The sequence below is a fragment of the Podarcis erhardii genome (genome assembly GCF_964252035.2).
Source record: "Podarcis erhardii genome assembly, chromosome: 2".
Lineage (NCBI taxonomy): Eukaryota > Metazoa > Chordata > Lepidosauria > Squamata > Lacertidae > Podarcis > Podarcis erhardii.
In genome coordinates this window covers 72,362,401-72,837,822 of record NC_138498.1, presented here as the reverse complement: position 1 = coordinate 72,837,822, position 475,422 = coordinate 72,362,401, and the positions used below count along the sequence as shown (strand labels likewise).

Sequence of the window (475,422 nt, the reverse complement as noted above, 5' to 3'; positions counted from 1 at the left end):
AGCAGTGTTGTTGAATCACGATTCCCCTCATCCATGATCACTGGCCAAGCTCGCTGAGGCTGATGGGAGTAATAGTCCAACCTTTTGCAGCCACTGTGTTGGCGAGTCCTGCTCTAGAATCTTATTAGGTTCCAACCAAGTATCTCACCTTTTGAAAATAAACATGAAGCCGCTAAATGAGATTGTGAAGTGTTCAGTGTGTGTCACCAGTCTGCTAGGATATAGCCCTTTACATCTTACTTTGATTCTTCAATGAAGGGCTGCATCCATGTGAGACTACTGAAGATTGCTCTTGGCAAGACGGCAATGAAGGAAGCAGATCTTGGGGAAGGGGGACTGCGACTCCTCTAGCTTTTCTGGTTCATAGCCTTATAATGCATCTGGCTACATTTTGGGATACCTTTTTTAATGCTACCCAAACCTAGCAAATATGCTTTTGTGACCTCACAGCTAGACTACTGTAGCATGTTCTATCTGGGTCTGCTATTGATGACTACCCAGATGACATCTGAGGGGCTAGACCAGGTACCTTTCCGGCGGAGCACAGATCTCAGCTACCTGTCCTAAAGGATTTGTCTGAAAGACCTGGAACTCTGTCTATTGAATGCGGCAGGGTGATGTGATTAATGGATTAGTAGCAAATCTAGGCACAGCAAGTCTGGATTTACAGGAAGGGCTGTCACTCCATGGAAGTGCAGAAATCCCAGTTTCAATCCCTGGCATCACCAGTTAAGAGAACTCTGCTAGCAGAGCTGGCAAAAACCTTTGCCCGAGGCTCAGGTGGGGGTGCTGCTGTCTGCCAGAGTAAACAGTATTGGATTAGTGGGACCAGGGGTCAGTGTCTGACAGTGTGAAGCAACTTCATGAGCTCACCTGTCATGAAGATGCAAGTCAGTCCAATCAGGATCCTCAGAAAGTCATTGATGCTTATCAGGGCCCTGGGAATAAGTGATGTAGCAGGGAATCTGGGAATTATGGGAGCAGGCTTTGGGCACTCATGGTGTGACTAGATCTGTGGCAGCTGCAGCTACAGCAGGTACAAGCTGTCTGCTTTCATCAGTCAGGACTCCACTGGATATATCTCTCTGTGTGTAACTCCTCCCCACCCCTAGAGCTGACTGCTGATGCCTGAGGCATCCATCTATACTGCTTGTTGGGTTGGCCTGGCACTGCAACATTATGCTTATGGATGCAGTAAAAGAAAGAGACACCAGCCGCAGCCCCCTTCTCTCTGGGATTTTTCAGTAATGCAGGAATGTTATTTAGTGCAAAGGGAGAAGCACACTGTACACACAAAGTACCATTCTGGGTGCTCTTCCCTCCCCCTTTTTTTCTCCCAAGGGGGACTGATCACACAAATTGACCCTGTGGACATACAGCTAGATGGCTGATTGTAATACTTGTGTCACATGTTCCTTTGAATACAGTCAGGGTGAGGAGCAAATCCTCTACTGCGCGTATTAGATCTCTTGCCGGATGAGTGTGTGTGAAAGGACTCTTATCTGGAGTCATGGGTTTGTGTGCACCTTTCTGTTGCACCTAAAAGCACCTCCATTCTGGTACACTGTGGTCAGGATGGCCAGTGCACAGATGGCCCTTTCCAGCTGGTACAGCTCTCCTTTTAGAATTGGGAAAGACCCAGACTAATTTGACCATGGCAGCCTCATGTGCTGACTAGGTCTGTGACAGCTGCAATCTATAAGGCAGCGACTGATGCTCATCAGTTTTGGCTTTGTTATCAGAGTGGTGGTTTTCTGTGTGCCCAGGCCATTTTCAGGTACATTCAGCTACGGGAATTGTCTTCCATAGTCTGAAGGAGTGCTGTCCAGATATGGCTGTACCCAGGGCTTTCCCCCTCCCACAACAGGAACTAAGCGGAACTCTGTTCCAGCACCTCTGAGGTGGGCACCATTGCCATTGTAAGAGAGTTCCAGCACCTCCTTCTCTAGAAAAAATAGCACTGGCTGTACCACCAATCTGAAAACTAGGATCTAGAAGGAAGTGTATGGAGAAGCAAGGAAAGTTTACACCGCTTTCAAATCTAGGTAACCCCCCCCGGGGGGGGGGAAACCACCCTAACTTTATGTGCCCCCAGCAGGCAGGGACTCAGCCTTGTGAATCATATTAAGTCCTTTTATTCTGTTTTCCACAGAAATACCTTGTAGGGCAACTTCCCATACGGAATCACAATACATGAGGTGGTACACTGAAATACTACAAGTTCTCACAGAGCACAGCAGGACACACACATCATTTACAATGTTCAGATAAAGGATTTAGGTCATTGCACTTACAACTGTAAACTTCTTCTTTTGTTTGATGGGTGGTGGTTGGTATTTTTTAAAATAATTTTTATACAGAACCCCTCCTGCCTCCAAGATAATAAAAATAAAAAAGAGATAAGGGAACAACTCAAGATACATGGGAGGCAGGATGAGGGCATGAAAGGTACATGTCATGTGACAGCCACAACAACTCTACAAGACTCTGCTATGCTTTGCAAGAAGAGGAACAGTCCAAAGGAGCCAGTCACAAACACCAGGCTTTGTTTGTTGATCTTTTGTACACAAAAGCAAGAGTTGGCAGGTGTGCTGGTTGGTGAGATGGAGCCCCCCGAAAAGGGGCCTGTGAGTTGTTGTTTTTCTTTTTTTTTTCTTCATACCACATGAGATTTTTAATTTAGTTTTATTATTTTACACACTGTACAAATATTTACAATGGAAGGGAGGGAGGGAGGTTGTAGCAGCCACTGTTGAGAAAACCTGTAGGGGGCACAAATTCAACCTAGAGCCCTGAAGAAGCATCCTCAGATTTTGCACTTGTCATTGTGGGTAATCCTTTGTATATTTTGGGGGGTGGGGGGGACAGGGGAGGCCTGAGTGGCAGGGAAGGAGCTGGGTGGAGAAACTTGCAATTGTTACTACCAAATGCCTTGTTTGACTCAAGTTGGAAGCAAATCTCCATTTTGGGAGTCTCTACCCCAGCTTGCCATCCTAGCTGAAGCAGCTGCCAAGAACATATGTTTACCAACCAAGCCTTCCATCCTGGATGTAGGTCCACTATGAGTAGCTGCCACCCCTTCTACTTGGAATTATTTCCAGTCTGTCTATCATCAGAAAGATCCATGAACACCGTAACTGCTATGGTGGCCACAACTCCAAGATGAACCAAACAGGTATGCAGACTGCTGCCAAAACTGGGTCTTTACAATGGGTGATTGCCAACAAGGTGAGTGTGCAGTTTCCTTGCCCATGGAAAACTCAACTAGCATTCTCTGAAGCTAAGGTGATATTTTCTGGTCTCCTCCAATGAGACAGCACAGTGAGGTAGGGCCCAAGTACCTGCTTATGCTTTTATTAGTAGAGTAACCAATTCAACAGTGCAAGGAATTCAAGAGGCAGCCAGCTTGAAAGCATGGCCTCTGCCTTTATCTCCTACATGAATTTCCATGTCCTAAGCCAACCGCTATATCAAATGATTGGCCTTTGTTCTACAAAGCATTCCACGCTGGTAAAATACCCTGGCTTGGCTACTTTAGAAGACAGCCTCTAGTCTACATACATATGATAACTTTCCCCACCTTGTAATCCATGGGAAGGAATAACTTAAGGCTTAGAGGTCACTCAATGGTACCAGAGCAAGAGGGGAAGATAGTGCCAAAGGTTGTGTAGGCAGTATATCTGCATCTTGACTGAGAAGCTGGGTTCTTAGCAAACAGCTGAACTACCATCAAGAGACCTTCCTACTAATATTTTTAGACTTGCAACTCAACATCATGTCTGCACCAGACCCATTCGGGTACCAGGTGCAGTTGCATTGCCCGTGTAGCTTTTACCCTGTAGACTTTGACCCTGGTCCCCTTCATCCATCCACACAGCTGGTGGGGATGACTGTGTCTCCCTCAGGCAGACACTGGTTCTCATTGCATAGGTGTCTCAGGCAAAAAGCGACCTGCCTTTTCTAAGGCTTTTGGCCAGATCTCTAGTTGGGCACCATAGTGACAAACTAGGAGTACAGGCAATTGCTGTGTGAATGTGCTCTCTAAGATGACAAGGAGAGGCCACTGCTGGCCAAAGACGTTGCAAAGTGTGAGTCTTCCCTAAGTGCACTCCATGGAAACCATGCAAGCATGTCTGCCTTTACAGTTTTGCTTATAGTGTCACAGTCCTCTTTTCTTTTTAGCTAGAAGATGAACCATACTATATGCTAGCTGTTCACATGAGTCTCTTGTAACATTAAGGCTTATATCAAAACAATGCAGACCTGGATTAATTACTGTAGAGAGCTCATGTGATTCCAACCCCCAGCTGCCTAAGGGCCACAGCATACATTCCTTTTTCAGCATGCTCCTTTTTTTAGCGCTCACATAAAATAGGAAAGCGTGAAAGCATGAAACACATTTGCAAGTGTGTTTTAAGTATCAAATAGACCAGGAATACGAGTCAGGGAGTCCTGGTGAGCTGCTGCTCCTTGAGTGCCCAGTTGGTACCCAGGTTTGCCTCTGCAAAAGGGGTGACGTGGCCCTTAGACTCACTGATCTGTCAGGTTCTCTTAAAAATGTCACAAACTTCTGCATTTGCAAGAACCTCTCGTGAAACAGAGGTTGTTGCCTCTTAACCTTTCCCCTTCTCCTCTGTCAGGAAAAGCTCATACAGTTTTGTTCCCATTTTTGCAGAGCTCTGCCTTGGAGTCTAACCATGGAGGAAAAGGCCCTGCACCATCATTGCACCAAGGGTGCTTGGTATGGCAGAAGTGAGTTGAAACGGTCTCTATTCTGGAACCTACTTCAGCTTAAACTGCACCGCTCAGTGGCTGTCAGCCTCCCATTGTCAGGAGCTGCGGTTTAGTAGTTCTTTATTCATTAACATTGTGCTTTTTGGGAAAAGGAGACATCACTGTTGTTTCCCAGGTTCTGAACTTAGGGGAGGGGAATAAGGTGCTTTCTTTGCATTAGCCGATGCCACACTGCTCAAATTGTCCATGCAAAATTTATTGGGGTAACTGAGTCTTGGAACACCTCCCCCAGCCTGTGGTGCTCTCGAACCAAGATAGAATTTCGGCTTAATATTTTTTTGGCCAGGAGGAATGTGCTTCAGGTCTCAAGAAAGCCCAGGAAGCCCCTTGAACTGGACACTAATGGCTACTCCAGGGAAGGATGTGGCAAAGGACCAAGAGTTTATGGAGTTCCACAGGACACATCTGGTGTTACATTCTGCAGGATAATTATGCTTCATGGTGTCACTGACAGGCCTTCAATAACAAGTGCATAAATCTGCTAATGGCATTCAGAAGTGATGATGAACCAACTGGAGAGAGAGAGAGAAAAAAAAAACCTCAAGCAAAGAACGGCAAGCATTCTAAATAGATGAAACCGTGCAGAGAAGTAGCAAGCCATGCTCTACAACAGACAGAGACAGTCACCGGCTCTATGGCTACCCTTTGGCAAAAGTGTCCCTCAGATGGGTCAAGCATGCCACTAATTGAAAACTTCATACGCACAGGTGTTCGATATAAAGATACCTATCCAGTTTCTCAATAGCACATTTGCAATTAAATCCTTATACATAACATTGAACTTATTAAATATTAACAGTTGTTTTTTTAAACTTTTTTTTGTTTTGTTATTTCATTGCATAGAACATTAGACATGAGAATCATTTTGCTGTTACCCACGGTGAATGGAAGCTCCTATGGGTCACACCAATGAATTGTTGCTCTTGAGCATGCTCAGTGTGGACGAGAGACGGGCAGGAAACAGACAGCGCAGACAAATGGGAGCCAGAGCATCCATACACTTGCTGGATTCTTTACAGCAAAGGAAAAGAGGAGCCGTTTCACAGGGTTTTCTATCGGCTCTCGCGGGTAACAGTGCCAGGAGGTTCAGCAACATCCTGCCCCCAGGGAGCTCCTCCATCGTTCTGAGCATGCCCACTGGTAATGGCTTAAGAAGGACTTGAATTGCACAGTAGTAGTAGGAAGGAGGATGGCAGAGGCAAGCTCTCCTGATCTCATCACACTGGATTGTGCTCTTTTTTTGTAGCCTTCTGCACTCTATTGCTTCTACCGACAACAGTCCATGTGCTAACGCAGGACAAAGCAAAGAGGAAAAACAGTATGTTTGATACAAAGTAAAAAACAAAAACTGAGAACAAAAAAGAACCTCACAAAAAAAGAAAATTTAAAATAAATCCAAACCCCCAGTTGCTGGGTGCTGATGAGGTATACGCATAAATAAAAGTGGAATGATTAAGGCTGTTTTTGAAATAAAAATAATCCCCAGGCATACATAAAACAATGCACAACACTAACAACGGAAAGCACTGCCATTTGAATGCTTTAGAATGGCTTCAGGATGGCTTTGGGGTGGCTGATAGACATGCCTGGCCAGCATTTGCTTCAGTCAATAGTCAGCCAGTTTGCACTGCCTTTCAGAGTCCTATGGCCTCTTATCTCAGTGGTGAAACAGTGTTAGGTCCTAGTCGAAGTTCTCTTCATCCCATGCTTTCCATTGCAGGGAGGATGAGAGGGAACAAACACTGTGCAGGCGGAGCGACCGACAGGGCAAACTGGAATGTGAAGAGCAGAGCCTCCAGCTCCCAGCCCTCGACTCAAGCACATCTTGGAGAGTGGGAAAAACCTATGAAGATTCTAGAGTTAAAATTCAGTAAGAGAGAAAACTCTGCGTATAATCTCAAGAAAGGGCCATGGCTCCCAACATTAGACCTTAGGCACAAATGGAACCACCACAGTGAGTAGTCTCTGGAGCCCCAGACATCCCCTCCAGGATCAGGGAAGTGGCCAGTCTGTGTGACAAGCTGGGACCGGGCCATGTTCTGTAAACGTCTTTTATGTACATCTTCTCAGACTAAGCGTCTGCCTTCACCCCTTGGGGCTCATGCAACGAACACCGTGGAGTTGACAGCAGGCGGCTTCTGAAAGCCTTTTGCGACAGTTGGCTCAGATGTCCTCAAGGAGCTTCTTATGGGATCCACTGGCAAATGTCTCCGTAAAGATCTCTTCCGCCTTCCATCTCGCAGCCTAGTGGTTTTCCATGGTTTCAAAAGCTTGATGAGACAAAAGAGAGAATCAGAAATATTATATTTACAATAGGTCAGTCACAGAAACAAAATTTCTTGCCATGCCATGGTTTGGCACAAATTTTCCTGATCCTCTCTGGATATTCACTCACAGCACCACCTGAGAAAGCTCTGCTGTACTGTACTGTTTATGTCAGCAGTGTGCCTCTCTCATTTCTCAAAACCAAAGCACAAAAGCAACCCAAAGAACTAGCCAGGAAAGACCACCAATCAAAGGGCATGAACAGTTTACATAATGACATCAGCTACCCACGCTTACTGAGATGCAACTGTTTGATACTGGGGTTGTCTAAAACTGAGGATTGAAAGAGCCAGCACTTTCCCCAAAGAGATTTGTTGTTTGCTTTCACCTCTCCACTCAAACCCGGGGGCAGACCTGGCTCACACTGCAATGTACAGACTGAGGCAGCAAGTGTAAGAAGCTACCCACTTACCTCAGCTGGAATAAGTTCAATTTCCCCCTCAAATCAAAAAGCATGCAGTCCTTTCAGTGAGCTCTCTAAAATGGACAAAAACACAGACAGGGCCATGAAAGGAGATAGTGCTGTAAGTGGCAAAGCTCTGAGCACACCCAGGGGATGGAATCAGCTGGACAAAAATATTCTCTCTCTGCTTGTGGCTCAGGGCTGTGGCCCTGGGGCCTATGCAGGCTTGTGCTGCTACCCACATTCTGGAGCTGCCATGGGTCTCTCTGCCTCTTCCCCTCATTTCAACTCTTCCCAAGGTAAGAGTGTTCTGCATATGGCACACTGGCTTTCCTGGTGGAACTTAGCACAGCAATGCACAAAACAGGCTCTTTCCCCTCCCGCTTCCAGATGAGCTGCTGTGTTCTATTGATAGAGCAAAGAGAAAGGATTGTTGTCTGCTGCCTGCAGTGAGAGGACTGCTAATAACAGCTGCTTCCCCCAAAACAGTCACTGCAATATTGTGCTGAGCGAAGCGGTATTTCTTAGTCAAAATAAGCAGCAAAGAGCAAATATCCTCACTCATGCCTTCTTCTTATGCCCCCCCGTTATCCATTTTACATCTGGATTGCTGGTCTGGGGGCTTAATTCTTTAAGGCTGTGGCTGATAGAATAAATTTTATGCCACAGCAAAACCATTTTGATGCCTTACCATTACAGACAACAGAGTTAAGCACCAAACAAATGGGACACATTTCTACAGTTGGTTCCAGACAATCTATTTATTGGCCATTCATCCTGATTTGTTTGCACAGCGTTTGCGGGGAAAACACCAGTTATTTATGGAGCATCCATACTGATTTGTTTGCAGGGAGGTTATATGACATTGTGCCAACTACGTGTTATCCCACACCTTAATTTTCTTGCTTCCTCTATCACAGTAGCAGAGTTCACCCAGTGGGGCGCAGCTGCGACATCCTGGCAGGTGTGTCACTGCTGCTTAATGTGAGGAGGAAGAAGGGGAAGGAGGAGATGGCGGGGAGGCTGGTGTGGCATGGCTGCCATGGCAGGAGCAAAGGAATAGCCCCATTGTTGAGCACACACCATCCTGGCCTCCCTCTTGCCTAGTCCCTCTCACTCCTGGTTAAGCAGCAGAGGCACTGCTGCAAGGAAGTTAGCGTTGGAACTCTGCTGTAGCAGGCGACCTGATGTTTTGCTCCATCATGCTTTATTATCTCTTTTTCCCTGCCACGGCTGTCCCCAGACATGCTGTCCTCTGTGTCTAGAACATCTTCCTGCTGTATGTAAGAGTATTTAGTGCCTCAGCCTCCTTTAAGCCCTTCTTCTTTAGAATCGTAGTGTAGAGTTGGAAGGGGCCCTGAGCATCATCTAGTCCAATGCAGGAATGTCAGCTAAAGCATCATGACCGATTGCCATCCAACCTCTCCTTAAAAACCTCTAAGGAAGGAGATTTCTTTAACAAGGCCTTTCCCAAACTCAGATGGTTAAGAGCAGGTTTCCTCAACCTCGGGCCTCCAGATGTTTTGAGACTACAATTTCCATCATCCCTGACCACTGGTCCTGCTAGCTAGGGATCATGGGAGTTGTAGGCCAAAAACATCTGGAGGGCCGAGTTTGAGAAAGCCTGGTTAAGAGTGTGGTGCTGATAACGCCAATGCTGCAGTTCGGTCCCCCGTTATGGGCCAGCTGCATATTCCTGCATTCAGGACTAGATGATCCTCAGGATCCCCTCCAACTCTATGATTCTTTGAAACCATCCTAGCCACACCGACCTGCACCTTCATTTCCTCCTCCGTGTCAGTCCCTGCCTTCCCCTGCCCCCACTAGCTATATCCACCTAATACAGACTATAAGAAGTCTGAATGGGGACTGTCTCTTTTCTTTAAGTCTGTACAGTGTGTAGCATGCTGTGGACATTAAACAAACATTTAGCAGCAACAGGATATACTCTTGACTGGAAGTGGCATGGCTTACCTAAACTATCAGGCAAATTGCCATAAGCTAAGCAGGATATCATATGACTAGGTAAAAGAAATATCTCCTCTGGGCTTTGTATCTTGGGGGCAATCTCTGAGCCTTGATGAAAGCCAAGTATCTGATCTCATCCACACCCTCAGAAGAATGTAGGAATGGAGGCAACGAGGTGACACTCACTGTTATACCCAGAGTCTGGTGCGGCAGACTGAATTCCAATGGATTCTTCATAGGTTTTTCCAGTGCAATGATGAGATCTCCATTTATTCTCCCAAACTCCTGCTGGGGTGATGGAGAGACACACATAAGAAAAAGATATGGCTATTAAGGAAAGAAAAATATACATGTGCAGAAAAAAAAAAGAAAAATGTCAGAGTAACTGAAGGGGGGGCTTGGATTAACAGAACAATAGGTTAGCTCTGATGTTAGGGTGCTGCAGCAAAGAAAGGCACCTGTTGAGGGACAGAAGTTGAACCAAGCTATTAAACAGGAAATTACGCCAGGAACTCTTTGGATTGCAATGGCCAGAGAAGATAAAAAGTATCAGGAGTTTTGCTTGGCAGCTGTAATGTCATTGGGGGTTGTGTATATATGCTTCGTTGGAAGCCACCCAGAGAGGCTGGGACAGCCCAGTCAGATGTGTGGGGTACAAGAAATAAATTATTATTACCACAACAAAAAGCGACTCACCCAGTGATGTTCTCTCACCAAAATGATGTGAATTTCTTGCCAAAAGCTGACACAGCTATGGGAGTAAAAGTAAGAGAAATAAATGCCATCAGCATATGCGGTACCAAAGACTGACTGCATCTTTTCCCCACTCACCTCTTTCCCACTGAATCTTCAGTTTTTAGGGCCCTTCTTCTATTTCACAAGAGCCCCTCCTCCATATTATCAGCCTTCACATTGCCAGTCCCATTATCACCCTGTCCCCACATCTCTGTTTGTGACACAGGAAGGGACTATGGTTACATGCTTTGCAAGTAGAAGGAAAGTCACTTCCTGGCATTTCAAGTAAAAATGGATCTCCCAACAGAAGGGTTAGCCTGAGCTGATGGAAAGCGGCTGCTGGCCATTGGGATAAGGCAATTCTGTTTTAGCCCTTAGTGATCCTCCTCATCAAGTGAGTACTTTTGGCCTGCTGTGTTGATGGTCTGCTATGCTAACGTGGCTTTTTCCTTCAGTGTTCTACCACCCAATCCCCATTTTCTTTATTTTGATTTCATCTTCACAGCTTTTACTTTTCTTGCTGGCTTCTTATTTCTTGTATTCTCACATAGGTGTAAACTAGAACAAGGGCTGTGGCTCAGCAGCAGAGCATCTGCTGTGAGTGCAGAAGGTCCCAGGTTCAGATTTCTGCCTGCTCCGGAGAGGCCTGAGGGAGACTCCTGCCTGAAATCCCAGAGAGCCACTACCAGTCAGTGTAGATAATACTGAGCTAGACGGACCGGTGGTCTGAATTAGCAGTTGCCCTGTAGTTCTGCCATTTGTCCTGCAGGAAGCATTGAACAAATCCACATGTGCAAGCATGAAGACAGGTGAGCTGTCTCCAGGAGCAAATCCCGCATGCTTTGACATGGGGCATCCAAGAAAGATGCCTCTGAAACCTCTCACCTTCTGTTAATTTGCCTGCTTGTTCTGCTGCCCCTCCTGGCAGGATTTTGGAGAAGACGCTCTCTCCCTCAGCTCCTGGCAGTCCAGTCGCTGCCCCTGCAGAAGTGGGAGCACCTGCTGGTTTGGAACCTATCTTAATGCCTGTTGGAGAGAGAGAAATTGATTTGTATGGATTTATTTAGCTGCATATATGCATTTATTTAAATATATATTCTCCCATATCACCAAGGGTAGGTCCAACCGGCAATTTGCATATACCCTCCGCCCCACATTCATAGGCCATAACCAATCTCTGTCTAACCGCCTTCACCAGAAAATGATGGCCACACTATTTCTAAGAGTGTTAACCAAGATGCACAATGTGTTGGTGAGATATCAGTATGACAGGCACAAGAAACAACTAAAACTTCTTGGTGAAAAAAGTATTTTAAATTGGAGCTGAATGATGAGACAACTCAATTTGCAGTCATTTCCCCAATTGGTTAATGAGAAAGGAGTGGGAAGCCTTTTATTTTTGACAGCTATGCAAAGCGAACCTATTGTACCCTATGTGGAATGAAGCTGGAGGCTGCTTTTGGGCATTCTACTTGTGTTTATCTTTTCTATGACATACAGAATACTAGTTTCAAGTGAATTAATTCTACGCTGACTGGCCTACACCCTGGGGCCAACCATGGCTAAATGACCTAAAGCATTTGCCTTCTTAATCTCAGGTAGGACATCCCCCCACCCACAGTAAATGGTCTTGGAACTCCCTTTGACTTCAATCTAATCGTCCCTCAGAGAGATCTGAGCCTACTGAACTACTGGTGCTGCCTCCCTTTTTAAGGAAAACACATACAATTGCAGGTGCTGGAAAGGAGCTACTGACCTCCTGCTGCTGCTCCCAGTGGCTGTGTTTGGGGTGCTTTCCCCACCTGTGGCACTTTTGTGGTAGGTTTGGATGCATCCATCTGCTCTGCTTTAGACTGTAATATAGCAAACAGTGATTTATGTATTTATTTAATGCAAATGAGAACGAATAATGGTAAAATGAAGCCCATCTCCTGGGGTCTTTCTCTTAGCCTTCTTCCTAGAGTTTAACTGCCAGGTCATCCTGGCTGTCTCACAGCAATCCTTATCCACCCACCCTATTCTCCACCAGATACTCCCCACCCTCTAGGATTCCTGAGGTACTGCCTGTGATCTCCATCAAGAAAGCTACATATAAAGCTCCTATACAAAGGCCATTCCCTTAAGTGCATTCCTTTCCTTTCCCCTTGCCTCTTCTTTGTCTGTGTCCAAACTGCCCCCTCTATAACTTACTGCAGCCTATTATTAGTTCCATGAACCTCCTCTCTGCTGGGAAGACTCCATTCTCCACAGCGACCTAGTCAGTCCGCAAATGCACATTTCCTTGCTTTGACATTCTAAGGTGAGGCAATCCCAGCGCGACTCCTGTACTACAGAACAGGCCATCGCCTGTATAACTGACCCCGAGCAAAGGCATGTAGGTACTTACTGGTCCCGCTGGGTGAGTGCCAGGTTGTGCTTGGAGGGCAGATTGGGGTTTGCCTGCTGGCTGGGCTTGGCCAGGCTGTTGTTGGGCTGGCCGTGAGGAGGGCTGGGCTTGGGTTCCTGCGGGCGGTGGCTGCTGCTGCTGCTGCTGCTGCTGCTGCACCCTAGCTTGCTGTTGCTGTTGCTGAGAAGGTTGTTGCGAGGGAGCTGCTTGCTGCTGCTGCTGCTGTCTGCTCGATGGCTGCTGCTGCCTGGATGACGGCTGCTGCTGCTGCTGCCCAACTTGCTGCTGCCTCGCTTGCTGCTGCTGTTGGTGCGAAAGAGGCTCCGATTTTGGCTGCTGAGATGGCGGCCCATGTTGCACCTGCCTCTGCGATTTTTGGGACTCTGAGGTATGATGGTAGCCTGACGGCTGCCGAGACTGCTGGGAGTACTCTGAGGAGCTGGAAGGATAACCTGGCTGTGCTCTTATATCAGCCTGCTGAGCCTTCTTCTGGGAAGAGGGCTGCCCATGTCCGCGTGACTCGTGGCGGCCAGCATCTCTTGGATGTTGCCTGGATGACCTCTTTGGCAGGTCATCGGTGGAGTGCCGGGAGGAGGACGAATGCCTCCCGTAGTCTCCATGGTGCCTGTGTTCTTTGGAAGAGGAGTGTCGCGGGTGAGAGTAGTCATCGTGATGCCACATGTCTTCATCCGGGGGCTCGTCATAGTCGTGATAGGTGTGCTTAACTGGACCCCTCCTTTGGGAGGATGAGGAGTGGCCACCATAATGCCTCATCCTCTCCGAACGAGGTTCCCTCGGCTTATCAAACCAGTCTGTCTCCTCCTGACCCAAGTGATAGGCTTCAGAAACCAAAAACAAATCACAGTCAATCCCCTCATCCACAGTTGGGAATGTACCCCAGGATGAAGCCATGCAATGGATTAAAAGAAAGCAAGGAACTGATCGCATGCACACAGGATATGCCACAGTAGCCGCTTGGGAAATACGTATCTATAAATAAAGAGGAATCATAGCACAGTATCACACTGAACAAGCAGTGAGCCGAGCACCAGTAGGACATGCAGAGTGCAGCATGCTAACACAGAACCACCAAAACAGAAAGCAATATGCGGGAGAAAGGCACCTGGCAAGGAAACGGAGGCTGTGGTATTGTCCTTGCAAATATGACCCGCTTGGGCATGCTCTGGGGTTAAGTTACCACAGGTAGCCATTACCTTCACTGTCTGAAACAACACAGTGTGAATCATCCATGATGTAACCTTCCTCATGCTTGTAAGAGTGGGTTCTTGGCACATCTTTGATATGTTCTTGTACATCAGGCAATGAGTGACTGGAGCAGAACTGAGAGCAGCTGTCCCCAGCAGACTGGGGGAGAGGCCCACCCGAGGACCGTGATACGCCCATGGACTTCCCCAAAGGACTGATGGGGCTCTCTTCTTCTGAGGTTTGTGTGCGAATTGGAGGTCGCCCGCGACTTTGACTCATGCTAAGGGAAGAAGGTTTGGAACTGCCTCTCTGAGGCCTCTCCATGCTCTCTCTCTCGTAGGACCTGCTCCTGATCTCGCGGCTCGACATTCTCTCCGACACATAGCCGGACGATCTGGATCGCCCACCACTGTATGCCCTGTCATCTTCTTCCATCGTATCCCTGGCAGACCCACCATAGTACTTCTGCTGTTCATATACATTCTTTTTGAGGCCGTATGTGATGTCGTCTTGCATCTTCTTTGCTCTGGATGCCACACTGCTGCTGCTGACTGACGTGGTTGCTGGGTAAGAGGCCAGGTCTGATTCCACATCTCTCGCTTCTTCTATAGGGGAGAATTTTGAGATCTTCTGTTCCATACCTTGTTTCCGATGCTTGCTGCGTTTGGAAGAGATGACAGCTGGGGCCAAGTTTTTGGAAGAGTGCTTCTGCACTCCCATGGTGGACCCAGGCTTGTCTGGGCGAGTGGAGTGCCTGTAATCACTGTCCCCATAGTAGTAGGAGCCAGAGCTACCTGACATCCTCCCATTGCTCTCTGGGCCCCTATGGTAGCCTCTCCCACGATGGTCAGGGCCATGGTGATCATACATGTCCTCCTCTGACTCTTCTCCCTTTGGGTAGCAACAAGGCCTGCTGGAGACATCTGTGTCTGTGAAGTCACTCTTTTCTTTCATATATCGCCCATTACTGCTCTGCAACTGCGAATCTCCTTTTTGGCCCTCTGCTGAGGTGCTCTCTTTGGTTAGTTCACTGATGTCATCGATCATTACATAGTTCCGAGGAATGTTCTGCTCCAGGTTGGTGTAGAGGGAGTCAGAGGAATAGCTGGTTGAGGGACTTTGGGTTACGCCGCTCCTGTCCACCAGCCTTCCTTCTGGCGGCTTGTACTGGTCGTAGCTGCTGGTCACAGTTGTGGTGCTGTACGTCACTTCTGGAGTTGCGGCTGAGATGACCACAGTGGGGTTGCCTATTACTTCATAATTAGTGGGCATCTTCTGCTCGAGGTCAGCTAGCGATGTCTGCCGCGGTTTCTGGGAGGTGGTGTGTGTGTCCGCGTGGGTCTGGAAAAGAGCGCTCTGTGCTGGCTGCAGAGGTGTCTGACTGGGATACGTGGTCTGTGCTTGGTAAGGTGGCCGGAAGCCTTGGTGACTTTGCAGAACCTGTTCAGACTGATACCCAGTGCTTGGAGTAAAGCTGTGACTCTGGTATGTCGTTTGGGAAGGGTAGGCCGGCATCTGGCTTGCTTGGAATCCGTTCTGCGCAGGGACATTGCTTGCTGAGGGGTAGTGTGGAGGCTGGAACCTTGCTTGCTGGAATGCGGCTGGGGCTGGTGGGGCAGCTTGTCCTGAGGAGTACTGATATGGGGTGTAAGAGGAGGCTGATGTGTACTGTGCACTGGAAAAGTCAGCGTACTGATTGGAAGGGGCAGTACTAGGCCTCGTCAGACTCTCATAGCCAGAGAGTCGTAGATTGTTGAGCTCGCTGTCAGACATATAATCCCTGTTTTCCCCCAAGCATCTCAGGTAGGGATAGTCACGGACGTTCCGGTCCTTCAGCAAAGACTCTTTTCTCTGCGTAATCCCCAGTTCCAAGTACTTCAGTTTGGCATCAATCTCCTTTTCTTCTTCATCAAGCTCAGCCTGTTTCTTCCGCAGCTTTGTGGACTCGTGCTCCACTAGCTTCAAGTCGCGGTCAATGTCTTTGAGGAGGCTGGCCTTCGTCACCTGAATGGCTGGCCCTGCTACTCCCTTCTGCATGAGGCCCGGCATGTACATCTGTGAGTGAGCTTGGCTGGCCAGAGGGAGATGAGCTTCTTCCGGTGGGGGGCTAGGCAGTGTCCGTTTCACTTTCCGAATGAGGGTGTTTGACTGCAGGGTTGAAATCTAGAAGGTAATGGAAAGCTTAATTTAGATAGCAGGTAACCATGTGTGTGAAATAACACATTTCCATTTTTAGTTACCAGGTGGGTGTATTACTCAACAGTAATAGGTCCTAGTCCCAGGTCCTAGTCCCACACTTTTAAATACTACACCACACTGGCTCTAATCTTGTGATGGAGACAAAGTTTAACCTTGCAAATTAATGGTTGTTAAAACTCACCAGGACTCAGAAGCACTTGAGTCACAAGGATGCCGCATGCAGCCAGACCAATGAGGACAAGCAACAGGAATTTTAGTTCTTTATTAGCAAAGCACTTGGTTACATCAGCTGCTAAGGTGCAAGGGATATGCATGGCCCTTCCTGCTAACTAACTGCCTAGGAAATCTACCTCTGCAGAACGGTGCTCTATCTTGGAGAGTTGGAGCAACAGTGTGGCCTCACCCTTTCCTGCTTTCTTACCCACACCCCTTGTCTGATGTGGTGTGCGCAAGCATCAGTTGCTCCCCTCATTTCAAGCCTCTCCTTGAGCAGAGATACAGCGAAGGAGGAGAGAGGGGGGATGTCAATGGTCAGCTTCTGAGACCTCTTCCAGCTTTTCCTTCCTTCTTTCCCCTCCGGCTCTGACTCCCCGGTTTCTTCCTCCTGACTCCCCTCGATCTCCTCAGAACCTCACAAATCACTGGCCCCTTCTGAGGGATCTTCCCCACTACCACCTGCCTCCTTTTCCCACACATTCCCCCAGCTGTCATGCTCCAGCCCATCTCTGACACAGAATCCTCAATGATTCTATGTACCATATTGGCCCAAATACAAGCCACAGGTTTTTTCTTTCAAATTCCAACCGTGAAAAGTTAAGTTAAAGTGTGGCTTAAATTCACAACCTTACAAAAACTGAAACAGACATATGGTAAAATGGAATGGATGTGAGTGCCTGTGGAATTTTAAGGGAATGACATATTCGGGTGCAGAGGCATAGCAAGCCCAGGTGGTACCCGGTGTGGAATTTTTTTTGTCACCCCCCCCCCATTGACAGCTAGGGGTAGGCTTGGGAGTCACGGGCAGGCACCAAATGTCACCTCCTCAGTGATGAAACCTGGGGTGGTCTGCCCCCGCTCCCTACTCCTCTGCGTCCCCACTCCCGCGACTCCCAAGTACCCCGAGCCATTGGGGGAAGGGGGGGAGCTATGCTGCTTTGCCAGGGTGCTGGCAAAGCTGCACAGCTTGTCCTCTCAGGAGCAACGGCTCCCATCTGTCCCCCCCTCCCTCCCCAGCTCGCTGTAAAGCAGCAAAGCAGTAGCTGCTTATGGCGAGCCGGGGAGGGAGGGAGGCTGGGAGGGGGGCCCCCAGCTCGCTGTAAGCGACTCCTACTGGCGGCGTAGGGATCCCACCGCGTCCATACAGTGCTCCAGCGGCACCAGTGGCAAACCACTATGTACAGAACATGTGCAGCGTCGCTACACACAGCGCATGTGTGCGACACTGCGCATGCGTTGTACGTAGCAGTTTGCCGCCGCCGCCCGAGAGCCGTATGGACGGTGGTGGGATCCTCTGCTCGTGGCTGCAGCCATGAGCAGAGGATCCTCCACATTTGGCTGCGGCGGCGCGATGGCTGCTTGTGCTGACACGCCTGGGCCTGGCAGGGCAAGCACCCCACAGGGTGCCTTCTTGTCACACACACCCAGACATGGAACACGGGGCACACCGCCTCCCCTGCCCCCACCTTGCGATGCCATTGTTCGGGTGCGGCTTATATTCGGGCCAATATGGTAATGATTCTGCTTAATGATGATTCACCCTCTCCATTACATTAAATTAAATTAAATTAGGTTAAGGAAATTGTATTTCTATGGAGGTTTTGAAATTTGGCAACGCCCTAGATTAGCATGTCCATGGCTCTTTCTGCTAAAGTACTGAATATAGAGTACCAGCACTTCTTTTTATTTTATTCATTTGCAGCACATGGCAGCCATTTTGTGCTGGCACCCACAACACTTTTATCAATATATGAGTAGAGGAGCCTCATTCCTTTATCCCCTCCCCCCAAAAGACACCCACTGAGAATGTCCAATTCAGGAAGCCTTTGGGTGGTTATCTTCAAAACTAAAATGTACAACTAAAATATACTGTATACAAATTCTCATGATTTGGGGCAGGTGTGTGGGGGACTGCTTCTTAATATTGGAAAGGCTAAATTGAATAATGATGTTAATGGTAATATTATACTATATGAATCACCACAGTTACTGACATTGAGGAAATGAGTTCTGAAAGAAGCAGGAATCAGCTTGAATATTTTTCTCTAATGAGCCAGAACAAAATCAACTCTGTCTGGTTCACAGATTTTTTTTTTTTAAATTAAGTCACAATAAAAATCTCTGCTTAGATTAACTTGGGAAGATTTCTGCTTTTGCAGGCAATGCAAGTTTCTAATAATGCAAAATTTGTCTGTCTGGGAAAGGCAACCTTATTTAGTCTGAAAGTGTAAATCCATTGTCTTTGAAGTTCAAATGATCCTGAGATTTTTTCTTATTGGGTTTTTTTGTAGTCTTGCATTTGCAAAAGCCCAAGTCAAACAGTATGTAAAATCCAGGTGGAAGGAAATCTCCCCAAAGGTCTTGCCACCTTGGCAGATGTTACATAACCAGTGGACATATGAGACCCTAACATTGTTAGAGAACAATGTTTTGCAGTGTTAGAGTATCTGAGGTCATGCAAGTAACATATTTTGAAATGACTATACAGGATCAGTAGGGCACTAGAAAGAGACAGCTATCATGTAGATCTTGGAGGAGTATCTCTTGGAATCAGTATCTCTGATTGGTCTCTAAGGGCCATGCAGCCTGCAGGTTTCCATTGGGCCAAGCAGAGAGGGCAAGGATGCCTTGCAGGCAAAATGTCATCTGTCTGACATGAAGACATTCTGATGAGCAGAAATATTAACAATTAGCTTTTGGGCAGTCAGAGATCACTCATTTCATGAGTATTTTCATAGCAGCCAGTTTTCGTTTCTCATTGCTGAAAAATGAGAGATGCTTTCCCACACAGGGCTTGCTAGTCCTAGGTCACCAGTGGTGTCCCTGGGCAAGTGTCTCTAGCCTTCTTAGAAAGAAAGTTATGGGGTAAGATTTGCAGGTAACTTCTAAGTGATTTCTGTAAAATGAGAGTGGTGTGGCTACCTAGTATATTTTTGCTTTTTCCTGGGGAATGCTCCTTGTTGTTATTAGAGAGCAACAGCATCTGTCAGAGTTGGATCGCCATAATCAGGACCAGCAGAACGTAGCTGACTTTCCATGGCAAGAATAAGGTTGTCAGTGGTGGGCATCTAATTTTGTGTTATGGCACCCCTGCCTTCATGGCAGTCATTTTGAGACCTGGAACTCTCTGAAATTTCATAATGTGCCCACTAGTCCAAAAAGGTTGGTGACTTGTGCCCTGGAGGAATGGTGCAGTTTCGCAAAAGCACACTTTCTTGCTTCTCTATTGCATTCAGCAGTCACCCTTCATTGCAGGGGAAACAAAAGAGTAGATAGATCCTCACTTTGATTTTTATGGGATCTCACCAACCTGTTGATCTCCCAAAAATCTTTGTACAGGCACCAGACATAACTTGATCTTCATAAAGTTTCAGTATATATCAGGCTAACGTGGCCTTGCAATGTTTTGAGATTTTCAAGGCAGGTATTAACCCGTGATTCCGTTATATCCTGAACCATCTAGAAGTATTGCACTTTTAACCAGTATTTTGACTCCCTTAGAGAAAGGAAGCAGAGAGGAAACAAGGGATACAGAGAATGAGAAGGAAAGGAAAAATTGTGAGAAAGGAAGAGAGGCTTACATAGTTCCACTGCTCTCTACTATTCAATGCATTGGTGGCTTGTGATACTTACAGTGCACTTATAATGCAGCCATATTTAGCCTTCTACCTTGCACTCCTGCATTGGGAGGACATGTCTCAACAGTCCATTTTGCAGCAACTGGGCTCACGACAAGCAGCATTTGGATTCCTACATCATCTTAGGTAATTGTCTTTTAAAAGCCATGCAACAGCTCCAGCAGCAACTGCAGAAGGGAGATTTCTGCCGCTGAAATTTGGGCAGCAAGTATCAGTGGGTATCAGCTGGTTCTTCCAGATTCTAGAGCTGACAAGGAACACTCTTGGACCCTAGTGTCATTGCTATCTTGGCCTGTCAAAGCAGCTGATTTTCAGGGATTTCTCTCACTCCTCAGCTGCAGGATGTCAATAGAGAAGGAGAGAGAATTGCGGCAGATCCTGCAGTAGCAGCTCCAAGAAGAAGTGAACAGCACATAAAACAGGCCGCAGCTTTGAAGCCACACGCTGAAGAATGGGAAAATTTCTCCCTTTTTTACTGCATATAATTTGTAGTCGCCTAAACAGTAGCAGACTATACCTAGGTGAGTTCCACACATTCTCAGTGCATATGTCAATCAGAAGTGTTTATACTGTAGAGGTAGGTCTAGTGCTGGTGAAATCAACAGAATTTCAGTAGTGACCCAGGATAAATGACAGCGTGGAGGAGTCAAATGAATCTGCCAAGAGTTTGAGCCTGCATCATTTGTAAAATGTGTCATCTCTCATGTGTGTCTAACCTATTAAAATACATCATGTAGTGCTGAGCTGAAGTGGAGGTGGTGGGGGAGAGCTGTGGAAGAAGCATGAAAATAATCTTGAAATGGAAATAAAGGGGAAGTTGTGGACCCTTTGAAATGACGGTTTTTGCATGAAAATATTGAAGATCATGAACATTTTACACATTACTACCACTATGCATCCTCAGCTAGTAGCTAATACACAGAGAGGTACTAATCTTTTATTCTGTCAGCTAACAAACACAAGCTGTTCATCAAACAATAAATAACTATCCTGCAGTACTTGAAGTCCCAAGTGTAAAGCCTGAAGGCAAAAGCAGGATGAGAATAGTGTCAGAATACCAGAATGCCAATCATAATGTTATTGACGGAAGAAACCTAATAAATGAGGGGATTAGTTAAAAGGAAGTTGAAAGGGAGAGTCAGATGTCTTCAGAACACTTAGAAGCTAATGAAACATACTGTACTAGAAGCTCAGATAAAATCTATACAGCAGATTAGAAAGGAATAAACAAAGCCAGGAAGATGCCCACCTAGTTAATGAGCAGACTTCAAGGAAACAGTAAAAGGAAGAAGCTTTCTTTTAGAAAATGGATGCCTTGTCCAAATTGGGAAAACAAAAAGAGCTTAAACTCTGGTAAAACAAATGTAAAATGACAATAAACCAAGTGAATAAAATTTGAGGGAGATATTGTTCAAAACTATACAGCTTTATTTTGATCCTTTAGAATGAGGAAACTAGCCTGGGGAGCTGTCAGACTGTTAAGACAAAAGTGGTGTGAAAGAATTGCTGAATGAGAATAGGAAGATTACTGAGAAGCTGGCTGAATTCACTGTGGAAGATACAGGAACTAGTATTCATTAGAGATGGCAAGAGATGAAGGTCTATGGCTAATTGACCACAAAAAAGTCACCAGATGCCACACACCCAATATGAAATCGTTGATCATCCAATTAAAATATGACCTTTGTCATTAAAACTGATTTCCTTAAAATAATACTGTATCAACTTTTTAAAGCTGGCAGAAAATCAGGAAATTACAAATCTATTAGTCTAACCTTTGTTCAGGGTCCTCTCATGATAATTGGTTAAAAAAGAGGCATCATAAGACACGAATAAACAAATTGACAGTATTCATAATGGACAGAAGTAAGCAGTGGAGTCCCTCAAGGATATGTATAGGAACCAATGCGATTTAACTTATTTACATCAGGTCAAGGAGTAAGTTGTAAGGTGGCCAAGTTTTTGGATGATATCAATCAGAATGGGGCTTGATGTAGAATGAGAAGAGCTCCTTAAGCAGGAAAAGGGATCCTACAGCCCACAGGCCAATCTTGGCCTACCAGGGGGTCCAATTTGACCTCCAATTTTCCCCAAAGCACTTCCACCTGCCAATCAGCTGATGGGCGAGGTTGAATTCTGCATTGGCTGTGCCCACCAGGTCCCCACAGAGAACTGGTATACAGTCAAAACAGCAGGATTTAACACCCCTCTCATCAGCTGATGAGCAGAGAGTTCAGTCCTGCTGGGTGGTGCTTCCCTAGTGCATTTCCTGTGGGGAGTGTGCTGGCCAAGCTGACCTCTCCCTCACAGTTGAACTCTTGACAGAGTCCCTACTCCTATCCTGAAGGGTGTCCGCAAACTGAGTGAATGGGCAAAACAAAATAGCAAGTTAGGTTAACTGAAAATGGAAAAGTGATAAACACCGAGAGAAAAAATTCCACCCACATATATGCCGGGTGGAAAACATCACTTCATTGTGAGGCATCAGTGATAAAAACAAATTTCATATAAAGGATTGTTTATAAGATTCTAAATAATAAAGTGGTCAGTATTGTAATGGCTTGGTACAAAGCTATAATACAACCGTATTTGAATATGTAAAGAATATTGTAGAGCTGGAGCAAATGCTGAAAGAGGGCACACAATGATGAGTGTATAGCACCTTCCCTACCATGAAAGGTTAAAGCAGTTGAGGCTTTTACAGGTGAACAAGAGGGATATTGTGGAAGTTGTACTGGAGAAAAACATTTTGAATGGTCTAGAGAAAATAACTAAAAAAAGAGATCCCTCCCCCTTCCTAACTAGAATTCAGGGTCACTATTTACATTAATTGGTGATAAGATTCAGGACAGACAAAAGAAAGTACTTTTTCAAACAGCACGTAATGAGCTTATGGAATTTGTTGCCGCAAGATGTTGTGATGACTTTAAAAGAGGATTAGACAGGTTTACGGAGGATAAGGCTATCAACAGCTATCAGTCATGGTAAATAAATGGAACCTCTGAATACCAGTTCCTGGGGGCAGAGGGAGGAAGCAATGGGGGAGGCTGCAGGCGGGTCTCCTAGAAGCATCTAGCAGGACGATAGACTAGAGGGACCCTTCGTCTAACCCAGCTATTGTGCCCTTACTGATGCTGCAATTAGTGCTAGTGTTCTAGGGAAATGCCAAAATTAAAGCAACCATTATGTAATACAGCCTTCAGCTATTTTTTGTCACCCAGGAGGGCTCCATCTTTTGCTAAGTGGGCTGGAGAGTGGGTGTTCAGGGAATGAGGGCTTTTTGTCAACCTGGGCCCCAGCCTGTTAATCAAGAAACTGAAGATATTAGCACTGTGTACAGGTAGATGCACTGAGAGTGCATCTGTAAATGACTGTGTATGTGCACACACCAAGGCTGTAATCCAAGTCCAGCCTTTTAAAATATTCATTGTTGGAACGTTAATCAAATGGAAATGTCCAAGTCTACCTGCTGGGGAAATTCTCCTGCAGAACAGGTTACTCTACAGCATGGAATACTGGATATGCAGAGGGGTGTGCAGAGTAGACATGGAGAAATAATGGCAAAACTTTGATATCATTGCTTTAGGCAATCCTCCAGTTGCACTGAGGGACACCTCCCAAAGACTGACAAGGGAGGAATATATTAACACGTTATGCTGCATCAAAAATGTAAACAGCACGCGTTTCATCAGTAGAATTTGCCCAAGAGCATCATGATCAGTTCACACACTGAGGCAGTATCTTCAAGTCAGGCAAGAAAACACCTTAAAAATCCAAATACAACTCATGGCTGACATATATGCAAGCCTATTCTGGAGAGTTGTCATTCCAGAAGTGTAACTGTCAAATGCTTTTCATGACTATTTGCAGGGCACTTCAAACACTACAAAATCCCTACATGGGAAGCATGTAGGAATTAGCATGTAAGCCCTAAGTTTATCAAGCTGTTTCTTCTGGAGAGAGAAAGAGAAAGATTGAAAGCTGAGCATTTCTCTCTCTCCAGAAGAAATAAATTGGATTCAAAGAGCTGGATGAAGGACTCTGAATCCAAACCACTTTCTTTGCAGAGGGATAAATCCTCATTTTTTAGTGCTTCCTCCAGCATTTTGAATCCAAGCTGTTTCCTCTAGCCTCCTCAACTGCACTATGGATTTCCCAATAGGGACTTCCCTAGTGCAGCCAATCCCTGCTGCTTGTAAGAGATGTGCTTTGGATTCCCAACAATCAGCTGATTGTTGGCTGTGCACTTCAGGCACCCTCAACCAGTTGATTGTTGATGCTTGTAGAGATCCCTAGGTGGTGATTTGAAGCCCCAACAACCACCTAACAGCCGGTGCTTCAATGTGCCTTGCAAACCCCCACTGCGCTTTTATCTGCCCCACACCTGATGCAATATATATGACATCAGGTGCTGGGCAGGTGGGCATGGCTTGGCCAAAATGGTCTGGCAGGCCTAATTAGATTCACAGGCCAAAAGTCCCCAACTAATATCTCTTTGACCTGTTCAGTGTCTGCTCAGATATATGCAACACTCAAACTTACAGACACAAAACGCCAAGTAAATACAGCTGGTGTTTCAAAATGACACTGTCTGAGTCTAAAGCATGCAGGAGAGGGAGAAAATGGAGGTACTGGGACATAAGTTGATGGGATAAGTCCTTGGATGTCTGTTATCACTCATCTACTAAGTACTCTGAGGATAAAATTGCTTGCATCTGTGGCAACCTGCACTCTGCATTCTTGTAGATCTGCAATGAATACAGTACATCCAGAGTGCCATCTATTCCTTTTTTATGAAATGACTTTCAATTGCTGAGACAAGGACCAGAGCCAGTTACCCGTTAGGTACGACCATCTTGCTTACTATATCAAGCAGGAGAGGGTTTGACCAGTTGGCTCCAGGAAGTGATAAATGTTCCATGAAAAGAGGGGGGGGGTGTGCACTCCTGATTACCTTGAAGACAATGGTCACATGTTACAGATAGGTAGCCGTGTTGGTCTGCCATAGTCAAAACAAAACAAATTCCTTCCAGTAGCACCTTAAAGACCAACTAAGTCAGTTCTTGGTATGAGCTTTCGTGTGCATGCACACTTCTTCAGATACCAATCTGAAGAAGTGTGCATGCACACTTAGTATCTGAAGAAGTGTGCATGCACACTTAGTATCTGAAGAAGTGTGCATGCACACGAAAGCTCATACCAAGAACTGACTTAGTTGGTCTTTAAGGTGCTACTGGAAGGAATGGTCACATGGTCATTCCCTAAGAAGGCTCCTTTGTCTCCACAAGACTCCCCCCCCCCCTGTTAGCTGGTCACAAACATTCCCATTAGGGGAAAGCTGCTTAAGTGCAACTGCAGACATTCTTGGATGACACAAATTCTTTGGACCCACCCGAATCCTTTTTCTGACCTGGTTTTGTCATTGAAATAGCATTGGTTGTCCTGAGGAATGAACTCTGCTGGGTGTAGGGTTGGGATACTGCAAAACCCTGTCAATTTTCCTGGGCCTCTCAGCAGCTATCAATATAATCAATCATGGTATGTTTCTGGAAAGGCTGTCTGAAGTCAAGATTGGGGGGACTTTTTTCCATACTATTTCAGAAGGTGGTGCTGGGGACTGCAGCTCTGTCTCTGGTGTTCTGCCAGGTTCCATTCTGTGCTGCTAACATCTGAGCGAAGTCACCCATAAATTTGGGGTGTGGTATGTATAGTATTCTAGTCTGTCTGCCATGGGAGATGCTATGTTCCCTGTTCTGGATGGGGTTGCACTCCCCCTTAAGAATCAGGCCTGTAGTCTGGGGATGCTATTAGATTTAGTCTTATCCATAGTGGTCTCAGAGAGACAAAGCTAAGCCAGAGATAGTTGTTCTTGATTTTGGCACAGTCTTTTTTTAAACTACTGCAATGTGCTGTACTGGGGACTGCACTTGAAGGTCGTTTAAAAACTGCAATTAGTTCAAAACATAACAGCAGGTTTATTGACTGGGCCAACTTTGCAATAGAAAACATTTATTAGCACTTGTACCGGTTTCTTACAGCTGCAAACTGTAATGCTAAGACTGGAAAACCTGTGTTGCTTACCACAATAGCTTGACAGAGCAAGAATACAGATGTACAGCCTGCTAGAGCCAGAAAATTAGAATGCTCCTAGATTAACACCCCCCCTCCAATGTCTGGAAGCACCTTTCCATTGCAATTTATCTGCTTTCCAAAATATAGATTTCTTATGTCTGTGTAGAAAAGGATATGACTGACGAAGGTGAGTTGATGGACATTTTAGGGAATGTGATACGATTTTCCCTTGCGCAGCTGTCCTGGCAGGTACTAAAGCGAAAGATCTCATGACAATTCCCACATGGATGTCTTGTTTTCATATGTACTAATGAAGGGAAAGTTCCTCTGAGATGCCACGTAGGAGTTCCTTAGCAGCTAACAACATGTTTTTCCCAAAGCACAAAAGGCTATTTTTCTTTATTGCCACTAGATGGCACAAGAGAGAACACACAGCTTCTCCGCTTGCATGGGTTTTTAGGATGCAGAAAAGGGAGCACTTGCTATTTTGGACTTGGGTGTGTTCAGTATCTTGCTGATACTGAACCACACCACAGAGTATCAAACATATATTAAAGGCGAAGCAAAAGAGACTGCTGTAAGGGGGTAGAAATAATGCAATCCTATATGAGAAGAATTGCTGCAGTTGGTAGGTAGGAAAAGCTGAAAAGTATAATAAAAGCACAAGACTTTATATACAAAATATGTTAGGAATGGAGTTCATTATGTATTTCTTGCACAAATTCAGTAAGGATGCTGTGCAATTCAAAGCTAGACTTTGCTTCTGAAGACCAGGATGTCAATCTGCAATGTTGTATGAGTGAGATGTGATGGTCCCCTCTTTAAGACGTCTGTAGATTGCCTGAAGACGTTCTAGTATCTGATACCATACTGGGAACATAAGGAGTAGCAGTGGATTCTTTCACGCTGTGGGGTATTATAATAATAATAAATGTATTCATACTCTGTCTATTTCCCTGACAGGGACTCAATACGGACAAAATAAGAATAGCCAAAAGCATAGAAAAAAATACAATAATTTTAAACCAATTAAACATTAATGAAACTAAATATCTATCTACCCATCCATCTATCAGAGATCTATTAAAAACATACAGCTAATTATAATAAAACAGCACCTGCCCTTTCATTAAAAGCTGACAGTTCCCAAAAGCCTGTTGGAATAAGAAGGTATTCACTTGCCAGTGGAAGGACAACATGGAGGGAGGCATAATAACTTCTCCAGGGAGGGATTACCCAAGGCCCTCTCTCGCATACCCACCAAGCATAACTATGAGGGTGGCAGGACCAAGAGAAGGGCCTCACCTAAAGATCTCAGAACCTGGATGTTTCGTATGAGGGAATACAGTTTTTCAGATAGCCTGGACTTTGTATATATATTCATGCCTTATATACAAACCACACATTAACATCTAGTAAGAGGGAATACATTTCTTAAAGGTTAAGACAGAGGAATCATTTTAAGTATAGTGAAGGTGGTTTGGAAGTGCCTTTGCTGTATAGAAAATGCATATACCTTTCAATGTCTTGAAATGAACTCTGAAAAAGTGGTTCTGGAAATTTTCAGCCTGTCAAGTGAAAGCAGGCTGCAGTCAGCGGCAGAGCTAGTTGCTTGGGGACCCGGACATATGCCGTGCACCCAGGGGCAAGTGGCATGGCGGCAATCCACCTGGGGGGCAGATTGGCACAGCAGTGATCCGCCCGGGGGGGGGGGCGATCGGCATGGTGGTGATCTGCCCAAGGGGGATTTTGATACCCTTGTCAGGGATGAGATCCGGGGCGGACCGCCCCCCCCTTCCTATGCACCTGGCTGCAGTGGGTACTTACTGGTCAATGTCCACTACCTCACCAATCCTTAAAGCAATTTTATAATTATTTTCGGTGTCTTCATGGTTTTATTTTATTTTAGCAATTTTTTGGGTTTAAAAATGTGGGCACTCTGCTTGAAGGAGAGGAGCATGATTAAGAGCATCATGCATTTGACTTGCATGTCTGTGAAGAAAGTTGCAAAACAAGCTTTACATGGAGAGTGAGGGACCTGTTGTGACCAATAAGCCTGTTGTGTCTTATCTTCACGGGGACTTTAAAGCAGCTCTCCTTCATTCCTGCTGCATACAGTGATTACGTGATAAGCGGGGGCCTTTAAAAAGAAAAGCAGAAATATCATCAGACTTCTCTTACTTATCAGACAAGCGGCAATCTTACCTGGCTACCAGGAAGCAACGCGTGCTGATACAAGGAGAACCTGTCTTTTGCAGACTCCTCTGATGTTGGGCTGATGGGCTTGGGGTCAGATAAGGACCGCTGCATGGTTTTGATGGGGCGAGGTAGGGTCTGCTGGCGCTGGGTGGTGTCGGCTGTGAAGTGCTTCTGCGGGGTCACGTGGGCCTTGTTGAGCCTCTCGCTGGTTGTGAAGGAAGACTCTAGCAGCCGATGTGGGGACAGGGGCGAGACTGGGGAGTAGAGCACTTGGGGGGACTTGGGAGGCTGACGGGACACCAGCTGAGACAAGGAATCTGTCGGCAGGTGGGATTGGTAGCCAATTTCAAGTGGGTCGGGCTTCTTCTTCCCCAAGGCCTGCTGTCGGACCGAATGGGGATCCAGGGGGCCTGTGCTTACGATCTGGATGTTGGAGGAGTAAGGCGTAATCGTCGTAGGCACAGTGAGCTGGGGGATCACGATGCCTGGCTGTGGCTGCGCTTCCGGCTCCGTCTGGCAAGCCAGGCTCTCTCCTCGCTGGGTCTTCTCGGGGGCAGAGATGTATTTCACGATCTCCACCTTGGGGTCAGGGGTGGTGATGTGGATGGAAGGGGACACTCGGTGGAGCTGGTCAGGTTCGGTTTGCACAGAGCAGTCACTGATGGTCTGGATCGCTATGCTAGTCGTGCCTTTGGCCGAAGAGTCTGGCTTGCTTTCTGCGTTGGAGTCTGAGTGCCGCGAAAAGCGGGAGCGCCGGCGCCGCACAGGCTGCTCCCACTCGCCGTTGTCTTCCTCGTCCGTCTGAACACTGCAGTCGGTGCTGCGCCGGGTCCGCCGGCGGCGGGATGCATAGAAGCGCTCCTCCCCATCTTCCTCATCCGTCTGCACACTGCTGTCTGTGATCTTCTTCACGGCAACATATGGCTCGTGGCCTGGCTCCTTGTCATAAGCATCTCGGAGACGCGGCATGGAGTTCCTCTTCTTGATCCCCCGACCGGCTTCCCACTGGTCTTCCGTCTGCAGGGACATTTCAGAGGCTGAGTTGGTGAGAGGCCTCTGGAGTCCAGGGTAGCGAGGCTGCCCTTGCCCGTCTTGCCCTGGGGCCGCAGTAGCTATAAATGCTTGGTTCATGGGTGGCCAGTATTGCCCATTTTGAGCAAGGGTCCGCTGCATTTCTATGGTGATCTCTGACGCGGCTTGGGGAGGGAGCCTCCCCGAAGGGTCACAGACGGGAGGGAAGCTGCTCTTCTGCCTCTTCTGCTCCTCCAGTTGGTGCTGCAGCTGCTGCTGCAATTGCTGGATCTGCTCCAGCTGCAAGCGCTGCTGGGCCAGCTGCTCCCGCTGCAGCACAAACTGGACTTGGCGCTCCTCCTGCTGCTGTTGCAGGACCTGGTGCTTTATGGACTGCAGCTCCTGGATCTCCCTGTGCATTAGCAGCTGCTCCTTCTCTCTGTGTCTCTGCAACTCCACTCGCTCCCGCTCCAGCTCCTCATGCAGCCTCATCTGCCTCAGTTTCTCTAGCTCGACTCTCTCCCTTTCAATCTGGAGGATGTGCTCCTGCTGCTTCCTCTGCCTCTCTTCCTCCTTCTCCTTTTCTTCCCTTTCTGTGGCTGCTTTGCTGGCAATGCTGGGCTGGGTAGCTTCGGCTTGTTTCTGGGTTGGTGGTGGTGGTGGTGGTGGTGGTGGAGGTGGTGGTGGTGGCTGCTGCTGTTGCTGTTGCTGTTGCTGCTGCTGTCCTTGGCTGGCATCCCTGACAGTACTCTGCACCCCAGAAGTCACTGCAGCAGCCTCCTCTCTGCCTTTCTGCTCAGGCCTTTGCAAGGGGACAGCAGTCGGAGCTGAGGGCTTGGAAACTGGTGCTGGGCTTATGCTACTGGCAGCAGTGCTGGCTGCAGTGGTGCTAACAGGCTTCCCCAAATACATTGGTGTTTCCATTACTGAAGATGTGGGAGCCGCTGGGAGTCTGCTGGGCACTGGATAACGATACAGACCTTGGGATGCAAGGGGGATCCTGGGAGCAACTAGAGGCACTCTGGTCAAGCTGGCCAGAGGGACAGCTGTGATACTGCCTGGGGCATAGGGTCTATATAGGCCTCGGAGCATGGGGCGCAGCACAGAAGCTGGCTGGGTAGTGATGGGGAGAGTTGATGCGATTGGTGTGTTGATGGTTGAATAAATCATGCCATCAGCAGCTCGGACGGTGGCTGTGGAAGGGAGTCCCTGTCTGACAGCTCCAAGTCTGGAGAGGTTGTACTGGGCTAGGTTTCCATAGCCTTGGCCAGACTCTGGGAAATTTGGCTTGTACATCATGTTTGATTTCATGGCACCCTGCTGGGCCGAGATGCCTCCGCCCCCTCCTGGCCCATACTGTCCATATTGGAGAAGATCTGAGCTGTTTGTATGCCGGCCACCGTACTGGTCCATAGAGTTGAGTGCTGCACACATTCGGCTGATTTCGCGAGCTGTTGTGGCGCTATAATGAGCCAGGCTGGCTTCCTGGAAATTTGCCAGGTCCCCTCTTAGCGAATACCTGTAGTCAGAGTAGATATTGGAGGCCGAGCTATATCTCCGCATTGGGTAGGAATGGCTCAGCAAGTCACTGGGCTGCCTGAGGTCAGAGAAAGAGCCGTACTGCATTCCGTGCCCCATGTAGCCTCCCTCGGTGAAGCTGTGGCTGTACGGAGGTTTCATGGTTGTCAGATCCACAGCGGAATCCCCAGCAGGAGTGTTGAAGGGCTGCCCTCCCTTAACTGGGTAATAGTTCAAGCCCATTTCAGAAAGGTTTGTATCTGACATTGAGGAATACAGTCTCCCAAACAGGCCATGATGGTAGAATCTGTGCTCCTCGTACGGATTAGGCCCTGGTGCTGCTTGTTCTCGATAAGGATATGCCTCTGCCACTTCCTGTTCTCTGCCGCCATAGTACTGGCCACTAGGTTTGTCAGCGCTTGCTGCATCCCCAACGTTTTTCTCTGGCACCTTGGAAGAAGGGTTAAAAGCCCCAGTGCAGCTGCCTCCAAAGGGAAATTTGTACACTACGTCACAGCATGCTATTTGACTTTCAGGCTTCATCCCTGTGAGATCCAAGGCATTGGGAGGAGGTTCCTCTTTGATAAGTTTGGTGACAGGGCCTGCTGCAATATCATCCATCTGCACCATCATAACCTGGGATTTCTTAGTCCCAATGGTGACTGGGGGTGTCTGAGTTTTCAGTTCCACTGGGATCCCTCTATACACCTCTGAACTTTGGTCCTGAGGAAACGGTCTGGGAATGGCACTCACAATATTCTGTGCATTGTTGGTCTGACTGATCAGGGCATCTTTTTTCATCAAGGATGTCATCTGGTTGGGCAAATTGTATCTTGCAAATTTCGCTTGCTGTGGACCTGTGGCTTCTGGACGGCCCGCAGAAGCAGAAATTCCAGTGCCGCTACCAACTCCTCTGAAAGTACCAGTCTGAACTGCTTGTTCTACCTGCTTAATGTGTGTCAGGCAGACAGGACTCCCCGTCCCTTGACCAAAGTCCACTCTGTTCTGGAAAGGGTCTCCATAGACCGCAGGATGCTTTGGCTGAGACACAAGCATGGAAGATGCAACAGTGATGCTGACTGTGGTGGCTGTGCTTATGATAGCATGGGGCTGTTCCTGGGCATTAAGGTTGATAATTAAGGGTTGGATGGTGCTAGACTGCCGACTTGGTGACTGGTCCATAGTGAGGCAGTATTTTCTGCTCTCTGTAGCTAGGGATGTGAGATCCATCCCTTGGTCTGTTATAATGATTGGAGCTGACTTTATTGCAGTCCGCAGGTCCACAATATTACTACCAACTGCTCTGGGTCCAGGTTCTACTCTGGATGTCCCAGGTATTGATGATATCCGACACAAAGAAATGTTCTCTGCAGGCAGCGTTCCCCAGCTATACACACCAGGCATGCTGTCAGCAGCAGTTGTTTGCACTTTCTGCATTGCAGCACTAGGAGCAGAGGCTCTTTCGAGAGCTGATTGGGTCTTCGTGTAAGTGGACTGCAGCTGCTCTTGTTGGAGTTGCGCTGCATGGATTACTGTCTGACTGTAGCTATGCTGGCGGCCTTGCCGAGTTGGAGAGGAGGCTGGTGAAATGGAGGAACTTACGCCAATTGGCTTGGTCTGAATGGCTGCATCCGCTGCTAATGTGATGACCATAAAGGGAGATTCTTGTGATGATTGTTGCCGAGCAAGGCGAGGGGAACTCGATCGGTAGGGAGTCTGTGTTCCTTGAGCTACCATTGGAGAAGAGGCTGACATAGCGGTAGTCGTGGGGGCATCGTAGGCGAGAACCGGGCTATGGGTTTGGGTGGAAAACTCTGCAGTTGATTTAACCCCCATCCCTGAACTGGGTGGCACCCCAGCTCTAGGAACAGAATGAGTGGGGCTCTGAGTAGGAGAAGAAGGGGAAAGTGGTGGGCTTGAGCTTTTGAAGTAGGAATATGTTTTAGGTGTCGACATGGGTGCAGTGGACTTGTCAGTCATGCTTTGGAGTTTCTCTCTTGCTGACGGCCCACTAATCTCTGCAACGCTTCTGACCCTGGAAATATTTTCTGTTTGACAACCATAGCTGGCTGTTACTTTTGTTTGAGTATAACTTCGGCTAGTAGTGGACACGGATGGTGCATCTGAGCCGCTCAGAGAAGTCGGAGAGCTGTAGATTCGTGGTGCACTTGCAGGACTGGAAACAACAGTGGTGACGGTGCTAGTTCCTTTAGCATATGTGTAGGGCGTTGTTACGCTCTTTGAAACTGAACTAGGTGCTGTGGGTGAGCTATGAAGCTTTGGCTGCTCCTGACTCTCCTTTGCGAAATGTTGAGTGACTCGAACATCAGGGATTATTCTGCCTGCGCTGCTTTCAGTGGAGGAAAAGGAGACAGGAGCAGACAACTGGGTTGGGCTTGTCCCAGGAGTGAGTGGGCCACTTTCATAAGCACTCTCTGCATTCAGAAACTGCTTTTCTTGATAAGCATCTTCTCTCCCTTTCTTCTTTACTTCCTGTTCAAGGGTCAAATCCAGAGAAGAGGATTGATGCATCCTGGAGATATTCTGTGATGTCTGAAGGATTTCTTCATAAACTGCCCCAGATTTGGAAAGTTCATTTTGATAGTCTGCTTGAGAGGAGTCTAAATTCCGGCCGTCATAGCTGTAGTCGTCTATGTATTGGTATTCGAAATTATTTTGGCCTTCTGAACCACGATAGCCTACTTGCTGGAAGGTGTTGCTGTAGGAGACGCTTTGCTGGGATGGTTGCTGCTTTTGAAACATTTCTGCCTTCCTCATCATCTCTTCATAAGCTTCTTCCGCACTTTTCAGGGGCTTGTTGGAGGGGTAACCAGAGCCAGCAGTTTTTTCTGTTGGAGAATAGAGGGACATAAATGTTGGGAGGTTGTACTCACTGCCAGACTTGTACAGCTTGGAGGCAATGACATCAAACCCCTCTGCCTCGGAGTCAATGGAAGGAGAATATTCCGAACAGGAAGATCTGTGCAGTTCCTCCATCTCTGCAGCCTGACGCAGTTCCTCGGTGGGTGATGCATCTTCAATGGGAGACAGATTGCTGGGTGGCGTTTTAGACCTTTCCCTCCTCCTCTGTGCCCTCAGCTCTTCTTTATCTCTCTTTGTTTTCCGAGCCGTGCTTCGGATGCGCTGCTGTTCTACCTCTCGCATTTTTTCCTGTTCTCGCAAGAGCTCCTCTTCCTCCCGCAGCTCTTCTTCCTCGGAGGAATCTTCTATGGTTGGCAGCAGAGGTCCGTGGGAGCGATGCCGGGCTTTCCTCTGCTGCTTGACCTCCTCCAGCCTCTGCCGGCGACTAGGGCTGCTATCGCTGTCCTCCTCCAGGGAAGAGATGGAGGTGGGGGAGGTTCCTGATGTGTAACTGGGTGTTGTTGCTGGCAAGGTGGAAGAATATTCGCCTCTTGACCTGTCTTCTGGGGATCCCGTCAGGCTTTCCATCTCCAGTTCAGGTTCTCTGTCTAGGCTGATGTCTGCCTCTTGGCTGATCTCCATGTCTCTGCCATAGTTGTTAGTGCTGTTTAACTCAATGGTTTTGAAACGCCGCAAACCTCCCTGAGATGCAGCCATGTCTTCCCCCTCAGTACTCTCCAGCTCTTTTCTTTCCTCCTCATATATGCTGCCAGAGCTGTGAGGCAGGCGTCTCTTGGATAAGGCGGCCTCCCTGCTTTTCTCCGAGTCAGGCTTGCGCCCGTTTTTTGCAACACTATATTTTACACGATCGTATTCTTCCTCCTCCTCCAGGTTATCTTCCTCTGCACTCATCTCCAGGAGCTGCCTTCTCATGAACTCTTCGTCAGTCATTGCAGGTTCTTTGCTTTTCTGCCTTGTTGGTACGATGGAGAACTCTCCTTCGCTGCTGTCCTCCACGTAGTCGTGGCGTAGCTTGCTGCCGAAGTCATCTGAAGATTCCATGCTGTCCCTCTGCTCCTTCTGGTTCTCCCATTCTAGAGAGTCTTCATCTTCTTCCATTATATCTTCTAGCTCCTCATCAGAATCAAAGGCTTCCGGGGTGATAGAAAGGGACCGTGGCCTCTGCCTTTCCCTCTGCTCCTCTCGTAATTCGTGGTATGTTTTACCTCTGTCTGTTGGCTCCTGAGCCAGCCCCTTGGACTCCAGTAGGGGCCGCATACTGCTTTCCAGCTTAGTGAGTTCCGAAGGACTTGGAGGGCTCGGCTCTACAATTCCGGTTTCGTTTAGTTGTTCTCCTTCTTGCTGCACTAAGCCCGTGATCTCACTCTGGGAACTGGATATGCCATCAGATGAGTAGCCAGTGTCACTCAAGCTTTGAGGGCTACGAGACAGGTCTGGTGGATAAGGCTTACTGGATTCCTACAAAAGAAGAGAAAACAAATTCCATTAGATGCCATTAAAAGAGACCTTTATGAGCACAACCCAGTTTATCACACAGGCTTGCAGAAATCCTGAGCTATAATTAACTTGGACATCATGAAGGGACATAAAACCCTCAAAATTTGAAAAAAAAACACCTACAACACAATAGCCACAATTTAGCAAGTAACAAAAGTGTTATCCCTCACTTTAATAATAATTTTAAAAATGAAGAAGGGAAGGGCTCCTAAACTCAGGAGTCATAAGCAAGTGAAAAGGTAAAGGGACCCCTGACCATTAGGTCCAGTCGTGACTGACTCTGGGGTTGCGGCGCTCATCTCGCTTTATTGGCCAAGGGAGCCGGCGTACAGCTTCCAGGTCATATGGCCAGCATGACTAAGCCACTTCTGGTGAACCAGAGCAGAACTGCTAGGTTGGCAGGAGCAGGGACCGAGCAACGGGAGCTCACCCCATCACGGGGATTCAAACCGCTGACCTTCTGAAGTACTGGTAATTTATTTTTAAGCTTGCACCCCACCCTATCTCTCAATACTCAGATGTCAAAGAATGTAAGCAAAGCTATCAAGTTTAGAAACAAAAATCTGGCACCCTTGCAAATTAACATGAAAGAAGTATCATTGCATGATGAATTTAATTAAAAATTCCTTCTTGCCAAGTTCATTACAGTAAAGCAAGACGGACAGGACCTTTCACGCAATCCATTTAAATCTAATAAATGAACAGCTCTTAGTCATTTGTTGCAGATGTCATTCTTCCAGGAAGCACTTCTGGTTTTGAGAAACAATATATTTTCCCAGAACCCAAATTGAAACATTTTGCTGCTAGGAAATTCAACTCTGTGTTAACAAAATCAGAATTATCCTGATTGCTCTGATTGTCATTCATTAACTATGATCAGGGCTTTCCCCCCAGCCAGAACTCGCCAGAACTCAGTTCCAAAACCTCTCAGGTAGGCATGGTGAGTTCCAGCACCTCTTTTTCTAGAAAAACAGCACTGATTATGATCAATTTACATCTCTTTCTTTAAAAAAAAAATCTTTATTATTTCATGTTATACACTTAGATATTTCTTTAAAAATTAAATTATGTCTAAGTGTAGCCCAAGTCTTCAACATGCTAAGCTTTACTGCATCTGTTTGCTTCTGACAGGTCTGGATTTCAGCAAGTCCCTAGGAACAAACAAAACATTTGTAAAATGCAAAGAGCTGGCTCTGCAGTTTTGTAAATCTGTGCTCTCTTGTTGTCAACCCAGGGGCTAAGATGACAGTGTCTTATTGGCTGGTTCCTTTCCTTTTAAAAAGGACCATCTGGTTTGCCCAAGGCTGGTTGGCTCCAAAGTTGTATGCTCTAGCATTTTTTTGTAGCCTGAAGTCTAGTGAAAATATAAGTGTTCCTTTTGCAATAAGAAGGAGCACAAACCTTGAAATCCTACAAGTTAAGACTGCAAGAATTACCTTGCTGGACCAGGTCAAGGTTTATCTAGTTCAGTAATATATTACCAACAACAGCCAGGAAGGCCCTCTGAAAGCTCACAAGTCAGGTATGATTGTAATGGCTTCAGCACCTGGTCCTCAGAGGTACAGGACCTCTGAACATGGAGTTTCCATATAGCTATCATGGCTAACAGTTGTTAATAAGCACTATTTTCAAAATTAATGCCTAAGTTGACTACTTTTCATGTACAAATCTGCAGATTGGTGAACATTTGTAGGGAAGTTTGGAACACCATTGTTCGTGGCCCCAGCAACTACCCAATTTGTGTGTACAGCTCTATTTCAGCTCTGTTTGTTCAAATATTTGCTTGGTGTGTACCTCTGAAAATGTGGGCTGGAAGATTAATTGTCAAGAATATTACTTGTAAAAAAAGAAATCCCAAACTTGACAGCCAGCTGTCAAAAGACCATTATTCTCTGGTGTGGAAGAATGGCTATTAGAGTATTTAAATATATTTAATATACTATAAAGTGATGTGGCACTGTTAACAACACTGTTAATTTCTTGGTGCAGCAAATAAATTAAGCTGCCATTGTTGGTTCTAGTCCTGTGATTACAATTTCTCCTGCATTTATTTCAACCATTCTCCATAAAATAATGGGTAAAAGGGAAATTGCATTCAAAACTTTTCAGAGGAGGTTTTTGGTGTTGTTGTTTTTTTTAAAAGGATGTAATTCTCATGGATAGGGTGCAGAGCATTTGGGCAATGGGGCCTTGATTTAATCAGGACAGGATTTGACAATCCTGACTAAATGCAGGCAGTCTGAGGCGTCTTATGCCAAAGAATTAGAGTAATTTGGAAGCAATATACTTTTTTCAAGCAACTACAGAGTTAGGTTTTTTTTAATAGGTGTTTGGCAAAAGTTGCCACAAGCCAGTCATGATCTGACACCTCCTCCCAAAACCAAACAAAACATTTGCCCAAAGAGCTGGAAAAGTAGGCTTCTTCAAAACTAAAAATATGCATCACTCAATATTAGCTTTCCTCTTCCTTTCACACCACCCACCTTTGCTCACTCTCTCTTAAGGGTTTCTTTGCTCATGCCTAGGATAAAATATAATGAGCCTCTTCTGCCCCAGTAATTCAGCAGCTTCCTGCAGGCTGCCAGCCTCTATAAATAGAGCAGAAGTGAGGATCCTGCTCCATATTCTGCCCCCCCTAAAAACACTTACCCTTCTGCTCCTTTGCAGTCTTGCTCCACCTTGTGCTCCACCCATGCAAATACCTGATGGACATTTGTCTTTGTTTGAGAAAGAAGGCATTGTGATTGTGTGGCACAAACTCCACCTCCATTCTTTTCTACAAATTCCTTACAGCAAAAATGCGTCGAAAAGGGCATTTCAGAAATGTTGCTGCAGTTCAGCTAAGCGTTATGTTTATTCCCAGGGCTCCAGTAAAGTTTATGGTGACTGAAATCCCACATACAGCAGTGAATATTTTAAATCTTCACACAGAACTTGTGGAACTTATAATTAGAATTTGAGATCAAGAAGGGAATTTTATTCATGCCCCGAATAGCAAGAGGCTGAAGATCTTAATTCCTGCACTTCAGATGCCAAGACCAGGTGACAAAATAACAAGAGAGGACAAAAGACCAGCTAATCAGTGTCTCTGGAGGCAGCAACCGCTCTGTGGAGTTTAATTTCAGGGGTTGACAATTTTGCAGAAAGCCCAAGAGATTGAGGCAAGGGACAGTGGCACAAATAAAAGTTTGTTTTTAATCAATACCCCAATCAAAGCATTGGCAGCAGGATTGGTATTGCATAACTGGAGATTCCTACAAAGCCCTAAGCAAATTAGTGTTAAATGTCATCTAGGCTAATGCTTACTCCCTACTTGCAGTTCAGGGGGGCTAAGAAGGCAGATCCTTCAACTGTAGTAAACTGAAATTAGTCAATGTGAACAACTGATTAAAAACAGAAGCAAAGAGAGTCTATATAAAGAACAGAGGAAACACCAGCTTGCTGTAAAGTCCTCTGGGAAGTATCTTTGCCGTCCATCCTGGGAGGAGCCGGGGAGGGGAAAGAGGAAACTTCAAAATGACATTCTGATGCTGAGTATTGGGGCCTTGCCCTCTGCACTCTCTTCCTTCTTTCCACCTTTCTGCTTCTTCTGCTAGCAAGAGCTTTTCACTTATCCCTCAAGCACTCAATTTCATCTTTGTTTTTTCTCTGGAGCATCTCACAATTAGCCTCACACTGTGCAGGTGGCACCTAACACTCCACCTCCTCTGCTCGCACTTTCATTCTCTCTGCTAAACTCTGCTAGATCTCGGTAACCCCTATTATTACCCAATAGCGAATGCTATTAAAAAGGAACAGACACTGACTTCACAGGTGCAAATGTTATTCACAGGTAGCCATTTTGACTCCTACCGGCTTTTGCTGGATAACCCCCACCACACACCCACACAAAAGCTACTCTTAAAACATAAAGAGGTTTATTAGGATGCAGCTACATACATATGAGTGTAACATGTAGTTTGAACCTAAGGCTGCAAAGGCATTACACTAGGGTCAGAAGGAAGGAAAAAGACTCTCTGAAAGGTCTTCTCTGTAAAACATGCCTTAAATCACTGTGCATAAACAAACACTCTTGTCTTGTCATCATTTCTGCTATTACAAACCACCTAGCAGGGTCACCGGCCTACTGTGCTTGGCCCCACAAACAGACAGTGCTGTGATAGGTGAAACCTCTCTGTGCATAGGAGGTACACTTATGAAAGATGCTGGAGACAAATAACAAGCACCTTCATGTCCTGCTTGGTCTTATCCAGAAAGGCAGTTATGGCATTTGGACTAAAGCATTACAGCTGGAAGAAACTTGCCAGCTAGGGTAGAGCCAATACACAAGCTTCTGGCAGGTGACCCACTGTGGCTTATTTGGAGGCAGAGGAGGAGGAGGCAGTGGGTAGATGCAAACGCACCAGCAGGAGCACCACATTGGCTCTGCCAATGAGTTTGCACTATGCTGACCTCCCCACCATCTTGGCACCTTCATCTCCACCTCATCTCCACCATGTCTCTATCATCCCCTGCCTGACTGCCAGCTAAAAACACTTTAATAAACTGTCTCCTGTTGGCTTTTAGGTTGGGTATCAGCTACTCAAAAAACCCCTCTTCTAACTAAACCATTGTGTCCAGTGGAGCGATGCTTACCTCCTGTTCTCGTGTTTTCTGAGACTCGGATACGGTCGTGCTATCTTTGATATCCACTTCTGGTTTTGTGGCCATAGTTTTCCCCTTTGGCAATGGACTTTCAGAAGCTTTGGGAGGCTCTTCGGGTAGTTTGGGCAGTGGCTTTCCTTCTGATGGAGCAGGAGGCTTTCTCTCTTGGACAGTGGTTGGTAATTTACTCGGTTCTGAAGTCCTGAGATGGTTTGCTTGTGAAAGGTGCCTGTCGTGAGGAGCTGACATTTCAGGTTGCTGAGGAGCTCCTCTCTGTTGCTGAACAATTCCTCCGGGTTGGTGTCGAGGGGATCCAATTGGCTGTTGCTTTGGAGCAGGCAGTGGCATTGGAGCAGGGTCTCCTAGGCTTCCTTCTAGCAGCCTCTGAGTTTGGCAGTTCAAACACAGCCATTCATTTTTCTGAAATAAGATGGAAAAAACAAACAAACCAGGAATGAAATCCACATTTCATTCAAGATCAGCATGAAGATACCTCTCCTATTGAATGCAACATACTTCCTTCTCTCTAAGTTAAACAATTATTTCCACTTTACATTATGTGGAGGAAAGCAGATTTTGCTGTAACCCCCAAACTGCCATGGTCTAATGGGTTGATGTAAATCCTATTGAATTCAGTAGGGCTAACTCCCAGGTCAGTGCACATAAGATTACAACCTTGGACAGATAGGCCGTTGATCCATCTAGCTTAGTTAGCAGCAGTTCTCAAGGGTTTCAGACTTGCAAACATTCCCAGCCTTACCTGGTGATGCTGGGGAAATGAATGTTGGACCTTCTGCATGCAAACCTACAACCCTTCCCCCAGCCTTAGATGTTCAAATTATAACTCAGTCATGGACAGGAGGCCTTGGGCAAGTCAGAGTGTGGCTGCCTCAATTCACCATCTCTAAAATGGGATTAACATTGACCAGCCTCCCAGGATTGCTGTGAGGACAAACAAGGCTTATTTGGATTCGTGATTATTATTAACAACAGCAACTGAAAATGAACATCAAATATTTATTTTTCTTATTCTTTTCAGTGCAGAAAAGCCTTTATCATCAAAAGGAAGGGTAATGGCTGCAGAGGATAGCCATTTAATGCTCCAGAGACCATGTAAAAAAGAAGAAACAAACAAAATTAGCCAAACAATCTTAAGACAGAAAAGTTATTTCTGATGGTGCCATGCCCAAAGTATGGATTCTGAACTATGTGGACATCAACCAGAAGTACAGATATAAATCATGTTCATCAAAGCATTATGGGATGCATTATAGGTCTTGAGTAAAGAGTGTACTCCTTATGAGATGAAAACTTAATAAAGCCTACATTGTGATGATCTTCTCTGCTGAGGATGGGTAGAATAGGAATGCAAAGACTCAGTTCTATTGGTGTAAATTTTGCATGATTTGGTCTAATTAAAGTGCACCAAAAAGTGACGTGTCAGCAAGTTGTGAAAATATAAAAATATGTTTGCCTGTGGAATGCTTTGCAGCTAAAAAACAACACTACAACAAAGTAATTATGAGCTTTATCTTCTGTGTTCAATTTATGCAAGCTGGGGAGTTTAGGATTTGGGGAATGCCCTATGACACCAGATGTTAGACATTTCATACAGGTAAGGACCCAACATCAGCATAACAGCAGAGATATGTCATAATATTACACTAGTGCATTTCCAGTGGAAGAGCCAAAGATGAGCAGTGTTGTTAGCATGGCATTATGACAACAAAAGAGACGGTGTGTGTTAAAACACATCAAACTCAACTAAGAGCAAAATAATACTTCCCACAACCTCCTCAATCTCTGCCCATACCACCATGACAAAGTTTAAGATTCAGATCACCTCTGCACCCAGTTACAGCATATCCACAGCAGTATGAAAACCCCCAACAGGGAAACCTCCCAAAGAAGCTGCCTGGACACTACACTGCACTGACTACCCTTTTTCCATTTTTGATAGCTAATTCAAAAGGATGGCTATTTGCACATAGAAGCAAAAGCTTTCAAATAGCTATCTATGGGGAACATTGCAGCCTCTCAGTTTCTGGGTTCTTCTTGTCTGCATCACAGTGGGTGCTTCTGTGGAAGGTGCTATCGATGTCCATGTGTCTGGCAGGCTGTGATTTCTCTTTGTAATGGAGAAAGGCAGCATTTCACAACTACTTTATCTCCATCCTATATATATGCATTTGCAAAAGTTATTGTCTGGATATTAGTTGGGGACCCAAATATTTGCTTAATGTTTTCACCAGGTCAAGTTCAAGATGTATCTCAACAAGCTAACTGAAACACCGCAGTGATCAAAGAGATAATATTAATATGAAATCAGCATCTTGTCCCTCAACAGAAACAGCTTAAAATCATGAGGTTCTATGCAATGTCTTTCTCTGAAAACATGTAGTAGACAAGGCATAATTTTTCAGAATAATACATGGGGGAGGGAACCCCCTCCATGTCCTAAAATTAAGAAAAATTACTTGGTATTGTGTTTCCTGTTGCTAAAGATGCCATTTCAAATGCACAAGTAGCTTCACTTTGATCCATAGTGATTTTATATGGAATGCTTAGTCACTTCAGCGCTGTTAATTGCATTCACTTATTCCACTCATAATGGCTCCCTTGTGTGCAGTGCATCTGCTGCATGCATAACAGCTGAAATTCTTCTCTTGTTCTTTTATTTTTAGCTCTGAAATGCAGAAGCTAAACTGTATTTTACCAAGAGGATGATTCTCTATAATGAGGGCTTTTTAAGTCTGCTGGATGATGGGCTATAGGAGGGGTGGAGAAACATAATGATGTTTGTGTCCCCAACATTAATATTAACATGCCCTTTCCAACCTCAAGATTTCATTTTACAACCATATATTTCTCTCATACATATCTGACTTCATATGACACCTTCTGGCACACCACATACTGAGGTATTCAGTACCAATGACCACAGAATGCTTCTGGACTAGCTTACAGTAGTTCCACTCTTGCCTGATGGGCCAGAGGATGGTTCTGGCAGAATATTGCTCCGCACATGGCATGGCATTCTGCAAGGCTCACTTTGGACCCTCTTGCATTTTAACCGCAGGAAAAGTGTGCAATTAATAGAGAGTACTACATGAACCTGAGGGAAAAAAGAGAGGCCTGAGAAAATGGATTGTGGGACTACGGACTGGGGAGTTAGGTAGCCTATTTTTTTCTGAGTCTAGGCCCTGAGGAGTCTCCAATCCAATCCCTTTAATAGTTAGATGGATAATTTTCCACCAGTCTTTACTGCAGCATTGTGAGCTGGCAATCCCAAGGAAGCAGTGAAAAGGCAATGGGACAGTGTGTTTATATGTTCACTTTAACCAATAAGCCAGCTCTTTGACTGTGATGTGTGAAGCATATGGAACTACAGAAGGGAAGCCACATCCACCTCATAAGATATGGTCTGCCTCACAAGGAAACACACTGGACTGTAGGATGTTGATCCAGTACAGATACTCTCCTCCTGTTTGTCTTCCTTTACAATCTGTTTGTATCTGTTTCCCCTCCACGCAGGGCTTGCCGTACTCTTTTCAGTTTTCTCATACTGAAAAGGCAGCAGTGGACTGGATGCCTGTCATGTTTATTTATGGATATGTATAGGCTTATGCCTTTTGATACGGGGCTTCTGTTCTTTCTTTCATACTCCTGTGATTTAGAAATGGTACACTGAGCATTTTAACTATCCAGATAAATAGATAAAGAGTAGGGCTGTAGCCATGCTTGGATGTCCCTGAGATTCTGTGGCAAATCTGTTGAGAACATAACACAAGCCATTTCCTGCCATCACATTGTCATGTGGGAAGGTAAACGCACAGTTAAAATGATGAGAGCGTCATTTTGAAAATCCTGCTGCATTCATTCTCCTCGGGGACTATATAATTAATGTAACAGGCTTTTTCCTTTATTCAGGTCAGGCTCAGCTCAAATATCCCAATGCAGCTAAAGGGGTGGGGGTGGAAATAGGAAGAAGACAGGTAACTAGATGGAAGCGTACATTAAGCAAGTGAAGTAACTACACAGGAAACAACATGTTGATGGAATATACCCTAAAACCACCATTGTCACCATGTGATACCTTCAGATGTTTGACTGCCCATCTATTTTTTTTTCCCTTAATATTTTTTAACAAACCAACTGGACTTCCCCACATCCTCCAAACCCTGCATTCTTTGTAGTACAAACATCAGCAATTTGTTACCTTGTTTCATAACTTACTGTATCTTTCGATTTATCATGTTTCTAGATTCACAATGTTATGTCCCAATTCTTATGTATTTAAATTAAACATAATAAAGTTATTTCATAATTCCACCTCTTATTTCTTGTACCTTAGTTTTCATTTCACCTAATCAAGTTGCTGAAGCTAGAGTTTCCTAAATCGTGCATTTTCTTAACATTCATACAGCTTATAATGTTTTTGCAAATAGTCCTTAAAATTTTTCCAGTCCTCTTCCATTGTTTCTTCTCCCAAGTCTCGGATTCTGCCAGTCATTTCAGCCAGTTCCATATAGTCCATCAACTGCGTCTGCCATTCCTCCAGCGTGGGTAAATCTTGTGTCTTCCAATACTTTGCGATAAGAATTCTTGCTGCTGTAGTAGCGTACATAAAGAGATTTCTATCCTTCTTTAACACTTTCTGGTCCACAATGCCCAGAAGAAAGGCCTCCGGTTTCTTGGGAAAGGTATACCTAAATACCTTTTTTAACTCATTGTAAATCACCTCCCAGAAGGCCTTCACTTTTGGACAAGTCCACCAGAGGTGAAAGAATGTCCCTTCCGCCTCCTTACATTTCCAGCATTTATTGTCAGACAGGTGATATATCTTAGCAAGCTTGACTGGGGTCATGTACCACCGGTATACCATTTTCATAATGTTTTCCTTCAAGGCATTGCATGCCGTGAATTTTGTTCCGGTGTTCCATAACCTTTCCCAGTCCTCAAACATGATGTTATGCCCAATATCCTGTGCCCATTTTATCATGGCAGATTTAACTGTCTCCTGTGTATTCCATTTAAGCAGCAAGTTATACATTCTCGAAAGTATCTTAGTTTTTGGTTCTAGCAATTCCATCTCTAGTTTCGATTTTTCCACCTGGAACCCAACCTTTTTGTCCATTTTAAAAACCTCTTGAATTTGAGCATAATGTAGCCAATCTCGCACCTTATTTTTTAATTTTTCCAAGCTCTGCAACCTCCAATTGTCTCCAGTTTTTTCAATTATTTCCCAATATTTCGGCCAGTAGGCCTCCATATTAAGTCTTTTTCGGGCCTTAGCCTCCACCGGTGATAGCCACCTCGGGGTCTTACCCTCTAATAAGTCTTTGTATTTTGTCCAGACCATAAATATTGCTCTTCTGACAATATGGTTTTTAAACAATCTATGAACTTTAACCTTGTCGTACCACAAATATGCATGCCAACCAAAAGCATTGTCAAACCCTTCCAGATCCAGGACATCAGTGTTCTCCAACAAAAACCAATCTTTCAACCAGCAGAAGGCTGCAGATTCATAATACAACCTCAAGTCCGGCAGGGCAAACCCCCCTCTTTCTTTCGAATCAGTTAATATTTTAAACTTTATTCGGGGCTTTTTGCCCTGCCAGACAAACTTAGAAATATCCTTCTGCCACTTTCCAAAACATTCCACTTTGTCCACGATCTGTAGGGCCTGGAACAGAAATAACATTTTCGGCAATACATTCATTTTTATAGCTGCAATTCGACCCAACAAGGAAAGTTTCAATCTTGACCAAATTTCCAAATCTCTTTTGATTTCCGACCAACATTTTTCATAGTTATCTTTAAACAAATTCAAATTTTTGGAGGTCAAATGAACCCCTAGGTATTTCACTTTTTAAACCACATTTAGTTCTGTCTCTTTCTGAAACTCCTCTGTTTCTGTAGGTGTCAAATTTTTAGCCAAAACCTTAGTTTTTTGCTTGTTCAACTTAAATCCCGCCACCCGACCAAATTCATAAATCAGTTCTAAAACTCTTTTTGTACTAGATACTGGCTCCTGTAATGTTAAAACCAAATCATCTGCAAATGCTTTCAGTTTATATTGTTTCACTCCGACCTGGATTCCTTGTACCAACCGGTCCTCCCTAATCATGTTCAAAAGCACCTCCAGGACTGAAATGAATAAAAGGGGGGATAAGGGGCACCCCTGTCGTGACCCTTTTTCAATTTTAAATTCCTCTGTCACCACATTGTTCACTATCAGTTTAGCTTTTTGCTCTGAATAAATTGCTTCTATTCCATTTTCAAACCCCCGTCCCACTCCCATCCCTTCCAAGTTTTTCTTCATAAACATCCAGGATATGTTGTCAAAGGCTTTCTCCGCATCAATAAAAATTAACACCGCTCTCGTATTGATATTTGTTTGTAAAAGTTCCAAGATGTCAATGATGTTTCTGGTGTTGTCAAACAAATGCCTACCAGGGAGAAAGCCCGCCTGGTCTTTGTGAATCACTCCATTAAGTACTTTTTTAAACCTACTTGCCAGAATATCCGCAAAAATTTTATAATCCACATTTAGGAGTGAGATGGGACGGTAGTTCTTAAGTTGAGTCTTTTCAGTCTCTAATTTGGGTATCAATGTGATGAAAGCTTCTTTCCATGTTTCCGGTGCCTTCTTCCCCTCCATGATCTGGTTACAAACCTCCATCAAAGGTTGTATCAGATAATCTTTCAAAGTCTTATAATATTTGGAGGTGAGTCCATCAGGGCCTGGAGATTTGCCTAATTGCAAATTCTGGATGGCACCTTCAATTTCCTGTTGTGTTATTTTGCAGTTCAGGATTGTTCTCATTTCCTGAGGTAGTTTTGGTAATCCATTGATTTTTAAAAATTGATCCACCTCAAACTCTTTCTGTGGCCCCTGTGCATAAAGTTCTTTAAAGTATCTCTGGAAACACTTTCTAATTTCTTCTGGTTTCTGAACAATTCCCCCTTCAATCTCTAGGTTTGTAACTGTGTTTAATTTTTGTCTCTTTTTTAACTGCCATGCTAGCAGTTTCCCACATTTATTTGCTGATTCAAATGATCTTTGCTTCATTTGTTTAATTTTCCATTCAACCTCTTGATTTATCAATTTCGAATATTGTGCTTGATGAAATTTCACTTCTCTCAGCACCTCCTTCGACTTTGGCCTAGATCTTAATTTTTTCTCTCCTTCTCTTATTTTCTCCAATATCTTATCCTTCTTTTCATTCCAGAGTCTTTTCTTAATCGTATTTTGTTGTATCAGAAACCCTCTCATAACTGCTTTACTTGCGTCCCTGATTGTTCTTTTTTCCACCGTGGTATTTAAATTTATCTCAAAATAATCTTTTAAAGTTTTTTGGGCCTTCTTCACAATCTCCTGATCTCTTAATAAGGTGTCATTCATTTTCCATCTAAAAGAACCGATTAAATTGAGTCTCAATTCCACTTTCAAGGCATTATGGTCGGAGCAGGTTCTTGGGCAGATTTCCACTTTTCTAGTCTTAGGTGCCAGTCCTCTAGTTGTCCATATTTGGTCGATTCGTGTCCATGACAGGTGAGCCTCGGAAAAAAAGGTTCCTTCTTTACCTAAGGGGTTCTTTGTCCTCCATATGTCAATCAAATCCATATTGTCAGTTAGTTCAAAAATGGTTTTAGGTAGCCTGCCGTCTTTTGTTATATTTTGATTTTGTGACTTGTCCATGTTTGTAGATACAACCCCGTTCATATCTCCCATCATAATGATGTTGGTATAGTCCAAATAGTCCAGCATAGTCTCATGCAGCTTCTTAAAAAATTCTGATTTCCCATCGTTTGGTGCGTATATTCCTAATATCAAAAATTTTTCTCCTTGTGTCTGAATTTCAATCGCCAAAATTCTTCCTTGTTCATCTTTGAATAAAAATTTCGGTGACAGGCTCTCCTTTGCATATATCACCACTCCTCTTTTCTTAACTCTGTCCGATGAAATAAATTCCTGGCCTAATCTTTTATTAATTAACACCTTTCTATGGAGCCTAGTCACATGAGTTTCTTGCAAACAAATAATGTCCAATTGTTCCTTTTTCAAAATGTGAAATACTTTTCTTCTTTTTTCCGGGGAATTTCCACCATTTATATTCCAACTAAGTAGCTGCAGAGACATCCTGGATTAATTCGTTGATCCTACAATGGGGTATCTTCTTTTTCCTCTGATCCCAGAGGTGGAAGTGTTGGTCCAGCTCCAGGTAGTGTTGGTCCAGGTAATGGTGGCGGCCAAGATGCTGTTGCTCCTTTTTGAAGGTCTTCCCCGTGGTCGTGCAGGAACTTTTGCTGGTCTTCTGTTGTTTTAATTCTAACTTTCTTTCCTTTGTAGGTAAAAGATAGTCCTTGTGGGAACTCCCACCTATAAGGAATTGCGTTGTATCTCAACAATTTAGTCAGTTCTATATAGGTGGCTCTAAGGTCCAATAACTGTTTTGGTATATCTCTGTAAATTTCAGCCTTTTTGCCTTGTATCTCAAGAGATTTTCTAAAATGCAGGCCTAGTATCTTGTCTCTTTCTTCCCTTGATCTCAGAATAATCAAACAATCTCTGGACTTGTCTTTCTTTACCAATCTACCCAGTCTGAATGCAGTTACAATTTTAAAGTCCTTATCTTCTTCTATGCCCCAGAACTTAGAAAATTCAGATGTCAAATAACCACTCAAATCTTCTTGTTCAAGTTCTGGAATAGCTCTCAGCCTGAGATTGTTCTCCCGATTTTTCAATTCAACCATTGACAGGTAGGCTTGTTGTTCACCTATCTGTTTTTGCAAAGACTTCACTTCTCCCTTGATCTCATCAACCTTCTTATTAGCTTGCTCTGCTTTTTGATTGGCTTCCTCAGCTAGTTTGTGGTTTTCAGCCGTTGCTCCTTGCAGATTTTCAATTGCCTGAGTATGCTGGGAAACCTGATCAGTTAATTTGCTAATCGAGGATGTAGCTTGGTCAATTTTTGTTGATTGGTTATCCACCTTTTGATTTAAAATTGCCAGTTGCTCCAAAATTTGTTTCAAAACTCCTTCAGATCCTCCTGTTGCCATATCTTCTGCTGCAGGCTGTTCAACTTTCCCCCTCTGTGCTTCCAGCACAGCTGGGACCGATGATCTACGTTGATGAGTCAAAGTTGTTTGAACAAGTTGTACAGTTTGTTTTGCTTTCGCTTTAGCTGCTCTTGTTCTCCCTGAGCCACTCATTCCACACCTGCCTCTGTTCAAGGTCAAATTGTCTATTATTCCATGGGAAAGACAAGTTCAGAGTAAAAAAACAATTAAACAACAGAAAGTCAAAATAAAATGTAGTTCCCAGGCCTCTATAACTCCGCAATCCTCTAGGGGGAGTGCCTCAGAAGTTCAGAAGAAAGAAAGAACTTTTTCCACCATTAAAAGTTCCTGTAATCCCAATACTGAATCCTTATAGTTCCAATACAAAAGGAAGGTTCTCCAGAGCTCTCTTTTTTAAAAAAAAAATCACAAAGTTTCAAAAAAGGTGCCAGCAACAGTGTTCAGGCAACAATGTTCCAATGTAGCAGTTTAAATTCTAGTAACAGTTTCTGCAGTTTGACAGTTCTCTTACGCCCGACAGCCCGACGGCTTGGTCCTTTAGTCCTTTTTTAATCCTTACAATCCATAAATGAGAGGAAAGTTCCAATTGCAAATCCAAGAAATTTAAAAAAAATTCCACTTTTTCCCTTAAAAAAGGGAAAACTGCTACAACCCAGCAAGTCTAGTGTGGCTTGACTTCATTTTTCTTTTTTGCAAACATACTTATGAACGATCTTGCACAAAATAAAGAATCCTTTTAAACAACAGCTGAGTTTAAAATAAATAGGATAAAACTAAAACCAGCCATAGTCATGAGGACCCCCTTCTATAACACATGTGACCAATTATACAGAATAACAAACATTAAACATGACTGTACAAAGAGAGAAATGCCTCAATTCTAAACTACTCAAAGAAAGGAAGTTAAGCACAAGTTAAAAATGACTACGTAAGCTCAGAACTCAAAGGACTTCTCCCTGGAGAAGGGCCATAGTTTGGTGTATAGCATTTATTTTGAATACAGAAGGTCCCAGGTGCAATCTTTAGCATCTCCAGTTAGGGCATCTGAAACCCTGGACAGCTGCTGCCAGACACTGTAGAAAATATTGAGCTAGATGGACCAGTGGTCTGATTCAGTATAAGGCACCTTCCTAGGTTCCCTCCTCGCATCTGGAGAGGAGAGTCTATGAGAAAAACAAGCAGCACAGACAGAGAAATGAGCTTGTTTCCCTTGGGCTTTAGCCATACACACTTGGCAGGTAAGCTTATGTGCTACTATTACTTTTCCAGACCGTGTTCAGTAGCATTTCATAGCTTCCTTTACTTTGTGTTAGGAGTGCCAGCTATTATTTCAAATATATATAGACCATTCTCCCCTACCACAAGATAGTACCTAACAATAGAGTGTACAATGTAAAAATAATGAAGTATAAAAGTAAAAGTACAGCATTGATTAACAACTTAAAATAACCCCAGCTCTATAAACTCTAAAACAATACAAAGGTTACCTGTCATGTTTTGAGTTTTGACTATTGACAATATGTTCTGCTTTCAGACACCTGAAAATTTGGTACATTATTCAAGATCAGGATGTTGTGGACTGTATGTGCTGCACACACAATTCAGGTTTCCAGGTCATCTGGAAGTACAGTGGTACCGCAGGTTAGTACTTAATTCATTCCAGAGGTCTGTTCTTAACCTGAAACTGTTCTTAACCTGAAGCACCACTTTAGCTAATGGGGCCTCCTGCTGCTGTGACGCCGCCGGAGCCCAATTTCTGTTCTTATCCTGAAGCAAAGTTCTTAACCTGAAGCACTATTTCTGGGTTAGCGGAGTCTGTAACCTGAAGCGTATGTAACCTGAAGCGTATGTAACCCGAGGTACCACTGTATATTACTGAGTCTGATAGACTGGCTCTGTGCGGAAATCAATCCCAAGTCTCAAAAATGATGCATCCTTCTTACTAGTGGAGAATAGGTTAAAAACAGTTTGGTAGAAATGACCCCGGGCTCCTTCAGGAAGAGCGGGTTATAAATTCAATTAATGCTAATAATAACAGCTGCACATCACTGAAAGGTCACAAGTTCAAATAAATAGGTTGGGGAAAACCCAAAGCTGACTGGAGGGGGAACATAGGGAGAGGAGAGGATGGGGAAGTTATGCTGTGCGCCTAAAAGTTGTTGCATTACCATAGATATTTAGCTGGATACCACCCTTGCTCCCAAAATTTGCCAATGAATTTCAAAATTACAATTTGGCAATAAAATCTGAAAATCGCCTGTTTTGATGGGTACATCATGTTGATATAAAATGACCTAAGTTCTACTGCAAGCTGCCAATTTCAGTCAAAGACTAACTGCTAGGTGTTAGATACAGTTCAAAAGTAACTACTACTGTATGGTAGCTGTCACATACTGGCAAATGTTGGTTTGCTACGACAAAATGTTTGGATGTCAAACATTGGTGCTGAACATCAAACAGGCACCAAATAGTCACTTATCCAAAGAACATTATTCATCAAAATCCACAGAAGAAAAGTTTGAGAAGTTTTGACTACAAATTCATTTCAGCTCTAAGATTTGTATTACTATGATCACACAAACGCAGCCCACCTTGTCGGTGACACATCAGAAAATGAAAGCTATGATTCATTCAAGAAGGGGAAATAGAAACTTCATACAGCTGAGTAATTTGTTGCTGCACTGCGTATACGTATCTTTGTAAATTCACCTAGAAAATCCAGGACTCCATGTCATTTTAATGTAGCAAGCCACATAATGCCTATGATCCATCTACTGAAGTCATGGTTTCGTGGTGACAGTTGTACAAGTTGCTTGTCCCAGGCACTGATAAAGCATAGAGAATGCCATTAAACATGTAGCATAGTTCACCCTGTGGTTTGTCTAGCTCCCAGTTCCCCAAGAAAATAGAATACAGGAAAGTTCAAGCCTAAAGTTCCATAACTGCAGTTCTCTATACTTCAGAATGGGCAGTCAGTCATACATACTCAGTCCCTTTGAAAGTTAGTGGCTTCCAAACAATGATCTGTGCACAAGTGGAACAAGAGGCAATTTGGGCAAGGCGAAATATAACATGTAATGGTGAAATATAACATGTAACAGTGAAAATAGCATACAAAAATAAATTAGGGTAAACTGGTTTGCAAAAAATGTCTATATTAGGGGAAATTGCATTAAAATATGTATATTATATTAAAGTCACAATAAAATGCTGATGAACTTTCATAAGGATTTTTTATGCAAACTGATGTGGAAAAGGGGAGGACTGAACTTTAAGACTGGAGAAATGGAAACTGAGAGAAACTGAAACTAACATATTTGCTGGACCTTATTTGGGGAACCCCCTAGAACAGATTTAGGGGGAGGAGAGGATGCAGATACAGATTTGGCACTTGAGTGGAAACTTGTGGTACCTGCTCATTGATAGACATGCCTCAAAGATATTAAGCTGCTTTCCCTTCAGTTAGCTATGAAACTAAGACTTGCCAAGCCAATCAGTCAAATTAGTATAACCGGAATTGTTGTCAAAAAGAGCGCCAAATCATTAAGATGACACTATAAAGAAACATACTACACTGCTGTGTCATAAAATGCATTGGGAATGCTCAAGTATTCAAGCAAAGATCATACAGAGAATGCTGCTTACCTGAAGTGGTGAGAGTGTGTCCCATTTATTCTTTGTTTTTGAATTTTTGCGTATTTGTAATATTTGCAGTCTACCTTTCCATGCACCATGGGTACACATAGTGACTTACAAGAGAGGTAAACACATGATGCACCATAATACCATATAAAAGCCAATACACATAAGAAAGGCATCAGCTAAAAGCTACACATTTCTGACAGTATTACTAGAAATTCCTACTGCAAACCAGCACCTAGGGTGAAAGGAAAGCTCTCCTTACACACGAGCTGTTGTCAAGTGTAATGGCCAGCTGGAATGGAAAGAGCTGAGGGACAGGAGAAACCAAAGGCAGCTAGTTTTTCAGCAAAGCCAATGGAGTAAGCCCTATTTCCCAAGCTTTCTCTGTGCTGCAGCTGGGAGAAATGCTGCTAGAAGAGAGTTGAGGGAGAGAGCAAGCAAAATGGAGCTGATCGAAGCCAATGGAGATGGCCATGCTTCTATCACCCTCTACTGCTTATAGAGTTTATCTTCTTAATACATTTACGTGGTTTATAAATCCATCCTTCACGCAATGGTCTGAGGGTCCAAAGGCCTAGGCAAAGAGGTGGTCTTCAGCTGTCGAGTAAACTCTTGTGGTTTCACCCCTTCAAGAGTTTTCTTGCTGATGGTGACCCACTGCCCAGAGCAGGATCTCCTTTTATGGCTAAACATTGTTATAGTATGGAGGACACATGCTGGCAGCAGGTCAGCTTTTGCAGATGCTTTTAATAAATTATTTGAAAAGATTAATAAATGGCCTAATCAGAGAGGTTAATATGAAGAATGGCTTTCAATATTAATCCAGTTCATCTAGGAATCTGCCCTAATGTATTTTTCCATTCTGGCACAAGTGATTCAATGCTGCAATGAATATTTCAATCACATTTACTTTCTGAAACCTTTATTACTGTGCTATATCATAAATACGATATTTCTAGGTCAAGTTCCTGCCTGTACTATCAGGCTCCATCAATAAGCAATCAAAATACCTGCTCGCAGTTCATAAAGCATTTTCACAATAATATACCAAGCATAACTCAGAACCTCAAGAAATATTTCAGCATTCAGATTATTGGTGCGCTTGCTGAATAACCAGCTGTTGTCAGAGCTTGCCCTCCCATTAAGCAAACTGGATCAGTTGTCTCACTTGGAGATATAGGCGGTCAGCAAATTGGTGCACCCCTGTATCCGCCATATGCATCTGCTAGCCAGCTCTGCTACTATTCCTGCCACCACATCTGGCAAGGCGCTTCCCCTCCCTACATCATCCTAGGAAGGGACAAGGGGGTCCTCAGTCCAAGTGAGCCATTCTGTGTGCGGTGGCTGTGTGTCACTGCCAAGGCTTGCTGCTAAAACAGCTGCCTAAATCGGAGTCTGTGTGGAGCTTAATGTTACTATAACTTTAAACTTCTAAAAAATGTTTAGGAGCAATTTTGGTCACTGCAGCAAACCACCTCTGAGAGGTAGGTAGGTAGGTAGGTAGGTAGGAGATGGAGGCAGAAAACCTCACCACCATAAAAGAAAAGTAGGAGGGAAGGAGTGCAAGAGGGGCAGCAGCAGCTGCTGCAGAGGCTCAGGTGGCACAATCCCTTGCACTGGCCCTGACTGCTTCCCTCAGGAAATATGCATCAATAGATGCATTTGTGGATGAAGATACAAAGTTGTTATAGTATGTGTTCTACATGTAGAACCTGGGTGCTGATTTCTGAAATTTAGCATCAGCCATAAAAGCTGTTCACTTCTTTATTTATATTCTGATTTCCCCCACATATTTGAAAGTTGCTTTTCCTTAATCAACTCCTGTTATTTCTTATCATCTGAATGATAATAAGGTCATCCCTCTCAGGTGTTAAGATTGGCAAGGGAGGCCCTCTTGGTAGTTCCAGTTTCCTCAGAATTTTAGCAGACGCCAGTCCAGGAGTTGGCATTCTCTGTGGCAGCCCCTAAAACTCTGGAGTGCCTTCCCCCACAGTCTCACCGGGCCATAGCTGTCAACTTTTCCCTTTTCTTGTGAGGAATCCTATTCGGAATAAGGGAATTTCCCTTAAAAAAAGGGAAAAGTTGACAGCTATGCACTGGGCACCTTCAGCATATAGGTTTTGCCATATGCACATCTTTACCCTGGCCTTTGAGTCCTGAGATATATATTTTAGAACCAACCCTATTATTTTTACTGTATTAGGTTTTAACTTTTTAAATATTAACTTTATTTTACTTATTGTACCTGCCCAGGAACCTCATGGTGACAGATGAGTAAGAAACACAGTAGATGAGGAGGATAATAATGTCAGTGGGCAGCATTTTCAGTTTCTTTCCCATTATAAAAGTTTTCTGAATCAGTGGATCAAGCTGTGGGAGCTATTTTCAGATACATCATGTTCAAATATATGGCTTAGCAAGATGTGCCTTCATATCCTGTGCAAATCCCATTCATATTCTGTTCCCTATAGGTCAAATTAGTTTCCAAACATGCCTTAGTTTCCTAAAAGTTCTGAAAGGATCACTGACAACTGCCATAAATTGATGGATATGCTAACAATGCATCAAGCATTGCTAAGCCATGCTTCTCTTTGGACTGAAAGATTATCCATATAGCCTCCCATAGATTTTATTTAATTACTTCTGAAAATCCTGTTTGCTGTCACCAAGGAACTAGTGTTTGCACTGTTGACTCAGATAAATCCAGATTAGGATTTCAGAATATTTTACATCATGAGAGATCCACAGAGTCTGTCTCTGTTCCCAGCTCAGCTGTCTCTCCAGACTTTAGGTCTATCACAGACATTGTTTCACTGTGTGCAAGCTTTTTCTCCTGATTGCCTCAGAATCTGCACAGTGTTTTATGGCCTAAAATTCACTTTCAGTACTGGAACATGTAAATTCCACACATGGAAACCTGAAGTCCCATACATGGCAGTAGACCTCCTATAGAAGACTATACCGCTACCAGAAATTTCAATTTCCTTTCCTTTGACACAACCACGAAGATCCTACAACATCCTTCTATTAGCTCTCCCTTAAACTGTGTGCTGTTATGCCGTTTGGGGATTTAGCTGGACTTCATTTGGAGCTCATACTCCACAGCTGTTAAACTGCTGCTGGAGTCAGTTAAGTACATGTCCCCTGTAACGCTGGGGTCCTAGAGTGTTGGCAATAAGGTCTCTTCCCCCCCAGCCCCAAGCTGGGACCACAATTTACTTATGAATTTATTTAGTAGCCTATCCCCTGGGGATCCCAAGGCATATTCCTTCCATGCTGCACCACTTGTGTTCACTATACACTTCAGGTAACGGAGCAATTAACGCTGTTGATGACTCTGACTTTTCAGGAAGATCCATTAGTTCCTGCTGTGTGGTGAAGTTTGTTAGCATGATTATAGCCTTCTCCTGTTGAGAAGAAGCAAGTGCTAATCCTCAGGGAGATGGATGGTACTGCAGGAACTGGGAGTAAAAATAACCCATTGAAATAAAGAGGGTTGCCATAGTGATTGGAAAAATAGAAATGCAGAGATGGACAGGCAGTGGAAAGAAAAGCTACACTTCCTGTAATCAGCCCTGTGCTCTGTGCCATTTTTGTAGCCATACAGTACATGGACTGCCATATGCATACGACTGAACTTGGTCATCACCTGCTGAACCATCTGTATACAGATCTGTCCCACATACTCAAAACTATGCAGCACTGCATGTGATAAACCATTTGGTTCTGGCTTCATTCAATCACACAGCTGATAAGTAACTTTGCTTTAAATCTGGTTGAAAACTGAAAATATCCTGATGAAACACAGCCCACATTTTCTGCCCCACCCCCGAAGTAGCATGGAAAAGATATAGACCAAGATTTTATGCAGAAGAATTGTGTTGCATAACATCCCCCTCCCCAATTTTTCTTTAATAGACTAATATTTTATGGACAGTGTAATATATTTTGTAGTCCAGGAGATTCCCAGAGATTCCATTACAGTGGTATGCCGGGTTACATACGCTTCAGGTTACATACACTTCAGGTTACAGACTCCGCTAACCCAGAAATATTACCTCAGGTTAAGAACTTTTCTTCAGGATGAGAACAGAAATCGTGCGGCGGTGGCACGGCAGCAGCAGGAGGCCCCATTAGCTAAAGTGGTGCTTCAGGTTAAGAACAGTTTCAGGTTAAGAATGGACCTCCGGAACAAATTAAGTACGTAACCAGAGGTACCGCTGTATAAGGATCCTGTGGTACATTGTGTATCAGATAGTCTACTAGGGGTTAAAGGGACTAGAATACAAACAATCTCAGCATCCAGGTTCTACAATGATCTTGATCAAGGGCATGAAAAATCGAATTGAAATAAGGTAGAACTTTTAACCTGCAATAATATACATTTTTACTTTGGAGCAAGTCCCACTGACTCCCCCGCCCCTTTTAAATGGGACTTATTTCTCAGTAAAGATGCAAAGGATTGCACTATTAGAAACTTGTTTACAAAAAAAGGTAAACCAGAAGAAAAACAAAGCCACAAAGGGAGGATTTCAATTGCTTTTCAGGATGTCATTCATTTCATTTAAGAAAAAATTCTATGCATGTCAGGATGGCATATACTAAATACAGCAATTAAAGCAAAATCTAATATGCAGCACAATGGATAAAACCACAGATGTCTTACACTAGCTGCTCAAATGCCAGGACAAATAGAACTACCGGTATTTGCCTGGCACCAAAATGACATTAAAGTTGGTATCAGGAAACCACTCAGGGGATAACAATCTGCAGATGGGCCAACGTGACCAAGGAAGTCTTTCTCCAGTCACTATGTGCATAAATTCAGATAGTTGGAGAGATGATCCAAGGAAGACCATGAAGTTCAGGCATGCTTCACATGGTAGAGTATAGTCTGATGAAGTGGAGAGGGGGGTTTCATTTACAAGAAAAAGACAATGACAACAACAACAACACTTAGGGCCAAATTGCACATGAATAGTCTGTTTAAATAGTATGCTTAGGACAGGGCATGATTCTTTCTAAACGAAAAGCAGTCTCATGGAACCCTAATCCAAATTATCACTGTAGCTGCTTTTTGTTAATAAATATGTGGCCAGTCCCACACACTCTAATAGCGTAACATGGAGTCTGAAGAAGAAGTAGAGTTTGGATTTGATATCCCGCTTTATCGCTACCCTAAGGAGTCTCAAAGCGGCTAACAATCCCCTTTCCCTTCCTCCCCCACAACAAACACTGGGCATAGATAATATCCACAAATATTATTGAAAAGCACTGATTTTTTTACTCACGATTTCCAACAAAAATCCTGGCTATGCCTATGAAAGACTTATTATCCACTTGTCAATAGCGCTCAACAACTTTAGCCTCCTCCCCCCCAAAAAAAACTCAACAAGTTTGACCTCCCTTAAAAAAGCTCAACAACTTTGGCCTTCCCCCCCTCCAATGACACTGCCAGTTGTTTTTTACTGGGAGTAGATTGCGGTCTCTAGAGAGTTGGACGTGCCTGCACTAAGCTATACCAGATCTTATGAACATTTGATCACAGGCGACTGATGAGGTAGGAAGGGTGTATGTGTCATCCAGTGATGACATCTTTGGGAATGTAGCAAGAGGGGAAATCCACATGCTTACAAATGATGCAATGGTCTGATGCCATGATACAAGGTCTGTGTTTCTGAACCTGCCTATTAACCCTGGTAAAATATTATTATAAAAAAACACAAGGGAAGTCTTTCACTTTCCTTTTATTTTGATTGCTCTGCTTTTGGGTCATTTTTGGTGCTTTGTCCTTTTCACCCGTCTGTTCAGGATTCGTTATTCCATTCACCCTGTGAACCTGTTCTCACCATTAGCACTCCTAAAAGAAGTCAACCTCCTCGCTTAACTTCAACCAGAGGATTAGGGCATGCACTTTAGATTTCACATTTGTCAACTGTTGCTAGATTTTGGCTCTGGAGGGCCAGCAAGCCTCACACTAGGACTGTACTCGTATTTCTATCACAGCAGAGGTTAGTCAGCCCTCCCCATAGGCATCACCTTGACAGAAACTTCCTAAGGATATTGTTGCAATTCTATGTGTCACTTATTATTTTTTAACAAGAGTATCAAAATCTCCATCCAGGAAGGAGCACATGAAGGCAATATGTGTGCCAGTCAGAGAGCTATATAAATAGCCAGCCTCGGCCACCCACTTCCTCTTTAATTAAATTTTAAGCTAGAAATATATCAGAGGGTGACCTAAAAAAAGTTAGGTTTCCAGCAAGTTTCCAGGATGCAGTTGAATGTAAGCCTGATCAAGAGAGAAAGCTTCACCAAAGGAGAAAGACAGGAGGAAGTTATCTCATATAGGCTCCACCGTTTCGCTCTGTGTAAAGGTTCACCCTTGGATCCAAACACCAGAGGTCATTATTTCTTGGATCCAAACACCAGAAGTCATTCTATATGTAGATTCGCCTTCTAGTTCACTCTAAGACCATAATAATAATAATAATGATGATGATGATGATGATGATGATGATGCTATATGCCACCCATCTCACTGGGTTGCCCCAGCTGCTCTGGGTGGCTGCCAACAAAGAATAGTAAAAGCTCAATACAACATTACAGTTAGGGGTGAGTAACTAGACACATTACAGTAGGGGTGATGAACTTCTGGCCTGTGGGTCAAACTTATGCTTATCTACATTCCTCACTTTTTTTACAAGATAAACAACCTCTCCAGTCAAGCCATTGCTTTCCTTTCCTCCCATCTGCCCAGCCTCTCCTTGTAGAATAGGATACATAGAAAAGAACACTCTCCAACCAAATCGGTCACCGTAAGGTCTTGCAACGTTTTCTTCCAGTGTATGGCCGCTGCCTGCAGAACAACTTCGGAAGCTGCCCCTTCTCCTCCTGATAAGCAGACTGACGCAGCTGATAGGAGGCCAGATGCATATCGCTGTCCCTACCCACTGGCTGCCCCTGCCCCAGAGGGGAAAAAGGTCCCGTCCCCCCATCCCTAGATGTGCAAGCTTACACTGAGAAGTTTGCATTCAGCCTGCCTCTGCAGTACTCACCATCTAAATGAACCAGAAAAGGTGTGGAAAATCTCCATACTCTCCTGCATGCTTCTGTTTCATATACTCATGGAAGAAAATGCTTTCAGTGCCTAATGGATATGTATTGCATAACCTTAAGGCTCTTTCATGCGACAGGACTACAGAGCGCTTGCCAAAACAAAATGTACCCCCAAGCCAGAAAATAGGTACATGGTGCAGGAAATATAAATAGATACATGAAGGCTTCTCATAAATTAGTGGCTAAGATTGCAATCCTAAGCATGTTTATTTGAAGGTAAACCCTGCTGAAATCAATGGTGTTACTTCTGAGTAAATGTGCTAATGGTTGAGCTGTAAATTATCAAACATTAGTTGGCTTGTTTTACGCTCACAAGAGCGGGACTGGCTGGGATGCATTTGTGCATTATGTCCAATGATTACAGTAACTACGTCTTCCTCTTTTCTTCCTTTGCTTGCATGGAAATCAATAAGCACAGAAGGGAAAAGGCACAAACCAGAGGTTTACCTAGATACACACAACTTTTGCAGCTCTTACCAGGAGACTTGAACAAAGGCGGCAGGGAAGTAAGAAGAGATTTTTAAGAAGTGAGATTTTTAGTGTTGCATATGACAATTTTGTGTGCACATTTTGTATTGCTGAAAAGTACTGTGGCTGCTGATACCATGCTTGCATGAGCTGTTTTTCCCCAGTTTAATAAATACACCTCAAGGCTGAACCTCTAAACAACTTTCTAGGTACTAAACCCCATTGAACACAGTGGTACTTCCAAGTATTATTACTATTATTTATTAAATTTACATTTCCCCCTTCCTCCCAAAGAGGCAAAACACATACAGAAAACACAGCAATTTGAAATGCATAAAACATGGGTAGGCAAACTAAAGCCCAAGGGGCAGATCCTGACCAATCGCCTTCTCAATCCGGCCCGTAGATGGTCCGGGAATCATTGTGTTTTTACATGAGTAGAATGTGTCCTTTTATTTAAAATGCATCTCTGGGTTATTTGTGGGGCATAGGGATCTGCCCCCCAAAAAAACAGTCCGGCCCCCCCACAAGGTCTGAGGGACAGTGGACCGGCCCCCTGTTGAAAAAGTTTGCTGACCCCTGACATAAAACATAGTCAAGAACTCTGGGAATATCTCCATGTGATTTTCACTGAACAAGAACAGCACTAAAATGCTTTCTTCTTGATATGTATGAAGAATACAAAAACAATACTTCTACTAATGTTGTTCAGCAATGTTCATGTGAATGCATCCTGTTAAATAGCAGTATGTCGTTGTTTTTCTTTTTTTCATTTTTGAAGAAATGCCATATGGACATGATGATATCATATGTACTCTTAAGATATATAAATAGAGCTGTTTAAAAATAACCGAGTTATATAACAGCTTTTTCATAGCTTTTGCACGTGAAAATGGTGAATTTATGGTCCTCCAAATGCCAGGCACCATCTCCCGTCAGCCCCAACCAGCATGGCCAATGATCAGGGATGACACACATTGTACTTCAGCACCATTTTGGAGGGCTACATGTTCCTCACTCCTGAGGAACTGCAACTATTGAAAGGGAAGCCAGTACGTCAGTGGATAGGGCAAGTTAACAGGACCTTTTTCAGCATTACTCTGCAACTGGCGTAAAAGGAAAAGAACAGCATAATATATAAATATGTCGATCCACTTTTGTACATCTTAAACTCCTTCTGTGAATCTACTTTCCATTCCATATTCCCTGATTTACTTCAACTATACCTAATATATACACTCCGCTGTATAGAGCAGGCTGTAGTATAGTAAATCTACAATGCACTATTAAGATTCAAGAGGAACTGACTGACATGTGACTTCAGCTTCCCATGCACAACAGCAAAGGGTCACTGTTCAGCACAAGTGTTTCCCTCAGGAGCTGTTGCAGAGAATTTCCCAAGGTTGCTTGGGAGCAGAATAATTTCTTCAGTATATACCACTAATACAAGATGGAAGAAAATGTCACTATTCATCCATCACACTACACCTTCTTAGAATAAAGGCTGCAATCTGAAACACTTTTACAAACGAGTAAGTCTTATTTTACGTGCACAAGTGTTGAGCTTGTGTTCTCCTCCATCCCTTCTTCCTGCCTCCCAGAGGAGGAGATTGGAAGGTTTGGCTTCCATTTCTAACTAGCCACAGCATTACCAGAGTTGCTTGCATGTCTATACACATGTAACACGTGGACTCATATCCTGCATGCATGTTCACAGAACTATTGATTTGGAGATATTTTCTGTAGATGATGGTGTGCTGCAGGCAGTACTGCCGTGGAAAAATAAACATAGGAAGCACTCATTATTGTGTTGTGTTTAGCAATCACAAATAAATGTCAATATTGTTCAGCTTGCTTAAGGCAGCATTTTCCAAACTTGGGTCTCCAGCAGTTTTTTTTGACTACAGTTCCCTTCATCCCTGACCACTGGTCTTTCTAGCTAGGAATAATGGGAGTTGTAGTCCATCAAAAAAACTAAGATCATGGCCACTGGTCCCATCACCTCCTGGCAAATAGAAGGGGAAGAAATGGAGGCAGTGAGAGATTTTACTTTCTTGGGTTCCATGATCACTGCAGATGACGACAGCAGTCATAAAATTAAAAGACGCCTGCTTCTTGGGAGAAAAGCAATGACAAACCTAGACAGCATCTTAAAAAGTAGAGACATCACCTTGCCAACAAAGGTCCGTATAGTAAAAGCTATGGTTTTCCCAGTAATGATGTATGGAAGTGAGAGCTGGACCATAAAGAAGGCTGATCGCCAAAGAATTGATGCTTTTGAATTATGGTGCTGGAGGAGACTCTTGAGAGTCCCATGGACTGCAAGAAGATCAAACCTATCCATTCTGAAGGAAATCAGCCCTGAGTGCTCACTGGAAGGACAGATCCTGAAGCTGAGGCTCCAGTACTTTGGCCACCTCATGAGAAGAGAGGACTCCCTGGAAAAAACCCTGATGTTGGGGAAAGATAGAGGGCACAAGGAGAAGGGGACAACAGAGGACGAGATGGTTGGACAGTGTTCTCGAAACTACAAACATGAGTCTGACCAAATTGTGGGAGGCAGTGGAAGACAGGAGTGCCTGGAGTGCTCTGGTCCATGGGGTCACGAAGAGTCGGACACAACTAAACGAAACAACAAAAGTCCAACAACAGCTGGAAACATAAGTTTGGGAATCCTTGGTTTATGGGAATTAGCAAGAATCACACAATTACTTTAAAACACACAAACACACACACATTTACAGTATTCATACAAAACTGCTGACAGAGAGTAAAAATGGCTGTCGCTTGAAGCACCAGTACAAAAATATGAAAAATAAAATAAAATGGTCAAATATAACAAACAATTCAAAGAGCCCTGCTGTATCAGACCAAAGGCCCATCTAGTTCAGCATGTAGTTCTGAACTAGATGCCTATGGGAAGCCCACAAGCAGGTCAGGAGCACAATAGCACTCTCCTCACATTACACAGTTGACTTGAATCAACATAAGATTCTGGGCAGGGCATTAAAGAGTGAATTCAGAAATAAGGATTGTTATGTTAGTTTCCCTGGTCATAATGCTAGCACTTCTGTTCTGGTTTCTAATGTTTCTTTTATGCTGTATTACGTGTTGCATTATGGAACTGTGGCTTTTTTATCGATATTCCGCCATGTTGCACTAGATTTTGTTCACAACACTGACCATGGTGTGACACAACACCAGATGTTCCTGGACATGTCACTACCCTTTATGTGCACACATGCTTCTGTTCCCCAAAGATTCACCCACAAATATGCTGGGAAAGAACTGTATGCCAAAATACCACCCCAAATTTCATCACATGGTATGATTCACGACAACGCTGGGGAAATTACAGGCCTAAACACCCATGATTTTTTGGGTTAACAGAGTTGCTAATTGATTTCTTTCTGGAAGCAAGGTACATGGAAATAAGCAAGAAGCTTTCACTAGATTCCGCTAGATTTCCAGAAGTGGATTTTATATAGTATAAAAGATCACACAAAACATGGAAATTATCAGGTAAGCAGGTTTTAATCTAAATTTGTGAGGTGATCTTGTTAATGTCTGGGATGAGCATCAGTGGCATTTAATAAGGACCCAGTGATGAGTAATAGAAATTAAGTTTCCCGCCACAGAGTTATGACGGAGTTACAAGAGATGACTTGGTCAATCAGAGCACCTTTTCAAAGGATCCACTGAAAGGACTTTTCAGGAAATGAAAATGAGAGTGCTTGCTTTAATTAGGGTGGAATATACTTGCTGGAGGGAATCCATTACTTGTTAAAGAAAATTAATGGCTGTATTAGAGGCATTACCCATATTAGATATGGCACCTGGTCCCTGAGGATTAATTAGACTTATGCAGACTCTCTCATGTCTTGCTTGCAATATCCTGTTTATGGCTGTTGCTTACCAGCATCAGTGTTGGCTCATAGTACAACTGCTTTACCAAACTGGTACTTGCAATATATCTATCTATCGCTGAGCAGGTACCCAAAAGGGCAGTTCTCATTTTGCTGCTGCTTTTGTGCTTCCCAATCAAGTGGGCAAGAGGGTGAGGCTCCAGGTATCTTGAGGAGGCAGTTTCTGAAGCAGTTGGTCACCTTTCCTAATGGGAAAAGTGAAGGGTGAGGAAAATAATTGAGAAGCAGCACTTGAAAATATTCCCAATTCCTTGAGATGGAAGCTCTCAATGGAATCAGCTTCCTGTCAATGTTTGTAAAAGAAAAGGTTCTGACTTCCTTTTTACCCCTTTGCCTAGTCCTCAGACTTTTGTTGGCACAAAGAGTCCTTAAGAAAGAGTACTTTGCAGAATGCTGCTTTTATTCTTAAAAAGTTTCCTTCTCCAACCACGACTGACAGCTTTTACACACACCAAACGCAACCAGCTTTCTACCATCCAACCAAACCCACACCATACACTAACATTGACCAGTCTATATATACAGGTATAAGTTGGTGAAAGGTTGCATGAGTTATTGTAGGCCGCTGACTCATGCTGACTTAGTTCTTTTAGCATTAAAGAAACAGCAGCCAATTTTTAGCCATGACACTTCTCTCACACTTCAACCTTCCTTATTGGAAGCTTCAGAAACAACAGCTGAAGCAAGAGGTAGACAGAGCACTGCAAGCATTGGAGGATATTGGGAAACATCAAATGGTTCTCCTGTTCTCCTCAAATTCTTGTAATATCCTGCCCCCACTCTCTTCAGCTATCATTCAAAGCGGTGGCTCCTGAAAATGGTACTACGGTATTCCAACCTCACTTGGGCTGATGCTGAGGAGGTACAGGGCCAAGAAGAAGAGTGGAGTCTCAAAGGAGAGGCTGGCAGGCTGGATCCAGCCCATTGGTCTTTAGTTCCCTGCAATAAAACATACTCAAGACAAACCACAGTCTGCCCTGGCTCAGCCACAACACTAAAGTGACACAGCAAGTGTGGCATTAAAGGGACAATGCTGGGTTTTTCAGGCATTTTTTCTTTTAAAAACGACAACAACAACACTGCATTTTCTGAATTTCTGATGTATTAATCCAAAAGCTGCAATAGAGGGCTATACCTATTCTGACAAATAGCTGGAAGTGTGCGCTAAAGCTACCATTTAGTAAAATAATTCAACTAATGTTCCAAGCTCAATAAGCAGAAGTACAATGCATTTAGGAAAAAGATATTTAACTGTAAATTTCCTCTTCCAGAGCTACCTGCTTAATTATACAAATGGGTGGTCTGCATCCAGCAAGGGCACAATTTCTTATGCTAAGCAGAGCAAAATCTGTTGGGTTAGGACTCCTATTTCTCAACTTTCTGCTGGCAGAAAGGAAATAAGGAACAGAGAGGTCTGTGTCTGGACATGACTACTTTAGGAGAGCTTTGTTTACAGTTAGAAATTTCAGGGAACATAGGAAGCTACCTTATATTGAGTTAGACCATTGAACCATCTGGCTCACTGTTCTCCATTATGGCCTAGTGGCTCTGGGAAGAAGCCTATGACACATATAATACAAGTTTATGGTAGGACTCATCTGATAGTGAAGCCTCTGTCTGCTCTATGTTTTGGTAACTTAACACCAGAAAAAGAAGACTGTAATTCAAGACTTCTCTTCATCTTAAACAAACGTTGGAGTGTCTGACAAGGAACAAGCCCTTCTTGGCAGCAGAAGATAAAGCCTGAAATCCAATGTGGCTGTCAGAGGGCCTTGTCCATTGGTTGGCATCTCTTCACTGGCTGCTTAGTCAACTTAGCCATTGCCCATACTGCCTACTGAAGACTAGGTGATCTGAAGGATGGTAGAGTCACTACAGGCTCATCTCATCTGAGGCTGGGTCTGCTGCTGACCTCATGTCTGATGCTGAGTAGAAGGGAAAGCAGGTGTTTAAGGAGATAAAATGAGTGGAGGTGAGATTTGAACCAGGGTCATTCTGGTTCAGATGACTTAATCACTGAACTATATCAGCTTTAAAAGGGCAAGATCAAGTGAATAGCTGCATCAAATCTCTTGAGCTTGCTCTCTTGCAAATATGCTGAAGCCAATATAATAAAGGCCCTGCATTGTTTAATAGTGTGCAAGAATATGACTGTTCATAGGCTTCAGACATTCTATGCAGTCTATTATTATGATGATGATTATCTCTCATTTTAAGTTCTAGTTTCTTATATCTCCTTAATAGTGATTGGTTAAGCAACTACTGCTTTTTACAAAAGATTAAAACCACTCCTTTGATGGGAGGAAAGAGCCATGACAGAGCCTTGAATGATAATATTCCTTCAGAGCTTTAGGAGTTGCTTAAAAAAGACAACACTACATTGTAATAAAATTAATTAAGGAGAGAAGTTATAAATAAAGTGAACTGAGAACATCCAAAGAATTTTATTCAATATCATGTAAAAGAGGTAAGTGCTTGAAATTTTTGTTCAATAATAATCTGAACCCTGAATTAATCTAAGAAGAACAAATCTTCTAGTATGCTGATAGCCCTTGATGAATAGCTAAACACTAACTCCAATATCTCATTGAGTTCTACAATTAAACAAATAGCGATCCTAACCCTGGATTTACTTACTCCTAATTCTGCCTGCACTTGTGGAGCCTGAAAGATAAGTCAGTAAACTGGAGCTGGGGTGACATCTACATGGTGCTTTTCTTGTTTCAAGTCACGTCTACAAAACTAGGAGCACAAAAAGGGAGGTGATAAATGAAAGGGCACCTTGTACAAACAACAAAGTTCTAGAAGCTAGGGAGACCAAAAGTGTAGATGAAGCATACTGGAGCATTTTGGGATGGAGTGCAATGTCTTTTCTTAACGTATGTCTTAAGGAATTCCCTGATGCCAAAGGGAGAAGGGGAGCTAGGCCAAGGTATTCTTTTTCACTTTCTCAGTCAACAAGTGACAAACATCTGGATGTAAGGCCTATATGTTGCAGCTACTGCCCAAGACACCTCAGTGTAGCCATGCTTCTCTCGTTCCCTAAAGGCAACCAGGCAGACATTCATTATGCATACATCAGTAACTTTCCGCAATCTGATAATAATGCAGGGAGAGAGAGAGAGAGATTGTTTTAATGATAAATGATTATAGATTTTGGTGATCTACACACAAACAGATAAAAAAACCTTTGGCATGCAAACTCTACTGCAAAGGCATATCAAACCACCTTTTCAATTATGTACCTATTGCTGCTGGCTAGCAGAAGTTCTGTTGCTGCTGTTGTTTCATCTAAACAAAACCCGGTACCAGCAAGAAACTGCTTCAGCTGCATCCATCTTATGTCCTTATTGGCTGGCCAAGGGTTGCAATATTAATCAACGCAATCCATCCATCAATTAAAATATTATGTCTTGATAAATCACAGCCCTGATTAATCAAGTGCTCTATGCTTCATTTGGCTCAGCACTTCCATCTCTCTCTTTCTCCCTCTCTCCCTCCCTCCCTCTCTTCATTTCTTGGCAGCATTTATTCCAGCATTGAGCTGTGGCTTCCTCATCCTTCCTCCAATCCCATTCCACTCTTGGGTGTGAGTTCCCTCTGCCACCGCCACTTCCCCAACACAGTTGGTGTTCAGCACGGGCACATGATCCACTGCTGACACAACTGGGTCCCTTTCAGCACAACCACATGGTGGCCAGGGCAGTCTACATGCTGAGAAGCTGCCACACTGGGAAGGAAGGAGAATGTGGAGGGGGAGGGGGAGTGCAGATAGGAGGGGCTTATGATCTCAGCACTGACTGCTATTCAGGGGAGTCAGAAGGATGAGGGTTGCAGTGCTGCATTTTCTTTCTCTACCCCGCACAGGCAAAGCACAGCAGCTGAATATCAGTAGTGGCGGCGGGGGGGGGGGGCAGTTAGGCAATGAGGGTTCTGGGCTGTTTACATTTAGGTACAACCCTTGGTTTCTTCCAGGTGTGATGGTTGAAAGTAGTATGTCCATGTTCTTCTGAGAATACCAGCTGCTGGGAGAAGCTACAGAGAATGACGCATGCTTGGTATTATAACAGCCTCCATACTTCAAACGTGGAGATGGATGTTAATACCTAGTGTGTTCACTTGGTATTATGGTTACATTTATTTTAATAAAAAATGGTTAATTTGTTTTATGACTATGCATATTTAATCTGCTAAACTAAAAACCTGGCAATTGATTAAATGTTCTTTAATCAGATTGCAGCTCCTAATTGCTGCACATGTAAAGGGTTTATATGCCAGTGGTATAGCTGCTCCTCTGGAACAAACTCCATCTCCTGTTGAAGGCATGTCAGACTTCATTTAGACCACAGACAGATAGATAGACATAGGGAATGAGGCTTGCCATGTTTACTTGTAAAACCGATTGTACATCTGTAGCAAAGCAATACATGAACACAGTACAGCAGCATCTACACGTTTCACAAAGAGGGAGCACAAAATTGCTTCCACATTACAAAGGCTTTCCTGCATGGAAGAAATTTCCCACATAAAGTGTTGTGAATGAGTATGCCCGGTTACCCTAATATGCTTGACAGATAAGCGAACATTCATAATACATATTTTAATGCTCTATGGAGCAGTACAATATACCACTTCCAGGTGAGCTGCTCTTGCTATTAATTTCTGCAGAGTTTTACTGGATGTCTTACTGGCAGCTATTAAACTAACCTATATGCACCCTTGTATATTGACTAAGCTCGAAATCTCTGGCTTTGGCTAAAGACCCAAGGAACTGCTACCTGAATAGCCTTTTTATAGCCAGCCAGCCCTTGCCAAGTCTTGCCAGCTAGCATGAGAGTTCATGAAGCAAAGAAACAGCAAACACGGTAGAGATTTTTTCTGAAGGTTTTGCAACACATCAATAATATGAAGTAGAAACCTTGCATTATGTTACCTTACCTATATAGAGAGATATAGAATACACCAGGGTGAAATGAAAGAGAGTTATTTGACAATTCATTAGCACCATAAAATGGTGGTCTTGCACAGCTAAAATGCTATTCCAGCTCAGGCCTAGTACTGGGATAAGTTTTAAATGCCTGGGGATGAAAGAAATTTACCCAAGTTTCATACAGCTGCCTAAAATTCAGGGAAATTGCATCTTCCACATTCAATATTTAGATTTAGATAAGTAGGATGCCTGGTTATACCAACAGAAGAATAATCTGGACCAGCACTAGATTTATAATCCTTCTCGCTTTACACCAATCCTTTCCAATCTCATCAGCTACTCCCAGTAACCATTAATAACAGCTCATCGCATGGGAACTTGCAAAACACTGTACTTGTGGAATCAAAGAACAAATCTGTATTGCATCACTGACACTGGGGGCAAAGTCCATATGGACCAGGGCACAAAGAGGCACTAAAGTGCTTCCAGAGGTCCTTGTATTTGTATTTGCTCCTTGCAGTGCATTTCCTGCTTCCTGCCCACCACAATCACTGTCCTTTCCTTAATCTCTACTGGACAACACAAATATCTTTTTCTATAGCTCTATAGAGTCCTGTTCTAGAATGGTAGCTATCTAACATACAGGAATCCACAAGTACTAGCTGGTAATTCAGTTCTTGACATTTTATAGCAATTTGTAAACTGCTTTGAGTTTATTTGCTTTTTACAATCAAGCAGTGTATAATTTTTATGAAACAGATAATAAATTTGCAAAAAATAAAAATCCTCATGAAAATTCACCAGCGTTTTAGTGGAAATTTCTTCCAATCAGCTATTTTTTACATGCCATTTTGACTAATGTACACGTTTTGCAAATGATTTCCCCTAACAGAATGCATTTTTGTATGTTATTTCATCTTCGTTTTAATGCACTTTCTCCTAATATATATGCATTCTTATAAACACTGGTTGGTTGAGAAATGCATTGCAAAATTCAGATAGGTGTGACTTTTGAAGGCTAGCTATGTTTTGGTTTGCATATTGTTTTGGAAAGTGCAACTTTGATACTTTCAGATTTGAATCAAAGTTCTCCTCCAACCTTAGGTGATGTTGTGCTGGGGGGGGGGGGGGAGAGGGACACAAGTAACAGAATAATTGAAGGCGCCCGCTTAATGGCACACTGTATAAACCACATGTAGTAAGAACTGTCGCTTTCTGACCTGGTCTATTAGGAAAGAGCTACTTGCAACTAGGGATGCATGTGGTCAGAAGCCTGCAGGGTTTAAAATGACATCTCTGAGTTATCAGATCAGAAAACAGCACTGAAAGGGCTATTTTTACCCTCACTGTAGTGTCCAGGAAGAAAGGGCTTGACATTTTATCCCCCTTTGATGTTTCACCATTTAAAATCCTTTCCCTTCTCTGTCAAGTTGAAAGCTATTTTCTGTATAGCTCTCTGTTCTGTGAATCTATTATTTTAGAAGACATTGAACCTGCCACTTAAATGACAGCAATCCAGCACCCCAAAGTGGGTTTTGCTTCTAGCTTAAAGGTGCTTCTTGTCCTCCTTACCCAGCTGGGATAGCTCAGTAGGTAAAACATGAGGCTCTTAATCTCAGGGTCATGGGTTCAAGCCCCAAGATTTCTGCACTGCGGGGAATTGGGTTAGATGGCCCTCATGATCCCTTCCAACTACAGTTTTATGATTCTATGACTGAAAAAAGTTCTACAGTTTCTGAAACCAACGTTGCCCAGTTCCATTCTCTTTACTCTCTATCACAGGCTTCCTCAACCTTGGCACTCCAGATTTTTTTGGCCTAGCTAGAAGGATCAGTGGTCAGGGATGATGGGAACTGTAGTCTCAAAACATCTGGAGGACTGAGGCTGAGGAAGCCTGCTCTATCATAAGATGGACTTTAATGGTAGACTTCTAGACTGATCATGCAACCTGCCCCATCAAAACAGAGGGCTAGTTTATTCAATCAAGATTCAGAGGGTGATAAATTGGTTTCATTATGCCAGCTTCTGACTACCTGATGGCCACAGTCCTAAAAACCTGAGGGTCAGTGGCTGTTATCCCAACATCCAGAGTCATGAGTATACCATTCCCACACCCCTTATTATTACATGCAAAGGAAAAGAAACCATTAATAACTCCTCACTTGTATTTATAGACCTCCCTGTTAGGAAGTTCATTCATAAATGAAAGATTACCTGTGACCCAGCTGGAGGTCTACATCCAAGTTATGCTTCACTAAAAGAAACTGGCTCCAAGAGTAAATTACACTTTACTTATTGGGGGGGGCACAAACTATGAGCCTTCGTTTGGATGCAATGCTAATCCAAACCATGGTTTTGCTCCCAGGAGCAAAGCAAAAGGATGAGTGGAGGAGAAGCAAAATACTCACAAATTTCTAAATGTACCATCATTTGGCTCAGTATTATGTGCAAACAAGGCCAGTATAATTTTACTGAGTCAGGTAGCTGTTAAAACACACACACTTATGGTACGAATGAGGAAGTTTTGTTCCACTAGATATTGTTGAACTTCCATCATTCCTGACCATTAGCCATGCTGGCTGGCATTGATGATGGCTGGAATCCAACAACATTTGGAGGTCCACATGTTCCCCATCCCTGACATACAGAGAATTGTTCACGGTATAAAGTGATATCCAACAGCTATTAGACCCAACAGCTTAAATATAATTTTTGCACAAACCTGCAGTATATTTTTGATAAACATATGATAAGAAGGGTAACAAACCGGTGATTGTCAGTGCACTTTTTTGTGGAGTTTCCCTGTTGCCTTTTACTGGAAACATAATGCAAAACTGGAAAGGGTGGGATATAAATTCATTAAATAAGTAAATGTTGACCTTTGTTTGATACAGTAAGGCAATTTTTATATCTGCACATAAATTAGTCTGATTGCTTTTAAAGAAATGGAATCTATCTACTTCTCCCATCTACTACATAACAGAACTAAATAAAATGGCTTGAATTTTGTTCATAACAATCTATGAATCACACTGGATATAAGCCAGTTCCTTCACTCACCCAGAACAGGACTTATCAAATTTAGATTAGATCCAACACAGCCACTGTGAATAAGCTGAATTCACAACAGCTCTAGAAACAGCAAATTAAAAGTATTTTAAACTATTCAGTGGTAACTAATTTAAATATGTGTCTAAGTAAACGAATAGTCAAATGTGACTCACAAAAATAAAAAGCTGTATTAAGAGTGCACACTGCTTCCTCATCACATAAACATCTTAAGAAGGGCACTGATTTTGCTGGCCATAAAATCCCTTTCAGCACTGCTATATTTAATTACTGCTTAATCAAAAAGAGTCTAATTAGAGGGCAAATGCAGCCCTTTATATTGCAATGATTGCATTTGCCTCTTTTATTTCAGAACTCATTCTCATCAGCTTGCTTCTGAATCAGATTTCTCTCACACAACAGAAAGCAATGCAATTATTTCAGACTATAAAAGAAAATGTAATTGCTTGTCACAAATTGAATACATTTCTAAGAAAGTGGTGTGACAGTTAGTTTCTTAGGAATGTCACTGACAATCCTTTTTCTGCTGAGGTTTGCCATATGGGGATGAATGAGCATGTGGCCGAGTCACTGGGGTCAAGTTCCTTTCTCTGCCACTACAGATGCCCTGTTTATTCTTGGGCTGCAGGGTGCTCTGTGGCATGCTTCCAGTGACTGTGTGGTAAGGCCTTCTGGAACATCATACTACAACCATACCATCCCTCAAGGGTACATGTCAGACCTCATGCTAATTGTTTAGCGACTTAAGCCACTCTCAATTTTAGACCTGCTTTACAGCTGTTGGATACTGATTTCTGTTTTCCTGTATTAGATGCTTAAGATGGCTGCTTCCTTGATGTCTGGGAGGTGGGAGGCTCTTGACAGCCTTTTATCTGCCACTGGGCTCCCACAGTTCAGTTAACTATTTGCCTGTTGCAGTGACTACAGCAGTTATGAAATCTACTGCCAGATCATTCCAAAGGAATTGTCCCAGAGGAATTCCCTAATAAATCTGTCTGGTTAAAAGTGTCCCTGAAGTTGACACTGCTGTCCTGTTTCTCAAAACAGAACGCTACTGCAAATAATGTGTTCCTGTTGCAGAAGCTCTCTTTTCAGTGCTATGCCCAAAAGGCCATGCCAGCTGTGATATATATTGTGCAGGTTTAATGAACAGCTCATCCAAGCTTCATTTTTGTAAGCAAGATTACTGCTAAAATTAGGGCAAGTTTGCCCAGTCATCTGCTACCACATTTTCCCCATGCAAACAGTCTCTGTGTATACAACTGCTTGGGGAAAGTTATAGTGTGAATTGTAAGTATGGAGTTGGAGGAGGCAGGGGTTGTTGCTTAGGTTTTGCAGAAGTTTCCATGACTGCAGCAACACAAATGCAGGAAAAATGCATCCTTATGCCACAGATTTACATAGGACTTTCTCCACATACTCACAGAACCTTGCAGGTCCAAAGAACAGTTTGTGAGGAGACATTTCAGTCACAGAAATGATTGTCACAGTAATTTCAACCACTAGGAAAAGAAGATCCATTGGTAGGTGTTCCCCTCCACCAAACTGACATAAAAGATGCAGGCTATAACAAATGGTGAACTGATAAATGGGGCAATTTCTAAATTCTATTTTATCCGCACCATTCCTGGTGCAGCTAGGCTTTCTCTTCTGTTGTGCAAGCTTACAAGGCATAAATATCCAAATTGCAAAACTGCAAAGAGAAAAAAATCAAGGTCAAAAAAGCATGTTGGTCAATAATGAAAAAACAAAACAAAACTCCCAAACCCATAAAATGTTGACAGAAATATGCTCCCCACCCCAAAGGTTTATAGTTAGCCAATTAGGACCAACTGAATTGCCACAAAATTGTGGCAAGCTTTCAAATTCCCCAGAACTCATCAGCAAACTGCCTAGGTTGCCTTGTACTTGTTGGAAAAGAAACAGAGGGAGTGTGACTATTACGTTGCCGATTCACCACCTCTCAGAGGCTTTTGATATCATCAGCCATTGTTGGCTGTCCAAACTGGGTCTGAGGGACAGTGTTTTGCCGCTGTTGTAATCCTATTTATACAGCCATCTCCAGAGAGTGGTGTTTGGAGAATACTGCTCATGAAGCCTTCAATGTGCAGTTCCACAGGAGTCAACCTTACCTGTTCATCCAGAGATTTGGAGTGTGTTGTCACCAATATGCTGATGGTACACAGGTGTATAATTATTTTTGGTTTACACTGACAGGTGAGTAAGAGGATGTGCTGGATCAGTTTCTGGCTTTGGTAATAGACTGATGGAACAATTCCCCATCCTTCCCCCCACTCCACTGTTCTGTGGCTTCTCTTGGTTCAGTTTCAGGGGGACAAGAGAAGGGACAGTCCTATGGCACTAGTGGAAGTCCTTGAGCATGGCTTCTCCTGATGGGAGTTGTAAGGTGAATCCCACCTAACTACTACTACTGCTGATTTCACACAGAGCAAGGGGGATGAGAAAAAAAACTAAAAGAAGCACAAAAATTAAGTTGTTGTAGTCATGAGGTCAGCTTGTAGACTTGGTTACATGATGTAGATTGCAGACTTTATAAGATGCTACAGATCAGGCATAGGCAAACTCGGCCCTCCAGATGTTTTGGGACTACAACTCCCATCATCCCGAGCTAACAGGACCAGTGGTCAGGGATGATGGGAGTTGTAGTCCCAGAACATCTGAAGGGCTGTTTGCCTATGCCTGCTACATAACATATGTATCATGTTACACACACCTATGGTCCCGGGTTAAAGAAGTAGTGGCTGCTTCTGCTTTCTGAAAAATTAAAGCCTGGCTTCTTATAATGCAGATATGCCCCACAACTTAAATGCAAAGCACAGGTGGGGTAGGCAGAGGGCAGAAGGAAGGAGTTATTAATTTTGCAGACCCATTCATTACGTTGGTGGTATACTAGGTAAGAAGAGTCAATTGAAGCCAAATGTCATTGTGGCTGCAGGGGATGTAACTCTCAAAATGCAAAGTCCATCTCTGGGAGGTGAAAAATCATCTTCATATGTTTTTGGCAAATTTTTATAGATCTTCACCTTATGCAAGAACAACATTAAGCTGCTTCAGGGGAAAGTACAAACTGTCCAATTCATTTGCCAGCAGCTAAAACCCACATTAAGATGAAGATCAGATAGTGATAACAATTAGCACTAATTTGTATTTAACATTTTCAAAACATAGCACAAGCATTCATTATTACATTCCCATCACTGCTGGGAGGTAAGTGGCTGAGACATTTGTGCTGAAATTTCTGAAGCTACACACATATTCACTGAGCTATGATTTCAGCTTGAGATACTATGAAGAAAAGTACCTATAAGAAACAGATAATTCCCATTTCTCTTAACCCTTTCCAACTTTCCAATGGGAAAGGTAAGCCATCAGGTTTTGGAATCTCTTTAGGATGGATACTGTTTCACAAAAAGTAATTTTGGGTTAAATTATATATAAAAATGAGAACACAGCCTAATATGTATTCTGAATGGCCTCATCCACAGAGAATACATGACAATGACTATATTAAAAAAGGAGAATGATTTGTTCAGGCTGAGAATTTATCTGTGCAGGTCCATTAGTTTGCAACTCAGTCTGCCCAGCCCCTGGAAGTTATTGCATTGCTTATCCACAGGATAATCACTAAAACCAAGAAATTCCATAACAGGGCCCATATTACTGTGCCTGACAGCAAGCGATACTGTGTACTTGGGATGGGAGGGGATGTACAAAAATGCACATAGTCATGATGGAGAGGTTTAACCTCCTCTGCTCCCACCCCATCCTACCCTTCCCATTCATGCATCTGATGATGTATAAGCTTCCTGTCACCTACCCAAACTCCTGCTACACTAACAAAGTATTCTTTTCTTACAGGACTATTACCTGTAAAGGAACTTTCGCTTCCAAAATGGAGTTGGTTTACATAGTTTTTTAAAACAATCAAATCAAGGTTTAAAAGAATCCAGTGAAGATTCAGAGAAACAAAGGACACTGCTTAAATAGCACAGGGGTGGGAAGTATTTTCTGTATGGTGGGGCCAAAGTTAGTCACCTGATATCATTGTGACATCAGGTGATGCTTCCCTTTCAAGCCTCAACCTCTGGTACTTCAAAGTTAACTGAAGAAGAAGAAGAAGAAGAAGAAGAAGAAGAAGAAGAAGAGTAGTTTGGATTTGATATCCCGCCTTTCACTCCCTTTAAGGAATCTCAAAGCGGCTAACATTCTCCTTTCCCTTCCTCCCCCACAACAAACACTCTGTGAGGTGAGTGGGGCTGAGAGACTTCAAAGAAGTGTGACTGGCCCAAGGTCACCCAGCAGCTGCATGTGGAGGAGCGGAGACACGAACCCGGTTCCCCAGATTACGAGACTACCACTCTTAACCACTACACCACACTGGCTCTCACACCACACAGGCCACTGTAGGGCTTTCAAATGTCTTTAAATATAACATGAATGTTTTAAAATAGCAGCGAGGTGGTAGAATATGTGGGATCATTAGTGGGATTACAGTTAAACCACAGAGCCTAGGGCTTGCCTATCAGAAGGTCGGCGGTTCGAATCCCCATGAGGGGGTGAGCTCCCGTTGCTCAGTCCCTGCTCCTGCCCACCTAGCAGTTTGAAAGCATGTCAAAGTGCAAGTAGATAAATAGGTACCGCTCCGGCGGGAAGGCGTTTCCATGCGCTGCTTTGGTTTGCCAGAAGCGGCTTAGTCATGCTGGCCACATGACCTGGAAGCTGTATGCCAACTCCCTCGGCCAATAAAGCGAGATGAGCGCTGCAACCCCAGAGTCGGTCACGACTGGACCTAATGGTCAGGGGTCCCTTTACCTTTACTTTACAGCAGATATGGAGTAGAAGTTTAAAGCTTTCTTCCCCTTCTGTGGTATTGACAATAATTGTTATTTGACTGTATTTGCAGCATGTTTTTCCTCCCAATGTAGTTCCCCATTTACAGAATGCCCACCCTGGTGAGGTGTATATGTCTTCCTTATTATTAACATCTCTGCTTAACTGAGCCTTTGATGGCTGAAAGATACTGATCCTGGCAACCTTGAAACTATTGGCAGTGAGGATATCTGACCTGTTTTCTATGCTTTAAGATGTTTTTAGGGGTTTTCAATATTATTAGATGCTTTTAAGTGTTTTTAGAAACACATTTCTTTTCAATTGTATTGTTTTATTATTTGGTGTTTCCTGCCCAGGGCTCCTTTGGAAGGAAGGGATGAAAAATTAATAAAGAAAATAAAATTAAAATAGTAGCTTTTGAGGGGCTATATTTGTATGGACTACAGCAAGGAAGGATAGTATTATATAAAACTTCTTCATTGACTGCTGCAACCCCAGCCTCTACGCCTGCTGTTTGCACTTGAAAAAAGCATGCATGTTAAATGCAAATATTTATTTATCATCTAGTCTGGCCTGAAACAGGCAGAGTTGAGTGCTCTTGTGGCTAACCAGCTGTCAGCAAAGCGAGCTTTGAAGGAAGCCAGTAGGTTGGAGGTATGACAGGTAGGCAGTAATGGTGGTTCAAGGCAATCGAAAAAGGATTCCTTTGCAGGAAAGTGTGGCCTTGAGAAGTTTCTGGCACCATCTTCTCTAAATGGGTTGGGGGGTGGATAGACGGGAAGAAGGCTATTTACATAAAGAATGAATGTGTTTAGGTTCCTATTGATATGTAAATGAAGGGGATCTTCTGTCGTTTAATTAGAGATTATCAAGATTTGCTGGAAATGCATGTGCTAAATGAAGCTTCTTTCATTAATGAGCCATTCTGTTCAGGAGCTGGCAGGGCAGCTATTACAAAGGGCAAAAAATAAGGCTGCATTTGAACTGTGACAGAGCTGCTAAGAATATTCCAGGAAATATACAAAGCGGTATTCAACTAAATCATTGTGCAAGCAGAACAACTTTCACTTGTACAATGGGACTTCCCCTTTCTCCTCCCAAGGCATGCTCTGCACTGTCTCCAAGTCTGCTTCTGAGCATTGGGGGAACCCCCATAAGAGTTTTAGGGGGCTAAAAGGGGGAGGGGAAGGAATGAAGTCCTTTTGCAAAAGGGGAAGTCATTTTGCTCAAGCTGTTATTTAGTTGAATACTCCCCATATTTTTCAAGGTGGGTGTGTCCCATTAGATTAATATGAATGATGTCTACATGTTTGATGGCAAATAACTATTCAATTCATTGGTGCATATATATTTTTTGTGGTATTTTGCTCTCCTATGTGCCTGCACAGGATTGTCAAGAACTAGAACTTTTCTATATACCATGTACTTTAAATGAAAGGGTATTTTGATAGGATTACATATCCAAATCAGAGCATATAAGATGGTATCTGCAGGAGGCCCTCACATGCAAAACACAGTGATCAGTTGGGTATATAAGGGATAAGGTGATTGTTAGGAAGTAGTTAGAATTATTTGCAATTTATATATCAAATCATTTATAAGCAAATATGGACAAAGCAGAATATAGAGGAAGAAATTTTATCCTGTATTAATGCTAGCTGAGAGAAGTATCTTTTGAAGAGGTACTTTAGGCAAGCTGGAAAGCATTTGCAATTCACAGCCGTAGAAAAGATTTCAGAACGATAGTATAGCTGAAAATAGATAGCTCTGATTGTTTGTTGCTGCATATAGAAACACCTTATCATAGAGCAATGTGACGATACTCCTCCTATGAGTGTATTCAGAGGTCAGCTGCAAAGATTGTGTAAACCTCACTATATAGTGAAGACACAGTGTGACCTTCTGCTACTTGCCTCATTTGCTCTCATTTGCCCGAGTAGCAGAAGCTAGTATATTGGACAATAAGAAAAATACACACACTGTTAAAATGTGTGCTCAGAATTACAATCAGAAAGGAAAGACACTAATTTCCACAGTGCTCATAATAACAGGAGGCAAAGTGGAAAAGCAAAGCAGGTAATAATGAGATATTTATTGTACATGAATTTTAATGAGGAGGGACACTGCTTTAAACATACGAATGCTACAAAAATTGCAGCAATGTCTGATAGCAGCTTTCGCAAATAGATTGACGGCAATATGCTCAACTCTGTGTCAGCGGCAGGAAGGAAGGAGGCGAGGCAGGATATATTTTAGAAGCAGCGGAAAACACACTGCCTGGAACTCTGAATGGCAGGCACACGTGAAAGGAGTTGATGGTCCACCAGGGTGGGGAGAGGAAGAGGACACAATGAGCCCGAGGTGCTTTTGAAGTACCGAAGATGAAATGGAACAAGGCAAAAAAGCCTGAACAAAATTGCACAGGCGCTAGCTGGGGAATAATAGAGCTGTTACAAAGAGTGACGTGGAAGAGAACAAGAGGAAGCCACAAGTGACGCAGAGTAAAGCATGCTCAGCAGGAGCACATGGGAGAACACACACGTGTGGGAACCATTTTAAATACCAAATCTGTGAGTCACTGTGCCAACAAGCAGGTGGTCAGAGTGACCTACTTGGTAGCATCCTATGACAATACCAGAGATGACCTGCAGCATATTGGTATAGTTCTGTCTCCTTTATCTCTCAAGAGGATACTGCTGAAGCAGTTCTGGGCACTTGGCAAGCATGCATGTACTTTGTAATGGGGGCCAAAGTAGGCACTAACCTCCTGGCTGGCAGCTATTTCTACCAAAGGATCACTCTAAATGGGATTTAGTAAGTGATAGACTGTACTGTGATTCATTTTGATCACATATACTTCTAGTCAGAAAGCAGTACATTCCGGTTGTGTCCTGTTAACTCACTTGTCATCAGTTGCCTCTTTTCTTTGGGAGAAAAGAGAATGTCCCCTCCTTCTCACTTGCCCCTTTTTACTTTGTGCTACCTGATATGAAGAGGGTGTGCCTTTGAGAAGAGGGGACATTCTCTTTTCTCCCAAAGAAAAGAGGCAACTGATGACAAGTGAGTTAACAGGACACAACCGGAATGTACTGCTTTCTGACTAGAAGTATATGTGATCAAAATGAATCACAGTACAGTCTATCACTTACTAAAGAAGAGATATCTTTAGTAAAATAGAAATTGCATTTTTTATTTTTATTTTGGATTTTGAACATTTTATATTCTGAGCGAGTACCAGTTACACCTACCAGTGACATCCGATCCCAGAACAGCAGTGTGATGCTGCTTCAGAAGAGTGCCTAAAGAGATGTTCAACTGAGGAAAGCACATTTCTCACCACCTTATTTTCAATTATTCTTCTCTGAAATTAATTTGAAACCAGCTGCCAGTGCCAGGAAAAAGCTGTGAAGTGGCAGTTGGGTCATTAGTTACGAGATCTAAGCTATGGTCTGTGGTTGGCTCTTCTTGCATTTAGCCTGTGCAGTAGTAGCCAACAGAGGGTTCTGACTCAGCAATTGTTTCAATTTACTAATGCATGGCAAATAAAATGTGTAATTAATTTTAAAAAAACTGCTTCTGCAGGTTTAAATCAACATCATTGCTCCATTACTTAAATGCTAGATCCAAATGCACTGCCATATTATGGACTGTATCAGCCCTGTATTTTATTTATCCATTTTATCGCCAAAAAACAACAAACTTGTATTCTGCAATTTCATTTTAAAAAACTCTGGTTTACAACAATTGTGTGTTTGTGTGTGTGTGTGTGTGTGTGTGTGTGTGTGTGACACACACTCACAAAAGTACAAACCACCTGAGAAATTTAAATAATAGACCAACAGCTATTACAAAATGTGTTTTCTTAACTGTTTACATCAGCCTGGAAGCATAGGAAAGTTTTCAGCAAATGTTTGAAGGTTATCGTAAATAAAAAACACTTACTGAATCTCTGTTAGAAAAGCGTTCCACAGGATGACACAAAAGGTTCAGTTTTGTGTCAATGTTTTGTGCCTTACCAACTCAGGGGAATTAGATTTTACAAGTGAATCTAATGCATACTACTGCAAACCATACCTCAAAGCCAAAAATACTGAGAGCAAACACTATTAGGTACTTTATCTCCTACTGTACAACTGTACAACCTCTTAAAATCTGACTTGCATCCCTTGCATTATTGGTTTCTACTAAAGGGTTTCCTCTCAACTCCAATCATCAGTGCTTGTCATTCGTCTCATCAGCTCCATTCCTGTGGTTTTACTAATGCCCCCATATTCTAATCTGAAGAGTTTCTGACTATTCATCGACTCATGGGAGTGGCAGGTAGAAAGCCTGCTTCAATGATTACGCCTTCCCTACACAATAAAGAATTACTCACAGATTTCATTGTTTGTTCAATTGCTAGGATTTTTTCCTTCATGACAAACATCATCTAGTCTTTCAGAGGCCCAGTCCTATTTGCCGGCCCAGGTGACAGAGTGTCAGCAATGGAACATAGGCACAACCTCTTCCCACGTTGTCGTCATCATCATCATCATCATCATCATCATCATCATCATCATTTTATTATTATTTATACCCTGCCCAACTGGCTGGGTTTCCCCAGCCACTCTGGGCAGCATATATCGAAACACAATAATATATCAAACATTAAAAAACACCCTGATACAGGGCTGCCTTCAGATGTCTTCTAAAAGTTATGTAGTTCTTTATTTCCTTGACATCTGATGGGAGGGTGCTCCATAGGGTGGGCACCATTTGCTTCAGTACTGGAACCAAAATCCTCATGCTAGGGATGGTACTACTCAGGGGTCAAACTAAGCTTTATTTCACCCAGGTCAAAGACCCAGTTTGGCACACACAGCCCACACACTTTTGCGTACACACCACAAAGGTTGGGAACCTCAAGGGCACCCCTCTGGAGGCTTCACAAGGGGCAAAAAACACAGCTAGCCCCCCTATAGCTACAGCTCTGGTGCTACTGAACCAGCACTTCCCACTCCTCCAGCTTTCCATGCACTGGGCAGGACACTAAGGCTGGGATTCAACTAAGTTGTTGCATGTGAGAAACAAGGTTCCCTAACACAATAGTCTTCCTTTCTCTCCTCCCCCATGTCTCCAAAATCTGCTCTGGAAGGTTGGAGGAGCTGGGTCAAGGTGAGGAGGGGGAAAATCTCATTGCATGAACAGACCTCGTTCCCTATGCACACTTGGAACTAAATGAAATTCCACCTTGATGGCTCATTGTTTGGGATCTAAAGCTCAGTGACTCAAGGATTCCCTAAACAGATACAACCTTGCATTGAAATTCCAGAAGATGGTATTGGTGGACTCAGGCATCCATTCTATTGTTCAAAAGTCCTCATGTTATTCAATACTGACATGAAGTCACTGAATAAGGCTTCGTTTGTCATTTCCAGTCGAGCCAGGTGATGCTGATCAGGTGTTTGAAAGCAGTAATGGGCTGGATGAAGTGTATGCCCAGGGAAGTGGTGTTCAGCCAGCTCTGGAGGGGGCTGCACTCTCCTGGAAGGATCAAGTTCACAGTCTTGAAGTGCTATTTCAGTTATCTTTCTCACCTGAGACTCAAGTAGCCTCTGTGGCTCCAAGGGCCTTCTATCAGTTGTGGCTGATACACTGACTGCAACCCCCTCTTGGACATGAGTAGTTTGGCCATAGTTACCAGTGTCTGGTAATGTGTAGACTGGATTACCGCAATGTGTATTTCATGCGGCTGCCACCGAAGACAAAATGGAACCTGTAGCTAGGTTGGAAGGCTGCTGCTAGGTTGCTAATAGGGACCAAATGAAGAGATTGTATCTTGCCTATATTAAAACAACTCCACTGGCTCCTGGTAAATTTTTGAGCACAAATCCAAGTTCTGGTCTTAATCTTTAAGGCCTTGCAATGGATTAGGACCCAAATACCTGTTGGAGTGTCTTCTCCCAACATCAGTCTTCTAATCCACTGAGATTATCAACTGACACCTTTTATTGTGGTGCGATCTGAAGTGCAGTGTGTCAATGTCTACTCCAGAGAGATCTGTTACCTTCACAACCATCATTTTATGTACTGGCCACAAATATTTGTTTTCCGAGACTTGTAAGAGCTGAAGCTTTTAAAATACAGATAGAACACGTTTGACTTTGTTGTCCATTTGAACAGACTGTTGCTGTTTTAGTGTGTTGTTTTATTACTTTGTATGCTTTACATTTTAAAGGTTTGTTTTTATTGTACATTAATTGTATCTTACAACTCTGTTAGCTATGCTAGTAGCAAAAAAAAAAAAAAAAAGGCATGGGACATAAATTGTGCAAACAAACAAACAAACAAACAAACAAACAAACAAACAAACGGCGTTTGAGGAATCAAAGCATTTTCCAAAGGCAGGTGGGGTGGAGCTGCAGAGTTCTGAACCACTTGCCATGTTTAGGATGCTTTCTCAGCATCAGCAGTACAAACCTCTGAAAATGTGATTGCAATATGAACAAGAAGTTGAAAAATACAGAGATGACAATAAATGTTCTGCATTTTAAACAAGCTCCTACATAAATACATTGGAAGCACCAATCAGAGTTCTGATTACCTGCAAGATATATGCAACTCAGAGAGGCTTTCTCCTGCTAGGCCATGCAGATGAGCAGGATTAGAAAGGGAGAAAGTGCTGCCATCGAATAAAAATAGCGAGTCACTTCAAACCCCTGTTGCTATCTCCTCTTTAATGAGAGACTTCCGTTGGGCTTCCTGTTTTCCAGATAGCATTGCTGACTGCAGCAATGTTTGGAATTGCATTAAATTATACTTGTCAAGATTAAAATTTCGAACTCATGGAACATTTCAAGTAATTTATTAATAGACACAAGCCTGGTGCTCATTGCAGTGCTAAGTGCCTAGGAAGCACATTTTGTGTCTGAATCAGAAGTTAAGCCAGCACCAGAGACTTCTGAAAATAATGTGTGAGGTGTACCTTTATCAATCTTCTCATTCAGTTCAGCTTTCAGGAAAAACCCTCAAAAGCTGTCAACTGCAATACCTTATTATGTTTTTCCAAACATTTTGCACCACCTCTACTTACTCCCACAACATGCAGCATCTTCATCCTGGCTTTTCAGTTTAGTTCATTACTTTTCCTTGTCATTTGTCATTGTCACTCAGGGTTTTGTTGCGTCAATAAATCAGATACTTTAAATCAGCAACTTAGAAGCACTTAGCATTTTTTAACATAAAAAGCAGTGTCCAAAAATGACTTGGCGTGCAGTTCTCTGGGGAAGAAGGGCAACACTTGCCTCCCACCCAAAGTGACTAAGCAGTCTTGATGTGGCAGCAACTGTGGCCTTATTTCAAGAAAATAGATCTAACAATTTATATTATATCTATATAATACAGAGCAAAGTCTTCCATGAATAGAAATGAAGCTATACATACCACTGATTTTTCTAATAATAGATAACCATATACCAGCAAATTCTTGGAAATACTTGCTATACTTTGTGATTATGCCAGTTTGTGGAAACAATTTGTGGGCTCTCCACAGGCATCTGGTTGGCCACCTTGAGAACAGGAGGCTGGACTAGATGGGTCCTTAGCCTGTTCCATTAGGGTTTATTTCCTTGATCTATGGTGTCTACTTGGGATATGGGTATGCACACATGTCCGACAGACTAGCATGCCACTGGGAAGTCTGGAATGAAAACAGTATAACAGTTAATGCCACATCAGACTATTTGTCTAACTGGTTTCTCAGTATTGTCTACCTTGACTAGCAACAGTTCTCTAGGGTCTCAGGCAGAGAAGGGTCTTTCCCATCACCTGATGCTTTTGGATTGGAAATGCCAGGAACTGAACCTGGAACCTTCATGCGAAATCCTTGCTATGGTCTCTACTCCCAAAATGCAGTCCTGGTTCTTTCCATGCCTTCGCTCGTATCATATTTGAGAGGTGGAATGTATCAGAAGCAACTTCCAGTGTAGCACAGGGGAAGCTACTGCTGGAAAAAACAAGTTCCATTGTATATGTGCAAGGCTACAGATACATGTAACAAGCCTTGTCAAATCAAGATCTTGTCCACAAGACCCATAAGACTTATAACCCATAAGTCAAATCATAATAATTGATGGTTTCTCTTGGGTTTAGTAATAATTGTCTCTCAGATACAGATAGTTAGCCGTGTTGGTCTGCCATTGTCAAAACAAAAAATTCCTTCCAGTAGCACCTTAAAGTAGCACCTTCTGAAGAAGTGTGCATGCACACGAAAGCTCATACCTAGAACTAACTTAGTTGGTCTTTAAGGTGCTACTGAAAGGAATTTTTTGTTTTGTCTCTCAGATGTGAGACAGAGTATAGCCATACCTCGAGTTAAATGTGCTTCAGGTTAAGCGTTTTCAGGTTATGCTCTGCAGCGACCCGGAAGTAACGGAGTGCGTTACTTCCAGTTTTCGCCACTCGCGCATGTGGAGACGCTCAAAATAACGTCACGCGCATGTGTGGAAGGAGCGAATCGCGACCTGCACAGACGCAGGTTGTGTTTGCTTCAGGATGCTAACTGGGCTCCAGAATGGATCCCGTTCGCATCCAGAGGTAACACTGTAACTGAAAGGAAATAAACTATGAAGACTCCTATATTTTGGGAAATGACAAGTGCTTAGGCAGCCTGGGTCTCTTGAGCGACAGGGCTCACTGGAAGATATATCAATTGTCTAAGATGTGCAAGTGGTTGGCTTGTATCAGGATCCTGCCCGACTCAGAAGAACCACCTCTGAGGAAGAACCATGAGACCCCACAGAGAATCCCAGTACAGCAGCAGTCCCAAGGCAGCCTCAAGTGCCTTAAACTCAGAGAAGGTGGTAGTGTGGATATAAGCTTTTCTCAGTCTCCTCTGAACTCATGCTGGGTTCAGTCCTCTAAACCCACTTGCACTGCTCCAGAATGCTGTGGCTCAGTTCCTGCCACCCGAGATGCTTGTAATGGGCACTTTGTCAGAAGAATCAAGTGTATGTGTACATGTATGCGATGAACCTGGATACAGCAGGTGAAATCTAATGCCATGTTTACATTCAGGGTACTAAACCTTTAGGTTGCTCTTCTATTTTTTGATTAAGCTAAATGATGAAGTTGATGTTAACTGGCCCGACTGACATTTTGTCAAAGTTTTAGTCATCAGCAAAATGAATAGAATAGCATTGGTTATTATGTTCAGCAAAGAAGAGTGTGCAGAAGCTGTAACTTCCTACAACAGGGAAGGAGAGGGTGGTGTTAACTTGCCCTAAGAATGCTTCTAAACATGATCTTGTAATAACATATAACAGGGCTAACAGCTAAGCCAATTGGAATTAATTCTCTAAGTCCTTTTTTGAAATCAAGTTACACCTTGCTTATATTCTCTTCTAAGCAGATTTCTGCCAAGATGTGTAAACTATGATTAATCTATTGGTTGATTATTGCTGAAACCAGATCCCCCCCCCCATTTATTAAATGCAACATTTTCTCTTTGAGAGGAATGAGTCCATCTATTTCTTTTCTATATTTCTAAACTTATCAGGTTCCCCGTATAATCTGAACAACATTTACCACCCTCATAATTAAATTAGCCATGACACAATAATGGTCTTAGAAAGTGAATTGACTAGCCTGTGCCAGGGTGCCTCTGCACCCCTGCCAAGATTCAAAGACAACAGCTCTGACTCTCTGCGTCGATTGTCCAACAGCTTTGTATAGCAGATTAACTAGTGCTTTAGAACTCCTGCTTGGCTTCAGGTGCTTCAACTATTGTTGGCTGCAAGACCTTAACTAGAGGCATGGATCTTAAAATGGTTACACCCTCCCATAGCAGGGTTGAAGACTTTTCTCAATGTGCCATTTCCAAATGATTCCTCAAACAACATTGATAAGTGGCTTTCAGACAAATCAGATAAGCACTAATATGACCCCAATGAAGGCAGACATTACAGGTTGTATTGGGGGGGGGGGGGAAGAGTACACTGAGTTGGCAAGTTCTTTAAAGAGAAAGCAAGTAGTTAATTATGTACAGCCCCCAGGAATTGAACTCTAGTGTGTTGAGGATCTTATTTCAAATCAAGAATCCTGCAAAGAATATTTGTGGTTTTCAGCATCTCAGCATTCTGGAGAAAGAGTAGGTGACAATCAGATCTTATCTGTCCTTGAATTATAACAGGGCATGAGTTGCCATGGGATGTAATGGTTTCTTTTAAACAATCTTGCCATCATATCCTAGGTCCAGAAGAGCTGGACCTTTAAGGGGCTTTTGCTACTACCACAGGTGCAGACTTTAAAAGAAGGGGAAAGCTGTTGACATGTAAAAGCCTTTACGGTGGGAGCTAAATCTCTGGGAGAAATCCAAGCGCCTTTAAACCTGTCCTTCCTGTGACTCTTACTATCAACCCGCTTCAGCTGCAAGTTACATTAAACTGCGCAAGAATAAAAGACAATCCATTTCAGACCTAAATGACTTAGACAGATGCTCTGCTGCCTCACTCTCTCTGCTAGGAAACCAATTACTATGTTCTGTGTGAGAAACGTTTTTACTAATACTGCAGGATGTTGATAAAAAAACCCTTTAGAAGAGGGGAGGGGCTGAAAAGGGCAGGCTTCTAGCATTCAGGTGAAGGCCATGCAAAAGAACTGCATGTAGAGAGTAGGCTGCTGATTATAGCACTTGTACAGAACTAGAAGGAAAGCGAGACTGGTGTTATAATTGTAGGCATGCTTATGAAAGTCTTGTTGATGTAATTGGGGCTTACTTCTGAATAAATTTGTGTAGGATAAGGTTGCAAGGGCTTATCTTTTATCTCGTAATAACTTCCTAATAGTTATCTATTTATTTTGCAAGTTCAAGAAAAACAAGGTTCTGTTGCCAACAGAAATTGATTGTTCTGTCACTTAGAAATAAAAACAGGGCATTCTGTGAAACAATGTAAACTTATATGCTGTTTAAAAGAAAAAGTTTGCATGATGTGATCCCAGAAATGTTAGCATATAAGGCAACCGGGTGGCACATTGCTGATGAAATGTATAAATTTGCCAGTCTTATCAATGTCAGCCCATAGTATCTACTAAAGAAGATTAGCAAAGAAAAGGAGTCAATATGTCAATAGGAATCCTGGTTGGTTCCCCCCCCCCCAATTCACAGTTAGACATATGACTATGAGTTCTAAGGGGCAGCTTGATCATGCCAATTCCCTTTCAGTGATGAAGTTTACAACCTCTCCAGTTACTATTTAAGATGTGCTAGTGATGTACAACAGGTCTTCACACTACAAGTAATGTGATTAAAAGCACAAGAGCAAGACCGTAATCTTATTACACTGGAATTATGCTTTGGCAAGAGCTGTTTCATTCTGTTATTTGGTCATTCACTTCCACTGTCTGCTTTGTTTTCTGCTTTACCTTCTCACTCTCCATAGCTATTTACAACTGAAGGCCCCCTTCCTCCTATATAAAAGTACTAAAGAGCTGAGTGATATGGTTGCCACCACCCTCCAAGTCTAAAGCTCTTATACTCTGGTCCCTTCACTCAGCATTTGATGTACAGAAGCCTGTCAATGGTGTCAACCATGCAACCATTCGTGTACACTCACAAGAATCAAAGATCTTTAGGAAGTGGAGCAATCTGCCACCTCATGGGATTCACAGGTCTCTTCTTGCCAGTCACCATTCCATTTAAATGTCTATGGGGGCAAGCCATTTGGGGAGCCATGATTCAACCCCCAGATATGGTTTCAGGGTCAGGAAAAGTTTACAGTGATGACTACAAAGGATCTTACCTTTTCCCTTCTTCTTCCCCTTCATGTGAAAGCTGCTGGGTTCAGCAGTATGGCAGCAACAGCAGAGCTCTGGCCACCCTCCTGCTTCATTCCCAGAGGGACAGTCACAGAGTTCTGCTGCTACCAAGCTGTCAAAGATGCCAGCAAGTTTCAGTCATTTTTTAAAAAAGGAAGAGGAGAAAGGGTAAGAACCCACTACCACCACTGTAAGCCTGTTCCCTCCCGCTGAAACTGTGTGAAGAACAGTTCTTTATGCTGTCCTGCTTTCCTATCGTGAGATTTGCACAAAATGCCCTTCCCACATCAAACAAATCCTGAAACAAAGAGAAAGGAAGCAGTTTTAGTCCCTGTCCAAGTTACAGGGTATTTTACACTCTCATACACAAATATACAGATTTTTAATGTTCACTGCAGCACTAACTTGGGTAGCAAGAACATGTGTCGAAGGAAGAATATGTTGGATGGTTGACAAGAGGTCAGTTTTCTCTGCTTTACTGCTTTTGGTGCCCCAGTCAGTGATGGATTGCTCTGCAAAGCAGTTGTGGTCTTGTGTCCAATTCTCCCCCCTTCCTGCATACATTTGATTCTTCTGAAGAGGCAAGAAAGCACTTATACAGCTTGGACAAATAATAAACAGTAAACCTGCAACTTACTCTGCTTTCACTTACGCGATGGCAGGTTTGCTTGGAGTGGGGGAATGAATGAATGAATGAATGAAGAGCATGGAAAAACCCACCATTCCCTGCTGTCCATTTATTTATTCCGGTCTCCTATGTGTCCATATGGCATTGTTTTCCTCATGGCATTGTTGATTTTAAGATTATGAAATAGGGGGAAACATAAACTGACTGAATTTATCTGTTTCTTTGCCATTTATATTTCTTTGCAGTTTCTAGGACAATAAATGGGAGCACCTCTTACTCCCCAGGAAACAAAAATAGAATCACATTGCTAAAAATTCCCGACTGCGTATTTGGGTGTTAAACCAAAACTACAGGAAAGCTGAAAAAAGCAGAATAAACTGATTTCTCCCCACTGAGACCTGCTGCCAAATTGCACAGATCCTCTTTAAACTGAAGTTAAAAAAATAAATAAATAAAAGACAGGGCTAAGCTTACAGGAGAATTATCATTCCAAGCTATTCTGCTCGGGCATTAGACACTGAAACAAAAGTCAGGCATGAAAGTGGAAATGACAGTCTTATTCCACAAAGCTGATACGATCAGTTTCCCTGGGTACTTTATTCCAGATTATGAAAACAGAATGACAGCTACACCAGCTTCTAGGATGAAAGACAGAAAATTGCTGCATACAGTTCTACTGCTTTGAGAACATTTTCTAAATTGCAAAGGAAAGTGCTCTGAAGAATTTTTGCAGGCCTTTGTACCTTTTCCCTACTCTGACTTAACTGTATCCATAAGACCAAAGCGCAATGGAAGTTTCTTTTCCACCCCAAAATGACAGAAGCTTAAACAGCTCAACGGATCATTTCCATGAGGACTTACGCCACAAAGAATTGAGATTTGCTGTGTTAGATCAGCTTTATAGGAAGCCTCAGCAGAGGCAACAGCTATCAACTGTCAGAACAGAGCCACAATTGTTGGTTTAGCAAACAACTGGTGATAAGACCTTAGCTGACAAAGATTCAGAATACAGAGATGTACTTTTGCATTTCAGGAATACACTGGTGTGTCTTCCCTATTATCTTTTTTTAAAATAACAAATTGCTGGTAGCAGGGAGGTTGTCTGTGGGTGCATAACGTTCACATAATCTGCCCTGGACATGTACAGTTGCCAACTTTTTTGACTGGTTCCGCTCCTGATACAATGGTACCTCAGGTTAAGAACTTAATTCGTTCCGGAGGTCCGTTCTTAACCTGAAACTGTTCTTAACCTGAAGTACCACTTTAGCTAATGGGGCCTCCCGCTGCCGCTGCACGATTTCTATTCTCATCCTGAAGCAAAGTTCTTAACCCGAGGTACTATTTCTGGGTTAGCGGAGTCTGTAACCTGAAGCGTCTGTAACCCGAGGTACCACTGTATATACTAAGTCAAGAACTGTAGCTTTTTGCCATCATTTACCTCTGAGAAACACAAAACTTCACCAGATTAATTTCAACATGTCGGGCTGACATGACAGGTACATAAACAAGTTCAGATTCTAAAAGCTAGCAACCATTTGAAAATTACTTGATAATGGAAAGAATGGTATACAGTGGTTATAAACACACATATAATCAACTAGCAAGTCAATACAGTGCTATAGAAATACAGCTGTGTAAATGGTACCACAAATGTCATTGAATGGGAGATCTAAGAAATTGGTATTATTATTAGTAGCAGTAATATTAAAGCAGGGCCTCTGTGGCCAATCATAATAAATGCATACTGGTAGCCATTTACAGTGGAAGCTTGGTTCTTGAACGCCTTGGTACTCAAACATTTAGGCTCCCGAACGCCGAATACCTGGAAGTACGTGTTCCAGTTTTCAAATGTTTTTTGGAAGCTGAATGTGGCTCCTGGCTATTGTTTCCGGGGCGCCTGCACCAATCGGAAGCCACGCCTTGGTTTTTGAATGTTTCAGAAGTTGAACGGACTTCCGGAACAGATTACGTTCGAGAACCAAGGTACCACTGTAGTTAAAAAGCTGGGGTGTGTGTGTGTGTTCACTCTTTATATTGAGCTGAGCATCTGGGAAAAGAAGCCAAACTTCACCTCCCCCTCTACCATACCTCCTTATCTATAACTGCCTTCAGGCACTTCTTCTCAGCTCAATTCATTTCCGGTACAGTGGTACCTCGGGTTAAGTACTTAATTCGTTCTGGAGGTCCATTCTTAACCTGAAACTGTTCTTAACCTGAAGCACCACTTTAGCTAATGGGGCCTCCTGCTGCTGCTGCACCGCCAGAGCACGATTTCTGTTCTCATCCTGAAACAAAGTTCTTAACCCGAGGTATTACTTTTGGGTTAAGTGTATGTAAACCGAGGTACCATTGTACCTGTGTGTGGCGGTATAAGGTTCTGTTCCCTTCCCCCATATGGTTTGATATAAAGTGTGTCCCCCCATTCCTGCTTTATGGCCAGTGCCTCTGGAAACTTTGCATTACAACTCCCATCACCCCTGACCATTGGAGCTACTGGCTGAGCTGTGGTCCAAGATATTTTGAGAGTACAAGGATAAGGAAAGCTCCCCTAAATTGCTGTGCTCACCAAATGTTCAATAAGCAAAAATAATAATGCTTGGGATTAACCCAATTGACTCTGATGCTGCCAGTGCACAGTGCTCCAATGGCTCATTGAGATGCTCATCCCATTAGCTAGGTTCAAAAGGTTGTGTGAAATCTACTGCATGTTCTTGGGAATTTTAAAGCTTCCTTCCCAGCACTTGCCCTCAAAGCCCCAAAGGCTAGGGGCCCACTGTTGTGGCATTCCATAAACTGTGGGGCACTGCTGCACACAGGGATTCTTGGGATACTGGCCACTATGATAAAGATAAAGATAAAGAAATCTACAAGGCCTCCGAATTAGAAGATATGATTTCTCAACTCTGCTTAAAGATTGGATTTCTGCTGTTGTCCATACATGTTTCCACAGCCCAGACCTTCTTCCCCTCTTTTCTTTTCTTTTCTGTTGTGCTGCTTCCTCATCCATGGTTATGCCACATTTAATTTTACAGTCCTTGCTGTTAACAGCCCATGTTGTTAACTCATTATGACAATCCACTTTCTTTCATCATTGTTCACATAATTCATCTAGAAATCACTGCTGAGGCTGGTCTTCAGTGCCGAATCTCAGTGTTTACAGGCAGGTCTTCTGATAAAAGATTGTACCAGGTAATTATAAGAATTAATGCAAAAATCTGATAGATGGAATGTCAAAATATATGAACCAGTAGGACCTTCACTGAATCCAGAGGGGCCCCCAAAAGTGCTTGCATTTAAAGGATATGAATTTAGGTATCTGGGGGCGGGGGAGCTTCTGACATAGTCTACTGGGTTTTATTTGTATAGTTTTGTTAACCCACGCCATGGAAAGGTAGGTGAGCAGATATCTATAACTTGTGAAGACGATTAAATTGTTCTATAAGTGTACATGACTGAGGAAGTCATATCTCAAAGCAGTGATAACAGTAAAAGTCATGCTTCTATTTAGCTTCCCTACAAGAATATTACCATGCAACATTGTTTCACTACACTATTTATAATCAGCATAACATCAACTAAGTAGGCGTTATTGCTAAAAAGAAACGATTGCATCAGTTCATCTCTACCTTGGGTTTACAACATCAAAGTTGAGCTGCCACAGAGTTATGAACTATATCAGTAAATAGGACAGCAGGAATGGTGCATTGGTCGATATATTTATTGCCAGTCTTTAAAACTGTTGGGCTTAACTTGATAAAGACTGGAAATTCCTTCTAAGTAGCTCCATCTTTCAAGCCTTGTTATTAGCAGACGCTAAATGACATCATCTCACAGCTCTCAGACTTGAGATCAATACTGAACGTTTTCACTGTGAAAAAAATCTATTTCTTCAATCTTGAATGTTTTGTTATATACTGACTATCTTCTGATGATGCACAATTAGAACAGTGGGAAAGTAAATCAGTGTGATATTTTTAATACCTACAACTAGAGATGTTGGAGAATTCCAACAAAAATGGAAATGGGAGTAGAAAGTTTGAATGTGCAGTTATTTGTCCCATGTCCGGAGCAGAAATCGATCCAATGATTACAACTGGTATTCACTGTTGTTGCTGTCAGTCCCAAACAATATATAATTTATTACATACCACACTCCCAATTTATATTGCATTTCCTTTGCATTGAAATGAGTGGGATCAAATAAAATATATTATGAAGTAATATGCATATGGTTAGCCCCAGGATGCTCTTGGTCTAATCCAGCAGGGCTCTTGTTATGTACTTTGGCTTCTGGTCTCCCAGTACAGGGTTTATTATCACAAGTGTTTTCAGGAGGATTTACAGCACCAAACAAAGATGATGATCACCATAATCATATATCTCAAAAATACAGGCGATGCAAAACAAAAAACAGTGGGAAGACTGGCTACAGACTTGCACTCTACAGAACTACGTATATTAATCCAGTTCTGTTGCTGTTCTAGAATTTATGGTATTTGTTTTAACGTCACAAATTATTCCTGAAGTTCCTCACAAAACTGCTGCCCTCTCAAATAGTTATCAGCATGGAATAATACAGTTTGCCAGGAAAGAAAGGCAACACTGGCAGTATCTTGAATTTCAATTAAGCCTATGCCACCACTAGGGTAAACACAGCAAGGCTGCACACAAGGCCAATCCACAGAAGTGAGAAGATGTTTGTTATGCAGTCATGCACAGTGTTGTGCACCTTGCATTTTAGCAATTTAAAAAACCTGATGGAGCACAACACAGTATCAGTACCTAGGAAGAAAGTAAGTATTTTCTCACACTGCAAAATGAGAAATGCCTTTCTATATCTCTTATGGTAAAAGAAAGAAAGAAAGAAAGAAAGAAAGAAAGAAAGAAAGAAGTTAGGGAATTTAGAGCAGTTTTGAAAGCAGAAAAAAACAGGGCAAGGACAAAGATACAATGCCAGCAAGATCCCAGAAGACCATCTTATCTTCTTCTGCTCTGGAAACTTAGAAGGTAAAACAAATACTTCCATGTGTGGGCTATTGAAGATGATACTAGCAAAGTCGATACAACTTGTCTTCCTTGGGGTCTGGTTCATACTTAAAAGAGAGAAAGAGAAAAAAAAACACCACACAGGAGCAGGATGGTGAAGAAGTATCAAGAAAGTCTCCCCACCACCAGCAGCTCACTGAGCTCTTAAATATCTTGTCTTCTTATTTTAACTTCAAGAGAGAACTCAACTGAACATGGCTAAAGAACCTAAGCAGAAAAAGATAACAAATTATGACAATATATTGTTCACAGAGTATGCAGAATGTAGCATCCTACAGGGAGAAAATTATTGCTCTCTTTTGCAAACAGTAACTACAAGTACGCCAAGCGCAATGGAGCATGCCCTAAGTACTCACCAGGAACATTCTGTTGGGGATAGAGATGTTAGGGTTAGCAGCCCAAACACTGGATCACTACTTAATTAGTCCCAGCCATGGCGAAGAGGGGAAGCACTAGCCAGTGGGGAGAGGCTATTTATAAAGCTGAACTGTGAATTCATGAAAGGGAACTAGGGAATTGTAGGAAGACTGGAAACTAAGCTGGTTGAGGGGTGGATGATAGTCCAGCTTCTGAACTTTAATAATCATTCAAACATATTATATCCAATGTTCCTTTGCAATGCTAAATGGCACTTGAGAAGCAATGTTACGTGTTATTGTACAATGATTCACTAAGACTTTATGCAAAATGTTTATCTTTTATTTTAGAATACTGGAACATTTCCTTTCCTTAAAAAAATGTTATTGATTTTAAATAGACAAAATGTACAAAACAAAACCCAACAAGTAGTTAATTTCAAAAACATTAAGTGTACACTTGATTGGAGATATAATTATGTCCTTTTTCTATTATGTCTTTCAGGTCTACAAAGCTTTTCTTATATATCGTTCTTATCTCAAAGTTTGCAAGCAATCACAGAGCTCCATATCTAGCATTCCTTTCCTAAGGGCCAAACTACACATGATGATGTTCCATGACTAGAGCTCCAGTATATTTTTCTTGTCCAAAAAGCAGTGGGGGCTACAGCAGGGGGGGAGGGGTGTTGTTGATGATGATTCATTGATGCAACTTGGCCGTGGCTAACAGTCCTGATCCAGACTGGGTTTCCCCTTCTGCGAACAACAACAACAGAAGTCATTGGGAGCTCTAAACATGGAAAACCCACATCACATCTAGTTTGGCCCTTAATTGCACCGAACGTATGCCTTCTGCTTCTACTGATAACTATTTATCTAAAAATCAATACATATCACACTTCATCACACACCTTTTGTTTTCTTTTAACATAAAAATAAAATTATAATATTAATTCATGTAACCTGTAATACAAGCTGTGTATTATTTATTTATTTATTGATCATCACCACCACCACCATCATCACTATGCTGCCCTTCATCTAAAGATCACAGTGTGGTTTACAATATAAAAACATAAACATACCATAAAAGCAAACAAAAACAAGACCCCCAAATTTAAAAGGCCATAGATCTGTACATTCTTTTCCTGATTTTTCCTAATTTTCCTATGAAATTCAAGGGAACTGTGTTTTCTTCTTTTTCACTGTTGAAACTGTGAATCAAATGGGAAGATAGGTTTTTTTCTTGCAAAATGCCCAATGAAGTTTATTATTATTTTAATATATGTGCAACACTTAATCCGATGGTAATACGTCACAAGCCAAAAATTATTACACTTGTTATCCAGTTTTAAATTTGTTTTTCCTCTTAATCCATTCTCAAAAAATAATTTAAGGATGTAAACCTTCAACCTTATATTGTACATCAGAATATTGAAGAAAAACTCTATTGATTAAGAAGTTACTATGGATCTATGTACACACTTCATAACAGAGAATGCCTCAAATCTATGAAAAACTCCTATTGATTTGTCTGCCTTAATTAGGTGGATTCAGCCAATCATGAGAAAAAGACACAAGATTTATAGATTGTCAAATCCTTCCACTTCTTACTGTTCCCTTAGCAGAATTAGGATTCCAACAAACCATTTTATTTCAGCCTAACATAGTTACCCTTATGCCAGAACTGCCCCCAATTTGTCACTGACGCAGACACATTTATGTGAGATAATCCTGCACTGAAGCGAATTATGATGAGGCATCATTTCATGAAGCTCTAGGAAGGACTTGGTCTGAACTGGACACGGTATCTGCATGTCATGGCGCTTTCAGAGATATGTGAAGCTGAGGTTGAGGAGTCACAAGTGGGCACAAGGTTATGCAAGTTCACTGAACTGCAAGACCCCTTGGCTCATGCACTGTGTCAAGATGATATAACATCTCCCAAACGAAATGGATTACAATGATTCCTTTTGGCCATTAGGATGAATATGTTCTCATTAATCTTACAGAGGCAGCCAACTGAAGAGTGCACTAATGTGACAAAGTGGGATATTTACAAGAGTTTGTATAGTTATAGGATAGCTTATTCTTTGCTTAATGTACATGGTACCTGCTATGCTACCAGCCACTAGACCAGCACTTACTCCAGCATAATCTAGCTGTGCTTCTGTGTGGTAGTGTCAGCCAAAGTTGGTAATTAAGTGCTTCAGAGTATTAATTTGCTCTACTCATAATGCTTGGATGCATCTGGAATGAGTTCTGGCAGCAGCACAGAAGAATGAGTTTGCTAGCCTTTTTGTTGTTGTGGCATGGCTCCTATGTCTTTGAAAGCTGCAGAAAACAATGCATTAACAGGTGCAGCATTTCCCCATCACTGCACCTCCATGCTGGATATAGTTGCACCTATTTCATTTCAATCCACCATGTACATTTGAAAGGTACAGGAGCCCTCGGAAGCGGGGACGAATAATTCTGTCCATTTCTGCTTCTCTGACTTTCCAATTTTTCAAATTTTAAGCTCAGCTGATCACAATATCTGCACAAGTTTGCAAAAAAAAAAAAAGTCATGAAAATTCATCAGTATTTAAGTTCGCATTTCTCCTAATATGTACTTTTTAAATGAATTTTTGCCTTTTTCAAGCAATTTCCCCCATTTTATGCACTCCCCCTTCAATATAGTAATTTTTGTGCACATTTTTATTAGAAGAATCGCATCGTAAAATTCAGAGGACAGCTGTGTTTCAATTCGCATAGTGTGTCAGGAAGTGTGAAGCAGATAGGCTTGCACTAAAATGTGAAGCAAAGCAAATTTCTCCCCCACCCTGCTTGGAGGAAGGAGGTGGCAAAGCTGTTCAGGAGAGCAGCTGGCCTGTGATGATGTGCCATGATTGGCCATGGAACTGATTGCTATCCTGTCTTTGGATTTGACTGGGAAGCAGCATGGGAGAGAGTCACCTGGTGCTCTCCAATGGGAATGGCTTTACTTCTTCTGCAAAGGTTGTGTTGGAGGCTAGGAGAAAACCCTAAATGAACAGAAGATTCCAACCCAGCATTGTTCATCCTCATAAGCTTCCCCTTTCACTGACATTTCAGTTTCTAGGAAATGCTGTACTCCTCCCACCAGGTTCAAAGTGGTAGTACGAATTCCTAAGCTTCAGCCTTAAGAATGTATGCTGGTGAAAGAAAGTTATTCGTTACTTATTTTGTTTCCTCTGAAAAGTGATATATGCTCTGTCACTAACTGTGTTCCTTTTCCTGTGGGAGATTGCAGCAGTATTTAGACATCATAGTAGCACACTGTGGACTTACATACTCTTCCCTTCCCTTTCTTCCTCCACAGTGTCCAAAAGGGGGTGTTCTGAAGCTTTCCCTTCCACTTTTGCTTAACTACAGCTGTGTTGTTGTGTTGTCAGAACTGACAAGCTGTGATTAATGTTAACTATTTTTTTTAAAAAAAAACCTAAACCAACTTAATTCAATTATGTAAAATCTATCACTAATTTCCTCAAATGGCAACAACATCTATCCATATTAATTTAAGAGGAATGTGCTTCATTTATACATAGTTCATGCTGCTACTTCTGTGGAATTAAACTTCAGCAGACCCGCTCTGCTTTGCTGATGAAAAGAATGTAGCAGTCTTTCCATATTGCCTTAAGTAAATCTGGAAATTTCTTCCTTTGTAAAAGAAAACCCATGGCCTTGACTGTAGTGTACTCAAAAGCAACTAATCACAAATGGCTTGCGGGCCTCGGATGCAAATGCATCTGCCATCATCCTTGAATACTGGCTGTGCTGGCTGAGGCTGATGGGAGCCTAATTCCAACAGTATCTAGAGGCAGTGGTGGAGGAAGCCGCTTGGGCATCTGGGGCGGCGCGCCGAGGGGTGGGGCGCACCGCAAGGACTCCAGAGTCTGCCTGCCTCCTCCCACTCAGCCGTCCTACTGCCACTGGTGGAGGAAGAGGAGTGCAGGGGGAGCGTACTGCCCCCGGCAGCGCGATCCCGGTGTGGTGCCATTGCAGCTGTCCCTCCATCTGCGCTGGGCGCCCCGCCCCCAGGACGTGCCCCATGCCCCAGGGATGTGTGCCAGCCCCGCACCTTCCTGCTCTTCGCCCCCCCCTACAGCTGTGGGGGAGGCAGTGGGAGGACCGTTTGGGCAGCACGGAGCCTGTGCCTGCCCAAACCACTGCATCTTTTCCAGGAGAGACGCATGGCTTGGCACACTGCAGGCCACGCAATGAGTGCCACTCGGCCTCAGTGGTGACAGCTGGGGCAGTCTGTACCCACCACACCCACTTCCTCCGCCTCTGTCTGGAAGGTACCAGGTTGGTTACCCTGCAGTAGGCTGGATGGATAGCATGATGCTGCAGATGGAAATGTACATGGCAACATGCTTACACCCATGGATCTCTCATGCTGCAGATCTATCCAGGGAGGCACAGCTTGATCCCTAAAACTATCAAAATCTTCAGTATAGCTTTCATATCAGATCCACTGCCAGAACACCACTTATTACTGGTGAAGTGTGAACCCTTAAGTAATGGGGGGGGGGGGTTTACACATCATTCTGGTGGCATTTCTACAGGAAATGACTAATGTGAACAAGCCTGTATTGTCTTGTGAAACGAAATGCGGTAGAATTTCTCCACATAAGCCATGTCAATGCACTACAAACACATCACTTCAGAATAAAAAATTGAAACCTCTATTACAGTGTTCAAGATCATTTTGCCTGCCAATCCCAATACACTGAACATTTCGAGGTGCTCCTTCAAAGCTGCTGCTACAGAGCCTAGGCTGAAGTCTTATTACCATTTACATTGACTAGAAAATTAATCTTGATGTCAATTACTATTAAAGAAAAGTCCAGCCAGCTGCCATGGATAAATCTTGTTAACTACAAACTGAATTACTGTACAGGGTCTAGGCTGATTCAAGCTAAACTAAACAACACAAGAGGTTTTCTTAATTAATTAAAATATATGCTTAGCTTTAGGGTAAGCTTCCACATTGGTGCTGGTATAGCATTTGTGCCGTGAATACTCAGCAGCCTATTGAAAACATGGTTTGTCAGTTGTGCAATTGCTAGTACTGTAATACTTGCAGAGTAAACATGACCGCCTGGATTTTCAACTGCACTAAAGACCCATTTAGCATCTCCCGGTGACACAGATCATTGCTGCACATCTTGTGCAACTGGGCTCATTTTGAGGTTGAGTCTTGCCAGGCCTCAGCCCCACAACCTCTTTTAAATGCTAGGGAAGTATAATAAAGAGCGTCTCTAAGCATATTCAGAGTGCTTTTCATTGGGAAGGGAGAAATCAAGGTGCTCAGATTCGCCAGCTGCTAGACTGAGATGAGCCAGAGTTCAATCTTATTTGTAAATTAAGCATCATGCTTCTAAGTGCAAGAGGTACACCCAAACAGGAGGAGCATATTTTAAAGTTATGACACTTGCATAGGAAGAGGGATGGACAACTTGGTGCCCTCAAGATGCCTATGGACTCCAACTTTCATGAGCCCCAGTCAAAGGTCACAGATAATAGCAGTTGTAGTCCAACAACTTCTGAAGGGCACCATGTTGAATGTCCCTGCTGCAGAACTATACACAATGCTACTTCAGTATACAAAAACACTGTTTCAGATAACTGTTCCACCTCTTTAAGATGAGGGTTTTTTTTTAGCCTCCTCTACTAAACTACACACATGCAAATGTTACATCACAAACAGCTGTCCAGGACCCATATTGTGAAAATTACTGTCCATGCAGGTGAAGCTGTGAACAGACTGGTATTCTCATAGATGCTGTCAAAATCCTTGGAGTCTAAGGTCTTGTCTGCACTCTTGTCATTTTCATTTCATTCCATTGTTTCAGTTCCAGTCGTCCTGAAATAATCTTTATGTGTTTCCTTGATACACACTTCCCCCTCCAAGATTTACAAGAGTCCAAAGTTATTTTTTTGCTGAATTTGCTTCAGTGGCCATATGGACATATGGACCCCAACAGGTATTACTCAATTTACCGAAAAAAATAAGGGTGGGTTAAGCAAAATTACATTTGAAATATTCTGTGCTTATTTGGCTCACACACTTTAAATTATGGCAATGTTCTGATCAGACTCACAGTTCAATGGGATAGCAAGGGAAACAGAGGGCTATATCTTTTTTTTTCTTAAGACTGTGGAGTCTTAAGAAATAAAAAGTTTCAGGAAATTGGATTTGAAACACAGGAGCAGATACAAGAGTTGCAGGAGCACCCTTCTTTATAAGACTTCTGCCAAGCCAGCCTAATCTTTTAATTAGCTCAGCCACTGATTTTAATCAGAAAGGAATGAGAATTTTAGCACAGCACACAAATATTTGATTTTGGGAGATGTGCAGGGATGGACAGCTTGATCTCCACACTTGTTGCAGTAGATATGCAATGTGAACTGGTGTTATTTTTTGTTATTATCAGAATTATTCATATTTCTTCTTCTATTTCTTCTTCCCGTTCCTTTTTGTGTGTGTTAAATTTTCAAAAATAATAATAAAAGGAAAGTGTCCTAAGGAGAAACGTTTAAGCACTCCTCCATCTTCTCCAAACTAGGCCTTGTTCTGTATGCAACTTCTTCTTTTTAATCATTTGGAGGTGCATCTCTTGAGTGTTTCATTTCATTTGGCCCTGAGGCCATAATCCAGAAGGCACAAGCACACATGTTTCTCTTTGAAAAACGAATATACCAGCACTGCCATACACCATATCACATTATAAAGTGCTTTTTAAACTTCTGGTGTTTTGCAACGTGTATATATTGCAGCTACCGGTTTGCCATTTGCAAAAGCAAAAAAGAAAACCCACCCACATTGGATGTGCTGAGCTATTCATAGGATTCCCTATGGGCTGTGGCCTGAGGGTTTCCTCCTTGTTTGTCTTTCCATCTCTTTTCTCCTCTTTCTAAACGAATATCATTCTTTTAGAGCTGCTTCCTACATTTCAATTTTTGTTCGGAAGAATGCTTCCCCATAGGAGACAAAAGTAATGCAAGAAGGATTTATGACTGCATCTACTCATGAATCAGACACAGGTCTGCTGAGACTTCTGCAGGTTATTTACAGAGCTTTCCTGTGATTGAAGACCATAAGAAGGGCTGAAGCTTCCATTTTTCAATGAAAGGGAAGCTGAACACCATTTGAGTTATTTTCTGTTTCGCAGGTCAGACAGCAGGCAACGAAGTGTTAACACCCCTTCAAACCCAGAAAAAAATTATTTCAGCCTGCCAGGAAAGAGGTTGAGGATCATCTCAGTTTAGGGATTAACTTTAGAAGCAAAAAGGGAAAAAAGAATTTGATACATCTCTTAAAAGAACAAGAACAGTAACTGAAGAGAAACCACGGCAATACACCCAAGCAAAAAGCTTACGGAGACCACATACAACAGAGAAAATGCTGATAGTACAGATGTTATTATGGTATGTATATTCGTGTTTTTATATTGCAAACTGCCCTGTGATCATTGGGTGAAGGGTGGTATAGAAATTGAATTCATCATCACCACCACCACCAGGTTTATTCAACCAGAACTTACACCGTACCCTACCAATGCTAGGCTAAGAAATTTCACAATAACTTCCTCTACCAACATTCTCTGTAAGCCAAAAGACTGCATGTCCCAGTCTTTTACAATGTAATGAGCCACTGCTAATAATTGAAAAGAGAAAACAGCAGGGAATTCACATTCTCGCAGCATGAACCCTGATATTTTACTGAATGAATACACTTATTAAATTGATTGGTTAATGGAGCATGTGTGCAGTGTTAGCATATTAAGAACAGGAAGCTGGACAGATATTTCCCTAGTGGTTTGGACCCAAACAGTATATAAATATGCAAAGTATCAGTTCGCTTATCACATATGGAAAGCAACTACGGGTCTATAAATTTACTTCCAACACACAGTAGAGGAGAATGTTGTCTCAAAATGGTTGTATTTCACTAGAATTCTTCTGAAGTGCTTTCTGCTGTCATGGGAAATGTAAGAATTTACCACATAGTAACAGTATTCCCCATGTACATCTTTGCTGATATTACACATAATAAGTAATAAGGCTCCAAAATTCACCTATCCATCAAAGATATAAAAAAAAACCCCCAATTTAATGTTGCACAGCTGTGTGATTTTAATAGTGCTGTAATATATAGCAAACATAAATTTGTGTGGTTTCATCTATTCAAGATACTCACGCATTCCAATCCATGTCAGTAATGATAAATGCTTCAGATCTCAAGCTATGCCTTTCAGTGGCCCTTGGCTTGCTAAGCTGCTCCACACCGTTCTATGTTGTACTAATGACAAGTTTGTGTAAGGCCAGATATACACCCAGCTTACACATTGCCAATTATGCTGGAGTTTACCGTTTTTAAACGTGTGAGTAATGGGGGGAACCACTTGAGACAACTGTGGAAATATGGAGCGGACAAGGGATCAAAGAGCTACAGGGAAGGGTGCAAGAGTTGAAACACTTCTTTGTGACTCTATCTCAAATAGGAGGATGAACCCACAATGAGACTCAATTTGAAAAAAATAAAGGAAGAAAAAGCTAAAATGCTTTTATAAAAGTTGAAAAGGAAAGAAGGGATGATGACGAACATTTATCTGAGTAATTGCTAGCATGAAAGGGGATTTCCCCAAACCTATTTAGTGAGGCATTAAATAAAAATCCAGAAGTGAAGCACAAACTGGACAAGACACAGCTGTGAAGAAATCTGTGAGCATCGTTGATAGTAAAACTTGTGTGAAAACTGGTTACTGCAGACATATTGTTAGCTTTGACACAGTAAACTTTCAGCATCAGAGCAGGGAAGCCTAATAAACTAGTTGTCAGAGACATATAAGGGGGTCAGTTCACAAGTAACTCCAAACCAAACAATGGATTGGCATGAACACGTGAGTTTCCACAGAGGAGACTGCAGCTACTTTACTTCTCCTCCAGTCCTGATGTGGGGAGTTAAGTCATGGTTTGGCTTAGCATATCATCTGAACCTGTGCTGGTTGCTTTGTCTGTCTCCCGATAAACACGTTTTGAACGTTTTTTGGGAAGCCAAATGTCTGATGGGGCTTCCACAGCTTCCGATTGGCTGCAGGAGCTTCCTGCAGCCAATCAGAAGCTGTGCTTTGGAAGTCAAACGTTTCAGAAGTCAAACAGACTTCCGGAACAGATTCTGTTTTACTTCCGAGGTACAACTGTACTCTGATCCTAAACCTCTGCTGCCTTGCAGGATATCTTGGGGAGGAGAAAAGGCTAAGGACTAAACCCTACACAATTCTGCAGTGGAGTTCCTATGATGGTTGGATGGCACCTTGTACACCTCCTTCTGGGAACTCCTGCAGCCAAGCTGGTGCCACATCAGCAAAGCTGAGAGGAGGGTCCTTTCATCTGGGCAGCCCAGGACCTCCATACACACTGCCCAGGCTTGTGTCCCCGGGAGGTCACTTAGGTGCTGCTAACACAGTGATCTGACTTCACCCCCAACAGCACAGTACATTGTGTCTCGAGACAGATACCACCAACAGCATATTAACATTAATAAATGAAAATATTATATTCTACCTGTTGGACAAAACCTATGCACTATTGTATAGAATTTGGATTAATATTTCAAAATGTTCTGATTTAAGAAATTGTCACATAATGTCTACTAAATGGATTAAAAACTGGCTAACTAACAGATCTCAGAACTTCATCTGGATGCCAAAGGGAGAGAGTCTGGATCTCAGCCACATCAGCTTGAACATTAATCCTCTTCTCCTTTGACACTGATACCATGGCAAAAGCCTGCCTTCTAATCTGGCCTAAATGTCTTCCCTAGGAATGAGGAAAAGCCATGGAATAGGCTGCTTCTAAATTTGTCATAGCAACTGTGGCATCCATATCCCACCAATGGATGCATTTAAATTGCCTATGATGTAGCCTTTGAGATTAAACACTATCCCTATAATGCAATAAAAAACGTTTACTTGTTTAGTTAACCTAGCTTCAAGAACACCAGGGAAAATCCACCACAAATAGTGGTATGTGCAGGAAAGGGGCTGAATGAAGCACATGGCTGGTGCAACTGAGAACATGGAAGGGGAACATGGCCTTAGTGGTGTGCTTGCTGGCAGAGATAGTGGGCTGCTGGGGATATAAAGTGTTGGTGTGTACATCTTATGTCAGCCAATAACATTTGCCACTCTGGAAACATATGCAAGTCATAATCATGTTAACTTGCATCTTTTCTTAGGGAACAATCATCTTTACTTAGGGAACCGCTATGCTCCCATTAAGTCATCACCAAAACACGTATAACCAATGTGCAATGATATAGTTTGTTATGTGATGCAAGTTTCATGTTTGTCCTTCTTGTTCGCACATTTAATCAAGAAGCAGGAAGCAGGAAGCATTATAGTAAAACATTCTGAGTTGGTATTTTGGAAAAGCTATGCATTTATGATTAAATGAACAGTAGTTCCCATTTCAGTTCCCATTACATATTAAATAATCGATGTTTCAAACACATTCATTTAAAAGTGGAGGGAAAGGCTGCCCCCAATGTCTGCAGACACAGTATGCTTCTTATCACTTCACTGCACCATCAAACCACCCTTCTGACTGGATGCAAAACATCCATAAAGTTCTCAGTCACCTGCACTAGGTCACAGACTTCTTTCAGGCACAGTGAGAACAGTTACTTTGTTCTCTACCGGCATGAAATTATCATGGTGTTTTCTACCCTTTGCTTATCACAGTGGGGAATCGCTATACCAAATCTCTGCTTTTCAAACAACATGCAGCATATTCTTGTAGATCTCTAGGTTTAAGGAGTTAACTTGTCCTAGTTTTGGTTAATGGCGCATTTCTTCAGAAGTGTTTATTTCTTTCGGAAAAAGAAACCACAGGAAGTACTTGTTGAAAGTGTGCCAGCAGATGGCACCTGAGAGCAAGCAGCCAGAAATGCAGGAAAGAGTCATGCCAGAATGCTATAGCATAGACAATTCATATATTATGCTGGACCCAGCTTTCTTCATGGCAGAGTCATCATGATATGCAAATAATCACAATCCATCAATGAGAGAGTCTGGAAAAAGCTCCATATGAACAAATACACAGGGCATGCTGTTGTCAAGTAAATATCCAGAGAGTTCAATTCTAGTGTAACTATCAATATCCTATGTTCACTATGCGTATAACTTAGGGGTACAGCCATGCTAAATGGCAAAAAACTGTCAGTAACTACTGCAGATGAGGAAGTATGTCTATTTCTGTTTCTCTCAGTTTCTCATTTTTCCAACGTTAAATTCAGTTCTCCACATTTCCACTGGAGGAATTCAAGGTAGTGCTAAGAGAATCGCTTGTATGGGCTTCTGCTAGTGGTATTGGTTAGCTGAATCCAGCCCAACAAAATATTTTTATCCTTATGAAAATTAACCAGCATTTTAGCGCTAAGTTCTACTAATTACATTTTCAAAAAGCATAGCTTTCCTAATATTTATATTTTCCCTAATATCATGCATGTTTCAGTAGTATATTCATTTTTATGCACATTTGGCCTTAGTATATGCCTTTTTGTATACGTTGCTTGGCTGAAGGACTGCACTAGAAAATGCAGAGTATTGCAAATTTTGAAGGCTGGCTATGTCAGCTTGCATATTATTTTAGAAAATGTGAATTAGGTAGGTTGGCCTTTAAATGCAAAGTGAATCAAATTTCTCCCCCATCTATAGTAACAACATCCATAGTGAATTACAACATTCTAAAATACAATATAAAGGACAGTTTGAAACAAAATTGCAGTCGCAAGAGTAATATGGGTCTTCAGGTGTCAATGGCCAGGGTAAAGAGGGGCATCGTGGCGAGGGAATTCCACAACGTGAGTTGTATTCCATTCAGTTCACAGGAAAGGTTGTTCTGTTTTCTTACCGGATAGAATGCCTGACAAGGGAAGCAAACAGTTCTCTGGTTCTCCCTGTGCCATTTTGAATTTGAGAGCAGTGAATTCCTTTGTGAGCATCCATGATCAAACGTCAGATCAGATTGGGTTCCTACCCCCACCAATCACTTTAGCACTAGCCTCTGGTGCCAGTGTATTCTCTTTCCTTTGTCTCAGGGACCACTATAATGGACCCCACTGCCAAAGAAATAGTGTGCTCGCCTGTCATGCCACATGTGAGCAGGAGAAAGGATTATCTCTTTTGCCTAGAACACAGGAAAAGGACAACTCCAATCTCTGCTGTCCAGGGTCAAGCCAAGGCCACAGAAACACAGAAGACACACAACAGTACAGGCAGCCCCCCAATTACAAATGTTCAATTTGTGTGTGATCGTGTCTCTGCACACCACAGTGGGTCGGCATTCGGGGGTCGAAAGGCCAGCTGGCTAGCCCCTAGTTGGATTGTCTCCTTCCAGCCATGCCACTGCGAAGATCCATCAACATAAATCAGTGACCCAAGCCTTGGGCACACTATACTTAGCAGTGTAACTGCACAACGGAAGAGACTGAGGCTTGTGAATACATACTATTAACTACAGATTTATTAAACATAACTCAAAACAGAGAAACATGTCGTCTCTCCTTGCCGTCTCCTCAGAGAGAAGATTCAAAAGCAAAAGCAAAAGCAATACAGTGGAAATTCCGCTTACACCAGCAAACTGTGCTGGAATGTAAACAGACATGTGACATGTAACAATCTCATGTCTGCAACTAAAGGTGGAATGGAAAATCCCAACACAGTTGTCAGGGAACTGCCATCAGAGCCAGAGGCGGAGGGAAGGCTCCAAAGCGATGCTGGAGAGGGTCCCAGCAGGGAGAGAGGCAGCCCATCTGCTGGGGAAGGAAATCAACGTAACACCAGGAGAGAAGGGGGGCAGATGGGGGAATCGGAGAAAAGGCTCCAGGACTCTTCACCGGAGACTAGTGGGGAGAGCACAGGTACTCCACTGCCCACACCCTCCCTGCGCAGAAGACTTCCGCGCAGGGAGAGTAGGAGGAGACTTGGCGTCAAAGAACTTTTTTGCTGGAAGAAGTTTAAGAAACACCCACTGACGGATTCTGCCAGCGACTGAGACAGCCACGAAGTGAAGGGCTGTCCAGACAGAAAGGGTTCAACCAGGCAACCAAGCCAAGAGTGGTTGCAACTTACGCATGAGCAACCCGCTAGAACCATTACAACAGTGAACCCAGAAGTGATCTAGAAACGTCACAAAACCATCACTGAATTATCACTAAAAGGGTGGAACGGGGGTGGGGTGAAGTGAGGAGGGGTGAGGTGTTCAGGCTTTTTCAATTACTTCCAATTATACCTGATTTCAACAATGTACCTCCGAATGTAAACAGGGGTCTGCCTTATCTGTTCGGGATATAAGTGCATGTTTCTGTGCGGAAGGGAGGGAGACCATTAAACTACTATATGCCTTCCTATTTGAGGCTGGGATAGGGCCACCTTCCCACCATGCGTCACCAGCATGAACTCTATAGAACTTTTTTGCCTGCACAGACTCTTGGAGCTGCAGTACCTTCAGATGGCCCTATTTATTGTCTCAGATCACATCATGAAGCACCAAAAAAAGAACATCTAGTAATTACTCTAATGACACATCCTCACGTTGGTAAATAGCAGCAGCTGCTCCTTTAAAATTATTTCTGTTCCAAAACCACTGGAAAATTGTTTAAGTTGCAAAGTATTATCTGGAGCTTATGAAACAGGTTCTTAATTAGGTGAAACTGTTTGCTTTGTTGCAGACTCATTTCCAGAAGCACCTAAAAGAGCTTTTAATGCTAGCGGCACATTTAGACTGCAAAAATCTCTCTTCGTCGCATCAGCCTACATGCTCTCACTCACCTCCCACTCCAAAAGAAGCTATTTGAATCTTAAAGAACCCATTTAATGCACACTCTTCTTTGCCAGGGAATAGAGAGGTTTCACCAGGAAAATGTCAGAGTCAAACTTTACCATAGTAAGTTTCCTTTACCTTCCTGTTTAGAGGCCTGCTTTGGGCAGAGTATACTACACATTAACTAACAGAGCACAGCTGGAACTCAGACTTTTTTGTGTTCTTATTATTGGTCTTATTGTTATTTATTAATCACCTTCCACATACATCCCAAGGTGATGTTTAAAACATAATAAAAACAGCTTAAAAACTGTAACAATAATAAGTGATAAATTTGATTACAAAATCCTAAACATTTTTGCTATGAAGCAAATAAGAGAGGGAAAGTCCATGGAAAGTGGTGAGCAACATAAACTGGAATCATCTTTCAATATTCAGCCTCTTTTTCAAGTCTAGTATTAAGCCACTTTCCATGTTCAGAGTGCAGGAAACCATATCGCAATCCTAATATGGAAAGAATTTATGCTATTTGATGGCCATAGAGAGATCATCTTAGAGCAGGCATGGTCAAATTTGGCCCTCCAGCTGTTTTGGGAGTACAACTCCCATCATTCCTAGCTAACAGGACCAGTGGTCAGGGATGATGGGAATTGTAGTCCCAAAACAGCTGTTGGGCCACGTTTGGCTATGCCTGTCTTAGAGTGTTGATACCTTCATGACTGATTTTCCAACAGGGCACTAGCATAGAAATCTTTCCCACATAACTGTTTTCATCAAGTGAGTAATTTAGCAGTCTAAGGAATAGAAACTTGAGGTAAGGATAGGCAAATTGTTTTCTTTCCCCCACAAATCAGAAACAAGTCATTTCACTTCCTGAACAACCCAGTTTTGGAAAATGAAGACCCTCCGAATGCACTCTCCCATCCTTTTCCTTACTTAGTTGGAAGAGAAGGAAGGATGGGGAGGATATAACAGCAGCAAGCAACAAGAAGGATCCCCCTTTTTCATCCTGATGTGCTCTGCAGTGTGTCAGAACCAAAAAAAAAAAAGCATTTGTGCCTTCTCAAAAGCTACTGGCACTGTGGCAGCCTGTGGGAAGCTTCCAATTCCCAATTGTCACTGGGTTTTTTCCAGTTCTGATGTGTTGCAGAACATGTCAGGGCAATGAAGAATAAGATGAAAGGGGGCGAGCTCCCTTTGCCATGCTCTCTTCTGATGCTACCACCACTGTCTCGACTCCTCACCTGCAGCTAACTAGCAGGATGACTTAAGAAGGTGAATTTAGGTTTGATGGAGTCAGGTGAGCAAAGGTGAAAGCCCTTTTCTGACTTGGATACTGATGCAAGCTAAAATAGGGTGGGCCCCACAAATTATTTATTACTTTGTTTAGTAGAAGCATTGTATACCACCTCTTCAATTATTTTCCCCAGGTAGTTTACCAAAACAATACAAATAATGTGATGTGAATTCCACTATAATCAATCCCTCTAAGAATCCCATTAGTTTATGGCACATAAACAAAAACTTTCTCTCCATGATGCTGGTAAGAATGTGGCAATGTGGGGACATTATATTATTTGTGATGGCGCTGTCCCTGGATTAGCACATTCTAGTCAAGAGATTTTTGCTGTAATTTTCAAATTCAAAACCTTTATTGCATTAGCATACAGCCATAGCAGGATTAAAAAACAAAAAACAAAAAACAAAATGCTATAGACAGGCATTATAAACCAATTAATTAATTCTGCTGGAATTATAAACCAACCGGTGGCTCCTGATCCCCTTTTGCTTATTTTTGCAGAACTGCAGTGTCATGCAGATCTAGTAGTATTTATCCTGGCTGTGTTTTACCTGAACATTGCTCACTGATTGCTCTCAGCCCTCCTTTACAAAGAAGGGTTGACTAGTTAAAGTATGACAGCTTGCATTACCAGAAAAAAGGATGCTCAGAACAGAGTGGCCTAGATTGACCATTTTGTTAACATCTTGTTTCTTTTTGTAACATATATGCATGGGGGGCACATGGTGGGAACCCATCTGAGTGTCTGGAAAGATATTCTCCTGCATTAATTTCATGATAGCCCTTAGTTGAGAGTAATTGTACAACACTGTACAATGTTAGTTTGGTTAATTGTTTATTTGCACATTTTTTCTGAAAGCTACAAAACTATTTTATTTTTATTTCTAAAATCCCAGAAATTTGTTTCTCTAGTTGAAACCAGCCCACGCAGAGCACTTGAGAGATTACTTGCATCTTGTAACTATACATTAGCATAAAAGGTTTGTGCAGTGTCACTAAATTCCATGAAGTATCAAACATGCACCCAAAGGAAAAAAAATTCCAGTAATTCACTGACACAAGCAGCAGGTGATTCCCTGAACCGTGAATTCCATCCAGCTTTGTGTGGCATAAGCATACCAAATGACTGGATGCTAATAACTTTGGTTTTTTAAAAAAAGGGTTCTTCATCACTTCATTTTTGCAATAGCTTTTGGGAAGCATCTTCCATGACTAAGATCTGTGAGTACAAAATGCCTTAACTATAATACATGTGAGTCCAGAGATAAGTTCCAGAAGTGATTTTGCAATCACTTTCATCCAAGATTGATGCAGCATAAATTGAAGTCCAGTCCTCTGAATGTGAACCACGGCTTTCAAAAGCAACATGAAAAGCAATCCAAACCCTATCTTCAAGCTTACCACCAGGTCACCTTAAAATAAATATCTGGCATAATGGAACGGAATGGAAATAAAACAACACTTGTAGGACTGATCCCTGCAGTAGATTGTCAAGGGCAGACTCTGATTCTTTTGCTTGTGCAAAGGTGAGATGAAAGCAAACAATTTGTATCTGTATTATTTTATCCAAAGGCTTGCTGAATAGATGCTGCTCTTTAATGTCATGGAAATGAGCTCTTCTATACTGATCATCCATATTTTTAATCATAGATTCGTTGGTTATATCAGTTACAAAGATAGCCCCTAACCACCATATTATTTATTTATTTATTTATTTAGGGGTACCTGGATGATGTGTTAAAATGAATGGTGCTTCCCTTAATAAGTTACTAATTTGAGGTGTTTAAGATTTAACTTCGCATCTTTTCCAACAGCTTTTTCACCTTTTAAGTGTTTATTGCAAGTGTTAACTAGAATCTGTTATCATGTTAAAAATAAACTGCATGTGGAACCCTGTATATGTCAATTTAGCCCAGTAAGAAGCTTTTAAAAGAACTCTTCTCCTTCAAAAAGTAACTTTCAGATTTATTTACCCTTATCCCTGTTGTCTAAAGATAAGTTCAGTCCTCATTTTTCATGGGCATTGACTGAATTCATTTAAAGTTCAACACAGAGTTGAACAAAGATTTCTCAGGCAGCTTGACTTTCCCACTCCATTAATGTTACCACTTAAGAATGAGGGCAGTCATCTCAATAAACTACAGTAGCTTGAAGGGACTGAAGTCCATTTTTCCACAGTTTGAGGGTTAAGCTTTATATTTAGGAAAAACAAGAAATGTATTCATGCTAAGGGCTATCCCATTCATAATATTTTTAAGTGTGCATCTAATTTTTTTAAAGTATACAGCTAAAAAAGTAGTGTGATTCACACAAATTCACTTTTAGAAATACAGGTATCATAATACATATAACTCAGGGATAATATTTCATGGCTAGCTTTTTATTCCATCTTTGTGTTTAAATTAATATAATTTTATATGACTATAGTGCTGGCCTTTGGAATATTTGAATGTGACTGTAGTTTACTGGAATTGGTTTCAAAAATGTACGTAGCCTTGAGAGGGCTTGACCTAAAAGGTCTATAAATACTTAATAAATAAAATAAAATAAATAACTAAAAGAAATATGACATCCTTTAGCAATGACAGAAACAGATGTAGTTTCAAACAGATACCCTTTTTTGAAAAGAAAAGAAAAAAGCAATACTGTATTAAAGAAAAAAACCTGGGAGCCATTTTGAAACCAAGAGAGATCCTTCGCTGAATTCATATTTTGATTATTTTCTCATCATATCCATATTAATAATGTTATTTATTTATTTACAGTAGTTCTATTCTGCTTGTCAGGCAGATATTGATAATTTCCTTTCATTCACCATAATGAAAAAACCAAAGATAATATTTTATGAGCGGCATGTTGTTAGGGAGATGAAATAATTCAGCCTAATACATAAAGTATAGTGATACAATACTATTCATGGAATCTCGTCATTCTCATTATTCTCACAACACAGATGTGAGGATTGCCTAATTGACATATTAATGAAGGAATGAATACGTGGTGGAACCATAGCTGTCAAGTGTCCCTTATTTGAAGGGACAGTCCCTTATTCCAGCGCCATGTCCCGCTGCTGTCCCTTATTGATGGATGTCCCTTAAATGTCCCTTAAATGATGTCCCTTAAATTTCAAAGGAAGCAGCTCCTCTCCCTCCCTCCCTGCCGGCCAGGGAGGAGGGAGGCTCCAACTGTGTTGCTTGGCTGTGTTGCTCATCCAATAAGAAGTCTAAGAACGACTGGGGGGGTGGAGCTTGCATGCCTTGTGTGTGGCTAGTTAATGCAAGCTGAGGGGGTTTTTGAATGCTGGACGCTATTTTGTTGCACGTGCTGCTGCAAACTTTGCAGTGCAAAGCCAGGCCGGGGAGCCATCTTAAGTTGAGGCTGCATAGGCCTTGTGGTGCATGCGATTCAGATTCTATTCAGTTGAACCTCTGGTTACAAAGTTGGTTGGACATTGTTCTTGAAGCTACCAGCATGAGTTTGACCAGATCGCAGGAGGACAGGAAGACTGGAGTGCCTGGAACAGGTGAGGCTGCAGGTTCCTTATTTTCAAGGCTGCTGTCCTTTATTTTCAAATCTGTAAGTTGACAGCTATGGGTGGAACAGCTGCAGTGGTCACCTAGAACATTATCAAACAAATGTCCAAGGAAAGAATTCAGGTCTCAGGAATTCAGTTTATTGTCACAGAGCTGTAAAACACGCCAGCTTGAATGGATTACCGCAGGGAAGGCCAGCTGGTAGCCAACAGGTAGCACCAGGCCTGCTAGATTATTCTACATGCGCCCATAAGTCCGCTGGTCTTTTCCTACAGACCCCTGGACAGTGTAGTGCCAAGCAAAAATAAGTAAAGAGCTGTAAGACCCACTTGGCTCAGAGAAGAAAGAAAGCAGAAAACCAAGTATTTACATTCAAACTGAAGTTCATTATTGCCAGCACTGGTTTCTAGCTTAGAGAATGATAAAACTGACCACTGCAACACCTGTGTTTCTTTCCGAGATGAATGGTGGTAAACAAAAGCCCATCAGCACTGAAAGCAGAAATTTTAATGTGCAGTAGGAAAGCCATTGGTTAAGTTGCCTCCAAGCTACTTGCTGCTAAACCACAAGGCTTGTTGGCTGAGAAAAGATGCCTACAGTAGCATAAAACTCACTTTATTTTGTTGGCACCTGCATTTCTATTTAAACATACTTTGTTCTTTTGATTAATATTTGCTATACAAAACTTTTACAGGCAGCTTTTGATGAGACTTATTCCATTCCAGTGCACAAACTCAAGATACAAGCTGGTTACGTAACATGGCTCTGAGCAGTCAGTCACATTTATTATTCAGAAGACTAACTAAAAGTCTCGGTGCTTTCTTTCAAATATGCAGTTCTAACTTGTCAATCGTGGACTTACAGCCCCGTTCTGCAATGTCAATCTGCATCTTCACCACAACAGTGCCTTTGCAAATACTAAGGAGCCCATTCATACCATTTCATTTCATGCAGTGCTTCCCATGCAGGAATGTTGAATAAAAAACCCAAACAAAGCGAGTTTGTCAACAAGGCTAGGAAAATTTAAAAAACTCAAAAAGATGCGAGAAAGCGAAAGAGGGAATTGTTCTCAAAGTGCTCCAAAAAGTTTATTGTAGTAATAAATGTCCAATATGTTTCAGAATGGTTTTTTTCCCTCTATCTTCAGGAGCAATTCTTTTTGTAGGAACATGGAACACACCCAAACACAATTAATGCTTCCTCCTTGGCAAAATACAGATGTAAACAGTCCTAGGAATTACCGAAGTTTTTCTATCAAAGATTCCATCTCTGGACTTGTCGGTCTCCTCTTTCCTTCTGACACATCTACAAAATCGATTATCAAGGAATTCCCCACACAGGAAATATTGCTGGTTTGGCTACAGAGTACAGTCTACCTTTGGATGTTGCATCAGTATGTAGACCTTTTGCGCACTATTTTTGACTGGCCAAAACATGAGGAACATTTTATTGTTATTTCCCTTCCACTAGCACACCCTACCCATTCATCTATGCTTACAGCTTTCCCCAGGAATTTATTTTTATTTAATATTTACAGGCTGCTTTTCAGAGTAAAACTCTCTCAAATTGGCTTAAATGATAAAAAAATTAAATCAGAGGAAGGAGTTAAGCATATGCAGTTTCGACACTATATGTGCCATTAGCTCATCAATATATTTCCTCGGAAAAACCACATGTTTCAATGTCCAATGCTTCTGATGACTGTAAGGAACTGAATATGAAGTAGCCTGTGAAAAGACTCCATATTCAGCAAGGATTCCTTGCTGTGCCTAAGCAAATAACAACTTACAATAGAGAAATCACAGTGGAGTAGCTTTAGTCTAACACAAGTTAGTGACTTAGTGATAATGGGATGAAAGTAAACAGTATGCTATTCATCAAGTGTTCAGATGAGATACTTTCACCGGGCTCTCCTGACCTTAAGCACTATTAAATGTAACAGTCACAGACTGAAATCTTAAGACTAGGATGTCCATTATCACCATTACACCACTCTCCTACATTTAAAGGCTGCTTCTCTTGCAAGTGGGCAGTCAGAAGCAGCGGTGAGGCAGGGGGAGACACTTCCCCGCTTCACAGGGGTAGTGCAGGAGCTGAGATTTTGAGAAGGCTTTAATCTCCGCTCATGAGCTGATGAGCAGAGAGTAAATCCTGCTGTCTTGGCTGTGCGATCCTGTTCCCTGCCCCAAACAAGGCACACAGCCAACGCAGGGCTAAAACCTAGCCTCCCAACTATACGCTGACATCACTGGTGATGTCAGCGGATGGGCAGGAGGGCCTGACATGGGGGAAATGGCCTCACATGCCAAATTGGGAGGCCATGATTGGCCCATAAACACATCTGCCTTGTCCGTATTACGTATTCCATTACGTATTGAAAGCTTGAATAGCTTCCTTGGATTTAGAAGGAAATGAGAGATTGGGTGCCATGAACATAATGTTTATCTTAAGCTATTTTTACCCTACTCTTCAGCTGAAAAAAATGCTTGCATAAAAGATCAATAATGATCTCTTCCTTGCTCATAAGCTTACAATCTAACAGACACATCGCCAAATGGAAAAAGGATGGGGACACCAAGCATCAAACCCCTAAAGCAGGCATGGCCAAACTTGGTCCTCCAGCTGTTTTGGGGACTACAATTCCCATCATCCCTGACCACTGGTCTTGTTAGCTAGGGATGATGGGAGTTGTAGTCCCAAAACAGCTGGAGGGCCAAGTTTGGACATGCCTGCCCTAAAGGATCTCACCCAGCAGTTTCATGTAGATGTTAAGTAGCATGGAGGACAAAATCCATGCACACATTTTTCTATTTTCTTCCTTTTCTTGTCACAGAACTTAGTTGCCTACTGATCTAGATCATCAGCGAGAAGCTTCCAAACGTTTCTACTATATTGTTGTTTTAAAGCTTATTTTTGTCCTCAAAAATTCTTACTCACTGACTACTGGCTTTAAGGGGAGCCAGAGAAAGTGGTCTCTTTCAGCATTAAATATTAAGAGACCTGCTTTATCTAGCTGAAGGTTATGAACACTAAGTAAGCGATCAAGTTTCTTCTTCAACTATAAGACATCACATGATTAACTTTACTTACTGCTCCAAGCCATGCTATAGAGGCTGCTTTCAGGGAAGCTAGTAATGGAATATCTGAGAGGGAGTACTTTGAGATTGTATAAAATGAACTGCGTTGGGCTCATATTTGCCCAGAAGTCATGATCTCTGCCCTGGAAGCCCTTATCCTATCTCTGACAAGTTGTAGATTCTTGTTTGTAGCTTCCCACTAATGAGGAACAGGCACTGCAGATGCTAAAGCCATCATACTCTCTTCATTATTATTACTTTACACATTCAAGGCTGAGCCCTGACATTCATAATAAGTTCTGGGGCTCAACACCAACTAAAATCAAACCCAGATAGAATCAAGAGAGAATGACTCTGTTTAGACGGTAATCAAATACATGGTTCAAATTATAACAAACCAACTGTGGTGAATTTGGGTCTCACACACCACGCCCATACTGCTTCATACATGAGAGATGGAGAGGAAACGCTTCTGCTCTCACTTTTAACTAAACTACCGCTTCCCAGTCTGAATCTGGGGAACCATAGTTTATTCTATGGCTAGCTGTTTAAAACAAACCAGGACCAAACAGGTGTAAAAATTAAATTGAGCATGAAAATGAATGTGGATGCCATTAAAAGTGAACTTGCAAGACTATTTGTGGGCCCAGGAGCAGCAAGCCTTTGGCTGTCAAGGTAGAACCAGGGTAGTGGTAATAATGACAGGACTAGCAACTCAGGATCTAATAGGCCACAACTTTATTGATTATAGATGTCAGTGGGCTTTGGCTCAGGCATTAAGGTTTGTACTCCGAATCAAACAGCCCCTTTGCTGGTTGATTATTCCTTCAGAGTAGTTCCTGGGTTAATGGCTGCCCTATGACACACATCAAATCCAAGCGATCCCTACAGGATGCCATTTGCGGGTGCTCTATGGGCCACTATCTCCTGTCTTGGCATTTGGACAGAAGCAGCCCCACTTGGTGGACCATAAAGAAGGCTGATCGCCGAAGAATTGATGCTTTTGAATTATGGTGCTGGAGGAGACTCTTGAGAGTCCCATGGACTGCAAGATCAAACCTATCCATTCTTAAGGAAATCAGCCCTGAGTGCTCACTGGAAGGACAGATCCTGAAGCTGAGGCTCCAATACTTTGGCCACCTCATGAGAAGAGAAGACTCCCTGGAAAAGACCCTGATGTTGGGAAAGATGGAGGGCACAAGGAGAAGGGGATGACAGAGGATGAGATGGTTGGATAGTGTTCTCAAGGCTACCAGCATGAGTTTGACCAAACTGTGGGAGACAGTGGAAGACACGAGTGCCTGGCATGCTCTGGTCCATGGGGTCACGAAGAGTCAGAAACGACTAAATGACTAAACAACAACAGCCCCACTTGGACCCCTTTAATTGGGTACCCTAATCCCTAGGAGTGGGGAGGGGATTAGAGCTCCGGCCACCCCCTCCGCTTAGTCTAGGAATCCAACCCAATGCATTAACTGCCCACAAGTTGTGACAGTTGCTATGAGAAATGAAATCTCTCCCCCCCCCTGACAAGCCCAATTTGTCTGCAGGTAAATTCCTCCCTGGTTCTGAATATGGTGCCCAAATAAATCCACCACAAGCTCTAAGCATGCCCTGCTTGCTCACCTTAAAGCAGGGCCAACGATAAGTTAAGGGGGGGGGGGAGGTAGGAAGTCCATCGACAAATGTGCTGCTGAGAGCAGGCACAGCCATCTTTTAAAAGTTATGTAGTGGTGGACCTGAGCGAAGTCAGTCACCTTGCTTGCAACTGACCAGTTTAAATTTAAATTTTGTGGGTGAGTTCTAGCTGCTCCTGTGGCTGATGGAGGACATAATGGATCACCCTTCCAGCTGTGGCCATTCCACAACTGCTACATACCACCAATGACAGTACGCAGACTTTCTGCTTGTTTTCAATATTGCAAGATTCTGCAGTTGCCTTATGTATTACATTTATACCCTGGCTTTCCTCCAGAGATCTCAAGGTGATATACATGATATACATACAGAGAAAGGGCAAACATTTCAGTTTACTATCTAGACAAGATTTTTACATTTTACTATCCTGACAAGATCTATCTGCAGGTAGATCCTAATGCCTTTTTTTCACTGATTCTATTTAAAGACACTTTTCCATTCCAGTAGATTTTAACAAAAACCAGGGAAGTAGAGAAGGAAGAATCAAAGCAGACTCTCCTCTTGCCCTTCTTCCTGCACATATTGTCAGACCATTACAGTTTTCAGATTTCAGCTGTCTACCTATATTATTGCACCTGTCACCTCATGTACTCTGCGTTCCTACTCCATCTACTAAACTCTTCTATTTACTGTTTCATTTTGTTCTCTCAGCTTTAGAGATGTCATTAAGATGCTATTTCCTAACATTGTATGTAGATACCTTGCTGACCCTGGAAGTTTCTCATTCTGTTGTTAAGCAAATGGGTTCCCTCGGCTGAGTGCAAAAACATCCCTTGTGCCAAAGACGATGAATGTAGCTATTGCTGCACATTCATTGAATATATCACAACCATTGTTCCATTTAGTACATACAACTGTTAATACAACTATGACTGTTCTCCAGTTTTCAGCATACCTCAAGTCTGTAAGAAACCAATACACTAGAGAAATTCAGTGCTCAGCAGAGAGGGCAGCTGAACTTTGAGAGCAATTAGAATTTCTTGCTGCTCTTCATTCGTGGTTCTATAGATTTAGGCTGAGGATGCCTCCTTAACCACTGTTAAAGAGGTGGTTTGAGTTTCCACATAACACTAATCTCTGGTTAATAACACCTAAGGTTTATGAACCAACTGTAAACCTTCATTAACAAGCAACCCTAACTATAGTTTAAAAACGGCTGCTGGACTGCATTTACGCATAATGCCAAGCCATGGTCTAATGGACCATAGTTTAATAAAACATGGTTTATTGCTATGTGAGAACCAGGCCAATAAATTGCTCAAGGCCATTCAGAAAATTTGAAAGACAACCAGGGACTTCCTAAATCCAGACCCAACACTCTACCCCTCTCAAATAGGAAACAAATTTAACTCAAATTGGACTAGAGTCCTAATTGAAGCTCGAACACCCCCCCCCCCTTTCTGGGTTTAGATTTGGCATTTGAAAAGTCATTCTATAATACCACAACACACAAAAATTATTTAAGATAGGACAACAACAGAGAAGAAACATAAATTTTATTTCAGCCAAAATTAAATTTAATAAAGACATCTGTTGGATGCAAGAATGAAAAAACAAGATCCTTAGAACCATCTTGTCTTAGACCGTGCCAATTCTCCTAAGCAGTCTCTCTTGCCAACAAACAGAAACTCTGTATTTTCCATTATGAAGCAGAGCCAGCTGACTCTTAATCCAGATCTCTACTCCCACTTGGCAAAAGCTGAGGAGCAGAAAAGCAAGGAGCTAATATAGTGAGGCAAAATGAATTGATCTAGCCAGTTATACCAGAATTATGGCTGTTCCCCATCTACGAAAAATTGTCATTCCTGGTGAACAATGGAGAAATTACCATTTGCACTGCAGTGTTAATATGCCAGAGATGCCTCCCCATATATCATCAGAGAACACTAAAACTCTATGCAAGCTGTTGAATAAGGCACACAACTGCCAGTTAAACTATTAGGGCATGCTTAGAAACAGTGAAGTAAATTGTCACACATGAACAAAGATTATCTACTATCCCTGCTGCTGCCACTAAGCATAGTTTGGAACCCATACAGTTGGCAAATGATGCACAGAAAAGTGGCAGAATCCCTGACCAAAGGATGTACAAAATCTACGTTTGAAAGAGATGAGTTGGAGTGAGAATTCAAGATTGCTTAATAGTGATGACAGGGTAGGTTGAGGGGAATTGGTTGGTAGTGGAAGGTTAGGAGTGATTCAAGTGAGCCACTATTGAAGAAGTGGTTCTTGGGAAATGATTTAAGGTCAAGGGAAGTAGGCTTGATGAAAGAGATGTTGTTCCAGCATACACAGGAAGCACATCACAGAAAGTAAGGTCAGAGTAGAAGGAAGACATAAAAGCAAGTTTGACGGAATATGAAGGATCCTGAGAGAGGTAGCAAGAAGCAGTATTATGAGATAAGAAAGAGATGGTACAAAGAGGCAGTGGATGGGAGTGGGGAGCTTTTAAATTATGGCCTATAGAAACTTTTCCTTCATGAGGAGCGACAGAGAGACAATGCAAGGTTTAAGGAAATTGGTGGTGTAATGGTTACCATTAGGTGATAAAGTGGGTGGACAAAGAGAGGGAGAAAAGTGAATTCAAGATGCAGGAGATGGCAATGATGCAGAGGTTGTTGTGGTACTCCAGTTGTGCTACACCCTTCCCAGGATATATGATTGGCACCAACTTTAGAAGTCTTAATTTTCTTAGAAATTCACAGGATATTAGTTGCTTAGGGTGAAGTCACTTTGTGGTTTTGAGACTGTCAGGTGTATTTATGTACATTATCAGCTTTCACTGTTATTTTGTTACTGAAATTTATTTGTGACTCTTTTAAACTGAGTTTTATTGTACCCCAGTCTGAGATAATTGACGTTGAAGACTGGGTTTGAAATGTTAGGAAGGAAGGAAGGAAGGAAGGAAGGAAGGAAGGAAGGAAGGGAGGGAGGGAGGGAGGGAAAAGGGTATAGCACGTGGAATATAAAATTTTCTAGACCCAGAGATGGGGCAAGGTGAGGGAAGAGGGAGAGAGGACATGGGATAAGGGTAGGGTACGTGGAGATGGATGTAAACTTATACTGGGTCTTGCTAAGCATCTTGCAGAAGTGTAAGATATTGGACTGTGTGGGAGAAAGAAGTGAAAGCTTGAAATACTTACAAAAGAAACAGCAGGGCTACTGTGCAAAGAAGGGACAAGGGGTAGATTAGTTTAACAAGGAGGAGAGAGTAAATTGACAGTGCATAAGGTCAACATGGTCTTTCCTAAGAGGCGTCCAGCGAAGTGGTAACAGAAACAGAAAACAGATGAAGCTTTGGATGTTAGCATGAAACACAGAATTATAATCAGAATGAGGTCAGTTTTCTTGACATTGGCAAGAAAAATCCATAAGAGGCCAGGCTAAGTTAACTAGCCTCTTGAAAAGTCTTCTTTATTTTAACAGCTTTCCTGTAAGTTAAAGGAAACAGAATAATCAACATTCTCTTACACATCTTAACCACCAAATGTTTCATACATGTAACTGAGAAGATCTGAGTCTCCCGTCACCCACCTTAAAGGAAGTAACTTCAACACAAGTTCTGCAGAAAACATCAGGGCACTTGAAGATCATAACAACAGGCACCCCCAAATAATAAGCATCTTACCTTCTTATACTGAGGCAAATGCCCTTGCTTTTGTCTCTCCCTGTCAGGATAGCACCTTATTTATTGAGAAAAACACTATTATGACTGCCTTAAAAACTCTTCCTTTTAGAAGTAATGGATGCTGCTTAAAAGATAGTCCATAACCTATGTGTCCTGGGGATGGGTCAGATATTATGGGATGTAAAGGATTCATGTTCAACTCAGAGTGTTTTCTTTGAGATTCCCTTAGGCATTTCACTGCAAGAAAATGACTACATTCTTTCAGTTCTTGAGCCTTACCTTACCACAGTGCTAACAATGCACATTTTGTCAAGAATGTCCTGATATGCCCCAAGGCACTTTTTTCCCAAATACATTTCTTATTTCTAATGTGATTGGACATGTACTCCCAGCCTTAGGTGACTTGAGATGCAGCATTTTACATTAACAGTGGCTACTTTAGATATAAGCAGAGTACTACAGCATACCTAAGATACTTATTAATGAATCTCTATTATTCAAAATGATTGGGATCTTTTAAGTGTTTTATTGTGTCATGGCTTACTCAACTGATCACTATCACAAGCAATATATTTATTTAGTTAAATTCATTTATAAACTGCTTAATATTTTAAAACCTCTAAGTGGTATACACATGGAAACAACATTATCACTGAAACCAAAGTACAGCATAAAGCCAGTAAAATGATATTACTAAAGCATATTAAAAACAGGAATTCAAACAAGTGAAAATTAGGTTCTAATCTATGGGGCAGGGAAAACCTGGGCAAAAAAGTCTGTCTCTACAAGACGTTTGATGCAACTCACATTTGCTGCTTCATGCATGGCAGACAGAAGAGTATTTCATAGTATAGAGGCAATAGTGGAAAATGTCCATTTTTTGGTTGCTGCCCTATGATATTCTGTAGGGTATAGTACCATGAGTAGAATTTCCACAAGTCTATACAGGGGCAGGCTGTCTTTCTCATAAATTTGCCATGAGTTGTTAATGGATTTATATATTAACAACAAGACTGTGAGCATGGCCCGTAGCGAATCAGCAGTCAGTGCAGTTTCCTCAGAACACATGTAATATGTGCACATGCAGGTGTTGCACTCAACAACCTGGCCACAGCATTCTGCATCAGCTACAGCTTTCAGACTAATCCTAAGGGAAGCCCCCAAAAGAGGGCACTACAGTAGTCCAATCTGATTAAGAGGATGGGCTAGGCATATGCAGCCCCTCACAGTTGTTCCTGTCTCTCACCTAGAAAGCAACCCAAGCAACAAGTCAAACTACCAGAGGGCAGCATCCTTGCCTGCAGTGGTGTCCAAACTTTTTTCAAAGAGGGCCAGATTTGATGAAGTGAAGGCCCGTGGGGGCCAACCAAAGAGCCAACCAAAGTTGTTGACCTTTTTGTTAGGATTTTACCCCAGGAAATAAACTCTGCCACAGGGGGCAGATTAAACCAACTGGCGGGCTGGATCAGACCCCCGAAAGGGACTTTGGGCATGCCTGCCCTAGTGGTTCCCACAGCAACAACACTAAAGGGTGTCTTCCCTTTTTGGGTGTTGCCAGGCCTGCTGCCCAAGGCAATGCTCTTTTTAAATCCCAGTGGGGCAGCTAGTAAAGTCAGACATGGGCATCTGCCACCAGGAACTCGCTGGCCCCTCTAGGAAGACAAATTGTCTTGCAGAGCCAAACTGCCCTGCAAGGGTACCACAGGTAGAAATAAGCAGGCAGCAGCTGCTAAGTGCACTATTCACTTTCTACCTGGGTGAGGCAAGGGGTGGGGGTGGGGGGTGCTAACACACTGCTCCTCAGATGGATCAAGAGAGCTTTTACCAAGAACCAATAGAACACTAATCAATTCAGTAAAGGGAATTGGACATACCAGGGAATCTGGAAACCCATAATGACAAATGAAATGCCTTCCTCTGCTGCACTGTCCCACTTTCTCCATCACATTCTGATCTGCTTCAGGCAATCACAGTAACTGTCTTGCTTCTGCAGTTCCTGCTGCACATGATGCCTCTGCAGCATTTCTAAATGGATTTTACAAGCACTTTGTAGAGACAACCGACTCCATTCAAAAGACTCCTGAGAAGCAAACAGCCTCTACAGCACTACATCTGCCTGCTCCTTCATAGGTTCAAACCATCAAACACTGATGGTGCCATTTGGTGATTATGTTATTTTGAGTAATTATAGCATCTGACCACAAAATATTTCAGGTTTCTGTATCTGCTCTAGTACATACTGTTGATACTATGCTGCTTCCAAAGATTAAGAAATACAGAATACAGAACATACAGAAATACAGAACAAATAAAGCAATATATATTCACTGCACTAACCAAATAATTCAACACACACACAGAAAACATCCCAGTGATTACTAGTCACAGGTTTGTTTTCATTTCCTAGTTGAAAAAAAATTCAATTTAATTATTGGTTGGATGTTTGAACTGAAATTAAAACATTAATACACACTTCAACTACAATGTAATTTTGTTAAGAGAATACAGTGATGATTAATGTCACGGACTGACAACTCTGATGAGTTATGTCAAATACTAAGCTCATCTTCAAGAAAGGGCTAGGCCTATACATATTACATCCTCAGATAACCCTGCAACTGAAGACTCTTGATGGGCGCATGCATGCTGTGAAATCATAGTCAGAGCCAAAGAATCATAGTATCAGTCTTGCCAGAATTTACCTTCTGCTTGATTATGTGAATTAACTAAGCAGTATTCCAATATAAGAACAAGATGCAGCTTAAGATGAACAAGTTGAATTCAAGTTCAGCAACAGAATTGGGCTAAATTACAAGAAACCTAGAATAATGTAGGCTAATTTTAGTTTTTGTCATGTGATGGTAATTAAAACATAAGTGAAATATAATATAATAAATATTTGCCAGTTTTTACTATGCTGCCACACCTCAAATCTATGCTCACCCAGGGCAAGATGAATCACCTGCTTAACTCTCAAATATCTCCCCCTCCCATAATTTCAATTTCTGGGGGAAATATGAGTGTCATGTCAGTAGGGAGGAGATAGTGGCAGAACCCATGTTTTGCTTCCAAAAGGTGCTGGTTCAGTCCTTGCTACCTCTAGGTAGGGTTGGGGAAGTTTCCTATCTGAAACCGCAAGAAACCACTGCCAGATGTGTAGACTGGGGTGACTATCCTTTTACTTGGTTCAAGGGCCACTTTCATCCTTCACAAAACCTCTGGGGGCCACATGCCAGCAGTGGGTTTGGCCACTCTACACTCTCACATATACTCAGGCACAAATGCCCCTTATTGGGAGGGGTGGGCTATTACATCTAGTCTACTCATGAAAGGATCATCATGATGACTGGGGAGGGGTGGTTTGCAACCCCATCGGAGTGCTGGGCTCTGTCTACCCCAGTGCGGTGCCCACAATTTTCCCCTCCTTTTTTGTTTCCACCATTAAAATCAGTGATATCATGGCAGACCAGAAAAATTTGCTTTGGGGCTGGATTAGGCCTTCATACCAGTTAGCCACCCCTACTGAACTAGAAGAAGCAGTGGTCTAATTCCACATACGGCTGCTTCCTTGTACTAGGAAGGGGATCTCCTATTTTGATAGGAAAGAACAGTGATGATCTTAGATGCTTTCACTTATAAATTCAGTGGTCTGGGCATGAATGTTAATTACAGTTATTCAATACATGGAGCACCTTGATGAGGAACAAAGAACCCCCACACTACCCAAATGTTGAATAATGTGCTCAGCTGTTTAAAAATACTAATTTATGCATACTCATAAACAGCAGAATACAGAGCACACATATTTAGGTATTCTAATTCAGTTCCCTCAGGGCTCCAGGGAAATACAGATAACATTTCCATTTTAATAAAATTGCATCATAATTTTGTTTACCTTTCTGCAAATTGCTACAGTGGACATTTAGCCATTAAAGCTATCTACCAAATTTCATGAAATCTGTCTTCTAATGAAGGAGAGGGGGACTTTTCCTGATTTTCAACTAATAATCTTGCCAAACTCAATAAATTTAATATTAACTCATCGTGACTCTAACTTGAAAAGGCTAAATATCTTATAATAGAGGTCAGGAACAGGCAATCATCAGGCTGAATAAAAAAATTGAAGGATTCTATCTATCCCTCGGTTTGCCACTATTCCTCTGGTACTGGTTAGCAGGGTCTAAACAATAAAAAATAACAACCAGTGGATCACAAGAAATATTATGTCTTGTTATAAATGATCTTAATAACTTTCCTCCAATACTCTTTAGGGTATAATTGACAAGGTAAGTAAGACATATTTTTTAGAAACTTGCATCAGGTAGGGGGTGGGGTATATTTTTCCCTGTGCACTTAAAGAACAACCTATTCAAATATTGCTGTTGTCGTGTACATGTAGATAAATTAGACAATTTTACCATTACTCTGAAATCGTCTTCCCATTTACCATTATGGGTTTGTTTTCATTCTGCAACATTTGATTATATTTAGACAATCTTCCTTTTATTCCCATTTCTGAAAATGTAGCTAACTCCAGTTCTTCATTTCTTCTAATATTCCAAAGACATTAGTATATGGTAAAACAATATACCTAAGTTCTGTCAGGAAAATATAGCTTTCTTATGCTATAGAATTTGATAGTATTAAATGGGCTTTGGAGCTGGTTTCTTCCAAATCTTTCTACAACTCTCTCAATTGTGACTCAGCAGCTTCATTTGGCACTGTGTTCCATTAATGAATTGTGACAAAGTATTTCTTCTGTTTCAGGTATGCAGACTTTCCCTTTTTGTGAATGATCCTAAGCTCTTACATTCAACAATAGTTCTTGAAATACATTTTCCTAAAACTCGCTCATGTTTTGAATCTTTTGTGCTACCTATTCCTTACATGTCTAATTTTAATGGTATATAATATTGTATTTTTTCATTCTCTTTGTAAGACTTCTTCATGAGCACAAATTTACTAACAATCTCTGAGTCACCTACAGTTTTGCATTCTTCATAAAGTGGTCTTCAGGATAAGAACAGTTTCAGGTTAAGAACGGACTTCTGGAATGAATTAATTACGTAACCAGAGGTACCATTGTATACTCAATACTGGGAGGTTCTGGATGCAAGCTCTCCCCCTCCATTCAAAGAACCTCATCCCGTTTTGAGTTGAGTCCAGACCCATTTGAGTCCAACTTGAAATAATGTTCAACTCCTGCCAACACTGCCTTCCTTCACAAGCAAATACCTTTAGCTTAGCAGAGGGGGGAAATATAACTGGATTAAGTTCCACAGTAATTCATACCAAAGATGGATGCATTTTATTGCCAGCCCAGCAGTAGTATTGGTGTGATACAGGAAGAGTTACAGCTCCCTTGAATAACCAACCTCCTGATGTATGGAATAAATGAAGAAAGTGCCATTGGCAATATTCCCTCACCACTGGCTATATGTAGTAGCGTATTTATCAAAACCTATGAATGAACACTGGCATTTAGTAGCAAACCATGGGGTGAAGGAAGGATATGTAGCCTAGGCTGGCTTTGCTTTCAGCTTGCTCAGTGGGACTTTTATGGCTGCTTTATACCTGCACTGCATGATGAGCTGCTTTCAGCTGATGAAATGCCAGCTATTTACCTAATTTGATAGAGCAGGGGATTTGTGTGCACGTGCAAGAGTGATAGTGATCTGGGAGTAAGGATAAAGGGTAGTAACTTGACTTCATGAGAGTAGCATGCAGAGGGGACTGCAAATGCAAACACTGACAGATGCAAGGGAGAGAGAATTGTGGACTGACTGATTAGAAGGGAAGCTTTCAGCAGGGGGTGTAAGCACATTTTCAAAAACGTGTACTTTTGTGTACAATAACGGGTTCTTAATTACATCTAAAAAGATCTAACTATTTACATTAGACCATAATATGTTTAATTAGAGTGGAGTCCTGCTGAAGTCCTCAATCCAAAATTAAGTTGTTTAAATTTTCTCAAGATGTGTGAGTCATTTATTATTTTGTACCATTCTAAAGGTATCTCGTGTTTCCTTGTATCTGCATATATTGTCATAGCCACATTAATATTTTATATGAGTGGGTAGTTTAGAAATATTTTTTCTAAATATTTTGACAATGATCCTGTGAGCACTATTGCTTTAGGTGCCGCTTCTGAAACTGTTTTGCTATAGTGCCTCTCTGAAAACAAAACTACGCAGTAGTTCGGAGATGTAAAGTATAGGGGAGAGCAGGAAGATGTGCGAAGATGTGCTTGTAAGGAAACATCATGCTACAAATAGAACTGACATACAATCAGTCCTGGAGATGGCTCCCAAGGGAACTCAAAGACTTTGCCAACTGCCAAGGGAAGAGGGGAATTAAATTGGTCTCGTCAGAAAGCTCAAGGAAAATACAGCGTGAGGTTTTAACATCCGCCCTCACTTTTTCAGGTAGTGCTCCACTGGCATTGGCAGTTTCAAATCCAGAAGGCCTATTTAGGTGGTCAGCTACAAATGCATAGCTGAACTTTTGTTTCTCACTTACAGTGAGGGATTCCAGAATGGGGATAAGTCTAAAAAGGCAAATCGGTAATTTTAATGTAATTACTTACACTCATGTCATGTTGTTCTAGATAATCTATTGAATGACATATAAACTGGATGTCACTAGCAACTGCATATTTATTTTTTAAGTAAATTGCAGGAATGTGGTGGGGGGCAATCTTATCAGGACCCTGGCAAGGGACTTTAAGCCTTTGCTCTCCAGTGTGGAACTATACCTGCTATTTGCACTGAAAAGAAAGCTCTTATTTACACTCATGGAAGCTCTTTCCCAATGAAAATAGCAGGCAAAGGGTCAGGAACACCACGGGGTCCAAGTCCTCTAAACCCACCCACAACAGGGTCTTGTTCCAGATTATGCCATCTCTGCAGTTGCTGGTTACTTTAGAAAAGCCATTCACACCGTTGCTAAATGCATGTATGATATGTTGTCTGAACTAGTTTGGCCCTTAGAAAAGCAGGGACAAAGAACAGTCTGAGACATTTGGTCTTGAAACATCTATTTTTAAATCCATGTCTATATCCATGTCTCATTGCAGTGTGACTTCTTGTGGTTTCTTACATTTCTAAATATTGTTATTGTGAGCCTCCATAATGAGTCTGTTATATGGCAGTTCATCAACCCTGTAAGTAAGCAAATAAATTAAATAAATCAGGTAAAATACGGTGAGCATCAATCTTCCTCATCTCAGACATGAAAGCCCAAAATATTCTCATGTTACTGAAAGCTGTTAATTACAGAAGATTCATAACAGGATTTGAAGGATCATGCAGACAAAGGCCAGATTCAAGGAACATGTGTCATTAAAGACTTTGTGATATTGACTTGGGCTTATGCTACCAATTATTTATAACCCCCTGCCACCTGTTTGTGCCTGGAGTACAAACAGCTTTTGAAATAGAAGCCAAGCCTCCAGCTGCATATAACACAGACAACTGAATTCAGAAATCCAGCTCTTTTCAAGTGCTGCTAATTTCTCTGTACTTTCAGCTTGCGACCTAAGTAAATTAAAAATAAAGCACGGATGTGTTATTTAAAAAATAAAGTGTTATCACTTCGGGAACAAATAAGGTAAGGAAGTGAAAAGCAAAATGGTTATTTCTGAACACTAAAAACATTATGGCACGTATATTTCTGGGACTAAACTGATATTTCAGTGAAAGACATACCAAATGGAACATTAACTTTTCTCCATCAGCCAAAGGCTCCAAAAACCAACAAAAGCCTTTATAAATTAATTACACTTATTTCCCAGATTCTCTGCTCTTTTGTAGCACATACAAGAGATAGCTGAAAGTAACCCCCTGGGTTTTAAAAAATTATTAATTGATATATATATATTACCTCTGCCAGGTTTCTAAAAGACAGCTGGGATATGATTGCACATACTGTCACTTTGGGTTCCTAATTATTATTCTATATGTGCCCCCTGTCTTATAGGATAGGGGAGGAACAACGTAGAAATGAAATCTTCCAGAAGAATCCGGCTATCCCTTCTTTAGCAAAGCCTAAGCAGTGGGGGGTGGGGGGCTATGTCAATCCCAAATGGACCTCTGCCTGAGTTTACATCAATTACGTCACAGGATCTCTTTCTGTGTCACTGTCTTGTTAGCCTGCTCAAGTTTAATTTCTGGTACTGCCTTTAACAACTGCATGACAGAACAAACTCTAACTGGTTCTGTGCATAGCTATTGGGGAAAGTTCACTTGGTTTATCACACAGTTGTTAAGGCTAGACTGTAAAGAATGTAAACGGGTGATCTGTAGTGGATCGCTCAGCGTTTTCTGACTCCTAATCATTTAAAGATAGGAAAAAACAAAGCGCCTTGGGGTGGGGTCTTAAATTAGGATACTGAAACAAAAAAAGATTGGGGGGTGGAGATCAGGAGTGTTTTTGTGTGTGAAAAGATTGTGAACTCAGTCATGGCACCATAAATAAAGTAGATGTCACAGGAGTGACACTATTAATCCTTGCTTTTAGGGTGCAGAAGCCTAGCCTCAAGTATGTGAAATTTTAAATTTCACCTACTCTCTATTGATATGAGCTGGTAACACATACTAACTTACTAGCAGACACACGTTAAGAATGGTTTCTAAGAACTGAGTCAATACAGAGTCTTAAATAATGACTAACTAACCTATATTAAATTTACACCACTAAATACCAATTAACCTAGTTAGAAAGCTCATGTAAATCAGTCTCACAGATTCAGGATGACTTTCAAAGAATCTTTGTTGATTTAATATTTACTGTAGGATATGCTGGAAAAATCAAATACTATTTCTAGTCTGGCTTCAAATATAAGTATCCCTTAACACCATAATCCCCTCAGAGCTACAATCTATGTTACCCATTCATTTATAGATTTAGCAGCATTCTGCATTTGACCCTTGAAACAGTAACTGGGTAAAATTGCCAGTCTGCATAATCGCAGGAAGAAAAGATTCTTCAAAATTCTGCACAACAGGGACACGTTTGGTAATGAAAAAATACATCTTTCATAAAGAAAGCTCTGAAAAGATGCAAGGATTTTGACTGAGTTTATTTCAGAATTCAAAATGCAGTAAGGCACAAAGCTACCTGCAACTGCAATTCCCAGTAACATAGTACTATCAGAAATCAGCTTGTTAGCAGCTATTCTGTTTGTCTGATTCCACTCAAAATCGATAAACAGGATTGAACTTTAGTTTCTACAAAACTGTGGGGAACTGCAACATTTGTTGTTGTTTTTTTAATTAATTTTTATTGAAGTTTCCACAAAGTTTTTATCCACACAAACAAAACATAAATACGTAACAACAAAAAACATAAAACACATATAATTTCGAGTCTTAATTTCTTATACCTTACTTTCCCGACTTCCTCATACCTCCCCTTCCTGCATTCTCATGTCTATAATTGTTTAACAAATCCCTCCCTTATTTCCAACTTAATTTTATAAACACTCATTTTCTTTTAACTTATCCATTACCGCTGTTAACCCCTAATTTTCTCATCCAGCCTCAATCTAACATTCACTAATTTTTGCATGTTTCTTTAGATAATCCTTAAATTTTTTCCAATCTTCCTCCGCCGTCTCTCTTCCCTGGTCTCGGATTCTGCTCGTCATCTCTGCCAAACTCATGTAGTCTATCACCTTCATCTGCCATTCTTCCACGGTGGGTAGCTCTTGTGTCTTCCAATACTTCGCGATGAGTATTCTTGCTGCTGTTGTAGCGTACATGAAAAAGTTTCTATCTTTCTTTAACACCAATTGGCCGACTATGCCCAGGAGAAAGGCCTCCGGTTTCTTAGGAAAGGTGTACTTAAGTACCTTTTTCAGTTCATTATAGATCATTTCCCAAAAGGCCTTAATCCTTGGGCACGTCCACCAAAGATGAAAGAATGTTCCTTCAGTTTCCTTACATTTCCAACATTTATTATCGGGCAAGTGATAGATTTTTGCAAGTTTGACTGGGGTCATGTACCACCTATAAATCATTTTCATAATATTTTCTCTCAAGGCATTACATGCCGTAAATTTCATCCCGGTGGTCCATAACTTTTCCCAGTCAACAAGCATAATGTCATGACCAATATCCTGTGCCCACTTAATCATTGCTGATTTAACCGTTTCATCTTGTGTATTCCATTTCAACAGCAAGTTATACATTCTTGACAAATTCTTAGTACTGGGCTCTAACAGTTCGGTCTCTAGTTTTGATTTTTCCACCTGGAAGCCAATTTTCCTGTCTATTTTAAAGACTTCCATTATCTGATAATAATGAAGCCAATCTCTTACTTTCCCTTTTAGCATCTCAAAACTTTTCAGTTTCAATCTGTCCCCCTCTTGCTCCAAAATTTCCCAATATTTCGGCCAGTTAACCTCCATGTTAAGTTTTTTAACAGCTTTTGCTTCCATTGGCGACAACCATCTCGGAGTTTTACTTTCCAGCAAATCTTTATATCTAATCCAGACATTATATAATGCTTTCCTGACAATATGGTTTTTAAAACCCTTATGCGCTTTCACCTTGTCATACCACAAATATGCATGCCACCCAAAGAAGTTATTGAAACCTTCTAAGTCCAGGATATCAGTATTCTCAAGAAGTAGCCAGTCTTTCAACCAGCAGAAAGCTGCTGATTCATAGTACAGTTTAAAATCTGGCAGGGCAAATCCGCCCCTTTCTTTCGCATCAGTTAATATCTTAAATTTTATTCTAGGCTTTTTGCCATGCCAGACAAATTTAGAGATATCTTTCTGCCACTTCTTGAAACAATCCATCTTATCCAATATTTGTAATGTTTGGAACAAAAACAACATTCTAGGCAATACATTCATTTTTATAACTGCAATTCGACCCAACAAGGAAAGCTTCATATTTGACCAAATTTCTAAGTCTTTTTTTACTTCTGTCCAAGTTTTCTCATAATTGTCTTTAAATAAATTCAAGTTTTTAGATGTCATATTTATCCCCAAATATTTCACTTTTTTAACCACAGTTAACCCTGTCTCATTCTGAAACCTTTCTTTTTCCAATGTTGTTAAATTTTTCTCCAAAACCTTCGTTTTAAACTTATTCAATTTAAATCCTGCCACTTGACCAAACTCTTGAATTAGTTCTAAAACTCTTTTAGTACTAGATTCAGGCTCTTGTAAAGTAAGTACTAGATCATCTGCAAATGCTCTCAACTTATATTGTTTCGCTCCGACCTGTATTCCTTTAACCAACTGGTCCTTTCTAATCATATTCAGCAAAACCTCCAGGACCGATATAAAAAGTAATGGAGAGATTGGGCATCCCTGACGTGTCCCTTTTTCTATAATAAATTCTTCTGTAACCACATTATTTACAATTAATTTTGCTTTTTGTTCAGAATATATCGCACCTATACCATTTTCAAACCCTTGGCCTACCCCCATCCCTCGGAGATTCTTCATCATAAAACTCCAAGAAATATTGTCAAAGGCTTTCTCAGCGTCCACAAATATTAGAACTGCTTTAGTGTTAATGTTCACTTCCAACTGTTCCAAAATATCAACTAAATTCCTTACATTGTCTGATAGATGTCTTCTCGGGAGAAAGCCTGCTTGATCCCTATGGATCTCCTCCATCAGGACTACTTTCAACCTTTTCGCTAAAATGTCAGCAAAAATTTTGTAATCCACATTTAGTAATGAGATAGGGCGGTAGTTTTTAAGTTGAGTCTTTTCTATCTCAGTCTTCGGTATAAGTGTGATAAAGGCCTCTTTCCACGTATCTGGTGCCTTCTTTCCCTCCAAAATTTCGTTGCACGCTTCTTTCAAAGGCTGTATCAACCACTCTTTCAAAACCTTATAGTATTTAGAAGTCAGTCCGTCCGGTCCTGAAGATTTGCCCAATACCATATTTTGAATGGCACCTTCTATTTCTTGTTCTGTTATTTTCTGATTCAGAATTCTTTTACTTTCCTATGAGATCTTTCTCAGTCCATTTTTCTCCAAAAACTGTTCTATGTCAATATCTTTCTGAGGCCCTTGTGTGTAGAGTTGTCTAAAATATCTCTGGAAGCAATCTCTAATTTCTGTTGGTTTGTAAATGTTCCTTCCGTCCACTTCTAAATTTGTAACAGTATTCAGTTTTTGTCTCTTTTTTATTTGCCATGCCAGCAATTTACCACATTTGTCAGCTGATTCAAAGGTCTTTTGTCTCATTTGCTTGATTTTCCATTCTATTTCTTGATTCATCAGCTCCATATATTGTGTCTGATATAATTTAGTTTCTTTCAAGATGTCCTGAGATTTTGGGTTTGATCTCAGTTTTCTTTCCCCCTCCTTTATCTTTTCCAAAAAAAATTCTTTCTTTTTGTTCTGGCTTTTCTTTTTAATTGCATTCTGTTGTATCAGGAATCCTCTCATCACTGCTTTACTTGCGTCCCAGGTTATTCTTTTTTCTACCTTAGTCCTCATATTAATTTCAAAATAGTCTTTTAAAGTTTTTTGGGCCTGGGAACTGCAACATTTGGACTAAGAACAGAAACTGAAATTCTAAATGAACCTGATAAATTCAAATGCTGGCTTCAAAACAATAAAATAAAGCCAGCACAGTGTGAGTAAATTACTGCACACTAGGGAAACACTGGTAAGGTTCTGATAACATGGACAAAGATTCAGAGGTTATTGGGACATTCTAAGGACATTATAAGCAAAGTATTCACATTTCTCTCCTGTAACAGCCTTTGTCAGAAAGTGAAGGAGCGATAGGTATGAAGCACTGAATCTTGTCCTGCTCTCCGCAGCAACATAGTCTATCCTCAGCCAGTATGAAGCAAACAGAAGCTACTACAAAATAGTCAGATTTACGTCCCTGAACAATGCATGATCTTGTGCAACAGATGTAGATGGCAAGCCTCTTTGACCCTACTGCTACAACTCATTCCTAGCAGAAATTTGTATTATGCCACACCAGAACTCTCAAAAGTGATAGTACCATAAGCCCTGGGAAACAGAGTAACACTGGGCATTGAACAGTTGTTAGAAACTTCCCGTTTCAAAATTTGGAGATTGTGAGTGGTGTTTGCAGCTGACAGAGAACAGTAAGCCAGCTTTCTTGTTTCTCCTGTTCCTATAAGTTTGGTTTCTGTAATGGTTATAAGGGGTTGCTCGTGCGTAAGTTACTCCTGGCAAGGTTGCCTGGTTAAACCTGTCCTGGCTGACAGCCCTTCACTCCGTGGCTGTTCAGTCGCTAGCAGAATCCGTCAGTGGGCGTTTTTTGAACCTCTTCCAACAAAGAAGTTGTTTGACGCCAAGTCTCCTCCTACTCTCCCTGCGCGGAAGTCTTCTGCGCAGGGAGGGAGTGGGCAGAGGAGTGCCCGTGCTCTCCCCACTGGTTTCGGGCGAAGAGTCTTGGAGACCCCTCTCTGAATCCCCCATCTGCCCCCCTTCTCTACTGGTGTTGCGCTGATTTCCTTCCCCAGCCGATGAGCTCCCTCTCTCCCTGCTGTCCCCCTCTCCAGCATCGCTTGGGCGCCTTGCCTCCACCTCTGACTCCGATGTCAGTCCCCTGACAGTTTCAAAATGAAGTTAGTTGAGGCCTTATGATATTCAGTCTATACCTTATCACATTCACCCTGGATTTAAGAAGGATCAATCTAAATTGTAAAATTATTTTAAAAATCAGATTATAAACAAAAGCTGTAGGAAACTAAGACTGGAGAGCAGTTATGAGATCTGGAATTTAGGGCTGTTCCTCATGGCAAAGATGTTACTGGTCACCTTTCTCTTGAAATTCCTTCTTTGTGCAAAGTTTAGAACCTGAAGGGCTATAATGCAATATCCCCATCCATACTAGGTTACTGACTGTCTTTGTACTGACTGTCTTTGTAATGAGAGCAGGAACTAAAGTGATTTACAAACGACTGTATGGAGGGAATCAATTCTGGATGACACCAGCAGGGAGGGGAAGATCTGACTAGTTCCATTTTGTATATAGTTTAGTAGCAGCATGTTGCTAAGTAAAGTTTGTTCCTTCTAATCCAGCCTCTGTGGCTCATATGTAACAGTGGCGTAGCGTGGGTTGTCAGCACCCGGGGCAAGGCAAGTAATTTGCGCCCCCTAACCCGTGGATTTGCGCCCCCTAACCCTAACCCCCAGATGTTGTGCCCGGTGCGGCCGGCCCCCCCTGCACCCCCCACGCTACGCCACTGATATGTAATCTTGCAAATACTTCAGTCTTCTTTTACTATATAGGCTTTTAAGTGGGGTAGGGCACAGGAATGGGGTTAGTAAAAGATTTTGCAGCCATTTGACTCTTAACGGTTTATTTCCATAATCATTTATCCTAGTGTTAACAACCCTTGAACTTGCTCTGGTCCTGGATCTGTTTGCATGGTTATGTGGCTAAGCGCAGGATGAAGATGAAAATGAACAAAACGGTCAGGGGATGTTATTTTGCCTCTCATTTTGCCTCCAGAAAAGCAATTTTAAAAACAATCTCATAATCTTAATTATCAAGGAGACAAAGTTGAAAATTCACAGTAATATGAATATGACAGGAGAGAGTGACCAAGGAGGTTTGTCTACAGGCATCCTGTAAGTTCCCCACATGTATTTACTCACATTCACATAATCTTGGCTGTGAGTCCTGGAAAACCTGCTCCCTGCCTTGCAGGCCTTTTCCCACCTGGCCTGCTTTTGGTTTTTTGTATCTTTATTTTAGAGCTTGTTGTGATTTAGATGGAAATTGTTCAGTTTGCTTGTGTATTTTTGTGTTATTTGTTATTTATGACTATTTTTATTACATTTCAGTTACGTATATTTTCATGTTGTAACCTCCCTTGAGCATAGTTTGAACTGTGGAAAGGTGGCATACAAATAAAATAATGTATATATGTGGGTATTAGCACATAAAACGCCATTCACCTGCATATTAGAACCAGGTTGGGAGGAAGCCTGCTTAAAGCTGTAAAGCACAGTGATGAAAGGGAAGGTGGGGTGGTGTTTTGGTTGGGGTTTTTTTGTCTTTTTTACTCCTCTGGAATGCTCAGGCACCATTTCTTTAGACTCAGAACAAGCTTATTAAAATAGCCCCCACCTTCTGCCACCCCTGAAAAATCCTGTTTTGAAAAATCAGACAATTGGTGTCTTATGTTGGTATTATTAGGTCCCCTTGTTTAAGCTTCTTACATGTCTGGCTAGTTAATTTGGTTAAGTTGTAGCCAGGGATGCTAGTACAGTGTGTGTGTGTGTGTGTGTGTGTGTGTGTGTGTGTGTGTGTGTGTATATGTGTATATATATATATGTATATAAAGAATACAATGTTCTTTAGGTGCTATTCCACATCCTTGGGATCTAATGGCAGTTTTTCTAAGCATTTTTGAGACCAGTGGCTTACGGTACTTAACTCAGTCTCACAACATCACTGAGATTTCAAAACCCTCATTATCATGATACTTTTCCATCCTTCATGCTGCCACACCCTGCTGGCTCAACATGATGTAAGAAATGATAGAAGGAACAAAGGGTTTCTGGAAAGTAGTTCCTGGGGCAGCATGTCACACAGAAAAGCAGACTTCTTTCTGTATCTCAGCATACCAGTTCCATGCCCTCCAACATTTGTCTGATGAAAATAGGGACTTCACATTCCATAATGTCAATTTTACTATTTATAACCCACACATCTTACTGGGTTCCCCCAGCCACTCTGGGCAGCTTCCAACATATATAAAAACATAATAAAGCATTAACCTTTTTTTAAAAAAACAAAACCTTTCCTATACAGTATTCCCTTCAGACGACTTGGGGGTCAGCTAACTCCATACCCTCCAACATTTTTCCAATAAAAATAGGGACACCCTAAGGAAAAGTGGGTCTTTCTGGGATCAAAGCAGATACCGGGATGGCTTCTCTATATCAGAGGTGTCCCTGGAAAATAGGAATACCTGGAGGTTCTGCAGTTCTAAAGTTTCCTCCTCCACCATTGTATCAATATATGTGGAACTAAGTTGGTGTGTTAGGACAGCAGTCACAGAGGGAAGGAACAAGTTAAGGGAACAGAAGTGACTCAGAGAGCAGGACGGTCAGAGAGAGTTAAAAGCTGAAAGAAAGCGTGCTTAAGTTAAGTTCTTGGTTTTATAAAACTCCTGCTAGATTCTTAATGACAATTAACACCACTTGAAACAACCGTCACACACACACAGCATGTATCTACTATCTTTCATTTGGTTCTATATTTGAGGGTGCCCAGACTAACAATTCACTGCTCAGAATGCTGCTTGCTCAGATCTAACAGCATTTCAGGTTGGTTCCTGTAAATCTTGCATGACCCACTATAGCGAGTATGTTTCTGTAAACATCTCCAAACATTTTAGACAGGGCCCTGGATGGAAACTGTGGATATCTGGGTCAAGGTCTGGTTATCCATTCCTCCATCCCAGTGCTTGACCTCATGAGTTCTCCTCTTCAGGGAAAGGGTAGAAACCACCCGCCCCCCACATTCCCACTTTTATAAGGGAATGGGAAGAAATTGTCTGGCAGATAAGGCACTGGGTTGTATCTGTAGTTTATTGAGTACATTGTTAAAAGGGTCTGGGAAGGGGTGTCTGTTCGGAAGTCCACACCCAATGGGCCATAGCACCCTTCCAAGTGGTGGCCCTGTTGGGCTCATCTTGATTTGGTGTATGTCATAAGGCAACCCTCTATACAGGGTTGACCCAACCTCTTATCAACCAACAGGTGGGCTGCTTGATACCTGATGCTTACCCAATGCCATCGCCAAAGCCTATTTACATATGTGAACAATAAAAGTTGTAGCCTATTTCAACCTAAGACTGATGTCCTGAGTCTTATTTCTACCTGAGATGGCCCTGCACTGGGCTGCTTGCTTCCTGTGCCTGGGCCCGCAAATATCTAGTCCTCTCTCTTCCTTCTTGAGTCTCCTTGTTCTCAAAAGAACTAATACATACATACATGTCCCAGAAAGTGGGACTACCTTGCTGGAATTGTCTTAACCTGCTAATCCTCTTTGGCCAAGAATTACTAAATAATTACATTTCCGGGACCAATGTGCCCATCTCCAAGGCAGAAGGTGCTTTGACAAAGGGGAAAAGGCAAACATTCTTAAAAGGGATTCCCCATATAGCTGCTTCCATCTTCAGACACAATTGTAAAACGGTTAATGTCTGTCTGTCACACAGACACAAATACACCCACCTCATGCACCTAGCGCAGACATGCTCAAGAATTGAAAGCATTAGGAAGGGGTCGGATAAATCCCTGTACAGCTGCTTGCTTATGACAGCAGCTTTGAGTTACACACTGATTTTTCAAAAGCACATGTGCAAAAATTAAAAGAACTCAAACTTTAATGCCTCTCCCCCCGCCCCTTTCTTCTGTCTGTTCTTTTGATGCCTGGGGATGTAACATGCTTCTCTCTCAACTGCTGAGCTATCAGAGTGCTTTATATAATTTACAAGCATTATTCATAATAGCCAAATGCAAAAACTGGAAGTAGGACAGACTGTGCTTCAGTCTCCCCCCCCCACCCATCCCACTTTTCCTTTCATTATAACTTCAAACCTGACTGTTACAGTGCATTTTTCCAGTAGGTGATATAAAGCAGGTCCGTTCTCTACATTTTTTATATGACTAATTCTTTTGAACTCTGGTATGAATCATTGGTTTTTGATGGGAAATCAGGACCTTTGCAAGCCTAGATGACACCTGCACAGGGGCTCAAACTCAAAAATCTGTTTGAATGGAATCAACCTGAACTGGCAGACAGGCTGATTAAACAATACATGCTAAGTGGATCAGGAAGGAGCAATTCTTAGTGAGAGTCTACCATTAGATCTGTATAATCTCCACTAATGATAAAGGTCCAGATAATGAGAACTACAATGCCATCCACTACTGCTTCTACTACTGCCATCCACTACCATCGACTGTGGGGAGGACTGTAGGGCCTGCTCCCTTCTAGGGCCTTTTCCAATTGGCCCAGGGGGTGTGGCCCAGGCCCTTATTTGGAACAAACTTTTGGGGAAGTGTGGGAAGTGTTCTGCCATTGCTTCCCTGTTCCAGGTGGTTAATGTGCTTTCAAATGTCCTCAAGCAGTCGGTGGCAATTTAAATTTTTATTTCTTTATTTCCTTTTTTCCTTTGTTGGGGGTGGGTGGGTGGGATGGATATTTGGTTGGGGATTAATTTTAGTATAATTGTTCTGTTCCTTTTGTTGTTGTTGTTTTATTGGTTCTGTATAGTTTGTGGTTGTTTTTTTAAGGGGCGGGATCAGGGCTGCCTGGGAGTGGGGCCCCAGCCAACACAATGGCTGGGACAAGTTCCACAGGGGGGGAAGCACTGGGACATCCGATCTCGGTGATCATGGGCAGGAGGCGGAGTTACGCTAAGACCAGACCATGTCATTACCGAGGAGGCAGGTTTAGTCGTTGTTTGAAGACTATCCCTGCCTCCGGGTCTAGCCTTGACCGGATGGATACTGGAATCAACAGGGGAAACCCACATGACCTGAAGGTGTTACTGTGTAATGCCAGGTCAATGATGAATAAAACCACTGCCATCCACGACCTGATTGTGGATGGAGGATTTGACCTGGCATGTGTGACAGAGACCTGGTTGGAGGAAGCAGATGGGCCTGTCCTTGCCGCTGCTTGCCCACCAGGTTTCTCTTACGCACAGCAACCCAGGTCATGTGGGCGGGGAGGGGGGGTTGCAGTGATTTTTAGGAAGTCACTAGCTTGCACCAGGCGTCCTACTGGGAAGATCCAGTTTTCTGAGTGCATGTTCTGGAAGTTGGGCAATAGGGGCAGTACAGGATTCCTTTTGGTGTACCGACCTACCCGCTGCACCAAGGATTCCCTGTCCGAGCTGCTTCAGGTCGTGGCGGATTTTCTCCTGGAGACACCTAGTTTGGTTGTCCTAGGGGATTTTAACATCCATGCCGACACGACCTTACAAGGGGCCGCTCGGGACTTCGTGGAAAGCATGGCCTCCATGGGGCTGTCCCTGAATAAGTTTGGCCCAACTCATAGTCATGGACATGCCTTAGACCTGGTGTTCACCTCTAGTGACGTGGGTGATCTGACACTAAGTAAAAGTGAAACAAAAGAAGTGCCATGGTCAGATCACTTCCTGGTGCAACTGGACTTCTCCGCAACCCTTCCCCTCTGCAGGGAGGTGGGACCAACTCGGATGGTCCGCCCCCGCCACTTAATGGATCCAAATGGTTTCTAGAGAGTGGTAGGGGATGCTTTATCCCATGTTGATGGCCTTTCAGCTGTTTCCCTGGTGGCCCGCTGGAATGCGGAGTTAACCAGGGCTATCGACTGTCTGGCTCCGAAGCGCCCTCTCCAATTGCATGGAGCCCAGACAGCCCCGTAGTTTTCTTCGGAGCTGAGGGCGATGAAACAATCGCTGAGATGGCTAGAGCGTCGGTGGCAGAAAACTCACTCCGAATCTGACCGGACACAGGTTAGAGCTCAACGTCGAGCCTACCAAGTGGCGATAGTGATGGCAAAGAAGACTTTCTTCACCGCCTCTATTGCATCTGCAGAAAATAGTAGCAGGAGACTCTTTCAGGTGGTTCGCAATTTAACGGAACCACCTGTACCACCGGGGCCTTGTAAAGACCCCAAGATCTCCTGCAACGATTTTGCAAAGCTTTTTGCAGATAAAATCACTCATATTCGGAAGGAACTAGACACCACCGTGGGAGCAGGGCTGGGGCGGGAGAGTGCTAGAGCCCTGTCTGGTCAAGTTGCATGGAATCAATTTCAATCCGTTACCCCCGAGGATGTGGACAGGCTGCTTGGACGCGTGAAACCAACCACCTGTCTTCTTGATCCTTGCCCATCCTGGCTAATAAAACCAAGCCGGGAAGGGCTGGGCGATGGGGTCTGCGGGGTGGTGAATGCTTCCCTCTGTGAGGGAACATTCCCAGACCCGCTGAAAGAGGCGGTCATTAAACCGCTTCTTAAAAAACCATCTTTAGACCCGGCCAGTATGGCCAACTATCGCCCAGTCTCAAATCTTCCATTCTTGGGCAAGGTGATTGAGCGCGTGGTTGCTGAACAACTCCAGGCACGCCTGGAGGATGCGGACCATTTGGATCCCTTCCAATCGGGATTCAGGCCTCATCATGGGACTGAAACTGCCTTGGTCGCACTGGTTGATGATCTCCGGCGAGCTAGGGACAAAGGTGAGAGTTGTTTCCTGGTTCTGCTGGATCTCTCAGCGGCCTTTGATACAATCGACCATAACATCCTTCTGGACCATCTAGAGGGGCTGGGAACTGGGGGCACTGTTATACAGTGGTTTCGCTCCTTCCTCCTGGGCCGTGTTCAGAAAGTGGTGTGGGGGATGAGTGTTCAGACCCCTGGGCCCTCACTTGTGGGGTGCCTCAGGGTTCCGTCCTCTCCCCCATGCTTTTTAACATCTATATGAAGCCGCTGGGAGAGATAATTAGGGGGTTTGGACTGGGTGTCCATCAATATGCAGATGATACCCAGCTCTACCTCTCTTTCAAATCAGAACCAGTGAAGGCGGTGAAGGTCCTGTGTGAGTGCCTGGAGGCGGTTGAAGGATGGATGGCGGCTAATGGATTGAAGTTGAATCCTGACAAGACAGAAGAACTGTTTTTGGGGGACAGGGGGCGGGCTGGTGTGGAGGACTCCCTGGTCCTGAATAGGGTAACTGTGCCCCTGAAGGACCAGGTGCCCAGCCTGGGAGTCATTTTGGACTCTCAGCTGTCCATGGAGGTGCAGGTCAATTCTGTATCCAGGGCAGCTGTCTACCAACTCCACCTGGTACGCAGGCTGAGACCCTACCTGCCCGCGGACTGTCTCGCCAGAGTGGTGCATGCTCTAGTTATCTCCCGCTTGGACTACTGCAATGCGCTCTACGTGGGGCTACCTTTGAAGGTGACTCGGAAACTACAACTAATCCAGAATGCGGCAGCTAGACTGGTGACTGGGGGCGGCCGCTGAGACCACATAACACTGGTCTTGAAAGACCTACATTGGCTCCCAGTACGTTTCCGAGCACAATTCAAAGTGCTGGTGTTGACCTTTAAAGCCCTAAACGGCCTCGGCCCAGTATACCTGAAGGAGCGTCTCCACCCCCATCGTTCTGCCTGGACGCTGAGATCCAGCGCCGAGGGCCTTCTGGCAGTTCCCTCATTGCGAGAAGCAAAGCTACAGGGAACCAGGCAGAGGGCCTTCTCGATAGTGGCACCCGCCCTGTGGAATGCCCTCCCATCAGATGTCAAAGCGATAAATAACTACCTGACATTCAGAAGACATCTTAAGGCAGCCCTGTTCAGGGAAGTTTTAAATCTGTGATATTTTAGTGTATTTTTGGTTTCTATGGAAGCCGCCCAGAGTGGCTGGGGAAACCCAGCCAGATGGGCGGGGTACAAATAAATTATTATTATTATTATTATTATTATTAAGATTAAAGGGTTACAGAAAGATTGTTAACTAAAGAACACAGAGCTTTCAATAGGATGAGCATGACGTTTTGGATCCCATGCTCTTCTCAAACAAAGCACAGAAGGAATATTAGCAATCCTGCAGCGAAGGACTTTGCTAATAAAGGGCTGAATACACTGGAAATGTGAGCTTGTAATGAGAATATAATATCACAGCAAGAACTTTGCACAATTCTGAGTAATGTGTAGATGTATAATTATTATGTATTACATTTATAGCTTACCTATCTTTCAAAGAGCTCAAATGTCGTACTTGGTCCCCCTCCAAATTTTATCTTCACAACAACCCTGTGAGGTAAGGCTAGGTGGCTCACCTAACTGACTAGTGGATCGGATAATAACTAACCTAAGGTGTCCTGGCAAGCTTCATGACTGTGTGGAAATTCACACTCAAGTATCCAGTCACCACCAGGGAGAATGGGAACTCTAGAATCAATAGGAATTTATTCAGAGAACAATATAAACCAAAGTACTTAAGAACATAACAGAAACCTTGCTGGGTTAAACCATAGATTCATCCAGGAATCCACACTGTTTCCCACAATAGCCAACCAGATGTTGATCAGAAGCCAGCAAGAAAGACATAAAGGCAATAGCACTCTTCTACACTCACTTCCCAGCAGTTAGTATTCAGAGGCCTCTACTTAATGTTTCAGAAGCAAGGATGCTATGAAGAAACAGAGACAGAAGGTATAAGTATGCAATACAATAAAATAAATCATAGTTTGCGTATTGGGTCCAACTCCGAATTTTGGTAGCTAAAGCTTGCATCTGCTCTCTGGCATCAGGAGGGCACCGTACATACATGGCTCTCAGTCCCCTCTGATTTTCAGGAGGTGGCAGTTTTTTTGAGATCGTATTTTCCTGTAAGCTTTAGGACTCCTTCCCATCTATAGGAACCTTCTCCAGCCCTGTCACTTATTTCATTTTGTCACCTGAATGCTAAGACTCTCTATTTGAAAATATGGGGAGTGATCATGCAAACATTAGGCTTCTGGAATTGCATATTATTATATTAAGGACGAACAGTGTAAAAACAAACCAATGGTGTTATAAGCTATATAACACAATAACTATACAAACTTGAATGTCAGTCATTCAACATCACAACTGAGGGCTATTTTGGATGTCAAAGTAGGTGGGGAGGGGAAGAGAAAGTGCAATCTGCCATGTCTGAAGTGAACTTTTGCACTGCCCCACACCCCCACATACAAGCTGTTGCCCCATTTGAAATTTGCACATCACCCCAAAGGTCACGTCTCTTGGCACTGCTCCGTAAGGCAGTTTAATAGATGCCAGTGCCTATCATATAGGCGCAAACAATTAAACAAGAAAGAGTAATTACAATATTGTGAACTGCCATAAAGATGAAAAATGTCTTTGAGTGTGTTCAGACTGCTGGGATTCTGCATGGTTTGAGAAAACTGCATGGAGCGTGTAAGGTATATGGCAGCCATAGGCAACGTCGGCCTGCCAGATGTTTTTGGAACTACAACTCCCATGATCCCTAGCTAACAGGACTAATGGTCAGGGATGGTGGGAATTGTAGTCCCAAAATATTTGGCGGGCCGAGGTTGCCTATGCCTGGTATATAGAATTTACAATGATCAATTGCCACATCTCCGTAGCATATGGGATAGGAGGTAGGTTATACAAAAACTTCTACCTCTCTTTTTTAGAAAAAGAAAATCATGTATTTATATTAATAGGAATAATATTAGTTAAGTGGGAGTCATGTTACCAATATATCAATTTAATAATCAGGTCCAGAATGAGTCTATGTTTGATATTATACTTATGGATTCACAGGTCTTAAGATTGCTTATCCAAAGTTGTCCAGGGATAATTGGTGACTGAATCCATGCTCTGGCATATTTGCATGAGTAATGAAGCAATACTAACCAGCTTGAAAGTTGCCTGATGCACAAGTTTTTCCATCAATGCCATTTTCCATACTTCCTGGTACCAATTATCCAGAAAGGAATTATTGCGAGAACCTTCAATTTTTTATCTATTACAAGTCTAGCTGCTATCAGTAAGAATGTTACGAGTTTTTTGTGCACAGCCCCTCAAATATATGTAATAATGCCAAGTGTGGGTCTGGAAGCAATGACTGATTACCAATTGTACCATGGAAAACTCCTCCTCATGATGTTGCAATTCTCTCACATTATCACCACATAAGGAAAAATGTTCCTCAGTTCTCACTTTGCCTCCAACATGATGGAGAAACCGTGTTAGTCATTCTATTTTGTATGTGAGGAATAAGGTACCAGCGAAATGCCATCTTTAAAGAGTTCTCTCTGACTCTAGCAGAAATTGTTTCAACAGTGCTTTGTTTCAAATCCTTTTCCACTTAACCTTGCCAATTTCCAGAGTTAATGTTCCCCAATTCTTTTAAGTCTGTCATGCGCTCCCAATGTTTGAGCTAATAAATTTCTCTAGATATTTGACAGTATGCCTTTTCTCCAATTTGTGGTTTGGTTTATTAAATTCTCAAATATCATGAGAGGTGTAGTGACTTGACTCACAATTATGAACATTGTTACGAAATGTTCCTCCTGGTGGAGTTGCTTTCTAATTGATTTTGTAATTGTTGTCCTGATTTGGGTCTGATTCCCTGACTCCTGCAGTTCAAAATATTATCTAAGGTCCAATTCCTGTGCAACTTGGCATCCAGAATCTCAGATTGGGAGATTGAGGTGTAGCTAACTTAAATCATTTGTCTTTAGGGGAAGAGGAGAGTTGGTGGGATGATGTCATCACCTCCTCAACAACTTCAACCTTATTAAAGAGATAAAAAAATCTTCCAATGACTGGTGTGAACAGAGCTCTCCCACTATTCCTTTCCTAGCATAGTACAAAGGTGGATGTGTACATTCAAGGTATGTAGATATCTTTAGCAAATGTACAGTATAACACTAAGCATGTTTACTTGAAAGTAAACAATTTCCCTCCAAGTCTGGAACCAGGTCACTTCGCATGTCCATATCAAAATCCCCACCCACCCCCCAGTTCTGGCAAAGCACATCAAACTGATTTGCATTTATAGCAATAAATGAATGCTACTGCACAAATTCAGTGTGTTATTTTAGGGAAATAAATTAAAATAAATAAATTTCAATCCTGCAATTGCAAGAGGATTCAATCCATGTGTACATACAATATGTAGAGATGCGTTTAGCAATGATAATCACTAAAACAACAGTGCTGAACACACCAGTAGTGTCTTGTCTTTCAAACTCTCTTTACTATTTCAGATTCAGATTCTGTTATATTCTCTGCTAGAAGCTTGACACAAATCATATGTCACTTTATCTTATTAGCTGAAGGGCTGTACTGCCACAGATTATTTTTTGCATGTTCTTTCATTTACTCTTTAAAACCAAAGGGAAGTTGTCTAAGACTTTAGGCAATGCAGAAGGCAGTGCTAGGCAGTCATCATCCCTAAAACCTCTTCTAAGCACATGTTTATTCTATTAATTTTATTTATCTCTTTGTAGATATCTACAAAGATATGATTTGTTCAGAAAGCTGCTATTCTGGATGATATCTATGTATGGGAATTCAGTCACTCCATTTGCGATGGAAGCCTCCTATTTGTTCAGATTTCCAAGAGACTGAACTATGCAGACTGTAGTATGCATTGCAAATGTTGGCTTGAAATGTTCTGTCAACCAAAAGAGAACACCCAATCCATAGTATTCCTCTAGAAACAGTAGGAGTATGGCTGCCTACCTTAAATAAGGATATTTTCCTGGTAAACAGTTTCTGCTGCTTTCCCCACAAAAATGAATATGGCTTTGCCTACTGATATAATAATAATAATTTACTATTTATACCCCGCCCAAGCCAGAATACCTATGACATGTATTACCCACTCATTTGCTCCCATTCTGCTATTTGAATATCCAACAAAGACATTAGCCCTACATATGTACTCACCACGAGCAACATCTTCCTCTTAATGCTCCAATATTTTTGTTTAGATGACATGATATTAAATTCCCTTTAAAGAACCATAATTTTTCTATTTCTATTTTCTATTTTTCTATTTTTGAATAACCTGGACAGCATGGACAGCATGTCCATGCTGGGGTCAGCTCTTATCTAAATTGTTCTAATCTCCACATTTCTGGCTTTCGCTCCTGCACATCTTCCGTTATTATTATTATTATTATTATTATTATTATTATTATTATTATTATTTTGTTTCAGGTTGTCATCCCATTGCTATGATCACATTCCTCTCTCTTTACACTTCCACATAACTCCTTCTATAACCCTCCAGTCCCTATTTGCAAAGCTGCTCCACATCTCTGTCCACATACCATGCCTCACATCTCTCCGTATTTCCCCTGCCCTCTTTCAACATCCCAACAAGATTAGCTGCTATTGGTGTGCTTTTTATTCCACTGTGAATCTTGCCATGACACTTTCAGCGACTGTATCATATCCCCTCTCTTTTTCATCAAGTCACTTCCTTCCCTCCTCAAGACTAGCTTCATCACTATGTGTTTCTAGAAACAGCTTAACCTTACCTTGTACTCCAAATTCTTCCTTACCTCATTTCTAGTTCTCTGTCAAACCATGACCTCTCTGTGTATCCCTGTCAGCCAGTTTAATATAGACTATAAGTGCTCTGGGAAGGGACTGTATCAGCACTGCTAACTAAATATTAAATCAATCAGAGCTGGGACACATCTATTTTTTCTTCGATTAATTTTCTATAATAGTTAGTTATGCAAAATTAATAAACAACAATAATGACAGACCTTTTGCCATATATATTAAGAGAGGCATTGCCTCCCATTGGCTGAATAGTGATACACCATGGAGAGAGCTGCGGAGCTATCATGGATTCTCTCTCCAGGGGAAAGGGGTTAGGAAAGCAACCCTGAAATAGGTCTGCTTCTACTGCTTGAAATGGTCTCCCCAGAGATCTGAATAACAGCCAACTTTCTAGCTGTACACAAGAAGCTGTCTAGGGAGGGAGGTTGTGAAATCTCCTTTGGGGCTTGAATATGCATCTGCTGGGGATTTTTCTGCTGTACAGAATATTAGGGCAGGGAGACTTAGATGGCACAATTTCTTTCACACATGCAGCAAACTATGTAACAGTGCATATATCTCCACAACTGTTCCTCCTTCCCCAGGAAAAGACTGCAACCTTGGCATATATGCACATGTACAGTAGGATCACAACTTGTGCTGATTTAACTTGTGCGACTGCAACCTGACGCGCCTGGTGGCTGGCCAGCTGATATCACACTAATATTAAATGTATGCAAGTCGGAGAGTTCCTTGCCTTGCTTACCGGGCTTGGGAAGGTCTCCTGTGGGTTCTGGAGGCCTTCACAAAATCTTGGAAGCCCTTGCAAGATCTCGTGCAGGCTTTGGAAGGTAAAATTGCTTGTGCTGGGGTGGTTCCAGGGGATTGTTTTGAATATACACAACTTTGGCTTTACGTACTACCCCCTCAGAAAGTAAACCCTGAGCAAGACACGATCCTACTGTATGTGTATATCACCACTTTACACATGAAGTCAGAAACTGGGGCTGCTCCTCTTGTAACACTATAACACTGCTTTTCAACAGTGACGGTGGCAGGTACTTTATAGACAGGGGTTCATCACCCCTCTGAAACAGGAATCCATCCTCCATTGGGAGCAGAGCATGTATAATCTTTTAACAGCTCAAACTGGGCTCATCTTCCTCAGTAGTTCAGTCCTCTGGAGTGTCTGGAGTTGTATCTGCTGACCTTGGTGACTGCAGAGCTAGAACAGCTAAAGAGGGGGGGAAAGAGCTGCAGTGTAGCACTCCTGCAGAAAAAGTGAGAGCTGCAATCCATGCCTCCACTTCTGGCAAAGCGAGTAAAGGCCTTAGAGGATCTCCTGCAAATCCAATCCAGCTCAGGGAGGCAAAATGTGCTTAAAATCTGTAAAAATGTTTCCTACAGTATAAGATTCAAGAGAAATGGACAACTGAAGTCCTTTGAACAAGGAGATGGCTGCCTCCAAAGAGATTTTAAAAATCAATATTATAAAAAATATAATGGAAATTGACTTGGAGGGGATAAAAAGCATTATTCAGTTCAATTCAGATGTAACAGATGAACTCCTTATACCAAACGCATCCCTGAACCATCCGTTTAAACAGTGTTTCATAGACGTGTTGCATTTTCATGTTTCCACTATTTTTCAAATTAACACTGGGGTCACATATCAGTCTTACCTGAAGGGGATTATTTCTAGTCATGGGAGTCTCACTGGGAAGAACACAGCTGGGGAGAAGCAGTTTTCAGTGGAAGCATTCAGCAACTCCTTCCATCTCCCCATGTTGCCCTTTAAATTGTCCTCCCGCTCTCTGGCTTCATAGGAAGCCAACAGACATCCGAATTTAATATACAGGGCTCCCACTGCCACCATCAGATTTTTCCTCTTCTTTAAAACATTCAGCATGTAATGCTATATACACTGAGTTCAATGAATCTTTCTTCCTTCCGAGCTGAAAAGAGTTACAAGCGCAGCCAGAAAAGAAATGAAAACAGGGACTTCCGGGTTGGCGCCTCCGGCAATGGCAGAGCTCCTCCGATCGGGAGGAACCGGCTCCGTGAAAAACAGGGTCTGACCGCCACGGCGACGGCGGAGACCCTTAGAAATCACAGACGGAAGAAGTCTGTGAACCTGGATTCGGCTGGCACCTTCTGCCTACTCGCGGGGAGACCCGGTATCGGGAATCCGGAGCGACGTGGGGTGAGAGGCGCGGTGCTTTGAATCGACCGCTTATTTCACGGAGCGAAGCCACATTGCTGCTGTCGGAGAGCGCTGACTTTTTTCCTGTGGACAATTGGATTGGATTTGTTCTTTTGTTTATTGTATGCATTTTTTTTTCCTTTTCTGTCTGTTTTTCTTTTCTTATCTTTTTTCTTTGATGTGACTTGTTTTTATGTATTGTTTTGCTTTCTTTTTTGGTTTAATTGGGTGTTTTTCTGTTGTTATTTTTTATTACTCATGTAACCTTTAAAATTTTAATAAAAATCTATTTTAAAAAAAAAGACAGAAAAGAAATGAAAACATTGAGAAAGCAGTGTGTATGTAATGGGGCATAGCACAAGTCTGCTCACCTTCTCTGGTGGGCGGCGTTGTGGCTGGGTCTCAGCCCCTGCAATGATCTGGCTGGGGGTGGAGACTGACGGCCTCCTTGATGCTGTCTGGCCATGTTGTCGGAGTAAGGGCAGGGCCCTGCCCAGGGGTGGCCCCGCCATCCAATCAGTGCCGGCAGGAGGCATGGCCACAGGTAATTTAAACTGCAGTGTGGCCAGAGACCATCCTCTCGCGCCTTTTGCCATGTAATGGGGCATAGCACAAAGTAACAACAGATCTATTCACCCCAAAACACACAAATTGTATGCAACCCCAAGTAGAACAGCTTGGAGCCCAGTTCCCCCCAACTTACCTGATTGTCCATTGTTGGGTAAACCCAAATTTACTCAACATAAGACTGGTGTTGTTTGAGGGTAACATCATGTGGACTACACAAATTAAATGTGAAAGCAAACAGCTGCCAACACACAATAAGCCTCAGTGTGGAAAAGCCCCATGTATCTGATTAGAGTAGGTGTAGCTCAAAAAAGCTTGTCCCAAAATAAATGAATTAGTCTTGAAGGCGCCATAAGACTCTTTTATGTTTCTCCTCCAACTAACATGACTATTTCTCTTGCAGTTAAAATCAATAGTACTTCCAAGTTTTCTAAGTATAGTTAGGACTGAGCCAGGGGTGCCGACTTGCCCCCCACATTAAGGGGGCGCAGTCATGTGATGTGTCATGTGATGCCACCCATGAGACCTGTGGAGGGTGATCTCCGCGCTTGCTTGTCCCAGCCACAGCCCAGGAGCCGGGGTATGGCTGGGACAAGTGAAGCAAAGATCACCCACCCTCGTCCCAGCCGTGTAGAGTCTGGGTTGCTGGGCAAAGGCTGGCGCTGGGATGTGCATGCAGTATTGGGGGGGGGGGCGCTACCCCCTGCCAAAAAGTATTGGCAGAGCTGAAGCCCCCTCCGCCCCCTATACCCAGCACTACTGGACTGAGCTGTTAAAATTGTATGGACATGACAGGCAAAATCTAATAGCAAGCATTATTTTGTCTCACTGTACCTTTCATGAACAATGTGAAGTCTGCTTTTAACAACAAACATTGTTAAAACTATAGAGAACTGATTTAAATAAAAGTTCTCCAGGAGTACAGTACTGCCTTCATTTCTTTCCTTCTTTTTTGGTGCAGAAAACTTACATTGCCTGTAGTCTTTGGTTTATTATTTACTGTATCAATCTTTAATTAGCATAATCTTGCAGATATTGAAATAAAAGAAAAATACACAGTGGTGCACCTAACATTCTCTGTTTCTGTTTGTATGGCAAGCAGCTACACAAGCAGACAGAACTGTTTGCTGAACATTAATTTTTGATTTTAGCAAACGGGCAAGTTCACATGCCTACAAGTCAGCTTGCTTCTGAGCACAACTAATTATATAGTGGAAGAGCTCACCACAAGCACAAATCATAAAGTCAGCTGTGTAGATTCTTCTAATCTTCTCCACAGGACAAACAAATAATTTGCACCGATGCTGTAAAGATTTCATCCTATACCTGGCAAGAAGGGCAGAGTCACCCAGAATTAGGGTGGTATAGTGTGATTAAGAAGATTGCAGTTGGACTCCTATTCTGCTCTGAAAATCACTGGGTGACTCTGGGTCAGCCCCTGGGCCAGCTTTTCTCACAAGATTCTTGTGAGGACAGAATGGGGGCAAACCCTCATTTATGTTTTCCCAAGTGCCTTTGGGAGAGGGTGGGGCATAAATTCAAAGAATAAAATAAGTAAAAGGCAAGTTTAGTGTTGATGACTGTGCTCCAGGTCCACTCAATTGGTCCTTGGGGTGCTGCATAGAAAGGCTGACATCTTCCTTGCTCCCTAACAATTCTAAGTTTGGGCAGCAGCAGGAAACAGTGATCTTCTGTCCCAAGGGAATCAAACATGCTCCTACTCTGCAATTGCCATCCTAAGATCTGAGTCTATACATTCTGGCACTACAGCACCATTGTTTTTGCAGGCCAACTGCTACATTTCTATTAAAGAAGGAAAACAATACACAAATGTAAATTTTAATCAATATATGACTGAACAGTTTTTATTCTGCCAGTGTATTCATTAGGAGTTGACGGAGAGAATGGTGAAATGAACAATCCAACGAGCAAGCAGTTTTAATGGTTCCTTACTTTCCCAGGCTTGCTAGGTTAGCAAGAGTGATATACAGTTGAACTCGTCGGCTCTTTTCTTCAGTGAACCATGCTTATACATGGCTACAAACTGCCTGTTTGGGCAGACTGCTGCATATCTTTTTGTAGAGCACAGTACTCATCCCTGTATTCACTTGGTGCCAATGGGGAATTTCTTCCCCAAAGCAAATACTAGCTTTAGTAAAAGGATTGTCCTCAGGACTGAAGCAGGGGAGGAAAGCCTTAAATTCTCCCCTCCGCACCTGCTGGTGGAATTTGCATCTTTTAAAAACCTGCATTTTTGTTCAGCATTCATAAATAACTCAGAATTTGGCAGTAGCAGCCTATTTCAAACATTAGGCATGCAGTTCCAGAGTCATATGGGGTTATTTTGTTTACACAAAACACTGCAGAAGTGGGAATACTCCAAACATTATAGTGTCAGAGATTTGCTGATTTATTGGCTGTTAGGAGAGCTGGACCGCAGGATGAGGGAGCTGCCTGAAGCAGCACCCCCTAAGGGGTGGCACACCCGTTCAACTGCCAAGGTGGAGGTGAAGGTAGAGGCATCTTCTACTGTAAGGAGCTAACCATATACATGTGAAACCCTTCCTACTTCCCCTTGCTATTTGTTGCCCCATTTTTAACCAATGGCTCATCCCTTCATCAGAACTTGGCTGTATCTTGCTCCTATGGAATGTTCCAATCTGCACTGTGCTGCTTCAGTCAAGGTTTTATCTAAAGGTTATTGATGACGTTATTCTGTAAAATGTAATATGGCATCCTCTCTTGCTCCTTGTTCTTCTGCTCTTACATGCAACATTGAGCTATGTGGGGTTTTAAAAGGGTCCCCCAATCCCCGACATTACTATTCAAATGCTATGAAGCTGTTGCTGACTTCATTGCACCAATGTTACAAAGTCACTGCTCCATGCAAAGAAATGTCATTACCCAATTCACATGATTACACCGTTTAAGCCATTTTTTTATCAGACAAGGAAAGCAAGGTGCGAGTTCCCAGAGAAAGCTAGTGTGATGCTTAAAAATAAAAAACACACTTGCTTGCAATTTCATACTTGTTGTAGATGGTTTGAACTTCCTACTTAGGATTAGTGTATTCTTTTGGGGTCATCTAGGGGTGCAGCTTGGTTTGTTAAAATAAGGGGCCTTTGGGCTTCCTGTGGATAGAGCTATATAATAATGCAGTACACTACTAGACTTGCAACTTCCGTGGTAGCATCACACCCACACAGGCATTTCAACGCCACCACTAAAATGCAGCACTCTTTTGCTGTGTGGGAGGTGACAGCTGTTTGACAGTAGCAGTTAAAGTAAACCAGAAGCCACTTAAAGTTGTTGTGAGAAACATCTATATACACTTGAAATTTCAAGATAGCTCTTTTCCCCCTTTGGGGAAATGAAGGGTGCAGGGAGGGCTAAATGGTACTTGGATTCGAGCCAGGTAAACAAGGACTGGATTTTATGTCCCATCCAAGCAGCATATGTACCCACAGCGGTACAGCACCCCACAACACGGTCACAGTGTTGCTTCTGTGCTAATTGAGAAGCCATCTGCTGCCCAGGTATCAGTTCCAGTACCCAGAGCACCAGGAACTGCACAGATCCCTGACTTTACATTGCAGAAGAGAATTTTTAAAAAGAGTAAGACTTTTAGAACCAGCCCCAAAAAACATCTCCTGAAATAATGCCCTGAAAATCAAAAGGCACTGCTGTGCCATAAACGCTGATCAGATTTTTTATGCGTATGTCACAGTAACTTTTAATCTGATTTAAATAACACCAACTTTAACCCAATTTTATGATTTAGAATGGAATTTTTTTATATCTCCAAAAAGATGTAAAAGTGGTTTAGAAGAAACAAAATTGCTTCCAAATAAATTACTTTTGTAAAATCCTATAAATCAATCTTCTTAATATTGTGCACTAAGAGGCAGGCTTGTGCTTACTGTGCATTTTCCAACCTCCATTTCCACCAACAAAAAATATACGATCCATACTAGAGACTGGGTGGATAATAGATCCAAGCCATGTGACTCAGTTCTCTGTAGTTATAACCTCTAGTTATAAGCTCCCTACTATGCTCAGGATTATCAGATAAAGATGGTAAATTAATTGAGTACTCTCAGGTTCTATGCCTCTGGTCTGGACTCATGAAAGGGCCAACATTGCTCCATGGTGATTTTTGCAATGATCCATTAGATTCTAGCAGAACTGGAGGATTTCACATACATTTCCAATTAGATGTAAAGGGTATGACCACACCATCTTCCTAGGAAATTCACCATTTACAGTTCATGCTGAAACTGATTACCTATGAAAGCAGCATGACATCTTTCAGGTGCAAATCAAAGACTTTTTTTAAATAAAATGATGGATGACTCATCTACTATCATATTTCCTTTAAATTTCAGAAACCCAAGACCAGAATATGCATTTGTAACCATTTCCATATTGCAGAACAGGAAAGAGATATCTGTGTGGTGATACAAGGCTTAGGAACCTTAAGACCTTTTCCTACCTACATTCTTCTGCACTTACCCACAAGGACAAGGTCCATCAAGTCAACTCCAGCCTTCATGTACTCACTAGGCAAGGCCGTTACTCCATCAACTCTTTGTCAATCAAATAATTATCATCAGGATCTATCCCAGCAAGTTGCAAAGCATTCTGTCATTTCAGCTTGGTATCCAAACCAAATGCAACCAAATCCAGAGCAACACCTTCTTACCCAGGCTTGATGCTTTTGTGTTCAGAAACAAAACAAAATAAAAAATTACTTGCCCATTGCTGCCACAGTGCTACTTTCCCAGGGACCCTCATCCTCTCACAGGCCAAGAAAACATGATCACTTTGTTCCCCCCAGTATTTTCCAAAACCAAATTTTGGAGGAGTGTGCTCACTTCGGCAGCACATATACCAAATTTTGGAGGAGCAAGAGGGAAACTACATAAGATTCCTTTATGCATTTGTTTTCCTATGAGAATAGTTGCTAATTTCCCCCATCAAACCAATCAAAACATGCTCTGCCATTCATATCCTTATCAACCATATCCTTATCTATATTGAAACCAGCCACAGGAAATGCACTGCTTTTCAACACTGTGTTAAAAATTAAATTAGAAGCCTTACCTCCACCAGATGAGGTGTTGGGTTGAATCCACACATGTTGCAGACCTGCTGCTTACAGGATGTACAGGTATTATAGTTGGAGGGTTCACCGGAGCCCACGTTGATCTCTGCTTTACAGAGGGGGCACAAGACCCTTGCTTTCGGCACTTCCTTTGGCTTAATTACTTGTTCTGCTTTTGCTTGCTTTGCAGCTGGGACAGTTCCAGCCTTACCCTGCATTCCAGGTGTGGTGCCTGGGGCTTTAGGACCAGCTTCTTTGCTGGCATCGCTGAAGACAATTTTCGGAGGCACTTTGCCAGGGGACTGCTGACTTGGTGGGGTGGCCTCTGGCTGGACAGACATGAGTGTGCTTGCCTGGGTCAAGAGGGAAGCCCCAAATCCAAAGAGTTTACCAGTGAGGCCCTCTTGGGGCTGCTCTTGCGGCCCAGCACTGGGGGCAGGGGCCGAAGTCTTAGCTGGAGAGTCTCCCACAGTCTTTCTCTGATCAGTGGACGAAGGCTTTGCTTGCTGATGCTGAGGGGAAGACCTCACCACTTCCTGAGGAGCAGCAGGTTTTGGCTGGGCTTGGCTGGGTGGTTCCCTCTGGGCTGAAGCGGGGGGTGGTTTGGGGGTCTCAGGCTGCATGACACCAGCACTTGGCCTGGGGCCTGGCTGCATAGTTCCTGGTTGTTTCTCTGGTCCTGGTGCCACATGGGGCAGTGGCTGTTTGGCTGGGGAATGGGAAGGGGAAAGTGCCGGGGAATGTAGCTGCTGCTGGCTTTTGGAACGGGGCGCAGTGGTCATGTCCATCCCCAAAGCTCTCTGCATCTGGCAATTTAAACATAACCATTCTTGCACCTAGAAGACAAAAACAAAGAAAAGCCCATAAGGATACATGCACAACTCAGTCATCAGACAGCTAGACTGGCAACATGAGAACACAGAACCTTTGTCCCTTGTTGAATGTTGCTTTTCTACCCAATGAACAAAACAGACTCAGTACATGTCTAAAAACTCTTTCTCCAGAAAGATATTTTGCTACTCAATAAACATCAGGGGTCCATCTGTCAACTATTTCTTATCTTTGAAGGCCTCCAGTGAAATCTCTGTCTCTAATACATCCAGCATAAATTTGTCTCTATGACCTAGTTCATGTCTGATGAAGGCCTCGGCCTAAGCATCCTAGGGGAGAATGTGGGACTGAGGAGCATGTTAGTCCCCCAACATCTTCACAGCCATGCCACACTGTTTGTGTGAACATTTTAAAGCTGGTATGATTAGGCAAATGGCAGTGGCAACATAGCTGGCCTCCATCTGGTGTTATCAGTTCAAGCAGCGGGGGAGGAAGCCGTTCAGCCGCCTGGGGTGCACCGTCCATAGGGGCGAGGCTCACCGCGGGCCTCCAGAGCCTGCCTGTCTCCTCCCACTCAGCCGCCCTACAGCTGGTGGGGAGGCAGTGGGCGAACCACTTGGGCAGTGTGGAGCCTGCGTATGCCCAAGCCACTGCATCTCTCCCAGGAGAGGGTCTGCGCGCACTGCAGACCCTGCGGTGAGTGTCGCCTGGCATTTTGTCACCCCCCTCATTGTTGACACCCGGGGCAGACCACCCCTACAACACACCCCTTCCTCCGCCTCTGAGTTCAAGCATGAACACAGCCTAAGCGGGAGCACAGCAGCCCTGTGTGCTGCCAAGGAGGCCACCTACAAGTATGAGTGAGACTTAGTTTAGTGGCACTGTTCAGCTCAGTATTCTCCAATGCACTGGCTTATCTGGGAAAACTTGTTCAATGAATGGCCAACGCTGGCAGTGGCACGTGAAAATCATGTAGTACTATGTATACCCAGACAGCATGACTTGCACACTGCTTCCAGGTTGACTTTCATTGACTGAAAAGATTGAGCTTTACTACATTCTACAACCTTTCAAAGCTCTGGAAAGCAAACACAGCAGCATCTCAGAGGCAAGATGGAAAGGTTCAGCCTTCCTCACCAGACATATATGGTTGACTGAAAGCAAGACACATTTTCACTCAATACATGTGAAACCCCTAGATACAAAATGAAAACTGTGACATGCCTTGGCTAAGTACTAACAAATGAAACATTCTCCCCATGAGAGAGATACCCAGTGACACAATAATATCTGAATCAAGTTAATTAAAGAGGCCTTATGGGAGCTGCAAATCTTTTGATTCTTTGAATCCCCAGGACACCATGTGACTGTACAAATATTAATATATTACACACTGTTGGATAATCATAGTTCATAAACTGGAAATTTTCTTAGGCAAGCAATTGCAGTCCTAAAAAGCAGCACAGTCAAGAAAGGTTTACAACAGAAAAAAATAATAGCTGAGAATTTCAGAGCAAGGCTGAGACAGTTAGAGCAGCAGCAATGCATATAGTTGCTCTTTTAACTCAAGAAGCCCAAAGCATGTATTAAATCCCACCATTTTAATCCTGTCCTCCCAATCTCCCTGAACTCTTACTGCTTGCCAGCCCCCCTGGTCCCAAACTATTTCCAAACTGAGGATCCTCAGCCCATGATTAAGTACCAGTTCATCTTCTGGGGCTAAAGAGCTGGAGGAGTCACAGATTTGGGCCCTGGCAGTTCTAGAACTGTTGAAATGCTACTGCTGATACTAAGACTTCAAGGGGTGCAAGCGTGACGATCTTTGCAACTGATGACTCCGAAAGAAACGGAATCTACTTTTTCATTTAACCTTGGGAAACTTGCCCTTCTGGTTCTTTACCCACAGACCTAATGCTATGTGAATCAGAGCAGAATGCACAGCCATTTTAGCTTCAACATTTCATAGCTTTGAAAGGCTGTAAGCAGACTTTTCAAAAATGAGGTGAGGTAAAACCTTTCTCACCACTGAGAAAGCAAACAAACCAATAAGGCAGTAGCAGAGTCAGGAACAAAAAAGACTGCCATTTTCATCCACCTGCCAGAGACACTTATTCGACAACACCAGTTTGAAAATGGATGAAGAGATACACAAAATAGCTTACAATTACAGATATCCTTCACTTCCTATATAATTTTTCAAAATCAACTATTACAAAAATGCAGTACTGCATTAATGAAATGGTTCATCAGTAGTGAAAAGGCTGCTGCCCAGTAGGAGAGCAATGCTTTGTATGCAGAATGGTCCTGAGTTCAATCTTCAGTTGAAATATCAGATAGGAATGCTCAAAAACACCACCGCCTGAGACCCTGAAATGTTGTCTGTAAAAACAGATAATGTTATGCAATACGAACCAATGTCTCAGTGAATTATGTGTGTAGAATGTATTAATTTTGCCTGCTTTCTGGGACAATTGCTTCTTCTGTTCACAGTTGCTTCTTGTGTTCCTTTTACACTGGTACAAAAATCACAACAATAAAAAATAGGCTGCCTCAGGAAGGGAGAGAGAGGGAAGAAAAACTGGAGGAAATGCTTCATAATCAATCAAAACAGCCTCTGCCTTGATATATGCAAAAGGAGAAAGCTAAATTCCTGTGATTTTAAGTACTCAACCAACCACATCTGTGTGTCAAAAAGCATCTGCAAAGCAACTGGTAGCTATATACCAATCTATGAAATAGCACACTTATCAAAGATGCCTCCAGTGCCGCTGACGCAGCAGTTAGTAATTGCTTTACTTAGCAGGAGAGCTGAAAAAGCTGCACTAAGACAGCAGCACTAGGTGAGATTGAACTAGATGTTCCAACTCAAAGTGTTGTCATCTCTGCAAGCAACACCCCACCCAACTGTACCTGACAACTGCCCAGTTTGTCTACATTTGAAAAGTAAGCTAGAGATGGATTGGAGAATTTGGTGCAGAAAAACTGGGGAGGAAAGGGGTAAGTACCCCTATTCACCTGCTGCATCTCCAGTCAAACTTTACTGATCACAAACTGACTAACAAGGCTGTATTAAATGCAACTGTCTGTGATGTGTTTGTTTACCTTGATAAGGCTTCCAGAAGAAAAAAAATACTGGCCCCTCAACCCACCCCCTGCAAGCCTATTAACTTCATTCATTCTTCATTCTATTGATTTAGTATCTTAAAATGGCACAACTGCAATGAACACAATACAGACATCTTTTGCATGACTGGCAACTCACTCCTATAAATGTTTACTTGGAAGGATCATTGAGTTCAACAGGACTTACTGCCAGGTCAGTACGCATTAAGACTGCAACCTAAACCAGTCTTTAAAACATAATCAAGGCTTTAGGTTTCTGTGCAACCCCATTTGTAGTCCAAAGATGAGAAACTGTGTGACTTATGAAAAATGCAGGAATTGTCCAATAAATTAAGTCACTATTTACAAAAAAAAAAAGTATCCACAGAAAATCATACCTACTAAGCAGTTTTTGTTTTTTTTTTAAGTTTAGGGGTACTCTCAGTTTCCTACTCATATTGAAATACTGCCCCTTAATGAGGCCAAAATGTTTAGGGGTAGGCGTACCCCTGCGTATCCCCAGGAAAAACGCACTGCTACTAACCATGATATACAGTTGTATGTAAGAGGGTTCCATAACTCTGAAAGCAGAATTAAACCCATCCTAGTCCCAGTGATTTTAAAGGCCTGGCTTCCTGCTACAGCTTCCCCATCCTATAATCACCAACCAACAGAAATCAATTTTATCGGGGCTGAACTTTTACAGGGGGAACTTCCAGAAAACAGAGCTAATAAAGAATGCCCCCCCCACCTGCACACGCACACACACACACACACATTCAGAAACTAGACAGCACAACACCTCTGTTATCTGAGAGCAGGTCTTCCAATCAAGACACTGAGCTGTCAATTATAACCGGCAAAACGTTCCTCCAGCAACCCAGCCCAAGGCAAAAGGACAACCCTTCCAGTTCATTAAGAAATACTTCTTGTGTGATTTGATGCCTCACTAGATCCCATTTAGATGTTCTTTGTCCTTTGGCTCCTGGAAAAGACCAAAAGGTCTGAGCACGTGCATGCGTACAGGTCTTTCTTCCCTGATTTGCAAGCAAGAAATGTAGGAAAGTCTGCCCACAGTGAGTGCAGATGTTTTCTCTGCAGTTCTAGGCTTCTTTCCCTTTGCTGTCTTAAAAAAATTGCAGCCAACACAGCACACCTTCAACATCAGCCCTCTCAATCAAGGCAACAGCATTTAGGGTGCTTTTTGGTGCTGTGCTGAAAAGGGCCATGGGACAGGCACGTGAATAAACAAGAAGCCTCAGGGCCCTGGCTAGTCACTCTTTGTCTTTCTCAGAATTAAAATAGCAACTTGAGAGGGAAGAGGGTGGCCTGAAGGCAACAAGGATCACTGGTGCTCAAAATTGTTTTCATTCACTGGTACCTTATGCCTGAAGCAGAAGCAAACACATAAAGACATTGGATTTTTGTACAGGAGGGGGGGAGGGAGTTTAGCTGGAGGGTACAATACTGATGCTTTACACAATAGATATTATACTAGAAAGAGCAAACCGCTCTGAGTAAACAGACTTACATTTTATAACCTTAGCGCATGTCGGCATCAAGATATTCACACAAAACAGTGTTAGCCTGTGTGGGTCCACATATTTACACATCCCCCCCAAGCTGAAGGCCGCAACACAAGTCTCTTCAGGGCCTCCTTTTACAAACAATGCTGCTACTTCTAAGCGTACAGGCAAAAAGACTTCCGGCCTACTGCAGTGCAATGTACTGTACTGACAGAGACTGCTTTGCAGCTCCTTCCTGAAAACTGAATGCATCTTAGAATTTGAACTCATTGCCTCGTCATGGGCGCACTATTGTTTTCACCTTGCTGTACTTCCCCACATAAAGCTGTATACATTAACATAGCTAATATCAGGCTACTGAGAGCTGGAGGCCAACCATTAACTGATTTTGTTAAAATTAAAATTAAATATTGCCCCTCAACTAAGAATCACAGAACAGTTTACAGTATAAAAACGCAAAAATACACAACGTAATAACAAACAAAACAATAGCCATCCCCCCCATACAGATTATTATTAACATGAAAAGCACACATTGTAAAACACCTCTCAATTTTCACGGGCAAGCTAAAGGTTGTGGCTTGGGAGCAAACCAGAGGGAAAACCTAGCCTCAGTTCAATGTTGGGATCACGGTATCCCTTTAAAGGGATCCTGGGGGCAGTGCTTTGTCCTGATGTCCAAAAAGGGACTGATGGGCCATAGCTCCCCAAAATGGTGGTCTTAAGGGTGGGGCCACCCTGATTTGATGTACATGATAGGGTGACCCTTAACCTTGTCAAGCATCTGTCAGCAATTGGGCTGGTCGATGTTAGGATACACACTCAATGCTGATGCCAAAACCTGCTAACAGCTGTAATCAATAAAGTTGTGGCCTGTAAAATCCCAATACTGTTGTCTTGTGTTTTGTTGCAACTAATATCATAACTGCCCCGTCCCCGTTGTCTTGTGTTTTGTTGCAACTAATATCATAACTCCCCCGTCCCATATGGATCTGCACTGGGCCTGGGCCAGCAAAACATGTCTAGGGCTGAAGCTTCCAGTTTACAGATTATCTCTTCCTCATGCTTGTTTACCATATAGAGTTCTTCCAGTTATAAATTCAGGGATAATTATTCCCTTAGAGAATTATTTTCAGCTTTGAAATTTTGTTGGAAGGCTACAGGTAAAGTTCATAACATTGTCTATTGTCTATTTTTAATATTGCATTGTTATGTTGTTATGTACTCAGTAGTATCTTGGGAAGGGTCAATCTTGGCTGCCATCCAAACAACAGCTTCTGAGGAAGTACTGAAACAAAAATATATGCCAGAGATTTTAAACAAGATTATCTATACTACTGGATAACAACATTAACTGTATTTCTGCATGAAATTTGTACAGTAAATCTATGGATGCATGGGATGCACAGGCAAACTGTGTTACCCAGCATCCTGCTAAAAAAAATCATTTTGTGCAAAATGTGCAAAAGAACCTCACAAAAATAATAAAAAATAGAGAGCAGGGAAGAGTTCTTTCTCTATAGGTTGCATTAAAATGTAAGTTTTTCTTTTGGCTATTAGCTGAACTTTGGTCAGATCACACAGAGAGGCCCCTGATAACAACAAAAATCTGTTCACATACGACTGAATTAGAAATCTCTCAAAGTTGCCCAAGCATACAAACAAGTTCCTATCTCCCAATGGATTTGTATTCGTAATTTGTTGGAATAATATTACAGTGGTGCCTCGCAAGACGAAATTAATTCGTTCTGCGAGTTGTTTCGTCTTGCGATTTTTTCGTCTTGCGGAGCGCGGATTCCCTGGGTATTAACGGTTGTAAGAAAAAGGAAACAAACTCGCAAGACGTTTTCATCTTGTGAAGCAAGCCCATAGGGAAAATCGTCTTGCGAAGCAACTCAAAAAACAAAAAACCCTTTCGTCTTGCGCGTTTTTCGTTTTACGAGGCATTCGTCTTGCGAGGTAACACTGTATATGATTTTAGCAGGAATGATATAAAGGATTTGGGAATAACTGACTGTTAATTGGTGAAAGGAGGAAAAGTAAAGTCACATTACAGTATATTAAGACAATTGACAGGACAAAAATTTTAAAAGAGGGAAAGGATTTGCTGAAATGGATAATTGACCTAGAATACAAAAAAGGGAGGTGTGAGGAAGTCAAGGAAATAAGCTAATGAAAAATTAGTAATGAGGAGATCTGATGTATTTTTTTTCTGTGTTTTTATTTTTGTTTAATGGGTCCTATTTCTTTATATATATATTCTGATGTGTTGTTTTGTTTTTGTTTAATGTGGTATTTTTACTTTTTCTTTCTGTAATTTTTTAAAACTTTAATAAATATTATTTTTTTAAAAAAAGATTTGTATTTGTAATTTGAATCAAACAGAGAATGTAATTCACTATGTACTAAAATATCCCTCATATGGTTCGTCAAGGGGAAATACTTGAGAAATAACCTAGCTTCAATAACCTATTTTGATTAATAAATCATCTGCTTATTAGAAGATTTGTCAATAATTGTCAGTGCTGCATGCCTTAGCAGCAAGGAAATCTCAAGTGGAAGAAATGGAAAAGATCAGGGCAGTTAATGTAGGGGACTCCTAAGCAGATAAGAAATCTGTTTGGTTCAGTTTAAATTGAGATGTTATTGTTCTAGATCTCCTTCCCTTGTTCACACACAGTTATATTTTAGTAATTTCTGTGATGAAACTTTTATACTGAACCTTTATCTACTTTTATCAACGGCTAGTATAATATGACTGATGAATGAATGACAGGTTGCCGTGCATAATTTTTGCTCCCTGAAACATCCAAAATCTGGAGAAGTGAGTATTCTGACTGGGAGTTGTGTTCCAATCCACAAACAAATTTGGGAATGTCAGATCAAGCTGGTCACCTGCAAAAAGTGGAACAAACAAATTCCTTCTCCATCCCCAGCTGACACATCACCAAAAACCTCCGATGACCTGCTAGCAGTTTCATATATATATACGGAATAGCATGATGTAAAGAACAGAATCCTGTGGGTCCTCATAAGGCAGTGGCCCCACACCTACCTTCTGAAAACACCCAGTCAAAGCACAGTACTTCCTAACCCTAAACCAGTCAGAAATCCAAGGAGGATGTCATAGCCAATGGTATCAAAGGCCAGAAAAGCCAACAGGGATGCAGTCTCTTTCTATGGCTCATGGCAGAGGTCTTCCACCAAAGTAAGGCTGCTTCGGTCCCAAGCTAGGCCTGAATCGGATTGGAAAAGATCTACGGTAAATAACGTATCATCAATATCATTAAATTTCTTTATTGCTTTCCAAATTGTTCAGGCCTATAAAGGCTGATTGTTAGGTTAGCTTTACCTAAGCAGAACTTGTGTTGACTTATAATAAATCTTATTTTAAGTAAGGTAAAAATCACAATGATACAGGCATCCAAATCTGTATCACGACTAACAGGTGCTTTGTGTATACACTATACTTTTAAAGCAAATTTGAAACACATTTCCCCTCTCAAAGAATTATGAGCACTGTAATTTGTTAAAGGTTGCTGGGAATTGTAACTCTATGAGGGGTAAACTACAGCCCTCAGAATTCTTTGAGGTGGGAAATGTGCTTTGAAGGTATACTGTGCACGCAGCCATTCCTTATACACAATACAACCAAGCCGTACACCCGTCCCTCCCGAGATCGAAACCTACATATGCTTAAGTAACATGAGAACTGGGTCTAAAAAGATTATGTCAGGGGAAACCTATTAATTTGTGTACCAGCTGCCTCACTTGGGCAAGCTGCTTTAGTAAACCCAGGAGTGCCACCATTTTCAGTCTCCTGCAGAGCTTCTTAATGTACTCTGTGTGACATTTCCAAGGATTACAGCCAGCCACTCTGTAGTGGAAATTATTGCATCATATGGACAAACCACACAGCATCTTCTTGTTAAGAACGATTCCTCCCCCAATATACACATGATCATATGCAAACAAAACTGCAAGGTGGACAAAGACACTGCCTACGTCTGCTACCTGTGTCTATCCTCATTCTCGCCCTCTTTAAAAAGGCTTCCCTCAGATAATATATTTTATAAATCCTAATTCTTTCTGCAAGGTTGAATTATGTACAGTGACAAGAACTTCTGCTTTATCAGGACAGTGTTTCTACTAGCTGCCTGGTAGTGACTATTAAATTGGAAGAGCTCTGTAGCTGACTATGATGCAGAGGCCAGAACCGTGACTGATGCAAGCAGTGTCTGCGCCACTCTGATAAGAACATTAGATGTTCCTGAATAATCTTGTCTTTCCTCAACATTAAAGCTGGTATGTTTACTCTTTCTGGCTTGTATGAGAGAGAGAGAGAGAGAGAGAGAGAGAGAGAGAGAGAGAGAGAGAGAATACCATTCATCATATCCATTAGAAGTGAAGGAATTGCCAAGAAACAGGGTAGGATAACATTTCTTTCTACTATCCACTGTGCTTCTTTCTGTACATTTGCATTGTTGTGGCAGAAAGCCAATGGTAAATTACTTATCAAACTAGAAGTTACTCATCCTAGTCTTGGGAGGTGAAGGGGTTCAAGCTTAATTTCTTAAATTTTGTTTATACAAGGAGGGAAACTTCAGCTTGGACTTACTTAAAATACCCGTTCCATGACCCAAGGTTATGGACACACTCTAAAACCAGAAAGAGACATCCTTTGAAAATGCACCAGAAATTGGAAGAAAAAAGATGCACTACTATTAATTCCCCATAGCAGCAGCAAGGCACTAGGAGATTATGCCTCCTCATTGCAGCATTTCTAACTGAGATGCCTATAAAAGTTTTGTTTTCTGGAAGCACAGAGTGCAAGGACTTAAACAATCAATTTTATTAGATGACCCTGAGTTTTAGTCTTTTGGCAGAGGGAGAAATCTGCTCCCAATCAACTTTATTCACACTGTCTTTCCCCCCCTAAACAGCCTCAACCAAACACATTAGACTATCGTCAGAAACAAGGTGCTCTTTTTATGATGGGGCAGAGAGATCTGCACTCAGTATTTATTTATTTGTCATTTATTATTCAAGATTTATTCCGCTCTCTTCAAGTATCAGGGCATCTTATCATAAAATATTAAAAACAATATGAAGTAAATAATACATAAAATATGTTAAAAATAGCAAATCTATAAAAGCAACATAAAATATAATCCAAGCAAAAGAGATCGCCAGGAATATAAAAGGTCTTTGCCTGGTGACAGAAAGACATCACAGTGGGTGCCGGGTGATCTTCTGGGAGTGTGTTCCAAAGCCAGGGCTCCATCATTGAAAACGCCCACTATCCAGTAGTGACCCACCAGAGCCCAAATGGCCAAGTACAGACAGACTCATGTGGAGATAGACAATCATGCACAGTATAGAGCCACTCCATGTATTTGTATTTGGGGAGACTCAGCCAGATGGGCGGGGTATAAATAAATAAATTATTATTATTATTATTATTATTATTATTATTATTATTATTATTATTATTATTTTTCAGAAGGGATGGCAATTATAGGAGATAACTTTATAGAACTTTATTATAGGAGAACTCTTGGGGGATGCAGTAGGGAGAAAAAGACCAGTGAACAGACCAAGGGCCATGCACACAGGGATGACTCTACAAAGCACTTCAAATGCCAGAGTTACTTTGTTTCATCTGTCACTACAGTCTTATCCATTTACAACCTCTTGTAAATAATTATCATGCTGGTTAATGAAATTAGGAATGCGAACTGTGCCATCTTCATGCCTTAGCACTGCACTTGTCTGAGTTTTTACATTACATATATTGTTTTATTTAAGCCTTCTATGCCCATCTAAACAAAGACTAACAGCAGCAGTGAAAGAGTTGATTCAGCTTGCAAGATCACCTCATATATGCCCACTTGACCGCTTTGAACTGTGTAACTGGCACTGTTACAGATGCCACATAATACTCATTCTATGCTTATAAGAAATTGAAATTGATTTTGAGAGTAGCAGCAGCCACACTTTGGAACTCCCTGCCTTTTGACATCCAGACCTTTAGAATGTTGGCATGTGCTTTAATCTGGATTTTAAGCTTATTGTGGATTTTAACTATTTTTGAATGTTTTAAATGATAATTTTATTTCTTTTTTGTAATAAACTTAAATGCAATACAAGTGGTATATAAATCTTGTGAAATATGTAACATATATAAATAAATAAGATGAACACACTGGTTTCATATGGAAATTTGTAGTACAAACCTACATCCTTTAGGCCAGGGGTCAGCAAACTTTTTCAGTTGTGGGCCGGTCCAGCGTCCCTCAGACCATGTGGTGGGCCATTTTTGGGTGGGGAATGAACAAATTTCTATGCCCCACAAATAACCCAGAGATGCATTTTAAATAAAAGGACACATTCTACTCATGTAAAAACACACTGATTCCTAGACCATCCGTGGGCCGGATAGAGAAGGCGATTGGGCTGCATCCGGCCCCCAAGCCTCCGGTTGCCTACCCCTGCTTTAGGCTATTTTTGATTCAAAATAGTCACAGGACCTATAAAAGTGACATTTGAAAATCAAAGCTTAAAATTTCTTGTTTTTATAGTCCAGTTAACACAGCAGCTCCTTTGAAATAAAGGCAGATGTCTCAGACATGACTAGTGAATACAACTGGAAATGTCATCTGTTTTAGTCTAAAATGCCTAATATAATTCCCGATTTTCTGTTCTCTTATAGCTTTGCTCATTAACACAACTACTTCTGCTGGCTCAACATACTTAATCTCTGCCTGTTTTTTTGAAAGCGTGAAGAAAAACAGCTCAGTTTCGCAGACAAGAAGTAAGGAAAATAAATAGTTCTCTTAATACAACGCCAGAGATGCTTTTAAATCAGTCTAGTGCCCTGGACATGGAGGCACAGGGTAAGACAATTGCCTCTACCTGTAGAATGTATTAATATCTCATTCCTTCTTAATGAAAATATGCTGAGAGTAATAGCTTAACCGAGACTGAATAATGATTTTCAGTGAGAATTCTGGGGAACAAGCTACAGATACATACAACTGCATGTAACAATACCTCAGCAGCTTCTTCTTGTAATGAAAAGTGATTATGGAAAAGGGTTTTTTTTCCTTATATCCCAAGAAAAAATTATTTACAACGATCAGACTACTTCCTCCTTTCAGGTTGCTGGAACCAATCTGTCTTAATGAGCCATTAGACACCCTACCAGGCTTTGCTCCTCAAATGTTTCCACCCAAGATGGGTCAGCGCTGGCACACAAGTGGTAGGCCATGTATCTCCACATAATGTGGAGCGGGGGAACAGATGCATTGTCTAACATTATTCTGCTGCCATTCCCCACTGCAGTTAATTTCCCCGCTATGCGGCTCCAGAATGCTGAAGTTTTGTTATGTACATTTTCATGTAATGTGCCCTTTAGAGTATTTTCTTTCTTTCCAAGTGTTTTAAATGAAACGTTTCAAGTTACAAACTGTCAAGATTTGCAAAAGCAAAACAAACAAATCACTGAAGAGCTACAGTATGTTGGGGGGGAAACAAGGAACTTTCTTTCATTTGTAGAAATCAAATTTCACTTCTTAGTATTTTAAGTTATATTGCAGTATGCATCTGGAGCTCTTTTTTTGCACCTCAGAACACTAGAAATACTGGATTTATAGCAGATTTACAGTGCAAGCAGCTATTTGCAGATCCAGGTATGTACGTATATGGGTATGCCTTGCAGAAACTCTGATTCACACCATTCTACACCAATGTACTTAGTTTGCAGAGATGCAATGACTAGAGTGTCTAAATGGTGAGCAGATATATATATCACTGGCTCACCTGTGAATCCGTCGCTATGGAGTCAGACTTAAAACAGCTGAACATATTGCGGCTTGTCAGTTAAAGCCACCTAGGTTTCAGTTTTCAAGTCACTAGTGCCAATGGTTGACATGAGGGGTTCTGCTGATACAAATATGAATTTGCTTTTAATTAGAAACAACTGGGATAATTTTAAGGGCAGATATCACAAATGCACGCTTCAACAGCTGCCTAAAACTATGCATTTGGAATCTTGGCACATCTGGCTAGCCTTGTTCAAGGCTCTTCCCGCTGCCCTTGGCAAAGCAGCAATTGCGAAGACGAAAGCATGCTGTTTTTAATACATCCAAAGTTGTTGCCTTTGCTTCCTGCTGCTTTAATTACTTTTCACCCCCATGTTCCCTCTCCCACACAGAAAGCCACACGCCTACATCCTTTGAAGAAAGCGTAATGTTTCAATCTGAAACGCCCATACTGTTTATCATACCTCTTAAGCGTTGCAGAACTCCTGCTTAGTCTTGCTCACTCCTTATATCGGAGGCAGAACATGTGGATGACACAATCTAAAGAGGACTGTCGGTAGAACTAATTGCCTTATTCGTTGTGAATAATCTATCCAACACATTTTTATTAGCACTTGCTTCATCTTTTTGTTTAGTTGAAACACTCCTTTCATTATTCTTCCCCACTCTGTAAATAAGAGGAAGGAGCAATTGGAACTGTTTGCACATAAAGCAACCTTAGATGTTATCAAAGGTTCTGAACAATTGTACACTGTGTTAGTGGGGATAACTTGTTATTTCTCTTTAATAGAATGATAGCAGAATCCTATACTTCTCTATTTAGAAATCAGTCCTGCTCTGCTGAAACTTACTGCCAAGTATCTGGGTGTATGGCATTGCAGTCAGAGAAATGAAGTTGAGAAATATGCCATTATGTAAAAGGCTTGTTAGCCTGCAGTTCCTTCTCAATAAAAGAAATGATAAAAATGAGGGGACAGAAAATAAATACCGAATTAGGAAAGACTTAAAAGAACAGGTATATTTAGAAGTTAGATACTGCAGCAGATATAAAAAGAAAGCCAGATGCTTATTTATTTCTTGAATAAAAGAGTAAGAAGATGAAAATGCAACAAGATGAAATCTCAGTTAGCGGATACTGCCCTCTGGAATTCAACGCAGCAAGGGGAAAGGGTTTAGTATAACTTACAAAACCATTCACAAACATTTTCAGACTGGTTTATAGTTTATTACAGCACCGGTAAGGCAAACTATGCCTTACCAAGATGGTGTGAATGGGTCAGCTCCTGCAGAGGAGCTCACTTCAACTTTGCTCATCCTGACCATTTTTTACTGCCATGCTGAACTCAGCAAAGGTTTGGCTTAATGTGTTGTCCACACCCAGGCTCATGGTAGCCTCCTCATTGCCTATGGACAGCAGCCAAGAAAAAACTTTTAACAAAATGTTTGATAAAGGATGTAAAGAGGGTATAATCAATTTGAAGAAGGGCATTATCAAGGCAAGCTTAGGCCATAAACCATGCTTTTTAAGGGGATAAAATTCTGCCCACATATATAACATTCTCCTTTGCTGCATCATGTCGGAGTAGGTTAATTCTGAATATAAACAAAAAATAATCACTGGCCAAAAGTCACATCAAGAGGACAATAGTTTGCATCTAAGCTGCGCCTCCATTCACACAAGGAAAGGAGTGATTTCTATCACCCCCCCCCCTTATCTACAGCCCCACCCCCATAACATCCTTTCCTGAGAGTTCCCTAACCCCCGGCAGCAGATTTCTGTGGAGCACAATGTGCTACAAAGCAAAGCGGGAGGCAGAAAAGCCATTTTGTAAAAGTGAATGCTATTCCATTTACAGAAGGAAAGAGATGTTCGAAACCCATATGAATGAATAAAGAGTTATACAACAGCACTTTCAGTTGCATAAAAACCTATCATCGCTGCAGTCAACTGCTATAACACAGGGAAACACAAAAACCCGGCCTAACATCAAAGTTGATGTTTAATCCTTGAAACAAATTTTAACAAGCATGTTTCAGATTATTTTTATTATTATTTTAATCACACAAAAAGTGATCTGAAATCAATTTTATAAGAAATTCTGAAAAAATATGCAACTATAGGAATATATGGTTAAAAAAGATCAGGTTAATTCATACTGTTGTTTAATGTGGGTAGTAAGCTTCCTAAATCTCCATTAATTCTCCATTGTCCATATGACATTCTCCCTCTGGACAATGGAGAATTAATGAAGGTACAGAAAGCTTACTATCCATATTAAACAACAGTATGGGTGGCACCCCTGTTTCTTCTGCTATTGATGTGGTTTTTATGATTATGTGTGCTGCTTCTGGCTTTCTCCCCCAATTTTATTGTACTTTCATTCTAAACCAGCTTACATTGATTTTATTATAGAAAAACAGGATATAAATGTTCAGATAAAATTTAAAAGCCCTCTTTATACTGAACCAAAAATGTCACTTTTTGTTCTCTTCCTTTTTTACATTCTGTGGCTGCATCTAAGGCTGATGTTTCATTCACTAACTAGTATGGCTTGCTATAGAATCATAGAGTTGGAAGGGCCCCGGGGGTCATTAGTCCAACCCCCTGCAATGCAGGAATCTCAACTAAATCCTCCATGACAGGGGGCCATCCAACCTCTGCTTAAAAACCTCCAAGGAAGGACAGTCCACCACCACTCAGAGGAGTCTGTTCCGCTGTCAAACAGCTCTTACTGTCAGAATGCCCTTCCTGATATTTAGTCAGAATCTCCTTTCCTGTAACTTGAACCTATTGGTTCGGGTCCTAGCCTCAACTGAACAGATGTAAGAGTCAGCAGCATTCTTCTCTAAACTAAAACAATTAAGCCTGACATGATTCAAAAGTGATGCTACCATAGTTGGGAAAACAGATTCTACCTGGGTTCAGAATGAGCAATAGCTTGATTAATCAACTATCTAAGCACAGAGCAATGAAAGAAAATATGGTTCCTCTCATGCAAAGAAAAATTAAATGCCAAGTGGGTGTAAATACCTTGAAGATTGCACTTAATTTGTAGTTCCCTAAATTATCAACATTCCAAGTAGCAAAGTAATGTCAAAGGATGTTCATAACCTTGCTAACACTCCTAAGCAAATCCATGCTCAAGCATCATGATTAATTATCAGGCATTGGAGAACCTGGTAAACACAGCACTTAAAGCATGCACTTGTGGAATAATTTAAATCAACTCATCATACTTCCATGGATGCAAAAAAGTTTGCTAAACTGTGTTTAACACAGACTGGAATACAGAATCTGAGCTATTTAAACAAGCAGTGAATCAAGTTTGGGAAGGATCCCAATAATTTTCTAGTCCTACCATCAGCTGAAAAAGTAGAGGATGATTTCTCAAACCTCATCTCCTCTTCAAAGAGACTCCTATTTGCTTTAGATGGAGCTTCTCCCACCCAGCCACCCATGAAAACCACCAGTAAAACTCACTCCCATCTGAATTATTTCTTCCCTGGCAGAAATAATTTAAAACTTTATGCCCCATGTTCTGGATTGGGGGCTCTACGCTGGCAACTTATGTTTTAAAACCCTGCATTTAGGGGCACCGTTGTCTGTTTGGCCATGAGATGCTTCTAGTTTGGCCTTTAGGTGGTTCCAAAAGTATCTAGGAAACTTGTTCTTTCAATTAACCACCTAACTGAAGCAAAGTTGCGACAAAAAACTATGCCTCTAACCCTGTGGAGTGTAGCAGTGGATAACAACTGTTCTTTATCATCTTTATGGTCACCTTTAAGGATCAGAAAATGGATTGTTATCAAGTAGTCATTTAACTGCCTCTTCTCACAGCCTAAATAGTCTTGATCCTTAAATGTTTCTAAATCTTTTCCACACTGCCATTTTCTTCGGCTTGTTAGCATGCTTCTTAAATTGGAAGTGTTAATCCAGTGTGGCCTAATTAATGGTAAATTTTACAATTACTCCTTGTTACTTCTGCAAACTCATTCTGCAAATGTATAAACTAACTCACATGAAAGGCTCGTACTTTATTTAGAATTATTTTTGACACAAGACCTACCCACCTTGGAAGAATGGCAGATACAAGTAATAGACTATATGGAAATGGCTGAAATGACCGGCAGAATTCGAGATCAAGGAGAAGAGCAGGTGGAAGAGGACTGGAAGAAGTTTAAAGTTTACCTACAAAAACACTGTAAAATTTTTGAGTGCTGAGGACATTGAAAAGGAAAAGAAGGGGTTCTAGTGACTAAGTTAAACAAGACTACAAAGGGAGGGACTAAGAATGAAAATGAATAAGAATGATCTTGCTGAACTAATTATTACATAGAATACAAGATCGGGAGGCGGGTGGAAGTAAGGAAAATAAGGTTTTGAAGGGTATAATTGGAAAGGGAGCTTTTTTTATGCTAAAGTTTCCTTTTTCCCCCTCTTTTTTTTGTCTATGTTTTTTTTTCTTTAGTAATGTTTGTGGATCTTTATGTTGGAATGAAAATTTGTTCTTTTTTGTTCTCTTTTTGTGTAAAAGTCAATAAAATATTATTTAAAAAAAAAATAGAATTATTTTCACCAGAAGACTGAAGATGAGGAGGCAAAGGAAATACAAATTATGGTATTAGAACCACACTAGAGCCTTTTTGGGGAGAAACAAAGTAGCATACAAAACTTCTGCACTCAAGAATCTGGACCAACATGTGTATTTTTAAAAGTATATTATAATCAAAGAGATCCAAACTGACTTTGTAAAAGCATAACTGGGATCATCAAGCATAACTATGCATAAATGATTCAGAGAAGAAAAAATGTATTTTATATACTGCACTGGTTATTATGGTCTCATCAACACTACGCATTTAAAGCATTGCTATACCACTTTGAAAAACCATGACTTCCCCCAAATAATCCTGGGAACTGTAGTTACTGTAGTTCAGAGAGTTGTTAGGAGATCCTTCTTCCCCTCACAGAGCTACAATTCCCAGAGTTCCCAAGGGAGAGAGATTGGTTGTTAAAACCACTACAGTGGTACCTCGGGTTAAGTACTTAATTCGTTCCGGAGGTCCGTTCTTAACCTGAAACTGTTCTTAACCTGAAGCACCACTTTAGCTAATGGGGCCTCTCGCTCCCACCAGAGCATGATTTCTGTTCTCATCCTGAAGCAAAGTACTTAACCTGAGGTACTATTTCTGGGTTAGCGGAGTCTGTAACCTGAAGCGTATGTAACCTGAAGTGTATGTAACCCGAGGTACCACTGTATTGAGAACTGCAGCTTTCCAAGGGGAATAGGGGTCTTCTAATGATTCTCAGCACCGCTAACAAGCGGTGGTATGGTACTGCTTTAAACATATAGTGCAGATGATGCCTTAAGCAGATAAGCAAATGAAATCTATTGAGATATATGTTGAGGGAGGCGGGGGACTAATTCTGTAAATTAGCAACTTTGTTTTATCCACCTAAATGTTCACTGGAATCTAAAAAGCAAAAGAGCCTACAGATTATCTCCACTACAAAAAAAGGCAACAATAAATTCAAGAAGCAAAGCTTTCGTCCTGTCAGTCAATCAGAAAGCTAAAGGAATGATAGCACTACTAACGTTCAACAAATGACGTTTAAGGAAAAGAATTTCCTGAAAATAGCCTTCTGGCTTAACACCAAGCCATTCATTTGCAAAGGCGAGAATTATACGAGGCATCCAAAGAAGATTTGCCCCAAATACATTATATAACAGAATCCACAGAAATATATTACTGTTCAGAAAATGATTTATCCTTCATTGTTAGCCCTTGCATTCTGTCCCTGGATATTAATAGTTAATATTTTTCCACCTTGTAAAGTGACAGAGTAGTAGGGTTGCCATGTGTCCTCTTTTTCCAGGACATGTAGTAGGGTTGCCATGTGTCCTCTTTTTCCAGGACATGTCCTCTTTTTCTGGGGTAAAATATCTGTCTGGGTGGATTTTTTAAATTTGCCAAAATGTCTCTGGATATACTTTCTGGATGAGACATAGACATAACTGGTGGCTGAAGACTTGCTTTCCTCTTCCCTTCTCCTGCCCCCCTCAGCAATGTATCACAGCTTCTATAGCCTACATATAGAAGGGGTATTTAAAATGAGAGTCGTCATAACATCCTTTTTTTTTGCTCTTCAAAGTATCACAACTCTACAGGGTAGTAAACCAGAAGAGACCATTGTTAATAGATCCCCGCCCATGACTGTGTTTGTGTGCGTGCGTGTGTGTGTAAAAATTGCATTCATAACAATATATTGTCTCTGGTTTGCCCTATAAATTACTTTGTGGCTTTAAAACTACAATAATAAACACATGTGCTGACATGATGTCAGTTCAACATCCCTACAGTGCTGATGCCTTTTTTAACATGTGGAGTTTTTTTGGGAGGGGGAAGTTATTAGGTTGTTGTTGTTTTTATTTTGATTATGTATTTTCTGGTTTTATTCTGTGAACTGCCCTGAGACCTGCGAGTAAAGGATAGTATATTTGTTAAACAAACAAACAAACAGGTTTGAAGCATTTTATGATAAAGGCAGCTCAACATACTTATTTGCTTGTACAGTCGAAATATGGAATCAGAGGCCTGCTCAGTGTGGCTGCTCAAAACATCTTCTGTGGCATCAACACTTCACATGATAAACAATAATCAAGCCCTTCAAACTGGTCTCTTTCAAATTCACAAGCATCATATTCCACAATTAGGATTACTTCTTTATCTAAAATAGTCACTCATATAGTTCACCAGCCCGGATTTGCTAGGTTTTTTTTGCTAATTTTCATTTAAATGAGTGAACCTGTGATTCTTCAGAGGTTGCTGCAGCAATTCTCATCAGCCCCAATGAGAAAGCCCAATGGTCAGAATCTGGAGGACCAGAGATTTTTCACCCCTAATATAAATCCTCCTAAATAACAAAGAAAGGAAGCAGAAGTTTCCCGAGCTGATTTGTTTTGTGACTTGCTAGAACAAAAAGTAAAATGGGCAAATTATGAAATATGCCGACAAATACCATACTTTTCCGTTTATAAAGTAGTTTTTTCCCCCTTTAAAAATAATGCCCAAAAAATGGGGGGCGTCTTATACATGGGTAGTGCATAGGGTGAACGTTTGACTGATTGCTGCCGTGGCTGTTAGCCACTATTGTGCATGTTATTGGTTGCTGCGTCAATGGGTGGTGTTGATTTGCTGACACTGCGGCAATTAGGCATGCAATTGGCAGCTTCTGCCAGCGAGGGGACAGACGGGAGGCGGATTTTGCGAGACGTGCTGGTGAGCAGAGCAGCCCCCCTAAAACCCTCCGCAAAAAAAAAAAAAAAGCTCAACAACTCAGGGCTATCCTCCACAAAAAGAGCTTAACAACTCTGTGCCATCTCCCCCCATTCTCTTAGAGTCCCCCAAAATGGGGGCTTCTTATACATGGGGGTGTCTTATAGACGGAAAAGTACAGTATGTCATTTGAATTTATAGATCCTTTTGTGTATTCCCAACCTTTCTATACTGTTTAATAGTATTCAGAAAAGTCAGTTTCATTTATCTAAATGGAAAAGCATAATGAACATTCATTGCAAAATATATTTCACATAAAGTACTCAGGCAAATATGCATTAACAAAATCGGGACATAATTCAAGCGCAGCTGCTGTACAAACTCCATTAATTTCAAACTCCATTGAAATAAATGGAGGTTGAGCAGTAACAGTGGTTAGGGTAATGCATCTTTAATTATATGTAAATAATTTTGAAATGAAAAAGGGCAGATAGCAAAACATTGCAACAAATAATTCATCCAGTTTAAATCACAAATGAAAGGCTGTGAGATGAAGGATAATATATTATGTTATCTCCCTGCTTGAGAGATGCTCAAGTGAGTTAACATTATATAAGGAACTTGTATAACTAGAGAATCTTGTTAGCTGGGCTATCGTACTCATGTTCAGACCAGTGGGGCGTGGGGGCAAACCATACTGAACTAGTTTAACAAAATGGCGTACTCCACCCTGCCTCGATCAACTTACCTCACATTCTCTGCCCGCTCTATTGTCCCTTGCACCTACTGAAGGATTCAAAGCAATGCAATGATTTGCTCTGTGGGCTTCCCACAATAATATATCAAGGAAATACACCTATGTTTGTGTGACTGCTCTTCATATATTTAGGTATTTTTTAATTAAATAGCAGCCACAGAGGCAATCAAGACAATGTGAAGGGTGGGTCCCTCCTTCCCCATGTCAAAGCCCACTACCCTCAAAAACCTGCTATTTGGCACAGGAGATGGTAGATTTGTTGGAAGTGCAGAAAAGGGGTTAACTACCCGCACACTTCCTGCATGCCATAGTTTTAATACTTGTGGCCTCTCTCCTATCACACTATTTAGCAAAATAATAACATAAAAATGATGATGCAGTTTATTTATATGCTGCTTTTCAATGCAAATGCCTGCCAAGCAGTGAGCAGTGTATTAACGTAGTACATGCAACAGAGTACAATAAAATACCATATATCAATCAGTAAGCAAAACCATTTAATAACAAAAGCACCACATTGATTTAATAAATAATTATGATGATAAGAGTCAGAGGAGAACCTCGCCAGACTAGAAAATTAAGGGGCACTCTCACCAACCCTATATCCTATCCCACACATTTAGGCGCTAGAGACCTGACCAAAGAGAAATACTTGATTGGTTTTAAAGTATAGAAGAGTAAGAAGTACCCCAGTTTAAGAGTACCCTAACTTAATCTTATCAAATTTAAGGGGTTAGAATTAAGGAACATGAATTACAATCATGTCGTTCACATACTGTCTAGCTTGGCCCAAAGTCTGGTTATGCAACCCTGATGTATTTTTCATACAAATCAAAGGACTGGTGTCCAGGGAATGTGGCCAAGAACTATTTGGGAGCTGCTACAGTTGGTTAGCCTGTCTGCAAGCTGAAGACAAGTCTTTTGAGTGCCACATACCTAACAAGGAGAAAATCAAAGGTATTTCAGGGGAGGTTTGTCAACACAAGAGATTGTAACCAATTTTCCCCAGTACCAAATATTGCAGAATGAATGCTAGGAAAATGTGATATCACTGCAGCAGAAGAGATAACCTCAGAAAGGATCTACGGATCCCTCACCATGAATAAGTAACAACTCCAGATTTATTTCACAATAAAGCATAATTTAAAACCACTCTCTAAAAATGTCACATCAGAGGACCAAATCTGGACAACCATAACATCTGAGCTCTTCAGATGCTTAGTTTTATTCCCTATTCTACTCAACAGCCAATGGAAAGATTCTCTTCTGGTGCTCCTGAATTTCACAACCATCAAGCCTCAAAGCTATCTGAGCCCCATTCACACAAAAAAGTCTGAGTATATCAGGCTTCATGCAAGTGTTAGCAATCTTTAGCTATCTTTAACTTCAACTAGCAACAAGCCTGTTGACTGAAGCAAAACTGTATCACTTTTTCTCCCTTCCCTTTCATACTTTCACTTTCTTTTATTCTTATTGCAAAAGGTAGAAAAAGATTCACCATAAGAAAACTTAAAAAGAGATTCAAGAATAGGATCAGATGAAGGAGCTAAAATGTTTTGGTTGACAGAATTCATTTAGAAAAGTTAGTTGCAGTTTAGCCAGGTGTACACAACCAAGCTCTCAACAAAATTGCATATGCACCTATGCTCTATTTGATGACATGACATTACTACAAGCACTATAGTTCCCCAGTCCTCTAAACCATTCTCATCCCACCTTCATCACATACACGCATCACTCAGTGTTTCAGATCTCAATAATTATCCTCAAATGTTGAATTCCAAACTCCCCTTTTCATATCACACAGTGCAAGGAGGCCCTCACCTGAGTTATGACATATTAACAGAAATTGAGTAATGATGCCCCATAACTTGATCAAAATGTTCAGTTTATGTATTACCTCAGTCAGGTGAGGGTTGGGGTTGAATCCACATTGGTTGCAGACCTTGTTGTGACACTGTGTACAGGTGTTGAAGTTTGGCTGGTTGGGAGAGGAGGTGAGTTCTGTTGTCTTGCATATAGGACAGAGTGTGCTGCTAGGAAGGGGTGCAATTTGTGGGACAGAATAAGGTGAGGTAGGGGTGCTGCCTCGATCCGGTGACACAGATGGTGAACGCCCTGTTCTCTGGCTCCTGCTGTCCACTTGGAGTGTCCTCCTTGGCCCATCAGCCTGTTGGGGGGTCTGCGCATGGCTCCTCATCTCTCTTGTGCTTTCGCTGGTCTGAGCAGCCGGTTTTGGGGATGGGGAAGCTGCTCTCTGTCCAAAGGAGGGGTCCGATTGATCTGGTCTTCTTGGTGTGCTGAAACACATTAAATGCAGATGTCAACCAGGTTGCAGAGAATTGAGGTAAGATAATAGGCAAAACTGCCTTGACTATTTCCTCAGGATATACTTTGAAATGCATTTGAGAATCTCTGAGATTCAAAGTTAAGGGCAAAGAAATAAGTGTAAATAGATGTTTAGAGAAAATGATTGCCATCTTTACCTCCACCAATTTCTTAAAACCACAAGACATGGATATTTCTTCAAGATGCAATCTAACAAGTTGTAAATACAAGATTCAATTGTATTTAAAGTCAAAACAACTAAAAACGTGTCCTTTCTTTTCCCCAAAGGCTATAATCTGAAAGGGGTGGGGCTATATGTCAAGTGAGCATTGTGTATGGACTTGGAGGGTGAGGCATACATTTTTATACAAATAAAAATAATCAAAAATTAGAACCAACAGAAATTAGGAATACTCAGTTCCAACTGGATATATTCCCACTACTGGAGAAGGCTGTGTGGTCATTTGCAATACCACTCTCAAGTCTTCATGCAAGCAAAGGAACTCATAGCCAGTTAGAAAAAACAAATCCCATCCACTTATGCTGTTTCTATGATAGAGGATAGGTAGATAATTCAACTGCTACATGGCATTATAAAAAGCAGTTTTTCTATTTTGCCAAAAATGGAAAGGCGTTTAAAATAGACTTCAAGAGCTGCTGCTTGTTCTCTATTCTAACTTAAAAATAGGTCAGCCGACTGCAAGAACATCTCTTCTTTAGCACACAAGCATGTATATATATTGTCATTCATTCCGGCTTCCCTTATTAAGGAATATTCTAAACCAAAATATCTAAATTCACCCATCCTCTTCCCAGTTTCTAGGGCAGGATCAAACATAGTCCTGGTCTTTTGGGAATTTAACCTTCTGAGGTTCACCAGGATATTATATTGCAATTTCATATTCTCTCATGTCTGAGTAATATTTATAAACTCCCTATCATACACTGACAGAAAACTCTGCATTCAGTGCTCAGTCCTGTAGATCAAATGTGTTGGCTTTGTCCCAAATACTTTTTTGAATTCCTGTGTAACCAGAACTACATCAAAAACAGAAATAATGTAGTAATATGTGTGTGCCAAACAATATTTTGTTGCGACTGGTTTTGAACATACTTTCCATAATCCCATCATAAGAGTGTGATGGCCACAAGGGAAGGTGACTCTCTTAGCTGAAACACATTTACCCATCCTCAGGCTCAATCATTCTTTCATTTAAATATACTTTGAATTTTGATACAGCTCAAGTTGCATCTGAGTCATCTGCCGTTTCACTCTAGTCAGCTCCCCATTGCACTGGTAGCATCTGAGTATGGTTTGACAAGATAATGTGGGTGTTTCCCATGTAAGCATTAGTGGTTTTGATCAAGAGGAAGCAGGATAGGAGCGATGTGTTATCTGGACAACTCATATGTTGCCCAAATGATACGTGAACCAACTACAGGAACATCAGCCACCATTGCAACTGTAACGTTTGAATCAAGTTATTATCGAGCCAATCCCAAATGTGATGTATCCAATGACTTATGCCTGGGTGCTCTCTCTTATCCATGGCTAGAGGACAAGTAAGGAAAGGAGCAAAACCACATGGCTACTCAGCATATTTGAAGATACCTACAGAGAAATCAAAATAAAACCTTGCAAAAACACCATTTGTACAGGAAGTTGCCACTGCCTATGGATTCCTGCCAGGCATACTTATGGTAAAACAAGCTACTGTCCATGTTGCATGTTCCTGCAGTATAACTTGTTTTTCTGTAGGGAAGCTATTATCAGCGTAAGAATATCAACTTATCCAACCCACAGATATGCAGTGGTTTGTGTCCAAAGGCACAAATATATTATTTGCTCCTAGCATAGATTTGGCATTGACAAGGCCAAAGTCTTCATGAATGTTTAATAAGCACTATAAATCTTTAGAATACATCAATGACACTGTTTCATACTGTTCAAGTAGATTGCTTTAATGCATGCATGCTGTTCCGACCATACAATTCCTTGTGACTCTCACAGCAGAACTACACATTGTAAGAAACATAAGAAAAGGCAGCCCCATGTCTTCCCCGATAATCTGAAGGATCATTCACAAAGTCTTCTAAGTGATAGTGGCTAGCAGGGAGGCAGAGCAGCAGCACACTGCCATCCTCACAGCAGCAGTGTCACTGCCACTTACCAGAAAGGTTCAGTGGTGGGGTAGAGGCAGAGGGCCTTTTGGGTAGTGGCACCTGCCCTATGGAACTCCCTCCCAGCAGATGTCAAACATACAGCTATGTGATTTTTAAAAGACATCTGAAGGCAGCCCTATTCAGGGAAGTTTTTAGTGTGTGATGCTGTGTTGTATTTTTACTACTTTTTGTTGGGAACAGCCCAAAGTGGCTGGGGCAACCCAGTAAGATATATAAATAAACTAATAATAATAATAAGGAACTGTTGATGAAAATGACAAGTTATCTTTTAAAATTGTTTGTGTGGTGTATGTGTGTGCTTGTGCAAAAGATGTTAGAACATACGATAACCCTCTGTTTTATTATGTTGTAAAATGGTCACTACCGAGAAGGCCCTCTGCCTGATTCCCTGTAGCTTTGCTTCTCGCAGTGAGGGAACCACCAGAAGGCCCTCGGCGCTGGACCTCTGGATTGAACGATGGGGGTGGAGATGCTCCTTCAGGTATACTGGGCTGAGGCCATTTAAGGCTTTAAAGGTCAGCATCAACACTTTGAATTGTGCTTGGAAACGTACTGACTGCGATCCCCAGCCACTGATATTCAGAGACATATTGTCTCTGATACTGGAGATAGTATACAGGCATTATGATCAGCAACAGCCTTATCCTCCATAAATTTGTCTAAACTCTTTTTAAACTCTCCAAGTTGATGGCTATTGTTTAATTTTGTGATAGAAAATTCCATGGTTTTAACTATGCAAGTCAAGAAGTACTTTCAGCTTAATTGGATCGCCTGTTTCTAGCATTTTGACAGAGGGAGAAAAGCTTCTCTCTAGCCACTTTCAAAGTGAATCTATCACAGCTCTGAACATATTCATTATAACACTTGTAGCAGGTGCCATTTTAAGGCACTATTTTTGCTATTTTAATTGATCCTTAATTATCACTAAAATATTTTTATGTCTATAAGAGAGGAACAGCACTATAATTGCATAAAGCTACAATATTACTGTAGTATAGTTATAGAACTACTGGGTTATGTTGCTATAGAACTATATCTCTTTCATTTAAAAAACAACAACCTGATAAAGTGTAATAAAGCACTTGCCTTAGACAAGAATTTCAGTTTGCCTAATAGAAGGGCTGGTCCTGAATAATGGAGGATTTCAATGAGAAGTGTCTATACAGACTTGTGCTTCTAAACCAGTTCAAAAAGCAATTTAACAAGTACAGAATTTAACAAGTACAGTACTTTCCTACATTCCACTTTCCAAATCAAAACCCTGCCCTTTTTAAAAGACAGAAGAGGCACACCAAAGGCATCTATACTTGTGGAGATGACCCTATTGTTCTTCTAGAAAAAGTCAGGCTTTCTGGGGTCTGAGTAAAGACAGAAGAACGAGGTGGGCAATAGAAGATGTCAGTGATTGGGAGATGGCATCATGTGCATGTCCATAAAAATGTGTGAAAGAAACATGACCCTGGATATTACAACCAATATGATCTGGGGGCTGGCATAACTTTTATGTGAGGAAACGTTTTAGCTCTGAAAAATATAAGCAAAGGGAAGGACATGATAGAAGTATATGAAATTATTGGTATGATTAAAGTAATATGCTTTATTTATTATCAAAAGCACATTAACATTCAAATCTGAACAAAAAATGCAACATAAATTAATGAACTCAAAATAAAAATTTGCCCATCACTTGCAAGAAATTCAAAGTTACAATTTATGTATGTTTACTAAATTCAAGGAGGGATTACACCCCAAATGTGTACTGAATTGCACTTTAAAATGATAATTTTTGAAAACATGTTTCCCTCTAGCCATTTAAGAGTCACACAGGTAGTAGGGGAACACTTCCATACTCCACCTTAAACATTAATGCTTCCTCCAGTTTGGCCTATCTAACCCTTATATATTTTAGATATTAAATTGGAATTTGGATTAAATTATGTTCATGCAACCACTGAATGGTTCTAATACACTGTAGAGAAGCACTTTAAAGTCTTGATTACTTATCTTCAGTTTGCCAACTATCATTAAGAAGGTAATGTAGTGCTTCTTCTCAACAAGGGTATTGTTGAGATTTAATTATATCACACCAGCTACTATAGATCCACCACACTTAATTCAAGAGTGCACCAAAACTGCATTTCCATAAGCATTTCAGTATTGGCATAAACTGTGAATTGGCACGAACTGTATTATCTCAAGGGGTTACACTGATTTAAAATCAGTTTTATTATATAAAAATGGGAAAATGTTTTGTGTGGAAACCAAGTTTCAGAGGGACCTCATCACACCCAAATGTTCTGAACACAGCAGAGCATGAAAGGGAAGCAAAATGGAACAACAGCTCTGAGGGGAAGCTCTCTGAAGACTGCCCAGAAGTAATAGTTGCAATATAAGCCAGACGTGACAAGGGCAACGAAGCTGAGCTTCATGGGAATGCTCTAGCAGGAAGGTATGGCTCAAAGCAGGGGATAAAAGAACACAAGAGAATTGTTCTTCGATAAGCCAACTTTTAGGACTCAATATATTGGGGTGTCAGCAAAGTTCTCTGACCTCTGGCTCAAAATAAACCTCTGAGGCCTTGTTAAAACAAACACCTCAAAGGAGAGGCAAACTTTACTACCCTAGGCATTATCATCCAGCTAGGATTAAAATCCAAGCTGAAGAAGAAATTCACGCACATCTCTGCCAGTCCTTGTGATCCCTGGAAGTCCTCCCAGCTGGCCTCCACTCTCCCAAATGCACTCCTCCTTCCATCTGCTGCATTCACCTTTCAAGCAGTGATAGGAGCAGGGCGATGGTGCATGGGGAGCGGAGACTATTTCCCCCTTTCCCTCCCTCCTTTTATGCTGCTCCACTGCAACTGCAAAGGCCCATGGGAGAACTACATCTCCCATGATCCCCTGGGATTTGGCACCAGCACACTGCTACCCACCATGTTAGAGCAACAGAAAAGGGAGGAAACTGACTCCTCTCCCCAGGCACACCACCACTGCTGCTATTGCAATAAGTTAGTGAGTGGTTTGGGAAGGTTGATGGAGAGATGTTTGAGGACTACAGGGGCATTCTTCCATGCCCTTAGAAGACTCGGAGAAATTATGTGAGTGCTTCCAAATGTTTTCTGAAGATTTTGGATAATGCACAAGGTAATTCAAAGTGAGCTTGCAAGAGCTCTAGTGGAGCTCACCAGACATACTGAGGTCAATAGGACAAGCCTGGACTCTTCAAAGAATTTGGGGGAATAAACATGACATATTTCAAAATTACTTCATCGCATTTCTAGGAATCGTCATCATTGATAACTTATTATCAAGAGTGCTTACCATGAACTAAGCACTTTATGAGGAACATAAATTCACAACAATCCAACCTGGCAAGATTACTATCTAATAACAAGGCTTAAAAATATTTCAAACTCTTAAAGCACCAATATTAAGTTTCTAGGTGCCTGCATGATTAGGTATCTGGGATTTCTTCCAGCCTTAATTATATGTATCTAGTTATAGGCATAAAAATATGCTCACAAAAAATGGAAGCAGAAATAAGAAAGAATATATTAGTTAATTACTAATCACTTGATTTCAAGACTGGCTACACAACAGAATAAGTGTTAAGCAAAGGGTGTACTAATCTATACGGCAGCACAATGTCACAACCCATAACATTTCAACAGCATAGCAGGAAACGTGCTCTGGACCTTTAAACAAATTTGCCTGTGAAAATGTTTGGGACTGAGATTTAAATAATTCAGGCTGCAATGCTGCACTCACTTACCTGGAAGTAATTTCCATTGAACTCATTTGGACTTATTTCTAGTCGGCATATATAGAATTGTGCTGTCAAGACCTTAAAAATCAACATAAAACTGAATTCACTGAAGTATAAGGAGAACACCAAACTAGGTTTTCCCGATGATAGTAGAGACTGTCCTAGAAGACTGAGGGACTAATTAAAATTAATGCAACTTAAGGCTACAGCTTCATTTTACTGGAGTTACATGGCTGCAACTGAAAACAGCAGCCCGGCATCTCTACCTCCTCTCATAATTTGTCAAACAAAAACACAGGATGTGATGCCATGGCTCCCCACATTTCCCCATCTCCACTCCACTGGCTGCTGCTTGCAGAACACGCATTGTCCACAAACGTGCTCACATTTTGATAAGCATATGAGCAATGCTTGACAGAGCGCTTGTGATTCCTATCCCAGCTCAAAATGAAATATGGTTGTGTTTGGTCCAGTGCTGGCTTCTGAAGAAACTTCCATACATCAAGCAGTCTCCTTTTCAAAGCATCTCCATGTGAGAAGAGAAGGGTCAGACTATAAAAAGTAAGACCTGTGGCCCATCTAACTTTGTTTTACACTTACTGGCAGCAGTTTTACTCCAGAATTTTGAACAGGACCTTATTCAACCTTCCCTGGAGATGCCAGAAACTGAAACTTGGCCACTGATAGCAGCTCAACCTGGATAGCTCAGTTTGTTAGAGTGTGGACCTTCCACATGAAAAACAAGCGCTTTGCTGCTAAGCTACTGTAGTACCAAAACTTCTGGATCATTAGTCATGCCAGCTGGTTTGTTTACTCCAAGCTACTCCCCTGACCTGCTGGGCAGAGAGAAGGATGAGACACAAAGTTGCATATATATTTTTTGTAGTATCCATGCATTTCCAGTAATATGTCCAAAATTACCTGTGCCATAAAAGATCATCAAATAATATATTCCCCCTTTTCAGGTAGTTCCTAAAGGCACTGTCTTGAAACGTGCTGATTCACAAGTACTGTATTTTTCGCCCTATAGGACGCACTTTCCCCCCTCCAAAAATGAAGGGGAAATGTGTGTGCATCCTATTGGGTGAATGCAGGCTTTCGCTGAAGCCTGGAGAGAGAGAGGGGTCGGTGCACACCGACCCCTCTCGCTCTCCAGGCTTCGCGCAGCTCTCCGCAAAACGCGGGAGCCCGGCGCTGTGCTCCCGTGGGTTGCGGAGAGTTGCCTGCATGCTGAAGCCTGGGCGGCTGAGTTCAGCGTGCCCAGGCTTCGCACAGCTCTCTGCAAGGCGCGGGAGCCCGGGGCAAGGCTCCCACGGCTTGCGGAGAGTTGCCTGTTCTGGGGGCTGGGGTCGGGGGGAGCTCAGGCTTCCCCCGCCCCAGCCCCGCGCCTGCTGGGGAAATAATTTTTTCCCCTTTATTTCCCCCCAAAAAAACTAGGTGCGCCTTATGGGACGGTGCGTCCTATAGGGCGAAAAATACGGTAAATATAGCATTTATAGTAATTTACAGCGTAGGCTGGTATACTTAACTACATATTATTTATTAAATCTATAACAATATTCTGCTCTCCTAGGAAATAATACACAACACATCTAATAAATAGCTTAACTCTTTGCATATGATTTACATCAAGCAGCATTAAGGCATTTGTTTGAAATCAGTTTCAAGAAAGAATGAAGTGTGGGTTTCCTCCTCTCGAACATAATTTCTGTTTACCTTCCATGCAAGAACCCTTACAGAAGCATTTACTTGCAGGTCAAATGCCCAGCCATTGCTAGTTATCACTGGGTGGATCATTATTTTTCCATAAAATTGGAAGCAAGCCTTCATGGTTCTAATCCTGCTGAAGTTATGGGCAACCAGACAGGTGAATACAAATACTGCATCCAAAATATATCCAGACAATCCAAATAGTCTGTATGAGTATTGCAATGCAAGGGTGATTGCATATCCAGATGTACATCCCCAGCAGCAATGTGTGGAAAAGGCTGCTTGAATGTGTTGATAACTCTTGATGGATTGAAGCACATATTTGTTGTTTGATTGGTATAAATATTCATCAACTAAAAACTGGGGAAATTGCAGCATTTAAATAGTTAGAGGGCATAAAATGGGAATGAAAAAACATTTTGGTGGGCTGAGTGACTGGTCCTGGCAAGATACAATTTGGCATCTTCTTAAGCTAGGAGAAAGGTCCCAACAGATCTGAAATTCTGCCAGTCCCTGGCTCTCAGCATCAAACTAATTTTCTATTGTGTCATATTTCTAATGCTTATTTCGCAAGGAGGCAAATATTTTGCCCATGCTTCATTGTTTAGAGGACAGTAATATTTAACTCAACGTATATGATACTGAGTCACATGCCAGGTTTTTTTAAAAAAAAAATTAGAAGAGATGCATATTATTATTATTATTTAAAAAATCAAATAAAACCTTCCCCTCCTTTTTTTTAAACCAAGAGCATGATTCATCCTGTCCCATCATCAGAACATTCATGAGGTGTTTATGGGTACTTCAGTGTAAAACATGGAAGGGCCTCATATTCACACCATATCAGTGCGCATCAAAGGAAAAGTCAGCTTTTTTTGGGGGTGGGGAGGACTTATGGATTGCTCTCATACAACCACAAGAGCAAACTTGGTGGTGGTGTTTGTGTTCTCTCCCCACCACACACACAGAAAGGCTAACAAAAAGCAAATGTCAATTTATCAAAAACCAAAATCAACTTAAACAGACCATGGTGAGGGAAATAGTACAAGTAATGAGCTGCTGAAATATCTAATGAAGGATGAACTTAGGAAATGCCTAAAAAGAATAAAGAACAATTAATAAACCCAGGACAAAACAAAGTATATCAGATTAATTTCACTATTTTACCCATACTCCAGAAGTCTATTTTCTTCAGCAACGTAAGGTGAAGTTCTTGAAACTATGTGTCATGGAAATTAATGAACAAAGAAAACTGCAATGATTAATCTTTTTAAAACTTTAAGTGTATTTGATATATACTGCCATGCACAAAATGGAGACCAAAGGAATAAGTAGAATTCCTTTAAAACAGATACATGAACGCTTAAAATTCTTAACAAAGGAATTATTAATATTGCAGCCAATTAAGAGTGAAGTTTCCTATCAATTATTAATAAAGAGTCAAAGGCATATTACAAACACAGGTGAAGTACTCGCTGAGTTTTGGACGAATGCCCAAGTTCTTTTCCACTAACTCCTAAGGTGGCTCTTGAAGTCAATAAATGGACCATTTGAGCCTTCAAAAATGAACTGTGTTTAAGGGAAGATGGTAAGCTGGCAACACTCTTTCTTGTTCTGCTCAAAGGGTTGGTACTGCCTTGAGAGAGAGAGAGTAAGGTGACAAGGGCAGTATGCAGATATTTTAACAGTGCAATCGTATCATACGTTATGTCCACTGGAAGAGAATCGGGTTGCTCCTAAGCCCCTTTGTACAGAAGGTAAGCAAGCCTAGTCAATTCATGCTGGCTGGCATTGCACTATGGCTGTGCCAGGGTTATCTCATGCTAATGTAGCTGCTGTGAGGTCATGAGTGTGTCGGCAGAAGGTGCAATGATATACAGAGTTGGGAGGCATGGCAGAGAGGAGTGAAGCTAAGGAGGTGTACACATTACCACTTACTCTGCACCCACTGCACTCCCACTTCTACTTTTTCAAGCTGCATACATGCAATGCTAGCCAGATTGATCCTGTAATTTCTTGAGAAATACTGTTGCTTGATGTGTGTGGTGTTTTTATTCCTTAAACCAGCTTCAATCCAATTAGAAAACTTAAATTGCATTCACTTCATACTTATATCAGATATGTACATTTGAGGCAGCTGCCATGGATGCACAGATGAGTATGAGTGCACGTGTGTTTCTGGGTGGTTTTGGGGCTCAGGAAACCAAACAGTTCATGCATGCTGTCCCTTTCTGATGAGGTTACAACACTGTGCAAATGTGACTGGAAATTCATTGGGGATTAATGACCTTGCTGTGATTGAAGCTTCTAAGGCGTGCTTAGGTGTAGTCTGAGAGTCCTATGTTTGCTTAGAGGTTACTTTTGCCCTGCTGCCAGTGTAACATGCTAGCCAAGGCACATGACACAACACAAACAGAATGCAATCTCTCCAAATAGGTATATTTGCCAAGGAGCTAGTGGGAGGTGGAGCTGTGGAATACAAGAGAATCTACATCACTTCCCAACATCCACATCACTTTATCAGCCACTTCCCCCCCAAAAAACCCTAATGATCACTTAGTTACAGGCACTATCCATTGCAGCTGCTATCTATTATTTATCACTGTCTTCATGTCTCTCCGCAGGCCACCAGGCAGCCATTCAACATGCACAAAGACAAGGGTTAGAGTTAGCAGTAGTGACCAGCAGAAGCCAGGGCTCCTGAGCCTTTCCAGACAACATGACAGGCAAAAATGTAGTGTGTTTAGTCATGTGCTGCAAGTGGTGTACAGTAGTGGCGAGAGCCATACCTGCTAGGCCTCTAAGGCAAAGCAATGCAGAACTGCAGAGCTGGAGGGGGCCTCAAGAGTCATCTAGTTCAAGCCCCTGCACTGCAGGAATCACGGTCGAAATATATTTAAAAAAATCAAAAAAATGTCCAGTAGCACCTTAGAGACCAAATAAGTTTGTTCTTGGTATAAGCTTTTGTGTGCATGCACACTTCTTCAGATACACTGAAACAGAAGTCATCAGACCCTATCTGAAGAAGTGTGCATGCACGTGAAAGCTTATACCAAGAATATATTTCTTTATATATTTCGACTTCCTGAATGCAGGAATCACAGTTAAAGAAGCCCTAACAGATGGCCACCCAACCATTCTTTAAAGGAGAGTCCACCACCTTCCAACCAGCTCTTACCATCAGAAAGTTCTTCCTAAATTTCATCACAATCTCCTTTCTTGTAAGAAGAACAAAAAGCCTGGCAATCCCATTCCTTTGTAATACTGATAGAACCTGCTCCACAACTAAATCTGTTTGTGCCTGTTTCAACTAGGTCTTTATGTTTATTTTATCCAGCTTATGGAATGCCCCTCTTCATCTTGTTTTTCACATCAGCAGTATTCGTGGAGGGTTACACTGACTCAGGGCTCATCCATACTTCCGCTTGTGCCATGCCTAGAAAGCACGGGTCTGAGTGTGTCACCCTTGCCCCACTTCTTTCCAAGGTAAAAAACCCCCCTCTTTAGCAATAGATTGGAATAAATGGCAATCCGGGAAAATCCAAGACTGGGTATTAAAGAGCGGTTCCCCCCTCCCCCGGGTGGAGGAGATGCAGTGGAACAAGAGGCAGTGTGGATAAGCCCTCAGTTCATATACAACACTAAATCAAACCTTGGCTTAGTGCAATTCAACAAGAATGTGTGTGCAGGTGTGTCTGCAGGCTCCCAGAGAAAAGACTGCAGCTGATTTGCTCTTACTCTGGTCTGGCTGCTGCTGCACTGCTATTCTTTGGAGACCACTGTCACTCATAATTGTTGCTGATTGTGCCAAGGATTCAAATCCCTGTCTGAAGGAAGGCCTGGAGAAGTTTGGGCATCAATAGCTTGGAGTACATGGTATCAATAATATTGTACTTCCTGTTTTATGGAAACCACCCATCCAACTACTCTGTATCTGGAAGGATAGCTGGGAAACTGTCAGGTGTGCACACAAGCAGCTTGCCCCCAACCCCGTCACTAGCAGAGCTGTTGTCATGTTAGGGAACAGCTGTGTGCAGAAGACAAGGCAGGCAGAGGGCTGAGAAAGAGGTGAAGGATGAGTGTTCACAAATATCAGTATTCCACATTTGGATTACTGTGTAAATTCTGGTTACATCTCAAAAGAGGTATCATGGATTTAGAAAAGCTGTAGTAAAGGGCCACCCAAATGATCAGGCATCTGACTGACAATTAAGAAAAACAGGATGCTGCGCCAAACAGGCCTTTGGTCTGATCCAGTACTGTCTTTCTCACTTGCCTTAGGGCCTGAGGAAATCAACCACAGGGGAGATAGGGAGCTAAGGAAATGAGTTACTGAGAAAGAAAAGGAGAAAAACACTCTAACGAAGTTGGAAAGTAGAGGAGAAGCTCTCTCTATGCTGCTGGCAGGAAGAAGCAACACTGGAGTGTTACATATTGAGGAGAACAAGGAAAGCAGGGAAACAAAAGGAGCAGAGAGCCAAATGTGAAGGGAGCTGAGAATCCTGATGTTTGAGGAAAGTAGGACACAGTAGTCAGTGGCCTGAAAAAAACAACAGGAAACTATAAAGTACTGAGGATGGTGAATGCAGAAGTATGGTGCGTGGAGAGGAAGGAATCTATGGAGGCAAGGAGATGAGAAAATGAGATTGAGATCTAAGCAGAAAGATCTGGGCTATAAAAAACTACACATGATGCCTGGGGACAGGAGGAGCACTATGGTGTTGACAAGATGGGAGGCTGCAGAACTGTAGTCCAGGGTGCACTGGCTGATGTTAGTTTGAATGAGCCAGTCAAATATTTGCAGATCTCTAGAACAGAATTGTTTTACTAATGTCATTAAAAAATAGTAATCCTCTTTTAACGGGAGCAAAAGCACAAAACAAAAACATTCTAATGCAGAATGTAACTCAGGAAAGAGTTAAATAATGCTTGATTTCCCCCATCACGTATTTCTTACTAGTCTACATTAAACATAGACATCTTTCAAAGGGTACAAGTAAACTACTACCAATATTGCAAAATGCCACGTAATGACTGACAACATTTGACAGCTATGCTGCCTTTCTCAGAGAATAAAGAGTAGCAGTAAATTTTTAAAAACCGCATCAGCTTGCAGTAGCTGCAGATTATGGCTGCTGTGCAAAGTAGAGCACATAACTAGAATACAGCTAATTTTTTTCTCCAATTTTTGGCTCATAGAATTCTGTGATTTCTGCCATGTGTATTTTGAGAGTAAAATTTCATGCACCATGGTATTGTAGCAGGACTATTATTGCAGTGCACAACAATTATGGCGTGAGCCATTTTCTCCTCATATGACGAAGCTTAAAAACATAAAAAGTCTAGGTCACATGTACATCCACTAGTTGCTCACATACATAGTACATAAACTCCTAAATTTCTAACACCTTCAGCTCCAGGGGCTCCTCCACCCCTTCCTATATTGTCACCTCTACAGCAGGGTGGGAAAAACTTCTCAAAGAGCTCTCACATGTGGAACTACACCCAGGAAGACCCATTTCAAACAGAAGGCTGTGCTGGCAAAAGGGTCCACATTTTGCTTTCTACACAAATTACCAAGCTCATGCTGTTCTGCCCTATGTGAATAATTTGCTACGTCTTCATAAATAAAGCCTTGGTAAAAGTCAGATTCAAGCTCATGAGCCCTCTTTTCTCGAGTAATTTTTAGATGCACTCACAGATTAATTATCAATGCCCTCTGGCAGTTTTCTGTAAGAATTAGAGCAACCTGACTGTGAAAATAGAGTAGCTTAGAGATTCTTTAAAAATTAAGTGGTTTATAAATGCTTTTTATATATATAATAGGATAGCAAAAAAACATGGTGGGGGGAGAAGGAGAAATAGCAGCTGTTGTAGGGCAGGTGTGGGGAACATTTGGCCCTCCGGATGCTGCTGAACTACAAGTCCCATCATCCCTGGTCATTGGTTATGCTTGCTGGGGCTGTTGTAAGGGATGTGCATTTGCACTACAAAACCGAATGTGCCTCAAGATGGAGAAGCTGGACAATTGTAGCAGGGCTTGATAGCTGCACATTAAAAATCCTTCTAAAATGCCAATTTGCTACAGCAGCTGTTGCTCCTCCCAAATAACAACTAGCCCTCATGAAGGTGCACAACACCCCCAAAGTCTCCATGGCCATTACATTCCTGGTAAGAACCAGAGGAACTGCAGACTCCAGTAGAAGCAGGGCAATGCTCCAATATCTTGCGTTGTTCACTCCCATGATCAATTGTTACTTGACACACAACTTATGTTTTTGAGCCCTCCTCTGCTTCTTCTTTTTTAACCTGACTACCCCCAAAGGGCTCAGGGTTGCTGACACCACAATAGGAAAATCAGTCTTTAAAACCTCAATTAAAAGAAATACCCACAGCTAGAAAATCCATGCACCATTTACACGTTGGTCCCTTAGGACAAGAAGCTCAAATTAGATTAAGATGGTCATTTATCACATCAACTCTAGTTTTAATACATATGTGTGCTTGCAGGCAGTCAATCGGTTTGGTGAAACACAAACACTCAACAGACACTGGTCAAAGAAGGTTATGGACTCCCCACAAGAAATGGAATATACAAGGACATAGAAGGGAAGGCCTTTCAAGGGAAAGCGGACAGTGAGAGAACCTCAACTGCGTGCACAGGCACACTGTATTCCAGTGATTTGTGAGCAGTGGCTCATATCATGCACACCATACATGGCGTCCCTCCAATAATCCTGGGGTGTGTAGTTTCTTAAGCAGAATTGTAGCTCTGCAGAGGTTCACTATAGTTCCCAGGATTCTTTGGGGGAAGCCGTATGTTTTACATACACACCAAGAGCTCAAAACTAAAGCCTTCTAGCCCAATAGCTTATCTTTAAACCATCACATTTGTTGTACTCTAAATATAATTCTGCTAAATAAGAATTTTTAAATAATACATAAAGTCATTATGTCTATACTAAAGGAGACAAAACATATGCTAAAAACATTCTTGTTTAGACGAGCCTACCCAGAGGCTTAGAAAGTTGGAATAATTTTATTCCTTTGGGGTTTTTTTTACTTTTGTACTGTATGTTTTAAAGTAGGGTTGTAATTTTTTCTTTGTTTTATTGTTTTATCTGTTTGTAAACCACTTTGAGGTTTTTTCAAAAAACAATCAAGCGGTGTATAAATTATAGGGAATAAAACAGCAAACAAACATGCTAACAATAGAATTTGACAAGGTTTCAGAATAGGGGGAAATGGAATATTTTCCCACACTGCAGGGTGCCCCTGCCCAAACCTGGCCATTCAGTAAATAATAAAATAAATAGTAGACCCACACTGGATCACCTCACCTTGGGAGCTCCAAATAATAGTAGAACAATCCTTTTCTTCTCAGATGGGGTGAAGCCCTGAACAAGAACACTCATTAGGGACTGCAAATACACTGCAACATTTTGCTGTTGAGTTCACACTTGTGTACAGTGGTACCTTGAGTAATGAACTTAATTCATTCCAGAGGTCGATTCTTAACCCAAAACCGTTCTTAACCTGAGGCACGCTTTTGCTAATGGGGCTTCCCGCTGCCGCCGGAATGCGATTTCTGTTCTCATCCTCGGGCAAATGTCCTAAATCGAGGTACTACTTCCGCGTTAGCAGAGTTTGTAACCCGAAGCGTTTGTAACCCAAGGTACCACTGTACTAGTAATAGGGTTGCTAGACCTCCAGGGCTGACCTGGAGTCTGCAAGTTTGCCTGCCTGCCTCCAGGTGGCAGGTGGAGGGCTTGAATCTCCTGGTGATCTTTGAAGTTATAGACTGGGAAATGAATTGTACAACAAATGGCCCAAGAAGCTACTTCTTTGAGTCAGTGTAAACTGTTCAGAGCTGTGCTCAACCTGCACATCAAGCAAGTTTCTAAAGCGCCGTATTTAAAACACTGTCACAAACTTTATCAAAGCTTGTGTTCTCCTGCTACAAGGGCTTGAGGTAATCCTTCAAGAAGGCCCTGATTAATGCAAGCGACCCAATGGTATCATGGAGTGGAAGGAAAACCAAGCCTTTAGAAAAGAAGGAAGACAGGAACCATGCATGGCAACACCCAATTCATTTCTAAAGTGAAAAAAAATGTCAGTGCCTAGGATTTGAAGAAAATGAAGATAACACAACTAATAGGTTAAAAGGTTAAAAGCAACAAAAAAGGCTTTTATGGGTATGTTCATAGCAAAAGGAAGAACAAAGAAACAGTGGGGTCACTCAGAGGAGAAGATGGTGAAATGCAAACAGGGGACACAGAAAGGGCTGAACTCCTCAATGCCTTCTTTGCCTCAGTCTTCTCCGATAAAGAAAGCAATGCCCGACCTGAATAATTTGGAGCAAATGATTCAGCAGAGGAAACACAGCCCAGAATAACTAAGGAGATAGTACAAGAATACTTGGCTAGTTTAGATGTATTCAAGTCTCCAGGGCCAGATGAACTGAATCCAAGAGTATTAAAAGAACTGGCAGATGTGATCTCAGAACCACTGGCAGTCATCTTTGAGAATTCCTGGAGAACAGGCGAAGTCCCGGCAGACTGGAGGATGGCAAATGTTGTCCCTATTTTCAAAAAGGGGAAAAGAGAGGACCCAAATAATTACTGCCCAGTCAGTCTGATATCAATACCAGGGAAGATTCTGGAGCAGATCATTAAGCAAACAGTCTGTGAGCACCTAGAAAGGAATGCTGTGATCACCAATAGTCAGCATGGATTTCTGAAAAATAAGTCATGTCAGACTAACCTGATCTCGTTTTTTGACAGAATTACAAGCCTGGTAGATGAAGGGAACGCAGTGGATGTAGTCTACCTTGATTTCAGCAAGGCATTTGACAAGGTGCCCCATGATATTCTTGTAAAGAAGCTGGTAAAATGCGGACTTGACTATGCTACCACTCAGTGGATTTGTAACTGGCTGACTGACCGAACCCAAAGGGTGCTCATCAATGGTTCCTCTTCATCCTGGAGAAGAGTGAATAGTGGGGTGCCACAGGGTTCTGTCTTGGGCCCGGTCTTATTCAACATCTTTATCAACGACTTGGACGATGGACTCAAGGGCATCCTGATCAAATTTACAGATGACACCAAACTGGGAGGGGTGGCTAACACCCCAGAGGACAGGGTCACACTTCAAAATGACCTTGACAGTTTAGAGAACTGGGCCAAAACAAACAAGATGAATTTTAACAGGGAGAAATGTAAAGTATTGCACTTGGGCAAAAAAAATGAGAGGCACAAATACAAGATGGGTGACACCTGGCTTGAGAGCAGTACATGTGAAAAGGATCTAGGAGTCTTGGTTGACCACAAACTTGACATGAGCCAACAGTGTGACGTGGCAGCTAAAAAAGCCAATGCAATTCTGGGCTGCATCAATAGGAGTATAGCATCTAGATCAAGGGAAGTAATAGTGCCACTGTATTCTGCTCTGGTCAGACCTCAACTGGAGTACTGTGTCCAGTTCTGGGCACCACAGTTCAAGAAGGACACTGACAAACTGGAACGTGTCCAGAGGAGGGCAACCAAAATGGTCAAAGGCCTGGAAACGATGCCTTATGAGGAACGGCTAAGGGAGCTGGGCATGTTTAGCCTGGAGAAGAGAAGGTTAAGGGGTGATATGATAGCCATGTTCAAATATATAAAAGGATGTCACATAGAGGAGGGAGAAAGGTTGTTTTCTGCTGCTCCAGAGAAGCGGACACGGAGCAATGGATCCAAACTACAAGAAAGAAGATTCCACCTAAACATTAGGAAGAACTTCCTGACAGTAAGAGCTGTTCGACAGTGGGATTTGCTGCCAAGGAGTGTGGTAGAGTCTCCTTCTTTGGAGGTCTTTAAGCAGAGGCTTGACAACCATATGTCAGGAGTACTCTGATGGTGTTTCCTGCTTGGCAGGGGGTTGGACTCGATGGCCCTTGTGGTCTCTTCCAACTCTATGATTCTATGATTCTATGATTCTAATAGGAAGATGAGCAGCAATTATTGTGTTTCCTTGGACTAACAACATTAATCGACTAATCTGTGCAATTACCTGATTCATTACTTGATCATAGATTAATTGCAGATCCGTTTTAATCTAGTCAGCCATCTGGACCTGACTGATTCTTCTACTGCCACCTTGTCCTTTCTGCAACCACCTCTATTTCTGCCTGCTACTGAAGTAGTGCTGCAGCAGCAACTATTTTACATTTATTTAGTGCTACCACACAGAACACAGAAGTGACATGGCCCCTGTCCAGAGGGTTTGCAATCTTAGTGATGTGAAAGGGAATGGAGCTGGCAGCAGAATGCTCAGGAAAAAACAAGAGAAAGCAGTTTTCCAGGAAAGGCACTGAGAGTTTACACATTAAGAATGTTGCTGCATATGCAATGGTATTTGGATCAGCAGACCCTGTAAAACGTGAAGCTGAATGTGTGTTTGTGAACCCACAATAGACATACAGTACAGAGTACTATAGTCAATGAGCTGCTCCAATTTGCTGCTCCAAACCATGGCACAAATATGGCAAAATACCCTGCCATGTAAAGAGCATTAAATGGCCTTAGATATTAAGGTGCGAAAGAGAAAGTGTTGGCTTGATGTGCAAAGGGAAGCTGGCTCCAAAATGGTCATGTCATTCACTGTGTCCATGGAAGGAGGAACAAAACCCACTTTTATTATTCTTTATTAGCCTGTATACCGCTCAGTGTCCAAATTGGCTTCTAAGCAGTTCACAAAAAATGAAAGCAAAATATACAAAACCAATTAAAATCTGTAACTAGCATCAAAAAGCAATACAACAGTAAAAACAGGAGATCTAGACCCACACCAAGTGAAAAATGCCTGTGTAAAGTGGTGCCAATACAGATGGGGGCCTCTCAAATTTCAACAGGGAGAGCTCCACAGACCAGGTACAATCAATGAAAAAGCTTGTCTTCATGTTACCACAAGGTAATAATTACTGGGCAGCAGCAAGGCTAATCGGGTTCCATTTGCTTATCTTACTGCCCTTATAGGGCAAGGGAGGGGAACTTGGTATTTCAGGAAACTTGACCCAGAGTTGTTTAGGGTTTTATATGTAAGTAACATAAAGCTGTCCTGATAGCTAATAGGCAACCTCAACATTGGTATGTTATGTGCCTGATAAGGAGCGCTACTGCACCAGCTGCAACCTCTGGATCAGAAATAAGAAAAACCCCATGCAGAGTACACTGCAGTAGTCTAGATATGCGTCACAGTAACCAAGCTGTCCCTTTCCAGAAAAGTCACCAGCAGAGTGGTTCTCTAGAGAAGACTGCCCTCCAGAAATCTGTGGACTACAATTCCCATAACCCCTGAAGACCAAGCTGGCTAGGGTTGATGGGAGTTGCAGTCCACAACACCTGGATGGACCCACATTGACTACTCTTGGTCCAGACCAGTGCATATTTCCTCCCCCATTGTGATATATGATATATATGGCACAAGCTCTCCAAGTTGCAAAATTACTTTCTGTTTGGAGGGAGGTTGCCTAAGGTTATAAAGGGGCTCTCTGGAACTAGAACAAAAGACAAGCTCCACTTTTAGGGAGCAGGATCTCTGAGGCAAACAGTGAAAAGCATCCTGTATCACAGCAGAACTTCATAAACCACATATTCTACAAGGGCCAGATCCAGGTTTGTGATGAAGCAGGCATCCATTTTCAACTACTGCCAGTTTCGGTCTAGGTATAAGCATGGATGCCTGAAGCATCATGCTTAACACCTACCTGTTAAGTATTTGTTCCGCAAATATGCCTAAACTCTGGTTCTCAAGGCATAAATGATCTTCCAAAAGATGTGCATGTAGCTGCATTGTTTTAAACATCTCAGATCTCAATAACGCTGATTTGGAACTTGAAAAGAGCAGCTTAAAGATGCTGGACAGAACTTAACCAATGAACTCAGTCAAGAGAAGCCCTGTCGAGGGGCTTCTGCTTGCACAACATGACTCCCTCCCCTCCATCCCCTGCACACGCCCCACAATTGGCTATGGGAGGTTCAGGAGAATCTACAGAACAACACTCAAGGGAAGGGTGACTATTCCATCTGGCAAGTCAAAATGCTTGCACAGATGGAACGTTCAACATAGTGTGAGGTTGAATTTTGCCCTATGTCTCCCTCCAATCTCTTCTTTACCAGACAGTTTGTCAAATATAACCATAATTGGCATTTTAAAAACACACATATTCTACAAAGTCACTAGCCATGAAGAAAATGAAATTAATAGCCTTCAAAAAGTTACAAAGATTATTGGGGTTATGTAAATTCACATTTCTTATTGGTAATGCAACACTCTTGACACAAAGCACTTTGTTCTTAAGTCTTTTACCCAGCTCTTAAATCTTTTCCTGTCATTAAAACCAATGTGCCTTTAAATGCACATGTATGTTGCTTGGTCCCTGCTCCTGCCAACCTAGCAGTTTGAAAGCACCTCAAAGTGCAAGCAGTTAAATAGGTACCACTCCAGTGGGAAGGTAAACAGCATTTCTGTGCGCTGCTCTGGTTCACCACAAGTGGCTTAGTCATGCTGGCCACATGAACCGGAAGCTGTACACCGGCTCCCTCGGCCGATAAAGCGAGATGAGCACCGCAACCCCAGAGTCAGCCACGACTGGACCTAATGGTCAGGGGTCCCCTTACCTTTACCTATGGCTGAATTGTGTCCAGCATCGCTTAGAAAGTTATCTGCTTTCTATTTGCTGTTTTAGCTATAAAGACTAAAACTGCAGCACACAAAGCTGAATGAGTCCTCTATAATATGCCAAATTCCTTCTTCCACGATGTCTCTCTTCCAACCATCTTCCAAATACTTTCCCCCAAAAAACTGTTTCAAAAGTTTATAAAAACATATTCACGAACTGGTAACTCAACATTTTATATGCAGCTAATTCTACCAACCCATCTTATAGGGCTTTTTTCACTAAGAAGTGCTTTAAACACATGATATGCAGTTTATGCTTGTTAATTAAAGTTTTATCATCATCATCATCACAGCCTTGTATATTTTATACCTGCATTTCAAAATAAGTATGTTCCAATTTATCCATTACATTTCTGTTCTTCCACCAAGAAAGTACTGGGGTTTCCACTATTTTGTTATGTTAGGTACAGTAAGAGATACAGTGGTACCTCGGGTTAAGTACTTAATTCATTCCAGAGGTCCGTTCTTAACCTGAAACTGTTCTTAACCTGAAGCACCACTTTAGCTAATGGGGCCTCCTGCTGCCGCAGTGCCGCTAGAGCCCGATTTCTGTTCTTATCCTGAAGCAAAGTTCTTAACCTGAAGCACTATTTCTGAGTTAGCGGAGTGTGTAACCTGAAACGTATGTAACCCAAGGTACCACTGTAGTTAGTGAATGATCAAAAATCACGCATTAACCCTGGTAAGCAGGGATTTCAACAAGACTTCCCATGTTCATCTAACATTTTACACTGCACTTCTCCCCTGCTACCTATAAAAAGTAAGAGGGTTTAGGTTTTTTATATTTGACGGTTTATTTCTTTGTTTTATCTGCACTTTTGTTGCTGTTATTAGTTGTATTTTTATAGTGAAAAGTTCAATAAAAACTAATGCCTAAAAAAGAAAGAGGGCAGAAAAGCATTTGGTTAAAGATTACTGCTGAACGCTACTGAGATGATAGGTTTGATCATGTGGGAAAAGACAGCTTAACAGTAAAACGCATTAAGAAACTGGAAAATGCATTTTAATCCCAGTGACACACTTGAGTTTTATACATAAAGTGCAGTTGTATGTCTTACAAGTGATCTATAACTGAGATTTCAGAAACATGCAAGACTATGACCCAAACAAGTGCTGTATCCATTTCATTGTGAAGTGATATCAACTATTTTTGACTCCTGAATTAGATACTAACTAGAGATTTGCAACCAACCTGGTTTATTCAAATCAAAATATTAAATAGGCACCACACAATCCCATCAGTCTCCTCTGACTCGCTGGCTCCTTTCCCCGCCTATTCCCGGGAGCTTGTAACAGGAGCTTGTTACTCAGCTCTTCTCCCACTCCCACTCGCCCTTTGGCTCCTACTGTTCTTAACTTCCATCTCTCTTGCAGCCACCTCAATTCATCCTTTCCTCAAACCCCTCCCTCTCAGCCCAATGAATTCTGTGTTTCTCTTCCTCCAGCCATCTGCCCTCACGCCCCCATTCCATGGCACCAGCTCAAGCTGGGGAGTGTCATTGCCAAGAGGCAGGGGAAAGACATGTTTAGCCCATTATGAAACAATTGATAGATGGATAGATAGATAGATATACAAACAGCCTTAGCTGCTACAGCAGGAGTGACATGAAGCCTGCAGCTTCCAGAAGGTCAAGGCCGCACCTGTAAGGTCAAACAACTTCCAGTTATGCATTACAGTGGTACCTTGGGTACACTTCAGGTTACATACGCTTCAGGTTACAGACTCTGCTAACCCAGAAATAATACCTCGGGTTAAGAACTTTGCTTCAGGATGAGAACAGAAATTGTGCAGCGGCCGCGCAGCAGCAGCAAGAGGCCCCATTAACTAAAGTGGTGCTTCAGGTTAAGAACAGTATCAGGTTAAGAACGGACCTCCGGAACAAATTAAGTACTTAACCCGAGGTACCACTGTACAGCCACTTCTAAGAAGCTTGGGTCACCAGACTATTATCAGAGGCATGCCAAGGCCTGTTTTTGAACCATGAGCATCCTGTTTGCATTCAAGTTGGTTATTATAATAACCTTGTGATAGTAAGAATTTGGTGCCCGAGTTTGCCTCTTTTCATTCTTCCCTCCTCAACCCTTTTCCTTTTGTGTTGTGTCTTTCCAGATTGTATACTGAGAGTGGGGAAATATATATATTTCGAAAGCTTCACTGATAAAAAGTATTATTATATATTTATTTAGGCTCCACATTTTTCCCAGACTGGGACTCAAGGTGCCTTTCAGATAAAGTAAAGGCAGCTAAAAGATAAAGGAAACATCTGGAAAGCACTTGAGTTAAAAGAAAGTCAGTAAGACCTTTAAAGGTTTATACTGTATGTGACTAGCTTGCTCCCTGATTTTATTTTGTACATCACCTTGAGACATGCATGGGAGGAGATTAATAATAAATAAATATTTACATGTGGCTACATTTTGCCCCACATTAACCGCTGCTATATTTTGTTAAGATGTTGAATTTGAGAATCGTTCAGAAGATCTTGGCCTATAGTCCTATCAAAAGGGAAACAGATATAGCTGAATCCATGGTTCTAAACATATTGAATATTTGGGAGGGGAGAATTAGTACAATTCGGAACTCACAAAGAACCTAACTGAAAGCTTTATGGTGCAATTCTATGCAAGTTTCCTCAGAAGTAAGTCCTACTGAGTTCAATCATGGTGCTTAAAGGTAAAGGGCCCCCTGACCTTTAGGTCCAGTCATGGATGACTCTGGGGTTGCGGTGCTCATCTCACTTTATTGGCCAAGGGAGGCAGCGCACAGCTTCCGGTTCATGTGGCCAGCATGACTACGCCGCTTCTGGCGAACCAGAGCAGCGCATGGAAACCCTGTTTACCTTCCCGCCGGAGCAGTACCTATTTATCTACTTGCACTTTGACGTGCTTTCGAACTGCTAGGTTGGCAGGAGCAGGGATCAAGCAACTTCAAGTAAATACCTGTACCTCCAAGTAAATACACACTGGATTTCAACCCAAGGACCAATGTGAAACTTCAAACAGGTACACCAAGATGCATCATGCACATGGCAATATAGGAGGTAATATAGGAATCTGTCTTGCACCAAGTAAGACTATTGCTCTATCTAGTATTGGCTACACTGGCTTCCAGTGATTCTCTAGGTTTTCAGACAAGATTTATTCCCAGCCCTTATTGGATTAAGCCCTGGGACCTCTGGCACGGAAAGCATGTGCTCTAGTACTGAGCTATGGCCCTAGCCTGGTACTGATACCATCCACAGGGATATTACCCAACATTAATAATTCTGAAATAGTATATTTTCCCATTCCTATGTTTTATATGGATTTGGCTCACCTGCTTCTGAAACACTTATAGGTAGTAAACATGTGGGATCTTAATTATACTGTGCAGTAAGTTGACCTAATAGGCTCTATTATTCATTAAGCAAAACAACCTTTCTAAAACTGAAGTCAGGTCCAAACACCTTTTTTTTGCACAGAGAAATTTCTAATATTGGATAAGGTGCTTTTAATTAACATCCTTAGCCTTTGTTGTTTTTGCTGCAACAGACTAACATGGCTACCACTCTGGAAACTGCCCATATTCGTGATTACTCCTGCGCATTCCCTAAGCAAAGGACTATAAGGCTGACAGAATAAGCATCTATTAGTTGTGACAGGGATATGATAGGATGCTTGTTTTGAGAGAACAGGGTTGTGCTGATTGTCTGGGTTTGGAAGAGTGTCTAGTACGTTTGCACAGATGTATTAGTACTTGGATAGCTTCCCAGTTCTGTTCTTCGACACACCATGGCAGGAGTGTCACGGAAAAGCCTCAATGCGCAGATGCTTCAAAACACTCAGCTCTCCATCAGTAACACTTTTATGGTGCATAATTGAGCCTGAACTGCAGACTTAAGGAAACCTTCCAGGCCACAGAAACTAAATAATCCTGCTACAGGTCCCAACATAAACACACTTCTTTCCTTTTCATAACAACTAGCTAGCTAGCTTAGCTACAGACTACACACACTCCTTCCAAATCTTACACAAGTTCATTCTGCTTAATTATTTCAACATTCATTAACTCTCATGCCTGTATATACAACTTGCAAATGCACTAATGCTTTGCCTACATCCCCCCTAAACTCAGCTGAGGAGTAATGTGCAAAGGCTACCCTGCAAGAGGGAAAGAACTGCCACATCACAATTCCCACACCATTTCCTCTACATGCAAATGACAATTCTACAAACAGATTATGTACATTTTCAGAAGAGATTTAGGATTAAAGATACTATTAAAACATATCTATACCAATTTGAAGATAGGTGATGGATAATTGTTGCCTTTAAAAATGTAAAGGGATCAATACAGAACATCAATCAGCATAGTTTAATAGATTTCTTCTACAAACTCATGACAAAAATCCAATGATAAGAAAAATCCAAGTTCAGGCAGGACCTAGTCCTTTTGGCATTAAAGGGCAATAAAGAAGGTTCCTGCTTCAACATAGCCTTAATACAGAAAGCAATTTGATACAGAAGCAATTTGATTTCTTCCAGAATCTACTATTGCATTCTCCTTGTAATAATGGAGCATTTAACAGTGCAAGCCCTTTTTAAACATATGAACAAGGGTGATACACTTCTTAGTGTATTCTACTCAGTTTTTCAACAAAAATGGCTCAGTACCTATTAGCACATACACACATATATATCCAATATCTTGCTACAAAACATTGAAAAGATTACTCTCATTTTTTCACTAACTTTTTATTTTTATCTGCTTTCTAACACTAAAGTTCTACATTTATTGGCAGCAAATGTTATTTTTTAAAATTTCTTCTAAATGTAGTGTTCTGCTGCATGATAACTAATCATTATAATACTCTCCACCCTCACCCTATCACGTTTTTGTTTTCCTTTTTAGGAGAAACTACACAGAGCACTGATGTTTTTGTTCTATTATTTCTGTACACTGATGTAGAGATTACATAACTACTACTACTATTATTATTATTTTTCTTTTTATATATATTTCAAACAGTCTGCAATTAGGACAACCACATGCAGGGTATATAAACTGTACTCAACATAATGGCCTTAAGCACCATCAATTGTATCATTATAAACAAGCATGAGGGCAATGTAACTGGCCAAGATGATCTAGTTGTGAGAAGGGCGACCTGTTTGTCTGTAGATGTTGTAGATGACTTAAGCCAGAAGTCTTGACAACACACACATTGAAAAAGGGTGCTTGCTTAGTTCTTTACCCACAAACCATGATCTTCTGTTTTGCATGTCACTTTTCCCATCTGCTGTGTAATCAACATCCCATTCATGTTTCTCTGCTCCCCTCTCCCTGATACTAGCCTGCACTACGACACTCTGTGGAAGTGTCTGCATCCTATGCATGTGTATGTGCCCATGTGCCATCTGGTCCTCCATCCGATGCCTTTTGCAGCACCATCCAGCTAGATGGATCTCATTCGCTGCATCAAATATGCGCAGATTCCTGCATACTCTCTTTTAAAAGATGAGTCTCAAATGGCACCCAACACAGCCTTTCCTCCACTTCAGACACCACCAAAACTATATCACAGAGCTTGGTCAGAGATCAGCATTCCCAAAATAAGGGGTATCAGTATGCAGCGTTCTGAAATAAGAGGTATCTATATGCTCTAGGGAGCCTTGACTCTCTGGGATCGAAAGAGAGCCTCTGAAAACAAGGGGCTTCCCTTAACATAATGCACACATGGCAAAGCTACCACCCAGGCCCAACCATCTTTCTGTTTCTCCACATCCACTCATTCCGACAGAGGACTCATGTCCAGAGCCTTCCCCCACAAGAGCTGGCGACCCCTCCGGGTTGCACCCGATCTTTTTCTCCCATCTCTCTTGGCCGTCTCCAGAGGCTGAGCCTTGCCCTCTGCTGCCCCATTCCTCTCTCGCACTCCCAGCTCATGCCCAGCCCCACCGGGCACCCCGCAGCAGAGGGTTCCCCAGTTGCACTTCGCCCTTAATCCCCACTCCCTCCAGCCCTGCCAGACCAAGTTGCCCTCGAGCGAGCCCTCCCCTCCAGCCCGGCTCAGCCGGTCTGCGCTTCCCACCTGGCGGAGGGTCCGTGCGGCTGCGCGGGGCCCGGTGCGGCGGCTGGAGCCCTGCCCGGAGGGAGCTGTCCTCCGCTGCCTGGTGCTGAAGGCGGCTTGGCAGCCCCGGGCGACGTGGAGGGGCCGGCGGCGGGGCCGGGGGGCAGCTGCCCCTCGGCTCCACCGCCCTCCAGGCTGGCCTCGTTGCCCATGGCGAGGCGGCGGCGGCCGGGATGGGGACGGGCTCCCGGAGCGTCCTCAGCGCAGCGCCTCCTGCGCCGCCATCAGCCTAGCTCCACCATCGCCGCCTGCCCCATCCGCACTGGGCATGCGCTCGCCGGGGCACGAGCCAGGCGCCCACCCCTCCCACAGCTGAGGGAAGGAGCGCGCTCCGTGTGGGCGCGCGCGCCGGCGCGCACCCCGAGGCCAATGGAGGCTCGCGCAGAGTTCAAGCCCGCCCACCGCGAGCACGTGCGCGGCCCGACCAATGGAAGCGAGCGAGCCCTGCTCGTTTCCCTCCCCCCTTCCAGCCAGGCGCGTGCACGAGCAGGGCCGGACGACGAAAACCCGGCGACGAGCAACCCTTTTGCGGCCGAGAGAAAAACCTTCCCCTTCAGAAGGCGCAAAGCCCCGAACGGAACGCCTCGCCGTTCCTGTATTTCCCGACCAATGGGAATTTGCGCCCATTCCCTCCACCGTTTAACTGGCCAATAGGAGCACGCTCTTCCTTACTCCATCCTTCCGCACATGCACGGCTCGCCTAATGGGAGGCCAGCTTCCCTTGCCCCGCCCTGAAGGTTGCTCTCCATCGCCAGCTTCGCCGCCTTTTCCCTCCCTCCGCTCCCGAGCTGACCAATGGGAGGGTACACCTGCTATTTTTGCCCTTGGCCTGACCAGTGCATTGGAACTGCAGCTGCAAGGATATCAAAGGCAGCCTCCTTATCCTGAAGCCTGGCCCCTTTGCCCAGCCAATGCATTCTTAGTAGGGCTGGGCAAAGGCATGTGCCCATCTTATGTGTGTTGAGACATAGACTTGTGTCACTCCCCAGCACAAATAATCAATAAAAGTAGGTAGTAGCATCATTATTTCTATGAGGTCAATATATTTCTTCAGGCCAACTATGCATGCCCACATCCAATTAGCAAGAAAGGAAATTATTATATACCAACTTTTGAGCTATATAGAACAAAGCATTCCAGAGAAATTCACTTTCATTGCAACCTCTGAATTACTGGTCTGTAATTGTTTATTAATAGTAAGTAAGCACTGGGTATTCTTACTGGTACATAGAATTGATACCTTGCTGTCAATAACTATCAGAAACTTTTGACACCAGTTCTAGATGACTCCACTAGGATTGCCATTATCCAAAATTACTAGTTGCCAATAACTGCTAATGGCTAAGAAATATTGATAACGCTTACGAAGTAAGTTTCTGACATCAGTGACAAATAACCATCCCATTCATCATACAACATTAACTTATTTTCAGAAACCCTAAATGTCTCCATTTTTAGAGACTAACACCAGTCAATGGAGCTAAGCAAAAAACAGGGGGAAAGCTCAGAAGTTTGGGAAGTATTGAAGAAGCTGCCATATATCAGCCACATATCATAGACCTTTATTTCAGCAGAGCATGTTTTAACAATATAATGGAGGAAATTATCAAATGCTTTGCTGAAATCAAGATACATGATACCCAGAACATTCCCATGATCTACCAAGCTAGTATTCCTATCAAAAAGAAGATACTGCTGGTTTGTCATAACTTTTTATCTTTATTCACCTGTGCAGGCTCCTGTTCATATTCTGTTGAAAGCTGCTCAGAATGGCTTGGGCAACCCATTCAGATGGGCAGGGTATAATAATAACAATAATAACAATAACACTTTTCTTTTTAGATGCTCCTAGACAGCTTATTAATATATTCTACATTGAACTTTGGTTGGTGCTGACATCAGGCTGACTAGTCCATATTTTATCAGATCTGCCTTTCTCCTCTTTTTGAAGATAAGGGTAATATTTGCCCATCTCCAGTCTTCTAGTACCGCAGCAGTTCTCCAAGAATTCTCAAAGACAGCACTGATATAATGGCTGCAAGCACCTTTGGGTGTAATTAAGCTGTCTCCAAGTCTTTAATGCATTTAAAGTAGGCTAGGTATTCTCTAATCATATCCTGGCATATCCTGGATTTCAAATTTCTGCTTCCACTTTTTTCCAGGCCAAATACAATCTCCCTTGAAGGAAGAAACCCAACTAAGGCCAAATAAGAACTGAGTAGCCCGGTCTTCTCTCTGTTGCCTGCTAACACTTCACCATCTTTCACAATGGGGGATTTTCACCATCCTAGAATCCCCTACTAGCTTCAGATGAAGGATTTTCCTAAGTACTGCAAGCAGGGAACCCATGCCTGTTCCAGTCCTGTAAATTATCAGCCCCCTGCCAGCGGATGGAATACACATGTCAAAAAGCTGTACAGTGGTACCTTGGGTTACATACGCTTCAGGTTACAGACTCCGCTAACCCAGAAATAGTACCTCGGGTTAAGAACTTTGTTTCAGGATGAGAACAGAAATTGTGCGGCAGCTAAAGTGATGCTTCAGGTTAAGAACAGTTTCAGGTTAAGAATGGACCTCTGGAACGAATTACGTACGTAACCAGAGGTTCCACTATACTGTATTTAGATGCAAAGACACACTTGTAGCCTAATGCTTAGAAGAGGTGTGGCCAGGTAAAAAATATGGCAGGGCTCTGCACCTGAGGATCATCTAGTCCACCCCCTACAATGCAAGAATATGAAGCTGTCCCATATGGGGATCAAACGTGCGATCTTGGTGTTATTGGCACCACGTTCTAACCAACTGAGCTGTTACGAGGGAATCTAAGCAGGAGTTCTTTTCTTCTCCCTCACATACAAGGGCCTGCCTCTTCTAAGTTGGTTGTTGCTGTGATTGTCAATGGGTGACAACTGCCAGCTGAACACCATAAAAGCAGCAGTAAATAATCCTTTATCATTTTTAAATGCAGATATATGCAGATTTAATTCACTATTTTCAGTCAGTTAAAACTCTCATGTTTAATCAGTTAAGATTTCTTTAATGGGATGACAGCCCTAGTATTTGATAATCAATTAATTACTTTTGAAACCTGATGATTCAGTGACTAACATCATTAATCAGGAGAAAACCACATTTTCACCACATCTAAATATCTTGCCAACAAACTATCCTTCCAATCTCCCGGGATGAAAACTGCCAGCTGAGTATACCTGATGCCACTATTATCAATCATTTTGTCTTTGCTCTAAATTTTCACTACCTGTATGCATTCAATGTCAGAAAACTGGATGCATTCTCTGTACTCAAACACTCCTTCTGTATGAATTGATCCACCTAGCTGCTCTCTTTGCACATCCAGTTCATTACGGTGTTTTTATTTTTAGCAAAAATAGAAAATCTGGAAGACTGATGATCCAGAGAGAAAGATTGTTCACCAAGGATAATACAGCTCCACTACAAATGAAGATGCTTTGTGTAGTTTAATGCAGAGCTGTTTGTGCTGATTTTTGTGCTGGTACAGCTTCACGGTATCGATTGCTTTTAGTTTGTTGCATTTTCATTTCATTATCTTGTGAACTTCCCAGAGGGAGGACATGGGTCATTTGGGTGGTATCTAAATGCCAATAAATATATATAAATACTAGGCTCTGCCACTCCTGCTCGCAAACCCCATCTACCCCCTTTCCAACTCCCCATCCTTTACACCTCACCTGTCCCCTCACTGCTTGCCCAAAGCCCATTCCCTTTAAAAGGAAGGAGGTGCGTCACACAGCACTGTTTGAAGTGCTTTCCCCGCCAATAAACCTCGCAGGGGGTGTGTTTAAAGGAGAGGGAGGTCCTTCACAACATCCAACCCCCTCAGTTCAACAACTCACCTGGGGCACCTGCCATTTGGCCTACTGCAAACGGTGAACTATTGGCAATCATACAAACTGCCATGTAATAACAGCCTTACATTTTTATGCATATAGGAAGAAACAAATGCAAATTTTGTGATGGTATTCATTGGTACAAAGTACCATCACCTCTATTCTTCCTGCCACTGGTAGCCATTTTGTGCAGGTACCTGTGACACTTTTATCAAGATATGAGCAAAAAAAGCAACAAAAAAGTACACTGCATACAGTCATTGTACAACATTAGTAGGTCTGCCTCAGGATAGCCCTACTAGGTCTGTCTGAATCATAGATATGTGTTCCGGGCATGCACAGAGCCGTTTCCTTGATGATCACACCTCCTGACCCAAAGAAGCAGCAGTGAGCATTCCCTAATTTGAGGTGTGTTTTTTTTAAATAGTATTAGTTTTACATGCAATTTCTGCTAAAGAATTAATATCCAGTTTCCCTGTTGTTATTAGGAGGTATTTTTCACAAAAGCTGCAAGGCCTTTTGGGGGGGGAGGGGGGATTGGGATAAATCAGGAAGAGCAGTTCAGCAGTGGAACAGACTCAGGAGGTGGTGGACTTACCTTCCTTGGAGGTTTTCAAGCAGGGGTTGGATGGCCATCTGTCATGGATGCTTTAGGTGAGATTCCTGCATTGCAGGGGGTTGGAGAGGGGAAGAAAGAGAAACGGTGGATACAGTTTAAGTCCCTTTCTATAGTAAATATAATAAATACCCACCTATTTCTTATTTAATCATTTTGAATTTATTTTTGTGAATGGGGGGGCAGGAAAAGAAATGGTGGGTGGGTTGTATATGTGTTACAACAATATCTGTATTAACCATTGGCCTGCATTCACTTATTAAAAGCTGTAGCAGCAGCAATTGTGTTGGGTGGGGTAGGTTTCTCTGAACCATGTGCAATTCAAGTAGAGTATTTGCAAAAAATAGAGATCTGTTTCCAATACTTCATTTCAGTTTAGAGAAAGAAGTGTTTTGGATAATGGAACGTTAGAATTATTATTATTTTTTTTAATGGAGTAGGAAAACTGCATGCAATTAAAACAAGTATTCCTTAAATCTTAAAAGCTTTTTTTATTTGTTTAGGTTTTTGGCAATGAATGAGTAAACAAAACCTGATTCAAAAATGTATGTTATGTGGTGTAGCTTATTTTCTAAATGAGAAGTATGGAGTCAATCTGGTCTGAAAATCATAAGTGGAAGCTCTTCCCTGGTCCATAGATGTGCAGAGAACAATGGATGTTTTTCAGTGACAAAACAATGGAACTGTGCCTGTGCAATGGCACACTTTCCTATGTAAGTGCTGTACAAGTCTTATTGTTAGGGAAACAGCAAGGTTAAAAGATGCAGCCCTACCAAATAAAAATATCACCTGTAGCCACTGCCTCCAGTTGTTGTTGGACTACAACTCCCATCATCCACTGGATAGAGCATGAGGCTCTCAGGGTCATAGATTTGAGCCCCACGTTGGGCAAATGATTCCTGCATTGCAGGGGGTTGGACTAGATGACCCTCACGATCCCTTCCAACTCTCCAATTCTGTGACCCCTGGCTATAAGCCATAGTGGCTCGGGCTGATGCAAGTCCAGCAACTTCTAGAGGACATCACATTGACTATCCCCTGGACATAGCAGCATGGACACAAGCATTTCTCTACAAAGAGTGTGCAATTTGTGCTTCTTCTTGTATGTTTTCCTTACACTTGCACATATAAGCAGGTGAAATTGGTGCATACCTTATCAGATGTGATATGCAATAATCATACCTAGTAAACCAGTGGTTTTCAACCAGTGTGTAGCTGGAGCATATACTTGAACAGTTCTTATAAAGATCCAGCTGTATTTTGTTACTTAGCACACTCACATTGCCATCTTCTCATCTGAAACAGAGCTAACCCCCCAAACTATAATTACTTTCTTTTCTAAGGACAACTTTTCGAAGGACATCTTGCAGAACCAATAGATGCAGCTTGCACCAATAAGGTGTGTGCGGGGGGGGGAGGGGCGGACTTTGTTGCTACTAGACCTTTACAGAGTAGTTGCTTTTACAACTTACTGCATTGCTCGGTAACAAAGGATAAAAGTTCCAGACCTCATCAATTTTAAGATTGACTGTACAAGCCTATACTCAAAAGTAAGGTCTTTAAGCCTTATTGAGTTACATGGACAGGCGAGTCCCAGGTAAGGGTGTATATATCAGATTGCAACCACAAGTACTCAACAAATATCCTACAAGACCTAATAGCTAAAATCCAGAAATAAAAATTATAGACCAGCCCTCTTTGCACAGAAGAATCTGTATTTAATTACAGATCGGGGACAGAGGGTGGCGCTTGGGGGGGAATTGTCATCGTGCCACTCCTTGGTGTGTGGAGTGCCTCAGGGTGCGATTCTCTCCCCGATGCTTTTTAACATCTTTATGTGCCCCCTCGCCCAGCTTGTCCGGAGTTTTGGGCTGGGTTGCCATCAGTATGCCGATGACACCCAACTCTATCTGTTGATGGATGGCCACCCTGACTCGGCCCCAAACACACTGACCAGATGTCTGGAAGCTGTGGCTGGATGGTTACATGGGAGCCGGTTGAAGTTAAATCCTTCGAAGACAGAGGTCCTCTGGCTGGGATGGGGCGATATGGGATTGAGGGGGCAACTCCCATCTCTTGCGGGGGTGCAATTAGTGCCAGCATCGTCCGTTAAGAGTTTGGGTGTAATCTTCGATACCTCCCTCTCTATGGAGGCGCAGATTACAGCTATAACAAAGGCAGCATTTTTTCATCTCCGCCAGGCTAAGCAGTTGGCTCCTTATCTCTCTCGCCCTGACCTAGCCACTGTGATCCACGCGACGGTCACCTCCAGACTGGATTATTGTAACTCGCTCTACGTGGGGCTACCCTTGAGACTGACCCAGAAACTCCAGCGGGTGCAGAATGCCGCGGCGAGACTCCTTATGGGGTCTTCGCTGCGAGATCACATTCATCCGGTACTATACCATCTGTACTGGCTCCCGGTGGAGTACAAGATCAGGTTTAAGGTGCTGGTTTTAACCTTTAAAGCCCTATACGGCCTAGGACCCTCGTACCTACGGGACCGCCTCTCCTGGTATGTCCTACAGAGGAACTTACGGTCTTCAAATAAAAATATCTTGAAGATCCCAGGCCACAGAGAGGTTAGGCTGGCCTCAACTAGAGCCAGGGCCTTTTCGGCCGCGGCTCCAATCTGGTGGAATGCTCTGTCACAAGAGACTAGGGCCCTGCAGGACTTGACATCTTTCCGCAGGGCCTGCAAGACAGAGCTGTTCCACCAGGCCTTTGGTCAGGGCGCAGCCTGACCCCCCTCCTCTGGCAATCTGCACAGAATTTTGCTTATTGGTTGCCATCAATTTGATTTTAATTAATTTTTATAATGAAATGTTTTTAGAATCGTTGGATTATTTTGATTGTTGTTAGCCGCCCTGAGCCCAGCCTCAGCTGGGGAGGGCGGGATATAAATAAAATTTATTATTATTATTATTATTATTATTATTATTATTATTATTATTTCCCCTTTTTTTCAATCTGACCCGAACAGCCTAAATGGCATCAGGTTCCAAATAAAAATCCACTTGGGGTAAATTGCTATATATTTAACACTTTTGGAAGGCTTCTTTTGTAAATGGCTTCAACTACAACAGAACTGGAACTGATCAGTAGATTCCAACCTATGACTGGGGGCTGCTTCATTGAAAAGGGGAGATCTGAGATATTATTTAAATGGAAGAAATGGCTGGCAGCAACAAATGTTTTCCTGCAGCAGAAGCTAACAAATGTTCTAATTAGCAACCTAGCAGCTCACTGCCCAGGCAGGAAAACATTGATAACTGTGTCTCCAATAATGGCACCCAACAGCACTTAGACGTGCCAAAAGATGCATTTTATGCCCTATATGCCTGTTTCATTTATTTATTGCTTTTCTATACTGCCCATCAGCTAAGTCCCCTGGGTGGTTTACAAGCTTATTAAAAATGCAATCAGAAAAATTTAAACACGGTATAAATAAACAATATATACAATCAGCACAAGAACAGAAAACATAACAGCCAAGATAAACACAAGCAGCATAAATAAAATCAATATATAAAACCAGCAAGGGGGGGAGGAGTTAGTGAAAGAATTTACAAAGCATGCAAAACAGCACTGTTATACTTTAAAGTCTTGAGGGAATAAGAAATGCCTTTGCCAGGTGCCAAATGTATTTGTGTTTACCAAATGTGTTTACCAGGTGCCACAATGTAGCACCAGGCAGGAGGACACTATGAAAATGGGTGACAACCACCCAAAAGGCCTTCTCCCTAGTGGCCACCTATTGCATTTTGGTAGCAAGGAAACTTGGAGAAGGGGTCAAATGAAGAGCTTGAGGATCAATCATGTAGGTATATATGGAATAAGGTGAGGATACTTTGAGTAAGCCCCAAGCTGTTTAGAGCTTCAGTGGTTAAAAGCAACATTGGGCCAAGAAACTGACCAGCCTCCAATTCATAGCTGTCAACTTTCAGATTTGAAAATAAGGGATCAGCAGCCTCACCTGTCCTAGGGAGCCTTGAAAATAAGGGATCAGCAGCCTCACCTGTCCCGGGGACAGTCTACAGGATATCTAACAATCTGGGATTGCAGCGGGAAGCAGCGGGAAAAGGCATTGGAATAAGGGAATTCCCCCCCCCCCCAAAAAAGGGAAGGTTGACAGCTATGCCAATTATCTTTGGGTAATGGCTGACTCCCCAGAAGAAGGCTAGGGACACTTTTCCCCTGTGAAAGGAAGTCAGTTATCCTAGCGTATACCACCTTGAGTGCACTGGCGTTCTTTACAGGCTACAGATTAACATTAAGGCTGAGATATACAGTATGTGAAGTTATCTTACACTGAATCGCACCTTCTGGCCCATTAGGACACCAGATTCCTCCAAGGGATCAGCACCCTTAACAAGCTACACTTTCCAGGATTCTATGGCAGAAACCAAGACTATTTAAAGTGGTATGGTCCTGCTTTGAATGTAGAGTGCAGATAGGGGCTATAACTCACCGAATGGTTAAAACAGGCATGGCCAAACTTGGCCCTCCAGCTGTTTTGGGACTACAATTCCCATCCTCCCTGACTACTGGTCCTGTTAGCTAGGGATGATGGGAGTTGTAGTCCCAAAACAGCTGGAGGGACAAGTTTGGCCATGCCTGGAAAGGAACACACAGAACCCAGCTGCAAGCATTACCACTTCAAGCTATCTGAGTGGAGCATCTGAATTTCCCCTTTCTCTTGGGGAGTTCTCACCCTCTATAGAAATAGCTGGAACAGTTCTCATGTGATGGGCTGAGAGTCAAGGCCAAAATATGTTATCATTAAGAGCCTGGCTCCCATCGGCCTGCCTGTATGTGGTGTTGAAACGTAAGTTATTCTATTTTTAGGTTCCCTGATAAGGAAAGGTTAGCTTGTTAATTCTGTTTTTTTGTTTTCTTTTAGAAAGCAGTTCCAACATTTCTTAATCTCTTTTGATCGTTAAATAAATGCACATAATTGAAACCCTGGAGCTGAGCCTGGTTGATTTTATCAGCCTAGGTCCTTGTTAGTAGACTTCTGCCTAGATCCTTGTTAGTAAGCATACTAACATTATTATTATTATTATTATTATTATTATTATTATTATACCCCAGCTTTTGTTGGTTGGCAAGTAAAAATATAGGTATAAAAAAGGAGAGTTTCCTAGATGCCAAGATCCAGGTTTGGGGCAAATCCTCTTTGGTGAGAGAACCCCAGCAGAGATTTAAATCACAGAATATGCAGCAAAGCAAAGTATGGAAATATAGGCTGTGCAGTGTGTCCTGTAAAGTGAGTTCCAAAGTTTCTCTCTTCCCCCAGCTCAGGTAAAATACCATACATTTTGTAAGTTAAAAACTGTTTAAAATCTTCACCTCCAGGTTGGTTATGGGGTTTAAACTTGGAAGCCCTGTAAAAAGGCATGTCTTTCTCTGGAAGTGCAAGCTGGAAACCTGAACTGTCTGTGTATTCAGGCAAAGGACTAAAAATGCACTGCCTTGGAATAGGGAACAAAGGGTGTCACAGCCTGTACGACCTGATAGGGATGGATGGTGCATTAATCCATTTGTCAAAAAGTCCAGCATTCTTCTATATCACAGTGGCTACCTAGCAGGAGAGAAGTTTCATGCAGTTGCTTTCTCAGTGAAACAGAGATCCCCAGGCCTAAATTATGCACCGAATCAGACTAGATTATTTTATCACAGTCCCCAGCAGGGTTGAAAATGCATACGATTCTTCTTTTCATAGTACCAATGCCATTAATCCATTTCCTGAAATATCCTGTCCTCTCCTGTGACTAGATTTTCGCCCTCTTTGTTGCTTCTCAGAATGATGAGTAAAACTGCTCCAAGAAAAACATACTTCTTAAATTTTCAATGAATTAATAAATCTTTCTTCACCCGTCTTACTCAAATGATTAAACTGTGCAATTTAAAATGTTCAGGCTGACTTGTCCCTTCTGAGTGTAAGTCACTTATTAATATTAGTGTTATTTTGCAAGTGGGAAGAAAATTATTAAAGCCACTTGTCCATTTGGATTTGCTAATGATCAGAGCAAAGATTCCATCTATAAATCTGAGGCTAACTCTTTTTTTTTGTGCTCTGGGAAATCAAAGCAATTTGAATGCAGATGCATGAAAGGAAAGGACATACATTTCAGCAGAGGCATATCTCTAAACCTGATCGTGAATCTCTGTCCAGAGACTTTTAGTCACTGATGTTTTATCACAAAGTAAAAATAAATAGATTAATGCCTAATGATATTTCCTCCCAATGACTGGCACTCAGTGAGCACATCAGCAAGAGCTGGCACTTAAGACCTGTGGACAACTTACTTGCCGCCTCTTAGGCTGTTGGTATGATTTGCAAAACTGTTGCTACAATCCTGAAAACCCCAGGTTTGATTTCTTGTAAAGTTCTAGTCCTCATCGTTGGAGAGATATGAACTTGTCAGGACATTTCCAGCATGCTCCTCTGTGCTCCTCCCACCATTCCTAAAAAAGATGGATCATGCTAGGAAATTTGGCAAGATTGCTGGTCTCCCTGGTCAGGTAAATTAGAACTCCATGCTTACTACAAATACTCCTGCAACCATTCAGAGTAAGGTAATGTCTTGGTTGGGAACACAAGGCTGATGCAGATCCTTAAGGAAGTACAGCCAGGATTCTGCTCTCCTCGTATGGTCAAAAAGGTGACTCAAGAACTGGTCATTTCAGAGTTTTTTTTACAAGTTACACCTCTTCGTGTAAGACGCATCCTGTGGTCCCAAACCCACCTCAGCTTTCATTCATGTAGAGAAGCAAAGCGAAAGTGCAAAGAAAATGAATGAACATGAAAACACAAAAACCACTCCTGTAGATGTGTTGTGCAGACACACACACTGCACTGCTTTACAAGGGGGCCGAGGTGCCTAATGAGAGCCGAGAGAACGGCCCAAGGAGCCCCAAAGCTCTTCCCTGTAATTAAAGAACAAACCTGTTGCCTTCCTGCCATGTGAGTTCAACTGCCTCATTAACATCTCTACAGTGCAGCAAGAAATCTACCCTTTGATCAGGGACCTAATTATTTATTTATGATTTTAAAAGAATAATTAGCATAATGAAAAAGTAGAGAGCTGGCAAGGTGGGGGGGCGGCGGCGGCAGGAACGGGACTGAGCATCTGCTCACGCTTCCGGGGCTTAACACATGTGAAAATGGGGAGCAAAGTCTCCGCGTTCTCCAAGCAGTTGGTCTGGACCACGGTCCCTCCGATGTGTGGGTAGGACTGCTCCAGCCAAGCATGTGGGATTCCGCCCCACCTATGATAGGAGTCAGAGCTTTAAATATGTATACAAATGCCCATGTTTGATAGACAGGGCTGGCCCAGGATGTTTTGCCACTTGCGGCAAAACACCCAGTGTCCCCCTCGCCACAGATGCTGCCGCTGCCTGGCCCCATGCACACTGGGTGCATCACAGTGGCCTAGGCACAGAGCAAGAGGCACAGAGCAGAGCACTTCTTGGGTCTAGGTCTGCCACCTGAGGCAACAGCCTTACTTTGCCTCACGGGCGGACCAGCCCTGCAAAGAGACATGCCAGCCTGCTTTCCAAATCTAATTTGTTCTATGGGAGAAACAGCTTATGAGGTCCTGAACATGTCTCTGCAGAAAGAAGCCCCATTTAGTTCAGTGGAGCTTACTCCCAGGTAAGTGTGCCTGAGTGTATTAATACATGCCTCCCGCATCATTTTGTCTTTCTCTCTAAATGTAAGAGCCCTGCTGGATCCAGTCCAAGGCCTATCTAATCCAGCATCCTGTTTGCCTCTGGGAAGTTCACAAGCAGGATATGAGGGCAGGTCTATACACTTCTACTCAGAATTGAGTCCCATTGAGTTCAATAAGTGTCTATGAGATTTTGTCAGCCCTATAGACTCCTCATCTCAGTCACTGTGCTGCAGATAACCTGCCCCCTGCCTCCCGCTGGGTTGATTTATTTATTAGATTTTATTTCATAAAAATTATATACTGCTTGAATGTATAAAACCACAAAGTGGTTTACATATAAAAGTACAAGGTATAAAACTGAAAACTGTGCAAGCAGTCAAAAGGTTTTGCTGTTTGCTTGCGCAGAAATAGGTGTGTGCATGGCTATTTCTTAACTGCCTTTTAACTGCACATCACGTTGACATTTCCAGTTGATGAACCTTACCAAACTGTTTTAAAATATTGTTATGATTGCTAGCTGTCCAGTAGTTTGGTTACATAAATTACTCATTCATAGCTCAACATGGGCAGATTGACATATTGCCAATGGGAAATAATTGCTAGGAGATTACTGGAATCCCATCATCATAGAGGCAGACAGCAGTTTTCCAGTTTGGTGGGGCAGGGGGAGAGGGAGAGAGAAAGTAGTGGGTAAGCCAAAATCTTACATTGGGAGTGAAGGCCCTTCTCTGGGAACCTGCTATAAGGCAGCTTCTTTTCATCTTGTTTATTTATATATATACTGCCCTTCATATTTATCCTAGGTCTGTGTGCACACCATACATTTAAACACACATTTAAAGCAACCTGCCCCCCCCCCAGCAATTGTAGTTTGCTAAGGTGTCTTCCAATTGTGGCTCAGTAAACTACAGTTCCCAGGATTATCTGATGGTACTCAGTGGAAGAATGCAGGGCTTGGGTGTCAATGGAAGAGCTGGTTGATAGGGTACTGGCTGCCTTATAGCACTAGTTACTGTTTGCTTCTACATCTGCCCAACTTGCTTATTTGTAACACGCATATTAAAAAGGTGACAAAAAATAGCATCCGTCTCCAGTGCTCTCAACCCAGAGAAACCAAGCTCCACTCCAGGAATTCACCACCCAGGAAAGGCTGGTGGGGAACAAGCAACATATTCCAGATACCTTGGGCCTGATTTCCCAGAGCATGATTTTGTATGGCCCTTTGCTCTAAACCATCCACCGACCCTGGACCTTGGAAACAAATCCAGCACCAGTGTGGAAACAATTGGTCATTGAACAGACGAATGAGTGGAAGGATGGTTGACAGATTAGGGTGATGGAATGGTGGGTGACACTGGAGTGAGTGATAGGTAAAGAGTGTCTGTTGAGAAGGTCAGTTTGGGAATTATGCAGAGCGTAAGATCAGAGAGCAAAAAGGCTGCTGGTTAGGATACCTGTTGAAGGGAGTCCACCAGTGATCATGTTTCATTTACTTTTATTTATTTGTAGAGCACTTCACAGCGAAAAGTGTAGTGCAGTACAGTAAAATAGAATAAAATACCCTATTTTCCCATGTATTAGATGAGGTTTTCTAACTCAAAAATCATGTCAAAAAACTGGGGTCATCCTATACATGGATAGTGGCATGGGGGAAAACTGTGCACTGCCAGCCAGTTGGTTGGCGCGCAATTCCCTCCCATGCCGCTGCGGGAGGCCTGTGCTCTAGGGACTGTTTCCCACAGTGGCTTGGAGGGGAAGCTGCGCGCGCCAGCCAGCTGGTTGGTGGGTGCGCAACTCCCCGCCCCCATGCCACTGTGGGAGGCATGCGCTCTAGGAAGTGGCTGTCCCCAGCAACGGCTCTGCTGGGGTGATGGCATGAGTGCAATTCCTCCTAAAAAAATCTCAGCAACTTTGGGCCACCTCCCCTCATTTTCTTTAAATTTAGTCCCCCAAAATAGGTGGCGTCTTATACATGGGGGCATCTTATACATGGAAAAATACGGTAGTGTCTGTGTATGTTATAATGTTATGTTACATTATATTATGAATAGATGCAATATTTGTCATTGTTTACTAAAAGGTTATTTGTTCCAATTGTTGTTTTACCTAAATAAATATAGTTGTGGTTGGCATCCATCTGTGTCAAGAGACAATGGAGTGCACCTCCAGGGGGCTGCAGAAATTGGTAACTCATAACTGCTGCTTCCTACATTGTTTTTGCTGTGGTAGCGGCACCAAAGTGACTTCTCCGGGGCTGGGGCAGTGTTTATGGAGATCGTGGACTGCCCTTGACAGGAAGGACTGTATATAGTGATGTCTGCCTGACTGCCATAGTGCTACTAAAGACACAGGAGCCATGTCAGAAACAAGTGTGGCAACCCAGGAGTGATAGACATGATTGGTACAGTGTGTCTGGCAAATTATCTAACAGAAGAGCTAAGCATTGCCTAACAGTGTAATGAGATGCCAAATGGCTCACATGATGAGGAACCTTGTAACAGAATGCTGAGAGCCTGTTTGTATAATTTTATCCAGATGCTGCATGCAAATTTTGCCATCCATTATGTAAAAATCCTGTATTAAACACAATTTAGAGCCTGTCAGAAATATCTCCATTGCATAACCCCTTATAAAAAGCTTCTCCTTCAAAGAGAATGAGTTTAAGGGTGCTTTGTTAGAATTTGGGCCTCTCAAAAGCTTGATTACGAAATCATTGAATGTGATTGCATGAAAACTCAACCAGGGATTTATCACCTCAAACCTGAAACACAAAGGACTTCTGTGGACAGGCCTGCCCATCATCCATTTACTGCTGTATCAACTGATGACTTGGGTGAGCGAATCTGCCATCACAGGTCAGTCACCAAAAAATAATTTGAAATGTGTGACCGTGATCAGAGGAAGTAAACAGTGAAGTGCAAAACCAGCACCAAAAATGAACTATATGTATCTAGTTTCTATCTTACACAATTTTGGAGAAATCGCACGTTCTACTTTCCAGGCAAATCTGCCAATAAAACCTGGACAAGATACGAGATTAGGAAGCAGGGTTTTTTGTTTGTTTGTGTAGGTACATTTAGCAGTACGAATATTAAGAGGTTTAGGTGTTATTAGTTGGCTGGCCAGCAGAAAGTGGACAGGGCTCTTGCACCTTTACTTGTTGTGCAGAAGAGAGAATAGCTTGCCATCCGCTCATGCACACAACTACTGTATTAAGCATGAGTCTGGAATTCGTTTGCATCTGGCCACCTTCCTTCTAAGCAGGCATGGCCAAACTTGGCCCTCCAGCTGTTTGGGGACTACAATTCCCATCATCCCTGGCCACTGGTCCTGTCAGCTAGGGATGATGGGAGTTGTAGTCCCAAAACAGCTGGAGGGCCGAGTTTGCCTATGCCTGTAAGGGCTGAAGGGCTCTGCCCAGCTATGGGGTACTGCTGTCTTCAGAGACTGCTATCCAGAACTGAGAGACATACTTTTGCTGTGGGCTGGATGAAAAACAGAAAACAGCATTCACCAGGGAAAAGGAAGCTGTCCTGTCAGGCCTGCCACCAGTGGTCTTGTACGAGAATAATAGGACTTTAAAAATCATGGACCAGCAAAGAAAAGGTATAATATAGCTATAGTGAAATGTCTTTACATCCACATTTTTTTAAAAAAGGAAATGGATCACACACACAAAAGGAGAACACAGATTTGCATATAGTAATGTGTATAGATGCAGAAGCAGCGTACCTAGTGGAGTTAGATTCCTGGCAGACGGGTCAGTGTTGCCTACTGGGCGGGGTGAGGCAATGGGGATGTCAGTGCAGCACAAGCACAGAAGAAGAGCCATTCCAGCCGCTCCTGCCGGTAGAAGATTGTTATTAGGTGACCTATGTGCTTTCTCAGTCTGCTGTACCCATGCAGACTGTTGATGGATTCTTAGGATTCTGCATCTTTGGGCCTGGACCAGGCAGCCTTAGATGACTCCTTAAAATAATTGATCCATGGCCCCCTAAGTCTAAATGGGAAAGAGTCAAGACTATACACATATTTAACTTCCCTGCAGAAACCAGTGGCATGTCACAATCTGGGCCTAAGCATATTTGCTTAGAAATCCCATTGATTTCTTTCAATTAATATTACAATCGTAAAGATGTTTAAACCTGGCTGAATCATGCCCATTGCACATATTTTATTTTACTTTGTAGGTCTATAAATCTCAGCTGAGATGATTTCTTGCATTAATCCAAGTGCCATAAAGTTAATTGCTAATCTGATAAGATCTCATACCCTTTAAAAAATCTACACCACCAGTCTCCTTTTATTAAACATTGAAATTACCTTCCAAGAGCAGCCCAGCACTCGACTCATTTTATACAGAGCATAAAACACCATAGCTGTATTTAACTGTCTGAAATAAAACCTCCAGCTTATTATTGAGTAGTATGTGTAACAATTCCATATGAAAGCACTTTTTCAGTTCAACGATCATCCAAGCAGATTCTGTTAAGTGTTGTAATTTAAATGTAAGCACTTTTAATTAGCCATCTGCACTGCTTTTTGGGGGGAGGGAACTTGCTTACCTCAAATTCTTTAGGTTTACAGTTTCTAGATCTCTTAATAGCTGCCAGGAAATGGCATAGACAATGAATGTTGGAAGTGCATGATACATATGAGGGCATAATCAGTGTGTGCTTTCCTCCATCACACTATTTCTGCATCCCCCAACATGGTGCCCTCCTGGTGTTTTGGTTTTCCAACTCCCACCAGCTCTAGCTAGCAGAGAGTGATGGAGGTTGTAGTCCAAAATATGTACAGGGCACTTGGTTGAGGAAGACTGTTCTATTTTATACATGTTTTCCTGCACTTCAGGGATCCATTGTGTTATTCCTTCAGTTCAATGTTGTTTGCGTTAGCACCATTCTCCATGAGTGAGTTCAAAGTTATTTAGCCCATTCCTGTAGCTTGTCATTCAACAGAGGTGGTAGGCATGTATAAAGAACAAAGACCAGTCTGTGTTTCCTATCTTCGGCCGCAAGAGAGCAGCACCATCTAAAAAACCCATGCTGTATGTTCAACACCTCAAGAAACACCTTTCAGGTGAGAACCAAAGGTTCCTTTTCCTGCGCTTTGGATTTGTTTGTTTTTGAATATTTATACCCCGCCTTTCAACTGCATTATTCCTAAAGCAACTAACTACAGGTTGTAACAGCTACAGCTTTCCAATTGGTTGTGGGGTGAGGAGACCTGTGGCCCTTGGTTGTGGGGTGAGGAGACCTGTGGCCCTCCAGATGTTGCTGGACTACAGCTCCCCACCTTTCTGAGCACTGACCACTGGCCAGTTTTGGCATGGGTTTTTCAAAGGTGAGTTTCCTGTTGTAGAAGAAAGCACTGGAGACTTATGGAACCTGTGTATATGTGTATTTCATGGTGTTGGAAGGAGCCTCAAATAGTCCAATCTCCTGCAGGGAACTACAGCATCCCTGATAAAGGACCATGTAGCCTGGGCATTTACATAACAGAAATTTACCAATATTTACAGGTTATGAAGGTATGTACACACAGGCAGACAGCACTTGATTTACAGTAGTATCAGACCCTCAGCCCACCTTCTTGTCTTGGCGATCCTGCCTTATCTCGAAATGATTAAAAATATATACATTTTGTATAGTAAGGATAAAGTAAACTTTCATTTTTCTTCATACAAGCAGTAATATGAATATTAATTTTGTGGCAGTTAATTATCTTGAGAAAAGGCAAAAAAAAAAAAATTTGAATCAGAAAGTAGTTGCTACCTGTTAGAAAATATTTTTCTCTTGTGGGCTTAGACTAAATGATAAATAAAACCACATAAATATCTTTTGTATGTGAGACTGGGTGGGAGTGTGTGTGTGTGTGTGTGTGTGTAAATTAAAATAAAATAAAATAAAATAGAATAATAAAATTAAATAAAAAGGTAAAGGACCCCCTGGACGGTTAAGTCCAGTCTCACCTCAGGCACTTCAGGCTGAGAGATCCAGTGTTTGCTTTCCGGGTCATATGGCCAGCATGACTAAACCGCTTCTATCCTAGTCATTGAAAGATTTGTGCCACAATATTTTGCTATCTTAAAATTGCTTTCTTCACATGCATTCTTCACATAGCAGTTGTACTATGGCAGCTATATTCTCAAAGTATTATGCAGTTTAAATAAAAATGAAAATGAAAATATAGAATAAAATAAAACAGGGATTTATAACATGACCATAGTGCTTTTATGCCTCCTAGTGGCTGCTTCCAGTCAACTCAGCTGTTTATTTTGTAAGCATGAATGACTTGTACTTTCATAGACACTTTCACAGGCAAACTATCACTTATACTGCTCATCATTTTGACACTTACAAAGCTAATCAAAGCCTCTGTTTCACAGAAGTGAAGCAGGAGTTACCAGCAGCATAATCTTCCCTTTTGATTTCAGGGAACTGGAAGAAGCCAAATGTATTCCATACCAATTTCCTGCCATAATATTTTATAGAGTAATGTTCCTTGCTTAAAGCACTTCACATGATGAGCTCAGGAATCATTACCCTGTACTGTAGGCCACCCAATTTATTTGTGTATTTAAAAATGGGTGAGCTAAGGTTGATAGATGAGACAGCACAATCCTATCCCCCAGATCCACTGGCTGAGGCGAGCTTCATCGAGGACCACAAGGTGCCTCCTTAAGGACAGCTCAATGGAAACAGCTCTATCATGGGTGGTTCTTTAGGCCACAAAATGAAGTTTTCTGAGGGTGGGACAGATGTGGTCCTGGATTGCCCAGATCTTTGTCTTCTTCGTTTCTCAGAATGGCCCCAGGATCAGGATCTCCCACCATCACGCCAGCCTGGAGTTGACGTAACTAATCCCTCTCCCTCCCCCCCAAGAACTGCTAGGGGGATTTAGAGAAAGAAAGATCTACCAAGAAAAAAAAAAGCAATCCCCACACCCTCCTCTCCTGGCTGGTGCAAGCTAGCTGGTGCTAAAGACTAGCAAAATTACTATGGCATAAGACTTTCATGGACTTTATCTGAAAAAGTGTTATCCTCCGCTGGCAGGTGGGTGTAAGGAAGGGGAGGAAATAAACAGTGAAGCCAAAAAGAAAGGAAATGTCTGTGACAATGGCATTTATTTGTTGGGAATAATTAACTGTGAAGCCCAAGATAAGTTTCCCCATATGGTGAGCTGTTTGTGTAGACCAGGGTTCATTCCTGACAGCCTGAGGCTGGACTATAGGGAGAAGGGAGAGAGAGATGCATTTGAGCAGGATTTTGGCAAACGTGATCACCTGAGGCTATGAACAGGTACATTCCAAACAACAGGCCAGAGGTACCCAAAAAAAGGGCCTGCTGTTGCCAGTGCACGCTCCAATGCCTCCTATGGTGTCCATGAAAGGTTTCAGTAAATATTTCCTCAAAAATTCACAATGTGTGAGACTGTTCGCTATTACTACTCTGTTCCTGTTTGCACTGTCTCATCCTCTCCTGCACCCTCACGAGGCCCCCCTTTTGTGTTTTCCCACAGCCTCACGGCAGCCATTTTGTGATGGGCGCTTGACTTCCAAATGTGCCCACTGACCCCAAAAGGTTGGCAAGACCTGCAACAGACTCTTAGTCCTCCAGAAAGATTTTAACAGTTGATCCAAGAAAGGAAAACAGCTTCATATGATCCTGAGATGGCACAAAGCTTACTTGGCAATGGTCATGGTCGAGACTGAAGAGCTGTGTAAGCATTCAAAAGTAAGGCTTTTGAGAGCCGTGCTGTTGAACTACATGATACTAATATAATAAGAGGATGATCTAAAATTTGTGACCACGGGAAGGGGGAAAAAAACTTTGTTCAAGATGTATATATAACATGATCATCCAATTAGAGCTTGGCAATCTCAAGATCAAATTAAATAAATGGCAACAAGTTCTCACAGCTGAGATGGTGCTGGAAGAATGAAAACCCCAATCTTTTAAACTCTAGATAAATTGCTGTCATGACTTAATTAAAGCCAGAGGGGGCAGAACCTTTGCCTCCTGCCCCCCCCCGCCCTCTCTACCTGGCCCTCAGGACCCCACTGACTGCATTCTTGAAAATGTCACATATTGCCATCATTGTTTTAGGGGCCTAACCTGCTAATTAATGGGGTAGCAATATTCCACTGCTCTCAAATCGTATCCCCACTTTCCTTCCCCCCCCCCCAAGGGAAACTACAAACCTGTCCAGATATTTAAGGCTGCCATTCAGCTGAAGACACCATGGGGAAAGGTATGGAGCTCCCCCAGATCCCATCCTAAACCCTCCTTGAGTGCTTTACCCAAATAGAAAAGTTATGCATATTACCCAGAGTGCACTGCTCCTTTGTCAGTCATGTGACCCAACTGGTCTTGCCCCTGTAGCCTTGTCAAGCAGAAATAAAGCAGATAATGTTTTCTACGATCACTTTCTTTCCGATTTACCTGCTAAATTTCTGCTTTCCAGACTGCTGGCAAAGGAACAGGAGTGAGGCCCTGTTCCTGGCAATGACCTGATAGGCAGAAATTTAGCAAGTGAAGCAGGAGACCTTAAATACCTCTACAAGCTATCATGTCCTAGGCTTCACTTATCTTAAGTAATACATGACCGCTGGCCTAATTCCCATGACCCCCAGGTGATAGCTTGATGAAACCATGCCTATGGTACATTGCTGTTTTGGAACCATAAATGAAGAAGGGGTTTTGTTCTGCCTCCATAATCATTGCTCTGTTTCTAGAGTGAGGACAACAGGTGATGTTCTGCAAGCACCTAAAAATGTATGCAGTGATCACTTCCATGTTATGGAAACCAGACACACAAAGTTAAAACTGCTTTATTGTGTTAATATATTCCAACCACACTGGATCCAGCACACTCTTGCTGCATGTCTTAAAGTAGACCCAGTCGCTATTGAGGCTGGGTTAACTCACCACAGGCCACCTTGGCTGACATCTATGCCTCGCGTCCAGCAACTCTGTACACTTATTTTCGCTGCTACTATTTCCTTTAGAATTTATCATAGGTTCAACAGATAAGATATATAAGGTAAAACAATAATTAGTTGCCAAGGACGTTAGTCCGATGCCTCTTTCTTCGATATGGAAACCTTAATGGCCAAAACGCTGAGGTTCCAAATGGGGGTTTTCATGATCAATATATATTTTCCTCCTGGACACGGGAAGAGAGGAAACAAATGGAAGCAGTGGGGAACAAAAAGTTATACCTGCCAAATAGCTGAGTTTCATCTACAAAGTTTCAGGATGGTGATTGATGCTTTTAACTAGGGAAATAATCTAGGTTTAAAAGTAGCTGCCCCCACTACATCACAAATGGGGAAAGTGCTGTTGATTTCTGGTCTGACTTGCAGATTTCCCACAGGCATTTGGTGGGCCACTGTGAGAAAAGGATGCTGGACTAGGTGGGCTACTGGCCTGATCCAGCAGGATTGTTCTTCTCTTCTTATGCTACTAGCTTATTATGACTACACTTAGACACCCTAAGTTGGCGGGGGGGGGGAGGTAAAAGGTAAAGGACTCCTGGACGGTTAAGTCTAGTCAAAGGTGATTATGGGGTGTGGCGTTCATCTTGCTTTTCAGGCCGAAGGAGCCGCCATTTGTCCACAGACAGCTTTCCGGGTCATGTGGCCAGCATGACTAAACTGCTTTTGGCGCAACAGAACACCGTTACAGAAGACAGAGCTCACGGAAATGCCGTTTACCTTCCCACCACAGCAGTACCTATTTATCTACTTGCACTGGTATGCTTTCAAACTGCTAGGTTGGCAGGAGCTGGGACAGAGCAACGGGAGCTCACCACTGTCGAGCGGATTCGAGCCACAAACCTTTCAAGTGGCAAGCCCTAGAGGCTCAAACCACAAGTATGTGTGCCATGTAAGCTGAGAAGGGTGTCTCATGTGTGGCTCACTGCACAATAATGGGTCTAACCCCTTTCCCCAAATTATACAAGGGGAAATGGCAAGATATGCATGCCTGAATCCTTCACAGCTGTCAATCATGCACAAAAGAGAGTAGGAGGCAGAACTCAAAGATGAAGTGTTAGGCATAATTGAATCTCATGACACACTCTCCCTTACACCCCTTAGCTATAGGAAACAGGCTAAGACTTGAGCAGCATACTAAATCACAGCCATTCCCCATAACCAAGCAAGGAAGATTACAGTGATGACATTATGTTTTTCTTAATGCCGTTTTATTAATGCCGTTTAAAGGCTTCAGAAACCCTGGTGTCCAACAGGGTTCAGTCAGCTGCCTTGGAAAACAAGATGTCAGGGGAGAAGGGTGTTCCCTAAACCTCTTTTATGTGCAGGGATTTTTTATTTTTTTAAAAAAGAAATATGGGACAGCATTCAATCAAAGAGTTCCATATCTGCAGTCTGAAATGATACAGTCTAGGAAAAGTCTGACTATGTGATCAGCTATTTTTCAAGAGAGTCGCTCTGGAAACTCAGGTATGCTCCCAGCTGAAGGCCCAACAGGGTCAAATCCCTCCCCTAACCTGTCGCCCGGCTGAGCCTTCAAATTCTCTCATTCACCCAAATGTCAACCTCGCTGCTGCTTCTGCAGCTCTGGTAGTGACAAGGGGGGTAGGTCTCTCCTCCTTCCCTCAGTATATGGCATTGGTGCTGCTATCACTCTGAGCCTGGTGCCCGGCATGCTAGGAATTGTCATTTTCTCTGCGCTCTCTGAAAACTACATTTCCAAGTCCATTTTTGGGTAGACCAAAGACTCTGGAATCATGTGATAAGCTTGATTTGCTTCTCCTTTGCCATTTATCCCTCACCACACAGCTCCACACAGTCTGTGGTGTAGCTTACAATACTACAAAATGTGTTCTTAAAACAACCTTAAAAGACCTGTACATGTGGGATATTGGTTCCATTTTAAATCAGCAATTTTGCCTGGTAAAATGGGGAGGGAGGGGTAGATAGGGCTGCCATATTTTGAAGAGCAAAAAAGAGGACACATTTGCTGACTTCTGCTTTTAACTATGGATCACCATGACAACACTCATTTTACACACCCATGAAAAAGAGGATGTGTCCTGGAAAAGAAGGACATATGGCAACCCTAAGTAGAATGACAATGTAGCAGAATCTATTTGTAAAATATCTCAGATTAGTTCTAACATCCATGTATTATAGAGAAAGTTTTTACCCTACATAGGCAAAAGGGACAGCCTGGTGCCATGGCAGTAGGCTACTCTAAAAGTAAAGGGAAATAAAAGGCAAAACAACATTTTTTTTTAAAAAAAAAAGCTGTGAAATTCCTCACTGGAAGGACAATTTAGGGGCAGTTTGCACTAAAAAAATGGTACAGAACAGGTTGAGAACTCTGTAAGCCAGTTTTCCTTTTACTGGATGTGAACTGTGAATTTAATAACTAACAATTGGTTCTGCTCTGTTCTTGAAGATGGTGGACTCCAGTCTCACTTTCTGTTTCACTTGACAGCGACTTTCAACTTGACTAGGTAATGCTGATATTACCCTTTTCTAATGTTTCAGACACCACAGAAACAGCTTATATACCTTATATCAGAGCAGATCTATTTATCTCAGGCCCTTGCTGCCCAAATCCTAATCCAAGACAAGACTGCATTGCCTCTATCAGGTCAACACCTCCACCTCCCTTCAGACTGAAACCTCCTGTTTTTCTACAGAACAGGAAGCAACACAGAGATCAACACCTCCCCAGCGTATCTAAGGGACAGATGAGCTTCATCTGCATGACCACACCTTTCTGGGCACTCCACAGAGGTGCCTGACAAGGCACTCCCAAAATGAAGACTTCAAAATGAGTGCCAAGGCTTTCCCAAGATGGTGTCCTACAAATGGTTTAGACTACAACTCCCATTACCCCCAGTCAACATGGCCAAGAGAAGGTTGGAGATATGGCCCAAAACAGATGGAGAAGGGGAGGTCTGGGCTACTCTTTTAGATATTGCTCCCAATGGGTTGTGGCTGGTGACATGGGCCCCAGAGCAGACCGAAGAAGGGAACAAACCTTGGTTGGCCATCATTCTTCTGGCAATAACCTTCAAAGAAAGGACAGACAGACACCTCCACTGCTCAACATGACCCTACAAACATCCTTGTGTCATGACAGGGCCTCAACTTCAATGTTTTACCAGTGTGTTAACTGCCTTTCTGTTACTGCCCTGCCACTTGAGGGGGTCTCAGTCTGATGAAGAATCTATAAAATATAGATATGAGAGCATAGGAGATATGCCACTGTTCCTCTTCTCTGTTATCATCATCATTGCCGCATGCACATCCAAAACATTTCAGAAGTGTACCCACAATCCTTTGGGCAACAGGAGCCCTGTCCCTTCAGTCAGAGGCCAAATGCTGGTGGGCCACCTGGTGGTGGATTTACATTCATCAGTTAACAATCTGTTAATAAATACATCAGTGGTTCTGTAGTGTCTCTGGAGGGGGAGAGCACATTGCTGCACTTATGCACACAAGGCAGGTCGGTTTGGTTATGGAAGCGAGAGGAAACGGGGTAGGCACCCTGTCTATCAAGAAAGAGGGATGCATCGGGGGACTATCCTCTTCAGAGGAAGATTCTGAGCACGAACAGATGCTCCAGAGCTAGAAGGCTCCTCAGCCTCAGAATTACATCTTGACAGTCAGCAGATCCTTGAGGGTAAGAAAAAAGGGACCACAACTCCTGGTGTATCCTGTCTGGTTTACTTCCCACTGCACAGGATATCATAATAACTTGGTTCCTTTGGTCCCCTGAGACTGCTGCCACCATCTTTGGTTGTATGTTACAGAAGAGGCGAGGGCTACAGAAGCCACCCTCTCCTGTCGGGTTCTGTTGCTTCGCACCGAGTTCTGAAGAATGGCAGCTAAGTTGCTATGACGACAACACCCCCCCTACAAACTACGTATGAAGCGGCCGCCAGGAGGATGGAAAGGAAGCCCTCTCCACCAAACCATGGTCCTGCATCCTCTCTCCCACCCCTTTCCCTACACGCCCACACTGCTCCCCAGCATAGAGGTTGGTTGTCCAGCTGCACTCCATGCAGGTCACCAGACGTCAGTGCTCCGGGGCCCCCTCTCCGCACGGGGCACTTCGTGTGTTCTCCGGCTGCGGCCTTTCCGCTTGTCCTCCAGGTGCTTCCACTTGTGGCTCTTGGCCTTGACGCTGAGCGGAGGGGGTAGCGGCGGCTTCTTCTTCGGCTGGTGGCTCTTGCGGCTCCACAGCTGCTCACATACCTGGTCCATGGTACTGAGGTTGGGGTGGTCCACCAGCTGCAAGAAATCTTGGTACCAGAGCTTGCGGTGGAAGGGCTGCGCTGGCTCCTCTTCCCGGGAGACGGAGAGCGAGTCGGCCTGCTGGGCGTGGATCACTTCAAGCTGGAGGTGCAGCAAACTCTGGGTAAAGCCATGCTCTGTGGCGTGGCAGTGGTAGAGGCCAGCATCTTTGCGCTGCACGTTGCGCAACAGGATCCCCCGCTCCATCTTGATGACCCGGTCATCCAACAGCACCTGCAGGTTAGTAAGGCCAGAGAAAAAGGATAGCATTGGTGAGAGGTCATCAGTAGGGGTGAGGAACTGAGATGGGACAGGCAGGAATAATGATTCAAGAACCAGAAGGGAGGATGGCCCCATCAACAGTAAGGCCTGTGCAAACACATAGATGCTTGCATATTTTAATTACCTTTAATGTTAATGCTAACTGTTTTTTAAATGTTTGTAATTGTTTCAAAACTCTCTGATAATTTAAATATTTCTTGCAAACCACTTGCAGGCATGGCCAAACTTAGCCCTCCAGATGTTTTGGGACTACAACGCCCATCATCCCTAGCTAACAGGACCAGTGGTCAGGGCTGATGTTTTACTGTGATCCACAGGCATATAAATGGTTAAATAAATTAATTAAACAAATCCTAGGTAACTGCTTGGAGACAGGTCCCTGCTATAAGCAGTGGGGCCTGCACTGAAGGAGGAAGAATCTGCTGAAGGGGATGTGCAGGAAGTGGAGGCCAGTGTGTCCGCCTTGTTAATTAACTGAATGATTGACTGATTAATTAATTGATTAATTAATTAATTAATTAATTATAGAATTCATAGAATCACAGAGGCAAAAAGATACTTATGATACCAAGAGGTTTTGGAACCAAAGGGAGGCTGAGGTAGCTTGAGGAAGCAAAACTACTACTACTAATAATAATAATGATAATTTTAATATTTCTACCCCACCCATCTGGCTGGGTTTCCCCAGCCACTCTAGATTCTGCCAGCTTTGTTTCTCATTCTCTCTTATATCTCTATACCAGGGGTCACCAACATAGCATCCCCAGGTGCCAGGGTGTTCCTGATGGTACCCTCCTATGATACCCGCAAAAGCTCTCAGCAAAGATCCGCTCAAAATTCCACAATGCACGAGAGGCTGTTTGTTTTTTCCTGCTTAGTTCCTGTTTGCACTGGCTCAGCCACTCCCACGTGGAATACGCCTCTTAAATATGGGCAGGCACCTTTCGTTGGATGCCAGGATAGGACACCCTTCCTTCCACTCTGAACAGAGGAGAAGTACAAAGAGCTTCTCTCTGTGATTGTGTGTGGCAGTGGCTGATGTACATGCCTTTTGCCATCAATGGCAGCAGCTGTTTTGTGACTGGAACCCACAACCAAATTCAAAATGTGCCTACTGGCCTAAAATGTTTGGTGACCCTGGTCTATGTGCACACAGCAGCCAAGCTCCTACCTCCTTCCGGGGGGCGCTGCTGCTTTTCTGGTATGTCCACACAACCTGGGCCTGCAGTGACTTAGGGAGGCACTCCAGGAAAGCGCTGCTGCCTTCCACTCCATATAACTTCTTTTCTGGGACGCTGCTTCGCTGGGGATCTGCACAGAAGCAGTAATGGACAGCACAAAGTCGTGAGAGCTCAATACGGTCATCTGTTAATCTCAGCACAGAGATATGGGTAGCACAACAAACACACAGGGATGTGCTGAGGCCAGAGCTGAAGCAAGGCATGAAGAAATCTAAACAGAAGTCCAAGCTGGCTACAAAATGGGGTGCGTTTTGAGGGAACAATCTATGGATCCAGGATGCTGTCCTGGCTATATTTAAAAGAATCTATTCTTAAGTGAGCAACTAAGCTCTGAAGACAGTTGTAATGAAAGAAAGATTGTATGTGCAGCTGTGCTCAGTGTATTTTGGATAAATGAATGAGCGTGAATTTAGTTTCTTCTAGGGTCCAATTCCCTTTCCATGCAGTAATTTGAAAGTTGAGGAACACTTGCTGCTGAGTGCGCCATTTATTTTTCTTTTTTAATCGTGGGGAGAATATAGTAGGGCACTGAGCAGAATTCATATTTTCTCAGTGCTCTTCTGGTTCTGGCATTCAGTACTGTATACCAGGTGTGAGAGAAGAAAGTGCATGTGTGCATATGTGCTGAGGGTGGGAAGGCACACGTTCTGCTGCATCTAGAACTAATTCAGTGCAGTAGTCTGGAGTCCATGCTACGTCTTACATTGTTGGTGATGGTGGACACACCAAATTGGGCATGAATGATGCAGAGTGTAGGGTCCAAGTGCACTCACCTCCAAAGCACAGCACATTGGGATCCCCATTTCGCACATCCTGACGCCGGAACCGCCTGCAAGAAGAGGGAGAGGGAGAGAGAGAGTGCACAGAAAGGTTGATCGGGATCAAAAGTAGGGTATGTTGTACTTCTGAGGTGGGATGTGTGGCTTCTCCTGAAGACAAATGTTCTCCTCAGAGGGGCCATGTAGCAAGATTGCTCTTGTCCTGCTTGGGTTCCAGTCACAACATCTTAGAACTGACATCCTACAGTGCACATCCTGGGCAACCTGGAGAGTACCGCTCCTGGATAGACAGATCCAGCTGAATGTAGTGGCTGGGAGCTATTTCCTTCCCACATCTTGGTATCAGCAGCATCTGCCTTTGGCCTCAGAGGAGAAGCAGGCTCTTAAGCAGGCAAGAGCGGGCAGTGGCCATGCCAAGACTGCATACGGGGATGCTGTCAGGTGGTAGGTTTGTGTCTCTTTGGGCACTGCTCGAGGCAAGCCAACAGGAGATGGGGGGGGGAATTTCCCACCAAACCAGATCACAGCTGGCTGGCAGCAAGAGGGTAGGTGGCCCATGAGACAACAGGCAGGCTGCATTATCACTCTCTGCCCCGCCATGCCCTCAAGAAAGCCCTGCAGTCATACCATACCTTTTGGTGTTGTGCATGTAGCGAGTGCAGGTAGTCCCATCCCAGGCACAGTATGGATCTCTGGCCAGGCAGCATTCAGCACAAGCTTTGCCGTAGATCCCACAGCGGTGCAAGGGCAGCTGGGAAACAGAAGTCCTGGAGCCAATGTAGAGCTGTTGCTGTTAGGAGACAAAGCCACACAGTCCTATTAAGGCCAATGTCTTCTGCCGCTTGCCTTAGTATTACACCTGATTCTGGCCTCTTTGACACCACAGTCCAAAAGAGGTGGGTACGAGGCTTTCCCAGAGAGAAAGAAGCCCAGAGCTCTCATTGGAAAAGCATGAGAACTGCTACCTTGACCATGGAAAAATCTAGAGTGGCCTGACACTTGTTGATGGAAGGAAGAGAACTGAAATAGAAAAATGGCAGCACTGCCGACATCGGCTGCCATATATCCAGATTTTCCCGGACATTTTATCGATTTCCAACCAGACACTGCTGCCGACTGCAGTATTCCGGATATGTCTGGGGAAATCTGGACATGTGGCAACCCTACTTAAACCAACCACAGGGCAGATGGATGGGACAGGGTGTCTTGAAGGAGGTGGGACAGCCTCATCATCAGAGGACCTCTGACAGACTGTCTTACTTGGAAACATTTATCTGTATGAATACCAGACCCTGTTCAGATAATCTCCCACTGCTGAGCTCTCTCCCCAACTGTATGCAGAAGTCATCACTGCATTGCCTCCCTGTTCACATTCCCACACCATGGCTCCCCAAAGCTCTTCTGCTGCATGACATACCCGCTTGGAGGAGATCTGCATGCTTGTAACTGGAGAGGAGTCCTGCCAATGAGAAAAAGGAATTGCGGTGTGACTGAGTTGGTGACAGGCAATCAGTATCCCACTTCTTCTTCTTCTTAAGGATTGCTCCTATGCAATCAGGAATCCAAGCACTTTCCCAGGGCACCCAGGTTACTGTCTCTGTTTCTCAAGTGCAGCCCTGAAGACTGTCGCCACCATAAGAGTTTTATACAAGACGGGCATAAGAAGAACCCTACTGGGTCAGAGCAAAGGCCCATCTAGTCCAGCATCCTGTTCTCACAGTGGCCAAACTACAGGAAACCTGCAAGCAGGACATGAGCGCAACATCGCATTCTAAGCTTCTGTAGAGTTCAGGGAAAACTCTGAAATGTTTAGGCCAGATGGAGGCCCTGAGTGGACATCACAGTCCTTTCATTGCAGAGTTGTGCTTGGCTTCAGCTGAGACAGCCTTTCCCTTTCGCTCACACTCACCTTAAACACCTGCAGCTCCTCCAGCAGCAGCTCCTCCATGTTTTGCCAGCTCTCCTTGGGCACAGAAACGACCTTCAGGACAGTGCCAATGTCTGCCAGGCAAGTGGGACAATTTAGCACCACAAAAGTGGGATTCATAGGCAGGCAGATGCTTCCCAAGTTCCAAAGGTAGCTCTGTAGAACTATTATTCGCCTCCCCCTGGAAAGATTTCTCAAAGCCACAGAGACGCCATGCAAGAAGAGCTGAAAGCCAGGCAATTTGGTTCATACAAATAGATGAGGTCAACAAAATGTGCCAAGTTTCCAAGGATTTGGGGCACTTAAGCTGGTCCCTTTAGGGATCTTGTTTCCAGTCTCCTTTGATCTTATGCTAAATCAAAGCTCTCAGTGCACCAGCTGAAAGCGGGAATGTGGCCAACAGGATTGGGGGAGGCAAAGGCAACAGGACAAGGGTTCTAGCTGAAAGCATATAACATTTCACTACGCACAGTGACTGTGCAATTAGAAACAAGGCGGGAGATCAATGAACAGCATCTCCTCTGTGTGTATGTGCACACATTTTAAAGTTAATAGCAGCCAAAGGAGGCCCTAAATTGAACCATGCCTGTGTAGCCACATCATTTTCTATTGTAAATTATCACCGCTCAAGGATATATTCCAGTCAGGGGAAAGAACTCAAGCAGGGCAAGAAGTAGGCCAGGGAAAAGTCCCGAGGGCTGTGTAGAGATACCTAGAGGGCCTGAGGTGCCCCATTGCTGCCCTACATACACATCTGGAGGGAGTGCTCTACAAGGAATGAGCTAAGGGTTACCTAGAGTTGGTCACCAGAACGCACATTTTGACCCTTGAACTGTGGGCATCCTAGCATGCTGTTTAAAGAAGCAGAAGGGAACTTGGTAGGCATATCAGAAGGGGAGGCGTGCAGACACACCTGTGCCAATGAAGAGGACGTCATAGTGACCGTCAGCAGCAGCCACTCGGTCTACTGCGATGCGGGTGAAGGTGTAGCCCACGTTGGTCTGCAGGAAGATGGGTCGCTGGCCATGTGGCAACACTGAGTTGTACATTAACGGGTGGTTGCGAGCAAACTGAATCACGTCATCGGGGAAATCCTTGGTGGAACTAAATGTGCCAAAGGTTTTGCTGGGACACTGAAGGGGAGAGGGGGAGAGAGAGAGAGAGAGAGTTGAAGGCCCAGGCATGTAAAAACCATCTACTCCTAGAAACACCACATCACAGACCTCCATGCACCCCACATAACTCCCTTTCCAGTCCAATCACACCCTACCTTGAATCCCCCGCTACCCTTCCAGGCAGCTCTCGTGATGCCCAAATTTCCTTAGTTTTCTGAAGCCCTGAAGTTTCATAGAATACTGTCAGTTCCCCACAATCCTGGACCAGAAACCCCCATCCTCCCCCAGCCCATTTCCCCATTTCAGCCCGCTCTTCTCTCCATCTAGCCAAGAGCTCTCTAAACACATTGTTCTGGGGGTTCCCACATCTCTACATCAACAAACACTGTTGTTATTTTTTTATTATTATCATTACTATTGAATTTTATATACCGCTTGCCTGCCAAATGGTTTCTAAGTAGTTTGAACCTGGCTTCATTTCATCACCCCAAGTCCAAGGCACGTACCATTCCTGGGCGGGGGTAAGGGACCCGGCCTTGGTAGGACACCCACTGATAGTTTGGCCCTTCCTTGTGAGCAAAAGGTCCCAAGAAGGCTCTGCGGATGTCACTCATATGGTAGACACAGACAGCAGAGCCCTTGAAGACGGTGCTGTGGGAGCAGACCACAGAGAAGCATTAGGGGAAGGAATAACCAGGTGGTGTGTGTCTCCACCCCACACCCTCCAATATGTCTGGGGAGGGGGTATTTCCCAGAAGGTCAGACATTACAGCCTCTTGGGGAAAGGAAACCCGGCTGAAAGTGGCAGAAACCACTATTATCCTTACCTGGAGGTGGTGAAAACAGCATACAGCAAAGGGTTGCGCTTGTCTCTGGTTGGCAGCAAAAATACATCATCTGAAGAGAGACCAAGCAGAGGAAGAGAGAGAAGGAGAAAAGGAGTCACTGGCCTGCAGTCTTCCACCTGGAGCATGGCAATCCCTTTCCCAGCCACAGGAGAATACTCTAGCTAGAAAGTGAACCTTTCTCTAACCTTCTCCACCCCCTCAACAGGGAGAGATAAATTAAGCCTCCACCGCTGCAAGTTGCAAATAAATAAATAAATAAATAAAATTGTCGTCCTCTAAGGACAGCAGTTCAGATTTGTTTTGTTTATCTATTTAGCCATCACACAATGGAGCTCCCCCAGAAGCCCTTTCTAGTTTGCATTTATGATGCATTTTGCTCACATTGGCATCCGGGCAGTTCTACATGATCCCACTTTCAATACCATTTGCACCTGCAAATGTTTCAAGATGGACATTTCCAATGGGTACAGGTACCGGAGCTTCCTGCTGAAATTTCATACCACATGGGTGGGTGGGGAGTTGTCTGGCTTTTGTTGTGCCACAGCAACAATCGCATTATTGTAACCTGCCCTGGGACTTTGAGGTGAAGAGAGGGTAATAAACTGGAATACTACTTATGCTAAAACTAATAGCAGTGCAAGAGTGTCCCTCCAGATGTCAACAATGCTGTAACATTGGGGAAGTGTAGCAGAAGAACTAGTAAAGCAGAAATGTGTGTGGATGGTCCAGTGTAAATCCACCACTAGTGTATTACATCCATTGCAGCATACAACTGCAAAAAAACCAAACCAGTCTGGAGGAGCCCAATGTGGATACATTCAGAACGTTCAAAACAATCCGTGTGCATTTTTTATCCAAATGTATAAAATATGAAAAACATGTATATAAGGGCACAAGTCGATCAGGTGTTAAAACTTGGTTATTTTGACTATGGGATTTGGCTGCAATGAGTCAAAAAACAACCTACGCCTAATTATACAAAGCTGGATTGCAAACTGGCACTTTTCAAACGAAATGATGTTCATTGGTTGAGATTTGGAAGATATAAATGCATGGGACAAAAAAATGTAACTAAAAATGTGGAAATCTGTTTTGCTTTAGAATACGAATGGTTGCTTAGGATTTGAACAACGTAATGTCTTCATAGAAATATTATAATAATCACAAGCTATTCCTTCAAAGTCATGTGTTTTAAAAACTGCCCATGTTTTGGCTGCCTATGTGCACATATGTGGGTGGTAAAGGTAAAGGTAAAGGGACCCCTGACCAGCAGGTCCAGTCGTGGCCGACTCTGGGGTTGCGGCGCTCATCTCGCTTTACTGGCCGAGGGAGCCACGTACAGCTTCCGGGTCATGTGGCCAGCAAGACTAAGCCGCTTCTGGCAAACCAGAGCAGTGCACGGAAACGCCGTTTACCTTCCCGCTGGAGCGGTACCTATTTATTTACTTGCATTTTGACGTGCTTTCAAACTGCTAGGTTGGGAGGAGCAGGGACCAAGCAATGGGAGCGCACCTCGTCGCGGGGATTCAAACTGCCAACCTTCTGATCGGCAAGTCCTAGGCTCTGTGGTTTAACCCACAGCGCCACCCGCGTCCCTATATGTGGGTGAATGCATCCCTATCCTACATTCTAGAACATGTAGCTTTTGCACAGTTTTCTCTGTCAAGGTGGATCTCCAGTTTCAGGTAGGAGTCTCTCCCAGCCCCACCTGGAGATGCTGGGGACTGAACCTGGGACCTTCTGTGTGCAAAATGCCTGTGTTCTGCCACTTATCTAGGGCCCCTCCCCTTGCCAGACCAGACCTCAATCAGCCACAGTCACTCACGGAGCTGGTCAAAGTACGTATCACTCCCATCGCTGCCGGGCACCGAGCACACCAGCCGGGCCTTCAGAAATGTTGTCCATTTATTCACCAGGCTCCTCTGCCCACCCATGTCATTCTGCAGAGAGAGGAAGAGAGGCTTATCAGAGAGGTAGCCAGGGACAGCAGTGCACGTAGAACATTTTAGACTCCGGATTCCCCCCATGGTCTTATGGGTGAGCACCCTCTTAGATGATAATGTGTGTTAGTTCACTTACTTGAAATGCCTCACTGCACTTGCCCCCCTACTCATTCTGCTGAATGGGGCCCTAGACCTCTGCCCCCAAAACGCTTTTCCCTCACTGTTGCTAGAGCCCCACTCCTGCCATGAAAGACTCCTTCCAGCCAGTGTCCCAGTTCAGCTGCCCACTAGCTGCTGCCCACCTCCACAGAGCAAGATCCACATGGAGAACTGATCTAAGGCTCAGCAAGGGGCTCAATAAGCTGAAGTGCAGGAAGGCCTAAGAATAGGGTGGACCCTAATGCTTTTCCACAGGGCAGAGGCAGAGCCCCTCTGGGCCCTGATGGGAGAGCAGCCCTCTCATACAAGCAGGCTCATGGGTGTATGCTGAAACTGGGCCGCCACTCAGCCCAAGCGCTGGGCTGGCACCCAGATGCCTATCCTAACCTGCCTGACTGGTATCAACCTGACCAGGCCTTGCTCAGTCCTCAGCACTGGACTCGAGAAGGCACAGAGCTCTCACCCGGCAGATCTGGCCAATGCGGGTGAAGGTCTGCTTGCCCAGCCCCTGGGCTCCTTCCACTGCTGTCTCCCGGAAGAAAAAGAAGATCTTGTCGTCATCGGGATTCTCACTCTCCGGGATCCAGAAAACATCAATGAATTTGGGCTCTTGGGGACAGACAAGTGGGAGAACATCAATGCCAAAGCAAAGAGGTGGGAAATTGTACATTATGTGAGGGAACATAATGGTCTTCCACTTAAGAAAAAAAATGCAAAGAGCAGCACGGTGCTGCTTCATGCAGAGTCAGACCACTTATCTATTGTCACCTCCTCCCTTATCTTTTTGGCCATATCTTTATCTCCCCGCTCCATCCCACGGTCCAACATTGGCAGGTGGGTGGATTACTCAGCTGTTAAATAGATGAGTCAAAGTTGGCCCATGCGGCAGGGAAGCAATCCTGCTTTCTGAAGGCTTCAGGTACACAAGTTCCTAAAGGGAACTTCCCTTGCACGCCTGAGCAGAGCAGGACCAAAGTCCCCCTGCCCATCAGCTGGCTTTCGATCCTGTTTTCTGCAGGGATTGGCTATGAGCACCCGTTCCCCATGGGAGGAACCAATGCTTGCAGCCAACCCAGCAGAACTGACACCACTAGACTGACAGGTGGACGTGGTTTAAATAAAAATGGCTTCCTGGACCAGTCTGGAACCACCACACTCGCTGGTGGGCAGGAGGTTCTCCATCTCTGTTTAACTGCAGATGCTGGAACCTTCTGCAGGCAAATGAATATACTCTGCTCCTTTCCCATGAGTGTAATGGGGAATCTGACTGAGGCACAGTGGGGTGGGGATTGTTAAATCTCCCCCTGCTTTTTTATCATAATCATCATCAGCACCATCATCCTCTGAAGCTGCTTTTCACTCCCACAGGGTAAAGGAGACAGAAACACAGACGGACCCTCTCTCTTCCCACTGTCCAGAGAAGATTTTGCCACATGACACATTTAAAGCTCGTCGCTTCCCCTAAAGAATCCTGGGAAATGATTGTTTAGGGGTGTTAGGAATTACACCTTTGTGAGGATGACCCACAGTTCTCAAGGTGGTACAAATGTGCTTTAAATATATGGTGCAGATGTATTTGGAGGGGCATTCAGGTCATCGAAGGCCACAAGGGGAAAGGGGTAGCGGTCTTCTCCCAGAATGCTGCTTTGCAGCCATGTGGGGCTGCTAATTTGTAAAAGAAAACAAAAGATGAAATCCTAAACACATATTGTCTAGCTTGGTGGTTAGTCAGCAGTTCAGTGGTCAGGAAGCTGCCTATCAGGCCCTGGCCACTAGATGGCAGCCTCCATTCATAAGTGACAAAACAGCTGGGGATTGAGACCAACAAGAGTCCTAAGGAACTATAGTTTTCCTTGGCACTTAAAGGAACATGTTCTCCTACTCCCAACACCAGTGATCCATCAGAGATAGAAAAAGGACAACAGGACGAGTGCAAGGAAATTCCTGTTTATGCATCCCTGGGATGCCCTTCCTCCCTGCCCCCACTGACCGTTGAGCCACCGGGAGTCATGCTGCTCCGTGCGGATAGAGGGCCTTGAGCCAAGGCTGCGGAAGATCGTGAAGTCACGGCCCATCAGGTCAGTAGCCACCCCAGAATAGAGCTCTTCACCTGGCCACCACAGAAAGATAAAAGACAGAGGTTAAAAGGCTTCGTCATGGGATCTGTATACTGGAACATGTCCCAGGGGCTCTTCCTCTGGTACCCCGTGCAGGATTCTCCCCTGAAATGTCCTCCACTCTTTAAAGGCAGGAAAGCTCCTGTGCAGGCAGGCAGGCCGGCCGGCCGGGAGGCAGCAGCTGCCATTCCTGGAGCCTTGCTCAGAGGGTGCTTGAAGCCAAAAGAGAATGTGCTGCCAGCCACACCAGCAGTGGCATCCTCAGCACATAGTGCTGGCTGATGCAAGCTGTTCTCACATCAGATGGAGAGCAGTCTCCACTTGGCAAATGCTGAAAGAGCTTTAGGGACTCATGAGTCCTTGGATGAGACAACGGGTGCATGCACACCATACATTTAAAGAACTGTAAAGGGGGCTGGGAATTGTAGCTCCATGAGGGGTAAACTACAGTTCCAATTATTCTTTTGGCAGAGAGGATGCTCTTTAAATGCTGTGTCGACTGGAAAGTGCTGACTGTGTTTTTATTGGACATCCCACACAATCACTCGGTTATTCTTACATTCTTATTCTTATATTCTAATATAAGAGCCCTGCTGGATCAGGCCAATGGCCCACCCAGTCCAGCATCCTGCTCTCACAGGAGCCAACCAGATGCCTGTGACAACAGCACTTTCCTCTCCTGTGGTTTCCAGAAAGTGGCATTCATAAGCATTGCTTCCTCCAGCCATCGAATCAGAGCATAACCATTGTGGCTGGTAGCCACCAACAGCCCCACCCTCCATGAACTTACCCTCCTCTTTTAAAGCCATCCAAGGTGGAGGGAAGGAGTTATCACTAGCTTTGGGCGGAGGGGCCTGGTGCCTTACCTGCCAGCACTGAAGCGGCCACATGACGTGGGTCGTAGGGGCTTTTGCCTTTGCCATCTTCTAAGTTCTTCAGGTCTAGTTTAAACACAGAGTCCTGGAGAGAGAGGGAGGAGGGACGTGCCGGTAAGAGAGGCCAGAGAGCAGAGCCTGGAGCTCGAGCGATTCTCCCGCCTGCGCCTTCCCTCACCTCAGCTCTCTACCACCCTACGAACCCCCATGCCTGGCTCACCTCTGCACGCTGCCCAACTTCTACAAAGCCACAAATGGGGTGGAAGGCCCCAGTGCCGCAGGCATACAGGTGCGTCCGGTTGAAGAGGTGCAGGATCTTGACGAAGTTCATGCACTCGGCCTGGAAGACAAGAGCGAGGCCAGTTACGGCGTGGGCCCAGGGGGGGCTGCACAAGACCTGGCCCAGCACCCTGTGCTTCCAGTGACCAGCCAGATGCCTGCAGGCTCAAAGGCTTGAGATGCTGCATAAGGAGCACAACACAGAGGCACCAGCCGCTCCAATAATAATAATAATAATTTATTACTCTGGGTGGCTTTACCACTCTGGGCGGCTTCCAACAGGATATTAAAACCACAATAAAACATCAATCATTAAAAACTTCCCTAAACAGGGCTGCCTTCAGATGTCTTCCTTGACATCTGATGGGAGGGCGTTCCACTCGGTAGTGGGCGCCACTACCGAGAAGGCCCTCTGCCTGGTTCCCTGTAACCTCACTTCTTTCAGTGAGGGAACCACCAGAAGGCCCTTAGAGCTGGACCTCAAAGAAAGGGAGCTGCTAAGGGCTTTGGGCAGCTGTTAGGAATGTAAAAATGATTCTCGCATCCATATCTGTAACTTCCCACCCAGATCTTTATATCAGATGTGCCTCCTCTGCTGCCAGAAAGAATGCCTTGTGGGGCAGGCCAAGCTGGGAATGGAGGAGGAGGAGAGGCCACAGCAAGGTGTGCGCAGGAAGAGCAACACATAGGTTTTGCTGGCCTGTGGTTCAGGCATCTGCAGTGTGGGTCCTTCCCTTGCCTCTGGACAGCCTCCCCTGACATTGCTGAGATGCCAGAGCATGTGGGAGCTCTCTTTCCCTCTGGGACTGTGAAGCATTTCCCACACTGGGAGGGGAGGAATGGGGGTGCCATACTGTCCATGGTGGACTGGGAGTCTTTGCACATTTCACCTCCCAGCAGTGGGCGCCGTAGGAAGCAGCCATTCCATCACACTAAGCTTGAGAGGCTTTGCGCCTGTCACCTGCAGACACGAAGACCCCTGTTTGAAGACCCCTGTTTGAGCCACTGCCTCCCTCCTACAAAGCAAGCCTCCCCAGCAGCCCCTCCCTTTCAGGGCCTGTCAGGAGGGGAACATCTGTTTGATTTGCTGCTGAGCACAATTAGCCACTGACAATCACTCCTGCCCCTTAGAAAGTGGCTGATTATTTAAATGTCTGGAATAACTCAGGCAGAAGTGATGCCCTCTTGTTAATTGAGCCCCAGGGGTGTGTCAAGCTGTGAGGTGAGGAGAGGAGAGAGGAAGTCAGGATCCCATCCAGCACCACCAGGCACCTTGCAGGAAGAGACAGACAAGCACCGCAGAAACTTCTTTTGAAGGCTAACTGAGAACAAGCCGGCCTAAGCAGCCAAGGCATAATAATAATAATAATAATAATAATAATAATAATAATAATAATAATGCTAAAAAGAACCACTCCACAAGTGGCCAACAGCAGTGGGTGGGGATCAAGCAAGGCTCAGCAAACAAGTAGCAATGGCATCAAGCAAGGAAAACTACAGGCAAGAGAGGAAGAAGGGAGGAAGAGGAGGGAGCACAGAACCAAGGGGACACAGGAAGCTCCCTCACTCTGAGTCAGGCCACTGGCCCATCTAGCTCAGCATTGCCCACACTGACTGGCAGTGGCTCTCCAGGGTTTCAGGCAGCAGACTGTGCCAGCTCTACATGGAGGAACTGAATCCCAGAGCAATGCTTCAAGCAAGGGGAGCAAACATGGTGGCTGCCAGGTGTTCTTGGACTCCAGCTCCCATCAGCCCCAGGCAGCTTGGTCGATGGTCAAGGAGGATGGGAGGATGGTCAAGGAGGATGGTCAAGGAGGATGGGAGGATGGGAGCCCAGCCACACCTGACAGGCTGAAAGGGCTGCATTGGGAGTGAGAGGGCCAGAGTTCAAGCTACAGCCTGATCACTGGCTCTGTGTTCAGCTTTGGAGTTTCAGTGGTTTGCAAACTTCAAAACCAGGAAAGATGCATTGAGGGGTCCTGCAAGATGTGCTTTACAAGAGCGTGGTTGAGTTGTCACTTTCTTTTCATTTCCCTTCAGTTTACTCTTCATAGTTTTCTGCTTGTCTTCCCCAACCTCCCAACCCCTCTTTCACACACATGCACACACTGCTCTGGAATCTGGAAGTGTTTGGTTTTATCAACACCACCACCACCATGGAATTGCCTCCATATACCCATCAATAACTTTGATCCAGGAAACTCCCAAAATGTGTGAAGTAGGCATATTAGAATAGGCAAAATTCTGCAAGATGGAAAAGAGCTCCCCGTCAGTGGGAAAGATTTGGCATTTGCGCAAAGTTTGTTTCAAAAGGAAAGAAGGCTGGGATAAGGAAAGGGGAGATAAGATGGAGCAATGGCCATAAAGCAGGATATAGCAAACACCAGACAAATCATGGGAAGATTTCCAGCAGCTCTTCATGCTATTATCAGTGACTGATCAGGTGTAAAAACGAAAGCCAAGGCCAAGCACAGGCTAATTTGCTTGATAAGATTAAATACTGGAAGTAACTGAAATGCCTGCGAGATAATAATTTGGGGGTGGGGGTGACTATAAAAGCAAATGCACGGCACGAAGCCCCAACAGTCGTGCACCTAGAACCACAGGATTCAACCAACCTGGCCTGCTAGCAGAAGCCAGTACAGTGCCATGATGCTTCCCCTCTTTCTTCCCCTCGTGAGTCCCCGCAATCTGCTTTGCAGGGCAGGGCAGGACCCCCAGAACAGGACAAAGGAGGAATCATTTTCTCTGGCAAGCAGAAATATTCGCACCGACAGAAGGATCAGAATTCTTCCCACAGACTTTCAGAGTTGGAATGGACTTTGGCAGTTATCTAATCCAGGGGTGGAGAAGCTCTTGGAACTGTGATCATACCTCTTGCTTGTCCACAAGGAGGTTGTGGGGCAGTGGCAGCTTAGAATCATCTGTCCTACATTACTATAATGCAGCCTGTTGTATAAGGTCACACCTGCTGCTCTGCCTCTCTGCCACACTAGTCCCCAGGTGGCTGTCAGGGGTGTACCTAGGGGCTGGCTAGGTTGGCCCCCAACAAGGGCCCAGGCCCAGGGGAGGTGCAAAAAACTGAGCCTCTCCACACCAATACATCTCCTTGCAGGGGTGTAGCCAGGATTTTTGTTGGGGGGAGGCAGGCCTTTTGTTGGGGAGAGGCAGATCTTTTGTTAGAGGGGGCATAACCTCAGTTTGCTATGTATTTTATTGATTTTTATTGATTGGGGGGCAGTTGCCCCCCGGCCCCCCTTGGCTGCACCCATGTCTCCTTGCCAAGGTCACAAGGGAGCCTAAACCACTGATGAGTGGCCCAATCCAACCCCTGGGTCAAGTCAGGAGAATTCCAAGAGCCTCAAACACAAACTTACCCCCAAATCAACAGGCTCAGTCCCTCCTCGCCTCTTGCACACAAAACTCTCCTGCTCACTCGCCCAGTTTGTTTGCACCAAGGTGACTGTGACAGAGTTAAATGCTGGGTAACCGGGGGAGCCCTCTGCAATCAACGCTATCCCTGCTTAGGAAAATAGGACACTGCCTTATATAGATTCAGACCATTGAAGCATCTCACTCAGTATTGCCTACACTGATTGGAAGTGGCTCTCCAGGATTTCAGGCAGGAGATGCCTGGGTTGAACCTGGGGCCTTCTGCTTGCAAGGCAGATGCTTTAGCCCTGAGCTATGGCCCTTCTATAGAAATCTAGCAGTCTGCAGCTGCAAATGGTGGCATCAGTGTGCCACCTTGCACTTGTGCCTTTTCTATGGTCAAAACCTCCCCATCTGGAAAAGCTATCCAGGTGCATGCCTTTCCCCCTGGGGAAGACAACATCTGAGAGCTTGTTTTCTTATTTGGGCCAAGGAAAACTGAAACTTCAGAATAATACTTGATCTATAGAAAGGGTTTGGCCTCCCTTACCCCCTTTAGGCTGTCCAGCTGTGCAGCTAATAGTTAAGGGAAATGAGCCAGATGCAACACGGATGGATCAATGCATCAGTCATGGGCCAGATGTTCCCAGATGTTCCCTGCTTTCCCAACTGCTCTTCCAGAGGCTGGACATGTGCCACTGAGTGTCTGCCCATCTTCTTCAAGCCATCTGTCACAGAGATGACGAGTCCTAGGGAGCAATAATGTGGCAAACGGCCCTTGTGGCATGCAACGGGCATACAAGAAGAGGGTTGGGAAGCAGCAGTGGACTCTCAACGCCATGAATTGGGTCAGGCTGCAAGTTTGGCTGGTAGCTCAGCACCAGAGCACATGCTTTGCAATCCCATAGCGCCAGGCACAATCCTGAAATGCTGACTCGCTGCTGCCACTCGCTGCAGACGATGCTTAGAAAGAAGGACCAGGGGTTTAACTTGGAAGAAAACTGGTTCTTGAGCAAAAGCCAGCCACTGACAGAGAGTGACTTTGAAACCACTGTGCTAGAAAAGGACACACTGAAAGCACATTACTTCCTCTGGGAATTATAGCTTCCTCCTTACTGGGCTACATTTCCCAGCACCATCAACAAACTACTGTTCCTGAGATTCTTAGGTGAATGCTATGTGCTTTGTGGTGTGAACACTCCCTGTGTCCTTCAAAAAAACAACCCCACTCTCTCTTAGGGCTCTTCCAAACTTCCTTTTGTGCTCTGTTTCTAGGTAGAAGTCAATGCTTTAAAGCGCCATGACCTAGCACTTTTTTTTTTGTCCTGGTGCTATCTCCATGAAAACCCACTGTTACCACTGAGTTGGAGCAAATGGGAAATTGCCATTTGTTCTGACTCAGCATTAAAGAGCCGGTTTTCATGGGGGAAAGTGCCAAAAGGACTTAGACATGGCGCTTTAAAGCCTAGAAACTGTGGGGCAAAAGGTAAATGTGGATGAGTCCATAGTGTTGCCAACCTCTTAGCACCTGCGCTGCTTTTCCCGCTTAACTCCAACTTAGATGGAAAGGCAAAGAGTGTGATCTCACATCTTATGCTCCGTTAATGCTTAACCTAGACTGCTAACGTCAATCTGTAGCACTGAATTTAAATGAACTTCCAACCATAAAGACAGCTAAGCTCCAGTGAGCCCTGGACCCTTTCCCAGTCCCATTAAAGCCAGCAAGCTTCTTCTCTGCAGCCTGCGCACCGGACCAAGTCTATTCTTACACATGCTCATTATCACAGCTCAATATATATGGGGATTTTTTTGTGCACTCTGGTGATAATTGCTCTGCCTCTAAAATGATTTGCACAACAAAAGGGGGTGTCTCCCATTATTTACTCCCATTCTCTGAAGATGCCTCCCCCTGTAAGATTTGCTCTCTACTTGGTATATGCTGCTCCTTTTAAATTGGAGAGAGAGAGAGAGAAAATTCAGTTGGGTCTTCTCACACTTTGCATCTGATTCATTTAATACAAGACTGCCACTGGTTAGGCACATACTCTGCTAAAGGGCACAATTGTGCGTGTGATATTCACACGATTGAAAACCTGCAAATCTGCCAGCATACAAGAGTAGCTGGAAGTGCTGGGTTTGGTACTTTGAGGATTTATTAGTTGTGAAGGGAGTGGGGAATGCTCAAAGTCTCCCTCTCCCTCTCTTCCCCTCTTCCAAACACATGCACACAGATGTCATCTCCAAAGCAGTCCTTGGGGTCTAAACCATTTGCAGAGCATCCTACCCACCCACTGCTGGGCTGGTCTTGAGTAAACAAGCCTAGGGCTCTTACAGCCCCTATCATCACTCTTGAGCAAGCCCAGGAAGAAAAACAACCTTGGGAGTTTTTGTTTTCCTGCCCTTTTGCCCTGATGGATAAAGCAGCCTGAATATGGAGAGCTGTTGACAGGGAGAGAAAAGGAGACAGGGAACCATCAGATAGAGGAGTGGGGAGAGGGAGGGATGGAGAGAGAGAGAGAGAGAGAGAGAGAGAGAGAGAGGTCTTGCTAATGCCTCTCCTCCTCCCACCGGCTGCTTTTCAGGAAGCCCCACAGCCCACACTTGCTCAGTAGAGCACAGAGGTGCTGATCTCCCCACCCCTCTTCAACAGGGTCAGTGGTGCTTGTGTCTGAAACAAAAGCTGGGGAGGAGTGGCTGAATCGGGGGGGGGGGGGGCTCAGCTCTTGGCTTTGCCAATGCGTCTGTGCTGCTGCTACTGCATTGTCACTCGCTCTTCAGCCACAGTGGTTCTGCAACAAATTGCTTCTGCTTTAAACAAGAGTGATGGGACACGGCAGCTTTTGTACCGACACTGGTCCTGGTTCCCCCACCGCAACATCTTAGAATCATAGAATCATAGAATCATAGAGTTGGAAGAGACCACAAGGGCCATCGAGTCCAACCCCCTGCCAAGCAGGAAACACCATCAGAGCACTCCTGACATATGGTTGTCAAGCCTCTGCTTAAAGATCTCCAAAGAAGGAGACTCCACCACACTCCTTGGCAGCAAATTCCACTGTCGAACAGCTCTTACTGTCAGGAAGTTCTTCCTAATGTTTAGGTGGAATCTTTTTTCTTGTAGTTTGGAACCATTGCTCCGTGTCCGCTTCTCTGGAGCAGCAGAAAACAACCTTTCTCCCTCCTCTATGTGACATCCTTTTATATATTTGAACATGGCTATCATATCACCCCTTAACCTCCTCTTCTCCAGGCTAAACATGCCCAGCTCCCTTAGCCGTTCCTCATAAGGCATCGTTTCCAGGCCTTTGACCATTTTGGTTGCCCTCCTCTGGACACGTTCCAGTTTGTCAGTGTCCTTCTTGAACTGTGGTGCCCAGAACTGGACACAGTACTCCAGGTGAGGTCTGACCAGAGCAGAATACAGTGGCACTATTACTTCCCTTGATCTAGATGCAATACTCCTATTGATGCAGCCCAGAATTGCATTGGCTTTTTTAGCTGCCGCGTCACACTGTTGGCTCATGTCAAGTTTGTGGTCAACCAAGACTCCTAGATCCTTTTCACATGTACTGCTCTCAATCTTCCTGACTGTGACCGTGTTGCTGAAAACTCCTAGCTCCATTCACTTTTGGCAAATGAGCCATCTCTCTAGGCCTGTTTCCTCTATGATGAATAAGGGCCGTCATTCAGTGGAGGACCACATGTTTAGCATGCATAAAGTCCCAAGTTCAAAGTCTGTAATGTAGGTTCAGCTGGGATATATCCCTGTTCTCAAAGCCTGGACAGCCACTGCCAGTCCCTGCAATCCAACTGTGGATAACCTGTGGTCAGACAGGTGTTACTAGACTCCAACTCAGCCAGCATGACCAATAGTCAGAGATTATGAGGTTGTAGTCTAGTAATACTTGATGGACCACTGGTTCCCTACCCCTGCTGCAGACCAAACTCAGCTAGAGGGACCAATGGTCTGACTCAGGAAGTTGCTAATCCTTCCTTTGCCTTGTTCAGAGAGTTGCTTTCAGTGTCTGTATGCACATGCATAGAACACTTTTGCCTGATTCCACTCTAGGCTATTGTCCATCATGCAAATAATTAACCACAGGAATTAGGTCATCATGACCACATCACACTTTTCCATGGCATTCTGCACCAGGTCAAAGTACCAACAGCACTTCATAACAGTGCATAGTGCCAGAGTTCCCTTAAGGATGGCAACTTTCCTACCCCACAGCCCTTAACCGGAAGCAAAAGCAAGAGCAGTGGGGAAAGGTACGTCTCACTTCCCCTTGGTGTGATGAATGGAGAAGGCAGTTGCATGAATGACACAGGTCCTATTACTGTCACATCAACCCCATCAGCTGTTGAAATATTTGCATGGATCCTCAACTGTGGGGATCAGAAGGACTGAAACAGTGCACTCAGGGCTCACCCAGCCTTTCTTCTGTGCCACTTTCTAGGCACAGGGCCACGCTTTAAAAAGCTCCATGTTCAAGTGTTTTTGTTTTGTTCTTTTGTCCCAGAAGTTTCCCTGGGCAAACCCACATTTTACCAAATGACAACCTGCAGGGAAACCTAATTGCAGTTTGATCCAATTCTGCAGAAAAACACAGGTTTTCCCTGGGAATGTGCCAGGACAACCCCCCCCAAAAAAAACACACACACACACACACACACAACTGCTTGGTAATGGAACTTTAAAGCACAGACTGGTGCCTAGAAACATGGCACAAAAGGAAGTCTGGATGAGTCTCAAAAATTACAGTCAGCTGGATGGGCCCAAGGTCTTAGTCCTAAAGCCCACAAACCCTACCTCTCTTTCAGCCTTCTTGGATGAGGGCAAACTTTGCTTACATATGCTGTTTCAGGGCTTAGAGCAGTATTGTGGACAGAGACAAGCAAAATCCAAGGGGGAGACAGGCTGCCCCTTTGTCCTCTCGTGCCCTTCACTGGAAGCTGCACCAAACAGCCTCAATGGGAACTTCCAAGTTGACCAGGCAATCCTGAAAGAAAACGGTGACCCAAGACTGCTCTCCAAAGCTAGAGGAGAGAAACCCAACAGCTCACAAAGCTCACATTGCCAGGCTTGACACAGCACCGCTCCCTCCATGGACAACCTGTAAGAATTATAGCCAAGGTGACCGAGACCCCTTCATGCTGCTGGCCCAACGTTATCAAGGAGCAAAATCTGGCTGTGTCCTGGTTCATCTCTGCTCCTGCCAAAATGGTGGGAACCCTCCTCTTATCTCCTGGGAGGTCAGGATGGGTCACAGCTAAGCAGGAATCTCTTAAGTGCACCAACCGGTCCCTTCACAGCAACATGACTCCCAAGGCCTCCTGGGGCCTCTTCCCAGGGCTGGGGCATGATGGTGCTGTCTGCGAGGCCAGGGAGAGACAGAGAAAACAGCAAGATGCTCAATGAAAACAGCAAGATGCAATGAAGGGTCATGGGTGAATTACTGGGAGGGGGAGGCTGCTATCGCGTATCAGTTTTCCCCCAGCTCATCGTGGTCAGACAACTCGGAGAAGTCTCCATGCCTTGCTTGATGAGGAGTCAATTGAAATGTTCGCTCTGGAAAGCAAGCGACTCACATCGCGTTTCCTGATGCTCCTTATCCTCCTTTGTTTTATGCCCCGACTCACATAGGGGCTGAGCAAAGGATTTTTCCTCCCCATCCAAATGGGTCACTTACATTGATGTCTTTTCCTGCCCAGTTGCATTCTTCCCTCCATTCCACAGGCGCTGGCCAGTAAATCTGTGAGAACAAAGATAAGGCAAAGATCATTTGCCAAAATATTTTTGTATTTTAAGAAATGGGCTCCTAGCATAGTCATTCATCACACTTGAAGTTAGTCAAACGCTGCTAAAAATGCTGATAGTTTTTTTGTTTTGTTTTTAACCAACCCTTAGTTGTAATGCTCCTGGCTTCCTTTACTCACTGTCCATCACCTGTCTCCTTGGTATTTGAGACTTGACACAGGCCTCCATCTTTTCTGTGTTTTGAGCATATTGTAAACATTTGCTTGGTTCAAACTACATTATATTAAGAGAGTTTTAAGTGGCGTTTTAAATTCCTTTAAACTGCCGCTGTTTTAGGGTATACATTTGTCACCAGAGTGTTTTGTTTTGATTTAAAAAAAAATAAATTGTATGGTTTTAATTATCTTTTAAAAGTTGTCTTTGCCTAGAAAGGTGGTGTATGAGGATTTTGAATATATAAACAGCACAAATAAATAAATAAACAGGAGCCATAAGGCCCACCGCTACCTTTGCACATTTTTCTACATCCCATTCGGGGGGGTGTGGGGGGATTCTGGTGACAAAAGTATACCCTAAAACACCAGCAGTTTAAAGGAATTTAAAATGCCACTTAAAACTCTCTTAATATAATGTAGCTTGAAACAACCAAGTGTTTACAATCTGCTCAAAACACAGAAAAGATGGAGGCCCATGTACTTCTTCTGGGAGAAAGTCCCAAAGATATTATACCGCTACTGAAAAGGCCCTGACTCTAGTACCTACCAGTCTGCTGGCTCTTCACAGTGGGCAGGGCCTTAGAGGCCGATTTTAAGGCCTGGGTAGGTTCATGTAAGTGATGAACTGCAAGGTTGATATCCCAAGGCTAAACTGGGGGATACTTTGCATGCCAGGAGTCACTGCAACTGAATTCCTTGGATCTGTGTGTTCCACTGTTCTGGTCCTCATTTCTACTGAATGAGGATAGCTGCCTGAAGCCAGGAGAGCAAGAGGGATCGGTGCGCACCGATCCCTCTTGCTCTCCTGGCTTCGCTTTGCTGGAGAGGTGCTGCGCAGCTTTTCCTCTCTGCGCAGCGACCCTTCAGCAAAGCGGGAGGAGAAATGGAAGGGGCTCCGTTTCTCCTGCCCCTTCGCTGAAGGGGTGCTGCGCAAAGAGGGAGAGAATTTTTTTTCCTTGTTCTCCCCCTCTAAAACAAGGTGCGTCCTATGGTCTGGTGCGTCCTATAGAGCGGAAAATACGGTAAGTTCGTAACCAGAGGTACCACTGTAGTAAAGGGAAAGACAGCCTGTAAGTCTTTTGCCATGAACTGGCCACGGTGCAAAGCTTTGTACATGTTGAGGAAACCAAACCTGACCCACAAGATCCGTTAGTTCACTGTGTGCAAAGAAAACAGACAGCAGAGCAGACAGCCATTATGTGTCATCTAAGGAATATCAGGAACTATCTTGTTCTGAGTCAGACCATTGAGTCATCTACACTAACTGGTAGTAGCAGCTCTCCAGGTGTTAAGACAGGTAACCAGTGTTGCCTGTGGATACTAGGGAATGAACCCAGGGCTCTACCAGGGAATTATGCCCCCTCTTCCAGCCATACAGGCAAAAAAAGTGCAAATGCTCGAGGAGCAGAGGGTTGGCGGTGGCTGTATTGTGCTCCCAAAGAGTTTCCCCTGCTGGGCTAGGAATGCGGCTTTCGTCCACAGCCCAGCGGTAAGGGCGTCAGCAGCCTCAACCCACCCTCTTTCCAACTCCATTAACAGGGAAGTTTATTATAGAAGATTTCACGGAGGAGTCTGGAATGCGGGATCCGTTGTCATGACGAGCGAGCGGGGAAATGGCACTACTAAAGGCTGAGGAGCAGAAGAGGGAGTTGAAGAGAGAACATAATAACTCTATTGATTGCATCCAATATTGGTGTCCTACTCAAAGCAGATCCATTGAAAATACTGGACATCATTATCTTCTGCCCATTAATACCAGTGTAAGGTACAACCCAATGTCATCATTTATTTTAAATGGGTGGTATTCAGCTAAGTTTTACTCATTGAAATGAATGAATGTAACTTAGTAGGTTAATTAACTTCTGAGTAAAACTTGGTGGAACACCACCCAAGGTTTCCATATTGTCCTTCAGTTCAGAATTTCTGGGGTGGCTTACAATAACAGGTCCGAGTCTGAGAGGGAAAAGACACGTCCAGATACCCTTGCCCTATTTTGGGGGAGAAGCCCCAGGCAAGGCAAACAGAGCCAGGCTACCTTCTTGTCCTGCTTGCTGATGTTGTCTAGGCTCAGGGAGGCCAGGTAGTTTTTCCCACCCACGAAGAGCCGTCCCCTTTCTTCATCCAACAGCAGCGAGTCATAGCAGCAGGAGCGCTCTAGCTCATAAGTGCGCAGTCCGTGGCGCAGTCGCAAATCTGGAGAGGAAAAAGGAGGGAGATGAACCACGATCGCTTGCGTGTTACGCACAACTCCATCTGCATTCACAAAGTTAGAGAGAATCAGCTGGAGTCAATTGAATACAACATAAGGCACCTAAGTGAAGTGCAAACAATTATCCCTTGATTTCTGCTTTTTAAATTGGTTTTTATTGTTACAACTGCATTCAGGAACTGAAAGGAGAGGCATAAATGCTGAAATAAACAAACAAAGCTGCACTCTGTTAAACGTGGCCATTTCCCTATTCCAGAGGATGTTTATGCAGCTTAAAACAGTTATGGCTTCCCCCAATGCCATACTGGGAGCTGTAGCTTGTTGAGAGTGCTGAGAGTTGTTAGGAGACCCTTGTTCCCCTCACAAAGCTACAATTCCCAGAGTTCCCTGGGAAGAAGGATTGACTTAAACCACTCTGGGAATCACAGCTCTTTGAGAGGGGAAAGGGGTCTCCTAACAATTATCAGCAACCCTAACAAGGGATATGACAAGGGTTGTACTGGAGATTTAATAGAATTGGATTAACAGAGAAGTTGCAGGAGGAAAGAAGTTAACATAAGGACCCACAAAAGGGAGGAGGGAAGTCCATGGGAATTTATGGAATTCTCTTTTTGTTTTGGTTGTTTGACAATTGTTTGTAAACTCAAAAATCTGAAAATTAAATTAATTTATTTTTTAAAAAAGTCTCAGCACCCTTAACAAACTGCAGTTCCCAGAGTTATTTGAGGACTGTTTAAAGTGGCATAATGCTGCTTTAGATACAATGTGTGGATATGGCCTGAGTTTATCTGAGAGATGGCATCCTTAAAAGTCCTCTTCCTGACACTCCCTTGTAATCTGAAGGCCTCTGAAAGTCAAGGATACTGGGATATCTGTTCTGCTTATGTGATGACATAGTTATTATGACTGTGCAGCCCATAAAAGCCTGCTATATGTGTGCAGCCAGATAAGGGAGTCCTTCTCCTACTCCAAGAAATTTTCAGTCTGAACAAAGAGAAAGGTGTGAAGAGCTCAGAGGCCTAGAGGGAGGGCCTCGTCTTGGGCAAGATCACATAAAGGTAATCTGTAGAGCCAAGACTTGGAACACTGGCCTCCTATCAGTTATGCTAGTGTCCCAATTACTCTTGTCTGTGCGGGAGATTTCCACACCCATTGCTTAGATGCCAGAGAGCTGTATAGGGTAAATCACAATTGAACTAGCTAGCCCCATCTTAAGGTACCCCTGCCCGTACGGGCCAGTCTTGACAGACTCTGGGGTTGTGCACCCATCTCACTCAAGAGGCCGAGGGCCAGCGCTGTCCAGAGACACTTCCGGGTCACGTGGCTAGCGTGACAAAGCTGCATCTGGCGAGCCAGCGCAGCACACGGAAACGCCGTTTACCTTCCCGCTAGTAAGCGGTCCCTATTTATCTACTTGCACCCGGGGGTGCTTTCAAACTGCTAGGTTGGCAGGCGCTGGGACCAAGCAGCGGGAGCGCACCCCGCTGCGGGGATTCGAACCGCCAACCTTTCGATCGGCAAGCCCTAGGCGCTGAGGCTTTTACCCACAGCGCCACCCGCGTCCCATCTTACTTCTGCATATTTTGGAGGAAATGATAACTATCATTTGTCCTTTGAACTTTGTGGCCAAGCAACAACATGGAGCTGCAATTAACAGAGACATGATAATGGACCTTCACCTTTATCACACAGATGAAGGCGTGCAGCCAAACGGAAGCTGCGCCTTGGTTTTCGAACGGTTCCGGGAGTTGAACAGACTCCCAGAACAGATTAAGTTCGATAACCAAGATACCACTGTACTAGGTGGTGGTGGTGAACAGATCTGAAAATGCAGATCTGCAGCCTCAGTGCTCCAGTAGATGCTGCTGACATCTGGAAATGCAGGTGGTGTCCTGTAGACACTCCCAAGCCTCAAGTTTCTGACGAACCTGCTCTGGCTGCGTACCATTCAAGCAGTGAGTGGGGAGTAGGCTGGGTGGTGGTTGGGGGCTTCTGCCAATTCCGTCTTCCCACCCTACCCCCACCCCGCACCCCATCTGTGGCCTGTGGCCTCTTACACCCACCTTTCGAGTCCGCTCCCTGATCTGTTCCACCAGCTTTAACAGGTTAGCAGCCTCAACAGCACCGTGACGTTAATCTCCCAGCACAACAGGCATCTGCGCAGAGAAAGGGCCCTTTCTCTCTGCAGAGAGCCTAATCTGCTTTCGGCAGCAGGAACAAATAAGCCATTGTGGAGAAGGGGAAGAAAGTGGCTGGCAGGGGAGCAATCCACCCGCTAATGAGCTGCTACCCATGTCGGGTGCACAGGGCGCGCAGGGTCCAGAGGGAGGTCACGGTCTGATCTGCAACCCCCCCACACTCCATGTTCCTTGGCTTGAGTCCGCTTGAGATATACATATTCTTCTAGTCCAGCAGCACCAGACAACCAACATGGCCTTCTCTCCATGCCATCTCCCTCCTCTGTGGCTTGGTATTGACCTCTGGTTGGGCCACAGATGGGCGTGGAAAAACCTGAACTGGCCTGGCTTAGCACAACTGCTTCCCCTTCCCTAGTTCTAGTCCTGCATGTTCCTTCCTGGTCTATCTGCTTTAAACACAGAACCTCCAAGTGCACCTATTTTCCAGGGACAGTCCCAGATTTACAGAAGCCATCCCCGTTTCTGATTTGATTCCAGAATGCCCCACTTTTCCTTAGGATGTCCCTATTTCATCAGAGAAATGTTGGAGGGTATGGAGTTATGTGACACCCCGAGCCAAGGAGATAAGTAACTATACAGCCTTTGGAAGGCATCTGAAGGCAGCTCTATATAGGGAAGTTATTAATGTTCAATGTTTTATTTTGTTTCTATATAATTTGGAAGCTGCTCAGAGTGACTGGGGCAACCCAGTCAGATGGGGTATAATAGTATAATAATAATAATAATAATAATAATAATAATAATAATAATAAAAACAGGATGCCCCTGTTTTCATCAGATAAATGTTGGAGGGTATGTAAACAACGACTACTCAGAGCCAGAGCACAGAACTGGAAAAGACTTGAACACCTACATATCTCACAATGGCAACACAACGTATGGCCTTATCTGAAAAAATGACAATAAGGGTGCATGCCCTGAATAGAGCATCAGATGTGGACAAAGTTGTCATATCAAAATATGGCACCCCTTTGCAAAATATTTGAATGAACACTGGCAGCCACCGACTTCGCACACAGGCTTAAGGCAAAAAACGACACGTTCTTTTGATTATAGCTTGTTTTAACTGATTTTAATACAGTGGTACCTCGGGTTAAGAACTTAATTCGTTCTGGAGGTCTGTTCTTAACCTGAAACTGTTCTTAACCTGAGGTACCACTTTAGCCAATGTGGCCTCCTGCTGCTGCTGCGCGATTTCTGTTCTCATCCTGAAGCAAAGTTCTTAACCCGAGGTACTATTTCTGGGTTAGCGGAGTCTGTAACCTGAAGCGTTTGTAACCCGAGGTACCACTGTATTGTATTTTTACATTGTTGTAGCCTCCCCTGGGGCTTATGCTGAAGGATGGATAAAAAAATCTTACAACAATAACCATGGGTTGCATGTCCCTCCACTGAAATGAATGGGAGTGTCTCTGCCATCAAGGAGTTCCACGTGTGCAATGAAGCCACAGAGCCCACACCAAAGTGCTGGGTTTGGTAAGAGAAGAAGCTAATGAGCACAGTCTTCACAGGAGCAAAAATCAGGCTACCATGGACTTTTCCTGTTGTTGGTCCTGCTTTGAAAGGAGGCTTCATTCTCATGTCCCTGCATTGCTCATTTAAAGTGAAATCGAAATTGTGGTGAACTTATTGACTGTGACCTTCAAAATCTACACATCTGCTTCTCTTTGCATAGAAACACAAGGGTCTGCACCTGGCTAGCCAGCAAGGCAGCCAGCCACACACCTGTGTGTTCTACCTGTATGTTTACATTTCACCTCTCCTCCTCATACTCTGCAGAGAAAGGGAATGAGCACACAGAGGAGGAAAGGGAGTGCAGGAGTGTGGCCGGGAGAGACAAGGAAACACTTTATCTAGCACCTTCTTGAGAATTGGTTTTTAATCACATTAATCTCTGGTGAACTGATAAGTTGGCCAGCTTGCTTTCTCTGTCACTCATAGGAAATTCAGTAGAGGCTTTTTATGAAACAATAGGTTGAAAATAAAGATGTCAAAGAGGACGGAAGGAAAAGAACTTTGTCTTGTCTGCTTGGGAAGCAGAAATAGCCTTTTCCACTGTTTGGCATATTTTTAACTGCAGCACATAGTTATTTTCATATTGTTTTGATGCTAAAAATGCCAGTCTCCAGTTTTAGATATTTTAGGGGGAGGGTGTGGAAATTTATCTGGCTGGTGGGCTGGATCCTCACCTTCCTACCTCACATGGGCCATTTGGACATGTGGCAGGGCCACCCGTCTGACATCAAAGGGGCTTGCTGTCAACAACAATTGTCTATGTGGTGCTGACAGACAGCCTTCGCTTTGTTCATTTGCAGGTGTGATTTGGATTCAAACTGCACCTGAAAATAGACATTTCCCCTCTGCACTCCAACAAAGATGATCACAAAGCTGGTCTGCGGGTGGAAATTGTTCAGTTGCAGGAGCTGTTTGGATCGAACCCAGCTGCAAAACATACAATTTCAAAGGCAGTCCCTGTCAGAATTCATCAGCTGTCTGCCCCACTTGCCAAGGAACAATAAGAAGTGCACTTTAAGCTCCCAATTGCTCCTTTGCAGCTGCATATTTATCTGCCGCACACCAGGCATCACATACGATGGCAGGTGGACACAGTTTGCAGGGAACTGTCTCTTGGGGAAGATTAAGACCCTGGCTGGGCCTAATGAACCCTGTCATCTGGAGGTTCCCCACTGCTGTTTAAGAGGTGAATGGTGCTGGTCAGTGAGTGGTCAATGACAGCAGTTACTGCTGCTTGGGGGCTGAAGGATCAAGGAGGTCTGGTGAGTTTTGCCTGGTTTTGATTGCACCAAAATCACTAATGTGTCCCCTCTGAGGAGGGTGGTAATGTGAGAATGGGTTTTACCATGGTTTTCTGTCCTGTTTGTCAACTGCCCTCCCCAGGGGAAAAAAAGCCTGGTGTCATTGCTGTCAGTTTTTAGGCATTTCTACACAGAAACTCCCATTTACCAAGGCCTTTGTTTTTTCATTGGGGTCATACCGCAGTATGATTTCCATTTGGTTTGTTGTTTACATTCTTTAATTGGGTGGGTAGGAATGATCTTTTTTATAATACTGTTGCATGAGTGACTTTGTTTTTAGATCAAAGTTGGCTTTTATTGCCTTTCTTGATGCATTGCTTGTAAATGTATTGATGCTTTGTGTGTATGTTACGAAACTATAAGTTGCTTTGAGGATTTTTGTGTGTGGAAAGCAACACATAAATGAGGATAACATTGATAAGAATAGTAATAAGAATACAGTGGTACCTCGGGTTACATAGACTTCAGGTTACATACGCTTCAGGTTACAGACTCTGCTAACCCAAAATAATACCTCGGGTTAAGAACTTTGCTTCAGGATGAGAACAGAAATCGTGCTCCAGCGGCGCGGCAGCAGCAGGAGGCCCCATTAGCTAAAGTGGTGCTTCAGGTTAAGAACAGTTTCAGGTTAAGAACGGACCTCCAGAATGAATTAAGTACGTAACCAGAGGTACCACTGTAAGAGCAAACACTTCCGGAATGTTCCAAAAGGAGTGCCTGCATATCACTCCTTCAAAGCAACCCAACTGCTCTCCATTTTTTCCCTGTCCCACAAACACTAGGGATGTGAAATGTGTGGCCCTTTATATATTGCTGCACTATGGCTCCCATTATCCTTGCTCATTAGTCATGCTGGCTGGGGCTGATGGGAGCTGGGAGTTCAACCACTTCTAGATGGCCACATGTTCCCAACCTCTGCCAAACACAGTGCCCTTCTATTCCCACAAGCAGAACACCCCTTCCCTTTCCTTCACAATCCATGTGATGCACTGTTGCAAGGACTTGGCCATGAGCATTCAAGGACTGACTTCATAAGGGGTAACTCGGCAATTAAAGCTGCAGCCTAGCAACTTTAGAAATCATTCAAAAGATGAGATGTTCCAACATGTCATTAGGTTTGGCCAGCTGCCCAAAGATAAGAAAGCGTGGCCGTGTTTGAGAGAGAGAATAACTTTTGGGGAAAATTTCCCTAAAGACTGCACCTGTGCTAGCAACTCCGACTAGTGCCCCACCAACACTGCTGCCATCAGTGGTAGAAAAATCGGATACTAGTCTAGTCTGGCTCTTAATGCATTAGCGCTGCTTTGTTGTTGTAAAAGCGGATGCCAAAAAGAACCCTACCAAAGGATAACACTTTGGTAGAATCCATTCATCACCAGAATAAAATGTACCCAGTGTCCATGGTACTGCACCATGACATCTGCTACATCCTAGGAATCTAATGCTTTATTGAAGGAAACCTTGCATTTGTAAGGAAATGTTTGAAAATTGTGAAGCATGCGGCGTAGGCCCAGAAACTAGTAAAGGTATGATGATTGTACAGCCTCATTACTAGATGTTTCAACAATTTGTCGGATCTGCTTTTCCTTAAAAATCAAGCAAATGAATTAGACAACTTTCTGTGGTCCATTCCAGGGCAACGTTCTATGTTATCATCCCTGAGTGCGTGAGATAATTTCTTCCCCTCTTAGCGAGAGATGCTTTTGTATCTTATTTCACATAAGCAGAGAGTCTATTTATCATACTAACGGACTATCTAATAGCTAAAACACTTCCAGTTACTTGAAAAGAAGCATTCTCAAACACTAACAGGGTATTTTAGTCCCTGCTCATCACTTCCAGCAGACTAATGAATGGGGCATGTTTCACAGAATCATAGAATTGTATAGTTGGAAAAGACTCTGAGGGCCACAGCTGTGTGTACAAGTGTGTGGCGGAAGTTGGACTTTGTCTTCCACCAATAGGCTGCAAGTTCATTTTGCTGTTGACTATCTAATAGTTTTTGCTGCTTGCTGTGATTCTTGCAGACTGCTAACATATTATTATTACCATATTTTTCCATGTACAAGACAACCTTTTTTCTGAATTTTTTTGGTGATAAATAGAGGGTTGCCTTATACATGGGTTAATATGCTAAGTGAGGGCTGGTGCTGCGGCAGTAGAAGGGAAATGTTGTCTTATACATGGAGTCATGTTACACACAGAAAAATACAGTAATATTATTAATTTGTATACTATATATATGTCCAAATGGCTTCTAAGCGGTTTGCAACTATAGAAAATCCACACATGAAATTAAAATATGCCATAACAATTCCATCAGAGCATTAAACCTTCACTAATTAAAATACATAATAAAAAAGCCTGTTTCATTCAGCTAGGGGCTCTATATGTTTTTAAGCAAGAGTACATGCTCAGGATTGCTTAAAGTTTAATGTATATGCCTTAATGTTAAGAAATCCTGATCATGCTGTCTTACTTCATATATTAAAATCCATTGGTGCATCACAGGAGTTCTAGATGAAAACACACAGAGAAATAGTCCACTCCTAAGCTATACAATCTGAGTATTTTGGTTAACAGCCTTTTAATATGTTTGTTAGCCAATAATCGGTCTAGTCCTTTATTTTTTTAAAAAATGTATCATACTTGTACTGTTGCCCATTATCAAATATTTATCAGATTCTTTCTGGTCATTTAAAACTTGTAAAGTATTAGCACGGCCACTTAATTTGTGGTGTTATACAGACATGAACAAATGTTCTATTTTGGCTTCCCTCCCCCCAAGTGTTCATAATTAGGCAGTCCTTATGCATCTCTTTCCTAAACTTGAAAGAAACATATCCCCACAACATATGGGATCAGAGCCAGACCTCAATGACACCAGCACATAAATCTGAGGCAGTGTTGCAAACTTAACGAAACAGAGTCTCTAGCCACACGAGTGTGAAGAAGAAGAAGAAGAAGAAGGAGAAGGAGAAGAAGGAGGAGAAAAGGAAGAGGATTTCATTTCACTATTAAAAGAACAGAACTCTTCCTGATTTGATAGTAACAGAGTGTGCCTTTCTAAATGCCCCACACTTCCTTACTCCTAGCACAGCCTGGACACTGAGTACACCAGCTACAATTTGGAGCATCAGGATAATAATACACAGCTCTCCATGACCTTGTGTGTCTCTGTAAATATCACTTGTTATGTTATAGGAGGCAGGCAGAGCCCTGAAGGAGTGGCAAGCTGGGCATCATAAGATGGAAACGCTCAGAATATAACATATTCGTAGCTGTCACATCAACCCCTTCCCTCCACAAACATAAATTCTGCTTCTCTGCTTACCACCTCAAAACCTGTCTTTCTGAGTTTTGCTGTATGGAAATACATTGTCCATAACATCCTATTGATGGCCCCATCACCTATGGAGGACTGCCCATTCAAAACTCCCCTGTAACACCCATTCCTGGTTCACACCACCTCTGAAAATGTTACATGGGTGCAAGCTCACACACACACTTCTCATCCATCCCTTCTGTTGGTTTGATGTCCGCCTTACTATGAAAGGAGAGCTTCAGACGCGGATTGGTGCTGGTAGCCAAAGCTCCATTTCCAGCCAGCAACAGGAGCACCAGTGCCTGGATCATAGCAGCAGCTGCCTCTTCTCCTCTGCAGGCGCTGGACTCTGAACCTCTGGCAGCTGAAAGGCGGAGAAGCAAGAGTGAGATTGTCTGCCAGATCGGGTTACAACAGCAGCCCCCCCCCCCAGCCCCTGCAGCATAAGTGGGAGAAGGAGGAGCGGGGGAAATCCTCAGCCTGCCTTGGAAAGGGAAAGACCCATCTAGACAGCACTGATCTCCACCCAGACCCACCTGCTGGCTTTCTGCTTGTCAGGTCACATCCAGAAATGCAGCCAAAGTTCTCCACCATGGTGCAGGCCACTGTAGCACAGTGGTTGGAAGGCTAGACTATGGCCCTGGAGGCCTGGGTTCTAATCCCCACTCAGCCATGGTGCTAGTGGGTAACCTTGGGCCAGTTATTATCTCTTCACTTAATCTACCTCACAGGGTTGCTGTGGGTATAAAACTAGGGGGTGGGGTGGGGAGGACTTCCACAACTGCTGGCACAACTTATTTTTCTGTATTTTATTTAGCTACTTTATACAACTCTCAGCCCAAAGCCCTGGTATGCCTCTTCTAATCATAATTTTCAAGATGCACTTCTGACCTTCTGGTTTCAGATCTGTACTTCTTGGTACCATTAAACACAGAACTACATGTCATATTTTGGTGGCGAATCAATGACTTATGCAAGGATATGAATGCCAAAATGGCTGCTAAGAAACCGCTTAAAAGCCACTTTGGTATGTGAGTGGTGTATTGATTAGTTAATTCATTAATGTGGCCATGACATGAACAGCACCAGGATTTTACAGACAGTAACTCAGGGCTGGCACTGAATGTGTGAACACTGTCAGCGGCTCAGGGTCAGGGTCATCAATAGAAGAGATGGTGTCCTACTTAGATCTCGGTACAGAATACTATTTCCCTGTTTGGGCACTCCATCAAATGGTCAAAGCAGTGATAAGAATGTAGGGAACTACTTTTCCTAGTGGATAGCAGTAAGATGTCCTTGACTTCAAAACAAAACAGAATCTTGCGGTACCTTAAAGCCTGTCAAATGTATTACAGTATAAGCTTTCCTGGACTATGATTCACTTCATCAGAGTTTCCTAGCAAAAACAACAACAGCAACGTTAAACTGCCCCCCGGCAGGCAATTTGTGCTTAGTGCTGCACTGATCTAAGAAGGCACCCAGTGCCTATAAACACAATATGTTTCCTTGTTATAAGATGTTTCCCACACCAAGATAACATATGTGAATATGCCACTGGAAAGCGAGATTGGTCATTTGCTGTCAAGAGAAACCTGGATTTCATAACCTTGCCATTCACAGGATTGCAGAGGTGCTGATCACATGGGATGCATAATCTACTCCTATAATAATCTGGTGAGAGGATTCATGTGCAAATGGTTTAGAAAACTGAATGGATTCCGAAAATCTAAGTAATTACCAGCCAGCTGCTAATCTCCCTTTCCTGGGCAAGGTTCTTGAGTAGGTGATCACGGACCAGATCCAGGTGCTCTTGGAGGAAACTGATTTTCTAGGTGCATTTCAGTCAGGGTTTTGGCCTGGTTTTGGCACAGAAACTGCTTTGGCCACCCTGTACGATGACCTCTTGTTGGGAGAGAGACAGGGAAAATGTGCCCCCGTTAGTCCTCCTTGACCTCTCAGTGGCTTTCAATACCATCAACCATGGTATTCCTCTGAGAGGATGTCTGAGTTAAGGGTGGGTGGCAGCATTTACAATGGTTCTGGTCCTACTTGGATGGAGGGGTCCAGAAGGTGTTGCTTGGGGAATGTTCTTTGGCCCTGTGTGGAGCTCCTTGGGGTTCAATTTTATCCCCTATGATGTTTAACATCTACATGAAGCCGCTAGGTGGGGTTATCAAGAGGTGTGCAGTATGTTGTCAGCAATATGCTGATGACACACATCTCCACTTCTCCTTTGCATCTGCAGCTGAGGCAGTGGATGTGCTGGCCCACTGTCTTGCCTCCGTCATGGACTGGTTGAAAGTCAACCAGGCCTTTTGTTCTTATTTTTATTATGCATTTTGTGTTTTTTATATTGCAATTTTATGTTGTGAACTGCCCTGAGATCTACAGGTATAGGGTAGTATACAAATTTTAAAAATAAATAAATAAATGTGAATGGGTCTTTAAGTCCTCCATTCTAAACTGATACCTGCATTACACCTGCTTTGAGGTTAATGAATGACACCACTCTGAAGAAAGTCTCTCTTGAGTTCCATGTGGTTTACTCCAAGATAAGTGAGTACAGGGTCACAGCCTCCAGTCAAACACTAATAAGATTGGAAGTGTGGTCTAATAAATGGCTACAGTGCACCAAACAACAAGTGCTAAATCCTAAACCCTCTTACCTGGAAGTAGAGCCCCATTAAACTGAATGGGACTTACTCCTGAGTAGACCTGTTTAGGGCTGCAGCCTTAAGTCTTCCTTATAGCTCATCAGGGTAGGCAACAGGGAACTAGGAAGAGCAGCTTCTACTGTAATATAGCCACACCACATAAAGAAGTGATCTCATACTTGTGGCTTTGGAAATCTGTTGTGCATTTGCTTAGCACCAGCCATATTGTCTTTGATTTTTCTTTTACTTTTAGAATCTACAGACATTTAAGTTTGTGTTCATAGATGTCCCCTGGTGGCCTCTGAAAGGGTGGGAAGATCATCGGCCAATTCAGCATCCCATGCAGTCCCATCAATACTGCATAAAAGGGTTCTGTGTACAGATTCTATATGAAAGGGAGACGGGAGCAGGAAAACCATTCCTCATCCCAAACAACAGTGGATGTGGTGACAAAGCAGGAATGAAGAATGAAATGCTCCATTCAGCTTTTCTCTGGGTGCGGAGAGAGGTGAGGGTGGGGCAAAACTACAAGACAGTTGGGCTTCCACTGTGGTAAAGAGGCATATTGTCCTGAGAGAAAAAAGAGTACGATTCAGATAAGGAGATGCTATGAACAACTATGATTTGTTTTTGCTAACAAAAGGAAACAACATCTCATATTCCAGCAAACTATGACACCCAGACGTATAAATGAGATTATGGGCACTTCCAGATGACATGTTTATGTAACATTCATCCTGATTAGTTTGCTGCAAGGTTAAATGATTTTGCATCAAGCAAGCGTTATCCCACACTTCCCAGTGCATTTTCCTGTCACTTTCTTTATTGCTACAAAAACAAATAAACCAGGTCTTTAGGGGAAACATGTTGTGTTTTGCAAGATTTCCCAATTGCTACAAAAACAAATAAACTAGGTCTTTAGAGGAAATGAGTTGTGTTATGCAAGATTTCCCCATCAATTGCAATTGTGCAGCCTGGATTTTCCAACATGTAACTGAATCCTGCTGAAACTGTGACAGTCTGAATGTCCACTTAACGGCATCTAACTGTATATAAATTCAGTCAGTCAGTCAGTCAATCAATCAATCAATCAATCAATCAATCAATCAATAATCTAATCAACCGACACCTATTCATTTCTTACTAGATAATAAACTTTTGTGTTTGCAAAGAGGGCAATCGACCCAACTTGGGTCTTTATTTGGGATCAATGAACTGTCCAATCCTTTGACCAAGGAGTCTCCCCCACCCCCTCCACCAGGATCTGTACCTCAGTTTTGGGGAAGGCAAAAGTTACTGGCTGCTTTTGTTAACCTGCTTCCAGCTGGAGGGATTGGGCCATTAACATTCTGCCCCAGTTGAAAGTTTAGAGGGGGTGGAGAAACTATTCAGGGCAAGCTGCTCTGAAGGGCATCAAGGCCTCCAAGACACTTGATGCCCAAGCATTTGAGCTTCACACAAAGGGATCTGGCAACCTATTGTGATGAGCAGCTCATAAACCCAGACAAATAACCTACTCACTCTCCACCCATCCCCAAGGGTGAATATGGCTTTCCAGTGAAGAAGAGCTATCTGTTGGCATGACAACCAAGGTCAAAGTATCTCAGGGGCTGTTATTCACATTTGAGGCTAACTTTGGTGCATCTCCCCATCTTTTCCCTTCATTTCACCCCACCTCAAGGAGATGCAACTTGGATGATTACAACTGCATCATCCATCAAAATAGGGCACCCTAACTCAGATGCAGAAGAACCCTTGGGGCATTTTATGCCTTAAACAAAATTATGTTGCTTTCATTTCGCATGTTAAAAACTGGTGTGGTTCCCTTCTGTTAATCAGATTGCATTGCAGAGGGTTGGACTAGATGGCCCTTAGGGTTCCTTCCAACTCCTATTTAAGAGCAACCTAATCAAGATTTTTAGCATTATTTTTTCATAGTTTTTTTTTTCATAAATAGGAAGAATAGAGATGAGCAGGGATGCTCTTTGCAGCTGGTAGCCCAGGATACCTCTTACCTTACAATTGCTAGGGGTGGGGTAGACCTGGACGCAAACAGCTAAATAAATAAATATGAAAACAAAACCAGATACAAATGAACTGCAATTGCTCCACATCTATCTTAATGTATTAGGGGGAATCACTCTGCCCCCAAATATATCTAGACTTTACAGAAGCAGGAAACCTTCTAAGTGTATAAGCTACAAGTCACAAGAGTTTTCAAATAGATGTCCTCTATTTTTGCTCCTATCTGCCTAGTGTCTCTCCCCCCAGACACACAAACCAATGCACACTCCTCTCCTACATCCCATCATGACTTCAGTCTTCTTCATCCTACCAAGGTATACCAAAGAACATTACAGCAGCCTGATCAATGGCCCATCTAGTCCAGCATCTTGTCCTCACATTGGCCACCCAGATGCGTGTGGGAAACCAGAAAGCAGGACCCAAGGCTGTGGTATTCAGAAGCATCACTGCCACTGACCCTGAAGGTAGAGCAGAGCCATAATGGTCATTAATGCTTTCCTTCTGAAGTTCAGAAGCCTCAGAGGCAGCCAACCTTGGGCCTGCAGAAAACATTCTGCTGTTGTTGTTCCTTATTCCACCTCCTGGGAGAGACTATAGTGATGGAGCACCCATGTTCTTCATGGATCACAGGTTCAACTGCCGGCACCACATTTTATTTTTTTTAAGGGATCAGGGAACCAGTGACTGGGAAGACTAAAGTCTGAGGCTTTAGAAAGCTGCTTCTTATCAGAGCTGACAATTACTGAGCTAGATGAACAAATAGCCTGAGCTGATGTTAGGTGGCTTCCTATGGGGGCACGTCAATATATCCTCTCTGTGTGTGTGTATGTACTGATGAAGGGTTTCATCAATGAGTGACTTTGGACGCCACACCTTCTTCAGCTCCTCCATATTTGTTCCATCTGCAGAGGCAAGCTCTCTGAACCCATATCAGCCCTTCATTGCACTTGTGTCTGTCATTTCTTCCTGTGATTTTATGTGCAATAGAGCTGTCTGTGTTCTTGGGAAAAGCTCTATTAAACTCTGAGGCTATTGTAGGTCCAGTGCTGGAACAAATTGCTTCAGAGCTGCAATCTAAAGGTGCACCACAAGGCCGGCATTCCTGGTCCGATCAGGAGCCTGTAAGGATCTCCTTTCCCTCTCTAGCAGATACCAAAAGGCAATGCTTAGCACAGACCCCTCACCCAGCCACCTCCAACATCTCCATTTGCCAGACTAAACCTTGGCAGCTCCATGCATTCTGCATATCAATAGACTGGGACAAATAAGCGTCACTGGGAGATGTTTCTGTGGCTTATTCTGTACTACTTCTGATCTAGTATATCCCTTTGCAGCAACTGTTTCTGATCTGAGAATATTAAGAGATTATGCAGATTCAGTCGCTCTGCATTGTCACTGTCACAGAAGTGGATAGTCCTCTAATGCAATGCGTGGGTTGGGAAGAGGAATGTTTTCATAAATACTTTTGAAATCGTTGAGCTGACTGCTGGAATTAAATATCATGCTAATGTGTGGTAGTAACAGAATAATGCAAGTACAATGTGCAGTTCAATATACGTCTAACACGTTTAGGGTTAATACAACTATGATGTAAAGCCGAGAGGAGGTTTTGCTATAGACAGCCACAGTTTTGCCTAGTGCAGGGGTTTCTGAACTGTGGTCCATGGACCACAAGTGGTCTGCAAGCTTTGTTCATGTGGTCTGCAATTTGTCTTTACAGACAATTTTTTTTTGTTTACAGTTTACAGTTAAAAATCATACAGCACCTAGCACAAGGCATTACAATTGCTACAACAGGCAGAAAAATCTATCAAGCAATTTTCAAGTGGTCCATGGTGAAGAAAGCTTGGTAGCCTAGTACAGTGGTACCTCGGGTTACAGACGCTTCAGGTTACAGACTCCGCTAACCCAGAAATAGTATCTCGAGTTAAGAACTTTGCTTCAGGATGAGAACAGAAATTGTGCAGCGGCAGCGGCATGGCGGCAGCAGGAGGCCCCATTAGCTAAAGTGGTACCTCAGGTTAAGAACAGTTTCAGGTTAAGAATGGACCTCCAGAATGAATTAAGTTCTTCACCCAAGGTACCACTGTATATAAAAGCAAGAAAGTGGGATTCTAAAATGGCCTTCAACTAGCCGCGTTACCTGAAGGATCACCTCCTCCAATCTAGACCTGCCTGGACTTCATCTGGATGATCTGGAGATCATCTGCGACTCTTCTTCAGCAGCACCCAGCAAATGAGGTTTGGCAGGTGCAAAGGACAGCACCTTTTCAGTGGTGGCACACCCATTGTGGAATGCCCTCCCTAGAGAGGCTTGCCTGGCACCTATGTATATTATGGTCCTTTTAGTACCAGGCAAAGACTTTAACAATATTTCCTAGGTTTTCCAATCTTAAAACCTTTGAGATCATAGAATTGTAGAGTTGGAAGGGACCCCAAGGGTCATCTAGTTCAACCCCCAGCAGTGCAGAAATCTCAACTAGATCATACATGACAAAATAGAATGTTTGGGATATTCTTGGCATCTAAAAGATTTGTGACATTTTAGTATGCTCTAAGCTTTGTTGCACCGATTTGATTTCCCGATGTTTTCTTTTTCATGCATTTATAATCTTGTTTAATACTTACTTGCTGTAATTGTTATGGGAAGCTGCCTAGAGAACTTTCGTTATTGGTTAGCATTTAAATAGTGCAAACAAAGAAATGCTGTTGCCGCCCCTGCTGCCAGCTTCCTGTGCTACTCAACACATAGAACTAAAGGTTTGCTTTAAACCCATACATTTACCCGACGCCCACTTAAAGCAAGCCACAAAATACTTCCTGAAGCAGCAAGTTCTGACACTACTTCCAAAAATTTAATAATTGGTCAGTCTAGGATTCTGGTGAGCCTCCAGGAAAAAAGAATCCCACAAAATAGAATATTATTGTAGTGGTTTAAAATCAACTACACCTAACACAGGTAATTAGACAGCCTTCCCTGAAGCTTGACAATCCTCGTCTTGACTGGGAGAAAATGCCAGACAACAGAGATGACAAGGTGTCCTGCTCCAACCAGGTCAGGACACAGTTTTGGGGCATCGGCTGGTGTAAACCACAAACAGGTCAACAGCAGATTAATGTGAGAAACACAACCGGACAGGTCAGGATCAAAGGGAATTCAATAAGGAGAGCCCAGGTGTAGCTGGACTCAAAGCATATTGAAGCAGTCCGGAGGCAAATGCAATCCAGCAAACAGGGTCTTCAAGAAGAAATCCAGAGATTAGCAGCACAGGAGGTCATTCAATGGTAGGGTGGAGCAGGTAACATCAGTGATGGGGAACCTCAGGCCCAGGAGCAAAATGTGGTCACACAGGCCTTGGAATTCTCTCCCCAAGCCATGCCCCTCCCTAGGTCATCCCCTTCCTATGGGTCCTGCTCTGAGCCCTATGCAAGAGCTTTCATGTGGTTGGAAGATGCCCCAGGGCTGTGATAATGCCTCTTGCCCACCTGAATGGAGGTAAGTAGACATATAGTCTATACCTGCGTGGAAAAACCAGAGAATTTGGCATAGCTAGAATGTAGCCTTACAGTAGGTAAGATTCATATCCATTTCACTGCCCACTTTTGCTTCGAACATCACCGGCCACTGGCATATGGCCCCCTGACTGTTTCACACAAGGGCCCTCAAGCAGAAACAAGCAAGGTGCTCCTCATGAACCTGACAACCAAAAGACATGCCAGTCACCTAAGGGCTTACACCAGGCACCCTCAAACTTGGCCCTCCAGCTGTTTGGGGACTACAACTCCCATCATCTCTAGCTTACAGTACCAGTGGTCAGGGATCATGGGAACTGTAGTCCCTAAACAGCCAAGTTTGGGGATGCCTGGCTTACACAGTTGGGCCTCCTAGACCCCACCCACGACCAACTGCAAGTGCTTAACCCTGCTCTCCAGGAAGAGAAGGGATTACTGTCAAGTACGGTAGACCATTACTCACAAGTAGCTCCAATATTTGGGGCTCTCAGGCACACATTCTCCTTTTCTGGGTAGGCGCCTGGGATTTCTGGGAGGCACTTCAGCCTCTCCTGCTGACTCAGAAGGGGGCTCTTCTGCTGCGGTTGTTGGAGACCCACCTCAAGGTTTCTTCCAGGGCAGCCTCTGGAGACAGGCCTGGTCAGATTTCCACCTGAATGCTAAGATCTTTCTGACCAGTGGCACTTCTTGGGCTTCCCTTGGGCTATGGAAGGTGTTGGGGCTTCATGGGAGGAGTCTAGGGGTCAGGCTGGGGCCCAAAATGGCATAAATGTGCACAGATGATGCATTATGCATAAAGAAGCACTGCTCCTTTGATAAGCAGAAAATGACTGTTACAAGTTAATGGAATTTTCCGCCTGTGTGCGTCTATGTGTACAAATAAAGCGAAGAAACATTTAAGGCAGGAAGGCAAGCAGAGAAACAAATTAAGAGGCCTTTAAAAGGAGAAGAGAAGAGAAGAGTGCAAGAGAGCAAGGAAAAGAATGCCAAATGTAGGGAGGAGGGTTGGGTGGGAAGCGTACAGTGACAAAGAGAAAAGCAAACAATAGGAAGCCAGTAAATGAAATTAATATCCTGGCCTCTTTCACACACTGCTTTGACAGAGCCATACAAAGGTCGGTGGCAGCACTTTGGGTGGAACAGCTGGCTGTTAAAGAAGCAAGAAAAGGCTGTTCTCCCTTGACTCCTGAGAGCCACCTGCAGTCTTCACCTTCAAGAATAAACTAATCCCTAAGACCTAGCATCCCTGTAGACTGGTGTTTGTCTTTTGTGGGTATATTCTGCAACATGACATGGATGCAGTAAAATTGCTTTATAGCGGTTGTGCTGAACCATCTGCACATCATTTCACATTATTTGTTGTTCTGCAATGCTTCCCCCAAGTTACTACTATATTTTTTGGTTTTTTGGAAGGGCACTCTTGCTCTACAGTGCAACAGGGGTGGGACAAAACAATAGCAACCCAATAACATTTGTGGTCTAGAAAGTTACAGGATTTCAGCAGGAAGTTATAGGACATACACTGATTGGAAATGAAGCAGCACATCTGTCCCAAACCTATTGCACATGCAAACAGTGTCGAAAGTTTGATCGTGTATAACTGCCCTGATGCCCTCATGAGTGCAAATTGTCAAGAACGCACATGAATTTTTTGGGGTGAGATCTTATACCACCCCTGGTCAGACCAATGGTCAGTCTAGTCCAGTAATGCCATAATTCGGTCTAAGAGCAAACTTTGGTGATTGAGTGCCCACCAGAGAAATAAGGTAACCCCAAGCTAAGACAGTACTTTCTATATACTTGGAGGACTTACCTTACATTAAAAGGTAACTGAAATTTAAACCCCCAACCACCAAAGTGACCAGAACAAGTAAGCTTCCATCTCATAAAGATGGTGGTGTGTCAGCTGAAGGGGGGAACAGTTAAGGAAACTGGGGGTGGGGTGGAAGGACCAATGCTCAGTGGTAGTGCATCCTCTTTACATGCAGAAGATCCTGGGTTCAACCCCTGGTGTCTCCAGGAAGGGCTAGAAGAGGCTGCCTGAATCCCTGGAGAATTGCTGTTGTCCCAAGTCAACAGTACAATTAGGAGCTAGACATATACCACAAACTCTTGATTACTGACGTGTCTGGAAACCAGTCTCTCAGAGTCTTGACAGGGATCCTTGTGATGTTTTGTGATGGTTGACGATTTGACATCAGTGAGCCTACTATGTGCAAGGCATGTGCTCTGCTACTGACCTATAAGTGTTAATAGGACACCTATAGAGAGTGCCCTATCTTCCCCCTGCCTTGCTCTGAGCCCCCCTGTAGATGATCAGGGTTTCCTAGTTGATCAAAGCAAAGGGAAGCTGCTTGTCTAGAGTCTTGGTAGCTGGTATCCGAATTACTGCTCTGAAAGCAATGGCTAACTCAGGGGTGGGAAGCCAGTGGTCTTCCAGATGTTGTTGGATTCCAGCTTCCATTGGCCCCAGCGAGCATGGCCACTGGTCAGAAGCATGATGGGAGTTGTAGTCCAACAACACCTGGGGGGTCACAGATTTCCCATCCTTGGGCTATATCTTTTCTAGGCCCTTATTGATGGAAAGGTTGCAAATGTGTTGTTGCTGTTAGGTCTTTGACTTGCACATATGACTCATCAGCACAACATTTGGGCACAATCTATAGACAAGGTCCAGCTCAGCTCTCTTCTTAGGCCAAGCCCAATCGTTGGAATTGCATAGATGTCTCCAAGGTTAATGTAATCCACTGTGTAAAAGCCAAAAGCAAAACTACAGTGCTTTCCTCCCTGTGTGAAAAGCAAGGCTGCCAGCCAAGCTCCCAGCAAAGAGAGTGAATTCTGCCCCTTCCCCGCTTTTTCCCATGTCTTTCTATTTACTTCAATCCTTTTTTAACATTTTCCCTGAATGAATCTTCCCCAGCCTGTTCTTTTCATCAAGACATGGCCACCTCTGAGCCCATTTGTCTTCTGCAATTATTCCCCTGCATCTCTGGCAATTAAGTGATGCCAGCTTCTTAAAGCAATTATGGAGATGTCATTTGAGCCCAGCTGTAAGGCAGGGAGGGCGATTTTCTGGTGACTGCTCCATGGTTGGTGGGTCAGCTAGTGAACATGGCTTAGACATCAGGTGAGAGCACAGAGCTCCCTTTCCAGGGAGTTGGTTAAGCTGCATAGGAGAAAGTGAAAAAGAAAAGAAAAAAAAGAAAGCTCCATCCCCTCACAAAGTTGTTTGTTCTACTATGTTTACTTGGGGTGGGGGGTTGCATTAAAATAGGATCTGGCTGCAGCTCCTGCTGAAACTTTGTTGGGGAGATTGTCTTGGAGAATATGCAGTGGGCTCTCCAAAGACTTGCACACTCAGGTAGGATTGCCCAGACTGCATTTGTGGGGCCTGGAAGTGAACCATGTCTTTCCTGTGAGCAAGAATTCCTTGCAGTCGGAGCCAAAGCCAAAACTTTTCCAAACAGAGCATTCTCAGCGCCCCAGCAGGGAAGGGCTTTGTTGCAGTGATTGCTGGAGGAGCCAGTCTTCCCTCCCAGCAGATGCCTCATTAGAACATATTAAAGTCACTGCACTGCAGCAAAATAGAAGCAGAGCAAGAAGGGGGGGCACCCCAATCTATGCCGCTGGGCAAGGGGGCACCTCTTTTTGCTTTGTACTGAGAATCCCCATATTCACTGGGCTGCAAAAGGCAGCTGCCCTTGAAATGGGAAGGCATGCGTAATTATTCCAGGGAAGAGTCCAAAGCAATAGACTCCTATTATCAGTCTGGAAGACCGGTTAGAATGCTTCTTATAACTGGGGCAAATAATGGCAGGATCACTGGGCATTTTTCAGTGGCTACTGGGATTCTTGCAAAAAAAGCTAGGTGGACTTACATGCATAAGCAGGTATGCAAAGGATGCTAGTGGCGGCAGCAGGGAACAAAGGAGAAGGGGTTTGGTGTTACAATTAGTGACTCCTTTGCAGCAGTTGAGAGCACCTGATGACACCATATTGCTTTGTAAACTTTAGACATACTGGAGGACCATGGCAATTCTAATTAAACAAACAACAACGTAAACCATACAAGTCAACCCACCTCTGCCTTACCATATGAGAGCAGGCAAGATATGTTTACGTGCTCAAAAACATTAACCCAGTAGAGACCAAACTGCAAGACTCCTCTGCTTGATTTGGAAATTTGGCACAATGAATCACAGCTCAGATCAAACATATTGCAGAGCTCAATATACATACACCATTTGGTGCAAGTTCTTCTTAGGTGCCCAATTCCACATCTTTTCGTTAACAGAATAAGCAAGTTAGCAAGTTGGTTGTAAGTTGCTAATGAACCAGGAACTTCACAGCCCATTTCTTTTGGCCACTTTGCAGCAGCTCTGCAGAGCTGCAGATAAAAACTTGAAATATAGTATGTGGGGAACCATCATGAGCCAGATCTGTGGCTAAGGCTGCAATCCAGAGCATACTGAACAGAGCTCCCATGAACGAAGTGGGGTTTGCTTTTGAATAAGCTTGTATAGTGCCTAATGATTGGTAGTATAGGGTAAGGACATATGGAATCATAGAATTGTAGAGTTGGAAGGGATCCTGAGCGTCATCAAGTCCACCCCCAATGCAAGAACATGAACCAGGTCATACACGACATCATTTCACTCCCTTTTATAAAATAGGCAAAAATCTGCCTAATTTTTACAGATTGCAGAATTTGCTTTTTCTTAGTGGAGAGAATGTGGGTTCCCTTGACACAGAATATTGATGATTTTAGCATGGCTCTGACAATAACAAATCGGTTTTACAGAAGGAGAAAATAACTAATAATATTTACTTCCCTACTTGAACTGAATTCATTTGCTGGTGAAAGAAAGTAAGCAGGAAGGAAAAGACCCCTGATAAACGTTGGTGTTAGCCTTAACAGTCAGTGTCATTCCACTCATTATTAGTAGTAGTAATACCCCGCCTATGTGACTAGGCTTCCAACAAACTATAAAACCATAGTAAAACATCAAACATTAAAAACTTCCCTATATAGGGCTGCCTTCAAAGGTCTTCTAAAAGTCACATAGTTATTAACTCCTTGACATCGTATGGGAGGGTGTTCCACAGGATGATTGCCACTACTGAGATGGTCCTCTGCCTAGTTTCCTGTAACTTTACTTCTTGCCTGTCACCTGAACAGCCTCTGCTTCCAACATGTCCTGTGCCTCATCCTCCATCTCTTGACTACTCAGACTCTTCCCGTTCCTCCAGCCCTGGCTCCTGCCTTGTGGGTGGCACAAAACCCCATATATTGCTGGCGCCCTTTCTTGGGCCAGCCTCTAGTCTCCTTGCCTCTGCCACACACTCACCAGAGCCCTGCCAGTCCCTGACAATGGATCCAATTTGCACCCTTCTTCTCCAGTAACCTGTATGTAGCTTTCTTTGTTTCTTGGCTATCTTTGTTACTTTATTCATCAAAATTCATATACACTCAGTTGACAAAAATGCTTCTAAGTTGCCAATTGTTGGCAGTGTACAAATCTCTCCTTACATTGTTCAGCACTCCCTAAACAAGAATGGAAGATGTTGGGACAGTTGCATTTGATGTGAAATTCAGTGAAGTCCAGGCCTGTCATACAAATATTGCTTTCCTACCCATGCTCCTCTCTTCTTCTTTTACTGCAGCTAGAACAAGGGTGGCCATCTCTTTTGCTGGCTTAGCTGTGCGTATCCATAACAGCCATGTCCCGTATTGGCAGTTGTTTAGTCATGTTTCTGATATCCATCACTGCCCTCTAGAGGCATCATATTTATCATGATGGCAAAAAATTTGGACAGTCTATGTCCCTGTTTATCACTGCCTCTGAAAGAAGGATGGGGAACCTTGGACTCTCCAGGTGTTGCTGGAATTTACTTCTCTAAACCAGATGTTGCTGAACTAGTGCCACAGATTCTCCATCCCTGGTCTACTAGAGAAGGGAATTGTGACTGCTAATTGTGACTATTTCACACAGACAGACACAGTGCAACATTCTAGGAATATTATGTTTTCTTCATATTTACAAGACTTTGACTGGAAGATGTTCTTGGAATAGGGTAGGCTGACATATTTTTGCTTTCTGAACCCTGAAGGCCAAAATATCTACTACAGCCACGTCTCTTCTATACCAAAAATAAGACACAGTTGCATGCATAAGTAACTCCGGCCTTCAGACTGCTGTGATTTGCCCTTCCTTGGACCTTTCTGTGACATTCCTGAGGTCTGTAGAAAGATGGAACTTTGGTATCATTCCAAGTAACATTTTGACAAATTCAACATGTCCTAATTGGCAGATCTTATGCTGATAACAGAACAACCCCTCCATAGTTATGGTCAAAGGCAAATTTAGGGGAGCATGACTAGTTCGGCCACTCTGGGCACGGAGCCTTGGAGGGGTCAGCAGGGGTCGCTACAACTATGATGTAGAATGGAAAGCAAGAGGTCGAGGGTGCCAAATTTTGGCACCACACAAGGCAACAATGAAATTTGAAACCCTGAGGTCCACCACTGCATTGGCCTGGTTCACATGACACTGTGAGCCAAACCTTGGCTTAGCAAGACCCTATGGGCTCCTGAAGAGCAGCTTGCTGCAGTTTTGCATTTTCCTGGTCCTCATGGCTAAGCCAGAATGTTTTTGGCCTGGTGGGTCTGATCTCTAATTCCCATCACCCCTGCTGGCCAACTGTCAATCATATGACATCATGACACCCACCTGACAAAGCTGAGCAGCATGGATGGAACAAGAGTCTGCTTCGCCAATGCAGTCCTCTCAGGGAGCACTCTCAAAACGCAGTGTCCAGCAGCTGGTGAGTGAAGGGTTCAATTCTGCTGGCTGCAGTGGTCTGCAGCATCCAGCAGAATTGAGCCATGCCCCCACCAATCAGCTGACATCACCCAGTGACATAATCTGATGGACACATGGACATGGTTTGGGGGAAATGGCCTCATGGGCCAGCTAGATCCTCTAGGCGGCTGCAAGTTTCCCACCTGTAAGCTGTCAAGTTTTAGTTCTGCTCAACACAGGGAGCAGCAAAGCACCTATGAGTTCCTCCCCCAAATCCCACAAGCTTGCATAGTCCTGCTAAACCAAGGTTTTGTTTAACATGCCATGCGAAGCAGCCCTATAGTGCCAGGGCTTACATTTCTATCAGTGATGCTTCTTTTCAAATCACCATCACTAATGGGAAGAGAGATTTATTTTCTCTGCAACTCAGTTTGAAATCTACACACTGGTGTTTTAAAAGACTTGATGCTATGATACTGCCAGGGAAGGAAGCAAAGCCAGAGAAACTGCTTGAAGCCTCTAAAAGTTTATTACTGTACATGGACTGGGTGACAAGGAGAACACAAGTCAGCTGGTAAGGCAATGCTCCCGCCTCCATCCTCTCCACAGATAAAAAGGAGGTGCCCTCCAGCAAATCTTGGGAGCAGAACAAACTATGCAGCACCGACTCAGCTTCTGTTATGCAATGCTCTGCGTTATAAAGGAGCACCCTGTGGACCCCATGAACTTGCCCATATTAGGTATAAGGAGACTGAACTGGAGTTTGCTAGTGCATGAAGAAATCCTGATGCAGGCAGCCTAAACCCATGTTTAGCCTTTTTATACTAGCTGAAATTAAACATGAGTAGATCCTTTAGCTGTTTAATTCATAAGGGTATAAATTTAAAATGCACAAAAAATAAAATAAAAAATCCAAACACACAGGAAACCAAAACTAACAAAGCAAAGATCAACAGAGACAAATGAGATGTTCTGCATTTGGGCAGAAACGACAGCAACCCTAAACCCAATTCCAGAGGTATTGGATGGGAGATCCTTGCCTCAGCAGTAGCATATATGAAAAAGATCTCAGAATTGTAGCTGATTCCATGAGCTGAACATGTATGCAGCAGCAAATAGAGACTAAGATGACTGCATTAACAGAGCTATAGCGTCCAAGTCACAAGATGTAATGTTTCTGCTACATTGTGCACTAGTAGGACCTCACCTTCAAGAATAAGACCTCACCTGGAGTACTGTGTCCATTTCTAAGAAGAATATAGGCAAACTGGAATGGGTTCAAAGGAGGGCAGTGAAGAGAGTCAGTGGTATGAAAAAGTAAGTCCTAGAAGGAAAAGTTGAAGGAACCAGGTACATTTAGCATCAAGAAGAAAAGATTGAGGGGTGACAGTGTGTGTGTGTGTTCATGGTAGCACTCTTCAAATACTTAAGAGCTCTCAGGCTGTGTATGCACCAGAGTGCTAATGTGCATATAGGCCAGACAGATCTGATTCTTTCATGTGCACACTTGTGCACATCTGCCCACACATTTTCAATTGAATCAATGTTCCCCATCCACACTAGTGGGCAGTGCTTGGTGGGATATATTTGCACTGTGTGCTGCTATCCCTTCAATTAGTACTTCCTCACATTCCCTAATTTCTAGAAACCTGAAGTCCACTGTGTACATGAATGCAGGTATTTGTTTACCTGTGCATGCAGCCATTAAAAAAATGAGATACATGTTTTCTGATAGACCAGACTTGCACAAATAGCAGGTAAAAAAAGGTGTGTGTGCTGCGCCCCCACTAGCAGCCCCCAGAGGAGCACCATTGGGAGCAGTTTTGACAATGGAACCAATTGCAAAGGCTTGGAGAAGCCATCTCATGAGGATGTTCTGCTTCTGAATTTCCTATTTGATGAAATTCCTGAATTGCAGGGTGTTGAACTAGATAATCCTTGGTGCCCCTTCCACTTCTACAATTCTAAGTTTCTATGAAGATGATCTGGTTCAGAAGAATGTTGCACTAGATGGTTTGTTTATTTATTTATTTACATATTTATTATTACATTTATTACTAGCCCTTCACCAGGAGGTCCCAGAGTGGGTTACAGTAATTTAAAATTCAGTATTTTAAAAAGTTAAAACAACTTGCAGGAATAGGGTGGGTCCCGACTCAAACACCTCTCAGACTCAACACATCTGTCTTTTCCCAATAGCTCTATGCACCAATCACATATGAAAGTTATAACCCAGGAAAGCTACTATAACAACAACTGTAATTGATTTTGACCCAGCAATGCCACATCAGTTTCTAATGCCAGGCCTTCCGAGTTTATAATGATACAGAAAATTAAATATAATGCTAACACAAGGAGAGGAAGGAAGCAAATTCTATATCCCTCCAAACCCCCTTCCCAAAATAATATGCCCGTCTTCTCCCGCAGGGGTCTGGCCTCCTTCCACTGAGGCTGGCTCCAGTGGCTTTGCAGAGAGAAGTGCTGACTCCAGAAATATACAGTCATTCTCCTAAAAAAAGGCTTCTAAGAACTTAGTGCACATTTAGAGCTGCAGTCAGAGACTGATTGCACGAGAATAGAGTGTTCAACTTTGCCTTTTCCATCTTTTCTTCCATGTGATGATAGCCAATGGCTGGAGGAGACCTGGTCCTCTTTCTCTCGGCCACAGTGGATACCCAAAAAAATCCCTACTGCTCTTTCAGAAGTAATGCATTAATTTGCAGGGAGAGTATGGCTTTCTAGTTGTGCCTTCTACTGTGCCCCTTTCAGGGCTACAAAATTCAAGAGCCCTGGTTTTAATGCCAGCTCCTTCAAACCTTACATGTTGGGAATGTTTTGTCTGGGTGTAAAGGCGAGGACAATGAATGACCTTAACCTTTCTTCCAGTTCACAACTGTGTAGATTCATAATCACTTTACAAGAGCTGAACTCTCTTCCGGGTCTCATATACAGTGGTACCTCGGGTTACATACGCTTCAGGTTACATATGCTTCAGGTTACAGACTCTGCTAACCCAGAAATAGTACCTCGGGTTAAGAACTTTGCTTCAGGATGAGAACAGAAATCGTACACCGGTGGAGCGGCAGCAGTGGGAGGCCCCATTAGCTAAAGTGGTGCTTCAGGTTAAGAACAGTTTCAGGTTAAAAACGGACCTCCGGAACGAATTAAGTACTTAACCCGAGGTACCACTGTATTCCTTAGAGTCTTCTAAGGAATCAGAGTCTTCTGCATACACTAGCTCACCAAAACCAAACAGGGGCACCCCTTATCACCACCCCTTATCACCACCCCTTTGCCTGTGCCATCATTAAATGAGATGATCATTAAAGAGTTCATCAGAGTATGGAGTGATTCTGCTGTGACCTAGCGATGCCTGCCAAGGGCAGAAAGAGGGTCAAAAGACTGTGTCCACACTGTGTGTCTGTGTGTGTGTGTGTGTGTGTACGATTCCTGCAAACTAAACATTTCCTGGCAAGCAACTTGTGGGAACAACTGCCTTTCTCGCCTCCGCTTCTCCTCCATGAGGACTAGGGGGCTGCAGAGAAGATTTTCCGCGAAGCGCAATCTAATGTCACAACACAGGAAAGTCCTCGCTCAAGCTTGGCCCGGATCAGCCCGAACCCGCCTGCAAAGTTGCAAGGGCGCTCTAGTCTAGCGACACATCTCCAACCACAGACGACGCGGAAGGGAAAACGCAGCAAAACTCACCTGCTTCTCCAGCTCGGGACGACCCTCGCTTTCCTTGCCGCCGCCGCCGCTGCCGCCGAAGGGGGGCGCTCCGAGCCGGGTGCTGGGGAGGGGGAAGCGCCTCTCCGGAGTCTCGCCGCCAGTACCGATGGAGGGTAAGATCCGGCTAAATTCTGGGGGTCAGATCCTCGCAGTCCCCCACGGGGAGTCCGTTCCCTGCGGCTGGTGTCTCCCTCCCCCGTGGCTGGCTGAGGAGCGAGGGGCTGCCCGGCTTCTCCTCCCCGCTCTGACTCTCTCCAACCCGCAGCGCCGGCGAGTCAACCCAAAGGGGTGGAGCTGGCTCGAGCGGCGGATCCGAAGTGGCTCCCGCAGGCGTCAAGAGTTGAAGACTCCCTGGGTGGGGCGTCGATCAATGCCGGGAGCCAGCAGAGGAGAAAGGCAGGAGCGGAGCGCGGGGCCCACGCCCAGCAGAAGCCGAAGAAGCAGCAAGCAGTCGCGCTCGGGAGAAGCGGGCCGCCCGGGGCAGGGAAGGGTCAGCCGCCGGCCTCGGCCACGTGCCCGCGCCCACCCGCTTTGCTCTCCACAACCGCGTGGGCTTGCCCGTCGCCCCTTTCCACGGGAGCGGGCCCCGGAAAACCGGAAGGACACTCACTCTTTGGGATGGATAGAGCCGGCCATGATACTGGCAGTAACTTCACTGCTCTCCAAGTGAAGTTAGCCAGTCCTTCCATGAGTTGGGGTTGTAGCCTAGGCTAGGCCTACGCCAGAGTGGACCCATTGGTGTTAACGGACAGGACTAACCAAGTCAAAACAAAACAAATTCCTTCCAGTAGCACCTTAAAGACCAACTAAGTCAGTTCTTGGTATGAGCTTTCGTGTGCATGCACACGAAAGCTCATACCAAGAACTGACTTAGTTGGTCTTTAAGGTGCTACTGGAAGGAATTTGTTTTGTTTTGACTATGGCAGACCAACACGGCTACCTATCTGTAACTAGGACTAACCAAGGTTCATTAATGTCAATGAGTCTACTCTTGAGTTGAACTGAGTTGCGACCCTGGATGCTCTGACCCCCTCATGCTATGCCCAAGCTTCCTTCTTCAAGGGCTTGCAAAAAAAGAAGAAGAGGTACAGTGGTACCTCGGGTTAAGTACTTAATTCATTTTGGAGGTCCATTCTTAACCTGAAACTGTTCTTAACCTGAAGCACCACTTTAGCTAATGGGGCCTCCTGCTGCCGCTGCGCCGCCGGAGCACGATTTCTGTTCTCACCCTGAAGCAAAGTTCTTAACCCGAGGTACTATTTCTGGGTTAGCAGAATCTGTAACTTAAAGCCTATGTAACCAGAAGTGTATGTAACGCGAGGTACCACTGTATTTAGAATTCAAACCGTACTGCAATAAAACATGTATTATAAGAAATAAAAGAAGCAATAAAAACACAAATGTTAAATCAGTATGAATATTTAATACAGGCATGCCATAGACCACCCAAATGAAGCTTGCGGAGGCACCATGAGGGAAGGGGGCTGGATGGGACACACAGGGCACCTGGGGAGTGTTCAGCTCTTCCAGCTTCTCTGGTTGGGATGTTACCCCTCAGGGTTTGGGTTTGTTTTTTGGTCAGGCTGTTTTTATACCAACCCCCTCCCCATACTTGCGATCCTAAGCTCCTGTCTCACACCTGTCCCTATGCTCCACTGCTGGCAGCAGGGGGCTGGAGGAGGTGCAAACACCCAAGCAATATTGCTCCCAGAAGGGCCTCCTTTTGCTACAGCTCCATGACCCCAGTATTTGCTATTTCTATTGTCCATTCTTGGGCCTCCTTTGCAAGAGCAAGGCGGGTGGAACAGGCTGCAAGGCCCTTTATGACCTTGCAGTCTGCTAACAGAGGCGCAGTCTTTAGCATGGGGTTCTGGGAAAGTTCATGGCTGCTAGTGCAGCCAGCTCTTACTGTAAGGCATTCTCTCTGCCTCCCACTCTTTCTCGGACAGCGGGGTTGCTCACTTCCCCCACTCCCAGCATCTTGTAGAACAGGTTACTGGCTGGCGATTCCCCCCAAGGGCCTGTGGCTTTCCTTTGCTCAGCTACCAGAATGCAACTTGACTTTAATGTATTGCACTTTAAAAACTGAAGTCTTTCCCAGCTGCTGGGAATCAAGAAGGCTATAGAGTGTATGCTGGTTTGTTTATTAATGAATTATTGGGCGGTGTGTGTGTCTATATTTCTGTAGGATCTCTACATATACTCTATATTGAGTGAGTGAGTGTATATACTCTATATATACAGATGTAAGTATGTATAACCCACTTTTATATAGTGTTTCCAGCTGTCCTCTTTCATGTAGGGTGGTATATGAAAGTGAAAGAGAGAGAGAGAGAGAGAGAGAGGGTACTCTCCAATGCATAAGGAGGTAACAAAGCCATATAATTCTTTACTGTCACCTTTTGTTTCTGTTGACTACCCCCTCAGCAGTGAGACATGGGGGGGGGACATTAATAACCATGCATCTGCTGTAATGCATACATATGCAGTACATATGCATTGGGAAGCAGCAGATAGTTGTGACTTTGGGGGGTGTGTGTTTTTAATAAAATAGATGCATATGAAATTCCCAGATGACTCTACATGTGATTTTGACATGGAAGGGGTCTTATGACGATGGCAGACACCACAGACTCAAGCATGTCATTTGGTATCTATAGTCAAAGTTGCAGGTCATATTGCCTTGTAGATGAAATGCCTAACTTGAGCCTGCTAACTGTGTAATGAGAACTCCCTGTAATAGTGAACTCGGGTGGTGAGTACCGATAGAAATGGAGGGAAAACAGCGCCACTGAGAAATGAGGAAGGCATCAGCTTGCACTTGGGGTTTGTAGAAGCACATTTAAACAAGAAACAAAAAATATTCTCTGGTTACTAAGCATGCTCAGTAACCAAAAAATGTTGATTGACGGATGTCAATTGGAAAATAAAAATAGAAAATGGAGCAGGGAGGGAGAGAATGGAATGGCCTCCTGGAGGAGAGCATGGCTGGCAGGTTCATGCTTGGAGATGAGATTACATTGCAGCATTTTATTGCAAGTCTCAGTTGTAAACATATCATAAAAACAATGACAGTTGGCCTTTCCTAAAGACCTACCCTAAAGACTTGTGATGGGTTGCAACATAGCTTTATCTCACATGCAGCCAAAACTTATGCATGACCCAATGAATTTTATGAATAAATGTGAATAGGAGTGCAGCCTTTATCTATTTATTTAGAAAAACTTGTATACAGCTTACCACAGAAAAACCCCAAAGCTGTGTACAACATAGAGAAAGACATTGAAGTCATCTTATATTAAAAAGGAATGCCACAGGTGTCATCAAAAATATAGGAGGACTGGAACTAAAACTAATGGGGGAAATGGTTGTGTTTTTAACAAATGTCAGGTGCCCCCTGTGGCTGGTGCCTCCAAAATAACCAAGGGTGGGTATTGCAGAGCATTCCAAAGGGTAGGAGCTACCACAAAGAAAGCCAGGGGCTTTCAGTTGACATAACCTCCATAGTTCTCACTGACGTTGGAAGAAGCAGTTGTTGTTGCAAATTGTGCTTCGTTTGAAATCAAACCTATGGTAGGAATTTAAAGACCTGATGCAGTCAAGAATTTTGCCAAAGGAAGACCTGGCAACTATGCATACTTAAGTGCCTTCCTCAACTGCAATTCATTCTGACATGAGTAATGTTTAATCCACGAGAAAACCAATCCACATAGTTGCATTACAGATACTCATTTTACATCTGTTTTATTTAAAGAAAAATATGATCAGATTGCTCAAATGTTTTGTTGCTGTTGTTGCTGCACCCCTATCCTCAGTAACGGATATTGACTCTGAAACAGGAGGTAGCATATTACTACAGTATCATCAAGACTAGTGTTCCAGTTACAGATAGGTAGCCGTGTTGGTCTGCCATAGTCAAAACAAAACAAATTCCTTCCAGTAGCACCTTAAAGACCAACTAAGTCAGTTCTTGGTATGAGCTTTCGTGTGCATGCACACTTCTTCAGATACACTGAAACAGAAGTTTCCAGACCCTTCTATATAGTGAGAAGGTGGGGAGGGGTATTACTCAGAAGGGTGGTGGGAATGGGTGATTGGCAGATAGCTGTGATGAGCCTGTTGACGACTCTTAACGACTGCAATAGGTCTTACAGGAAAAAGCAAGGGGTGAAAAGGTGAAAAATGGCTTTGTCATGTATAATGAGATAAGAATCCAAGGTCTTTGTTCAGACCAGGTTTTTCCATGGTTTTGAGTTTGGTGATAAGTTGTAATTCAGCAGCTTCTCTTTCCAGTCTATTTCTGAAATTCCTTTGTAGTAAAACAGCTACTTTGAGATCTAGTATAGAATGTCCTGGGAGATTGAAATGAGCAATTAAATAAACCCAGATGCCAACTTTGCTGCCACATACACCCGGACAACACCATTACTGGCCCCAACAACATCACACATACCATCTCGGGACTATTTAATTGCTCATCGTCTAACATTGTGTATGCCATAAAATGCCAACAGTGTCCTTCAGCTCTCTATATTGGACAAACAGGCCAGACCTTACGCCAAAGAATAAACGGACATAAATCGGACATCAGGAATCACAAGACAGAGAAACCAGTAGGAGAACATTTCAATCTCCCAGGACATTCTATACTAGATCTCAAAGTAGCTGTTTTACTACAAAGGAATTTCAGAAATAGACTGGAAAGAGAAGCTGCTGAATTACAACTTATCACCAAACTCAAAACCATGGAAAAACCTGGTCTGAACAAAGACCTTGGATTCTTATCTCATTATACATGACAAAGCCATTTTTCACCTTTTCACCCCTTGCTTTTTCCTGTAAGACCTATTGCAGTCGTTAAGAGTCGTCAACAGGCTCATCACAGCTATCTGCCAATCACCCATTCCCACCACCCTTCTGAGTAATACCCCTCCCCACCTTCTCACTATATAGAAGGGTCTGGAAACTTCTGTTTCAGTGTATCTGAAGAAGTGTGCATGCACACGAAAGCTCATACCAAGAACTGACTTAGTTGGTCTTTAAGGTGCTACTGGAAGGAATTTGTTTTGTTTTGATCAAGACTAGTGGCCACTGATATACAGCATGAGTCTGTCTACTCCCCTTCTAAAGCCATCTACGCTATTGGACATCACTACATTTTCTGGCAGTGAAAACCACAATCATTGTGTGAATAAGTGCTTCCTTTTGTCTGTCCTGAATATAAGCAAACAAACGTTGCTTACTGGGAACTTTTCAAGCAGTGAAAAGTTGCCTCAAGAAATTAAAACAGCCTCTGCTAAAAGATGCTCCAGCTACTAGCATGTTTTAAAATGGGCTAGTTGCATCAGCAGAAAAGTTAGACTCTCAAGTCTAGTCTGTATAGCTCTGGGCTGTGGTTAATTTAACCACAGCTTGTTTGTTTGTTTGTCCAAAACCCTGCCCAGTGGCTATAGTATGTGCATTGCCAACGAACTTTGGCCTGAAGGCATGATGTATTGTTGGCTTATGAACCTTGCTTTGTTTAGCTATGGCTTGCCAACATGTGCACACCTGGCAACCTTCATTAACCCTGATTTGTTTGGCTGTCCCACCCCAGTCACTCATCAATGTACAAAAGCATGAGGCAAGAGGAGGTAGAAAACAAATAAAGCCTTAGAGAAACAAACTATGGTTTATTTGATTGTGGGACAGTTCATGGTTAATTCATGGTTTGTTAAACAAACTACAGCTTAGTGTTATGTGCAGAACAGGCCTATGTTAAGAAAGCAGTCAAATGGTACAGCAGAGAGCAAACTATTCTCATAAAATCTGGTAATAAACACATTCATGGGATTTCTGTAATACTGGATAGAAATTATGCATTCTTTCACAGTCTGTAAATTGCACAATATGGAGCCTAATTGTGTGCAGGCTTACTCAGAAGTAAGAGTGTCTAAACTGAGTAGGACTTGCTCCCAGCTAACTCTGCATAGAATCTTAGCCTTATATATGTATAATTTTTATTTTGTTGCACAACTCTTCACAAATCCTAATTATGGCCTCAATGAACTTAATCAGGCTTGAACACAATCAGTATAATTTGAAGGTGTGCTTCAGAATGGTGTTTAAATTCAGCTACAAATTAGAAATGGCTACACAGTGAGCAGGATAAAGAAACAGGCGCAGTCCAAGTTTATGGGTGAAATGTTAATGTACAAAATTCTTCACTGATTAAAGTGAGATTTCAAAACGACTCTGCCAGAATTGCCAAGTTTACAAAAACTCAGTATTAGAAACCTGGCAAGCAGCAAAACCAACAGAGAATTTTGTGATACCATAAACACTGGCAGATTTATTGTGGCATGAGTGGGTTTCCTTTATTTATGGCTATATCCTAGGCTAGCAGCCTTGGCGAGAGCACATGAATCATGTGACATTCCCAACACAAGAACAGCTGACATAAAAAAGAGCTATCAGGTATGAATAAAGTAAAGTAGGTATTATGAGCGGTGGCAGTAGAAATGAGGTAATAATAATAATAATAATAAATAAATTAATAAATTAATAATAATAATAATAATAATAATAATAATAATAATAATTTATTTGTACCCCGCCCATCTGGCTGGGTTTCCCCAGCCACTCTGGGCGGCTTCCATAGAAACTAAAAATACACAAAAATATCACAGATTAAAAACTTCCCTGAGCAGGGCTGCCTTAAGATGCCTTCTGAATGTCAGGTAGTTATTTATCGCTTTGACATCTGATGGGAGGGCGTTCCACAGGGTGGGCGCCACTACTGAGAAGGCCCTCTGTCTAGTTCCCTGTAGCTTTGCTTCTCGCAGTGAGGGAACCGCCAGAAGGCCCTCGGCGCTTGACCTCAGCGTCCGGGCAGAACGATGGGGGTGGAGACGCTCCTTCAGGTATACTGGGTATAGAATGACGCTTTCTTTTCAAAAGTTGGCTTTCTTATTTCCGTTCTATAAATTACCACCTGCATATATGATAGGGATAATCTTGTTCGACCAAGGGTAGTGGTGTAGTGGCTAGACTGTTGGGCTCTGGAAACCTAGATTCAGTTCTTTGCACAGTCATGAAACTCACTGGGTGACTTTTGGCCAGACACTTTCTCAGCTTAACCTACCACAAAGGTTAATAGGGTTACATCGAGGTATAAAGGGGGCATATCTTATATACTGCCCAGAGTTCATTGAATAATGATTATTAAGAATATAAGAATGGCCTGCTGAATCAGGCCAGTGACCCATCCAGTCCATCATCATCACCATCACCATTTTATTTGTATGCCGCCTTTCCATAGTTAAAACAATGCTCCAGGCGGCTTACAACATGACAAGATTTACATAATTACTAACATAACAAAAGTCATAAAAAACAAATAAAACACATCAAAAGGTACACAACCAAATGGAAAACTATTTCCACATAAATCATAAAATCTAAAATGAAAAATACAACATTAATATCAATTACAATTTAAAATGACATAGATAAAAAATAAAAACAATTTTAAAAAGGAGCCCTCTCTGTCAAGCAGCAGCAGCAGCCCTTTATGGAGCCTGTCAGGACCCTGTCCAAGCCAGGTGGAGAGAGGCAGGGTAGGGCCCTTCAGGCTCCTAGCAAGCAGTCCTGGTCAGCAGCAGCAGCAGCAGCAGCAGTCCTTTATGGACTGCTTGTTCTCACAGTGGCCAACCAGATGCTTGTGGGAAACCAGCAAGCAGTACCAGAACACGAGAGCAATTTCCCCTCCCGTGGTTCCCAGAATCTGGTATTCAGAAGCATTGCTGCCTCCTGCTGTGGAGGCACAATGTGGAGGCTAGTAGCCATTGACAGACTTATCCTCTATGTAATATTGTAAATACTGTAAATAATAATTAGAATGGCTGGGAGGGTATGCTGCATCTACAGGTTCGTACAGGTGGGAACTGATGCAGTGTACAGGTCACTAGATGCCCCAAAAAAGGAAAAGAGAGAAAGGGAGATGTTTTGAGGTACAGGAGACAGCACAAGCACATCTTGAAGCTCCAGGCCAAGAGATAGGAAGAGATAGATTGCAACACCTGGAGAAAGCCAGTATGAGATTCATATCTGATAGATAAATAGTAAACTGCACAGGTTTCCCTCCACTTACACTCTTCCTCCTCAGCTGCCTCCCAGATGCTTGGCTGCCTCCCAAACAAATGAAAACAAAATTCTTTTGAAGCTTCCAATTTTCCAGCCAGTGCTGCCAAGAATAGCAAGTGCTGTCCAGCTTCAGGCAACTGGTGCTTTGTGCTCTCCACCTTTCTGCCTGTTATCAGCAGAGCCAAGAGGACACCAGGCAACCTCTGCACTGGCCTCACGTCAGCCAACATCCATAATGTGGTGGCGCAAGGGCATATTATACGGCCAGCTCAGCTGATGATGTCACTGTTTATTTGTATTTGTATTATTCATTTGTATTTGTATTTATTATTTACATCCTATTAATCATAGGTCCTCTGGGCAATCAAAGTTCCAAGTAGATTATAAAGGACAAAAACACAGTGAACATATCATAATTAAATTTAGAAACAGAATAGATTTTTAAAAACCCTACAGCTACGCTCAAAATTACCTAGTCAAATGGACAGCTAATAAGAGGTAAAAAAAGTAGAGCTGAGAGCAACACAACCGCAATAAAAGCAGGCAAAAGATCCATATCAGTCTGACATAATGTTAATTAAGAATGAAAGAGTGATAAAATAATGTTAAAAAGACCTGGAAGCAGGGGTGAAACTAGGCTTTATTTTAACTGGGTCAAAAACCCAGTTTGGGACCCCCCCCCCATTTGTATACACACAGAGAGAGGCTGGGAGTCTCAGTGGTGACCCTCTGGAGGCTTTGCCCAGGGCAAAAAACCCAACAACCTCCCCTGTAGTTATGGCACTGCTTGGAATAATAGAAGGGCCAGATTCAACTAACTGCAGAAGCCTGCACTAGGACTTCCACTCTACTGCTCCCCTTTTTGGGGGGAGTTGGGAGAAACCCCAAAACATTGTGAGGGGGTAGAAATGGGAGATTGTTCTGTTGGGCAAGCAGAAATATTTGCACCGATGGGACGTTTGTAACAGGGTGATGTTAAATTTCTCCTGACGTCTTTGCCTGGCACAAAAAAGGCCATCACTATATGCTTTTTTTAAAAAAAAAAGTAGATGAGTTTGTTCTTTGTTTTTAAAGTGATTAGTAACAACAGCGTAGACACCAGGCAAGCCTCTCTTGGTAGAGATTCCATAAACTGAGGAGAGGGCACCACTGAGAAGGCTCTTCTCAGCTCTTAAATAACAAACTCTAGTCTTCTCTCTGTAAACAGCAAAAGTGACTTTCTCAGCTGTTTGAGATAAAGCTGTGGAAGATGGAAAGTAATGTTATTCTGGGATTTCAAAACAAAACAAATTCCTTCCAGTAGCACCTTAAAGACCAACTAAGTCAGTTCTTGGTATGAGCTTTCGTGTGCATGCACACTTCTTCAGATACCTGAAGAAGTGTGCATGCACACGAAAGTATCTGAAGAAGTGTGCATGCACACGAAAGCTCATACCAAGAACTGACTTAGTTGGTCTTTAAGGTGCTACTGGAAGGAATTTGTTTTGTTTTGACTATGGCAGACCAACACGGCTACCTATCTGTAACTGGGATTTCAAAAGAGAGACTCCCATATCTAAGGTGCTTCCAGATGGATGTTTATTGTGAAATCAGTGCTGCTCATGCATGTAATATTTTTTCATCATCCAAACAACACTGTAATGAATGATCAAATGCTGGCCCCTACTTTTTATATATTTAATCTGGAATTTCCTCTTACCATGGAAAATCTGATGAGTAAAAACAAGCTTGTTATACATTTGCAGTCACTGCTAGCGTGGAAGCTCATTAGCACGTGTGTGTGTGTGTATGTGTGGTTTGTCACACGTATTGTGACATTTTGGTGGTTGGCTCTAATGCCACACCCCTGCTTCCAAGGGCTCACCTAGGAGCACACCTAGCCATTTGTTTCCAGGAGCCCAAAATATATGAATATGCTTATTTTCACTAACTGCTGTGTGCTAGAGGCATGTTTGAACTTTAGCAACCTGGTCAGAAAGAGCTGCTCTCACAAGTCCTTGGTAAGGTATGCATGGGGGATTACTTCAGGGAGTAGGACTGCAGTACGTACAGTGGGACTTAATTTTTGTTAAATTGAAAATACCAAGATGTTGTGCAAGGCCTCTTTATTATTTTTGGGCAAAGCCTTGGGAAAAATATCACCTTTGTGCAAAACTGCAGTATTTTTTTTTTTTTTTAAGAAAAAAACTAATATGGATATTGCCTCCCTGAAAGCATGGGAAACGTAAGTACATTTGGTAACATTTGCTCTTGCACTTTTGTGCACTTCCTTTATAATAAATAAATAAATAAATAAATAAATAAATACATGCATACATGCGTGGTCCAGAAAAAGACAGTGAAGGACAAAAGAGGAGTGAGTGAGGTATAGGAACAGCCCCCCCCCCCTCCACACCTCCGTACACATTCCGTCAGGCTCCTCCCACTGATGTGGACAGCAGTCAGCAGAAAAACAATGAATATCCAAGACTGAAACACAGAAATGTGTTGAAAGCTAATATTCCAATTGCACATACAGCGAAATCAGAACTGAATGAACCATTTGTGATGTGAGGCTCTCATCTGGAAGCATCCCTCTCCATTGGGAATCAATGGTACTTAACACTGATTTTATGCTTTCTAGCATGATAACCATAAACAGCATGAACTCTGTTTTCTACCAGCAGTGCTCTGCAAAAAACTTAAGTGGTAACTGGTCCTCGAGACTGAAACTCCCTTCTGACCAATCTCTTTTAGGATATGAATAAAGATTTACATCTGCCCTGGGAAGGAAAGAAGAGCCCACTGGAGTAGCCTTCATCCCATTGTTATACTTCAGTATTTATTTCCTACTTGTAAAACAGGAGTAATAACGGCTTTCCACACAATACAGTTGTAGGAAAAAAATACGTAACTATTATCCGCTATCATTAGTCTTGATAATAATGGGAGTTGTAGTTTGTTAAGGGTGCTGGGAATTGTAGCTTGGTAAGGGGCAAGCTAGTTTCCAGGATTCTTGGGGGGAAGCCATGTGTTTAAAATGTGGTGCGGATGTGACGCCAGAGACGCAGTGGGCAAGATGTTTATCTTTATTTAATTTCAGTTGTGTATCCTACCTTTCAGCAGGAAATTCTCAAGGCAGCTTACATTCACTTCATAAAAACCCATAGTTTAAGAACACATTTGTGAACAAAATAAATGAGCCCTTTTCTAAGCAGCTGAGTCTGTTCTTCAACTTGGCAGCCTGCCTGGGGGATGGGTTTCTGTCACAGCGGTGCTGGTCATCAAATCCACATGCTGGAAGTCAGTCATGTTAGTGGTTTGTTGGGTCATCCTTCCTTGCAGGCCTTGTCATTGGTCGCCTTTGGCAAGCAGCCCGGAGGGATGTTCTTATATGGAAGCTTTTATTATTATTATTTGGGCACTTGTGGCAGCATTGAAAAGCTCATGGAAGCTGACAGCACTTGAGGAAAATGAGGACAAGTGGGTGGGGGAAACTCTTGAAAGCCAGCCTGTTTGTCTTTTCCATTATGAACAATTATTTAAAGCAGCATTTTGGTCTAGTATTCCTGTACCCTTCAAGAAATGCTCTGGTGCCTCATGCACCAGCTTATTTTATCTGAGAGAAGGGTGAGCAACAGAAGCAGTGCCTTATATCCCGTATTTAGAATAGTTAGTGAGGTCATCCTCTCTGGAGCAGGGAGATGTAAACACTTCCCAGCACTTCACCCTCTTGCTGTCTTGGCTCCTGTGTGTTGTTTAGGCTGTGGGTAGCCTGTTCCGGTGTGAAAGTCTCCTGTCTTCTTCTCTGAGCAAAACACACAGCCAAGGTCAGGACCAACTAAAGATAGATAAGTGGAGCTTGGAGAATCTCTCCCCATATAACAGACCTGTGTGCTGATTAGTCCAAACGTAGCATAACCTATGTAGTATAAGTAGGATTAGTCCAAACGTAGCATAACCTATGTAGTATAAGTAGGATTAGTCCAAACGTAGCATAACCTATGTAGCCAAATGACATGACAGCATCACAAACTTCCCCATGCTGATGTGCATGTTTGTCGTGGTCATTTAAATAATAATAATAATAATAATAATAATAATAATAATAATAATATGCACAATATGTTGAAGATGGCAAGGATATAGGAACTTCCCATTTCCTCCATGTTTGTTTATTCCTCACTTTCTTCTCTTGACCTATATCCTCATTCACACAGATAACTTCATGTACCCCCACAGCAGAGCGGACCTTGTTGATCTTCTGTAATATGGCGCCCTGTCCAAAATTTGGTGCCCCCAAATGGATCTTCTCAATTTTGCACCTTCTCAGCTTGGCCCCCTGTGTGGGAGAGCTACCAGCACCACACTAAATCTGGTGCTGCCCATAGGCAACAATTTAACAGAGTCTTATAGGCAACAAGGGACGCGGGTGGTGCTGTGGGTGAAACCACAGAGCCTAGGACTTGCAGATCAGAAGGTTGGTGGTTCAAATCCCTGCGACGGAGTGAGCTCCTGTTGCATGGTCCCTGCTCCTGCCAACCTAGCAGTTCGGTAGCACATCAAAGTGCAAGTAGATAAATAGGTACCGCTCTGGCGGGAAGCTAAACGGTGTTTCTGTGCACTGCTCTGGTTTGCCAGAAGCAGCTTAGTCATGCTGGCCACATGACCCAGAAGCTGTACGCCGGCTCCCTCGGCCAATAAAGCGAGATGAGTGCCGCAACCCCAGAGTTGGTCACGACTGGACCTAATGGTCAGGGGTCCCTTTACCTATAGGCAACAAAGGTGTATAGTGTATAGTGAAAGGTTCAGCGGCCATTGTATGTTTCCATTTCTAAACAGACTTGCAGACAGAATGATTTCTTAGTTCAATGGGGGTTACTCCCAAGTAAGTATCTAGGTGACCTGTTGATTTTATTGCATGCTAGTGGTTAGCTGCTGTGAAACAAGATAAGTTATTACATCACTGTAATAAGCAGGCTCGAGCATTTACATGGTCAGCCTTCCCCAACTTCAAATAGCACAGATGTTGTGTTTCCTTACCACTAACTGCTACAGTTCATGAGTACAAGGCCCTAGAGACAGGATTTGGGCGAGATGGATAATCAGACTGATCCAGCCCAGCAGTTTCCTTTAAACCATGTCCCACTTCAGCCAGCTTTGCCAGTTCCCCCTTGGGGGAGGGAGGGGGGGGAAAGCCTCACTAGCCTCCAACCCCTGAATTAAACAATGTACGGTTTCAAAGTATTCCAGATCCTGTTGCGGATCTTCTCTGAGTCTTCAGGGACAGGTCATTTCATTTATGTACAATTCAAAAAACATATTAGTACACTAAATCTTGTTATGCAGACCACAGTTGTGTATGCTGGCCTCCTCTGTCTGCACAATGCATTCCTGCCCCATGATTATTAGTGTCTCTGTGTGGTGATGAAGGAACAGAGATAGGAGACAGACCGATCTTGCCTCTCTTCTCTCAGAAGAGTAGAAAGAAAAAGCATCCCACATGCATCAGCATGTAAAGAAACCGCCTGGAAAGTTTTGTTGTGGGAACCATCATGCTTAGAGTCATTTAGGCACAGATAAAACTCATGCAGAGATAACGCAGGTGAAACAGTTTCACAGACAACTGATGTGAATCCTTTGACGGAGGAATTTCAAGAGGCGGGTCTAAGAGTTCTCCCACAGAAAATTCCCTTGTGCTGGTTTCACCCATGTGGCTCTATGTCCTTCAGCTAGGATGAAGGCAAATACTTGAGATGCCGTGCCTATGTGGATCCTGCTCAATTACAGTACAATTCTAGACAAGTCTGCTCAGTAGTTTGTCTCTTTGAGTTCAATTGGGCTTACTCCCTGGTAAGTGGGCATAGGATTAGAGCAGAAGTCGAAAGAGGTGCATGCTTTTAGGTTACACGGCCCCATCCAGAACCAAAGCACTGTCAGATATGGCTGAAGTACGTAAGCTTGAAGCGCAGCCACAGTTTAGAACTTCCAAGTCACATTTATTTAAATAGAAGCATTCAGTGCATGCTTATTTGTATCTCTCCCACTGAAACCAATGGGGGCAACAGTGCTTAATGTTGGTTAGATATTAGGCCATGTGCTCTGCGGATGATCAGTGAGTGGCAGAAACTGTGGTGGTGTTTTTGCACTATTCTAGTTAACTGGTATCCATGCTTTAGAATGCCACATTCAAGTGCTCAGCCCAACAAGGCTAAAAACAGATTCTTTCTGAAACCTGAAATAGCTCCATTCTACAACCCGTATTCCAAAACCACAAAGACTCTTGTGGCACCAGATTTATTGTAGCATAAGCTTTCATGGACGAGTGACCATGCTATTTAGTTCGTGAAAGCTTATGCAACCCAAGACCCTTATCGGTAATGTTTATACGTGGTGCATTTGTGATATTTTTATGGACGTTTTGTATATTTATAATAAAAAATAAGCTTATGATACAATAAATCTGTTACTCTTTAAAGTGCCCACAAGACTTGTTTTGCAGCAACAGACTGGAAGTTAAAACATTCTAGAGTTGTTACTATGGCCCACGTCTCCCCAAAACACAGCAGTTCATCCTTCATTACATTCCAGCACCCTGAAACCCACTAGCAGACATTAATTCTTGAGTACATTCCTGCACTCAATAATCTCTAACACCACCATGACATGAAATAACAATATTGTACACAGCTAAGCTTAGCTGAGAAACTACGCCAAGTAGAATTTTGTAGTTATAAACTACCACTTTAGTTACAAGAAGAAATAACTTTTCTGTTACTGCACAATACTGGCTGGGGAAAGTCCATATTAAAGTTCATATTTTTAAAATTCAGAGAACAGGAACAGAAGTTTTCCCTTTAACATGTGTGGAAAATTAATTTTTGCCACTTCTGCCAGGCAGGTACTGACACAGTTTATTAGTCTGCATAATCTGTGAGACCAGATTTGTCATATCCTGTTTGTGTGGAAGCGATAAACAAAAGTTTGAAAACAGGACTACTTTTCAGGGAGCCAGAACTGATCACAGCTCTCTATCGCATATGTAAGGTAAAGGTAAAGGGACCCCTGACTGTTAAGTCCAGTCGCGGATGACTCTGGGGTTGCGGCGCTCATCTCACTTTATTGGCTGAGGGAGCTGGCATTTGTCCGCAGACAGCTTCCGGGTCATGAGGCCAGCATGATTAAGCCGCTTCTGGCAAACCAGAGTAGAGCACGGAAACGCCATTTACCTTCCCGCCAGAGCGGTACCTATTTATCTACTTGCATTTTGATGTGCTTTCAAGCTGCTAGGTTTGCAGGAGCTGGGACCGAGCAACGGGAGCTCACCCCATTGCGGGGATTCGAACCGCTGACCTTCTGATCGGCAAGCCCTAGGCTCTGTGGTTTAGACCACAGCGCCACCCGCATATGTACTCTATGTCAAATCTGGTCATGGAGAGTTTGTGGAAGTAACTGATGGAATAGAAAACAGAAGCACTCAAACATCAATTGTTTCTTAATGTAATACAGTGGTACCTCAGGTTAAGTATTTAATTCGTTCCAGAGGTCCGTACTTAACCTGAAACTGTTCTTAACCTGAAGCTCCACTTTAGCTAATGGGGCCTCCCACTGCCGCCACGCTGCTGGAGCACGATTTCTGTTCTCATCCTGAAGCAAAGGTCTTAACCCTAGGTACTATTTCTGGGTTAACGGAGTGTGTAACCTGAAGCATGTGTAACCTGAAGCATATGTAACCTGAGGTACCACTGTATCAGAACAGGGACATCTGAGCCTTGAGAACAGAATTTAAGAATTTTTGTACACTGTGCGTCATTCTTTTTAAAATCACTAAAATTTGCTCATTACTGTACCTTGAAGCAGTGCTTTTTCAGGGGGTACTCAAGAGTACTCAGTACCAGCACCTCTTTTTGTTGTTTGAAAGTGTGGCACTTACTGTAACAACTTCATGGTGGGTACCGGCACCTATTTTTCTAGGAAAAAAGCACTGCCTAGAAGTACATCCAGGATTTCCCTTGCTTCCAGATTACGATACGTTCCCATCTCACAACTTGGACTAGAACCCAAAGTCCAAGCTTTTTTAAGGGCGATTTGAATTTCATATGCATTGCACAACCTACTTAGAAGCAAATTGCTCCCACTTTCCATCCATACACAAAGCTACAAAGAGCAAATGAGCTCAAAGGCATTTCCAGTGTCAGGTGTGAAAACGCTCTTACTTCTCCAAACCAAATCTCATTTATGTACTTTCCTGTTTGGCCTGCTCAGGTTTGTTGATTCCAAGTCAGATGGTGTATTTTAGCATTTTCAACATTCATGGCATACGCAGATCCCTGCAAACTATGTACAGAGAATAGTTTAGAGGTGACATATGCATCTAAAGCTTTCCACACATATATGCCACATCCCAGCAAAGCAAAGCAGAAATTAGATCAGCAGAGATTTGGGCTCATTTGCCCTAGACCCAGCCACCCTACGTTGCTCTCCCCTCTCCCTTGGGGTCCATTATTGATTTTGCAGGGACAGGCTTCAGCCTTGAGAAAAAGTGGTTTTCTTCAAGCCACCAACCTGACACAGCTCCTATAAAATCCTTGCTATTTAACATGTTTGGGCTTCAAGGGTAGAACTAATCAATCAGAGCATCAGAGAGGACTCAAAGCCTAAAATATGGAAAGTGCAATAATTAAAACTGGCCAACCAAGAGGCAATGAAAAGGGAAGAGAGCAAAGGCGGATGGGCCGAGACCAGCAAGCCCAGATCTCTGTTGATCTAATTTTTCTTCTGCTGCCTAGGAATGCAAGCTGGCTCCCCCACAAGCTCTGGCCTGTTTCTGTTACTGCCTGAGAAATCCTGGTTTATACATTAACACCAGCTCCTTCTGGGCCCTTCTCTGTTGATCACATGCCTGACCTTATTAAGCAAGGCATTTCCAGTACTTAATTCATAAAATGAGACGTTCTGGGGCTAAAGTCTGTTTGCAAGTCCTAGCCTCTGACTTGGAAAGTCTTTCTCTCAATTCAAGCTTATGTGGGTGCTGATTCTGAATACCAATCACTGGGTAGGCAAAGAATCTCAGGCTGTGCTGAGAGCCACACCTTTCTATTATTTCATAACTTCCAAGGCTCAGATCTGGCATAAAGTACAAGTTCTGGGACTACCCTGTCAGCACATAACATCTTTGCTCAGAGACCTGCACTGGTTGCTATTTTGCTACTGGGCCAAGATGATGATGATGATGATTACTGATTAAATTTATATAGCAACCTTCACCTGAAGATCTCAGGACAGTTCACAGCATAAAATACAGAATAAAGCCACAAAGAACATAATGCTTACACACCTCCAGCTCTTTACAACCTCCCATCCCAAGACATTATGCTTCACTGTGGAACAGCCCTGCTACATATAGTACAGTGGTACCTTGGGTTACATACGCTTCAGGTTACAGACTCTGCTAACCCAGAAATAGTGCTTCAAGTTAAGAACTTTGCTTCAGGGTGAGAACAGAAATCGTGCTCCGGCAGCAGCAGGAGGCCCCATTAGCTAAAGTAGTGCTTCAGGTTAAGAACAGTTTCAGGTTAAGAACGGACCTCCGGATCGAATTAAGTACTTAACCTGATGTACCACTATATTTAGTCTGCTCCATCTTCTGCCTTACAAACTTTCAGATAATTCAAACCCGCAATCAAGTCTCTCCTTAATCTTCAATTAATCTTAATGTTCTGCTTTGGTCAGACCACACTTGGAATACTGTGTCCAGTTCTGGGAACCACAATTTAAGAAGGATATTGACAAGCTGGAATATGTGCTGAGGAGGATAATCAAGATAACCAAGGGTCTGGAAACCAAGGTGGAATCTGCACACATATAAAAAAAAATGCTGTGAAAATGCTTTTAAAAAAAAAAGTTTTGAAAAAATATATTGAATTTGCCATGGCTCTCCATCGCCATCTAGTGCCACATGCATATATTGCACTTTACAACACACTTAAAATGTTTCATTTGCAGCTGTATAGCCGAGTCCTCAAGCCTTATGAGAAAACAATGACTGAGGGAGTTCCAGGCAATGCTTTGCCTGGAAAAGAGGAGACATGAGAGGAGATAGGATAGCAACAGCCATCTTCAAATATCAAAATAATTCCAGGTTATATAATCTGAAATATAGTGTCCTGATCAAGGGAAGTCATAAGTCCTGCTCTATTCTGTCTTGGTCAGACCACATCTGGAATACTGGGTCCAGCTCTCGGCACCAGAGTTTAAGAAGGATATTGACAAGCTGGATATTGACAAGCTGGAACGTGTGCAGAGATGTTTAGTTTGGCTAGGAGGAGATGGAGAGGAGATGTGATAGCCATCTTCAAATATCTAAAGGGCTGTCACATGAAAGGTGGTGCGTGCTTGTTTTCTCCTGCTACAGAGGATAGGACTCACACCAATAGCTCAAGTTGCAAGAAAGAAGAGTCCAACTAAACATCAGGAAGCACTTTCTGACAGTAAGAGCTGTTTGACAGCAGAAAGTACTCCCTCACAAGGTGCCAACTTCAATAAAACATGGAGGGGGGGGGCAGGTAAGCCCTGCCCTACATAATCGATCAGAAGATGTGTTGTACACACGCTATTTGAATAGCAACGCCCATTAATTTTTGGTGGCTCAAATATATTTACAAATATTCCTGTGTGGTGGTGGACTCTCCTTCCTTGGAGGTTTTTAAGCAGAGGTTGGAAGGCCACCCGTCATGGCTGCTTCAGTTGAGATTCCTGCATTGCAGGGGGTTGGACTAGATGACCCTCGGGGGTCCCTTCCAGCGCCACAATTCTGTGATTCCACAACTAAACATACCAACACTGTTTTTGCACGATATCAAATCCAAGTCAAGACCGTCCCAGGGCTTTAGGGAACGGGCAACCTGTACGTTGTATGAAAGCCAAAATCCGCGAAGGCACGTCCAGACCCTAATGAAGGGGGGAACCGTCTTCAGCCGTTACTTCCTCGCCCTTTTCTCCCGCCGCTGCGTCGTCTGAATGAGACGTTCCCGCCTCTGCGAAGGCATCGGCCCAGTGCACATGCGCAGTGCGACCGCCGGGGCAGCTTTTGCAAACACCTGGCAGTCGGCAGCTGCAACAGGGACTTCTTTTCCCGCTCAGTTTCCCTCCTGACGGAGTTTGCCACATCAACCGCTCGGCGGCCAGTTTGTGCGTGATTTCGCGCAGCGGCCGGGGCAGCCAGCTGGCCGGCGAGAGCCAGGCAGGCTGCAGGCAGGAGGCCGCCGCGCTGCAGGACACCGAGGCCGAGGGACTGGGGGAGAAAAACAAGCCCATAAACTATATGGGACTTGGGAGGAAGGAAATTCCCCGCCTGAGCGAGATTCCAGCCCCCTGGAAAAAAGTAAAATAAAAAAGCCTCGTGCCAGAGAGAAAGAGAGAAAAGAGCGCGGATTAAAGAAAGAGTGCGGGTGGGTTCCCTACGCGATGGATGGATAGAATCGAGAGGGTGGGGGGACGTTGCTGTGAGGTCTGCGGCCGTCGTTGGGGGGCCAGACCTCCAGAGCTCAGCCATGTCCCGGATCCCGAGTGCAATACCAGAATCCTGAGGGAAATAAAAGTTAAAAAGAAGGGCACTTTTCACCACTGCCATGGTCCACGCATGTGGGATTAGGAAGGGTACCTCTGCCAGGTCAGTGGACATGACCCTGCTCAGAAGTTAGCTTCTTTCCTTATACAGTGGTACCTCAGGTTACATACGCTTCAGGTTACAGACTCTGCTAACCCCGAAATATTACCTCGGGTTAAGAACTTTGCTTCAAGATGAGAACAGAACCATGCAGTGGTGGCACAGCAGCAGCGGGAGGCCCCATTAGCTAAAGTGGTACCTCAGGTTAAGAACAGTTTCAGGTTAAGAACCAACCTCCAGAACGAATTAAGTTCTTAACCCGAGGTACCACTGTATACTTTCCTAAATTATGCACCTTGAGGCGCCAGGCAAAAACGTTCTTCTTTGACCAGGCCTTTGCCTGATAGACATCCAATGTGTTGGGGAGCAGGGTTATTAAGTTGTTTTTGTTTTATTTTTATTATGTATTTTGTGTTTATATATTGTGATTTAATGTAACCGTCCTGAGACCTGCAGGTATAGGGAGGTATACTAGTACTACTACTAATAGAATCCTCCTGCCCTCAGCTTGGTGATCCAAACCGCAAACGCTTCTTCCTGGCGCTGACATATATTATGCAACATAAACATCGCCTTTCTCCAGAATTCATCCACAGGTAGGGCTAATCCATTACTTTTGGAAATGTGCATTTCTGAGAAGATGTGTGAAAAGTGGAACACAGGAGCAGGGAATCTTTGACCCTCCAGATGTTGCTGAACTACGACTCCCTCCAACTACAGCTCCCATCAGCCCTAGGAAGCACAGCCAATAGCCTGGGATGATAGGAAATGTAGTTTGGCAATGTCTGGAGGGCCAAAGGTTCCCCAAAGCTGGTGCAGCTGTCCAAGAATGAGACGTTTTGTAGTGCCTTTTCATAAACGGAAGGGCAATGCCACACTGTGCTGGCATAAGGTCTTGAGTAGGTTGGCAGCATCACATTACACATTGTGACAATGTACTGACATAGCATTCCCTACTCTTGACCCCCCCATGATCACCATCCCAGTCAACATGACCAATGGGCAGGGAGGATGATAATAATAATAATAATAATAATAATAATAATAAAAATAATAATAATAATATTTATACCCCGCTCATCTGGCTGGGTTTCCCCAGCCACTCTGGGTGGCTTCCAACAAAATATTAAAATACAGTGGTCTGTTAAACATTAAAAGCTTCCCTAAACAGAGCTGCCTTTAGATGTCTTCTAAAAGTCTGGTAGTTCTTATCTTTGACATCTGGTGGGAGGGCATTCCACAGGGCGGGTGCCACTACTGAGAAGGCCCTCTGCCTGGTTCCCTGTAACTTGCCTTCTCACAGTGAGGGAACCGCCAGAAGGCCCTCGGAGCTGTACCTCAGTGTCTGGGGAGAAGGATGGGGGTGGAGATACTCCTTCGGGTATACTGGGCCGAGGCTGTTTAAAGCTTTAAAGGTCAGCACCAAGACTTTGAATTGTGCTCGGAAACGTACTGTAGCCCCAAAACACCTTGGATGACCACAGTTTAGCTCTCCCAGGGTTGCTAAACAATTGTTTCTGGTGTGACCTTGATCTTTAGAGCACATTCCTTTACATGTTTTTACTCAGTTGTAAGTCTCACTACTGAGTAGCCAGCACAATAGGACATGACCACCCCTAGCAAGTGCACTCAGAATTGCAGCCTCAAGGAGCTTCCTGACAAACTGGGGACATAGTACGGAGAAGCTTCCCCCAACACTTAATCTACTATCAATGCCAGGAAGTCTGCTCCATGTTAAATGTTAAAGGCACAAGAACGCTGACTGGAAAACAAGCCACTAGCCCTCTGTGCCTGAGTTTTAAAACTGTTTTAGGGACTTGAATTCCTTGGGAAGTAAAAAAAGAGAGAGAGGGAGAGACGGCAATGGATGCAACTTGTCCTGAAGGGCAGCTGGCCCACCAGATGCAGCAGAGGGGTGGGGTTATGGGACACACCGTGCAAGATGACAGCCAGGTCTAGCAGGCCAGGCCAGTGCCCTCTATGAACCAAATCAGCACCCTACAACATAAGCCTGAAATCCTGCCATGCACCAAAACTATGTGGCAGGTGCACAGAGGCTACTCAGCTCAGCAACCTATGTGGAAAACGTTCATGAAAAGAGAAACTTTGCAAACCACAGCTCTCTGTAGGTTTCTCTCTTTGTCTCTCTGCACTTCAGTCCCTCCACCCCTTTGGATCATCTTAAATGTAAGCATTGGCTAGAGTACTTGCCAACCCATGTGTACAATTTTTGTTGGAAAAACACCTGCATTTGAGGAATTAAGGTTGGCTGGCTTTGTTTACATTTTAGAGAACTGCCTTCAGGACAAGCTGCAATTTTCCAGCCCTGGCAGAATGCACAGAAAAGGGAGGAGGTAGTAGTTGAAAGAAGGAAGTGTTCCTGTCCAAGGCCTGGTAGAAAGTGTGCTGTTGCTTTATTTGATGTGACCCTTATCGCACCATTAAGCGAGTAAATGGTCCCAGCTGAGTTTGGCCAGTCGGAAATCATTTGCAGGCCTGTTCTGTGTTTGTTATTTTGTGTCTGCATGCAACAGATTTCCAAAGAAAAAGAGGGGCAAGGGCCTTAGACGGAAGTTTTGGGGAGGGTGGAGTACAGAGAACAATGTGTGGGTTCATCCAAAAAGGATTGCCAACTCTCTTGCAACACTGGAATAGCATATCCTTTGCATATAAGCAGATTTACACCAAATTGAATGGACTTGCCATTGGCAGGAGCTCTGTTTTTTGTGTCAAGAAATTATAGGCCTTTGCCAGAGATTGGGGGCGGGGGTGGGGGGGAGAAGCAGCGACTTCTTGAACTGTAATAGGACTGGCTAGCCTCTTTCATAGAGATATATGAAAGCCAGTATGGTGTTCATACAGTATTGAACCCATGACCTCAAACTGAGGTAACAACAGATTTAAATTGCTTCCCAGCCACAGAGTCTACACAGTAACCTTGGGCTGCATATTCTTGCGACATAACCTACTTTACAAGATTATTGTGATGTGCATTGCTCTTAGCTTTTTGGGGGAAGAGTGTTATCAACCATAAATAATAATGGAAGAGTGGGGTAGAACTTCTGAGAGGGAAGGCAGGTGTATTCAATATTACTTCCTGTACATTATTCTAAGCAAACGTACTTCTAAGCAAACATGTAGGCTCCAGCTACCTGAGCTTCCTCTGTAAAACTGTCAGTCGAGAACATTCCCTCTCATTGCCTGAGGAGCAGAACGACAAACTAAAGTTCTTACTACTGCCTCTTTCCTTTTGTAGATAAACCCTCTAGCACTACACCTCCTAGAGGCCTTTGGGCATTTTGGCTCTAAGCCCCCAAGTCCTTTGGCAAGCAGGTGATGGCACATGCTTGTCTTCTAAGCCTCGTTCTAGAGAGTACAAGAGCTTGTGTGCCACAACACAGAGTTGTTTATTATTTCCAAGTGAGAATTGAGCCTCCAGGCCAGGTGACACAGCTCCAAAGCATTTCCCGGCTGCCACTGCTCATGGCAAGGGCTGTCCAGTGCCAACAATGCAATGGAATTTGGAAGGCAGTGGCCAGCCCACAGTAGCTGGAGCTCATGGGCAGATTTAAAATTTGTGTGTTTTTATTCTTTGATGGAGGGAATATCTAGAATGAAGTGAAGAGGTTGTGGTTTGCTCTCAGGGTTCCTGTTGGGTAAATGGGATTGTCAGTTTTGTTTCCTGACATGACTTCTTTGCACTTATCAGCTGTGAACAAAGCTTTTACTGGTGTTGAGAAGCAATGGGGTGGGGGGAAGTCCCCCTGCAAAAAAATTCAGCATGGCTGGTGTACAAGAAGAGCTCTGTCTTGGGCGGCCAAAAGTTTGCGAAATACATATCCTGCAATTTTTTGCATGAGTGTTCTGAGGGTGACTAGCAAGAAGATAAATGGCAACAATCAAAATAAACCAAGCAGCCAGATAACAAATAAAGCATAACACAACTATAAAAAGATTACACAGTCAGAATGGCAAACAATATATTTTTAAAGCCAGCACTCCTATAGAGATTTGTAGCTTATGGTGGGCCTTCTTTATCCAACTTCACAGAATGTTTCTTGTGTACAATACTCAGGTGAGGACTTCTCTGTACCCAAAAACTTTGTTTTCTCTTTACTTCTCCCTACCCCTTTCCCCAATATGCCCTTCTGTTTCCCAGTTCAATGAGTCCTAACTTAACAGTGCAATTTTAACCCTGTGTACTAAGAAACAACTCTCACTGAATAGAATAGGACTTCGTGCTCAGATAAGTACTGTACACTTACTTCAAGGTAAGGGCCACCCACTCAGTGGGACTTGCCTGTTGGTAATCATGGTCAGGACTGAGCTGAACGTTTATTTCCAGTATAAGTTGCCCAGTGCTATAATACTTGTGCAGCAGCTCACTTTGCTTTAAGTCATTTTCTTTTAAGAATTGGTGGAATCCACATATGCCTTATGTGCTGCTTCAGGATCTGATTTGTTAAAATCTCTTCATGAGCACATCACACAAAGAGAGTTCCCATAATACAGTTCCCAAATATCTCCCTTGGCAGGACGCCTCAGGGCCCTCCTGGACATCACAGCAGTGAACTTCAGTGGCTAACTTAACCCATAAGGGTTCCTTGCCCCTCCATCCTTTAGAATCTCATTCTCTGACCAGTTGAAGCCAGATCCTATTTAGGGCAAAGTAAAAGATTTATTCAGCATCCAGGATGAGGCAGATTTAGAAAAGGAAGGACACACCGGGGGAGCTGCTGGCCATTCCAGAACTTGGGGCAGTGGCTCTCTGTCTGGTAGCAGATGCAATGTCCCTAATTGCATCAGCTGTAAGGTAGGAGCAGCTCCTGCACTGCCTTTGCTCACATGAGCTTGCCCAGATGTTGGGTCTGCATTAGAGGTCTCTCTCCGAGCGACTGCACCTTTTCAAGTTAGATGAGTTGCAACCAAAGAGAGGACATTTTCAGCATTATGCTGTCCCGAATAAGGAATGGTTTTTTCTCACCTGGCATCAAAATTGCTATGTTCCAGCACAAAGCAAAGACATTTTGTGTGCTCAGATTTTCCAGGATGTCATCTAACTGGTTTTGTAATTTGGATATTTTTACTGTTCTCTTAGGTGGTTTATCTTTTTTTAAAAAAAAATCTGAATTGTTTTTAATACTCTGCTTTGGCATTTATTATTGCTGTTTGGATTTTGTTTTATCTTTCTCTGAGGATATTGAAACTGAAGGGTGGCATACAGACATTTAAATCTATAAATATGGTTGCTTTTGACCAATAGAACATGCCTCCATAAGCCATTCACTTAGGGTTTTTAAAGAGGCTAAGGACAGAGGTATTTCAAAAGGTTTTAAAAATCATTCTACCATAGGCAATTGTTGTATTATTTGATTGGAATTCTGAACACCTCTGGCGGGCAAAAAGTCAGGATGTAAATAGGGATATTAGTTGATCAAAGAAATTTTAGTTGAAATTGTATTAGCTTTAATATCAAATCATAATAAATTTTCATAGGAATACAGCAAACCAGAAGAAATAAATATTATTCATTTAATTGTGAACTATTGAGGCAGGTATGGTTCCCTCCCCAGCCACCCAGCCACTCATGTGAGAGAAGGGATATTGTCTTTTCTAAGATGGTGTCTACAGTCTGCAATTTTTTTTATAAGTATTTATATTAAAATAGTTTTAATTTTAACTGGGGATGTCTTTTTAGTTAATCCAGAGAGCTTAAACAATTAATTTACATAACTGAGCATTGCAAACTGCATATAAATAAAACATTTTTTCCATTTCCCTTTGGATATTCTGAAGACAATGTTTTTGTCTTGTTCCAAAGCCTGAAAAATATGTAGGGTGGCTTGCTGTGGAGAGCAAGAGAGAGTGACTAAAACCAGATCCAAAATAAAGATACTGCCCCAATCTGACCTTAAGCCACTTTCTAAATTATTGCCAATGACAGGTCTTATATAAATAGAAAATAATAGATAACTGCATTGCAAAGGTCAAGAGTTTTGCTCTAAATGGGCAGTTTAGATGGTTACTTGGAAGTCAGTGAGCGTTATTGCATCACGTGAAGTCTTGCAGCGTTATTCACCTTCTACTTAGACATTCATTAGTAGATAACTGACATGCAGTGATGTTATACAGCCCATAGTTCAGAGCTCCAGCAGTGAGGTTTCCTGAGGTCTATACTCCTCTCTCTTGGTTTGTGGAGGGTGCCTGTGTGCTGATAGTGCCATGTTCCATATTGGATCCCGGGACAGATAACTTTGGATGCTGAAGGCATAACTTGAGAATGGTCAGCAGGGAAATCAGGAATGTGGTGTCTTGCAAATACTGATTGCAGTCTCTATGCACATTTTAACATCTCACTCTGCCTGGAGAAATAATCATTGGCAAGGAGGACCACATTTCCATTTCAGAATAACAAGTTCATTACTCCTCCCTGCCAAAATCTGGCAGGTAGTTCTGTAGGGAATAACTGCTGTAAGTGTTTTCTCTCCTTGCCCTTGTTATATACTTCACACCTCTTTATACAGGAGTGGTAGCATGTGTTTGCTCACTTGCAGCCATAATTGCTGTTGTTTGAGTTTGTAATTAGCACTTGTTTATGACCTTGTGTCCCTTGGGATCAAAACCCCCACTATCTTTCTGTAAGCAGTTTATAGCAACAGCAACCTCAGGTAGTAGGTAAGTTTCTTTCCTCCTCAAATTTGCCATAGTTACACTTTTCCATATGTGTTTCTAATGTGTTGAACATTATGGAGGTAGGGACAGCTGTGCGGTATAGGCCTGGAAAATTCTTTTTTCTGCTTCTGCTTCTGCTTGCATGTGTTTGCATTCTGTTGCTCTGAATTTCACTTCACACCAGGGGCCAGGGTGTTTGGGCGATTAGGGTGAATGGGGCACTGCCCCACCAACCACTTGGCCTTGCCTCCTTTCTTACAACCAGCTGCCTGCTAACTTCCTCCTTCTCCTTATTTCAGGGTTGCCTTTGTAGAATTCAGTGGGAAGGAGGAAGGGGTGAAACAAAAATCTCATCCACGCTATAAAATATATCACTTTCCCCAAAGAATCCTTAGATCTGTAGTTCATTTGGGGTTGCTGGGAAATGTAGTTTTATGGTGCATTAACTATAGATGCCAGGATTATTTGGGAGGAAGCATGTGCTTTAAATGAATCTTAGATGTATGGGAGCAGGAATCAACTAATCTGTCCCATCAGTGGGAGCCCTGTGCAAGGTCCTTTGCTGATGAAGTGGGGCTTTCCCCCACTGTCCTCTACCTGTGCCTATCCCAAATCCATGCTGGAGGGTTGGGAGAACCCCCAGAACAGTGTGCAAGGGAAGGAGAGGGGAGATCATTGTGTCAGGCAAGCAGAAATGCTTGAGCTGACAGAATGATTTCCTTAGTGAGATGTTGAATTCTACCCTTGGTGTAGAGATGACATTAGGGGGCTCTGGCTACCATTGGTTCTGGTTCTATCTCCAATTAGTTGCCCTGCCTTCCATTTCGCTACTTCCAATAGGCCTCAGCCACCACTGCCAAGTACATTGCTAGGTACTTACAGGGCTACCCACATTATCCTTAAACAACCCTATGAGATAGGGCAGGCTGAGAGACAGTCAGTGAGCTTCATGGCCAGATCCAGGCCCCCTAACAACACCCCCTGCTTCATACATTAATGTTTAACTCCATGTAAGGGGGAGAGTGCTTATTTTTCCAGGAGTACCCAATGGAAATAAACTTTCTTGTCACATAACAGTAAGAAAAATAAAAGGCAGTCCTTAAAGACTCCCTAGAAAAAATTCTCTATAAAATATTGCATGAACTATGTCTAGGATGGAAGGTCTTCTAACACCTTGACATATGCCCTCTTTTCCATCTTTGGCTGGTTCCTTGGCTGACTTGCCATGGTGTTTCTTGACAGAAGAATGACAGGTTCCTGGAATTCAGTGCTTTTTGGCTGCTAACACTGCTCATCACTAGAGAAACTGGGATAAAATTAGTGTGGATACCGGAGCAAGTGAACAAAAAGCCATAGGTCAGTTATGCAATGATCCATCTTTCTCCTGTTGTTTTAATACATGTAGAAGGATACACAGGGGCCAAATGGAAAAGGTCTCTGCCTCTCCCATTAACCTTACGGTAAAAGTCCGTTTTTTCAAGGCTAAGCTATACTGGACAGCAATCTGACAATGTCTTCTCAGTTGCGAATCTTACTATGTGTGTATAGTAATGTACTTGGGGCGTGTGTTTATCTATTTACTACCCAAGTTGGCATATAAGTAGTAAAATAGGTCTGGGGATAGTGCTGCATTCAACTCCATGGCAGGAAGAAAGTGCCCTTACCCCTTTCCAGCAAGTATCCTCCATGGACATTCACAGAACGGATTTTCACTTTGTGGATTGTGAAGATGGAGTGCAAAGTGGATTAAAGTGTAGGATTAATGCTTGGCATCATGGTAGAAAGAAGCTGGCAGCTAGCGAATGATGTCCAAGAGGCAATTAGTTCATGTCACAAAACCAAGAGGAGTCAATGTAATGAGCAGTTTCTATGGAGTTGGCTGCTGTGCCTGGAATGCTGTGTTCAGTTCTCGACAGTTACATACTGTGAGAAATAGTGGTCTTGTTTTCACTGAACTGATAAACCTGGGTGTGGAATGTGCCATTTCAGCCTGTTGCTGTGTGCAATTATGTTTAAATGCTGCTCCATGCAAAATATTCCCTGCAGGTAGAAAGCTAGCATGTCAGCAAGGAGGCTTTGCTAGAATCCTTTTTTTGCTGACCTCTAGTTTTGAACAGAGGAACATCCAGCCAAGGGAGCTCCTGCCTGCAGTCTGAAGTAGCACAGCCCAGGCACAAATTCATGACTTCAGTGGGAACTAGACCATTGATGCAACTCAAATAGGGGCACCCCTAATGGTGGGAAAGGAGGACTTATGAATGCATATGAATGCAGCGGAACAGGAGGGCTGGGATGAAATTGAACCATGGATCAATTTGGGGGCAAGCTGCTCTGAATCTGCCTTAAAACAATGAATATTCATAGAAAATAGGGAAGGCTCCTTTATCAAAGCAATTTAAAGCTTGATTGAAGCAGCATTTAAAATGTACCATAACAAACAATCCTGTGCTAACAAAAGACAGGAGATTAGACAGGATTTAACATAGCTTTTCTGCCATAAACTTTTATGTTCTCCTGGCTGCCAGAGAGGATTAAAGTAACACACACACACACCAACCCAGAATGTACAATGAAGACCTCTGGTTTTTCCTTGAAGGTTCTGACTCTGAACTGAAGAGAGCAGCATGGTTTGGAAATTCAGGCCTGAAACAGGAGATCCTGGATTAGGTTTGAGAGCCGCTGAGAAGAATTTGGAGGTGGCATTTCTCTTTAAGCTGGCGTAGACCCATTGTAGTTAGGTAGTTAGAAGGATGGTGATGATGAGCATCAGCAGAACTGTGTTTGGGATTTATCCAAAGCCATAAGGGAAAGGTGCAATGGTTTGGTGCCCAGGCTGTTCTCAGGAATGCAAATTTATTTCCTTGCAATGGGGTTTGTTCACTTTCTCTAGCCAGCGTGGCTGTTTTCAATCCACACACTAAAGAGCTCCCCCCAAATAGGAAATGGAATCAAAGAAGCCCACACCAAAGAGCTGAGCCCCTGCGTGTGTGGCAGACTGTCGGTCTGGGCTGGGCGGCTGGAAGCATTGGTGTGATTGCCTGGTACCGCACTGAGCGTGGGAATTATTTCTGGCTCACTTCCAGCTCTGCTTAAGGAGAATTTTCCTGATAAATAGTTTTGGAGGCCAGGTACTTTGCAGTGCATGCATTTAACCCCTCACACGTGCTCATTAATCACATCTGGTTCCTTTCAGAAGTAGGGCCTGATCGACCCACTTTTCCTTTCCCCCTCCCTCCCTCTTTTTTTTTAATTAAAAAAATCATTTCCCTTTTGTTCCCAGTTTTTTGATGTGTGTGTGCTTGGCTATGGTGGCATTTGTGGGAGCACACTAACTTCAGGTCCCTCCATGAAATGCTGTACCAGAGATCCAGCATGGCAGGTACAGGGTTGGATTTGGAGGTACAAAGCCCTGGTTCAAATCTCCCTAGGGTGTCCTTGGACAAGCCACCACCAGTCATCCTCCTAACATGCACAGGGGATAGTTGTGAGACTAAAATACACTCATGCCAGTGTCTGTCTGACTGTAGATCCATGAACTCCATCTGAGTACCCATATCAGAGACAATGGGAAATGTTCCCCTGGCAGCTTCTTGATACAGTGGTACCTCGGGTTACAGATGCTTCAGGTTACATACACTTCAGGTTACAGACTCCACTAACCCAGAAATAGTACCTTGGGTTAAGAACTTTGCTTCAGGATGAGAACAGAAATCGCACAGCAGCGGCGCGGCGGCAGCGGGAGGCCCCATTAGCTAAAGTGGTACCTCAGGTTAAGAACAGTTTCAGGTTAAGAACGGACCTCCAGAACGAATTAAGTTCTTAACCTGAGGTACTGGATGCGATGCCTAAGCCTATAGCTGTTTTGGAGTAATTCATGCCAGTGGAGATTTTCTGCCTTTTGCTTCAGTTAAAATCAGAGCTTAATTCCTAAAATCATGCGGAGCTCATGTTGGTCTCAAAGTCACGCTGTCTAACACATAGGAAACTGCTTTATGCCGAGACAGACTATTTGAAATATTTCTGACCCGCACTTCACTGAAATCAATCCCAGAGTTTTAGACAAGCACAATAAATACACTTAAAACAATGAATCACACAATTTCATTCCACCATACCGTATCAGGAGGAGTAAAAACACAATAAGTAACTATAAAACTGCAGAGTGGCATTATCTTTCATTGTAAGTTACCAACTACAATGGTACCTCAGTTTAAGAACAGCCCTGTTTACGAACTATTCGGTATAAGTACTCCGCAAAACTGGAAGTAGTGTCCTGGTTTGCGAACTTTACCTTGGTCTAAGAACGGAAGCTGAATGGTGGAAGGGCACTGGCAGTGGGAGGCCTCATTAGGGAAAGTGGCCTCGGTTTAAGAACAGTTTCGGTTTAATAACGGACTAAGTTCGTAAACTGAGGTACCACTGTAAGGCTATAATCCTAATTTATTGTACTTGGGAGTAAGCCCCCAATAGAATTTCTGAGAGGGGTCAGGGATGTCTTCACCCAATGAACGTTACCTGTTTGTACACACCTGGCTTAACTGCGAAGTGAATGTGGCTTATATTTTCAAATCAGATGGAAGCTTGTTTGAAGGAAAACATATAAAACAGCAGTATTTCTCAGAAAACTGCAGGCTCAATGTAGATTATGTCTAACCTCATGTACGCAGCTTCATGATGGGAGAGCACTGAAGCCAATGGTCAATGGTGATGCATATGCAGCCTATATCCACCGTGTTTTTGTGTAAATATATGTATTTATTTATTACTCCATTTTGTGTGCTGCTTTTCCATACAAATATGCCCAAAGCATTTCATAGCACAACCAAATGCAAATTGATACATAATTACAATAACTCTCAAATACAGTGGTACCTCGGTTTAAGTACAGTCGGTTTAAGTACAATCGTTAAGAACGATTTGGTTTACAAACTTTGCAAAAACGGAAATAGTGTCTTTGTTTGCGAACTTTACCTCAGTCTAAGAACGGAATCCGAATGGTGGAAGGGTGGCGGGAGGCCTCATTAGGGAAAGCGCGCCTTGGTTTAGGAACAGTTTTGGTTTAAGAATGGACTTCTGGAACAGATTAAGTTAGTAAAACGAGGTACCACTGTACTAGAGCATTTAAAACAAAATATGGCAATCTGAATAATTCATTTTTGATAAGACAAGCATTATAACTTTTTAAATTGCTTTTTATTTTATTTTTATTTAATTAACTATAGCTACAAATGTTTGAGAGATGTGGAAACAAACAATGGCTTGCCTGTTTGACATCATATGGCCCACAACCTAAGAAAGAAAACAATGCAGGCTGGAGAAATGGTTGTTGCAGAGAGAGAAACAAATGCTATGAATAATAAGATCATGGCTCTACAATAGAAGCACAACAGAGCAGTTAATAATATCATTTTAAATTGTTATAAAATTATCAGTCATTAAAATATATTGATGAATATCAATCAAATATAATAAACATTTTTAGTACAATCTCACATTAACAATAACAAAACCAGCAGCTGCTGCATGGCAGTACTATGCCAAATGTATAAAAGTTAAAAAATAAAGTGTATAAGATTTTTACCATCAAGGCTAAATATTAAAGTAGACTCTGTTTCTAGCCGCTTGATCATATATTATAAAATGCACAGCAATGAATAAATCTATACTGTAAAATGCATAAAGAGGCTAATAATTAAAGTGCACACATTTCATATCAACTTGAGCATAGACTATAGAGTGCTCAAATAAAAGCCTCTCATTAATACTCAGGAGCTATTCTCCTGTCAACAGTCAATTTTTGTGTGAGATATATGTTTTACGCATGCCTGCCAATTTCTGTGAAGTGGATTGGTTGACAAGTGGATCTGGTTGACAAAAGCTTATGTCATAGGTTGGCCTGCTTTAAGATTCCTCACCCCCCCCCCCCCGCTCTCTCCAGACTAAAACAGCTACCTCTCTAGAAGTTCTTAAGATGGGAGGCGCAAGCTTCCATGACTATCCTTAGAGATACCCCCCCCCCCTTTTAAACACAAAATGAAGGAGACTTGAAGAGTGAGGTGTGAGTACAGTCATTTGGAATGAATGGTGACAGGGTCATTTAACGCAAGAGCTGACTTGTGCACATGTGGGGAAAATGGAAATACTGTGCAACCTGTTTTATTATAACGCAGAAATCATTTCTACACAGGAAAATCATCAGATGAAATTGGACTTAAGTGATATTATCTAGTCTTACTAAAATGCATGTAGAACTATTTGTTAACATCCCTTGGCAATATGTTCCACAGTTTAATAACAAAACATATTTTCTCCTACAGGCTTCAAAATGTGTCACCCTGGGAATGTTTCAGTGTATAACAAAAGGCTGCTCTTAATAGAAGAAGTTTTTTTGGCTCTTTCTATCCCTTCATTATTTTCTCTCCCTTTATTATGCCTCCTCTTATTCTTTGCCAAATTAAGCTGACATGCCCTTTTCAGACCATCTTCATATGGATGCCTGCCCTGTCCTCTGAGTTCATGGCCTGCCTCTGGTCTTTCTCTACCAGGCGATATCAGTGGGCTGTTAATTATTTGTAACCTTGCTTTTCAGACGAGGGGCTTTGTCCATTAACAAAATTGAGCTATTGCAATGTCAGAATGCAAGGAAGAAAGGGGCTTTTGTCTTAGTTCAGCAACAAGCTAGCTCATCAGGAAAATAGCTAAAACTGCCACAGACATTTTCCTTCTAATGAGACATTATATTTATGGGGTGAATGAGAATGCTAAGAAAACTCTTTCTTGGTGAAGTCTTGCTTTTATATGTTGGGCCTAAGATATTTGGGCAGATGCAGTTCTGCTCAGATCAGAATTGCTAGTGTTCTTCTTTTCTACTTTTCCTTGAGCTGTGTGGCTTGAGCCATACAGCCTGTTTAATAAAGCATAGTACTTGTTGTTCAGGATGATGTCTGGTGTACCCTGGTCCCTTGGATTCCATTTATAAATTTGGCAGGTAGGACCTAGAACAAAATGTTGCAGTGTGTTCTAGTTCAGGATAGAATACTCCATTCCATTCTCTCCTATTTTCCACATAAGCCCCAATACCCAGGCAGCATCCTCTGAACACTGAGCACACTTGGTTCTCATTGGGTTGTTTTTGGGTCCCCCCATCTTAGGGCTTTTCCCTTAAGGATTTTTTGTACTTCTGCAAATGTTGTTCAGTTTCCTCCAGTCCTTCTGATATGTGTCTCTTGTGTAGGGAGGGTGCTGTTTCGACTACGTGAAGGCTGGTGCTCATTTCTGAACTCCATAAATCAAAGGAATTATTATTATTCCACTATTGGGACTGGCACTCTTAAAACATTAATAAATAATCCAGAGACAGGAATGACTATTGAGGCAGCCAAATTTCAAGATGACACTGAAACACGCAGAATATTTAAACTGAAAGCAGAGTGTGAAAAATCCTAGAATGATCTAACAAAATTAGTTGCTGGGGAGCAAAATGGCGGAGGAGATTCAATGTAAGTAAGCATAAAGTAAGAGATGCATTGCCAGACTGTGAACTGCCTGTAACTACTCAGGCAAGAGGTCATGATGGTGACATCTTTTACCCTTGAGATTCGTTTTGTCTATGGTCTTTATGAATGCCTTTTAATCATCCGCATAAAAATAAGCAAGTTGGGACTGTTCTGGTTCCAGGGATGTCCTGGGATGACTTTTAGTGTGCAAATAGAAGGCTCTTCCATAGATGGAACATCTTTCACACCCTTTTTTGGACAGAGATCAGTGGAGGCAGACAGAGCATATTCTTGCCTGATATTCCCAAAGTGCTGAGTCTTGAGCTTGACACACTTTAGTGGAAAAATGCCACAGTTATCAAATGACAACAAAGTGCTGATCTGGCCCATTGCATGATCCAGCCCATTATATGAAGATGACTCTTTGTCCCTGGTCTGTTTTTAATGCTTTTCGGGGTTTTGTTTTGTTTTAAAATATTATTATTTATATACTACTTGCTGAGAGCCAAAAGTGTGCGTGTGTTTTCATATATAAAAGTTAGCGAAAAATCCATATGAGAATGGCCCCTTCAAATGCACTCCATGGTTTTACAGTTGCGTGCAATTTAGGAACAAACCATGCAGTCCGGTTCTCTGTGCATAAGATTTTATGCATATGGCTGTATTCGGAATAGACCATTCCCCAGATGGTTTGCTTGGAATGGTAGGGATATTAAGCTGGATCGGCACTTTTAGGCATTGTCCAAACAGGGCCTCTGATAATTCAAGCCAAGCAAACCCATTTGCAGCTAGACAATGGCAGATGCTACAGAGACTAGTACAAAAGAAAGGATGGGATGAGTGAGGAAAGGGGCACCTTTTGGATTGCATCCAATGCTGAACTAGCCTTGTTCTACTAGTGCAGGAGGACTTCTACTTCCTATCTTCCTATCTGCTCTGAAAGCTCCACACTCACCCACCCACCCTCTGGAGCTAATTTTGAGGACACATAGGGAGTTGGAGGGAGCAGGAGAGGAAGAGGGAGTTACATTGCACACATGGAAGTCTGTTGTGTTAGCGGAGCTGCAGTGGTGGATATCTAGCTCTTTGCCTGCCTTTAAGGTTCAAATGACACCTTATGGGCAAACCCTTATCTGGAAATCCCTGGAAAAGGAATATTTCTTTCTTTAATGAAATAAAAGCTTGGGGTAATGCTTGATTGATTGGCGCATTAGGCTAGGGATGGGGAAGAATTTCAATTATGTTTGCACCAAAAGGCAAACGTACCTTATGCACTGTTTCTGAAACAAGGAGAGAACTGAAACACAGTCATCCGTTGAAATTTGCAGTGCTAGGTAATGTGTACAAAAATATAATTACTGGGGTGAGGCGCCCGTAAAAATGTGTATATAAGCGAAAATAACAGAGGAAGCCAGAGTTGTCTACAGGGCTAAAAGGGCCCTGTTTGATAGGCGCACTGCAATGTGGGAAATGAGAATGTAAGTTAGCCCATGCCACTAATTGCCTCCATTGTTGCTGCTTCAACAGAAAGAAGAAGTGCTTGAAGGAAATATGAAAATGTACCACGATTTCTTAACATACACAGATCAGCTAATCAGAGGCAGGGGGTCTGCTTTGAGAGTTAATGTTTGAAACGGCCAGGGCTGTTGTCCTAATCCAGTGCTGGTAAATGAGGGTGGTCAGGGGAGTGAATGTTGACCAACATACTAATCAGGAGGGGGGGGGTTACTTGGCAGCAAAGTCTCTTCTATTAGATCCATTAGCACGCTCACTTGCTAGGAACGTCACTGGCTGAGAATAATGGAGTTGGCACATTCCTGAGATTCACTCCCCAGCCCCCACATGGTCTCCACCTCCTTGGCATGGTGTCTGTCACCACTCAGCTTTCCATTATGCTGCAGGGGGCGGGGGGATATCTGGGTCCAAGTGGCAGCAAAAAGGGGGCAAAATGGAAGGAACGACCAAGAGTGAGATAGGCGATGGTGGACAAGGCTGAGGTAGATGGACGAGGTGCTTGCTGTACTGGAACGGTGCTTGAGAGCAGGGATGGTGGGTTTTCCTCTTGCAGTGTCTATTCAGTGAGCATCTTGGTTTAGGTCTGGAGGAAAGCGATATTCAATAAATGCAGAATTTAAAAAAGTATAGAGGTAGGTGAAAGTAAGCAATGGGCATGTGCTGTAGTAATTGGCATTAATAATACTAAACACAAGGTTAAGAGGGAAGGAGCAAAACAAAGAGGATAATTCCTAACAATAAATTGATAAATCCATGGGCAAGCATGTGAGCTGCACCTCCTGGTGTTGTTTGACATCAATCTGCTTTGCTCCTTTTCAGGTGCCCTCTTCTCAAATTAAGCTTTTAAAGCATTGGTGGGGCAGGAAAAAGCAGCCATCACCACAGGGAGTCATTACTGTTACTGCAGTTCTTTGTTTTCAGTTCCATACTCAGTTCCATATAGTTTAATCTTTAACCTGTGGATTCGCAAGCTGGGTAGGAGATAGGTGCTTGCCTTCCTCGGGGAAAATGGGGGGCAGGAGACCAGTGGTTTTTTTGTGACAGGCACAACCTAGAGAAATAATTGGGATGTGTGGTCCTCAAGTCAGTCCCCCTCCCCTGTCCACTGGTTAGTTGCCATATAGCTCAGTTCATCCCTGCTATTGTTTCTATTTAATTCAGGGAGAAATTAGGTTGATAGACAGTGGGATCGAACCACACAGACACATGGAAATCTGAAGCCTAACATAGTGATTTAAAGACATCAGGAGAAGGTTGCTTTTGGAAAGACAGACATTTCCATTTTGGTTAGTCTTTTGCAGCAAAAACTACCTAGGGTCCTATTAAAGACTAACACATTCATTGTGATGAACACAGTGATGAACACAGTTCATCACTAAGAACTGAAGATCACAACCAAGTATTGCTCAGTTCCCCCAGACTCAGAAAGTGGTTGGAATGGCAGCAAAAAGTGATGGGGTTGGGTAGGGAATGTAATGAGCTCTGAATATTGCAGATTGAGACTGTATTTGCAAATAATATGAAGTTGCAGCAGTATCTGACTGCCATAGGTCAGGTCTGACGCCAAATAGGAAACTCTACAGTTCACCTGAGTCCCAGTCCTTATTCTCATATGAATATATTTGACCAGACTTCCAGTGCGGACAGCAGGAAACCATGTTAATTACATACGCACAGTATTCAGTGATAAACTTGAACTGTCTATAAATACTAGGCAGCAACCAGTAAGAGAAGTCTGTTACCCTCGTCTTCAGGAGCATAATACAAAGACCAAGAATTGTACCCTGCCCTGACTCAAATGAATGAAGATTATAGATGTCTGGAGAGTACAGAAAAAACATCTTCCCTGCTTTCTGTGATGGGAATGTGCAACTTCATTATGACATGTTGGGGACAGAGCAGTGTGCAGACCTTTGCGAAGGGCAAAAGGAGCCAATGTTGTTGTTAGGGTTGACTCAGACCCATCAGAGAGGAGGAAAATCACATTGTTTGCATGCAATAAGACTTGTTGCTGGACGTCAGCATCACAGCACCAACAACTGATCAGAACTATGTGGATGTTTTCAGGGGGTCAGGTTACAAGTGACGCAGGAAGAGAGCTGAATGAGGATCCAAGCTTCCATGCAGGGACGTAGGAAAGTATCTGTAGCCAAGGGGAATGAATAACATTTCACATGAGAAAACAATAGAGTCGCCAAAGGGTGTGTATATATGTGTTGCACAATATACTCCACAACACTGCACAATGAATCAGTAGTTTTCATATGATAAACAGGAACAGCATAATTTTTATTTTTGTCCAAAATTCCAGTGGAATTAGGAAAAATCTGTACTGCCTCTAATTTACCCCTCCACTGTATGTTAGCCAAGATCAAAAAGTCATTATTACATTCATATGTTCATGCTACTAGGGGTTGATGTAAAGCATGAATGTGTCAAGCCAGTAGCCAGACTGAGCAGAACATGTTCACAGATAATGTAAACTCTTCTGGGTGCCTTTGGGCAAGGATCTATCTACCCAGCTCAGAAATAAACCTTATCCCAGGTAAGTGTGAATCGGTTTGCAGCCTCAGCATTTGTACCAGGGAATCCAGGATTTACTACAATGTACCTCTTCTAATGGGGCTTCGACATATTCTAAGGAACAAGAGCTGCCCAAGACTTGGAGTCTTCTTCAAAACAATAATTCATATCATCATATCCATTGATAGGCAGCAAACAATTTCTACAGAAGTGTTAAATTAGTCTGTTTCAGCAAAAACATCATACTATCTTGTGGCACATTAGCTTTTCTGGACTGAAATCAACTTCAGAAGACACTTGAAGTGTCATTCACTAATGTGCATATGTTAGATACACATACTAGCCACCTCATAGTTGGTTTTGCTCAGGAACTCAAGAAACCAAGATATCAGTGCACTTTTGAGATCAGTGATTAAAATCTTTGAAAGGTTCATTCTGCCATCTTGATTCAAAGTGCACCCCAACAGAGAGAAAAACCTTCTCCTCCATCTCAGGAGTCATCCTGCAAAATTTGGTTACTGTCCTGCTTCAGATGAAACCAAATCTAGCAGCCCCAAGTCCACTCTCAGAGGCGATCTGAAATACAAGGGCTGGTCACTGTCCATGTTCAAAACACAGGGCAGCCCCATCACCAGCTAGATCGCAAAAATAAATTAATGTGGTTGGCACAATGATGTTGTTGCAGCACTCTCTGCCAGGAACTGGAGGTTCTTAACCAAGAGTCTACAGAACCCCACCCAGAGCGCATTTGCTACCCACCTGGATTGCCTGAGGAATGTAGTGTACTCATGGGGAGCAGCTTCTCATGAGTAGTTCCTTACTCCCTCGGAGTCCTTGGGTATTCTGGAGAAGACACCAGCTCTTCTCCAGACTTTGACACTGTTCAGGGGCCTTCTGTGTTTTGTAGAGGAGGTTGGGGTGCCATGACTCTTGAGTGTGCATATAAAATGAACATTACAATAAAGAGTTTGTAAGCTATCAGGCACAATGCAATGAGCAAGACAGGGCTGGCTGCTGGCACCACTGTAACTCATGGGTAATAATACTACAGCCCTGTCTGATAACAGGCTCCCTCGGATAACCCTCACTTGGACTTGGCACAAATATTGACTGTGTTGATCAGCCCTTCGGAGGGAGGGTTGTGTATGCAGCAAAGAGAGAACCTGATAGTGCAGGGTGTTGTCCAGATTCAGTACTTTATAGAAGATGTAGGTTGGTCTTGGATCAGTCATGTCACCAAAATGCCCCACCCCTTTAGCACAAAGCATGGAGCTGGAAGTATAGTGCAATCTAATATTACAAACTGCTCTGGAAAATCTAGACAAAGCTACGTGTGATGACAGGTTCATGGCAGATTTTGCCAACTTGTAAAGCATTTCTTTCCTGCCTTTCCTGGGCAGTATGCATGGCTCTGCGCCTCTTACTTTATCTGCGCAATAGATAAAGGTAATGCATAAAAGGTAATGCATAAAATAGGTAATGCATGTTAGACTGAGAGACAATGACTGGCCTCAAGTGACCCAGGGCCCCTCCAGATATCCTTTTTGTTGCACCTTCACAATGGTTTGTACTCTGGATGCTCTTGGGCAGGGGTAGGCAACCTAAGGCCTGTGGGCTGGATGCAGCCCAATTGCCTTCTCAAGCCAGCCAGCGGACAGTTTGGGAATCAACGTTACATGAGCAGAATGTGTCCTTTTATTTAAAATGAATCTCTGGTTTATTTGTGGGGCCTGCCTGGTGTTTTTACGTGAGCAGAATGTGTTCTTCTATTTAAAATGCATCTCTGGGTTATTTGTGGGGCATAGGAATTTGTTCTCCCCCCAAAAAAGATAGTCTGGCCCACCACATGGTCTGAGGGACGGTGGACCGGCCCATGGCTGAAAAAGGTTGCTGACCCCTGCCAGTGTGCTGTAGCGGTTAAGAGCGGTAGACTCGTAATCTGGTGAACCGGGTTCACGTCTCCACTCCTCCAAATGCAGCTGCTGGGTGACCTTGGGCTAGTCACACTTCTCTGAAGTCTCTCAGCCTCACTCACCTCACAGAGTGTTTGTTGTGGGGGAGGAAGGGAAAGGAGAATGTTAGCCGCTTTGAGGCTCTTTAGGGTAGTGGTAAAGTGGGATATCAAATCCAAACTCTTCTTGGGGCAGTCACACATGATCCCACTTTCAGTATGACTTGTGCCTGCAAAAGTTATGGCGTGGTCACACTGCTTCACTTCCAATTGGTTCATATCCTATAACTTCCTGCTGAAATCTTGTCACTCATTATACCACAAATGTTCTGGTTTATTTTTGCCCTGCTTTTGTTGTGCTATAGCCCCCCCCCCAGCATTAATGTGGAAGTGGTAGCAATGGGGAAAGGTTCACGGAACAAACTAAATGAGATTATATCCACCATTGTTGCACTATTATTGTGTTAAGAATGTGTTGCAAAATGCACCCGCAATAAATGCTAGCTGAGAGGGGCCCTGAGTGATCATAATGACTGAGAAGCAGCATGAACATAGACCTCTCCTGTCCTAGTCCAACAGTTTTACTGCTATACCATTTTGGCTGTTAATTCCTTTACAGCAGGTGCAAAGGACTCCGTTTTCTTGATTGGTGCAGCAGAGGAAGAGGTAACAAACCCTTTCCCTGTGTTGTCTCCCTGATCTAAACTTCCCCTTTAAGATGCTTCGGGGGGAAATACAGATACAAGTTTTCTCTAGTGGAGCTAATATCTCCTGGGGTCACCACTGACTTCAAATGGGGAAACAGTGTTCAGCAAAAGGTTAAATGTCCCCTCTTCAGTGCAGCTGCTGCTCATCAAATCTGGAACCCTCATTGCTCATTTTAAAGTTTAAAAAGTTGCAAGTTCCAGTTGTGGCTCCCTTGTGGTTTGGCCCTTGAATTTTACTGAATTGATTTGAGCAGTCCTCTGTTCTCCATACCCATTTGTGCTTTTTTTTTTTTAAAGGCTCCATTTGGTTTTGGGGGGGGGGGAAGCTCCTTGAATGCAGTTTCTTCAAACAAGATGTATACTTTTAACAGTGAATACCATGAACCATAATAATAAATTGCCCAGGGGCATGTAACCTTCGAATCAAAATTGACTGTTTTAGCTCAGTGTCAAGCTGTTTAACTTGGTATGAGGATGGCCAGCTGGAGTTTACTTCAGAAGCCACACAATGTGGTCAGAATTCCTTGTTGGCCTTTTAACAGAAGTCTGCAGATGTGGTTGTGGCAAATGTTTCACTGCCAATTAACTGGGTTGCTCGATAATTGCATTGCAAAATTTGGAGACATGCAACTTTCGAAGGATGGCTCTGTGTAGGTTTGTGTATTCTTTCAGAAAGTGCAAATTAAGGAGGTTGGCCTTTAAATGCAAACTGAATTGAATTTCTTCCCTATCTCTACCTGTCTCCTAGCTCTATCAAAGATGCTTTGTACCATCTTGTACTTGAAGCCATTTTTCCCCTTTTCTTTTTAGCCATGATTTAAGGTACCAAACCATGAATTCCAGTTACCCTGGAAGAAAGATAAGCTGTTAAAAACAAAGAGATCATTTGCCATCCATGGCAAATCTGGTTATGGCGTTTCCTGTTGAGCAAGGGGTTGGGAACCTTTTTTTTCTGTTGAGAGTCACTATCTCTCTGAAGCCATTGCATTTTTCATTTGTGAACCCAGGAATCTTCAGATGAAGGGTGGTGTGTGTGTGTGTGTGTGTGTGTGTGTGTGTAGTAAATCTTCGTTCACACAAGCAAGCAGGTACACCCTGGTAGAAATGGTTCAATTTCCTCTGAGTGACAATAGTAGCTTCGTAACACAAAGAGTTGCCCTTTATGCACTGGCAGCAATAATAATAATAATAATAATAATAATAATAATAATTATTATTATTATTATTATTATTATTTAAAAAGGGAAAAAGAAGTTAGGTAACATCACTATAAGTTGTTTTGGTAATTTGGAGGCTTAATCTGAAATCAAGTTAGATTTAAGTTTTTTGGTGTTTCTGGTATCTTCTCTCTCTTACATCTTGGATACCAGCTTATATTAACAACGGAGCCTAGCGTGACCCACATTTTCAAGCCAGAAAACTTAAAGTACCGTATTTTGAAAGCTGAACATAGGCAGCTGTCTTATACCAGGTCAAACTATTTATCCATCTAGCCCAGTGCTGTCTGCTCTGACTGGCAGCCGCTCTCCAGGGTCTTGTGCCCATCACCTGCTACCTGATCCTTTTACTTAGAGATGACAGGAGTCTTCTTGTGTGTAAAGCACATGCTCTAGCACTGAGCTATGGTTTCTCTTCCTTCAGCTGAACTGCCATCCTCCTTTACCCACTGACATTGCAAATAATGTTTCTCGCAGATGGCAGAGTTTGTTCAATGCTAAAGGCCCTTCATTAATCCCTTCCCAAGATTGATGTTGCTGGTAAATTTCTGAAAATGTAGCCCATTGAGAAACAGTTTGTCACCACAGAGAATGGTAGTCCTGCCAAAACCACGGAGGAAACTGCACTTAATAGCAATATTGATACTGGAGGAACAAATCTGAAAACCACGATTGGTTCAAATTTCTGATAGGAGATCCCCTGAGTGATAACAATGTCCCAGCCAAGCAAAATCCAAACCGGAGAATCAAACTGGAAAGGAATCTATTGTAACAGGGTAAGAATCTTTCCAAGCCTCAAGGAGGCCTTCCCTGGAAAGCCTGCAGTCCATCAGCTACACAAATTTTAAAGGTGTAGGGTCACTGGTGTGCAGTAATTATATGTTCAAATAGTATATCTATTTCCAGATTAACTTGTGGCAATCTGGTCTCTGGAGAAAAAAAGAAAAATTAACCAGAGCTGGCTCATGCCTCTCCTAATTCACCAGTTCTAAAAGTCAGAGCGGGGGGGGGGGGGGGAATACATGAAAGAACCGGATTATAGCTAAGCTTTGAAGCCCTGTCTCTGTCCAATGCAGATATCCTTCCCTCTTTTCCAGGGGAGGGGTAGAAGTGCTCCTTGTAGCTTGCTGGCAGGGAAAAGATGAAACGGGCCGTGGTTTTGCACAGCACGGGCTGTGGTTTCTCTTGGCTAGGCTCCCTTTTCATGGCGAATGTGCTGCAAGTTGTGAATGTGGCTGGGTCACGAGATCCTGCTCCCTATGCTGGAGAGCTGCCATGTTGAGGGAAGAGTGACCAGGAATGACACGATCCCCCAACCCTCCCCCAAAGGCGGTGGCGGTGGGGAGAGAGAGAGAGAGGCATAGTCTGGATTGAATTAGGGCAAGGAAGCAACGCCAACAAGCTTCATGCATCTGATTTTTTAAAACTTTTTTTGTGCGGGGGGTGGGGCTTGGGAAAATGGGTCAATAAAGGAAACAGCCTGTTCTATTCTTGCTTATGTTGCCAGCGTGAGGAATTCTAAATCCTTGAATGTGCTGTGGAAGTGTGTATCCTGAGAGGGAGGAAGAGGAGACATTTGTTTGGCTCTGTTCAGGCAAACGTATCTAGTCTAGAAGCAAGTATAGTGAACAGCAGGCTTGCGGAGAAAAAGGTTAAGCTTGCAAGAATCAAGTGAGATAGTTGAACAAATAGAAGAGATGGGCGGTCTCCATAGTTTTGCAGTGGTTAATGCTTTAGATGGAAAGAGAAAAAAATAACTAGATCTTCTGCATCTGCAGATGGCCACGGAAGAACTGCAGAAGCCTCATGCTTTCCATCCAAACTTTCATGCAGTCCTTCACATGAAGTCTGCAGCTTCCTGCAGTGTGAAGCTCCTGATTTAAGAACACAAGAGGAGCCCAGCTGGGTCAGACCAAAGACCCTTGTGGTCAGCAATTCTCTCTGTGGTCAACCAGATGCCCATGGGAAGCCCTTTCCCCAGCTGTAGTTTCTAGCAACTGGTATTCTGACAATGGAGGAAGTACATAGCCACTGTGGCTGGAAGCCATTTATAGCCTTTATCGCCAATGAATTTGACTAGTTCAGGCATAGGCAGACTTGGCCCTCCAGATGTTTTTGGCTACAACTCCCATCATCCCTAGCTAACAGGACCAGTGGTCAGGAATGATGGGAGTTGTAGTCCCAAAACATCTGGAGGGCCGAATTTGCCTATGCCTGGTCTGATTGGTGGGCCATGATGTATCTATTTGCAAACAAATCTATTTGGAAACGGTGTTTCTGTGTGCTCTGGGTGCATCACGGTGTCCTTTTGCACCAGAAGCAGTTTAGTCATGCTGGTCACATGACCCAGAAAGCTGTCTGTGGACAAACGCCAGCTCCCTCGGCCTGAAGTACGATGAGCACCACACCACATAGTTGCCTTTGACTGGCCCAGGGATCCTTTACCTTACCTTTTACCTTTTACCTTTTACCTTTATTTGCTCCAGTAATTGTATTCATTCAGCTTCTTGGGGCCATATATGTGTGTGGGCAGGCCATTAAGTGCTGAGCTTGAGCCACAGAAAAAGCAGTGTATATGGGATGCTGTCAAGTCTCCAGTCTCTACAAGCTGAGAACTTCTGTTTGTGAGGTCTGTGAAGGAGGCTTTAAAAATAATAATACCGTAATTCATTGTGACACAAAGGGAAAGAACAAGTCAATCAAACACCAAATTATTCATTCAACATTTTTCCACAAGGAAAGCACGCAGGAAAACAACAAACAAACCACAGCGCTCATTACAATAAACCTCATGAAGTCACCATTAATTAATTTGCTGTTTGGAGTGATATGTGTGCATCTTTGTAGCCAAAGCAGTGCTGCTCCTAAAGCACAGCAAGAATGGAAATAGATGTAAGTAGCTGCCATAAATCTTCAAGGATGTTCTGGTTGGGCACAAGAGTTTTTCAAGCAAAGACACTGGGAAGGGAGTCAGGATGGTAATGAGCTGTTACGTTTCTGGGAAGCAGGTCCAAGTGAGACTCCAGGCAAACAGCTCCAGCTTGCCGGCTGCGCAATATATTGTGGAAAAACTGGGGGAAGGGAGGGAAGAGGCTGCAGTGGCATGAGAAAGGTAAGACGAGACGAAGCAGAAGGAGTCTACCCCTGATAGGACCTCTTATTATCCCAACAAAAGGGCTGAATTGTTTCATTGATACCAGGGAAGCCTTTCATGGTGTGCCAATGGATGCAAATGCCATTTATCATTCAATCCCTCTCCATTAGGTGCACCAGAGCATGCTTGCAGCAAGGTTTTCCATGGGAGGGAGCTGAATTAAATCAGCAGTTGACCTTAGGATTGCTGCCTCTTACTCTGGGCACTGCTTAGAATTCTTAAACATCCCAATTGCAGCAGGACATAAGGCAGCTGTGTCATCGAGTGCGCAGTTTGCATGCAAGCTGGCAGTTCTGACATGCAAGGCTAACACTAATTTTGGGATCTTTTGACATGGAGACCTGAGCACCTCCTGAATCTAGCACTGTACCTCCGTACAGTGTGCCACGAAGTTGTAAGCACCTTACTCTTTCCTTAAAACCAATGTTTTAATATATATATTTATCATCAACCAAAGGGAATCCTCCATATATCTGATGAAGTGGACTCAGGTCTGTGACAGCTTATTCTACACCAGCGCTGGCCCAAAACGTTTTGCTCTATGGTGCCTCAATGGTGCTTCCCCCTGTTCTTGCACCAGGTCAACATTTTAGAAGTCCTTGCTGTGCCATTCAGTTACCAGTTCCTGCCTTCAGTTTTCTCTTCCACCACAACCCCACAACTCCCTGGCGTTGCCTGAAGCAGGTTGGTTTTTTCTGCTGCAAGGCAGTCCAGCCTTTCACCACAATATGTTGTTACGGTGCTATAAGGCTCTGTGTCTTTGCTGCAGATGAGCACAGCTGCCCCTCCAAAACTGGACCCTGAAGCTTGTATCCTCTCTGCTCTCTTCAACCCTTCCAGCTTCCAGCTGGCATACCCCCAAGTTTCAAAAATAGCTCTCCTGTGCCTGTGTCCCACCCTGCCATTGGGCTGCTATTTTTAAACTGGGTGTGCCCATCACTGGAAATCTTTTGAGGCACTTTTATCTGGTCACACACAGAGAGAAGCTAGGATACATTATTCTTTCCCCGTTTTGCTTCTCACAGGCAGTTTGCCCTTAACCAGGGACATAGCAGGCCAATTCTTGCATCTACTGCTGCTTTGGAGAAGACTCACATGCAGATTATGGAGCTAGTTTGGCCCTTGGCTCCATAATCTCGTTTCATCCCACCCAGAGGGAATAAAGCTGCAGAACTAAGTGTAGCCAACAAAGGAAGTTGAACTGAAAGGACCTTTTTTGTGTGGAACATCACTAGGGCTGGAGGATGAATTCAGTTCCGTTTGCGGTTTAAGGGTGAACCTATTCGCAATTCACACTTCCTGACATGCAGTCCTCTTTCAAAGCTCTTTTTTTTCTTTGAATTTTGCAATGCCGTTCTCTAGCCAAGTAATGGGTAAGGTAGGGTATATTTTGCATATACATAGACATATTGCTGAAGAAGGCATTATATTTAGAGAAATTGCTTGCGAAAATGTGTACATTAGACAAATTTGCATACAAACAAGTATATTAGGAAAAAGTTCACACTAAAAGCCTGGTGATTTTTCACGAGATTTCATTTTTGAAAAAAATAATAACGAATGGATGTGGAAAGGTGGAAAGGTGAACTTTATATCTGAAAAAAAGAGAAACCAAAATGGGCAGATTTGCTAATCCCTGTCTATCCCTGGAGAGTGTGTGTGTGTGTGTGTGTGTGTGTGTGTGTGTGTGTCCTGGGGCAAATCACATTGTGCCCTCCCATCTGAATTGTCTTCATCTCCCTCCTTGCTCTTCAGCTCCCACCTCTTCCTCCTCATGGCAACAATTTCCCTTCCCACTGCTTCCTTTTTGTTGGGGGTGGGGTTTTTGCACCCACCTTAGCAGCAGTGGCCTCTCTCCATGGGTGTAGCCAGGATTTTTGTTTGGGGGGGGGCAGAACCTCAGATTTGTATTGATTTTTATTGATGGGTGGGGCAGTTGCCCTCCCTGCCCCCCCGGCAATGCCCATGCCTCTCTCCTCTTTTTTGTCTCTTTTGTTGCTGCTTTAGCCATGCCACTAAGATCCTATGCCTCTACCTCAGCTTCCTTCCTCCCACCCTTGTTCTAGGAAGGAAGGAGGTGGCAGGGCCAGGCAGGCAGCAGACCTGCTTGCTGTGAATGCTGGTGCAAGTTTCAGGGCCTCCCAAAGCTATTCCCATATCCGCCCAAGAGATGACCGTGCTTTTGTGAGAAACAAGTAACGGGCCTCCAAGGAGCACACACCTGCCTCCTCCTGCACTTCTCTCCCTCTCCCCCTGCATGTTCTTCTCCACCCTCTTTTTCTCTCTCTCTCTCCCCCCCCCACCTTCAGAGCACTGGGGCTTCCCTGGGCTGCCCCCAGTCACCTTTGGCGGAGGCAAACATCCTGGACTGGCTAGCCTTTCCTCCATGTACAGAGGCTAGCTGGACTGTCAGGTGAATATTCAGAGATGAGACATACTACTTCAGGGTAAGCAACCTAAAGCCCATGGGCCACAAGTGGGCCACAGGGGTCGTTTAACTAGTCCACGAGCCGCCCATGAACCGAGCCACCCATGAACCGAGCCACCTGCTCGGTGAGTCCCTGCGCGCTGCACTAAACTGGCACAGCGCAGCACAGGGACTCACTTCCGCAGTGCCGGAAATCACGTTTGCGCATGCTCAGACTCTGGAAATGGTGTCTGTGCAGATGCCAGAAATCGCGGCCATGCAGGCTCACGTGTGATCTGGCCCACAGAGGAATCTCTGGTGGAGTGAACCAGACCAGGCGAGGTAAACCTTGCTGACCCCTGTACTACTTCCTTCATCACCATTTGCTTTAGGCATCTGCCTCCCTCTGCCAAACAACAGGGCTGGATCTAGATGCTGGATGTGATGACTTTGCAACAGGAGGAACGGATTAAACGCCTTCAACTATAAAAAAAATATTGCTATATAATGTTTCAAAATAGTACGTGTCAGGGAACTGCCATCGGTTCAGGAGGGAGAGAGGAAAAGCCGGATGGATTACAGAGAGCCCCCAAGGTCCGTGGAAAGCAGCTGCTCCTTGGCGGGGGAGAGTAACCATGCCTCCAGTGGAGAGGAGCTGCAGGGTTCGGAGAAGGCGAGGTGTTGCCAGGATACCTTGCCTGGGCAAAGCGGGGAGGGGAGAGGTCCACCGTTACCCACGCCCTCCTTGCACAGTAAGGTTTCACGCAGAGAGGGGAGGCGCAGACTAGGCATCAAGAAATTACTTTGCTGGGGAAAGTTTAAGCCCCGCCCACTCACGGATTCTGCCAGTGAATGAGTCAGCCACGGGAGAGGGGCGCTCCGGACAGATAAAGTTTATTTTGCATCAAAAGCAAGGCTTCACAGCCGAGCAGGGAGGTACTTGCCTGCTTGCTCTCGAGCAACCCCTTGGAAACCCAACAGTACGAGATCTGATCGTGGACCTTCTGGTGTCATCTTGATGGCTCTCCAGCCACCCTTTCTATTGCTCTTTCACGGCTATTTGTGCTCATGCACAATGGCACTTTCATTACTATATGTTTCTGCAAATATTTGGGGTGGCCATAGCACAGCCAGTGCATTTCCTGTAGCTTCCTGCTGAAATCTTGTTACTTTTCATACCACAAATGATCTGGGGATGTTGTTGTTTTTGTCCCACTTTTGCTGTACTATAGCCCCTCTGATCAGCAATAATGTGGGGAAGCACCACAGAACAACTAATAAAGCAGAACAAACCCACCACAAATGCACTATTGTTGTGTCAGGAACAGCAATAAAACCCCAGTCTGGAGGGGCCCCCAGCTGCATTCTCAGGCACACTGACTCAGTGAACCTGCCACCAGCAAACACACATCAGTCTGGCAGGGCTCTTACTCTCCAAGTAGTAACTAAACTGGTTCTGTTTTCTAGATCAAAGCAAGAGGCCTCCCTCCTTGACCTTTGCTCTCCACTTATCCCAAGGTTTGCTCTATCAGTTCTGCTTCGTAATTGGGTGCTCTCAAAAAAGAAAGCAAAAGTTTCTAGCCGAGAAAGGGAAGGCTTCAGAGCTGAGTTCACCCAGGTCTCCTTGTTAGTAAGCCTGTAGAAAAGAACATTCGTTTTTTGCTGCCAGGTCAGCCAAAGCAGCCAGCACTCCCTCCACTGCAAGAACATGAGCAGCCAAATAATTTAAGCCAAATGAAAACAACACTATCATTCTCTGACCTAAACATCCCCTTTGCCAGCAATGCAAGCAAGCAAGCAATCATACTGAACAATTAGGAAATTGCTGGATCAGCAACAAGAACATCCACCAATCATAGCAATAAAAATGAACAGAGATCCTCACTCAGAACTATTACTCACCCATATAAGCTCTGCAGTGAAATGCATAAACAAAAAACAGATTCTCACTAGATTTAAGGTGGTGGGCTAGGGTTGGTTTCATTCCCCTTTCCTGCATGCTTTTTTTTTGGATATTAAAAAGTGGACCACATCCCTGCTTATAGGTAAATGGGCAAGTGTTTAATCATAGAATTGGAAGGGACCCTTAGAGTCATCTAGTCCAGCTCCCTGCAATGCAGGAAGCACAGCTAAAGAATCCCACACATTTGTCTAGTTTGGCTGCCAAATAAAGTAAAATAAATAAATAAACAACACAAGAGAGAGCTGTGTGTGATCTGCTTTGCATGGGAGATGAGAAAGAGAGACGTGCTTTTACTACAACAATCTTATCTGCCCTTCACCATAAGGTCCCAGGGTGATAGAAAAATACAATATTAAAAAATTAATTGAAAACAATTTACAGTTAGGAAACATCACATCAAAAAGCATCCAGGACTCCCAAATGATTACAGTAAGGGTGGGTGAGTAATTAATAAATCATAGAATCATAGAGTTGGAAGGTACCCAATGTTCATCTAGTCCAGCCCCCTGCAATGCAGGAATCTCAGCTAAAGCATAACTGAGATTCCTGCATCTGACTACTTCCCCTCTCCCCAACTAACAAGGTGGATAGAGGTGAACATAAAAGCAGGCCATTTGCACCAGGCCAAAGACCCATCTAGTCCATAATCCTGTTCTCACAGTGGCCAGATGTGAGGGAGCCCCAGATGTTGTAAACTTTCCTCATACGGGAGTTGCTCCAGCCCCTTGATAATATTGGTTGACCTTCTCTGAACTTTTTCCAGCAATATCCCTTTTGATGTGAGGCAGCAGTGACTGCACACATTAAGCCAGGTGTGATCTCACCATAGATTTATATAACAACATTATGATATTGTCAGTGTTCTTTTCAGTCCCTTACCTAATGTTTTCCAGCCTGGAATTTACCCTTTTCCTAGCTGCCTGCACACTGGGATGACTTTTAGATTGAGCTCCAAAGTTTTGCTTATGATCAATCACCGCCAGATCAGACCCCCCCCCCCCCTGGAAAGCATACATGTGAAATTGGAGGGTGGGGGTAGAATTGCCCCAATGTGCATCACGTTATGTTTGCTGTCTTTGAATCACTTTCACCATTTTCATGTCCATTCACCCAGTTTGGAGAGATCTTTTTGAAGCTACTCATAATTCCATTTTGTTTTAACCACCCAGAACAATTTGGTATCAGGTGAAGAGAAATAAGTGTATACCACTTTCCTGGTTAGATGCTCATAACCACAACATATGACTCTTTTGCTTTTGATTGTAACATTTGATGCTCTTTTTGGGCACTTCTTCTTCCTTGTCAAGAAAGATTTATTTAAGAGGCCGAATCAAGTTCAAAGGGCCCCCAGATTGGATTTCTAGACCGCTGACTTAGAATGAACTCTACCTGCAGCCTACCAGAACAGAAAAAAAGCATGTACGGTTTTTCTGTTGCTGGTGGGCATGCTTCTTCTATTGTTAGAAAAAAAGCAATTACTATAGAAAATACTAATAAATAGTGTCATAAAGATGTTTGTGTGAGAGAGACTTCATCAAACTCTATCACATATGTACAAAGAACAGTTATAGTAATAATACAGTGTTCTTGATTAGTTTATCCTAAAGTCTTAGTATTTATATACATGTAAACAAGACATATTGTTGTGTCTTCTCTTGGAAATGTACATTCCAGTAATTCACAGCTGTAGATGCCAGGAGTTCCCAAACACATTCCATCTTTCAAGAAATCTACCTGAAATATAGCTCTCCAATGTCTCTTATAGGATGTCAGTCTTGTTAATAGTGCCAATTCTTATACTTTTTTTTGAATTTGCCTCAAGGTTTTGCAGATTTCCAATGACTCGCTATAACAATCCTAACAGCAGTTAAAAGAGCTGTTCATAATTCTTAATCCTCTTCATGACTTATTCCTTTCAAATATCCCAAAAGGGGTGATTTAGGAGTTAATGGTAGGCCATGCCCCATTATTTCTTTTATGATACTTAATATGACCTGCCAGAATATTTTCACTTTTGGGTTGGTTCAGAAGATTGTATGATGTCAGCACCCAAGCTATGGCAACATTTATCTCCTAGTAAGTTGTAAACTTGTTTCAAGCATGGCACAGTAAGCCCATTCTTCCTAGCGGCTGATTCCAGAAGGTTTTCCAGCCTAGCTGTTCGTTTTGTATAGCCTTTAAACCTGTACTTGGTTGCTCTTGTACTTCTTTAAACATCATTTTAGCTGTTTTTGAGGATGTGTTTCTGGCTCACCTTGGGATATATACGTGGAAGGTAATTCACAAATCAGTACAAAATGAAACAACAATAATTATCCTTTGCAGCTGGCATGCATTTTAATTCTATTTCTGATGTCCTTCCTCCTCAGTCATAGGTCCTTGTGTCTTTACAGGCCTACTTTTGGTAGGGAAAACAAGACCTCTCTGAACGTGAAAGTGCCTGCACCAGAAATCAAAGCCTCGCAACAACATTTTCATTTCTAGCAGCTTAAGTACGCATAATGCACTTAAGTACACCTTGCTTTCTGAAACTGGGTGACACAACCAGGAGCACTGTCCACCTCCTTGTTGTCTGAGTTTTGGGACTGAGGCCACTCCAGGGCCATTATTCCTTCCTGTGCTGACGAAAGGCTCCCAAGTAACAATGCTTGTTCTCTTGTGTCGTGTCCCAGCAGGGAACAGGCTAAGGCATTCATCTGAGCCAAGCTGTGATCAAATCCATCCCTGGGAGCCAAGGAGAATTTACTGCTTGCCTGTGTGAGGGAAACAAAGCTAGGCAGGGGAGGTTTTGTGTGTCTGTGCAAGCAGGGAAGGTGGCGGGAGAGGGGGGTGGCTTCCTTTATCTTTTAGTGCCTTAACAAATACAAGTATCTTGGGGGAATAAAGGAAGGCTGAACTTCACTGGGATATGGGCTGGAAAGGGAGGGCCCCATAGTGTCTGAAGTACCAGCTCTCAGGCTGAACAAGAATTGCTGTGGGAGGGAGCTTCTTGGCCTTGGCAGCAGGGCAACCACATCATACGGGGTTTTGATCTTGTCTGACTTCACTTGGTAAAGAGGGATGACGCAGGCGGCAGGACAGAATAGCAGGAGAAAAGCAGCGAAGTATCTATAGGGAATGGTCCTGAGAACAACATCTTGTTTCCTGTGGAGCTGTGTAGTGTAGTTGTTATAATGTTGGACCAAGACAACAACTTAGGTTCAAACCCACCCACCCCATCCTCACTCAGTCACAAGGTTGTTGGGTGACCTTGGGACAGTACTTCTGAATCTAACCTGCCATTGGCGGGGGTGGACAGATCAGTCTATTTCTGGTCTGTTTGTCTATTTTGCAATGTTCCTGTTCTATTCCATCCTGTTCCATACAGCTATTTATCCTATTTCTGCGTCACAATTGACTTTTCTAATTGTACAAAAATTGGATATTTAGATATGTATGCAAAGACACATTTCATCTCAATGTGCATATTTCTAAACATTTTGTATTCTAAAGTCTTAATTTTATAAATGCAGTTTGGCACATTATTTGACCTGAGAATTGTATTGCAAAATTCAGAAGTGTGCCACAAAATTCACCCTACATGACGTTCTCTCCCATCCCTGTTCACAGGGTTATCATGAATATAGGGGGATGGTAATGATATTGACCACCCTGCGCTCCCTGGAGGAAAAACGGGGTAAAAATGCAATATGTTTCAGATGCAAACTGTAATGTTAAATTGACTGAATTTAAAATCTTATTCAGAGGTGAACTATGTTAATGGCTTTGGCCAAGGCATAGTCTCATCTGTAAAATGAGACTATAACATACCGTCCAACTTTTTCAGACCCAAAACCAGAATGCGCTTCTTCTGGGATGTGCTCCCAGGCATGGCATGTGGCACGCACCTCGCTCTCACTCCGAAAAAGTGTTGTTGTTTTTTTCAGGTTGAGGGCATAGCACAAGAGCATAGTGCGAGAGTGCAGTGTGAGAGCACAACACGAGAGTGGATGAGATTGCGGCACCCAAAATGGCCACTGTGATCTTGCTTGAAAATATAGGATATCCCATTTTTTCTAGGGCACTTGGCAGGTATGCTGTAACGGAGATGCTACACTGGTTTATTGTGTGGGTGAATTTTGTAGATGTTTATGTAACCCAGCTTGCTCCCTGCTTACTAACGCCTGCTTCCAGAGCTGCAGCAGAACTGATGGGTCTGTTATAGGGACCCACAAGTTCAGTTGGCCAGGGACTGCAGCCACAAAAAGGCAGCTTGAATAGCCATAATGTACCAACCCCAGGAGATCCAGGAGATCCTGTTGGCAGCCCTCCCTGGTAATCGCACCATCAAATAGAGCATCCTAGCTTCTGGGGGCATAAGAATCTCATGACATTTTCACCCAGATCACATAGCTGGGAATTTATTCAGTAGCCCACATGTTAAGAATAATACCTCTATTATCCACATGTCATGCAAAGCCCGGCTTGCAGCAGACACAATAGGACCTTGTGCGGTGTTATATCGGCCTGAGGATCCGAGGAACAGACATATTTCCCCCTCCTTTCTGAACAGTGATAACTCAAAAGCCAGGGACAGCAGCTGGGGAAAAGGGTCTGCCACATTTAGCTTCCGCTTTATAAAACAATATCTGTATCTGAAGAAGTGTGCATGCACACGAAAGCTCATACCAAGAACTGACTTAGTTGGTCTTTAAGGTGCTACTGGAAGGAATTTGTTTTGTTTTGACTATGGCAGACCAACACGGCTACCTATCTGTATTTATAAAACAATGACATTTTTTAAAATAGCAATTAATATATGCTGCATAATAGTGTGCTCTGCTGTTGGAAGGAAAGAGACACAAGTGTACCTCTTTTATACACCAGCCAAATGACTGTGACTGTCCGACCTTTATCACATATTCATTTACTTTCTATAGAAAGTCAAGCTTTTAGCGTGGTGGCACCAGTATTTTGGAATACTCTTCCTGTTGAAATCTGGCAGGCACCTACAAATTTGATATTTTGTCACCCGTTGAAAATATTTGTTTTCCCTGCTTCAAGTGAGGGAGAGCTAGAACACGGTGATAGAGCAACTGCTTTGCTTGCAGAATGTTCTGGGTTCAATCCCCAGCACCTCCTGGTGGGGCTGAGAGAGAGAGACCACCTGCATGTGTCAGGTGGCAGAGGAACCAACCCCCACGGCAGGTTGCCAGGAATGGATAAGGCAAGGAAAAGTCCTTACCATCTGCTTTTTATTCAATATTCGCAGAGAGAGGCTTGGGAATGCAGCCTCTTAAAATAATGGCGTTGTTCCAAGTGAATCTCCACACCCTCCCCCCCTTCTCTCCCACTTCCTCATTTGTCATCATCATCACCTCCTCTATGGGTGCAGCTAAGTGCGCTCTGTCTTCGAGCTCTTTGCTCTCCTACTTTTAAGGCTCGCCGGGTTCTGGGAGATGGTGGGTCTGGAATGCTTTCTAGTGATAACATGTCAGCCAGCTGCAGCTCCTCTCCCATTATTTTCCATCTTTCCCCCTCATCTTACTCTGAGCTGTGACCTCTGTCAAAACCCTGTTGTAATTCTGAACTGTTGTCTTATTCTCTGGAAGGGTCCGGCTGAGGAGGCAGTCTCCACCATTCCTCCTCTGCCCAGTTCCTGACACCATGAAACCTTGGAGATTGGCTGCCAGTTAGTGTAGACAATTCTGAGCTAGATGGCCCAATGGTCTGATGCTGTATGAAGCAGCTTCCTGTGTTCCTAAGTTTGACCTTTTTTGCACAGAGAGCACTGTGTAAAAGTAGCCAATTTTTAAATAATATTACTTTGCTATAGACAGTCGACAGATGAGCAAGGAAGCAGCTCCATGCCAAGGAGACAAGGCTGCCCCACCATGTTTCAGTGCTATTGAAGGCTTCAATAGGCCTTCTGTCCCATTCTCTGTAAACAGCGGCTGAGTCAGGGCGCAGAACTGATGAGACCCAGGGCCACAGAGGCACTGTCACTTCCAAGTTCTTTATTTAACTTTTGCCTGCTGGCTTTGAGGATGCAGCCAGGGCCAGGAGACTTTCCAGTCATGTTTCTCAGGCAGCAGAGCCAAAAGATGGACTTCTTCCAGGGAACTTAATTGCTGACTGACTTCCTCCTTCCCCACCCTGTTAGTGTATCACGGGCGAAAGGAATTCTCTCATCATAGCATACAAAAGAAGAAAGTGAACCCGCAGCTTTCGGTCCATCTAGCCTAGTACTTTTGACAATGACTAGCAGTGGTTTCAGACATTCCCAGTCCTATCTGGAGATGCCTGGGACCTTGTGCATGCAGAGCCAATGCTTCACTGCTGAGTTAGGTTTCTGTGAACCCCCAAGTTACCTTCTTTTTTTTTGGAACGCAGACAGGTGACAGCTCTCAGTGTGTGTGCCTTTTGCAGCTGGATTTATAGAATGCTTCATGAACCTTTTTATCAGATCCATGCTCTCACTATACCACACCCTCCAACATTTCTCCGATGAAAATAGGGACATCAATAATAAATAAATAAAATAAAGTAAAATAAAATTTCTATATTACCCATCTGACTGGGTTGCCCCAGCCACTCTGGGTGGCTTCCAACATATATAAGACATAACAAAACATTTAAAAACTTCCCTTTACAGGGCTGCCTTCAGATGTCTTCTAAAGGTTGCCTGGTTACTTATCTCCTTGGCTTGGGGGTCACATAACTCCTTGCTCTCCAACATTTCACCAATGAAAATAGGGACATCTTACCATATTTCTCCAATATTTCTTTGATGAAAGTAAGGACGTCCTAAGGAAAAGCAGGACATTCTGGGGTCAAATCAGAAGCTGGGATGACTTCTGTAATTCCAGGACTGTCCCTGGAAAATAGGGACACTTGGAGGGTCTGCTGTACATCTTGGTAGGACTGCAGCATTCGCTGCATGCCACTCACTTGTTAAAAGGCTACATTTTAGGAAGATGTAGCGCTTGGTGAGTCATGGCAAGAATCTCTGCACAGCACCTTCTGAAGCAAACTGGCGCCTAAGGCAGGCCGAGACCACGCAATAGTGTGAGGCAGCTGCCGTTTGCATACTATTACAGGGCAGCCAGATATTGGTAGTTGTTTAATGCTGAGGTATATTTGTGAGAGAGGTGGTTCCATTTGGTTCCTGGGCTGCACTTGCTGATGCATATCTGTTCCCCATTACATTTCCGCAGATAACTGAGTGCTTGCGAGTGCTGTTTGCCAAGCAAGTTTGTCCTGAGTATGCCTGATCAACCCAGCACAGTCATTGCTGCCTGAGATGATAAGATTTGTGGTGGAAACTAATCCTGAGAAATGTCCCATCCTCCTCCTCCTCGGTAAACTCCCCTTTCCCCCTCACCAAGTCCTCTGGCACTGTACGCAGATGAAGTGCCCTGTCTGACTCAGCTCCCCCCCGCAGCCCGCCTGCTGTTGCTGTGACGTAAATGCCAGCAATTAATTGAAATCGGATAGGCCTGCTTCTAACCTCAGTAATTCTATTAATCATTTCCTCTCCTCCTGTCCTCCAAAGCCTTAGAGAAGATGGCAATTCTTGTGAAATAAAGCGAAACCTAAAGTATAATACCAATTAAAATGTTAACAAATATTGTAGACTATTCATCCCCACCCCACCCCATAATGCATACTGAACATTTAGCCATTGCACTCTGATGAACGCTCATCAGGTCTCCATCCCAAGAGGCACATCGTGTTGGGACCTTTTGACCGCTGCTGGCTCTGGGCTCTGCTTTGAGGCAGCAGTTCTCAGGAAGAAAAGACCAACTAGGAATGGGCTATGATAGTGCACTGTTCAGATAAATACCAGGGACAATCTTCCTATCACAAAGAACCAGGATGGCAAAAGGAGGAAATTTGCAGTCACTTGCCCAGCTCTGCTTTCAACTCACCATTCAGGTTTCACAAAGCTTATCATGATGAACTTGCAGAGGAGCTGCTTTTCAAACGGCTTTTTAAAAACTTAATTCTGAGAACAGTCATACCTCGAGTTACGAATGCTGCGGGTTGCACATTTTCGGGTTGTGGACTGCACAGAACCTGGAAGTACCGGAACGGGTTACTTCCAGGTTTCGGTGCTTGCATATGTGCAGAAGCACAAAATGACATCACGTGCATGTGCCAAAGAGCGCCGAATCGCATCATGCGCATGCGCATATGCGGCGCTGCAGGTTGCGAACGTGCCTCCCGCAGGGATCACGTTCGCAACCCGAGGTATGACTGTAGCTAGAAAACCATACTGAAGCCAAAAGAGGTTGAAACAAAGGCAAAGCTCAGAGATCCGGTTTTCTAATTTTGACAGATGGAAGGGCCATGTTTGCTGCTGTGAACTTTTTACACTGATGCCACTGGGGACCTGAGGTTGAGATAGACAGGGTTCTGTCTTGGGCCCGGTCTTATTCAACATCTTTATCAACGACTTGGATGATGGACTCAAGGGCATCCTGATCAAATTTGCAGATGACACCAAACTGGGAGGGGTGGCTAACACCCCAGAGGACAGGATCACACTTCAAAACGACCTTGACAGATTAGAGAACTGGGCCAAAACAAACAAGATTAATTTTAATAGGGAGAAATGTAAAGTATTGCACTTGGGCAAAAAAAATGAGAGGCACAAATACAAGATGGGTGACACCTGGCTTGAGAGCAGTACATGTGAAAAGGATCTAGGAGTCTTGGTTGACCACAAACTTGACATGAGCCAACAGTGTGATGCGGCAGCTAAAAAAGCCAATGCAATTCTGGGCTGCATCAATAGGAGTATTGCATCTAGATCAAGGGAAGTAATAGTGCCACTGTATTCTGCTCTGGTCAGACCTCACCTGGAGTACTGTGTCCAGTTCTGGGCACCACAGTTCAAGAAGGACACGGACAAACTGGAACGTGTCCAGAGGAGGGCAACCAAAATGGTCAAAGGCCTGGAAACGATGCCTTATGAAGAACGGCTAAGGGAGCTGGGCATGTTTAGCCTGGAGAAGAGGAGGTTAAGGGGTGATATGATAGCCATGTTCAAATATATAAAAGGATGTCACATAGAGGAGGGAGAAAGGTTGTTTTCTGCTGCTCCAGAGAAGCGGACACGGAGCAATGGTTCCAAACTACAAGAAAAAAGATTCCACCTAAACATTAGGAAGAACTTCCTGACAGTAAGAGCTGTTCGACAGTGGAATTTGCTGTCAAGGAGTGTGGTGGAGTCTCCTTCTTTGGAGGTCTTTAAGCAGAGGCTTGACAACCATATGTCAGGAGTGCTCTGATGGTGTTTCCTGCTTGGCAGGGGGTTGGACTCGATGGCCCTTGTGGTCTCTTCCAACTCTATGATTCTATGATTCTAGATGTACCTACCCCCTTGCCCCCTGTCATTCCCTCCCCCCTTGCTGTGACTAATATCCTCCTCTGCAGCCACTCATCTGCTGCAGGGGTGGATAACCTTTTTCAGGCTGACACATGGCCAGTCCTCTTAGGGTCACATGTAAAAATGTGTGCCATTGGTGTAAAAGTGTAAAAAGAAAAATCTGAGTGGATCACAACAATCTTTTGGCATTGTAGAATCACAGCAGGGGACCTGTGGGAACAATCAGTATTTTCTTTAAAAAGAAGTGAGTGGCTACCTCACACCAGATAATATATGAATGATAAAATGCACTTGTTCTAAAGATGATCCTGAGGTGAGGAGACCCCACTGCTGATTTCCATCTACTGTGAGACTGGTCCATTTACTCTTCCATATTGGAAAGAGGATCTTCATTCTTCTCCCATGACTATTAAGTCCACATGTAGATGGGGTGCTGGTCAGTAAATCTTTACCCACAGACGGGTGGGTTGATGTTGGGAAACGGATGATTGCCTAAGACCACCCACACTGCATTTATGACTTAGGTGACGTTTGAATCATAGGTGGTAGCACCCATGTTCAGCAAAGGAAGCCAAACTTAATTTCATAGTTTTCAAACATGTGCAGCTAATTAACATTCTGTTTAAACAAATATTTGGTTTCTATCTTGTTTGAATCAACCATTCCACTTTATTTTGTTACTCTTTCACTGTTAACAATTAAAAAGAGAGAAAGAAAAACTAATTTCATTGTTTTTGGCTTCTATGTGAGACTTTTGAGGCCAGTTCTTCCATAACCACATGAGTCATTTTAACTAATAACAAGTTTTAATGATTTTGCAACAAATTCTACAACAGAAGAAGAAATAGTGGGTTCTGGTAGGTTCAGAGACTGAGTCTTTATGAAGCAACCTTGAGCTTACAAATTGTCACAAGATTATTGGTGGTGATTTGGAGAATCGCATGTGGATCTTTGTCATAATCTGCTGGTAGTGTAATAACATTAAACAGTGTTGGAATTTCACGGTAAATACGTCAACAATGAAAACAAAATCATTCCTATATGTAAAACCAATTAAAGCAATTTAAAATCCAACATATATAACAGACTGGGTTAAATATCTCCATTGAAAAGGCTTGTAGAAAAAGGATGGTCTTGATTAGTTACTGAAAAGACAGTAGAAAAGACAAATTACTATAAAGTTCTTGTGGATGGCTGTTTATCTAGATGGGTTGGTGGAGGATGTGGATTTAGAAATCGTTATAAAATTGCAAACTGCTGCTAAAGTCACTATCAAGGCTGGAAGAAGTTTACAGCTTTTCGTGTATATCAGAATGATTTCACTAGTCTGGGACATAGCTATAATGTCAAAAACGTAGCAGCCTATTTTTTATTGCATTTTTAGTGATAAATTTGAGGGTGATATATTTTCTCTTCACGTCAAGACTAGTTATTCATTATATAGGAATTATACCACATTGGTAGTACTTAATTGTATTTCTAAGAGTCCTATAATATTTGTGAATTCTTACTGTATTTGTGATGTGCATAGGGTAGGCATCCCCAAACTCGGCCCTCCAGATGTTTTGGGACTACAATTCCCATCATCCCTGACCACTGGTCCTGTTAGCTAGGTATGATGGGAGTTGTAGTCCCAAAACATCTGGAGGGCCAAGTTTGGGGGCGCCTGGCGTAGGGTGTGTGTATCTTTGGTTTGGGTAACGAAACCACCTTGTGTTTTGAAGTTGCTGAAACAATCATGGAGGCTGTTGGTACACCATTACGTGGCAGGATGCTGCCACTTTTGTGCGTAACAGGCAGGAGGCCAAGTATTTAGGAAGCTACAGTTTACAGAAGCGAGGTCTAGCTGATGAACACCCATATCTTTGTGGGTCTTGCAGTTCAACATGCGCCTGAGCAGTGGAGTTACACAAGTTCAGAAGAATGCCTGTCGGAGACACCGTGGGTGGAACACTATTTGAACAATTTGGAAACGCTGTCTAATCTCACACAAGCTCTCTCTGTCATTATACTAAGAACTCAGAACCCAGCCCTGTGTCATTTCAAGATTCCATTCACAGGCACAGCCACACAGCTCCTGACTCTAGTTGCATAGCTGGATGAGAGGCAATGTTCCACACTCAATGAATGTGGCAATAGCAGTTTGTTTGTTTGTTTGTTTGTTTGTTTGTTTGTTTGCTTACTCAAAGCATTTGCATTTGGTTTTCAGTCTTATTTCATACAACAAACTGTGTAAAAAAAAGAATATGTGAAATAAAATGAATATATATGGTTAAAGATAGTAAGAGAAGCCATAGCAAAATGCCATAGAAACAATAAAAGCAGAACTGGCACCCATGGGTGGACTGATGGACAGGTGGGTGGCACGCCATAATCAAAATGCCACAACTGAGAAGTCCCTGTCTCCTGTTCTCGCCCACCTTGCTCCTGAAGACGGGGCCACACTGAGTAGGGCCTCTGATGCGGATTGTAATAGTTGGCTGGCTTTGCATAGGAGCAAATGGTTCTTCCAGGACGCAGATCCCAAGTAATGTCAGGCTTCATAGATCAAAGTTAGCACTTTTGAGTTTTAGCCCCTCTGTCACCTTTCTTCTCCCATCCTCCTGCTTCATAGGCTTGTGGTTGGAGCCAATTCACACATGCTGCAGCAACTGGTATAGACACAGTCTTTTTGGGTTCATATTACTTCAGGATGCAAACTGATAATTACAGGTTTGAATAATTCCCCATCAAAAAACCAAACCGAACAAAGCTCTCATTGTTTCAAAAAGTAGCATAGCAGAAAGAAGAGTAAGCTGCAGGATCAGGTCAATTGCCATCTTGTTCAGCATGCTATTCTCACAATGGCTCAATCTAGAATCGTTGACCTGTTAGCTTTCCGTGAACCAGAAGCTGTTTGGGTGAGCAGGGCAGATTCAAATGCGGTATGCACTAGGGAGCCTATATCGTAAGTTATCCCTTAACTTGTAAATCACATTTTAGTGGAAAAAATCGGTACTGTGATGCCATCATGAAATGATGACCATCCTCAAGAAATGGCTACAGCTCTCCCCATGGCTAGGCTTTATTTATATGTTAATTGACAGCAGCGTTTTGATATTATGCAATAGGATGAACACGAGAGGGCTGAACAGCAGTAAACTCTCTGTGGGTGGGGTACAGGTCATGTCTCTCTGAACGAGAAGGCTTACTCAACACTGGGGTTTCCCTCCCTTGATCATAGCTTTCCTTTCTCCAAGACTGTATTCTCTCTCTTGAGCTGACCTGAAGGAAGCATCCCCTGATAATGATGTATCCTGGCCCTTATACTGGTTCTCCTCAGCACTACTGGTACCCAGATTTGTTCAGTAGCTTATCCAGAGAGGACTAAGCCTCTTTTGTGTTGTTCTCTTGGCTGTGGTCCAAGAGAAAAAGCATCACAACCCCTGTATCCCATCCTGAGAACTGAACTTGTCCTGTTGGAATCTCCTCATCCTTTGCACAATAAGATTCTTTGTAGGAACTTCTCACAGTCTGGAAGACAGCGAGGAGGAAGTCCCTTTCAAATGCCAGCAGGCCTCCAGCTTGAGGGTTTGTTAGGTGGCTTGTGAGAGGCCTTTGACACAGGCATTGATGGGCCCAAGGCCTTTCCTTCCTGTCTAAATGGGCAGGATAGATTACCTTCCCTCCTCTTGCTTTCATGGTTGCAGGAAGCGGCTTACTCCATTCTCCCCAGCGGTGCTCTTGTTAACTTTATCCTCTTTTGCTCTGCCCTGACGCTTGACAGCAGAGCTTTTTCCGGGACCCTGTTGCTCAACAAAAGAAAGGAAGATCTGACCTCTTTTCTCATAGCTCCCAAGTGGCTGGTACATACAGAACAAACACTAGGTAAATATAAAATGACAAAATCCATCCGAAAATACAATGCCCACAAGCATTAATAGTTTGCCAAACAATCTACATAGCAGATAATGCCAATGCAAAAAAACAAACACTGACAAGTCCTGTCTGTATAATAATTTTTTACCTGTTTACTAAAACTCACAATGTCAGGCTCAAGCAAGGAGGTGTTACTTACAAATGCCTCAGGTTCTGCTTTTTCATAAATTAATAGCAAGGAAGAGTAGGGGCAGGGTTCTGTTGAGAAGGTGCTATGGCTTTGAGTTCCCAGTGACTTGTGTTTGGGACTAGGACTGGATGGGAGGGGAGAACTGTGGAAGAGTGAGCTGCCCAAGGCAATCCTACATGGCAGCAGGGTTGTGACTCTGGACTAGCCCCAGAGAATCTAGGTCATCCTGGTTAGATAGCAAAGCTTCCAGGGTTCACTGGCAGTAGTCTTGACCATGAATGCCCAAAGCCATTGCTTGCTGTTGTTGGCATCCAAGCGTCATGTAGGTATTTTTCCTGACTTTATTGGAGAAGTTTAAATTCAAATCAAGAAGCAAAGCGAGTTGCTTTCTCTGAGATGTATCTTTGCACTTAATTAGCGATGAGGCTCTCCCTGTAATTAGGAATGAGACTGTCCCTGTAATATTCCCTTTTGCCCATCTGGTTTGCAAATTTTAAGGAGGGGGCCATGAGGCACAGGACTGGAATGTGACTCAAAAGAGACGGCCCACTGGGGAATCACTGGCAGGCAGAGGGCCTTATACCATCGGACGTGTTGAAAGGGGAGGAAAATGGAAAGATTCCTTGGAAGAACATTCTGCTTAAGTCTATTCCCGGTAGGTTCCTAGTGCCTTGTGTGCGTGTTTATAGTTTCAAAATGGGACAGAAATCCCCACCTGTGCTTTGTGCTTATTTCATCAAGCATTCCCAGTTAATTCCGTTTTGCTCTTTTTTTGCAAAGTGTCCCCACTTTGAGAATCCTACATGATAAATATCTCTGTACAGGGGTGAGGGAATGTGGAAAACTCTATGTAGATCACACTTGTAGTAAAATACATGCATGTACAGTTGTCACATATAAACCATCTTCATGCCAGCCTTTCATATTCTTCATATATGAAAATGCTGAAGCAACAGGAAGAACTCCAGTTTGAAATATAGTGTCCTAATCAAGGGAAGTCATAAGTTGTGCTCTATTCTGTCCTGGTCAGACCACATCTGGAATACTGGGTCCAGCTCTCAGCACCAGAGTTTAAGGAGGATATTGACAAGCTGGAACGTGTGCAGAGATGTTTAGCCTGGCTAGGAGTAGATGGAGAGGTAGCCATCTTCAAATATCTGAAGGGCTGCCACATGGAGGATGGAGCAAGCTTGTTTTCGCCTGCTTGCTCCATCCTCCATGGTACAAAAAAAAAAAGAAAAAAAGAAATTCAGAATAAACATCTGGAAGAACTTTCGGACGATGAAAGCTGTTCAGCAGTGGAACAGACTCCCTCGGGAAGTCATGGACTCTCTTTCCTTGGAGGTTTTTATGCAGAGGTTGGATGACTATCTGACATGTACGATCTAGCTGAGATTCCTACACTGCAGAGGGTTGGACTAGATGACCCTTGGGGTCTCTTCCAACTTTACGATTCAATGAGAAATACAGTATGTGAAAACCTAAATGTTACGTAGTTTCTGCCATAGTAGTAAGAAGAATTTTAAATAAGATTGACTTACACAGGCAAAGTTACGGTAACTCATTTTTGCAGCACCAAAATTGTTCTGCTGTACCATCAAACCTTTTCTCTAAGAGAAATATGTGTTTATTGAAACCCACATGTCTAGATTAGAAAATGCTCTTGCAATGAGGTGATCAATAGACCAAGAGGTTAGTTCTTATCTGAGCACAAGTTTGCTTGGGAGTTCAATGAGACCCAGGGTGTAGGACTGCAGCCTGAGTCACCTCACAGGGAAGGCTCTGCCTCTCAATCTGCAACATTGGAATAGTACTACATGCCTACGATGTATGGATAGTGTAATGATTACTGGCAAAGGACATTCACATATTGAAATGCATCATATAAATGTGTCTTACTGTTGTCTTAGTCATCATCATCTAATGATGGGGGGGGGGTTTCGGGAGGGGGGAAGACAGAGAAAATGTGTTCTATCCAAGGCACAAGGATAGCTAAAGCTGATATTTGCAAAGAGATTCAGTCATTTCCCAGACAGTGGTTTAGGAAGCATTAGAGATTACTGCCTGTGAAAGGGAGATAGCAATTCATTGGCCCTCACCCTACTATTGAATTCTACGAGGAACCAAACAAAGCCTTTTAGTGCCACCCTGTGGTCAAGATGTGCTGTTGCAACTTTGCTTAGAAACATAGGAAGCTACCTTGTTATATACCAAGTCGTATCCCTTGATCCAACCAGCTCTGCCCTCGCCGGTCCTGGAAGGAGCCTTTTAAAAAGTCCCATATGCTCAGAGACTTTGCACCTGTTCATTGGGGGAGATAGGAAGCCCAGAGCACTTGTTCTTTAGATATCCCTTTTATGAAGAGGCACGTAGTAAGACCATTGGTCCCCTAATGGTGAGGCTCGCTGACCTCACAGAAAAGCAAAAATTTGACCTTTTCCTGTTAGGCAAAGATCAGAAGACGACGCGGATGGTAGCCAGATTCTGTGTACAGATCTGTAGACACAGACCATCCCCCGACTCAAACTAGTTCATTAAGAAAATCCCCAAACTGGGTTCCATGGGTGACTCTGGGTCATCTCTCTGTGGTAGTTTATCTTAAAGTTTTAAGTGTCCATACGCTTATTGCATTTATAAATTTTAAATTTATTGTCGTACATTGTTTTAATTGTTTGTTTTCCTTCTGGGACTGTACCCCCAAGTGTGTTTTATAAGCTGGTCTCCGACCGTAATAAAATATCTATCTATCTATCAACCAACCAACTAACCAACTCAGTATTGTCCACAGTGCTTGACAGTAGCTCTCCAGGGTTTCAGGGAGGGGACCTGCTCTACCTGGAAATGTTGGGGATTGAAATTGGGACCTTCCTGCAATGCAAAGCATGTGCTCTTTATCTCGTCAGGCTAAACTGAATGGTGTTACTAATGCCCTTTTCACAGAATCATAGAATTGTAGAGTTGGGAGGGACCACAAGGGTCATCTAGTCCAACCCCCCTGTAATTCAGGAATCCTTTTCCCAATGTGAGGCTCGAACCCACAACCCTGAGGTCAGGAGTCTCATGCTCTACCGACTGAGCGATCCCATCTTAAAAATCAACAGTGACATCATTAGAGCAGAGAAGCAAGAGAGGGTGGGGAAACTTAATCCTTTGCCACCTTCCATTTCCCCCTCAGAATCTCCCAAGTGGCTCCCCCCTCACCACAGCTTGTAAAATTTCAAGTTCACGTTGGCCCTCTCAAACATGAGTTTTAAACTGTGGGGAAAGGGTTAAGCACTCTGCTGCCACTGTTTCCCCATTCTAAATTCCACACTGCTAAAACAGTTTTGACAAGCAAGTATTAGGGCACTGTTACAGATGTTAAGCGTGTTAGCTCCTAAGACCCCTGCAGCACATTGCATTTTAAAGGTATATGTACAAGTAAACTTTATGAATCAGTTAGCTATATTTTAATATGCTTTGTAGCTAACGTGGGTCCCCCAAGCAGTTAAAACTCACTGCATGGCTTTAATGTTAGGAATGCATGGATGTATATAGAAGTGAGCTGGTGGGGGGGGGGGTAGATATTTCCAGCTCATGGATCTTCCTTCAGGTTTTCTGCTTCTTGAATTCCTGTACTGTTCTCACCGTTGGCTGCTTGTTTATTTCTTACTGCACCTTTTTAGTTAAAAGCCAGTGTTTAACTTTTCATTAAGTTACAGGTAGGTAGCCTATTTGGTCTGCCGTAGTCGAAACAAAATGAAAAAGATTCCTTCCAGTAGCACCTTAGAGACCAACTAAGTTTGTTATTGGTATGAGGTTTCGTGTGCATGCACACTTCTTCAGATACACTGTTTCAGTGTACCTGTTTCAGTGTATCTGAAGAAGTGTGCATGCACACGAAAGCTCATACCAATAACAAACTTAGTTGGTCTCTAAGGTGCTACTGGAAGGATTTTTTTTTATTTTGTTTCTTCATTAAGTGTACAGGCTTGTATACAGCAAAGTCATTAAGTTCATGTAAGGACTCCAGCTTGTGCAGAAGAACTTCTTCTCCCTCTCCTCTCCTCATGCTCTCCCCACAGGTCTGCCCAGAGGGTTGGGGAAACCCACAGAACAGATTCATACAACCCACAACCAGTATCTGTGATGACTGCATAGCCGTGTGTTTTCAACACAATGATATTTCACTGAGTCTAGCAGAAAATTGAGAAGCTGGTGCAGTTAGTAGATGGGATTTGTGTGTGTGGAGAAGTCCTCATATGATTTATGTCACTTCTTGATGACCCACAAGAAAACCAGAATTGCCCCTGTTCTCTGAGTAACATGTGTATAATGGCAAATATGGATTTGCCACAACTGAATATATGAAGTGACCCATTCTGGAGGTACTGAATATTCTTCATTTTCAGTAATGCCGCAGGCACCATATAGCCCATGACATCCGTGGAACCATTTCACACTAGCACAATGGATGTGCTAACTCAAGAGGAAATTATAATTTCCCAACGACTGTACATTGAGTACTCAGAAAATGCAGCTTTAATTTTCAGCACAGCAGAGCTTCTACAAGGGCAGTTATCTTGATTCTCCATAGCAACGAAGAAGCAACAACAACAGTGCATCTACCTCTCAAAAACAAAATTGAGTATCAGGAGAAACCCCAAGAGCCTGAAGTATTTTGAGCTTAAACAGAGATTAATTTGCTTTATGAATCTGATGTGTGCATTTTCGTGTGTGTGCATGTACATGTGTGCTTGTGTGTCTGTGCATGAGAGAGAGAGAGGGAAAGAAAGAAAGAAAGAAAGAAAGAAAGAAAGAAAGAAAGAAAGAAAGAAAGAGACAGAGTCAGATCTTAGCAGGTCTCAGAAAATATAAATTTTATGGAGAATTGCTAGATTATATTTAAATGAGTGGATATAAGATCGTAAACAAGTTGATAATTTGCTTGGAAAAACCTTTTAACGATGTAAATGGGAGCGGGAGACGTGAGGGAGTCCAAAGAAGTGATGAAACTACGTTGTGATAGAAGTAAGATTGTTTATTATTGGTGCATTTGTATTTAAAAACTCTAATAAATATTTATATAAAAAAAGATCTTAGCAGGTCTCTACTAATAAAAAAAACCTCCTAAGATTGAGTAAACATGCACAGGATTGTTCTGTTTGAGAAAAATCAGGCTATAGTGATATCAAGATATTCAGCTGTGCTTTATTTGGCTGAAGTGTTCAGCTGTCACTGCTTATTTTTTAACCTTTGGATTTAATGAAGATAATAGAAGATGAGACATGTAAGAGCTCACATTAAGTAGTTTAAGCTAATAGGCACGTCAGGAGTGTGCTCCTACATGCCAGATAATGAAAAAGAATGATAACTTGCAATACTTTCTGAATAGTATCTCTCTGCTCAGAGCAAACCTCCACGGAGCTACTGTCCAGGGAACAACTGAGGCAACTGTTCTGCTGTTGTTCAGGCAGGTGGCCTGGCAGATCTGTCAGTGGAAGTCAGGTCTCTTAATTGAAGCAATGACAAATAAGGAAGTTCTGAAGTGATTAAGAAAGAAATTACTAAGATCTGCTGAGAGCTAGATCTTCTGCTTTCCAGATACCCAGCACAGACTCCCCAAGGGGCTCTATCACAAGCCCACACACTTTCGTAATTAGGCCTGAAATATCTGAAGAGAGAGCTTAGGTGACATCTCTTACACTGAACTACAAACAGAGGGTTGTCAAAGTGTGGTGCTGATAGTGCCAAGGTTTCAGGTTTGATCCTTGTATGGGACAGCTGCATATTTTTGCATTGCAGGAGGTTGGACTAGATGATCCTCAGGGTCCCTTCCAACTCTGCAATTCTATGATTCCATGATATAAGAAGGGACTTTGTTAAGTTGGGGGCAAAACCCAGCTCCCAACCCTGACTCTGTTGCCCCAGTGGGAGAAGGGTTTGGTTTGATCCCATAGCTCACCAATGCCACCCACTGCAGATTCTTTACTTTTTCTCCTACCAGTCAAATGTAAGACATTCACTGTGAATCAAAGAAACTAAACACCAAGAGACACTTTAATAACAGGGTAATATTGCCAGCCATTCTGTTGTAGACTAGGCCTCTGACTTCTGTGCAGTTAACTGGTTTTTCTTTTCAAAGTTGCTTAATCATCTACTTTTTAACCCAATGATGGCATCTGCCCTTTTGAGATATTGAGGAGAATGTGGTATCTGTAACAATTTTGACATTTATGTGTTCCCTTTTTACAGAAGTTACTTGTGTTCAAGGAAGCTCACAATATACAGAATGAAAAAGCAGTAAAAATGGTACATGAAAAAAATAAACATTTGATTTGATTATCAAATTTCTATACTGCTTAATATATTAAAAATATCACTAAGCGGTATACAAAAAAACAAATCCACAACAGACAAATTAAACAAAATACTACCAAATACAGTTACATATAAAAGTGCTACATTAATACAAAGTTAGTAATTACAAAACCACATAGTTACATGTAAGAGTGTTACATTAATACAAACACACCAACTAACACACCAACAGAATCACTAACACACCAACAGAACCGCGACCAGGAACTTTCTATCTTCTACCTAAAATACACAAACCAGGCAATCCAGGACGCCCCATCATTTCAGGTATTGGCACTATTACAGTGGGTGTCTCCGGTTATATGGACTCTGTTCTGAAACCATATGCCATCAGTGCTCCCAGCTATGTACGTGACACCACAGATTTTCTGAGGAAAATACAATCTTTAAATAATCTTCCCAACAATACTATACTAGCTACTATGGATGTGGAATCTCTGTATACCAACATCCCACACAACGATGGTTTACAAGCTATAAGGAACACCATTTCAGATAAAACCACAGCGGACTTTGCCACCAAACTCTGCCAATTTGTCCTTACCCACAACAACTTCAAATTCGGTGATGACCTGTTCCTTCAGATCAGTGGCACAGCAATGGGCACCCGCATGGCCCCACAGTATGCCAACATCTTCATGGCAGATTTAGAACAACGTTTCCTAAACTCCTACCCACTCAAACCTCTCTTGTACCTGCGATACATTGACGATATTTTTATCATCTGGACACATGGTCAACAGACCCTGAACACCTTCCACCAGAAATTCAATGATTTTCACCCCACAATCAACCTAACAATGAATCAATCTATGCAAGAAATACATTTTTTGGACACTACTATAAAAATACAGGATGGGCACATAGACACCACCTTATACCGTAAACCAACTGACCGACAAACATATCTACATGCCTCTAGCTACCATCCCAAACATACCAAACAGTCCATTGTATATAGCCAGGCACTACGTTACAGCCGCATCTGTTCCAATTCTACAGACAGAGACTCTCACCTAAGAGATCTACAGCAAACCTTTTTAGAACTAAAATACCCAACAGATGAAGTTAGACAACAGATCAACAGAGCCAGACTGATACCCAGAGAGAACTTGCTGCAAGACAGACCCAAAAAAGAAAATAACAGAACACCTCTAGTCATCACATACAGCTCCCAAGTTAAAACAGTACAACGCATCATCAGAGATCTGCAACCTCTCCTGGACAATGACAGTTCTCTTTCTCAAGCTCTGGGAGGAAGACCTTTCATTGCCTACAGACAGCCACCCAGTCTTAAACAACTCCTAACCCACAATAATACTACAACCAGACCTAACACGGACACTGGCACCAGAGCCTGCAATAAACCCAGATGCCAACTTTGCTGCCACATACACCCGGACAACACCATTACTGGCCCCAACAACATCACACATACCATCTCGGGACTATTTAATTGCTCATCGTCTAACATTGTGTATGCCATAAAATGCCAACAGTGTCCTTCAGCTCTCTATATTGGACAAACAGGCCAGACCTTACGCCAAAGAATAAACGGACATAAATCGGACATCAGGAATCACAAGACAGAGAAACCAGTAGGAGAACACTTCAATCTCCCAGGACATTCTATACAAGATCTCAAAGTAGCTGTTTTACTACAAAGGAATTTCAGAAATAGACTGGAAAGAGAAGCTGCTGAATTACAACTTATCACCAAACTTAAAACCATGGAGAAACCTGGTCTGAGCAAAGACCTTGGATTCTTATCTCATTATACATGACAAAGCCATTTTTCACCTTTTCACCCCTTGCTTTTTCCTGTAAGACCTATTGCAGTCGTTAAGAGTCGTCAACAGGCTCATCACAGCTATCTGCCAATCACCCATTCCCACCACCCTTCTGAGTAATACCCCTCCCCACCTTCTCACTATATAGAAGGGTCTGGAAACTTCTGTTTCAGTGTATCTGAAGAAGTGTGCATGCACACGAAAGCTCATACCAAGAACTGACTTAGTTGGTCTTTAAGGTGCTACTGGAAGGAATTTGTTTTGTTTTGACATTAATACAAAGTTACATATATATGTACGAACCCTGAGGCAGAGAGGAAGGGTGTGTTAGAAGAAGGAATATCTTTCTATCTATCCGTATCATTTTCCTTCTAACACACCCTCCCTCTCAGCCTTTGGGTTCTTATCAAGGGTCCAAACAAACTCTCAGCTCACCCACAAAAGTATCACAACAAGAAGAGTTCCTGGAAACTGTGGACATTGCCCTAGTCTCTCACTCTAGACTTGCTTTTGGGGACAGGCCCAAGGTGGATGGCACTTCCTCAGGCTGCCCACAGCTGTGTCCCATTCAGCTGCACTCTCCACACCCAGTTCCTGGTTGAGCAGGTTTGTTGAATTTCCCAGGGGGTCCAAAGAATGGGGAAAAGCCCCCCCCCCACTCAAAAGTTCTTTCTTCACCCTCTGTCCTCTCCATCTCCTCCAGCTTCTCCAAACATCAAGTTTGGATTACATTAGCATTAGCATAACATTGCATATCATACTACCAAATCTAGAAAACAAAAGAGTTAACTTTAATATTTTCTTATCACCACCACCCCAGTATCCTGTCATAACAACACTCCAGAACATGCAATCGTTACCTTCTAACATTGATAATTAGATGGTGGTGGCTTTGTACTTTGGTAGGATGGCATTGGCTTACCTTGGCGGAAGTCTACATTGCTACCAGTTCTGGTGTTCATAATTACTATCATCATCATAATCACCATCCAGTCTCCACCAATGATTTGCTTTGAGACTGTGGTCAAGCTGCTTAGATTGTTTGTTCTTCAATTTTCTTTTTTTCTTAATTCTCCAAGATTCTCTGCCAGGTACTTCCAACCAATCTTTCTGTATTAATTACCCCCTTTCCTCTTTATCCCCCTTCCTTTGTGTGCTGTGTTTTATTAGATTATAAACCTGTTTGTAGGGGCCAAGCCTTTCAAAATTTTAATATGGTGCCCAGTGTAGTGATCGGCGTGGTATAAGTAATAAATGATGATGATGATGAGCTCAAAGTGCCAATTAATGTTACCCAAGCGTAAGAACCAGAACAAAAGCAACAGGACCATGTCTGTCCATTTGCCAGTATCAGAGAAAAGATAAACCAATTACCTTTTCCTTGGTACAGTACATTGAATTACATTTGGTCTCCTTTCATTGGAAGATGTTCTGTAACCACATCTGAAAGCCTTCAGTGCAGATTCAATTTACTGTAGACTTGCTTTAATGATTGTGCTCTATAAAAAGGAAATGATGAATACTCCTTAAAAGGTTCAACTCATTGAAGAGCTTTGTTATGGAGCACCATGTTTCGGAGAAGGGATAAATGTTAGCATCTTCATTTACACTTTCTTCCACTTTATTTGCATGAAACTGTTTATCTTCATACAGAAGTGGACTGAAGGTCTTGGCCAAAGTTCATGTGTGAAATTCTCTGCTGGAGTGGAGGAAGGCTAATCCATAGAAATGAGGGAATTCTTTCTTAATTTGTCATGAGAATTATTATGCTCCCATCTCTACTGTTTTCATGTTATCTTGAAAGAAGGGCCACTTCAGAGTTGCAAACTAGATGTGACATTAAAAGCATTTAACATGCACATTTAAAAAAAAATGCAAACAGCAGCCAGGGGAATAAGAGCTATAGATTGGGATTGCAACAGGGAGAGGGATGCTGGCCTGCTCCAATTGTGCTATTTTCCTCTCAGTGCTTTGCATGAGTTATGTTTGTCAAGAGCTCATCCGGGAGGAAAGAGTTCAATGCCCCTTCCTATTACATCCCTCATAATGATGGGGGCAACCATCACGGTTGCTTTGTTTGTGACAAGATGTTTCAGAGCTTTTGAACTCAATGGGGGAGGGAATTATGCCATCTAACTGTAAATGTAGACATAAAAAGATTACACTTTGAATAAAAGTTAGAATTGGTTGGAGAAATAGTCTCAGATAAAGAGTAGTTTGGGCCATGGAAAAATGTTGTACTTTTTATTAATGTAACATTTAAAGGGAGTTTTAAAATAAATCAAAAATCCAGTTTTGCTAATATCTAATTCCTGTCAGCTAGAAACATGTTTATGTCCTACCTAACAGCTGCTGTTGGAGGTCTCAAGCACCAGATGTGGACATTTCATATTTCATATATTTCATATATATTGGACTTGTCTGATTATTATTTTTTAATTGAGAAGAATATTTTTGAAGATGAAGAACACGACTGGTCATGACTAGTCATCCCCTCAAAGTGTACTCTGAGAAATCTCATTTTGGAAGATGACCTGGAATTGATAACCTTTTTGTTGACTTCTGCTAGAATGTACATTGCTTTCATCATCATGGACTAATAGGCTGATATAAACAGTCTTGGACAATTGCACTTTTGATTATTATAGATAAACCAAGGGAAACACACCAACCAACACATTAGTAAAATGTTTCTTTATATTTCATTGGAATGCAAGCTTTCACAGTAACATTCAGCCATCTTGTTTATTATCACTTTTGTGATGTTTTCATTGTTTTTAAAAGTTGTTTTACAAATTCCCACACTGCTTCAGGCATTGAAGATGAGTACATTACTCATCATTAGTACTATCCAGTAAGGATCATATTCAACTAAGTTATACTCAGTTCAGGTCCATTGAAATTCAACGGACTAAAGTTAGTCAGGTCTATTGATTTCAGTGACTTGGTTAGATACATTCCTAAGAACTTGTGTGAGTCAAAGTAAATGGATATGCACATCAATAGCAGCTATGATGTTTGTCTCACTGGTTGTGAGTTTGGGCTTTTCTCAGGTATTGTTCGAAGAGCTAAATCTCCCAAACTAGGTTGACCAAAGACCACAGCTAGCCAGAAAAATGAATTTGCACAGGACAGAAAACAAGAACTCTGCAATTCCACCTCCAACTCTCTGGGCAGTTTTAGCTCCCAAAAAAGAATCAACTATAATTTTATGCAGATGATGAGAATAATATTATAGCTCTCATTATCCCCTCTACAGAACTCTAGTTCTCAGGCTTCCCTAGGGCAAAGGTGCAACTATTAAGCCAGTTTTAGTGTACAGAAACACCCATTAAAAACAATTGGTTGGGTACAACTGCCTTGTATGGGACAAGGAAGAAGATGCCAGCCACCAGGTGGCCTTCTAGGCCTTCAGGAATGAATAAGCGAGAAACAGCAAGCTGTGTGCTACGGAAGTGCTATGAAAAACTCAAGAGAAGCATTACCGGTATGTTTATTTGTGCTCACACTTTTAACATCACAGCTAAAATGACAATTTTCTCAGAAAGAATAACTCAGATGGTCAGCCTTGTTACCGAGGCCTGGGATTTTGACACCTTGGTACTCATACAAGAAGGCTCTTGTTTGCCTTTGAATTTTATAAATGCTTATACAGACATTAAAGCAAGGTTTCCCCTAATCTTGGGCAACATATGTACGTATGTATGCAAGTAGTGCAGTCACTGCTGAAAAAGCCAGCAGGGACTCAATGGATTGCAACAACTATAACCTGGGTACAAAATACTTCCTTCTGGGAAAATATTTGAGAGGGTCATGAGTAAGACTGGTTATCTGGATCTGTGCCAGTCTGGTTCCAGGCCTAGATTTGGGACCAAATCAGCCTTGTTTACTCTGATGGATGACCTTCATGGTGAGAATGACAGGGGGACTGCAACCCTGCTCCTTCTTGACCTCTCAGTACCATTGACCGTGGTAACCTTTTGGGCTGACTTTGCAGGATGGGTGGTGGTGGTGGTGGTGTGTTGTGGTTGCTCCATTCCTACCTGCACATTTGTGTCCAGAGAGAATAGGACTGCTCTTTTTTAGACTGGCATTCCTAATATGAGTTTCCCCCCACCAACCAATAGCTACTGGTGCTTTATTGAATTTTTTTTCTGATTTCATTATATTCTATATGTCATATGTCTTTTTTAGGGGACACAGTTCCTCTCTTTGCCACCCTGCCAAATACTTCATGTGTGTCACTGAATTCAAGCTGAAGTTCAAGGTTAAAATGCTAACCCAGATTCAAAGATCCACCCACCTCATAGAACTCTCTCAACCTTTTCCGTTACATGCAGAATTTTACCTTTTCCATAAAAGTCTAATGTCCAAGGAAATGTTTACATAGCCATTAATGAGCTTTTAACAAAGTTCTCTTTCTGGCATTTTATTACCCTTGTTACATAGGCCAAGACACAGGGCAGGCTTGGCAGAATATGTAACTACAGTGCAATTGTCTTTCACTAGATCAAGCCTGCTTAACTTGTGAGCCACAAAGCTGGTGGACCATAAGGGCCTCAGTTAAGCTTCCTGTCTTGCAGACTGGCTTCCACATACAAAAATTGTGTGCGCGCATCTGCGTGTGCATTGTTTCTTGAGTTTTTAGCCCTCTGTCATACAATCCCTGTAAACCTACTTGGTAAATAGGTGTATAAATAGCAGTAGGGGCACAATGCCCCAGCAAATTGTTTTTAAGGTCAGACTCTCATCTGATCCATATTTAACATTATTTATCACCCAGAAGCCCTACCTCCTGTCCATTTGGTTACCCACTTTGTGTGTCCACAGAGATAGTTGTATTCTGTGTTATAAATCAAGCACTGTTAGGAGTTGTTTCTTTTTGTTTCCCAATGCATTTCTTATCAATAAAAAATCTGATGTAGTGTGAACAAATTTTTGTTCTGAAAGTGTGGCTCAGAGAAAAAAGTTTGAGAACCATTGCCTTTTTCATTTAACTTTGAATCTCATTAGTTTACTTTCAGCCACTGTCCCTTTCTTGAGATGCTTCTAATCTAAGCAGATGAAAGCTAGGGGAACAAATAAATTAAAAGGAGTGAAATACACATTCCAAAGCTAGACGGTAGTTTCATGAAAAACCTAGGAATATTATTAAAATGTTGCAATTTTCTTTTAAAAATATTTTATTACCAGACTATTTGGTTCTGCAGCTGGGATGAATAATGCAGTGCTAGCAAACTTTGGTCCAGTTTTATGGAGGTGTATGTATGATCAAAGAGACATCACCTTGCCAACAAAGGTCCGTATAGTAAAAGCTATAGTTTTCACAGTAATGATGTATGGAAGCAAAAGCTGGACCATAAAGAAGGCTGATCGCCGAAGAATTGATGCTTTTGAATTATGGAGCTGGAGGAGACTCTTGAGAGTCCCATGGACTGCAAGAAGATCAAACCTCTCCATTCTTAAGGAAATCAGCCCTGAGTGCCCACTGGAAGTACAGATCGTGAAGCTGAGGCTCCAATACTTTGGCCACCTCATGAGAAGAGAAGAGAAGACTCCCTGGAAAAGACCCTGATGTTGGGAAAGATGGAGGGCACAAGGAGAAGGGGACGACAGAGGACAAGATGGTTGGATACTGTTCTCGAAGCTACCAGCATGAGTCTGACCAAACTGCGGGAGGCAGTGGAAGACAGAAGTGCCTGGCGTGTTCTGGTCCATGGGGTCACGAAGAGTCGGACACGACTAAACAACAACAACATGTATGATGGAAGGGGGACTAGAAGCACTTGTTCTAGTATGTTTCTGAGCATAATTCAAAGTGTTGGTGCTGACCTTTAAAGCCCTAAATGGCCATGGCCCAGTATACCTAAAGGAGCGTCTCCACCCCCATTGTTCAGCTCGGACACTGAGGTCCAGCTCCGAGGGCCTTCTGGCAGTTCCCTCATTGCGAGAAGTGAGGTTACAGGGAACCAGACAGAGGGCCTTCTTGGTAGTGGTGCTGCCCTGTGGAACGCCCTCCCATCAGATGTCAACAACTATCCGACTTTTAGAAGGCATATGAAAGCAGCCCTGTTTAGGGAAGTTTTTAATGTTTGAAATTTTATTCTGTTTTTAATGTTCTGTTGAAAACCACACAGAGTGGCCAGATGGGCAGGGTAGAAATAAATTATTATTACTATTATTGTTGTTGTTCCATGTTCAACAAGTGTCAGGATCTGCCACAACTGGATTCTCCTGGTCTCACTGGATTCTCCTCTCACTGGCCCCCCCTTATGGTGAACCACTCATTGGCCAAATGATAGGGAATGAAAGAAAAAGGATGAGTTGCTTTCTTAGACTCTAGAATGACTGGGAGATCTACCCTGGTGTTCCATCCTAATCCTTGTCCCATTCCTGGTGCGCTTCCTAGGAAGTTGAAGATAAGACAGGCACACAGTGCAGTAAGGAACAACTTGGTAAACAGTCGCCTGAATTTACCCTTTGCCTAACCCAGGGGTGGGGATGCTCAGGCCCAGGGGGCAAATGCAGTCCTTGAACTCTTGATAATGCCTCTTGCTTGCTTGGATGGATGGGTGGATGGAGGATAGAGCGGGATGTGTGTAGAAACTAGCCTGTCATTCCACCCAGTTTTGTCTCTGGCCATGCCATGTGGCCCTCAGGCACAGAAGGCGTCCTCATCCCTGGTCTAATAACTCATCTTCTCAACTGCGGTAAAGAAGTGCCCTGCCCACAGGTCAATGTCACTGTATTGGGTAGCTGGTGACAGGAGTTTGCTACAGACCTCAAGGGTAAATGTTATCTTAGCTCCAATTTTCATTCCAGGGATTTCATCTCCATGCCTTCCAGATGCCAACTGGGGACACACACAGGGTAACATTTTATTTATGGTCTATATTTAGAACTACTGTCCTGTTTAAAGCTTTCAGTGGTAATTCCTCATTAAATCCCATTTAGTTACTGCTGGAGATGGCTTGCTGGTGTTGAGAACTCATGCAGAGGCCAAATTAATGATGACAACTTTTAATGGTTGTGTAAGTTCTTCTACCCTACTCCTTTACTGAGAACAGAAGCTGCCTTATACCGGGTCAGTCTGTTTGCCTATTTGGCCCAGTATGGCTTGCTGTGACTGGCAGCAGCTCTCCCAAGCCTCAGACAGAGAGAGGTCTTCCCTATCACTTGATCCCTGCTCCTTTTGACTGGAGATTCCTAGGATGACAGAGGCCATGCTTCCACCAATGAGCTACCATCCCTCTCACAATGTGAATCGGGGGTAGTCCAGACCCTTTTGTTAACATGAACTGTGCTGGAAAAAAGAGCAACTGGTGAATATTATTGGAATTGTGTGTTCTATGGCCTACTGAATTATAGTGTGAAGTTTTGTTGTTTTTTAAAGATGTACATCTGGTTTCAGAGACTAAGTAGAATATCCTCTGAGTACTTGAAGGGGTGGGGGAGGTTAGAGATTGGGCAGCCCTCCACCATCCCAGTATTGGTCAAAACTTGCCCCTGTAGTCTTCTCAAAATATGTACTGCTCATAATGAAGGAACTGTCACAAATAGTAAGAAGGTCAGAATCCCTTTGCTGCCCCACCACTTTTTTTTTATCCAGGGCATGTCTAAAGCAAGGCTAAGGGATGGAGGGTAATCTCACACAAGACTCTAAGTCCATGAATTATGTCATCTGAACCCAGGTTTCTCCCAGCACGCCAGAATTCAGTCTGTCCCTTTCACTGTTCTGGATTTGTAGAAGGGAAAGGAAAGTGCCATTGCTTCTCCCTGACGAAGTCCAAAGGTGGGAGTCCAGCGAGGCTGCCTCCCTTCCTTCACATTTCACAGCACTCTCCTCCCTCCAAGTGTTCACATCTTCAGTTTGTTTTATATTAGCCACACACCAGGGGGCACTGATGAGGCAGGGATGCCTTTACCCTATGCAAAAGTATTCATACCCTGGCTAGAGACAAATTTGGGAGAGCTTAAAGACTGCAAACGGTGTGAAGCTGGTTAGAGAAAATGACACACCCAACAGTAGTATTTTATAATGAAGTACAGGAGACATGTGCTTTTGGGATAATGTTGTTGTGTGAACACAGATTAAACGCTCAGCACTGGAAATGCAGCGAATGCACAGTAAATGGGAGTGTGAACACAGCGTTAGAGAAGGAAACCTCAGGAGGGGAAACTGCTCTTGTACTCATCTCCATCTTGCTGGTTTCCCACAGCCATCTAGTTTGCCACTGTGCGAACAGGATGCTGGACCAGATGGGCCAGCAGGTTCTTCTTAGGACAGTAGAATGAAGACTAACATGGTTTCTATTGCTCTTGTGGGTTTCAGATAAACAGCGACAGCTAAAGCCTTGCTTACAATAGAAATAGAAATATGCATTGAATAGTTTCAGTTCCAGAGCAGGGAACAATGAAATACGGTAATAAAAACAGAGAAAAAAAGATAATATGCAAAAAAGCACAGAATAATAAAAACAGGTCCAATAAATAAGAAATCAAAATTTCCACCATAAAGTAAACAGTGCTATACTGCAGTGAGAACAATTATAACTTCTAGTTTAACCAAATACCCGAGTAAGGCATGCAAGCAACTGAAACAATTAAGGGGCTGTAGCAGAACTTTTTATCCCATCTCTCACCTGGAGTAATGCATTCACCCCCCCCCCTTCTCTCACACAGAGAGGGCTCCACTCTGCATCAATGCAACCTTACCCAATGGCTTCTGATTACCTTAACACCTTTCAGTCCCACTATTCAACCTATCCAGGCTTCCACCTTGAGTAACACAAACCACTGCTCACAACCACCCATACCACACACACAAAACTGTCCCACCCCAATTTCCCCTAATAACAGAGCCAACCTGAACACACATACACATACCACCCTCATAGAAATAGCTCCCAAAGGGGAACGCAGCAGCAGCACTTCTTAAATACTGATCTCTGGGCTGAAAGTCAGTCCATAAGCCACAGCTGGTATTTCTCTCCTTCTTTTCCCAAGACTCACAGGCTTCAAGGTCAGTAGAGTTGCTAGGGAGGGTTATGCAGGTGCATTTGCTGACCTCTCCCATCTCTGGGCTCCTCGCCAGCTGAGATAAGTCAGGGTCCTCAAGAAAATGCCTGAATCACATTTGCAAAGAAGATTGTTCTCAGTCACTTCATCAAGGATGAGCATTTGTGTCAAGAAGATGGAACAGTAATTAGCTATGCAACTGAATGGATTTAAATGGAATAAAAAGACTTAATAATCCAGAGTAAATAATCTTGATAGAATAAAACCCTAAAGAGGTTGACAAAAGCGTCAACCCATTGACTGCTAAGAATCTTTTATAGTTAATTAGGATGTCAAACCCCTAATCCTAAATAGAGCAATTGCATCCAAAATAATTGCTTTTAACTATTGCATAATAAAGATGGATGGGCTTAAATTGTTACCAGTTAAGGCTGAAGGTATAAATGCAGAATAACTGCTTGAAATGAGTAAGGAACGTGTTTGTACAACACATATAAAAATATCAGGATCTTATTTTAATAATGATGATGATGATGATGATGATGTCACCACAAATAACAGAACTGAGAGACTTCTAATTGCTATCAGGGATAACACAGAATCAAATCTGAAAATCTTCTATGAGTTCCATGTGGCAGATATCCTTTTAATATCTTTATAATATTTAAATAAGTTAGAATTTATTAATGTGGGTAGTCAAAGACCAGAATACAATTTAAATAATTTAATAGAAATAATGAACAAATCCATAACTGGGGAATATGTAACTAGAGATTAATCACTGAACAGACAAAAGAGATGTGCAATTTGTAAGATGGTCCGTATGATAAAGATTAAAGAAATAAAATCCTTTTAAATGAAGGTAATTCAATAATAAATTTAAATTTTATAATAATGTTAATAAAGACTTCATTTTTAAGAAAATCCACCCACCATCAGAATGGACACTATGGTCAGAATGGATCTTCTATCTGCGCACCTTCAAAGTTTATTCTAGAGCAGGGGTCTGCAACCTTTAAGACAAAAAGAGCCACTTGGACCCGTTTCCGAAGAAAAAACAACTGGGAGCCGCAAAACCATTGCGACATTTAAAACAAATATATCTCCAGAGCCGCAATCTGACAGTGGGCGGGAAGGTGACGTCGGGACTGTGCGTGACTAATGCACACACCGCCCCCATGCGATGTCACGGCCAGTACAGCACCCGCCACAGTGGGGAGTGTCGGGGTGCACAATGCGCCTCCTCCCCTCGCTAGTATCCGCCCCGGAGCCGCGGCAAAGGTGTAAAAGAGCCACATGCGGCTCCAGAGCCGTGGGTTGCAGACCCCTGTTCTAGAGGGTTATGGAGCCTTCCTTGAGCAGGGAGCTACAGGGGGAACAAAAATAAAATAATTTACTTCCTATTGCCTGGTGTACACAAAATTTACTTCCTATTGCCTGGTCCCCACAAATTCACCACACTGTTTATAGGTTTTGCACACCCCCTTTATGATTTAGAGGGTGGGGTGGGAACAGTGGGAAAGCCTTGCCCCACTTAATATGGCACTGATCATTCTTTCTGGAGGCATCATTTTATATATTTTAATCGCATGATGCCAGGGTGAGGGGCTAAATGAGGGAGATGTTTCTTCCTTGCCTGTGACTTGGCTTTGCGAGGCCACTACATTGCCAATGAAATTTAGCTGATTATAAGGTCCAAAGCAAAATCCAACTAAGGATGTGTCTCTTGCCTTTACTGGTGTTAATGTGGTTCAAAAACAGAAGCTTTAAAAATGGCAGCGGTGGGGAACATGATCACTGCCCCACCACCACAACCATAAGCAGGCAACAAGAAGGTGGCCAAAAAGGTGGGGATAATCTTTTGCAAAACCCTTTCCCCATGCGGGTGGTGCTGTGGGTTAAACCACAGAGCCTAGGGCTTGCCGATCAGAAGGTCGGCAGTTCGAATCCCTGCGACGGGGTGAGCTCCCGTTGCTCAGTCCCTGCTCCTGCCAACCTAGCAGTTTGAAAGCACGTCAAAGTGCAAGTAGATAAATAGGTACCACTCCGGCGGGAAGGTAAACAGCGTTTCTGTGCGCTGCTCTGGTTCGCCAGAAGCGGCTTAGTCCTGCTGGCCACATGACCTGGAAGCTGTACACCAGCTCCCTCGGCCAATAAAGTGAGATGAGCGCCACAACCCCAGAGTCGGTCACGACTGGACATAATGGTCAGGGGCCCTTTTACCTTTACCTTTTCCCCTTAATTGCACTGCTGCAAATCAAATATACCCCCAGGAAAGTCAGTGGAAATATTGGAGGTTTGTGAATATGCTCCCCACATTTAAGTTAGCAGTACTTTACTGTTTTGTGTAAAGGGATCTTTTCCATCTGTTTGCATAATGGGGAGAGAGGAACGGGCCTCAGATGGAGCAAGTTCAGTATCTCCCACTTGCAGATTGGCAGCCAATTGGTAGCTGGTTCCCAGGGGGAGGGTCAAGGTCAGAATCCTGGAGATTTCCATTGATCATTTCCCAAAGAAGCGACTTTTGCAAGGCCTGGCTGGAATCCAGAGAGATGCAGGGAAGCCAGACAGGGCACACTGATAAGAGAAGAACACTGCAGATGGTTGCTTATCTATGTGCTGATCTCTCCCTTTACTTTTAAAATAATCTACCCCTTCTCGTCACACCTAGCACAGGTGAATTAAGTGTCTTCCTCTGTCATCACATTTTGTAATAATTTAGCCTTACCCTGCAAAAAAATAAAATACAATTGTGATGAAGCAAATGGTTGGCACAATCATTTGCTGTCCCACACATGTATTTCTGCTGTCCAGAGGCTTCTGATATATATAGTTCCTCCTATGTCAATGTTGGTTTCTCTCGGTTTCTCATTTTCCCAGTCTTTAGTTCTCCAAATTTCTGCATCAGTTTGTATTGTTTTTTTAAAGTCCTCAGGAAAATCCACTAGCATTTTAATGCTCATAACATGCAGTTTTTCGTATGCAATTTTGTCTACTATACATGTATTTGCAAGCAGTTTCCCCTGACAGAATGCATTTTTATAGGGCATTTTTATAGCTTGTTTTCATTTTTGTGTACACTCCCTGCAATACATTTTTGTCTAAACTATTTTATTGGAATAACTGCATAACAAAATGCAGAGAAGTGCAAATTTCAAAAGATATCTGTGTTTCAGTTCATATATTGTTTGAGAAAGTGTGAATTAGTTGGGTTCACCTTAAAATATATAACAAACTGAATTTCACACTCCATCCCTAATCCTCTAGAATCTTTCTTTCTTTCTTTCTTTCTTTCTTTCTTTCTTTCTTTCTTTCTTTTGGAAGAACTGACTTAAGTTAGAGTTCAAGCCTAGTTCTCTGTCTCCTGGACAATAATCATATCTGCACTGCATATAATAGTGTTTATTGGGGCTTTAATCCTAAATCTTGCACCTGGGTGAGATACTATGTCTACTATGTACTTTGGGAAATTGTTTGTTTACTGTGCATCTGGACATGTCTTTAGATATTGTGACTAAATTTACATGATGGTTCCTGAGATCAGGGAGCAAGTTTTCATCTGTATTTAGAATTGGACACCATATTGACTGAAGAAGGCAGACTGAACTATTCAAAACTACACAGATTTTAACTACTGAATTAAAAAACTGCACAGATTTTTTGGGCTTCTTAGAATTCCTGAGCAATTATTTATTATTATTATTATTATTATTATTATTATTATTATACATTTGTATACTTCCCTATACCCATAGATATCAGGGAAGTTCACAAAATTAAATGCTGGGTATGAGGCTGCTTGTGCTCATGTAAATCTGGAAATTAACTTGTGGGGGTTTGTGCCACAAGAAAAACAAATAAAGAAGGTATGTCATGCCAGTGGTATTAGGGTCAGCCCAACAATTAAGCAGAGTGAGGTAGCCATCTCAGGCAGCTAATTTTGGGTGTTATGAAAGGACACAGAAAATTTCTAGCTTCTTAATGTACTGTTATTTTATCATTACATCCAGAGTGCAGGGAGGAAGAGAAGCACTTGTGGGATTGTTTGCTTGTTTGTTTATGACCCAGTGCCAAAATAACTGTCCTTGAACACCATGCAACTTGACTTGGGTGAGGTGGGAAGGGGGAGGTCCAGCTCTGGCAGCAAAATATCTTGGGTGCACTTGTAAGAGGAATACTGTATTTCTTTCTAAAAAAATACAGATGGCTGGAGGAAGTGAGCCATGCCATTGTTGAAGAATGTAGCTTTATCTGACTGAAGGGGCCGTCCGTCTTCCTAACCCGCAAGTAAGTTTATATGTAAAATCTCAGCCCAGAAGCCCAAAGGCATCATTAAGATTTGACAGCAGAAAGTGGTTCAGAGAGAGCTTCACTGCATTTTGCAGGCTTCCTCAAACTTAGCCCTCCAGATGTTTTGAGACTACAGTTCCCATCATCCCTGACCACTGGTCCTGTTAGCTATAGGGATCATGGGAGTTGTAGGCCAAAAACATCTGGAGGGCCGAGTTTAAGGAAGCCTGGCATTTCGTCATCAACCAGATCTGGGACTTGGGCTTCAAAGGAAGCCCTGCTCTGAGAAGATGGATGGCACCAGCAGCAGTGAGGAGAAACCATGCTGGGATTGCCCATCTCCTCCCTAACATTTTGGGCAATGGATGAGATGTAAGATGAGAGCTGCCACCAGGGACCATGAAGATAGAACAGTGGAGGCAGGAGTAATGTTTCGAAAGCACCACCCAATCCACCTTTCCAATTTGGAAGTGATTGTTCCTCTAGTCTGTTGGATCTGCAGAATTTGCAATGATTGTTACAAACAAGTAAATGAACCTATGAACTCAGCAGGTATGCATGCCAAAGAGCCACAAACTCTTCCTCTTTTTAAAGAAAAAGATGGAAGGAGAGATGATGCCTACTCTATTGAAATGTTTTTATGTCCATACCTGTCAAATCTGAAATGATGCCTATATAAGTAAGTTGGAGGCAGAGAGTTCATGCTAAGGGATTACACAACACTATTTTGCTGTATGGGCAAGGTTGCATGGTATTTAAACTGATGTTTAAGAGAGGCATATGAGTCAAAGACGAGAAGTTTATTGAGCATTCAATCTTGTTTGCACAAAGTGTCTGGAGAAGATTTACAATGGACACCATTTATTGAGCATTCGTTTTGATTTGTTTGCAAGGTAATATGATGTCAAATAAAGCAATTGTTATCTCACACTTTCCAGGGTTCTTTTCTGTCACTGTCCTTAATGCAAGAAGTTAAATTCTTTTTGGCGTGGGAATTGGGTTTGTTTCACAAAAACAGGGAAGTGGATGGTGCTATGGTCTAAATCACTGAGCGTCTTGAGCTTGCTGATTGTAAGGTTAGCAGTTCGAATCCCCACGACGGGGTGAGCTCCCATTGCTCTGTCCCAGCTCCTGCCAACCTAGCAGTTAGAAAGCATGACTGTGTGAGTAGATAAATAGGTACCGCTGTGGCGGGAAGGTAAATGGCATTTCTGTGCACTCTGACTTCCGTCACAGTGTTCCGTTGTGCCAGAAATGGTTTAGTCATGCTGGCCATATGACATGGAAAGCTGTCTGTGGACAAACGCCAGCTCGCTCGGCCTGAAAGTGCAGGTGAATGCTGCACCCCATAGTCAAATTTGACTGGACTTAACCATCTGGAGGTCCTTTACCTTTACCTTTACTTACCTGTTTCACAGAAGCACCAAATCTGCTTTAATTGCACAATCAGATATTGCCTGTACATGATTGAATCCCATCCATAAAATAGCATTAGTTTGGAAGCAGCCTCAAATTCAATATTCTACCTAGAGATCTTTGAAAACCTTCTGAGAATATTCAAAGGAAGCTTCACTTACCTGTTAGCCACCTGTGAATTTTCTCTCACCCACTGTTTTATATTATTACAACGATATTCTTAAAAAAAGAAAAACACAAATGGAAAAAGATCCTTCCTCTACTTGCAAACATCCCTCCCAAGTGGAAACACAAATAATAGGGGTGGGTGGTCACCCTCTGGCTTGCCATGGAAGTGCTTTTGGGCTTTTCTAGTGTTCCAATGAATGCTCAGAAAAGCTTTAGCAGTTTTTGAAGCCATCCAAATAACAAGCATATCTGTAACAAGAGCCAAAGATGTCAGGATCATCAGACACACAAAGGCATAAGGAAGGGACAGCAAACATAGCTTTAAAGCAAACAACGACAGCTTCCCTATACACTTGTCTTTTGTGGAGGTAGGTGGTCTTTCTTTGTAATGTCCCTAGTTTGTTGTTTTGCTTTTGCTGCAAGGCTCTCATTCCATTTAGATGCATATTTTGAAACACAGCCGATATATCTCCCCCCCCCCCCGGTCTTGTAGAATACAGACAGACCCCTAGGAAATCTTATCAAAACTCCCTTAACTTTCCTTGAAATAATTCACTTAAGAAGGGCCCTCCAGCTTTACTTGAGCTTTCTAAACTTTGACATTTTGGTGGCTATTCTAATTCTAACAAAAAATGCCCAAGCTGTAGTCAACAAAACAAGTGTATCTATCCGGGCACTGTTTTGTGGTTTGATAGAGACAGATGCCATCAGTGCTATCTTGTATCTGAATTAGCACAGTAACGAGCTTTGGCATCCAAGACACAAGCAAAGGAAATAACCTCTATGATATGTGGTAATGGAATTTGCCTTGTAATTGCTGTGGACCAAGTTGACAGTGTGAAGTGGAGGCAGAAAAAAAGATGACCTATCCAAACTAGCTGGAAATAAACAAATTGCTACAGGAATGTTATTAATCCCTAATTGGTGCACATGCTAACAAAGCAGAAATGGTATAGCCTGCACCAGCAGCCCCTAGTATGTACCGTATGTATTTTTGTATGTATGTGTATATGTGTGCGCGCATGCACACACATACAATTTCCCTGATTGGAATGGTGACCTATTGCAATTGGCCCCCAAAGAAAAAATCCAACAGTGTCAGTAATTTGTCACAGTGCTCAAACATTTTCTCATCAGAGAGGTGACAGTGAGCATTGGCTGGGTAAGTGGACTTAGAAAGTAAAAGAGATGGGTTTCGCTCTTCGCTCTGACGCTCTGTGTGACCTTGGGTAAGTCACTGACCGACTCTTGGCCTTGCCTTCTCTTACCTCACTGTGTGTATTCAGACTTTTGAGTTCCTAGGGTGGGGAAACTATTTCATGTTAGTGCAGTGATCAGAACCACAGAAGCTCTGAGTTTGCTAGGATTCTTTGAAAGAAGATTAATCCCTAATGGGTATGGACTGAGATTTCCCTGGTGTACAAAATCCGTTTGTTCCTCCATACAGTAGTTCCACTAAAACTTGTACTATTTTCATCCCTCTTGTCCCAGTGTGGCAGGAATCAGGAGGAAGGGCTGCTCCATATCTTGTTACTAGCAATGGCCCAGTACTAGCACTTCCAAAAGCTATCCTTCTAGCACATGGATTGGCAAACTAAGTCCCGGGGGCCGAATCCAGCCCAATTGCCTTCTAAATCTGGCCCACGGATTGTCCAGAAATCAGCATATTTTTACATGAGTAGAATGTGTCCTTTTCTTTAAAATGCATCTCTGGGTTATTTGTGGGGCATAGGAATTTGTCCATCCCCCCCCCCGAAAAAATATAGTCTGGTCCCCCACAAGGTCTGAGGGGCAGTGGACTGCCTCCCTACTGAAAAAGTTTGCTGACCCCTGTAATCTAGCAGTTGCTCTAGTCTGCCATTTGGCAGCTACATGTTGCTGGCTCACTGGGATGGAGCGAACTGCAGAGTCGTCACAGGACTCAGCTACATTAGTAAAGAAAAAACATTTTAAATGTGTTATAACACTGTGACACCAGATGGGGCTGTGGAGTTCTGTCTTTCAGCATCGTGATTTCCCATTATGAGGTTTACGTGTTTTCCCTGAAATGTTTTTTTGATGTGTCTAGATCTAGCCCCTGTGTGGAAACAATACACATGGAGGGATTCTTATTCTTCTTTATTAAATTTATATACCACTCTTCATCTGACGATCACAGGGCAGTTTGCATTGCTGCAGAGCTGTCCTATTTGTTCATGATTCACTCATTCATATGTATACACATACGTATAGTACTCTTCTGTTGGGAGAACAACCTGCTCTCCTTAATAATTGTTGGTACCCATTGTGGTCAAGGCAATGTTGCCTTGCCATGGACGTTTATGGAAGGTTCCTGGTCTAGCACCATGCTTGCTGTACAGTTGTGATCTTGCTGTGCAGTTGTGATGTCACTACATATTTCATGCTCCTCAGCCCGATGAGTCTTGGGTGCCATGTAATGCAGCTTAAAAGCTGGTCACATGAGAAGGAAGAATGCTAAAATGTGTGGTCATGTTCTATGAAGCAAATTAGGTATGCAGTGATATGAACAAAACTAGGAAATGAAACATATTGTCAGAAGTAAGCATCTTTTAATACCAGCTTACCTGGCTGCAGTTTGAGATGTTGTCTTTTTAGCACCAGGCAAAGACTTCTCTCAGTCCTTTTTTGGGGGGAGGGTAATCTTTTAACATTTTAAAAGATTTCATTTAACTTGGTCCCTATTTAAATTGGATTTATTTTTATTTTTGCTTGTACAGGTGCAGTCTGTAGTTTTGATAATTGTACCAGGTTGTTTTTAATAAGAGCGGTAGACTTGTAATCTGGGGAACTGGGTTCGCGTCTCCGTTCCTCCACATGCAGCTGCTGGGTGACCTTGGGCCAGTCACACTTCTTTGAAGTCTCTCAGCCCCACTCACATCACAGAGTGTTTGTTGTGGGGGAGGAAGGGAAAGGAGAATGTTAGCCGCTTTGAGACTCCTTCAGGTAGTAATAAAGCGGGATATCAAATCCAAACTCTTCTTGTTTCATTCATTAGCAGTTTGCATTGGTTGTGCTTTGCGTTTTAATCTGTTTTTATTGTACATCACGTAGAAGCTTCCACATGAGGCAACAGGTGAACAGAAAGATATCATTCAACCTCTTCTAGCAGGAAAAAGTAAATCTAACCATGGCACATTTTCAAATTCGGGTTATTTAAAGATCTTCAAATTAAATTGATCCATTAAATAACATTTTGGCTAAGCACTGATTTTAAAATTTGGCTTTAAACGGGAGCTGCCCTAGTAGCAATGGGATAGGCTCTGCACCAATCAAATGATAATGAATTGGAGTCATGGTTTTCCTCAGTGGTAAATGTGGTGATATCTTCCATGTGGAGCTTCTTCGGGATGTAGGTCTAGGACTTTATAGCTCAGTGATTTCTTGTGTGACTGATATCACAAACACACATAGCACCTGTTGACTTAAACAGGAAAACAGGAAAAACATCCTGGTCCAGATTTCAGTATAGCTGATAGAATTTTCAGACCGGGATTTTGTACATTATTCAACCCAATTCCCACCTTTTTGTAAGTAACAGATTCAAGTTAGAGCAGTTGGCTGTGATGTATCCTTGTGGATGCTGGGTTCCCTGTGCTTCTCTCTGGACTTCCCTGAGGATTCTCAGGGGAGAACTACCATCCCCCCTAAACTCTATCCTACTCATACAGAACTAGCCCAAATTACATGGAAAATTACTGCCTAGTTAATCTGCTTGGGACAGGTTCCAGCACATACATCATCAGCTTCTCCACCAAACTGATCTACTTAGGCTTCTGTCATAGTGTGGCTGTTAGCTAAATATTAACCAGCTATGTCCGCAGAAACATGGACCAGAGGTCAGAGAATGACATCTCAGCAAGGTTCCTGGATGTAAGCCTGGTTTGTTTGAATTGATGCCAGTGTGCAGAGCTCTTCTGTAGGAGGCTAGAGATGGTGCTGGTCCTTCATTTTTGGTCCAGTGACTCAGCAGGAGGGTATTGTCTCAATGATTAGTTGAGAGAATCACATTCTGACCCACCACTCAAAAGCCAGCAGACACTCACATTGTCTAGATACACTTTTCTCTCCCACTGGTCTAGCGAAAGGGGCTACAGAGGAAGATTAGATAGATAGATAGATAGATAGATAGATAGATAGATAGATAGATAGATAGATATGATAGATAGATAGATAGATAGATAGATAGATAGATAGATAGATAGATGATAGACAGATGATAGATTAAAAATGGATCCTTCCTAATGGGGAAATGATTGCTGCTTAAAACTTTCTCATATGGCTGCTCTGACTATCTGGAGAGCAGCTCATCTTTAGACTCAAGCCATGTGTTGAGCCAATCACTGGACAATTAGTACTGCTTGCATCGCCACACTTCTGCAGCCACAGGAAGGGATGTGTTAGCCGATGTCATTGTCATTTCTCCCCTCACAACTTGGTGTCATGACCTTACAGTGCGTGGCTAATGAGGCTGAGGCTATTTTCTTAGGAGGTGAATCACCAGTACCTTGTTGAAGGCCCTCCTAGCTAGAGGACACAAGTCTGCCATCATTATCTCGCTCAGAGCTTGAGTTCCATGCCATACCTCTGTCTCCCCAGCCTCACAGAAAGCCACGGACATCAAAATAAGATCAAGGAAGCATCAAGTCAGGAAGTGTGTGGGGACTCGTGAGGAACGGGCCAATCGGGAGAGAGCAGTGAGCCATTTCCTAGAAAGCCCTGTTTCATGTGTACATCTTCACAGTTGCTGCTGTTCTCTGCTATACCCTTTTTCTTTCCTGCTGAAACGTTGTCAAGAAATCATAACAGATGGAAGTGGATTTGATGTTTCCCCCTCCTTAATCCTGCTCAGCTGTCCTTTCCAATTTCTTGCAAAGTGCAGGTGCCAGCCACCAGCCATGCTTTGCTCCCAATTACAATCCTTGCTCTTTCTCTGACTTACTTCTGGAATCAAGTCACTTAATGATTATTAACATATCGCATAAAATTCCACCATGCTGCACAAAAATCCAAAGGTTGTGTCTCAGCTTCAATTAATTTTAAGCTAAATGTACCCCCCCCCCAAATTGCAATGTTCCACATGTTTTTTATCCCATAATTGTATAATTAAATTACCCAAGTATTTACATTGTTGGACGATAGGCCACCTTGCTCATGAGCTCTTTAGACGTTAATTTTTTTATTTGTACATTGGAACATTGTTAAAATAAAAAGTTCTGGAGTGAATTCAGTGTTGTTCTGAAAGAGCTAATCCTGGCTCTTTCTACTAGCTTTATGTTATGGGATCTCTTTGTTTAAACATCCAGAAAGACAGGAGTGCCTTTGTAGATCTTTGAAATCATGGTCTCCTTTCTTTTCTTTTTAAGGAGAGCCTCCCCCTCCCTTTGCAATTTCCTATCCTGGCCTCTCTGGGCTTATATAACTACCTCACTCAGTTTTGTAAGAGATCATGAATGGCTACCTTTTAAGTACCCATCCAGTCGACACTATGCTAGGGAGGCAGAGCAAACTGGTCAATTTTATTATTGTTTCTCATCATGTGATAGATTACCCCAGGCAACATGTGATAGAGCTTGGTCCCCTAGAGGGAACAGGAGTACAAAGCTGACGTGGTGAGGAGCATTTTAGTAGGTTAAGGTTCTTCCAATACAACCCTCCCCTCAAACTCACACATAGCAGTCCATAAGAACATACAGGAAATTGTGTAATACTGAATCAGACCATTGGCCTATCCAATTCCATATTATCTATGGGGACTGGCAGTGGTCCTCTTAACCCAGCACCCAGGCTGGCCTGGCTATTCCATCAATTAAATCCATGATGGATCTAGGAAATTTAGAATGGGGCCCAGGCATTCAGCCTAACACCCCCTCCCCCCAAAAAACCCCCTCATAAAATATTTTTAGTCTTTCTCTTCCCTAGGCAGTTCTGACTTGTCATGGGAGAATGCGATCTGCTGCCTCCCAGGGGTGCTTGGTGACATGTTGTCATCGCTGTGAAAAACATCCAAAATGAATGGCCTAGATAAATGCAGGGAAATTATTAATTAAGAGCTTTTATCTGGGTATAGATGGTAGTTGCACCAGATATTCTTGAGTTTCGATCTTCAGATCAAAGAGGGTGATTTTGGTGGATCAGAAATATTTTGTGGTGTGGGGGGAAATCCCCACTCTGTGTTTACTTTTACCATTTAAAATATTGTTTGGCACCATTGGCTGTTCCTACATTGGCACCATTTCCTCTCTGGTTGCTTCTTCCTTCATTAGCTACTCAGGTAATTCTTGTCAGTAAGGGATCATACAGTGATTCGTATGATACCATCAGCGAAATGTTTAAGAATGTGGTATAGGATGTCCCTATTTTCATTGGAGAAACATTGGAGAGTATGTTATATTACCAATCAGGCCAGCATGGGTTTCTCAAAAATAAGTCATACCAGACAATTTTTTTTTAATGTAGTTACAAACTTGGTGAATCGGGAATGTTGTGAACACAGTGTATCTTCATTTCAGTAAGGCTTTTGACAAAGTCTCCCATGATACTCTCTTTAGCTTTCAGGTGGAGCAAATGGCGATAGGGTTTTCTGTGGATTGCTGTTATTTCCAATTTAGAGCTAAAGGCAGGGTTTTCCCTGGAAAGGAGTAGGGCAAAGCCCCTAGAAAGTGTGGGTCAAGCAGAAGATTCAGACCCATGCTTTCTAGGCATGGGACAAGAAGACATGGATAAGCCCCAAGTTGGGGTCAAGCAAAATGACCTTTCTCCAGCTGCTCCACTCCACTGATGGCCTTTCACTTATCTTACCAGAATGGGGGAAAACCTGAAGAATTTGAATTGAGAAATGAGAGGAAACTGGAATGTATCTGGGTGCTACTGTTGATCCGTATTTTCCTCTGGCTCTAACACAGTTATGTTTTGACCTGTCAGTGTACATCCTTGAACCATTTCCCTGCTGAACTGTAAGCTTGGATATTTTGTCAAAGGTTTTAGAAGGGTCTTTCTAGATACTTTATAGTGCAATAATTGCACAATTGTGTATCCCGAGAGAGAGAGAGAGAGAGAGAGAGAGAGAGAGAGAGAGAACGAGAGAACGTCTATAGATGTGCTTACAGAATCAGAATGTTATGAACTCATTGTTTGAACTCATTAACCTAATGAGTTTCTGTTGTTCCAGTACGGGGCAAATAGATGCCAAGGTAATCTCTACAATTTTTAACAGGTTTCATCCAGGATGTAAGGTTACCTTTCTCCTTGTTAGCCATGCATGTGACGTACCGTATCTGTAGGGAGGCTTGGTGATGTACTACTCAGATAAAGTGAAACCCTTTCAGGCTGGTTTGTAGCATTTTGCCTCCGGCTTCTGTGAAGCTAATTGATTGAGAACTTCCAGGAATGAGTGAGGGGAAAACACACTGTGTGTTCCCTGTACAAGGATCATTCCTTTTTTTATGCACCGTTATCATTGCAAACTGTGTTATGAACTACAAAATATGGTTATTATTATACACACACCCTCATTGCATGGCATTTGGTCACATTTTCAATGTTGCAAATCCAATCTGTGTCTAGCAAATCCCAATGTGTGTCTAGCTTGTGCACCAGTGTCAACAGCTCCTTCTTCTGCAAGGCAACTGGGCAAACCTCTCTACTGCTAGTCCCTGTTTCTTCAGATTATGACATCTTATCGTGCCCCACTGCCATCTTTTTGTATGTGTGACATACTTCATCATGCATGACCAAAGTAACTACTAGTAAATGCTTTAGGAAACATATCACTTGTATCACAGCTTATGGAACTGTTTTTCTAAACAATATAATAAAAAAACCACAAATATTATATTGTCATGAAGCCGGTAAGAATTGCTTTTCTGTGGAATAATACTGGAAATGGGCTTCAAACATGTGCTTGTATGTATTGTTGGAAGCATCATATATAACAAGACTTGTAGATTTTGATGTTATAGGCCCATCTCAAGCCACCTAACTATGTTTTATGAGTACATTCAAGGACTACGTTTTAGTCACCTAATTATTTTATGTCTGCCTAACACTGGTTCTGCTGTTATCCAAAATGGTTGACTGGATAATGGGTATATTCAAGCATACACTTTTGAATCAACAGCTGTAGCTCTACCAATCCCAGCATACAGGAGATACAATCCTACTTTGTGCTAGCTTCTAATGTTCAGTGACACAGATGGACAACTGTGACCCACTAGATGTTGCTGAACTCCAATTCCCATCATCGCTAACCATGCTGGTTGGGACTGATGGGGGTTGGAGTTCAACAACATCTGGATCCAGTTTCTCTACCCTTGTTCTTAGAGCATACAAGTTTTAAAATGAATGATCAAGGACATTTCAACATCTACAGCAAATTCTGAAATGTAGACATAGCCTTCACAACACTGGTACCCTTTCTGATGTCCTCTCATGACCTACCTAAAATAGAACAGGTAACATTCTGAATGATACAGGATTCTCCCCACCTTCTGTTTCTTGCTTTGAAGAGAGGTGACAATACAGACACCTGAAAGACTGTGGTTGGCATCTGAGTGATGGAACTAATCAAGTGGTTTACTCTTTGGAGATACGGTTTGAAACATGGCATGACAGTGACACATCAATTACATTCACTTTCTATTGGGAAAGGAGAGAATGAAATCATTATCTTTCTGCTCATTTGACAACTAAAGTGATTTCCAATAATGCTCAGCAAAAAACACTTGTCTCTCTAATACTGCACACCTGAGTCTCAGTCAGTCAGTCATGCTGCACAGGAAAAGATCGTGTTATTCAGAAATGGGGAGAGAAAGATCTTTATAGACTTAAATGATTTATTTGAAAGTGGTTCACCTATATCAGCTGAACAAATAATGAGAAAAGTTGGAATGCAAAGTGTAAATTGGCTTTCTGTTCTTCAAATAGTGTATTTTATATCAAATTCTGAAGTTAAAGCACATGCTGCAAGACCTTTAACATCATTTGAAAAACTGATTTTGCATACAAATGAAAATACCCTATACTCTATCAAATAATTAATGAGTTAACAATTGAAGGATGTAATTCCGTGAAACAGTAAAAGGAATCTGATCTAGGGATAGAGATTGAGGAAGTAATTGGAATAATTTGTGTGTTAAAAAACTACCAAAACTCTTATCCAAAAAAATACATTTAATTATTACACCGATGGCATTTGACACTATTATGGTGTAGCTATATTAATAAAACAATCCCAACTTTGTGCTGGAGAGGCTACAATAGTTTAGGTACAACACATCCCATGTGGTGGACATCAGCTGCTTCACACAGCTTAATGGAATTAGTTAGGTTTTGTAGCCTATTCCTATGCTTCATTTATCTGCCTAATTATGGTACTTAATACTCTCCTATTTGGGCTCTCTGTGTGCTAGCCCCATATTTTTAAATTAGGCACCAGTCATTTTTTGAAACTTTGCTGTCAGGCCTCACACATGGGTCTCTAGAGGATTAAATATAATTCCTATATCCTCTTACCAATTCCCATCAGAAGGGACCCCTGGAAAGAGATTCACGGCATGCAATGCCTTGAAAGAGAATATTATGAAAATGATATATAGGTGGTACATGACCCCAGTCAAGCTAGCAAAAATTTACCATCGATCTGATAATAAATGTTGGAAATGTAAGGAGGCTGAGGGGACATTCTTTCACCTTTGGTGGACGTGTCCAGAAGTGAAGGCCTTCTGGGAAATGATTTACAATGAGTTAAAAAAGGTGTTTAGGTACACCTTTCCTAAGAAACCAGAGGCCTTCCTCCTAGGCATAGTGGACCAAAGGGTGTTAAAGAAGGACAGAACACTTTTTATGTATGCAACTACAGCAGCAAGAATACTTATTGCAAAAGGTTGGAAGACACAAGACCTTCCCACGCTGGAAGAGTGGCAGACGCAGTTGATGGACTATATGGAATTGGCAGAAATGACTGGCAGGATTCGAGATTTGGGAGAAGAGACAACGGAAGAAGACTGGAAAAAATTTAAGGATTATTTACAAAAACATTATAAGTTGTATGAATGTTAAGAATCTGCATGATTTGGAAATTTTTGCTCCTGCAACTAGATTGGGAAAATAGAAAATTAAGTTATAAGTAAGAAAAAGGTGAAATTTAAAGTTATTTGATGTATTATTCTAAGGCATAAATATTTGAAAAAAGGTACTTTAAATCTAGAAGTAAAATATTTTGAAAGATACAAATAAGACACGAAATAAGGTAATAATTTGCTGACATGTTTATTGTAAAGAACGCAGGGTGAGGGAGATGTGGGGAAGTCCAGTTAACAATGTAAAAATGCATTTTGAAAGTTGGATCGCTTTTTCTTTTTCTTTTTTCTTTTTTCTGTAAATTGAAAATGTAATAAAAATTTTAATAAAAAAAAAAAAGAAGGGACCCCTGGAAAGAGCCCTCATGTCTTACCTCACAAACCAACACAATCAAGTCCTGGCCCACATCAACACCATGATGTGAAGGAGGGCAAAGTAGGGAAAGCACAGGACCATGGGACGATCCCCTGTGAAGCAGAAATGGCTAGATCAGCTTCTAGACAGAAGTTGCTGCTTGCCAAAGGTGAAGACCCAAAGTACAGAGTTTGCAGCAGACCGACAAGGTGACTGCCTGATCATACATAGCAGGTGCCATTCCAAATGCCCAATGTCTGGAAAAACAAGACAAAAATCTGCTGCAGTTCCTAGAAACTGTAGCAACAAAGTGCACTGTACTGGTTGTTGTCAGTACTTGCCTCGTCGCCAGCCTTTTAGAATTCTCTGAAAGTGTCAACAAACATCTAGATAGGGATGAGATACATCCCCTGGACTTCAGAAAAGCTTTAGGCAAAGTCCCATGACTAGTCCTCCTGAGTAAACTCAGTGGCGCTGCCAGGTTTGGTGAAGGGGTGTCCGGGAAGCATCCACACAACTCCACCACTTTCTTTCCCTCTCCTCATGTTGTCCTGGTACCAAGCAGTGAGAGAATGGGTTCCTTTCTCTTTAATCTGAAAGAGAAGGGAGGCAGTTCTCACCCCCTTTTAAAAAAATGCCCTGGCATGGAACAGGAGGAAAATTAAATTAATTCTGCTCACCCCCGTAAGCAAATGGGGAGGAGGAGAATGGGTCCCTTTCCCTTTTACTCATTGGAAAGATAGAGGGATCCATTCTCTTCTCCACCTGCCAGGGAAGGGGCTCCTCCCTTTCCGAAACCTTTCTTCAAAAATTCTCGCAGAGATGGTTGCTGCCTCCAGTGCACCCAACCACCTCTATGACAAATTTGGAGCAAAGGTTAGGAAAGGGAGAGAGGTCCTTCCCCATCTGGCCTGCTTGCTTGGTTGTCCCCTCCCCTCTCTATCTCCCCACCTCCTCTCCCCTCCCCCTCTTGACCAGGTAGTCCCCAGTTTTTAAAGATAACGTTTTTGCAGCAAGTGCACAGCTGCTGTAACAAAGCAACAGACAGCTGTGCGTGCCCCGTTCCATTTCAGAGTGCCTCTGGACCCACATGGATCCAGAGGCACTCTGAGGAATTAAAGATTCCTCTGTTTAGAACTAAATCTTTCTAATGACTTACTTTTAAAAAAATAGGTGAGGTGATTGCCATTTGTTGTAGCACCATCGTTGGGGGAACTCCAGGGGCTATGGGGTCCCAGACCTATGGCTGGTAGTTCATCCGTAGCGATGCTGCTGCCTAAACTTATAAGTCATAAGAAGATTAAAAAAGCCCTACTGGGCCAGGCCAATGGTCCATCGAGTCCAGCATCCTCTTCTTACAGCAGCCAACCAGATGCCTGTGGGAATCTCGCAAGCAGGACCTGAGCACAACAGCATTCTACCCACCTGTGATTCACAGCAACTGGTATTCAAAGGCATGCTGAATCCCAGTCATAACCTGAGATGGGTCCTTTTACAGTAGCAGTGGGGAATCTCCAGCCTAGGTTAGGTTGGACTGTTTCAGCCAAACCACATGGGTGTGTCCTCTACATATATGATATCACATGTGCAGTAGTTAAAGAAGGCAGGTCTTAGTTAATGGGGTTTGCAGGCACCATCGATCAGCTGGTACTGCAAAGCCCTGTGCATCTGTTTCTGCAGTCACCGATGATCAGCTGTACAACATGTAGATTAGTAACTGGTTGAATAATAGGAAGCACATGCCAGGATTGAATGGACAGTTCTCACAATGGAAGCACGTCAGTAGTGGTCTCTTCAAGGGATCTGTATTGTTGTGATCAGTGCTATTTTAAATATTCAGAAATTAAATGCAACCTGGTCTCAATAATGCACTTCCCAGGAAGGACCCCAGTACTTCCTTTGCTGCACTGCAAGTTTGGCTCTTTACATAACTGGCAATAAATATGAGGTAAAGTAATGGTGTGTCCCCCACCCCAAGTGAGGTGTCAAGTTAGCGTGCTCCTCCTGTTGTGTGTGAAATGTCACCCCCATACTTTGTCTGAGCTCAGCTTTTAGTCACTGGGGACATATGCATCACCCATTCATTATTCTGAAGTTCTTTCAGGCACAGCCATTGATGTTATGTTGTCACATTTGGTGTGGTTTATAATAAATGTACCTGGTTTGTCAGGCTTCAGAAGGGATGTGTTTTATTTGTTGAATGCCTGATGAAGAGCCTTTTGAAATTCTGCTGCTGCCTTAAAGAGAATCAAAGCCAATAGTATCCTCTCTGATTGTCATTTGACATGCTAGAGTATCCTGTAATACATGACACCGTAAATAATTAGGGAACTCCTCTATTCATGGCGGCTCTAGCTGTGGTCTCCAAACAGTTAATGTCTCTCTAGCACCTTTGGTTTACTTAAAACTGGGTCTTGCACAACCGATCACAAGCGAGGTCTGTGACTCGGCTGTTAAGCTTGCAGCCTACCTTGAACTTGTGAAAAGCTTGGATGAGGCTGATAATCTAGGTATTCTGGATAGTGCCAGTTTGATTGCTGCCACATTGTGCAGTTATTAGGAATTAACAGTTAGTGCACATATTTTGCCAAAGACACACAGTACAAGAGCAGGGGTAACACGAGACAGAGCTAGGGCAGAGGAGCACAGGGACAGATCTTATGACTGCAAGTTACTGAATATTTAACACCTTAAGTCTGGGTGGTATTGAGGAGGAGCCGCCTGTTGCTCCATAGTTATACATTTTTTTTCTTTTTTAAAGTAAGTATTTCTTTTGCAGTAGCGATGCAGCTCCAAAGGAAGAAAGCAGAACATCCCTGCCAAAACTGCAGCACACTCTTTTGAGCACAGAATGGCTTTTTGGAGAATTCACAAAAAACACATTTACCGGTATTTGAAGCAAGTCTCATTGATTTCAGTGGGGCATAGTTTCAAATATACAGGAAGGACTGAGCTGCATATCTTGTGTTAAGCTAGCCAAATGCAAATTTAAAATATGGTTTTACATTTTAAAAAAACAAAAACATTTTGTTAGATTTGAGCCACCTCCTGTTATTTTAAGAATATTTCCTCTAGTAAAAGTAAATAATGTGAACTATGTTCTGTTATGCCAGGTAGTCTTCTGAATCTAAGAACATAAGCAGATCCATAAGCTGGACCAGGCCAATGGCCCATCTAGTCCAGCATCCTGTCGGCCAACCAGGTGCTTATGGAAAACCTGCAAGCAGGATCTGAGCACAATAGCACTTTACCCTCCTATGGTTTCCAGCAAGTAGCATTCAGAAGCATTTCTGCCTCTGACGGCTACTACCTCATTCTATGCTATGCCATGATAATGCATTTTTGTGGGGCGGGGGAGAATATGCCTCTTCCGTCTATTGTGAATATAGCAAAGTGGCTGACAGATCTTAGGGAATTACTAGTTCATATTAAGGAACCATGAGTATGAATAAAGTGTAGTATAGTGGTTATTATTCATGCAGGCCACATCCAGGTTCTCTTAGTTTTAACTGATTTTCAAGATCCATTTCAACTGGTGTTTAGGCCCAGTTTTGGCATGGTCACCCTGTATGATGACCTCTGTCAGAAGAGATACAGGGAGGATTAATCTCCCAGCTGCTGCCTAAGTTGGGATGTGTGTGTCACCACTCTGCAGAGGTTCCAGTCCTACTTGAATGCTTGTTTTCAGAGGTCGGTGCATAGGGAATGTGCTTTGGTCCCATGTATACCTGAAGGAGCATCTCCACCCCCATCATTCTGCCCAGACACTGAGGTCCAGCGCTGAGGGCCTTCTGGTGGTTCCCTCATTGTGAGAAGTGAGGTTACAGGGAACCAGGCAGAAGGCCTTCTTGGTAGTGGCACCAGCCCTGTGGAACACCCTCCAATCAGATGTCAAAGAAATAAACAACTATCAGACTTTTAGAAGACATCTGATGGCAGCCCTGAATCATTGTATTTTAAAATAATAATAATAATAATAATAATAATAATAATAATAATAATAATACTACCTTCTGTGTGAGGTTCCATAGAATTCAGTTTTATCCTCTAAACTGCTCTACATGAAACTGGAGTATGTTGTCACCAGTATGCTGATGACACACAGCTCTGCTTCTCCTTTGCATCTGTAGGTGCAGCAGTGGATGTGCTGGATCAGTGCCTTGTCTTCATAGTGGACTGGATGAGAGCCAGTTAACTGAAGCTTAATCTGAACATGACTGAGGCACTGTTTAGTGGGTGGTTCCCTAGACCAGATGTGGCCTGCCCTGGATGGGGTTGCACTCCTTTTGAATAGCTTAGGGATACTTCTGAACCCATAAGTGTTGCTTGGGGCTCAAGTGGCCTCAGTGGTATGGAGTGCCTTCCATCAGCTTCAGCTAAATTCTGTTGCCTGTGCTCTGGTATTACTGCAATGTGTTATATGTGGGGCTGCCTTTGAAGACGGTTTGTAAATGTCAGGTTTCAGCAGCCCAAACACCAATTCTGGCTCAACTACACTGGCAGCCGATTAGTCTCCGGGCTCTATTCAGTGGTGGTTTATACCTATAAAGCTAACTTCCATATCTGAAAATTTAACCATGCTGGCAGGGGCTGATGGGAGCTTGAGTTCAACAATGTCTAGAGGTCTACAGGTTCCCCAACCCTGATTTAAAAGATTTCTTCAGCAAAGCTTCTATGCAGCTTTTGGGGGGGGGGATGCTTTTTTTTTAAGAAGTAGAAACATTTGTTTTAAAAATCATTACTCCCCCCCCCAAAAAAGTAGCAATTCTCGCTCATCGAAAAATTTAATCACACCAAATAATGAGACATGAATTTAAAATCATTTGAATGTAACACAGCCTGCAATATCTCGAGGACTAGGGCGATTTCCAGTTGTAGATTCAGCACTAAATGCAATGAAAAAGCACCATGTGAAAGAGCCACAAGGCATTCTGTTTATCTGAATGCCTCAAAGACACCTCAGATGTTTAGCTAACCCACCAATTGATAAATGGCAGTACATTACTCATTAACTACTTAGGTTTCATGGTCACACTGGGATCTTGACTTTAGATGACAACGATTTTCTGATTAAGGTTAGCTGAAAACCTGGGCTTACCCCATGATATATTGTGTACAATACAAACATCGGTATTTGTATGGGTGACGTGGTAGCTCAGTGTGAAAGATTAGTTATATAAGACTATTGTTGCGTATAATTTCACGATGTTCACCTGCACAGCTACACTTTACAACATAGGTTGTCCTCATATGGAATTAAAATTAAAGTCAAGTTTTAACTACTGTATTTCAAAAAAAGAAAGTTAGAATTATAAATACACTGTGTTGCCAATGCTGAAAGTTATCACAGTGATCAAATTTGATCAAACCACAAACTATGTTTGCTGGGAATGTGCCTCCTGCTGTTTTGGCTACATTGCAGATTGCTGCATACCAACCACTCATTTGCTTTTTTCTTTACAATGAATCTGTAGATTTATCTAGCTTTTTAGACTCTCTACGCATTCCTCTCATGTGTACAGTAAATGTGTTCAGGAGAAGCAGGGCAGTGCCTGCTGAACCAAGTCCCAATACTGCTGTACCCGCAGGCTCCAATCTCATTCTACCTAGAAAGTTATGAAAGGGGTGCACATACAACTGCACATCAACAGGCTCTTCGTGGCCAACCAGAAGCCTTTTGGAAACCTACATGCCAGATCTGAGCACCAAAGCACTCTCCCTTCTTGTCGTTTCCAGACACTGGTGTTCGGAGGCATACTTCAGAGACACTATGGCAGTGGCGTAGCGTGGGTTGTCAGCACCCGGGGCAAGGCAAGTAATTTGCGCCCCCTAACCCATGGATTTGCGCCCCCTAACCCGTGGATTTGCGCCCCCTAACCCTAACCCCCAGATGTTGCGCCCGGTGCGGCCGGCCCCCCCTGCACCCCCCACGCTACGCCACTGCACTATGGCTAGTACTTGAATTTCTCAAATCTTCTTTGAATTTGTCTAATCATCCAAGATGGTGGTCATCATTGCCACTCTTTTACTTGTCCTGAATCCTCCTGTTTTCAGCTGCATTAGATGTCCATGAGTTCTAGTGTTATGAGAGAGCCAGTGTGGTGTAGTGGTTAAGAGCGGTAGTCTCGTAATCTGGGGAACCGGGTTCGCGTCTCCGCTCCTCCACATGCAGCTGCTGGGTGACCTTGGGCCAGTCACACTTCTCTGAAGTCTCTCAGCCCCACTCACCTCACAGAGTGTTTGTTGTGGGGGAGGAAGGGAAAGGAGAATGTTAGCCGCTTTGAGACTCCTTAAAGGGAGTGAAAGGCGGGATATCAAATCCAAACTCTTCTTCTTCTTCTTCTTCTTCTTCTTATGGGAGAGGGCTATCCACTTTCTCCATGCCACACAGTATAGTTTTATACATTTCCATCATGTCACCCCTTGCCTATCTTTCCTCTAAGCTGAAAACTCCCCAAAACTAAAAATTTGTAGGGGAGTTGCTCCATTCCCATGATCATCCTTACTGCCCTTGTCTGAACCTTTCCCATCTCTACAATTTCCTTTTTGAGGTTTGGTGACTAAAATGATACACAGTATTCCAAATGCAGGTCATACTATAGATTTGTATAATGGCATTTCTGGTATAAATGATGTATAAATGCATAAGCTCTGTATTAATGGTAGCTCTTTGCTGGGGAAACTACAGTTCATTGAATATGCTTTAAATGTATAGTGTGGATCACATAAGAGCATGAAATATGAAGTTAAGTCTATGTAACCATGCATTAGCATGTGGTATTTGCATATAACATCCTATATGGGCTACTCTCAGGAGAATTGGACATACAGAAAGCAATATCCAGAAAAACAAAGGCACAAGGCTGACTTTTTTTGCCTCAACATAATAACATAAAATGTCTCGTTTCTCTAATGCTGCAAAGACATTTAGGATTTGAAACAATAAAAAAGCAAAATAATTCCAGGTGGACTTTAAAATATTTACAGTGTCTTTTGAATCAAATGCCTCTTCTTCAAGAGTAGCTTTATAAAACAGCCAGCTTTTCTGCTTTTTCCTGGCTCCAAACAGGTTATTCTCTAGACTATACCACCTACACTAACCACACTCCTTCTGTGGTAAGCTATTTGGACTGGCAGGGATCTGCACTTTTCTTCTGTGGCTTATGCAAGTGATGTATTTAACCAGGACACCTGACATCCAAGAACATCCGGAAGAACCCACAGAGTTTGTAAACTGTGAATATGATTCAGACAAACCTAAGCATTTTCAGGTCCCACTGACCAACTGGAGATTTAAAGCAGTCTTGCTGAAATCAACTGGACTTAAAAGTGCTTGTATTTTTAACATGTAACTTTATTATGCATATTTCTTGCAAGCCATATGTATGGGGTGTTAGGGGAGGGGTAGCACCTTTCGTGGGGGACACGTTGTGCTCCTTCTGAGATAGTTTGTCCATCTTTGCTCCCCGCCCTGCACTTAGTTCTCACCTGTGGCTCCTAGAAGCTGTCAGCATGTGACAGCAGCCACACCCCAAGAACAGCTGGATAGCCAAAGAGCTTTCAAACCTTCAGTGAGTTAAGGACTTCCCTTGCATGCAATGACAGGCACCAGTGGATTGAGCGTACAATTCCAGTAGTGGACCCAACGGTCAAGAAGGTGGTTTCTGCAAATGCTGTAGAGAGAAGTGAGGGGCAGATGGGGCTCGTCAACCTGAGAAGGTAGCCAGCCCATCCAGGAGAAGGAAACTCTGGTCCTAAACAATCCACTGCCTTGCGTCTATACTCATCCAGGAGACACGTCGGGAGTAAACATCAAGGACAAAATCAGTACCTGCTGCCTTGTGGGACATCTTCAGCAAAAGAAGAAACTAAGGACTAAACCCTACACAAATTCCTAACACGGTTAGATGCCATTTTGTTCGACTCTTTCTGGGAACTCCTGGAGCCAAAAGTATTGCTCAGTAAGGGCAGCCCAGGACCTCCATACACACTGCCCAGGCCTGCATCTCGGAGAGCTCACTTCAGTGCTGCTAACACAGCAAAAACAACACATGAGGCAGCAGTTATGAGTGGCTGGTCTCTGCAGCCGCAGCAGATGCTGTGATTCCCCAGTGGTTTGACTTCACCCCTGAAGGCACACGCCACTGTTTCTCAAGACAGACAGATGCCAACAGTAACAATATATATCTGGAGACATTTTATGTCCATTTGTTTTTAACTTTTGATCTTATCAGTATTTTAATGAATATTTTATATTGTTTTATGTAAGCGGCTTAGAGGTTTCTGGTCAAGTAAGCAGCATATAAATGATGTTTAAAAAAAACAAAAACAACTTTGGCTCAATCACACATTATATTTTTAGCTTGTGCCAGCATTGTATATGCTAAATATGAAGACAATATGGGGTTTGCATTTCCTTCTTTGTATGAATTAATTATGCATGTGGACATTGAAAATTCCGTCTTTGACCTGACTGATATAAGGTGTCTGAGAGAAAAACTCTCCGGTTCTGGCATCTTAAATGCACCTCATTAGGTGTATTTATACTGTTCAGATTATGTCTTAATTGCCATCCATGAGAATAGTATTGAATCCAGAGGAAGCAAATGCCCTTGCAATCTTGCCATCTGAGGGTTGCAATCCTATGTACATAGTGTCCTGGGATTTCAAAGTAAATATGACTACCCTGTTACACAAGTCTATTTATGCAAATCCCTGTTTGCTGGCCTTAGCGTGCTTTCTCAACGGCTCTCCTAGATTCAATGGACTTGCATCCGCATTGGGTCCCTTGGATGCACAAAGGCCCTAATCACACACTAGCACATGGCCGCTCCCAAAGAATCTTGGGAACTGTAGTTTTTTAAGCATGCTGGGGCCGATATATATATGTTCCCAGGCCTCTTTGGGAGAAGCCAAGTAAATGCAGGGTCACCGTTGTGCTTTAGGTCGCATAAAGCCCTAGTGAAGCGCTGCGTTCAGGGATCTGATGTCCAGGTAGTCTGACTGCCAAGGCTGGTGCTTCTATGGCCTGGGATCCGGCTCTGGTTTCTCCCACTAAATTTAGATGATTAGAAGACCCAAAATAGGCCAGTGGCATTTAATCTACACTTTTCTTTTTGTCGGGCTTAATGAGCTGCGCCCCTTTAGACTGCGGGGGGGGGGTTAGGATGTCTAAACAACGATTTATTTACACACATAGTATCAGGATTAAAAACGCAGCATTTCGCCGCACCGAGGATGAGCTCATTCCCGGAGTTTAAGAGATTCACTCGGAGGTAAACCCCACGCTTTTCAAAGACGCTTCGTGGCGCTGCGATCCTCGACGCGCTCGTCTGAAAAATTACGTGTAAGGGTTAGATTGGACTGGGTATAGCGGCCTTTAAAAAATAAGAGAGGACTGGAAAAGTTGAATCTGTGTGGGTTATGCTCGATATAAAACTACGTGCTCCAAGGAAACCTTTGCAACTCGCCCTAGACTGGGCTGAGAACTTCAAACTTTGGTGCTAAACACTCTTCCCTGGATCTGCGTCGAGACGGACCTTTCGGCCAAGAAACCTGTCTCGGAGCGAAGCGCCACCGCCTGCTCCCCAGCGATCATCCGGAGTGAAAGCCTTCAGGATCGCGGCCGACTTTGCCGAAGTTCTGGCGCCTCCGCGCTCGGCCGAGAGAGGCACGCGGCCCGCCCGGATAGGAAGCGAGGAGCGCCCTGGCACGCTGCCCGCCCCTCCCGCCTCGTGCGCCTGTGCCCGGCTCCCTCGGGCGCGCAGGCTCCGGTGGCCCCCCTCGCTCTCTCCCGCCCTCGCCTGTGCCCCGTCCGGGGTGGACGCGGGAGGGGGGCACCGTGACGCTTCTCCGAAAGCCGCGGAGATTGGAGGCCGCCGTGGGGGCGGTCCTGGTGCCTTTAATCTTCCCCTCCATTGGGGATTATTGGCGAACACTAATCTGCCAGTGGTAGGGAAGGACGCGCCGGAGCGACAGCCGCGGGATTGCCGAGCGAGCGCTGCAAACCGACAAGTTTGGCCGGCGCGGGACACGACCCGGACTGCAGGACCGGCACGTAAGTCTCACGGAGCGGATCGGGAGGGACGGGGTGGATCCACAAGCCAAGGGTGCCTCACCTTTCTCCCGTTGCTATTTATAAAAGCCGCTATTCGGCGCACCCGGGGGTCGGGTGGGCCAGCGCCTCGGCGGTGCGTTTCCAAAGGAACGCTCCAACTTTACGCAGCGGTGCTTTGCGAGCTTCCTCGCCGCTAGTCCCCGGCGGCCCTCGCCAGACCTTCGAGACGTCTTTAAATAGGGTTTCATCCTCGCTTTATTTTACTACAACGGCTAATACTTGCGTGGGTTGGGCTTACCGTGTCTTTGACGTACAGCGACGGAAGGAATCTTTCTGGACCGGACTGCTGGCAAATGGTATATCGTTGCAACGAGGAGCAAATCTTGCCATCAGCTCGCTCCTTCCCTCCGCCTCGGTTCAGAATAGGGGTTATAGTCTGTGGGGAGCGGATGTCTGGAAGAGCCCCCGCTGGGTCTTCTCTGGTCTCCTTTGGTGACCTTCTGCTGCTCCTTGCCGTGCCAAACAGTTATTTTTATTTATCTGGGACTTTTTAAAAAAATAATGTTTTAGGTATTCAAATACTGTCTTTCATATGGTATGGCAAGGCAGTACACAATGGAAAAAAGTACACTCTCTCTCTACCAAAACTTTTTCTAGTATTACTTTCAGCTTTTCCACCATCTTTTCTCAGCATCACAGACCTGGGCTAAGAAGCACCTAACTTTTCTGAGAAAAAGAGATAGTTGTAACTAGCCTCACACTTAGTTAATAATACTGTTAATATATTTCTGAGGTGTCTAATATATTTTTGAGGTGTTAGTTTATGGTAAAAAATGAAGATGGAAAGAGCCATGCTTGTTTCATCTCTAGCATATGAGATTTGACAACCTGGTACTATGACAATGGAAAGGTCCCAAGATCAGAGAGTAACAGTACTTTGTTTTTTGCATCATCTTGAGACAATTCTGCACCCATACCATTCCTCACACAGGGCATGATCACATCCATCTGCAGCCCAAATCATCAGTGCATCTCTGTTGTGCAGCTTGACCCACAGGCACCATCTGTTTGCTCCAGTCCCCCTGTCATCTCCAGGTGGTGTGATGCCCTAGGAAGAGAAAAATATCTCAGGGTTCTCAGTTATAAACATTACTACTTAGGCCGCAGACTTTCCAAATTTGTGTTTTCTCTAAGAAATAGAAAACACTTACTCTTGTCCTCTGGGCTCAGAAAGCAGAATGGGCAGTGATGGTTTTGAGGATATTTTCGTGGGTTTTGCCTCTGGTGCCTCTGTAGGAGCAATGGTGGGGCTTCTCTGCAGTCAGAGGAGGATTGCCATTTTACCTTTTCTGGTAGCCCCTTTAGTACAGTTTTTAGAAGCTGAAGGGGGGAGGCCATAATTTGGCTAAAACTGAAAAGAGTGAGGAGAGAGAATTTCATTAAGGGCCCCCCTACCTCTCTTCCCATTTCATGCTGACAAGAATTGGACCAGGTTACCTCCGGAGGTTCCTTCCAGGTGTCGATAAGAGACAGTTCTGGCATATTTTCAGCAACTCTCTCCAGACTGCCTTCGTCTCAGTATCAGAATAATGGTATCAGTCTGCTTTACAGGATTGTTGTACGCAGGGCTTTTTTTCCAGCCAGAACTTGCTGGAACTCAGTTCTGGCACGTCTCAGGTGGGCGCCAATGCCATTATAAGAGAACAAGGGAGAAGAATAGCACTGGTTGTAGGGATTACTGAGGTAATGTATGTGGAGCCTTCAGATATTTGGACTACATCATAAGAATGTTGTGCTTATTCTGTAACTGTATTTGGAGAGAAAATATTAAATTCCAACTATTTTGCATATGGAAGGTTTATGATGTATGTTTTATATGCACACACATTTTCCCTCTCATAAAGCCCACTGTAAAGCTGTTTGAATTGTCCCAAATGGAACAGGACATGCTGATCTCATTACTAAGACTATTTTATTCATATTTGAACATAATTCACTGCTAACGGCAACATCTTGGAAATGCGGAGTACTCAGAGTGGCTGGATTATCCAGGAGGATAAGAACTTGTCTGATGTTTGCTGTGTCCTGTGCATAAAGAAAACCCTCCACTTTTTCCGGCTTTAATTTTTAATTGGGCCGGGGAGTGACATATGTTTCCTAGCTCTGGAAACTGTTGCAGCCTAGATCAAATATCAGAACCTTCTGGTATAGACTTGAGCTGGACCGAGCCATGTGGAACTAGGGTAGTTTGACATTCCACAGCCCTACGGAGCTTGTGTTTTGTTTGGGAGTATGAAAAGTCTCCGGTTTCAGCTCCTTGTCGTTTGTGGCACAGTTTTACCACTGGCCTGTGAGGCCAAAGCTCTCACTTATGGCTGTAGGCTGTTTGCTGTGCTGTCTGTTTCTAGGAAAGGAGTAGAGAGGCTGGCTTTGGTAAGCAGTGGGACATGCCTATAGGAGAGTATTTATAGAGCTTGGCCTATTAGTGCGTTTTTGTGAATGCAGCAAGCACATTGCATTCTCTGGTGGGCTCCTCACTCCCACTCTCAGCTCATTTCTTCACCCGTGCACCCAGAATAAAGGCGTATCTAGATCTCTGTATGCAGAGTCAACAATTAACCGCTCTGTGTGGTCAGGGAGGGCAGAGAAGGACCACTAAATTTACATCTGCAACAGCGTCACCTCCCAAAGTGACACACGTGGTAGAAAGCAGGCTGTCTTTTCTCTTGCATTCTGAATGGCTATAAACTTTGCTTTTCAAATTCAAATCTGCCATTCTCTCAGCTTTGAGTACACGTCAAAATTGTGGGCTGAGGCTTTGATTTGGAACAAAACTGTGTTTTTAGCAAGTGAGCTGTTGCAAAGCTATGTTGCAAGCAGCTTTATGCTACACAGTGGTACCTTGGGTTACATACGCTTCAGGTTACAGACTCCGCTAACCCAGAAATAGTACCTCTGGTTAAGAACTTTGCTTCAGGATGAGAACAGAAATCGTGTGGCAGCGGCGCAGCAGCAGCAGCGGGAGGCCCCATTAGCTAAAGTGGTGCTTCAGGTTAAGAACAGTTTCAGGTTAACATTGGACCTCCGGAATGAATTAAGTACGTAACCAGAGGGACCACTGTACATACGTGTGTGTGTGTGTGTGTGTGTGTGTGTGTGTGTGTGTAGGTTTTCAAGAGGCTTGGGGCAGCTTCTCCTTCTCTTCTGAACCTGGCATACATGTGCTGTTTGCTTTGCTATTTCTTGGTGCGGAGACTGGGACAGCTAAATTATATGCATAGCTGTCAACTTTCAGATTTGAAAATAAGGGATCAGCAGCCTCAAAAATAAGGGATCAGCAGCCTCACCTGGGGACACTCTACGGGATATCTAACAATCCGGGATAGCAGTGGGAAGCAGCGGGAAACAGCGCTGGAATAAGGGAATTTCCCGCAAAAAGAGGGTTAGTGTGGGGTTGTCACTTTGTTACTTTCAGGTTCCCTTGTGCCTTTGACAAATGTACAGTTGGCAGAAATTCAGTGTGCACTACTGTTTCTGGTACAGGAGTGAAGTGATAGGGATTCAACTAACCTGTTGAATTTCTGCCTTTCACCCACTTGTTCTGTGTGCACACTATATGTTTAAAGCATATTTAATGCACAAAGAATCTTGGGAGCTAGTTCACCACTTTCAGAGCTGCAATTCCCAGCATGCTTCACAAATGACAGTCACGTGCCTTAATGTGGGGAAGTCATGTGCCTTAGATGTGCTGTAAAGGTATGCCACAGGAGCCCTACCAAATCAAATGGTGGCACTCCAAAATAAAAAGGAATCAAGTTTTTTGTTTAAAGAAGAAGCTCCATCCACTGACCTACACACTTTCTGGACTGAAGAGATCTCTTTACAACTTCTTTCAAAGAACACCAGTAAGCAGCAGTTTTATATTGGCAAAGCAAGCTCCCAGTGCTTCTCCATGCCGCAAGCTGATGGTCTGATGATTGCTGTTAGTGGGAAGCCCTGCATTGCTTCTAACATGGGGCCAAGATGCTCTTTATCTTGTCAAGGCTTGCATGGATATTTGTCCACTTTGCACCCAAACAAGGGCAGTGTTTGAAACTCTCATTCTTCTAGGCACATTTTGCAATAGGGAATTTCATTAGCACAAGCACTTTCTAAGCTCTGGGCACAGTACTGCGTCTATGGTTTCAGATTAAAACTGCAGAGTGGAAGGAAAGGAGGACCCTTTTCTGTCTCCCCACTTCCAGCTACTCTCTGAAGCAGGCTTCCTCAAACTCAGCCCTCCAGATGTTTTTGGCCTACAACTCCCATGATCCGTAGCTAGCAGGACCAGTGGTCAGGATGATGGGAATTGTACTCTCAAAACATCTGGAGGGCCGAGTTTAAGGAAGCTGTCTCTGAAGACTAGAGAAAAGACCCTCTTAAGAGTATTAGGGGGGTGGGCAGGGGAAGAACCAGACCGTGTGTAAAATGAACATAATATTTTAGCTGCAGTTCATTCATTTTCAGCTTTGTATTCGTGTTATAAAAAAAGCACACCTAGACATTCCGTTATTGGGCCGATAACTTAGTTTTAAGGTGCCATTTAGCTCCTAGCTTTCATATCTCAGTTTCTAACACTGAACAAGGGCACAGTTGTTTGCTGTTGGAAACAATCAAAGGTTCATGTTGGAGGATAGGACGGTTATGGGTAATTTCAAGCGGCTCTTCCTGTGGCTTCTGTCATCTGATCATCTCAAAGAGCCTTGCGTTCATTCATTCCCTCTCACGTCATCCCGTCCGGCAGGCATTGTTTCATATCCCCATTTCACTGGCAGGTACTGTGGTGTGGTGTGACAGGAACAAGCTAGGCAATGGTACAGGCAGGGCAAGGGACCTAGGCATCCTTGCTGCCTTCAATGTTGTATTCTCGTAATCACGAGGAGAAAAATAAAGGCCTTTCTCCACAGTTTAGTTTATGGCATAATAAATGGCACATTTGTTTCTCATTAGTTGCACACAGTCCACATGACACCCCTCAAGGTGACGTATGGCTTAGAGTGAATATGCCACAATATTTTGTACCTGAGAAAATGCAGTAGATCCCTTTCCAGTTAGTGCATTAACTGACGCTGTACTTCATCAAGTATTTTGTGAAGCTGCTTCATTCTATGAACTTTCTCTATGTATTAGGTTAAGTTTTGGAGGCAGTGTGTCTGATGTATAACCACAGCACTGTAGCACTTCCCCAGTATTTACAACTCTAGCAGCAAGCATCACCAACAAGTCCATTCCCTCCTCTCCCATTGTTGAAAGTATGACATAATATTTCATAAACCCTTTCTGTGTTTTTAGATGTGATGTGCTTCCCCTCTCTAGCACTAGGGTGCATGTGTAGCCAGATTGTTTGAACATGTGTTGCAGCTGGAGGGGGGGGGTAGAAGCACAACTTTCTCTGATCTCTCAAGTATAAGTGAGAATTTAAAAAGAACTTTGACCACCATATGATGACTAAAAAGTCATTGGGATTAATTTTTTCCATACATGTATAACATATTTATATGTGTTTTCTTAAACATCAGGAACAAAATTCTGAGGGTACAAGCTGTTCAATCAGAGAAACAGACTTCCTATACCTATAACAAACTCACTTGGTCTCTAAGGTGCTCCTGGAAGGAATTTTTATATTTTGTTCCAACTACGGCAGACCAACATGGCTACTTATCTATAACTAGACTTCCTTGCAGGGAGTGATGGATTATCCTTCCTTTTGAAGTTTGTAAGTGGGGTTTAGATACCCACCTGTTGCAGTAGTGGGTTTCCTGCATTGGCAGGGAGTTGGACTAGATGACCTTTGAGGTCCCTTCCAAACCTGGGATTCTATATTAGGTTGTTAGATACATAAAAATTTAAAATAAAGATGGGTGGGTTGTTGTGGTGGGTTTTTTTAAAATTGTGACTGAGGCTTGCTTTCACTGTTTTGTGAAAAGGCCCCCTTTTTTACATAACAAAATTTATGTACTGCTTAATTTAAAAACCTCTAGGCAGTTTACATAAAATATTTATAAGAACATACCAGTAAAACCAACAGACATAATAAAGTCTAACGTAATAAAGTTAACAAAATATAAATAAAGCTTACACTTTAAATGCTATACTACTCAATGAACTCCTCTCCTATTCTGCAGCTTAGCCAAGACCAAGGTGCTTGGATATACAGCTTAATGCACTGAAAGTAATTTCACTTTCATCACCTCCAAAGGAATTCAGGACCCAGTTGGCGTTTTACATAGTACTTCAGAGTACCTTCCAAGGGGGCAGCTGATCCCAGGATCCTCTGATGCTGTGCCGATGCACCAGGTCCAAAACTAACACCAGTATAATGTAATTGAAGTAGAAATCACAATAGCTAGAGGCAACCTAGTGATATCAGCAAACCCTCCCGTGGTATCATTCGCAACTCCTCTACATTAAGCCTGCCTAGAAGGAACCCGTCAGCACGTGGTAGGAAGTGTTCTGGTGGCATGACCCAGTTCAGCCCACACCGCTCCTACATACAAAGCCCAAGCCCACTGTCAAGGTGAGCCCACAGCACTTCCCTTGCCAGCTGTCCATAGAGGTACGTTAGCAACTGCTGTCTGTAGCCACAAGCACTGCAGTGCTCCCCTCAGACCAAGGAGGCAAGGCAACAGCCTGCTAACAGCACCTTTGCCAGGAAAAAGCCTGGGCCGGGCAGGAAAGGAGAGGTTGTCATTCCAGTCACAAGCGTCAGCCAAGCAAGTGGGTAGGAAGAGGCCCAGACATGGAAGCCAGTTGACCACAGGCTTCTCAGGCAAACATTACAAGAGCCCTGATGAGTCAGACCAAAGGTTCATCTAGTCCAGCTTCCCATAGAGGCCAAGCCAGTGCCTCTGGTAAACCCTAAGCAGGGCACGAATAGCTCTCTGCCCATTGTCTCTCCCCAGAAACTCATTCACTGGCATACCTCTGAAACCAGGAGGCTTCGTTTTAGGTTTCGCCAGAAGCGGCTTACTCATGCTGGCCACATGACCCGGAAAAACTGTCTGTGGACAAACGCTGGCTCGCTCGGCCAGTAAAGCGAGATGAGAGCTGCAACCCCAGAGTTGTTCACGACTGGACTTAACTATCAGGGGTCCTTTACCTTTACCTATCCCCTCCTGAAGCTGCTTTTACTTAGCAGAGGTGACCATCTGGGCTCTTGTTCCATAGACTGACTTGTAAGGTGTGCTTGGAGAATCGGAGAAGCCTCCTCTAACACACTTGTTCTTTTCCCAGCCGTAACTTGCCTTTGAACTTCAAACAGATCTTCCGATCCCCCATGCTATCTGGGTGAAAAAGGAACAGGTCAGATGGCAACCCTGCTTCCTTCCCTATTGCCCTCCAGTCGATAACTCAGCGCATGATGGCCTTGCATCTTCTGCCTCAGTACCCTGGGAAGCCCTGTCATCCTATCGGGAGGTTTGTTTGTTTTCTTACAGCAGACCCTTGGAAATTGCTTCCCTCGCTGCAAGCACTCGTATAATGCTGGCGCAGAAGTAAACAATGCTTCACTTGCACCACACTTGAGCGGCACCTTTAACGGGAAGGAGTGCGCGTACACTGAGCAGCCACAGCAGCCCTTGAGGGCAAGGGCTGTCCTTGCATGGCAGAAAGGCAAAATCTCATTGCCCGCAGCATGCAGAATACTGCAGCTGGAAGTACATAAGCTGTGGAGCAAACAAACCAGTTCCCATTTGGACTATTTTCTTTGGCGGATGCGTAATAAGTAAACCTCTTAGCTCACAAGATTGGTTTGTTTTCTCGGGGCATTGTTTTCAAAGCTGTATTATGCCTGGCAAGATAGTGAAGCAATGCATTGTACAGAATTGGGTGGCTGTGCGTGCATGCGCCCCCCTCCCTGCTAGCTGTCAATTTTTTACCCAGATATATATTTCCCATCACCTCCATTTCTTTCACCTGATTTTCTCTGCCAGAGCTCAGTGGGCAATCCAATCAAAGGACATCTTTGGAGAGAACAATAATTTTAAGGCACTTAAAAAAAAAATCTTCTTTAGGTTATCATAATGCCCCAAAGTGCAGTGCTCATGTTTTGTTTTTAGCACACGGCTGAATACTTTCTGCAAGCTCTGCTCCACTGAGCTCTCCCCCATTGGCATGGGGAGCTACACACACAGGAAGAGCTCATTTTCCAAAGGAGGAGGAGGTACAGTTTTTAAAAACATCACCAACTGGGAGGGGATGCTGACACACAGAGGAGCGAACAGGATTTGCAGCAAAACTTTTGTGTATCTAGGACTGGGGTGAAAGATTATTTCCATGTTTCGGATGGAGCTTGGGGCTCCATTCAGTTGAAAATTTTGTTGTATCATTTGCATTTCAAGGCACAGGTCTGGGCTTTCCAGGTCCGTGTCTGAGCGCTTTCCCCACAAAAATCTGATCTTTACTGCTGAAAACCCAAAGTGGCATGTGCTCCGATTCAGCGGTGAAGGTCAGATCTTCCTGGGGGAAGTGGTAGGGAAGGGAGTGCTCAGAGACAGACTGGGAAAGTGTGGACCTGTGCCTAGAAAGTGTGGGGGCAATAGGTAGGTGTGGGAAAGTTCTCCTAAGAAGACCCTGCTGGATCAGGCCAATAGCCTGATCCTTGTCCACTACCCTGTTCTCACAGTGGCCAACCAGATGCCTATGGGAAGGCCAGAAGCAAGACCTGAGTGCAACAGTTCTCTCCCCACTTGTGATTCCCAGCATTCAGAGACGTACTGCCTCCTGAAGTGGAGGCAGAACATAACCACTGTGGCTCATAGCCATTGGTTCCTCATTACTCAAGTTAAGAGGCTAGAGACAACCAGCTTCCCAGACTTTAAGGAACTACCTGGCAAATGGTTGTCTCTATTTGTACTGGTGATATAAAGCATAGCCGGTACTTCTGTTTGCATGCATGCCGTCTTTTATCCCTCCCTGGTTAATAAATGCTGGAGCCATCTTAATGTGGAAGTCATTAAGCTATTTTCTTGGGTGCTCCCACACTAGGGGTAGGATTCAACTAAGTTGTTGCATGCATGGAACAAGGTCCACTCAACATAATAGGATTCACCTCCCTCCCATGGCCTCTGTGCCCCCTAAATGTGCTCTGGAGGGTTGGGTGGAACTCCCAGAACTATGGTGGAACTAAGGACATCAGTAATTTCAGAAGAGATTTGGAATTAGGGTGCCCCACATTGTAGATCCCTAGTTATGGGGAGCAGTGTTTTGTGTTGTTCTTCTTCTAAAGCCTTGATTTCTGTGCACACCCCAGTTGGTAGATGGCTTGAGCTTTTTCCAAAGGGCAAATTGGGACATGAGGAATGAGTTCCTGTTTCCATCTCGGCTCCCATAACTGGAGATGAACAACTGAATTGGAGCAACGGTCCTGAGCAAAAGACAGGCCCTTTAGTTGACTTGGTATTTCAGTGTGGAAGTCACGCAATGGCACAGCAGAGTCATTAGCAGCAGACGGACGCCACTGTGGAACTGGGAGTCGGCAGTGCAGGCCAAGGCCTAATTGCGTATTGTTTTCACTGTCAACTGAACATTGAGAATTTGAGTGGTGAAAGAAGGCATTTCGGAATTCTAGTCTTCAGAATAAAACCAGAGGAGGCATGGAAGGATAATGGACATTGAAGGTGGGTGTGGTGGAGACAGTGAAAAACGGCTGGACTCACTATGTGGGAGTTTACGTGACAGGTTCCATTCAAAAACAATAAATTATGACTCCCTTCCACCAGCAGTATTTTCTTAAACCCTGTGGGTGCATCTGTTTGTCTGTGCCACATACAACTTTATTTGACTTCCTTCCTTGTGGCTAGCTGCATTCATCATTTGTAGCCTTAAGACAATGAATATTAACTGTTTTAATAAAGCCATAAGAGGCCCTTTGGTTTTCACTGAGTCTTTATGAGCACAGCTCAGAATTTAATGGGGCTTGTTTCTGATCAAGGCTCCACAGAAATGGTTTTCGATTCCTCTTAGAGACCCTTTTGTCCTGCCCCTTTTTGTTAATCATTGCTGTTGTCCCTTTTTGTTCCCTCTCTGTGGAATTCTACGGCCACTGTGGCTCAGGGTGCCAACACACCTCTTCCAAAGACCACCAGGGGCCTTCTAATAGTTGTGTGCATGACAGGTCCTCATGGCTTCTCCAGTACAACACTTCACTGATGGGAGAAACTACACCTGCCCAAATGCCCCCCCCCCCAGCCAGTGAGCTCTTAACAGGTCATAAGTAAGACCAAGCACTAGCAGTGCTATTGGGGCATCCTCTACCTGAAATCTCCCTTGAAGCCCATACAAAGATGCCTGCTGGATCAGACCAGTGGCTCATCTAGTCCTGCCCCCTGTTTCCCACAGTGGCCAATCAGACACAGAAGCAGGGCAGTGGAATTTGGATGCATTCAGGTCTTTCCAAACTACCCCATTTAAGGTGCTTCCTGCCCCTTATCCACCTGCCTGCAAACAGGTTTCCAAATGTGTTTTAGCCTCTCCAAAACCAACATTTTAAACTTGGGGATATTAAGGAGTTTGGAAGGTAGTTTTAGAGTGGAACGGTAACAGGTGGGGAAATTGTTGAGCGCACACCCTCCCTCTGCCCTTTTTCCTTCGCAATGTACCCTCTTAAAGCTGCTTTTTCCCCTTGGGCTTTTATATGCTCATGCATGAGATGTGTAGCCCTGTCCTAAAATGGAGATCTGAAGAGATGCATGCTTTCTTCTTTCATACCTCTCAATGGCTCCATGCGGAGGCAAATCATTATAGCCGCAGCAGGCCAAGTGACCTCTGCTTTGAGATCAGGTGGCTGCCCATAAGTCTGTGTGTTAGGTCACTGAATAAATCAAGAAAGAAGGAAAATATTGTCTTAATAATTTCCTTATTTGAGAGCAGACTCTTTCTGCAACCTCTCATCTCTGATTCCCACCTCGCTTCTACTGAAACTCTTTAAAAACATGCCAAGAACCCCAATTTCTGTGTTTCTTTCTTTCTTTCTTGGCGCCTACTGACGTCAGCTTTACGCTTGACAAGCAAAGATTTCTGCACCAAGGCACATGCCATCCAAATCACATTCAGGATGCTGGCAGGCCACAGGAGCTTAGCAAGCCATAATGATGGGCCAGCAAGTACCGTATCCCTAGGGCACTGGACTGGAATTCACAACCTTTGATTTCCTTTTCTCCCAAAGGTCACTTATTCAGTCTGCATAGATCCCACCCTTTGTATAACAGGGATTATACAACATCTTCTTTCTTGCCAGTGTCTACTGAGAACTACGAGTCCTTGATGGTCTGGGGACTGACCACCTCCCTCTAGTAATTTATTTATCAAGTCACTAGAAAGCAATTTTGAGTCTGCCATCGCTCTGGCTGGCAGTAACTCTTCCTTCTGTCTTCCTGATTGTCTGTGCCTTACTGCCAATACCTACCTAGGGGACATCACATGACTTATTCTAGATTAGCCCATCTGTTTTTCAGTTCTAGGACCCAGTCCTGTAGCACAACAACTGAAGAGAGTGTTCTTGAGCACACAAAGAGTTATTTTCTCTTGTAAGCCCAGTTAGCCCTCACTTGCTCAGGGCTAGGGAGAAGGGCCCCCAGGCCCTGGATGTGTGGTATATTCAGCCAGATCCTAACTACTTAGAAGAAAACTATAGCTGTTTTCATTGAAGCTTACTACATAGTGAGAAGGCATAGGAATGTAGCTGTAGGCAGGCTAGAGCCAACCCTACCCTGCACCTTGCTTTTTAGAAATTAGACTCACAAGTCATCCATGCCATTCCTTTAAAGCATATGGCTTCCCCCAAATATTCCTGGGAACTGTCGTTTGTTGATGATTCTGGGAATTGTCGGTCTGAGAGGGATAAACTACAGTTCCCCTGATTCTTTGGGGGAAGCCATGACTGTTAAAATGCTAATAAGTGTACTTTAACTGTAAGGTGTGGCTGTGATGCAACACGCAACCATGCAAGTCCTGTTTTCCATCTACCACCACTAGGGGTATGGGAATCTTTCCCACAGTTAGACTTTGGTGCAGAGACCTCCTTGCATTGAGGGCCACTTTTACAATTTCATAAAGGCATGCTTCTGTGTGAAGAGTTTTGTGAGACTGGCCATACATGTTTGTTTTCCCCCCAGCCTGTCAGGAACCCAGTCCCTCTGGAAATGAAATCATGGTGTGAGAACCAGCCTTTAGGGTCAAGTGTATGTCTGGCATAAACAGAAAAGAGAAAAGGCATATATGACAAAGTCCCAAGCGCAGCTTAAATGTTGTCAGACGAAGGCTGCAATCCTGCACACTCTTGGGAACAAGTCCCCTAGTATTCAGTAATGAGTATGGAATCAAAGGATTGAGCTATGCCTAATCAGGGAGAGCCTTTCAAGGGCAGTGAGAGATAGTGGGAATGCACTGGGACAGGCACTGTAGAGGCATAGGAGCAAGTCATTGTGGACTAGGGATGTTGGAAGAAAGCCATTTCTGTTCCACCCTATATCAGTTGCAATCAGTGCTGCTTCCATTCAGTTTCTGCAAAATACTATATTATTTGTCTGCTATTTAATGTAAGCTATACAGCAAGCATACAGCATGAGACTCTTAATCTTAGGGTCGTGGGTTTGAGCCCCACATTGGACAAAATATTTAGGAGATTTTGCAGGGGGTTGGACTAGAGGATGACCCTTATAGTCCCTTCCAACTCTATGATTCTATGATTCTATTTACATAACTTAAGTCATTAATTACGCTTGAAAATTATGTATCATTTGCAAACTTAAAAACGATGTATTTGCTTACCTGATTTCTGTTCCTGGCCACAGGTGAACATGCAAACTACAGCAAATGCTGCTTCCCTTTCACGGCAATTCTCTGACATCCCTAGTATGGACAAATATTGGGTCCAGAAGGATCTCTCTCTCTCTCTCTCTCTCTCTCTCTCTCTCTCTCTCACACACACACACACACACACACACACACACACATATATCTCTGCCCCACCAGTATCTCACCCGTTTTCCCTAAGTTGGAAAACATCATTCCTGAAATTTCAATCAGTGAAATGTTTCTCTACTCTTTCCATCTACCTCACCACCCATGATTCGACCTTAAGACAATGATAGACTAAGTGCAGGGTACAGCAAGCCTACAGCTGGAAGGAAGGACAAAGGGACAGCATAATTGTAGAGGTCTTGGCAGTGGAGAACTAATCAGTAGGATGTGCCCTGATGACTTGAGGAAGGCAGCCACATGGACACACACCGTGTGAGAAGGAGTTATGCAGCGCTGAGGAGTGATGCCTCCATTTTAGATGCCCGGTTTGGTTGGTTTTAAATGCCCAGAGGGACTTTCATTCGTAAAGAAATTTGATACATAGCCCAATGACCAGACGCAGCAGAGTTTTGGGCCTTGGGAGGGGGAAAATAATTAAACTGACATTGAGATGCATAGAGGGGTCCGACATAGGAATGGAAAAGAATTAGGCAGTCTCAAATATATAGCTACCTCCACTTGCCCAACATGGTACTAGATAAAACTACAAGAACAGTCCAAAGTCAAGGAGCCATTAGGTTCCAGTACCAAAAAGTTGATGGGAGGAGTAAAGTTTTGTAGTGGGAAGGTTAGAAATTCAGGGAAATTGTCTGTGACCTGGTTTTGTATGTATCCTTAAGGGAACTCCGCTTCCAGTGCAGGAGAAGATCTTGAAACAGCAGCATCTCCTCTTCCTCCAGATGGAACTTTTGTGCTATTCTAGCTATATTTTCTAATGGATTCCAAATTCCACAAATATGACCCTTTTGAGAAGGTATGAGGTTTCTAGGGCTGATTATCTAAATAGTTCCCTGTTGATCTGCGTAGTGATGCCAGATACCTGGAGTCGGGGCTGACACAAGAAAAACTTTCATTTCCTTCTAGCAAAAGTTATTTCTGAGACGCTTTGTACACAGGATAAAGGACCAGGCAAAAAACAAACACAGTACACTGGCTCTGGACATGGGATGTTCTGGGTTCAAATCCCTGCTGAACCACAAACTCTATAAAGCACTGTGCCAGAGTATAACCCAGAGAATGCACATGCAGCTTACATTTCCCAGTGCCCCAGGAAGAGAGGCTGCTGTCTTCCTACCCACCTTCACCTCAACTCTCTTGCCAGCTCTTCTCTCTGCTTGCTGAAATGTACAGGGCTGCAGGAATACTGCTCAGCAGGCAGATGACAGGGCCAGGGAAGAAATGGATGGGAAAGGCTGCAGCCCTCTTTCTCCTGCTGCCCTGGGGGAATTTAAAGAGGCTACATAGACGTAAGTTCTCAGTTTTCAGCCTGTCCACCTTGCTGGTAGTTAGGGGTCCACCGCTTTTACGACAGGGTTTCTGTGCTTTTCACAGCTGCATTACAGCTCACAGACATTCAGCAGTTACTGTAGGCCTTGCCAGGGACAGAAAGTGAATTGGAGTGGCTTTGCCTGTTGAATACTGGCAATTGCACAGCAGCCTTGAAAGAAAGAAAGAAATGTAGCAACTTTCCTTGCATGTTTCAGGTGAGGCCCAAGTTTTGTGTTGTCCTGGTAGTATCTATGGCTTCAAGAATAAACTTCCCCCGCAGAAATATTGTTAAAAGGTATTTCAATTATCTTAGCTTTCCTTTCAGCGTATAAATCCTTCTAAGACAGCCTTCAATTAAATTCCATATTTTGAAAATGCTTTGGAAGGTAGGCAAAGATCAACATAAAAACCATCAAGATCCTACCTGCAGGACAGCTGATGGTGGGTTGTTCCTTGGAGTGGAGGGGAAAGTGCATCTAGACCAGGACTTAGGTGGTCTTCATCTGCCTGCCTGCCTCTGCCTCCTGGAGTCCTTCCCATGGGAGGGTTGATGGGGAGGGTTTTTTAAGAGCATTCCCCCTTTTGACTCTGAGGTTTTCCCCAACCTTAGTTTGTGGGAGCCCCTGCTTGGTTCAGCCCCATAGCAGGTAGGGCTTGTATCGAATGGGAGATGTTTGACCAGAAGCCATGATATCGCTGTGCATATATGAATTCCACTCCTGTGCCTTTCTTAGTGTTTAATGGGGTAAAATACCTTCTCTTGCCCATTACAGTCTCTCACATGTCTTCTCCTCTGTGGCCCACTGTAGCACACTCACCAATTTTCTTATGCCCCTATTTTCACACCCACCCAAATTTCCCTCCCAGATACACATGTCCTCCATACCAGCCTGTGCCTCATTTGCCAACCAACTCCTATGCTTCCCTCCCCTGGTGTCTCCCAATTAGCCCCCACACCCACCCACAGTCAACATGGCTTCTCTAACCATTCCCCAAGACCCTGAGTCACTGCAGAGCTTTCTTCCTGTGTTGTCTACCTTACCCGGTCACACTTGGGCAAGGAGACGTGCCTGCCTGTTAATCACAATCAGGCCAATCCAGGCATGCTTAATTCTCTAACAAGCCAGTTGTTAAATACAGTAATAGAGGCTTTAGCAGCTCAATAGCTGGTCTCTTGGGAAGAGCAGACACATGAAATTCTTTGGGGAGATAGAAGGCAGATTTGTTGTATAGGCCAGGTTCTTCCTTGCCCACTGGGCTGGAAGGGAGGAATACAGTCGGATGAATCCACCAACCTAAAGTGTGAATTTGTGACAACAGGGAAAACCTGTCTAATATGGTTGAGAAACAGCACTTTAGAGACAGGGAGCATGTATTTTCTCCTTAAAGGTCTTTGTGGACATGTTTATGATGTTGTTTAGCTCCACAGCCCAGTCTGTTGTGCATCAAATGTGGCAGGTGTTAATATCCAGTTATAGGGAAATTTAGTGACATACTCAAGGTATACCAGGCAGAGAAATTGATGGCAGTTAATAAGAGGTGGGAGAAAAACCAATGTTTTAATTATCCAGTTAGATAATGGCAGGGTGGGCTCTCTCTACACTATCAATAAATGCTTGCGGTCATCCAACCAGAGGTCCACACTGAAGTACACAAACCCTATTCCAGTTGATGTGGAGGGGCTGAGGCAGAGGTGCAAGCCACTGCCTCCATTCTCTGTGGCACCTGGATGGCAACTGGCGTACCTGATTATAAGCACACAGGCAGCAGATGTTGCTGAAGCTGGACTACTGCTGGTTAATTCTCCTTTTGAGCTGTACATCTGGCAGGGATTTGTTCCATTAGATTTGCTGCTCCATGAGAAAGAGATGGCCAGTTGTGTCCCTCCACCCACTTCAAGTAGTATTCATTTCAGTGGCAAGTGACCAGGGAGCGCTGGATATAGCCTTATGTCCTGGGCCAGATGATCCCCGTCTCAAGTATTGCTAGTGGCTCCCTTTTAATGAATCAGTCTGGCAGAAGTTCTCCAGGGTTTGGGGCAGAGTGTGTTCCCAGCCCTACCTGGATATGTTGGGGATTGAACTGGGGCTCTTCTGCATGGAAAGCACATGCCCTACCACTGAGCTACGCCCTTTCCATAGTGTGAGCCAAATTTTGCCTTAGCTGTGAAATCATTTGGTGGCCTGGAGCAAGCTTTTCTCTCTGCCTTAGCCCAGCTCCCTTGCTACCTGCAACACAGGACTGGCCTTCCTTATAGAGCAGCTGCAAAAAAAATTCTAGACCAACATTCAAATATATTCCCATGCAGAGCACAGTGCCTTTGCACTGGGAACAATGCAGCTGTAAGGATAGGGCCCTTGGTGACTAGAGACTTAACGCTCTCGTCGCTTCCCTGAGCTCCTGTTTTTATTTCTAGACACTCAGACTTTCCAAGGCAATGAAATGTTTTAAATTGCACTGTTGTACAGAGCCCACCTTTGCTTTTCGTCACCAGCAAATCAGTCACTGAAAGGTAAAATAGGTTATAGCTGCCTTTCCCTTCCTCTCCACTTACCCTGCCTCCAGCATCCCACATGAAAGAGTGTGATGCTTTCTTCATTATGCTCAGGCACACAGCCACTGGGGTTTGTTTGTTTTGTTAGGTTGCCTGTCAGCAGGCTCTCTCCTTCCTAGTCGAGAGGGAAGAGCAGGTTCCTATTTCCTTTTGTGTAGCCGAAGGGGAAGACACCAGCTCTTCCTGCCTGCCTGCAGGCTTGGGCTTTGAGTCCTCGTTTCTTTGCCAGAACTCCAGGAGAGTGAAGGGTGAGCCAGGAGGCTTTTATCTGGGACCTTTCCTTGTAACTTGAGCTGCTGGGGAACCCTGGAATGAGCATTGCTGGATGAAAACCTAGCTTTGTAGACCACAGCATATTCTTTTAGGCAACCAAATTCATTTTGCAAAATACCCTTATTGGAAATACTGCAAGGGTGGGATTAGGGGAGTTTTATACACACTGACAATTCTTCCCCCTTTTGAGTTTCTTTGCAATTTATTGACTTATCTATTGTTGGTATAGCCAGTGGCGTGGCGTGTGTTGTCAGCACCTGGGGCAAGGCAAGTAATTTGCGCCCCCTAACCCGTGGATTTGCACCCCCTAACCCTAACCCCCAGATGTTGCGCCCGGTGCGGCCGGCCCCCCTGCACCCCCCACGCTACGCCACTGGGTATAGCTGAAGTCCTCTTCCTGCAAAATCCCTGTTGCCAGGAATGGGAGCTCTGTAATTCCCATTCATTTTGGTTCAATGGTGCTTATGCAAAAGATCTTCTCAGTAGCTTGCACCCTAGGTCTCTTTGGCAGACTTATTCACAGGTATTCCATGAACGGTCAGTCAGAAGATTCCCCCTTTTTCTAATTTCTAAGGTACAAATGAAAAGGGACAACAGTGTTATTGTCATTCATTATTCCAATGTACTATAAATGCCTATGTACAATCCATTATAGAACAAGTGTGCAAGGCCTGCATGCAATCTTTTAGCTAAAGATAAAAAGGCAAAGGGACCCCTGACCATTAAGTCCAGTCGCAGATGACTCTGGGGTTGCGACGCTCATCTCGCTTTACTGGCCGAGGGAGCCGGCATTTGTCTGCAGACAGCTTCCGGGTCATGTGACCAGCATGACTAAGCCACTTCTGGCGAACCAGAACAGCACACAGAAACACCATTTACCTTCCCGCCAGAGTGGTACCTATTTATCTACTTGCACTTTGATGTGCTTTCAAACTGCTAAGTTGGCAGGAGCAGGGACCGAGCAATGGGAGCTCACTCAGTTGCGGGGATTCGAACTGCCGACCTTCTGATTGGCAAGACCACAGAGCTACCTGCGTCCCTTACAATCTTTTGGCTAGTCAACAGCAATGCATAAGTCCTTCCATCTATCTACCAAATCAGCTGACCATGGGACAGTCTTTCTCCCCCCCATATGTCTTTCCTAGGGATTTGTGGAGCCTAGGACAAATCACTGTGCCCCCCCCCCCGTTGTCTCCCCCCCCCCCCGCTTCTACTGCCTCCTCTCTACATAGTGATGGTTGTAGTGGCTGCCCCTCTTCCGCTCCTCCCATCACATGAGTTGTTGTACCTCTCTTCCCTCCCTGGCTTACTTTCTTTTTTATTTTTCAGCTTCTCTAGTGGCGGCACTGCCAGTCAGGTTCTCTTCCACCACCTCCTACCTTTGCCTTTCCCTTGGAAGGGCGGAGGTGGAAAGCCTTGCTGGCTGGGTCGAAGGTGCCAGCTATGGCCACCAGTGCTAGGCATGAGGGCCCCCAAAGTGTGGCAACTCCCCCAGCTATGGCTCTCCACTTCTCCCACCCACCAAAACCTGTTCCAGATGTATACTCATTCTCCCCATCTTCTCACCTTTTTCTCTTCCTTTCCTGTGTTTGTCTCCCTCATGTATGTTCTTTCTAACCCCCTCCCCAGACAGGATATGTTCTGCCTGTGGCAAGGGTTCAGTTCACCATCACAAGGACAATTCAGTACAGATTTTTACAATGGTTTCCCTGCTACCAAAAAAAGGTTTTGCTTTTTTTCCAGGTGAGAAGGCTGACCCATGGAAATAGATTAGGCAACTTTGTTCACCAGAGTTTCACAGCAACATCAGGTGTGAAGTGGGGGTCTTAGCATGCCATTAGCTTCCCTAAATGATGTCAACATGTGATCTCCAGCTTCGATATCTCTGGGGTGGGGAACCTGTGGCTGTTCATATGTTGTTGGACTCCAGCTGCCATCTTCCCTGATATTTGGCCATGCTGGCTGGGACTGTGATGAGTTGGAGTCCAAGAACACCTGCAGAGCCACAGGTACCCTACCTCTTTCTTATGCTTTTGTATCCAGAATGGTGAAGCCATGGTAAACTCATGCAAAGAAACCTGCTTCACTTGGTAAATAATATGGCACAAAACAACTGGAACACAGCAGCTGGTATTTTAGTACAAATGAGAGATTTAAATAACCCTGCTCTACTCTAATTGCAGGGATGGTTGGCCTGTAGTGTTAGTCATGGCTTACAGATGGAGAAACAAGCACAACAGAGGTTTGCACTGTCTGCGTAGATCTGTTGACATCAGGTCAGAAACCAAGACCCTGGCAGTAGTGAGAGTTTTGCAATTATTATTATTATTATTTGTATACCACCCTTCATCCAAAAATCCCAGGGTGGTTTTATGGTCAAAGTCTTTTGTTCTACTAAATTTTGGTAGTGGGTTGTGGGGTTTCCGAATTCCTGAGTAATTATGCAGCTGTTTGTTAGTAAAGTACAGCCTTGTAGCAGTTTTCCTTAATGACTGTCTCTGTATGCATGAAAGAGAGAGAGAGAGAGAGATGCTGAGATATTTCTGGATCAAAATAATTTTTAGAAAATATAGGAGGCTAACAGCTCAGTCCTAATGTGCCTTGCAAATTTGTTCCTGTAGCCATGGCAAGATAAGATCAATGGTGCTACAGCAGCCGCTGGATTAGTAGATAGGTTGACATTTGCAGGACTGACATTGGTTGAGAATTAATTGCATCTTTTACTCTACTCTTATTCTCTTAATAAAATTAAAATGAACTACAAGACGGTTCTATTTTCAGGAAAATTGTGGGACCGAATTAACATGACATAATTTGGGCAATCTACAGCTGAGGTTGCTGTGTATAGGAAGAATTCAGATAAGTGAGTGATGCTTGCTTAACAGTGGTGCTTCCAAAACAGCCTCTGAACCATTTTGGAGGTTATGCGTCCAAATTTGCTTATCATCCAGACCATTTTGGCTGAATTTCATGGCTGATTCAGGGTCTTCAAGGAAATTGATAAAATATTGGCCCACTTGCAGACTACGGTCATACCTCGGGTTGAAGTAGCTTCAGGATAAGTATTTTTGGGTTGCACACTGCGGCGACCTGGAAGTAATGGTCAAAATGACATCATGCGCAGAAGCGGTGAATTGCGACCCGCGCAGAAGCGCAGATGCGGGTTGCATTCGCTTCTGGATGCGAACGGGCCTCCGGAACGGATCCCGTTCACATCCAGAGGTACCACTGTATAGCAAATACAGAATCTCCTTCATTTCTTATGCTGCTTAGGAGCATGGGGTGTAATGTATGTGTGTTTTCTCGGTTGCTCTAGCACCACACAGCACCACATAGCAAAGGGGAGCAGCTCCCATTATTAGAGGATTGTAAAGTTAGAAGGGACCCAAAGGGTGGTCTAGTCTTTCCTTCTGTAATGCCTACTTAGCTGCGATTCCTGCATTTAAGGTGGTCTTCACTTTGCTTTCTATTTTCAAACCAAGACTGAGCTCCAGGAACTCTTTCCCTATAATTACTAGCATTCAAAGCCAGATTTAGGCAATTGGAGGCATTAGGAACATCCTAGTAACTTTAGCTCTTTCTTTTGTGGTGTATAATCTCAGCTCTATCCAGATGATCAGTGAATGTCGGCCATAACCTTTTGTGTGATAAGTCCTTTATCTCCATTCAAAGTGTGAGATCCATCTGTGTGTAATGGAGGGAGATGACTCTAGATAGAGGCGCTCCACTACTGAACTTAAGAGAGGCCCTTCTTGGACAAAGGAAACTACTGCATTGCAATTTATCAGGAGGTTGGTCTAGAATATTGATAATAAGTTTTTAATGACACTAAATGTGTTAAATCACTTACCAATGACAGGGTGTTTGCTATCACCAGCACTGCTTTGTAGTCACTGTTAATTGTCACTTTTTCCATTCCATTTCCCTCTGACTTCACTGCTTACAATTCCTGCCCCCCCCCAAACACACGCACACACACCCACACTCACACACCCTGTGTATATTTGTGTGTATATATAATAAATGTGCAGTTGACAACTTAGGATAACACTTAATGCATATGAGACTTGGATGCTAGCCCACAAAAGCTACTGCCATAATAACCTTTTTAGTCTTTAAGCTTTCCTCTGGCACACAACTGACCCAATCCATCTCACCCCCACTCCCAGGCTCCTGTTGGTTAAAGAAAAGCTGTGCATCAGCAAACTATGTGGCAAAAGTCTAGTTTGGCCTGAACAACAAGATTTAACAGTGCAGTCTTACTCATGGCTATTCAAATGTAAGTCCCATTGAGCAGAATCGAAAATAACGCTAAAATCATCTCTGTTTGAGCAGGTGAATTCGTAACTCTGCTTTGAGCACACACTGTAAAATTGATATCATATTATCTGTACTGATCATGTCTGTCCCTGTTTTACATACCCTTTGAAGAGAGAGATGGAGCATTCACATGCTCTAAAGGGATCTTACCAGCACCACCTTTTCCCCTAGCGTTAAATGCTTAAGACAAAATTCACACACACACACCCCAAATGGAAACCAAGAATTGTGTGTCGCCATCTCTTTGGAATTGTATTTAAGCTGCTAATTGTGCATGTACTGGTAACCGTTGGACATTTAGGAGAAAAAATGGGGGGGGGAATCAGGGGTTGTTTGTTATATAACAAAGAAAAGGTAAGAAAACTGAAGGGTCCTGGAAGGTTCAGGGACCTAAGCTCCCTTGAATGTGCCGAATGTGCCTTATTTTACAGGGTTGCTGGCCCCATACCACAATGACACATTCATTGTTTTGTGGCCCTTCTCCCCCTTATACCTCATTGTACTTCACATGCAGATGCAACAGCCCCAGAGTCTTCCTTGCCTCTGTGGTTGCTGCCTGATTTAAAACTTTCTGGAGATGGAAATATTTACAGGAGCAGAAACAGTGGGGGTGTAGGAAGAGAGAGATCCTATCCATACCCAGTAGAATAAAGCAAGGGTTTCATTCAGCTCAATTACAGTTAAAATCCTGTTGGATTTATCTGATTGGGAACATGCAGTATAGCTAATTCAGATTCTCTCTGTCCACCAGCATCTGCTCTCGTCTCCCGAGGAAGGACAGGACAAGGGAAAGGGGGAGCAGAGCGAAGGCCTCTCTGCTGGCTAGGGCTGCCGGATTAAATGCTCTCAAAGAACTATGGAGCTCGGGTCTGTTGTGTGGATTTGGAAAAACAGGAATAAAGGAATGTTCCACTGGAAATAACAAACGACCCTTTAAAATAAGGGACCTCTGGCAACAGCAGTGCAGTGAGAACAAACAGCAAGAGACCCAAGCACTTGGGTTAATAAGAGTTTAAGCAGCAGGCTACTGGGGATTATCTCCTTGCTACACACCACAACAAACTGTGTGTTCCACAGATCAGCGGTGGTGGGGTGCGGGGGTGGTGGTGGTGAGAGGCAGTCAGGACGCCTGGGTTCTATTTGTGGCTCCAGCTCCGTGTGTGTCCTGGGACCTGCCTCCTAATCCGAGTGATTCAGATACTCCATTTCTAAATAAGGATAATAATGTGGGTCTGTATTGGAGAGAGAGAGAGAGAGAGAGAGAGAGAGAGAGAGAAGCCATGCAGAGTAAAATTCTGCAAAGGTGCTTTGAGAGTGCCAGGTGAGAACCACTACTGTAGTGAAATGAGCGAGTATGTGTGCTGTTATTGCCTTCAAAGAGGCGGAGAGAGACTTTCCCCAGCATCTGCTGTTATTGGAGGTGGTCTAACAGTAGAACTGTGGCTCACAGCAAGGTAACTCTATTGACAACAAAAGGGATTCCAAACATTTCAAGCTGCAGACAGCTTTCCTAAAATATTAGTAGTAAAAGGAAAATGGAAGGAAGGGGGAGTATGTATATGTACGTGTGTGTGTGTGTGTGTGTGTGTGTGTGTGTATGTATTTCACACTTTCGTAAAAGTATTTCAAGGCAGTATACAGATTACAAGATTATAATAAAATCAGTAAACACATCCATTATGACTGCTCCAGCCAAGACAGACAAATCTGTCATCAAGAATCTTGTTGACTCATAGTTATTGGTTAAAAAAATTACTGAGCACTGTCTAGTGTCGAAAGTAAAGGGGTTCTTCCTTCATATGCAAAGTCCGAGAGCCAGTTATCTGGAGCATACTCTTGGAGGCTCCTAATCTCTCTATTTTGTTGGAGACTTGTTTTAATGGTAGTGGCACCCGCCTTGTGGAACGCCCTCCCATCAGATGTCAAAGCGATAAATAACTACCTGACATTCAGAAGACATCTTAAGTTCAGGGAAGTTTTTAATATGTGATATTTTAGTCTATTTCTGGTTTTTATGGAAGCTGCCCAGAGTGGCTGGGGAAACCCAGCCAGATGGGCGGGGTACAAATAATAAATTATTATTATTATTATATTATTATTTAATGTTTGATGTTTTATTGTATTTTTTATATTTTGTTGGAAACCACCCAGAGTGGCTGGGGAAACCCAGCCAGATGGGCGGGGTAGAAATAAATGGTTGTTGTTGTTTTCCTTACTTTTTTTTTTTAAGGAAGAGGGGCAAGAGATGAACTTGACTTTCATTTGCAAAATTATCCTTACATAGTTCAATGCCCGTTGATGAAATCTTCATGTCATTGATTTATACTATAGGTAAGCGCCAGACAGCCACGGAATGGTTCATAAGGGCCTGCATGAGCCTATTGCTGTGGTTCCCCTGATTTCAGCCCCTGCCTGTCCCTTCATGCTTCAATGTGTCTCTTCGAAGACTAAGAGGCATTGCAGAGTACCCAGGTCTGGGCCAAGGTATCCTTAGGAGAGGTAAACATTTTGGGTGGAATTCATGGAATTAATTCCCTCAGCGGAAGCCCTGTGCTTGCACAATAAGGCTTTCTCACCCTCTCCCTCACTGTGCCCCCACTCCCCAAATTTTGATAGCAGTTGACCAAAGCTTATTTTGAAAACCCAAGTTTCACTTTTCAGTTGCACTATAACAAATTCTTGGATCCTAATATAACTTGTCTGTGATGGCAGTTCCCTCATTTATGTCTAACATCCCATTAGAATCAGGGCAGAACTGACGCCATTTACCGGTAACTCCAGCTGTTGTGACCAACTCAGAATCCCCTAGTAAAGGTAAAGGGACCCCTGACCATTAGGTCCAGTCGTGGCCGACTCTGGGGTTGCGGCGTTCATCTCGCTTGATTGGCTGAGGGAGCCGGCGTACAGCTTCTGGGTCGTGTGGCCAGCATGACTAAGCCGCTTCTGGTGAACCAGAGCAGCGCACGGAAACGCCGTTTACCTTCCCACCGGAGCGGTACCTATTTATCTATTTGCACTTTGAGGTGCTTTCAAACTGCTAGGTTGGCAGGAGCAGGGACTGAGTAACAGGAGCTCAGCCCATCATGAGGATTCGAACTGCTGACCTTCTGATCAGCAAGTCCACATCCCATCAGAATCCCCTACTACCTCTGTAAAAAGGGCGGGAGGGCCCGAACGTACCAGCCCCCTGCTCTTTGGTCTCTCCTCCCCTAGTCAAAGAATCAGAACTTACTTTGCCTTGGGAGATTAAGGGGACAGGCAGGGGTTATGTTTACCAAAGCCAGGCATCAATGGCAGCAGGCCCTGTGAGAATGATGGTGGCCAGAATCTCCCCCAGGAACATCCTGTGCTGCTGGAGCAAATGACCCCCAGAACAAATCAGTTGTGCTGGGACTAAAAAACATTCTTATGTACCCTTTAGGCCAAACTAAATGTGACAGGGGGTGACTATGCTTGTTTATTCATTTGCCGGGCACATTCACATCTACAAATGGGGTGTGAGGTAGGCTGCTTTTTACAACCAAAAATGTGGGTGGGTGAGGGGAACTGAGCCTTTCCCCATCTTACCTCCCCACATTCTAAGAATTCTGCCCTGCCCATGCGGAATTAGTTTTGTATCGGAATGTGGCTGGGGAGAAATGTGCCTGCAGTGATGGAAAGTGTACATGCTAGGGGTTCATTTCACCCATTTCAGAAAAAGTAGATCCTAACACCCATCCACTCCCCATTTTAGATGGGGGCCAGGCATGTGAACAACAAACATGGCTGCTCCCATCATGTCTTGATTTGCCCCTGACTTGCAACACTTGAAGCTACTTCTTGTGACAGAATAAGGGAATTTGATTTGTTGTGTCTTTGGGCCGAAGCCCAAAAACAATAGAGCACTCTACCATAATAATAAATTTGGCTCCAAAATTAAAAATTACCTGGCTTGATGTATGTGTTTGTCCAGCTCGTAATGATCAGCAGTATTATGAGTTGAGCACTATTTCCCCCAGGAGTTCTTCCCTGGCTTGGAATATTAAATAGGGTCCTGAGCATGCATGGCCAGTGTTTAGCAGACCATGTGCCCACTGCCTGCTGCTTTAGTAGGTGCATGCACAAAAGTTATTTAATATTAAACCTTTTGTTCTCAGCAAAGCTCTTATTAATTGCCATAAACTGTGTAACTGCCTGGATAACTTTTGTTTGGTGAGAATCTTCTTCTCTGTTTTAGTCCATGATTTTGACTGTTTCTTGTAAATGTTTAATGTGGTTGCTGTCTGTCATTTTTAACATGATCCTGAGTGTGTTGGGGAGGAGCTCCAGGAGAATTTCCAACACTATGGTTAGTATTACGTGGTGAGTTCTGGGCAGATGAAAGCAGTCCACCATACCAGGGGGCAATATATAATGGTGTGCATGAAAGCATCACCCTCAGTACACAAGCACCAATATCACAGGCCAGTAGTGAGCTGTTGGAAATCAGATATACTCCAGCACACAGTGATGTGCTCCTGAGCACATGCAGTCTCTTCAGGCCAGCATTTATCTAGCAGACACGATGCACATTATTGCTCGTGTACACCCAAGAATAATACATCCACTTGCTCAGAAGCCTCCAGAAGTTTCCCTTTACAAGCAAATATAGACTCAAAATACAGCCACACAGCAGAGAAATGCACAGTACATTTCCATGTAAAAGAAATGCTTACATGCCATGCAAACTCTCAGATACTGTAATGAGGCATACACATACCCCTTTGTACACAAGGTTACTTCTATTTGCTGTTCTGCAAGACCTTATCTCAAAGCAAAGCAAACAGTTTCAGGGAGGGTCTGCCTTCCCATTCTATCGATTTTGTTTAACTCTCCCTATTTCCCGCTGTCAACTCATTAAAATACTTTTCAAATAAGTGTTTAAAAATCATTAGCATCTTGTGCGACCGCCTCATTTCCACATTAATATTGCCAATCAGGTGCCCAGCTGAATTGCATTCTGGGAAGCACGCCAGCTATGGAACAAAATGCTGTTCCTGTCAGACGCTGCCAGCTGTCAGCGGAGGCCTGCTCGATCTGTGGATTTCACACAGAGTCAGGATGGAGGCAGAAACCTTTTCTGTGCATTAAATTAAATAAAGAGCGATGGAAATCAGTCACAGCCATTCAGAAACAGATTTTCTCAAGTACCTGAGCTGCATAAGGGGGAAAATGCTTATCGCATCACACAATGGTAAGACTTCTGAGCCACAGACCAAGAGGAAGGATTTTCAGTTTCTAGGAGGAAACATATTATGTAGTTTGAATAATACTTGATGATGCCATCTTTTACAGAGGGGTGTGGGTGTGTGATCACTGCTGTCCCATGGAAACGGCCGTCCTCCCCACTGGTTTTAATGAGCATTCTATGTAACCCTTAATGTGACTTACCTGCTATGTTCCTTCTCCATTATCAGAGGCGGTGCGTTCCTGAATAACAAGTGAGGAAGAGTACAGTTCCTGCTTGCAGGCTTCCCATAGGTAGCCGATTGGCCGCTGTGAGAACAGGATGCTGGACTATACGGGCTTGATTCAGCAGAACTCTTTTTATGTTTTAACTTATCAGATATGGGAAGTCTTTTGGCACTGTTGGTTTATCATGTACTGAATTCCCAGTAGGGTGGAACAAAAACCTCATGGTTCACCCTTCATTATTCATCTGCTAATGGGACAGAAGGTGAGGCATGAACTCTTGATCTTATGTAGTAAAGCCTCAGAATGTATGTTGCAGTGAGATCCAGTTCTGTGTCTCAGGAGGAATCTAATCTCTCTCTCTCTTTCTCTCACCCCTGCCCCACCCCTCTTTTAAGAGGAGATAAGCAAACAAAAACAAGGTTTTGAAGTTCCATCTTGCCACATGAGAACTCCGGAGCGTAACCTGCTGGGAATTTTCATCAGAGTATTTGTGTGCCATAGAACAAAAGGACATGGACTCTGTACTCTTCTGCAAGTCCATGCCAGTCTGAGGTGTTTTTAATGTGTTTCATGCCTGCCTTATCATTGCACAATTACTTTTGTGGTGACATTTACTCCTGACATTTCCCTGGATCATCACATCTGACCATTTATGGAAATCCAAATTATAATAGATGGGCTTTTATAATTAAAGACCACATAGGATGACAAAATTGAAAAAAAAACAATTACCTCAAAATTACATGCAATTTCCTAGCAGCACAGCAAACAAGAACTTCTTATCACTGTGGGTGGTAGACTTGCTATCACTTGCAGTTTTCGAAATTACAAGTCACTGTCATTCAAAAATAAATAAATCCTTTGAGCCATCAAGAATCCAGCATACTGTAAATTCAGGAAAGAATTACAATGGTTGTTTCTCACATTAAAATTCCTCAATGACAAACTAGTACTGTCTTGTTTCTTCCAGTTTGTGGGTAGCTTAAACTACAGATGATACTTTGGCACTTTAAAAACACAAAAGGCACCTTAAAAACAAATTTATTACGGCATAACAATGTGGCTACAGTCCACTTTCTCAGATGCATGAAGTGTAGTCCTGAGCTATAGGTACATCTTCACAAGACTGTAGCACCACGTGGGTGTCTTTCTTGCCCCAAAGCTCTGTCCCTGATGCAAGTGGTCCAGCTGCTTGTTCAGGCATCCTCATCCCTGAAGGAGGAAAAGGTTGGTGGCACAGAAGAAATATTCCAGTGGAACAGTCACATGGCAGATAGCTGGCAGCCCGGAAGTTGGGATTATGCATTTATATGATGCTAGCTTAATGCTAGATAAATAAGATGACTCAGATGACTTGTTTAACAGAGCACTGAAGTCACATGGTAGTCATTTGTAGTTCCTTGCAAATCACTGAAGCAACATTGAGATTAGAATGGTCGGAATTTCACTTACATTCTTCTAGCTGTCTTTCTAGGTTTCAAAGGACAACATTACTTTTTCTCTTTATTTGGAGGTTTGCATAGCTGAAGATGGAAGGTGGGCTAACTAGAGAGAGCGCATCTTTGAATGATACTGCTTCCAGGCCCATCTTGTGCATCAGGAAACCTAGGGGAATAGTAATAGGATGTGAGAGATTGCTAATAGCTTCCTTTATGTTTACTTTGGAAATGACTGGGTTTTTTAAAAGTTGACTGTAGCAGGATGTGAGAGGTTGCCAATAGGTTCCTGTATGTTTGCTGGATGTTTTTTCAATTGGCAATGGAAGAAATGCTAATGGTGGCTTGCTGGGATGAAGGCAAGAATTTGCCACAGTGCCTCGTGTTGGATTAGGATTGTTTTCTTTGACAGACACAGCCCTACCATTTGGCAGAGAAAGACAGTGGACATTGGGGTAGGAAGGTTTGGGAGGATAAAGTTCTGTGTGTCACATAGACCACACCTCTTCGGCTGCCCTACCACTCTCAGGTTTGGCAGAGGATGCTGTTCCATCATCAGCGTTGGTAAGATTCAGTTGTACGTTGGAGGAGGATGCAGGTGGTACTTTGTTCTTCAGGCAGCAAAATGTCTTGGGCCAGCCCATATCCTGGAAGTGGTTGCAGGAGGCATTGGAAATGGCCAAGGACATCCCTGTGCTTATCACTCAGTGTAGCATTAGGCTCTGCTATACTGCTTTAGAATACTTCACTGTAATTCCGTGCTCCTAAGGTGGCCACTGGAAGTCACTAGCTTCTATTATTTCAGATACCAGGAAATCTGTTGCTCTGCCTTCTGCTCTCTTGCCAGAGATAAAGCTGTTCTGAAACATTTTGATGCTACTGAAAAGCAATTTCTTCATCTAAACGCCTGCTTCATGGTAAACAAACAAACAACCCCCCCCAAAAAAAACCCACCATAAACAAACAAAGCAGTTATGGAGCCCTTGGGAGAAAACAAAGAATTATCTGCTGCTGTGTACCTTTTATCGTAGAGTATATGCATTTAGAACTCATAAACAGTTGCTGCAGAAGTTTAAACAGTACTTAATAGTTTGTTATTGGAATAGAAATTTTTTTCATAGAAGAGGAAATGTGACACAGGTATCCAGATATGCATGAAATCCGGCACATTTAGTGTTGAGAATTAATCTGCATCTCATTCATAAATTGCTATAGATGATTGCCCTCATCTGAGTTTTTTCTTTGGCTGAGAGGTAGAGTTAGACCCCAACACTTGGAGGTATACTGCAAGTGGCAGCAAGACCACAGAGTGGCAGCAGGGAACTTGAGGACCCACAAGTCAAGTCCGGCCCCCAGGACATTCACCAGTCCTGCTCCACAACCTGCTTTGAGTTCTTTTGCCTGTCTTGAACATGCCCTTGAACTGTGATGGCAACTTTTGCTTGCTTGGGTAGAAGAAGGAGTGATATGAGGGTAGGTTTATGTGTGTGTATAGAAACTTCTTGCTTTTGTATGGCTGCAGTATAGCCTCCTCTCCAAAGGTGAGAGTCAAAGGTGATGGCCCCACCCATTCTTGCTTACGTTTCCCCCCACTCTTTCATCTGGCCTTGCAGCCCTCTGGCCACGAGGAAGTGGAAAAGACTCTCCATCCCTGCCTTAGAGTCCCTGAGTCCCCTTTTGCCTGCTGTAGTTTCTACACGCTGTACAAAGCCCAGAAAGGGAGCCAGGGAGAATTCTTGCCTGCGGTGCAGAAGGACTCCGAGCAACCTATTCCTGGTCACGGAGCCTGTGGCAAAGTTTGGGAGCTGAGCTCCAAGTTCTTTTGCACATCAGTCCCAGACATTCACCTCAGTGTCATTATCCTCGTCCTGGCACATGAAGTGGCCCATACGTTGTTCCAATAGCAAGATTGTTTTTAAGGCATCCCAGCAAGCTCCCAAGAGCTGTGGGTGGCGGAGCGGAAGAAAAAAATCAGGGGTGGGGGGAGTTGGTAAGGAAAAGAGGCTGGAGGAGGCTGTGGGGGGGTGCAGCCCTCCTCATTACTTTGGGCATGAACTGCCTATAAAGATGCTCTGTCTCTTGGAGCCGCTTCCCAGCTATCGACCGGCAAGGGCTATGAGCCCAAACAGAAGGCACTTTGTGCTGACTGCCAACATATCCGGCGCTCGCTGCTTTCACAGCCTGGCAGGCCTCTTATAGTCTCTCCGGCTCCCCTCAGACTTCAGTGTCCTGACTAGCACGGAAGGCCCAGGTGGGCAGAACTTTTGTTCCCCCAGGAATGTGTGGCCAAAGAACAACCAGGGGAAGTATTTGCTGATATTTCCATCTTCTGATGAAGCGGGGTGCATTGTTTTCCCACTTAAACCCTCATTTAACTCCCTCCCCCCGCCTAATTATCCTCTGTGAGCCGTAAGAACCATATATCAAGCTCCATATAGGACTGGAGGATCTGTTCTTAGGGCAATGCAATTGTTGTCACTGTTTTTGTTAGCAATTTGCAGTGATATACCGTTCCCGAAGAGTGTGAAAACGTTGTCTTCCTACACAAGCACTTGGATCCCAATATCTTGCAACTGGGGTGAGGAGTTGAAGTACATCTGACCTACAGATGTTAGAGAATTTATTCTACTAAGAGGTTTTAAGGACAGGCTGTATAACCCACCATTTTTTGGGGGTGGCGGTAGAGTTCTGATCATCCTTATGTTAGCAAAAGATTTTTTTTGACCTTGTTTTGAGACCTCCCTCCAGTCCTGAAATTCTTCGTCTCAGAATTCCGAAGAGCTCTCTGCTTGTGTGCTTGAGGGTGATGTGTGTATATGTAAACAGAAGACTCTTCCCTAAAGTCTTGCACCAGTACTGTGGTACCTTGGATTAAGTACTAATGCGTTCCGGAGGTCCGTTCTTAGCCTGAAACTGTTCTTAACCTGAAGCACCACTTTAGCTAATGGGGCCTCCTGCTGCCACTGCGCCGCCGGAGCACAATTTCTGTTCTCATCCTGAAGCAAAGTTCTTAACCCGAGGTAATATTTCTGGGTTAGCGGAGTCTGTAACCTGAAGCATCTGTAACCCAGGGTACCACTATATAGAAGACATGAGGGGGTAGGACCCACATCTGCCTTGTCGCTTGCGGATTATGTTTTGCTGCATTCTGTGCTGTGAGACATAAGATGTGACTCAAAAAGAGATGTAACTGCTTATGGCAAAGACCCATCACTTCAGTGGTAGAGCATTTGCTTTGCTTGTAGAAGGTCCCAGTTTCAATCCCTGGCATCTCTAGGTAGGGCTGGAAGAAACCCTGGAGAGCCACTGCCAGTCAATTGTAGGCAATACGGAGGTAGACGGACCAATTTGCCTGACTTGGCATAAAACAGCCTCTTCTTGTGTTCCTCAGCCAGGCTAAATAATCTGAGAGCAACTGAACCAGCAACTGTGTCTTCATGCTGAGGGAGAACTCACACTGGGTGAACTTCTCATTCAGCTTTTAAAGGATAGGGTCAGGGACTGGCATCAGCAGTCCTCCTTTATATGAGTACTGGGTTATTCCAGGAAGGCAAAACTAAATGCAGCACCTTGTTTGAACCTGCAGTACTAGGGGAAAAACTTCACGAGAATGCATTGGACCCTCTGTTATGGTTTTCTCAATTTTTGTGCAAAGTAGCTAATCGTGCCATTTCTCCATCAATTAAGGAGGGCCTCTAATTATTGGGGCAAGTGTGTGTGTGCCCTGTGTTTGGATTGCCTGTAGAGATAGGATTTCCTTCCTAATCACTGCCATTTCCTTATTCACTTGCTGCCGCCAGTATTCTGCATCCTTTTGCAATAAGTTGAGCCCACAGGCTTCTGCCAACACGTTTCTTGTCCTCCTGTCTCCTCCGCCATCACCTTTCCTAGATGTTGAATCCCTCTCTCCTTCCTTTGTGCTTCAGGCACAGGAGCTGGAGATGCTGCCAGGGCATCAGGCCAAGTGCTTTTGTCAGGTTTGGTTCAGTTGTGACTGTGAACTCCCAAGGGATGAGGCTTGCTCAGCTCACAAGGAGGGATTTCAGGAGCTCAAGTCTGTTTAGCATCTAAAAGGAAGGTTAAGAGGTAACTTGGTTACAGTGAATAAGGAGAAAGCGCTAATGGGCATTGATGGGGAAACTACAATAGCAGCAGCAAACATGAAATCTGCACAGGCACCTCATGAGGCACAACTCTTAGCAGTGAGCGTGAATTAAGCATTGACACAGATTGCAAGAGGGTGGCATCGAGTTTCTGTTGAATGCCCATTGGACACAGGATCCGCCTAGGCTTATTGTCTGTACCAGGCATGCGGTAAGGTTAAGCAATCCTACTATGCTCCTCCCTAGATGCAGCTGCACGATCACAACATCTGACAGCTTCTGTGACTGTAGTGTCATGTTCTTTCAACCCACCCCTCCTGGCAATTCCGGTCCCAATTTACTGTCACTCAAACTCACCAAAGGCACACCAAATGCCTAAGGTTCATATCTGTATCAGAATGATTGCTTGGAAAGTGTGCGGCAGCTGAAAGAAAACGTGTGAGTTCCTGAAAATGCCACACAGAGTTGAGGTGTAAATAGAGATGTGTGAGGAATGAAAGGTCTGCTGGGGTCCCTTGTGGGGGTCATGAGACCTACCTGGGCTCAAAATCCACTGTCACCCATGTCGGAGTTAGGAATTTGTCCAACTACCTGGAAAAGGAAAGTCTGTCGGTATATCCAGCCAGCAGAGGCATACCTAAGGGTTGTTGAAACCAGTGCCCGCAAAAACCACCTATCAGTCTATGGAGTGTATGATGTATATATGTTTGTGGTGATGCGACACCACTGTTGCAACAAGATCGAGCATGGCAGAAGCTTCCTGTCCTTCTCACACTGCAGCACAAAGACGTGTGAATCCCCCCCTTCCTCACCTGACCCTCACTCTCAATGCTTTGAGTAATGGAGTCGTGTAAAAAGGGACTGCAGGTGTGCCTTGGGGTTTTTCTAACCCTGGCAGTATTGTTGCATAGGAACTGGGAGCAGAAAATGGGGTGCCCTACAGAGAATAAAGGGCTGTTTCTTGAAAAGCAATGTGAAAGGGCTTATTTCAGTTCTCCCTTCTGCTAAAACTAGGGGGAACAAAAAGCACAAAAGTTGTTTTCGTTTGCCTCGTTGGGGTGGGTATGTTCACATTTTAGGAGTCTATGTCAGTCACAAACAATCACAGTTGAGGTTGGCTTATTTGTTACCTGTGGGCAGCCAAACATTTCCCAAGTCTGATCTCTACAGTGACGAAAGTAGATTAGCAGTGCAATCCTAGACACGTCTACTCAGAATTAAGCCCTGCTGAGTTCAGTGGGACTTGCTCCCGGGTAAGTGTGTGTTTCGGATTGCAGGCTAGATCTTTGGCAGGAATCCCCTTAACATTATACTGATACTCTATTCTGGTGTTCCGTCATGTTTTGCTGCATTTGCTCTCTTTCACTTTCAATCACTGGTTCTCTCATCTCTCTATCAGTTGATTTTGTGCCCTGGAAAAAGTCAAAGGAAGGGATGTGCGTGGGAACTCAAGCTTGTCACCCTACTGGATTCTTAAGTACAATGGATTGAATCACAAACTTGGTTTGTTGGAAAGGATGGGGTTGGTGTTTTGCTGCTTAAACTATTGTTAGCATCTATTTGATATGTTACAAGGAGGTTGCAATTAGGACATCTGAAATGAGTAACCGGCGGTGTTGAATAACAAAATAAGCTCAGATTTAATTATTTATTTTGCTTTCTGTTCCATTGGCAAACAAGACCAGGGTTTGGGGTGGTTTTGATCATCAGAAGGTGATCCAAGAGCACTTATCTCCCTTGCCCATTCGTGCTTTGTTTCTGCTTTTTTCTGGTACTGACACCCTTAATCGAGTATGTGTGTGAGACAGAGAGAGACTGTGAAGCAAGAAATATAACTATTTAACAGCTTGAGAGAGTTGTTTATTTTGTTTTGTTTTCTTTTTTCGTTTTTTCTTTTTTTCTTTTTTGCAGAGCTCTTACTGTGCCTCTTGCAGAGTTTTCTCAAATGGTACTGATTTTTAAAATTTTATCTTTGTCACCAGGAGATCAGACAAAGATTCCCAGAGTCAAGCCACTGGTTTCTCTGCACTCTTAAATGCCCAATAAAGCAGAAATCAGTTTTGCCAAACAAAAAAAAAAGCTTTGTTAGCACAATTCTTTCAAAAACCTTTGCAGGTAACTATGTCAGATAAGCATAAGAAGAGCTGGCTTCAAATCCCTGCTTAGCCAGGAAGCTCACTGAGTGACTTTGGGCCATTCACTGTTTCTCATCCTAAATGTACCTCGCAGGGTTGTTGTGACAAAAGGGCAGAGGTGAGAAAGAACCTGAGGTCCTTGGAATAAGAGTGGGGAATGAATGCAAAACACAACACATTGTTGTTGTTTAGTCGTTTAGTCATGTCCGACTCTTACAATGTCTTGAAAAGAAAAGAGTTAGGCTAGCATTTCACAGGAATCATTTGGCAACAGAGGGAAGAAAAATGGAAGACCCTGGGGTGCTTCAGGAAGAGACTGGCAATTAATTTTCAATGAAGAATCACCAAGGACCAGGCCTTTGATCAATCTTAAGAGATCATTGCAGGCATGTACAGTCTGCTTTCCCTTGATCACTGGTTTAACTACACAGTCCTCAAGTATGTGGGGCTACAGTGGGCTGGCCAGGTCAGGGAGCATGACTTTTGCAACACTAATTTTAAAAATTAAACACTAAGGGGAGTGAGCCAAGTATCTTTTCTGCTCCTGAGCTCAGTCAGATGTACAGTATGGCTGCGATCGGAGATGAAGTTGCCAGGAGATTTTCTAAGCGTGACATTTAGAGCTACACTTAACTCTATGGGAAGCTTGCGAAGGGGCCATTTAGACAGGCGGGGGTAAGTCTCATGTAAGGACAAGCACAGTGAGGGGAGGAGCAAGAGTCAAAGCGGCAAGGGAAAGTAAGGTCGGGAACAAACCAAGCTCTGGAAAGATTGCAAGGACTGCAAACATCATCACCATTATTATTATTTATTTAAATTTGTATGCCGCCCTTCATCCGAAGATCCCAGAGTGGTTCACTACAGAAAAATACAAAATGAGAATACAGAGTATGTAATAAAACAAAAATAAAAACAAACCAATATTATTATTTATTATAACACTGCAGATGCTTGCAACTAGGAGGGTACAAGGAAGGAAGAGGATGTTATTGGGAGTGGGTAGGAGCAATGCCTAAAGGGAGGGGATGGACGCAAGACAAACAAGGGCAGTACACACTACAAGCTCCGTGGGGTCCTTCGGCAATATGGCATCACTGGGACCCCCGTCTTTCTACTGCCCGTCTGCTTGCTCCCTCCCTCTGGGCCTGATCTTCATCAGGCAGATGGAGAGTGGTGCTGCTTCTCCTTGCTTTAGTCACAGCCTTCACTTACTTGGAAGAACAAGAACGAGGAGCAGGACCAGGGATCTCTGGAGATCAGCAGCAGGCCCCCTGGTGGAATATGGGCCTTGGCAAGTGCCTTATCATGCCGGCCTCTGACGCTTACCCTGAACAAGGGTGTTTGGGCCGGGGGAAGCAGATGGCCTACAAAGAAAATGCAGTGAAAGGCAGCCCCAGGGAAGGAATGACGTTTCTTGTGGGCAGGAGGTCCTGACGCTCTTACAGTGTCAGGGTACATGCAGTGCAGATTGTATTGCAGTCGGGAATTGTGAGAGCAACGTCACACACATACTTGGGCTGTTTGATGCTCAGGTTTTTGAAGCCTTTCTCTTAGCTCTGTGATTGGTGGAAAGAGCCCAAATGAATGATGTCATGGTTGCGATTAGCATCTCCCAAAGCTGAAGATTATTATCGGGTGTATCTTGAATTTGTTGGTACACTGTGTGCAAAGATAGAAGTAGTGGAATCTCACTGAGATATACCAGCAGGTGGAAGAGTGAGAATCTAGCCAGGGTTCTGATGCTCCAAAGCTGGGCTATCCTACAAGGTGGCCTACGGAAGCATAAAGGAAGATTTCCCCACTCACATGTTATCTCTCTCACCATCCGCTTGCTACACCCAAACCAGCATCAACAGTACAGAATGCATTCATTTGCTGGTTAGAAAAGAAATTTAAGTGGTTGTCAGCCATTTCTAGCAGGACCGTTCTGGAGTGATCCCAAGTGGACAAAATTTGGACAATGGCTGGTTTTTAGGGAGTTCCGTAATTCTCATTAATAATCTTGTGACTGAGACTTTTGCAATCTTACACACATGCCTGCCATCCTTCAATGTATACAGCAATGCCTGATTTACTTTCCTGTGCTGGACATGTTCAATTCCTCTATGCCAAATCTTTAGTAGCATTTTATCATCGGGTCAAATATCTGATTTGATGGGTGTTTCTTTGCAGACACAGCACTGCTAAGGAGACCGCTGCCCTGTGCAGATTCCGTCTCCACGTTGTATAGCCCACTACTTGTCTGAAAGCTCACTGCCAGGGAAGAAGAGAAGGGGCTCACTTCAGAGGGCGAAGATGAACTCCATGGCTATCCCCATCCAGACGGAGATGGTAGAGCTGGTGCCGAATGGGAAACACTCATCTTTAAATGCCTCCTCCATCCCCTCCGTGGGGAATGACAGGTGAGCCATAGCAACCTTGGTGTATTAGACAGGAGATGGGAGGCGGATGTTGATGTTGCTAGTTTCCTGTTTCTTTGTTCCAGTTGGTTCACTGACTCTCACAGAGAGCAGATATATATTCTTTTCTGTCCTGCGTAGTTAGAAATAAATGTAGCAATGTAGCTCATATTTCCATCTCCTTCTGCTGTTTGGATACTCTGCATAATGAGGGAACATGCCTGAAGCCTCATTAAAGGCTTAGGTCGTTAATCACCATCAGAGGAGATTCTGAAGACTCGACCAGAGGAGTAGCTCGGTTAAACGGAGTTCCAACAATGCCTAGCTCTTTTTCTTTGTAACTTATGAATCAGCAGAGGCTATACGTTGACCAACTGCAAGGGAAGACTCTTGAAGATTCTAATATCTGCCCAGTTTGGCTAAGTAAGCAGACAATGGGGTATATAAGAGGATACTCTGCAGACCACCATCCCATGTGCCCAAGCTCTTAGTAGGGAAACTTTCAAGAGGAGGGTAATCACTTTAACAAGCATTGTCCTTTCCCACCATCCAGATTTGATGACAACCAGCCAGAGATGGAGGAGTTCCTTCCACATGGTGCTGAAAAGAAACAGACTCATTTCACTGATGTAAGTACAGTACAGTTTCACAATACAGAGGCTCAGGTCTCTTAAATTTGTTTGGTTGGGAGCTAAGGTGTCAAAGCAGTGGGGCATGTGAGGCTGGTATTATTCTGCAAATGGGTTAGATAGCAGCCATGCAACTCCATTCCAGAAAGCCAACCACCATCAGTTGCTACCTACCAGTATAGGGATTACCAGCCTTCGGGCTGAATCCAACCTCCTCAGAGAGCCATATGGCTCCATAGTCTTCATCATTTAGTTTGGGGGGGGGGGTAGAATGGAAGGCAAGAGGACTTGCCTGCAGGAAAGATAGAGAGGAAAAACTAGTTGCAGACCTGAATTCTGGGAGCTGCACTAAGACATCATTCTAGGGGGAGCAGGATTCCATAGCACCCTTCTCAACATTTCCCCTCCCAAACTTAATGTAAGGAACATATGGGGAGGAATAGGCCAAAGAGGGCTGGGGAAGAGGAGATAAGACAGCAGCCCCAACTCCTTCCCAGCAGACTCTCTTTCTGACTTTCTCTCTGCCTATTTTACTTTCCCCACAGTTTGAAGGAAAGACCTCTTTTGGGATGTCCGTCTTCAACCTCAGCAATGCCATCATGGGCAGCGGAATCCTTGGCCTGGCATATGCCATGGCCAACACTGGTATCCTCCTATTTCTGTAAGTGCCATTTCCAGAAGAGCTATGAATATATGCATACCATCCCCTTATATCTCACTAGTAGCTTGGGCAGTCTGATCTTATCCTGCTCTAAATGCTGTCCTTTGGGATCATTTCGGATTTAGCATTTAGATTGCTTCATCAAACTGGTATTAGTTTTACTGCTGTGATGTTCCTTCAGTGCTAGGAAGGCCTCCTTTAGATAAAGATTTTGCCAGCCATCCCTTTCCTGTCCTTTTGCCTCCTCTTCTCCATTCTTCTGCTTGAGCTGGCTCTGCAGAGTGTGGTGGCAGCAGGGAGTCTTTCCTTGCCATGGCTTTGTATGCTTTACCCACCATGTCTCAGGGGATGGTCCAAAAGCACATGAGGCTACCACCTTTCTGAAGCTAAGCAGTTTTGGGTCTGGTCAGTGCCTGGATGAGAGACCTCCAGGGAAACCTGTGTACGCCACTTTGGGATCCATGATGGAAGAAAAGGCAAGATATAAATGTAATAAAATAAATGTGGAGAAGCACTACATACGGATTGCTTCAAGCAGCACTCACATGTCACTCATTAACACTCTGCTTAGCCCTTTCTGCTCCATTTTTGAGACTAAAATTCTATCACATAAACATGACTTTTTTTAAAAAAAAGATGTATCACATAGCTTTCTTTCTAAATTGATATTTCAGGGATTTGCATAGTACAAAAGTGTGAAAATCTTGATATTTTGGGAACTGCAAAAAAGAAAAGAAGACATGCCTAGTGTTTCTAGTGCAGCTTAATGGCTTTGCTATAGTTAAACTGGAGAACATTGATTTACATTTTCCTGGAGATGCGGTAGCATGAGGTGGCATGCTTCCCAGCATGATTAGAAACCGCTGTGCTGAGGACTGGGGTACAATTGGATGTTTCCCCTCATTGAGGTGGTGAGGGGACAGTCTGGACTTACATCCTCTGAATAGAAAAGTTGAGTGTTCCTCCTCTGTTTGGAGCTAAGGTCATTGGCAAGAGTGGTTCCTGAATCAGAAAGCAGCTGGGCTTTGGGATGAAAGAGACAAAGGAGGCTTGTTAGGCTTATACTGTGTGGGTAGTGGCAGGTGGGTTGGGGCAGGTTGGGGCCTCCTGCCTAGGGGCAAACATGACTATAGCCTATTTGAGAAGTGCTGAGGCAGTTGAGTTCCACAACGTGGGCTACTGAAATGGTTCCCATGCCCCTTCCTTCCTCCTTCCTCTGGCTTTTAGAGCCAGGAGGGGCTGAGGCCTGGAGAACCACCCAGAATGCACCTCTTCGGAATGGAGAGCCCAGTGAAGCAGTCACGTCAGTGGGCTTTTCTCTTTGCACATCACCTAGAAAGCTGTTGGTGTGAAACAAAGATTTTGTTGGCCGCAGTCATTTTAGGCACATTAACATGCCCTCCAGCGGGAGAAAGGAAGTGCCTGTGAAGTGGAAGGAACAGCAGGCAGAAATACATAAAAGGCCATTGTAGGTGGCTCACTCAGCCCTCTGTGGCACTGGACCACCCTTCTTGTCAGGGTCCCTAGAGAAAAGGGAAGGCCCTTCTCCTGCCAGAAGGCAGCACATGACAGCACAGCCTAGCTGAGCACTTTTCCTCTTGTGCTCAGTTGAAGTTGGTACACGCAGTGTTGCTATCTTGAGCTTGAAAATATAATGTTCCAGCTCCTGACCACCCATGGGGCCTCTTGCTAGGTCAACTAAACATTTGAGGGCACTGCAGGTGTTGACTTTCCCCTCATTTGTTACCAATTTCCCTTTGTCCCTTACTCTGTCTCCCCCTTTCTGGGATATGATCACTACTCACAACTATGCAAACAAAGCAGCAGGCAGAGGCAGCTGCCTTCAGCAGAGGCTGAGCGGAAACTCACTGTCAGTTTGGTTTATAGGCCTTAAGCTATATCTGGGGCAGGGGGAGGAGGAAGAACCATTCATAATCAGTAGGAATAGAGAGTGATCAATCTCAATATGCCAATTATCCGGGCATCACCACTCTTGGCAGTCAGCAGGCACAAGCAAGTCATATCTTTGGCCCTGGCACTCTATAATAGAATCCTGGAATCCAAGGAAACGGAGGTGATTTTCTCACAGTATTTATTCATTCATTCATCCCTTTTAAAAGTTTATATACAGCCCTTTGACAATAGACCACAGTGCAGTTTACAACATAGATTATAATAAACAATATACAGTGGTACCTCGCAAGACGAATGCCTCGTAAGACGAAAAACTCGCAAAACGAAAGAGTTTTAGGTTTTTTGAGTTGCTTCGCAAGACGGATTTCCCTATGGGCTTGCTTCGCAAGACGGAAATGTCTTGCAAGTTTGTTTCCTTTCTCTTGCAAGTTTGTTTCCTTTTTCTTAAAACCGTGCATTCACTTCAAGGAGCAACTCATAGCACGCAGTGTGGTAGCCTTTTTTGAGGTTTTTGAAGACTTTGGTATTTTTGAAGCTTTTCCAAAGTCTGTGCTTCGCAAGACGAAAAAATCGCAAGACGAAAAAACTCGCGGAACAAATTAATTTCGTCTTGCGAGGCCCCACTGTACATATATTAATACATAATATGCATTCAATACAAAAAAATTAAACAGTTAATCATAAGTAATACACAGTAACAAATAATACACAATTGTAAATCATGAATGCATACTAAGTAGGAATGCCAAATTATACACAATAACATCTCAGCAATAAATTCCACAACTCATACAGTCTGTTATCTAATGACAGCCTCCTGAAAAATAAGGGAGAGGTAAATCATCAGCAAGATATTGAAAGTGGGGTAACTGTACAAATGCATATACCATATTTTTCCGTGTATAAGATGCCCCCATGTATGACAACGCCTATTTTTTTTAACCTGAAATTAATAAATCAATATTTCTTGAGTTGTTTAGCTTTTTGGGAGAAGGTTGCTGCCACAATCGCTCACCCGCCCGACCCCCTCTGCATTCACTATCTGTGTATAAGATGACTCCCAATTTTTGCCTAGTTTTTTTAGCAAAAAAACATTAGTCTTGTACAGTAATTTTGTCTGTACACAACTAGCTCTTAATTTCCACTCCACAGGAAATGCACATCCTCCTAGCTCTCACCTGGGAGGTTTTCTTTCCCATTCTCCTACCCTGGAAGATCTACATTTCCCTGCCTCTCACTCAGAGTCCTTCTGCCACAGTCTTTGTCCCCTCATGGCACCTCAGAAGGAGAGACACCAAAGGGTAATTTCCTTGTGTCTTATCATTGATGTGACCCGCCCCCCTCCAGTGTCAGCCCATCCCTGAGCAGTCCACTGACAGCAGCATGCCTGCCTTCTCAGCAGCAGCTCAGCAGCCCTGTCCTGTGTACCAAATTGCCTACCAATTAGTGCCAAAACTTGAAGGGTCTTGGAGAGCTGCCTCAGCTGTAAAGTGCAAGGAGTGAGATGTCTGAAGCTCACTCTACTTTTCTTTCCTTGATAACCCAGCTGCTGGCACCTCTGTCACTGCTGCCAATATCTTTCCTTGTCGCTGCCCGCAGTGTGCTTGGCTTTATCTCTCCCTGTCCAGAAACACACCCTTGGGATGGGTGAGGCCCAGATGGCCAGACTCTGCACAGCGGCAACTAATGAATAACACAGATTGTTTCAGTTTGATTCTTTCCTGTGCTGCTAGGTAATAGCAACCGTGGTGGTACTGCTATGCCCAAATTGTGGTGGTGGTACTATGCCCAAGTTTTGTCTTGCCACACCTTTCCCCACCTCTGTTCACCCATGGACAACCCCCCCTCCCATCAAACATGATATCTAATGGAGCTTCCCTGTCTAGAAAAAGTATACTTCTGAGTAACAGCTGCTGGGAACAAGCAACATGGCTTGATTCCTTCTTCCCAGATTCCCAGAGGCATTTGCATGATGGGCAATATGGAGACAGGTGAAGTGCCCAAGACTACAAAACAAAAGTGAAGTCTGAGCTCCAAACATAGTATCACAACTCAAAACCCTCCCCACAAAAGTTACAGCCAGGTTGACTCAACATGATGCAGCATCATGCGCTTCCAGATTCAGAAAGCCTCGTAATAATGCTGCAAACATTACATCTCCACACAGTGCAATTTTATATATCAGTGCTGCAAGGTTTGGTGACGGCCACTAACTTGCATATCATTAAAGATGTATTTAAAAAGAATTAGAGAAACTAGTGGGGGATACATTCTATCGACAGCTCTTAGCCATGTAGCTTCCTGGCTATATGAACCTCCATGTTCAGTGGAAGTCTACATCTGATTGCCAGGTGCTGGGGACAATAAACAAGGAAAGGCTTCTGCTTTCATGCCCTGCTTCCACAGACATCTGGCTGGTTAATCTTAGAAACAGGGAGCTAAACAGGATGAACCCTTCCTCTGATTCAGAAGGGCTCTTATTTATGTCCTTAGCTAACCCAGTTACCACTATTCTGCCCAACGCATCATTTTTTAATTTTAATTTTTGCTTCACAACTTCATTTCCTTCCCATGTCTCCATCCACCTACCCCGAATAATTTCCCCTTTAGTATATACATTTTAGCCCATGTTGTAATATTTGGTTTCTATTTAAAACAAACAAACAAAAAAATCTCCTTTTTTTTCCTTAAAAAGAAAACAAAGTGGCTTAACCTCAAGCAGCCAGGTCAAGCAGGAAGGCTATAAAACTCTCACAAAAGATGCTCAGACTTGGAATGAGACTTGGAATGAGACTTCTCCAGGAGAGAAGAGTTCCACAACAGTGGAACATTCACAAAAAAAAAAAAGTCTCCCTACATGCCCTTCTGATCTTAACATTATGGAAAGGCAGTGACCTTGTGGACATGTTTTCCCTGTCATTGCAAAGACCTTCTAATGTCTGCCAGTTTCATTTAATGGCAGTGTTGGCTGGTGCCCATTGGGACTGGTAGGGTGGAAGGCAGGGAGGCCAACAGCAGGGGGAGCCAAGTAATTCTGGTGTTGTCCCCATCCTCCCTGCTGAATTCTACAAAGGCAACTCTGAGACTAAGGAGGAGGAAGCAGAGAGCCAGGACCACCCCTTGTACTGGTTCTAAGTATAAGGAGGCAGGGTGGTGGCTGGCTGAGGACATTGGTGCCCCATTTACCATAATGAACCTGCGTCCCTGCTTAGTGGCTACAGGAAAGGTCTTGTTCATGTTAATTCCCAGCCGTGTCAGTATATGCATCCACATTTTGGCCACAGCCTCCCTCCCTACCCCACCCCACATTCCGATCTAAACCATCAGTCTGTTCCTAGGTAGATTACTTCAAGGAATGTGCTGAAACAAGGGCTTTCTAGCAAGTTTAAGGAACCAATATACCAATATTAAGAACAATGCCTCAGGTAGGGAGAATATGAATGTGGCTATTATCCACAGGAGGCCTCAGAAACAGTGCCATCTTCATTTTTGTTTGGAAGGAGACATCCTGTGCCCTGGCTAAAGAAACTGTGGCTTGACAGGCTGAGGAGAGGCAGACTGGATGTCTCAGCACTGTCCCTGGCTGAACCCTGCTGTACGTAGTCAGGCAACGAAACAGAAACTCTCCACGGGGTAGCTGAGCTCCCCAGGCCTTGGGAAGGCTGCGCTCATACCGGATAGGGAGCTCAGTCTGCCAGCCCTAGGCAGCTTCACAAGGCAGATCACTTCAGCGAAAGTACTTCCTCTAAATGGCACCAAGTACAATTTGGTCCTGCCCTTGTAAATACTACACAAATCAGACTGAGGAGCTTAAAAAAAACTTAGTAGAGGGTGGAATGGAAGATCAGCACAGTGCAAAATCCAGTAGTCTGGTGTTGAATGGAGCAGCAGATGCAGAATCCCATGAATCTCAAGATTCATATATAACTAAAAAGAAACGCAGTCTAACCCACATTGCACTGCTCCTGCACAAATGGAAGGAGGGTTTGTGGAGCCAGTCTTTGGTGCATTCTAGTTTTTTGTTCTTCATAGATGTTGAGATGCTTGCACATCTACCACAGAACCTTGAACCACAATAGATCCCATATATAAATCTACCCACCCACTCCCTGTGCTCTTAAGATCACCTTAGAGAGCCTTATTCTCACTTTCTCAGGTGAGAGAGGTGGCTTCAAGACAAAGCGTCTTCTTGGTGTTTTATTGTAGAGTTCGCTTGCTGAGGAAGTGCCAAAGTGTCGTCACTAGTGAGTTTTTAGAAGCTGGTTAGGACCCAGTTTTATAAACTGCTTAGTTCTTGCTGCTTAGTTCTGTTTATAAGAATGCTATGGACTGGTTTTTCTGGGCTGTGGCCTATTCCTGGGTTTTATTCCATTTGTTGCAGTTTGTACTATCTCACTTTATTCGTAAGCCAGCTTTGGGGCAACAAGGCAGGATTGCAGGTTCACAAACGTACACGGGCAGCAAGTGCAAGTAGCATTATGGAAGAACTGGGAGCCTAATGTTCTTAAAGCATATCCAACCATTAATGCTTAAGGTGAGGAAGGAAAGAATCAAAGATATAGGACTCTAAAAAGCTACTGCTATGGGATAACACCACCTAGCAATATTTTTGCACCCAGGAGCCTCTCTAACCTTGGAGATATATATAGAGAGAGACTGTAGACTGGAACCATGGTGCATATATATGCAGAAAGTACAGTGGGCAGAGAGAAAAACACGCAGCTAACCAAAATAAAACAGTGTGGCTGTGATTCAGACTATGAACTTGGAAACCTTGAAAGGGCAAAAACACACAGCCAACCACAGGCATCACTACAGATTTTCATCAAGAAGAGCTACTTCAACAGAGAGGGAAATTGTCAGGCATGAGCCCAATCTATTATTACAATTAGTGCTCTTGTTGTTGTTGTTGCTGCTGCTGCTGCTGCTGCTGCTGCTGCCGCTGCTGCTCTTGCTGCTGTTACCTGCCCTTCTCTGTAAAATCCCAGGACAGGTTACCTTAAAAAAAAGTATTATAGTACAATAAACTAACCCCACCCCAAAATAGTACAAAGAGATCACAATAACTGAAGTGACAATGCCTCCTGACTCTTTCAGAATTTGAATAAAAAAGGTTGTTGCTTCAGATGAGGAAATGCTGGCTTTGGGGCTATATATATTGACATTGGCACCATTTTCTTCTCCGTCACTCTTTTCAGGGAATGGGTGCAATTCAGTGTAGAGCTAAGTGGGGAGAACAAGGTCTGCTCATGGACTGGGACCTTCCCATCTCTCCCCACCCCACTCTCTGTGTATGCCCTAATCTTGTTCTGGGGGTTCCCTTGGTCTTCCAGAGCAGATTTATGGAGCACAGGAAACTCCTGTTGCATTAGCACACCTTGTTCCATGCATGCCACAGTTTAGCTGAATCCCACCCATTCCTTCTCTGCCCCATCACCTCTATGTGTTGTGAGACTGAAGTGGGGGGGGTGTCTAACAATAACAACAACCGTTCTATTATTTGTACCCCATCCATCTAACTGGGTTGCTCCAGCCAATCTGGGCATCTATATAATCTGAGAAGCAGGATGCTGAAAATTTTAAACACTGAAAAATTAATGTCTGTATTACTGGGGATGGCAGAGATTGTTTAACTTGTTCTCATCTGTGCCGTAAACAAAAGTGCCTGGATGTGATTATTGATTGATTTTGTCAGTCTCATGACCCACCCTTCCTCTAAGGAGCTAAAAGTCCTACACGGCTTGGGACCCAAATGCCCGAAGGAGCCCCTCTTCCTTTAGCATCCTATCCATTCCTTAAGATTTGCTCTTAAGTACCTTTGACAAAAGAAGAATTTAATGTTTTTGATGCTCCATGGTAGGGTTAGGCTCCTGTTCTGAGCAGCAAGATCTTCCACTTCCTAATGAATAATAATTTTATTATTTATACCCCGCCCATCTGGCTGAGTTTCCCAGCATCATCCTGCTGTCCCTTTTCGTGTGTGTGTGTGTGTACGTGCCCATGTGTGCATACATGCAACAGCTCTTGCTCTGAATTCTCCTGGCATCCTGCCCAGTACTTGATCCCCTGGACAGGATTGCTCACCTTTTACAAATGAATCGTTACGTAACGGAATGGCATTACAGCTGCTGATTGACAAGAGCCTCTGTGCATCTTCAGGGGAGCCAATGGAGGATAGTTTCCAGCAGGTTAATGCTCTTATGGAGCTGCGCCTTCAGTCTGCTGCCTCTCTCCACCCCCCACTCTGTGAGCTTAGCATCTGCTAAGGGAGGAAGCAACACAAACTGGATAGCAACCTGTTGTGGGGCTTTTCCATGGGATATTTTTGTGAAACCAATGCGTATTTCTTTCTTACTTTGTTGTATTCAGCCTAGGCTATGCTTCTGTTGCAGAGATAGGGCACTTTCCAGGCACTGAAAAAAAGAGATGTTTTGTTCCTATGGAAAATACAATTCATTGCAGCTGCAGTTGATATTTTGGACTGTGGTGGCACGAGTGTCATGGACACCCACAGCATATTGCTTGGGATGAGATTAACAGCAAGTGGCACAAGTCCCCTGTCCTTAGGACTATTGTCTGTTGATATACTGCTTTCCAGCCCAAAGGCCCCCAAAGCAGCGCGCGGCATGTTAATATAAGAAAAGAAACAATAAAAGGGCAAGATGCAGTAAATCATCACAACAACAATATGCTGGCACTGTGTTGCGAATCTCTCTCTCTCTCTATATATATATAAACATCTCACATAAATTTGTAAAAGTTTCAGATGTTACAGGGTCCCTTTATATTTGGAGAGGTGGTCGTTCTTCTTCTACCCCATCTCGCCATTTCAAGACAAAGCAAAACAAAACAAAACAAAACATGGCAACATGGATATCCCCTTTCACAAAGCTGTCTTTCCCTTGCCCCCTCCCAAACACACAGATACCCTCTAATCCATGTGGATGGGATATAGTGCTTTTGGAATTATGGGCCTATTACTAAAACGTAGTTGGGATGTGCTTCAGTTATTCCTGCAGAAAGCCCTCAGAAGATAAATCCTCAGGTGCTTCTGGAGCTGTCTAGCATGCGGCAATAGAAGGATCTGAAGTTCCCACTCCAGTCTGCCTTTCTGGATGGACATGCAATTTAGGTGTCACTGCTTTCCTCTTTTTCTTCTAGATTCCTTTTGACTGCTGTAGCTCTGCTGTCCAGCTACTCTATCCACTTGCTGCTCAAATCCTCAGGGATTGTCGGTAAGTACTACAAACCTTCTGTAAAGCCCACAAAGTGGGCTTAAGTTAAGCCCTGTCTCACGCTTGTTATATTTTCCTTTGTGCTGTGGACCATTCCATCTCTGGCCTTCAGTGGATTTCCAGGGTTTGTGAGCGGAAGAGAGATCCCTGCCTGGAACCCTGGAGAACCACTGTCAGCCAATGTGGGCCATGCTGGGCTCGATGAACCAGTGTCCTGATTCAGTGCAAGGCAGCTTCCTGTGTTTCTGTCCAAAGCGGATATATTGAGCTGCCAAAGAGTGCTCTCCATAAATGCCTTCACTGCCTCTCTGCTCAAGCGATGCCTGAATTCAGAGAGAAGGTTGTCAGCGCCAGAAACCTTCACTGGAATGAAAATCTCTCAAGGCAGAAGGATGATGCAAGCAGAGACGTGGACTTTTCAGACTTCTGCCTGTGCTTTTGAAGATACGTAATTTGCATTTGTTTGATTTGTATGTAAAAATAGAGAAGTTTTCACTCCAGTGCTTTCGTTATGGATGGGCAGGGTTGGGGAGGAGGAAAGTATTAGGGTTTATCGAGCTTTAAAGGACACCAAGCAAACAGGGAAGCAAAATGTTATGAAAAGCATACAGGTTGATCATATACAGGTTGTAGAGGAAAAGCTTAAATGCTCTGATGGTCAGCCATCCCTCTGCTCCCACATCAGATCTCTAGGGAGGCAGTCAGCACCCTCAGTTCCTTACACAGCAAACTCAGCTCTCATTATGTCTCCTAGTCTTTGTCTTTTCTTGGACAGACACTTTTTCATCTACCTGGTTGGAAAGGTGAATTCAGATAAATCATCAACTCTGACCATCATTTGGGCTTCTTGGGGTATCTTAGGTCCCATACAGACATCATCACTCAAAGGTCGCTGGTTAGCAGCACTGTATTGTCAAATCTAGGTACTGTCTTGGGGCAGCCTTCACTGATAGTCATAGAACTCTGATAGGAAATGCAAATAGTTTCCACGGCCCCTTTATGCACTATATTATTCAGCAACAGGAATGCTGTAATGATTCCACACCTTCTTGGGGCTAATAATAATAATAATAATAATAATAATATGTTCATGCAGTTTGAGTACTTAAAAATGACTCTTAGGTGATCAGTGTAATCCCTGTTACATTGGCCTGAAGTCTCAGTTTGTCCAACACTTGTGTGTTTTGTACAGATGTGAGTCATTTTGTCTCCCTCTCTTTCTCTCTTGTCTATTAATTTTTGGTGTTGTCTAGGAATCCGAGCCTACGAACAGCTGGGCTACAGGGCTTTTGGAACACCAGGGAAATTGGCAGCTGCCGTTGCCATCACACTTCAGAATATTGGAGGTAAGGAAGCCATGGAAAGGAAGCAGCTATGGAGATGGCACAGAGACACACACCAGTTCCTATCCCAGGAAGGCTTTCTGACAGCAAAGTGGGCCATGGCGGTGTTCCCAAGCATCTTTACTCCCCTTCATCTGAATGGGACTCTTTTGCACCCTGTTAACTTTTGTCTCCTTCCCTAGCCATGTCCAGCTACCTGTACATTGTGAAGTCTGAAGTACCTCTTGTCATCCAGACCTTCCTCAACCTGGAGGAGAAAACAACGTAAGTGTCCTCCTCCCTTTGGCTCCTGCCTTTATCACTCCTACTTACCTACCCAGACAATTTCTGCAACCACCATGGGCCATAGCATCACATGGCTGTGCTCAGCAGAAGATGAACAGTTATGGGGTGTCAGTGTTGCTCTGTCTGCCTTGTTCACTCTCTGCTCTTCTTCCCAATGTCCAATGGAAGAGCCTGATTGATGCAGACTGTCAGTGGGGAACAACTGGCAAACCCTGTCCCCCATTTTTACCTAACCCTGATCCAGGTGGCTGGTCTGCTCCTGGATCTTTTGCGGGCTTCCCCTATGGCCCTTGCTGCTTCACATGACTTGCGGTAGCAAACACTCACATTTCCACCACATCTGTATGTGGCAAGGAGCTGAGTAGCCAAATCCAGTTCTGTGGCACATATACTGCTATCAGCCTTGCTGCAGGAGAAGGGCAATAACTCAAAGGGAAGGGCACATTCATTGCATGCCAAAGGTCCCAGGACATCTCCAGGTAAGGCTAGGACTATCCCTTGCTTGAAGCCCTGAAAAGCCGCTGTCTGTGTAGACAGCACTGAGCTAGGTGCCCTCATCGTTTGACTTGGTATAACGGGTCAGGTATACCCAGCACCTAACAGATTAGAATTGGCTTTCTGTAACTTGGGTTTCCAGCTGTTTTGGGGCTACAACTCCCATCATCCCTAGTTAGCAGGACCAGCGGTCAGGGATGATGGGAGATATAGTCCAAAAACAGCTGGAAACCCAAGTTTGGGAAACTGTGGATTGGACCATAGCCATGAGATTGTGCAGAGGGCAGGAGCCAGGCAGTGGCAGTGCGGAGGCTGCTGAGGAATGAGGCTGCGGTGGCTGCTCAACAGACCTGCCTTGGGCTTTGCTGTGTGGCAAGTTGGTTTGGGGACACATTGTGGTTGTGGCCACAGACAGGCCTGCTGGAGAGGCTGGCCAAGAGGCAAACCTGCGAGGCAAATAGGTTTCCTTTGGGTTATCAGCCCAGGCTGCCCCTTACCAAGGCTACTTCCTACATACACTTACGCATCTTTTCCTCTCTCGCAACCATCTTTCCCCTTCCTTTATTCATTCTCCTCCCTCCCTGCTTGTGGCTCAGCTCTAGCTAACATCTCTCGCTCTCATAGCAGAGGGATTTGCCTCCTGCTGAGCAGCCTGTCCCAGGGATTTCACGGCATTAAGCCACTACTATTTTTGATTGACGCCAGCACTGAATAAACCCTCGGCATGGGATTAGACCAGAGTGAACTTCCAATCCTTGCACGATACATCACTTCCTCCTCCGCCCCTGCCCTGGATGCAGCAGCCCGAATCGTGATACTGCTCACAGGCTGAGTGGGCTCCAGAAACCCTTTTGCCATGTGTCACATTTAGCCTGTGTGCAAGGCACCAACCTCTGGTTGCTGAGGGGTTAATGCGGTGAGTTGGTACATCCTAGAAAGTCCTAGGGTATGATCTGATGGTATGCACGGGGGCCATTTTGTTGAAACTCAGGAGGACTGGGTCTGGTCAGTGCCTGAATGATGGGAGATTACCTGGGAATCCAATGGATACTATATTGATTTCTTTGATGGAAGAAAGGGTCGGGGATATAAATTTAATAAAGAAATGTGCTGGTTCGCCAGCAGCCATCAGGGAGTCTCTCACTCCCAGGTGTCTTTGGTGCTCACCTGAGACATGTCAAGTGCTGAGCCAACAGCATCCTTCCTTCCCTTGGTGTGATACGCATTCCACTTAGTTCTCAGGGAGGTTTATGCCGAACTGGCCATGGCTACTGTAGCTGCAGGCTAGGAAGGGGCTAACCCAGTCAGTCAGAATAGTAACACAGGTGCCTTGATGATCTAATGGTCATCTCTTGCTCTGCCTAGTTTCCCCTCTGGCCGCGCCCATTCAGCCCCGGGAGGTTGCCCACGGGAGACGCTGGCAGAAAAAGCTTCCCCCACCCCCTGTACTAGGCCCTGCTTTATCTGCTGACTTACTATTAGGAGAAGCCCCTTGCTGCTGTCACTGCTGCCCCATATTGGGTACATTGGACAAGACTGAATGCACTGCAGTTCTGCCCTCAGACTGTAAAGGTAAAGGTACCCCTGCCCGTACGGGCCAGTCGTGTCCGACTCTAGGGTTGTGCGCCCATCTCACTTAAGAGGCCGGGAGCCAGCGCTGTCCGGAGACACTTCCGGGTCACGTGGCCAGCGTGACGAAGCTGCTCTGGCGAGCCAGCACCAGCACAGCACATGGAAACGCCGTTTACCTTCCTGCTATAAAGCGGTACCTATTTATCTACTTGCACTTAGGGGTGCTTTCGAACTGCTAGGTGGGCAGGAGCTGGGACCGAAAGACGAGAGCTCACCCTGCCGTGGGGATTCAAACCACCGACCGTATGATCGGCAAGTCCTAGGCACTGAGGTTTTACCCACAGCGCCACCCGCGTCCCTCGGACTGTACAGTGGGGCAAATAATTGTTTGACCTGGGGGCCCTGTACTTTGAGACTCATAGTGCCTGACAGGAAGCAGAATTTCTTTACCCCTTGCCATTTTCAGTAGTTCGCCCTACTACCACTACCTCTTCTCTTTTGCTTTCTTCTCTCTCTCTCTCTCTCTCTCTCTCTCTCTCTCTCTTTCTCTCCCCTACCCCCTTTCCTTTAAAGACTCTCCTTTTGCCTTTGTGAATTTCTGTGCTCCAGCCCTTTCCCCCCTTAACCTCCCCACATAGAATAAAATAACCAACAGAAACCTCCCTTCCAAAAATCTTAATGCAGATTGGGTAAGCATATTGTTGTACAGATTACCTTGGAAAAGTGTGTTTCGGTTGCATGCTTTATATGAGATGGGGCAGAATTCCGAGTTGCCTGCCGAAAACCTTATTCGCCTCACAGAAAGATTCGTGAGATCTTGAAATGCCATGGGGTATGTGGGGTAGTGGGGAGGAAAAGGTCGGCAGTGGGTGGGGAGAGGCAGGAAAGATCAAAGACCCAAAACCAGCCTGCCTTGGAACCAAAAGCAAAGCCAGCATCTTGCTTCACTTTAAGCTCATCTGACTTTATACACTCTGACAGGGCAAATAGCTATAGGGCTCTGCCTTTCACAGGGACAGGGACAGATTCAGCAGGATGAGTGGAAGTCAGTGGGGCAAGCTACATGGCTTAGCCTCATGTGCACAGCACAGCCACAGCTGTCCCCTGCAAAGAGCAGCATTATTCATTCATGAGACAGGGAGGTTTGTGTTGCCTGGGCTGTGCTGAGATACAAGGCAGATCAAAGCTTGACGCCGGCTTTCACGTGAACCTCAATGTCCAACATACAGGGTCATTGCTGCCTGCCCTGCAGGCTCTGTTAGGCTTGGCTTGACCAAACAACACTGCTGTGGCTGGAAGGCTAGGTCAACGTTGCAGTATTTTGCTTACATTTACACTGTATTGCCCCCCTTAGAGCACCCAATTCCATGTCCCATTGATTGTGAACTTAGTATGCCAATGTAGTTTTATATTTTCTACTGTTTTAGTACTTTTTTGATAAGCAGTATACAGATTTGAATAAATGAGAAAATAAAATATTGAATTGCCTTTCCTCCAGGGAGCTCAGACCAACATATTAGGGGTTCTCAGGTAGTCCCTCATCCAAGGAATTTTCAGTTCTGAGTCCATTTTCAGGTTTGGGGAGTAAGATGATGATCATGATTTATATCCAGCCACTCTGGGCGGCTTCCAACAGAATATTCAAAACACAATAAAACATCAAACATTAATAACTTCCCTAAACAGGGCTGCCTTCAGATGTCTTTTAAAAGTAAGATAGTTGTTTATTTCCTTGACATCTGATTGGAGGGTGTTCCACAGGGCTGGTGCCACTACCAAGAAGGCCCTCTGCCTGGTTCCCTGTAACCTCACTTCTCGCAGGGAGGGAACCACCAGAAGGCCGTCAGAGCTGGACCTCAGTGGTGGTGGAGATGCTCCTTCAGGTATACCAGGCCTAGGCCGATCCCATCTGAGATTTTGGTGCTTAGTTGTCCATTATCCACTTCTAAGTAGAGCTGAAATTCTATTTTAGAATGTTAATTCAAGCAGGTCAAGTTTTATAACCTGCAAAACTGCACCAAAGTTCAAGTTTATGAGGTGATGTCAGAAGAAACTCTCCTGCATCTAACACTGTAGTCAGTGTCAGATACTGCAAAGTTTCTCCTGACATTGCCCCACACAAATATGCTTACAGTGTGAACAAAACTTGCTCCATGGAAAGCTCAGTGGGGTCTGAGGGCACAGGATGCTGTCACCTTGGTGAAGCTAAGCAGGCCTGGGCCTGGTCAGGGCCTGGGTGGAAGCTCCAGGCCTTGCGTCACCTGATGATATATATGTACTATTAAGAGTTTTCTTATCCAAAGGCCTGCAGAGGATATAATGTTGACCTTTGTCATTCCAGGGACTGGTACATGAATGGGAACTATCTAGTCATCATGGTCTCTGTCAGTATCATCCTCCCGCTGGCCCTCATGAAACAACTGGGTAAGTCTCCCTGAGCAGCGGATGGGAATGATGAGCATAATCTCAGGAATTTGTCTTACCTGCCATTTATGGAGGGTTACCAGCAGCTGCTTCAGTGGGTTTGTTGTGCAAAAGGGTATGTCGATTACATGGGAGAGATCCACACAATTTTCATATATATGCACATATTCCTTAGCAGCCTGAGATCACACCACAGGGAAATGGCTCCCATGCGACAGGGTGGATGGGGAAGGAGGCCTTGGTTCTGTCTAGTCCTGCCAGAAAGTACCCGTTACTCCACAGGTTCCCCATCCAGACCTGAGAGAGTGACAGAGGGTGATTCATGAACTCAGAAACCTGCCATTTCTCATGGCAGTTTCTGCACCCTGAACAGAGTTGGGGTCTGTAACACCTGAGGAAGTGGAGAATGACCCATTCCAGAAGTATTTCAAGACCCCTGCAACTTTTTGTTTTCTCTCTTCCCAGGTTATCTTGGTTATGCCAGTGGTTTCTCCCTCAGCTGCATGGTGTTCTTCCTTATTTCGGTGAGTTGTTGAATAGGGAGCAGCTGCTTGTATTACTCTCAAGTCCTCTCAGTAATTTTATTTCTTGATAGCACAACCCTGGGCACATCTAATTAGTCTTGTTGAGTTCAACAGGGCTTACTTCCAAATAAGTATAAAATGGTGGTCTTGTTATTAACTGATGGCATTTTTATATTGCCCTGCTACCTCCTAGGAGTTTAGTGCAACACATCTAGCCCACCCCCACCCCTCCATCCTCATACCACTTTTATCCTCACAACAATGCTGCCATGCTGATTTGGCTGAGAGATTGTGAAGGTCACCCAGGGTTCCTGGCTGGGTGGAAATTTGAACTCAAGACCCTCCAATTGTAATGCAGCACTCCACCTATTACACACCATGTCAGATCTGCAGCCAATTATAGGCCTTTATGGTCGCTGCTGTCAGCTTCCTCATTGGCATTAGTTACTTGGAGATCCAATTATGAGTCTTCGAAAGGAAGTGGAACAACAACAGCAACAGCAACAATAACAAGCATACTTTTTGTGAAATGTTCATTTCAGAAGAAGAGAGTTTGGTGTAGTAATGAAGTATTGTACTAGGACCAAGATTCAAATCCCTGCTCAGACATGAAGCTCACTGGGTGGCCTTCGTCCTGTCACCATCTCTCAGCCCATCCCACCTCACAGGGTTGTTGTGAGGGTGAAAGCAGGATAGGGGAAAAGGGAAGTGTGTCTGCTTTCCTGAGCTCCTTGGAGAAAAGCCAAGATGAAAACAAATAAAAATAAGATCCCCACTGGCAGGATTTTACACTTAGGTTCCATGGGAACGGAGCTTCAGAGCCTGGCACTTGTTGTGAAACCATCGTTCTCTTGCGAGTAGCCAGCAGTCTTAATTGAACCTGGTCCTGCCAGAGCCTTAACCTGCTGTTGAAATGCCCCCACTTCTGGGCTGCATCCATACCAGTAGGCTGACCAAAGAGCAGAATTCTGTATCAGTTCCTGCTGCAAAGTTTGGGTGATGACTCCAGTTTTGCAAGTGCTGTTGAACTGTCAGAGTGGATAGTGAGCAACGTGCCCCCAGCCATTTCAGCAACAGCCAACGAGAGAGAAGCATCACAGCATTCTTGCTTCCTTGTCATCAACACTGATCTATTTCTGGACAAAGAAGAAGCCTCGTGCCGATGCGCAGGGTGAAGGGAGAAAGCCGAGATCTCAGTGAATGGGGCTGTCCCTGCTCACTCAGTCCCACAGTTCACTGGGAAGGAGATGCAGGCACATTCAGTGGGGTTTTGTTTCCTTGTTGTCTTTTACACCCTTTTAAGCTGCCATCAGCCCCCCAAGAAAAGCCAAATCTTAAACTTGAAGAAGTCATTTAATCACACAAAATACTGGTGCTTGAAAAAACAGTCGCAGGAAGTATTCATAGCAAATTAAGTCACATCCTTCACCCTGGCTTCTCATCAGGACAACTACCTTAAAGGAATCTTGCTTTTTCTAACACCTCAGTTCTCTAAATACGCGTAGCTGTGATATCTTGCAGAATATAGCTGCAGCGTGATTCTCACTTGGGCTACTTTGTCCTGCTTGCACTCGCTGTTATAATAGGTTGCGACCAAACATTAGGCATGAACGGTCGTTCTACATAGCTAGCTAGCATGGTGGTGGCCCAAATGCTTTTAGAATGCCTTAAATGGGAGCCGTCTCCATTCCCATCTCCACACCATCATTTTTTTCTCTCAGTGGTTGCACACCAGCACATGGCCTTTTCTGATGTGGCCCCTTGGTAGTAGAACTCCCTCTCTAAAGTGGTTTGGTTGGCACTCTTTCTAAGGACTCATCCACACCTCCATTTGCCTGCCTGCAGGTTACCGCTGAATGGGACCAACCAATCAGTTTTACCACAGATTTCCATTTGTTCTAATTCAGTAGGTAAGAGTGGGAAAGCTGCAGGCCAAATACAAAACTGTGCGTATTTATATACTGCCTTTTTCTCCAAGGAGTTCACAGTGGTGTCCATGGTTCTCCTCCCCATTCCACCCTCACAACAACCCTGTGAGGTAGGTTAGGCTAAGAGATGGTGACCCAGGTCACCCAGCTTCATGGCTGAGTGGGGATTCAAACCTTTCTCTCCCAGGTCATAGTCCAACTCTCTAACCATTACACCACACTGACTCCTACAAACACCCACAAACACATTTATTGTCTATTGTTGAGACTGATCTAAGGCAAAATAAGCCCAGGCAATCATTCCTACCTAACAGGGTTTCTTGATTGCATCTCAGGTCATATACAAGAAGTTCAACATTCCCTGTCCTCTTCCTGACCGGGTCAACACCACCGTCAGCCTCAATTACACACCAGTCAGCATGAACAACAATCAGGACGAGCAAGCAGTGGAAGACGGCATCTGCTCTTCGAGCTTGTTCACCCTCAACTCTCAGGTCAGACTAGCAAACAATACATAAATATTCATTAACCTAAGTAACATATCATAACAAATCTGGGAAAACCTGTCTGGCTGAATCTGGTTCTCTGGTTATAGGATCAACACTGAGGCTGGGCACTGTGCAGAGACAGTCTTGCATCCTGAACCACGGGCAGACCATGCGATGGAAGTAGAGGGGACAGATAGAGCTATAGTGAGAATGGGTTAGGGTTACCTGCAGGGCAGATAAAGGGAAGACAGGGTGGTTCAGTGGAAAGACTTGGCTAAACAATCAAGTTTTGAGCCGGGTGTTTGAAGGAGGGAGAGAGAAGGAGGCAGCCTGACAGACAGAAGCAGTGAAGTGGTTTGAAGTGCAAGGAGCAACATGGCCAAAGGACTAAAAGTGGGTCATGGAGGGCAGGATTGCAGAGGAGACCGAGAACTGATGAATCTGTATCAGAAGAGCAAGATGTGAGAAAAGTTCAGTTTGTGCCAATGAGAGATTTTCCCCCCCTAACGTAGGGAAGATCAGGAGCCTGGGTGAGGAGGGAAGGGTTGAACAGTCCTTTTCCCATGTGAAAAGTGCAATGTGTAGTTGTACCCCTTACTGGAAGTTGCTACGGGGCTATGACAGCAAAGGTCTTGGAAATGGGAGCATGCCCAGTGGTCAGCTGACATCCTCTTCTTCTCCCTCTCTCTTCCTTGCAGACAGCCTATACCATCCCCATCATGGCATTCGCTTTTGTGTGTCACCCTGAAGTCCTGCCTATCTACACGGAGCTGAAAGAGTGAGTGTTGGATCCATAGTTGCAGCATATACATTTTGTGCAGATTGCCTGCATGCACTGCGCATCAAGGAAAATTCTCAGTGATTCTCCGTTAGACCGCAGCTCCAAACCAGCAAATGGCCTGTTTGATTCCATTCAGTAAAGGAGCAAGTGTGTGCTTTATAGAACTCCATTGATCAGACTCCCCTTTCTTTGGTTTGCCTGAACATCAGCTCCAAGCGCTCAAGGGAACTAGTGCCTGTTTGGGAGATGCTAGGCATGCCATCAGATAAGCTGTGGCCTTGTATAGTTTGCTTTGGCAGGATGAACTGGGGCCATCTCAGATCTTGGGCCTTTCATTCTAGCTAGGTGCCTTTTTGTCTTCAAGGAGGTGTGTAGAGAAGCAGCTGGGATTAGGAAGGAAGTACCTTTAAACCTTCAGGAATTCGGTTCTTCTCATGCTGTGTTTCTGCCTGTCTTTTAGCCCAACCAAGAAGAAGATGCAGTGCATCTCCAACATCTCCATCGCTGTCATGTACATCATGTACTTCCTGGCTGCCCTTTTTGGCTACCTCACTTTCTATGGTAAGTCCCTTCCACGGGGTACCCGAGTGGTGGAGGAGAGGTAGGCAGTGGGGTGGTGACAAATGACTTCACTGAGTATATACACACACCTCCCTGGGACCAGAGTGTAGAATTTCCTTGGGTGGAGGGCCTAACACTTCACTAGGACAGACTCTGCATATTCTTCTGGTGCCCAAATCATTGATCAGAATCACAAGTGCCAGAGCTCTTTTCACATTTTACAAAGCATTCCCCAGTAGTCAGCCATAATAACTAGTTTAGCCCCATCACATGCGTTTTGCTAAAGGACTTTTAGATAATAATAGTAACAATTATTATTATTATTATTATTATTATTATTATTATTATTATTATTATTTCCTTTGAGTCCTTCCATTGCAAACAAACCAAATTGCAATAATACCCCCTACTTTGTCTTGTTATTTTAATGTTATGCAACACAATCCTATGCAAATATGCTTGGAAGCAAGTAGGAACTCCTGGGGTCCTTTGGGAGGAAGGAGATTGGTATCAATTTAATACACAGTATTCTGTGGGATTCACTTCCATTGTTCACATGCATAGATTTAGGGCAGAAACACCTACATAGCCTTTCCTTCCAAGAAACAGTTCTGTCGTGCCCCAAACCTGGGATGCAAAGAGACACCTTGCTTAGGTACACAGCCTGATCAATAATGGATGTGCTGTTCTTGGTTGTCCCCTGCAGGCCAGGTAGAATCAGAGCTGCTACATACCTACAGCAGAGTAGATCCGTTTGATGTGCTGATCCTGTGTGTGCGGGTGGCTGTGCTGACTGCTGTGACACTGACGGTACCCATTGTTCTCTTCCCGGTGAGTCTCCTTTTCATCAAACCGTGTGTGCCTGTGGTTTCCTATACCACATACCAGAAACCAATCTAATGGTCTACTGTCCCCTTTTTAGACTGCCTGCCCATCCTTGTCTATAATTGGTAACTGAACCAGAGAACAAATAGTTTACTCCAGAAATGTACAATGCCGGCTGTGGCTGAAAGCAGGAATCATAGGATTATTGCAGAGTTAGAAAGGGCAGTAAGCAATATCTAAGCATCTGTAGAAAACTAAGGGAGAGGGAAAAGAGCATTAATGATTGCTGTGGTGTCTCACGATTGCTGTGGGTGGAACCCAAGTATCAGTTTATATCTTACCACAATGACATGTTTGTTGCTAGGGATCCAGAGAACCTGGGCACCATCTGCACATTTAGCCCTTTGTATGAAGCAGGGCCCTGTGACTTGGTCCAAATTTAACCACAAAAGTAAAGATCTGAAAAGATCAGCTCCACCTACCTGGTTGCTGCTTAATACAACAAGTAAAACTCAAAAGGGAGGGATCTGCAGAACAAGTTCCCAACAGCAACCACAATGCTGGGATAAAAGTATTTTTAATCTGGAGCACCCCACCACCACCACCGAACATCAGTGTTGCTGCAGCTTTCCTGGAGGGCTTGTGGCACTGCAGCAGTGAGGTCAGGGCTGTGTGGATGCACTGATGGAGCCAGTCTGGTGGTTCTGCTGGTGCATCCACACAGCGCTGACAGCCGTCCTGCCCTAACACAAGCTAGGTAAGCTGCAGCAACACCGATGGTGGAAGGGTGGCATAACCCCATCAAATTGGCCACTACTGCTTCCATTTAAGTCAAGTCTGTTGGTGGTTGGTTGGGTAGTGGATTGAATTGGCTGGGATATGGACAGAAGCAACCAGAGCCCACCAAAATGCAGGTCACAAATAGGCATTGGAGTCCAAAATCAGAAGAGATCACGTTTATACCCAGTCGAGCGAGGGGACAAATGGGGAATATGGTGTCAGTGCAGGCCTAAGTTCTTGTGCAGTTAAGAATTGTGAATTTTCCCTTAAGAATGGAGTCTGACCATACCTCCCTCCACTCTCCAGGTACGCCGGGCAATTCAGCAGATGCTGTTTCAAGACAAGGAATTCAGCTGGATTCGGCACACAATAATTGCTGTCATACTGCTGACTTCTATCAACTTGCTTGTCATTTTTGCTCCTTCCATCCTGGGCATCTTTGGACTGATTGGTGAGTCCCACTTTCAAGGGTTCTCTTTTTCCTAACCTCAGTCTCTTTGTTTGCCATTGCCACACTCTACCTGCACCTTCCCCTTGGGTGAACCGTGCAAATACAGTAATGCAATAATATAAATTTTGGAAGTTTTTAGAAAAACTGTTGGAGAGAAGATATGTGTCTTGTGTCCTGAGCAGATCACTTTCTTTCCTTGTGGTTCCTGCGTTCTGGTAGCCTTTAACAAAGAGAGATTAGGGAAGTTTAAAAAGCTGGATGCAAGCACTGCATGGATTGCCCTTGCACACTAATACTGTACAGCCAAATGGGAGCCCACTTTTGTCTGTCTTTAAATTATCCTACTTGCTATTGGGTCATGGTATTCCCATGATACACTTTGGGCCACAGAGAGGAGGATAGATGAGCTGGTTCTTTGGTCGAAAGAGACTAATTCATACCCTGGAGGAAAGCAGAAAGCTCTTTCAGCTCTTCTTCCTGTCTCCACTGTGGCTAAGCTTCAGAGCACATGAGGAAAACATAAAATCCTTCATGTAGAAAAAGCAGTCAAGTGACTTTCTCATAACCAATTCCAATATCGTAATTTTTACTTCCCTGTAAAACGGAGTTGCACTCTGACTTGGACTGTATACACAGCATTTAAAGCACACCCGCATGGCTTCCCCCAGAGAATCCTGGGAATTGTAATTTACCCTCGCAGAGCTACATACTTTCCCAGCATTCTTTGGGGGAAGCCATGGGCTTTAAATGTATGCTGTGCATTTGTTGTGGGTATTGGTTTACGGGTAGTACTCCACAGAAGGGCAGTTTTTACACAAAAATCACCCCTCCGATACAGCTCTGATGCTGGAAAAGCAATCCAGTCTTCACAGTGATGAAATAAACTCTTGAGTCAGGATGAGGATAGAGACTACTTGGGGGAGAATAATTCCTCTCTGCTGCCTTGAGAACATGGATGCAACTCCACATCTCCGGTCTCCCATTCTGCTGCCCAAAGGCCCCGTTTTTCCAAGGATCAAGGCTACCGCCAGCAACCTGTTTGTTTGCAGTGTGATTTCAAAGGACTTAATTTTTTTCATTCCCAGCTCCCCAACCACTGTTTGAGGAGAGAAAGAAAACACCATTCCTAAGGCAGGAAATCAATAGCTTGTCTGGCCTCTGCCAGGGATGTGGGGCAAGGCCAGGGGCCCGTCAGCACAGCTTGTTTTGCTTTCTCCTAGGAAAAACAAGTGGCGAAGGGTGGGTGGATAGCTTAGTGTTCTCCCTTTCTGGAGGGGTGTGTGTGTGTGTGTGTGTGTGTGTGTGTGTGTGTGATTGTCACTAGAATTTCTTCTCTTCTGGACTCTTCCAGGTGCCACGTCGGCCCCCTGCCTGATATTCATCTTCCCAGCAATATTCTACATCCGGATCATGCCCAAGGACAAGGAGCCCACGAAATCCCCTCCCAAGATCCTGGTACGTACTGTTTAGGAACCCAGCTTGGCCTAGAGACCTTTGGGGGTGTCTATAAAGGAGTGGGGTGTGCTGCTGGTTGTGTGAGGTGTGGGCCTCCTGCCCAGTGGGCCCTCCTATCTTAGACTGTCCACATGAGGACATCGCCCTGCAGGCACTGCTGTTCTTGAACTGTCCTCTCAGTGAAGGCAGTTGTGGGGATGCTTCTCATCTGGGGAGCTGCTAATTGCTCATGACACCAATGATCTTTTCATCAATCAAGAACGCAAGTCAGGGGTTCCAGAGACAATCAGATACCATCATAATTCTGACCGCAGTAACCTCGAGTCCATAGGTTGTAAAGTCAGGAGCACAGAAAATCAGTTTGGCCATCCTTGTAGATATACCTCCATCAGGTTCCCTCTCACCTCTTAACAGGAGAAAAATTATGGCTATTTTATATGACCATAAGGCTTTCTCACCTGGGAAGAGATCAATAACTCTAGCTTTGGAAAGCAAAGTTTTTGTCATCGTAAACATTATCAGAGCGATGTACAAGGTTGTGAAGGTTATAACTTGTTGTAGATGAGGGACGACCAACTGCAAGGATCACTCTGTCCTACAGACAGCGGCCTGGAAGCTAGGGACAAATTTGGCTGCACAAGACACACTCTTTAAGTAAAGCTGGCACTATGTAGCAGCCAGGGTTTCATAGTGTGGAAGTGCATGCTCTTGGCATGCTTGGCGGCTTCATAGATAAAACCCAGGTAAGAAGCGAAACATTGAATTCTTGGATATATATTCTCTCATGCGGCTTCAGGAGACACTTGCTTTCATGACCAGAAAGTCTGCCTGTGCTTTTACTGAACCAAAAATGGGCAGGATTGCCAGGAACCACTTAAAATTCCTTTGAGAGCCAAATCTGGCCTGTGAGTTACAAGCTGGCTATCCTTGATCTAGGTGATGGGGAGGTTAGAGGAGCAGGGCTGAAGACCCGGGCCAAAAAGCCCCTTTCCTTTTCTGTGAGTGACCCTCCTTTTCTCCCCCCCGCAGGCCGCCCTCTTTGCATGCCTTGGCGTGCTCTTCATGATCATGAGCCTCAGCTTCATCATCATTGACTGGGCATCGGGTGGCGGGAAGAGCGGAGGCAGTCACTAGACAAGGCCCGGACCCTCACAACTGTGGATCAACGCCTTGGGAAACTCGGCCAGCTTTGATACATTTCCTGCTCCCCTACCTCTGCTAGTACTGTGCCGTAATTTAGTCCACAGCTCCGCTCTGAGCCAAGGGGGCGTTGTTCCGCTACTCAGTTCCTACACGCAACCCCATTGAGCCAGGGGGGCTGCTGCTGGCTAGACCAAGCCGGAAACCAGTTCCTAAACTTTTTGAGCATTTGTTTTAATCTCACTGTCTGGGATGGGCCAGACCAACGGTGCCTGAGGAACAGGCAAATGAGGGAAATAGGCCAATCCAGAGGGGTGGGAGGGTTGCTGTGGGATGTCTGTCCTTATATGTCCAGTATGTCCAGCCCAGCCTGAGGCAACTGGAGAGTCAAGGGCAGGAACAGGAGGAAATTGGGGGAGGGGACTGTGGCTAAAGAGCCTGAGAGTAGAGCTTTGGCCTGAGGTTCACCACTGACAAGGGAACTGGAGCCAGGCCTTCCTACAGAATTACGGTACTGGGGCCACAAATTGGAAGTAAATGCTTTTAGACAGGGAGAGAGGGGCAGAATGTTTCTGTTTGGTTTTTAAAGTCTTAATAGCCTCAGCCCCCACCAGCCACAGGGCTTTTGTCCCTCTCAGAAGTTGCTTCCTGAGCCCGTGTTGTTCCTTGGTGGGGGAAGTGGAAGTTCTTCCCTCAGACTTGGTCCTGTTCCCTCTGCTAGGGTGTGAGCCTTACGATGAGCCTCATGATCAACGCTCCTCTCTCAGGGCAAGAGGATGCTCAGGGCAGAGGTCACAGAGGCCTTGCTCTCTCCCATCTTTACGCAGCTATCTGTACCACACAAAACACATGCAAACAAGTATGACCTCATTGCCATCGCTAAGGTGGCCACAGGTCTTGGAACTGACTGGCTGGCAGATGGGAAGCAATTTGGAGATGTCGGCCTTTCTGAACTGTCGGTTGGGGTGCAGGTTTACGCTGGCTTTCCTTAGCGCATGCCTGAGCTTCGCTTAGGGAGGTGAAGCAGAGATGGTTGGCATTTGGGGCAAACGGTTAGCTGTAAGCAACAGAGCTCTTCCTCCTTCATACAAGGTGGGATGGGAAGCAAGCCTGTGTCAGTGATATCAAACCCCTGTTTCTGTCTCCTCATTCCATTAGGTAAAGGCAAGTAGTCATTGGGTGGAATTCAATGTGCGATGATGAACGTTCCGCCTGCTCAAATACTTTTGGCTTGCGGGGTGAAATGATCCCCTCTCTCCTCCCCACACGTGCCGTTTTGGGGTTTCTCCCGAACCTCCCCTCCAGTCAGTTTCAGGTGGCGAATTCCAGTTGCGCAAGTAGAAGTCCTTGCACAGGACTTCTGCAGATGGGGCTCCCTAAGTGAATCCCACCCAATGTCTTTTAAGACAGTACGGCATTGAGGCCTCTCTGAGGTTCCTGTGTCCTGAAAGGGTCCACCGCCTGAGGCAATGGAAATGGATCTGTCCATCCTAGAGACTGGTCCCTCCCCACTAACACATCACAGTGGCCTCTCTTCCTATCTGCCAGCAGTTGCTTGAACATGTTGGGAAGTGTAGCCCTGCCACCAAGCTGGTCCGCCAGCCTAACTGGTCACTAGGACTTGATTGCTGCTAATTTCGGTAGGCTAGGAGAATTTGCATTCATTTTGTTTTGTACATACTGATGTTGCTTTTCCTCCAATTTGTAGCAGGCATGAGATTCCAATGGAATTGTATTTATATAGCTGCTTTCCCGAATTGGCAAGGATTTGCCCTCCATTGAGTCCCTGCTTTTCCTTCAGTGTAATTTATGTACGATCAGATAGGCATTCAGTGTTCCCCCTGAACTAGGATATGAGGCCTTGTGTAATAGCAGATCAGGAGGAACAAATGGATCTTCCTCATCTTTACTCTCTGATCTTGTCGTTGTCATATTTTATATATATCTAGGAGAAAATATTCATCATGGCTTCTTCCTAAATCAGAGGTGGCCTCCCAAATATGCACTTGTTTGAAATGCTCTGAAATCTTTCATACCTCATCTTACTGTAGTCAGCCTGGGCCTGGCAAGCTCAGAAGAAAAAGGAGGAAAAAAGCCGCTGAGAACATATCAAAAGCAGCAGAAGGCCACCTGAGAAGGGAAACTCAAAAGAGTCCAGTAGTTGCCAACAGGGTAGTCATTTGTCCCTGCCTTACACCAGGTCCTTCTAGCCTAGCGAAGCCTACTCCCCAGATGCGAGCCGGTGGCTTTCCTGGGGTTGTTGGACTCCATCAGCCCCAGCCAGCATGGCCAATGGTCAAGTTTGGTGGGAGCTGTAGCCCAACATCATCGGGAAAGTCACATGTTCCCTGTCCCTCTTTTACTCTTGACTGCCCTCCAGGGTCTTCAGCAGAAATCTTTCCTGTCACCTGGTCCTTTTAACTATAGATGTGAAGGGTTGCACTTGGCCAGGGGGGTTGCACTTGGTTCTTTCTGTATGCCAAGCACAGGCTCAGTCATTCAGCCACAGACAGGGGCCTTCAGCTGCCACCCATGTGTAAGGGGAAATGTAGGGTTGATGGAGTCAAAGCAGTGATCTTCAAGCTGCACCAGCTGCAGTGCTCTTTACCACCAATGGGTGTCCTATTGACTTTGCTGATGGTCACGTGTGAGAAATGACCAGGTTGGAAATAACAACTCCAGGTCTAAGTTGGAAAGCGAACCTCCGGAACTGGGAGTATTGCATCTAAGGAAAAGCATCTAAGGAAAAGTATCTGACCCCCTGGTCCAGTCTTCTAGTGAGTAACACTTGTAGGTCTGCATTTCATGTAGGGTGGGAGACTTTTCAACCCACCTCTGCATTTATATGGCTTTGGCAGCAACTCAGAGTGTGAAAATTAGCAGAAAGCTTTTCAAAGCCTGGAGGTATGAGTAGGTCATTGTTTAATATCAAGCCCCTGTTGAAGGCTTGGCCTGTAAACCCTCACTTACCTGGGAGTAAGCCCCATTGAATTCAATAGGACATGATTAGAAATGTGCTGTAAACTACTGTGGCAAGTTGAAAAATTGAAAACCACGTCTCCCCCCTGGAACACAGGGAACAGTGGACTTCTTTGCTGTGAAGGATTGACTGCTGTCAATAGCTTAGGAAATAAAGGAGTACTTGGACCGGGGTGATGAATACTGGGCCCTTCAGAAGTGGCTGAAATACAACTCCCATAATCCCTGACTGTTGGCCATTCTGACTGCCAGGGCTGATGGGAGCTGGAGTCCAACAAGGAACATGGTTCCCCACCCCTGAAATATAAGATTCATGTGTAATTTGGGGCAAGGAGTTAATGGAGACCTGAAGAGGAGGTTGTGTGTAGAATGAGTGACACAAGTCAAAGGGTAGCATGTAGGACTTCATGGAGCTGAGCTCATTCCAGAATGAGAAAACCATGGGAGACTGTATGGTAAAATTCAGCATCTCTGAACTGCTGTCATGCTCCTATAGCTTGAAGTCTTCCAAGGGTAGGAGAATTCAATGGAGCATTTCTTCCCATTTAATTAATATCTGGTGTGCAGCCCTCCCACTAGGGAATGAAATCTGAAATATGTAATTGGTTCTTTCTTGAGAAGCACAGGATTATGGGGCTAGTTGTTTAATAGCAAGAAGCTTTGGTTGTACTAGGGCGGTAGTTTTAACAGAGGAAGCCCAAGAAGCTTCTGAGCCACCAGCACTGAATAATATATTTTATTTCCATTTATATCATAATTTATTTCCAATTGACCTTTTCCAATTGTTATTATGCAGTGGGAAGCTGATGACACTTGTAAAAAATTTCCCCGCTTTTCTCCCATAATATTGAGGAACCTTTCCCAGACCTTTCAGCATTCATCTGACGAAAGTAGATCCACTGAGTTGTGCAGGAAAGCGAAACAGCTTTTTCTTCGTAAAAGGGGGCAGGTGCTGAGTAAGTGAAATGAACAAGCATCTTCCATAGGACCCTGTGACTGGCACACCAAAACAAAAACATTTGGATACTTCAAAGTGCACTTTCCCTTATGAATAACAAAAGCGTATTTCTGGACTTGGAGGTAATAGCCCTGTAAATTTTTCATTATGTTACGCAGCCAGACCAAATGCTGGTATCTTCAGTATTTCAGAAGCTATTGTGTACCAACAAAATGGCTCGCATTTGATCCATATTGGAGCAAGAAAAGGCATTCTAGGAGCCATCATGAGTACATTTTCAGAATGCATGTGCTCTCTTAATAGGTATGAATTCAATACTCACTAACAACTTTGATTACACAAGTGCTATAACTATTAAATAGGTACAGGTGGAGCCTGGCCTTGCAGCTATTCAGCATCCTGGCCAGGTGACTCTCCCTCCTATCCGTCGTACGTCTGATAAGAAGCAGAGTCATCAGGTGAGCTGATATGATGAACCAGCATATATTCCTGGAAATAAAATCTCAGGCAGGAAAGGAGATGCCTACAATCCTGGAGTTCCTGAGATGAAAAACACTGGATCCCTGCTCTTACCATCCCTATGGTACTCACTTCTGCATTCACAGGTGGGCGGCTTTGCTCTGCCCATTCACATGGCACTCCTGACCACGGACAGCAGCATCCCGTGTAGGTTCTGTGCAGGAAAGGGGAAGCATCAGGGCCTCTCATTTTCCACGCGCAGTGAAATTTGGTGCGCAAAACAGCCATTTTGTGAATGCAGCATACCTGCTATTTGTACAACTGGATTGCAGGGTGGTACAGCTGTTTATAACAATATTTTTTAAATGTAGCGTTTGGCCAGTTTATGAGATACATGTTGAAGCAGTCTGTAAGCTACTGCCACCATCTGACGTTCCGTTCAGGGTGCTGGGCAGTAGCAGGCACAACACCATGAAGCTACTCTGCCCCCTGCCGTTGTTTGCAATTGTTGCTGCTTCCAGTAATTTGCACCTTAAAAGGCTGCTGTAGTTTTACTCTTGATTTCCCCCCCCCCATAGCAACTAGTACACATTCTTTTACATGAATTGTGCAGGAGGGAACACATTTAAATAGTCTGAGGAATGTAGCTAAGGAAGTCACACATCTGCCAATGAGTGACTGCTGGTACTAGTGGTAGAAATGAACTGCTTTTGCACAACCCTGATACCCATTGGATGCTGTCCAATCGCCATTGAACCCATCCCTAGGCAAGTTCCATTGAACTTAATGGCAGTTGCCTAGAACCACTTCCCCATTTAGAAAATAGCAGACACAACATAACATTCTGCATTGGTGCAGTGTTATTTGGGGGGGAGTGGGGGAGCCAGTTGATGTAATCTGCCATCCTAAACCATTGTTATTGAAGTAAATTTCCTTTAAATGAATGAGACTTACTTTCAAGTAAATGGTTTTGGGAATCTGGGCTGAAAAAGAGTGAAAATAATCATTCCCTCTATTCATTTGCATAAGATGAGCTAGCCTCCAATAATCTTACAATCCTTCCCCATTGTTATATCTGCTGTCTTCTTTGCTCGATATCCCCTCTTGCCAAAAGCCATAAGGAAAGATTCTTCTTTTCCTTCACTAATAAAATGCACCTTATGAAGTTCAGCACTCAGATGGGGTGGGGAGTGGGGAGTACAGGGCTAGGAAGCAAAACCAAGATGAATATTTTTGCAGCACTGGTGTTAGAAAAATAATTTTAAAGTCCACAAGTAATTATTTCTAGGGTTTAATAAATATAATGGACATAAATAAGAGACACGTATTTTTGTACTGGGATGGTGGCTGGTCAATTTGCTTTTTATAAATACTGTATATAAGAGTAGATCTTTTTTAATGTATTTGTTGTTGCGCTCAGTAACTCTGTATAGTGTATATATTTTATGTCCTCAGCAATGAGGGACTGGATACAAGAAGACCTGCCTGAGCTATGGGGAAAACTTACTGCCATCTGTGAAATTCAGGGTAATTGGGCTGTTTCTGCAGCCTGGTGTTCAGCTGGAAGAGAAATGGAGAGAGGAGAACACATTTGCCGATAAAAGTTTGGCTTGGGTTATTAAAAATGATCTCACTGGCCCTAGCACGTGGGAGGTCATTTAAGACCTTTCGGCTTATTTCAGGAAGTTAATATCAACCAAGGACTTGATCCAAAACTCAGCTGCATTGCACTGGTGCTTATCAAACTGCTACCATGGGCGACCGAGCCCAACCAAACCCAAAACACACATTCGCTGCAGAAACCGCATGGCTCACAGACCACAACATACAACCACCGGAGGTGCTTGCAGTGAGTGAGAGTGATCACAAGAGATCTCATGGGCTTGTGCAGGCTGTGAGCTCTTTGTGCCGGCAGTCACCGCAAAGTTGTACTGCCTTTGGGTCACAGCCTCTGGCCTCTTAAGGCTAAACTGCTACATGGCCATGCCTTTCAATGCAAGGGTGTTGGTTTGTTTTTTAACAAATACCCAGCATGGAGGGAGGGGAGGAGGCTTTAACCATCTCCCCCCCCCCCCCCCCGTGAGTCTAATCTGGGTTGCACGTGTAATTTGCAGATTTTAAAAGCTGCTGAAGCCAATGGGAGCTTTCCCTACCCCTCAATGCGAATTGAAACACAGGAGGTTTGACATGGATCAGGACCACAAGGAGAGGGGGTAAGTGGGTGAGAAGGCTTCCTTACCCACATTACTAGGATCCTGACCAGGAACCTGTCCCCAAAGCTGGCAATTTGCATTAAGAAACACACAGATACATCTGCATTTAAACATGCAGCTGTGTAGCTAAAGTAATGTGTAGTTGGGCCCCAAGAAGCAGGGGTGTGTGAGAGAAAGGTCCCTGTGGCTCACAACCCAGGCTCCAAGGCAGGAGAGAAGGTAAAATCAGCACAGCGAACATGTGGCTTGTCAGGTGCAACCTAAAATATTACCTTCCTGGTCCTCTTTTACCCCTTAGGCTTAGAGCAGGTTAACAACCCTTTTAATATTTATTTATTTTCTGTAACGTAGGCTGCAGGCTAGAGAGCTGTATCATCCACTTGCTGCACCCAGATGCTGTCTTGGTTGTTTGGGGTGCCTGGCCTGATAGATGATAATTGGGTCTGAGTGGGGTGGTGGGGACATAGAAGTTGAACAAATAAATGCCCAAGGGGCCATGGTGTTGATGGAAAGCAATTGTGCATCATTTCAGGACCAGCTTTGAGCAAGCTTCTCCTCTTTCCTGTTCTTTTCCATGAGGGCACCCTAGTGGGTGACAACTGTCTACCCTTCCTGTTTCCAAACTACAGGCAGGCTGTGCTGCCTAGCTCAAGGCAGGTCAGGTGTCCGTGTCTCCTCCAAACTTTTGTAAGGGAACTCAGCTGGATGTATCATAGGAAGGAATTCTGGAGAAAGAAGTTTTATTACTTTGGGTTTTTCCCACCCCTTCGTGTAGGACCCTTCCACTTTCCCCAAGGGATTCAGGGTGGGGGGGGAGGGGTATATGTGCATGAATCCTGCTCTGTCCAAAATTCTGTCCTGTTTGTTGTCGTGCCCCAAGTCAATCTCTGGAAAGAAGGGAGGAGTCTTGTCTGGAGGAGTTCCTATTTCTGTAACATGTACTAGGGGTCAGTTTTAAATTATATGCTGAAATTAGATCTATATTTGGAAAAGAAAGAAATCTTTTTAAAATAACAATAAAGAAAATGTGAAACTTCACCCAGCACTATGCCTACGTCTCTCTCTCTCTCTCTCTCTCTCTCTCTCTCTCTCTCTCTCTCTCTCTCTGTGTGTGTGTGTGTGTCTGCGTGTGTGTGTGTGTGTTTAAGACTGAAAATCCAAGATTTGCAAGCCAGACTGAAATTGGCCAAATGTCGAACAAGGCTTGCTTCTTGGTAACTCTAATTAAGATTGCTGCCAAAACTTCATTGCTGGATCCCTGTAATAAAATTTCTAGCAAGCTTTTCTCTCTCTGCCATAGAGCGTGTATTTCAGTTAATTTATATTCAAACAAAGTTGCATTGCACCTCAATAAAAAAATCAGAAAGTTAGGTTGATTCGAGGAACTAAACAAAAATATCAAAAAGTACTTAACATCACACGTGTCTAAACAACTGGTATCACTGTTACTGTGAACTATGTTTAGCTAGGAGAAGTGTCTGTGCCCAGGCATTGTTATCTTAGGGTTGTGTCCAAAGTAGAGCCTAGTAAATCCATGCATGAGCAGAACAACTGGACTTCCACAGTGTGCCTCCCCTGATAAATCTGTGCTGTGGGTTCTCCCAACCCTTCAGAGCCGTTTTAGGGACAGGCTATGGGGAAAGTCCCACTGCACAAGCCGAAGTCATTCTGGTCACACTATTATTTAGTTTGATACCGCCCTAAATCAGCATGCTGAGAACTGTAGTCTTCACATATTTTGGCAAAGGCCAGAGATATAGAAACAAACAATCTTTGGCTCACTACATGTAAAGGATCAAGAATGAGTGACAGTCTTTAATAGGTGGGGGGGGTGGGACCTGTGGCCCTCCAGAGGATGTGGGGCTGATGGAAGTTGGAGTCTAAGAACATCTGGAGGTCCAGAGGTTGTTGCCAGATTTTCCCTCCAGAGTAGATGTGCAGATAAGCCAGCAAGCTCAGAAACAAGGCCCTGACTTCTTTTTGAAAACCTGGCATCTCTTTGGAAATCTCTCTCTAAAAGCAGGCTTATAATAATGTGTTTGAAACTGGCCTGTAGGTGGCACCAGTGCCCTTTTCATATTAAGTGCTTGGCTTTGGCCAAGAGGAAATCTGCCATCTGCTGCCAAGGAAACAGAAAGCAACTCCTCAAAGTTGGGTGAATGGATTGGGAAAGCCACAGCAGTTACGGACATCCAGAGGTCCACTTTGGGGGTGGGGCAGCAGCAAGGGGGGAAACTGTTATTATCAGCCAAAAATGGAAAGTCAAGCAAACAAGCAAGGTTACCCTGGGGGGGGGGATTCCCAGTTTTTTCCCTTCAAAATATTTCAGATTTTCCTTTTAAACATCTATGTTCCCACGCAGTGGCTGGACTGCTGATGGGGGCAGATGGTCGACATCATGTGACACCTCTGCTAAGACATCTGCACTGGCTGCTCACATGCTGCTGGTCCATGTTCAAGGAACTTGTGTTGGCATACATAGCCCTGAACAACTTGGGTCCAAGATGTCTTGGGAGCTACCTGGGCCCTTATGTCCCAGCTCAGTCTCAGATGTATGTACAGATGCTGTAAGGTGTCTCCTGTGTTTCAGAAGTCTGGCCTCAGCCAGACGCCACCATTTCCACACTCTTCCAGCAGAGATTTGGCAGGCATCCTTACTGCTTAGTTTCAGACATCTCCTAAAGACATATTTATAGCAACAGGCCTATGTAACTGTTTAAACTTTCGTGGCTAGTCACTGCCAGTCATTTTCATGATTATTTTGTACTGTTTGTAAGCTGTGTTGTGCTGTACTTATACATTGCTATATACCACCTTAGTATTTTATTTGAGCTGGTGGTATATAAATATTTTTAAAAATAAGACATATTTCATTGATACCTAGTTTTAAAACATTTTATAAGAAAAGCTGTTCCGTTGTTGTTTTTTAAGTTAAATTTATTGGGCAGCCAAGGCATTGCAACCAAATTTTTAGGGGCTGCAAATATTGCCTGGGTGAGCTCTTCTCTGTCACTGCTTGGAGATCCTAGTTGTCCATATTTGTTCCACTGACTGGCTTGCTGTGTCCTAGGAAGTGTTTGTGCTTGTGTACCTCTAGGAAGGCCTTCTGAGTTGAAGAAGGTTCTGCTCATGCAGAAAGCAGAATGTGAGGCCTAGAACTGACCATACCTTTGCAGATGGGGAATTACATTTCTGAAAGAAGAAGAGTTTGGATTTGATATCCCGCTTTATCGCTACCCGAAGGAGTCTCAAAGCGGCTAACATTCTCCTTTCCCTTCCTTCCCCACAACAAACACTCTGTGAAGGGAGTGAGGCTGAGAGACTTCAGAGAAGTGTGACCAGCCCAAGGTCACCCAGCAGCTGCATGTGCAGGAGCGGAAACGCGAACCCAGTTCACCAGATTACAAGTCTACCGCTCTTAACCACTACACCACACTGGCTCTCCAAAGTGATCCAGGGAGGAGAAGGATGAGGGCAAAACTAGCATTTGTTCTGCCTCTCACTGGCCCTGGCTGCACCTACTGCTGGGACTCTCTGCCTTCTGTCCTAACAGTCCTGAGGAGCAGTGTCTACCACAGCATCACACCCAATTCAAAATCTGGAGCTTTAAATTTGAATCAGTGCAATTGGTACTCATCATTCATTTCAATTTCGTTATCTATTTATTTTTTTCATTTACTTTTTTCAGGGTAAAGCATCTTCTGCTCCAGAGGAAAGAGTGCCAAATTTATTTATTTATTAATTATTATTAAAAAAACAGAACAGTTTTTTTCCTCTGTAAAAGCCAGCTTTTACAGTGAGCCCCTTGTATCTTTCTGGGGAACACAGCATCTCTTGCAGAGCTGGCCTGGACTGACCCTGCTAAGTAGAGGAAGTCGAACCATCAAAACCGCAGAGAGATGCAGCAGCTGCTCTGCGAACACAGAGAGCTGGTGTGGCAAGAAACAACCAACCTGTGCCAGCTCTTTCTCCTAATCCTTCCTCGCCACAATTCCTCCCTTTTTCCACATCTCTGTTTTCTCCCCCTGTTCCTCTTCCCTCTTCCTCCCCCCCCCTTATCAGTTATTACTCCTTCTTTACTTATTATTCCTCAATCAAACTCATTGAGCCTTAAACCGTCATTGATGTACTGAGCATCTTATCAACTCTTGCAGTGTTCCAAGCAGACCCCTTTCTTGTCTCTCTGTTGTCTAAGGGTCACTTCTAGTTAGATATTTTTTTGCTTTGATATCCACAGCCCCACAACCTGGCCCAGAACAACAGGTTGTTTTTGAAGAATGGGTTAAACCACAGCTGCATAGAAAAATGAAAGTAACTTCAAGAACAAATAAGGGGTGGAGTCTTAGCCAAACCCATAATAATTGGAGGCAATGTTTAACTCTATCATTACACCTTACTACAACTCCCGCTTCTGAGTTTTTGAAATGATAAGGCATTGCTATGGGGTGAAGGGAATAGCTGGGTATATACCACCCCTGAAATGCAACAGACACACTAGTTCTGTTGCTTCCCGAAATAAATTACCGAGAACGGCATTTGTTCTGTGTCCTGTGGCGCCACAAGTGCTAGTTTATTGCAGCACAAACTTTCTTGAGCAAGAGCTTCCTTCTTTAGCTGCACAAAGCTCATGCTGCAGTAAATGGGTCTGTCTCCAAACCTGAGAGCTCTCTGTGTTGGTAAAAGCTGAGGCTTGGCTGTCATGCTTGAGACACGGAGGGAATTGTTTTGTGCTGAGGAACTGAATTTATTTTGTTCCATGTTTCCGTCATACAAGAATATGAGTATGCACGGCTAGCGAAGCCCGGTTGGGTGAAGCAAGGTACCGGTATTATCCCAGAATCCTTGTTGTGCCGTACCTTCAAGTTTCCCATCTGATCCGATATCTACATACAAGGAACATTAGAATCCTCAAAGCAGCGATATGTGGAACATCATAAGATAAGCATACCATATTGTGGTTATTGCCAATATGCCAATTTAGGAACCGAATGGACTTTATCTCCTGACCATCCATTGGACTTTCATTTCTCTTGATATGTTCTGTTTGCATGATGTGTTGGTCTATGGAATTACACTTTGTGAGATATTATATGTTGAATTGTGTCTGAAATAGAAGTTACATAGTCAAAAACAGCCTGTTACATTGTGTGTGTTGTTACCAGGACTGTATTTACGTAACCTAAGGTTTAGTAGTGTTACGCTTGTACTGAGGAGCAGCAGTCAGTCACATGTCACCACACGCCACTCCACCTGCAGTCTGAAATGGTACAGTCCAGACACTGGCTCATCAATTCAGTGGAAACTAGGCCTCGCTGTCAAAGGGGATATAACAGTGGCAAACCAGCCTCAGCCCTATGTGTTTTGCTGCCTGAAGCAGACCACAAATGGCCCCATCTACTACTTTCAGACACCTTTCATTTATTTTTAAGATTTGTACACCACCTAATAACTAACATTTTGCGGTGGCTGAACAATACAATTTAAAAGCCACTAATGTTTTTAAAAAAGAAACCAACAAAAACAAATGATCACGGTAAAAAGTAGAGCTGGAATCTGCAAACCATATAAAACAGTGTTCAAAAGTACTAAGCGATCTTAAGGATTTTAAATATCTGGGAAAGTGAAGTCTTGACATGGTGACATGAGTTCCAGATGTGCCTCTCTGATGAGGGTTCCACAACCAGAGCGTCACCATCAAAAAGGCCCTCTCTTGAGTACTCGCCCATTGCACCTCATGGGTGGTGGCACCTGGAGAAGGGCCTTTGAATATGGTGTAAGGGTCTGTGTAGGTATATATGGGAGGAGGGGATCCTTCAGATTCCAGTTTCTATCTCACCATATTGGTTCATCTAGCTCAGTATTGTCCACACTGGCTAGAAGCGGCTCCCCAGGTTTGCAGGCAAGGGACTTTCCTAGTCATGGGTGGAAATGCCAGAAATTGAACCTTGGACCCTTTGCATGAAAAGCAGGTACTCTACCACTAAGCTTCCTTGTACATCCACTACCCTTGAAGGAGTTCCCCTGTATTATTACAGCATGTTTCCTGTATTTCCTCTGTTTCTCTTGCTCTGTACACTGCAGATGGCCTAATCGCTGACTCCTTTCAGTCCTCATTACATTCCTGGAACTGAGAGATACATCAAAAGAAGCCCATTTACATAATTGACAAACCATAGGCAATTATGCCAATGAGGAGGTCCTGTGAGCACAAATGAGGACTGCAAGCCCTTAGCTGCTAGCCTGTTTATTCTGTGGGCATTGTGTTCTTCCAGTTAAGGCGTCTGCCAGTGTCTGGTCAGGCTGCAGAACTGGAGGAAATTCATGGTGGGGAAGCTTTTCCTGACACAGAGACACAGGGAGGGCTGGGAAAAGCTTCCCCATATGAATTCCCTCCAGGCCATTGTTTAAAAATACAGGAGCAGTTCCAGAAAAGGGGCAACTCTACTGAGGAGGATGGGAGGAAAACACTATTATAAATAACTACATGGTTGATAGCCAGGTTTTTTAAAAAGTCTTACTGATTAAAAGAGCTCTAAAGTGCATTTGGATTTGTGAGAATGGACCAGTTGTTGGGGAACAACAGTGGGAGAGGCCCCCCCCCCCCAGTTTTCAATTCATTTGTTCTGAAAAGACAATATTGTTTGGGAAAGTATTTAGGTCAGTTGTTGTGATGAGAATTGCTCACTGGCTGCACTTATTGTCCCATCTTCTGGCTTTGAGCGACGGAGGGCTGCTTGTGAAAGAGAATATAACCCATAATCTAGTGCCAGCTAGCAATTAACGTCTCATTCTGAGGTCCTTTCCAGGGAACTCATGGTTGATTCCCACCACCACCACCTTTTTGGCCATTCAGTGGAGAATCACTCATTAGCAAGCATAAAGTATGGTGAATGCAAAATGGCTGTTTACCACACCATACATTTAAAGCATATTGTCCCCTCTCCAAAGAATCCTGGGAATTGTAGTTTGCTATGGGTGTTGGGAACTGTAAACTACAGTTCCTAGGATTCTTGGGGGGGGGGGGTTGACTTTAAATGTATGCAGCCTAAATGACTTTCCATGATGGTTGTCCCTATGTGATGATGTTTGATGTTTTATCGTGTTTTTAATATTCTATTGGGAGCTGCCCAGAGTGGTATAAATAACAAATTATTATTATTATTATTATTATTATTATTATTATTATTATTATTAATTTTGTGCCACAGCTCTGTCACAAGGAAAACTTGCAACATTTGGGGCTACTTGGTTTAGGGGAAAAAGTGAATAAAGGAGACATGCTAGAGTTGTATAAAATCATGTGTAGTGTGGAGAAAGTGGATAGAAACTAACAAGGCCACCCACCCTATACACATCTACTTAGAAGCCAGCCCCATTGAGTTCTATGTGATTTACTCCCAGGCAAGTCTGTTTAGAACCACAGCTGATAAGAGACATTTTCTGCAGCTTCCATAATGTTTAGAATCTAGGGTCATCCAATGAAGGTGGGAGATTAAGAACAGACAAAAGAAAGAACTACTTAATAGAACACACGGTTAAAACTATGGAATTTGCTTTCTCAAGATGTGGCAATCAGGGGCGTTCCGAGGTGGGGGCGGGGGGTGGTCCAGGTGCCATTCCAAAGGAGGGGTGACAAAATGCCGACCCCCCATTCGGCCGCACACCCCTGGGACGTGCACCACGCCCCCAGGACACGCGACACGCCCCCTGGGATGGAGGATAAGGCTATCCATGGCTATTAGTCATAGGGCTCTACTTTCCTTCCAGGATCAGAGGAACCATGCCCTCTGAACATCAGTCACCCTCATGCCCTGCCCATATCCTTCCTAAGAGCCATCTAGTTGGAAGCAAGCAGGAAACATTATGCTGGACTAGACAAACCTTTGGCAGGACCGTTATTACCAGTTACCATGTGCCACTGAGGGTTGGGGGAGGCACTTCACATTGGCACCACTTCATGTCCCCTGCTTTTTAGAGCGACTGTATTGTGCTGTTTGCAGAGGCATATTTAGGGGAGAGCGACTGGTTTGGTCGCACTGGGCATGGATTCTCAGGGCACTGGAATGGGTGATTTAGAACGGAGCATAAGAGGTGGGGGGGGCAGGGCGGGAGAATGAATTTTGGCATCACACAGGAAAGCCATTGAAATTTGAGACTCCCAAATCTGCCACTGCTTTTTGCCTAGTTAGGTGCCTTTTGCAAACCAAATCAGCCCCATGGAACAGTCTTCTAATAATGCATGAAAATTATTTCAGCTTACCACATCATTGACTAAGAAAACCAGGCAGAGAATTATTTGTTAATTGGTGCTGCCTTAAAACATATATTAATGCCCAAGTTTTTGCATGGAGCAAAGGAAATACTCCACTGAGCTGCTGCAATATTGTCATTTTATTGCTATTTGCTGCATCTTAGCTGATGTTTTAGCTATTTAAAATTTTATTGTATGGTTTTATAGTGTGCAACTCAGTGGATGGAAGGATATAAACTGAAGAGGTGAATGAACTAATAGTGAACAGTAGTATTCCATAGATCATTTATTTCAATGTTCCTCCTGTGCTTAACAGCAATCAATACAGCTGACTTGTGGCTGTAGCTTTTCCTGTCACTAAGGCTCCATTTCTGCAGATTAGGCTGTTGCTAACACAAGGTGTTGGGAAGAAAGAAAAGGGTGGCAACCTTTTATTTTGTTCCAGCTGCGGCAATGTTTTTGGCCTTGAGGCAGGGAAATGTCACATACCAGTAAGCTTGGCTGGCTGTGGGCATGATCAAAACATGCAGGGTCTGAGCTGACAGACACACACACATACATACTTTATACAGAGCAAAGTACTGTATCACATTGCGCAACATTTGCTGTCAATGATTCCCATCAGTTCTCAGTTTGGCTTCCATTTGTTAATGCATTTATCACCTGGATTTTTATAAATCTGCTCCGCTCTCTATACAAGCTTGCTTTGAACTAAGTTCTACTGAGGTCAGCTATGCTTATTCCAAGGTAAATATGCCTTGGGTATTTGGAGAGTTTTATGAATGCTGTTCCCACTGGTTTTATTATACTTGCCTTTTTAGCTCAGGCAGAGGTGTGTGTGCAGCACCCGAAGACCTAGCTGTTATGAGAGACTGAACTTACCCAATTTTTCATCATCATCATCATCATCATCATCATCATTATTATTATTATTAATCCTCACCATAGTTATGAGCAAAGATCCATTTGGAAAACTTTGTTCAGGCGGAGGAATATCTGAAGCCAGTACGTGCAGCATTCCACACACTTCTGCTACTTACATCAAGGGAAGCACCTTAATTCATAGCAAAATAGACCTAGAATGGAAAATGCCTGTATTCTAGGTCCAAGTTAATTCAGTCCTGTCAGTGCCTCAGATTTCCATTGACTAACCGGAAATATTTTCAAAGCACACCATACTTTCAAGGGTTCTTAATTTTACATGGTATTTTGGATTTAGTTTTACAGATACTTTACGATGAGCCACAGAGCGGGATTCAACTAAATAGTTGGGCTAGCAGGAACCGTCCTACTAGCACAGGGCTTGGCAAACTATGGCCCAGGGGCCGGATATGGCCCACCAGGCTCATAAATCCAGCCCGTGGACCCTGCCACCCACTCAGTCAGTCCCCGCTGAGCTAAACTGGTGCGGTGTGGCGTTTCCTTGAAAAGAAGCCGCGGATGCTTCACCACGCGGGGACTGACTTCCGCAATGCTTCACGGCTTCGGATTGGCTGCGCTGAGGTAAACCGAGTGTGGCCATGGATGGAGAGGCTGGCGGGTGGGTGGTGGGTGGTCTGGGCCGCTCCATGGGCATCGTGACAGGCGTGTCGCGGGGCTTCAGCCAGAGCTTGGTGAGCCTGCTGGCCCCGCGCCTGGTGCCTGGCTCAGAGCTGCTGCTGGTGGCATGCTTGAGGGCCTTGCTGGAGCAGCTGGAGGGCAAGCTGCATGCTACCTGCCCAGCGCTATGTGTGCATGGCCTGCCTGCTGATCTGGCCTCAGCCAATGGGCTGCAGTGCATGGTGCATGCCACCTGGGAGCTCTGCAGGAACGGGCCGATGGAATGGCTGCTGCTTGTCAACAATGCCAGTGAGTGGGCGGCACCAAGGCGCGCTCCTGAGCACATGCGGAGTGCATTCCTCCTCCAGGTCTGGAGGCAGCTGTGGGACCGGCTTGCAGGGTATTTATATTTTTCTAAATATAGTCAGCCCCTCTCCAAGGTCTGAGGGACAGTGGACAGGCCCCCTGCTGAAAAAGTTTGCTGACCCCTGGAAAGGGGATTTTCCACCTCTGCTCCCCCTGCATGACTCCAAGTTTATGGGTTTTTGGTTTGGGGAGAAACTCCATAGCATCACTCAGGAGCAGGAGAGGGGAGATCATGCCATATAACAAACAGCATATAACTTGCATTGACCAAACAAACACAATCCTTTATTTCCTGCTCTTTGCTTCCATGCACAGGTCCCTGGGCAGCTCAGGAAGGACCAAAAGTTAGAGAGGGTACAGAATCTGGTGAAAGAGTCACAAGTCACTTCCCCTGCCCAAGACACTGGAAAGCTGATAGGCCAATGGACTTCTTATGCTTTTACCCCAAGTATTTTGTCTGGCATTCCCAACCTCTTTTACGCCAGGTTGGATAACTGCCAATAACAGGTATGTTAGGATCGGTTCTGACACTGAAAATGAGTGGACCGTGTGCTCAAAGACATCCTGCTCTTTCTAAGAGTATTTCCAGCCTCATGTGCAGGCCCAGCCCAAGACATTTTGGCAACTGAGGCGAACCCCAAAATGCCCCCCAACAAGGAAGAAGGGGTGAATGAAGATCTACATTGGGAACAAGGCAGGGCATAAAGATCCCACATCAGGAGCTGCTACCCTCGCAGATTCTACTGCCTGAGGCAGTTGGCTCAGTTTGCCTCATGTGTGGGCCGGTCCTGCTCATGTGAGCCACTGTGGTAGAGCCTGCAAGGCTGAAGCCCATCTGCCCTGCTCTGCAAGGTCTCTCTTGCACTTTTCAGCTAGTACATTCCAGCCTATTTTCCACAATGCCTTCTTTCGGGGACTCCCTGTATCCTGGCCTCAGCCCCTCATGAAGGGGGGCTGATGATCTTCAGCGTGAGATGTTTTCATTGAGACTAGCAGAGCAGGAAAAACATGCTGGTAAAAACCGTCCCAAAGTTGGGTTTTTTAGAAGGCCACCTATTCCAGTGACAAAGAAACACCGTCTACATTCAACAGTGTTTTCACTGTCCTTTGCAACCTAGGGCAGATTGTTTTTCCTCTCCTCTGTGGGAACCTCCTCTCCTGCACATGATTTATGGGCTTCGATTTATGATATTTGCTTTAATGTGTTACTTATTCCATCTGCTGGTATTGTTTGCTAGATGGGAATCTTCCTGTCTCTTCCAGTTCTGTTGAGAGTGGTAGCCTGATTTAGCTACATGAAAGCAACTCTGTCACAGCAAGACAAAGTAGGAATGGATCCAGCTCCCTGCCAGGGACTGAGAGCTGCCTGACACAGGCTCTGCAGAGATGGGTTGCCCAATACTAAACCCTGTAATCCATAGCAGAGAATTTTCTCACTCTTATGCTAATTTGGTTATGTGATCCTCCCCTGCTCCCCACCTAAAAAGATAGGTATGTTGTGGCTCAGGCAATGAAAATGCTTATCTCCGCTCAATAGGGTTGTGTTAATCAGCACAGGGAGAAATTAATCCTGTATGCAGTAAAAGGCTCTCTTATTGGTTTTTGCTCTGCATTTTTCTGGGCTGTAGACTGGCACTGAAAACAGGCTCCAGACAAGTTAAAAAGAGAAACATCCAGCTAATAACATGGTATTTTCAGTTAGGTTCTGGGAAAACAACAGAGAGCCCAGAGGATGGCTATCGATTTTATTTTCATACTTATGAAATACTGAAAGTAATTGTGGAACGTAGATGGTGAATAATCAGGAGCAAGTATTTCTTATTTGTTGCATTCTTGTGCCATTCTGTAATATATATGGCAAGTTTTCTTGTCATCCTGTTAGAATATATTAAAATGATTTAATTACAAAGTAATATATAAAAGCAACACAAACACAACAAAAAATAAATCACACAGGTATTGCAAATTTGAAACAGAAGCCCAGATTTGACTAATCCAGGCGGAAGGCAACACAAGGGCTCCCTCTAGTGCAATGGGGCTTTCCTCCTCCTCTTCTTGTCCCCCACCCAATTAAGTCTAGGGAGTCAGGCAAGACTCCAGAATATTGTATGGGGGGGATGAATGATCAGAAGAGCACAACACTGAAATCTTTCCAGTGAGTCCCAGACTACGTAGGCTATGCACATAAGGTATATGGGAGCCATTATTCATCACCATTTTGTCCCCTGTGCTATTGAATATGAATCTGAAACTGCTGAGAACTATCACCAGGAAATTTGGACTGAGGTGTCACCAATAAGCAAATGACACCCAGCTCCATCTCTCTGTTCTGTCTGAATCAGGAGAGGTGATAAAAGTGCTAAACTGGTGCATGGAGGCAGTGATAGGCCGGATGTGGGTCAATAAACTGAAGACGCATCTCTTTACCCCAACCTTTGACAGTTAAGCTGTTTTGATTTAGGGAGCTGTTCCTTCCCCAAGAGGTGTGTCGAGCTCTTACTGTTTTATGGGACCTATCTCTTTTGTTGAATTTAACCTGTTCTTGTCCATTCAAAATGTTTTTACTGATGACATATGCACCGGACTATGCTGTAATTGTCGGGATCAGATAGATGTGCTCTAGTAGTCCTTGAACTCTTAGAATAAAACACTTAATTCTGAAAAACAAGTTCCAGACATGATGTTCATCTCAAATTACGCCCTACCTGGAAATACCTGAGATGGCCACAGCCAGAGATGATGTCTGTGAGTCAAGTCTTGTGATGCTGAGGTGGAAGAGCATTTTGCCTGGTGGCTCTGACTCCAGAATATGAACCCAGTTCCCCTGCTTGCCAAATTTGGAAGTGGGATTGGTTTTTACCTATAACCTGACTCATGCCTCTAGGGAGTTTCTTTGCTTTCCCCTTGTGGCTTGGGAAAGTGGCTTGCTGACATCATTTGGTTCCCAGTCTGTGCCTCTGGTTTCAAGAAGTCCAAAGCCTTCTTTCATATTGCCTCACGCTACTAAACAGAGCTGGACTGTGCATTCACAATTTTAGCGATAAGAAACATGTTTGTCATAAGAAGGATAGAATAGAGTTACAAATAGATGTATGTCACCATAACCCTAATTCCAGAGAAGTATGAAAGCATTTATTTCACAGCACAAATGCTCTCCTGTTTACACACACACGGCAAATCACTTAATTGTCCAAGGATAGTTCCCTTTATAACTTACAGACTTTTATATCACCACATTTCATTTAGAAGCACAAACATCTTTGATTTCCTTGACAGATTCATTACAGGCCTGCCTTTATTTCCATTTGAGTCAAAAACAAAGATATGCAAAAGGGGGAAAGATCAACCCCGATATATTTAATGGATAGTTAAGGCAGGGGTGGTAGCCATCTTCATAAATAATGGCTCCATAAGAAAACATAATCTTTGTTAAGGATGAAGCTTCCGTTATCAGCAACTCAGCGTTCATGCAGCTTCCTTGACTTGCAACCTGATCCTCTGCATGTCTAATTGGAGGCAAATGCCACTGACTACAAGAGGGTTCAAGTCCACTGTGTATGCAGGGAAGGACTGCAGTCTTAGTAAGCTAAGTAACTCACATTTCTTGAAACTTCCCACTGTGATACTCAAGTCATGATTTTGCAGGAAGGGACTGAAGCTCTGCAGTAATCGCTTGTAAAGTGGTTTGGAGACAGCTATGCAAATTCTGAACGGCAGCATTTCCAGTGAGAAGGAAAAAGCTTTCTGATGTCGGGCCCAATGATTTCCTCCACAAAATAAATGCATAATCAATGTCCCTTAGACAGCGTTCAGATGCATTAGATGTAACACCTATAGGAACAGGGCTAGCAAAAGTGTGTTTATTTGTGACACTTGTGAGCTGTTATTTAACAATTGTTTACAAATGGTTTGTAGCATAAAACATGGCAGCAACAAAAATGCATTCTGTGGGTCAGTAAAACAGATCAAAACAGTACTTCATCAGCTCTCCGTTTCATTTAACAAAGGTACTGCTCTCAAAAGCATGGTGGAATAAAAATGTTTGCACCTGCTTATCCTGGGGAAGGAAGAAATGAGGCCAAATTAGGGTATTTCACAACCCAGGGGCAACCATTGAAAAGGTCCTGCTCCTCCACGCTATGAATATTTGACAGTGGTACCTCAGGTTACAAACGCTTCAGGTTACAGACGCTTCAGGTTATAGACTCCGCTAACCCAGAAATAGTACCTCGGGTTAAGAACTTTGCTTCAGGATGAAAACAGAAATTGCGTGACGGTGGTGGGAGGCCCCATTAGCTAAAGTGGTACCTTAGGTGAAGAACAGTTTAAGGTTAAGAATGGACCTCCAGAATGAATTAAGTTCTTAACCCAAGGTACCACTGCATCGGTACCTTCAGAAGAGTCCACTGGGAGATCTTAAAACCGAATGGGAAAAACCACAGTCTGACCAGGTCTCATTGGATGCCAGTTCCCCTCAGTCCCAGCCAGCACAGCCACTAGGGATGAGATTCTCCTCTTCTGAAACAATATTCAGTTAGAGATCTTCCAACTTTGTTCTAATAGCAGATAGTCCTTCCCATTTTAATACATGAATTTTAAATGATATATGTGTTGCATTTCAGGCACAGTAAAAATGCGCTGTCCACAAGTACAACCAAGCTTCCTGCCCAGCGTAAGAGAAGCAGTGCTTCAGATCTGCATTAAGAGCCCTGTCAGGGAGTAATATAGACAGAATTCTTTTAGAAACCCACACAATAACTGTGAGAGGCCCAGATTCCACATCAGGGTTCAACCAACTTAAAGTAAGTAAGAGTTTTGTACTGGAATAACAGATTCTCTAGGAAGCTCTCCTACAGCAACCAGTTTGTGCAAACACAAACTCATCACGTAGAAATTGCCACAGAAGTCTCTAGAATAAAAAATGTTCTCCGGCTTCCTTTTCTGAGAGACTTCAATTTCTATAACTGAGGAGGGGTGTGTATCAAGAGAGGTTCATGGCTCTCAAACTTATATAGATGTGCAAGTCTATTTTCTCTTTATTCAAATGCTGCTCTGCTTCTGAACATCTTGTGTTTGGCAGTCCTGCTATATGATGACTTCAGGAAACGCTGCTGAGTTGAGGGGAGCACAGCTGCAGATGCTGCTTCCGCTGCTAAGGCAGCAAGCATCCCCAAGCCACCCCTAGTAGTAGGCAGAGTGATATGACAGCAGCTAGATGATGGGGGGTGGGCAGCAGCTGCTGTCCCTGGAGCCCGGAGCTATTGGAAGGTAGCGCTGTGTGCACCATGCACCTGCACCTGCGAAACTAGCCTGCTGCCCTCAGGTGTGCTGGAGGACACTATCCTGTGGCCAGTGTTGCAGTAAGATTGAGCTGCCAATCAAGTCAGCTTTTGCATGTAGAAGAGGAGAGCACCACCTTAGCCAGTGGCCCGGGTGATATGCCTTGCCGTACGTCCGTAATTTCCCAGACATATCCGGAATACTGCAGTTGGAAGCGGTAAAGAGAAAACAACAAACACTCAACAATTTTTCTGTCCGGATTTTCACTGTTTGAAATATGGCAACCCTATTTCATCAGGCTACCTATGCATCACAGTTCTTAAATCCAAACAAGCAGGATCTCTTATTATATTCCCCAGTCACTTGCAAATTTGAAAGCTTCAGTCTTTAAAATGTCACGTTTCCCACTCATTTCGCTCTTTCCCAAGACTCTTCTTCCATACTCCCCTTTACTGTCCTCCTCTCCGAGTTTTGAGTCAGGGATCAACGGTCTCATCTGTGACTAGCGGCCTGTGTAATTGCTGGAATTAACGCTACCTCCCCCTGCACTAGATGGTGGCCCTGGCTTTGTGCTTTGTCTTACAGAGAATTATGAGTGGCTCCAAGCAAGGGAAACAGCTGTGACCTATACCTCTGTTACAACAGACAGCTGGTCACAACCTGTTTCTTGACATGCGTTTGCGTTGCATAAATGTTTAGCGGCAAAGGTCTGCTGCTGTCTGGAGCTATTATAAACAGAGTTGAATTTTGGCTTCCTTCTTGCCTTGCTACTTGGATTCAAGGGAAATGCTGTAAAACCTCTTTTGAGTGGTCTAACTATGCCTAGAACTAATTGCACTTGCTCACCCAGACCAGCTACATCTTGGATAGACCCATTTAGTGATTGGGATTGTCACCCCAACGTACACTGTGCTCCTGTTCCAAAAGCCAGATATCTGTGAAGCATGCCTCTGTCCAAGCAGACCATTTCCAAAGGGCTTCAAAAGGCAGTGGCTGAACTTAGTAAGGATGCAGCAGAGGGCAGGAACAGATTTGTCTGCAGACTGTGTTGTTTCAGGTCCTTTAAGATATCTGCAGCTTTTAGAAAAGGAGTTTGACCTCTCCTGGTAACTTAGCTGAGCGTGCTTCATGGCAAAAAACATGTATTTTCATTCAAGCTTACCGTCCATCAACTTCTGATTTCTTTGTGGGGAACGTTCATCCACAAAGAACATTCATCTTTATTTAGTCGTACAGAATTCATATATATCTTCCTGTTAAGCATTTCTTCATCCTACACTTATCAGTTTCCTCTTCACTTTCCTAACCAGAAAAAGTCAGGGATTTTTTAAATAGAAGAAGTGGATACATGCGCGTAGCCAGGAGTTTTGTTGGGGGGGCAGGCCTCTTGTTAAGGGGGGCAGAACTTCAGTTAGCTATGTATTTTTATTGATTTTTATTGATTTTGGGGGCAAATGCCCCTCCCTGCACCCTCACCTTGGCTATGCCCATGAGTGGATATGTTGTACTTGGGGGGGGGGGGCAGAGGGCTTCAATCTACTAATTTCCCAAACCTAAATTTAAGGTATCTGCTTGAATCCTTCCCACAAAATACTGGCCATCTGGAGTCCCCAACCTTGCTGCATATCAGACTGGCATTTAGGGACCTACAGAAAAGCAGATAATGTGCAAGAGTGCAAAATAAATCCAATAGGAGCAGGAGCTGGTTTTATTTCCTTGACAGATGCATACTGGGAACTTGGCAGAGGGTGCTGAATTAGGAACAAAAAAAAGTTGATCTCCCAAATGTGGCAACCAAATCCCAGCAACAAACTAACCATAATTAGTCTGAAATTAAAACAAACATCAGTTTCTGTTCCTTCCTCCTTTTTCTCATGGCCTGAGGCTCAGTTCACACATAGAAACCGTGATGTAACACAACAGTGTGAAGGCTTGTCATCACAGCATGACTTTATCTGAAACAGCTTGACAGGCAGCAGTGGTAATACAGTATTGAAAACTTCAAAATAGAGGGGTTGTAGAGATGCAATGAATATTTTTGCTTTATTCATGTATATCCTGCCCTTCCTCCGACAGGAGAAAAGAATATTGTCAGAATTCCACAAAAAGTGGTTTCACGGAAACAACAGGCTGTATGGAGCAGCCTCTGCAAAGTTGGGTTATTCAAAGCATCTACCAAGCTTCTGTTTTGCATGTGTGAAGTGACCCTTTCAGAACACAATTTTCCCACCTTCTATCCTTCATACAAGGGCCACACTTGTTTATGCTCCAAGTAAATCCAAAAGCCAACAGAAGCTCACATACACTAGTGCTCTTCCTTTTGGGAAATTGGCATGGGGCCTTCCTGGTAGAAGAGTCTGCATGTACCTTGGGTAGCAGAGCATCCATAGAGCTTTAGATCTGTTATGAAATTGCTAGTTTTGTGCAGAGGTGGAACAAATCTGCAAGCAATGCAGATTCAAATGTTTAAGGTCCCAGTTCCTCACTTCTGATACAGCTCCCAAAGCTAGCAGCTGTGTCTGGGCTGGAAGGGAAGCAAACAACAAAAAACTGTACAGGTAGCAGCACAACCATTTCAACAATGCATCAGGAAGATTAGAGGATAGATTCTGATGCAGTGTTAAAATTCATTATAGATTCATAGATTCATTCCAAATTCATAGATTCATAGATTCATTCCAAAGTTGATAGACATACCTTGCATTTGGTTAATCAGGCTCTTACACAGAGGCGGCTAATCTACTGATCACAATAATTTCATGGAGCTGGTAATTAGAAGGAAAATCTCCTGGGGCATCTTGGTGTATGGCTGTTATGCTATTCCTAGCCCTTATGTAAGTGCATGGAACTATAGTCTACCCTCCAGCTATATTTTTATGAAGGATTGCACATGGTTCTATTACGGAATCACACTCTTTCTACCAGCTCAATTTCATTTTATCTGACAGCTGTGTCACTGTATAACGAGCTATTGCCAATGGCCCTGTATCAATCTCCTTTAGTTTGTCCTGCATGGTGACAAACTAGGTGACTGTTAAATTAGGAAGGAACAGTAGGGAAAATTCTAAAATGCAGTATAGAGGGGAAATGCTTTAAAAAGAAATAAGTAAATCCAACAGTTTGACACCTTTTCTGCAAAACCAAGACACATTAAACAGTTGCAATCATT

The 475,422-nt window shown here is 43.5% G+C and overlaps 3 protein-coding genes and 1 long non-coding RNA gene across 11 annotated transcripts; 2 read left to right on the top strand and 2 right to left on the bottom strand.

The window, feature by feature from the left end:
- Positions 1-2,119: 2,119 nt before the first annotated feature.
- On the bottom strand, positions 2,120-206,014 carry BSN (bassoon presynaptic cytomatrix protein). 4 transcript variants are annotated; one of them, XM_081851280.1, is made up of 13 exons: positions 205,722-206,014; positions 178,844-179,243; positions 155,626-156,462; positions 39,686-40,114; positions 28,148-35,011; positions 13,826-15,980; positions 12,612-13,450; positions 11,982-12,078; positions 11,111-11,251; positions 10,187-10,241; positions 9,677-9,772; positions 7,532-7,596; positions 2,120-7,064 (listed from the first exon to the last, which is right to left on the bottom strand). In XM_081851280.1, exons 1-10 carry the CDS (start codon positions 205,910-205,912, stop codon positions 10,201-10,203), a joined length of 11,994 nt encoding a protein of 3,997 aa, XP_081707406.1. In that variant the 5' UTR covers positions 205,913-206,014; the 3' UTR covers positions 2,120-7,064; positions 7,532-7,596; positions 9,677-9,772; positions 10,187-10,200. The 4 variants fall into 4 exon arrangements, with proteins under 4 accessions (XP_081707406.1, XP_081707404.1, XP_081707405.1 ...); XM_081851278.1 differs by having other exon boundaries at positions 9,677-9,775; positions 205,722-206,013; XM_081851279.1 differs by lacking the exon at positions 7,532-7,596.
- On the top strand, positions 100,413-126,546 carry LOC309336000. The gene is made up of 3 exons (XR_014153850.1): positions 100,413-100,623; positions 101,812-102,067; positions 126,470-126,546. It is a non-coding gene; the product is annotated as an uncharacterized lncRNA (long non-coding RNA).
- Positions 206,015-226,744: 20,730 nt separating the features above from the next.
- On the bottom strand, positions 226,745-300,502 carry SEMA3B (semaphorin 3B). Of its 2 annotated transcripts, XM_081851321.1 has the most exons (19): positions 300,329-300,502; positions 297,708-297,828; positions 262,888-263,028; positions 254,152-254,309; positions 251,834-251,896; positions 242,713-242,832; positions 242,484-242,577; positions 241,491-241,610; positions 239,964-240,109; positions 239,224-239,338; positions 237,378-237,447; positions 237,057-237,201; positions 236,349-236,568; positions 235,418-235,509; positions 234,926-234,967; positions 234,141-234,298; positions 233,503-233,558; positions 232,660-232,799; positions 226,745-231,440 (listed from the first exon to the last, which is right to left on the bottom strand). In XM_081851321.1, exons 3-19 carry the CDS (start codon positions 262,973-262,975, stop codon positions 230,979-230,981), a joined length of 2,289 nt encoding a protein of 762 aa, XP_081707447.1. In that variant the 5' UTR covers positions 262,976-263,028; positions 297,708-297,828; positions 300,329-300,502; the 3' UTR covers positions 226,745-230,978. The 2 variants fall into 2 exon arrangements, with proteins under 2 accessions (XP_081707447.1, XP_081707446.1); XM_081851320.1 differs by lacking the exons at positions 297,708-297,828; positions 300,329-300,502 and adding an exon at positions 281,368-282,138.
- A 107-nt stretch (positions 300,503-300,609) lies between these two features.
- SLC38A3 (solute carrier family 38 member 3) lies at positions 300,610-457,855 on the top strand. Of its 4 annotated transcripts, none has more exons than XM_081851330.1 (17): positions 300,610-300,874; positions 301,667-301,755; positions 424,491-424,720; positions 425,271-425,346; positions 425,892-426,007; positions 435,083-435,156; positions 436,410-436,502; positions 436,682-436,763; positions 441,193-441,275; positions 441,741-441,799; positions 444,063-444,221; positions 444,914-444,993; positions 445,457-445,557; positions 446,264-446,388; positions 447,469-447,613; positions 448,965-449,068; positions 450,098-457,855. In XM_081851330.1, the coding sequence occupies exons 3-17, from the start codon at positions 424,614-424,616 to the stop codon at positions 450,200-450,202; spliced, it is 1,509 nt and encodes a 502-aa protein (XP_081707456.1). In that variant the 5' UTR covers positions 300,610-300,874; positions 301,667-301,755; positions 424,491-424,613; the 3' UTR covers positions 450,203-457,855. The 4 variants fall into 4 exon arrangements, with proteins under 4 accessions (XP_081707456.1, XP_081707454.1, XP_081707455.1 ...); XM_081851328.1 differs by having other exon boundaries at positions 300,610-300,941; XM_081851329.1 differs by lacking the exon at positions 300,610-300,874 and adding an exon at positions 300,967-301,162.
- The last annotated feature ends 17,567 nt before the right edge of the window (positions 457,856-475,422 follow it).

Coding starts and splice junctions, on each gene's coding strand:
- BSN (XM_081851280.1), bottom strand. CDS start 205,912: ATGGGCAACGAGGCCAGCCTGGAGGGCGGTGGAGCCGAGGGGCAGCTG. Junction 156,463..178,843: donor CCAACCCTCACCTGACTGAG/GTAATACATAAA, acceptor TTTGTCTTCTAG/GTGCAAGAATGGTTATGTTT. Junction 10,242..11,110: donor AGCAGGCAAATTAACAGAAG/GTGAGAGGTTTC, acceptor TTACTCCCATAG/CTGTGTCAGCTTTTGGCAAG.
- SEMA3B (XM_081851321.1), bottom strand. CDS start 262,975: ATGATCCAGGCACTGGTGCTCCTGTTGCTGGCTGGAAATGGAGCTTTG. Junction 251,897..254,151: donor TCAGCAAGCAGGACAAGAAG/GTAGCCTGGCTC, acceptor TTGTTCTCACAG/ATTTACTGGCCAGCGCCTGT. Junction 239,339..239,963: donor GCATTGGCCAGATCTGCCGG/GTGAGAGCTCTG, acceptor CTCTCTCTGCAG/AATGACATGGGTGGGCAGAG.
- SLC38A3 (XM_081851330.1), top strand. CDS start 424,614: ATGAACTCCATGGCTATCCCCATCCAGACGGAGATGGTAGAGCTGGTG. Junction 444,222..444,913: donor TGTTCACCCTCAACTCTCAG/GTCAGACTAGCA, acceptor TCTTCCTTGCAG/ACAGCCTATACCATCCCCAT. Junction 446,389..447,468: donor TACCCATTGTTCTCTTCCCG/GTGAGTCTCCTT, acceptor TCCACTCTCCAG/GTACGCCGGGCAATTCAGCA.